Raw genomic sequence first — 576,716 nt, forward strand, 5'->3', positions numbered from 1 at the left:
AGGGAAAGTTTTGGCTACAACAAAGACAGTGCCATGGAATATCTTGGAATTATAGAATTGCTCTGTATTCTGATTGTGGTGGTGATTAGACAAATGTATATATATGCTAATGTCCCTGGAACCATACACCAATAAAGTAAATTGTGTGGTATGCACATAAGAATCCATAATAATCATAAAGTTCATGATAAACTAGGAATAAAAAAATTTAATTTGATAAAGAAAACCAAAAAGTTGAATATCATATTCAATAGACAATTCATAAAAACATCCCCTGCTAATGAGACAAGAGTGTCTAGTAGTATTACTTCTGTAAAGCATTATACTAAAGGTCCTCATCAGTATAAAAATTGGAAATAAATAAAACTTTTATTATTGCCAGTGACATGATTTTGTACATAGAAAATCTAGTAACTACTGAATAACTATTACCTCTCATATATGAATATAATTTAATTCTTCTATATGTTTAATAAAAAGTAAGAGAGAGAGACAGAGAGAGAACAGAAGTGGTGGAGGGACGGAGAGAAAATTAATTAGTAATTTGTAGGGAGATCTAAAATATGTTGAAATATAGTATTATCTAGTAATGAGATTTTAATCTTGAGATAATGAAATGAATCATTATCCAGGATAAAGCATGAAGGAAGGTAGAAGAAATCGAAATTTTCTCATTGAGGGAAAATGCAATAAATGAAGGTTTGTATTTTTGTTCATAATATTCATAGTTTACTTCTAAATCTATTTCATTAAAGCTAAAGCCTATGTTAAATGCACAGAGATTTGAATGAACTACAGAAAAAAAGTCATTTATAAAAGTCACTGAAATAAATGGAATTCCAAGTGCCAGATCTAAGAGCAAAGCCATCACTCTTTTTTTTTTTTTTTTTTATATTTGTTGCACATGTACACATATGGAACAAAGTTATCACTGTTTTTTTTTTTTTTTTGAGACGGAGTCTTGCTCTGTTGCCCAGGCTGGAGTGCAGTGGCGCGATCTCAGCTCACTGCAAGCTCCGCCTCCCGGGTTCATGCCATTCTCCTGCCTCAGCCTCCCAAGTAGCTAGGACTACAGGCGCCCCCCACCATGCCCGGCTAATTTTTTGTATTTTTAGTAGAGACGGGGTTTCACCGTGTTAGCCAGGATGGTCTAGATCTCCTGACCTCGTGATCTGCCCGCATCGGCCTTCCAAAGTGCTGGGATTACGGGCGTGAACCACCGCACCAGGCTAAAGCTATCACTCTTAGAGTACACAACTGAAAAGTTATTCAAGGCAGCGACTGATTTATAAAAAGCATCCTCTCTAAAACTCAAAGCGTAGAAGAGAAAAAGTTAGAAATAAGAGAAAAAAACTTTAAGGTAAATAAATTTGTATAAGTATGTTTAACTGCAATTATTGACAGAGCTTAGGAGAATGTATTAATATAATTTTTAAGTTCTGTAAATCTAGCTCTATGCTTTATCTTTTTTTTTCATTAAAATCACAACACAATGAAATATGATGTGTTAAGAGGGAATATCAGCTTTCTCCTGGTTTTCTTATTGAAAGTCTGCCTTTCGGTCAACAATTTTTTTGATATTTAATATATGCCTGGCAACATTTAATAACAGTCCTTATACAGATAAATACATGAAAATATACAAGCAAATGCTTTTTAGCAATAAAATGCTACCCAAATATAAATATATAAATATAAGACTGGGCACGGTGGTTCACGCCTGTAATCTCAGCACTTTGGGAGGCCGAGGTGGGCAGATCACTTGAAGTCAGGAGTTCGAGGCCAGCCTGGCCAACATGGTGAAACACCATCTTTACTAAAAAAATTGGCTGGGCATGGTGGCAGGTGCCTGTAGTCCCAGCTACTTGGGAGGCTGAGGCAGGAGAATTGCTTGACCTGGGAGGCAGAGGTTGCAGTGAGCCAAAATTGCGCCATTGCACTCCAGCCTCAGTGACAGAGCGAGACTCAGACTCAAAAAAAAATTATATATATATATATATATATATATGCACACACACATATATATATGATAAAATACATGGAAATTCATAACAATAATTACAAAGTAAAATATTTGAATTTATATTTGAACTAATTTCCTCCTTTCATAAATCAAAGGCTTGAGCTCTTAAGAGCAGTCCTATAACACAGAGGTAGACAAACTATGGCCCATGAACTAAATCTGGCCCTCTGCCTATTTTACAGTCCATAGTCAAGACTGGTTTTAATGTTTTTAAATGGTCAGGGCAAAAATCAAAAGATATTGCATGATATATGAAAAGTATATGATATTCAAAATCCAGTGCCCATAAATAATGTTGTATCAGAGCACAACCATGCTCATTTGTTTATGTATTGTCTGTGGCTTCTTTCATGCTAAACTGTAGCGTTGAGTGTTTGAGACAGAGACTATACGGAATGCAATAACCAAAATATTTACTATCTGACCCTTTACAGAAAAAGTTTTCTGACCTGTGTTTTAGCACATAGTGCACTGAAAGAAGATAGCATTGCCATCTAGGCATATTGTTGAAAGAGACTGATGGAGGCAGCTGAAGGATTCTAGTATTTTCTACTGTCCTATTACATATTTCTGCTCTTGTTATTTTTGTTGTTTGCTTGTTTGTTTGTTTGAGATGGAGTCTCGCTCTGTCGCCCTGGCTGGAGTGCAGTGGCATCATCTCGGCTCATTGCAAGCTCCGCCTCCCAGGTTCAAGCGATTCTCCTGCCTCAGCCTCCCGAGTAGCTATTACAGGCAAGGGCCACTACGCCTGGCTAATTTTTGTATTTTTAGTAGAGACGGGGTTTCATCATAATAAGTGTGGAATAAGCCTATCTTGAGGCTTTTCCTAGTGGCCTTACACACGATCTCCTCTTTAGAGAATCTGGTAGTATCATACAGATTAACTCTCTTATTGAATGAATGCATCTGTGATTAATGCACATTTTGCTTACTGAATGGGATTCTCATGGCTCAAATGATTTTTTGCAAGCTTATTTCATGCATGTACTAACTGGAAATTTTAAATCATGGATAGTTTGCATCTATACTCCATTTTATTAATTTAGTGAAAATATATATTTTTTGTCTTCCCTGTAGGCTTTCTTTAGGGATCCATGCTTCCCCTATTCCATGCAGAAGATAACGATTAAGTTAGGCCATTTGGAGTCAGGGAACTGTCTGTCGTCAGGTGGAATTTTTCTTTTTTAAATCTGTTTAGGATCTTGACTTCTGAGCACGATATAAGGTTCTCCGTGTACCAGTATTCCCCAACTATGTGTTAAGCTGCGTTCAATAAGAGAGAATGAGCTCCACACTCAGAAATGCTGGAAGTCAGAAAATAAAGAGTGAGAGATCTAAGAGCGTATTTTTTGTTGTTTTTTTTTAAACCGCTGGTACAAGAAGTGCAGGAAACAAGCAAATCTCTGGATAGCTTAGTCATGTGAGTCCAGTTAATTGGCTGTCTTCTTTCCTTAGGATAATCTAGTTGCAATTCGTGATTTAATTCTTGTAAACAATGTATCCCTGCTGAAAGAGTCACATTCTAGATTTGTATTTACTTTTTCAGGATTTTCTCCTTTTATGATTTAATGAATATGAAAAAAAATTATGCTCTTTATTTTTAAACAGAAAGAGCTCCTCCTATCAGTTTGTCAAAACTGTTTCTTGAGACACAACGTTCTGTTTTAATAATATAGTTCATGTAAAGGCTTTCCTTTGTTTTTTATCCTCATTCATGATATAGTAAAATATATATCTGATCCAGTTTCTAAATTTTAAAATAATGTTGTTATGAGCCTTTAATCAAAAAATCGGTATGAAAACTTTTAGAAAGTTAGAACAATTCATCAGACTGCTTTAGCATTTTCATTGGTTTATTAAAGTGACAATTCTTTTGTCTCTAATTTTTTATTATATTTATATCTATGGTACGTTATTTCCTAATTTTAAAGTGTGTTTTGAGACTTTTTTTCATTTACTGGTAACTAGAAAAATGTAACACACAAAGGGCATCACAATATCATGCTGTTGGCCCCCTGATTTCCTGTCTTCCATGACTACTGATGGAAATTTCCTTGGGTTTAAGTAGGCAGCTGAAAGTAAAAGCAGAGATAGGTTATTGGTAAATCAAATAAAAAAATGTTGAAGACCTTGGAAAAAAAATTTGAAGCTAATATGATAGTGTGGTATGTCCTTTTTCAATGATGCTTCACTTATCAGGATAGTTTATGAAAACTCATGCTTCTCATAGAAAACATTATAACAAAGCTTGAATTTGTCACTTCTTCAGAATACTAATAATATTTATTTCACTGGCTCTAGTTTTCAAAAAAAAGAGTAACATGTTGTGAATGATTAATACACCTCAATTTTACTTTATATACTTAGGAATTTATCTTCTCAGAAAATATATAAATATATTAAGAGCTTATTTTCTGTATATGTAGAAATTATCATAAAATACAATATTATTTCTTATAGTTTTAATCTTCAGAAATGTTTAACCATATACAATATGGAATAAAAGTAAAATAATTTTAGTATATGAAACATTTTAGTGGCAGATTTCCAGAAAATTATGCATCTAATTTCCAAATCACTTCTCAGATCTGCTAGAATTTGAAACACAGAACAGAGTAATTTATTTGGAAAGTTAATTTAACCAATATGAACACATACACACACACACACATACACACACACACTCATACCCACCCATACCCACCTGTGCTCACTCAAGTCTGCTCTTGAGAGAAAATCGAAAGAGTAAGAAAAAAGTACCAGTTATAGATGCTGAAAAAAATCATTTTTTTTTGTATTATTGCATAGTCCAGGCTATTTATGAGTAAATAAATATCAAAAAATTTCTTTCTATTCATAAAGTTAGGAAAACCAGTTTTTTTATTGTTAGTTAAAATATGGCAATCTCATTTAATAACCTATATATTGCATTGACAGGGAAAAACAAGCATAAAACAAAAAGGCATATAGCAAGACACAAATAGAATTTTTAAAATAGCATGTGTAAGCATTTATATAAGAGAAAGAAGCAGAAAAATGAGGAGTAGCAAGAAATAAAACACACTTTTTTTTTCTGGTGGTACAATATATGACAGAAAGTTAAGATGGAATTCTTTTTTTCTTTTATTTTCTTTTTTTTTGTCTCAGTTTTGGCAAAAAAAAAAAAAAAAAAAAAATTAAAATATTGTAAAGTACCCTCAGATTCTAAACCGAAGAGGTGACCCAACTATGAGAAGCATATTATGACCATGAAATAGGTTCTGCTATCTTTGGTTTGCATGAAAATCGAAGATTGAAACGTTCTGTTAGGAGAGATAATTTCAGAATTCTGGCTTTGATCTTCGTTTTGGGAATGGAGAAGGGTGTTTCTCCCTTTTCGTAAAGCAAATAGAGAAGCTTTATGATAACCATTTAACAGGCTTTTGTGTGTTCCCTGAAGTTCAAGAGACACTGGAATACTAGTTGATTCTGGCCAGGAGAACTCTTAATATGGCAATGGAATGTAAACCGGCAGCACAAGGATGGTGTGTTTCTATGTCCTATATATTAGGTATGTTTCTTATGGACCAAATTGAGAATTGGGCAATCTATCTAGGGTTATCCTAAAAAAGATCTCACCTTAAAAAATGCCTAGAGGCTTAAAAGAGGGGCAGATTTATTGAAGCTTGAGGGCTGAGAAGATAGCAGAAACTGTCCCCCACAAGGAACTTGTTTGTAGCAAGGAAACTATGATTGGATCAGAAATTAGAGAGCAAGGGCCGGGCGCGGTGGCTCACGCTTGTAATCCCAGCACTTTGGGTGACCACGGTGAAACCCCGTCTCTACTAAAACTACAAAAAATTAGCCGGGCGTGGTGGCGGGCGCCTGTAGTCCCAGCTACTCGGAGAGGCTGAGACGGGAGAATGGCGTGAACCCGGGAGGCGGAGCTTGCAGTGAGCCGAGACTGCGCCACTGCACTCCAGCCTGGGCGACAGAGCGAGACTCCGTCTCAAAAAAAAAAAAAAAAAGAAATTAGAGAGCAAGACCCATCAATTGCACAATTACCATGAGAAGGTACTGTTGCTGGATTCAGAAGGATGAGAGAGACCTTGGGTTGAAACAGGGGAATCTTTATTGAGTGCACTCAAGCCCAGCTGACTTATGTTCAAAAGACTGGGCCCAGAACAAAGACAGTACTTGACTTTTATACACAATTCACAAAAGGGGGTGGGCTAAAAGCAGGGATACAGAAGCAAGACAAAGACAGGATTGCACAGGACCACTGCCAAGCAACCCAGATGTCCATTATCTAGGTTTGCCTGGACACGAGCTTATCCCATAACCTTCACTATGGTGCCTAGGCAGCTGTAGTTCAGGCCTACTCAGGTGTCTCATGACCTTTATTGTACTTCTTAGATAAAACAATACTTGAAGTCACTAGTTACAGAGAACAGGAATCTATAAACTCATTTCATAAAACAAAGAAAAATTTGTTTTTCTTCTCTCTATGTTGAGGGAGTGCTGGGAGAGTCTCCAGAGCACGTTAGATAATATTATCAAGGCTTTTTCTGGGTCTGGGCTGTGCATATTGCTGCCTCTGGGACAAGTCAGCCTAATTCAGGAACACTTATTTCTTTCTTTTTAATTTTATTTTTCTTTAATTTCCCGCCTCAGTACCAACACCAAAAGACATGTCTTCAGTCATATGAGAACCATTCAGCACTTTATTATTCCACAATCTCTTATCCCCCCTCCTCCAACCCTGATGAGCCAAAAAATAGCAGATGCAGAATTAGGTAGAAAGAGAAGGAAAGAAAGAAGAAGTAGCCGGCCCCTCTGCAGGCTTTATGACATGAGGTAAGATGGAGTTGGAATTGGGTAGAAATGTTAACTTGAATTTTAAAACGAAGCTTTAACAGCAAACAAAAAAGGTTTATTTAATTACTGGAAAGAGATTCTACTTGTGATTGACATGTCCTGGGAACAAAACTTTATTCAATTCCCCACCCCCACACGCCTCTCAAAAATTTAGAGCATTGTTTTAAAAATGTGGAGAAATAAAACTGTGTGTGCTGACCCTCAATTAAGTCTCACTTGTTCAATATGGTTAAAATGTAATGCCTAGGGTGTCACATGACAAATAAATGAGACCCTAGATACCATTTGAGAATGAAATTGAACGAATGTAGGGGGACAATTAGAAGAGTAATAAGTACAGGCCAGGTGCAGTGGCTCATGCCTGTAATCCCAACACTTTGTGAGGCCGAGGTGGGCAGATTGCTTGAGTCTAGGAGTTAGAGATCAGCTTGGGCAACATGGCAAAACCATGTCTCTACAAAAAATAAAAAGAAAGAAAAAAAATTGGACGGGCGTAGTGGCAGGTGCCGGTGGTCCTAGCTGCTTGGGAGGTTGAGGTGGGTGGATTGCGGGAGCCTGGAAGTCGAGGCTGCAGTTAGCTGTGACTGTGCCCCTGCACTCCAGCCTAGGTCACAGAGCGAGACCCTTTGTGAATAAAACAAACAAACAAAAAAGAAAACCAACAACAATAAGAGTAATCTATACATATTGACAATGCATTACACTAATTCCAAAATTTTGAATAAGAATTGTTTTCTTTTTCTGTTTTTTTTTTTTTTTTTTGGAGTCTCTGGGCACTGTTGCCCAGGCTGGAGTGCAGTGGTGCGATGTTGGGATGTTGGCTGGCTGCAACCTCCACCTCCCGGGTTCACGTGATTCTTCTGCCTCAGCCTCCCGAGTAGCTGGGATCACAGGCGCACACCACCATGCCGGCTAAGTTTTTGTATTTTTAGTAGAGACAGGGTTTCACTATGTTGGCCAGACTGGTCTTGAACTCCTGATCTCATGATCCGCCTGCCTCAGCCTCCGAAAGTGCTGAGATTATAGGCATGAGCCACCACACCAAGACAGGATAGTTTTCAATGTGATTTCAAGCTTTATCTCCCTTTTGACAAAAAGGAAGCCAAAAATTGTATTACATTACATGCTTGCCTACTGTATTCACTATTTAGCTACTAATTTCCAGTAATGTCTCTGCTCTCAGAGATGTGCCGAACTCACTTTTTCTCTCTCTCCCCCTCTGCCTCTCTCTTAAGCATTCGTATGCCTTATAATACCCCCCCACACACACACACACATATTTTGTTCTTATTCATTCTCTAACTCTCTATTTCTCCTTCTTATGGCTTCTGATTAGGCTTCCTCATATTATTTTATAAATGTGTTTATTGGTTGGTTTTCCCTTTTCTCTGTTTGCATGTGCTTAGTAATCTAGTAATCTCTTCCTTTGACTCCATATAAAAAGGACTTCTATGCTGCTGGGAAAAATAAATGAGTAAATAATATGCAAATATATAAATAAACCAACTACTTAATCTTTCTGATTACTCAATGATAAGTAATCACTTCTGGAGATGAAATCCAGCATATTTGAAACAGAGATAATTACTACTGCTAAATTAAAAGATGTGAGAGGCTTCCTCAATCTTACTTGTTTATCATAAGATGTTTATTGATCATCTCCTCCATGCCAGATGCTACACTAGGCATAGAGGCATCATGCATGATGAATTAAATGAACAAAGACCTACATCAATGGTGCTATAGGAGCAAAGGGAGACCCAAATAACTTCAATACAATTAAACACACACACACACACACACACATATATGTATATATATGTATGTATATATATCTACAGGTACAGAGTGTACAGCTGGGATAGAAGATATAAAGAAAACATAGTGCTAAAAGGTCAAAGTATAGGGTACTCAGATGGGAAGCTCAGAGAGTCCTTTCTGAGACTTCAAGTTGGAACTTCAAGGATATGTAGAAATTGGCCAGGTGAAAAGAACCAGGAGCATCCCATGTGAATTTATTGTCTCGGTGAAAGCACTTAGGGAAAAGAAACCAAGAGCTTTAGAGAAGTTATAAGGAAATTATGAATGGAGCAGTGCACAAAGGGCAGAAGTAAGTGACATAAGATGACAAGAAGGAAACAGGTAAGAAAGGTTTAAGTTATTAAGGATTTTGTAGGTCAAGATAAAGATTCTGAAATGTATGCTAAGTGTAGTAGGTGAAAACCATTGAAGGGTTTTAAACTGATGAGTGAAATGATCAATTAATGTTATATTTACTGATTTTACCTCAATAATATATCTCAAAATGATTCTATGTTCACCATTCTAGTGATCACCATGTGTAGAGTTCTAACAAATCCACTAATTCAGGTCGTTATCACTTTTCACTGGAATTGTTACACATGACTTCTAAAACATATACCAAATTAAATTCTTGTTGAAATACAACTTTAATCATCTCTCCCTCCTATTCAGTGGCTTCCAATTAACTAAAATATATGTTACCCTATTTCTTAGCTTGACTTTCAAAGCTGTCTATTGCTGGTTTTCTTTCTTGTTTTACATTCCAACTTATGTAGTAATCATCTTGAACATCTTGTAATTTTCTACACGTTATTGACTTGCAGCTAACCTTCCTATCTTTTTGTTCAAGCTGTTTCTTTTGCCTTTACTTCATTCTTCTCTATACGTTCATTTTTCTCTCCAAAGGAATATATAGCTCCATTTACAGCAAAAATAGATGAACCTGGGGGATATTATGTTGTGTGAAATAAGCCAGTCACAGAAAGACAAGTACTGTATGATTTCTTTTAGATACTTAAAATAGTCTAACTCAGAAGCAGACAATAGAGTCAGTTGCCAGGGGAAGGGTGGAAGAAGACATGAAGAGTTGTGCGATGTATAGAAAGTTTCAGTTATGCAAGATAAATAATTTCTGGAGATCTGCTGTTCAACATGGCATCTATAAGTTAATAATACTGTATAGTGCACTGAAAAATTTAAAAGTGTAGCTCTCATGTTGTGCTTTTACAGCAACAACAAACAAAAGCAAAAAACAAATAAGCCCAAGCAAATGTTTGGAAATGATAGATATATTTATTACCTTGATTGTAGTGATGATTTCACCAGTGCAAGCACATGTCCAAACTCATCAAATTGTATACACTAAATATGTGCCGATTTTTGAGTATCAGTCACACCTTGATAAAGCTGTTTTTTAAAAAATATAATGCCAAGGCCCGCTTTGCCACGAACCTTCTTTGAGCAACTTAGTAAAATGCCAACTCTATTTTTCTTTCTTTTAATGTGAAATGCACATAGTTTTTTAAATAAAATGAATATGACAAGTTTTGTGGTAGTGAAGCATGGCTTTGCACCTAGGTGAATAGTGTGCAATGTAGTGTTATAATTTGATAACTCCTATAGTAGAAATATACTCCATCAATGTGTGAGCTCAAAGAGGAATCACTAAATACTTCCTAGAGGGTTCAGTAATTACTTTAGAAAGAAGATGTGCTTATTAGGCCTTTCAACAGACATTAGAGTATTTACATCAAATGGGGCCAAAGTCAATCCAGAGAGAAGGAATGTCTGTTTCTGTCTTACCACTTCTCCTAGAGTATATATACTCAGACATTGGGAGCTGGGTCTACATCATTTTTCAGTAGCCTGCAGTCTCCTACCTTACACATAGAAAACAATAATCTCTTTCTGGTCTAACATCTTCTATTATAGACTTGGAAGCCTGGAAAGCTCATGAAGTCTTTCTTGTTACACCCTGTAATATATTCCTAGGCAATTGTTACCCTTGTTCAAACCCAAGCTCATCACTGTCTTCAAACAAACTTGACCGTACTTCTTCTTAGAATAGAGAAGTTATTGGGGAAAACAATCTCCCCTCTTGATATTATCTTCCTTGAGTAGGCCCATCCATTATCATAGTAGTCTTAGCCCTTCTCTGTCACTTCCTCACTCGTGAATAGGAGGAGTAACTTTATTGACTATGAATTTAGGATAAGAAGCCTGGCAAGAATGGTTGTGCTCTTTCAATTCTTCTTTTACTTGGGAGCTTAGCTACTGCAGAAATCGTTCCTTTTTCTCTGTTCTTAACATCATTCGTGTTTAAGGGAAGACCTGAGATGTTCCCACAGAAGCCATAGAAGGCTATCTGTGAGAAGGTAAGAAAGTCTGTCTAGTTCAGGAATTCTGTATTAGGAAAACTATTCCTTCCTTCCTCACTTCCTCACTGCCTTCATTGTTTCCTCTTTAATTTCTCTGTCTTTTTTTAACTGACATAAGCAATAGTCTCCACAAGGAAAAAAAAAAGTTTTTGTTTTGTTTATTTGATGTATCCCTCAACCCTCACTAATATCCACAGTGGTTGTTTTTATTGGAATGGCTAATCATTCCTTGCATGCCAAATTTTAGTCAGATAATGTCCCTAACCCCAGCAGTAGCTGAAAGATTTCCAGCCTTTTCCCCGATGGCATGCTGTTGTTATTCCAGATTGCCTACTGCTAATCTATTATAGATCATGATAATAGTGATATTCAGTAAATATTTAAGTAAATGTCTTCTGACTGCTAGTCTATAGTTATGACACAATATTATAAAATCAACATTTTTATAGCTATTTTCTTATTATGTGTGTAAAATAAGGATTCCAGGAAACGGTTTCTTTGGCAATTCTGCTCCATTCATTTTATTACTATGTTTACAATGAATTAATTTCTGTTAACACCTCACTAAATGCAACTTAATGATTGATGATGTCTCTAAATTTCATTTAATGAAGAGTAAAAATATATACATAATTTAATGTTATTACAATACCTATGTTTTCCTATAAAATGCAATAAAATGGTATATTCTACAAATTTTGAATTGAGCTTTCCTTATAATCTATGATTTTGATTTTATTTTTGTTGTTTTTGAAGTACAGGAGTAATGAAATGACTTACATCTAACACTTCAACATGAGTCTTTCTCATTCTTCAATACACAATTAGAAAGGGAAATTCCAGTTACCATTAGAAAGAAGAAACAGCAAAACAATTAATATTAAATTATTCTAAAATGTTCACACAGTGGCATCAACATTAAATAGACTATCTCTAATTCAGACCAAAAACTAGTGTGAGGGTTTTTCATGTTTCTGAAGTAAGGCATCTAAGAAAAATATGTTCCTTTTTATTCTTTCATTAGTTGAGATTAATATTTACATTCATTAAGTGTGTGTGTTAAAAGCAAATTATACAATGTTATTGCAACTTGCATTTGAGACAGAAATTCTAAAACTATACCCTGGTATCTTTACCAAAATCAGTTCTACATAAGCCTATTGATAGAATAAAATATTATATTGGCCCTTAAAAATCACATATTTCCATTTGCTTGTTTTCTTAAATAATAAAAACAGCTACAAATTCTTGATAGAGACTAAAAACTCTTGCCTAAAAAATTCTTCTAAAATGAATTTCAGGAGAAATTTTAGTTTACAAAATTTTTGACCATAGAATTTCAAATGGTAAAACAAAATAAAAATATTCTTATTAGAGAAAAAGGAATGTAGAAAAATAATTTTTCTTTTTATTTATGAATCTAAATTAAAATTATACCCCCTTCCAACTTACTGAATGGACCCATCTCTCAGCCTAGGAGATTCTTAAGAAACCTGAAAAATTAATTCAGGCCACGATGAGACAGGTGGTGTTGAACATGCCTCATATCCTTTCTCTTTTGGAGTTTCAACAAAACTGAATGATATTAACATTAAAAGAGAGATCCTAAGACTGACAGAAGAGATTTGTTGTATTAATAAGATGCCAAGTCCAACCCGACTCTTGATGGATAACAGGCCCTAAAGGAAATCAAAGTATTTTGCAACAAAATGTATTTCACTGACATATTTTGAAATGGCCCTGCAATGCCATCTTTTGTGGGGAAATTTTATACTCTGTAGAGAATCCCCTTCCCTTTCCAGGTCTTTTCCTGATCCAGAAAAGATTTCAATAAGAGTCTGACATCTTCTAAGGTCAGATAAGAGACATTCACCTTCTATTCTATCTGAAGCCTGCTACCTGGAGGCTTCATCCACATGATAAGAACCTTGGCTTCCACAACTCTTCCAGTCTTACCTTAACTCAAGCTGACTTCAACTCTTCAGACAGAGCTTAGCTCCTTCAATAAATTGCCAGTCAGAAACCTGAATCCATCTATGACCTGGAAGCCACCGCTTCAAGATGTTGCACCTTTCTGGGCCAAATGAATATATGCTTTACATGTATTATGTTTTGCCTGTAATTTCTGTCTCCCTAAAATGTATAAAATCAAACTGTATCCCAGCCATCTTGGGTACATGTTCTTAGAACCTCCTGAGGCTGTATCATCTTGGGCACATGTTCTCAGGACCTCCCGAGGCTGTGTCACAGGCCATGGTCCTTAACCTTGGCAAAATAAACCTCTAACTTGGTAGAGACCTGTCTCAGATATTTGTTGGTTTACTACTGAAATATTATACATTCTGATATTTAAAATCTGGATTAGTGACATCTTTATTTTTGAAACATAAGGAAGAATAAATAAGTAAATAATTCAATTTGATTCAGGTAATTGAGCACCATATGTACTTCTTTTCTCTTGATTAGAATGTCATCGGGCTCAATTTCAATCACTCATACAATTTGAGACAGGATTGGCAGTGAAGAAAACACTGAAGAGAGTAACATATGCTCCATCTATATAATGACAGACCCAGCTAAGCCATTAAATGGAGGCAAATTTTGGGTTTCAACAAATTTAAGCTCCTTCGCACTTCATCCAGATATAGAACTAGGAAAAAAAAAAGAAAATTCCAATTAGTCACAGTCCTTTCAAATTATACTTATTTTCTCTATAACTTTGGCAAGTTTTATAAATTCATATCATGGAAAGTTTAATTAGCATTTTTATATTAGTTTTTAAAACAGTGAACAATATTTCTTTTCTAAAATGCAAGTCCCTTTTGGAAGTTAGTTGTATTATTTTTATATAATTCATTGTCTTCAGACAATACATTGTATTTTGACTTACTTATTTCCACTATTTTGGAATCTACTTATAGCTTTTCAGAAACATATCCAGAAGAAGGCACACAACACAGTCATTCCCATTTGCCAAAACACATACTTAATTTTATATGAAAAATCATTGAAAATACTGTATTTTAGACTTAATAAACATGTCTTACTAATAAATTAAGATATATTATGTCTATGACACTTTTTAGGCAAGGTGTGACACCTTGACATAGAAAGAAATTGGATTAGACACTTAGAAATTTGCTTTACAAATCTACCTAGCCAAAAATCAAGGCATTACTATACCCTTGAAAAAGTAAAATGTATCACAGATCTAAATGTAAGGTGGAAAACTATTAAAGTCCTGGAATAAAACATAGGAGAGGGTCATTTAGATGATTTAAGTTTGGTGATGTCTTTTTAGCAATACCAAAGGTACAATCCATGAAATAATAAATTGATAAGATGAATTTCATTATAATTAAAAATTTCTGCTATGAGAATGACATTGCCAAGAGAATAAAAAGACAAGGCACAGACTGGTAGAAAACATCTGGGAAACATATATTAAAGGACTGTTATCTAAAAATATAAAAAGAACTCTTAAAACTCAACAAAAAGAAGTATTCCATTTGCATACATACTGAAAACATTGATTTAATTCAGCTGAATATTATATATTAGACTCTATGCCAGGTTATTGGGTATAAAAATGAATAGACACTTTGCAACTTCAATTCAGAAAATAAAAATAAGAAAAATAATTACTCAACGAGGTTACTAGGACAAAAAACAGGTGATATATGTAAAATTAGAGAAGTTCAAAAAAATAGTAATGACAATTACAGCCACATTACAGGTCACGCAAAGAGGGAGAATTCCAGGTAACCTATGAGATGGGAAGTATTTATGTGAAATGTAAACAGATGGAGAAAATTGTACTTAATAAGAGACAGTGCGTATGTGATAAGCCATTTTAATAATGGGATGAAGAATGTGAAAGCCATACAGACAAATATTTCTGGGCAATAAGAAAAATAAAAATATTAAAATTTAATATTTACCAAGATTTTGTGTCAGACACTGGATTATATGCTTCACCACAGTAGTCCCAATTTATTTTCTCAAAACCATTCTGTGACAATTTTATTTTCTGATAAAAACCAATAAAGGTATAGAATCAAATGATCTAATCTTTTAATTTAAATACCACTTTGGCTATACATAAAAACAAAAATTTGTAAATAAGACTTTATTTTAATCTCAATATATCATTAAATCATTTTAAAATATAGCTATGAATTTCCATGTCAACACACTTTGTGAAAAATAACTAATTTCCATACTCCCAAACTTAAATGGAAGTCTTCCAATATAAAAACTTATTTCTAGAGAGATCAAGCACTTAAACACGATTTCTGCTACAAAAGTCTTCATAAAGTTCCAGTAGTATATGTATTATTTAGATTTGCTGCAATACAGTAAAAAACATTTATGTCCAGCAAATATAAAACAGAGGTGAGGTACCCACCGCTCAACCTAAGTTCTCTCTAATTAAGCACAGGTACACACATATAGGTACACACATAGGTACACTAAGATAATATAATTAGCCTCACTTATGTACGAACTTATTTTGAATTTGCAGAAAGTATATATCATAGTAAGGAAAAAAACCTTAATTTTCATTTGACATGAGCACGGAACACCAGCAGAGGTAGAGAAATCAGTTTATAATAACGAACTAATTTAAATAAACTCAGTACCTTTTTTTTTAGATTTATTACTGATACTTCAAATTTGAAAGAAGACTCTCATCATCACCAATAGGTAAATTCCTCTGGGTGATACCTCAGGACAACAAGCATTTCAGAGGAAAGGAAAAGGAGAGGGAAAGTCATTTGAGGAAATTTAGATTAAATCCAAGAACATGAAAAAGAAGGATGTAAATAGAAAAATAGAATCGAATATTTCAAATGCAAACTTGTTTTAATTATTTTATCAGCAAGTTGGTAAACTATTTAGAAGGAGATTAAATGTAGTAACATGAACATTCCGTATTTGTAAATGTCGTGTGCATTTCCTTTTTTTTTTTTTTAGACGGAGTTTCACTGTTGTTGCTGGAGTGCAATGGCGCGATCTCGGCTGACAGCAACCTCTGCCTCCCGGGTTCAAGGGATTCTCCTGCCTCAGCCTCCTGAGTAGCTGGGATTACAGGCGTGTGCCACCACACCAGACTAATTTTGTATTTTTAGTAGAGAGGAGGTTTCTCCGTGTTGGTCAGGCTGGTCTCAAAATCCCGACCTCAGGTGATCCTCCCGCCTCGGGCTCCCAAAGTGCTGGGATTACCGGCATGAGCCCTGCGGCCAGCCCCATTTATGAATTTACATTGTAGTCTAGTATCTATTCATATTGGTTGCCTTTATAAGTATTATTCTCCGAAAAAAAAATCAAAAGAATGTAAAGGACTTTTCTCCTAAGATCTATGCTATCTAGTTAGTCAAGAACACTGTCTAATGGTGATCACAACAAGTAATTACTATTTCCATGGTGCAGTTATGAAACCATAGACATACAAAGAAAGTTTGAGGGCACACCTTGCAGGCTAACACACATAAAGTAATACAAACATCATACTACACAATTGCTAAAACATAACTCTAATGAGGACTTAAAGAAAATCTGTATCCTTCCTGAGGGAAAGGTTTTGAATCAACTGTATTCAGCATTATAAAAAGAGGTGACACTCTCTACCCCTTTAAAGGTAAATTAATAACAATTTTAAATGCACATGAAATGTTAAGAACCTTGGAAGAAAAGCTTTAGCCTAAAGCCCAGTGGACTCATAACCCCAAGTTATAAATAAATTTTATCACAAAGTTTTATTCAGATTTGTCTTTCACAGACATACTAGAAACACACAAATGCCCATATTCTGTGCATGTTAAAATATATTCAGAGCACGGTGGCTCATGCCTGTAATCCCAGCACATTGGGAGGCCGAGGCAGGTGGATCACCTGAGGTCAGGAGTTTGAGACCAGCCTGGTCAACATGGAGAAACCCTGTCTCTTGTAAAAATACAAAAATCGGCCAGGTGTAGTGGTGTGTGCCTGTCCTCCCAGCTACTCGGGGGTCTGAGGCAGGAGAATCGCCTGAACCCGGGAGGTGGAGGTTGCAGTGAGCCGAGACCCCGCCATTGTGTTCCAGCCTGGGGAACAAGAGCAAAAAGCTCTGTTTCAACAACAACAACGAAAACTGTATGTATATGTGTGTGTGTGTGTGTGTGTGTGTGTGTGTATTGAGAGGACTCAACCCTGCTATTGGTTTTATCGTACTGACCTTCTGAAACATTCTATTTTTAATATAGTATAAGTAATATTTAATAACCAGTATTCCTTATAAATAGAATACTGTTTTCGCCATTTTGATGAATGAATAAAAATGTTATAATCAGTTTCCTGGTTTTTTTTTGGAGTTTGAGTGGCGCAAAAAAATAACAAAACAACACTTTAAAGTTAAGAGAGTGAAATGGTTATATATATATATATATATATATACATACACACACATATGTATATATACACACATATTTGTATATATAAATTTCTTACAGATTGGTTAAGGCATTGTAAGTTTTCTTTTCCCCAGGGAATACTATATCCTCTTTGTATTCTGCAAATAATAAGTTCCATACACATAAAATAATGATGTTCCAAAAATATTTTTGAAAGATTAAAATATTTTGCAGTTATAAATACTTTCATTATGCCAAATGTCCACTCAAACAAAAAATATATGGGAAGAATCTGTAGGGGGTGCCACATGCAGTTGGGCAAGTTGAACACTGTGCAATATGTAAGGAGGTGTTATTCAAACTATAGACACTATAGATTTAATATGTATTACAACATACTTCGAGGAGATAGCAGTAAAATACATTGATGAAGAAAGGGGTATTTTTTATGATAGTCTTAATAGATAAGAGCAAAGAAACTTGAGTAAGGATCAACTTTTTCCCATTCACATAAAATTACCGTAAGAACTAGGGAAGCCTTGAGGATGTACAGCAAGAAAATATAGTGCCTGAGAAGGCTTATCAAGGCTTCGAACTCATCACTAAATATAAAAACTAAATATAATATTTTATTGCTCAGACTACAAGTAAATGGCTCCACTATTGTAGGAATGAGAGTCATTTTATCCACTGTAATCACTAATCCCAACACAAACAGGAGTGGACCTCTACAACTATGTCCATAGTAGATAGCCTTGTCTCTACTGACCATAGCTTATTTGATCTCAAGTGGAAACCTGGCCCACAAAGACCAGTTCATAGAATAAGCGGGAACACTCAGTGTCTTTTTTTTTTTCTTTCAAATAATTTGAATTTGAGATTACTAAAACAGGGTTAGGTGGCATTAAATCGGGAAAATGATATAAAACCATATTTCACCACATGCATAGAAAAACAAAGTTCATCGCAAAAGAGATAAATAAAGTGCCTAAAGAGGAATACACATTCAGAGGATTCCTGAGTTATACATAATTGGGTGAAGACATTCTATGAGTGTTATCATAGCTATGAACCATTGAATTACTTTTATTTATGACTTTAACATTTCTTCTCAGATTTTTTTTTTTGTGTGTGTGTTATGGTAAGCAAATTCTAGGGGAAGTGAAATTAGTAAATCTACACATTGTTTGAAACACATACCCTAAATTTTGGCATTATTAGTTACAATAACTCAGTGCATATACAGAATGAAAGTATTTAAGATAGGGATAGGCTCACCTAGTGAAGAAGTAGAGTGGACATTGTTATTACAAGAATAAAAATAAATTCTTCAAATTTATTGAATACTTATTCCAGTAACTTTTTAAGATGGTCAGAAAATACAAAAAAAAACTTATTGTTGCCAGAGGAACATTTTGGTCACATTTTATTATAATTTCCACATGGAAATAATAAATTCAAAGCACTTAGCATAGTTTGACTCAGTATGTACTTGTAATACACTAATTCCATCAGTTTCTACCACTGCTCCCACTTTTAGTGCAGAGTAATAATTAGTCTCTTTTCCTTGATTCAATCAGAGAATTTTTTTATGAAGAGTTGTAGCCCTAATTACTAGCTACTAAATTTAAAAGTTAGAGTGTGTTATTTTTTATTTTTTGGTATATGGGGAGAACTATATGGGTTTAGGTTCCAGCAGATTATAATATGTCTACATTAAAAGTTCATAAACCTTGAAAATATCCAAAACTTTCAAAAATTGTGATTAAAAAATAGAGCTGGGAATTCATTCCTTGCTTACTCTAGTAAAGAACAGTTGTATAGAAATGTCAGTGAAGCAAGAAGGTACTTTTATAAAGGAAAATAAAGCATTCATCCACTTAAATAATTTATGTTATGCACCTTCTACTGGGAGCAAAATGACTAATATACATTGAATACTGTTTCCTACACTCAAACTCTGTGAGAAATTCCGCTAAGTATATTGGTTGCTAGTTTTCTTTGATAAATATTGTGTTTGAGAAAGGCTTGTGAGGATTGAGAATGCACAAGAGAGAGCAACTAATTCAATATCAGATAATTTTTGGAAGGATGTATTGAAAAATCAATTCTTTATTCATAAATTCTTAAGAGATAAGCAGTATGAGGAAGTGTGGAAAAATAATATATAATAATTATAACATCAAATAGTAAAATAAGATAATATATTTTTAAAAAATGCAGCAGCAGTAGTAGTAGTAGTAAAGCCAGGTTTTCCAACATGAAGGACCCAGGGTCTAGCCAAGGAATTGGGAATAGGGCTGCAGCCAACAGAGTTAATCTCTCCATGGAAGCTGGGAGTCAGAAAAGGCGATCTGAATGCTAGGACAAATGAGGAAATAGTAGAGAATATAAGACACAGACTATAGAATGTCTCAGAAGTAAAAAGTAGAGTGACAGGGTCAAGATGGTTAGTCTGGAGCCAAGAACTAGGAAAAAACTAAAGGTATTATTTACCAAAATATGATAGGTACTTCTCATACTTCAATAAATGATTTAAGATAAATGTGTAGACATTTAAGAAGTACTATATATGCAACTCATAGTGCATATTTTAAAATGTAAAATCACCAGTGACTTCATAAATATTACCAATGAGAAAAACAGTAAGGCTGGTAGGGTGGCAGATCTTATAAATTATAGGCATGCATTCCCATAAGTCTCTCATTGAACCAACCACTATAACTACTTGGTATAAATTCTTTAAATTATTAATGAGAATTATCATGTACTGGACTTCATTATAAATTTTTACATTATTTTAAATTAAAGGTTAAAATGTTACCTCTACTAATAATTGTTTAGTGTATGAAATTTGTATAAATATAGAAAGTATAGATTGGTATTTAGTTATGTTCCCTTCCTCTCTCCTCTTTAATTTTGGAATGCATACTATATTAGTGATTAATTTTTTTAATAGCTAAATATTGAAATAATGAATATTATTGGTGACTGTGAACAAAACTGCCAAATATTTGTGTCTGTTGAGTTTATTGATGAATCTATAGCACCTAGAACTGAGACACTCAATAAATATTTTCTGAATGAATAACTATAATTAGATAGGTTTATAAAACCCAGATCAAAAAACAATGACAATAGAACCTATTTTTTGCGTTTTAAAATTTTCAGCTTTAAATGAAATAAAATAACACAAATTTGATAAAAAATTAACATTTAAAATTTAGATTTTAGCAGCTTGGTAATGAAAGTTAACTTATTATTTTTTTAAATTTAAATCTGGTCTCATCTTCAGGATCAGAGCTATCCAGCCTGAAAAATCTCTTGAAGGTACAACAAGTAACTGAATTAAATTTAATGTATTGTTAAAGCCAAGTCTAAAATTGCAATAGTCCTGATAAACAAGATGTAGCACAACAGGGGGAAACATTGCAAGTGATATGGTCTGGCTCAGTGTCGGCACCCAAATCTCATGTTGAATTGTAAGCACCAGTGTTGGAGGAGGGATTTGTTGGAAAGTGATTGGATCACGGGGGCAGATTTCCCCCATGTTGTTCTTGTGATAGTAAGTTCTCTCAAGGTCTGGTTGTTTAAAAGTGTGTAGCACTTCCCCCTTTGTTCTCGCTCTCCCCTGCTCCACCATGATAAAATGTGCTTTCTTCTCCTTCACTTTCTGCCATAATTGTAAGTTTCCTGAGGCTTACCAGCCATGCTTCCTGTACAGACAGACCATAGAACTGTGAGTCAATTAAACCTCTTTTCTTCGTAAATTATCCAGTCTCAGGTTGTTCTTTATAGCCATGTAAGAATTGACTAATACAGTAAGTATTAAGTAGTTATTTTATAACATTTAATTGCAAATATCACAGCAATTATCACAGTTGAGATAATTCTCAGGGCCCTTATTAAACCTGCTTTAAAATGATCTGGACCCAGAAAAACAGTATCGTTGCTGAAGTGCAGTATAGTTCTTCATTTTGGAATTAGAGATGCATTTAGAAATGTAAATTATCTATAATAATTCAAATCAAAATAGTTTACTACAAACAAAATCTGGTCATGTCAGTTCACCTAAACTTATCCATTTTGTCAGATGAAAGATAAATAACGAAGTCCATTTAGCTCTGCCAAACTAGAAGGACCCATATGAATGGAGAATATCTTTTAAAATATATCAGTGCTTTCATAGCAAATATCAGCATGGCATAGAAATAACATTGAGATAAGCTGAACCAATAAGAGGTGTTTCACATAGATAAACTGCTGCTCTTGCTACAAAATCTAGCCATGAATATGACACTTTGACCCTGGAGATACAGAAGTGTTAAGATAACTACTTAAAGCTGCTGAACGTCTTAATTGCATTAAGGAGTGATTCCACTGAATTTTAAAATTGTTTGATAAGATTTTTAAAGAAATAAACCAGTGACTATTAATGATTATTGTTTTATACTGAAGTTTATAGGCTATTATGTAAGAAAAGTTCTGGATATTCTAAATTTCAAAGAACAAGTCTTTCTTGACGAAATTGTTGATCTTCAAGGAACTTTGAATGATTGGCAATGGAATTGCAGATCTCTCTCATGTGTTAAGTCTTTCTTGACAGTGATCGCATCTCAGAAGGGACCCTCCTTCTGGCCAGTATCGCAACTAAACACTGGAATCTTGTCTGTGATGTGGAACACCCTTCTATTAAACTGAACAAAATCCAGTAAAATAGTCTTGTGTTCTGAAGTTTTAAGTAGTTCTGTTCATTTCCCTATGAAACATATGTTTTATACTGTTGTAAGTTGAAATAATTTTACTTCATTACTTTTAACATAATAATTTGTTTAAGTATATATTAAAACCTATTAACTGGAACTAAGTTTGGCTGAAAGTAAAAGAAGCACTCAAAAGGACTGTGTCTTGAGAAAAGCAAAACTTTCTCTCTCTCTCATATATGAGTCTAGAAGTGGGAGGTCTAAGTCTGTAAGGGAATTCTCCTGCTGGTGGTCTTGATGATTTCCTGAATATGAGGAGATTTTAAAATTGTAAGAACCGGAATGACTGTAAGATTTAGCTTGGGCAAATGAGTGGCATGAGTGCCATTAAGTGAATACTATTAAATGAAATAATTATACTTAATATTATACAAATTTTATTATAAATATTAATATAAAAGGCAAAAAAGTAGGATACAATTTGGATATGATGTGGTGAAGTTGTAGATGTATAGAATTTTAAAATGTGTATTTGGATCTTGGAAGACTGTTCTCGTATTATTAAATTAAAAAGGAGACCTCAGTTAATGTCTGAGGCTATCTCTGTACTTTGAGTTGCTATATAATGAACTGTAACCTAAATTACTACATAAACCAAAATCTAACTTAGGAGAATATTATTTCATAACAAATAGCCAGGTTTCTACCAATTATATACAACTGAGCTTCAGCCAATCACAGGCAAACAACTGATCAGACTTGCCCCCGCAAAACAAATGCCTGTTTGCACCATCAAATAAGGCAGACACCTACCTGTAGCCAGTCAGAGGATTTTCTAATTTGCTTCTATGTTTGGCCTCTAAAAACCCACTGCTCACACTGCTCAGCAGAACTCTCTGCATCTGTTCTGTTTTAGAGTGCGGCCTAATTTATCAATTGTTCTTGCTCAGATAAATATCATTAATTGAATTCATGTAAAAGTTTTCTTATAACGAACTGAAATGCCATATTTGAAAATCATCCATTTACCACTGGTAGTTTTGTTTTGTTTTTTAGATAATTGATTCAATTTAATGTCTTGTACTATATATCTGGGTAATCAATATAAATTCATGATCAAAAAATAAGTGACAGAAGAATCTTAATAGTGGTACACCCATGAGTGTCACCAACATAATTCTGCCTTGGATTTCCTATCATGAAATTTGCACATAGTAGTGCAGATAAAAAAATGCTGTTATTAAGGGAAAGGGATGTAAGAAAAAAATGTTCAATATCGACCCACATAAATTATAGATGTTGTCAGAACTTCCCAGTAGGAAGCAGAAGCATGAGTCCATACTCAAGGAAGAAGGTGATATTAGAAATAGAAATCTGGACATTATCACAATTAAGATGGCCAAGTATACCATAGGAATAGACAGTTTATCAAAAAAGGGAGTGTAGAGTGAGAAGATAAAATTAAAGAGAGAGAGAGAGAGCCATCAAGTAAAAGACATAATAATTAATGAGAACAGTAACCATGTGGTCAATGAAATAGGATAAGGAGTTTGGTGTCATGGAAACTGAATTAGTAGCTTATAAAAGAAGTGGATAAATAGTATTGACAAACATGAACTAAAGATCTGACGTGTCACATAGGGGCCCAAAAAAGGACGGGCAAGTTCTTCCCTTAGGGACCTTGTGACTGCAGTAAAGTAATGACTTATAATGGGTTTCTGGAATACTCAAAATAATAATAAAGAAAAAGTCAGGCAAAGAAAAGTAAATTGAGGAAAAGTGGATCGGGTAGACTTGCAGCCTCTGCTCAGAACCGAAGTTTATGATTGTTGGGATAGGTAGTCTCGTCCTTGCAGTCTTTGATTTCTGCTCAGCCACATAAGAATAGGAATGGGCCCTGGGCCTGAAACACTTCCACCCCAAGGGAACAAGAGTCAACACAGCCTGTGCTGGGCTTATCACCTCGTGTGGGGATATCTTTTCCCGTTTCAGACTCAAGGTGTGCTCCTCCTTTATCCAGGCCAAGCATGTGTGTCAATGGCCCTCAGGTATACCCTCAGATTTTGGTACTTCAGACTCCATAGGGGACAGATTGTGGTCCTTCTATTCTGGTACATGTAAGCCAGTTGCCCTGTGTTGCTTTCCAAGAGCAGCCACTAGCCATGGTGGACTGAGGCATGCCACTGGAGCTAATCTAGCTCTGCCTCTTCTCTGTGCAGGAAACACATTGTTGCATCCAGTGCTTGCCTCTATCATGTTTTCCTTGGCAATTGCCATAGGAAGTTGCACTGAGTAGACATATTTAGATTTATCTTCCCATTGGCTGGCTTTGGGATGAGCTTTGCTATCCTCCATGTAGTTGGAGTCCTTCCCTGGCATGGTAACCAGTGCATGGAGTTCTACTCAACAAGTATCCTTTCTATGAAGGCAAGCTGCTGGCCACCACGAGACATGCGACCAATTCTGTACCTGCCTGTGCAGCATTTAGGGCTGTGAAGATTATGTTTCCTATAATGCAGAGGCAACAATGTTCCATTTTTTGATGAGCTTGCTATCACCACTAAACACAAATGAAAATATAAAATGCTTCACTCAGTTTTCTGTGCATGGGAGAGAGATTGCAATTGCTCTTCTCTGGATCTTTATTCTTTGAACCCTAAGTATGTCTTCTATGTTTTGTAACTTACACTTAGTTTGACAATATGGATGGCCTACAGGTACCTGTTATTTACCTGTTGGTCCATTTAAATATGTAAGCTCTTGTTAGTAAGTGATATCCTCAAATGACAAAAATCCTGTTATTTAGCTGATTCTTTATCCTTTTCATTATCGGACAAAAAATTAAAAAATAAAAATAAAACACAACAACCTGATATTTTTCTAGAAATACTGAGAATGGCAAAGGAATTTACTGGGACAATGAATAAAATGTGATTCCAGCTTGTTTAATTTCTTGAAGGATATGACTGACTTTCTATATTGTTCTCGCCTTAGAGGACTGCCATAACACAGTACCAGAAAGTGGGTGGCTTAAAACAACATAGCTCTATTGTCTCATAGTTGTAATTGTGGCGGCTACAAGTCCAGAATGAATATGTGAGCAGGACCATATATTTTCTAATCCTCTAGGGGAGCACCTCCCTGACTCTTCCAATGGCTGGGAGCCCCAAGCATTCCTTGGCTATAGCAGCACAACTCCAGTCTCTGCCTTTCTATGTCTGTATTTTTTCAAGCCTTTTTTCTGTGTTTCTGTTTTCTCATCTTATAAGAATAGCAGTCATATGGAATTGGAACCTACCACAAATTATTAGGACCTCATCTTAACTAATTATATCTGCAAAGACCTAATTTCCAAATATTGTTACATTCACAGGTACATGGCATTAGGAATTAAACGTATCTTTGTGGGGAAACACAACCATTAGAAACTTTTCGTTACTAAAATCCAATACTTAAATATTACAGTACATATTCCTTTATGCTATTTTTTTTCACTGTTTCACTGTTTAAGTGGCATAGTCATAGCTCACTGCAGCTTTGAACTCCTAGGTTCAAGCAATCTTCCTACCTCAGCTTCCCAAGTAGCTAGGACTACAGGCGCACACCATCACATCTGGGTATTTTTAAAATTTTATTATTTTTACTTTTTGTAGACACAGGGTCTCACTATGTTACCAAGGCTGCTCTCGAAATCCTGGCTTCAGGCAATCCTTCTGCCTCAGCCCCACAAAGTTCTAGGATTATAGGCGTGAGCCTCCATGCCCAGCCACCTTCATCCTATTTCTGATACACCCATAAACTGCCTCTCCTAGCTCTATTGAAGGCACAACTAGATGATTGATTACTGATCAATGCAATGATAGTTAAAGGGTTGAATATTAGTCCCAACTCTGGCTGTAGAGATTTTAGAGGCTACAGCTTGAAATAGTGGCTTCCATGACAATGCAATCCACTTAGGTGACAGAGCCACATTTAGGAAAGAGCTTCCAGACACCTCTGCATTGGACTTTGCACATGCAAAAAAAAAAAATAGACTTTAGTTGTTAAGCTAATAAGACAGCCTACCTTGACTAATATGCACATTTATATGAAGAGGTTGCACTGTCAAATGTTCATTATTGAATTATTTAACATGTTATCTAAAATGAAGGCCAATAAATGTGTAGAATTCTCTCAGTCACACAAGTTAGGGTTCATGTCATATTCATAGAGCTTATCTCTCAATATGTAGTCTGTCTCAATGAGCAATATGCATATATTTTTAATTTTCAATTTTTATTTTAGATTCGGGGGTACATGTGCAAGTTTGTTACCTGGGTATATTATGTATGATAAGGTTTAGGATAAGAATGATCCTGTAACCCAGGAGGTGAGCATAGTACCCAAGAGTTAGTTTTTCAACCCTTTTAATCCATCCCTTCCCCATCTAGTAGTCTCCAGTGTCTATTGTTGCCATCTTTATTTCTATGAGAAATGTTTAGCTCTCACTTATAAGCAGTATTTGGTTTCCTGTTCCTGCATTATTTCACTTAGGATAATGGCCTCCAGCTGCATCTATGTTGCTGCAAAAAAAAAAAAAAATCATAATTTTGTTTTTTTTATGGCTGTGTAGTATTCCATGGTGTATATATACATTTTCTTTATTTAGTCCCCCATTGAAGGACACTTAGGTTGATTCCATGTCTTTGCTATTGTGAATAGTCCAGTGAGCAATATATTTTCAAAGAGTAAAATAAACTTGTGATAAGTAAATACATCCCTAAGTATTTTCAATGCATTATAAAAGTGAACTAATAATTTTAACATGAATGCTATTTAAATATCTGGAAAGTAAAAGTTTTACCAGATTTTTCTTCTGGCAACGATCAATTGTGATTCTCCTTGTTATCTATTTGGAACACATATAGGTATGTGCTATGCAAACATGTTTAGACTAGTGTATCTGTATTCACATCTTTATTCATTTATACATTCACACAATGGCTTAACAGATACTTTGGCATCTATTTTGTTTAATACTTTGTTAGGAGTTAGGTATCGCATAGTGAAATAAATAGGCAGACTCAGCTTGCATTGAGTTTACAGAACATGGCAGAGAGAGGAAATTAAATAAAAACTAGGATGCAGTTGTACACACTTACAGAAGTGTTATGAAGGAAATACAGAGAGAGGTATGAAAGTATACAGCAAGGGAAAATTATCTAGTCTGGGTTGGCCAAAGAATGTCTCCATGAGAAAAGGATATCTGAGCTGAGCTCTAAACACTGAGCAGAATTAGCTGAACCGAGGGAAGTGGTAAAAAGTATTTAGTGTGGAGGAAAGAAGCAGTCCAAAGGCATTGGGGGGAAAGTAATATTTAATTACAGGAATATAGAGAGCATGTAAAAAATATGTAAAATGAGACTGGAGAAAAGGTAAGGGACAGAAGTGACTGGAAGCTACTGGCCGTGTTAGAGACCTGTTCTGTATACTGAGACAGATACGTGTCACGGTCATATCTGCAATTTAAAAATAAATTTCTGCTTACAGATTGGAGAGGAAAAAACTGATTTATGGACAAATTTAGGGGACATCTGTAGTATTTTAGGTAAGAGATGTTCATAGCATAGACTAGGAGTGTTGGAAATGAAGAGAAGTAAATTAATTGTACAAATATTTAGGATGTGTACATGTATACATTGTGACAGATATACTTCTTACTCTCTATATTGACTTTCCTTAGGACACCATTCCTGCTTATGGTATGTCTGTGCCCTTGGATATTCTTACACATGTATTGGGAAGAGCAGGGAAGAATGTGGATAAGAGATAAGACAAAATTGATCAAAGAATAATCACCTATTGAGAATTTCACTTCCTAACTCTCTTTAAGATATTCAGTCAATTCAGTGTTCTTACTCCCAATAAGCGCAATTTCCCTTCTATTAAAATACATTATCTTCCTTTATTTTTTCCATAGTTAACATGAGAGGTTTATCTATACTATCTCTGGTTTGGGACGGACCCTCTTGTATGATTTGCTCCCTTCTCTATACCTTCAACAAGTTGTTCTTCATTCTGCCTGGTCACTGGGGTCCCAGTTCTGCAGGTACTCCAAGGTGAAGTCTGTTTTATTATTAGAAACACAGAACACTTGTTGTAAACAGTCTTGGATATGCCAAATATATTTAAATGTTTTTCTTCCTTCTCTCTCTGAAGTTTGAATCTGAAATGGAAAGCAGCATGCTTACTTGTGCATTCCTAGACATTTTTGTTGCTCCGCATTACTTACCCATCTCTCCCACAACTCACACCCACCATTGGTATCTCAAAAGTTGTTTCTTTTTGTTTTAAAATACTTCCCCTACATCACATTATGCATATCTGTATCATGCATTCTTTCTGCAATAGGCTTATCACAATAAAGTTTATATTTTAGTCTCTCCAAATGTATTTTATATTCCTCAAGCCTTCTTAGTATGTTAATATGAACTTTTGTTATTAGTAAGCCTTTGCTCATTTCTACAAAACCTGAATTTTAAGATAAACATTTTTCCATATATACAAATTAATCCTTAATTTTAAAGTCATGGTTGAGTAAAGACCTATTTGTTTTTAACTGCATTTGACCTACACAGGATTTAATGATTCAAAGCTGGAAAAGGTAGGAGAAATTAAATTTACATGTAATAAAAAAAGAAATGTGTTTAGTATATCGCAACATGTGTGGTGTAATTATGTCTTTCCTCTTACTAAGTATGTCGTTTTCTTTCTTCAAGAGGTGGCATCTGGATACTTAGTAAAGCTTAGCTATCAAGTAGATTGGAGAGATAGTCCATGGTCCATGCACTTATTTGCTATCTTGTTGAAAAGTTCACTTTCAATATCTTCTTGATTACTAGGCTGGAACTGACTAACATGTAGTTGATCCACTGTATTTTTTTTAATATCAAGGAGGCACTAATGGCACACACCTGGCCATTATCGCCAGTACAACTTTTTGATGTTTTTACCATATTCCCCGCTTGACTCTGAGCCATTCTGTTTTCAACACTTCAACTTACTATACATACATCCTTCTAGGATTTTTGTCATTGATGGGTTGGTTGCCATAGCTATTGCAATTAAAGCAGAGAGAGAGTTCAGGTTAAAACATAAGGAGACACTTAGAATAATATTTTGCTAGTCTGTACAGATGGTTGAAGTAATTCTACTTATAAGAACATTTCTAAATGAACTTTAAACATCAAACACCTTTAGCACATATTAACATATAAAAATACATATAATTATAGGTTCAGGTAAAGGACTTTTTAAAAATTAGGTATAGTTAACTAAATATATTGCATTCTATGACCTTGTATTAAACACAAGATAGGAGGGACTCATCTTGAGTATATCTGCATAGAGGAAGTAGTATTAGAAAGAAAGCCTGAGTGTATCCAAGGACCAAGAAAGAAATACCAGCAAGCTTCTTCGATTAGTGAAAACATAACACACACAGACACACACACACACACACAGAGAGAAAAATACAAGCACTAATATTATTTTCAATCTGACAGTTCATAATCCAAGTGTGATTTTATTTAAGAAATCTGTTAACATACCAATCCTTCAAATAAACTATTATGTTGAAAAACACAATAACATATACCGATATTATTGTTGTATATAATTTATCTGTTCTTCTAAACATAATGAACTAAACAGCTCTAAGAATTGATTTTTGTGGGCCCGGCATGGTGGCTCACGCCTGTAATCCCAGCACTTTGGGAGGCCGAGGCAGGTGGATCGTCTGAGGTCAGGAGTTTGTGACTAGCCTGACCAACATGGTGAAACCCTGTCTCTACTAAATACAAAAAATTAGTCGGGCATGGTGGTTCATGCCTGTAATCCCAGCTACTTGGGGGGCTGAGGTAGGAGAATCGCTTGAACCTGGGAGGTGGAGGTTGCAGTGAGCCGGGATTGCGCCACTGCACTCCAGCCTGGGCAACAAGAGCAAAAGCAAAACTCCATCTCAAAATACAAACAAAAAAAAAGGTGGGATTTTTTGTTGTTGTTGTTAGCCAAATCTAGCATTTTAGAGCCATATTTCATACACATAAGATACCTTAAAGAAATATACGAACATTGAGGGCTTCAGGACACTGGGGGGAAGAATCTCAATATTTTAGTATATAAAAATAATAAACACAAGAGTAAATTTTGCATTATAGGAAACAGTATACCAGTTGGTAACACTAGTTATACTGCATATGTGTTAGCATTTTTAAACGTGGATTTATATCTGAATCAATAATTCTGAGCCTTTGAAATGCACTACTGAGATTGTAATTTTTTTTTTATTTTTAAGCTCAAGTAAATAGAAGCTCATCTTCATGCTACCTCTAAAGTAAGGTGTTTCTACTCTTCAAGACCATCTGCCCTCCCCTTCTTAGTACAACTACGGGTTCAGCCTTTTGATTCCTTCAACAGAGTTAAGTGAAGAAAGAAAATGAATTACATTGTAAAAGACAGCTATGGGGCACTAATGTTCAGAAAAAACAGTGGGTATGAACATCATGTAGATATCCAGCTGTTAAAAAGAATCTTGGTAAAGTGGACCCCAGCTGTGTTATTCCAGATGCCCATTTTCACTTAACGACCATTAGACAGGCAGTAAAGCCATTAGTGGATATCTGTAGTGTGAGAAACAACTGTCAGGTAAATCAAGTTTTAAATGCCTAAGCTTGTAAGGTGAAATAAACAAAAGTATGACAAAAGGTTATTTTTCAATTAATGTAAACCTTCTATAAACTGTTTTTCATACCTGTCCCTAGTAAAATTCATATGTAATTATATGAATTATACGTAATTTAATAAAATAGTAAAATATATAACAACATTGTTCATTATATAACAACAAAAAATGAAAGTACCTCAAAGCAGGAAGGAGTGTTAGTGAAAACTAGCTCACTCATTTATCACACATTCTCTTAAATCATGAATTCTATCTACGATTAAGTAAGCAGGTGAATAAATTGTCATCTGTTTAGCCTCTGCTTGAATAAGTTAGCCTCTGCTTGGATAATTCTGAAAACTGAAACGACCTGCTTAATTTTTATTAGACAGTATTGCTTTTTAATAACTTATGATTAATGATTCGATGTCTGTACTCTCTAACTACCCCCACAAAATTTTCACTATACTCTATGAGGCAAAGAAAAACAAATGTTTGTTTTCATATGTCAGGCCTCCAGACATTTGGTGAAAGTATGTGTTGTAGGCAGGTAGCGTCACGGCTTTTTTCTTCAATCTGGTTTCTAATGTCAATATTCTCAATGCCTTTGAAATTTTATTTTTATGAAATACATGATTATAAAAATCATGGTCATATATCTTAACATTTACATATATACCTCTCTATGTTAGTTTATTTTTAGAACACTAAGTTAATTTATTTCAATTAATTATGTGCATAATTCTTAATATTCTTTCAATGATATCTAATAATTAAAACTAGAATAAAGGATAACAACATTTTATTATGCTTAGAAATCTTCATATTAAAAGTTTAGTTTTAACCTCATTATTAAAGAACAGCTAGCAATACTCTCACTAAAATCACAAAGTTAATAGGATCTAGATCTCCTACCTTGAGCAATTTACATCTCATTAGGTCATAGCTATTTTAAGGATTGATGCATATCCAAATAATAGAAAGAATTAAGTGACATAAAAATGAGATAAATTATTGAGCTATTATACAATTTGAATTTATTTACAGTTTTTGATTTTAAACTTTCTGTCTCTCTCTGTCTCTCTGAGTGACACAGAAATAGAGACATAGAGAAAGAGAGAGAGATAGAGTGACAGAGTTTAAGATTCATAATCCAAAACTGTATGTAAATCCAAAACATATTATAGTTTATATATGTATTTATAGATAGATATATAGTGTATATATTGATAGATAGGTACATATAGATATACAGAGTTACAGATAACAGAGTTATCTATAGAAAACTCTATAAATGTGTAAACTCTATTGATATATAGATATAGATATACAGATATAAAGTTATCTTTATTTGTAGATATAGATCTAGATATCTATAGAAATCTGTAGACCTAGATATCCATTTATATCTATTTATAGATATCTATTTATAGATGTGTAAACTGTATATATCTAAACTGTAATGTATCTATCTACCTAGATATAGCTATCTGCCTATAGATATATCTATCTACCTGTCCATGTAAGATTTCATATATATATATAATAGATATGTCTAGATAGATAGAAATAGTTTACATCGATTTATTTATGTATATAATATATATACAGATAGGTATAGAGAGATACATGGTTTACTCATATGTCTATATCTATTCATCTATCTATATGGAGAAAGAGAGAGCACAACTTAGCCTAATTTATGGTTAGAAATAAATAGGCCATGTATCGAACCTATCAGTCAGATTAAGCACCTTACCCACCTCATATCCTACCATGAATTCCTTGGTATTAGAGGAAATGTATGTATTTAGCTTTTATTGTACCATGAGAAAGTGAGGGAACATTAGCTGTCCATATATCTATTTATGAAACTTGTATCTTTGTATTTATATATACATATCTATTACTTTGCTTGCAGTGTATCACAAACAGGAAATAAACTTTTGGAAATATTGAAAAGGTAGAAAGATGACGAGCTTACAATGGCCAGAGAAAGTCAGATGTTAACACTTGTACAAATATATAATTGCGGAAATGGGGACACTCCTAAGCATGCTACAAGCACAGATTTTAAAGGTAAAATAAAACCAGGGAGGTCCTTCTTGTAATAGTCAGGATGGCAATTGCGAGCGTGCATTAGTAGCACCAGTTGATTTGGCCCCTTCTCTTTTTCATTAAACCACTTGTCTTTAGCTAAAGTAAACAGGCATATTTGTACCCCTGTCCCTCTGCCCTCCCTTCCCAACCCCTGGTGGTGGGGTTTGGGAGTAAGAGAAGCAGAACAGGTATTCTAGGTTATACATAAAGTCTAGGAGGAATGTGGAGACCTGACATTCAGAAGCCAGCATAGACCAGCTGACTGTGCATCAGTGAAACATCCCTGGCATCAATATCTGCAACTGACTGATAGAGATGCAAGCAGAAATTCTCATAGCAAAGACGAGCAGGCAACCAAACATCATCAAACATTTCAGAAAACTCAACACTGCTTAAAAGAAAACAAAAGCTCACCCAAGGAAAAACAAGTATTCCAGTTCATGTGTAAAATAGTGGTTTTAGGAATTTAAAATATGGGCATCAAAAAAAAATCAATATGGTAGAGATCCTATTTGAGTGTCAATTCAAACAAACAAACAAACCTGGAGAAATATCAGTTAGATAGGGAAATTTGAGTACCCAGTGAATACTTGATGATGTTGTGAAATCATTGTAATTTTTGTCTGATTATGGTGTGGCATTTACCTGGTAAGGAAAAGATCTCCTATTCTTTGGATGCACATTAATACGTTTGTATCTAAAATGACGTAAATTCTGGGATTTTCTTCAAAATATATCGACAAGTAGTTGAGTGATGTGGATAGAAGTAGAAATTTAAGAAGATTGTCCATAAAAAGAAAATAAAGTTTGGATGAAGGGTACCTAAGACTTAATAATACCATTGTCTGTATTTTGCATATAGTTTATATTGAGAAATAGCAGAGGATACAAAGGTAATGAGTTACAGAAAAGATTTTAAAAAATTAGGGTGACAGGTATACCCTAAAAATTCAGTGGTGAATGAAACCTCCATAATTTACAACTTAGTGTAATTGATATTCGAAGAGGAGGGAGTAAAATATATGCGGTTTTTACAAAGAGCTGAAACCAGAAACAACCACTAAGAACTTCAGCACAGCCCATTGATTTAAATTAGAATGAATGCAAGCCAAAAAAAAAAAAAAAAAAAACCCTCAAATTACACACATTGTAGAATAACATTAAATGAAAGAGAATAAAGAAGAAATTAAAAATCCTTTAAAGGTAATTAAATAGAAGATTGGCTATGTAAGCAAGTATATATATCTGTATTTTAAAGCCAGACTATTAGTGTACAAAGGAGATGACGATATATCTTTAGTAATTAGTGGTTGAAAAAAATACTGAATTGATTGGCGAGGCTTGGGGAAAACCAGATTTAAGGGGAAAAAAATAAAACAATAACAACAACCAAACAATAACAACAACCAAACAAACAAAAAAACAAGGGGACTGAGTGCTACTGAGATTTTCTATCACTAGAGTTCACAGTTAACTGAGTCATTCATTTAATTACTTTCCCTCCCTTTTATTGTTTTTCTAAGGTACCAAACACATGGCTAAAGTCCTTTCAGTTGCTTCCCTCGTGCCTGTTGGTAACTGCTAAACTCTTGTCCACTCTCCTACCTATTTATTCAGGCTTTTTCTTGATTGTCATATTATCAGAGAGGCTTTGTCTAACCGTACTATCTAATGTAACTGTTGCAGCTCCACTCAGCATTCTCTATTTATTTGGTTGCTTCATTTTTTTACACGCAACCTTGTGACATTATTTACTTACATATTTGCCTGTGTATCTTTTCCCACAAGGATGTAAGTGCCATAAAGCATCTAGAATAGGTTTCACAAAAGTGTGAAGCAGGTGACATTATTAATTATTTAATGTTTTGAGAAGGAAAGAGCTGAGACCGCCCATCAATGTTTGCTTGGGAAATGATGGTTACTTGCTAATACACAAAGGCAAAAAATAATACAGGATTGTATGTTCTTTATACTTTCTTTAAATGCTAAGGAAATAATATAAAGAAAAATGGCCTGTGAAATTTAATAACAAATGCTTTTCACTAGATCTAATGTTGTGTCTCTAAATCTATTATGTACAAACTAAACTAACAAAATAAATTCAATCCTGTTTGTATTTCATCAAGGAAAATCTTATTTTCAAAAAGCCTACATCTTAAATTTAATGTACTCTGAAATGACATTTTAGCAATTGAACTGTAAATTACAAATAACACCAATGTTATATATTCTTTATATATTCTGATCTTAAATAAATACAATAATTCAAAAAGTGACATCCTTGGTGACAACCTCAGGCACTGAGTTAAATATTTATTATGAGAATTTTCTTTGTACAAACAACTCCTTTCTTCCTAGACTTCTCTTTTTGATATGTATTTTTCATTACTTAATGGTGAATTGTTATTGGCTTAACATAATATATTTGGAATTTTTTTTCTCTTACCCAGATAGTTCTCATTTGCTTCCTGTGGACAGAATATAGAATCTTACCTATCAGTGGTATCTTCAGATCTTTTCTAAGTTTAGCAGAGTAACAGTGGTACAAGCCTTCACCATCTGTCCACTGCCTTCACAAGGTGACCTTTACACCTAGGCTATGTAGTAGGAACATATGTCAGTTTACACTAAAAATAGGTAATATCTTCAATAGCAAATACAACTTTGAACATTCTTCACATTCACTCTCAATATTCACTCTAGTGACTAGAGATGATGACCAAAGATTTTGACAACATAAATCTTGCTGTACTTTACTATTAGTTAATCAATGTAATAATCTAAAATTGCCATTAAAGAGTTTATTGTTAAGATGCACAATTATTCCTTGACATCAACTTCAATTAGTTACAACTTATGGGCATCAGTGAATTATTTCAAGATTTAAGCTGCAGTAATATTTTCTATCTATAGTATCTGGCAAAATGTAAGAGTTTTGCAATTTACTTATTACATAATAATGTATTTATCATGGAGAATTTCGATTTAGAGACAGGATATAGGAAGACCTAGATTAATATTTGCTGAGTAACTTCTATATGTTGAACCTTATGATAAAATATCTATTTATTTTTCTGGAAAAGCTTGTGAAGTATTATAACTTCAGTTTTACAAATTAGAAAACAAAGTCTCTAAGAGAATTTGGAATTATTTCAAGTTTACACAAATTAGTAAGTTCTGGAGCTGGAATTAAAATCCAGGTCTGGTTGCTTTCAGAGTAAGATCTATCTGTATCATTTTCAGATTTTGGTAGATTTTTGTAATATTCCTCTCATTAACCAAGACCAAATGCCTATCTTTGTATCTCTCCGTTTGCGTCATTTCCTTGAACTCTTCCTTATTTCAATTTCTTATCTTTGGACTTCGTTGAATTCTATTATGTTTTACATAAACTGTTTTGAAAGAATCCTCAAATATACCTACCACGGTTTTATAAAAATGTATAAATATTTATGTTTCTTTTATAAACATTAGAAGAAATGTCATTTTGACTCATGGAGAGTTTCAGTTTATTTATTTCTCAGCCGTACACATTTGTTTTATGAATCTTTTCTTCTCTGAGATAATTTTGACGTAGATCTCTAAGAAAGACAGGAGATAATAAATGGCATTACATGTTTTATTCAGTCAATTTTCAAGGATTTATAAGTATTTACAATCGTATTTTATTTAGAGCTGTATAACTCTCAAGTTAAATCGCAGGGCAAAATGGACTACTAATGCTTTAGTGTTAGAAAACTTTGCATTTAGGAAGTTTAAATTGTAAGTTAAAGATACAATACTAGATGAACAAAAAACAATAAAATTGAGTTAATCTTCAGAAGAATTGAGACTAGACTGGTGGTAGAGTAAAATTTTTGAGTTTTCCCAGGCACAATTTCTGGGACACATGTCAGTTGCACTCCTACATTGGCAATATAGGTTTAAAATCCATTGTTCTTTCTTGGGATAAAGCATTGTGGATTATGAACATCTTTCCTCAGTTTGTGCAAGAAGGGATTTGTGTGGTATGGTACTTTCAGGACATCTAGAACATAATTCTAAAAATGCAAGACGCAAATAAAAAATGTGCACAGGTTTTATAATTTTTACATCTTTAGATTAATAATCTAAAAATATTAATAACTGCCACTCTTGTCTTTCAAATTTACTTCATCCCACAAAATCCTTTCAATTCATTCATTCTACCAATCTCTTTCCTGACCAGATTAATTGCACATATCATTCCTCCTCCTTCTTGCTTTTCCCATGGTGTACTGCTTCTCATCTCCAAGATCTTACCTTTACTCTCACTTCTAAAGATTGCTATTTTCCTTTTAAAAGTCATCACAGTTTATAACACAAGATAATATATGTTAAAGTACTTGAGAATATACAATTTCTTGTGCTGTAAATTATATATATTTATGAAATATCAATTTTAGTTCTACATTTCCTAAAATAAGAGAGCTCATCTGTATGAATGAAAGCATTAATACCCTCCAGCTTCTTATTTCTGAACCTTGTTACTGAATGATTCTTGGCTACATTATTGAGTCTTTGGGTGGAGAAAAAAAAATATTTCCAGGTGATTCATTTCTTTCTTTTGACTCTTACTTTCTTTAATCCAATACAGGTCACCTTTCTTAAAATCTTAAATTATACACCCTTTCCCTCCTTAAAACACTTCACTCAATTTCTATTGGAGATAGAATTAAAATCAAACTCTATGCTATGAAATAAAACTCTCTAACACTATCTCTTCCCTTTTCTCCCACACTATCATGAGCAGTGATCTTTATGTTCCTTTGATATCCCATCCTCTTTGCTACCCGAGTGGCTTTCAGTAGTCATTCCCTGTTGTGAGGTTGCCTGCTCTTATGTTGATCATTTCCTTGTATTTTTCAGATTCCATTTATTTATTCTCTTTGTCTTTTCTGTCTCTTATTCTATTATTTATCTTTTCTCTCCTTTAGATCAGTTCTAACCTCAAGTTCACAAGGATGGCTTCTCTTTTTTTTTATTATTATACTTTAAGTTTTAGGGTACATGTGCACAATGTGCAGGTTAGATACATATGTATCCATGTGCCATGTGCTGCACCCATTAACTCATCATTTACATTAGGTGTATCTCCTAATGCTATCCCTCCCCCCTCCCCCGACCCCACAACAGTCCCCGGAGTGTGATGTTCCCCTTCCTGTGTCCGTGTGTTCTCATTGTTCAATTCCTACCTATGAGTGAGAACATGCGGTGTTTGGTTTTTTGTCCTTGTGATTGTTTGCTGAGAATGATGGTTTCCAGCTTCATCCATGTCCCTACAAAGGACATGAACTCATCATTTTTTATGGCTGCATAATATTCCATGGTGTGATGGTGCAGATTTTATTTAAAGCAGGGAACTGTCAGTGCATTGTCATTTTCCACCTCGCCAAATGGTTACTTACCAAAACATTGAGCTATTTTTTATTGTTTAGTTGTTTATGGTTTTTCTCACTAAAGAAAATGCAAGCTCTGTGTAGATAGTGGAAGCTTGCTTTATAGTGCATGGTTATATGCCTAAAGCAAGTGTTCAGTAAATACTTGTTCCATGACTGAATAGACTCCAACAATTTAATGACGAATATTTAATGGCCTCCTCCTAACAGTCTAAATCATTATTAAAAATTTAACTCTGTCTATATTGGATGGTCTTGTTCTAACCAAATGTTAGTTAAATCACTAACTTAATTAAAGGCCATCAGATTTCTCCTTACTGATTAATTCTCTATTTTTTGTATAGTAATTCTCCTGAATCTTTGACATCATTGAAACCATTGCTCAACTATATCTTAACATACTTAAAATTCCTTTTTTGTTTTCTTTTGGGATATCCTATTGAAAAGGGCTATATGAAAGGTAATGTGGGTCACTGACACCTTAAAACTCCCATAACCTCCATGGTAATGATAAAATAACAAGAAAAAATTGCAAATCTGTGGAGTTCAATGTCTGCTATAAGTTGATTCCACTTAAATTATTTACCTTTTTAATGCCTATCAATTCTTACTTGTCACATGAGTTGAACTACTGTCTGTCAAAAATAAGTAAATGTAAACTGCAGGTTAAATATACATATTCCAAGACGCTTGGGGCCATAAATGTTTTCAGATTTTGGATTTTTTTATTGTGAAATATTTGCATATGTATCATGAAATATCTTGTGGATGGAACCCAAGTTTCAACATGAAATTCATTAATGTTTCATAATCACTGACTTTATACACATAGTCTGAAGATAATTTTACATAATATTCAAGTTTTTTTGAGCATGAAAAAAAGGTTTGACTGAGTTTTGACTTCTGCCTGTCACATGAAGTCAGGTGCTAAATGTTTCACTTATGTCATCAGGTCATCACTCAAAAAGTTCCAGATGTTAGAGCTGTTTGGGTTTGGAATTTTCATATTACAGATGTTCAACCTGTATTTTTTTTTCACTTTAAAGTTACTGATTTTTATTATTCACTGTAATTTGAATCCCTTCAAACTCCATGTGCATGTATACACACACGATATCATTTGAATAGAGAACAATCAGTTCACACTGTTATAACAGCTTTACTCTAAAGATTTATTAGCGATCACAACCCAGAGCAGAGGAAAATGGGGATCAGAACTGGGTCAGAAAGACAATCTTATAAGAGAAAGTAAGCAACTTTAAGAGTTATTGTGTTGCATATGAAAATTAAAATTTTGTAACTATAGCCTGTAAAATTCTCTCTTGTTAAAAAAATGGACTCCTGTAGCGCTGACTGTGTGATTGCTAGAGAACTGTGTGATTGCTAACTAGGCCTCTCTGACCTCGTTTTTGTAAGTTTGAGAGACAAGCATGAGAAATACTTGTCAAAAACTGGTGCATAAGCTGTATGTACATTACAAGAGTAAGGGTTTAAAACATCTTTTTGTGGGGTTAGTTAGACTTTAAAATCCTTCTTTTGTGTGTGTGTGTCTTCTGCCAAGATATGTCCCTGTACACTTGACTGCACAGTGCTGAGCACGCAGCTGATTCTCAATACTGACTGATGGATTTATTGAAATATTCAGTGGTTTCAATTAGCTTTGCATGGCTTGACATATTTTTGAGTGCCAGAAATCTATAGTCTGGGTTTGCAATGCTTGTATAAAAGTATATATCTGAGCCAAGATTGTGCCACTGCACTCCAGCCTGGGCAACAAGAGGTAAACTCTGTCTTAAAAAAAAAAAAAAAAAAAAAAAAAGTATATATCTGTAAGAGTATATCAGAAATAATAAATGAATCTTCTGGTAAGCTTGTTCTGTTAAATATAAGTGTCAATTTTAGTTTCCACAGGCAGGAATCTACAAAATCAGAGGAAATTTTAAGTCTATTTTATAATACAAATTATTCTAGCATTCTATGATAGTCATAAAAATAACATAAGTACAGAAAAGTTAGCTTACTGATAGCCTGTTTCTTTGAAATAAAGTAATTTTAAAAAAAATTTCCAGTCTCTCTCTCTCTCTCTCTGTCTATATATATAAATGAAATATATATATGGCATTCTTACTCAAAACCAGAAATATGACAAGCATTTCATTTGAATAAACTTTTTTTCTACAAAAAAACCCACAGCGATGGCTTTATAATGCATTATATCTGGTAGATAATATCCATAAATTCCATATACCCAGTTCAATAAATATTAATGGTCAGGTTTCATAACTGGCAAAATAACCTCTAGTTTTCCTAGTAAAATTTATTGTTTCACTCACACTGTCAGAGATTTACTTAGTGAAATGTCATTTCCGTTAAGTTCCTTACAGTCTATTGCCAAGATTTTTTTTGTAATCTAAATTACTTATTCATTAACTTCTCATTATTCTCCCAACTCACAAGAGAGGATAAAATTAAGTGATTTGTCAACTGAAGCAAATATTTTATTACATTTCTCCTACTTGAAATGATTTTAGAATATCCCTAATATGCAGACATCTATGAATTCTGACTATTCCTAGAATAAAATTATGTAAAAGATTGATTTTCAATTTTTGTCATTGACTTACAAAACTACCAGCTCACCAAAAAATCAATGTTGTGATTAATCAGTGATTCTATGTTGTGAATACTCAAGTGAATAGTAATCTGGATATTTTACAAAATGCCTTTGAAAGTTGCAAAGCCAACTAAGTATTGAAAGCTTTATTTTTAAACTTTTTTTTGCAATAATATAAAGGTCATTTAAATATACAAATATTTTCAAAGTAAACATCAATATCTACCTTTACTTAGGCACCAACAATGAGCTACTTGTTTAACAGGTTTTATTTTATTTGACCTACACATTAACTTCCATTTTTCAGATAAGAAAGCTGAGACTCAAAGAAATCAAGTGCTTTGCCCAAGGTTATACAAATTGTAAGCAGCAGAGAAGGGTGTGGGTCATGATTTGATTTCAAAGCCTGTGACGTTCCATTCTACAATGTTGCTTTCCAGTCAGTAGGCAACTAGGAGGAATAATGCACGTACTGTTTTTCAAATGTTATAATTTAAATGCTTTATGCAAATATATTTATAGGATGCACTGCTCAGGCTGTGACTTCTTGCACTGCCCATAGCATTTTTGTCAATCCTTGAAGAGTGAGGAAGAGCTTTGATTATCCCTCTAGCTAAATTTGAGATGCACCAGGAAAAAAGCATAGTTCTTTTCATTTTTATAATTGTATATATTTAAAGTATATAACATGATGTTTTGATATAGGTATATATAGTTAACTGATTACCACAGTTAAGCAAATCAACATATTCATCACCTAACATGCTTACTTTTGTGTGTGCATATGTGTATGTGTGTGAGAGAGAAGGAGAGAGACAGGGAGAGATGAGAGCATCCAAATCTGCTGTCTTAGCAACTTTCTAGTGTAATAGAACATTGTTAACTATAGTCCTTATGCTGCAAATTAGGTATAAAACATATTCATATTGCATAAGTACAAGTTTATACCCTCTTTTGTAAATCAGGGTAAAATATAAATTACTTTATCTTGTAGGAATATATAGCCCAGGAAGACCTGAGCATGCTTTAGGTTTATGTGAGCATCCTGCATCAGTGAAGAACAGAAAAAAATAGAGAAATTAGTTATTTTAGGGGAGTGAAAGATAGACAAGACTATCTATAACATAGCTTCCCATCTAAAAATGAGAAGAAAAAGACCACGAACTCTAAGGAAAATCGGTTCCCTATGAATGCTAGACCTTGCCACAATGTCTGGTCCGCATTTACATCATCTCTTAGATTCTTTATTCTATAGTCTGTCCATTGTTTTTCTTTTCTCTACCTTGCTTTCTTCTGTTTATTCCCATCACATCTGCCAGAGTGATCTTATAAAATGGAAGTCAGATGCTATCACTCCAGTGCTCCAAATCCTCCAATGGCTTTCCATCTCATTCAGAATAAAAACTAGTATCTGTGCACTGGCTTAAAAGATCCTGTAGGTGATCTGGTATCTTGTCTGCTGCCTCCTTGAACTCCAGTAGAGCTCCTTTCCTTTCTGCTCACTCGCTTCTAGTACTTATTACCCCTTAAATACACCAAACTTTTTCATGGCCCCAGGCCCTTGCTTTTCTATTCCCTCTGCTATGGCACTGTCGCTCATACACGAACAGTCCGTGCTTTCACTTATTGTTGGACACAGGAGAAATACCACCTTATCAGCGGAGCTTAAGCACGTAGATTACTTGAAGCTCAGCCCCCCTTTCCTTCAAAACTCCCTGTATTTCTTCCATGGTTTATTTCTCTCCATGGATGATGTCTCCATTATCTGATACACTTATTTATTTGTTGAATACTAGTTTCTGTCTCTCACCTCAAGAATGTAAGGTCCTTGAGGACACAGATTTTGGTCTACCTTTTTTTTTTTTTTTTAACTGATACACCCCCATCACCTTGAACATGGCTTGGCACAGAGTAAGTGCTCAATAAAAACTATGTTTGAATAAATGAAAGGATGATAATGCAGAGATTGAATTCTTAATGTAACTAAAGCTTATGGATTTAAATGTGAAGATTTAAATCTTTCTTGATTTAAAAATACAATTTTAAGAATTACAATAAAGCACTTCCTAACTTGCACATTGCATTTCCTGTTTGATAAAATGAATATACATAATATATGCTGAATTTTTCCTGAGTATTTTATAGTACTTTAGAAATACAAATGAGAGCACCAAAATATTTGGAAACCACTATTTTTATAATTCTATTTGTTTTCATACTAAATAATTGTAGAGCCACAGTTTCACAATACTTTTAAAAAAGTATTATATGTTTCCTGACCTCTCCTCCACTATAAAGTATTATTACTCTTATCCCATTTCTTATTATGATAAACTCAAAACCATCCATTATTTACTGGTGTTTCATGCCATGATAGACAGTTAGACACTGTGAATTCAAAATTAAATAAGACATGTTCTTTGCCCTGCAGAACCATCCTAGTCTAGTAAGACCATCTTCATTTTCCAAAATTTGTTGCCCCCACAAAAAAACCATTATTTTTGTTTCTATAGAGATATAGCCACCCATGTACCTACACAAATACACAAACATACATATAGACTTGAAAACAATACACACTGCTATGGTCTGAACGCTTCACATTCTTCTGTTGGAAACTTAATCCCTAATGCCACAGTGTTGGGAAGTGAGCCTTTTGGGAGGTGTTTCTGTCATGAGAACTCCCTCGTTGTGAATGGATTAATGACATTATAAAATGGACTTATAGGAGTAGGTTCTGTCTCTTCTGCTCTTCTGCTATGTGGAGACACAGCCTTTGTTCTCTCTCCTGCCCTTCTGCCTTCTACTTTGCGTGTTCAGAGCAAGAAAATTCTCTTTAGACCAAACTCTAGTGCATTGGTCTTGAAATTCCCAGCCTCCAGAACTGTGAGAGAATAAATTTATGTTCTTTATAAATTACCCAGTATGTAGTGTTCTGTTATAGCAGCACAAAAGGGACTAACACACCCATACATGCACACACACACACGTTAGAAAGAGAGCTCAATTTTGAGAATACCAGGAGTCTCTCTTCTGTTCAAGCAGAGCTCACACAGCTCATGAAATGATATCAAGAATCCCTGCCTTTAATGAGTTTGTCAATTTTTTTAGTTCTCATACGTTAATTTTAAAATAGGAGAAAAAGTACGGCTTGTGGAGGAGTGTCTAAAACAATGAATAGAAGAAAATATTAGTGGCCAGTTGATTCTACTTCTTTTCATATTAAGCCTGTTTTATAATGCCTACCTAAATAAGATTTTTATCAAGATAGAATGAAATCATTGTCTGGCACTTAGTAGGATGTCATAATAGTTCCTTTCTTAGTTTCTTGAGTCATTATCCAGCTAAAAAGAAAATAATAATATGATGTATAAAATGTTTCATACATAACTGTTGAAGAAAATACTCTATATTTAATCTGGGAATCTATCTAGTGTGAAGAAATTTAAAGAATGTAACATAATCTGAAAACTCATCATTCCTTTTGCCGCTATTATTTTACTTGTAATTTTGTCCTAGACATCACATGAAATCTTAAGGCTACAATTTCAATAATTATATGTAGTGCTTTAATTTACAGATTTATCTGTTTTAATATTTTTTAGACTTTAGTATATTATTGTGTGAAGTCCATGTCATATTTCCTTTGAGCAATAAAGAATGAGAATTTACATGTGCCATGATGGCCAGTGACTAGAGTTGTACAGAAAGGGAGAGGTCACCACATTTGCAGGAGACAGTCTTCAAGGCAAAGGGTCATCTTGTTAGCTTCCCATGGGGCTGACAAGTAATATTCTTTTGGACTGTTGAGCCAAAAGCATCCTGACTGGGTGTAAAACTCAGGAAAATATATTAAGTGTCAAGTTGTGATTTTCAAGTTAGATTTTGGAAGCCAATTTACTTCTAGTAATAGTGTTTCAAAGTAATTTGATTTCTTAGAAAAATCTTCCCAATACTCTGATTATATAATTTATTTGAAATAAAAATCACAGTACTATTTCTAAAACAGATTAACTGAAAAATGTTTTTTTGGGGTATTATAACTTCACATATTACTTACACATAAACTTGTGGAAAAAAGAGCATTTGAAAACTATTTGTAACTTATGTTATATCCATAATTAGAATTATGTTAAGACAAACTAGATCTTAGCTTTTAAAGCCATGCATTTTTGTCCTAGATTTTTAAAAGATCTGGTAATAATGCAGGTGAATGAAAATATAAAGTTTTGGCAAACACGTCTCAAGATGAAAAGAGAAATGTAGTAACCTGATTTGAGAAAATATTTTAAAGTCTCCAAAAGCCCATGTCTCAAAAGAGACAACAGAAAATAAAATATCCACAAAGTTATGCTATTTTATCTATATTTATATGAATATCTTACACTCCTATAACTTCCAAATCTGTACTTTATAAACTATAATCTTACTATTTTATTTTGATCATACTGATTAAAGTTTCAGGGGACTCACCTTACCACATGGTGATACAGGCAAATTTCAGTGCAATATGCAAAATAATGAAATTACTTTTTTAATACTAGGGAAATCTTAACCCTTTGTAAATAAGTATTAAGCAGTTTTCTTTTTTAAAGACTCTAGTGTTATACAAAATAGGATATCATGCCACCAAAAGTGTTTTACTCATTAGAAAATATTCTTGAAATATAATTACATATTAAATGTATATATATATTATATTTATCTATATCTATATGTCTATATTTATATATTTGTTTTCAATCTATAAATATTTTTCAATATTCAATCTATAAATACTCTTTTATGAAAATAAAACAGATAGAAAGTGTTTTAAAAGTCACTTCATAGGCCAGGCGCTGTGGCTCATGCCTGTAATCCCAGCACTTTGGGAGGCCGAGATGTGAGGATCACAGTGTTAGGAGTTTAAGACCAACCTGGCCAATATGGTGAAACCCCGTTTCTACTAAAAATATGAAAATTAGCTGGGTGTGGTGGTGGTGCCTGTAGTCCCAGCTACTTGGAAGGCTGAGGCAGGAGAATCGCTTGAATCCAGGAGGTGAAGTTTGCAGTGAGCAGGAATCGCACCACTGCACTCCAGCCTGTGCGACAGAGTGAGACTCCATCTCATATATATATCATATCATAAGTCCCTCAGCAGTGTGATTAACCAGACAGGACCTGGCACAAAAGTGAAAATAATGAATGTTCATAAACCACTGTCAATATTCTGCACAGAATTTTGGGAAATAAAAAGGCACACAAATAAAACCTCGCTCATCATTAATAGAAATTCATCATTTTAATGCCATTTTGAATTCACATACTAATGAAATTAACTCAGCAATTTATATAAGAATTCCTCAACTATACAAATGTATTGCCAGATCTAAATCAAAAGGTCAAATAAACCAAGGAGGTTGAGTGGATTAGAATGGCCCCTGGGGATTAATGAATATGTACAAATGTTTATTAAGCAGTCACTTAATTGCCACTTAAGTAAACTATAACTATACTGTAATGAAGATTAATAGACCCTGAATGGTTATGTGTATTTGTTTTAAAAGGTAGGAACCCTTGATTATGTATGGGATAACTTAACATTAGTGCTATACGGTATTATGTTTCAATCATTTTTGGGAAAAAAGTCACTGCAAAACAATTTTTATTTGAAGTATACATCAAGAGTTCTATATAATTATTTTAAATGGTATTCTCTAATTTTAAATAATATTTTATATTAATGTATGATATGGTTTGGCTCTGTGTCCCCACCCAAATCTCATGTCGAATTGTAATCCCCGTGCTAGAGTAGGATCCTAGTGTGAGGTGATTGAATCATGAAGGTGGACGTCCATCTTTCTGTTCTCATGATAGAATTCTCATGAGATCTGGTTGAAAGTGTGTGGCACCTTTACATTAGTTCTCTCTTCTTCCTGCTCCAGCCATGTAGGACGTGCCTGCTTCCCCTTTGCCTTCTGCCATGATTATAAGTTTCCTCAGGCCTCCCCAGAAGCAGAAGGCTGTACACTCTGCAGAACTGTGAGCTGATTAAACTTATTTTCCTTATAAATTACCCAGTCTCAGGAATGTCTTTATAGCAGTGCAAAAATGGACTAATAAAATGTATATAAATACATCTTGTTAAAATTAATCAAAGACAAAATCACAGGAGCCATTATAAGGCATGAACTTTCAAATTGGACCATAATTAGCCATTCAAATGTTTTTGTTGAGTTTTATCATGTAGAAGCAAATTTCTAGACATTGTAGAAGGCCTGCCAAAAAGATACAAAAAATCACTTTCCTAGAAAAGTATACATTTAATTGTGTTTGTTTATAAAATAGTCACTAAAAGTGAGAAGCTTTCAGTCTAGAAAATTCTTGAATTCTGCTGTGGTATGAATTTTTGTCTCCTCCAAAATTCATGTTGAAAATTCATCTCTGTTATGGAATACTGAGAGAGGGTCATTTAGGAGGTGATTGGGTCTTGAGGGCAGAACCTCATGAATTAGTGGATTAACGGGTTATCATGGAAGTGGGATTAGTGGCTTTATAAGAAAAGGAAGAGGGACCTGAGATAGCATGCTTAACCCCATTGCCATATGATGCCTGTGTAGATCCAGGACACTGCAGAGAGTCCCCACTAGGAAGAAGACCTTCACCATATGCAGCCCCTAGAGCTTAGACTTCTCAGCCTCCATAACTATAATAAATAAATTCCTTTTCTTTATAAGTTACCCACCTTCAGGTATTCTATTACAAGTAACAGATAATGGACTAAAACAGATCCAAAGCCAATTTTGCTTATTGTTTAAATATTTGAGTTGTAGAAACTTTCAGTGTGATATATTTTATGCCCATGCTTGACTTAATAATTATGCGAAGAGTTTTGTATTTGTGTATTACAGTAAATACTTGAGCATTCTGCAGATTTTCCGTATCCTGATTAAGCTTTTTGCTTACACTGTTTCAGGAAACTATGGCAACCATATGGACATTCATTTGAAAGACTCTGATTGATTCAACTGACAGTTCAATTTAATTCAATAGTGTTAGAATAATTAAATAGTTTCTGTCTTTAAAACAAAGTGTGTTTGTTGGGATTGTTAAAAGTGGTCTTTATTATGTCAATGTCTTCTTGCCTATAAGCTTGGTTATCTTAAATCTTAATTTAATTGACTCGTAAATCAATTATTAATTATGGCTGGTTAAACAATCCTCTTTTGTGAGTTTTTCCAGCAAGTTGCATCGGACCAATTCCTTCATATTTGTTACTAGTTTGCATTGGACCTAAGTGATCAATCAAAGTTTTTTTATTTTTAAATAATAAACAAATTAATTAGTGCAGTATTTTACAAAGTATATTTTTCAAGGATTTTATCTAATATGCCAAGTTAAGCCATAATATCCAACCAAATTATTTTCCTTCCTCCTTTCCTCTCTCTGTCTTTCCCTCTCTTGCAATCTCTCCCTCTTTTTTTTTTTTTTTGCCTTCTCTTCTCATCCTTCTCACTTTCCTCTCTTTCTTCCATTTTTTTCTTATTTTAATTTCTCCTTCCTTTTCTACAATACTGTAGTATGGTAACAATCAAGTGAAAATAATATAATCATCTTTGTCAATCACTTCAGTTTAACATAACTTCATGCATAGTTTAATTCTTAAATTCGAAATATTTTCATTTGATAATTAAGTTGAATTTTATTTAAATACATTCCCAAGAAGAGTGATTTTTTCAAATTTATATATTGTATTCAGATTGACAAATATAGAAAGGTACTTATATTTCCGTAATAGGCTCTGGCGGTGCTTTAACCATACTAAATATTACTATAAGACTAATAAATAGGTATTATTCATCATCTGCTAAATGTGACAATATTTTTAATTCATGTTCCTTTATACCACAAATTAATGTTACATCTCCTTTGGGTCATATAAAATATTGTCCTTTAAACATCTAACTTTTAACTGTGGAATATTCTTATTAGTATTGCAGAGAAAAAGGAACTGCAAAATTAAATTTTACAATAACAAATAGATTTTATATTACAGTTTTTGAACAGTGATTGAAAAATATAGATACAGAGACTTGCCTTATGTTATTTTATATTATTTTAAATAAATCAAATGAGATAATCTATGAAGCACTAATTTCTATATAAATTAATTACATGCACTTCAACTTTCAACATTACTTCTGATGGAAATTTCCCTCTGTACTGTTTGTGATGTGTAATTCCATAAACTATTTTCTTCCCTAAGGGAAATACTTACTTGATTTCATTGTTGGATAAAAATGATCTGTCACCATTGTTGGCTTTAAAAAAGTGTTTTTTGCTTAATAAACAAAAAACAAACAAAAATCACTGAATACTGAGAGAAAAATCAAGGCACAAGGGATTGCAGTCCAGCTGTTGTGGCATAAATCAATATTTTGAAAGCACTATAGTGATTTTTATTCCCCTAAAAATAGGTCTTTTGTGTACTTAATTTCTTATTTTATTAAAGCGTCCAACTTTGCCTAAGGACTCCAAATTTAGCTTTGGTTTCTGGTTATGTTTACAGCTCAACCTTGGGGGTAACTGAGACTAGTCTAACTGCACTTCAGTGGTTGATTCCTATGCTCTGTTGGGGGCTACTGAAACTGTGAATTTCATGAATGGACAACAACCATATTCCTGGCTGAGTTAGGGAACACATTGCATCTCTGGTCCCTTTGCCTTCAACAAAGACTACCGGGTTCTATTTTAATGGTTCATTAAAGGAAAGGTTAAAACATTCCAAGTAGTCATGTACTGAAAGTGATCGCAATCCTCACCATTCTAAATATAGATATAAGGGAAAAACACGTCTTTTCCAAACATCTATTTGCAAAATAGTAAGTAGCCTTCGGCTATTGTCATTTATTGCCTAAACTCTTCCATGCATAGTATACAATGATTTATGTACTAGAAGGTTATGCCTTGCAATTCTCTTTTATCATTTTATTCCATTCTTGATTTACATTGATAACAGCTTTTATTCCGAGGCTACACACCAAATGCACTGATTTCGCAAAACCCGTCCCCCGTGTTCAGATGCCCATCTTCAAATTTCTACCGTACGCCTCTGGCCCCAGGAGTGAAGCAGTGCCTGGGTGCCTTAATAGCAGAATCACAATGTAAGTGTCAGGATGGTGGCATCGTCACACTTTGACGCCAGCATCTGTTTCTTCTGTATCTTACTACAGAGAGACTAAGGCTAAAGGTTAAAAGATTCGGTTTATTAAATAATCAAGCCATTAACCTGCAACCTGCAAACTGATGGCAGCCTATCAAGTTTACACTGCCATGATTCATGTGTGGTGTTTACTGATGCAAAAGCATAATGCCTGTTTTCTTTCCTTGTATTGCTACACAGTAATGTAGTGAGGAAGGAGGATGAAAAAAGGTGACGAGACTCACGCAAGGGGACAATAAGAGCAGCAGTCTCACTTGCATAAAGAAGATAGAAGCCTTCCCTCCCTCCCTCCATCTCTCTGTATAGGCCCCAGTGCACATCTGCGTCACTTACGGGGGAGGAGGAGGCGCTGAGGCAGAGAGAAAATTGTACTGTGAGGACCTTGACAGCTTCACAGGCGGGCTTTTTCTTTTGCCTCCCTATATGCGCTAGAATATCTATTTTTCTCTTTTACAAACTGACTATATAAAACCACCTCTTCTGGCATTGCAGAAAGCAATTGACTTTCTCAGAGCCACCCGGCAGGCTATCAGGGCATCCTCGAAAAGGCCAGGGACAGGGGAGCAGGTGCACCAAGAGATCTGGCGAGGGGTACGCTTCCTCGGGACTTGGGGCTCTTTCTCTCTGCGCTTTCCAGACACTGAACTCTGAGCTGCAAGGACAAGAACGCCACCACCTTCCCTACTAAGGCTCTGCCACAAGCGCATCCCAGTGAGGTGTATCCAGCTGCAGCCGCCTCCGGAGCTTCGGAGCGCTCAGACCTCCCTCCCTCGCGCATCTCCAGCCTAAGGGTCGTCCCACCTCGCCATAACCACGGGGCTCTCGCGAGGGCATCGAGGATTCTCAGCTTTTGGAGTCCCAGTCCTGCCTCTGCTCCTGCCTGGTGGTGTCCCCACGCGCAGGTCCTGCGGACCCTACCGTGGCTGAAACGCGCGGCTTTGCCGTCTGCGCTCCAGCCTTCGCCTGGCAAGGCGCGCAGCCCGCCTCGCGTCTTCTGGCTCTAGGGGTGCAGAGGGCGCATCCCACCTCTTCCTCCGCCCCTGGGCCCCGCTGTCCTCCCCTACCTGCTGACCAGCCTACTCCTGCGTGAGCTGCCAGCCTTTTGCCTTCTGCGCTTAAAGCATGTCAGGCTCTGGGCGAAAAGACTTCGATGTGAAGCACATTCTGCGACTCCGCTGGAAACTCTTCAGCCACCCGTCCCCGTCCACTGGCGGCCCGGCGGGGGGAGGCTGCCTGCAACAGGACGGCAGTGGCAGCTTTGAGCACTGGGGACCCAGCCAGAGCCGCCTGCTCAAAAGCCAAGAGAGAAGCAGTGTGAGCACTTTCTGGAAGAAGCCTTCCTCCTCTTCCTCTTCGTCGTCCTCCCCGTCCTCTTCCTCCTCTTCCTTCAATCCGCTGAATGGCACCCTGCTTCCAGTTGCCACGAGGCTGCAGCAAGGGGCTCCTGGGCAGGGCACCCAGCAGCCAGCCAGGACTCTCTTCTACGTGGAGTCCCTAGAGGAGGAGGTGGTGCCAGGCATGGACTTTCCTGGACCACACGAAAAAGGGCTGGTTCTGCAAGAGCTCAAAGTGGAGCCAGACAACTCCAGCCAGGCAACAGGTGAAGGATGTGGACACAGGTACAGTAAGTCCCCATGGGGCTTCCAAGCATCTCTCAATTTCCACACATTTCACCGCGTGTGCTCATGTGGCTACTAAGTCTAAAATGTTTCGGGTTGAAAATGTGGGTTAAAAGATGCCACCCTGGTTTTGATTACTCAAGTTCTAATTTTGTTACAAGTTTGCTCATTATTTTCTATTGGTTCAGACACATCACTTTTCTTTTTGGAAGTTTTCGAAGTTGTAGCCACCAATTGAACTTACATGCATTTTTGTAAGTCTTCAAGTGGAGTGGTTCTCATATTCCTGAGATTATGGTGTTCTTCTGTCATCTACCGTCATTAAATTATATCAGTTGTTCCATTATCCGAAGGTGAAATTTTGCTTTACACATCATCAGAATGCATCTCATATATTGGCCTAGTAACTGACTTAGCATATTATCTAAGGTCCCTGTGGTTTGAATCTATTCCAGGAGTAATGAGGTGGACAAAATGAGGCCACTGGACAGCAACATTATTTTACCTCTCTTTTTGCTCCTGAAATGCCGTTGTCTTATTCTCTGTCCCAACTTCTCTTCTGGTCCTTTTACTTTGTGTTCACTCTTGCCTTGTTCAGAGTAAGTCTGTGAATTAAACTGTCGTGGAGTCCCGTTGCATTTGGCTGTTGTGATTTGTTGGCTCAGTATTGAAATTTTGTCTCCTTGGTAAGCAGCTCAGTATTTATTTCTAGTTTATTTCTAATATTATGCTTCTTTGTGTAGAGTTCTGCTACTTTGAAGACTTACAGAAAATCCTTCACAGACATAAAACTCCCGAGTCTTACATTTTAAGAGAATTGACTCATTACTATTCTAAACCACACGATTACTGGTTTTGGAATATAGTCAGGATATGAAATGATTTGCATTTAGATTCATGTGATATCAGAATACATTATTAAAGAAGAACTACAGGAGAAATATAGGAAAATGATAATGAATATATTAAGAAATTTTAAGTACTACACAGTAACAAATTAGTAACAGAAGCATCTTTTTTAATCTTTTGGTTGATTGAATCAGTTTCTTATAAACTTGATTAAGTACCAAAAAGAATAGATACAATTATATATGTATAACCTATATGTGTATATATATATGTGTATGTATATATATGTGCTCCCTAATTATGCTGACATATGTGGTTATAGATTTAAAAATATCCTTAAAATTTTTCAATTATATGCATTATATGTATTTTAATTTTAATTTTCAGAGATTGAACATATTCTAATGTTATATTAAGACATGTACTATAATGTAAGATAATTTTAATGAGGGAGAAGTATAATCTGGAATTATCAATTGTGTCAATGGTTTTTCCCTATATAGAAGACCTAAATATAAGTTTATCTATTATTTCATTAAGTGAAATATTTTATAAAAAAGAATTATAACATTAGGTACTATGAATACTATGAAGTTATTAAATGTTATTAAAAGTTATTTAATATGCTAGTTACCTATAATTTTATAATTTAAAAAATCAAATGTACTGAAATTTTTATACCCTTTTGTTGAGTAAATATAAACACATTTTGGGAGGAATTATCCAGAAACATTAAGCAATTCACCTTATATATTTAAAAGGAAACTAGGTTAAGTATTTATCAATTACTATTTTGTTAAAACTGATAGTTTTGAGACTCTAACAGTTCAGGAAGAAATTTAAACATTATGTGTGTTTGTCAATTTTTAATTTATTTGAATAAGCTTCTAGAAATATTAATGTTTCATATTTTCTTAAAGTTTACTTTAGGACAAATACATTTTAAAATAAACAAGGCATATTCAGCATTAGTAGTTTATAAAGACTTTCACGTAATTTGGAGTTTTGAAAACATTAATGGAGTAGTGACTTAAGAAATTATAATAAATTAAAACTAATAAGAGAACAAACAGCTTGGCTAGGAAAAAAACACCAGACTTAACAAGTTTCTTCTGAAAATAGTTTATTACTTTTATTCACAAAGAGTTGTGAGTGATAAGAATTCCTAAATTAACCCATCTACCAACCAAAATCATCTTTATTGTTGGAATCATCTTATGAGATTAGGCATGTGTAAACTATTGAAAATCAGGTCCAATTTTATTTTTAGTCTAGTTTCTTACTAGACAAATCAGTTAGCACTGTATGTATTTGATGGACTTATATGTTCTTAAACTTTCACAGAGAATTGGTTCTGTGCTCATGATTGATTGAAAACCACACTAGTAAAACTAGCAATTAATCATTATCAGTATATAATATTGTAATATGCAGTAAAAGTAGGAGTCACTGCCTAGAAGAGACAGCATTTCCAAAGTAAAATTCTGAATGGAAATTTTATTATGCTTTAGAAATGTATGCAAAATGATGGGTAATGTGGGTTTAATTTTTTTCTGTGACAGCACATCCAGAAAAGCTACACAGTGTTTATGATGATCAGTGACTACATAAACTATATGAACACTGTATGACAATTTTTATCACTTAGGTAATTATTATATCACCAAACAATGATGTCATATTTAATAATGAGCATTGTGTTTTATAAATTCTGACTTTTCTGCTAAATTAATCCTTGCATATAAAACATGAGTTGGCCCTTTCTCTGACATTATCTTTATTCATTTTATTTATCTTCTCTTTTTTCATTTAGTTTTATACTAGTTAGAACATTGCTTTAGACAAGTATGACTAGCTCAGTTGAGTAAACTGGTTAGAACAGCAGATGGAGGACATTTGGGGAAAGTTGCTCACAATCTCAGAATTCTGGAAAGGTCAAATTATCACAGATTTGAAACATAAAGGTAGTGGGAAATATTGTGGTAAACCAATTTAGGGCCAAAACCCAACCTTTTTCTTATCTTACTAAATTAAATGCTCACTACCTGCATCCCACCCTAAATAAATCTCAGTGCTCTACTACCTTGACCACATAAACAATACTTTTTCTATAATAGTTCACTGGCATATTAATCATTAGTTTCTCTACTTCCCTGTCTAAATATACATTAGAAAGTATATGATTTCCTGGATATTCAGATAAGCATATATTTTTGTTGTGGATATTTCTGCCCAAGATTCCATATGTAGTAAACTAAAACACCAAAGAGCAATATTTATATTCTTGCATTTTATAGTGATGTGAGTGGGAGAAGACATGTCATGTTTTAACTGCTTGCTTTTTTAGATTCTGAATTCTTACAGAGTGCAGTCATTTTATCCAGTGGTTTTAGCTACCATCCATAAACTGTCTTTTCAGATTTGCATCTCTAAATCTAGCCCAGCCACCTCTCTTCTTGACCTCTTTGATAGATGTCATAGAGTCCATTCAAATATAACATGTACAAAATTGAGCTTATAATTCTTATTCTGTCTTGCTCAATTTCCTTCTACTGTATTTCAGAGAATAGCTTTCTGTGAATTAGTTTGTGCAAGCCAGAATTCCAGGGTCACATTGGTCAATATCTTCTTTCCCCTCAATTTCACTATTCTTTCAAGAATTGCTGCTTTGCTTAGAAAATCTTTCCTATACATGTCCCACATCTCTTCACAGCCAGTCTGCACCTAGTCTAAGCTACGATCTTCTTTCAACTCCAGATTTGCAACTTCCATCTCTTATCACCTCCCCTCATTATCTTTGCCTCCTCAAGTCCATTCTCTACACTGAAGTCAATAAAAATTAAGAATGGTAAACTATTTTTTCCACATCCCTCACTCCATCATTCTCCTTTTTCCCCACCAAAGGACTTTCAACACTCGCTGATCACAGTTTATGCTATGGACGCCAACTGATTACAATCTATACCATGGATTACCTGGTTCTGAATGATCTGTCCTTTGCTATGTAGGCCATTCACTTACCAACCTTCCCCTTACCCTCCGTTTTCCAGACTTAATATCCTTCCCTATAATTTTTCACTGCCTCCGGAACTCACAAAGTTGTTTTCCTTCTTTGCATAGAGACTATCCTTTCCTTAACTGCTCCCTTCCTGAGTTCATCCCTATTCATCACAGAGATGTCATGCAGAAACGTGCTGTACCTTTCCCAGGAAAGGAATTTTTGATCACCCAAACAAATTCATATCCTGTGTTTTGTCTTCTTGGAGTAACTGTTCTCTACTTTTTAAAAAATTTCTTATTGAAGCTTGTAACCATATATTAATATCTGTGTTGATTTTGTTTGTCTGTAAGTGAATTTCCGAGTGGAGAGGAGTATGTCTGTTTTACTCATCATTCTACCCCTATCATGGAGCAGGTAGTTAATAAATACTGTCAAATGAATAAATATTTGATATAATCATATTGAGTGGCATTGGTTAAGAACTTGCTTTTTGCCAGTTAGCATGTTGAATATTTATATGTGTAAGTTAAAATTCATAACATCTTATAATCCTGCTACATTTATGTATGCCTCTGGTATAATGATTACATAGATAAGGAGACTGAAATATAAAGAGGGTAATTAATTTTCCTAGAATCACAGACTTGATAGTAACAAGGCTGGACTTTAACCCTTTCTATCTGACTCCAGATACTATATTGGCCATTTTGCCCAATCTTATTTCTCTATGCTTAGACAAACAAACAGAACAAAAGAAAAGAGGCAGCATCTGAGGTTATGGAGAAATAATTTTCTTTTTCCCTTGGTGGAGATTGTGTTTGAATGTTTAAATAGACTTCTTAAATTGACAGTGATGGAAAAATTCTAGGTGAGTCTTACTCAAAGATGACTTCTTAGCCCAAGTTGGAAAACACTTTATTATTTTCTAAATTCTAGTTCATTCAGTGTATTTTATTTTATAATTAATAAACAATATGCAAATATAACCTAGAAATGGAAAGAAATAATTATTTTGGAGACCAAATTAGGGCTTTAGGATAGAAAATCTGCTTATGAATGTTGGAACTATTGATAAAGTATTGTCACTGAAAGAGAGCACACACCATTAAAAATCTCATGGAGGTTAGTGGGACATGTACCTGGCACTTGTTTAAAATAATAATCATCTCTGCTTCAGTCAAGGGGATAACCAACTTTGAAAATGATAAAGGACTACTTTCTCAGGAACGTGGTTCTCAGACTATACTTTTATGAAACTAACGTGAAATAATATTCATCTTATTTACCACCCCAAATTTTAGAGAAAAAATAATATAATGGAACAAACTTACTCAATTTTACTTTTTTTTTTTTTGCTAATTTATCCTAGGTTTCTGTGTTACATAGTTTACTATTATTTAAACCAAAACTAGCAAAAATAATACTTTATTTGGGGAAAGCTTACTTTATCTATGTTAGGATGAATTTATAAATGTTACATGGTGTTCTACCCAGGAGCTCACAATATCTAGGCACCCTACTCTCTGAGCAAGTGTGCTTTAGAGAAACTAAAACGATCGTAAAAAATAGGGCTGTTGGCCAGGCATGGTGGCTCACGCCTGTAATCCCAGCACTTTGGGAGGCTGAGGTGGGTGGATCGCCTGAGATCAGGAGTTTGAGACCAGCCTGGCCAACATGGTGAAACCCCATCTCTACTAAAAATACAAAAATTAGCCAAGCATGGTGGCAAGTGCCTGTAATCCCAGCTCCTTGGGAGGCTGAGGCAGGATAATTGCTTGAACCCTGGAGGCAGATGTTACAGTAAGCCGAGATCGCACCACTGCACTCCAGCTTGGGGGACAAGAGCGAGACTTCGTGTTAAAAAAAAAAAAATATATATATATATGGCTATTGAATTGGATTTGCAGGTACCCAAAACTCCAGAACTACCTGTGAGAAAGGTAGTATAAACTATAGTTTATACTACAATGTACTTATATATAAGTACAAGATGCAATAGGAATTTTTAAATTACAACAATGAAACATGCGAGTTGAAGGACAATATTGTATTTTTCTTCTATAAATTTTTAATGAATATTTTGTAAACTGTATGATTAGCCTTTCTATGGTACTATTTCAAATTGTTTAGAAAAATAAAGCCTACTTATATAATCGAAATTGGTATCTGGCTAACATAGAAAATAATATTAATCAGATATTTGTGTTTGTTGGTTTCTTTTTACAAGTCTCCAAAGATAATTTATGTATCCTCAGGTATTATGCTTCTCATGTCTACATGTTAAGTCAAATTTTGGTTATTTTTGACCAAGAACACTTATAGAATATACAGAAAACTGTTATCTGTAGCATATGTTGGAATTGAATCAAGTTTCTGAGCATAAAAACGGGCAGCATTTTAATCAGAGTCTCAATGTCATGACCAATACATCACATTATTGATTTTATTGTACCATCTAAAATAACTTTAGGTATGTTTGTGGTAGTTGTAAAAAACAAATGGTCTGAAATTTTCATATTGATTTAGGTCAGATAAGGATTAGTTTACTTTTCTTCATTTAAGATAGTTATTTAAAACTTTAAAGAAAAGATCTGATGAAGATACAGATAATCTGAGCAAAATTAAAGATGGTTTTGAAGATCTTGAAATGCAAATATAGGCAAAAATCCTGTTGTACTAAAAAGGCTTGATGCCTGTAATTCCAGCACTTTGGGAGGCCAAGGTTGGTGGATTGCGAGGTCAAGAGTTCAAGAGCAGCTTGGCCAACTTAGTGAAACCCCGTCTCTACTAAAAATACAAAACTTTTTATTTGAATACAAATTGATCATCTCTGTAAAAATGAAGAAATAAAACTTTGCAGATACAATTGTCTATAAAAAATTGATGAAATCGACAAAGAAATCTAGCAAGTTTAGCAAAGTGGCAGGATACAGAATAAACACACAAAATTCAATTGGATTTCTATATATTAACAATGAATAATTGGAAATTGAATTGTAAAGATGATACATTTTATATTATGAAATAATAAAAATGAGAAAAGATGTGAAAGACTCATACACTGAAAAACCATGCTGAGAAGAAAGAGCCACATAATGAAGAAATATGAATATGTAATAGTCATAGATCAGAAGACTCACTACTAATGTGGTTAATTCTTCTCCAGTTGATCTATAAAATGAACATATCACTGAAGAAAACCTTTGCATGCTTTTTTGTTACAAATTGATGAGTTTATTCTAAAAATTTATATAAAAATTCAAAGGAACTAGAATAAACAAAATAATTTTTTGAAAAATTAAAAAATTTGGGAACTAACATTCCTGATTTCCAGACTTGTTATGAAGCTACACTAATCAAGATAGTGTTGTATAAGTGTCAGAATACATAAATAGATTAAGAATGAATAAATGTGTTAATAGTCATATAATGAAATACTATTCTGCCATATAAAAAATTTAACAACTTTTTAATTAAACTTTAGTTTAATGAAAGCTGTTTATTAGTTTAATGTTTAAACTAATGTTTAATCTCAGTTTAATTAACAACTTTCATTAAACTAAGATTAAATGAAAAAATGTTATTATGAGACAAAAATCTTACTGTATGGTGTATTTATTTTTAATGTTTATTATAAATCACATAAACTTATCTATTGTATTTATTATCCTTACTTTGCATAAAAATGTAAATCTCACTTGCCTTGAATCATATGTTGGGGCCAAATACTTCTTGAGTTTGTTATATGGCCCAAGGAGTTATCCATTACACTTACTTTACAGAATTTGATGCTGAAATAATGTACATTGAGTCTTGTTGCCTTCTTCCTGATAGGAGATGAGAAAGAGGGAAGTCAAAATAGTTTTCTAGAAAGCATCTCTGCACAGAAGGCTTCACTGTGTAACCATATGAAACTTTTTTATTTTATCTTCATTGCCAATATTAGATGAACAATGGGAAGTATGAATACTGCTCATAGGCTTTACATTAATGGGGCAGAATTTTACAATGTAAATTCTGTGACGGAGGGAAGAAAATGAGTGAATTTTTACTTATATAGAATGTCTTGAATAATAGGGTTCACTGTATAGTGCAATTTACAAAAATTTGTATTATATGATTAAATTGTAGTAAAACTTAAAAAACTTCTCGTATGTGTTTATATTAGAGAGAATAGTGTAAGTAAAATTCCATATTTTTAATATTTATTACAGGAAAATTATAAGACTGTTTTCTGCGATCTTGACATGTTACACTGAACTTTATTGCTATTATTTTTTGAGTAAGAAGCTAAAAGTTACAAAAAAAAGTAAATTTATTAAATATTGACTAAGTATAAAGCATGTAATGCATCTCAAAATTAGATATACCATCTATAGGTGCTCTAAAAAAATGGAAAATTTGCCATCTAGTGGTTGTTTATTCACATTGAAGCTACATGGTGCCTTGAAAAAAAATGTAAGAAGAGATGATCAGCAATTAAAACTATAATATAATATAGCAGGTATATAGGAACATTAAGATATCCTATGATAGTAACAAATGCTCTGTGAAATCCTTTAATTCCATTTCTTATATCCAATTTTCACTACCCTAAACATGAAACAACTCCACTTCTTGATGACAATTTAAAAGGGCATCTCTGGAAGCTACTTTATTTAATTGAATATACTTTATTAATAATTACTAAATGTCCTGCTATTTCATGGAACTTTTGAAACTTATACTTTAAATAAGTCTTTAATCCTCAACTTTTCAAATATTATCAATATTTACTTACTTTTTTAAATTGAAAGATAATTAAGAATGTCTCATAAATTGTAGTAAATTTCAATGACTTACTATCATGCATTAGTATAATGTATAAGTACAGATTTAAAATGGTACTACCTGTGTTTCAAATAAATTTTTGCTGTTTTCAAAAGAGTATACATGCAAATTACACAGGCAACATTTATGAAATCTAGATAATTAGCAAAAATAAGAGCAAAAATAGATGTGACACTCTTATAGCTTTTCTAAATTACTCTAAGTTTATGTCTGCATGAAGAACATGAGGTCACCAAGTTGGCCTTACTTACCTCACCTGAATATTTATTGAGATAATCATAGAAGAGTATCGGAAAACACTTTGAGAGTTTAAAACATCATACCATAACAGTTGAGCTAACAATGTCATAGTATGATCTATAATACCAGAGTTAATGAAACTAGATAGAAAATGCTTGCAGCATGTGACAAGTCTCCATTAGACAGAGCTTTATCTAGGCTCTAATATTTTCAAGTTTAATTAGCTAGAAAATAGTTACATACAGCATCATTATTCTGACATGTAACCTTGCAACTAATATTATTTAATAATCTGACGATATTTTTCACAATGATACCTAGCCTATTAAAATTGAAGAAAAAAAACAGAAAGGAAATCAAACACTAAGCCCTCTTTAAACTAATTCTCTGAATGTTTTTTTGAATTTTTAAGTACAATTTTTGAAGAACAATATCAGGGGAACTCTTCAGAGTTTTTACATCACCAACATGTTTGAAAGGCTAATTCCATCTTGAGACCACCTTGCCTTGTATTTTGCAATTGTGGTAGTAAAATACATATAGACTGTGAGACTTAAAAAGAAAAGCTTATTTCTGAACAGAATTAAAACAGAAAATTTATATCTGCCTATACTCTGAATAAAACTCAAGAAAGTATAGATTCTACATAAACAGGTCCAAGATTACATTGCAGGCTGAGATGAAAAAGGGTGCTGGATGAGACACAACTAGACTATTCTTATTTAGCTAATTGTTGCTTAAATAATTCAAATTAAGTTTTACCTTCATTCAGATTAGGTGATGTTAGACAGCTGGTTCTTTTCTTTACTGTTTATTACAGAAGAGATTCTAAACTGAAAATCTGCTAAATACATATTTCTCCTACCTTGCACATGAAGACAAATTATACTGCGCAAAGAAAAGAAGTTTTCCTCTGCTTTGAGGATTTGTTTTTGTTGTTTCAATTTTATTTATTTTAAAATCCATTCTTGATATAGCAAATGCCTTATAGGACTCACATTTGTAAGATTTTTCTTGTTAAGTACAAACTCTTGCCAACTCTCAAAATGGAATGGTTGCAAAATGTCATGTTAAGATTTTTACTAAAGATAGTGGGGGAAAGTTCTCAAAGTCCCATAATGTATGCTAATTACCCCAGAACTGAGCCATGATATTGGATGTGCCTTTAAAGTTCCAACTCACTGAAGTATTTTTCCTCCAATAACCTCCTTTACATTGGATCATGGATTCATTTTACACAGCATTTGGAGCAGAATCTAATCTAGCTTCACATCACCTTGGAGTCAGCTATGAGCTGTGGAATCTAGATTATACTCTTGATGTTCTTTCTAGGAGCCTTCTGTTGGTGATTTCTTCCTTTTTTCTTGCTACTATCTTTTGCTGAGAAGATTCCCTCTATGCTTTCCCTGCAATAGGAGGTAGCCAGCTATGTTGTGATTTCTCTCCTTTAAGACTATCTGGAAACAATCACAAAATAGTGTCATATTTTTAAGGGATATTACTTCTGGCAGCAAAAAGAAAAAAGAGAAAATGACATGATATTTTTGAAAAGTCAAAAATTGCTAAGATTTCTTTTTTTTTTTTTTTTATTATTTACTTTAGGTTTTAGGGTACATGTGCACAATGTGCAGGTTTGTTACATATGTATCCATGTGCCATGTTGATTTCCTGCACCCATTAACTCGTCATTTAGCATTAGGTATATCTCCTAATGCTGTCCCTCCCCTCTCCCCCCACCCCACAACAGTCCCCGGAATGTGATGTTCCCCTTCCTGTGTCCATGAGTTCTCATTGTTCAATTCCCACCTATGAGTGAGAACATGCAGTGTTTGGTTTTTTGTCCTTGCGATAGTTTACTGAGAATGATGTTTTCCAGTTTCATCCATGTCCCTACAAAGGACACAAACTCATCATTTTTTATGGCCGCATAGTATTCCATGGTGTATATGTGCCACATTTTCTTAATCCAGTCTATCGTTGTTGGACATTTGGGTTGGTTCCAACTCTTTGCTATTGTGAATAGTGCCGCAATAAACATACGTGTGCATGTGTCTTTATAGCAGCATGATTTATAGACCTTTGGGTATATACCCAGTAATGGGATGGCTGGGTCAAATGGTATTTCTAGTTCTAGATCTCTGAGGAATCACCACACTGACTTCCACAATGGTTGAACTAGTTTACAGTCCCACCAACAGTGTAAAAGTGTTCCTATTTCTCCACATCCTCTCCAGCACCTGTTGTTTCCTGCTTTTTTAATGATGGCCATTCTAACTGGTGTGAGATGGTATCTCACTGTGGTTTTGATTTGCATTTCTCTGATGGCCAGTGATGATGAGCATTTCTTCATGTGTTTTTTGGCTGCATAAATGTCTTCTTTTGAGAAGTGTCTGTTCATGTCCTTTGCCCACTTTTTGATGGGGTTGTTTGTTTTTTTCTTGTAAATTTGTTTGAGTTCATTGTAGATTCTGGATATTAGCCCTTTGTCAGATGAGTAGGTTGCAAAAATTTTCTCCCATTTTGTAGGTTGCCTGTTCACTCTGATGGTAGTTTCTTTTGCTGTGCAGAAGCTGTTTAGTTTAATTAGATCCCATTTGTCAATTTTGGCTTTTGTTGCCATTGCTTTTGGTGTTTTAGACATGAAGTCCTTGCCCACGCCTATGGCCTGAATGGTATTGCCTAGGTTTTCTTGTAGGATTTTAATGGTTTTAGGTCTAACATTTAAGTCTTTAATCCATCTTGAATTAATTTTTGTATAAGGTGTAAGGAAGGGATCCAGTTTCAGCTTTCTACATATGGCTAGCCAGTTTTCCCAGCACCATTTATTAAACAGGGAATCCTTTCCCCATTTCTTGTTTTTGTCAGGTTTGTCAAAGATCAGATAGTTGTAGATATGCAGCATCATTTCTGAGGGCTCTGTTCTGTTCCATTGATCTATATCTCTGTTGTGGTACCAGTACCATGCTGTTTTGGTTACTGTAGCCTTGTAGTATAGTTTGAAGTCAGGTAGCGTGATGCCTCCAGCTTTGTTCTTTTGGCTTAGGATTGACTTGGCGATGCGGGCTCTTTTTTGCTTCCATATGAACTTTAAAGTAGTTTTTTCCAATTCTGTGAAGAAAGTCATTGGTAGCTTGATGGGGATGGCATTGAATCTATAAATTACTTTGGGCAATATGGCCATTTTCATGATATTGATTCTTCCAACCCATGAGCATGGAATGTTCTTCCATTTGTTTGTATCCTCTTTTATTTCATTGAGCAGTGGTTTGTAGTTCTCCTTGAAGAGGTCCTTCACGTCCCTTGTAAGTTGGATTCCTAGGTATTTTATTCTCTTTGAAGCAATTGTGAATGGGAGTTCACTCATGATTTGGCTCTCTGTTTGTCTGTGATTCGTGTACAAGAATGCTTGTGATTTTTGTACATTGATTTTGTATCCTGAGACTTTGCTGAAGTTGCTAATCAGCTTAAGGAGATTTTGGGCTGAGACAATGGGATTTTCTAGATATGCAATCATGTCATCTGCAAACAGGGACAGTTTGACTTCCTCTTTTCCTAATTGAATACCCTTTATTTCCTTCTCCTGCCTGATTGCTCTGGCCAGAACTTCCAGCACTATGTTGAATAGGAGAGGTGAGAGAGGGCATCCCTGTCTTGTGCCAGTTTTCAGAGGGAATGCTTCCAGTTTTTGCCCATTCAGTATGATATTGGCTGTGGGTTTGTCGTATATAGCTCTTATTATTTTGAGATACGTCCCATCAATACCTAATTTATTGATAATTTTTTGCATGAAGGGTTGTTGAATTTTGTCAAAGGCCTTTTCTGCATCTATTGAGATAATCATGTGGTTTTTGTCTTTGGTTCTGTTTATATGCTGGATTACATTTATTGATTTGCATATGTTGAACCAGCCTTGCATCCCAGGGATGAAGCCCACTTGATCATGGTGTATAAGATTTCTTAAAAAAAAAAAAAAAAAAAAAAAAAAACAGCTAACTTTAAAAAATATTCCTGACAAGCTCAAAGAACTCGATAGGAAAAAATAAAAGACAAGTAAAACAAACTTCTGTCAGAAGTAATATTAATAATCAAATTAGTCTAACTTAAAATGGGCAAAGTTATCAACAGACATTTTCAAAAGAAGACATACAAATGGCCAAAAGGTATATGTAAAAATGCTCACCATCATTAATCATCAGAGAAATATAAATCAAAGCTATAATGAGATATAATCTCACCCCAGTTAAAGTGACATTTATTAAAGAGACAGGAAATAGAGGATGCTGGCGAGGATGCAGAGAAAGGGGAGCCCTCATACGCTGTTTGTGGGAATGTAAATTAGTACAACCACTTTGAAGAACAGCATGGAGGTTCCTCAGAAAACTAAAAATAGAACTACCGTATAATCCCCCAATCCCTCTACTGGGTATATATCCAAAAGGAAGGAAAGCAGTTTATTGAAGAAACATCTGCTGTCCTGTGTTTATTGCAGCACAATTAACAATAGCTAAAATATGGAATCAACCTAAGTGTTGATCACTGGACAAATGGATAAAAAATGTGGTACATATATGCAATAAAGCATTATTTGGTTATAAAAACGAATGCAATCATGTTAATTGCAACAACATGGGTGGAACTGGATGGCCTTATGTTAAGTGAAATAAGCCAGACACAGAAAGACAAATATTGTTTGTTCTCACTCATATCTGGGAACTAAAAAAAAATTGAACTCATGGAGATAGAGTGTATAATGATGGTTACCAACATCTGGAAAGAGTATTAGAGAGAATGGTGGGTTGGGTGGAGGGAGAAGGGACAGTTATTCGATACAAAAATACAGTTAGATAGAAGGAATAAGATGTTGTGTTAAATAGCCCAATCGGATGACTATAGTTAACAATAACTTATTGTTCATCTCAAAATAACTAAAAGAGTGGAATTGGAATGTTTCTAACACAAATAAATGATAAATGCTTAACGTAATGAATATCTCAATTACCCTGATTTGATCATTACATATTATATATATGATTGTATTAAAGTATCATATGTACCTCATAAATATGTACAACTGTCATGTATCCATAACAATTTGAAATAAAAACTTAAATGTTCTTGCCAGAACTGACTTCATGGGCAAGCAATTGGCCCAGTCTCACTGCCAGGGACATACATGAATCCCACAGTTGGTTTAATTCTCTAGTGTGTCATTTTTGAAACTCTTAATGACATTAAATAAGATTCCATGTAATTTTATTTTCCAATAGGTTCCATAATTATGTAGTCAATTCCTGATAGTCCTAAGAATCTAAATAGAACAAAAATTTCTCTTTCTTGCATGTCATTACATTTTCTCTTGAAAACTCTGCCAATCACTGTGAAACATTTTATTCTGGAAGTGGTGCAAAAGCCTCTTTTATAGAGGGTCTCAAAATCCCATGACTTTCCCAAATTTCACTTAGATCTATAACTGATACCATTGATTATGCTGGGTAGATCAATGACTGAAGCAATACCCAGTATTTGGAGCAGAAATTGTTCTTTCAATCACTCTTCAGACTGTATAAATCAATTCTATGTTGGAGGAGCTACAACAGTAGCTGTAAAAAGAGAGATACCCAGGCTCAGACATGAGGAAGAAACTACTTTTTGGTAGCAATGGGGACTGGGTATAGCAGATAGCCACTGGTATTTATTCTACTGGCTAGTTTCTCACTTCTCTTGTCATTAATTTCCTTCACTAGCTTAGGTTTTAGGCAAGTTGAAAGACAGGGATGATTCTTAGCCTATCTGGAGAGGATGAGAGGAAACACAGGTAGGTAGAAAAAAGGCTGATAGTGATGGAACTGCAATGGAGTGGCAGTGGAAGATGTGATGGGTATCAATAGAATGTCTTAGGATCACTTGGCCAGCTAAGGAAGCCACATTGAAATTGCCACAAAAGCATTGAATTTCTGTAATCTTCTCCTGAGTAAATCAAAGCACATCCAAAGTAAAATGGCTCCTCTTGCTTTAGTTGGAGATATGCAATGTGGTGGTTTACAGATTAATTCTGTGCTCTTCTAAGTATAATCTACCCAAAAGCTTACCAACTTGAAAGAATAGGAATTTTTTATTTCGGTCTACATGAGACTACATAATTTTACGAGACACACTTTTTGCTTTTTCCCAAGCAGCATTCCTTTTCAAAATTCAATCCAGTCATCAATGATTGAGCCAATATATTCTTATATATATATATATATAAAGATGATTGCATTGTATTTGTTTTATGTGAATTTTATTTTTTAATTTTAATTTTTATACTGTTTCTGAGAGATGGGGTCTCACTCTGTCATGCAGACTGGAGTGCAGTGGTGTGATCCTAGCTCACTGCAGCCTCAAACTCCTGAGCTCAAGTTACCCTCCCACCTCAGCCGAGTAGCTGCAACTACAGGTGCATGCTGCCACATCTGGCTTACATAAATTTTAGATGTTGCTAGATGCTTTAAGACTAACTCTTCACCTCTGATAAGAGGGTACTTTTCACATAATATCTTGTTTGAAGAATCTAACTTTCTTGTGTTAAAAAGAACTACTGGTAAGTTAAAGCAATCTTAGTTTTCATGATTGGTTAAATTAAACATAGCCCTTTACTATATACTACTTTTAGCAAATATATAATTTCATAATCAAATATATATTATCCTAAAATGATATCATCAAGAAATTCTTACTTGATTAATTATTCAAACATGTTAATTAACTTTATATGCATATGATCTTGATAAAGTGTATAATAAGACAGTTCACAGTAAAACTCCAGTTCTAATTGCCAAATGGATTTAAAACTAAGGTTCATACTCCATTTCTCAATCTCCTGGAGATGAGCTATCCATCTGTGGCACAGGTCTTTACATATGATGTACTTGGTTCAAAATACCATGAGAGAACCAAGTCGTAAAATACTTTGTCAAAACAAATGTCAAGTACAAACAAATTTAGAGAAAAAAATAATTTGCCAAATTAAGTAATATCCCCCCATATACACAATTTATGTGTCAAAATATTTCTATAAATATATTTTTCTTATGATTAGGAAGATATTTCAAGACATCAAGAGAAAGATAATGGAAAAATAGAATATGATATTTTTTCATTCTCTAAAGTGCTTAGGAATTACATAGATTTTGTTACTACTATTTTATTGCTATTAAAAATGTATTACTCTTTTATTACTATTTTGTTACTACTATTTCCTTTCTCTATCTCTAACTAAGAGTCTTTGGTTACCTAAAAGTACTTCAGAGATGGCCCATCTGGTTTGGTCTTTGAAGGTATGTATCAGAGGAGGTACGAAATCTTGCAGATGGGCATCCTGGAGAAAAAGTCCACTCCACTGTGATGATGGGTTCTTGATTCTCCTATTCCCCTCACTTCATCTTGCCTTTATTGCCTTCCCCTTTTCTCTCTTCCCTTGTCCTCCAATCATATTTTCACCTCTTCTAAGGTATTCAATTCTAGACAATCACATAATTATGTAATAGAGCATCATATAGCTTATTTTCATGTTATAAGGTTAAATAATTATAAATGCTGAAATAAAAGTGGAAGTCATTAATGCTATTCAATATCTTTAAAAATAAAATCATAATTTATTATTTAAAATTATATTTTATTTAAAATTTATACATTTTGGATATCAAGTTTCATCAATATTATTCTACATTAAAAATTATGCTGTGATGATGCAATTATTTCATGGCTGCACTGTTCAATACTGTAGATTCTAGCTGTGAGTGATAATCAAGCACTTAAAGAGTGGCTACTCCTCTGAGGAACTAAATTTTAAAATTTGTTTAATTTTAAGTATTCTCAATATAAATGAAAACAACCACATGTAGACAGTTACAACCATGTTTCACAATCACACTCCTATACTGTAAAACATGAGCAATTTCTCTATGTTTTTAGTATAACATCATGATCAAATTAAGAAAGCAATAACTTAGCTCATAAAACTAATTACAGGTATGATTATAAAGTTTTATATGTATATATAATCCATTGAATGCTTTACATTGTACAAATCATTATTTAATATCAAGTGCTATTTTTCATTAATTAAACTGTATCTGATAATATAAAAGCTGTGTGTATAAGCAAAAATATTACTTTTGTTATGAAATATATGCTTTTAACTTTATTGCTATACCTAAGCAAAGATGACAGAGTTTAATATATTATTTTAAAGAGAGAGTAAGGTTTTGGGAATGCATAGAGCAGTGAATCAAACATTGTAAATGGAGTAAGCAACATGAACAAAGTCATATACGTAGAATTCAGAGTAGAAGAGATGAGTGATAGCTGACAATAAAAATAGTAGATTTGGGTGGTATAATAGTTTAGAAAGTTGTGTTCATTTTTTATTGCTACATACCCAGTTACTATAAAATTTGTGGCTTAAATCAACAAACACATTATTTCTGTTTCCATGAGCAAGGAGTTGTGTCCTCTGCTCAATCGCATAGGCTGAAATCAAGGTGCCAGCTGGTTTATTTCTCACCTGGTGGAAACCACTTCTAGTCTCACTCAGATTATTGACAAAATTCGTTTCCTTGGTGGCTGTATGACTGAAGGTCTGGCTTCTTATTGGCTGTCACCTGGAAGCTGGATTTAGAGGCACCAGAAATATATAGGTAGGTGTTCCCCACCACACCCTGCTGCCAGGGCAGAAGATAAGAGGATTCTTCTCTAGAGGAAGTGAACAGTTGCAAAAAATTGATCTACACATCCATGTGAAAAATTTCAGAATGAAAGTCTATGAAAACTGAAGAGTTTTAATTTTATGAAAGTTAGCTCTAAGATAGTTTAGAGGGCACCTACAGAGCTTACTTGTAGAAGTAGAATGTAGAATTAAACTCAGCCATTATTTCAAAACCAGCGGTCTCCTGGAACTGGTGGTCCAAAAGACAAAATAAATAAAAATGAAAAAGGTTCTAACATGTAAAACTGATGTACTCCTGCAGCAGATTGATGAATTAGGATTTGAAGGAAAGGTAGAAGAAGAAATTAGTTGGACTGTTGAGAGAGTGAATTTTAGATCCACAAACTTCACAATTGAAAATTTTGCTGCCCAAGAGAAACAAATGAAAATTTGTGATATGGATGGACTCCTTTAGAGAGTAGGAGATGGCCAGTCCCAGGTAGATGACTATTTGCTGAGAGAACAACACATGAGTTATGGAGAATTAAAGCTACTGGTGAAGAAACAAAAGTTAAGAAAAACAACCGAAAAGGCTGATCATAAGAAGAATTGTAAAAAGAAGGAACAAGGTGAAAGAGAAAAAAGTTGGAGAAAGGGAAGAAATGAAAAGAAAGGGTTCAAGATAGAGAAAGAAGACAGTGACAAAGACATTGACAAAGTAGGTACACAATCCGAACTTGTGAATGAAGATGAACCAGCTCCCAAGACCCCAACACATCACAAGATAGAGAAAAAAAGCTGAAGCAGAAGTAGAGACGAATAAAGGAGAAGGATGATAGAAAACAGAGTACTCCTATTCAGGATCAAAGAAGATAAAAAAGCTGAGGTTGAAAGTCATAAGCGCAGGAATAAAACTTGGATCAGAGAATAAGATAGAAAATCCAAGTAAAAATAAAAGGTGATCTGATGACAGAAAGAGAAAGGAAGGAGTAGTGTGAAGTTCAGCAGTCAAGGAAAGGACTGTGATTACACATAACACCAAAGTTCATGATATTATATTTCATAGATGTGTTTTTCCATCATATTGATTATTTTTAATTTCTATAGCTATGGTTTACTAAATGTAATCGAAGGTTGTCACAAGCTGCAGTCGAAAGTTGTACTTCTACCTTAACCTTGATATTCCATTTATTCAACATGGATGTTTCCCAGTAATCTGCTTGGTTTGCTTAAGTTGTAGTTATGTGATTACTGTATAATACTATCCATGGTGCAGGACTGACTTAGGAGGAAATAGAAAGTTTTACATCTTCTTTCTGTGCCTTGCACAAAGACCTTTCTGACTTCTGCTCCCTATATCATCGTGAGAAAAGGATTATAGCCAGCTTTAAATTGTGTGCCTCACATCTGTCAAAGAAAGCAAGAGAAAGAGAGCAGAGGATAATGACCTGTCAATCAATAATACTCTTAACTTCTCTGTTTGTTTTTTTCAATAAACCTTGAATATTATATTTTTCTGAGTTAGCTTTAAGAGAGGCTTATAGATTTGGACATCTACACCTTTGAACTTTTGTAGAGTGTCTTTTTCCCCAAATCTTGTTACTCATTATTAAAAAGCCCTCAAACTCAGTACTTCTATGAAGCCTGTTCTCACTTCAGTAATTTTACTCTTTTGAGCCTCAGAAACACTCACTAGGCAGATCACTAGTTTGGCATTTGTCACATTCTGCTTTTATAATTAGTTACTGTTTGATATGTCTTCTGTATTTAGTTACATTGCCATTTCCTGTGGGTCAGGAGTTTCACTGAGAAACTCCAACATATAAATAGATTTAGTTCACAAATGCATTCAGTAAGTTCTTATTTAGAAATCACAATTCATTTCCCATATAAAAACAAATACAGTTAGGATTCGATGACGATTAATTCTATTAGCAATACTACTGATTAAATGGGCTTTTCAGAGGGGATTAAGCCAGTAAAAATATGAACGGGGTTTATGGGTCGGGCATACCAACATATCATAACTAGCATTGGTTACTTCAATGTAATACATTACATTTTCAACATGGAGGCATTAGCAATTTCTCTCTCACCATTCCACCAACCCTCGAGTACTGTCTTGGCTATAAGTAGGAAGTAGAAATATGACTTGTTTCACACTTCTTTTCTACAGTTTGCTTCCATAACTTAAAAATGGAGGCAAGTACATGGTCTCTTGTGAAATATACCTAATATTGTTTTTAAAGCCAAAAATATATGTTTTAGAAAACCATGAGTTAAATCTGCAGGAACTAGATTTATGTTAACACTTCAGCACAACGTATAAATTGATAGAATTATACACTTAAATATCCATCTATAAAATTTATATATACATAATATATAATTGTGTAAGGAATAAAATAGATATTAAAGATGTACCTTAGTGTTGTATCACGCAAGCTATTTTAACAATCTGGAGGTGTGTATTTTGTGTCATTGCCAATAAGATTAAAATTAAATTGGATATGTTGGCCAAGAAATTAGCCAACATGCTTTGAATATTATATTCCTGCTATTAACATTCTCTAAAATAGGCTTTCTATTTTTAATATGCTACCTGTTCTGAGGATCTTCTAGTGACACATTAAAAATAATAACAAAAGGCAAAACAACAACAACAAAAACAAAACAACTGACGGCAACAACAGCGAAACTAATGTTGCCCAAGTGTTGTAAAGAAGCATCTGGCATTAGTCAGCATGAGAAGATGAGAATAGATAAGATGTGGAGAAGCAATGGTAGCTGTAAAGTTCAGGAAAACTGGGAAGTAATAGCAACAGATTCCACCCCCCACCCATTCTTACATCCATTAACAATATGGATCGTGGCCTCCCACGCAAGTGTCTCTAGGCTAGCATGCCATAGTTAGTCACTGGCTAGTAAACTGACATGATTACTGCCCTGCTGGGTTTTCTGATTTTCTAGAAGGTACTGATGAGAAACAATAAAATAAATACATGATTTCAAATAGAAGAGCCAAACTACGTATGTAAATAGATTTATGAGCCAAGGTTGTTTTCCCAAATAAAAAATACATAAATAGCCCCGATGAGTTTTTTTTTTTCTTTTTCTGATGAGTTTTAAGGGAAAAATGTTCTTTTTCATATGTACATGAATATAAAAGTATAAATGAGAAAAATGTCTAATATGTTTAAAACTTTAATATTATAGTTAAATGCAAAAGCTCATTTCAAATTGTTTTTTACTTTATTTTATTTGTTTGTTTATGAGACAGAGTCTTGCTCTGTTACCCCAGGCTAGAGTGCAGTGGCGTGCTTGTAGCTGACTATAACGTCCAACTCCTGGGCTCAAGTGATCCTCTTGCCTCAGCATCCTAAATAGCTGGAGATGTAGGCATACACCAAAATGCCCAGCTAGTTTCAAAAGTTTTTTTTTTATATACAATTGAGGTCTTGTTGCATTGTGCAGGTTGGTCTTGAACTCCTGACCTCAAGCGACCCTCCATCCTCTGTCTCCCCAAGTGTTGAAATTACAGGTGTGAGCCACCACACCTGGCCTTTCTTTTTTATATTTGTATGTATTTTGGATAAAATGAATTATCATCCATTATCAAAGGTCTCCTATGAGGAAGGTATCATTATCATCATCACCACTTTACACATCTGTTGATTGAGACTCATGGAGGTAAAGTAACTTCTCCAGGCTACATTTACAGAGCATCTATTTTTTGTTTTTGTTGTTGTTGTTTTATAATACAATTTTCTATTTATCAATCTTACTTCCATAAAGCTGGAAAAAAATCAGCAGAACTGAAAGTTTGTAGCACTCATTATTTACTTAGAAGTGTTTGAGCTTCTTTTAAAAAATTTTGTTTTATTTTAAATTCTAGGACATGTGGTTTATTACATAGATAAACATGTGCTATGGTGATTTGCTGCACCTATCAACCCATCACCTAGATATGAAGCCCCCACATGCATTAGCTATTTATCGTGATGCTCTCCCTTCCCTATGCCCCCAATCCCAACAGGCCCCAGTGTGTGTTGTTCCCCTCTCTCTGTCCAAAGAGCATCTATTTGTAATCCTACTTCCAGAAGGTGGAGGTTCAGAGACAGATAACAGCTATCTTGATTCTTCTTTTGTCCTGTAGTTCCCACATCTTCTCACTAAGAAGTTCAGGGAAGGAGCATCTATTTTATTACTCCATCAGAAGGCCTTGTTTCCAAAAGCTCTGGTTGTTTTTCTCCATCATTTTAAATCCCAGTGGCCCCAGCTCAAAGGATATCTCAAAAGAAACAGTGGACTTTGTGTTTGCTGGGCCAAGACAAAGCACTGGGTTTGGTCATTGGATTTGCAATGTTCTTATCACAACTAAGTTTCTATTTTTTTTTTAAGTCCCTTTAAAAATCTTTTCATCTGTGCAGTGTCTTCAGGGAAAGTTGAAGAATCTCCGTATGAAACTCCCGTTCATCCTTCGGGCATTGTTCGTATTATAGTTGTAACATGTGACTATGCCATTTTTACTACTCTTGGTTAACTGTTACGTTCTCTACATGCCTCAGCCTGCCCCAGTGATTATGTATTTTTACCCATTATGTGGTCTGGATGCGGCTGTTTGGACAGTGAATTTGTTATTTTACCCTCAAATTTACTATATTTTTTCATTTCCAATTTTAATATAAATAGTCTAAACATTCACACAGTTGACAAAACTAGAAACCTAGGCATCATCCTGAAACCTGACTTTTCCTATTCCACTAAGAGCTGGTCAGTTACCAGTTGTTTCTTTCACTTATAGTAGTCTCTGTATGTTGTTCCTTCCTCGGTGACAATACTTCAGTGCAAGACACTCTCACTGGACTATACGCAAACACTGGTCATTTTCTCTGGTTCTAGTCTTGCCACATATCGGTCCGTGATTCACACAAATCGTGATTATCTTTCCAGACTCAAAATCAATCACGCCATTCCCCCTCCCTGACCCATATTGCCATACCAAACTATTTTTGGGCCCCACTCTCATCTCTTGCTCTTCCTGTAGCTGTATCCTATTCGACACCTGTTGACACTGGTGTTAAAGGGATTCAGGAAAGATGAAGTCAAAATGATATTTATTTCAGCAAAATTTAAGAAAGATATCAAGGTATATTAGCATACTACTCATCACGCTGTAGTTTGCCTACTGCAGGCACTACGTATAGGAGGTAAGATTTGAAAAAAAAAAAAAAGGTTGAAAAAGACAATCATGAGCTGTGATTAATATCTAGAAAACAAAATGAATAGGTATTGTTTTCCTTTTCTTTTTTCTTTTTTTTTTTTTTTTGAGACAGAGCTTCCCTCTGTCACCCAGGCTAGAGTGCAATGGCAGGATCTTGGTTCAATACAACCTCCGTCTCCCAGGCTAAAGAGATTCTCCTGCCTCAGCCTTCCAAGTAGCTGGGATTATAGGTACCCGCCACCACCAGGCTAATTTTTGTATTTCTGATAGAGATGGAGTTTCGCCACGTTGGGCAGGCCAGTCTCGAACTCTTGAGTTCAGATGATCCAAGCACCTAGGCCTCCCAAAGTGCTGGGATTACAGGCATAAGCCTCCACGCCCGGCCAGGTCTACTTTTTTTTTTTTTTTTTTTTTGGAAACTTTTTCTTTAATCCTTCATTCTGGGGCTGAGATAAGAACTTCAGAACATCTCTCTCACAACATAATTTTAACCTACTCTTTTTCCTGGCTCCCTGACAGGCCATGTTGTTCTTTCTACTCTCTACCTCTTTTCTCAACAGAGACTTCTGCCTCTCAGTATGTGGAGACTCCACTGTAGGTACATTTCCATTAGATAAGATGGGAATAGTAATATGGCATCCTACCTGTACTTACCTGTATTCCTATTGGTAGAAATAATTGTGTAAGTTATATAATTTAAAACATACGTAACGAGAAGTAAAGCAAATTTACTTAGCAATATAAAATGTCTGTCACCATATACATGGATAGACAGACTCACATAATGCTCTCCATTCAGTGTTTTTTGTTTGTTTGTTTTATTTGTTTGTTTGTTTTTGAGACAGAGTCTTGCTCTGTTGCCGTGCCGGAGTGCACTGGTGTGATCTCGGCTCACTGCAACCTCCACCTCCCGGGTTCAAGCGATTCTCTTGCCTCAGCCTCCTGAGTAGCTGAGATTACAGGTGCCTTCCACCACACTCGGCTAATTTTTGTATTTTTAATAGAGACAGGGTTTCACCTATTTGGCCAGGCTGATCTGGAACTCCTGACCTCAGGTGATCTGCCAGCCTTGGCCTCCCAAAGTGCTGAGATTACAAGCATGAGCCACTGCGCCCAGCCCATTCAGTGTTTGTAAAATATTGATTAATAATTTCACAGTGTCTAAATATTGAAAAAAGCAATGTAAATATAAAAGAATTAAACGTTTAAAATAAGCCCTGTCTTATTCTGTGGCAATCTTTGTTCATCTTTCTTTGACTTACATGTTTCTTTTTCAAGGTAGATTAAATCTCAAAAGTATGCTTAAGTTCTGCTCTGTTAAAGACCATCTGGAAGTTTCATACAGTACATCGGCTCTTGTAATGAAACATCTTTTTAAAATGCAATAAAAATTATGTTCAACTGCTATCACTTCAAGGTCTATAAACTAATTGTATAATAACTCTTTTCCTCACTTCCTGTTCTCTATCTCTCTTTTTTTGTTTAGCTTTTCTGTCTGTATTGCTGTCTTTCTTTTTCAAGAGATATGCATACATTCCCATATTCATACATACATGCACATACATATATCCATACACACTCAGATACTTGTCTTTATACACCATATTTATGGTCACATATGGATATATGATTTTAGCATCTTCATTTACCATATTCATATCATCAGTGGATGGTATGATTTTGATTTCCACAAACTCAATTCATTCATTAATTGAACTCTCCTACATTTTATTTCCAAAAAGTACCTGAAGAATTTGCTTCAAAATTCTGCGTGTTTTAGGTCTTGTTTTCTTTTAAGAATATTATATTCATTATAAGAAAACAGAATCTGTGAACAAAAATATTTTTAGTATTCTTTAGAATTTTAATTATGGTTTGAAGTGGCTGTAGAAAATAAGAAATAGACGGCTGGGTGTGGTGGCTCACGCCTGTAATTCCAGCACTTTGGGAGGCCGAGGCAGGTGGATCACGAGGTCAGGATATCGAGACCATCCTGGCTAACACGGTGAAACCCCGTCTCTACTAAAAATTCAAAAAAAAAAAAAAAATAGCCTGGCGTGGTGGCAGGTGCCTGTAGTCCCAGCTACTCGGGAGGCTGAGGTAGGAGAATGGCATGAACCCGGAAGGCAGAGCTTGCAGTGAGCAGAGATCACGCCACTGCACTCCAGCCTGGGGACGGAGTGAGACTCTGTCTCAAAAAAAAAAAAAAAAAAAAGAAAAGAAGAAATAAACTAGAAAATATCACCTGGAATGTCAATAATAAAGCAGAAATGTATTTCATGCTTTCAGTTTTACTTTGTGCTTGGAGATATAAGTACTCAACTCGAAAAGAATCAGATTAAGAGGGAAAGGTTTAATGATCTGTTCATGTACATCCCCTATGCTGGGTATAGTTATAAAGTACTTAGTATATACTAGGCACAGTTCTAAAATTGTTGATACATTTTTCCTTAAATTCTCAACAGATTAATTTACTGTATGTGTACGTGTGTGTATAATTTAAAGTACCTTCTTCGTGATTGGAAATGCATAATCACGAAGTGCCATACAATGTTGCACTAGACTTTAAATTTGTGCATTAAAATCTACTTTAATATTAACTGTAGTTTTTGCTTTTATTAACTACTTTTCATAAAGCACATGTTGTTATCTACTTCCTCTATCATTTTTGTGTTTTGAGTGACTGTCTTCTAGAGCGTATATAAAAGGGTTTTTAAAATTTTATTATTATTTTGTGGTGGGTAGTCAAGCCACACTTCCTGTATTTTATTTTATTATGTTTGATTAATATTATATTAATTGAAAAATCAAAATTGTATACATGTATGGGGTATAATGTGATGTTTAAATATATGTACACAATGTAGAATAAAATGATTTCTTTTTAATTCAGACTTACAAATTTTGTAAGTGCAGTAGTTAGTGCAATAAACATATTTATTGTAAATATTAATTTATCTGTATATAATTACATCATCTTTTAAAAACAATTGTCAAATTTTCTATGCTTAATTTAGGCAATTATTTTCTTTGATTAAAGTTTTTACTTTTTTCTCATATAATTTAGACAGCATATACCCTATTTACGATCTTTTGTAGTTATCTTCACAATACTAAGATTTGCACAAAGTCTAAAATTAATAAGTACATCACTAGTCTAAAATTAATAAGTATCTCATTCTCCTTCAGAAATAAACAAAGCCAGGTGCATTGAGCCATGCTTGCAGTCCTGGCTACTTAGCTAAGGTGGGAGGATTGCTTGAGACCAGGAGTTAGTTCAGCTTGGGCAACATAGCAAGACTCTGTCTCTAAAAAAGAAAGAAAGAAAGAAAGAAGAACATGCATTTGACTTTGGTGGCCTTTCCCATCTTACATGATATTACTGTTGATTATTTTACTCCTACATCATTATTATGCCTTCCAAATTAGTAATGATGACAATTTGTAATTTTGATGAATATTTATTGAGATTCGTTTCTGTGCTTAGCAGTTTAAATGCTCACTATTACTTCCTTCATGTAAGAACTCTAGGATTTTTTTTTTTTTTTACTTCTTATGTTCACCTTTGAGAAGTTCCTTTAGTGAGGAGTCTATTGTTATAGACCAAATTCATTTTTTATTTTTCTTAACACTGTTTAATATCTTTTGTATTTTAAAATAGTTTTTCAACCCTGGGCCCCTCCTTCCCTCCCCGTTAGTTTCTAGTGTCTATTGTTCTCACATTTATGTCCGCAGGTGCTCCATGTTTAGCTCCCACTTATAAGTAAGAACATACAGTATTTGGTTTTCTGTTTCTATGCTAATTTGCTTAGATTATTGGCTCCTGCTGCACCCATGCTGTGGCAAAGAACGTGATTCCACTCTTATTTTGTTATAGCTGCATAGTGTTCCATGGAGTATATGTACCACATTTTCTTTATTCAATCCACTGTTGATGGGCATGGGTACCTGGGTTGATTCTGTGTCTTTGGTACCCCAAACTTCAGCATCACATAATATAGCCAGGTAACAAACCTGCACATGTACCTGTATTTAAATAAAAATTGAAATTATTGGCCGGGCGCGGTGGCTCACGCTTGTAATCCCAGCACTTTGGGAGGCCGAGGCGGGCAGATCACGAGGTCAGGAGATCGAGACCACGGTGAAACCCCGTCTCTACTAAAAAATACAAAAAATTAGCCAGGCGTGGTGGCGGGCGCCTGTAGTCCCAGCTACTCAGAGAGGCTGAGGCAGGAGAATGGCGTGAACCCGGGAGGGGGAGCTTGCAGTGAGCCGAGACTGCGCCACTGCACTCCAGCCTGGGCGACAGAGCGAGACTCTGTCTTAAAAAAAAAAAAAAAATTGAAATTATTTTTAAAAAATAGTTTAACTGGCTATAAAATGTTCATGGGGAATTGTTTTTCTCTCAGTAAGTTGTATGCATTTTTCTACTGTTTTTGGCTTCACCTGAAATATGAAAATTATGAAAAAAATTTGGAATGTGTCTTAGTTCTACATCCCCCTTTGGAAAAGCCTAATTTTGATCCCTTTCCCCAGCCTGGACCTTAAATCCCACGTCTATATCCACCTAGAGCAACCACCTACTATGGTTCCTTTGTCTGTGTGTGTGTGTGTGTGTGTGTGTGTGTGTGTGTCAGGGCCAAGGAGGAAGCGCTCCTGGTTAAACTCTAGAGTGACTATATTATTCCATTCTTGCACTGCTATAAAGAAATACTTGAAATTGGGTAATTTATAAAGAAAAGATGTTTAATTGGCTCAAATTTCTGCAGGGTGTACAGGAGGCATGGTGAGGGAAGTCTCAGGAAACTTACAATTATGGAGGAAGGCAAAGGGGAAGCCGGCACATCCTCCATGGCTGGAGCAGGAGGAAGACAGAGCAAAGGGGGAAGTGCTACAAATTTTAAACAACCTGACCTCCTGAGAACTCAGTCAGTATCACAAAATCAGCAAGCAAGAAGTGCATCCCCATGATCCAATCACCTCCCACCAGCCTCCTCCTCCCACATTGGGGATTACAATTCGACATGAGATTTAGTGAAGACATAAATCCAAACAATATCAGTGACCAACTCTATTAGTTTTCCATTCCTGCATGACAAATTACCACAAACCCATAAGTTCAAAACAACACACATTTTTAAATCAAACAATTCTATTGATTGGAAGTCTAAGTGTAGCTTACCTAGGTCTTCTGCTTCAAAGTTTCACTAGGCCACGATCCAGGTATTTGTTGGACACTGCCATTCTGTAAGAAGCTTGACAATGGAAATTCCTGTTTAAACTCTATTGATCATTGAAAGAATTTATCTTAATAGAGAGAGTGTCTCTCTCCATTTGTAGCTTAGAAGAAATGAGCTGCCAATTTTTAAGAAGAACAATGGAGAGATCTCCATGGCATGGATCTGTTGATGACCTCCAGGAATCGAGAGCAGCCTCTGGCTGACAACCAACAGGAAAATGAGGACCTGAGTCCTGCATTAGCAAGGAAATGAATTTTGTGATGCACTGGAATAAGTTACCAAGTATATTCTCCAATTGAGCCTATAGATGAAAAAGCAGCGGACACAAAATCTTGATTGCAGCCATGTAATTCCCTAATTAGAGGACTCACAGCTGAGACATGCCCAGACTTCTGACTTAAAAAAACCGAGATATAATAAATATGTGTATGGTTTTAAGTTGTTAAATTTGTAGTAATGCACTATACAACAGTAGAAAGTTAATAAGCTAGAGGTACCAGTTACCTAGAGCTGAAGCAGTTCCCAAGACATGGGGCTTTCAGTTTTAACATTTGGGCAGTCTTGAACAAACTGGGACAAATTGGTCATCTTAAAATCCTCCTACTTCCTTGTTAAATCAAATGTGTGTTTTAAAGGACATGGCATAATGTTTCCCCAAAATTTCTAAGGATTTTACGCAAAGACTTATTTTTATGATATGCACTTTGCAATGTTTTTTGGGAAGAGAAGTCCCTGAATCGAGCTGGATTTAAAGGAATATAAGCTGCTATATTCCAAAGGATAATATGACCAGAAAATCATCTTTTAAAATGGTAGAAGAGCCAGGCGTGGTGGCTCACGTCCCAGCACTTTGGGAGGCTGAGGCAGGAGGATTGCTTGAGGTCAGGAGGTTCAGATGAACAGCCTGATCAATGTGGCAACACCCTGTCTCTACTAAAAATGTCAAAAATTAGCCAGGTGTGATGGTGCACATGTGTAGTCCCAGCTACTCGGGAGGCTGAGGAAGGAGAATTGCATGAACCCGGGAGGTGGAGGTTGCAGTGAGCCAAGATCGCGACACTGCACTCCAGCCTGGCGACAGAACAAGGCTCCCTCTCAAAAATAATAAAATGATAAAATAAATAGAGTAAAATGATAGAACAAGAAACAACTCAATCTAACATGATTGTAACTGGCCAATATATTATTTTGTCAGCATATTTATAAAATTAATATGAACCTTGTGAAAACAGAACATCCAGCAAAGAGGAAATGTAGCCTCTAGATTTATCTGGTAGATACAGAAAGATGACTTGTTTAAAAAAATGACTTAATTTTAAAGACCGTTCCTCTAATTATCCTACATTTTTCTGCATTTATGATTTCATTTTCGGAGGTATAAACGATCCTGTGGTCACTTAACGGCTGCACTCTCTGAGCCCTTTCCAAGTGTTGACAGGTGTCTTTAAAAAGAGCCAAGCCATGTTGGCATGCTCCTCAAATTCGTTCCCTGGTCCAATCAGATAGCACTCAGACTAGCAGACACACACAAAGACAGACTGAGATTCATGCCAACACGTATCCTTTCAGACTCTGCCAGATTCTTACACTAGGCTGCATGTTGTCTAATGAACAGTATGCTGTATGGCTTGAAGTAACTGCTACAAGAAAACACATTTTGGTACCTATCCACAAATCCCTTCTTTTACCTACTGAGCCAGAGATTGAATCAAGAACTATGGGATTCGCCATCACGTCCTGGTGTGAACCTGCACTGGTGATCAGCAAGAAACCATTCTAAAAAATGATTCATTTCTAAAAACTCTTCACTTCTAAAGAGTGAAATAAGTTAAAATAATCATACAAGGTGTGGATTGAGAGCTCAGTATGCTGAGTTCAAATCCAAGCTCTAACACCTAGAGATATATATCCATGAACATATTAATTAACATCACTAATGCTTTGTTTCCTCATTCATGAAAGAGAAGGAATAATATTACCTAGTTCACTGGGTTGTTTTAAAGACTGAATGAATTAATACGCTTAAAGCACTGATAAGAGCATCCAGAATATTATAATCATTATAATAATCATGATTATTGCTATTCCTTCATTGAAAATGTTGAAAACACAGATATATAAGTGGTCTCAAAAACATTAGTCTGTTCTTGTAAACTGATGAAACTAAAAGAAAAGACATTACCGCTATTTATTTTTAGATGGGATATTATCAAGATAAGTAATTTTTGAGAAATGATAAAATGGAAAATGAAATAGGCATCATGAATAGATTTAGTGAGCTGTATATCTTGGTATTTAAGTAGGTACTTACCATAGCATACATGCCATGGGTTACAAACTTCAGCATACAGGAGAATTACCTGGGGAACTTTGAACTATAACAATTGGTAAATGCCATGCTGGGAGATTTTGATTCAGTGAATCTGGGTTGAGTTTCAGGAATAGGGATTATTAAGAAGCTTCTTAGGTGAGTCTCAGGGTCAACCAGGTATAACTACCATGGATCTGGAAAAAAAAAATTACTGAAGATATTGAACCTACCTTGGTCCGGGTCTACATGCCAGGAAGCCTTAGATAGCCTGTATTAACTGCAGTTAAGTATGATTTGGTTGATGATTGTCTAGTTTGCATTTCTGTCAAATACTCTGAAGCACTCCATGTTTAATTACTTGCTTGAATGTCTTAAAACAATTCCATTCCTCTGTTAGCAATAAAACTGCCCAGCTAATCAAATGGAAGAGCTGAGTTTGATGCTAATGAGAAAACCAGTGTGCAAGCCTTGAGATAGATCATTTTAGAGGACTGGTTGTTTAAGTGGGTTCATTTCAACATACTCACTTTTCATGCTTTTGTTAAATATTTAATGAATTATATTAAGTCACTTTGTATACTTATGTATTTGTTTTCATTTTGGTGAAATAATTCCAGTTGAAATATAGTTATAATTTTTAAAAACCACATTTGTGCCACTGGACTAAAGAGTGTGATGGTATTGAAATAACTGTGAAGCTGGCAGTGGCTGCAAAGATCAGCTGGACCTACATTCTCCTTTTATAGATTTGAAGGCAAAGAGACTAAGACTTTCAAGTGTTAATTGACCTTTACAAGATCTCAGATCTTATTAGTGGCTTTTCAAATTCTAGAAAACTGTTTGACTGCCAAGCCAATACCCTTCACTAAGCTCTGTGGCCTTCAAATAACTCCAAGTTCATATTTTTTTGTTGAGTGTTTCATTAATATTTAAAGAGAAAATTTGGAAGTTATACAAATGAAGGTTTTCTATGGTTAAATTTCTCATTAAAAAACTAATGGGGTATTTAAATAAGTCTTTGAACATCATTAATTTTGTAATTCAAAATACCTTATTTTTGTGGATGAGAATTCTATTTAATATGACCTTTTTAATATAAACATATGAAATTGAATCTACTTTTCTGACTGCGAATGTTGTAATAAGAAGGTGGTTGGTTGGTACTTAAGGGGTCTAAGAATCTCTATTATACTTTTTTTTTTTTGTTTGCCCGAATTGAGTTAATTCCCTTCATTAGAGCATGCTAGACAGACATGAGGAGCTAAGCTTTGTCAGCTCTGTAAATCCTTCCTTTCTCAGCTAAGGTCAGGTAAAACTAATGCAGAAAAAATAAAAAAGAAAAAGAAAAAAGACCATTTAGAAAGGCACCTGTAGAGAACAGGTTAATAGAATATTTTCCAATACAGGATTTTTAAAAGAATGATAAATATGGACCGAATTTTACTTGACCTTTTATTTAATAAGAAGAAAGACTTTCAAAAGAACACAAAACCTAACAAGGTAAATATCACAGAAAGGGCACAGAACATATCCAGAGGTTTTGCATGACTTCGATTTTATTGGATATTATTTTTCTTAACTTTTTGTGTATATAATATGTTTCTAAAATGTTCAGCTTATTATCAATTTTGAAATTAATACATTTTTAAAAGAAGTTAGATTTTTACAGAAAATTTAAGAAGAAACTACAGAGGGTTCCCATATACTCCTTCCCATTATCCTCCAGTTTCCCCTATTACACATCATTTTGATATGGTACACTTATTACAATTGATGAAACCATATTGATACATTGTTATTATCCAAAATCTATGGGTTTGCACTTTGAGAAATATGGTTTTATGTATTTTGACAAATGCATAATTTCATGTATCTATTATTTTAGTATTGTACATAATAATTTCACTGCCCCCAAATCCTGTGCCCCACATATTCATTATTCCCACCATACTCTTCAACAACTAATTTTTTTGAATCTCTGTAGTTTTGCCTTTTCCAGAATGGCTTATAGCGATAGTCATAGAATATGTAGCCTTTGTGAACCAACTTATTTCATTTAGCAGTATACATTTAAGTTTCCTTCATGCATTTTTGAGACGTAAGAGCTCATATCTTTTTATTGTTGAATTATAGTTTTTGTATGGGTGTACCACTGCTTTTGTACCCATTTCACCTTTGAAGAACATCTTGACTGCTTCTAGTTTTAAGAAATTATGAATAAACCTGTGCAAAAATGTGCATGAATCCATGTTTTCAACTCGTTTGAGTAAATATCTAAAAGCTCAATTGCAGTTTCATTTGGTACAATTACGTCAAGCTTTTTAAGGAGCTTCCAAACATTCTTCCAAGGTGGCTTTACCATTTTGCGTTTCCACCAACGATGAATGACAGTTCCAGTTTCTCCACACCATTACCAGAATTTGGTTTTCTAAGTATTTAGCATCTTGGCAATTCTAATAAATATATAGTGGTATATCATTGTAGTATTAATTTACAGTTCCCTAATAACATAATATTGAATCTATTTTCCTATCTGTATACCCTACTTGCCGAAGTGTTGGGTTCAAATCTTTTGTTAACTTTTTAACTGAGTTGTTTCTTTTTCTCATTGTTGTGTTTTGGAGTTCTTTGTGTATTTTAGATACAGTTCATTTATCAGATATATATTTTATAAAAATTTTCTCCTGATCTGTGGCTTTACATTCTGTTGATTCTTTTACAGAGAGAAAGTTTTAATTTTAATTAAGTCCAACTTACAAAATTTTTGTTTTGTTTTGTTTTGTTTTCTTTCATGGATTGGGCTTTTGGTGTTGTGTCTAAAAACTCATTGTCACATTGTCAAACCCGAGGTCATGTAGATTTTCTCCTGTATTATTTGCTAGTGTTTTATAATTTTTCATTGTACATATCTGTCTATGCCCCTTTTGTGAAAACTGTAAAGTCAGTGTCTTGATTTTTTTTTCTGCATATGGCAATCCAGTTGATCCAAAACCATTAAAAAAAAAAAAAAAAAAAAAAAGATTATCCTTTCCTCACTGGCATGCCATTGTGGCATTGTGAAAGATCGGTTGACTATGTTTGTGTGGGTCTGTTTCTGATTATTTCTTTCCATTGATCCATATGTTTGTTATTTCACCAGTACTACACTCTCTTGATTACAACAGATTTTAGCAAGTCTGGAAGTTGGGTAGTGTCAATCCTCCGACTTTACTTTTTTGTTAACCATTGCATTGAATCTTCTGTGTATTTTGCAGTTCCATATAAACTTTAGAATAAATTTGTCAATTTCCACAAAACAATATGCTTGATTTATGATCAGCATCTCATTTAATTTACAGATCAAGTTTGGGAGAACTCGCATCTTAACATTATTTGAGCCTTCCATATATGAATATAGAATATCTCTCTTTATTAAGAGCTTTGACATTTGTCCTCAGTTTTGTAGCTTTTCTCATATAGATCTTGTATGTAATTTTTTAGATTTTGACCTAAATATTTCATTTTGTGTTAATGAAAATTACATTGTGTTGTGTTTCAAATTTATAATTACAGTTGTTCACTGCTGGTGTACAGGAAAGCAATTGACTTTCATTAGTCAAAATCATATCCTGCTATATATATATATATATACATATATATGTGTGTGTGTGTGTGTATATATATGTATATACACACCTATGTGTGTGTAATTCAGGTTTAATTTTCATATATACACATGTATATATATACACACACACATAGGTATATATATAAAAGTCCTATATATATATAAGTCCTATATATATGTATATATACACACACACATAGGTGTATATATATGTACACAATATACAAGTACACAATAATTATATATATATTAATTGTTACTTGCTCCAGTTGTTTTGGAGAGAATAACTTTTAACAAAAAGGTTTTTTTAATAAAATTTTGTGGGAATTTTCTATACAGAAAATTATGTTATCTGCGAGCAAAGATAGATTTATTGCTCCCTTTTCAATTTTTATAGCTTTTATTTTTTTATTTTATTTTTTTCCAGACAAATTTTTAATTTATTCTGAGAGCAGTTCTAAGAAATTACCTTTGCTCTTGTGCAGTTCTACCCCTTGCCTTCCCCTTTACTTGTCTCATCCAGCTTCCAAAGAGAACCGTTTAAAAAATACATTCTCAGTAAACAATCGCAAGGACAAAAAACCAAACACCGCATGTTCTCACTCATAGGTGGGAATTGAACAATGAGAACTCATGGACACAGGAAGGGGAACATCACGCTCCGGGGACTGTTGTGGGGTGGGGGGAGGGGGGAGGGACAGCATTAGGAGATACACCTAATGCTAAATGACGAATTAATGGGTGCAGGAAATCAACATGGCACATGGATACATATGTAACAAACCTGCACATTGTGCACATGTACCCTAAAACCCTAAAGTATAATAAAAAAAAATAAATAAATAAATAAAGTATGCCTCCCAAATCCATACATCTCTTCCCTATGAAGACAGTATTTAAGTCTCAATCACCTAGCGCCTCTTCAAGTCTCATAATTTGTGTATGGCCCCCATGTACATAAACATGTTAACATAAATTTTGTATGTCTTTTCTTTCTATTAATCTGACTTTTGTCAGTTCATTTTCAGTGAATTTTTGGCAGGTAGAGGGTAAGCTTTCCCCTGGCCCCTCCATTATTATAAATGATATTTTAAATTTTCATTTTCTAAATATTTGTAGCTGGAGCATATATTGATTTTTTACTAAAATTACTTTTTATAGGAATTTGTCTACAGAGTTAAAAATTTTTTATCTACACAATCATGCTGTGAATACCGATAAATTTGTTTATTTTTTGAGTTCTTACGTTTTTTTATTTTAATTTATTGCTTTATTGTACTGGCTATGATCAACAGCACAATTTTTTTTTTTTTACTTGCTTGCTTGGGTTAAAGTTTCACTGAATATGGCTTGTTGAAAATGCTCTCCAAACAAAAGTTGGGTGGTCGAATAATTTTGGAAAATGTTGCCTACTACATTAGAATATTAAAGGCTCTGAGAAATTCTGTGTCAAGGAAACATGTTTATCATTGTTTAACCCCACATTTCTTAAACTTATTTGATGAAGGATCTCTTTTTTGCATCTAATACCTGTGTCCCCTTTGGAATGCCCTCTTGGAATCTCTTAGGTGGACTATAATCAATCAGCAGTGGGATATGAGTGAGATGAGGTAGATGTGGGGGGTGGGGAGTACCACTTTTAAGTTATCTAAGACGAGATGGTAAATATACTTAGGCATCCTAACTAACCATACCTGTCATAACTGAAAAGCGCAAATGACATCACCTTAGATCCAAGATTATAGAGGGACCAGACAGACAACAGAAAGGAGTGGTAACTGTAGTGATGCTGAGAGATGGTAGTACTTCTACATGAAACAGTCCTGCTCAGTCTCAGCTCATGTGGCTATGGAGATATAATGGGCCCACTATGGCCAAATCTCCTAATTCTTCAAGTCATGCTGAATATCAAAATTTTTATGGGCCAGGTGCGGAGGTTCAAGGTGCCGGGCAAGGTGGCTCACACCTGTAATCCCAGCACTTTGGGAGGCCAAGGCGGGCAGATCACCTGAGGTCAGGAGTTTGAGAACAAGCCTGACCAACATGGAGAAACCCCATCTCTAGTAAAAATACAAAAATTAGCCGGGTATCATGTCTCATGCCTGTAATCCCAGTTACTCTGGAGGCTGAGGCAGGAGAATCGCTTGAACCCAGGAGGCGGAGGCTGCGGTGAGCTGAGATCACACCACTGCCCTCCAGCCTGGGCAACAAGAGTGAGACTCCATCTCAAAAAAAAAAGAAAAAAATTATGTTTGCTCTCCTGCATTTCAATTTTTATTTTTCTTTTTATTTATTTTGAGACAAGGTCTTACCCTCTCACCCAGGCTAAAGTGCAGTGGCACGATCATGGCTCACTGCAGCCTCTAGCTCCCGGGCCCAAGCAATCCTCCTACCTCAACATCCCAAGCAGCTAAGAACACAGGTGCACACCACCACACCCAGCTTTTTAAAAGAATTTTTTTGTAGAGACAAGGTCTCACTGTGATGGCCTGGGCTATCTCCTACATTTTTTTAAAATTATACTTTAGGTTTTAGGGTACATGTGCACAATATGCAGGCTTGTTACATATGTATACATCTGCCATGTTGGTGTGCTGCACCCAGTAACTCGTCATTTACATTAGGTATATCTCCTAATGCTATACCTCCCTCCTCCCCCCACCCCACAACAGGCCCCAGTGTGTGATGTTCCCCTTCCTGTGTCCAAGTGTTCTCATTGTTCAATTCCCACCTATGAGTGAGAACATGTGGTGTTTGGTTTTTTGTCCTTGAGATAGTTTGCTGAGAATGATGGTTTCCAGTTTCATCCATGTCCCTACAAAGGACATGAACTCATCCTTTTTTTATGGCCGCATAGTATTCCATGGTGTATATGTGCCACATTTTCTTAATCCAGTCTATCATTGATGGACATTTGGGTTGGTTCCAAGTCTGCTATTGTGAATAGTGCCGCAATAAACATACGTGTGCATGTGTCTTTATAGCATCATGATTTATAATCCTTTGGGTATATACCCAGTAATGGGATGGCTGGGTCAAATGGTATTTCTAGTTCTAGATCCCTGAGGAATCGCCACACTGTCTGCCACAATGGTTGAACTAGTTTTTTTCTTCTCTTATTTCATTAGCTAGAACTTCTGGTTTGATGTTGCATAGGAATGGTGAGAGGGGAAATCCTTGATTTGTCTCTTAGGGAGAAAGCATCTAGTTTCTCACCCTTAATCCATTAGTATGATCCTAGGTGTAATTTTTTTTAAATAAATGTTCTTTACCAAGTTGAAAAAGTTTCCATTAATGCTTAGTACTAGCTGAGCGCTTTTATCATAAATAGATGACAGATTTTGTCACATGCTTTTCTGCATCTATTGATATAATCACACAATTTTTTTTCTTCAGTTTGTTGATGTGATTGATGTATTCCACAAATTGTTTTCTGAATGAGGAAGCATCTTTGCATGCCTGGGATAGGTTCTACCTGGCCATAGGTGTATAATTATTGTTATACATTTTTCTATTTGATTTGCTCATATTTCATTGAGGATTTCACACATATCTACAAGAGAGATATTGATCTGTGGTTTTCTTTTTCGTAACATCATTGTCTGGTTTTGGTTTTACTGGCATACTGACCTCTTGACTTCACAGAATGATTAGAAAATATTTCTTCAATTTTCAAAAATGAATTGTAGAAAAATGGCATCATTTCTACCTTAAATGTTTAGTTGAATTCACCAGTAAAAACATCTGGGCATTCTATACCTTCCATTGTGGAATGTTAATAGTTTTTTATTCAATTTATTTAAAAACTACACAGATTATTTATTTTTCCTTGGGTGAGTTTTGGTCAATTGTGTCCTTCAAGAAAATGGTCCATTTTATCTAAGTTACCAAATTTGTGGGCAGAGTTGTGCATAATATTTCTTAGCTATACAGTTAATGTCTGTGGGATCAATAGTGATGGCCCCTCTTTTATTTCTGATATTAGTAATTTGTACCTTCTCTGTTTCATCTTGGTTAGTCTGAGTAGGACTTTATAAATCTTCAAACAACTAGCTCTTGGTTTCCTTGATCTTCCCTGTTTTTGTTTTCCTGGTTTCAATTAAATTGATTTCTGTTGTGAATTTTATTATTCATTTTCTTCTGTTTACTTCAGGCTTAATTTTCTCTTCTGTTTCCAGTTTTGGGGGGGCTGAAGAACAGATTATTAATTTTAGGTCTTTATAGACATACTTCCAATTTTGCCGTATGTACTGCATTCCATGCTTTGAACATATATTGATTAGTTGAATTTTTATTTTCATTTAGCCCAAAATATTTTTAGGTTTACCTTAAAATTTCTTATTGATCTATATGTTAGTTACGAGTCTCCAATAACTCCAAATATTTGGAGATTTTCCAGCTATCCTTTTTTATTGATTTTTATTTTAATTACATTGTTGTCTGAGAGCATACTTTTCATGATGTCTGATTTTTTTCTTTTTTTGATTTGTTAAGGTCAGTTTTATGGCCTGCAATGTGATGTGTCTTGGTGAGTGTTTCATGTGAGCTTGAGAAGATCGCATATTCTGCTGTTCTACAAATGTCAGTTAGATGCTGTTATTTAGTTCAACCACTATTTTACATATTTTCTGCCTGCTGTATCTGTCCATTACAGAGGTGTGTTGAAGTCTGTAACATAGGGGGTTTATCTATTTTTCCTTGGAGTTCTGTCAGTTTTTGCCTCACATATTTGACACTGCTGTTAGGTACATATATATAAAGGACTGTTGTGTCTTCTTAGAAATTTCACCCATTTATCATGTAATGCTGCTCTTTATATCTTCTAATTTTTAAGTCTGTTTAGTGTGAAAGTAATATAGCTACTCCAGCCTGGTATATCTCTCCCCATTGCTTACTTCTAATCTCTATGTGTCATTTTACTTAAAATGGATTTATTTTATTTATTAATTTTTTCAAGTCTCAGAGTCTCTGCCTTTTAATTGCTGGATTTAGAATATTCATATTTAAAATGATTATTAATAATTTAATTTCTACCTACCATGTTTGTAACTGTATTCTATATATTTCCCGTATTACTTTTTTGTCTTCCAATTTTTTGTGCCTTCCCTTTATTTTGATATTTTTATATAATTCAATTTTCTCCTCTATTAGTCTATGAATTATAGTTCTTTAAAAAAAAATGGTTGCCCTAGGTTTTGCAATTTACGTTTATAAGTAATTCAAGTCTCCATTGCAGTAACACTCTACTGCTTCACAGGTAGTAGAAGTACCTTCTCATGTCCTTTCTCCCGTTACTTATAACATCACTATCAGTTAGTTAGCGTATCCATGAGCTAGAACCAACAAATACAGTGTTGCTGTTATTAATAGTTTTTATTTAACTTTTATTTCTTCTCCCACATTCTTCCTTTCTTTATGTAGGCCTGAATTTATGATCTATATTATTTTTCTTTATTCTGAATAACTTCTTTCACATTCTTATGAGGTAGACCTACTAGCAACAAATTCTTTCTATTTTTGTTTGTCTGAGAATTTCTTTATTTTTCCTTAATGTTTGAAGGATAATTTCTCTAGGCACGGAATTCTACATTGGTGGGTTTTTCTTTCTGTCTTTTAACGTTTTGAATATTTTACTCTACTCTCTTTTTGCCTGCATGGTTTCTGAGTGAAGGTTCAATGTAATTCTTATCTTTGTTCTTCTATAGATACATGCTTCCCCCTTCTTCCTGGCTCCTTCCAATATGTCCTCTTTCTCTTTGATTTTCTGAAGTTTTATTATGAATGATATGCCTAGGTGAAGAATCTTGGATATTTATCCTATTTGCTTTTCTCTTATATGCCTGGATCTGTGGTTTGGTGTCTGCCATTAACTTTAGAAAATTTGCAATAATTATTACTACAATTATTTCTTCTGTTTCTTTCTTTCTTTTTTTTTTTTTTTTTTTTTTTGAGATGAAGTCTCGCTCTGTCACTCAGGCTGGACTCGGCTCACTGCAACCTCTGCCTCCTGGGTTCACACCATTCTCATGCCTCAGCCTCTCAAGTACCTGGGACTATAGGCACCCGCCACCACACCCAGCTAATTTTTTGTATTTTTAGTAGAGACGGGGTTTCACTGTGTTAGCCAGGATGGTGTTGATCTACTGACCTCGTGATCTACCCACCTCGGCCTCCCGAAGTACTGGCATTACAGGCATGAGCCACCGTGCCCGGCCTCTTCTGTTTCTTTCTCTCATTTTTCTCCTTGTTTTTCCATTATACATATGCCACATCTTTTATAATTGTCCCACAGCTTTGGATTTTATATTTTTTTAAATCTTTTCATTTTAGTATGGAAGATTATATCGACATATCTTCAGGCTTGCTGATTATTTCCTTGGTTTTGTTCAGTCTTCCAATGAGCCTATTAAAGGAATTCTTCATTTCTTTTACAGAGTTTTTCATTTCTAGCATTTCTTTCATTCTTTCTTAGAGTTCCCTTCACTGTGCTCGTATTATCCATGTGCTCTTGCATGTTGTCTGGTATTACCATTTAATCCTTTTAAATTCTTGTTCTTATAATTCTGAATTCTCTGCCATATCTGAGTCTGGTTATGATGCTTACTTTGTCCCTTTGTGGTTTTGGTTGTTTGTTTTTGCCTGTTTAGCATGCCTTGTAATTTTTTGTTAAAAGCCATACATGATTTATCAGTTAAAAGAAACTGAAGCTTTATGTTTCTCTTGATAGGAGTTGATATGTGTTTACTATTTGCGGTAGTTATGGTTTCACAGGCTAAGACTCCTTCTGGTGCCCCTGTTTTTGTCTGACCTATTATCTTTGGATGTTTCTAGAACTTACTTAAATAGTGTCAAAGGCTTTCAGTGTTTGTTAGCTGTAATCTCCTTTTCATTATACAGGACCACTATTGATGTGATGGTAGCGTATGGGGCTTGTGGGAGCTTTCTAGAGCCTTATGACTAGGTCTCAGTCTTTTAGTGAGCCAGAGCTGAATATTTTTCACTTCCTTCAGGTCAGTTAGATTTTGATAAAATCTCAATAGGTTAGTTCTGGCAAAATAGTTTAATAGTTTGCCTTGAGGTCAGGCCTTGTTAAGGAGAACAGAGTGCTCCTAAGGTATTTTGATATAGTTGCTTTTTTTCTTCTTTCTCTGCCGGAAGCAAGAAGGCTTTTTCCTCAGATCTTCACAGTAAGAACCTTGTAGGGCTCCTGGAGGTAAAACGCAGGAAAGTGTGCCTCCTCCCACCCGACAAGACTGAGCCCCTAAGACATTTTTCACCATAAGCTAAGTTCTTAAATTTTAAACTGCATGTTTGTTATTTTTATGTGGAGGAAAAACTGATAGCATTAGCAAACAAGATAATCTATTAAATTATTTACATTAATTTATTACTAAACTAACATATCAGAATTAACATAAAGCCACAAGCAATTTAGATTTTTAGGGATAAACAGAAACAGCTCTATTTCTACTCACAAAATAGGCACATTTTTACACACTGTAGCATGTGCATACCCACTGCATAAAATTACTGGAAATATAATATTGGAAGTTCATTGTAGCTGAGGTAACATTTGTGAAACTTAACTTTGGGTCTGAAACTCAAATATGTGCCACTGTATAAGAAATAAGTAATTTAATGTATCCAATAAATTGTATACAGGTCCTAATAAAAGCATAATGTATTAATCAGTGTCACTGTAAATATAATTTTAAAATAATTTTAAAAATCCTTTTTTTTTTTTTTCTGAGACAGAGTCTCGCACTGTCGCCCAGGCTGGAGTGCAGAGGCACGTTGTTGGCTCACAGCAAGCTCCGCCTCCCCGGTTCACGCCATTCTCCTGCCTCAGCCTCCCTAGTAGCTGGGACTACAGGCGCCCACCACCACGCTTGGCTAATTTTTTGTATTTTTAGTAGAGACAGGGTTTCACCATGTTAGCCAGGATGGTCTCGATCTCCTGACCTCGTGATGCGCCCGCCTCGGCCTCCCAAAGTGCTGGGATTACAGGTGTGAGCAACTACGTCCAGCCTTTTTTTTTTTTTTTTTTTTTTTCACTTATACTAAAATGTTAGTGAACAGCATGTGGTTTACCATGATCAAATAAACATTTGAAAAGCAACAGTGTATACTATAGACTTGCCAATATTTCTGGAATTTTCCTTCTTACTAGACTTTGTGAGGTGATAATTGTAGCTTCCCAGTTCTTCAATACATCCTTCTATGTTTGGGTAAAATTTTGCTCCACTGGTTGTCATATTATTGGATCAATGGTTATGATGGCATAATGGTTACGGTGGAGGAAACAGGAAAAGATGGCGGCTCTCACTGGTCTCGTTGCCAGTTCTGGATTCCAGCAGCTCTTAGAAAGTCTCATTGATTGTTTATTTCAGATTCTTTCAAAGAGATATGGACTTCAAAGCCACATCAAGAAGCTTTTTGTTGTTGTTGTTGTTGTAGAAATATGTCATCTGAGCCCCTGTACTAAGACCACCTGCCCTTTTATCCTTCCTGGCCAAAGGAATTCCACTTGAGTGATCTGCCTTATTTAAACCACAGCCTGTGCATGAGATCATCTGCATGTCATGCTTACCCTTCATTCTCCACCAGCTTTCCCCATACAAGGTCCAAGTCCCTAGGTAACCCTTAGTGGCTGTGTGACATTTGACAATTCTTTCCCCTTCACATATCATTAATATTCTACATAAAACATAGATATCAATATAAAATAAAAATAGTAAAAAATAGTTCCTACCTCACAGGGTGTTGTGGAAATTAAATGAATTAATGCTATTAGTTCAATGTATTACATACAATAAACAATGAGTAGAGGGCACTTTTACATGTTACCTTTTTCTTTCCAAAGTATAATTTTTAAATGCTGGAACATGTTTTCTCAGTTTTTATTAGTGTGTTTTAGGTTGACACTGAATACTTGTTCAGTAACTGTTTGGATGATTATGTAATAATATGGAAACTAGATTCACAAGATCATGTGAATCTTGTGGAAACTAGAGTACAGGACTTGGTTCTTTAATGTTATTTCCCAAGAGCCTAGTGAGTGCCTAGAGCTTACAAAGTGCTTGATAAATTTTATTTTATACTTAAAACACTAAAGACTATGCTCCTGGAATCTTAAAAAAAACACAACTCTATGAATAAGCGAATATGTCTAGATAGGCAAATAGATTATTATTTTAGAGCTGTTATATAAAATGACTATTTTTCATTCTGTTATGATAAAATTTGGCCACTTTCATCAGAAGTAAAACATGGATGGATTGTGGTTACAAATAAAAATCTAAGAGCTTAGCATAGGCCATGACGTGCTAGGCAAATTACCCATTATAATTCCAGATTTGACATTGACAAGGACTCTTGGCAGCAGGGTTGGTAAGGCCAGTTTCTAATGATAAGAAGAATCAAGCAAGAGAAAATTCTCCCAGCATTATCAGTCTCTGGAATAAATGTTTCTCACTACCGAGGAAGGGTTATGTATCCATGGCCAAAATGGAGGTAGTAAACAGAGTTTCTGATTCCCAAAGCAGTGTTTAATGTAGCACTTAAGAGAAATTCTGCTCGTTTTTCTGATGTCATAAATCATTGACCTGTATATAAATCACCCATCAAAATTTTTATTCTGTCTCTATTTTTATTCTATTTGCACTCTACATGTCGTACTTAAGTTCTTATCTCTAGGTTTCACACAGCTCTCAGCATATAGTAGGTGTTCAATAAAGGCTTGTTAAACTTGATTCATACTGATTTCTAAAAAAGTAAATCTCTCATTGCTAGATGATTTAGATAGACTAAGTTAGTAATTTTACCCTTGCTTAATATGCTTCTAAAACACACTTCAATTTTCTACCACCTCCTGAGAACTCGAAGCATGAGTGTAAATTCACAGTGCAGACAGTAAAAAGCACAGCTGGTAAACCACAGGGCAAATTTGCAAACCCTTGTGTTGCTTGATTTAGTTCAGTTAATTACTGTTTATTTTGAATAATTATGCTATAGTCTGTAGTTTAAAAAACATTTTTGTCTGAGCAAATTGATAGAAATATTTATCAATGTCTTTAGTTAATGCCTTAATTTCCCCCAGATAGTCACTGTAGAATGCAAAATTTAGCTCACTAGTCTACATAATAGGACTTGATAGATGCTTAGCCTTGTCTTTTAAATAGTTTTTGCTTTATCTTGATTTTGATGAAGCAATGAATATTAGTGGTAAACTTGGGAATTCTGACTACCATCTGCTTATCCACCTGCTAAGCCTTTACATAAACTGATGTTCAGGTGTCATTGAACAAAGGCACTGTTTTTGGCATTAAAGTAAAACTGTAAATGTTCTGGTTTGGACAGATTTACATTACTCTTCTTTACAGTTTGTTGTCTCCAAGCACATATACTAAAAGAATAAAATCCAAAGGGAAATGTTTTGTTCCCTAAAATTTTCTGCTGTCCTTAAAAATTTGTTTTAAATGGTAATTGCTGCTGCAAGATGTCTTTTCCAGTGTTAATAAAAGATGAAGTTACATGAAAGAATGGCTGTTTTTTTGTCACTGATTGTAGTAAGAATAGGTAAACACCTCATCATTCAGCCTTCCACTGTTAATCAAATGCTTTCCATATCTCCCCACCCTATTGTGCTTTCCCTAATATGTCTCAAGGTGTAGGAGAATTGGCTAGCATGCCATGATCTAGGGTGATTTGACTAAGAATCTAGAGTTGGCTATGATGCCATTGTCATCTCCTATAGGCAAGTGCTTGACCCTCAGTCACCCAGGGATATGAAATCCTGCAGAAAAAGTATGGTCAATTTTTAGTAATTTACATAATATTTAATTTGGCCTTTGGTAATGTATGTAGCATAGTTAAAATATTTTTTTCTACAGTCACAAAAGAATCACTGAAGGAAGAACTGTGGTTAGGCCAATATTCAAGTATCACTGTTCCTGGGGGCTCTGGTCTTGAAATAAACAGGGTTAGAATATCAAGTCTGGATGATAAGATTATGACCTATCTACTTGCCAAAATCACCCTCTCTATCTTTTTAAACCCTGAATTATTCTTATAAATGCACTCTTCATTACTATAATTAAATAATAATCTGAAGGAGGGTTGACTGCAAAGGGGTTCAAGGAAACTTTCATAGATGATAGAAATAAAATGTAAGATGGGGTGGTAGTTTCATACGTGTACACATTAGTCAAAATTTATCAAACTGTAGACTTAGTGCCCAGGCAACTGTGCCAAGGAAACATTTTCTAGTATTCAGTTTCTCTCACCCTGCTTTAGTCTTTAGTCGTGGATGGCCAGCCAAATCTGTGGCACGTTAGCATTAGCAGGTGGCTAAGTTAATTATTTATTGTATTTCTGTATTTTTTTCAGAATATATGTATTGTACCAGATACTGTGTTAGGCACTACAAGTACAATGGTATGCAATAGTCACTTACCCTGTGAAGTTTATAGTTAAGTGAATATTAATAAAAAAATGGAAAATATGAAACATTACAACCATGACAATGAGGTTTATCACAATAGGTGAGTGAGCTAACGTGAAGCAGCAGCTTTTGAATGACAAGTTATAACAACTCTGTAAATGTTAACATAAAACACACTACAGATTTGTATTTATTTAATATTCACTTCTCAAAAGGTCATTTCACCTCATCCCCAACTTACTATATTTATGGTGAGGTAAGTACACAATATCTTTATTGATTTCCCTGTTCACACTTACATTTGTGAAATTTAACCCATTTTTAAAAATTTGTATGTTTTGGCTGAAATTATATTTCTAAAAGACATTGCAATCCCCAAGGGCAAATGGTGTCTTACTAATCTTTTATCCAAGAAATATAGCAAGGTTTTTTTTGTTTTTGTTGTTCTAACTGGCCAAAATAAATACTTGTTGCTTTGTTCATTCTGTTTCCATGCTGGTTAATTCGTCCTCATAGATAATTATTGATTTGTTCAGCCTGTCTCTGTGTCCATTAATCTGTCCTCTAACTAAAGCTTGATAATCAATTCTGATGATAAGTATTTTCTATAACCTATGCTTCAGTGGGTGTTTTTCTGATGAAAACAACATTGTATAATTTTGATGTTTTGGTTAATTTTGAATTAGCCCTGCAGAGTTTAAAAATGTCTTAAACCCTAGGGAGAAAAAGCATTCAGTCATATAAACACACCTATAAATATAATGTAAGGAAAAACTTGATATTTGCCAAATTATTTTCCAAAGCAGCATGGTTCAAATACAGATAAGCAGTTAGAGTCCATTGTGCAGTAGCTTGTAAACAATGTATTATCACCAGTGAAGTACTAAACATTTTAAAATGCATTTTTTAAAAAAATATTATAATAAGTTCAATATTATCCTGATACTTTTCCTTCTTTCTTGGATTTCCTTGGAGTTAAAAGGTGAGATTACCACATTGTAAAATCAGAAATTTTGCAATCATATTTTACTTATATTGAAGTTTCTGATATCGTATAATACTAAATGAGTGGAAGTTGAAAATTATCATCATGTTTATTAGGTTATAATTTTAAATAACAAAATAACATGGCATATTAGAGTATGAGTGAAATTAATAATGTAAACACTATTATACACTATATACTATATACTAGTGATCAAGTCAGAAGCTATGTGATGGTGCCAATGAAGTTTTAGTAAATGTTAAAATCTGTAAAAGCTGTAATTGCAGTTTTTATAAAGAACATAAAATTTATACTTCATGAATATAAAAATTATGCACTTGTTATTCATGCAGTCTGTGGAGTGGCTCCCTGAAATAAAACCACTCTTAGAAAAAAAGACAGTTTTGGAATATGGAAAACACTTGTATCTCTTAAGGGCCTTATGCATGTCACCTAGCATCATCTATTTAGAGAAGTAATCAGAGCTGGATCTGGATACTTAGAGTTTTAGGTAAAAGGTTTGGAACCACTGTCGAATTAAAGCTGGGTTCTGTTCAGGGGAATCTGAATTGCAATTATGAAAAGTCAGAATCTGTGGCCAAATTTAACAGCCCTAAGTATTTCATAGAGGCAACTATGATGTGAATGGGAAAGGTTAAATGAAAAAGGAACTTTAGATGAGAAAATACAATTTTTAATTAAGGTAAACAAAAAATCGAGGGAAATTTCACATAACTTTGAACATGAAAAAAATTAACTGAAAAGGCAAATACATTTAATTTTTCACTTTTTTCTAACAAATGTTAACTATGTTCATATAACTAAAATATAATTTTGTTAAACAAACATGAATTGGAATGAAATTATTGAAACTGATAAAAATAGTATGCTTGTCCACAGAGGAAAGTTTAATACGTTAAGAAGCAAGAATGATAACTAAGCAGATAAAAGTCTGATTATATAGGCATGGACAGGTACGATATTTACTCATCAATTTATTAATTTATACACAACTTACTGAGTATCCACTTTTTATTGTGCACTAATATTTTTATTATACTTTAAGCTCTGGGGTACATGTGCAGAATGTGCAGGTTTGTTACATAGGTATACATGTTACTGTGCATGAATTATATGTGAACATTTGAAGTTTTATTTAAATAGAATGGCAGAAAATAAGTTGTGTACCTTGTGTTGAGAAGTTTTATCTGCATTTCTAGCTCAAATACTTATGCACCATAAATAATTTACTTAATAGGTTGCATGCAATTCAAATATACTTAAAGAATCATCATTTCACTTTTACATCTAAATTATCCAATAGTTTAGATGTAAATACAGATACTGGTAAATACAGGTAAATAAATCTCAAATATAAATTGTTCATATTTATCTCAAAATTTCTCATGAGCTCAAGATAGGGAATTCTATATGAATTTTCTGCTGCCATTCAAATTTGTTATGTTTCAAAAAACACAAGTGTGCTTCCGATTGTATTGCAGTAGCTGGAATCAGATACCTAGCGGATGGGAAAGGTAACAGAGACAGGAAGATGGGGAGAGCCTGGTTAAAGAATACAAAATTACAACTAGACAAGAGGAATGAATTCTGGTGTTCTTCAGCACTGCAGGGTGAATATGGCTAACTTTACTTTATCGTACATTTTCAAAAGCCTAGAAGAGAAGATCTTGAATGTTCATAACACAAAGAAGTGAAAAATGTTTGAGTTGATATACATGCTGATTACCCTGATTTGATCATTACATGTTGTATACATGTATCAAAACATCACTCTCTAGCCGATAAATATGTACAATGATTATGTGTCAGCTAAATATAAAAGGTAAAAAAGGTAAGCCAAAAATAAATAAACACACAAAAAAGGAGAAACCATGATAGCAAGGAATTTGAAAATGCAAGAACCTGGAGTGGAGAGAAGGGAATTGAGATAAGCCTTCATATTTGCTGCTAATTTTTACTCTCAAGTCCTTTGCCAATTCACAGGGCGGGGAATGGACTCTAAGGAAAAAGCTACAAATTGGATTGTGGCAGCCTCACTGTGAAGAGAAAATCTGACTTAAGGCTACTAACTCAGGCAAGACTTGAGGATCCAAGTCCTTGGATAAAGGGAAATAAAGAGGGTGAGCCTAATATGCTGCCCACACTTACTAACTTAAGGGAATTGCTGATTAATATACTGTATATGTATTGGAAGTGACTCCAATAAAGCAGTAAAAATCCACTTAAACCTAAAATAAAAGAAAATTTTAGAAACCTCATGTTACTAGTCAGAAAAAAAAAATGGAATTCAGGACTGCCAAAGAGAAGGGAGTAAGGACAAAACCCAAGGCTTTTAATTGTGACTCCTGTGTAGCTACATTCTAAGACAAATTCCAGTAGACTAAATGATAATCAATCTAACAAAAGATGTGCAAGAATTCTACACTGTAAACTGTGATGATTACTAACAGAAAATTTGACTAAAACATTAAGTGAGTAGAGAATATACCACAGAGGTGGGGATGGAGATAACCATCCTCACTTCTCCCTCCCCCAATGACCCTTCCCAGCCTGTGGTACCCTCATTCTATTCTCTATCTCCCTGAGATCAATTGTTTTAATTTTAGCTCCCACAAATGAGTGAGAACATCTGAACTTAGTCTTTGTGTGCCTGGCGTATTTCTGTTAACATAGTGTCCCTCAGTTCCATCCATGTTGTAACAAATGACAGGATCTTGTTCTTTTTTTATAGCTGAAGAGTACTCTATTGTTTATATATACCACATTTTTTTTCTTTTGAGATGAAGTTTCACTCTTGTTGCCCAGGTTGGAGTGCAGTGGTGCCATCTCGGCTCACTACAACCTCTGCCTCCCAGGTTCAAGCAATTCTCTCGCCTCAGCCTCCCAAGTAGCTGGGATTACAGGCGCGTACCACCATGCCCAGCTAATTTTTTGTATCTGTAGTCAAGACGGGTTTCAGCATGTTGGCCAGGCTGGTCTCGAACTCCTAACCTCAAGTGATCCACCCGCCTCAGCCTCCCAAAGTGCTTGGATTACAGGCATGAGCCATACACCTGGCCTATATATACCACATTTTTTTTTTTTTTTTTGTCTATTTGTCTGTTAACAAATAGGTTTTGCTTCCAAATTTTGGCTATTGTAAATAGTGCAGCAATAAACATGGGAGGGCAGATGTGTCTTTAAAATATTGATTTTCTTCCTTTTTGGTACATATCTGGCAGTGGGATTGCTAGATCATATTCTAGTTCTACTTTTAGGTTTTTGCAGAACCTGCATACTGTTCTCCATAGTGATTGTACTAATTTACATTCCCACAACAGTGTACACTGGTTCCTCTTTCTACACATTCTCACCAGCATTTGTTATTGCCTGTATTTTGGATAAAAGCCATTTTAACTGGGGAGAGATGATGTCTCATTATTTCTCTTATGATCAATGATGTTAAGCACCTTTTCATACACCTGTTTCTATTTGTATATTTTCTTCTGTAAAATGTCTATTCAGATTTTTTGCCCATATTTGATCAGATTATTGGATTTTTCCTATTGAGTTTTCTGAGTTCCTTATGTATTCTCCGTCTTGTTAATCCTTTATCTGATGGAGAGTGATATGGTTTGGATTTGTGTCCCTGCCCAAATCTCATGCCGAATTATAATTCCCAGTAATGGAGGAGGTGCCTAGTGGGATGTGATTGGCTTATAGGGGTGGATTTCTCCCTTGCTGTTCTCATGATAGTGAGTGGGTTCTCATGAGATCTAGTTGTTGCAAAGTGTGTAGCACCTCCTGCTGCTCTCTCTTCCTCCTTTTAAGTCTCGTCCTCCATGTAAGACTTGCCTACTTCCTCTTTGCCTTCTGCCATGATTTTAAGTTTCCTGAGGCCTCCTCAGCCGTGCTTCCTGTACAGCCTGTGGAACTGTGAGTCAATTAAACTTCTATTCTTTACAGGTTACTCAGTCTCAGGTAGTTATTTATAGCAATGAGAGAATGGACTAATATGGATAATTTGCAAATATTTTCTCCCATTCTGTGGGTTGTCTCTTAATTTTGTAGATTGTTTCCTTTGCTGTGCAAAAACATTTTAACTCAATATGATCCCCTTTCTCCATTTTTGCTTTGATTTCCTGTGCTTATGAGGTATTACTCATGAAATATTTGCCCAGCCAGGCGCGGTGGCTCACGCTCATAATCTCAGCAGTTTGGGAGGCCAAGGCAGGTGGATCACTTGAGGTCAGGAGTTTGAGACCAGCCTGGCCAACGTGATCAAAACCCATCTCTACTAAAAATTTGAAAAAACCAAAAACAATTAGCTGGGCATAGTGATGCGTGCCTGTAATCCTAGATACTTGGGAGTCTGAGCCAGGACAATCGTTTGAACCCAGTAGGCAGAGGTTGCAGTAAGCCAAGGTTGTGCCACTGTACTCCAGCCTGGCTGACAGAGTGAGATTCCATCTCAGGAAAAAAAAAAAAAAAGAGAGAGAGAAATATTTGTCCATTCCAATGTCCTGGAGATTTCCCCCAATGTTTTCTTGTAGTAGTTTCATGGTTTGAGGTTTTAGTATTTAATCCATTTTTATTTTATTTTAATATATGGTGAGAGATAGGAGTCGAGCTTTATTATTCTGCACATGAATATCCAGTTTTCCCATCACCATTTATTGAAGAGACTGGCTTCTCCCCATTGTATATTATTGGCACCTTTGATAAAAATGAGTTCACTGTAGACATATGGATTTGTTTCTGGGTTCTCTATTCTGTCCCATTGGTCTATGTGTCTGTTTTTATGATAGTACTATATTGTTTTGGTTACTATAGCTCTGTAGTATAATTTGAAATCAGGTAATGTGATTCCTCCAGTTTTGTTCTTTTTGCTTAGGATGACTTTAGCTATTCTGGCTATTTTATGGTTCCATAAAAATTTTAGGATTATTTTTTCTGTTTCTGTGAATATCATTAGTATTTTATAGGAATCATGTTGAATCTAAAGATTGCTTGTGTAGTACATTTTAAAAATATTAATTCTTCTAATCCATGGACATGCAATATTTTTCCATATCGGAGGTCCTCAATTTCTTTAATCAATAGTCTAGTCTATACTTTATAGAGATCTTCCATTTCTTTGGTTAAGTTTATTCATAAGTATTTTATTTGTGGCTACTATATGTGGGATTACTATTTTTATTTCTTTTTCAGACTGTTCACTCTTGGCATACATGAATGCTAATGATTTTTGTATGCTGATTTTGTATCCTATAACTTTACTGAATTTATCAATTATAATAGCTTTTTTTTGGTGGAGGCTTTAGGTTTTTACAAGTATAAAATCATATTATCTGCAAACAAAGATAATTTGACTTCTTCCTTTCTAATTTGCATATTCTTTATTGTCTGATTGCTCTAGAGAGCACTTCTAATACCATGTTGAATAACAGTGGTGAAAGTTGGTGTTGTTGTCTTGTTCCAGATCTTAGAGGAAAGACTTTCAGCTCTTCTGCATTCAGTATGATACTAGCTGTGGGACTGTCATATATGGCTCTGTGTTGAGGCATATTCCTTCTATAATCTGATTTTTAAGTGTTTTTTTTTTCATGAAGGGATGTGAATTTTATCAAATGCATTGTCAGCATCAATTGAAATTATGATACGGTTTTTGTCCTTTATTCTGTGTATATAATTGATTCGTACATGTTGGGATAAATATTACTTGATCATAGTGAATGATCATTTTAATGTGTTGTCACAGTTGGTTTGCTCATAATTTATTGAGGATTTTGCATCAATATTCATCAGAGATATTGGCCTTTTCTTTGTTTTTCTTTTCTTTTTTTTCTTCTTCTTATTTTTTTTTTTTTGATGTGTCTTTGCGTATGGTATCAGGGCATACTGGCCTCATAGAATGAGTCTGGAAGTATTCCCTCCTTATAGTTTTTGGAATTATTTGAGTAGAATTAATATTAACTATTTAAAGGTTTTGTAGAAATCAGCAGTGAAGCTATAAGGTTCTAAGCTTTTATTTGCTGGGAAACATTTTATTACAGCCCCAATCTCATTACTTGTTAATGGTCTGTTGAGGTTTTGGATTCCTTCATGGTTCAATCTTGGTAAGTTGTATGGGTCTAGAAATTTATTCATTACTTCTATGTTTTCAAAGTTATTGGCATATAGTTTCTCTCAGCAGTCTCTAATGATCTTTTGCTTTCTGCAGTATCAGTTGTAATGTTTTCTTTTTTATCTCTAATTTTATTTATTTGAGTCTTACATGGCTAAAGGTTTGTTGATTTAGTTTGTCTTTTCACACAATGAACTTTTCAATTTTTTGATATTTTTGTTACAATTTCATTTATTTCTGTGCTGATATTATTTATTTTCCTCTACTAATTTTGGGTTTGGTTTGCTCCTCATTTTCTAGTTCTTTAAAATGAACTGATAAGTTGTTCAGTTTTTTTCCTTTTAAATGCAGTTGTTTATTAAAATAAAATTTCCTCTTAGGACTGGCTTTGTTATATTTCATAGTTTTATTGTATGTTGTGTTTCCATTTTCATTTGTTTCATGAAATTTAAAAAATTTCTCTCTTAATTTCCTCATTAACCCATTGGTCACTCAGGAGCATATTGTTTAATTTCCATGTGTTTGTAGTTTCCAAAGTACCTCTTGTTACTTATTTCTTATTTTATTCTGTTGAGATCAGAGAAGATACTTGATAAAGTTTCAATTTTTAAATGTTTTAAGACTTGTTTTGTGGCCCATCATATGGTCTATCTTTGATAATGATTCATGTGCAGAGGAAAAGTGTGTATTCTGCAGACATTGAATGAAATACATTAGTTTCATTTGGTCTGTAATGCAGATTAAGTTTGATGTTTCTTTGTTGATTTTCTTTCTGGATGGTCTTTCCAATGCTGAAAGTGAAATGTTGAAGTCACCAGCTATTATTATTTTGGGGTCTGTCTCTTTCTTTAGCTCTAATATTTGTTTATTTATCTGGGTGTCCCAGTATTCAGTGCATATATATTTACAATTGTTATCTCCTCTTCCTGAATTGAACCCTTCATCATTTATAGTGAACTTCTTTGTCTCCTTGTATCACTTTTGTCTTATATTTTACTTGACACAAGTATATCTACTCCTGGTCCTTTTTTGGTTTCCATTTCCATGGGATATCTTTTTTCCATTGCTTTATTTTCAGTCTGCATGTGTCTTTATAGGTGAAGTGTATTTATTGTAGGCAGCAGATGGTTGGTTCTAGTTTTGTATGTTTGTTTGTCTGTTTTTTATCCATTTAGCCACAGCATGTCTTTTGATTAGAGTTCAGTCCATTTATATTTAATGTTATTATTGATAAGTAAGGACTTATTAGTGCTAGTTTGTTTTGTTATTGGTTTTCTGTTTGTTTTATGGTCTTTTTTCCCCCTTTCTTTCTGTCTTCCTTTTTCTGAAAGTGATTTTTATCTGGTAGTATGATTTAATTTATTGCTTTTTATTTTTTTGTGCACATGTGGCAAGTTATTTTTTATTTGAGGTTACAATGTGACTTGCAAACAAAATCTTATACTCCATTTTAAACTGATGACAACTCTCATTGTGAAAACAAACCAATTAACAAAGAGAAAACTGTTAAAAGCTCTACACTTTCACTACATACTCGCCACTTTTTAAATTTTGTTGTTTCCATTTATATCTTATTATTCCACCTATGTCTTAAAAAGTTGTTGTAGTCATTATTTTATAGGTTTGTCTTTTACTCTTCCTACCCAAGATACTACTAGTTAACACAATGCAATCTTAGTGTTACAATATTTTGTATTTGTCTATGTATTTACTGTTACTATTGACTTTTGTATCTTCTGAGGATTTCTTATTGCTTGTTAACATCCTCTTTTTCAAATTGAAGAACCCCTTTTAGCATTTCTTGTAGGACAGGTCTTGTGTTGAAATCCCTCAGCTTTTATTTGTCTGGAAAAGTCCTTATTTTTTCTTAATGTTTGAAGGAAATTATATACTTTTTTAGGATAAAATATTTTTTCCTTCAGCACATCAAATATGTGTCATTTGACATATTGGGCTCTTCTCGACTGTGAGGTTCTCACTGATAAGTCAGCTGCCGGATGTATTGCAGCTCCTTTTTATTTTTAAGTTTATTTTAAAATTTCTTTCCTTTTGCTGATTTTATGACCCTCTCTTTATCCTTGACCTTTGGGAGTGTGGTTAATAAATGTCTTGAGATAATTTCTTTGGGTTAAGTCTGTTTGATGTCCTATAACTTTCTTGTTGTTTAATACTGGTATCTTTCTCGAGGTTTGGAAAGATTTCTGTTATTACCTCTTTGAATAAACTTTTTAACCCCAATTTATGTCTCTATCTCCTCCCTAAGGCCAATAACTTAGATTTGCCCTTTTGAGGTTGTTTTCTAGTTCTTTCACATATGTTTCCTTTTTTCATTTTTTTTTCTTTTGTCTCCTCTGACTGTGTATATTCAAATAACTTGTCTCCAAGCTCACTAATTCTCTCTTATGCTTGATCAATTTTACTGTTAAGAGACTCTGATGCATTCTTCAGTTTTTCATTCGAATTTTTCAGCTCCAGAATTTGTTTGATTTTTTTTTAATATTGCAGTCACTTTTTAAATTTATCTGAGAGGATTGTGAATTCCTTCTCTGGGTTATCTTGAATTTTGTTTGGCTTTATCAAAATAGCTATTTTAAACTCTCTATCTGAAAAGTTACATATTTATGTCACTTGGGGTTGGTCACTAGTACTTGTGAACCCAAACACACAAAAAAGAATGTTCATGACAATATTATTTGTAATAACTTAAACTGGAAACAAATATCCATAAACAATAGAATGGATAAAATCAATGTTACATATATATCCATTGGGCTACCATAATGCAATAAAAACTTAACCACTGCTACATGCAGAGGATGAATCTCACAGACATAACAAATCTCTAGAAACATAATAGTGTATACTGGACACTTGTATCACATTAAAGTCCAAAACAGAGATGGGTTTATTTAATCTGTAAAAATTCAATTTGTATTATTCAAAGTTTACCAAGGTAGATATTTCTTATAATTTTTCCTACATAAAATTTAGATAATAATACCTATTTTATTACTGTCTCTTAGCGTTATCACTAAATGAAAATGAGACAATCTATGTGACTAGCACAGTGTGTAATGTGTAGTAAATGTCAAGGAAGTTTCTTCCCTGGCTTTTTCTTGATTTATAAATGTAACTGAGCAAAGTGACAGAGGAGCTAATGCCATTAAAAGAATGTTTTTAATACTCACATTTCTCCCAGAAATGAAAGGAACAAAATGCCATCAAAGGCCACACAAAACCTGTCACATTCAGGATCAGGAAGCAGACAGAAGAACTGGGACTTTATGCCTTTTTGACTATGGTAGCAGCAAGAAAGTAGGTAGACGCATTCCCTATTGGACAGTAAGAAGAAGTAGGCAGGTTGGGGTTGGTACTTGGGGAAATTGTAATATAGTATGACTTTCTTGTGCCCGCCAAAACTAGCTTGGAAGGAAAGCATAAACAAGTGTAGGCAATTAGTCTGGTCATTTTATTCAGCAATTTTATGTAGAGGTTTACAACAATAGAAATCAAGTAGCCAATACACAGTCTAAAAACATATTTGGTACAAAACCTTGGAAGATAATTTATTGAGTCTCCTTCTTTTACCCTCATACTAAATTCATGATTAATTCCTTTTATCACAGAAATGTCTTACCACTGTTATTTTTTTAATTCTTCTTTGATCAATTGTTATAAATAGACTTCCATAAGAATATTATAATTAATTTCCTTATTTCTCGGTCTTTAACAAACTCTTTTTCTGCTAAAATATTTTATTGACAAGAAGTCTCTTGAGTTGTTTCTAAATCACATGTATTATTTTCACTTCCTCACAGAGCTGTCCGTCTCTCACGTTGCCTATATTCCTAAGAGTAAATTCCTTAATGCCACATATTATGCTCTCTAGATCTGGCCCCAACTTATCTTTCACATCTTATATTACTCATCTGCCATTTAAGACTCCCTCACATCTAAGTGTTATATTTCCTGGAAAAGTCTTGCTGTTAAAGAATTCATTCTATATGTTCTATTCATAAAATCTACTATATTTTGTGTTTTCTTGACCCTATATCTTATTTTTTGAAATTCTGTATGTTTTTTTTAAGACTACACTTAAATTTCACCATTTACACATTGCTTTTTCATTTTTCCTTCAATCTTTCAGTCTATTTCTCTGCATACAAAAAATTTTTGTCTGGTAGATTTATTGCAGCAATTACTTTCTGCCTTGTTTGGATGTCTGGCAATTGTGTACTTATCTGTTTTTTCCCACTCAAGAATTTTTCCGTGAGTCCATATCATGGAAATTGTGAATATCACAATAGATTTATCATAGATATAAATGTAAAGAATAAAATAATAAATTATTTAGAAGATAATATTCAAAATGTCTAATTTATCTTCTTGTATTCTCGGTATTCGAGAACAGTCCTTTGCACTTGTTGGTGTGTTTCCTACCCCTAATTATGTTGAAATTAACTTAAGGCCTATGTATGTGCATGTGAGAGAGAGAGAAGGAGAGCCTGTTTTAGAGGGAACAAAAAAAATCTGAGTTCGATTTGTTCTCTCTTTTAAGGGGAAGTAAAAAGATTATTTTTAAAAATTTATTTTAATAGTTTATCAATAAATATGGGCACATAAAATTAGCTATTCAAAATATACTTAAAATTAACTAATATTAAAATATGGCATTTTATTAAAATCAAATTTTAAGTAATGTCTTCAAAATTAAGAAGGCCTCATTTTGATAGTGATTTCTAAATTTGGAAGATAAAATATATAAGGGATTTTTTTATTTTCTTGTAGTTTAGCTATTATCAAAATAGATTTCTCTTTCTTTGGTATATACTTGCTCCAAACACTTGTCACAAATACTGGAGAAATGATAGAAATAACTTGAATATTTTTTTTCTTTCTCATCAGTTTACATAGGGCCAAAGTAATTGTTTTATCTTGATGTTTCATAGTTAGTAGGATGATTTGTTCCTTAAAAGAGTAATAAATATACTACACTGACAGGAGACCTAACTCATATTACCATTGTGGCTTCATTAATTTTGAATTCCGGTTCTGATTAACAGTTTCTGTGCATCAGAATTTGTGCTGCTTACCAGGAGTTTGGATTCTGATCGGAACAGGATTGAACTTCAATGGCCTATTGCACAGCTAAGAAAGTAAAGATCTAAGATAAATATTAGGAAATCTAGGTTTCTGAAATACTAAAATATTTCTCGTATTTAAGAATAAGAAATACTTTATGAAAGGTATCTTAATAGAGTTTGACAAATGAAAAAAAAAGCTTTCTATAAAACCAAAGATAGGAAAAAAATCTTTACTTTCAATTCTGTTTAGCATTGTTTTCTTGTAGTCCACAACAAATGTAGATATCAAGTATTTCCTTAGCAGTCTACCATCAGTCTCTGAAAAGTTAGCAGAACAAATTGGTAAACAATCCATAATGTCAGTAAGAACCCATAGCGTAATAAATCACAGTTTGGAATGACCCACAATATAATTGAGTCATCCACACATCTAGTCTTAGTAATTTTCCTGCAGCTGCTTTATCATGTGCCCCATAAACTTACATTTGAACATTTCAATTCATGTGTAACTCACTACTTCCTTTAGACAATATCAGTGTTGGACATCTCTTCCGTCTATTGAATTAAATTTGATTTATAGATGGTCTGGATAAAGTGCTTGTTTTTTAATAGGAAATATCCATGCACTTCTTTATGGTGAATATCAATTATGTGCTGCATTGTTTTTTCCAAAGTAAACATTAATGTATATGAACACTATGCAGCAAGAACTCTGGAATAACACTGAGATTTTCTCTCATTGCAAGTAAAACCTGAGAAGCTGAAGGCAATTATCAATAATAGATGTAACCATCTGCCATTCATTTTCATGTGCAAAGTATACACAGAAAAAGAATTGTGATCAAATGGTCATCCTGTGAGGTTTTGTTACTGGAAACACATGATATTACTAATTATTATTAAATAAAATTTCATAAAATCTCAACATTATACAATATTAAGAAAAATTTACAAGTCCTCAAAATTTTATGTGAAAACATTTCTTAATGAATATTTTGTAGAGTAATCTAACTTTGCACCCCACACATCTATTTTTGTAGAAATCTGTGATTTAGACATTTCCAATATCTTTCCCAGGGACACATTTTGTATTCCAACCAAACCTGGCATTAAAGCCCAAATGACCTCCTTCTAGTCAGTAATGCTAATTTCTTTTTGAAATTCTAAGTATGAAGTTAGAGAAAGAGGTACTTATCTGCTCCAATTAGCTATGACAAATATGAGATTCAATTTAATTTCCTAGGGATCATAATTATCACCACAAAATTAGTTAATGCATATAAAAAAACTTACAAAATGGTGAAGTGTCACTCAAGTGTTAACAATTATATGACATAATATCGCAAAATTGCTCTCATAAAAACATGTTATATTTTTGTTATGATAGGTTACAATTACCAGGTTAACACTTAGATTTTGATCATGATTTAAAATATTTTTTGAATGCAGAAGCAGAAGTTTGCATCATCATAATTAAACTCAGATATAAAAAAAGTAATCAAAATCTGTGTAGAAAATGGCCAGATTAATATTTATTTTATCTGATTTTTAGAATGAATACAAATTATGACACATAAAAGGGAAATCAGTCATCCACTCTTGTCCTGAGGGGAATTTCTGAAGTGTAATGTATTTCAGTTCTCATATTCTTTATGAAGAAATGAGTAAGGGTTTTTTAAAAAGGAAAACCTCAGTTCACTTTTTTTTAACTGAACATATCAGAAATTCAAACTTAATTTTAATACTTTATAATCTTAAACCTTATAAAACTTTAACTTTCTAGATAAATGTTTAATACAAAGGTAGAAGCTGCTTCTGAAGAAAAATTTTATGGGTAGATTTCTTAAGAAGGAAGAAGGCATCAGAAATACATAAATATTTTATGTAACACAAGCCAGTTTTGATCAAAAGGTTTCCTTTTGATGACGTATAGAGCATCAAAAATAATGTTAAACTCTGAGTGGATTCAATTACTAATATGAATATTATAAAATTAGAGGCTGTTTTTTACAGTGTCATCTGCTCAATTTAAATAATCAATGAAAGGTAGCAATATTTTTACAGTAGAAAAGTTAAGGCAGTAAATTGATTCTTTTAATTCTGTATTTTACATTATTAATTTTTTGTTCTTTCTATATAAATTATCTATTAGTCTAATTCATTTTTCGTTTTTTTTCTCCTAGTTTAATATTTTGCGGTTTTAGATGTATCTGGGAATAATTTAGATTGCTGTCAATATTAATTTTCTGCCGGAAGAGTAAAAGTAAATGTTTTGTTTTGTTTTGTTTTGTTTTGTTTTGTGGTAAGCCAAAACAAGTTTGAAAAATACTAAGTTTGAATCTCTAACATGATGTTCTTGAAATATCACATTGTTTATCTTGGCCTCATTTTCCTCATATTAAAAAATAGCCACCAAAATGCCCTTTCTTTTTACTTCTAAGTTTATTATGGAGTTAAAATAGGATAATGTACTGCATATTAAAATGCATCATAAATTATAAAATCTGTGTAAATAAACTATTATAAGTTTATAGGACATAGCCTATATTAGTATGTAATAAATTATAAATGCTTGTTTATGGTGATAATAATTATACCCTTCAACAGATGATAGGAGCACAAGTGAAATAGCTGCAGTCCATTTGTGGGCTGATTTAGAAGCATGCTGATGTTTTTTCTTTGTAATTCAGATCGAGGTCAGGTAGTACATGCGAGAAGAACTCTGAAATCTCATAAAGTGTTACTTAAGTATTTTTAAATGTGGGTAGTAAAATTTTAAAAGGACAAATGTAGTTTGATCAGGAACTAATTAATTATTTTTTCTTCAACTTCAAGCAACAATAAATAAAAGAATTAGGTTTGGTTTACGTAAAGGAATTGTTTTTTTTTTTTCACTTAGCTCTATGATATTTACTCATCTAAACTTTCTTGGCCTCAATTTTTCATATCTATCAAATGAGTTTTAATAGTCTCTTCCAGGAAAAAAAGTTATAGGAAAAATAAAATTAATAGTTAAAAAAGTATTTTCTAAACTATAAATTGCTATTTAAATATTTATTATTAGTACTAAAGATATTGCATTCAATGAAACATGGCTAAGCTATCACAAATGAATTTCTGTTCAGGAGAAAGTATACTTGTAGCAATGATGTAGACTAAGCAAAACAAAAGTAGATAAAATGATTTTTCGAGCCTAACATTATACCTGGCTTCATTTTGCCTACTTTCTGCCCCTTTCAAAGTATTGTTTATAGCAGGGGTCCCCAACCCCCGGCCCACAGACCAGTACTGGTCCATGGTCTGTTAGGAGCCAGGCCACATAACAAGAGGTGAGTAGTGGGCTAGTAAGTAAAGCTTCATCTGTATTTACAACCGCTCTCCATCACTGGCATCACTGCCTGAGCTCTTCCTCCTGTCAGATCAGAGGCTGCATTAGATTCTCATAGAAGGGGGAACCCTACTGTGAACTGCGCATGTGAGGGATCTTGCATGCGCCTTATGAGAAATCAATGCCTGATGAAACCGCCCCCCTCCTCTACCCTAGCCTGCCATCTGTGGAAAAATTGCCTTCCACGAAACTGGTCCCTGTTGTCAAAAAGGTTGGAGACTGCTGGTCTACAGGTTTCAAAATCTTTCTAAGTGGCTGCCTTGCCAGACAGGTTGATGTTGTATCTACCTATAGATATTGAATGATGTCCTTGCTTACCAAAGAATATGAACCAAACCAATCTGTTCTCATCATTCAAATGTAGTTAAAGATAAGTGTAGAGACCATCACAAAATTTAATATGGATCCTAAATTGTGTTCTGAATTACACAGAATTTAGGTAGTTGTATATTCTAAGCAGCATCAACATTTTTGACAGATGGAGACTCACACAGCACGATGTTCAGGATTTTCAAAGTTCTCATTTCTTGTCAGGAGTATCAGACTTTTTGAAAATCTGGGGAAAGCATATTTGAAATAAGTTGCTAAAAATGTGACTTGTGCAATAATATCATTTTTTTAAGAGTTTCCTTGAGACAGCATGTCAAATTTTGGAGTGACCTATACTAGTGATTCAGAGCTAAAGTCCCACCACCTTACGCACAGAAAAAGTAATGAAAACATATCTTAGGCTTTGAGAAAATATCTCATCCATGACTTATTTAAATAGTTCTGTCTTGTTCTAAGGGACTCAGGCTCAGAGATACTAGATGTCATATCCAAGATTTTAAAACTGAGCACCTAAAAGCACCAAAACTGCACTTCCCGCTTTCTATGTGGTGTTTCTTCATGCTACCTTTCAACACTGACATGCTTCCGCTTAAAAGTTTAGAAGCAGGTAGGGAACAAGAAATAGGATATAATTGCAGACATGCAAGGAAGGAGGAAAGTTACATTTCGAAATTAAGAATGTAATTGTGTTTTTTTTTAAAAAAATTCAATTTGTGTATTTAGCTGTGAGTTTAAAGCACCATGTTCAGAAATTTTACTAAACTGAAATCACTAAAATGTGACAATGAAAATACTGGCTTAGAAAGGTTAGAAGAATTTATCTTTTCAATGAAATCAGAGTTTTATTCTCAAGGAATGGGTTGTCTACATTATTATTGAGAAACAGTGAGTGGGGTAAGTAATGTGTCTCTAAAGAACATGGCCACTGAAGTTTTCTACTATATGGGACAAACTTTCCACCCATACAGTTATATATTTATATTTATACATACACACACACACACACACGAACAGATTTCCATTTTGCACTAATTCAGAAGTAATAGGATATCTGTGAACAAACATTCATTTCTCTACTGGAATATAGTCTCCGTTTTTGTTTTTGTCTTTGGTTTTTTTTTTTTTTTTTTTTCAGTTAACCAAAACCTTGTGATTTTTTTTTTTAATCAAGCTGGTCAAACCAAGTTTTGTAAGTTTTCTTATGTTTCATATCTACAATACTGTGTTTTTATGAAAAGATTCAATGTAGGCACACATTTTAGACCCTAAGCCTATTCCTGTATTCTGCAGTGGTCAGTCCACAATAATGCTATTGTGTTCACATTAGATTGGTTTGTTTGCAAGGTTTGGTTGGTTTGGTTGTATTATCTCAATACAATGATAAGCATTGTATTGAGCACACTATTCAACACTTCTAGTACAAGATAAGTATTTGCAGAATAAGTTTATTAAAAGCAGTCCATGTAACCTATGTTTGTTACTGTGAAAGGAGGATCAAATACCAATGATCTCAAGCAAAATGATTTCCTTAATGCTTTGGAGAGAGGAAGAGGGTCCTGATTGCAGCTTCGGTACTTGGTGGGGTAAGGTATAAACACATGAGCTAGAGGCCGGGTGTAAGGGCCTTTAATTCCAGCACTTTGGAAGGCCGAGGCAGGCGGATCACTTGAGGCCAGGAGTTTGAGACCAGCCTGGCCAACATGGTGAAACACCGTCTCTATTAAAAAAAAAAAAAAAAAAAAAAAAAAAAGTTAGCCAGGTATGGTGGTGCACTCCTGTAATCCCAGCTACTAGGGAAGCTGAAGCACGGGAATCGCTTGAGCCTGGGAGGCGCAGGTTGCAATGAGCAGAGATTGTGCCATTGCACTCCAGCCTGGGCAACAGAGCGAGATTCTGTCTCAAAAACAAAACAAAATGAAACAAAACAAACAAAAACAATAGACCATGAAGTGAGATGAATACGGGTCCAAGTCTAGAATCTGTCACTCTGCACCTGTGGGATTTTAGCCTTTGATTGATCTTCTGAGTGACATGTTCTTCACTTGTAAAATTGGAGGAATTATCCTTACCTTCCAGAGGATGTATGAGGATTAAAAGCAGCAATTCATGCCATCCCAAAGTCTGCCACTGCAGTCCTCCTGACTATATTTCCCATCTTCCTCTTTATGACATTTTTTTTTCTCACACTTATGCCCCAGTGACAAACACAAGAAATGTTGCTGGTCCTTTTCCTGTATTTTCACTGGTTGTATCCTCTGCCTACAATGGTCTATTCCACTGGCTTCTTGGCCAACTTAAAATTTTCCATAGCCAATTTGACCTGGTACTCAAAGGAGATTCAACATGATGTCGACTTTGCATTTTAGAGAAAGAGAGCAGATAAATAAATTACAAAAAACAACTTAACTAGAATATAGTTGTGTAATGAAATCAGTTGAAAACTTGATTACAAAGGAAACCTTTACCAGGATGAGGCAATTTTCAGGCGTAGAGTTTAAATGTGATTAAAAGCTTTGACAAAACAGATAGAGGAAGGTGCTCTGTTAATGTGGGAACTATGCAGATACTCTTAATCTTATGAAAGAGTGGAGGTGGGGCAGCATCCCTATACTTCAAAGAATTAATGTGAAACATTTGCTTTTATTAAGTAAAGAGACAAATGTTACAGGAATATCCTTTAGTTACTTAGGAAAAAAAAATTTCTTTAAAACTCCATATGTGTTTATAAGAATAAATCCAGCAAGCTTTCAGATACTTGTACATATACTACTACCAGTCATCTTTAGAAGTCCAAAGAGGATTCCTTGTGTGTGTGTGTGTGTGTGTGTGTGTGTGTGTGTGTTGTGTGTTTTTAAAATAAATAATACCAAATTATAATATGTATTTATTAGTTCTTTTCCCCACTTTTTTGTTTCATAGAATGACACACTCATCTATGTGGCTTCTACTTCTAGCACTCTTTCTGACAGATGGTATTTTTTCCATAAATGTGGAATAAAAGAATAGTGGTTTGTTTTTAGGACAAACTAAAAAAAATACCTGTAGAATCTGTTTGCTAAATGATGAGTGTGCTTGCAATTGAGAAATTGTACAACAAAAAGTAAAGACTTAAAAATCAAGATAAAAGCAAAAAAGGGTGTATTTGTGATTAATGTATTGGATTAATCATAGATTGTTTTGTTGCTGATTATAATATGTTTGACTTAAGGATTTTAGAAAGTAATCTATTTTTTTCTTAGAAAAACCATATAACTTTTCAGGTGATGGATGTATAAGTCAAGGTGACATTCCTTGAGTTGTGTCTTGACTTTGGGGTAACAGTTCAAATAGCAATTAGTACTATGTGTATATAAAGATCTTCAAAATGACTTCCTATATGAATATTATACATAGCACCCATGCAAGTTAGGTGTTGCTACTTCCTTTTCATGACAAGATAACTTGGTCATAGAAGGTTAAATGACTTTCCCAGGGTTATTCTGTGAGCCATAAGCAATGCTGGAAATAGAGCCCAGGAGTCCAGTTCAGTTCTATAACTCCTGGTGTGCTGACCATTGAAAAACTGACAGATCAGCTGTATTGTCTGGAGTGCCAAGGATGCAGGAACATTTCTTTTTTTTTTTTTTTTTTGAGTCGGAGTCTCGCTCTGTCGCCCAGGCTGGAGTGCAGTGGCGCAATCTCGGCTCACTGCAAGCTCCGCCTCTCCGGTTCACGCCATTCTCCTGCCTCAGCCTCTCTGAGTAGCTGGGACTACAGGCGCCTGCCACCACGCCCGGCTAATTTTTTGTATTTTTTAGTAGAGACGGGGTTTCACCGTGGTCTCGATCTCCTGACCTCGTGATCCGGAACATTTCTTCTTAATAATAGAGGTAAATTGTCTAGTCTTACTTTAATCCTAAAATATAATTACAAATTAAAGTACTAAATGAGAATTTGTAGTAAGTCAAAATAATACCAACAATTTCATTTAAATTAATGTATGGAAATGGATACAGTTTTTCTAATCCAAAGGTCATTTATTTATACATTGGAGAATGTGGATGCTCTTCATCAAAATAATATATCTCACACCAAGGCATGTATCTTGGTATAGGGTATTTTAAAAGAAAATTTCCACAAACTGATAGGAAAAAAAAACATTAAAATGTTATGTGTATTTTTTCATGTAAACTTGTTTAATTTAAATAATTAAATACAAATATTTATTGAGTGAATACTATTCTGTTGTTCCTATTACAAAATATACAACATATGGTGATAAGAAATGGCTAAATAGTACTATTCTAGACAGACTGGCTGATTAGAAACCTATCTGTGAGATTTCATTTGAGCAGAGATACAAATTCAAGAAGGGGATATGCAATGTCAATTACTGAGAAAGTAATAGAGAGTGAAGAGCAAGTGAAGCGCATGTACATGGGAGCAAATGTAGAGTTCTAAAAATACAAACAGACTCCAAAAGGCCAGTATGAACTGGGCTGTGAGAAGTAGCAAGAGAAGAGATAAGAAAAGAAGGAAGCTAGGTAACATAGGGCTCTATGGATCATAATAACAAATTATGATGTTATTCTGAGTACCATGGGAAACAATTGAAAAGTGTTGAAAATAGGATGATGGGAATTTACTTTTTACAGGATTTCTACTGCTATGGAACAAAAATTTTGTGAGCATGAGTAAGAATTGCAGTGAAGACACCAGTAGGGAACAATTGCAGAAGTGCAATTGAGAGATGATGAGCCAGAGTAGAAGTGGTGGAGTTGCTGACAATGGTCAGATTCTTGAAGTACAGTCATGTGCTGTTTAACAACGGGCATAGATTCTGAGAAATGCGTCTTTGGGCAATGTTGCCCTTGTGCAACATCAGAGAGTATAATTATATAAATTGAGATGGTACAGCCTCCTACACACTTAGGCTACATGGTATAGTCTATTGCTTCTAGGCCACAAACCTGTATAGCTAGTTACTTTACAGAATATTGTAGGCAATTGTAACACAATGTTATTTGTGTATCTAAACATAGAAATGGTACAGTAAAAATGATATAAAAGATAAAAAATGGTACACCTGTATAGAGCACTTACCATGAATGGAGCTTCCACAACTGAAAGTTGCTCTGGATGAGTCAATGAGTAAGTGGTCAGTGAATATGAGGGCCAAGAACATTACTGTACACTACCATGGACTATATTAATGCTGTATATTTTGGCTACACTAAATTTATTTTTTTTCTTTCTTCAATAATAAATTGATCTTAACTTTCTGTAACTTTCTTAACTTATAACCTTTTAACTATTTTAACATTTTGACTCCTTAGTAATAACACTGAGCTTAAAATACACATTGTTCAGCTGTACAAAAGTATATTTTTTCTTATGTAACTTTTTTCATTTTTATTTTTATTTTTTTACTATTTAAACTTGTTTGTTAAAATATAAGACACATGGCTGGGTGCAGTGGCTCATGCCTGTAATCCCAGCATTTTGGGAAGCCAAGCAGGTGGATCACAAGTGGTCAGGAGTTCGAGATCAGCCTGGCTAACATGGTGAAACCCGGTCTCCACTAAATATACAAAATTAGCTGGGCATGGTGGCTCACGCCTATAATCCCAGCTACTCAGTAAGCTGAGACAGGAGAACTACTTGAATCTGGGAGGCAGAGATTGCAGTGAGCTGGGATTATGCCACTGCACTCTAGCCTGGGCGACAGAATGAGACTCAGTCTCATATATATACACAAGGGCAAGATCATCAATATCACTGTCTTCCACCTCCATATCTCCATATCTTGTCCCACTGCAGAGTCTTCAGCGGCAATGACAAGCTTGGAGCTGTCATCTCCTAGGATAGCAATGCCTTCTTCTGGAATACCTCCTAAAGGACGTGCCTGAGGCTGTTTTACAGTTAACTTATTTTTAAATAAACATAGGAGTACATGCTCAAAGAATAATAAAAATTATAATATTGTAAATACATCAAATAGTGACATAGTCATTGATTATAATTATCAAGTATTATGTACTGTACATAATTGTATGAATTGTATTTTTCATAGAGCTGGCGGTGCAGTATGTTTGTTTATACCAGCATCACCAAAAACATGTAGGTAATATATTGTGCAATTACTTTTGGGTGGCTTCAATGTCACCAGGTGATAGCAGTTTTTCAGCTCCATTATTATCTTATGAGCTCACCACGTATGTGTGGTACATTGTTGACTAAAAATGTGATATGACTGTGTTTTCAAAACGTAGCCAGACTTCTAAGAATATACACATACTCCTACCTATTATTAAAGTTAATTATTACTAAAGCCCCAGTTAAAAATACACACCCACCCACACACGTGCACACACACACACACACAGACATACAGATATGTAAAGAAATGAAGGCAGATTGGTTAGGGTATTTAGGAAGGCAGATTGCGATTCCAGGTTGAGAGTCCCAAGCAATGACACAGTGGTACTTTCTCTTGGTTTCATTTTTTTCCTTATATATCCCAAACTACATTATGGAGAAGTCACTAACATAGAAATGCCAACAAGAATGGGGAAAAAAAAAAGCCCTAGGATAAGCCTGCTTTTTCTGGACCAAGACTAGAAATGAGAAAGTCTAACAAGACAGAAAACTTTTAGATGATAAGCAATCTACTTTAAACACAACAGAAAACAAACAAATAAACAAACAACAAAAAACCTGCAGCCCACTCTTATTTCCCCTCCTGCCAGCAAATGGAGCTGAGACGTCTATCCAACAGTGGTGTTGTCAGAGAAGGCCAAGTAGCAAGTCTGGTATTCTATCCCAGTGTGGCAATAACAAGGTCCCTGGCCAAGCCCTCCCACTCCCCATCAATCAGTGGAGATCATGTGGGGAGCCTGGATTTCTAGGCCCACCAAGGAGTGACAAGGCATGTCTACCCCACTCCACTAGGGTGGTGTCAGAGCGGCACTAGTGGAAAGTCAGGATTTTCACCACCATTCGGTGTGATAAGGCCACTCCTCCACTGTGTCAGTGGATGCCAGATGGGAGGCAGTTATACCTTCCCCTTCCCCTTCCAGGCACAGTAGTATAGACCTAGTAGAAACAAAAATAGAGAGCCTGAACTCCCACTTTGGCCCTACCCAGCAGTAACAAAGAGTCTCTTTCCTTCCTATTCCTTATCTTGTCCTTGGAGGCTGACTGGAGAATTGGGAAAAGCCCAATCTGGAAATAAAAAGTTGGTGCCACCTTCACCCAAAGAGCAATGTCTTGTGTTAAAGCACAGATTTAAATTAAATCCATACTACTGTAATAGAAAATTTATAACACCTGGGTTGCAATTGACAGTCACTCATTATACTGATAATCAGGAAGACCTCCAACTGAATGAAGAAAAATAGTCATCGTAGACCAGCTCTGAGGTGACGCAGGTGTTAGAGTTATCTTAAATTTTAAAACAGTTATTATAAAAATATTCCAAGGAGCATGATAAACATGCCTACTACAAACAAAAAAATTTAAAAAAGAGCAAAGGTATAGAAGAGAGAATGAAGAACCAAAGAGAAATTATACAATATACAATTAAAAATATAATATCTAAAGTAAAACTCAATTGATTAACAAAGTGGAGATGTCAAATGAAGAAATTCTGAACATGAAAATAAGTCAGTATAAGTCACCCAATCTGTAAAACAGAGAGAAAATAGACTGGAAAACAAAACTGAACATGGCCTCAGGGACATGTAGGATACACTGATATATCAAATATTTGTGCCTTTGGGGTTCCATAAATTGGTGAAAATGGGGGTAAGACTTTAAAAGTTTTCCAACAAATAATGACTGAAAATTCCCCCAAATTTGGCAAACAAAACAAAGGTCACAATACCAAAATTATACCCACAAATTCAAGGTGAGTGAATCTAAAAATAACCCCCCAAAATCCAAATTATGGCACATTATAATGAAACTTAACGAATACTAAAGACAAACAGAAAATTTGTGAAAGCAACCAGAGAGGAACAAAGTATTAGCTATAGGGGAAAAACAATTCGGATGATCGTTATTTCCCATCAGAAATCATGGAAGTCAGAAGGAAGCAGCACAATAGTTTTCAAGAAAGAATTGTGATTCCAGAATTCTATATGGAGTAAGAATAATTTTTTAAAATATTGGATTCACAGGTACATGTGCAGATTTATTACATGTGTATACTGCATGATGCTGAGGTTTGGGCTTCTAATGATCCTGACACCCAAGTAGTCAACATAATGCCCGATAGGTAGTTTTCAACCCTTGCCCCACTCCCTCTCTTCTTTCTCCCTTTTGGCATCCCCAGTGTTTGTTATTCTCATCTAAAAGGAGAAATCTTAAAATATTAGGAAGAAAGACAACAGAGAAAGTAAAATTATCAGTAAGTAAAAACATTCCATTGACCCTTGAGTTTCCTTAAATATGTTTGATGGTTAAGCTAAAAATTATAACTTCATCTAGTGTGGTTACCAATGCATGTAGATAAATGAAGAGGGGTAAAGAGACATAAGGGAGGTATGATTTTGACATTTCATTACAACTGGTGAAATGTTAACATAAGGAGACTTTAAGTTTTGTTATATAATGAAACAGAGCAAACACTAAAAGAGAGTTACAGAAAGATTTACATTGGAAAACCCTGAAGATAAATCCAAATATAATTTTTTTTAAAGTTCAAATAATCCAAGCAGTTTGGGAGGCCCAGCCACACAGATCACTTGAGGTCAGAATTTCTAGATCAGCCTGGCCAATATGGTGAAAACCCATCTGTACTAAAAATTTTAAAAATTAGCTAGGCATGATGGTGCCTACCTATGGTTCCAGCTACTCAGGAGGCTGAGGCTTGAGAATCTCTTGAGTCCAGGCGGCAGAGGTTGCAGTGAGCAGAGATGGCACCACTAGTCTCTAGCCTGGGTGACAAAGCAAGACTCTGTCTCAAAAAAAAAAAAAAAAAAAAAGGTTCAAGGAATCCAAAGGCAGGCAGTATTAACAAAACAGAGAAATAAAAATCAGAGGAAAAAAAACTAAATAAAATGGCAATTAAAATCTTTTGCCTTTTGAAAAAGATCGTTAAAAAGATGAGCAATAACAAGTTAATTTTGGAGAAAATCTTTGCCAATCATATATTGGCCAAAAAATTATTTATACCACATTAATGAAAGGACACTGAAAACTCAATCATAAACAAAAAGTCAAAATAGAAAATGATCAAAGAGACCAGGTCTGGTGACTCATTCCTGTAATCCCAGCACTTTGAGAGGCCATGACAGGAGGATTGCTTAAGGCCAGGGGTTTGAGATCAGTCTGGGCAACATAGTGTAACCCTGTCTCTACAAAAACAAACAAACAAACAAAAAATCAGCTGGGCATGCTGGTGTGCACCTGTAGTCCCAGATGCTTGGGGAGCTGAGGTGGGAGGATCTCTTCAGCCTAGGAATTCAAGTTTACAGTGAGCTATTATTGCTCCACTGCAACTGCACTCCAGCTTGGGCAATAGAGTAACACCCTGTTCATTACAAAAAAAAAAAAAAAATTATGCAAAGGATATGGAATAAGAGTTAACACAGTTAACATGAAAAGATATAAAAATGGCCAAAAATTACATGAAAAGATGTTCCACAATAGTAGTAATCAGAGAAATAGAAATTCAGACCATAATTGGATATGAAGATATGTGTATTAGAACAACCAAATTTGGGGCCGGGCGCGGTGGCTCACGCCTGTAATCCCAGCGCTATGGGAGGCCGAGGTGTGTGGATCACCTGAAGTCAGGAGTTTGAGACAAGCCTGGCCAACATGGTGAAACCCCGTCTCTGCTAAAAATACTAAAATTAGCCGGGCATGGTGGTGGGCACCTGTAATCCCAGCTAATTGGGAGGCTGAGGCGGGAGAATCACTTGTACCCAGGAGGCAGAGGTTGCAGTGAGCTGAGATCGCATCACTGCACACTCCAGCCTGCGTGACAAGAGTGAAACTCCATCTCAAAAAACAAAAAAGCAAAAAAAAAAACCAAAAAACAATTTTAAATAATGACAATACCAAATGCTGGCAAGGATGTGAAAAAAAACAAATCTCTTTTACATTGTTTTTGGACATGTAAAATAGCACAACCACTCTGGAAAATAATTTGGCAGTTTCTTTAAAAATTAGTAAATATACACTTAGCATATGACCCAGCAATTGCCCTCTGGGACATTTATCAGTGAAAACTGAATACTCACATCTGCATAAAAACCTGTGCACCATTGTTCATAACAGCATTATTTGTAATAGGCGAAACATGGAAGAGTCCAGATACCCTTCAACAGGTATTAAAAAGCCGTAGTACATTCATACCACAGAATACTGCTCAGCAGTAAAAAGGAATAAACTATTGACAGATGCAACAGCTTGGATGGATCTGAAGGGCATAATGCTGAGTGAAAACAATAAAATCTCAAAGGTCACTTTACTGTATGATTAAATTTATGCATAGCATTCTCAAAATTACTTAAACGTGAAGATGGAAAACAAGTTAGTGTTGGTCAAAGGTGAGAGATTACAGGGAGGTAGTGCTGCAGGGAAAAGGTAAGTGTAATTACAAAGCAGTAGAAAACGAGAGCTTTGTTAGTGGAATGAAAGTACAGAAAATAATGTACTCACAGATGACAGTCATTGGAATTATCATACCAAATATATAAAATGTATATAAAAAAGTCTAAAGTGGTAAAAGGGAATTATACATATAATGAAGAAATATGAGTCTGTCAAAAAATACTACACATATTGGCAAAAAAAAACCCCTCAACATGTAACTTTAAGAAGTGAAGAAAATAATTGAAGTTAGAAAGCCCAACTAATGTGTGTATTTTAGGACTGATGAAAAAACTTATGAACTGGAAATAGTTATGAATCTATTTCCTGGAACACAACAGAAGAATGAAGAAGATATTTAAAACAAACTAAAGTTAAGCAACTGAGAATGGAGGGTTAATTTCTAACATATTTAATTGAATTACAAGAAAAAAAAAAGGAAACTAAAGAAGAGACAAAAAGATACCAAGGTAAAAGTTATTTAGAAATAAAGATATACATTCTTATATTTTAGATAACAAATTACAAATAAAATAAGTGAGAAGAAAGTCGTATTGAAATAAAGCCGGGTATATAACAGAATATCAAAGAGAGAAAGAAGACCCTGATTCAACCAAATGTTCAGGCCAGAATTGCAACACTGATGTCGAGTTCTCAACTGCAACAGCAAAAGCCAAGAGATACTGAAATTATATATTCGACGTGCTTATAGCATGAAAACTAAAAACCTAGCAGCCTCTCCAGTGTCATTACATTTCAAAAAGATAATAAATAAAGCCATTTTCAGGTAAAAGCTGAGGGACTTTACCACAAACTGTCACCACCAAAACTTTATCAAGAATGCATGAAGGAACATATTCCTAAAAAGAAGTCCTGTGATGAAAAATGTATTTGTGAGCAAAAAATATGAAAAATATCTTACTAAGTAAAATTGGCATTACGACAATCAACAGTGATTAATATGTAGTGAAAATACCCTAAGGTTATACTCAAATTGTAAACCAGACTAGAATATAAACCAGGAGAGAGTGACAAGAATGAGACAATTCTAAGGTTCTTCTCTGGTTTGGGAAATGGATTATTATCTTGATTAACTTTATAATTTCTTAACATAATTACAAATGTTAATTTTGGGGTAACACTAAAGAACAGGAATTGAATGCTTAGCTTTAAAAACTGAGACAGAAAAAAAAGGACTATGGCATTAAAATCAAACCCAAAGTGGGCTAGAAAGAAAAGCATAAAAGGAAACAAGAAAAGTGGGATGAATAAAAGTTTCAAAGTCTAATGAGAGAAATGAACACAAATTTAAACAAGGAAACTTACATAAGAGAATATCCAACATCATTGAAAATGAACAATATACTGCTACACATAACATCAACATCCATTAAACTCAAAAAAAAAATCACATTGAGTAAAAAAGTAAGTTGAAGGTAAATACGTATTATATGATACTGTTTGTGTGACATTTCATATATACACCCATACACACATGCATATGTGTACTAAAACTACAAAGGAAAGCATTGATTGATTGCAAAACTAATTGTTACAAAACTTATCAGGATAGTTATATTTGGGACAAAACAGGGATTTAGTTGGAATAAACTACAAAAGATAATTTAAAAGTTCTGAAATATACTGATTTTCTTCATATATGAACATGAATTTCTTATATTTACATGTACATTATATGTCCTCTTTTGCATATATGTTGTGTTTGTTTATAATAAAACTTACAGGGGGAGGGAATAATAAATAATAAAAATAAAACTAGTAACCCTAGCAGCAATATTTCTAAAAGTCTCTATATCTACCTAGATACCACTGGTGTGTGTCATTACTGCCAGTCAATTCAGTGTGTCATTTATTCTCAAGTAAAATGAAAGTATAAAAACAAAATGAATGGTCACTATAACTACTTCAGAAGTATGATTATTATTTCCTCAAATGTAAGATTCTGTGTAATCACTGAAATTATTCAGTGTGTTGCTATTCATCATTGAAGCATTTATAAAGTAAACATTTAAATAATAATGTACTACATAATTGCTAAAGCAATGATATTGTAAAATTAAATCCTTCACCAATTGTGTTTTCTGACACTTTTTTTTATTTCTACATCTACAGATGAGAATTATTGTTAATTAAAATATTAGACATATCCATTTTGTTAGCATTATTCCTGGTTTAATTTTGTATCAGGCTTGATAGAGGCCTCATACTCTCATTTGATTCTCTCAAAATGAAAAGTTAACATAAAAGCTTTTGTCCTTCCCTCAGTAAACTCAGGCACATGTGCTCCTGCTGCTAGATTACCAAAACTACGTCAGTCTCTTTTCCCTAATTTTCTAAAACTTTCATCTGTTTTTGAGGGAAATGGTTGTTTTATCCACGTCTTTCCAAACTTTCATAAAAAGATCCATTGGTAAACAAAGTACTCTTTTAAAAAAATTATTTACTTTGTTTCACTGTCAAATACTAGATCTTATTCATGTTTTTTTCTAATTATTTTTTGTACCCATTAACCATCCCCACTTCCCTCCCAATCCCTCACTACCCTTCCCAGGCTCTGGAAACCATCGTTCTACTCTCTATCGTCATGTTTTCAATTATTTTTATTTTTAGTTCCCACAAACGATTGAGAACATATGAAGTTTGTTTTTCTGTGCCTGTCTTATTTCACTCAATATCATGATCTCCAGTTCCATCTATGTTGTTGTAAATGACAAGATCTCATTTTTTATGGCTGAATAGTACTCCACTGTGTATATGTACTGCAATTCGTCTGTTGATAGACACTTAGATTGCTTCCAAATTTTGGCTCTTGTGAATAGTGCTGCAATAAACATGGGATAAACAAAGTACTCTTAACTCAAAAGTTACCAGTAATGATCCTCCTTCAAGGGTTATTAATATAGTAACATATTTAATAATGTTATTTTATTTAGTTACGGTGCCAAGAAGTGTGCTTAATTATTCTATAAGTACCACAAATATTAATACTTGTAACTACACAAAACACTTTATTTAAATTGTACAATGGATTTTGTGAAGGACACATCTCTTCATTTTAATTCCATGACCCTATTGTAATATTTATTTTCAAATACACATAAAAACATTAGAGATGTATTTAACTGTTGACTAACCTGATAATCTGATTCAATTTCAATAAGTCAATTAAGATGTAAAATATATCAATCTCATTCTAAACCTTACATAGCTGTTTAAGAAATCTAGATATATGTATGTCTGGAGAAAAGAATGATGGTGTATAATTTCCTAAATGATTGCAACTTTTCCTCTTCCTCAAAATACACATGCACCTCTTAGCCTCTACACAAACACGTAGATACACTGCATATTATATTCTTCTGATAAAAAAGATTTCAGAATTATATTTTTCTGTGTTTTGTTTCTGACAAGAGAACTTTTTTCTCAGTCCTGCTTCTGATCTGATACAGCCAGTGATGCATATAAATGCAGTTGCCATGACAACTGTTCCACAAACTTAAGGCAAACCCATATGGGCACTAACTGCTGAGTCCCATTGGTCAATGAATAGCAACATGCTCAGCAGACAGATGGAGATCCCAGGTTCATATCCTTCATTTTTTTCTCACTCCTCTGACCTAAAGAATATAGTTTGGAATAGAGAAGAGAATTGCTGTGTTTTTATTTTTCAAATCGCATTCAATAGTAGAGTACTTTCTACACTCAAAATTCGTCAGTTGTGTGAATAATTTTGTTGTAAAGCATTTGGGGAAAGTTCAATGAGATAGCAATAATTGATTTAGAATAAATGTAGATTAATAGACAACAGTAAAATTTCGAGTTATTAATGAATTCATGGTATGTAAGTTCCGGAAAGTTTTTGAAAACTTGGCTGCATTCCAGTGGTGCACTTGAGGTGATTCTTAGAACTTAAACTACTAAAGCAGTGTTATTTTTTGACTCTATTTAGGGAAGTGCTGTGATTCCCAGGAATGTCATGGGATGTTTCTGGTAGAGAATGTGCCTGATGATTTTATATTTAGTCCGTATTAGGGCTTAAGGATTGGATTTTCATCAATCAATAATTTATTAGAGGCCAGGTGCGGTGGCTCACGCCTGTAATCCCAGAACTTTGGGAGGTGGGGGCAGGCAGATCACCTGAGGTCAGGAGTTCGAGACCAGCCTGGCCAACATGGTGAAACCCGTTTCTACTACAAATAAAAAAATCAGCCGGCTGTGGTGGTGCGTGCCTGTAATCCCAGCTGCTCCAGTGGCTGAGGCATGAGAACAGCTTGAACTCGGGAGGTGGAGGCTGCAGTGAGTCAAGATGGTGCCACTGCATGCCAGCCTGAACAACAGAGCAAGACTCTGTCTCAAAAAAAAAAAAAAAAAATGCTGGTTGCGGTGACTCACACCTGTAATCCCAGCACTTTGGGAGGCCGAGGCAGGTGGATCACAAGGTCAGGAGACCGAGACCATCCTGGCTAACACAGTGAAACCCCGTCTCTACTAAAAATACAAAAAAAAAAAAAAAAAAGCCGGGTGTGGTGGTGGGCGCCTGTAGTCCCAGCTACTAGGGAGGCTGAGGCAGGAGAATGGCATGAACCCGGGAGGCGGAGCTTGCAGTGAGCCAAGATCGCGCCACTGCACTCCGGCCTGGGCGACAGTGAGACTGCGTCTCAAACAAATCCAAAACAAAACAAAAAATTATTAGAAGCCTAACAGCAGTCCCTACTACTAGGCTTAGTAATTACAAATGGGACTTTTCCCTCATTACTTACTTAGGTAAAGCAGATAATACCTTTTCTTTCAACATAGGTCAATAAAATGAAAGTATTCAAGGTTTACCAAAATTGGAAATAAACCATTCAGAAGAAGCTTTTGTTTCAGGGAGAAAAAGATAATTAAGATGTAGTGAAGTGCACATTTAAATAAATATCAGCTTGAAAAATTGTATTTACAGACTCAGATTAGTAAATGCTAATAGTCAAAAAGCAATCCCATTGAATTCAAAATATCTATGATCAAAAACTAAGAGCTGCAATTGACTTTTAAGTAAATTGAAAAGTAATAATGATATTTAATGACCGTAAAAAAATGGCAAAACTGCAATTACGTTTGCACCAACCAAATAGTTACCTTAAAAAGATCTAAAATTTCAACTATGACATTTGAAAGGTGATTTATTTTGCTCATGATTTTGCGTGGAATTCAAATCAACATAGATAAATAACTTTTGCACGCATATATTTGATGTGTTTCTAAATGCATAAAATAATACTTAGGGATTATTTCAAAATTATTTTAATTTTCTGAAGAATTTTTCAAAACTATACATTTAAAAATAAAGAACATTTAATCATTTAATGGTTGTGGAGGTATAGGATTCATGTTTAACTAATGTCCTAAGTAAGAATAAGATACTAAAATTTTACAGGGAACGTTTATATAGCTTGTTTGACAGAGAAACATACAGACATTGTATGGTATTATACTGGTTTCTTTTTTTATGCTGTTGGAATCCACTACACTCATTTCTTCAGTTTGCTCTGTCATTGTATTTTCTGTCAAGTTTTATCCTGAAATAAGATCTAATAGAATATTGTCAAAATCTAAGGGTTGATATTTAAGCACATTGGCTTCAGATTTTCTCTTTTTTATACTGAAGGAAGAACACTCTCTCCTATCCAAGCTTTTGGACTTTGGGGATTTTGTGTTTCACACATTGTCACAACAATTGCTAGTCTCTCCCATCAAGTCTTTTTATGTCCGTGCTCCACTTCACCACGCCATAGTCATAGCATCTATTAAGTGTGCTAGATTCTATCCTTAGCCCTAAACAGATGATATCTTTTTAAATGTTTACAATAAACCTTTAAGATATCCGTAAGTATCCATAATTTACAGACTGGTCACTGAAGTGCACAAAGGTAAAATTATTGACTTGCCCATGCCTTTTAACACCTAAGTGATATAATTAGGATTCACCCCCAGGGCTTTCTCATCCTAAATATCATCTTCTTTCTTCTCTACACATCTTTCTCTCCCTGGAAACTCTAGGTACTTTGACTCATAATAGTTCACTTGCTCTTTTCCCTGCTATTGTCAGGTTTACATTTTGTTAACCCATTCTAGATGGAGTCAGAACAATCATATTATTAATTTGTTTTATATTTTGCATTTCTTTGCTTAATAACTTTCCTGCAGTTAGCATACTATCACTCTAGAACAACTGGAGGAAATACAGCTTCCAATCAAATAGCCTTTGTGCCTGTTTCTCTGTCAAAAAGCAATAGTTAGGCTTATTGCCACTGAGAGTAGCTTACCCCCATCCTGCTCAGGATCCTGTTACCTCAACACAGATTTATAAATAGCATGAGGAACCATAACCTGTCTTTGGCTGGTATTTGGGAACCATAATTTTAGACCCCACTTTGTCTTTAACAATATTTTAGACAATGCCTAAGAGAAGAAAAAATATTTTTCTCTAGGCCATTTTACTTCATAGTATGAGTTAACATTTAATGCAGATTTTGAGTAACTGTTAACCTCTGCATCTCAGTTACTTTTATAAACATTATTTTTTTTTCTCATCCAGAGACTTAGGGACCTCTTGAAGTAGTTCTGCTGCAGGTTGAGGGTTAGGATCAGGTCATCCCCATGTATCTTCAGATTCTGTGTTACAAGCTGAAAGAACACCTCCAATGTGAGATGTGATGTTTGCAAGGTGGTGTGTATAGGTGCTTTGGAGAGCTGAATGATCCCTGCAATGCTTCTTAAAGCTTCTGCATAGAATTGCAACACTCCCATTTCTGCCTTCATTCTATTGGCCAATGCAATTTATTGGATAAAGCTAACATCTGGACTTTTTTTGGTTGGTGGGCTATTAATTATTACCTCAATTTCAGAGCCTGTTATTGGTCTATTCAAGGATTCAATTTCTTCCTGGTTTAGTCTTGGGAGGGTATATGTGTCCAGGAATTTATCCATTTCTGCTAGATTTTCTAGTTTATTTGCATAGAGGTGTTTATAGTATTCTCTGATGGCAGTTTGTATTTCTGTGGGATCCGTGGTGATATCCCCTTTATCATTTTTTTTTGTGTCTATTTGATTCTTCTCTCTTTTCTTCTTTATTAGTCTTGCTAGCAGTCTATTAATTTTGTTGAACTTTTCAAAAAACCAGCTCCTGGATTCATTGATTTTTTGAAGGGTTTTTTATACCTCTGTCTCCTTCAGTTCTGCTCTGATCTTAGTTCTTTCTTGCCTTCTGCTAGCTTTTGAATGTGTTTGCTCTTGCTTCTCTAGTTCTTTTAATTGTGATGTTAGGGTGTCAATTTTAGATCTTTCCCGCTTTCTCTTGTGGGCATTTAGTGCTATAAATTTCCCTCTACACGCTGCTTTAAATGTGTCCCAGAGATTCTGGTATGTTGTGTCTTTGTTCTCGTTGGTTTCAAAGAACATCTTTATTTCTGCCTTCATTTCGTTATGTACCCAGTAGTCATTCAGGAGCAGGTTGTTTAGTTTCCATGTAGTTGAGTGGTTTTGAGTGAGTTTCTTAATCCTAAGTTCTAGTTTGATTGCACTGTGGTCTGAGAGACAGTTTGTTATAATTTCTGTTTTTTTTTACATTTGCTGAGGAGAGCTTTACTTCCAACTATGTGGTCAATTTTGGAATAAGTATGATGTGGTGCTGAGAAGAATGTGTATCCTGTTGACTTGGGGTGGAGAATTCTGTAGATGTCTATTAGGTCCCCTTGGTGCAGAGCTGAGTTCAATTCCTGGATATCCTTGTTAACTTTCTGTCTCATGGACCTGTCTAATGTTGACAGTGGGGTGTTAAAGTCTCCCATTATTATTGTGTGGGAGTCTAAGTCTCATTGTAGGTCTCTAAGGACTTGCTTTATGAATCTGGGTGCTCCTGTACTGGGTGCATATATATTTAGGATGGTTAGCTCTTCTTGTTGAATTGATCCCTTTACCATTATGTAATGGCCTTCTTTGTCTCTTTTGATCTTTGCTGGTTTAAAGTCTGTTTTATCAGTGACTAGGATTGCAACCCCTGCCTGTTTTTGTTTTCCATTTGCTTGATAGATCTTCCTCCATCCCTTTATTTTGAGCCTGTGTGTGTCTCTGCACGTGAGATGGGTCTCCTGAATAGAGCACACTGATGGGTCTTGATTCTTTATCCAATTTGCCAGTCTGTGTCTTTTAATTGGAGCATTTAGCCCATTTACATTTAAGGTTAATATTGTTATGTGTGAATATGATCCTGTCATTATGATGTTAGCTGGTTATTTTGCTCATTAGTTGATGCCATTTCTTCGTAGCATCGATGGTCTTTACAATTTGGCATGTTTTTGCAGTGACTGGTACCAGTTGTTCCTTTCCACGTTTAGTGCTTCCTTCAGGAGCTCTTTTAGGGCAGGCCTGGTGGTGACAAAATCTCTCAGCATTTGCTTGTCTGTAAGGATTTTATTTCTCCTTCACTTATGAAGCTTAGTTTGGCTGGATATGAAATTCTGGGTTGAAAATTCTTTTCTTTAAGAATGTTGAATATTGGCCCCCACTCTCTTCTGGCTGAAGCTGACATCTGAAATTTCAAATATCAGGCTTCACCTTCATCAGGTTGGAGTGTAAAGTGGACAGTCAACGTTTGCGTAGCAATACTATATTCTACCATGACCAGCCTTTTCAATGCCATAGAAAGTCACTGTTCAGATTTCTTTCTTCTGCCTATATATTCAGCCATTCCCAGTGAAAACACCCTAAAATTGTTATCCAAACCTATCACAGGCCGCAAGTTCAGGATCTCATAATAGTCTCCACTTCATTCCGGATGTGCGTTATTGGTCCCCCAACCACAAACACACATTCACACACTCAACATAGAATGGTGACAAAAAGTGAAAATAATTGCAATAAACAGTCATTATATAGCAGTTACTGATCATAACAATCCTTGCTTTTGTTCTAATAATGCAAATGGTCCCTAATCAGGAATAGTGATTTTTTTTTTTTTTAACAAGTTCTCACTCTGCCATCCAAGCTAGAGTGCAGTGCAGTGGTGCAATCACAGCTCACTGCAGCCCCTACTTCCCAGGTTCACGCGATCCTCCCACCTCAATCTTGCAGGTAGTTGAGCCTACAGGTATGTGCCACCAAGCTTGGCTAATTTTTGTCTTTTCTGTAGAGATGAGGTTTCGCCACATTGCGCAGGTTGATCTTAATCTCCTGGGCTCAAGCAATTCACCTGCTTCGGCCTCTCAAAGTGCTGGTATTACAGGCATAAACTACCATGCCCAGCCTGTGAATATTCCTTGATTACACCCACTAATGCTCCCTGAAAAGTTGTTTCCCCATTAATATCTCTTGATTTCTCTGAGACAACATTGCATTTCCATTATCCTCGTTGGCCACCTTGAATGATAGAATTGGGAAATATTCATTCCTTATGACCAGGCAGAATTCCTAGACTGCTTTTTGCCTGAAAAATGTGTCACATTTTGAATTGCCATGGGTCTCTTTTAATCCAGGCTACCGCTATAAAAACACAAAACAACAACATGAGATTTTTAAAAATTCAATCCGAACAGTTCAATGTGCTCATAATCCCACCAACAATTAATTTCAAAACATACCTCTCTCTCTATATATATACTGAATTATAAGTGCTTTCATATTTTTGGTTTTCCATGGGCCACAAAGTAATCTCCCTTTATTGAGTGATTTTGTCCAATAAAAGTATTCGCTGGGGCCATATTAATCAAATTATAATTCTTAACAAAGTTATTACATCTCAAAGCGTATCTGAATTTTTATCCTTTACTTGTAGAGAAGGGCAATGGTTTTATTTCTTATTTCTCCAAATCCAGGACTTTCTGGATTATTTCCTACCCCTTTCACTTCTTCAAAGAGCAATTTATTTTTCTGACCTTACCTACACCTTGCACTACCTTATGCAATGGAGTTAATAAAACACAACTACTTCAAGTGACTTTCTTTTAGGAATTTCTTCAACCATGGGTATGAATTCATTAAATATGTTTGGCCTCTCAACTTTTCTCAGACAATAGGTTTACCAAATCCTTTGCCGCTGTGTAACATGGCCACAATAACTCCAGCCTCTTAAAAATTCACTGTGCATGGAGTGGCTCCAGAACCAATTCTAAATATTTCAGGTTGTCTATAGTCAGCTTGTTCAGTGATAAAGCTACTTAATAAATCCCCAAATCTCAGAGGCTTAAGACAATAAACATTTGTTTCTCACTCACAGGATGCAAGCTGCATAAAGAGGTTATGCTCCAAGCTGACAAGCAACGTCTTTGTTCAGTTCATAGAAAAAAAACTTATATTTTGCACTTCAAAAATGCCCTGTTAGGTGACATTAAAGGACATTTGAGAGGGTAGTAATTGTCATGGTAGAAAAGCAATATCACCTTTTGTTATAGTTTTCTCCCCCTTTGCTGTATGAAATGCAATCACATCACACTACTATATAGAAGTTATATTTGTATTCATATCTTGCCTTGGTTTTGTGACTGCATAGTTCTATCTGGAAGAAAGGTAGGCTGTGTTGGGACTCATGGATGAAGGGAAAAAAACAACATTCACTTTTAACTGGTTCTAAAGGGATTTACGCTCCTATGGTTCTCTTTAGTGATATATTTTACTGGCACCAAAGTGGTCACTGTATCTCCATGGCTTCTTACTTTGTCTATCTTTTTCCAGATCAGTGCTCAGAAATATAATGTTTGTAAAGGAGAATTCATTCTGTTTATCTACTTTTAAAATGTTATACTTTTAAAAACAGCCAAAAATACGATAATATTTTATTTTAATATTTAAAAAAATCCTAAATCATTCTGTTCTCATTCTGCATTTAGTATTTCATATTTGTTTTTGTATTTGAGAATGTATCTTTACTAAACTCTAAACTCAGAATTTGTTGAGTCACATTGTGATGCACCTGAAGCTCACAATTCAGGGCATAAAGTCAATAACTATTTTTATTTAGAACACTTTTAAGCATAAAATTGAAGGAGCATACACATTTTATAACATTGATAAATCATAGAAAAATAGTCCAACTGCATAGTTTTCTAACAACTTTTAGTCCTCTATTTGTCTTTTTTTAATGTGTACTTTGCTTTCCCTTTTCACTAGATTTTATCCTTTAACATATGGTTCAGATTTTGCCTCTTCATCATTTGCATTGTCTGTCTCTCTCTTTCCCCCTCTGTTACCTGCACACACACACACACACACACACACACAGTTCTTAAATTGACAGCAACTCTTTCTCAATCACCTTTGAATTTCTAGCCATTGCAAAATTCTGGGCCTTTATTAGTAGCCTTATAAATATATGTCGTCTTACTTTTACTCATGAGGGAACAGACCCAAATGGGTTAAGTAATGTATTCAATAGCAGAGTAAACTAGTGACAGCTTTAGGATAAGAATCCAAATACATTACGCTCAATCCAGTGTTGTTTCTTATGTAATACATAAATAAATGTAACGTATAAATACAAATTAGAACCTTGTAAAATCACACTGTATTTCTGAGCTCTTAAAACTGAATTGCTAAAAATTGTGTTATCTTTCCTAAGTTAACTATATGTAGTACTATTTTTAGAGTTGAACTAATAATGTCTAAAAACAATGGGTATAGTAGTAGTAATTTTATATCATCCAGGGCCTTTTTAAAAAAAATTCAGTTATAAATACACCTTTTATAACATGATGAAGCAATAGTGATTTGTGATGGTTTTAAATTTCTGTGTGGAGCTCTCTTTGGTGCTATCAAATGTCCATTTACCTAGATTATTTATTTATTGCTGATCTTGTTATGGTTAGACAAAGAAGCTCTTTTAACACACACAAAAATGGAGCAGCCAGAAGGATATCCTCTTTGCCTTTAACTTCAGGATGTCCCTGCCGTGAGCAGGGCATATTAGATTACCTCAAATGGAAGGTCAATGTGAGGAGACAAGGCTTTTGCTGCCTTTCCTGAACCTTCAAAATGTTTCACCTGAGTCAATGCTTTGGGGATTGGTGCTTTATTAGCTCTAGCGCTTCCACTGAGAATGTTTTGTCTCTGTTATTTTAACAGCTGAGCAGTCAATGGTAGGCATAAAGATGATCAGAGGTGGTTTACATACGTAGGGCAATTTATTCACTCAAAATTGCTTTTAAAATTGAACAAGTATAAAAATATGTATGCCTGTACATATTTTTAAAACATGTATATTTTAATACATGTATATCATATGTATATTATATATAATATATATATAGTAAAAATAGTTTGTGAAAGCCACATATTTACAAATTGTGAATATCTTCTGAATTCAAATAGCATCTCCTAGTTTACTTTTTCTTAGCTTATACATATATAGGAGTTTAATACAAATACTTTGGGGGAAACAACTTTCTCAAAAAACATAATCAATTACCCTAGAGCCTACAAGTTAGATATTTCATGCATGTTCTTGTCTAGATGTTCTGTACACTAGGAAAAGTGCATAAAAAACAAAACAAGACTAACTCCCATTACATGACAAATGCCAGAATTTTTTAAGATAAATAAGTAAAATATCAGAGAATCTATACTGATGCATAAAATAATTCCACCTCAAAGTCAACTAAATGAGATCACCACTGAGAATTGCAGTCTATGTTTTGGTTAAGTAGACACCTTGATCCTCTTCAGCACATTATACTCGTAGATTATATTTAAAACATACATTGAAAGCATTTATTTACCACTGTACACAATTCTGGACCAAATTTAGGAAAATTAGTCCAAACACCTTAACTATAATTTAAATGAGTGGTAGCTTCAAAAAGTGGAGATAATGGAGGGTTTGGAATCCTCTGACCTGGTTATATTTTTGTAAGATCACATAAAATTCATGCGAATGTAAACCTAAACTTACGCATTAGAAATATAGTATCTCCTTCATGAGACTGTTGTGAGGCTGATAAAAAATATCTAAAGTGTCTGGCACATATTAGGAGCTTATAAAGGGTTAGCTATTATTATTCCTGGGATTGTCCTTCAGACAAGAATTTTTCACACTGGTATCTGCATATCCTTAGAGGCACAGGAAGACTCTTCTGGTGCTAAAAATGTTGTACTGTCTTTAAGGGAATCAAATTGTAGCTCCTCAACTTTCTTGAGTACCCCTTCCTAAATTTGATCTGTATAACAATGCATTTGTGCTGTGTGAGTTCTCCTCTTCAACTTCCATTCATAATTGTTGCCTCCTAAATTGAAAGAGAAAGAAAGAAATAAAGAGAGAGAGAACCAGAGCAAGAGAGAGAGAGAGAGAGAGAGCGAAATCTTTTCTCCTCACCCCTAACCAGAATCTTGCAATGGGGCATTGGGGGAATAACCTCCTGAATACTAACTAAAAAGACAATTCTAGAAAAAACTTATGCTGAGGAGAAACTTCTAGAGAGCAAAGCAAAGCAGAGCAAGGGGGACTTCTGTAAGAAAAAAATAACAACGGCACTCGGTTTTATCCTGGTGAAAAACACTCATGGCAAGTCCCCTGATTTTTTTCCTCAATCTCTCTCTCTTTCCCCTTTCTCACTCTCTATCTTTCTATCTAGGTCTTACAATTCAGAAGTGTTATGGTCATCATGAAAATATAAACTACTAGATTTCTTTGAATTAAGAAATTGTCAAAACTTTAAAAATTAAAGTTCAATTTAATTTAGCTGAGTCATTTGCTAATTCAGTTAAGTGAGAAATATTTTCCATATACTAAATAAGCTATTTTGTTTGGTTCAAGGTTTTGAGAAAATGTATTTAAAACATACCAACAATCGTCTATGCCATACCATCCTGAACGCGCCCGATCTCCTCTGATCTCGTAAAACATGTCAACAATCTTTAAAACACCCTAACACATTTTTTTGCAGCTAATTAAACTCATGATAAACATTTTTGACAGACATCAAGAGAAAATGCTTGAGGAGGCTAATTACTGAGGAAAAACTATATACGTTTCTAATGGAGTCATATGGTAATCACCCCTTTAGTAAGTTATTAAACTTACTATAACTAAGAGGGGACAACCTGACATGTTATGACACTTGTTTGAGGCAAGTTATCCACAGAGTTGCCAAAAATGTTAAGTTTTTAAATCTGGATAGCCATTTACTGGCAATATAAAGGATACACAAACAAGCTAGAAAGCTAGAAAACAACCATGAGAAAGCAGTCAAACAAAGCCATATTGTGAGATTTTCTAAAAAGCACTGTCATGATTGATTCAACAAAGTTAACCAGGGACAAAACAAGAAAGGAAAGTTTGAAGGATGTAAATGAGGCTTCAGGCTTTTAAAGGAGTCCAAACAGATACAACAAAAAATCGACACTTTGTGAACTTGCTGGTTCCTAGATTTAAAAATAACAACATCATAAAATATTTTGTGGCAGTTAGAAAAATGTGTGTATGAACTTAAATGATGTTATGGAATTATTATTAATTTTATTGGTGGTGAAAATAGTATTGATAATACATTACAGAATGTCTTTGTTCTTAAGGAACTTATACTATATTTTTAGGTGAAATGTTATGATGGTGTCAACACACTACCAAGTGTTTCAGAAAATAACAAATATTTGAGTAGGGAAGAGGACACTCAGGTACACACACGTAGAGAGAGGTATAGAGCAATAAAACGTGACAAAAATTTGATAATGAATATAGTGATCGGTATATGAGGATAGTATTTTTATAACTTTTTGATAGATTTGCTAGAGCTGATATGTTTGAATATTTTCTAAATGAAAACCTGGGTATAATCTTATCTGTAACTACTCAGAAAAGCATAAAGAAAGGTATATTGATTTTCCGGCACTCTAGGTACAGTGAATAAAGGTCTGTGTGACTGAAAAACATGGAAGAACATTCTTTAACCAGAGGAACTCTTTAAGAGGATATGAATGTGTTATCCATGTGGAAGACATGATCCAAACTTCAACATAAATAACTCATGATATAGTTCTGGGCTTTGCAATGTATAGTTTTACTCAGTGTAAATTTTATCTTTCTTGGAAACTCTTAATACAGTTAAAGTTTGCCAGATTGCTTGCCTTATAAACTATGCATCAAAGAAAGCATGAGATTAAGGCATAAAAAAAGGCTTAGGCTTCAACTTATGCTTGGAGAATAACTTGACATATTTCCTTTTCAGATGGAAGCATATAAAATAGCTAGCTCTATGTTTTGCTAAATTCATCCAACCTCACCGTGTAGCCCACTGATTTGCATACATAAGAAATCAAGGATATTTGTTTGCATTGTGTAGTTGGATTATACCTATAAAATCATGTAAATAGTAATTTAAAAACAAATCTAAAAATAATTCATCATTTTATCATTCTTTATATTTTTCATAATATTCCTGTTTGAACACCATATTGTATTAAGTATATATAATTTTTTTCATTTCTTACATAATATTTAGAGTACAATGAAGACCATGCCGCAGAACATTTTGATGTGTTTTGTATATAACATTTTTTCTCACTCCATCCCCCAAAATGGTGAGTATCATTAGTCACAGTTGTGACAAAAAGAAAACATATAGGAACTAGGTCAATGGAATAGAATAGAGATCTTACAACCAAACACACACACACACACACACACACACACACACACGTAATCAACTTACCTTTGAAAACAGAGCAAAGAGGGAAAAAGTGTTTTCAACAAACAATGCTAGAACAAGTGGATAGCCACATCTAAAGAAAATAATATAAACAAACCTTATACCCTCCCCCAAAATTGATACATAATGAATCACAGGTCTAGTTGTAAAAGGCAAAACTTGAAATCTCCTAGAAGAAAAAAGGAGAAAATCGAAGTGACTTTGGGTTTGGCAATGTCTGTATCTATAACACCAAAGGAATGATCCCTGAAAAAATTGATAAACGAGACTTCATTAAAATAAAGTTTCTGCTCTGCAACAGAGAAGGGAATGAAAAGACAAGCCACAGACTGGGATAAACTACTTGCCAAAGACATATTCCATAAAGGACAGATTTTATTCTCTTTTTTTTTTTTATTATACTTTAGGTTTTAGGGTACATATGCACAATGTGCAGGTTTGTTACATATGTATCCATGTGCCACCTTGATTTCCTGCACCCATTAACTCGTCATTTAGCATTAGGTATATCTCCTAATGCTGTCCCTCCCCCCTCCCCCAACCCCACAACAGTCCCCGGAGTGTGATGTTCCCCTTCCTGTGTCCATGAGTTCTCATTGTTCAATTCCCACCTATGAGGACAGTTTTTAAAATATACAAAGAACCCTTAAAGCTCAACAATATAAAACAAAACAAAATAAAAACCGATTTCTTAAAAATGGGCCAAAGACCTTAAAAAATGCCTCACCAAAAAAGATATGCAGATGAAAACCAACCAAATGAAAAGGGGCTTCACTTGATGTGAAGCGTCTTTGGGGCTTCACTTGGGGCACCTATTAGGATGCCCCAAATCTAGAACTCTAATGCTGGCAAGGATGTGGAAGAAGAAGAATTCTCATTCATTGCTGATGGGAATACAAAATAGCACAGTTACTTTGGGAGACAGTTTGGCAGATGCTTACAAAACTAGATATACACTTACCATGAGATTCAGCAATCATGCTTTCTGGTATTTACTCAAAGGAGCTGAAAATTTATGACTACACAAAAACCAGCAGAGGTATGTTTATAGCAGCTTTATTAATAGTTACCAAAACCTGGAAGCTCTGAAAATGCCCTTCAGTAGGTGAATGGATTAATAAACATTGGTATATCCAGCCAATAGGATAGTATTCAGTGTTATAAAGAAGTGGCCTATCAAGCCATGAAAAGCCATGCAAGACACTTTAATGCAAATTACTGAGTGGAAAAGGTCAATCTGAAAATCATACATACAACCATATGACATTCTGGAAAAGGCAAAACTATGGAAACACTAAAAAGTTTCAGAAGATGGGGGAGGCAGGATTGAATAGGAGGAGGGCAGAAGATTTTTAGGGCAGTGGAACTACTCTGTATAATATCATAATGGTGGATACATGTCATTATACATCTGTTCAGACCCACAGAATGGACAACACTGAGAGTGAGTCCAAATGTTAACTATGGACTTCAGGTAATAATAAGGTATCAACATAGTTTCACCAATTACAGTGAATGTATCACTCTGGTGGGGTATGTTGATAATAGGGAAGGCTATACATACACAGAAGCAGGGGATATGTGGAAAAACTCTACACCTTCTACTCAGCTTTGTATTGCATGCAGTGCTCTAAAAATAAAGTATGTATATATAAAGTAAAAAATAGAAAATACATACAAAAATGAATATATGTGTGTATATGTATGCATATATATATATATATATATATATATATCTCACAATATGAAGACAAAATGTTTTAGCCAATATTCTACTGATATACCAGTATTGTCACTTCAGTATATGTAAAAAGGAAATTTCACTTAATGCATTCAGCTGACTTGTGATGACTGCCTTTAGGTACCTGAGTTATCTGTGCCCTGGGAATCATAGATAAAAGGTACAGCTTCTGCTCTCCAGGTAGTCTCATGATACAGAGGAAGACAGCCCAGTTGGCCAATGATAAGAGCACAGCTAAGTACGCTGGTAGATCTATATCTATGATGTAGCATGCTGAGGAAAATGCTTAACTCTTAACATGAAGGCAGAGAAAAGGGGACGACAAGAGACTTTTTAATGAAGTGTGATTCTGTGAGGCATGAAGAAATAATGTAAAATACATGAAGTGGCAGAAGAAGAGCAAAATATACATACATGTTTCTGTATAAGAATTAGCTATATATGGCTGGGCGTGGTGGCTCATGCTTGTAATCCCAGCACTTTGGGAGGCCGAGGCGGGTGGATCACGAGGTCAGGAGATCGAGACCATGGTGAAACCCCGTCTCTACTAAAAATACAAAAAAAATTAGCCGGGCGTGGTGGCGCCTGTAGTCCCAGCTACTCGGAGAGGCTGAGGCAGGAGAATGGTGTGAACCTGGGAGGCGGAGCTTGCAGTGAGCCGAGATTGCGCCACTGCACTCCAGCCTGGGAGACAGAGCGAGATTCCGCCTCAAAAAAAAAAAAAAAAGAATTAGCTATATATATATATAGGTAATTCTTTGAGCATGGTTCACTCTGCTAGTGAACCATTCTGGAAAATATTATGCCATATTTGCATATTGATGACACTGTAAGTGTTTCCAACCTCAGTTTATGTATTGGTGCTGTTAGAATATAACTTTGGTTTTCCTTAAACAGATCTTTTTGTCCATTTATCCTAGTCCATTTTGTGCTGCTATAACAGAAAACCTGAAACTGAGTAATTTATAAAGAACAGAAATTTATTTCTCACATTTATGAAGGCTGTGAAGTCCATGATCAAGGCGATGGCATATGGCATTAGGTGAGGGCCTTTTTGCTGCTTCTTCGTGTGACGGAAGGCAGAAGGGCAAAAAGGAACAAATTCTGTTTTCAAAAGGCAGAATAGCAGAAGAGAGTGAATTCACTCCCGAAATTCCTTTTTATGAAAGGATTAATTATTCATAAGGATGGAGCCTTCATGACCTAAACACCTCCCAAAAGCCATATACACATCTTAACACTGTTGCATTTGAGATAAAGTTCCCAACACATTAATTTTGGGAAATATTCAGAACATAACACCATTTAAATCATTAAAGATTTTTAATATTCAAGAGACAGTATAAGATATGGATAAAGGCATGAAGTCAAATTCACACCACTATCATTTATAAACTGTGTAACTTTGGGCAAATTATTTACCTCTCTTTTGCTCAATTTCATCATTTGTAAAATAGAGGTAGTAATAGCAACTACTTAAAATAATCGTCAAGATTAAAGTGATAATATATGCAAAGAATTTAGCATATCATCTGGCATGGAGTATGTAATAAGTGCTAAATGGTACTATTGTTCTTTGACCAAAGCCTCTGCCCTCCCACTAGCCCCTCACTATCAGCAGATAATAGTACCTGCCTCTTCACTGAGATAAGTGAAGCTAGCTGGTGAAAAAGTACTCAACTTCCTCTTACTTCCTTGCTGAGTGGACCTTCATTAACTCCTTATAGCTTACTCAGTTCTGTGATTCTTCTTCCTCCCGCATTCAGTATCTTTTTCTTCCTATTAGTCCATCTCCCCAGCCTCACCCGAGTTTTCCTTTAGACTTTTCAACATATTATGTTTCCGCTTGTTCTCTTCTTTCAACTTGCAAACACTTCTGCTGCCTCATAACACAGAGACAAATAACCTTTCCTGAATTAGAAGCTTCTCTCTGCCTAGCCCTCAAGGCAATTTATGGTTTAAGAGCCTTGAAAGAATGATCTACACTCAAGTATCATCATTTCTTGGACTCTGACGTCAAGTCAGGATATTCTGTTGAAATAATTGACATTAAATGATCAACGACATAAAAAATACAGTGAGTATTTAATTTGAAATATTACATGGACTTACTATAGCACTTGATTAGCAGATATCTCCAGTGTTTTTGAAATGATCTCATTAAGTTGCCTCAGTGACATTAATCTCTTCTGTTTCCTCCTGTCCTTTTGGCTTCAATAACGTTTCATTTCCTATATGTTTACCTATACTTTACATTTCCTATATTTGTCTCACTTGAGAAGTAACTTTGTTCTAACCATTGATTCAACTTCTAACTGTATACTATTGAGCCCCAATTATCTACTTTAAGGAAAAATCTAGACCTCTCTGTAAATCTTTAAACCCTTTAGTTGCTTGCCTTTTGGAAACATCTCTTTGGATTATTCACATGTGCCTTTAACTCCACATTTTAACAACTGCACTAAGTGTATTTTTCCAATCTGTTTCTTTGAGCTTTGCTTTCAGTCTCACTAAACAGCACAGTCATCCAACAAGTCACCTAGGCCCTAAACTTCAAAATCACTAGAAACATGTCTGTCTGCATCAGTCTCTAAATCAGGTACTAATCTTCATAGATTTCAGCTGTCCATCTGTTTAGATGCGGTCCTTATTACTTTTGGTGTGTACTGTTAGAGCAGCTACTGAATTAACTCTAAGGGCAAGGGTGGTATGGAGAGTCAGAGACCAGACACAACCCCACTATTTGAGTTCAAGTCTCAGCTTTGCCACTTTATACTTTTATGACATTGGACAATTTATTTTATCTTCCATTTATCAACTTCCTAATTTATAAAATTAGGATAGTAATAAAATCAATATTATAGGGTACTTGTGAGTAACGATTGTATTAACATATGCAAAATCATGCTGGGCATGTGGTAAATGCTATATTAGGATTAGTTGTTATTTAGCTTCCCTTAAGTTATTCACTCATAGATTTCAATATCTTGTTCTTTCTATCTAACAGCATTTTCATAGATTTAAAGATAAACTTTCCACATTTTTTTCTTTTTTTTTTGCGCTAGTTCTATTTAATCTTAGAGAAGAAAATTAACAGAATTCAATTAAACCATTATTAAGAACTTTAAATGGAGATTAGCGCTTATTTTCACATTTCTTTAACCTTTAAAATTACACTCTTATTTAAATACAAAGTTAACAGTATTGGATAAGACTTGTTTGATGGTGCCCTCACCCTTAAAGTTTTGGAATTATCTCTTGCCCTATCCAGCAAGAACTCCAAGGTTTAGCCACAATATTTCACTTAAGCTCTACATAATTTTTTTGTGTTTTTGTTCTATTTTTATTTATATAGCTTGACTTCTGCTTTCTTTGCTTTTTAACATTAGGATTTTGTGGTGGTGATAGTAGTGAGCTTATGCACATTTGTATGTGTATGCACCTTCTGCCCAAGTATTGCTCATACCCGCTGGGCTCATTCTGCCCACCCTGCCTTGCAGGCTGCACTCAGCTCTTGCTTCCAGCACAGATCCCACACCTGCCAAGGGCAATCCAGGTGCGGAGCAGTGACGGGTGTGTGGATGAGTGAGTGTTGGGTCCGGCCACTGATCACAGCCAGGCACACTAGCTGCTGCAGCAGAGTGGGCAGCTCCAGGTGCCAGCACAGGTGTTGACTCTTTTTGAGGTTGCAGCTGGACCAGATGTATTGTATGCAGCTTCTGATGTGGGCAATTGTGTCTGGATGAGGAGAATGCAGTGGCTTCCAGAAGTTGGGAGACACCATGAACCATAGAGCCCCAAAGAGGGTGTCACAGCCCTGGCTCAGGGAGCCCCTATATTTGGGCTTCCCAAAGGGCCACAGCTCTTCTCTCCTCATCACTGGCAACATGGCAAGTAGGAGGTGTGTTTCAGATCTGTTTGTGTAACAGTTCTTTCAGTATTGCCATTTGGCAGGTCCTGAGTTCTTGTCCTATGTCCAGGAGGAATGAGGAATGCAGAAAACCGGAGGGTGAGCAAGGCGGAGAAGAGCTTCACCGAGCGGCAGAACAGTTCTCAGGAGAACCAAAATGGGCAGCTCTTTTCTGCAGGCAGGTTGTCCCTATGAGTGTTCAGCTATTAGTGGAGAGTAGACCCACAGTGGGTAGCTTCTTTCCACAGGCAGGTGGCCCCCAGGTCTGTGTGAGTCCAGCAGAGTCTGGGGTTTTTATGGGCTCAGAAAGGAGGAAGTACATGCTGATTTGTCCATGGGTGGCCATGGGTGGGCCTAGAAAAAGCACCATAAGTTCTCACTTCAGGCCCCAGACTCTACCCAGAACTAAAAACCTGGCCCCCTGGCTTGAAGGTGAGGCTTCACCTGGGACCCGCCCCTTTCTGTCCAGGAGCCTGTCTGCCTCCTGCTTCCATCAATAGGTCATCCATGGTGCCCAAGCTGTTTGTACTGAGGGGCACCTGCAGGCCTGTGCTGAGCCACTCTCAGCCTCGCTTCGATGCTCATCGGTGCCCAAAATTCAGAGGGGGCTGCCCCAAGCACAGGCACACCTGGTGGGGTTGTGACAGCACCCAGGCTTAGCCACAACTTTGCTCCAAAATCATAGTTGGCACCAGGAGCAGGGAGAGGCCAGGGAGCTAGAGCAGGCACTTACGAGCCTACGGGGACAGGGGGTCTTCCTGGGCCTCCAAGAGTGCATGGATTCCCTCGTCCTGGTCCAGAGTCTGGGCTGGGCTGCTGCAGATGTGCCTGGGAGTGTGGGATTCCCACCCTTTTAACTCAGTAGGGGGCAGGGCTCCTGCTTGTTCCTGGCCCAGGCCAGCTCTGGAGCACACAGCCCTCACTGCAGCTGGTGTGTGTCAGTGGCTGCTGCAAACATCAGTTAGGTTAAATTGGAGAACTATTGGCGATTTTGCTGGGCCTAAGCATATAACACTTTTTGAGGACAAGATTGATTAGTACTGGCCTATGTTTTTGAGGGTGTTCTTTCTCATATAGAGATGAATGCTTTATTTACAAATGTGTTTGAGTTCTGAAATTGATATTTTCATTAAAATGTGCTATAAAACCTTTAATCTTTTTATACATTATTTTTCTTGATGTCTAAATAAAATAATTTAAAACTTAAGGGTCTACGCCATAGAAATGTAGTCAAAGTGAAATGATGCAATGCACACAAGAAAATATTCTTGAAGGAATAAAAATATATTCAGTTATGTTATGGTAATATTATATTTCAACCCTGTCATATGTATACAGTTTGTACACCTATGCCTTGACATATAATGGGATTATGTCCAGTAAACCCATCATAAATTTGAAATATCGTCAGTTGAAAATTCATTTAATACATCTAACCTATCAAACCTCACAGCTTAGGCTAGCCTACCTTAAAGGTGCTCAGAACAATTACATCACCCTACAGCCGGGCAAAATCATCCAGCGTAAAGCCTATTTTATAATGAAGTGTTCAACATCTCATGTAATTTATTGAATACTATACTAAAAATGAAAAACAGAAGAGTCATATGTATATTCAAAGTATGGGTTATGCTAAATATGCATTGCTTTTGCACTGTCAAAAAATTGAAAAATTTTAACTCAAACCATCTTAAGTCATGGGCCATTTTTATGTGCATGCACAGTTACGTGCTGCATAACAATGTTTTGGTCAATGACAGACCTCATAGGTGATGGTGGTCACATAAGGCTATAATACATATGTTTACTATTTTTATGTTTAGATATACAAATACTTACCTTTATGTTAAAATTGCCCACAGTATTCAGTATAGTAACATACTGTACAGGTTTTTACCCTAGGAGCAGTAGGTTATATCATATGTCTAGGTGTGCAGTAGGCTATACACAATAGGTTTGCATAAGTCCACTCTATGATGTTCACACGTGGATGAAATTGCCTAAAAACATATTTCTTTGAACATATCCCCACCATTAAGTGGCACATGACAATATGTGTATATGTGTGTGTTTGTACATAATCTACTTTCAGTTCAATATGAATTCTGATCATGTTTGTAAATCACTTTTCATTAGTGTAAATCACTTTAACTTCCTACATTTTAAATAATTTTTGCATGTTTGCTTAATGTTGTGTTTTGCTTAATTTTTAATAAACCATATGTTATGTATTATAATATATGTGTTATTTTAAAATTGTTTAACATAGTGTGCAACAGCAATACATACTTCTAGATACCTACTCCAATTAAAGAGGAAAAGTGAGCTAACCTATGGTTTTCTAGCATGTTTTTCCCACAAAAGCAAGCATCTGTTTATCTGTTTAAGTCTACTATATTTCATCCCTAGAAGCTCACTCAAAATTTATAAGCCACTAACATTATCTCATCATTCATATACTACATCATTATAAGTGCTATACTTTAAGTACATTGATATTACCTAAAGATCCTACAGCAATTGGAATAACATTTTGAATCTTGGAGATTTTCATTATACATGCATGGATGATAATATGAAAAGTATGAAAAACACACAGACTTTATTTTGCACTTTCTTATCATTTTCAGTAGCTTCAATTTGACAGACTCAGTGATGATTTTCTTAACTGTCATTTCTATATTCTTTCCCCTCTACTTTTTATCATCTGATAAATGCTATGGAAATACTTATTATGGACTGCACCAAAAGTATTCTGACATTCTTTAAACAAACAACAGTGAATTGTATAGCCACATAAATGTATTGATTTTTGACAAAGTTGTACATTCATTTTAGCTTCAGTGTTTACTCTCCTTTTTCCCTGCAGAGATCATTATTCGCTTTTCTTACTGTGGAATGCTTCTTTCCTATTATTTAAACAGAAAATTAATATAAGCACTAGAAATAACAAATTCATTTCAGCTCATTTTTCTTGTCTTAGTTCTTCAGGAATAAAAGTCAATTCTTTTTCTCATTCAATGTGTTACTCCACATAAGTACCTGAGAAGCATAGATTTTATTATTTTTATTGTATATTAATACTTCTTGTTAGTATTCTATTTTGTGGAGTTTATGCCCTTAGAAACCACATAAAATTGAATATATTTTCTCTGTCCTCAAATTTGTTTTCCAGCAACGCTTTTATTAGCCACCAAGTAAATGCAACCTGTTCTACAGAGAATTGTTTGTATATTTTTGCAGTTGTAAACATTAAGGTATAATAAAATAATCAGAAATCACTGCTTTGGGTCTATAACAAGTAGTGAGAAAGTGCTTTATAAAATTTGATTTTACTACATGTAAAAGCTCATAGTTTGTGGGCATGGAATTTGTTTTTTAATATAGCTCAAACTGTATCAGAGGCATCTTGAGATAACAAGCTTGTACTCTACTAGAGCTAAAATAATGCATCCTAGAAATTTGTTTTTGAACAGCTCTCAAATATTTTATAGTATTTAAAATGCAAATATGACACTGAATTTTTATTAAGCAATTCTAAGGAAACATGATTCATTTTGTCCACCAACTCAGAAGAAAAATCAAGTATTAAAAATCAAGAAACAGTTGCAGTCTATTAAAATACAAAGAACAATGCTTTAACTTCATGAGGTATTTTCTACCCTGATGCAATTAAGCTAGAAATAACCTACGGTTACACTGTCACCTTGCCCTTTCTCCAAGTTAGCAACAAGGAAAGAAACCTGTGGTGAGAGATGGAAGCTTTGGGTATTGTCTGAGCTAGTTTAAAAGAGATACGGAAAAACTCTGCAGTCAATTAGAGTAGCCATGTAATATATCATTACCACTGGTATTTGCTGACGGGTGCTCTCCATTCCCTTTGTTTTCTCTTTCTTGTTGGAAGGATTTTTGAAAGTATTTTTTGAATGTATAGAATTGCTTTCAGTGTTGTACTTTGAAGTGTCCTTTACTTTTGTGATTCTTTGCTTGTTTATATTTCTTCTTTATAGTGTGAGTTTCTATTCATTTCCTTCTAAATTAATAGAGTGCCAGAATTTGATGTACTTGGCCATCATTCCCTGATATTTTTAAATGTTTTGTTTCAGTATCTAGAATTCTTCATGGAAGATAAACTATTGTGTAAATACAAGAACTTATGTGAAAATACTACTTGAATTGAAAAATTGAAAGACAAGTGATAAACAGGTTTAGGTTCAAAATATTAAAAGTATATTAGAGAGTTTGATATTTATTTATTTATTATTATATTATTATTATTATTTGATACAGAATCTTGCTCTGTCACCCAGGCTGGAGTGCAGTGGCGAGATCTTGGCTCACTGCAAGCTCCACTTCCCAGGATCACGCCATTCTCCTGCCTCAGCCTCCCAGGACTACAGGCGCCCACCACCATGCCTGGCTAATTTTTCTGTGTTTTTAGTAGAGACGGGGTTTCACTGTGTTAGCCAGGATTGTCTCGATCTCCTGACCTCATAATCCGCCTGCCTCGGCCTCCCAAAGTGCTGAGACTACAGGCATGAGCCACCGTGCCTAGCCTTAGAGTTTGATTTTTAAAGCTCTATGAGTTTCTAGTATAATCTAGTCACAAGTTTAATAATAGGTACTACCATTCAAATAGTGTCTTCAAGTCCCCCTCTCCCCCTTCAAAGACTGCCAAACAAGCCCCCTTAAATGGCGTTCCTGGAGTTCATGGGAAGGAGAAGGTTCCTCAGACAAAAGCTACCTTGGGAACAAATAAGTTAAATTTGTGTCAATAAAATTAAGTAAAAATCTATGAATATGTCAACAAAATTGAAAGTGGAAAATACAGGTAAATAGAATTTCAAGTTTCCAGCCTGCACGGTAGACATTAGAGGGTGAAAATAGTAAAGGGAATATGAACTTGAAACAATAAAAATAAAAATAAAAACTGAAAGAAAGGAAGACAGAGAGCAAACTTTTGTTTTCAGAAAGTTGAAGAATGCTGTGAGACAATTTAATAATAAGAGACCCGATATGATTTGGCTGTGTCCCCACCCAAATCTCATCTTTAATTTCCACATGTTGTGAGAGGGACTCGATGGGAGATAATGGAATCATGGGGGTGGGTCTTTCTCATGCTGTTCTCATGATAGTGAATAGGTCTCATGAGATCTGATGGTTTTATAAGGAGGAGTTCCCCTGCACGAGCTCTCTCTCTTTGCCTGCTGCCATCCATGTAAGACATGACTGGCTCCTCCTTGCCTTCCACCATGATTGTGAAGCCTCCCCAGCCACGTGGAACTCTAAGTCCATTAAATATCTTTCTTTGGTAAATTGCTCAGTCTCAGGTATATCTTTATCAATGGCATGAAAATGGACTAATATGGAACCCCCAAATTTAACTCAAAATTGCCTGAATAGAGTAACAGATATTTTGAAGAGGAAAAGCTGATTTCTAAGCCTGACTTTTCTAAGAACTCTATTTTCCTAACCAGAAATATTGTAGCAACATCACCTACCTGGTCTTTTCTTTCAAATAGGTGTCTGCATCTGTAAAACTAATTTCAGTACAGTGACTTTCAGAGCAATACTATCAAGATAGGGATAACTATCTCTTGAAACAAATAGCCAAGGTTGATGGCTGATAGAGAAAATCAAACTTCTAATTTCCATTTATTCTTTCTTCTTTGCCAAAAGAAATGCCCTTCAAAATGGAAGAGCATAAAATTTATTATCTACGGCAAACAAAATGTCAATAAGGAAGAAAAGGGCATAAATAACTACTCAAAATGAGTTACTATCTGGTCCGGGCATATTGTATTAAAATACTAAGCTTTCTATATTAATCATATTTTATTTTGTATAATTTATAATGTCTGTGTTGACAGGTTTCATGGTCATGCTTCTTTCCTTGAATTAATGGATACTTCCAAAGCATTTAATGCAGTTTATCTCTTCACATTTTCTTTACTTGGCATTTGAGACAACAATATCTCTTGGTTTCCCTCATTTCTCACTGGCAAAGTCTTCTTAGCTTCATTTGCCAAATTTTCTCTGGACTTTGTTCTTGGACATTTTAGTTTTGGTACTGGTAGTCATTGGGTGATCTGACCCAATGACAATTAAAACTGATAGCTTAAATACTGTCAATAACAATTATGAAACTTGAATTTATTACTCAACATCTTAACTTGCCCCAGAACTCAAGAATGTTTATCCAATAGCCTAACTGACATCTCCATTTGGGTGTCTACTGATACTGAGCTCTTTATTTTATTATTATTATTTTTTATTTTTTATTTTTTTTTGAGACGGAGTCTCACTCTGTCGCCCAGGCTGGAGTGCAGTGGCGCAATCTCTGCTCACTGCAAGCTCCGCCTCCCAGGTTCACATCATTCTCCTGCCTCAGCCTCTCCGAGTAGCTGGGACTACAGGCGCCCGCCACCACGCCCGGCTAATTTTTTTTGTATTTTTAGTAGAGACGGGGTTTCACCGTGGTCTCGATCTCCTGACCTCAGGTGATCCAACCACGTTGGCCTCCCAAGTGCTGGGATTACAAGCGTGAGCCACCGCACCCAGCCTATTATTATTTTTTGAGATGGACTTTTGCTTTTGTTGCCCAGGCTGGAGTGCAATGGTGCAATCTTGTCTCACTGCAACCTCTGCCTCCTGGGTTCCAGCAATTCTCCTGCCTCAGCCTCCCTAGTAGCTGGGATTACAAGCAACCACCACCACGCCCAGCTAATTTTTTATATTTTTAGTAGAGATGGGGTTTCACCATATTGGCCAGGCTGGTCTCGAAATCCTGACCTCAGGTGATCCAACCACGTTGGCCTCCCAAGTGCTGGGATTACAGGCGTGAGCCACCACACCCAGCCTGAACTCTTGTTTATATATCTACTTCTCCTATTTTTTCTCCATCTCTTTGTATCATATTTACTATGTACCCCCACGTGGCTGGGGAGGCCTCACAAGATTTACAAGTTGCTAAATTCAAAAACCTTTGAGTAATTTTGAGTTTGTCTTTTCCTCTCTTTCAGTCATATTCCATATTTAGAACAACCATACTCTCTCAGCAGTACCTTTGGAAAATGCCCCAAAGCAAACTTTTTTTTAAATCCTTTTCTTTCTCTGATTTCAAATCACCATCATTACTTACAGTGGTCTTTTACAACAGGCTTCTGATTGATCTTCTTCATTCCACCTTTGTCTAAGTAATCTATTCTATACACAACACTAGTGATACTTCTAAAGCAATCTATTAATAGCTTTCCATCTTACATGGAATAAAATCTCAAATTCTTACATAGGCCTTAAAGACATTACAGAAAAAAGTTTCCTGCTGTTTTCTTGACTTTGTCTTCTATTGCACTCTCTTTTGTTCTTCCACTCTAGCTACACTTGCTTCCTTGTTTTGAAACTACCAAGAATTCTCATGCCTTGCTTTTTTTTTTCTCCTTCTTGTAATGCACTATCCATAGATATACATATTTCCTCCTTACTCCTTTCCTTTGGTTACTCTTAAAATGTGACTTTATTATACAATGGTATCTTCTCTCTTTTATCCAGATTTTGTTCTATTGATTAGCATTATTCACAACTTGGATTTTTTTTTCTGACTTTTTTTTTGAACCCAAAAATATGTTACTTGGGAATAGGAATTTGTCTTTTGTTTATTACTATGGATCTGAATTGGCAATAAATCTAGACACATAGTAGCATTTAGCATGTATTTGATAAATAAGTGGATTAATGAATAGCAATGAAATATACATATTAGTTCCACATTACAGATGAAAAAATTGAAGCTCAGATGGAGACAGGTTGTCTTGACCACATTTATATATCCTTTAAGTAACACAGCCAATATTTCAACGTTCATACTTCTTTTCCAACTCTCGCTACCCAATAACAAAGAAGCCTATAGTCGCATTGCTGGAAGGTGGTAGAATATAAGTCCTTATTTTAGTGTTCAAGGTCCATCTCCTGAGTTTCTGCCATAAAACCCACTTTTTAAAGTCATAGGGAAATAAATTGGGTTGCCCACATATTTTGTACAGCTTGTAAGCCTTTAAACATGCTCTTCTTGTTGAGAAACCTATGTCTTCCCTGCCCTTTACCTATGCGACACCTAGTGTTTTCTTAAAACACAGTTCATGAATACTCTTCTCCAAGAAGCTTTAAATGACATCCACTGCCCTCATGCCCAGAGTCTGAATTGAGTTAAATTTAACCCCTATGATTTCATTGCACTGTGTAGTCTTCATTCAAAGCACTATGACACTGTTGTCCTTGGTTTCTCTATCTTCCCATAAGACTTAGTAATAGAAGGAGTTGTGACTTATGTAAATTTTTTATTTTCACTACCTAATAATTCACATGCTTATGGTCTAAATACATAAGGTTTTTCAAAATCCCCCAATTATTCTAAATGTTTAAAAAGTAGTGAATGTTATAATCTCATCTTTACTTTTATTGAAGCATCATATAAGCACGAACATTAATGACAAATTTAATGACAAATATAAAATCCAGAAGGAAAGAGAAGTGCATTGTATTGTGACAAGAATTATAATAATATTGATCCATTTTTGAGATTGCTTTCTGTTACAAGTGTACAACTTTCTAAATCAATGAAAATTAATTAATTTGATCACATCAAAATGGCAGATTCATACTGGTGAATAATTAAATCGCTGTCTTTGTTTTGGCATATATATTCAGTGTAATTCAAATAATTAATAGAGTTTTGTCTTCAAGTCACTACAAAAATATAAATGATCAATTATTTTCAGCATTTGAGTGAGAGAAAAGAGGAAAACGATGTGAGGAGAATAATCGTGAATTGTAAATGAAAATCACACTATTGTGGATGGGAAAACTATAGGAAATATGGGAGAGATACTAAGATAAATGACCAATATTACTGTCCTGATAGCTTTTGAATGTATATATCAAATGGTTAAAAACATGCATATTTGGGTGCATAGCCAATGATGCACGCGTGTACCACATATGGGGGCGCATACTACCAGGCATAGTAAATAGATACATATACACTTTATGTTCATAGAATGACAAAAACTTATATGACTTGAAAAGATATGGCCCAAGGCATGCATGAAATTAAGCTATGAGGCAAAAGTGCATGTTCTCAATCAATGAAACAACTTGAACTTTTTCATAAGTAGTATTCTCTATGGATCAGAGAAGAATAACAATAATTAGTTTTAATGTACATATTCCAAAAGAAACCTATAAATACAATTATGACAACCTGATTTTCCTTACAAGAAAATTAAAATACAAATAAACTATCTCATAGGTCCTGTAGAAAATAATACTCTAAAAGATTTAGAAATCGAAAAATTTACAGCTAGAAATCTTGTAAAAAGTGTATACCATGATACTCCAGAAAACCGAATAGTAAGAGCCAATCATCAAAATAGATCAATATCTATTCATGCCATACTACATTAATTTTCAATATAAAATTATAAACTTTATAATCTTATAAGACAGCTAATGTGGCATTTTTGGGGCTGCTTTTGATCAACACCAGATTAGTTATCTATAAATTATCTATAGGACTCAGGCAGTGCAAAAAATATGTCTTAGCCTGTAAAATTACTCTCACTGAGAAAATACTCCTTGAGAGAAACATGTGGGTACAGAGACCTCTGTGTTTGTATTTGTTTTCTTGTTCTGTGTTTTAGTGAATAATTATAGTTTATGAATTTTTTTAATTTAATTTGTAAAGTAATACAGTACTAGGAAAGTTGAAATTATTTTCTATATAATGGTTCACCAACAAAGCTTAAATAGATACCTTACAGGTAAAGACAGATCCTATTTCCCATGACTATTTTTAGCATTTCCCTTTATATTATTTAAAAGTATATCTAACTCTTCAAGTCTCAGTATTATCTGTTCCAGGCTATACTGCTTTTACCTAGATATTTATCCTATGTATGCCAGGAACTCAAGGTTTGAATTTCACTTTAATAAGTTTACTTGTGGGTTTTTATTTTTTTTTTGAGATGAAATATTGCTTAGTTTCCCAGGATGGAGTGCAGTGGCACACAATAATATGTATCAATATATACCTACATAGATGTATATGTATTTGTGTGTATGAGCAATTGCTGGGAAATTGTATTTTGAGCAGAATAAAATTACTGGAAGAAACTTATAAAATGTCCAACTTCTAGAATTTTGTTGTGAGTCTTGAAAGTAAATATTTTTCAAATAAAAATACACGTTTGATTTATTGCAATATGACACATTCCAAATAAACTTTTTCCATTTCTGATTTGTGTTATCACAGTTTGTTGATAGGTTCTCATATTGTTTTCAGATTAATTTTCCAACAGCATTTCCCTTGAAACCTATGAAAGATGACAACACAGGCCGGGCACGGTGGCTCACGCTTGTAATCCCAGCACTTTGGGAGGCCGGGGCGGGCGGATCATGAGGTCAGGAGATCGAGACCACGGTGAAACCCCGTCTCTACTAAAAAAAAAAAAAAAAAAATACAAAAAATTAGCCGGGCGTGGTGGCGGGCGCCTGTAGTCCCAGCTACTCAGAAAGGCTGAAGCAGGAGAATGACGTGAACCCGGGAGGCGCAGCTTGCAGTGAGCCGAGATTGCGCCACTGCACTCCAGCCTGGGCGACAGAGCGAGACTCCATCTCAAAAAAAAAAAAAAAAAAAAAAATGACAAAACAGTGGATTCATAATTTCAATCCAGTTGTTTTCTCTGAACACCAACAATAGCATCATAGCTCTTATGGCTATCATCAATAATGTTATCAACTTTTTTAACTATAATCAAATATAATACTAATGTATTTTGATATAAAAACAAAATGAAAAATAATTTGTACATATGCAAGAGTAACTTAAAAACATCGTATGATTATAGTTTTCTAATTAAGAAAACATACATTCTTTGAAATTAATTTTTACTTAGAGTTCTAGATTTTGAGCCTGAAAGCTATTATTCTTCTAGCACACCTTTCAAGGAAGTAATTTAACATTATTAATTAATTTTGTTAAGATTTTTTTATTTTTCTTCAAATAATAGGAAATGAGGTGATGAAAGTTATTGTGTGATGCTATGAGCTTCTTATTAATAAACTATGTTAAAATTGGTAACAGTACAAACATCAGCATCTGAGTACAAATGTGAACTATTTTATTATGTTTCAGAGAATATCATTTAAACATTATATGATATAATTACAGGTCTTTCATGACAAACAGGTGCATTTCAGATTAAATAAATTGAACAGATTAAATGTAAACATATTTAAACATATTTACCCTTTTATGTAGCACTTTTTATTTTTCTACTTCTGTACAATACACCAATTCTTCATCTGTGAAGTCAGAATCTTCTAAAACACAAATGATACATTGGCTTAATTTAGACACATGTATTTTGAGTTTACACAAAGCAATAAAATAGTTTAATTATTAAATTGTTATAGTTTATTACTCTTCATCAACCTACATATTAATGTAAATTAAGAAATATATAAAATCTAAGACATGTGATATAGACTATTATACATTTTTAAATGTTAAATTATTTAACTTTTTTTCTAATTGTATTTTGCATATGAGCTTGCCTGTTTCTTTTTGTTTCCCGCCAAATCATCTGCCACAGATTCTAAGATCCTTCTGTAGGATCAATAGAACACTGTACAGTTTCCTTCTAGTTTTATCAGTAGAAATCTTTAATCGGTATCTGACAGTAGAATACTCAAGGTATTTATCGATGATATAGAAAAAGTGACTTTAAGCTTATTCAGATGTATGAATTAGATAAGTTTACACGCATTGAAACATGTGGCATAATTATCACATTATATATATCATATATATCTACTTATGATAATTTTTCTTAATATTGTTCCTTTTTATTATTATTTGTAGTTCTATCATAGTTTTCTAAAATCACATACAAAACAGAATGGAAATATCTATTTTGCCATTCTTATGTAGCTCACTCCCACTGTGATCAATTTAAAACTGACAGACATAAATGTCTTCTTTTGAAAAGTGTATGTTCATGGCTTTTGCCCCCTTTTTAATGGGGTTGTTTGTTTTTCTCTTGTAAATTTGCTTAAGTTCCTTGTAGATTCCAGATATTAAACCTTTGTCAGATGTATAGATTGCAAAATTTTTCTCCCACTCTGTAGGTCGTCTGTTCACTCTGATGATAGTTTTTTATACGGCTGACAAACATATGAAAAGAGCTCAGCATCACTGATCATTAGAGAAGGGCAAATCAAAACTACAATGAGATACCATCTCATGACAGTCAGGATGGCAATTATTAAAAAGTCAAGAAACAACAGATGCTGGTGAGATTGTGGAGAAATAAGAACACTTACACTGTTGATGGGAACATAAATTAGTTCAACCATTGTGGAAGTCATTGTGTCAATTACTCAAAAATTTAGAAGCGGAAATACCATTTGACCCAGCTATCCCATTACTGGGTATATACCAAAGGAATATAAATAATTGTACTATAAAAATTCATGCATGTGTACTCATTGCAACACTATTTGCAATAGCGAAGACATGGAATCAACCCAAATGTCCATCAATGATAGACTGGATAAAGAAAATGTGGCACATATACACCATATGCATGGAATACTATGCAGCCATAAAAAAGAATGAGATCATGTCCTTTGCAGGGACATGGATGGAGCTGGGAGCCATTATCTTCAGCAAACTAACACAGGAACATAAAGCCAAACATCAGATGTTTTTACTTATAATTGCTAGCTGAACAATGAGAACATGTGGACACAGAGAGGGGAACAACACACACTGGGGCCTGTTGAGGGCAGGGTGCAGGGAGGCAGAGAGCATCAGGAAAAATAGCTAATGCATACTTGGATTAATACTTAGGTGATGGGTTGATAGGTTCAGTAAGCTACCACAGCATACATTTACCTATGTAACAAACCTGTACATCTTGCACATGTACCTTGGAACTTAAAAAAAAAAAACAATAAAACTGACAGACATTTTCTCTTTTCTAAATTGACAGGAAAAATTACCAATGGCAAAATGTACTTTTGAAATTCATCTTGAGAACAGTCACTCAGTGCTGTGACATAATATTTTTTTCTATCAAATGGCAAATGTTCATTAATGTAAAAAAATTTTAAAACTTGAGATATAAAACAAGTAAGTAAAATAAAATATGTGTCATTCATGCCAATATATTGAGAATACAATGTAGAACCATTAAAATGGAATAACAAGATGTGATTGCAAAAATTGTAAAATCCAAGACTCAAAATTTGGTACAAAATATATCAAAAGCAAGAACACAATTTTATACTCTATTTTCTCCTCATGTGTTATACCTATGGCTTATGGGCTAGATGAGCTGCAGTGTAGCAAAAAGTGTAACAGATCAAGGATTCAGATTCTACTCACTGTCACTGAATTCAGAGATATTTAGCGTAATTTTAAAATGAAGTTTGAGGAGCATTAAATCTTTGAATGGCTCCAGTTCACCCACAGGATAACTATGGAAGCAAGAGAGACTTCATGATTCTGCTTATTTTGCAGAACTTATCACTTCCTACACTGTTTTCCATGTCAAATTAATTGCAGGTCCTTCCTCAAAAGTTTATTGTATTAATGTTTCTCTGTCCCTGCTTACGGGCATTCCCCGACCTGAAATATCCCATTGTACTGTCCCTTCTATCACACATAGTTGCACATCTTTTTGAGCCTTAATTCAAGGCTCATCATTTTTTTGAAGATTATCCTGAATCCCCAGGGCATAGGGAACTCTCCTTTGGCGTTTCCACTAGGCTACATACATATAGGCATGTATTACGAAACTCTAGTTATCGTATTTACAGATTTAAAGAGCATATGGGTTTCCAAATGTGTATTTATCTTACTTAATTCTGGTATAAATTATGTTACATCAAACCTGTCTTCCAAATTTCACGTTATTAAGGGAAGTATTATTCTATTTATCTGAATTTTAATAGAATAAATGGAATAATAATATCTAGTGGCAGATTAGTTGTATAGATACTTTGACATTGCTCAGTTAGAAATAGATTTGAAATTAGAAAATGTCCATATTTATCTCTTTTTTGTTGTTGTTGTTTGAGACAGGGTCTCCCTCTCTTGCCCAGGCTGGAGTGCAGGGGCACAATCTCGGCTCACTCTAACCTCCGCCTCTCCGATTCAAGAGATTCTCCCGCCTCAGCTTCCTGAGTAGCTGGGATTACAGGTGCGCACCACCACACCTGGCTAATTTTTGTATTTTATGTAGAGATGGGGTTTCACTATATTGGCCAGGCTGGTCTGGAACTCCCAACTGCAAGTGATCTGCCTGCCTCGGCCTCCCAAAGTGCTGGGGTTACAGGCGTGAGCCACCACACCTATTTATTTTTACTTTTATACAGGACTTCAATATAAAAAATTCATTGGAGACCAATATGTCCTGATGATTCACAAAACAAAGTGATGGGAGCCATTTAAAATGTTATTACACGTAGAAGTAATTGATTTCATTTGATTTAACATTTAAACTTGAGAATTATGACTGCATAAATAAATTATTATTTGTTAAGGTAAAAATTGTATTTAAAGTATAATAAAAATGAACATCTTAAAGATGATTATACATAATGCTTAAAGGAATACATAAGCTTATTAAATAACTGAAAATGAAATTTAGTATAGCCATAAAATTAAAGCTGCTGTAGGAATAACTGCGAAAGTAATTTTCTATCATGTACTTCCAATTAATCTTTACCCATGAAAAGAAATTTCCACTTTGGTCCTCATAATTTTTTTCAAATAAGATAAGTGCACAGAAAATATTGTAGAAAGGTTAACCCCATATTAACAGACCCAGTGAATTCTTTATATACATTAAAAATAATTGTTTATGAGTAGTACTCAGAGAAAATATCTTATCATGGAATAAAAAAGTAGTTGGGAAATATTCTGAGGGCCAAGATGAAAGACAATCTCATTTTTTCCAAGACAAATACATTTAGTCATTGAGGGAATATTTTTTAGCAAAATAATTGATGCTAAAATTGTGACATTCATTTTCTCAAATTTTTCCTATGGCCCCCTTCTCCCTTTATTTTATTCCTTAGCCCACGTTTCCCCAAAATACAACACACATTTTTTTATTACTTTAGTGCCTGTTTGCCTTCATTGAACTATAAGCTCTGTAAATGTATGTTCTGCAGTAACTGTAAGACATTTTAATATAATTTCACTGAATAGTAATTGAATGGACTAATTTGTGATTCATAGAAAGGATAAGATGTTTTGTGTTGAGTGAATAAAGCATAACTTCATCTGGAATAATATTAATGTCACACTGTTTTGGCTTAAACGGGGGTGATGAGACATGGAACACATTGGTTGGTCTTGATATACTTGTTATTTAGTCTAGCTACCTGAAAAATGTAAGTACTTTACAAAAGTTTGTCTAATTAACCAAACATGAAGAATGTCATATGTTGGCTTTGGAATTAATCAGGGAACTCTAATCCTGACCACATTCGTAAGATTCAAGGAACTTTCTTAATGCATATAATGGTCCCTTATCTCTTAACCCTTTAACATTTGTAACTCTTTTCTGGAGACAGTGGCTTTCGATTAATCTCTATATTTTCATTTGTATCTTCAAGTAGATACTCTCTCAGTCCCATAGCTCACCCTAGACAAGCCCTCATTGCCTGCTATTGGGGAAAATGATTATTTTCTTTCCCACATCTATTATTTTCCTGAGCACTGATCTAAATATGCACATATGATCTTGAAAAGAGATTAAATTAATTCTTTTCAAGGTCTGTAGTAGTGAAACTAAGCCATACATGTTGGGTGAGTAGGTTTGATAATCCTATGATCATTAGTCTTTTTTCTTAAACCTACAACTTTATAAGAGTACGGATCTCACTGACAACATCTCAGGTTGTCAATCCATGGAAGTTCAATGGGCTGAAAAACAGTGCCCAAGGTAAGTGCTGTCTCCTTTCTTCCTTCTCTCCCTTTTTCTCACAACCACTTCTCAAGGACTTTCTGTCCTTTTAAGAACTTCATTTTTCCTGAAGTCCCTCTCTTGTTTTCCTTGGCCCATTAAACTTCATTCACAAAACTTCCTTCGCAATTTAGCAAGCTCAAGTCTCTTGATGTATCTCATCAGTATTGACACCCTTATTTTCAGTTATGAGCCAAATATATTCTCTCTCCCCTTTCTACTGTTTTGGGGAAGAAAAGAAAGGGATATTTGTTTCTTCCACTAAAGTACTAAGGGAGAAATAATATATTTTGGGGGGTTTTAAGTTTGTTATTATTGTTTTTTGTTTGTTTGTCTTCATCGGTTCCTAACATTATTTATCTCACATAATCAACAGGAGGAAAAAGCTACCTGTATTCTAAAGTGGATGATTACCTTGTTTTCTGTGCTACCTTCAGATTCAAATCCGTATCTTTCCCATTGACTTTAACCAGTATATATATATATATATATATGATTTTTAATGGGAAAATTAAAACTTGTTAATGTTTAAAAAGAAGAGTAAAGAGCCTAGAAAAACAGCCCTGGTTAGATATTGGTGAATGGAGTTCAAAGAGCTAAAAGAATAGCATTTCTTGAGGGAATTAAAAAGGTGTGATGTAATAAAGATTTTTGAAAAGTGAGACACATTTTCAAAAAACTAAAGACTTTCTAAAGGGGATTTACTTAAAGGATGAATTGTGAAGTTGCATCATTTAAATAATAATAATAATCCAAGACAACTTGTTGATTAACTAGAACTCCAGCTATTCAAAAGTCTTTACGATCTTCCCTATTTTTAAAAATAATATTTAGTTTTATTAAACAAATTTTTGAATGAAGAGCTGTGAAGCTTCTATATCTTCCTAAAATGGTTTTTATACTAGAGTGTTTTGTTTGGGCTACTCAGAAAGTGCTAACAGGCATATAAATAGAATAGCTCCTTTTTCACCCATCAATGACATAAAATATTGTTCTATCCTTAAATGCTAAATAATGATGAAGAGATCCGCCTACAGATAACAGTTAAGCTAAAGGAATAATAAAGCTTATAGTCTTGCCACACTTTCCCTTTCCCCAGTCAGAGGAGAGAAATAAATACTCTGTATATATGAAAATGGTCACTGTATATGTGTATAGGAAAATGATCAGGTACCTACCTGGGCTTGTGAAAATAAACACAGTTGCAAACCAAAATTAAAACTAATTCATCAAGGAGGAATAAGAAGAAATTTTACAGTGAATAAACCTGAAAAATACGACCTCAGCCCGGCAATCCGGGTTGATGTCAACAGTAATCTAATGCTGTCAGCATGTACCTTTGCCACGTGACTTTGCCTTTGGGATCTTTCTCCCTAAAACTGGTAATAACCCCAACATGTCCATGAGAGAAACATTCAACCAATTTCCGGTAAGGGGCATCTTATAAAATACCTGATGAACAAAAACCCCCTAACAATGAAAGCCCCAGGACAAATGGCTTCACTGGTGGAGTCTACCAAACTTTTAACAAATAACTAATACAAATCCCTCTCAAACTCTTTGAAAAAAAAAAAAAAAACTTGAGGGGGGAATACTTTCAAATGTATTGTGTAAAGCAAAACCTAAAGCCAAAGCCAGGCAAAGACAATACAAGAAAGAAAAATTACAGACCAATATCCCCAAATAAAGATACAAAAATCCTCAACTAATTACTAGCAAACCAAATTCAATAACAGAATAAAAGGTTCATTCACCTTGATCAAGCGGGGTTTATCCCAGGAATAGAATAATTGTTCAATGATACACCACATTAATAGAATGAATGACAAAATTCATATGATCACCTGAACTGACACAGTAAAAGCATTTCAAAAAAAAAATCAACCCAACAAATGAGGCATAGGAAGGATATATCTCAAGATAATTAAGACTGTATGCCACAAGTCCACAGCTAACATCAAACTAAACAGTGACAAACAAAGCTTTTCCTCTTAAATAAGGAGTAAGATGAGGCTGCCACTCCAAGTTCTTCTATTCAACATAGGATTGAAAATCCTAGCCAGAACAATATTCAACATAGGACTGAAAAACCTAGCCAGAAAAATTAGGCAAAAATAAAAAATAGAAAGAAAGGAGATGAAGAAAAGGAGAAGGAGAAGGAGGGAGGGACAGGGGGACAGAGAGGGGAGGAAGAAGAAGGAGAAGGAGGAAGAGGAGGAAGAGGAGGAGGAGGAGGAGAAGGAGGAGGAAAGAAAAAGGAGGAGGAGGAGGAGGAAAGGAAAAGAGGAGGAGGGACTCCAAATTGGAAAGGTGAAGTAAAATTGTCTATGTTTGAAAATGACATGATCTCATACTTAGAAAGCCCTAAAGACTCCACCAAACAAACTCTTAAAACTAATAAACAAATTCAGTAAAGATACATGATAAAAATTAACATACAAAAATCAGTTATATTTTTATAAACTAATAAAGAACTATCCAAAAAGAAATCCAGAAAACAATCCCATTTATAATATCATCGAAAGGAATAACACACTTAAAAATACACTTAGGAATTGTTAAAAAAATACAATTAAGAATTGTAAAAATTTTTTACAATAAAAACTACAAAACATTAATGAGAAAATTAAGACACAAATAAATGGAAAGATATCTTTATCCCGTTTTCACGAATTAGAAGAATTAATATTGTTAAAATGTCTGTGCTACTAAAAACAATCCATAGATTCAATGGTATACTCAACAAAATCCCAATGGCATTTTTTTACATACATAGGAAAAGGAATTCTAAATAAATATGGAAACACAAAATACCCCAAATAGAAAAAGCAATCTTGAGGAAAAAGAAACACAACTGGGGAGATCACACTATCTGACTTCAAAATACACTACAAAGCTATAGTATTCAAAAAAGCATGGTACTGGCAAAAAAACAATAAATATCCTAGAAATAATTCCATGCATTTATAGTTAACTTGTCTTTGACAAGGGTACCAAGAATACACAATGGAGAAAAGGTAGTATCTGCAACAAATGTTTGAAAAACTCGATATTCACATGCAAAAGAATGAAGCTAAACCTTTGTCTTTGTGTACCACTAAACACAAAAATCATCTCAAAAATGATTAGACTTAAATATAAAACCTGAATCTGCAGGTTTTATAAGAAAACATACAGGAAAATCTTATTGACATTGATCTTTGTAATGATATAATGAATAAGACCCCACAACAACAAGCAACAAAATAAAAAAACAAACCAATGAAATTATGTAAAACTAAAAATCTTCTGTAGAGCAAAGAAAACAATCAACAGAGGAAATAGATAAACTACAGATTGCAAGAGGATGTCCGTAAACCATTATCTAAGAAGGGGTATCATCCAAAATAAATATGAAACTTTTACATTTAAATAGCAAAGAATCAATGAATAACCTGATTACAAATGGGCAATGGATTTGAATTGCTTTTTCTCCAAATAAGACATATAAATGCCCAACAGATATACAGAATGGTGCCCAACATCACTAATCATGAAGGAAATGCAAATCAAAACCACAATGAAATATTACTTCCACTTGTTAGTAATACTATTATGAAATGAAAAGATAAGTGCTGGTGACAATGTGGAGAAATAGAAACACTTGTACACTCTTGGTGGGAATGTAATATGGTTGATGTACTATGGAAAATACTAAGAATGTTTTACAAAAAGTTAAAAATAAAAATACCATGTAATTCAGCATTCCCACTTCTGGGTATATCTAAAAGAACTGAAGCCACGATCTTAAAAGGGCATATGCATTCCTATGTTTCTTACAGCATTATTCACAAGAGCCAAGCTATGAGATAAACCCAAATGTCCATCTATAGGCAAATAGATAAGGAAAATATTGTATATGCATACAACAGAATATTATTCAGCCTTAAAAATAAAGATGGAAATTCTTGTCATTTGCAACAATATAGATGAAACTGCAGGACATTATTCTAAGTGAAATAAGCAAGACAAAGAGGGACAAATACTACATAAAGTCATTTATATGATGAATCTAAAATAGTCAAACTTATAATAGCAAAGAATGAAATGGTGGTTGCCAGTGGCTGAGGGAAAGAAGAAAAATGGAGTATCGTTGCTAAATAGAAGTAAAGTTTTAGGTATGCAAGATGAAAATGTTCTGGAGATCTGCAGTACAACATAGTCCTATAATTAATACAATAATGAGAACTTCAAAATTTGCTAAAGAGAGTAGATCTCATGACAAGAGTTCTTACAACAATGATTTTTCTTATTTTTACTAATATATGGCAATACTTTATTGATTTAATGGGAACAGCTTGAGATACAAATAAAACAATGTCTTTGTTCTTGTTTTGATAATTTTCTCTGCTATACTTGGGCATTTATTTCATTTAAAATGTAAGATATTTTAAAGTGAAATAAGCAATACATTTGATTCTGATTACTAAAACATGCAGTGTTTATTTGTACATGTGATTAATACTAGATATATTAACATATCTAAAATAAGGATGTCTAATCTTTTGGCTACCCTGGGCCACATTGGAAGAAGAATAATTGTGTTGAGCCCCTCATACAATACACAAACACTAATTATAGTTGATGAGCTAAAAAAAATTGCAAAAATAATCTCATCATGTTTTAAGAAAGTTTGCGTGAATTTGTGTTGGGCCACGTTCTAAGCTATCTTGGGCTGCATGTGGCTTGCAGGCTGCAGATTGGACAAGCTTGATAGAAAATGAATTGTTTTCCTAGACTATTTTGCACAGCAGGGATATATTAATCTTAATCAATTTAATTTGGTAAGATAAATATTTGCATTTTTTTACTATTGCTCATGGAAGTTTTTCTTAAAATTTAGTCTTCTGAATTTACTAATTTATTTTACTTATTTATTTTAGATATAAATGTTTATTTTCTCTGGTAACCACATAATTTAAATTGAGATATTTATAATGAGTTTATATGTATATGCTTGTTTTATAGGTAATCTTTACTATTTTAGTTTTGTGTGGGGTGTTGTCATTTTGCAATACAAAAACCTGTATTCTAAAATCATAAAATCCTAAAAAACTAGGATTTATTTTATAATTATGACATTGCATTAACTGGTTTTACTGTCTTAATTAAAATTACTTATAATATTTGTAGATAGGTAATAGATATAAACATAAATATACAGTTTTCTATAAAATATTAAAATGTATTAACAATTATAAATATAATTTTCAAAGTAATAATTCAAATTTCATGGTTTTCAGCTAGTAGTATCTTAATTAGTACAGCAACTTTGTTTTATTTAACCCCAGAGTGACATTCAATTTTATATAATAAAGTTATTTGGGTGTAATAAAAATGTAAAAACATTTTAACAAAAGTAATTTTAATGCAGAAATGGTTTACCTTTAAGAATTATCAGACAACTTTAAAATATGTCATGTAACGTCTTTGTACATATTTAAATGTGATGCAGGAATATACTGATAATATTACCTTTATTAATTGCATTAAATAATCAACAAAGGATATAATACAAAAAAGAAAACATGGACTAGTTAAGGGACATGGCAGGATAAGACTAGTAATTGTGGTATCTTCCAATTAGATTGCAATTGCCGTAGGATCAAGGTATAACCTTCTAAGACAGTTTCCATGATCAAAGAAAGGGACATGACATGGCTAAAAGCAACATAATCTTGGATGCTTAGCATTTCATGGGTTACCAACTAGATTATTAGTGAAATGTTTTTATGTTCCTCTTTCTTGTTGTCATGTGTCATGGGGGTCTTTATTTATTTGAGGTTCTACTTTTTTCTCAATTTCTAATGTAACACAGTAGTTTTCATCTTCCCCATCCTCAACTTTAGCTCTATTTCCAACCTTTCAGGACTGACCTTCCATTTATATTCACCAGTCATTAGATAATAAATTTCTGTTTAGAGTATCAGTTAAAAACTTCTTATACATACCACCTATCGGCCATTAGTTGGCCTTAAAGGTAGCCCTCAGATAAAATTATACCCAGTATGAATAAACTAGTAACCATGTCTAAGAGGTATTGTGTATGATTTAACAACTGAAGATGAGTTCATACAAATATATATTGACCTTCAGATTTCGTAGATTTTTATCCTGCTTATATCTCTTCTTGTCCCTTCTCTTAACAGTGTCCATATATTAAATCTGATGTGATTCAGGTTTTCATCATCTCTTCCTTTGTTTACTACAATAGTCTCGTATTATATCACCCTGTCTACAATCCCTTCTACTTATATTCCTTACTCTTAATTAACTAATTCATTTACTTTTTAATAGTTAAATGCTTAAAACAGCTCTTTTCCATGTGTTATGTAGTATAAAATTTCATGAAATATTAATAGGGGTTATCCTTTGTGCCACCCTCTTCCCTGGACAATAAACAAATATAATAAAAATTAAATATTGTTTCAATAATAAATGCATTTGGGAGAATGAAGCTAAACACAATTACACTCATTTTATTTCTTTTATATCCTTTGTTGTTTTCAAGCATAACAAGAATCTCTAAAGGGAGGCAGTGAATATGGCATTTTGCATGTGGATTCTCTCTCTCTGGTTTGATCTCATGATACAAATATTCCATGATGCACACCTCATTTGATTCACCTTAAAATATCAATTGAATGTATTTAACATGTCATTGAAAATATTTTTCTGCTCTAAACTCCACACATCTCTATAGGAATCAGGCATCTGATTGCTTCTTCTTATGTGAAAAAAGTATCCACTTTTCTCTGATTCTTTTATATTTTCCCTTGAAGTTTAATTAATTCCCTTATTCATCAAAGTTTTCATCATGTTTCAAGGAAAAGCTTGAATATGATTTGATTATCAATCTTTAAAATATTTGCAATATTATGGAGAAAAGATTTATTTGTAGTTTCTATGCTCATAATTGTTATTTCAGTTTGAACATATTTTCACATTTGTTTTCCTTTTTACTCTTTTGAATTGAACAAAAATATATTTTGTTCACTTTTCTATTAGTCTTTTAATTGTTACCTTTTTAAAGTGCTTTGTAAAATCTAGGTATTATTTCTTTGCATATCTACAAGCTCAATATATTCTCCAAGTATGTAGATAGTATCTAAATGTGTGTATCTTATTTTCCCTAAAAAACTAATGAAAATTCTTATGTTGTTATTTTTCCTTTTGGACATCTGGAATTTGTAACTTGCTTAAGAATGTATTTCAACCAGGTCATGTAAAAGTATGCCCATTCTCCCACTGATTTTTCTTCTACTTGTTAATAGTTTTGTTTTTTATGTTTAGCACGTTCCATATTTGAAGTTTATGACATCAATTAGTGACTCAAGTTATTTTAACTGTAAAGCAAGTCATGTTAACATCACTTCTTGAACAACCTATGCTTTTGTCATTGACATGATGTGCCTAATTGAGGTTTATGTTGTATATATCCTGATTGGGTTCACTGAGATTTTTGGATGTGTAGATTAAAGTATAAATTAAATTTTGGAACTTTTATTATTATTGTTTATTTGAATATTTTCTGTGTCCCTTTCCCTCTCATCTTGCCTCCTGGGACTACAATGACAAAACTGTAGATCACTTGATATTTTCCAATATGCTTTTGAGGCTCCATTCATTTTTAAAATTTTTTTCTCCCTTTCTATTTTTTCCTGGCCCTTACTTCTGCCAACTCCAACCAATCCAATCGATTTTATTTTCCTAGTCTATTCATACATTAAGATTCTAATTATCTCTAAATTATTGAACACATTAATAATTCTTCAAAGACCTTGTCTGCTGTTCAAACATGCGGGCTATTTTGGAATCTTTTTCTATACTTAAAAATATTGTCATATTTTCTTCTTCTTTGCATGTATGGTAAATTTAACTGCATTGTAAACATTGATTTTATGTGTTAAGGAGTACAGATGGAGTAATCCATAAGGAGTATGTTGATATCTTATAAAGAGTGCTGAATTTTGTTCTATCAAGCAGAATAGAACATTTTACTAATAGCCTGCTTTAATGTCATTGAAGATTGATTATAGGCTCTCTTAAGGTGGATGTAGATTAGCTCTTACTTTATTTTCTAGTTCTTCTAAGATATGGTCTTTCTAGTCTCAGTAGAATGCCAGCTCTTAAAAGGTTTTCCAGTCCTTTGTTGCTAACTTTAGCTGTAAATTAGATGTTAAGCCTTAATTAAATATAATACTTTCTCTAGTTTCTGATAGACAATGTTAGCCAGGTAAATTTAATGAGCACTACATTTTTATCAAATAATTTTTGATTTCATGGTCTACTGACATAGTTTTATTATATGGATATTAGAATACACTAATGTGATCTATTTAAGATAGATAGGAAGATAGTAGAAAAATGATAGCTAGGTAGACAGATAGAGAGATAGAGGACAGATAGATATCCCAATGTTTAAATGTTCTTGCAAACCTGAAATAAATCATACTTGGAATAATGTATTCTTTTTAAGTACAAGTTGTATAATCCATTTTATATGTGCGATTTAGCTTATACTTTACTTCTCTCATTTTGTCTTTTGTTGTTGAAATTGAATTATACTAGGTTCATAATGAGGGGAAATACTTCCATTTTTTTCTTTAATGAGGATAATTCATATAACATATGACCTCTATGGTTTTTAAATGTTTGCAGAATTCATAAGTCAAATAATTTTGAATTGTTATTTTTTATAAGGTAAATATTTGACTACATTTTTTTTTTTTTTTTTGAGACGGAGTCTTGCTCTGTCGCCCAGGCTGGAGTGCAGTGGCGCGATTTCAGCTCACTGCAAGCTCCGCCTCCCGGGTTCATGCCATTCTCCTGCCTCAGCCTCTCCGAGTAGCTGGGAGTACAGGCGGCCGCCACCACGCCTGGCTAATTTTTTGTATTTTTTGTAGAGACGGAGTTTCACCGTGGTCTCTATCTCCTGACCTCGTGATCCCCCCGCCTCGGCCTCCCAAAGTGCTGGGATTACAAGCGTGAGCCGCCGCACCCGGCTACATTTTTATTTTTAATTATTCTTAGCTTATTTCTATTTCCTGAATATTTCCTGTTTCATGTTTTCTTAGAAAATTTGCCATTTCAGCAAACATTGAAATTTATCTGATTCCCATAACAATAATATCTCTAAAATAAATTACTAAACAACAAATAATTAAATACTACTTATAATTATTTACACAACAAATCATTAAATACATATACCATTTCTTTACTTTTTGTCTCTAATATCTGCTATTTCTATCTTATCTATATTTTCTAAATTTTATGTGCCAATTACTTTCTTGTCATCATTGATCTTATTAATATTCTGGCATTTATTTTTTCGGTTTTTTTTTGTTTCTGTAAGTCATATTTTATCTTTGCTATTTTTTTTCTATTTTATTTGATCTTATTATCTTCATTCTTTTTATTTGATTTTGGAACTTAAAATTTGTTAATATTTACTTTTCTTTTTTTAAATATATATAAGTCTGCACACTTTATTTAATGTAACATTTTGGCTGTATTTTACGGTCCCTTTAAATGTAATGCTGTTATTTGTAAATTTTGTTGTCATCTGTGACTTCTAGGTTCAGTAATTATTTAAATTATATTTTTAGAACTTCTTATTAGACAAATATGTTAGCTATATATTCTTAATTTCCAGTGATTTTGCACTGTGGTCAGAGAATGCATTTCATGTCACTTGTTTGTTATGTAATGTAAGGTAGTTCGTATTAATATTCCAAATATGTGTGAAAAGATCAATCAAACTTTGATATGCAATAGTTCTCTATATATTTAGTAAATCAGGCTTACTAACGGTATTATATAACTAATGTATATACGCTTTTTTCTTGTTTTATTAGTTTTGGGAAGAAACTTTGTGGATTTTTCATAATTTTTTATAGTTCTAGCAATTTGGAGGTTATGAATTTAAAAACATTTTAGCTACTTTCATTTTCACAATTTCTTCCTGACAGACTGTTTGATAAATTTGAGCTATTCTTTTTTGTCTTTATTAATGGTTCTTACCATAAGTTCTTTGTGTCTAATATTAGTGGTTCCATCATCTCTTTCTTTTGTTACAATTTGCCTCATGAATGTTTTCCCCTTTTTGTAATTTCATCTCTTGGTGGAAGACAAGTGGAACCAGCCTGTCACATGGCAACAGAGGAAATAGGAGACAGAGAAAGAGGTGCCAAGCTCTTTTAAACAATCAGATCTCATGGGAACTAACAGACCCAGAATTCACACATTATTGTAAGGATGGCAGCAAGCCATTCATGAGGAATGTGTCCCCATGACCCAAATACCTCTCACCAACCCCAACACCAACATAGGGGATCAGAGTTTAATATGAGATTTGGAGGTAACAAACATCCCGACTATATTAGTATCCATAAAAGGAAAGTGAAAGAAGGTAAATTTCATGTCTGTTCAGCGACCTGGGTTAATAATCCTAACCTTTTTAGACAATCATCCATTCCGTATACATCTTGCCCTCTGATGATACCGTATTTTGTCAGAGATACTTATCTGCTAGGGTGAGCCAAATCTTTGTTTCTGAAAGTTCTACCACAGTTCCACACTGATCTTCATTACTCGATATAGGATTGCTAGGTGCCATCCCAGTCAGTCTCCCGGTTTCCAGACAGAACCTTCTTTAGCTACATCTTACAAACAACCTGATTTTTCCTTAGTTATTGGGTTTATTTTTTGTTTGTTTGTTTTGTTTACAGTTCTATTTTTTTATTTAAGGTAAAATTTTCAAACAAGGAAACAAATTTAAAGTTTACTATTTAATGAACTTTGGCATATGTATATGCCTGTGTAAGCCAAGCCACCAGCAAGAAATATAACATTCCGTGGCCAGGCGCGGTGGCTCAAGCCTGTAATCCCAGCACTTTGGGAGCCGAGGCGGACGGATCACGAGGTCAGGAGATCGAGACCATCCTGGCTAACACAGTGAAACCCCGTCTCTTCTAAAAATACAAAAAAATTAGCCGGGCTTGTTGGCGGGCACCTGTAGTCCCAGCTACTCGGGAGGCTGAGGCAGGAGAATGGCGTGAACCCGGGAGGCGGAGCTTGCAGTGAGCCGAGATCACGCCACGGCACTCCAGCCTGGGGGACAGAGCAAGACTCCGTCTCAAAAAAAAAAAAAAAAAAAAAGAAATATAACATTCCTACCACCCCCTCATGCCCTTTCCCAATCTTTACTTCTTTTTTTTTTTAATTTTATTATTATACTTTAGGTTTTTAGGGTACATGTGCGCAATGTGCAGGTTTGTTACATATGTATCCATGTGCCATGTTTGTTTGCTGCACCCATTAACTGGTCATTTAGCATTAGGTATATCTCCTAATGCTGTCCCTCCCCCCTCCCCCCACCCCACAACAGTCCCCGCAGTGTGATGTTCCCCTTCCTGTGTCCATGAGTTCTCATTGTTCAATTCCCACCTTTGAGTGAGAACATGCGGTGTTTGGTTTTTTGTCCTTGCGATAGTTTACTGAGAATGATGATTTCCAGTTTCATCCATGTCCCTACAAAGGACATGAACTCATCATTTTTTATGGCTGCATAGTATTCCATGGTGTATATGTGCCACATTTTCCTAATCCAGTCTATCGTTGTTGGACATTTGGGTTGGTTCCAAGACTTTGCTATTGTGAATAGTGCCGCAATAAACATACGTGTGCATGTGTCTTTATAACAGCATGATTTATAATCCTTTGGGTATATACCCAGTAATGGGATGGCTGGGTCAAATGGTATTTCTAGTTCTAGATCCCTGAGGAATCACCACACTGACTTCCACAATGGATGAACTAGTTTACAGTCCCACCAACAGTGTAAAAGTGTTCCTATTTCTCCACATCCTCTCCAGCACCTGTTGTTTCCTGACTTTTTAATGATGGCCATTCTAACTGGTGTGAGATGGTATCTCACTGTGGTTTTGATTTGCATTTCTCTGATGGCCAGTGATGATGAGCATTTTTGCATGTGTTTTTTGGCTGCATAAATGTCTTCTTTTGAGAAATGTCTGTTCATGTCCTTCGCCCACTCTTTGATCGGGTTGTTTGTTTTTTTCTTGTAAGTTTGAGTTCATTGTAGATTCTAGATATTAGCCCTTTGTCAGATGAGTAGATTGCAAAAATTTTCTCCCATTCTGTAGGTTGCCTGTTCACTCTGATGGTAGTTTCTTTTGCTGTGCAGGAAGTTTCTTTAGTTTAATTAGATCCCATTTGTCAATTTTGGCTTTTGTTGTTGGGTTTAATCATCCCAATCTCTTACTTACCTATTGATTCAGTGGCTTGGGGAGCCCAAAATGCAGAAGGGAAAGTTTATACTTGAAATTAGGTCTGTCAAAGCTTTCAAGCTCAAAGTTTTTATAATTTTAAGCAAAAATTTTATGTATTATCGTAATAATGAGAGGGAATGCTGATGCCAGGCCCATGCATAAAGTAGATCTATGATTCTACCTTTCAACAAGTCATTGGGATCTTCTCATGAAGACATAGACTTAGGTGACCACTGATGATCTTTGCCTTCTGGTAATCATGCTCTCATCTAAGCCCTCTGCTTAAGTATGGGCAGGACCTGAGACATGATTCTAACCCATATAACATGATAAAGATGTTACAGTGACAATCCTGTGATTATGTTACATTATATAATACATGTACATAATACATATACATATGCTACATAATACATATGTTACATTACATAATACATGTACATAATGCATCCTGTTATTAGACTCACTCACTCTAGAGATCCTCTGTGCTTACTTGATGGAGAAAACAGCCATGTTCAGGAAGCCTATATGGAAAAGTAGTGTCAATGACCTCTAGGACCTCTAGAAGTGTAGGTGAGAGTGTCATCCAAGACCTGAAGACGCCATGTGGGAAGCCAAAGCATCCTCCAGATGAAAGCCACTAAGAAGCCAGAGTCCTCAGCTCTAGAGACACAAAAAAATGACTTTTCCAACAAAATGGGTGAGCTTGGGTGCATATTCTTTTGCAGTTGAGCCTTCAGACTAGAATGTAGTCTGGCCAACAACCTTACTGCAGCCTTCTGAGACTATGATTGGACAACCCAAGCCATTAGATAACTGATTTCTGAACTACTGACCTACAGAAATTAGTTGTTTAAAGTCAATAAGTCTATAGTCATCCATTACTATTAATAGCAAACTAATTAAGGTCCTAGTTATTGACTGAGGTAGAAGTGATGAAACAGGAGAAATAAGTACCAAGGGGATTGAGTTACATTTCGATGTGATTTACTTCTAGACCTGTTCACTCTTTCTCAGATATACAATTTGTATGTAATGATGGAATGCAGATGTACATATTCTATTTTAATATTTTGTGAGCCATAGTCAGTTAATGGGGTCACGGTTGATTCCTAGTCCCCATTCTCTCTTAGGAGATCACTCTCAAACAATGTTTATTGGAAGGAAAAGTATAATTATGCTCCCATGGAGCACAATTGTACTTTAACTTCCAATAAACACAATGACTTTCTGGGCTCTAATTCTCCAACTGGGCTAGCCGGAGAATCAATAGATCATTTCTTTCAGTCATTCATATTTCTACTACTATTTGATCTTCTGCCCCCTAATGCCAAAGTTGCAGAACACTGTGTCCAAAACCTCAGACCTAAAGCAGAGGCTTCTCTTGCTTTGGACCTGAGGCCAAATTGGTAGACCAGTGAGCTTATTGGTAAATTGGTGGGTGGAAAACACTTACATTTGACATGCAATGTCTTCAGTAAAAGGACCGATCAAAACTTGTGCCTTTTTCTTAGTGTAAAATTGTGCAATCACCATAGAAAACAGTATTGCAGTTCTTTACAACATTAAAGTAGAACTATCATGTAATTCAGTGATCCCACTTCTGTGTATATATCCAAAAGAATTGAAATCAGGATCTTGAAGAGAGATATGCACTCCTATGTTTATTGCACTATTATTTTCAGCAGTCAAGATATGGAAACAACCTAAATGTCTATTGAGAGAATAATAAATAAAGAATATGTGATATATATATAAAAAAGAATATGTGAGATATTTAATATACATTATATATTATATTATACATTTATATATTTATATTGATATAAAATAAACATGTTTTTATAATACATAATATGCTTATGTAATATAAATATATTTATATTATATATTATATATAAATAATATATATTATATATTATATATAAATAATATATAAAACATATTATTTTTATATAATACATATTTTATTATATATATTATATATGCTATATATAATATATACTATATATGCTATATATAATATATACTATATATGCTATATATAATATATACTATATATGCTATATATAATATATACTATATATAATATAAATAATATATTTATATTATAAATTATATATAATAATAAATAATATATATAATATATAATATTATTTAGTCAGCTAAGAAAAGGAAATCCTGGCATATACAACAACATAGATGAACCTGGAAGACATTATGTTAAGTGAAATAAGCCAATCACAGATGGAGAAGTACTACATAATTTTACTTATAAGTGGGGTTTAAAGCAGTAAAACTCATAGAAACAGAGAATAAAGTGGTGGTTTCCAGTGGCTAGAAGGGAGAGAAAATGGGGAATAGCTGTTTAATGGACATAAGTATTTAGTTATGCAAGATTAACATGTTCTAGACATCTGCTGTGCAATGTCGTGCCTATAGTTACCAAATACTGCATTGTACTTTCAAAAATTTGATGAAAGACATATTTCATCTTGAATATTCTTACCAAAATATTAACTAATTAAAAAAGAAAAAATAAAATTTGAATAAAATAACAATTAATTTTCTTATTTATTCATTTATTTTTGAGACAGAATCTCACTCTGTAGCCCAGGCTGGAGTGCAGTGGTGTGATATTGGCTCACTGCAACCTCTGCCTACCAGTTTCAAGTGATTCTCATGCCTCAGTCTCCAGAGTAGCTGGGACTACAGACATGTGCCACCACATCCAGCTAATTTTTGTACTTTTAGTAGAGACGGGGTTTCACCACGTTGACCAGGTTGGTCTCGAACTCCTGACCTCAGGCGATCCACCTACCTTTGCCTTCTAAAGTGCTGGGATTACAGGCATGAGTCACTGTGCCAGCCAAAATAGAAAGTTTTGATGATTTTCATAAAGGCAATTTCTTAACACAGTCAAACTTGTATACTTATTTTAACCAATGTCATAGGCCACTTAAAGTTTGTAAGATTTATCTCCTACCCTCTGACAATGAAGACATCTAGCATATTTGCTGTTTTTTGCCCTCTACATTTAATAATCACAGTATCACATATGGAAAAATGTGTTGGTATATGCATTATCAAAGTAATTAAAGTTCTTCCTAAGTATATAGAAAAGGAGACTTGTGATTCTTCTGTAGCAAAACACTGAAATATGGGAAGTTGACAGCTTCATACTAAGTTTCATGGGATATATGTATTTTCTGATGTAAAAATATCACATTTGGAGTATCAGCTTCAATTATCTTCATGGCCTGATTTTATTAGTGGTAATCTAGTTATTGTCTGAAATCCATCTGGCATTTTTATCTTCCAAATAAATTAATTTGTAATATAATTGAATCTCTACTCTTTAATATTTCAAGGTTTTTTAATTTTAATTTTTACTTTTATTTTTTTAAATGGAGTCTCGCTCTGTCACCATGCTGAAGTGCTGTGGCGCAATCTTGGCTCGCTGCAACCTCTGACTACCTGGTTCAAGTGATTCTCCTGCCTCAGCCTCCTGAGTAGCTGGGGTTATAGGGAAGTACTACCACGCACAGCTAATTTTTGTATTTTTAGTGGAGACGGGGTTTTACCACGTTGGCCAGGATGGTCTCAATCTCCTGACCTCGTGATCTGCCCGCACCAACCTCCCAAAGTGCTGGGATTACAGGTGTGAGCTACCACGTCTGGCCTATTTCATGTTTTGAATGTGATGCTGATATCTGAAAATTCCTTATGAATGCAGTATAGCTTTTTGTGTAGCACTGTTAGGTGCCTGGTGATAGTTCAGTTGACACATTTCTTTCTTAATACACCTGACTTTGTGTGGGTCAAGACCTCAATATGAGAATTGTGACAGTTTCTGTTATATCTTTTCCAACTATGCATTCTGAGACTGAGGAAATAACTAGGTTTAGCCTATCCATCTAGTGGAACACACCAGGGTATGGATGTGAGCAAATAAACAATTTATTACCTGGCTTTCAAAGGTTTAGTCTCTGCTGGTGGATATTGTGGCATTTTAGGATTGTGAGGTACTTACTTTAATTCAGGGATCACATTTACTCCTGGAATGTTTTTGGTATTTTTCATTTTCCAATATCTAATGCTTGTGAAAAGTATGGATAAATATTTCCATTATAGATTTGCAGCAATTTTACAGCATTCTTTCTTGAAGAATCCAGCCTTATAATCAGTGAAGCTTCTGAATTTCTGAACTAATTTAAATAAAATAACTTGGAGAGAGAGCATGATAATACATGATGACTCAATGCAGATTTCTACACAAAAGATCTATACATTTTCTAATTAAATAGACCAAGTAATAACTCAGTGGACTGTTCAGCTGTTTCATACATGATACCTTCATACATTCATACCTCATGATCAATTTTTTTACCTCCAGAGTTGTATATACACATGTAATTCAACACTCTACCCTTAGAATCATAACAGGGACCACCAAACTTTTTTTGGGTAAAATACCAGATAGTAAATAATAGTGTAGGCCTTGGGAGTGTGGGGTATATGGTCTCTGTCATAATTACTTGACTTTGTTGTTGTGGAAAGAAACCAAAAATAAATAATGCATAATCAAACGAATGCGGCTATATTACAATAAAACTTTCTTTATCCTTAAAAGGTGACCGGCTTAACTGGGCTACTGGCAGGGATCTGTAGTGACACTAGTGTCCACACTGTCTTTGGTACAATGTTGATATACATACCAAAGATCTCAATTCAGTAGTGTCATCAGAGTCTATAGTTTGCTTAGCAGAGAGCTTTAAAATTTCGCTATAGGTTTTCTTGTCAGTGAATGTCTTAAAATGTCATAATAGTTTGGCCTTGTTAGACTCACCGCATAATTGCCATATATATATGAGTATTTTTAAAAAGATTTTTCCTCTACAGTATTCCTGGGAAATATTAGCATTACAGATTCTAGAACTCCTATTAATAGAGGCTTACATTAACCCCTAAAAGATTTAGATCCACTCCTCTGGATTCTTGGTAAGTAGAACCATACCAATTCATTTCACGCAATTCAACCTTAATCTGATACCCTTTGAATCTTTTCCTATAGGTACTCTCAATGTACTTTTCCATATACATTAGTAAAATACTGTAATTTATTTGATATGTGATATGTCTTGTAAGTGCAGAACTTGTGATTTTCCCTTTGGGCATAAATAGAAGGAGTAAGCCTGGAAATAATAAAGCATAGGAGGACAGGTCCTAAGGAAAAATAGGCATCATATTGCAAAGTATGTGCTCCTGGTAAAATCCTGCTGAGGGTTTTGAGGAGATTTGCTTCAAGAGTAAGCAGGTTTCCTCACTGGAGGAGGTGATGCTTCTGCAATCAAAGAAGGCTTAAGGAAAGAGTTCAAGTTTCTTGGCTTTGTTCATGCCTTCTAATTGTCTCCAAGTCTCAGAGTTCCACTCCTACCCAACTAGGCCTCATTAATAGCATAATTTTATGATCTTGTGTAGTAAACAGGCATTATGTTGTATATCACAATTATATTTGGGGCCTGATTCTTCCACATGCTTGTCCTGATGCTACTAGAGATAAAAGATATTTTAGGTCATAAAAGCTTCCCAGTTCTTTGTCTGTGCCTTGAGTTTGGAGTCATAGGCCCTAAGCTTATCATTAGTCCTTTGTACATTCTTGAGCCCAACCTACACTCTTCATAACTTCCATTGTTGCTAAAGCATTTTTTTAACATCTAGTTAATGACCCAAATCTTTCTCTTTTATCAGCTCTATATTCCATGTCTCTACTCTGGATATTTTGAATAAATGTGATCTCTATATTTCTCAAACATGTTAGGCTTTCAAATTCCCATTCTGATGCAAGTATCTTGGGGTCATCCCTAGTACTAAACACTCAATTCAGAAAATGTATTTACATTGATAAAATTCATCATGGTTGTTTCCAATGAACATAATTAATGAAGAAATTATTTACTTAGGTATTGCAGTATTTGGGGAACAAATTAAATAATAAGGCATCCAGATGAGAAAAGTAGAGTCCATTACTACCTCTAGGCCTGAAGGGAGAAGGGGAAGAAATAATATGCCTGGAATTCACAGTCAGCATGGCAACATGGAGTGACTGTGTTGGATGGACTAGCTCTTGGAGGAATAGATGAAGGGAAAGTTTCATATGATTAAGGGAATGGGAAAAATAATACACCGACTTCTTTTTCATTCTTCGTTGTTCAGAAGTGTGTTTAGAGTTCCGAGCTAAAGAATCCAGGAGTGATCAGCCTGGAGATTGGTTCCTTATCTATGAGGAACCCCATCCAATCCCATGGAATGCAGGCTGTGCAGGCGATGAAGGCCTTTCATTTGGAGTTAAATGAAGATTGCCAGGTGGAGGTTATTAGGTGAAGATTGCTAAGTGAAAATACTATATAAATTGCATGCTGTTTACAAGCGTGGTGGTTCTGCTACATATCTCCCTGCCACTGGACCATCCTTGTTTATAAGTTCCCCTTGATAAAACCTATATCTCATTCATTGGTTCTTGGTCTCTTCTTCAGCCTCCAGAACGCAGTGTTATTCCTATTGAAGTCAATAGGGATCCAACTTGACATTCATTCAATATAAGATTGAAAAAGTATATATGTATATATAAGCAAATAAATAGTGGTAGTTGACACTAAAAGTGATTAGGCCTGCTCATGGCAGTTTAATTTTTATCTGGGATGATTTACTAATCAATATGATTTTAAAATTTCAGCTAAGTTACTGACACTCTAAGAAAGGTATGTGGCTTTTTTTTTCCCTCTGCAGCATATTTCTATAGAAAGAGTAAAAAAAGTAAAACATATTATCTCATATTGACTATATGCCTTTCTTCACTAATTTATTTAAGTAATTCATTTTGTATCTTATTTTGTGAGTTGTCTTGCAATGACATATTGGATCAAAGGAAGAGCTTTAGTATAAGAATGAGGGAGTCTAAATGCAGTTCTCGGTTCAGGCTTTCACTAATAATGTTTCTTTAGCTGGTTTCTTTACCTTTTAGAATAATGAAGTAAAATAAGGAAAGATAAAGGATCAATCTGTATCCAGAAATATTGACTTGAATTCCAAACTAGTTATTTTCTAATTTTATGGTCTCATGAATCTTTTGGCCTTCTGGGTTTCGGTCTCCTCATCTATAAAGTAGATTGTAGTAACATCAACCATCCACTTATACTCTAAGTCTAGCTAAGGCACATATTTCTCCACACAGCCTTCTTTCTAGTTACACAATCTGTATAGAAATTCAGGTAGTTCAGCTTCCTTTCTTAATTCAGAGCCCAAATTATATTATGTCAGCACTTATCAGTTAGTTCTTTTGGTCATTATTAGTATTCTCCAAACAACTAGTTGCCCTGAGTTGTTCAAAAGAGATTGTAATATGTTTATCTTTACGTCTTTCAGTCCTAGAATATCAGCCCTGAGAGTAGGCACTCAATACATTTGTGGTAAATTAAACTGAATGGATTATTAGAAAAAAAAATGACACAAATATTTCAATTATAAAATAATATAAGTTTAAAATAATTTAGTAAAATGAAGTGTTTCAGTAGATTTCAATGTTTCTGGCCAGGAGATATACTAATATTCTGTGTCAGTGATTCTCAAACTTGAGCATCCAACAGAACCTCCTAGAGGGCTTGATTCATTAGGTCTGAGGTGATGCCTAGTACTTTGCATTCCTAGCAAGTTCACAGGTGTTGTTGATGTTCAAGGACAACACTTCAAGAACTATAGCTTTAATATTAACAAAATGGAAAGTACATTTTGTGCAGAAGTGGGTAAAATAATTTAAAACAATTCATATATAAAATGCCCTTATGCTTTATAATAATGAATACTCCTGTCATGTTTATCTCTGGCTCTCACTTGAGTGGCTTCATAGAATGAGTTGAGGAGGAGTCTCTCCGCCTCAATTTTTTGGAATAGCATCAGTAGGAATGCTCCTTTTTGCACATCTGGTAGAATTTGGCTGTGAATCCATCTGGTCCCAGGCTTTTTTTTTTTTTGGTTGGTAGGCTATTTATTACTGATTCCATTTCAGAGCTTATTATTGGTCTGTTCAGGGATTCAATCAATGTATATGTCCAGGAATTTAACCATTTTTTCTACCTTTTCTAGTTTGTGTGCATAGAGATGTTCACAGTAGTCTCTAATGGTTATTTGTATTTCTTGGGGTCAGTGATAATGCCGCTTGTGTCATTTTTTATTGTGTTTATTTGGATCTTCTCTCTTTTTCTGCTTTATTAGTCTAGCTAGCAGTCTATCTTGTTTGTTGTTGTTGTTGTTGTTGTCATTGTTGTTGTTTTCAACGAACCAAATCCTAGATCTGTTCTTTTGTATGCTTTTTTGGTGTGTCTCTATATTCTTCAGTTCAGCTCTGATTTGGGTTGTTTCTTGTCTTCTGCTAGCCATTGGGTTGGTTTGCTCTTGTTTTTCTAGTTCTCCTAGTTGTGATGTTAGGTTGTTAATTTGAGACCTTTCTAACTTTTATATAGGTGTTTAGTGCTATAAAGTTTCCTTTTAACAATGCCTTAGCTGTGTCCCAGAGATTCTAGTATGTTGTATCTTTGTTCTCATTACTTTCAAATAACTTATTCATTTCTGCTTTAATTTCCTAATTTACTCAATAATCTTTCAGATGCATGTTGTTTAATACCCATGTAATGGTATGGTTTTGAGCAATTTTCTTGACCTTCATTTCTATTTTGATGCCCTGTGGTCCAAGAGTGTGGTTGGTATGATTTCAGTTTTTTTGAGTTTGTTAAGGGTTGTTTTATGTCCAATTGCATGGTTGACTTTAGAGCATGTACCATGTGGCAACAAAAAGGATATATTCTGTCATCTTTGAGTGGAGAGTTCTGGAGATGTTTATTAGGTCCATTTGGTCAAGTGTTGAGTTCAGGTCCTGAATCTCTTTGTTCACTTTCTGCCTCAGTGATCTGTCTAATACTGTCAGTGGGGTGTTGAAGTCTCCCATCATTACTATGTGTGAAACTAAGACTCTAACAACTTGTTTTATGAATCAGTGCACCTGTGTTGGGTGCATATAGAATTAAGATAGTTAGGTCTTCTTGTTCAACTGAACTCTTTACCATTATGTAATGCCCTTCTTTGCCTTGTTTGATCTTTGTTGGTTTAAAGTCTTTTGTGTTTGAAATTAGGATTACAACTGCTTTTTTCTGTTTTCCATTTTCTTGGTAGATTTTTCTTCATCTCTTTATTTTGAGACTATGCATGTCATTGCAGATGAGATGGGTCTCTTCAAGACAGCATACCCTTGGCTCTTGCTTTTATATCCAGCTTGCCACTCTTTGCCTTTTAATTGGAACATTTATCCCATTTACATTCAAGGGTAGTATTGATATGTGTGGATTTTATCCAGGCATTGTGTTGTTAGTTGGTTATTATGCAGACTTGCCTGTGTAGTTGCTTTATAAGGTCACTGTCTGTGTACTTAAGTGTGTTTCATAGTGGCTGGTAATGGTCTTTCCATATTTAGTGCTGCTTTCAGGAGCTCTTGTAAGGCAGTTCTGTTGATAACAAATTCCCTCAGCATTTGCTTGTCTATAAAGGATCTTGTTTATCCTTTGCTTATGAAGCTTAGTTTGGCCAGATATGAAATTATTGGTTGGAATTTATCTTCTTTAAGAATATTGAATATAGACCTCAAATCTCCTCTGGCTTGTAGGGTTTCTGCTGATTGAGCAGTCAGTCAAGAGACAGAAATAAAAGGCATCCAAATAGGAAAAGAGGAAATCAAACTATCCCTGTTTGCAAGTTACATGATTCTGTATCTAGAAAACCCCATAGTCTCTGCCTCAAAGTTCTTTGAGCTGATAAGCAACTTCAGCAAAGCTTCAGAATACAAAATCAATACACAAAAATCAGTAGCATTCCTATACACTAACAGCACCCATGCCAACAGTCAAATCAGAAAGGCAATCTCATTCACAGTTGCCAAAAAAGAATAAAATACTTAGAAATACAGCTAACCAGGGTAGTGAAAGATCTCTACAATGAGAATTACAAAACACTCCTCAAAGAAATCATAAATTGCATAAGCAAATGGAAGAATATTTCATATCCTTGGATAGGAAGAATCAATATTATTAAAAAGGCCATACTGCCCAAAGCAATTTATAGATTCGATGCTATTCCCATCAAACTACCAATGATATTCTTCACAGAACTAAAAAAACTAATTCTCAAATTCATATGGAACCAAGGAGCCTGAATACCCAAAACTATTCTAAGCAAAAAGAACAAAGCTAGAGGAATCACACTGCCTGACTTCAAACCGTACTACAATGCTACAGTAAGCAAAACAACATGATACTAGTACAAAAAGAGACACATAGACCAATGGAACAGAATAGGGCCATAAAATAAAGCCACATACCTACAACCGTGATTTTTGACAAAGGTGACAAAAACAAGCAAAGGGGAAAGGATTCCCTATTCAATAAATGGTGCTGGAATAACTAGATACCTACATGCAGAAAACGGACACTGGACCCCTTCCTTACACTGGATACAAAAATCATTTCAAGATGGACTATAGACCTAAATGTAAAGCATAAAACTATAAAAATCCTGGAAGATAACCTAGAAAATACTATTCTGGACATAGAAACTCTCAAAGATTTCATCATTAAAATGCTAAAAGCAAATTCAACAAAAGCAAAAATTGACAAATGAGATCTAATTAAACAGCCTCTGCACAACAAAAGAAACTATCAACAGAACAAACAGACAACCTACAGAATTTGACAAAATATTTGCAAATTATACATCTGACAAAAGGGCAAAAGCTCTAATATCCACAATCTGTAAGGAACATAAACACACACACACAAATCAAACAACACCATTAAAAAGTAGACATTGAAGACACTTTTCAAAGGAAGACATACTTGCAGCCAATACACTTATGAAAAAAATATTCAGTATCACTAATCATTAGAGAAATACTAATCAAAATCACAATGAGATATTATCTCACACCAGTCAGAATGGCTATTATTAAAAAGTCAAAAAATAACACACGCTAGCAAGGTTGCAGAGGAAAGGGAATGCTTATACTCTACTGGTGGGGAGTGTAAATTACTTCATCTGTTGCGGAAGACAGTGTGACTCCTCAAAGAACTAAAAACTGAACTAACATTCAACCCAGCAATTCCACTACTGAGTATATACCCAAAGGAATATGAATTATTCTACCATAAAGACACATGCATGCATATGTTTATTGCAGCACTATTCACAATAGCAAAGACATGGAATCGACCTAAATGCCTAACAACCATAGGCTGGATAAAGACAATGTGGTACACATACACCATTGAATACTATGCAACCATAAAAAAGAATGAGGTCATGTTCTTGCAGGAACATGGATGGAACTGTAGGCCATTACTCTTAGCAAACTAACACAGGAAGAGAAAACCAAACACCACCACACACTCTCACTTATTAAGTAGGAGCTAAGTAATGCGAACACATGGACAGAAACAGAACAACAGACACTGGGGCCAACTTGAGGGTGTAGGGTGGGAGGAAGGGGAGGTTCCCCCCAAAAAATAGCTATTTAGTATTATGCTTGTACCTGGGTGAGAAAATAATCTGTACACAAAACCGTTGAGTCACGAGTTCGCCTCTATAACAAACCTGAACATGTACCACTGAACCTAAAAAGATAAATTTAAAAAAAGAAAATTGAAATAAAACAGTCTTTGCACTTGTTTGTAAGTAGCAGTTTATTCTACATTTAATGTATCTTTTCATAGTAATTGTTATTTTAGTTCCATTATTCTGAAACTTTTGTACTAAGGATACCTATATATGTATAACTATCTATATGTATACTATGCATATTATTAGAGATATTTATATGTTTCTATTTTTATCTGTATATTTTACCCTGAGTCATTCATATAAATTTCAAAGAGAGTCAAAACAAATCTTTAGTGTAAGAAATCACGACAGTTGTTATCATTAGGTAAAACAATGGAAAAGAGTTCTTTAGTAGTCCTTCTTTCCTTCCTTCCAACCTTCCTTACTTCCACTGTCCCTCCTTCCCTCATTCCCTTTACTCCACCCTCCCTTCCTTTTCACTTCCTTTTTTCTTTCCTTTGACCTAGATTAAAGTTATTTAAATGTTTTTATTTTGTGATACTTCACCAGGAAGGCAGAAAAAAAGCTGATTTTTATTGAATAGCTGAAAATATAAATAAAGGACATTAAGTTCATTTGTAATTTTCAGTATCCATTTTGAGGTTCAACTGAGTTTCTCTCTCCAAAGCAATTGCTACAAGAAAATAGTTTTCTTTTATTATTGTATTAGAGAACGTATGAAGCAATGCTCATAGCTCAAAGAGTTTCTGCTTTAAAAAGAAAGGAACTACCTTTTCACTCTATTCTGGTTTATTTGAAAAACAGAAATAATACCATGGGTTTAATTAGTATTTTTAGTATAGTCAGAGATACATTGCAAATGGCGAACTTGAATAGAGCAAATATGTTTCATTTCTGGCAAACATTAAGATATTTTAAAGGAAATGGTATTTTAGATGATATATAAGAAATATTTTATGATAATTTCAAATAGTTTGGTGTACAGCTATATATGTATAAACATATATTTTTATCTTGTTATTCATGATCAAAAAATGTACAGTTAATTTATCATAAAATATTATTTACTGTTGGATACCTAATACAAAGACTTCTTGCCTATTATGAAAAGATCACTATTATAATAATCATTAAGTTGGAATCTCATCAATTTTGAATATTAATGTTTACAAATAATAAGTGTGTCAGAAGTTTAGGTTATCAAACACATCAAGTATCTTGACATCATTTCAATTTCTTTTCCTTTGATTTCCTGTCCCCTCAACACTAAGTCATCTCTAAGAGTATAGAATTATGTAAGCAAAACTTTGCTAGGAAAAATCTTTTTCTGAATATACATATTTGGATAACATTCAAAATTTCTTACCAAACATCAGCGTATCTTATTTTCATAATAGAACTTTTTTTGGCAACACTCCATAAGAATAAAACAAGTAGCAGAATATAATTCGCATAGTTTTCTAAATTTATAGTAATTATATGTTGAAATAAAAATGGTTTAATATCAACTATAGAGTTAGATTCACTTGATGTTTGAAGTTTTTGTTTTTAATTGATACATAATAATTGTACATATTTCTGGAGTATGGTGTGATATTTCCATATATGTATACAACATGCAATAATAAAATAAGGACAATTAACATATCCATCCATATCCTTCAAACACTTGTCATTTCTTTGTGATGAGAACGTTCAAAACCCTCTCTTCTTGCTATTTTGAAATATGCAATAAATTACTATTAACTATAGTCAACATACTGTGCAACAGAACAACAGAACTTATTCCTCCTGCCTTTAACTTTGAATCAATTGATCAATCTCTTCCCATTCTTCTCTCCCCACAGTCTCCTCAGCCTCTGGTAACCACTATTCTCCTCTTTACCTACATGACACCAACTTCTTTAGATTCTACACATGAGTGAGAACATAGTAATACTAGTCCTTCAGTACTTGGTTTATTTTACTTAAAGTAATATCCTGGAGGATATGAATCGTATTCCACACAATGGAATACTATTCATCAATAAAAAACAATGAAATTCTGTCATTTGCAACATGAATGATCCTGGAGGATATTACTTTAAATAATATATATATACATTTACATATATATATAGAACTTACATATATATACTTATATATATACACACACAGTGGAATACTATGTGTATATATATATATATACACACATGATATATATAAAATATATATGAAATGTATATTATATATTTTATATATAATATTTATATATTTATATATATTTATATATTTAATATATATTTATATATTATATATTTATATATATTTTTATATCATATGTAATATATTATATAATATATATTTTATGTAATATATAATATATATTATATAATATATAATATATATTATATATTTCATATACATTATATATTATATATATATTTTATATATATATATATATATATATATATGGATCACCTTTTAGTTTATCCATTCAGCCTTTGATGAACACTTAGGCTGATTAGCAATTTTATCTATTGTTAATAGTGCTGTAATAAAATGGGGTTGCAAATATATTTTCAACATATTCATCTCATTTCCTTTGGGCATATACCCTGTAGTGGAATTGCTGGATCATATGGTAGTCTGTTTTTTCTTAAGAGTCTCCATACTGGTCTATAATGGCTGTACTAATTTACATTCCCACCAACATAAGAGTTTCCCTTTCTCTATATTCTCACCAGTATTTGTTATATATATTTTTTCTTTTTGATAACAACCATTCTAACAGTTATAAGGTGATATTTTATTGTGATTTTGATTTGCATTTATCTGATGATTAATGAAGTTGAGCATTTTTCCTTTTTCTTCATATATCTTTTGGCCATTTGTATGTCTTCCATTGAGAAATGTCTATTAAGTTCTTTTGCCTATTTTAAACTCAGATTGGTTTTTCCTTTGTTTTCTACTATTGACTTGTTTGAGTTTCTTATATATTCTGAATGTTATCTCCTTGTCAGATGCATAGTTTGCAAATCTTTTCGCCCACACAGTAAGCTGTCTCTTCACTTTTTGATCTTTTTTTTGCACAGAGATTTTGTTTTTGTTGTTTGCTTCTTTGTTTGTTTTGAGACAGAGTCTCTCTCTGTCACCCAGTCTGGAGTGCAGTGGTGCAATCTCGGCTCACTGCAAACTCTGCCTCCCAGGTTCAAGTGATTCTCCCTGCCTCAACCTCCTGAGTAGCTGGTATTACAGGCACCCACCACCACGCCTGGCTAATTTTTGTATTTTTTTAGTAGAGACCAGGTTTTGCCATGTTGGCCAGGCTGGTCTTGAATTCCTGACCTCATGTGATCCACCCACCTTGGCCTCCCGAAGTGCTGGGATTACAGGTGTGAGCCACCATGCCCAGCCTGCACAGAAGTTTTTAGGTTGATATAAACCTGAAGTGGCATTGTCTGGGGTAATACTCGAGGTCCCTTGCCTCATGCCAAGGAAATCAAGGACATAGACACATGTGGAGTGAAGTTAAGAGTGGAGGTTTAATAGGCAAAAGAAAGAGAAAAGATAATAACTCTCTCTCCTGAAGACAGAGGAGTGCCCAAGTGGGTCTTCCAGTCCCGTGGTGAAATGCATGGGTTTTATAGACTAGCTAGAGGAGGCGGTATCTGATTTACATAGGGCCCAAAGATTGGTTGGACCAGGTGTGACATTTACCTAGCTCAAAGAAGCTGGCTGCCCCACCCTAATTTTTATTATGCAAATAGGTTTTCTATCTGGCAGGCATCATGTTGTCTGCTCCTTACTGTACACGTGGTTGGCAATGAAAATGGAAGATGGAGCTGCCATGTTGAACATGCCTGGCCTCTAGGTAGTCTTTTCCTATTGTCACTGTTGCCAACATTCACCTGTGCAAGATTCCAGTTTGCTTATTTATGTCTGCAGCTCGATTTTACAGGCTGCTTTTTTTTTCAGAAAAATGATTTGGGGGCTGCTTTTTATTAAAAGAGAAACCTTACCAAGGACATCCTTACCCTCACTATCTGCCTAAATAATTTCTTTTTAACTCCTATACCATTCCCACTTGTCTATTTTTACATATGTTTCCTGTGCTTTTTGAGATCTCGTCCAAGAATGTCCTTGCCCAGAATGTGACGAGCCATTTTCCCTATGTTTACCTCTAGTAATTTTATACTTTTAGGTCTTACATGTAAGACTTTAATCTATTTTTAGTTGATTTTAAGTAGTGAGAGATAGGGATGTTGTTTCACTCTTCTGCATGTGAATATCCAGTTTTCCAAGCATCATTTATTGTGGGATCTTTGTGCTCTTGTCAAAAATCAGTTAGCCGTAAATGCATAGATTTGTTTATTGGTTCTCTAGTCTGTTCCATTGGTCTATGTATCTATTTTTATGCCTGTACCATGCTGTTTTGGTTAATATTACTTTGTAGTATAGCTCTTTTTATTTATTTATTTTTGAAATAGGGGCTTGCTCTGTCACCAGGGCTAGAGTGCAGTGATGTGAGTACAGGTCATTGCTGACTCTTAACTCCTGGGCTCAAGGGACCCTCCTGCCGTAGCCTCCCGACTAGCTAGGATTCGAGGAGTTTACCATCACACACAGTTTTGTTTTGTTTTTTTCTCTTCTTCTTCTTCTTCCTTTTTTTTTGAAGATGGGGTCTCACATTATTGCCAGGCTGGTCTCAAACTCCTGGCTTCAAGAAATCTTCCTGATTTGACCTCCCAAAGTGCTAGGACTATAGATGGGAACCACCACACCGAACACAGTATATTTTCAAGTCATGTAGTGTAATGCCTCCAGCTAGTTTATTTTTTTACTTAAAATGGCTTTGGATATTTGGGATCTTTTCCATATAAATTTCATACAAATTTCAAGATTGCTTTTACCATTTATTTGAAAACTGTCATTAGTATTTTGATAGTGATTTTATTGAATCTGCAGATCACTGTAGGTGGTATGAGCATTTTAAAAAATTATTATTCCAACCAATGAACATAGGATAACTTTTCATTTATTAATATCCTCTTCAATTGCTTTCATCAGTATTTTGTGGTTTTCATTGTAGAAATCTTGCACCCTCTGTACTATCTTTATATTTAGGGTCTTTAAAATAGATATTATAAATGGGATAGCTTTATTGATTTCTTTTTCAGATAGTTTGCTGTTGAGATAGAAGAATACTACTGATTTTTACTTTTGATTTTATATCTTGAAACATTACTGTATTTATTATTTTTAACAGATTTTAGGTGGACTCTTTAAGGTTTTCTACATACAAAAATCACAACATCTGCAAACAGGGACAATTTAATTTTTCCCTTTTCTGTTTGAATATCCTTTCTTCTCTTGCCTACATGCTCTGGCTAGGATTTCCAGTATGAAAACTTTTATTTAATCTTGCTGAATTGACCCGTTTATCATCATATAATGACCATCTTTGTATTTTCTTCCTTTTTGTCTTAAAATCTATTTTATCTGATATAACTATTATAGTTGGTAGTGTTCTTTTCTGGTTTCTAGTTGCATAAGTGTATCCATTCAGCTAATCCATGTCTTTTAATTGAATAATTTAATTTATTTTCATTAAAGGTAATTATTGACAGAGAATTTACTACTGCCATTTTGCTTATTGTTTTCTGGTTGTTTGGTAGATTCTTTCTTACTTTCATTCTCTCTTTCAGTCTTCCTTTGAGGTTAAGTTATTTTTCTTTAGTAACATGTTTTGATTTCCTGTTTTTATTTTATTTATTATGATGATGATGACGATTTTTTGGAGACGGAGTCTTGCTCTGTCGCCCAGGCTGGAGTGGAGTTGTGCAATCTTGGCTCACTGCACCCTCCACCTTTCGGGTTCAAGCAATTCTTCTGTCTCAGTCTCCCAGTTAGCTGGGACTACAGACGCACACCACCACACCTAGCTAATTTTTTAGTATTTTTAGCAGAGACAGGGTTTCACCGTGTTGCCCAGGCTGGTCTCGAACTCCTGAGCTCAGGTAATCCACCTCGGCCTCCCAAAGTGCTAGGATTACAGGCGTGAGCCATTTTTTATTTTTAATGTATCTATAATAGGTTTTTGCTTTTTAGTTACCGTAAGGGTTACAAAATACACCTTATATTAACAAGTTATTTTAAACTGATAACAGCTTAACTTTCATTGCAAAGTAAAGAAACAAGCAAAAACATGGTACACTTTATTCTCTCCCAACCTTTAAAACTTTTTATGTCACTATTCACAAATTTATATTGTCTATTTCTGAAAAAAAGGTTATTATTTTAATAGTATCCTCTTTTAATCTTTTTATTTTAAAGATATATGTGGTTTATCTATCATAATTACAGTTTCAGAATCATAGTCACATCTGCATTCTTTTTGTTTGAAGAACTCTTGTTAGCATTTTTTTAGATTTTTTTTATTTTGGGCACTTTTTGAACTTTGAATTTTTTTGTAAAAATGACTTTATGTTGTTTAATATAATGTGTGCCTGATATAAAATATGTGAGCATTTTTTAAAAGGTAGAAAATAGCAAATGTTCAATTTCCCACTACTCAAAAATATTTTTTAAAAATTAAAATACATATATCTCTAATGCAAATATAATCTAAAGACATATACATTGCCTGAAATACACACTAAATTTTCTGGGCTCAAACAAATAGTTAAATTTTTTCCCTTAAATTAAGTCATCTTTTACTACATTCAGGTCTTTGTCTAAGAACTACATATGTAAGAGTGATTTCTTTATCTGATACTACGAAATGTTCTTTAAAATATTTTTCTCAAAACAAAAGCTAACCCTTATCATTTAGAAAAAAAGTGCTTTCAAGTTTATTTTGCCATTTTCATTACTCTCTTAGTGACTCACATTAAGAAAAAAAATTGAATCTGGTCATCCAGAAATTCTTGTTTGCAATTAATATATCTTAGTTATTTAAATGATTTTAAATGTATTTTATTTACTATATTTAGTGTAATCTTTAGTATTGTCATAATGTACACAATTGTACTGCCAGAGAAATACAAGAAAGTATGTATTCTGGTTACAGCAGTTCTTTTATGTTTTGTTTGTTTGTTTCTCATGAGCTCTGGAAACTATTTGATATTCAAAAATTACAATTTATGCCACAAACATTTACTAAACCTGTGTGCCAGGCATTCTGTTAGGTTTTGGGATATAAATTCTATTGCTTGTTTATTTAGTGGTAGCTATTCTAAGCAACACATTTGTGTGGTCTATGGAAACTAAAACCAAAAGTAAACAAAAACACATAACAAACTAAAATTAGTATCTGACCAAACCATCTTGTCATAGAATATATTTATGCATTTATTCGACAAATAGTTGTTGAACTCCTAAAATGTTTGACATGGCAGAAATGTATTTAAAACATATTTACTATATGTTAGGGTAAGCCCACCCCACAAGCAGTAAGGATTGAGATACGGCTTTTCCCGCACCACCACACAATATACTCATGTAACAAATGCACATATATCCCCTGAATCTATTTTTTAAAGTAAAATAAAAAACAATTCACTGAAAAAAAAAATAAGGCTTTCTGAAGGTAGTGATATTTAAACTGAATTCTGAAGGAGTAGTTAGCTATGGGAATGTCAGTGTGTTGTGCAGTTTCCAGGCACAGAAAAAATATGTGTGCGGAATGCTATAGAAGAAAGTGGTGTGACATATTGCAGAAACTGGAATTATTTAGTGTAGCTGAAATTAGAGCTTGGTTTGAAGGATCATACAAATTGTAGAAAGCATCAGGTCATACAGGAACTTATAATGTGTGATATGGATTTGCAACCAAGAAGCCATTGAAGATTGAGGAACTGGTTGGCAATGGGAAGAAATAAAAACAGCTTTAGATTTGCACTCAGTAGGTAGGTCATAAAGTAAAAAACACATGAGTAATTATTTGTTTTACATTTTTTTCTTATTAGTTAACAATCTATTCTTACAGAAGTAAATATTTCCTTGAGGAAGTAACTAAGTTATTTCTGTGTGATTCCAATGTTGTTTAACAAAGAAATAGGGAAACAGGTTTTACCTCAGAATCATTTGGTACAGAGAGAGTAAAGAATATTGAGTCCTGAACTGTTTAGCACAAGAATAGTAAAGTATGCTGGTCAGTTTTCAGCAGTCAATGATAGGAAGCTAAATGCTAAAGATAGCCACAAGAAAGACACTAATGTCCTTGTCAAGAGTAGTTCCGTTTGATGGGTAGTTATGGAAGTCAAATTGCAATAGATTAAGGAGTATTTGGAGGGTCAGGAACTGAAGTTAAGACGTGAAGACAATTCTTTCAAGACATATGGGTATGAAAGGAAATAGAATAGCACAGCTATGGTTTGAGGAGTTCAAGAGATCAAAACAATTTTATTCATTTTATTTTTATATATGTTAGGTTGAAGAAGACTTAAACATGTCTTTAAATTTGATAAAAACTCATATTGTACTTTTAAAATTGCATTTCTTGTAACTTCAAGCTTTGTATTCTTGGGCCAAAATAAAGACAAATGTTAGAGTTTCAGATCATTGTATAATGGACTCTTCAATTGGAAAGAGACTGTAAAGTTTTTTCAACTGATGTACAAAATTGGACAAAACAATGAAGTAGTCCAATGCCTGGTGTTTATTTAATACCTGTAGAAAACATGATAAATAATGTAAATTTACTAAAATGTTAAAGTCTCCTGTTTAAATTAGTAGGTTGGATATGTGATGGGAAGAAGGTTAAATAATAAATATTATCTTAAAAATTATAAGTGTTCTGATGTGAAAATCCATTTTAAAATTCTATATTAAGTATAAAGTTGAGGAGAAAGAATCCTACTAAAGTCTTAGATCATGAAATGATATATAAGGAAATGTGTGAGAGAAAATCAAGTGAAACAAACATAACCATTTATCTGAAAGATTAATGACCTTGAAGAGAAGTAATATGTTCTCAGATACAATATGAAGAGATTAAATGCATAAGAACTTTTAGGAAAAAATCTAGGAGAGAACTGGAACTTATTTTTTTTTTTTGAGCCTCTTATCTAACTTTCTGTTTTTTTAATCCCATTCTTTCAAATTGCTTTCGAATTTGAAAAAAAGTCCAAGTCTATATTGTATTTGAGATTGATTATTTTAACTAGATTAGATAAAAGAAGGTACTATCTTGACAGTAGTTAACTTTTTGATTTTGAATAACTCTTTTCAAATACTATGTCCCCCTCACTCCCAAACCAGGGTCTCACCAAGCTCTATTTCTTTCTATTCTACTTATCTCACTCTTTTCTTTAATAATACACCCACCACAACTTGGACAACAACTAAAGACGAAGTAAATTAAATAATCATCATAATAACTTTTCCTAGATTATGAAATCTTTACAGGTATAAAAATTTCTGCCCAGGCTGGGCACAGTGGCTCACGCCTGTAATCCCAGCACTTTGGGAGGCCAAGGCGGGCAGATCACCTGAGGTCGGGAGTTCGAGACCAGCCTGACAAACATGGTGAAACCCCGTCTCCACTAAAAATACAAAAATGAGCCGGGAATGGTGGTGCACGCCTGTAAACCCAGCTACTCAAGAGGCTGAGGCAGGAGAATCACTTGAATCCAGGAGACGGAGGTTGCAGTGAGCCAAGATCGTGCCACTGCATCCCAGCCTGGGTGACAGAGTGAGACTGTCTCAAAAAAAAAAAAAAAAGTTTCTGACCAGAATATTTCATTTAACCTGTGGTTAATTAATATAAGAACGTATGTAGAGCTTTTATCCCAAACCCTATTTAAATTAATCTGCAGCCATTCTTTAGAGGTGTTTCTCATATCTTGAATTTTAAACCCTAATCATGCAGTCTGAGTACCCGACCAGAAGCATCAGGGTTTCCTTTTGGAACAGTTTTGGTCTATTTGGCAGGCTACAAATCCTGACTTAATTATCCTTTGTACCTGAGAGTCAATAATATGTTCATTCTAAATCTTAAAATGCACCCTGCAATGCATATTGTGACTTTTCTATTCAATGTGTTAACATGTGGAAGAATTCTGCTGTTCTTGCTATATGTGCTTGAGCCTGAATTCTTAAAATATATGCTGAGAAGTGGCCATATTCTGGAGTTGTAATTTGCAAACTTGTGAAGGGCAAATATATGGTACAGCAATATTTGTATTAATTTCAAATATTTAAAGGAGAACTTGAAAAGTCTGATGAAAATAACATATTGTATAGATAAATATTGCAGATAACAGAGAACACACGTAATAACAGTGGATATAGAATTTTGTAAGCTTCTCTGTCAATTTTTTCAGATTTTCTATGTGCACAAACACATCTTCTGGAAATAATATCAATTACATATTTTCTTATTCAAAAATAATGTTTTTTTGTTGTTTATATTTTACTGGTAAGGCTCTCCAATTTTTTTATTTTGCATAACTGTGGTTCTGCATCTCAAGAGGAAGAGGTTCAATAAAACATAATGTTTTCCGAATCAGTGTATTAGGTGTTTCTATATGATTAAAATGTGTTTAAGTCCAATTTCACTGGAATCTCTTTCCTGAAGTATCTAACAAATTTTTGAAAATTCTTGGCTGTTATTTCCTCAGATGGCTTTTGTCCCATCATCTCTCCCCTCTACTTTTAAGATTACAAAATATAGTAATTACATGCATATAATAATTTTACCGTTTTTTGTTTTCTATACTTTTATCTCAGTAACTTAGTTTGAGTAATTACAGGAATATAATTTTACCATTTTTTGTTTTCTGTATTTCTATCTCAGTAACTTTGAGTATTTTCTATTAATTTATTTTTCATAACATCATTTGTTTGCCTTTTATCGACTAGTTAATTTTGCACATCAAAATCTTAAATTATTGTATTGCCTTATTTGTTTCCATTTGATTTTTATATGACTTGAAATTATCCAGCTTATTATCTATATTAAAAGATTAATGAAAGTTATTTTTATGTCTATTACATAATAATTGTGATCCATATATTTGAACATATCTGTAGCACCTGGGAGACTGTTTCTGTTGTCTGTTTTTCTCACTGTGTCCAGTTTCTGTACAGACCTACTATTCTTTTCCTTTAATGTCAGGCATTGTATATAAGAAATCACAGAGTCCATATAAGAATGTCTTTTTCTAAATGTAAACTATATTGTTTGCTGGTACTTCAATTAAAAGGTCAGCTTAATGAAATCAGAGATTTTCACTGATACAACTCTAGGTTTCAGTCTTTGTGTTATCCTCAGAAGATCTGCTTAGCTGCCATATTATGTTGAGTTCCTTGGACTCTCACTCTATTACTCATTAGTAATAAACAAACTAATACATTTTAATACTTTTAGTTTATTTTGGTTAGTACAACTAAATATTGTCTTTAAGCAAAATGTATGTGCTGTTGGAATCATTACCAGTAAAAATTGTGGGGCTATTATAATAATTTGAGAGGGAAAGAATACGCAGTGAATAATTTTGAGATAACTCTAATTTATCTGTATTTCAGGATCTTGGCTTTCTAAGTCCTGATTGCCTCATTAGAGCCTATTGAATGCAAATAATTATTTTGATATTGTATGTAACTTTTTTCTGGTTTTCTTGGAGAGGGATTTAGTCAGCTGCAAATTACTACTTAGCAATTGGAACCAGAATTCTCCATGTTACTTTCTAAGATGTTTATCATGAAGTAAGCAATTTTAGTATTAATTTTATGAATCTAATTAATATTTAATTTTAGGTTATTTAAGGAATTGTCATCAGAACACTTGATTGGGTCTGCTGGGCTTTATCATGTGTCTATCATGTAACTTGAATATTAAGAGTCTTCTCTATGATGGAGTATGGCATTTATTAAAGTTATTTTTTTGAAACAGTCTATATTATTAATACGTGAAGTAACAAAACAAGTATCATGGACTTTGCAAAATCATAAAGTTTATTAAAATATCTATTAATGATTAAAGTTATTATAAGTACTGAGTTAATACATTCTATTTTTTTGTTTGATAGTGGGGTACAGAACATGAAACTCAATAATTTACTTACAAATTTAATTGTCAATATTACTTGAAAACCAGGTTTCATATTTTTTCATAATAAAAATCACCTATTTCTGCAAAGCAACATTTACTATGACATCTCAAGAATTCTATTTAGAATAGTATAATTAAGCTATCTTCCTCAATATCAAAGGAATGAAATTAACATTTCATTGCTAATTAATTTTAGAATAGGCATGTAAATAATTTACTATTTCTGTGATATTTCAGGTTTACTAACTTAATGTCCTAATCAATACAGACAACATATTTTTAAACCTTTTTTAAACAAGAAAAAAGAACTTTTCCATTTATTTATTATTCCCTAGAGCAAATCACTTAACCCACAATAGATTATTTGACCTTTATTTATTGAACTTGTATTAAAATATAAAAATAAACACAGATGTATTAGTTTTCTTAAGAAAATGATAAAAACCTGTATGTTATTCTAGATAATTGGCTCTTTATAAATCCCTTTATTATTATTTTTTTGTGTGTGTGCGTGGTTTATAGGCTGTCATCAACCGGCCATTCGATGACACCTCAAAGTGATTTGGACTCCAGTAGCTCTGAAGAATTCTATCAAGCTGTTCATCATGCTGAGCAAACCTTCAGAAAGATGGAAAGTTATTTGAAGCAGCAGCAACTTTGTGATGTTATCCTGATTGTTGGGAACCGAAAGATACCTGCACATAGGTACGGTAGTCTGCCTCTACTGGAAACATGCATTCACATGTTTAAAAGTGACAGACTGGCATGCAGATTACAGAATATTATATGATTACAGAAATAAGGATTCACATTTTTTTTTTTTTTTTTTTTTTTTGAGACGGAGTCTTGCGCTGTCGCCCAGGCTGGAGTGCAGTGGCACCATGTCGGCTCACTGCAAGCTCCGCCTCCCGGGTTCACGCCATTCTCCTGCCTCAGCTTCCCAAGTAGCTGGGACTACACCTGCCCGCCACCACGCCCGGCTAATATTTGTATTTTCAGTAGAGACGGGGTTTCACGTGTTAACCAGGATGGTCTCGATCTCCTGACCTCATGAAGGGATTCACATTTTTAAGAGATTTTGTTGTTGTTGTTTGTTTTGTTTATACTTGATTTTTCTTGTTTTTCTTTTGTGGAAAAGTTGAAATGCTATTTTAGGTAATAATTTTTTGAAAAACAAAACAGTTATAAGGTGTTCAAAAATAGAACCCCATGTAACTAGGGTTGATAACTATGGAGGAAAAATTCCATCGTCTAGGACTGTGGGATTCACAATCATACTAATTTTAGGCACACTAATTTGGGAATTATGCCTAAAATCTGAAATGAAATATGCTATTCCATCAGAAACTAAAGAAAGGTTATCTTGGATATATATTTATATCAACTAATAAATTAAAGTATTTCATATTGACATTTTATTTTATATTTATTTAAAATTAAATTGTGTCATACTGATATTATTTTTAAAGACATATGCATTTGAAAGCTAATAGTTTTATGCATTAAAATGATTCCAGAAAAACATGGCTGTATTTCTACCATGATAGAAATATTACAATATGGATGTTGAATTTAAGTCAGTGTCTTGGAATACATGGGGAAGGACATTTGACACTGAATAACTACTGTAGGTGATTTAGAGTTCAATCTGTCAGCTAACTATTGAAAGCATTTTCATATTATTGATTTTATTTTTTCAAATATAACTACGAAATTGAGTTACCATTTGCAAGACAATTCACAAATAGTCATTATTATTGAGAGAATTATTCAATGTAATAATATGTGTGGCAAAACCACAAATTATCCTGAGCTAGCATCTAAATAGCAACTGGTTAATAATTCAATTATATTCTTCAGAGTAAGACTATTCTTGAGAGTGTAATTAAATTTACTTCATTTAACTTATAAATTAAATAATATTGTATGTATATTTTAAGAAGACAGGAGGTGTCAATCAACTCAAAAATATATCAACACATCAAATGCTCATTAAGTTTTTAAAAAGAGGGGTGTTTCTTATAATTTCTACAATCTTGTATTCTTTTATTCATCTTAATTCAACATTTTCTTTTTCATTTGAAACATTTTTTACCAATCTGTTGAGCAATTATCCTATATTCATAATATTCTACATTGTTTTCTTTATTACTTTTTATATACATTAGTTATTTTCTAAATTATTTAGTTATGCAAATTGTTTACAATATTCCTATTGGATGAGAAATCAAAATTCTTCTTGGTTTACATTATTGTAAAATATCTGAGCAATGTATTACTTTTATATGTATTATTCTGAACATATATTTAATATATTTATAATATATTAAATTAAATACATTATTATCAATCATTGATGTGTTTCTTAAGTAGGATACAAAAAATTAGTTTTTAAAAATCATTATGGCTAACTCAATTCAAATAAAATTTTATATTTTCTTTGCACTGTTAAGTGATAAACTTAGGTATATTACTATTTTAAAGAGTTTATGTGAGCAAACAGCAACTCATGATCAGGTAGCACGAGACCACAAGCTGTTCAGAGCCCCACCTAAAGAAGACCAGGGGAAAGTTTTCATAAGACGCTTGTGGAAACAAGACAAAGAAAATATTTGGTTGGTTAAAGCGGTGCAAGAGCCTAGTTAGAGGTTGGTTGGTGGTTTCTGATTGGCTAAATTACTCTGAGTTGGTTTTTGCTTGGCTTATGTAGAAAATAAAAACCTGGAGCTGTCTCAGCCTAATGACCTCCCAATTAATTTTTTAATACTATAGTTTAAAACTTTAGTACTAATTATTTTATAGGTGATGTACATCTTAGGACTCTAAGCTAAACAAATATTAATAAATATAAATAAATATTGTGTGACACTTGAAAAGAACAAGCATTGTTGTGAATCATTGCAGGTATTTGATACTACTTTACTGATACTTTTGCATGATGAAACAGTTGTAATTAACGCAAAACTAGCTCTTGACTTAAAATGAATAATCATTAGTAAAAAACTAATACATTTTAATACTTTTAGTATATTTTAGTTAGTACAACTAAATACTGTCTTTAAGCAAAATGTATGTGGTGTTGTAATCATTACCACTAAAACTTGTGGGGCTATTATAATAATTTCGAATAATATAGGAAATAAATAATTTTTATGAAGATTTATAGCTCTTTCAGTAAAAGCATTGCTAGCTAATGTTATTAGCACTTGTTCAGTATTCATTCATAATTATATATGTTTATATTCATTATATCATCATTCCAAACTGTCAAATAAATTTTGTTTTTAGTTAACATATTACCCTCATTGAAGGACTTTACATAAAATCATTTGCTTATGTGCTGGTTATATTGTGTATGTTTTTAACTTGATACTGGTCACAACTATCAATCGTTTTATGAAAGGCCATGTTTATGTAGATAGTTTTGTTTACTGTTAGGCATATTTTTAAGTAGGTAAGGTCTGAAAGTCTAATAAGATTTCAGATGACACATTAATATATTTTTGCATGAAAAATAATCAAAATTCTGAATTCATTTGTGCTTTAGGCCTTGAAGGAAATCCTAAGATGAATATAACTTTCTCACAAATAGCCCAAGACAATTGATCAGCAATGAGTAAACCAGAATATTTGAACGTAAATTCTTGAATTTCAAACATGAAAAATTTTTTATAGGTAGGCTACCTTTAATCTGAGGTTCAGATGAGGAAAATTAGGTTGACACATCAATATTAAAAACTGGATATTTGAATTTTCAATGGTAAGAAAATTAGGAGGTGTTCACGGCCTTGTCTGATATAATGTACAGATATGAAATGAAATATGATTGAGCTTGTGAAAGTTTTCTTCCCCCTTAGCCATTATTAAGAGTAAGAGCATTTTGCAGACATAAATGGGGAAATCTTATGTGATTAACATACTTAGTCTTGAGTTGGAAATAATGTTATTTATCATTTTATGTTCATCGAAACAGTGTTGAAGGATATACGCCAAAAACTTAACAAATCTTATTCCTGTGAGTTAGGGCTCATAAGGAGGAAAGAAGAGGTGGCTAACTTTTTTCTGAAATGTATAAACTGATGTATTATTTAAATTTTTACAGCAAGCATGCAATATGTTCATGATCAAATGAAAACTTAAATGAAAAATAAAATGATGATATTTGATAGAAAAGTATCCTATTCTACAGACTAAAACACTTGGCATTTAAAAATGTGTTATATTCTGTTTTCACTGTTTGTACATATTTGACAATAAATTTAGTTATTTCAAGAAAGTATTTATTATTTTAATGTTCTTTATAGTGCACTAGTATGTAGGCAGTTGAGGCTAAAGTGACAATTGAAATGATGCATTTAGTAGCACTTAAACCACATTAAATACATTAAAAAGAAATTACTTACATAAACAACATATATTAATACCCAGGAGTAGGCAAATAGTATTGCTTCTCTGTGTTGATGGAAAATTTATTTACATAGATTATCTTTAATAGAAGAGGAATAATATTTCTTTCATTTTACTAAATCATTCATCCACCTAAATCTTCACTCGGTTTGATAGTTTAAAATAGCTCTGTAGCAACTTCAGAAAAAAATAATTAGTAAAGCTGAAAAACTTTTGTTTTCTTAATCACTTGGATATCATTTTAATGTTTTGCTTATGTCTATAGTAGATTGTCAGCAGTCCATGAAGCATCTTTCTTTGCACTAATTGAAACAAACAATTATCAAAAATACTCTAGCATTGGCCTATGCCCTGTTGGTGAAGCATAATGATTATAAAACAAAATGTTTTTCCTTGTGGAGTTTTCAATATACTTGAGGAGTTAAAGATAAACCATAAGATAATTAAGGAAATTATTATAGTTGCAAATAACTTCAAGGTAGAATATATGGTTCTAATTCCAATTTCAAGACATAGTCAGATAAGGAAATGAGTAGCATATGATAGAGTATTATGAAAGTTTTTCAGAGAAATTGAGTGTGAGGTAAGCCTAGTGGAAAAGACATGGCATACTATTTTAAGTAGAGATAATACTATGGAAAAAATAGAGAACTAAAGAATTTCTGTTTGCAAAAATTACAAGGATAATGAGTTGGTGAAAATAGAGTTTATATTGGAAATAACTGGGAAATTAAACCATAAAAATAGGACACAGATGATTATGATAGACCTTAGGAGCCAGTAGATAAGTTTTTTACTTGAAAGAGTATGCTTAAGTAGAAGATAATGTAGGTTCTTGAGGAGAGGAATAACATAACTGAGTCGATGATGATGATGATGGTTAACACTCACTGCATTGATTATGTTCCAGGCCTTGTTTAAAGTGGTTTGCATTTACAAATCATTTTGTCTTTAAGAAGCAGAAAATTCTTAATTTCTCACTTTTCTCTATAATATAGAAAACGGAGGCATGGAAAAAATTTAAAATTTACCCAAGTTATTCACTCAATAATTGGTGACATTAGAACTCAAACCCAGACAATCTGGGTACTGAAATAATGACTTTAACAACCACAATAGACTGACTATCATAATTTAGAAAGGTAGTTTTGAAATATGGTATGGTTTTAGAAAATGTATAAAAGACAGGCAGAGCAGAAACTAATGATCTGAGAAGCTGTTTCGGTTAATCCAGGCATGAAATGAAGACTATATGAACATAAAGGATGAACTGAGCAGTATTTTGAAGGATGGTGTCATAAGCCAGATTCCCTCATATTAGAGCCTGAGCCTGGAATTCAGGTGTTCATGATGGATTTAAAGGCTGGCCTCAGAAGAACCAGAAGCAGGATAGAGCAGAGGAAGGAACAAATCAAGGATGAAGACTTGCTTCATCTTTATCTCTCCGGAAGCTCTGCATATGACTTCCTGCAGAATGAGTCACACCCCGAAGCAAGGATTTATCCTGATTCTTAGTCAGTGCTTTAAGATCCATCCACAGATTGAGAGTCAGGAGAGGTGGTGGCAGTTGAAGGATACAGTGTGAGAAGCAGGAACACATAGACTTCCAGGGAATAAGGAGCTCCTATTAGGCCAAGTCCAGTTCTTGAAAAAAGGAGCATCTTGGTGCTGTTAGGTACTAACATCACTGCCCCTGGGACATGGGCAGGCCTCATAAAGAGGGCAAGAACACATTCAAAGAGAAAGATGGATTTTACATCATATTTGATATAGGAAACAATGTAGAAAGAAACATAGTGATACTTTCACAATTTTGACTCTGGAAGTTCATGAATTCAACTCTGGAAGTGTACCAATTAGAAACAAAGAAGTACAAATGAAAGAAAATATCAGTGGGAAAGCTTTGAGTTTAATTTAGTTATAATGAAATGCTCCTGGGATATGTGATGAGCAGTTCTACAGGCATTTGAGACACAGGGTTATGTTTAAAACCACTGTAAAAATAATAATTAAGGCAGTGCTCAAGAATGATTCTGAAACAGTGAGCATCAAGGCAAAATGTAGAAGCCTGAACAAAACTTATGACAGTGAGAGGGTTAAAGAGTAGACCCAGGAAGATAAGTCAATGAATCACAGGTAAGCTGGGATAAGAAGTCTGCATGGCTTTTGCTAAAAAATAGATTTAAAAAAGGAATGGGAGGTTAACAATATCAAACACCATAATAAATTGATGTGGAAGTTACAAAATTTAATAGATCTGAAGGAAATAAATTTGTAGTGACCTCAATAAGAGATTTTCGAGTGTGGTTGCAGGCATATACTTCTTTATGCATGTTTTATTCCTGCTTCTCTAGCATTAATAGAACTAAATATGTACATATAAAAATATTAATTTCTGTTATGCATTAAATTCCTCTTCTAAAATTTAATCCATATCTTATGTCACCAAATCTAAATGCAGTATAAACTTTTCTGCAGTTTTTTTTTTACTGAGTTAGCAGTATTTAGTATGTTATAGTTGATAGAGAAGATATTATGTAATTATTTAAAATTGAATAATATAGGTTATACAATATTTTTCTCTATGGAGATGTAGCCTCGCTGCAACTATATACGTTTTATGTATAAGATTAAGCTGGTTGACTTTCTGTTGATATATTTTTTTATGCATAGGAAATGTATTTATCCTCTAGTTTATTATAGTTTGTATCATACAATGTTTTAATTAATGCTTTTGATAAAACTGACCATCTGACACTATCTAATTGGTGTGTAATAAGTATTTGAAGATATCTGTGTCTTAATCATTTTGTCAAATTCTGAGATTATAAAGAGTTGACATTTTAGTTACTAACTGCCCAAAACAAATGCATAGGGAAGTGAGAACTTTAAATATATCTAACATGTTACCATCCTCAGCATTAATATTAATAAAATATTTAAAACCATGAATCTTATAAGGCATTTCTTAAATGCATGAATTACATAGTTAAGTCATGTTTTCCAGTTAAAATAACGTATTTTGTGTTCAAGTTAAATTATACCATGCCCTTCCACGTATCTTATATATAAGATAAAATATATAGCAGATAAAACTTCAAAATAAATAAATGAAAAAATATCTCCTGAAAAGTTTCAGGAAATAATTTCCTGTATTGATCTCACTTCCTTTCTTTTCTCTTATAGTGTTCTTAGGAAAAACATGCATTCAAATTTTACTGTTGTTTTGCTTATAGATGTAAGCATCACTATAATTCTTTTGACATCTCCCCAATTGTTTTGAGTACTTCTTTACTCTCAGCAACAAAAGGTATTCCAGGCTGATTTTATGCTTACCCTGCTCCATTCTGTAGTCTGTCGTTTTTCTAAGGAGTCATTGACAGACATACACACATACATACATATGCACAAACACAAATAAGAATTCGTATATTTTATGTTTAAAACAAATAATTTATATTAATACCTTCCATTTCAATCCATAATACCTTCAATTTCATAGGTTTGTTTTTTTTATTATTATTATACTTTAAGTTTTAGGGTACATGTGCACAATGTGCAGGTTTGTTACATATGTATCCATGTGCCATGTTGGTGTGCTGCACCCATTAACTCATCATTTAGCATTAGGTATATCTCCTAATGCTGTCCCTCCTCCCTCCCCCCTCCCCCCACCCCACAACAGTCCCCGGAGTGTGATGTTCCCCTTCCTGTGTCCATGTGTTCTCATTGTTCAATTCCCACCTATGAGTGAGAACATGCGGTGTTTGGTTTTTTGTCCTTGCGATAGTTTACTGAGAATGATGTTTTCCAATTTAATCCATGTCCCTACAAAGGACATGAACTCATCATTTTTTATGGCTGCATAGTATTCCATGGTGTATATGTGCCACATTTTCTTAATCCAGTCTATCGTTGTTGGACATTTGGGTTGGTTCCAAGTCTTTGCTATTGTGAATAGTGCTGCAATAAACATATGTGTGCCTGTGTCTTTATAGCAGCATGATTTCTAGTCCTTTGGGTATATACCCAGTAATGGGATGGCTGGGTCAAATGGTATTTCTAGTTCTAGATCCCTGAGGAATTGCCACACTGACTTCCACAATGGTTGAACTAGTTTACAGTCCCACCAACAGTGTAAAAGTGTTCCTATTTCTCCACATCCTCTCCAGCACCTGTTGTTTCCTGACTTTTTAATGATGGCCATTCTAACTGGTGTGAGATGGTATCTCATTGTGGTTTTGATTTGCATTTCTCTGATGGCCAGTGATGATGAGCATTTCTTCATGTGTTTTTTGGCCGCATAAATGTCTTCTTTTGAGAAGTGTCTGTTCATGTCCTTCACCCACTTTTTGATGGGGTTGTTTGTTTTTTTCTTGTAAATTTGTTTGAGTTCATTATAGATTCTGGATATTAGCCCTTTATCAGATGAGTAGGTTGCAAAAATTTTCTCCCATTCTGTAGGTTGCCTGTTCACTCTGATGGTAGTTTCTTTTGCTGTGCAGAAGCTCTTTAGTTTAATTGGATCCCATTTGTCAATTTTGGCTTTTGTTGCCATTGCTTTTGGTGTTTTAGACATGAAGTCCTTGCCCATGCCTATGTCCTGAATGGTATTGTCTAGGTTTTCTTCTAGGGTTTTTATGGTTTTAGGTCTAACATGTAAGTCTTTAATCCATCTTGAATTAATTTTTGTATAAGGTGTAAGGAAGGGATCCAGTTTCAGCTTTCTATATATAGCTAGCCAGTTTTCCCAGCACCATTTATTAAATAGGGAATCCTTCTCCCATTGCTTGTTTTTGTCAGGTTTGTCAAAGATCAGATAGTTGTAGATATGTGGCAGGTTTGATTTTTTTTAAGTCTTCTCCCTTTCCGTACGGGCACACCTTGAAGATAATGCAGATTGGATTCTAGACTACCATAAGTGAATATCGCAATTAAGCAAGTCATCAAAATATATATTATATATAGTGTGCATATATATATATATTTATTTGTTTATAAATATATGTTTGTTTCTTAGCAAATATATCAGTTCTATTTACATGATACCATAGGTCTAATAAGTGTGTAATAGCATTACATCATCATGTATGTATGTGTATATACAGTTATTTAAAAAATGCTTTATTGCTAATAACTACTAACAGTCATCTGAGCCTTCTGGGAGTGTTAATCTTTTTGCTAGTGATGGGTCTTAACTCTCTGTTGATGGCTTCTGATTGATCAGGGTAGTGGTTGCAGAAGCTTGGGGTATATGTGGCAATTTTTAAAATAGGATGATAATAAGATATGCTGCAACAATTGATTCTCCTTTCACAACCATATATATATATATATATATATAAAGCATATATATATATATATATAGCATGGGATGCTGTTTGATAGCATTCTACCCATGGTATAACTTCTTTCAAAATTGGAATCAATTTTCTCTTCAACCCTACTGCTGCTCTGTCAATTAAGTTTGTGTAATATTCTTTTTTCTTTTCTTTTCTTTTCTTTTTTTAATTCAGCGTCTTGCTCTGTGGCCCCAGGCTGGGACACAGTGGTGCGATCTTGGCTCACTGCAATCTCCACTTCTCGGGTTCAAGCAATTCTCATGCCTCAGCCACCTGAGTAGCTGGGATTACAAGCACACACCACCACGCCCATCTAATTTTTGTATTTTTAGTAGAGACAGGGTTTTGCCATCTTAGCCAGGCTGGTCTTGAACTCCTGGCCTCAAGTGATCCACCAGCCACCTACCAAAAAGTTTAGATTACAGGCTTAAGCCACAATGCCCTGCCAGTTTATATAATATTCTAAATCCTTTCTTGTCATTTCAATGATCTTCACGGAATTTTCACCAGGAGTAGATACCATCTCAAGAATCACTTTCTTTGCTCATCCATTAGAAGCAATTCTTTATCCGTTCAAATTTGATCATGACATTGCAGTGATTCAGTTACATCTTCAGACTCTACTTCTAATTCTAGTTCTTTGGTTAGAGATTACTTCTTTTTTTTTTTTTTTTTTTTTTTGAGACGGAGTCTTGCTCTGTCACCCAGGCTGGAGTGCAGTGGCGTGATCTCGGCTCACTGCAAGCTCCGCCTCCCGGTTTCACGCCTTTCTCCTGCCTCAGCCTCTCCTAGTAGCTCGGAGTACAGGTGCCCGCCACCGCTCCCGGCTAATTTTTTGTATTTTTAATAGAGACGGGGTTTCACCGTGGTCTCGATCTCCTGACCTCATGATCCGCCCGCCTCGGCCTCCCAAAGTGCTGGGATTACAAGCGTGAGCCACTGCACCCGGCCTTAGATGTTACTTCTAGTAAGGTTACTTCCTCCACTGATGTCTTAAACCCTTCAAAGTCATATATGAGGGTTGGAATCTTCTCTTTTTCCAAACTAGTTGATATTTTTACTTCCTCCCATGACTTATGAATGTACTTAATGGTATGTAGGAGAGTAAAATTTTCCAGAAAGTTTTAAATTGATGCCTCAAAGGAATCACTATTTACAGCATCTAGAGACTTATTTTTCAAAGAACTAAAATTAAAACTACCATTCAGTCCAGCAATCCAGCTACTGAGTGTCTATCCAAAGGAAACAAAATCAATATATCAAAAAACCTGTGCTTGTATATTTATTGCACCACTATTCGCAATATCAAATATATGGAATCAACCTAATTGTTCATCAATTGATGAGTGGATAAATAAAATATGATATAGATATACATGGAATACTATTCAGCCATAAAAAAAATGAAATCATGTCATTCATGGTCACATGGATGGACTTAGAGGTCATTTTCTTAAGTGAAACAAGCCAGGCACAGAAAGACAAATGTCATATATCTTCACTCATAAGTAGTTGCTAAAAACTGTGATTACATGGACATAGAGAGTTGAATAATAGATAATGGAGATCCAGAAGAGTGAGGAGGTGGGAAGGAGAAGGAAGGTGAAAAAATGATGAATGGGTACAATGTACATTATTTAGAGGATGGATACCCTAAAAACCCTGTCTTGACCATTACACAGTCTATACATGTAACAAATTGCACATGTATGCAAAAATCTGTACAAATAAAAAGAAAAAAAGAAATGAAATACACTTTTTTAAAATAATATGACTTGAAAGTCAAAATTATTTCTTAATGAACTGTACAATGGATGTGTTAGCAGGCCTAAAGACATTAATCTCCTTGTACATCTCTATCAAAGCTCTTGTGCAAGAGGAACATTGTCAATGAGCAGTAAGTCTCAACTATGGGCTTAAAATAGTAAGCCATTCTGCAAACGATGTGCTGTCATCTAGGCTTTATTGTTCCATTTCTAAAGCACTGGCTGAGTACACTTAGTGTAATTCTTAAGAGACCTAGGATTTTCAGAATGGTAATGAGAATTGGCTTCAGTTTAAACTCACTAGTGCATTAGTCCCTAAAAAGAGAGTTAGCCTGTCCTGTGACCGGGCGAGGTGGCTCACGCCTGTAATCCCAGCACTTTGGGAGGCCGAGGCGGGTGGATCATGAGGTCAAGAGATCAAGACCACCCTGGTCAACATGGTGAAACCCTGTCTCTACTAAATATGCAAAAAATTAGCCGGGCCTGGTGGCAGTTGCCTGTAGTCCCAGCTACTTGGGAGGCTGAGGCAGGAGAATGGCATGAGCCCAGGAGGCGGAGCTTGCAGTGAGCCGAGATTGCACCACTGCACTCCAGCCTGGGTGACAGAGTGAGACTCCGTCTCAAAAAAAAAAAAAAAAAAAAAAAGAGAGAGCCTGCCCTTTGACGGTTAGAAGCCAGCCATTGACTTCTATCTAACTATGAAATCCTAGATGAGATCTTCTTTATATATATGGTCAACATTGAAAATTTACTGTTTAGTATAGCCACTTTCATCAATGATCATAGAAGCTGCAGCTTCTATTAGGTTGGGACAAAATTAATTGCTATTTTTGACATTAAAAGTAATGGCAAAAACCATAATAACTTTTGCACGAACCCAGTTGCTGCTTCACTTTGCACTTTTATGTTATGGAGAAGACTTCTTTCCTTAAACTTCGTAAGCTAACTTCTGCCAACTTTGTACTTTTCTTCTGCAGTTTCCTCACCTCTCTCAGCCTTCATGAAATTGAAGAGAGTTAGGGCCTTGCTCTGGATTAGGCTTTGGCTCAAGGAAATGTGGTGGCAGGTTTCATCTTCTGCCCAGACCACTCACTTTCTCCATTTCAGAAATAAGTCTGTTGTGCTTTCTTATTATTTGCGTGTTCACTAGAGTAGCACTTTTAATTTACTTCAAGAATTTTTCCTTTGCATTCACAGCTTGACTAAGTGTTTGGCAAAAGAGGCCCAGCTTTTGTTCTCATTCCACTTTCTACATGTCTCCCTCACTAAACTTAATCATTTCTAGCTTTTAATTTAAAGTGAGAGACATGCAACACTTCCATTCATTTGGACACTTAGAAGGCATTGCAGGGTTATTAGTAGGCCTAGTTTTAATATTGTGTCTCAGGGAATAGGGAGACCCATGGAGAAGGGGGGAAATGAGGGGGCGGCCAGTTAGTGAAGCAGTCAGAATAATACTTACTGAGTTTATTGTCTGATATGGGTATAGTTTATGACACCCACCCCCAAACAAGAACAATCGTAACATCAAAGATCACTGTTCATAAATTACTGTAACAGACGTAATAACAATAAAATATTTGAAATATTGCCAGAATTACCAAAATGTGACGAAGATACATGAAGTGAGCATATGCTGTTGGAAAAATGGTGCTGATGGAATTGCTAGATAATGAGTTGCTATAAGCCTTCAATTATTTTAAAAAAACTACAGTATCTGCAAAGCACAGTAAAGTGAAATGCAATAAAATAAGGCATGCTTGTATTTGTAATTCCATTTTCCATGAGATAAACCAAATAATTATGTTTTATTTTTAAAGCCATCAAAAAGCTGTGAATATGCCAATAACAACCAAACCAAAACAAAACAGAGAACAAATAACAACGCCTAAGAACTAAAGGCCAGCTCCCTTCTTAGCCTCTAGATTTTGTTGGAGAAGTATAATATCTGTTATGCAATCAAATTTTACTGTAGATGGAAAATGCAGGAGAATGTTTTGTTTGATGGTTCAAACAAAAATCAGTCAATGGAAATTGACCAAGAGATGATCCAGTTGTTTAAAGTATTAGAAAAGGGAAAAAAGTAACTATCATAAATAATTCAAAATATTTATAGAAGATAGGTAACAATGAATAAAGCAATCGGGAATATAAAGACATTCGAGAAAATTCAAGTGATTAGAAATTACCTAAGGTAAAGCAGAGAGTAAAACAAAAATTGAGTGTAAAATGAATTAAGATTGAACAGTCTCTGTAGCATTCTCAGTTGTTGAACCATATATGCAATTTGAGTCCTAGAATGTATCAGAGTTAATTTGGTGAAAATATGAGTAATTATTTGCAGATAATTTTCAGAATTTGATTTAAAAAGATCCATCCACTGCTCCAGGAAGCTCAGAAAAACATATGCTGAGTAAATATTAAGTCCCACTTATAGCTAAATAACTAAAACCCTAAGATCAAGAGAAAAAAGTTAAAAATAAAGGACATATTACATCAGAAAAACAGCTGTAAGAATGAAAGCTAGTTTTCTATAACAAACAAGGTGGTCTGGGTGCAGTGTCTCATGCCCATAACCCCAATACTTTGGTAGGCTGAGGCAGAAGGATTACTCAAGGCCAGGAGCTCCAGACCAGCCTGGGCAACATAGCAAGATGCTGTCTACAAAAAATTCAAAAACTAGCTAGGCATGGTAGCACATACTTGTGGTCCTAGCTGCTTGAGAGGTGGAGGCAGAAGAATTGTTTGGGCCCAGAAGTTTGAGGTGCCAGTGAGCTAAGATCATGCCATTGGACTCCAGCCTGGGTGACAAAGCAAGAGCCTATTTTTAAAACAAACAAACAAACAAACTGCCAAACAAAAAAAAATTCCAACAGTGGTGCCTAATTGATAATGAAATTCTATATTTCAAGTTCAAAAAAAAATCACCCTAGAATTGTATATCATGTGTAAATAACTTTTAAAAGATACTAGACATGCAACTAAATAAGTCTTCAGATAAATGAAAGCTGTATTTTTTTTATTTTTTGCCATCAGACTTACAGTACAAGAAATAACTAAAGATATTTCTTCCAATATTGATACCAGATTAAAGCCAACTTCAAAAATGAATGGAGAGCATCAAATATGGTGAAAAAGGCAGTAAATTTAAATACATTTTATGTTCTTCTTTTAGATTTTTGACTGAGCAGAAGGGGTGTTTTATGTTGCAAATTTCTTACGATATCCATGAAGGTAGAGTGTTATTGGTTAATATGATCTCTAGACAAATTTAGCAAATATCCGTGCAGGGGCCAAATCTGCTGTGCAGCTTGTTTTTGTGTAGACCATAAGCTAAAATTCATTTTAGAATTTTCAATTGATTGAGCTTGTTTTCAAGGAGAATATGCAACAAAGACTATGTGTAGAATTTTCAACATGTAAAATATTTACTATTTGGTTCTTTATGGAAAACAAAATTCTGGTTGCTGCCATAGAGCAACCACTTTAAACACACATATGTGTGCATACACACATGTGAAAAACATGTAGTCAACATAATGACATGAAATAATTACTGTACAAAGATTAATCCAAAGAACAAATAGAATAAATTAAAAACAAATATAAATTGGTACAATTAAACCCAAATGTAATTTTGTGAAAAACATAAATTAGACATTTTAGAACCCATGCTGGGTGAGGTGGCTTGTGCATGTTGTCCCAGCTACACAGGAGGCTGAGGCAAGCAGATCACTTTGAGCCCTGGGGTTCAAGGCTGCAATGAGCTATGATCATGCCACTGCGCAATATCCTAGACAACAGAATGTGATACTGTCTCTAAAAAAAATGTTGAAATTATAAACAAATAAATAAATGTTAGGCTCTAAGTAAAGTGAAAAAAACTTTGGAAAATTTAAGATGCAAAACTGAATATATGAAGAAATAAAGAACTTGAATAACCCTTGTGACTTAGTAAATAATGGAAATGATATTAGGAAAGTCTTCTTCAAAATAGCCGAATGTAAATGGTTTTTCACATAATTTCTGAAAGATCTTAAAGAAAAAAGTAATTGCTTTATTCTAAAAGTTGTTACACAAAATGAAAGAGTTGTAGCTCCCAGCTCATATTATGAGGCTACTATAGCCTTGATTAAAAATCAGATCAGGAAAATACAAGAAAATAAAATAAGAGATTTATTTATCCCATAATTATACTTGAAAATATCATAATTTTTTTCATTCTAAAATATCATTAACAACATTATAAATTTTAATACACAAATATTATAAAAATTGTTTGCAAAATTAGAAATTAAAGAGGTTTATCTGACTTAGTAAAGCTTATATTCCAAGTATATTCAGCAGGCATCATACTGAAGAGAGAAACTTTAGATGCATTCCTCTTAACACAGAAAAAAAACACAAAATGCCTCTGTGACAGAGGAACTGTTTAACACAGCTGTAAGGAAAGAGAAAGAAGAGGAGTCATACAGAATGAACAGGAATAAATCAAAAGAATATAACTTGCAGAAGATGTAGTCATCTACCTAAATGTAAAAAGAAATAGCACAATCAAAAGAACTAGCAAACATAATTCACCAGATGTACCAGATAAAGGATGAATCTATGAATTTCTCAATTAATAAATTCTAACAGAAAAACCAACAAAAATAGAATAAAAAGTAGATAGTATACACAAAGCCAACAAAATTGTAACAATATAAGAATCAACTAAGAATCTATATAACAATTTTCAGGAAAACTTTAAAATTGAAAAGGAAACAAAGTATCCTGAATATAGGGATAGATATTTTATACTTTTAGATGGAATGAATTTATATGAAAATTATGTCAAATCTCCCCAAATAGAATAGAAAATTAATGCATTTTTAAATCAAAATGCTTTAGGAATTATTTTTAAAACTTAAAAAGTTACTTAAGACTTGAAAGCCTAAAACTCTACTTATGAAAGAATAAAATGTTGCTAATAGTTAAATTTAAAATATTAAAGAAAGGGATTTGCCTTTTCGGTTATAAAGACATATTTATAATTTAAAAATACTATTTTATTGGCACAAGAACAGGCAAATAAACAAAACATAATAGAAATCTCACCAACAGATCAATATATGTTATGCGTTCAAATTCACGATAGTTCAATGGGGAAAGTTAGCATGGTGAAAAGTGGGTCATTACATAAAGAAGACTATAATGTATTATTTAAGAGGCCTGAAGCCCTAAATGTGAAAGACAAAATATTGTTGAAGTGATAGAAGAAAATGTATGAGAATGCTCTATTATGAAAAGTTAGGGGATTTTTTGAATCAGTTTTGTAAAGTACAACTCATGAGGCAATAAATAAAATGCATTAATTGATTGATCAATAGATTGATTTTGTGCTCTGCGTTGCATTCTGGTTGACACAGTGATTTTCTCCCTTACATTCAAGACCTAAATTAGAACCTGTGACTCTTTCAGGCTTGTTCTGAGTTCAGTCTCCGACTATTTTGCGGCCATGTTTACAAGTGATGTTTGTGAAGCCAAGCAAGAGGAGATCAAAATGGAAGGCATAGACCCCAATGCTCTCTGGGACCTTGTCCAATTTGCATATACAGGTATGGCAAAATAATTATAACGTCATACTGATGTCTTAAAAATTTTAGCTCATTTCCTTGAAGTACAAGATTTAAAGCTTTTTTTAAAAAAATTTCTGTATTTTTTCAGTTGAAAACTATTTAGTAGATCAAAAATCAGACTTTTTATTGTCACTGAAATTACAAATGTATATATGTATACATATACATTTCGTTCTTCCACAAATGATTTAAACTGGCTTACATAAATAAGTAAATAAGTAGAACCTGGGAGAGAAACAGGGTGGATACAAATTATTGAATAATAATTTGTTTATGTCCATGTTTGCTTAGGAAAGAAAAGAGATTCTAATTGTTTTTTCTTTTGGAAATGATGGGTTCAAATAAGTTTTTTCCCTGGAATGTGTTACTTTAATGTAAAAATTTTCACAGAATCTTTAATGTGGACTTGACAAATCATTTGAAATGGACAATAAAAATACTTAGAGTTGTGCAAATGACATTTTTGAAGTTTTTTTTTGATCTACTATGTTGACATTTTCTATTAATCTTTTTATCGTGTTATTAGTGCATTCAAATAATTTTGCCATTGTAGCAAACATTTGTTGACTGTTACTCAATATACAAGTATTAATTGTATATGTAGAGAATAAACTAATAAATCTGTGTATTGCCCTCATGAAGCTCACAGACCAAATGAACAGAAGATGTAGATGAGGACATAAATGTGATATAATGCCAAATGTTAAGAGAGTTAGAAGGCATAAAACACACAGAGCATTATCAGGGTTTACACTTTTTAATAATTATTTACATTTAGCAAGAAGAGGAGGACATAAAATCTTGTGAAAGAAACCAAGGCAGACAGTATATATCGATGGTTTGTTTTGCGTATTATTTCTTATAAATGGAATGTGGTTCATTTTACCTAAATTCTTAATACTGGTGTGAGATGAAGAAAGGCAGGTTCTGGCCTAGTTATCAAAGCAGCAGGAATGTAGTTTAAGGAGTTTTATTTTTACAGCATTTCTGCTAATACAAAAACAAGAGGTGACATTGTGAAGATCAGCCACTGGAGTCCAAACACCTGGAAACTAGAAGGACTCTGTCCTCTTTTAGGATTTCACTTGTATTGGAGAAGGATTTGCTAACACTAAGATAACACTCAGTAAAAAAACCTTCCTGAAAAAAAAAAAAAAGTACACATGCTCTGGCTGCTTAATCTCAAAGCAGGAATGTGAAGAAAACACTTACACATTTTTTGGTCTTAATAGTTTTAGAGTAATATCTTGATAAAGAGAAAATCTTACTAGGCAAAATTAAACAGGTAAAGAAGACTTTATTTAAGGATATTGCATTAGGAGAGAGACCCAAACTCAGTCTGAAGTTTACTGAAACGAAGGAAGGGAGGATTTTTAAGTGCCAAGGTCAGAGGGAGAGCACAGGCCCATCTGTGTTTGTTAATTGGTTTTACTAAAGAAAAAGTAAACTTTCTCATCTTTGCGAGAGGATAGTTTTACAACTTGAAGCAATTTGTTCACCCAAGTTAGACTTCTACTCTCCTCCAGAAACTGGGGCATAGGAGAGGTATTTCCCTTGATGTTTATATTTCAAAGATACAATGTTCAGGCCTTTGGGGAAAAAAAAAGTTACTGGTTTATAAAACTAGCAAACTAGCAAGAGTTTTTTTAAAAAGACTTAACATCTCAAAGGATTAGAGAAAAAATTACAATTCCATGTTTTCTTTTAAATGAGTAGTCTGAAAAAAGAGCGGTCAGCATAGAGTCAGGAAGAATTCTGTCCAAAGTTTAGTGAAACTGAGGCAAATATTAAGACCATATGGGTCAATTTCAATTTGCATACAACCTGAAACAGTCATATGGAGAATATTGACCTCTGAGCCAAGAGGTAGCCAGCATAATTACATTATTGTTTCCTGGAAAGGGAAGAATCATGAAGCTAACATTTTAGGAATCCTTCCAGCAACTAAAAGACATAGATATAACAACCTAACACTTCCAGGCTCCATGGTCTGGCAGTCTTGCATTTCCTGTGTGCAAAACTAGGTCAAAAGACACTCAGCATCCTGCTGTACAAAGTTGGAAGGTGTTTCAAAGCTCCCTGCTGAATATAATGACCCAGATTTGGCTCTGCTTGTAGAGGGCGGACAAAATATAAAAATGCCTCTCAGCTGCCACTGCCACTTTGGCCTGTGCTCCAATACCTTAAATTTTTAGCTGTGAGTTTACAGAAATGTGTTAGATGAGGAAAATATTTATCAGGTATTATTGGAAAAATTGCAGGCATGACATAAGGCAAGTATCTTGCTTTTTGTCATATACAGTGTAACGAATTATAACAATAGAAAAGAACAAGTGATCAGTTGTACAGAAAGGGAAGCATAGGAGGTAAAACTGCACTATCTACCTAACTCGCCAGCTAACTGATATCTAAGACTTTTCTTTAAAGAAAGCTACAAATAAATATATTCCAGAAAACAGAAAAAAAAATGAATGAGTTGGAATAGATGTAAAAGTCCAGCCATTTGAGAATATGTATTTTTTTAATATTAAGGTTTGAGAGGGTTTGGTGAAACCAAGGAGGATCAACTATGCCAATGACTGATAGTTAATTATTAGCTGTAGAAGCAATGTGTTTCATAGAGATAGGTCAGAGTGCTTTTAAATGATTTAAACATATAACATTTTATGAACTCTGAAAAATATGTAAGATTTGAAGGAACCAGATGTAGGTAATTTATCTTATTAACTTAGAAATTAAGGGCAAAGTACATGGATAAAGCAGGCTTAGAATGAATGTTTGAGATAAGCTTCAATGATTGTAGTTTATAATCTTTGATTGAAAAAATAACTTTTATAGAATTTTATATAGTAAAAAGTTGTACATATTAAGATATGGGAAACACTCTCCCTATTTAACTCATCCAACATTTGTTACCTGCAGTAAAAAATTAGATGAGAAGCAATGAGATCAAGTTTTTCAGAGAAATTCAGTAAGAACTAAAGCAAACATGTAGACTCTTATTATTATTATTATTATTTGGTAACTGGTAAGAATGGCCTTGGTATCACTGAGAGACAGCAATGATGATAACAGTTCAAAAGAAGTTTCTTAAAAGAAAAAAATATACTCATGAAAAGGTTAATACTTAGCAATATGTACAATAGAGTAAAAACCCAGTAAGGTCTTTGTGTAAAAAGAATTTTAAAAAAAATAATAATTCTTGGAACTATTTAGGATAATGATGAGGTTGTGAAAAAATGATGACTACTTTTAAGGTATGAAGTTAGTTTCTTTACTTAAAATAAAAGACAACATAAGGTCAGTTTTTCCCACATTTTAACAGCACAGAAATGGAAAGAAAATTTACACTGGTGTTAGAGAAATAATTATAACTTAATATGAAGTTCATGTCATTTTTCTAAATTCTTAATTAGCAGTATAAGCAATTTCATTTTTTTTTTTCTTTTAAGACTTTCAGTTGGGTTTTCTTCACCGTTTTCTACTGGAAAATCTGCTTGTGATCTTAGCCATTTGTAAAGAGCAAAGGCCCATTTTAGCAACAGTGTGTGTTATAAAGTGCTGTTTTATAATTGGTATCTTAAATTGTAAATAAAATACTTAGTTGGAATTCAGATTGTATATCAGTACTTATAAAATTGTACATCAGTTTTTCAAAACCAAATCATAATTCTGCTAACAATATTTGAGCACTTAAGGCATGAAGAGGGTCACAGTGTGTATTAGAAAAAGACACAATGTAAACTATATATATCAATGCTCCTTAGCTTACAATGGATTTATCTGGATGTGCTATCCTCTTTGTAAATCAAGGAATATAGTGAATGCGTATCACTTTCATGCCATCATAATGAACAAAAATTGAAAGTCAAATCCTGATAAGTCAGGAACCATCTGTATAAAAAACTGATAGAATACAGCTTAAAATGTCATAAACTTTTAAACAAATTTGGCAACGCACAGGATTATATGGAGCAGGACATAATGCAAAAGCTCTTTACTTTTGTTTTTAAAAGTAGTAAAATCTATGTATCACTATCCACTTGTTGGCATTCTCAGTTTAGATGTGTCAAATTGACTTAAAAACAGCTTTATGAGCATTTTCCTGTGCCTAATGCAGCTCCTGTTCTGTAGTTCCGTTTTTCTATTAGGTTGAATAGAAATGAAAACTGAGATATTATCATTTAATCTTCAATAAGCCTTTGATTTGGCAGGGTGAAGTTAATGTTATTCAGGAGTTATTGTATGAGTCATCCTCAGAAGCATGTGGTCAGAGATGAAAAGATAATTAGGCCATACAATATCTTATCACTGTATGTTCAAATCACCTAGAGAAGTAGCAATGTCTAGAACTTCAGATATTCCATTCTGAACATTATACATTTTACAGACGAACATTTTTCTATGCTAAGCATGTACAAAGCAGAAACACCAAAATATTTTTTGAAAATTACATACTTCATATTTCAAATAAGCATTTGTAAAATCTTCTTGAGATAGATCACAAATGTGTTGGTCTGTTTTAAATTAATATGAGGACACAGATATATATTCAAAGCCTCTAAATTTCTTAATGCTGCCCAATCAATGAGGTAAAAGTAACCTTGAAATGATCAATAGTAAGTTGTTGACTCTGTTACTGGATTAGGAACATCAGAACTTAAATTGGCTGGTATTATCTCTACCAGATTTGTGTACTTTGATAGGGTATCAGTTATGATAGGAGTTCCTTGAAGTGACTCATAGCTGTCTTGCTCTCAAAATAGTTTGAGTAGCTTAAACTGACTATCATATTGCTATATAGTGGTTCAGTGCAGGTTTGGTTCATAGTTTCTCCCCATCTAATGCTAGTTCCGTTTAGGTGGCAATGGTGCCTCACAATTTAAGCGTATTAATGCCTAATGGTCTTTGTCCTGTGAATGCATGTAGCAACTCTCAAGTTTTACTATATATATATATATGTCTACTATGTACTATGCCTTATGATGGGGTCTGAAAAACAATATGCTGAATTATACATGTTCCTTACCTTTAAGGGCCTTCAAATTTAGCACTAAATACAACTTTTTGTTATCTTATTTTGGTTTAAACATTTTTTGTTTTATATATATATATGTATATATATATATATACATATATATATCTCAAATACATATATATAAATATATATATCTCCTAGTATTTTCTCATGTAAGAATGGAGCAAAACAATTTTTGATAACAGTAAATATTGATTTTGAATCCACTTGCACACACATTAGGATTTCAATCGTAGCCAAAAATGGATGCTCACATTTTGAAAGGAAAAGAAAAACTATAGTATATTTGGAAAGGATGCACTGAGGTTCACTATATTTTAAAGCTGCTCTTAGACTGATAGAAATTTCCTCCTAGTTTATCTCTTACACAGTCTCTACTATCCTGACATACTTGAAAATCTACTGTGTTCATTGATGTATAAGAAAATAGAGTTCTAACAAATATGGGAGGTAGAATTGCAGAGTTACTAACAAAGTGTCAGGTCCTGTAGAGAACTGAAAAGGACAAGGTTTAAATAAATGAAGCTGTCCATCTAGTAGTGATATTAAGAAGAGGGTTAGGAAATTAAACTGCCAAATGGCAGACCTTTAATCATATTGAAGTGTTAACTTCCTTGTAAAAAAATGTTGTGTGCCACTGAAGTTAAAGTCTTTGTACATGCTAAGAAATGTTAAGATAGCTTCTGCTTACTGCCAAACATTTGAATGAAATAAATATACATACATAGGGGCTGAGATGTTTAATGTCCTGCTTTAATATTAAAAAGTGTAGATCAGCCTGGACTTCACCATTTAAACTCCCTTCGGAATTTTTATTGTAATTAAAAGTAAATTATTGTTTCATTTTTATTACTGGTTTAATTCAAGTGGCATGAATAATGCAAGCACATTAGTACATTATTAGTTTTAAACTTAAGGCTTTTACTAGATGGAAAATTCTATTCTCGATTTAAGAAACTGAGCCTTCAAAGACTGGTTTTATGTATTATTATTGCCCATTATTTAAAAGTGTTGATTTAAGCAATTTTCAGAGGATATTTAAACAACCTGTATATTCAGTTAACAAAATAAAAGTAATAAAAATAAAATCAATAATATAATTTTATATCACCATCAAATCCTTACCATTCCGTCATTTTAGCAAGAAACCTTGTTTCATTTGTGCATATATATGTTTAAAATGTGTGTGTGTCTGTGTGTGTGTGTGTGTGTAAAACATTTAGTACTATCGTATGAAACTAATTTGGGAAAAAGTATTGTTCCAAAATAGACAATAAAAACGATTTCAATTTTGTGACTGTTATGCAGCTCTTTGTTGTTGTTATTGAGCAGTGTTTTGGCTTTGTGCCATGGGGCTTAATAGAGAGACTGCAAAAGAAAGAGCTAGATGACTTTTAATATTTAGGAGTAAGGGTTATGTATCTACCACAGTGTAAGTTACAGTCATTTTCTGGGTTTTGAAGTAAGAAAAATCTCTTGGGTCCCATAATCAACTTTACTGCCTTAAACAATCTGTTTGGATTTTATTTTATTGTTGCTCTCAGTCTTATAATTGTTTTCGTTTTCCTTTACTTTGTGAGAAGCTAAGAATTTAATTATGGAATTGAATTCAATCACCATTTTTCCAAGTGTTCCGGGTGCCTGCTATGTATTTTCCTACTTTAATCATAAGGTTCACTATATTTTCTTAGGATTTTTCCACCTGTACTTTCAAAATACTTATACACTTTATTCCTTTGTATTTGTAATTGTAGTGTGTAGAACTTAACACTAGATATCCAGGACTTATTTTGGCCTTCACTTGAATTGATATGCAACTACCACTCAGTGTAATGTGGGCAGCCCAGTGTTCATTCTGATCCTTGGACATTTATTCTAATTGGCATGCACCTATTTCTTGCTTCTCATTAAGTACTTGAAATATCTCTTGGGCTTCTCCATTTTACAGTTATGGATCTTGGTCAAATTACTTAACTTTATGAAGTCTTAAGATTCCTTAAATGTAAAAAGGGAAAATAATAGTCTTTAAGTGAGAGGGTTATTTTAAGGAGCAAACTTATAAAATTAAGCTAGTTTAGCATAAAGTTTAGCATGCAGCAAACACTCAATTATGATGATTATTCATAATGTGTGATTTTATAAGTTTTTTCAAATCTTTTTCACAATCCTTCATAAGAATAAAAATAACCTCTGAGAACTGGGAGAGGATATTCACTTTGCTTATCAATCATTTATTAATTTTGAGTCCAATTTATTATATGTTTCAGCATTATAATATGTTTTTTAATTCAGATGTATGATTTGGTATACATGTATAATGGTGCATTTTTTAAACAACTAACTTATAATTTTGCTACCTTGTGTATTTAAGATGGATTTTTATTGTGTATTCTATTCATGATTTTATCATGTTTTATCTTAATTAGTCCTTACAGCAACATTCTGAGAAAGGTAGGTAGTCAATATCATATTGCCAGATACAGAAATGGCATCTTAGCTTACATGTCAACAAAATTATTATAAGATGTAAAATCATGGCCTAATTTTTCCATGGACATTTTGACATCTTTTCTACTAGATCTAGAGTTATTCAACATTCTGTCTGCTTAATATGAGAGGCAGCGCTGCTCATAATTACTTATGTCATTGTCACATTGAGTGAAAAGCATGACCTTCCATTGACCTAGTAACAACTGACATCATATATTTTTTTCTTACAATTAATATTGTTGTATATCAAATCATGAGTAGCCTGAGGAAGTTATATAGATGATACCCAAATGGAGAATTGTGATTGATGCTTCTTAGCACTATTTAAAATGTCATCCTCAGACTTGCACATTCATAATTTCATAATTTTAAGTCTAATTTTATTTTATTATATTAATCTGAAGAATCATAAAAATATTACAACATTCAATTATTAGCATTTTCAAGATCTTTCGATGCAAATCTTAGCTATGCCTCACAATATTAAACTTTATCTTACAATCAACTAAACTGAATCAACTAAAGCACCAATTTCCTAAATGTTTTTAAATAATACCTATCTTTGAAAACATTATTTTACTTCAGTTTTGACTACTTGTTTATATCTTCCATTTAAAATTTGGTAGAGCTGATACGATTTGCTGATAGTACGGGGGAAAACAAGCAAATAAAAACAAGCAAAATAACCCTGTCATTGCATCCTTCTTAAGACTTCTGTAAATTACCACTTAGCCATTTTTAATGAAGAGTCCACTTTCCCATTATGCTTGGGAAAGGACACTTATAATGGGAACACGAAGCACTTTAATTTTAAACACTTTGTCTCCCTCAGTTGAAGGATGCTAAGTGCAATCCAACCAGGAAAACACATTTTAGCTGGAAGTGAACTGCATGCTGAAGTTGTTCTGAAGGAATACCTTGATCACTGATTCCTTTGGACTGTGAACTTGAGTTTTCATCTCTGCATATTATAGCTATTATTTCACTCCTGTCACAATACTCAACCAGAGAAAATGTCCTAGCCAAATGGCACTTACATGAGTCTGATGAATCTGTCCCACCCCATATTTTCTTCTCTAAAGAAATGTTTAGGTGTGGTGAGAGGAGAGGATAATGCAGGATAAAAGTCAATAAAGAAATTCTAAAGACTGGTAATGGGATTCAGTCTTACAAGAAAAAAATGTAAAAACTATTTTGCATTTGTCTAAAATATAAGTTTATTCCCGATAGATCCATGCCTGAAAAATGTAAATACTACTTGGAAATATATGCCATTGATTATTCTCGTGTGTTTTCCTGGGTTATGCACTCTGCTTTCTGATTAATGAGCATTTTTGATTAACTGACAAATTTGACTAATTCAAAAATGATGTAATAGGACATTTTTGAATCATTTTTACAAATTACTATTTTATTTGCCAAATTCAGTTAAACAAAACATATTTAGAACCTTGTAACCAAACCCCCTTGCTTACATTTATTTAACTTAAGTTTTCCACATCTTAAGATGGCTTCAAAGTGCACTATCCAACAGGGGAAATAACAGTCACATAACCTATGGCATAACTCAATGTGCTTGGACAGTGTTTTCAGAAAGAATTTCATACTTATCAGAAATTCTGTATCCGTATGCTCCCTCGGCAGCACTCTGTAACTATTGCACTTACAGTTCACTGGGGCTAAGAAATATTGATTTTAAATATGGATTGTGAGATGTGAAGATTTCAAAAAAGGCATGAATGTTTTTGCAGTCAGAAAATAAAAGTGGTGGTCTTTAAAAATGACCCATAATGGTAGCAGCAAGGTAAGGAGGTAACATATGAAGCGTATTTTGGAAACCAAGATAGAGCCTCATAAAAAATTACCTGTTAAACAAAAATACAAAATCTCTGTCAACACAGAACCTCAAGAATAAAGAGGAAGTGGGTATGGTGGCCTCACAGAGGGTAGGATGGTAGAACTCCCAATCTGGGCAGAATGTGAGATAAACTATTAAAACTGCCAACTTTTTTCTTTCTACATCAAATCCACCAGAGTTACTGAATAAAATATTTAAGCATCTCAAGATGGAAGAGCTCTGCAGATAACTTCAATATAACCTGGTTCTACAGAAACATGTTCCTACTAACTTGTTAAAATCTGGCCAGCAGAAGTTGCCTTCTTTTATACTTACCCCTTTCTATCTCCCTTCTAGTTTCCTGATGATGTAGAATATAGAGGAAGAAAAAAAAAATTAAGCCACTTACATAAGCCACCAAGTTATGGCTTTTATCTTAGTTTTATTTCTAAATATCCATGGTGTATAAGATTTTATAAGTCAAATAAAAAATACTTGGAAAGGCATTCAAATTCAAATCAAAACAACTATAGTATAATTTTCACAATAAGTAAATGTCTTAAAACTCTGTTTGTATTCGTAGAAATGACATACCAATTAGTTTTTCTTCTCAGTCACCAAGACAAAGGGGTAAGCATAATCAGTTATATTATAAACTAAAGGCAAACATTTTCCTCACCATAAACATGGGTGTTGTTGTATTAAAATCTGAGACAAATATTTCATTTGAGTATTCAAAATATTTTAAATATACATATAACACTGTATGAGCTACTTTAGACATCTTCAGTATTTAGCCAAAAGTGGATGTAACAACGAATTATAGAACTGTTGCTTCTGTGGGCTGATTCAAGTTCAAATTATTTTGTCCAGGAGCACAAGTCTGTAATACTTTCATGCATTAAGCAACAGAACATTTAAATCTGATTAAAACTCAACTGGGTTCAAGGTACAATTAATTTAAAGGAAATTGAATTATCTCTGCCGAATTCAAGAGTATATGTTCTACATAAAGGTATCCTAAATTAAAATAATGACCAAAAGAGCATATCTGTGATGAGTCTGGTGCTTAGATAGACAAATTATGTTACTAAAGTAAAGATTTAAATAACTTCTATTACCATGAGTTAATCATTTTTTTTTCCACTGTTCTTACAATCAAAATTTCCTCGAGTGTTGCATGACATGCTATTTTAGGTTAAACTCCATGGAAATTAGTGACAGTAGAAAAAATCTATGGAGTTGATTAGGGACAGAGTCATAAACTATAATAAATTTGAAGATAAGACATGCACTCTATTGTTAAAGTTGAGGGAGCTTAACACCTGTGCATCGATGTGAGTCAAGGGAATATTGCTTTTACTCTGAAAACAATACCTTGTTCTCTTCAAATGATGGATATGTAATTAGAGTAGCTTTAAAGCAATTTAAGTAAATTTGAGCTACTGGCATGTTTAATTCTTACCTATCATGCAGTGGACTTTTATAGGAATAAGGTGGACAGAGAGAAATAGAACGAATAATGGCTTGTATTGTCACAGCTACTTTTGAACTGCTCTTTGCATAGCTTTTTCTGACTTTTCTAAGAGTTTCTCTTGAACTCTGAGATGTAATTAGTACTCAAAAAACATAACCATGTCTTTCTTGTGGCTGGAAGGCATGTATGACATGGTTTACGGATTAATTAGCTCTAGGATTATAGAATTTCATGGGTAGAACTTGTATTCTGTTTTCTAAAATCAGTTTGCTGTAATTTTTAGAAGACAACTAGGATTTTCTCTCTGACAAGAGAGAGAGGAGGCCAGAGTGCCAATAAAGTGGTACAAAATGGCAATAAGGAATAATTTTGACAGCAAAATTCTAAATTGCAGTAAAATTTAAATTTCATTGTTAACTGTTAAAAATATGTGTAAATTGCCTAAACTAAAATCCCTTTAACTCTCCTTCCTTTGTTGAAACATTTATTCAAAAAAATCTTGTGAAATGACTGATATAAATAATTGAATACACCAATAAATGATGGAGAATAGACAAATTTCCCACGTAGAAGAATTCAAAAGTATTTATGCCAGCTATTCCACCATCATGGAGATAGAGTACAACTCCCCCCTCCGTAAGTGTAGGCTGTGCATAGGGACTTTCTTCCAGAGAGTACAGTATGTAAAGGTACTAAAGAATAACATTACAGTGGAGAAACCTGACATACACTACCTCTGCAAGTGATGAAGATGACTATCGCCAGTGATAAGTCATGTTGATAATGTTTCTTAAATAGCATGTGATGAGACAGAAACTTTATTCATAACCCTAGTCTAATAATAATCAGCAAAATATCAATTGAACATTTTATGAAATATTAAATTAGTACTCCTCAAAACTGTCAGTCATTAAAAAAAGGAAAGTCCGAAAACTTCCACAGCCAAGAGTTGCCTAAAGAGATAGAATGAGTAAATGAGATGTACTATTCTGAATGGGATCCTGGAACAGTAAAAGGACATTAGGTAAGAAAAGAAAAGAAATCTAAGGGATGTGAAGGAAGTACACATTTTAGTTAATAATAATGTAACAATATTCATTAATATAACACATATATCATACAAATGTAAGATTTAATAATGGGGGAAACAGTTATATGTTATATGGAAAATCGCTGTACTAGCTTTGCAATTTTCTGTAAATCTAGAAGTATTTTCATATAAAACTATATTTTTAAAATACCTATGAGTTACTAAAAATGTCAGTTTTGAGATTTGAATTTCTAGAGTGACATTGATACTGTTTCTTCTTCAGTTTAACAGAATGATGACAGATAAAATTTAATTTACTTTGTGAATTTTATAGGCAGTTTTTGCACTTTTCTGGTAGAATGCACATTTCTAAAACAATACCTTTGGAAATATACATTTTCAATATAACAGATTTTGTAGATGAAATATGGATACTCTGTGCATTTGTTAATAGGGGACGATGTGTCTAATAAGAAATAGAACCACATTGATACATATTCTTCTATAAACTTCACTTTTTCCTTTCCATTCTATTTTACATATTTTATGTCAATGCAGTATAAATTCAAGTATCTTATAGAAAAACAGAGTTTAAGTCTACTCATACATATTTGGAAGATTTAGTGGCCTTAGCATTTACTTAAGATGTAATTGTAGATAAATGTAGCACACCTTATGGGAATTCTATTTAAAAAGTATTCCCCATTTAGTCCCCCAGTTGAATCAGAGAGTGACTCCAATTTTATAAGCAGTTTATAGGATCAAAACCAATTATTTGTATTTCACCCCTTTGATGATGATTGAGTTAGGCATGATTATGTGACACAATTTTTGCCAAGGCAGCATGGAGAAAAATTTCTGGGGATTCTTTGGTAAAAGTTTCTTCACTGATGTAAGAGACAGATACATAAAGAAATAGTTCCTCTTCTGCTACGTGCTTTCCTGTCTGAATCTGAAATCTGAAACTATGGCAACTATGAGAGAAATTGAGGAAGTCATTTGAGGAGATGCCTGTTTCCTGATGATGTGTTGACCCTCTCAATTAATTAACTCTGGAGACCAAGTTCCTCTGGACTTGCTAATAGAGATTATAAACATTTCATTTTTATTTGAAAACAATCTCTAAAAGTTGGCTTTTATTAGAAACAACGACTTCTTACATATATCAAGTTTAATATGGCTATCATGTATTTTTAAGCCAGTTTTCTATGGCATCTAACTAAAAACATGTAGGTTTTCCCTTTTAGTAAGCTTATTTGAGAACAGTTATGCCTTGAAATCAACTGTGAATGAAAATGTAGAATTACTTTTCTTTCCATTAGCAGTTTTCATGCTTTTTTAAAAGTTAACTTCTAAGTCAAGTACTTGGCTACTTTTTGCCTTTTTACATCTAGGTCTGGCCGAGCAATGGCTAGGTTATAGATATAAAGAAATATAGCATGCATGAGGTAGCTTAATTTGTGTGCACTGAAGCTTGACACTGGCTAATATTCCATTTGTGCCTTCTGACTTTAACAAATAGATTCTTTCATTGGATATAGTCCAAGTTTTAGAAAATAAAATATTAAAACTCTTTGAAAAAAACAATGGTTATAATACTTAACCTCTAAAGCTAACAATAAATAAAAATATTATTCTACATATATCTTGTGAAAATTCTTTTTTTTTCTTTTTTGGGGAAATAATTGAGAGATGCTGTGAAAAAAATCTGTCTGAATTATTATGAAGTGTATTATTATCAGGGGTTTGAATTTAGACTGAGTAAATATGTTTCAAGAAAATGTCTTAAAAACCCTGTAAGTTATTACATTGACATACTGCCTCTGAATCTTTTTTCAAGTGTTTGTCTGGGAAGGTAAAAATACACATGCATATAAAGAAGTATAGTAATATACTTTTCCAATATAAATGGTCAATTATACACCATTTGCCTGAACACCCAAGCCAAACTATGTGGAATCCTCTGAGATTTTATTCCTCACTGTCCATATCCAATATTCACTTTATCACTCAGAGTCCCAGAAGAAAACAAATGAAACACTGAAAGAGCTTAAAGGAAGAGAGTATAATAGAGATATCAACAGGGTTCAGAATGGTCACAAGGGGTGATGGAAACACACAAGAATTAGCCACAGTGACAGAGTAGGAAGATCTTCACACACACACAGACACAAACACACAATTTTGTATGGCAGGCTCAAGTTTTTAAGATTATATTAAGAATATGTTTTTCATATGATATGTTGGTGCAAAAGTAATTGCAATTTTCCCGTCGAAAGTAATGACAAAACCCACAATTACTTTTGTACCAACCTAATAATAGCATATGTGACTTGTCATGACTATAATCACGTTTTATATATTGCAAACATTCAGAAGAATTATTGGCCAGGGATGGTAGCTCATGCCTGTAAATTACAACAACTTGAGAGGCCAGAGCAAGAGCATGGCTTGAGGCCAGGAGTTCTACACTAGCCTGGGCCACATAGCAACACCTAATTGCTACAAAAATAAAAATAAATAGCCGAACCTAGTGGTGCATGCCTGTAATCTCACCTACTTGGGAGGCTGAGGCAAGAGGATAACTTGAGCCCAGGAGTTCAAGGATGCAGTGAGCTAGGATCATGCCACTGCCCTTCAGCCCGGATGACAGAATAAGAACTTGTCTCAAAAAGAAAAAACAGAACAAAGAAGAAAAAAAATCACACAATCCTCAATGTAAATTATAATATTGTATATTTGTTTGATTTTTCTTTGCATTTAAGCACTCAGAAAATGTTTCTATCTACTTGTCAACTCAAATCATTTATTAAACATATTTTGAAAATACAGTTGAGTATTCTTTTTTAAAGCTTTATTGATGAATAATCGAGATATAATAAACTGCACATATACGAAGTGTACAATTTGATCAGTTTGGCATATGTATATACTCACCACAAAGTAATGAATATATCTATAATCGTCAAATGTTTTCTCATGTCCTTTTGCAATCTATCTTGTCATCGTTCCTTATCCCCACCTAGTACATAAGCATCAGTGATCTGACTCCTTACATACCAGGATTTTTGGGATTTTCAAGCATTTTGAAGTTAATCATAGAGTTTGTGTTTATTTTCTGTCTGGTTTCTTTCACTCAGCCTAATTATTTTGCACTCAACATAAGTAACCATGATATTTCATAATCAATAATTATTTTTATTATTATGAAGTATTCCATTGAATAAGCATACTCTAATTTTGTTTATCCAATTACCTGTCAAGTAACATTTTAGTTATTTCCAGTTCTTGGCCATTGCAAAATAAATTTTCTGCAAACGTTCATGTACAGACTTTGTATCAGCATATTCTTCCTTTACTCTTGAGCAAACATCTGGAAGCAGAATGGCTGAGTCATAGGAGAGATAAAACTGCAAAACTGTTTTCTAAAGTAGTTGTACCATTTCACATTTCCACAAGTAGTTCTAATAGAGGTGTTGTGGCATGTCATTGTGTTTGTAATGGGCATTTTCTGAAGCACTAATAATATTGAGCATTTTTTGTTCATGTATTCTCTTTTGTGGGATGTCTGTATAAATCATTTGCCCAGTTTTTTAAAAATTTAGTTTGAAAATTCTTTATATATTCTGTATATGATATTTTATCAGATATGATTTACAAACTTTTTTCCTGGTTTATGGTTCATCTTTTTATTCCTTTTATAATATTTCTTACAGTGGCTTTTTTTTTCTTTCTTTCTTTTAACTAGAGGCAGGGTCTCATTCTGTCACTCAGGCTGGAGTGCAGTGGCATGATCTTAGCTCAGTCTTGCAGGGAATTATATGAAGTCTAGTTTCTCAATTTGTTCTTCGAGAAATTATGTTTTTGATATTTTATCAAATTTTAATTAACAAAGTTTGCTTATAGAAGTTTTATAGCTGCCGGGCGCAGTGGCTCACTCATGTAATCCCAGCACTTTGGGAGGACGAGACAGGTGGTTCATGAGGTCAGGAGTTTGAGACCAGCCTGGCCAACATGGTGAAACCCCCATCTGTTCTAAACATACAAAAAATTAGCTGGGCGTGGTGGCGGGTGCCTGTAATCTCAGCTACCTGGGAGGCTGAGGCAGGAGAATCACTTGAACCCAGGAGGTGGAGGTTGCAGTGATCGGAGATGGCGCCACTGCACTCCAGCCTGGGTGACAGAGTGAGACTCCATCTCAAAAAAAAAAAAAAAAGTTTTATAGTTTAACATTGAATTTAGATTTGTGATCCATTTTGAGTAAATTTTGTATATCATTTGGGGTATGCATCAAATACAAGTTTTTGTACACATATCTGACTCATTCAAAGACAATCTTTTCTCAAATGACTTACTTTTGTGCCTTTGCATAAACTTTGTAATCAGTCTTAAAATCAGGTAGTGCTCTTATTCTCACTTTGTTATTTTTCAAGATTGTTTGGATTATTGTAGGTCCGTTGTATTTCCATATGAATTTTATAATCAGTTTTGCAATTTTCACAGAAAGTCTACTGGGATTCTAAATGTCATTGTAGTACATCTATAGATTAATTTGGTGTGAAATGAAAGCAATATTGATCTTTGAGCTTCTGAGCACAGCATATCTCTATGTTCCCCTACCATCTCAGGACTTCTGATTAGAATGCTATGTTGAGTGATCCCCAATACTAACGCCTCATTCGATGATGAACTGCGATACTTCACAAGACTCAGCATGTAGTTTTACAAATGGCTATGAATTGTTATGGCAAAATAATACATAACACAATCAGAAAAGGTAAACTACCCATGGGGTGAAGCCCAAATGAAACCAGGTACAGATTTCCAAGGGTTCCCTTCCAGTGAAGTCTCACTGAACATACTTAATTTTACTTTCCTTGAGTTGTGACAAAGTGTGTGAAATGTTAACCAAGGAAGCTCACTAGAGATTCAGTGCCTGGAGTTTTATTAGGTTTCGATCGCGTAGGCCTCTATCTAACACAGACCAAAATTTCAGACTCCTAGAAGGGAGTCCTCATATACCATATTGTTTGTACAGTTTAGGCACAGTGAGTCAATTTTATCAGTTAATGATGAGAATCCTCTTGAAATCTAAGTTCTCAGATACCAGCTGGAACAAACCTTGAAAGCAGGCCTTTCAGAGGATGGTAGTAGTTCAGGTCTGCTGTGCTTATTCTTTTCTGCATACATTATATTGAGAGAAATAGTTAATTAGATTACAGGATGTCACCCTCCCAATATTCTAAAATCACAGTAAAATGAAGTCAATAGAAACCATGCCATCAGCATGTAGGTTTTCCATCTGATTTTCTCTCAAGATCTATGCTAAGAAGCATGCAACTGTCTTCTTGACAACTTAACTGAACAATTTAGGTAAAATTCCTCTGAAGTTTTAAGTCAAAACAATATGTTGAAGATATATATGAATAAAAAAGTATCATAATCAGTTTAAAATTAATAACAGATTTTAATGTGTTCGTATTATTTTCTCTATTTTAACTTTATTTTTATAACAGCAGGTATACATTTCAAAAAGAAACAAAAATTGATATACAAATATAGGTTTCTGTAACCTATAGAATACTTATTTCTCATGCTTGCTATGGTATTTCACAAACCTTAAAATATATATCAATAGTACTGATGTAATCAGTCTTAAATTCATTCAAATCCATATTTTAATATATAATAAACATATTTTCATATTACTCTAATCACTGTATTTTCCAACCTGTTTTCTGCAGTGTATCTGCTCTTCTTTTTCTTTCATCAACTCACTTTTATGCTTGGAGGCATGCTTTAGATTTCTTTACTGTCTTGCTTTCAGTGAAAGTCATAAATAAAATAAAATAATCTTTTTAATCTATTAACCATGTTGTCATATTTGAAAGCAAAGGTATCTATCATCCAACAAATTCTTCTTTAATTATAAAAAAATTAAATGAAGAAATCTGTCAGATACTGCCTAAAACATTGTATGACACTTAAAGCCACCAAAAATGGGACACACTGACATCATGAGCCTTTTGATCATGATGGAGCACAAGATCACCTATATGGTGTCCTTGCAAAAAAAAATCACCATAATCTAATAAAGGGGAAATAATATAAGTCCAAAAGGAAGAATTCTGCAAAACAACTAGTATGGATTCTTCACCAACATAAATTTATAGATGAAAAATGGCAGGAGAACAGTTCTAGATAAAAGGAATCTAAAGGAACACCACAAGTAAATGTAACATATAATCCTTGATGAGATCTTGAATTTAAAAATCAAAGAAAGCTACACAGCAAACTATTTGAACATTTGGGAAAGTGTATGTCGTAGCAAATATATCAATTTCATGTATGATAATTATATTGCCACTCCATTGGAGAATACCTTTGTTCTTAGATGATACATGCTGAAGCATTTAGGGGTGACATGTGATGGCTGAAAGTAGCTCTCAAGTAATTTTGCAGCTACAACATAAATACACACATACACATACATACAGCAAAATGCTAACACTAGGTGAAGCCAGATGAAGGGTATATGGGTAGGTTTTGCAAATTATTATAGCTTTAAAAAATTTCAGAAACCAAAATTTGATATGAAAAAATAGTTATTATGTATAAAGGACTTTCTCAATAAATATTCTGTCCAAAAGTTTTGAAAGTAGATAACTTTTTTTATTATGTCATAAAACCATGATGAAAAGGAGAAATCTAAGAAAAAATGGTAGTAACACCACAAAGTTAAAAAATATACACAAACTGGCAATAATATACTTTTAAATTTCAATTAAAGAACAGCATAATTAGAGTTAGATAAAATTACATTTTTCCTAAAGTCTTATATTCAAATTTCAAATTTAGTGAAACCTGCCTTCCAAGTTCACAAATAAACTAAGATGTTCCTTATTTGTAGGCACTAAAGGCTGCCATTGATTATTAAAAGCTGCAATGTATGCTTTACTCAGGCAAAAAATATGTATATAAATGAAAATATAAATGAAACAATTCAAACTTTAGTCAAATTTAGAAGATTCAGAAAAATGAATAAAATAGGGTATTATTTTCTCAGGTTTAAAATCCTTAAGATTTTCCTTTTAGAATAGTTTCAGTAAGATGGGCACCAACTCTTCTTTGAATGTCTGACAGAATTGAGCTTTGACTCCCTCTGGTCCTGGAATTTTGGAGGAGTTTTTTTAATTACTCTTTCAATCTAGGTAGTTGATACTGATCTGTTCAGAGTTTTTATTTCTTTCTGATTTAATCTAGGATGATTATATATTTCCAGGGATTTATTCATCTCTAGATTTTCTAGCTTTTGCACATAAGGTGTTCATAGCAGCCTTGAATGATTCTTTGTGTTTTTGTAGTATCAGTTGTAATGTCTCCTATTTCATTTCTAATTGAGTTTATTTGAATCTTCTCTCTACTTTTCTTGGTTAATCTCACTAATGATCTAACAATTTTGTTTATCTTTTCAAAGAACCAGCTTATTGGTTCATTTATCTTTTGGATTGCTTTCGTTTATTTGTTTTAATTTCATTTAGTTCTGCTCTGATCTTTGTTATTTATTTTCTTCTGCTGGGTTTCGGATTGGTTTGTTCTTGTTTCTCTAGTTCCTTGAGGTGTGACCCTAGATTCTCTATTTGTGCTCTTTCAGACTTTTTGATATAGGCATTTATTGCTATGAACTTTCCTCTTAGCATCACTTTTGCTGTATACCACACGTTTTGATAAGTTGTGTCACTAGTATCATTCAGATCAAAGAATGTTTTAATTTCCACCTTGATTTCATTGTTGACCCTAAGATCATTCAAGAACAGAGTATTAATTTCCATGCATTTGTATAGTTTTGAGGTTTCCTTTTGGAATTAATTTTGAGTTTTATTCCACTGTGGTCTGAGAGGATACTTGGTACAATTTTGATTTTCTTAAATTGATTGAGACTTCTTCCTGGTCTATCTCGGAGAATGTTCCCTGTGTTGATGAAAAGAACATATATTCTGCAGTTTAGGGGCAGAATGGTCTGTAAATATTTGTTAAATCCATTTGTTTTAGGGTATAGTTTAGGTTCGCTGTTTCTTTGTTGACTTTCTGTCAACAAAGACCAATTATTCTTAGGTTTAGCCATTTAACATAAGTCCAAGTTTCTTGGAGGCTTTGTTCATTTTTTAAAATTTTTTTTTGCTTTGGCTTCATCTGATTGGGTTAGTTTGGAACTCAGAGCATAAATATATATTTTGGGCTAATTATTATTAAAATGAAATTAAAGACAGAGTAAGATTTGAAGAAATTAATAATCAAGACAAAATGCAAATATTATTAAAATCTCAATCTTTGTGTCAAAATTATACAATTTTAAACATGAGTACAGTGGGTTAAGTACAATACTACCAACCTGCAACACATGCATTTATAAATGTATATACATTTGTTAAATATCCACAAATAGATATTTTATATTCATATAAAAATATATACCTTGTCAGATACTTAGAGAATCTCTGCTCTCCTAATTTTGTAGGCATATATTCTGAACCTTATTTTTCTATTTTCATTATTTCACAATCAAAGGAAGAACTATCCTTTCTGCTGATGTGTATACAGATATGTTGATTGAAACTGCATTTGTATCTACTGAGTGATTTTGAATATTAAATGAAATACGAAATGCAAAATTCTTAGAACAATTGGTGACCTTTACGGAGTTGTATTTGTCTTGATTATCAATCTCAGTTTAGATCTGTTCTAGCAGATTGGCCTAATGTTTTGAGTAATATTATGATACATATTATTTCATGTTTTTAAAAGAGTTTCATAATTATCTTTGCTTATGTTTAGGCTGCTTGGAATTAAAAGAGGACACCATTGAGAACCTTCTTGCTGCAGCGTGCCTTCTTCAGCTTCCACAGGTGGTGGAAGTGTGCTGCCACTTCCTCATGAAGCTTTTGCATCCATCTAACTGTTTAGGAATTCGAGCCTTCGCAGATGCTCAAGGATGCATTGAATTAATGAAGGTGGCCCACAGCTACACAATGGTAAGGAAACAGTGTTTTAATAATGGAGACACACTCTGTGTTGTCAGAGGTAAAAATAATTACTGTCATGGTGTTAGCAAGCTTTTAAGTTTAAAATGAGTTTTCTATGCTTGGCACATTTTTTTGTTATGAACTATAGTGTACCATAATGTATTTTCTAATTTTAAAAAACACATTATATACTGGATTTATTGTTCTTTTGTGGATTTATTTTTTTATCTCATTTTACATTTACTGGTTTATTATAAAAGATATTGCAAAGGATACAGATGAAGAGATGTGTAGGGCGAGGTATGAGGAGAGGGGTGCATAGGTTCCAGGCCCTCCCTGGGCACGCCACCCTCCAGGAACCTCCACGTGTTGCATTCAGGAAGCTTCTTTATGGCTTTATGCACGCTTAACAGGCAATACAGATATACATATTGATAGATATTAATAAAGTTATTTAAACTGATTTTCAAAATTGCCCCAGGCATATCTACCTTTGTACATTCACTTCCATAGCTGCCCTTTCATACATTTTTCTGCATTTTTTAAACCTCTCCATCACAGCATATTATATTTGGTGTGGCTATGCCAGTATGAGTTTATGGAAAAAATTGAAGCCTATTTTATATTTTTCCCTTTTATTCCCTGTATGTGTGTGTGTGTGTGTGTGTGTATATATATATGGGTATATATATATATGTGTGTGTGTATATTTAGCAGCTTTGTAGAGAATCTAAAAGCCATTTCAATTGTACAGTTTAAATTTGTGTACTTTATAGCATGGGATTTTAAAAATATTAATTCCATTCTAGGATAGAATAAACAGTTACAAGTCTCATACCCATCATATTACCTATCCTAGAAATAATCATTCTAAAAGCACTTAATAGAGTGAGTGCCTGGCATAGAGGCCCTATATCAATGCTACCCATTTTTACTGTGATATTATTATTCATACTATTAATGTCTTCATTGTTATTATTGAAACAACTAATAAAGTCTTATGGAAATTTTTCTCTCCTACTCAAAGAAAGAATTAAAATGAGATAAATATCGTTAAGCTTTATGGTTGCTATTTATTTCAAATTGAACACTTTTTCTAATTGCTACTGAGTCAACCACTTAAAAGTATTCCGATTGCCATTTTGAAACAGAGTTTCAAAATTATTTTCTTTTTCCTTTTTAATCCTATAAGCAGATTACTAAATTAAATGAAAATATAGAAACAAAGGGAAGAAGATACACGATTTGTAATTCTATTGTCAAATCCTTCTTTAGAAATTTTCCATGACATACACGATGCTACCTTTGAAATTATATGAACCATAGCAAATCAAAGTAAACAAATAATTCATCAACCAAAATATCAAAGTCCAACTGCCACCATTTAATTAGGCACATTTCATTACCTTTAGGAGCTCCTGGCTTAACTAAGCCAAAGAACAATATGCCTCCATATCCAGAGGGATAATGGTCCCTTCTGGTCTAGTTGCAAATTATTAATTTAATAATGAAAATATTTTCCTTGCAGCTGCTTGGACTGTTCTGCAATTTATCACACAATAGTAACAAATTTTTTTCTTCAGAGACTTTAAAAGGTATGCTTCATAGGAAAGTATATTTAAAACAGAAATACAGGAGATTTCTAAGGTACTCAACATTCTAAATGACTCTATATTAATTTATTTCTTAGACTGTGATATATAATATCTGCTGAAATTTAAATGATTTCGAATTATTTTGAAAATGTGACACTCTGGTATTCTGTAGATGTTTATGGTAACTATTTTAGAGAAAAATTACTTACCAGTTGTCTTCCCACGTCTATATTGTCCCTTCAGTTCCAGCAGTTTAAAATGAGTGTTTTGCATCTGATAATGTGATTTCTCATCACATATTTGCCTCTGATCCTTGTCCAATCAGGCATATGTTCTCATCTAATCTACCCAATCTGTGCTTTGAAAGCAAACATATTGTGGTTTTTTTTCCCTCCTTAACTGCTTTAACAGCAAATCATTCCATTTTTTCTACTACATGTGGGATAGAATTAACTTCTCTCTTGACTGTAATTATTTGTCTGATTGCTTAATACATAAGTAACACTTTCAAAAATTTTAAATTTCTTGCCCAAACTCTTTAGATGTAAACTTGATCTTCAAAGACCAAAGGTCTGGTCTACCCAGACCTTAATTTGCTACCTATATTTCTCTTCTTTATTATTTGTCATCTTTCCTTTGGAAATTTCACTTACGTATTTGGCTTCAGCTACTGAATTTGTGCAAATAATTCCAAAATCTTTTGGGAAGGTGACTCAGCTTGGCAATGAATCATGCAAAATACTGGAGAATTTTGATTGCAAGCTCAATATCAGGTAGAAGTGTAAAATTAATTCTGAAACATTAATGTAAACTGTGTCTGCATGAATATAGAGACAGCACCAAAATAGCAGCACTGAAGGAAATAGTCTCACTGTACTCTCTTAGATTACATTATGAAATCTGTGCTTAATTCTGGATATAACATTTTAAAAGCAATAGAGAGTGGCAAACGGAGACAGATTAGAGTCACAAGAATAGTAAATTTTATGTGATTATGTAATATGAAGAAAAGTTGAAAAAATGGCTGCCTATGCCAGAATAAAATTAAGGCATGACAATAGCTGTCATATATTTGATAGAAAGGACTTGTGTTTAAAGCAGTGGTCTTTAAGTGTTCCTCATTATGTTTTTAAATTTATTTTACTAATGCAATTCTCTGTTCAAATTAAATATTATATCAAAGTATAGTTTTAGAATTGATCTGCTTTGGGTAAAGATGGACAGAAAGTCCAGAGTCGACTTCCATCTCCCGATCTTTCCTTCCCTACTGAGTTGTCAATTCCCACTGGCCATCATTGCTACTTCCCTCCAGAGTCAGCTCTGCCTTTTGGAGGACACACTTGGAACATTTTTATCCAGTAATCCTTTCTCTAGATGGTTCTTGGTTAGATTTTGCCAATAAGAGGCATTCATGTAAGATATGAAAGCTGGAAGAGAAGCAGCAGCCATTATTCTCCACAGGCAGTTGCAGGAAGATATGTAGGTAAATGGAAAAGTAAAATAACTTACAAGCGAGTGATCAAAGCTATTTACCCCACTGTTGTTGGCTGACACCATTGTTGGGAGGCCTCTGGAGGTCCTTGAGGAATGCAGTGTCTTTGCAGAGTGCTTTTGAGAAAATTCATGTTGAAATGAAGTTTGAAATCTTTAGTAGAAACTTCCCTGACCTTCATAGTTTTTTCAATGGCTATTTAAACCTTCAATTCTCTATTCATATCTTTTAAACTTAGAACACTCAGTGTTTTATTTTCTTAATTCAAAAAAAATTCAAAACATGCTTCAACATAGCATCAGAGCATGTTCAATCTTTTTTTTTTTTTTTTGGACGGAGTCTCACTCTGTCTGTCTCCTAGGCTGGAGTGCAGTGGCATAATCTCTGCTCACTGCAACCTCTGCCTCCCAGGTTCAGGTAATTCTCCTGACCCAGCCTCCCAAGTAACTGGGACTACAGGCACCTGCCACCACACCTGGCTAATTTTTGTATTTTTAGTAGAGACGGGGTTTCACCTTGCTGGTCAGACTGATCTCAAACTCCTGACCTTAGGTGATCCACCTGCCTTGGCTTCCCAAAGGAAGGAAGCTGGGATTACAGGCATGAGCCATCACACCGGGCCTCCATATTCTGATATACCTAGTCCTCCACACCTAGCTTCTAAGCTGCTACCCAGGCATTTTTCCTCAATGTTAGATGCAATTGCTCTCATTCCTGCTAAGTATGTGTTGTATGGTTCCTTCACTCTTACTTAACTCAGATATTTCTCTTGTTGGAATCCATTATCAAATTTTGAATCATCTCTCCCTGTTTCTAGTTCAAGTTCTTTCATGCCCAAGAAATATCTTTAAACTTTTCATGGCATTACCTTTCACAATTGAAATCTTAGTATTCCTTTCTTTAGGATTGTGTGATATCATAAACTTTCTTATACAATTAATTATTTTTATTTCATTGTGACCAGTCTTTACAAATATATTGCAGATTTCTTTATGACAAGAGAAGAAGCATTCTCCATTGAATTTTTTTGTTCCATCAAAGTGTCTAGTATCTTGTAATACATTCTTCAATTCCCTGTTTCCCTTGGGTACTTTTGTAGAACTTTCTTTAATTTATTCATTCAACAAGACTATAAGTGTGTGCCTTTGGCATTTTTTAAATCACATTTTCTGCTATTATTTTCCCTGTTCATACAGTTCTAGCCACACTGACCTTCTTACTGTTTTTTGACAACTCTAAGCATAACTTCATTGTGGAGTTTTGTGCTTGTTCTTTCTTCCCTCTGAAGGAAATACTCTTCTGCCAAATATTTATATCTGTTTCTTCTCTACCTCATTCAGATCTTTGTCAAATGTTACTTCCATAGAGACCTATTCTCTGAAAACTCCTTATGATGTGCCAGTACCTTCAAAGCTCTCTATTCCCTTACACTCCTTTTTATTTTTTAGAGTCCTTATTTAGTTCCTGGCTTTATAATATATATTTGTTTTTGTTATTGTTGTTTTTGTTGTCTATCTGCTCGATTAATATAGTAGCTTCTTGATAACATAAAAAAACTTTTGTAACATAAGTGCCTAGATAAATCTCTGTATATACTATTAATTACTGAATGAATAAACGAAGGTATAGTGAATATTGACTGCTATGTACCAAGTTCACTGGGTGGTACCAGTAGGTGGCACAGGGAATGCAATGGTGAACAAAATAGAAATGATATTGCCCTTAGGGTCAAGGTTAATATATTGAATGAAAACAAATTATCGTTATAAAGTATAACTATTTATGCCTATATATGTGTATGTGTATACTTTATAAGACTTTATAATGTTAATGATACTTTATAATGATAATGTGTATATATATACACATACACACACTCACACGGTAAATTTTACAAAGAAAAATTATAAGATGCAATGGTAACCCTCCCATAAACCAGAAAAAGACTCTTTAAATAAATGATGTTTATATGAATTGTAAAAAATGAGGGAGAATTAGTCAGGTGTAGATTTGGTTAAAGAATGTTCATAACAGAAGAAAATGGATGTGCCAATGATCTGAGGTGGGAAGGCAATTGTTCTGCCTAATGAAATTCAAGGTAGATGGGATGGTGGAGAGGGACAAGAAGAGAGGTAGTTTATGAGGCTGAAGATTTAGGCAGAACCAATTGTGCAGGGGTATGGAGACTTTGTAAAAATCGGGGATTTATCTGGAATATAATAATATGCCACTGAACATTTTGAACAAGTAAGGACAAAGGTTTAATTTTAAGATGAGTTATCAGACTGACATAAAAGGAAGGCAAGAAGAGAAACCAAGAATAGAGATTAGTATACCCTAGAGGTGTATACACTCACGCACATAATTTGTTTATAATGATAAATTATCATTATAAACGACAATTATATATGCCTATATAGGTATGTGTGTATACGTGTGTGTATACATATAGGTAAATTTTACAAAGAAAAATTATATGATGTAATATAAGATGTGATATATACTCACATCCACATATTAGGAGAGTGAAAAAGAAAAAAGAGAGTGAAGTAACGCTACCTTCTGCCATTGTGTTTGGCACACAAGCAGCAACTTTACTGATGGCGAGTCTTACCACCAATGTGCTGGTGATGGCACACGTAAAGTTTAAAATATTGTCCTATTGCCACTCTAATTCTAGGTGTTAAAAATATTTGTTAAATTTACTCCTTTCAAAATCTCTGCAAGGCAAGTGTCATATCCATTTTAAAAACAATAAAACTGTGATTCAGGGTTGTTAAATAATTTACTCAGGATCAATAGATAGACATGCTAGAATGGGATAATAAACCCAGTACTATCTCGCTACAGATTTCATGCCCTATTCAATATGCTAATGAATATACCATGATTACATATTGCCCATAATATTATGTCGGGTTGCTGATACCCAGACACAAAATATGAATTACTTCAGACAAATGGATATTATGAACCTGAAAGAGAAATAAGACCAAAGAACTTTGTGATTTTTTTTCTCAAGTATTTTTTTTTTCCCTTTTTCTGTTTTCTGTCCGGTGCTGCCAGTATGAACATTTCATTTAGTTTTGGGTTGGAGGCAGAGGCAGTGGCACTAGGACTAATTAGAGGCTACCTTGTTCATAAGTAGCTTTGAAGGGTGGAAGACTCATACCTGCAGCATAAAGCCTTCCAGAGTCAGTGTAAGAGTAGCTGCCCTTTCAGAATCTGGTAGTACTAAAAACGTGCTATACATCCTTCACTTGTCCTTCAGAGCCACTGGAAAAAATACCTGATAGAACGAACCATATCAATATGGTTTGTGATCATGGTTTTAAAATACCTGACATGTTTCATGGTTTCTAGCTAGCTACATGCTTTCAATCTTAACCAATAACCCTGCTAATAAACCATAAATTACAGTTTGCCTTAGAAGAATATTTGGAGTATAACTTTAAATATTCTTGTTTTATAAGTCATAAAAATAAAGTTTACTTCACTTACATTTTTCTCAAGACTATTATATGATACATTAGTACTAAATGATTTTTAATGTTTTCTTTTTTTATTTTATTTATCATTTTGTGTTACTCCCTTTCAGTGTCTCACATGCCTACATGGTCTTAGTAACAAGTTACATACAATTGACGAATTGAAAGTTATCAAAATTTGACTTTCAGCATGTCTTTGTAAATACATACAAAATGAAAAGGTCAGCGTGAGTATAATGAGCGTTTAAGGGACAATGACTAGTGATGTTTAATGTTCAAAAGGACTAAGTAAAAGTGTGGCAGTCTGGGTACAAAGGAAATTTCTCTTCTTCCTCTGTTTTTGTTTTTGTATTTCTTAACATTCTTTGTCCCTGAATTAGATGGATAACTCTTTTTTTATGGTTATCAAAATCAAATTAATTAATACATCAATCTCTACCCATTATGTACATTAGATCCCTAGAAGTTGTTCACTATTCTTTACAGGCAGTGTGTACTTGTGTTACAAATTGGAGTCATTGGTAAAATTATTGTCCTTATTTGCATATTTTTATTTTATTTTATTTGTTCTACTGAGCTTCGATTTCTAAAACGTTAAGATATAGCACATAGCTATATAAAACTGCAACACACACACACACAAGCACAATCTATTAAAAATATCTTAGGTACAGTAGGTTAAATTTTTTAAGAGCTGTCATAGGTCTCAAGCTGATGTTGGGACAACAATTTAACTAACAAAGTTTCAAGAAGGAACACTAACATTTAAAAATATCCCATAAACACACATTTAACCTTATAAGTAGTGGCTAAATATTTAATGATTTCAATCATTTGAGATGTAGTATTCCCTTCTGGATAAGAAATATTCTTCCAATATTAGAGTGATTCTAAAAGGACTTCTTATGATATGTCAGAAGGAAGAAATGTCAGGGTCCTCCAGGGTCCTTTCAACTTAACAAACACAGTCTTCCACAAATAAAATCAATAATTTGCTTTTTTTAATGAGAAAAAAATCTGTTTTTATACATACAAAGTCTCCCTTTATTGTAATAATTTGCCTATCATGGACTAATGTTGTAAAATATTTATATTTTCTGATCAGGTAAAAATCAGTTATGCATAGAGCTAGACTATATAAGACAATACACAGCTGTCCAGTTCACAGCCGTATTCTTAATGCTTAGTATAGCACCTGTCTCATTTTAGGCACATAATAATGAATCTGAAAGAAGGAATAGATGAATAAGTACTTTCACATGTTAATAATTTGAAACATACAATTAGATATCATAATCTTAAATAAAATATGAGCATTAGTAATTTGCAGTAAAATATTTTCTCTGCATCCTGCAATAATTTAAAATTTTTATTTTGTGCCTAATTTTATTCTTGCACCTCCTCATTAGAAAATTTAATAAGAAATAAATGCATAACAAGATGCATCTGTGATGATTAAAATTCATTAACTTTTTTTTATTTCAAAACTTTTTAACAGGTAACATAATTTCCCATCTAATTTGTGTTCCTGTTTTTAAGTTAAAATAAGTGTCAGTGGATCTATTTTCTACTCAATGTCTGTGTTCAATATTTTTGTTTATTTCAAATAAATTGTATCCTTAGTTAACTTTTCATTTCGTTTCATTGAAATAGTATCACCATACTATTGAACAAATATAAAACCTAGTGAACCAACAAAGAGGTCACATACTAAAGGAAGAAATAATACTAAGCCAAATGTGTTTTCTTTTCCTATGATTGAAGATTATATAAAATAATACATCATAATAGAAAATTGCTGGATAATAGTAAGTAGAAGAGGACAAAACTTTAAAGAATGGGATTCAAAGCCAGACTAATATACTTTAGGTTGGGGGCTTATTTCCAATAAGCAGTCATGTTTTATGCAAGACAAAGTTAATTTGGGTAATGTAATGATAGGGAAACTTTAGCTCAACTAAAATTGTGCAATTTACAATGAGCAAAATGGGTGATTTCTTTTTTTTTTATTTTTTTATTTTATTATTATACTTTAGGTTTTAGGGTACATGTGCACAATGTGCAGGTTTGTTACATATGTATCCATGTGCCATGTTGGTTTGCTGCACCCATTAACTCGTCATTTAGCATTAGGTGTATCTCCTAATGCTGTCCCTCCCCCCTCCCCCCACCCCACAACAGTCCCCAGAGTGTGATGTTCCCCTTCCTGTGTCGTCCATGAGTTCTCATTGTTCAGTTCCCACCTATGAGTGAGAACATGTGGTGTTTGGTTTTTTGTCCTTGCGATAGTTTACTGAGAATGATGATTTCCAGTTTCATCCATGTCCCTACAAAGGACATGAACTCATCATTTTTTATGGCTGCATAGTATTCCATGGTGTTTATGTGCCACATTTTCTTAATCCAGTCTAGCGTTGTTGGACATTTGGGTTGCTTCCAAGTCTTTGCTATTGTGAATAGTGCTACAATAAACATACATGTGCATGTGCCTTTATAGCAGCATGATTTATAGTCCGTTGGGTATATACCCAGTAATGGGATGGCTGGTTCAAATGGTATTTCTAGTTCTAGATCCCTGAGGAATCGCCACACTGACTTCCACAATGGTTGAACTAGTTTACAGTCCCACCAACAGTGTCAAAGTGTTCCTATTTCTCCACATCCTCTCCAGCACCTGTTGTTTCCTGACTTTTTAATGATGGCCATTCTAACTGGTGTGAGATGGTATCTCATTATGGTTTTGATTTCCATTTCTCTGATGGCCAGTGATGATGAACATTTTTTCATGTGTTTTTTGGCTGCATAAACGTCTTCTTTTGAGAAGTGTCTGTTCATGTCCTTCACCCACGTTTTGATGGGATTGTTTGTTTTTTTCTTGTAAATTTGTTGGAGTTCATTGTAGATTCTGGATATTAGCCCTTTATCAGATGAGTAGGTTGCAAAAATTTTCTCCCATTTTGTAGGTTGCCTGTTCACTCTGATGGTAGTTTCTTTTGCTGTGCAGAAGCTCTTTAGTTTAATTAGATCCCATTTGTCAATTTTGGCTTTTGTTGCCATTGCTTTTGGTGTTTTAGACATGAAGTCCTTGCCCACGCCTATGTCCTGAATGGTATTGCCTAGGTTTTCTTCTAGGGTTTTTATGGTTTTAGGTCTAACATGTAAGTCTTTAATCCATCTTGAATTAATTTTTGTGTAAGGTGTAAGGAAGGGATCCAGTTTCAGCTTTCTACATATGGCTAGCCAGTTTTCCCAGCACCATTTATTAAATAGGGAATCCTTTCCCCATTGCTTGTTTTTGTCAGGTTTGTCAAAGATCAGATAGTTGTAGATATGCGGCATTATTTCTGAGGGCTCTGTTCTGTTCCATTGATCTATGTCTCTGTTGTGGTACCAGTACCATGCTGTTTTGGTTACTGTAGCCTTGTAGTATAGTTTGAAGTCAGGTAGCGTGATGCCTCCAGCTTTGTTCTTTTGGCTTAGGATTGACTTGGCGATGTGGGCTCTTTTTTGGTTCCATATGAACTTTAAAGTAGTTTTTTCCAGTTTTGTGAAGAAAGTCATTGGTAGCTTGATGGGGATGGCATTGAATCTATAGATTACCTTGGTGATTTCTTAAAGACAATGAAGAGCAAACACTTTTCAGCAAAATGAACTATTTCACCAATAGTAAATCTTAGTAGATTTATTTAACACTGAATAAATATTCAGGCCAGATATTATATTATAGTAACCATTTTTTAAGACAATTTTCCCATTAATTGAATCTAAAATTAAAATTACATGAAGAGGTTGCCAAATATATATACAGAGATGGAAATTAGTTTCTCTGCAGTTATATTTGAAAAAAGAGTAAGTGAATTATCATTTTATAAAGTAGTGTTTCTAATTTGATGTCTGATATATGGATAAGAATAAATGATACTAACTAATTAAGGTGGTAATAGTACACACCATGAAATGTAGAAGGTACTTGTACAAGTAAATATTATATATTGCAGTTGAACTAGAAGAAAATTGATGAAGTTAAAATTCGGGCTTTCCGTATGTAGTCACTGATTAACTCATATATGCATAAATTTACATACATAAATAGACACCCGTATCAGAAGAAAATTGATGAAGTTAAAATTCGGGCTTTTTATATGTAGTCACTGATTAACTCATATATGCATAAATTTACATACATAAATAGACACCTGAATATATTAATCAGAAAAAGGCTGTAGTTTTAAGGAGTGAATTCTATGATAGCCTTAGTTTGAATTGTTTTAAAAATTCACACTTTCCACAGATCATATATTTTACACTTGTGTGATCATTATCCTACTTTCACATTTTATGCTTTTATAAATTTGACACAGAACTAGAAAAGTGTAAATAAAATATAAACAATAATGGCATATTGCCTTTTTTAGTTAAGTTTGCTTTGTTGTATGTGCAGGAAAATATCATTTGAGGATGCATTTATATGGTTTTGTACTCTTTGGAAGGAGAGTCACCAGTTGTATTTTCTTAATTTTTCAGAAAGACTATGAGAGAGTATGTCATAAAATATTGAAAACTTGAAAATCTCAACTATTCCCAAGTACTCTGAAGCTTGGTTTTTAAGTGACCGATGATGTGGTGTGCATTTGAAAAGCTTTTGATACTTTGTAATGTTTTAGTTGTCAATAGACTGAAACATCACTTTGTGCAGAATCCTATTTTACTAGAACATTTAGAATAAAAAATAGTTTGATGAACTCACTTGAAATCCATCATAGTAAATGGATACTCTTTCTTTTTCTTTCACATTTTTTACATCATAAAATTATCTGAGGATTATTATCCTATTTTATCTCATGAAGGCAGAAATATGAGTGATTTATTTCATACAAAACTTGCTAATAAACATAAGTTAAACAACAAAATCTATAAATTTCTCAAAGTGTATCTTTGGAAACCTAGGCAAAAGAGATGTGTAAGTGATGCTACTATTTCCAACCTATAATAAATAATTTTTCTGATACTTTAACAGCTGAAAACTTTACCAACTTCGCCAATCAGCTTGAGTGAGCAGGATAACACCAGCCAACCATCAATTCTTTGTCAGTAGTAGACTTCAATATCAAAAAAATTATTAAAATATATTTATTTTATTGATCGAAGAACAAAACCATGAAGTATATATGGTAATCAAGAGTTGCCATTATTTTATTTAGAAAGGGCCATGTAATGTATTATCAGAATTTGATTTTGAAAAGTCCATAATCCCGTGCAAATAGTTTTGTTGCCATTGCTGTTTTAACCCAAAAATATGACTAATAATGAAATTATTTCACAACTAGCATAATATATTCTTAGTATTATTGATCTAGAATTTAATTAATAAAATATTAGAATGTATGTCGTTCATTGAAGTTCAATTTTAAAACAATATATGAGATGATAGAGCACCACCAAAATTAAAGGAAAAACACGTTCAAAATCTTGGCATAAATAATCCAAGTAATTCCAACTAGGTACACATAGACTAAACTAGATAACTTATCAAGTCCTTCTTTAAACCATAGGCCAAAAGCCTAGGCTACCCCTTTTTATTTGTTTATTAATTTTACCCTGAATATGTTTTTACTCTTCTGTTTTAATGTAGGCCAACAGTCTTATTTTTACCTCCATTATTTAAATTTTTTTATTATCTTCCCAATTACTGAAGGCATTTGAGATTTCAATACCTACTTTGAATATAAAATGAGATAAAACACAGAATAATTTCAATTCTTGAAAACTAGAAGGCTTGACTTCTTAACAATGTTTAATACAACTGGGTGTCTTTGAGTAGCTCACTTGACATGTTTATCATTAACTGTGAAGCAATGAAGTTTGTTTAAGATCGCCAAAATGGTCCTTTGTGGTTCTTTGCAGCCTTATGATTCTCCAAATAACTTGTTAAATCTTAAATTTTATAAAATGCAAATGCATGTCTGGATAATGTTGATAAGTGCCATATTGTCATTAAGTAATAAAACTGTTTTGTCCCCACAAACAGAACATTATTTGAGCATAAGAGGTGATCAATAATTGGTGAATAATGAATAAATATTTTTCTACTTTCAAATTTCTATCTTTTATAATACATCGTGGAGATATGACTTATATAGCATACAATTCACCAATTAAAATTGTACAATTTAATGCCTTTTAGTATTTTCAGAGTTGTGCAACTGTCACCATCACTTGTAGAACATTTCAATCACCTCGCCAAGATACCTCTACCTATTCCCTCTCCATTTACTTCCTTAGGCAAGTAATAATCTACTTTCATCTATATAGATATTCAATTTATGGACATTTAATAAAAGTGGAATCATACAATATGTGGTTTTTTGAGATTTGATTTATTTCCCTTAGCATAATATACTCAAGACTCACTTATGTTTTACCATGTATCAATAATTTATTTATTTGTATTGTGAAATATTATTGCATTGTATAGATATGCCTCGTTTTATTTATCCATTCATCAGTTGATGGACATTTGAGTTGTTTACACTTTGGGCCCCTTATGAATAATGCTGCTGTAACTTTAATAGGTTTGTAGCCCAGTGCCTATGGCAAATTAATATGCTGAGATAGCTGGTTGCAGCAGACAAAGGTTTATTCATACGGCTGACATACGAGAAAATATGAGGAACCCTCAAATCTGTCTCCCTGAAAAGTTAGGGACTAGGATGTTTAAGTTTTTGAATGGGCTAAAGTGTGGAGATTATCAGTTGGTGGGAAAGTGCAAGGTGAAGTTATGGGACAAGGAGATGAAGAAATTATTCTGTAGCTGATGATTTTCCTCTATGAGAGTCTTCAAACAGGTTGGCATCAGCTTTTCCACTGGAATTCAGGATCTGAAAAACATCTTAAGCAATTCTTAAACAAAAGCCTAATGATTCTAATGTCTGAAATTCTATCTGTGGGAACAATGGGGGTGCCAATTGTTAGTATGTAGTGCTATGTGACTTTCTATGAAACCACAAGGACGTGGCCCAAACTGTAGCCTAATTAATGCTTAATTATATTTCTGTCCAGCGTTCTTGTTAATCCTGTGAGGATAGCTTGACCGCTATGGACATTCATATACAAGTTACTGTGTGAACATAATATTTTCATTTGGGGGTGTATGGGCCTGGGAGTGATATGGTTATACAGTAACTCCATGTTTAACATTCTGAGGGACTACTAGACTGTTTTCCAACCTAGCTGTACCTTCCATAATCCATTCAACAGTATATGAAGAACCATATACTTGTCAATAATTTGTGTTGTTTTTTATTGATTATAGCCATCCTAGTATGTGTAAAATAGTATTTCCTGGTTTTTGTTTGTGATTTTCCTATGCCTAATGAAACTGAGCAATTTTTTGTGAATTTATTTAACATTTGTGTATCGTCTTTGGAGAAATGTCACTTAGAACTTTTGACCATTTTTAATTGAGTTTTGAAAAATTACTTAGTTGTAAAAGTTATTTAAATATTCTAGATATAAATCTCGTGTGAACTATAAGATTTGCAAACCTTTTCTTAGATTTTACAGGTCGCTTCTCACTTTCCTGATGATAAAATGTTTTCTCAATGAGGACAAAGTTTTAAATTTCAATGTTGTCAGATTTATCCATTTTTCTTTTATTGCTTGTGCTTTTGGTGTTGCAGTTAAGGAACCTTTAACCAATCCAAGGTCACAAAGATTCCCACATATGTTGTCTTTTGTGACTTTGGCTCTTCTATTTAGCTCTTTGATTCATTTTGAGTTAATTTTTATATGGTGTGAAGTAAAGGTGTAATTTTATTATTTTGCATGTGTGTATCATGTGTACACATGTATACATTTTGCATGTGTAACAGCACATGTTGAAAATAACATTTTTCTCCATGGAATTTTCACCAAGATCAATTGACTATAAATATGAGATTTTATTTCTGGACTCAATTCTTTTTCATTGATTAATATGCGTGTCTTTATGCCAGTATCACACTTTCTTGATTTACTGTAAATCAAATTGGTGAAAATTTTGAAATTGGGAAGTGTGAATTCTCTGCTTTTTTTTTTTTTTTTTTTTGAGACAGAGTCTCGCTCTGTCGCCCAGACTGGAGTGCAGTGGCGCGATCTCGGTTCACTGCAAGCTCCGCCTCCCGGGTTCACGCCATTCTCCTGCCTCAGCCTCCCGAGTAGCTGGGACTACAGGCGCCCGCCACCACGCCCGGCTAATTTTGTGTATTTTTAGTAGAGACGGGATTGCCAGGATGGTCTCCATCTCCTGGCCTCGTGATCTACCTGCCTCAGCCTCCCAAAGTGCTGGGATTACAGGCGTGAGCCACCACGCCTGGCCTGAATTCTTGGCATTCTTATTCCAATATTTTGACTATTTTTGGTTCCCTATATTTTCATATGAAATTGGTATTATCTTGCCAATTTCTGCAAATAGCCAGCTGGGATTTTGATAGGCATTACATTTAGTCTACAGATAATTTGGAGGGTATTACTATCTTAAAAATGTTAGGTTTACTGATCTATGGACATGAGATATTTTATGAGGAAATCGAGGTTCTTATTTTATAGATACTCAGGTTCTTTGTTGGTATACTGATATAATTATTTTATTCTAACTTGAACTATTAGCATACTTGCAATTAGCCTTCCCATAATGTTTATTTTTTTAAAAGTCATGGCATTTAATATATGCTTTTTAAATAACTTGAGCTATATAATAATCCTTGAATTTCCCATCAGTTGCACTTCTGACTGGTTAGGTGTGGGCAATATGCCACCCTTTGACTCTGCAGATCAATCCACATCACAGAAAACACATGTTACAGGATGTTTGAGAGCATCTCCCCTAAATCAAACCAAACAGCTGAGATGATTAAAGTTACTTTAACAATAAAATACTAGAAATGTTTATTTGGATAATATTTACAACTTACAGAATATTGTTCAACGTTAAAAGAGAATGAACTTGCTATATAGACTGACTTGGAAGGAGGTCCAACATTAATTAGTGAATGCATATGTATTGTATTTGATTATTGTTGATATGCTGCTATATGACGTGAAAATGTAGCTGGTGAACTTATTAACAACTAGGTATACATTTTCAAGAAGTTAAAACATGACTCTATTGCAAAGTAAAAACCATAAATCACACAGTATACAAGCAAATAATTTATCTCATATTTATCTCATGAATGAGAGTAACAACATGATGGTAATATAAGTTTAAGGAGACTGAAGTCACTACAAAAAATAATGTTGAAATAAACTTGCAAAGACAAAACCAGTTAATGTCATATAAGGCAATAAAACTTTAAATATTAGAGTTTATTTTTTTCAGAGGGCAAAAATCATTTACAACTATCAGTCTTCTGCAAATTAATATATAATTTCAGATAGATATGGTGAATCATACAAAGTCATATTCTTCTAGTAAATTAAATAATCCTTCAGCAGTAAGTGTCAATGTTCACATGTGATATTAGTGATACCGTCATACATGTGTCTTATTTATAAGTGCTGCATAATATTTCTTAACAATACAAAGAGGAGCAAGAAAAAGCAAAGAATTACAATTTCTTCATGATTGTACTAAAATATTAATAATTATAGTAATGGATTATTATATGCCAGACTATGTTCTAAGTGTTTTACATATATTAACTGTTTTCATCCTAATAGTGCTGTAAGTAGCATCTTTACAGCTAAAATTTTGAAGCACAGACAAGGTCATTAGCTCACCGAACTGTGCTCAATGAGTGTTGGAGCTAGAATTCAAATTATGAAAACTAGACAAAAAATCTGAAGTTTTAACCATAATACTATTACGGGATACTTGGGATGTTGCTTCACCAGCTGGAAACCTCTGTGTCTGGTGGTGCCTTTGCCTGAGTTTTGATTGAACCTGCTGGGCCCACTCAGCCTGGTAGGCTGCCCCCAGCTTGCACTACCAGCCTGAATCCCATGCCTGCCAAGGGAGAGCAGAGTGGCAAGGAGTGTGTGAGTGAGGTAGCATGGGATCTGGCCACTGTGCACAGCCAGACATGCTGACTGCAGCAGGGTGGGCAGCTCTAGTTGCTGGCGCAGGTGCCAGCTCCCTGCAAGGCTGTGGCTGGACCAGGCATCCCACAAACAGCTTCCACAGCTGGCACTGGGGAACATGGTGGTATCTGGAAGCTAGGAGATGCCAGGAATCACAGAGCCCCAAAGACGGTGTCACAGCCCTGGCTCAGGGAGCTCTTATGTCTGGGCTCCCTAAAGGGCCACTGCTCTTCTCTCCTTCTTGTTGTGTACAACGTGATGAGCAAGGGGCGTGTTTCAGCTCTCTTTGTGTTACAGCTTTCAGCCCCACCATTTGGTAGGTCCTGAGTTCTTGTCCCGTGCCCAGGAAGAAGGAGGTATGTGGATCAGTGGAGGGTCAGCAAGACAAACAGGAGCTTTATTAAGTGATAGAACAGCTCAGAAGAGACTTGCAGTGGGTAGCTCCACTCTGCAGCTAGGGTGTCCCAATGAGTATTCAGCTCTCAGAAGAGGTGAGACCCTGGAGTGAGTAGCTCCTTTCTGCAGCTGGTCATCCAAATGACTCTTGAGTGTGGCTGAGTCTGGGGGTTTTTATGGGCTTCAGAGGGGAAGAAGTGAATGCCGATTGCTTCATGGGCAGCCATGGGCAGGCCTGGAAAAAGCACAGTAAGTTTCCATTCTGTTCCATCAGCACAGCCCTCAGGCTTCAGTGCATCCCCAGCTTGAAGGTGGGATTTCACCAGGGACCTACCCCTTTTCACACAAAAGCCTGTCTGCCTTCTGCTGTCATCCATGGTGCCCAGGCTGTTTGTGCTGAGGAGCACCTGCAAGCCAGCACCAAGCTCCCCCTCCCTTGGCCTCCCTCCCATGCTTATCGGTGCCCAAGGTCTGGAGGGGGTCGAGGCAGCAGGGAGTTGGCATGTCAGCACTGCTGCAGGCATGCGCACACCTGGCTGAATTGCAACAGCCCTCGGGCTTAGCGTCAACTTTGTTCCGAGATCAGAGTAGGTGCCGGGAGTAGGAAGAGGCCAGGCAGCAGGAGCAGGTACTTGCAAGCCTGTGGTGACAGGGTGGGGCTTCCCAGGCCCCCAAGAGTGCAGAGATGCCTGGGCCCACAGCTGCAGCTTGGGCAGCTGCAGCTGCGCCTGGGAAGTGCAAACTCCTGCCCTGCCAACTCAGAAGGCAGCAGGGCTTCTGCCTGTTCCAGGCTTCTGCCAGCTCCATGGCAAATGTAGCCCTGGCTGCACCTCCTCCACTGCAGCTGGCATCATCACAGCAGCTGCTCTAGATGGGCTGCCATATTCATCAGTACTGTATTGTCTCTCACTAACTCTCCTCCTTATATTGTAATTTTTCCTCAACTATTTTATTCTTATAAATGTGTCTTCCTTCCCAGAAGCACCTACTAAAATCACCTCAAAGATAACATAGTAGTAATAATAATCATTTTTATTCAAGATGACACTTTAAAAATAATATGTATAAATAAAAGCATCTTAAGAATGTAATTTTTTGATTGATCTATAATAGACACTCTTTAGTATTGTGTGCTTTCCCTGCAATTGCAAGAAGACAAGAACCTTAGCACCTGCCCTCCAAACCAGATTACCACCTCTAAGCTACTCCAACGGAGACATACTTGAATCCCCCTTGCAGCATAGAGTCACCCTCTACCAAGCTACAAAATTATTTCTGGCAAAGTGGGCCAGTGACTCCACGGTTTAAATATTTAATTTTGTTTTTCTGTTCCAATTTTCATCAGTATTTAACGTTAATGAACTATGTCTATTTGAGGGTTCCTCTGACCTTGAATTTGGGGACAGTCTTTACTACTATTTTTTCTGTTTTACCATTTGATGAACCTGACTCCTTCCCATTCTATCTGGAGTTCACCTTTCCTCATTCTGGGGAGGGTAAGGAGAATGGAACAACAGAGAGGGTTGCATTTGCTTCCATCTTCTGTCTCCTCCCACCTAATTCTTTAAATAATTCATTATGTAATATTGAAATTCATTTGCAATGCTTTCAAATATTTCATCTTTATGTATTATTTATTCACTTTTGAATATTTTATATAATATTTGAAATTGAGAGTATATATTAATGTGATAAGGAATAAAACTCTAGTAACTTTCTATGAAAGTACTACCCAACTTAAGTAATAGGGAGTTCTACCTCTGCATGCCTTGAAATCCTCTCTGCTTCTCTTTCAATGGTGAAACTCTCCTTTGAGAATAGTGAGAGTTTTGTGTTTTCTGGAAATTTGTTCTTTGTAATATATTTACCAAATATATCTGTATCCCTATAAATACATTTTTAAATTTTGCTTGTTATTGAGCTACACAGGAGCTCAATTAAATCATACGTTTTCCAATGAAAATGAAATAACATTTTATTATTTACTTTTCTTAAATTAGGAGATTATTTTCCTTAAATCCAAATCTAATTAAATCTATTTCCAACTTAACATCTTAAGCAGTTCCTATCAAACATAATAAGTATAAGCTATTAGCAAACAGTCTTTTTATAAACTGGCACCCCCTTTTCCAGTTATGTGATCACATTTCCCTGTAGTACCTGCTATTTTACTACACCAGATATTCACTGTTCTCCACCATTTCATACTTCACCACTTTGTGTCCTTACATGTTATTCTCTCTTCTACCAAATATGCCTTATCTTTTCCTCCTCTGTACCCTTGAAATTTTAATTTTCAACTCTGAAATATAACTTCCTAGACCAGTGTGATGGTTCACACATGTAATCCGAGCACATTGGCAGGCCAAGGCAGGAAAATCCCTTGAGACCAGGAGTTAGAGACCAGCCTGGGTAACAAGGTGAGATCTTCTTTATATTAAAAAAAAAAGGAAGGCAAATAAATTTTAAAACTTAGCCAGGCACTGTCGTGTGCACATTTAGTCCCAGCTACTCAGGATTCTGAGGCAAGAGAATGACTTGAGCCCAGTAGTTCAAGGCTATAGTGAGGTATGATTGCACCACTGTACTCCAGCCTGGGTGACAGTGAGACCATATCTCTTTAAAAATAAAAAAAAAAAATCAATCATTCAACAAAAATCTATAACTCCCTAAGTACTCCATTATCCCTTAGCCTCCCAGAAAGTTTATTATTACTATGCTTTTGTATAACCTTGTTCTTCTATCTATGCGGAACTGACTACATCTTTTGTATATTATTTATTCCGAATTTTCATTAGACACCAATTTTTTAAAAGCTAGAGGCTATTGATCCGCCTCAACTAAAATTTGAAAAGCTATTGTTTTGACTGAATGAACAAATGAATGATTATTGGAGTGAGGACATGTAAAAGGGAAACGGAGGAATAAACTTCCCCACAATATATAGAATAGGTGGAAACAGGAAGAGGGTTAGGATTTGAAGGTTTGTCTTCACAATGCATTGGTATGGCCACGTTTTATTAAATAGGGAGGACACAGTTGTAAAGAAAGATTGATTGCATGGATCTGAAGCACTATAAATCACTTCAGAAATAATTATAAGTCTGGATTAATTAGACTAGGCAACTCTCCTTCCATATATGACAACATTTATGTAGCAAATGCTCATTCGAAACACCTGAACCACTGCTGTGCGAGACTGAGATCAGCTGGATAGAATCCTATTATGGCACTCACAATGGAGGACAGGGATTATGTCTGCATTAATAGATTTTCTACGAGAGACATTCATTATAAATGATGTTGCAGACAATAGGAGTGACTTGACCTGCTGTGTAACCTTATCTTATCAGATTCCAGTAAGATGTTTATAATGTTTCTTTGTGCCAAATAGGTTTTTAGTTTATTCTAAAGAAAATGCTATTGTAATTACAACACTGTTTAACTCTCTACTGGACAAATTTTATTCTGGAAAAAATAGTCGTCCCTTGTTATTTGGTCATTAATAACATTTACATTTTAATATACAGATGCTTTTCATTTTATCTGCCAAGTTGGTGCTAAAACAGCATGAGTTGGTTGTTATGCAAAAATAGACCTTATAGATACGTTAAAACAGGATAGAAGTTAGCGTTTATGACTGCTTATGTATTTTTTATTTAATATCCCTGTTTATTTCATGTGCAGTCTTTATGAGTGCATACAGAGGAGAATTAATGTTTAGAGGTGTTTTTTGTCTGAGATAATATGTAAACACATATTTTTGCTGACCTTTTCTTATTTTTCTTAAGAGCAATTGTGAATGGAAAACCTCTTTGAACAAGAACGTTTTTCACTGATTTTTAGTTTTTTGTTCTGTGGCATTTTAAGTGTGAAAAGGTATGTCTGCATAAAGATTTCAAGGCTGCCATAAATTTATATAAAGTCCAACACTTTCTAAGGACATGTGAAAACAAACATAAATATCAAAAAAGCCCATTTATACATTGTTATATTGCTCCTCAATATAGTTTTCTTAATTAATTCAATCCAAGGATATATTTTACATTATTTTTGTCCCCTTTTCTGATACGTGTTAAGTAACTTTGCCAAATTCTTCATGGTCGCATTTAATTTCAGAATATCATTTTATTACACCATTTTTTGGGTACTGACTAAATATTTCTTAAAATAGCACTGTGAACCACAAATGGATTAGTTCTTCAGATCTTTTAACATTCATTTTCTTCCCGACTTTTCTTTTAAAATGATGCTATAAGATTATAGTAATCATATGCTGTTTTCCAAAATTTGGAAACTGACAATCTCACATATATTTTAGTGAATTGGCATTCTGGGAAAGGTGGTAAGCTGTTTCCAGAACTCTTTAAAAAAAAAAAAACTCAAATGAATAGAAAGAACCAAGAGCAAAGCAAATGTTATCTATATTTGAGTCAGAGAATTATAAAAATACAATATTGTAAATTGTTTTCCAAAGAAAAAACAGCTGCCTAATCTAATAAAGTTAGGCCAAATGAAAAAGACAAGTAATAATTTTACATATATGTTCTTTAATTTACATCATGATACAAGCAAGCAGGTGAGTTATGTGAAGAAGTGGCTTCTAATGTGGAGACATGAAAAGACACAGCTGGGCCATAAGATAAATGAGTATATTCCATTTATTCTCCATCAGCCTAATTAGAATAATGGAATAGTCAGAACTGAAATAAATATATGTGACCTTTCTTATTTTTATTTTTTACTTTTTGCCAGAAATTATAACCTAAACCTAAATACGAGACAGGGCCAAGTATAGAACAGAAAGCCAAATATCTGAGCAGCTTGTTTTGGTAGGTGGGATCTGAGGATTGCTTCAGGCTGTTGTGGCTTGCTTGTCCACTTACGGGGCAAGGTTGAAATCTCAGAACCCTATCCTTAACTTCCTATTAGACCTCTGGACAAGGCTGGCCGTGCTAGTTGCATCAGGGACTCCATTTGCTTGGAGAGAAAATTGGTGTCATTAATGTACCCAAAGTACATTTTTCTACCACCTGTTTCATTAATCTTTTCCACTCAACCATTTCTGAGCTGAACAAAAAGAAACATACATCAGCAATATCTAAGCATCCAGTTTAAATTCTGTGGATAGAATTCAAATCATGTCAGCTAAAAAAAAGGATCCAGTAAAGAAAAATTTATGTCTGTCCTAATACATATCAGTCCCAGATACAAATCTCTATATTCAAAATAATGATAATGACAATAAAAGTAAGCCTTAATAACAAGCACAGATTTCTATAAATAAATGGAGGAAACGAATATTGCATGGGAAACACAGACGCTTCGAAAGAACATTCTTCTCAGTATAGAAGAGAGAATACCATTTCGATGTTTCTTTTAATTAAGTAGAGTATTAAAGAGCAGAATAGCCAACTCTCAGATTGTTGCTGCTCCTCAGGCAAAATGCCAAATGAGACCATTATGATGTTAGACAAGGTAGACCACTTCTTCAAAGTTCATCTTTCAGATACGTACAACCAGGACACAAAATCACTTTCTAAAATTTCACAGGGATACAAAATATTGGTCAGAATTATGAGGAGTTTGATATGTTTAATCACAGGTTGTGTAAGGACAAAAGTCTAGAAAATTGGGAGGTGATGAAGAGTAAAGAAGCTCTAGTTGAGAATTACACAACCTGTGTTTTATAAAAATGATGGAGAGGAGAATGTAATTAATTGTCTAGAGAAAGGACACACTAAAAACTGGAATAATTGTTGTAGGCCATTGTGGTAATCTCACAAAATGGCTTTTAGGAAGAACAAGGATTTGAAAAATTTTACAGGAGTGAAAAGCAACAGTTGAAAATTGGAAACTAAGTTCAACCTGACCTTTTATTACATTGTCTTGTTAAGGAAGACTGTAATTATATTTGGTTTGTTGTTTGATGAAACATGTCCAGTTATTGAAAACATCTGCAGTTAGCTGCCATTAACTAAGTGTGTAAGATATCCCATTAGGAAGTGCTGGCAAGGGAGGTAAAGAAAAAAAAAAAAGCATTTACTTTGTTTATTTTATATGTGCAAAATTCAATTTCATTGCAATAGATGATGTCCAGGTAAAAAATAAACAATGCATATAAAAGTTTATGCTATATTAAATGAAATATGAGTACTATTTTGGGAGAAAATATGTAGTATTTAATAAAAAAATCACTCTTTGTAATGTTTTACAAATCATTTTTAAAGATAAATCGACTAATTAAAATATGGCAATACATAAAAACTAAAGAAGCTATAATTCTAAAATTTAATTATATTTTAAAATAAATAAAATTTACAAAACTATTAAAGCTTAATTATTTTAGCAGTACTTCATATGAACAAAATTTATTTCAGATAAACAATCATGAAACCACAAAGAAATTCTGCTTTTGTCCTATTAGGTTATCAAAAATAAATAAATAAATATAAGGCAAAGTGAAATACCACATTTATTATTGAGAATGTAAATTCTGCAAGTCATTTGGCCTTTTTGATCAAAATATCAAGTGTGGGGTGCCTTACAACATATCAATATCAATTTTAGGAATCAGTGCTGTGGAGTACATGTATGAATACAGATATGTAGACAATAAAGTACCTTTCAACAATTTTAGTATAGTGAATAATTGAAAAGACAAAGCTATCAGCAAGCTTCGCACGTGAATGAAAATACAGTGTTTTACGGTTATCACCATGAATTTAATTGACAATTTACTGACTTCAAAAGATATGTGGAATGTTACGTGATACCAAAATTCAAAAAACAAACCAAAAAAACTTTGCAAAGACCTATATATGGAAGAATGCATTTAATTATTATCAAAGTGGTTTATGTTTGTTTATAAAAGTCTGTGTACATCTGCATGTGTGTATATGCTTATGTGTTTGTGTGTGAGTTGTAATTTTTGAGAACTTCCTTGTTTGCTGGCACAGCAAAATACTATGGAATTTCCTTGCCACAAAAACGAAATCAACCATTCTTCCAAGGGTTTCTTGTTCCTGTTACTGAGTAAATAGTATTTAGAAGCCAAGATCTGATTACTTAATGTGCTCATTTGGACGGGGGTGTTCTTAATTCTAGGCCACTTTTATAGGCAGTTTAAAAAGCAGACATTTACAATCATTATGAATGTAATATGGAATTTCTTTTGTACATTTTCAAAAATTCTCTCCTATCACTTCATATATAATTTTGTGAATTGGTTGATTTTAATTTCAGTTTTTAGGAATCCCTTTTGGTTTTAAGCATTTCATTTTATTTACTTAAAATGTAAATATTTATATTATTTAATTGTGAAAATGGCATAGAAGAATATTCAGATAACTCTACTTCTCATAAAAATCTTTGACTTGCTGCAGCTTACTCTTTTTATTACTTTAGTTTTTCTTCAAGCTCTCCCCACAAATCTGTGTGTATATGCATACATATATATTTATACATAAAATACACTTACACGTACACATGTGCAAACAATACACATATACTTGCATACACACATATATGTATACATCCATGTTTCTATTTCATATTTTTTCTTATATTTTACTCAAAACTAGCCTACACACGCTTCTGCACGTTGTTCTTTTTGCTTGCACTATATTGTGTATATGGCTTCTAAAAAAATACCAATATTCTGATAAGATTCTTTGTTTTTTAATATTCTGTTATCAATATAGAAATTTACCAATTATATTTATATATGTTTCACATCATTCTGTCGTAAGTATATCCATTTACTATGTGTTTTTTTCACTTTTTAAATTATTTTTATTATACTTTAAGTTTTAGGTACATGTGCACAACGTGCAGGTTTGTTACATATGTGTACATGTGCCATGTTTGTGTGCTGCACCCATTAACTCGTCATTTAACATTACGTATATCTCCTAATGCTATCCCTCCCCCCTCTCCCCACAACAGGCCCCAGTATGTGATGTTCCCCTTCCTCTGTACATGTGTTCTCATTGTTCAATTCCCACCTATGAGTGAGAACATGCAGTGTTTGGTTTTTTGTCCTTGTGATAGTTTGCTGAGAATGATGGTTTCCAGCATCATCCATGTCCCTACAAAGGACGTGAACTCATCATTTTTTGTGGCTGCATAGTATTCCATGGTGTATATGTGCCACATTTTCTTGATCCAGTCTATCATTGTTGGACATTTGGGTTGGTTCCAAGTCTTTGCTATTGTGAATAGTGCTGCAGTAAACATATGTGTGCATGTGTCTTTATAGCAGCATGATTTGTAATCCTTTGGGTATATACCCAGTAATGGGATGGCTAGGTCAAATGGTATTTCTAGTTCTAGATCCCTGAGGAATCACCACACTGACTTCCACAATGGTTGAACTAGTTTACAGTCCCACCAACAGTGTCAAAGTGTTCCTATTTCTCCACATCCTCTCCAGCACCTGTTGTTTCCTGACTTTTTAATGATTGCCATTCTAACTGGTGTGAGATGGTATCTCATTGTGGTTGTGATTTGCATTTCTCTGATGGCCAGTGATGATGAGCATTTTTTCATGTGTCTTTTGGCTGCATAAATGTCTTCTTTTGAGAAGTGTCTGTTCATATCCTTCACCCACTTTTTGATGGGGTTGTTTGTTTTTCTCTTGTAAATTTGTTGGAGTTCATTGTAGATTCTGGATATTAGCCCTTTGTCAGATGAGTAGATTGCAAAAATTTTCTCCCATTCTGTAGGTTGCCTGTTCACTCTGATGGTAGTTTCTTTTGCTGTGCAGAAGCTCTTTAGTTTAATTAGATCCCATTTGTCAATTTTGGCTTTTGTTGCCATTGCTTTTGGTGTTTTAGACATGAAGTCCTTGCCCATGCCTATGTCCTGAATGGTATTGCCTAGGTTTTTTTCTAGGGGTTTTATGGTTTCAGGTCTGACATTTAAGTCTTTAATCCATCTTGAATTAATTTTTGTATAAGGTGTAAGGAAGGGATCCAGTTTCAGCTTTCTACATATGGCTAGTCAGTTTTCCCAGCACCATTTATTAAATAGGGAATCCTTTCCCCATTGCTTGTTTTTGTCAGGTTTGTCAAAGATCGGATAGTTGTAGATATGCAGCATTATTTCTGAGGGGTCTGTTCTGTTCCATTGGTCTATATCTCTGTTTTGTTACCAGTACCATGCTGTTTTGGTTACTGTATCCTTGTAGTACAGTTTGAAGTCAGGTAGTGTGATGCCTCCAGCTTTGTTCTTTTGGCTTAGGATTGACTTGGCGATGCGGGCTCTTTTTTGGTTCCATATGAACTTTAAAGTAGTTTTTTCCAGTTCTGTGAAGAAAGTCATTGGTAGCTTGATGGGGATGGCATTGAATCTATAAATTATGTTGGGCAGTATGGCCATTTTCACGATATTGATTCTTCCTACCCATGAGCATGGGATGTTCTTCCATTTGTTTGTATGCTCTTTTATTTCATTGAGCAGTGTTATACCATTTTTGCATTCCAATCAGCAGTACCATGAGTGCCTGCTTCTTGAGAGATTTTGAAAAATGTTTGGATTGATGACATTCTGAGGTCCAAAAAGTGATATGTTAGTGTTGTTTACATGTGTATTTCTCTTGTATTAATGAGGCTTTATCTTAAGGTTAGTACCATTTACACCTAATTTTAATGTAGAAAATTTGTTTACATCTTTTATCTATTTTGCTGCCAGCTTGATAGATTTTAGATTAAGAATTCCTATCCTAAATGACCCATGCTTACCTAAATTCTAGGAAAGGATTGTAGATTGTTTTCATGTATACATATATATATATTGTTTATATATGACAATTCTGAATGAGTTACAGTGCTGTACAGTAAACAAAACAATAAGCTAAAGCACATGAATACAGTGCAGATTGGCTGAATTGATTCTGTTTGATAACTACAGATATCATGTTTCATTATCTGGCAAAATAACATTTTTAGTGCTTAGCTATAATTAATAAATAATGATCACCTGGCTTTTAAATGCTGCAGATTCTGCTGTCAAGTTATTTTCTCTAAGCTTGTTGTATTTTGTTGCCTTAGCAGAAAATCCCCTGGATTATTCCTTGTGTATCAATAGAAAGCCACTGAGGAAACAGAAAATGAAAACAGTTTTTGTGTGTCTATTCCATGGAGACAAATGGATCCATGGAAACCACTAAACATATGATAATAATAATGATTATTAAGTTATATAACATAATTTAGAAATTTTATTGTTGAATAAAACTCCAGTAGAAATGTATAATGTGAAGATGTGTGCTCTGTGTCTCAGTCAAGTTTCTCTAGGGGGACAGAACTAATAGGATAGATTAAAGTATATATAAAGGGGAGTTTATTAAGCAGTGTTCACTCTCAGGATCACAAGGTGAGGTCCCACAATAGGCGGTCTGCAAGCTGAGGAGCAGAGAGCCAGTCCGAGTCCCAAAGCTGAAGAAGTTGGAGTCCCATGTTTGAGGGCAGGAAGCATCCAGCACTGGGGAAAGAATGTAGACCAGAAGACTAAACTAGTCTAGTCTTTCCGTGTTCTTCTGCCTGCTTTATATTCTAGCTGCACTGGCAGCTGATTAAATTGTGCCCACCCAGATTGAGGATGGATCTGCCTTTCCCAGTCCACTGACTCAAATGTTAATCTCCTTTAGCAACACCCTCACAGGCACACCCATGAAAAATACTTTGCATCCTTCAATCTAATCAAGCTGACAGTATTAACCATTACACCCTGGAATAAGTGAATTTATATGTGTAGCCACTTGCACGTTGATTTACACCTAAAAAGAATAGTGTAAATAGAAACTACAATATTGTAGTTTTGTAATTCAATTTCATTGAACAAGTAATCCACTCCCTCCTAGTGTTACATGGGTTGTCTGTTAAAGTTTTGCACATGTAAACTTTTGCACCTTTTCCCTGGGAATCACATTTTCCAAAATATATGAAAAGTAATCATTTCTAGTACAAAATGGTACATAGCTCTGTTTACATCATTGAAACAACAAAACTGAAGGAAGCAGCAGGTTCAGGCAGCATCTTTCAATTGTCTCCCCATCGCGTGCACCGCCAGACCCAGAGGTCCCTAAGTGCCTGCTTATGAGGATGAAACCCTGCCCCGTGCCCCTCCCCTGCTGAGCAAGGAGAAGTGGCTATGGTAGTGCAGGCACTAGTGGACCTGGGAGATGCTGGCAAGCTTGGAAGGTGGTCTCCAAGGGGCTTTGGATGTAGCTCCCTGCCTCCTGGGAAGCCAAACTTGGGCTTGCTGGAGAAGTGCTGTGGCTTCCTTGCCCTAAGCCCTGGTGGGTAAAGTGACTTGGAGTCCAGTTTGAAGGGGGAGCATAGGGGGAGTGAGTTGACCACATGAAAAACAGAAAGGTCTTAATCTGCACGAGACCTCTGATAAGGTATGAGCACTGTGAGGGAGGGGGCACAGCTGGGTGTGGAAGCACCTGGGACTCCAGTTTGTGGAGTGCATTATCCCATGAGGGACTAGATGGTGATGTCAGGAGCCTTGCTTGTTGATGACAAAAATATCATTTGAGGTCAAAAGGAGACCCCACAGTGGGAGCACATGTTGCTCACAATGCTGCCCACAACCAGCACCTAACCTTGTCTGCCCAAGGAGAGGGCTGCTGTCCTGGGGTGACCACTGAAGGGAGATCACAGACAGCAAGCAGGTAGTCTCCCAGCAGGACCCAAGCAGCATGGGGCCTCTTCAGGAACAGCTAAGGGACTGTGGCAGTGGATTATAGCTGAAAAAAAAAAGGCCAGACGACAGAAAATCCCAGCAGAGTTGAGATAAGGGGCAGAGTCTGGCGGTGACTTGGCCTAATGGAGCCGGGAAACACTACAACAGCTGTGTTCTTACAAACTCAGCCACCTGCTACCTCCCAATATAGTTGCACCTGGAGATGACTGGCATGGAAATACTGTGGGGAAATCAGTCAGGAATCTTTTAATAAAATAATATTAAAAAAGAAACTGAAAAAGTAGAATTCAGTGCTGCATGCCTTACTCATAGAAAAGTTGTGAAGGAGTTCATGAATAACTTTAAAGTTAGTGAGAAATAGCAAAACAGCATCTCAAAAAAACAGTGGCATGAGCTATTAGCAAAATTCCTGTACCAAAAGTAGCAGGTCATTCCTTTAAAACAGGCAAAAACCCAACTAAAATTTGTTTCACTTAACTGAAAAGGGAAAGGGTGAGTTTAGCTTTAGGTATGGCCTAATGTTTTATTCTGTTAGAGATTAAGTTATCTCTCTCATACTTGCATTCTGTTGAGTTAACTCCAACCCCAAATTCAGCATGGCTCATGTTATCATTACATCAGTTTCCTGGAAAAGCAAACCTACCTCCACAATAGTCCCCTGGTATTCATAAAACTATACTGATTGGTCCACATTGGCCTTATTTAGGACACATTCATTCCTGAACCTACCACTGTGGCCAGACATATAAAATAGACTGGGTTTAGTCTACATCATGCACTCTTCTTCTGGAGCCAGAGGTAATGTCAGTTCTCTTAGAAGAAGCATGTTGCCTTAGAATAGAATGGATATGGTTCTCCTGAACTAAAAATTAATTTCCTTGTTTTTTAAAAAATTAAGCCAACTCTATAATTTCAACTTTCTTCCTACAAAATGGCATTTAAGTTTCATTTCACTGAAACTGATGTAAAAATGCAGTTGACACTATATGTACGCACTCTAGATATTTATTTTTGTAATTAAATAAGGCAATGTGCAGAGTGTGGATTAGATTTTGGCACCTATGTGATATTCATATGATAGAGAAGTATCTTTAGCTTATCACAAATATGTCTTGCTGAAAAAGAACCATTATTCATTTGTTTAATAGTCTTGACTAGTATAATAGATGGGAAAAAGTGTTATCAGATGGATTATTACTTATGAAATCCATTCATATGTATGCAGGAAAATCTGTCACACAGATCAAGAGTGGTTAATTCTCAATGTCAAACCCATACTATTTTATTTGCACAGAATGGTTGATTTCTGATGCTTCTTTTGTAAAATGATTGCTTCCTGATACATTGTTGAAAGAAGTTATGAAAATTATGATTGAATAATGGCTATTGAGTTTGTCATTGCAAGGAGTAGTGCAAAGACAGAAAGCCATCACATACAATACAGTTTTTTCTGATACTACCAGTAATGAGTGTTACTCTTTTATTCTGAGATTATTGATCAGAAGTCCGTTATATCAGAAGAGAGACCTGTACTCGGTTTGTTAGTAGAAGTGGACTACATTATGACAGTGGATTTCAAGCAGAGCTTGGATGAAACAGGAAGAAACTATCAACTTTTTCTGCTCTATTGACATGGCAAAGAGAAGCTTTGAGTAAAGACCACAGCTAAGGAGAGAAGACCCCATATTATATATACGGATGATCACCAGTTTTAAGGCTTTCTTCCCTCATTGTTTTGAGGTTCCATTTCCAAAGAGCAATTTCACATCTTTATCTTAACAAGTTGAGACTCTTCATTCTAATTATTTCCTAAAATTAGTTGGGGAAGTTCAACCAAATAGAACAGAGATCTGGTTTACACTTCCGCTTATACTTCAGATTGCCCCAATTTAGGGACCACTCTTCCTGTTATTTAAATTAGTTGTTTTACATACTGTGGGCAGTAATTAGGAATGAAGATTGGTTGTTGTCTAGCCTAATCTATCTTGAAGGAATGTCACAAGTAAACTTGGGAGATTTTGTAGAATTGACCAAGAAAGAGATTACAATAGAAAAAAACTGGGTTTCAAATCAATGAAATATAATATATTTCATTTAGTGGCTCAACTATATGCTTTATACCATAAACCATGTATTTCCACAGTTGATGTGGTAATACGCAACATAAATGAGTCCTTAGTGCACCGAAGATTCAGGACTAGGAAATGGTAGAACTGAATTTCTTAGCATTGTTTGAGTTACTATTAGTGCTTTGGGCTTTTTTTTTTTCTTTTTTCTTGATGATATTCCTATACCTAGCTGCAGCCAAGTAGATTTGAGCCTACTCATGTAAGTACTGAATACTTGTAAAGAGAATCCATTAACATAACCCCTAATAGCTTGCTTAAATTCAGCTACTCAGCAATATATTTCGTATCTGGAAGAATGTAAAGTAACCAGTTCAGAGCCAGAGGGTCAAAATTTTTGATACCAGAATTCCAAAAATATCACTCTTTGATTTAAAAAAAGTGAGTTTGATGCTTTTTCAACAATTGATTTTCTCCCAACATTCAGAAATTATTGTTTAACTAGACATACTAAAAATAATATTCAAATAGTACAATTTAAAAGAAAAATGTATTAGGAATCCATTCATTGTTATCTGTTATAAAAATTGTGAATAATCTTGGAATGGAAAATGAAAAAATGAGAATTAAAGAGAAAGAGGGAGACAGAAGAAAGAGAGAGACAGAGAGAAAGACAGACTGATTACTAACAATTCTAGGGAATGCTAGCCGTTATCTAGTGCACCTTCTGGGTTGTCTGATTCTATACTGATCTTTGAACTATTTTACTCTCAAAGTAATTGCATTGCTGATAGTACTGCAGATTTTTCTTGCCTATAGAGGTGTAAATAAATGTTGTACAATGGAAGTAAAGTTTCCTTCAGAAGTCACTTTTTCACATGCTAACAAATTCATTGCTTATTTCCTGATTGCTTATATATGTGTCCTCTGGCTTCTCCTTTGAACTAATTTTAACACCTTATCAGTTCCCTTCTTAATTAGTTAAATTAACCATTTTACTTATGTCTATTTTATATTGGTATGAGAGTCATGATTTCATCTTTTTAATGAAATTGGATTTTATCATGTCTATCCAGTGAAAATATTTGGTTTTCCAGTATTTGAGTGTTTTATATGAATTTTGTGTCTGATAAACCATTTATAATGGTCCTTAATAAGAAATTTTCCCATAATTTCTCAGTCTATGTTTGATAGGAAATCTAGAACATTATCTGACCTTGTCTGCTTTGTTTAATATTTATCTCCACAGCCATCCAATACCTGAAACATAGTAGGTGGTTTCTTAATAAATAATTTTGATGGCCGTGCTATGAATACACAAACAATTGAAAACCCTTGTTGCCTTTCCTAATGACATGTAAGGTAAACTCTGAGTTACTAATACATCAAACAGTCAAAAGTAAGACAAGAAATGACTAGTATGATTGACATGGGCCTTAACCTAGAAGCAAACCATTCTACATAGAGTGGTGTCTATATTTGTAATGACTTCAACAACATAACTCTTTTGACTGATATAAATTAATTATTTAATACATTTTAAATATTATATTTCATTTTTATCTAAATGATGTCATGGATCGTTGAATGTATTTTTAACTTAGTATAAAATTATTTGTGGTGCACTGACCATTTACCAAGTGGTGTGCAAACATAAGGAATTTGTGAAGCAGTCTACTAAATTTTGGAGGCAGGGAAGTCCAGTAAATATACTTTAAGAACTAGCCATACGTGCTTCATTTTATAGATGATGATAACAAAGTGGAATGTGACAATTATCTTTTCTACTGAAAAACGTTTCAGACAGTGAGATTTGCCAAACCTTTTAGAAACAACAAAGGGAAGGATCTTGACGCTGTAAGAGGAACTTAAGGAAGACTCCACAGATGACTGAATGCCTGACGGAGGCCTGGGGAAAAACAAAACGAAACAAAACCAAACAAGCAAAAACAGTAAAAAATTTCTGACATATTAGTGATAGTTTTGGGGTATAATAAATTGCTTTTACTAGATTTTCTATTTATCTTTAATACATTCAGAGTATACAATTTTGTGTATTATCTTCATATAGCTGTATCTTAAATTATAGGGTCTTTTCTAAAAATTATTTTTAAGACCCCAAAACTCATGCATGGAATGAATAGGAGAATTTTATTGCTCTAAATTATTACTATGTAATAAATTATTGAAAAAGTATTTGGAAGGTAATGAGAAAATATCTGGACTTTTGATTTTTTAAAAATAATTATCCCCAAAAGAAAAACAATAAAAATCTGAATGTTTTGCTTTGGATTGCTCAATAATGATTTAATTTAGATTTAATGGGCTTTCTTTTCTTTATTTCAAACATTTGCAGTTTTAGCCTCTTTTGTGATTAAAAAAATCCTTTGGAATAGTATAATGTAAAATATTTTACACTTGGGTTATTTCTTCAGTCTAGAAACATTATTTATATGGATGTAGATCCATTTGGCATAAATCCTCTCTGCATCTATAAGTGTGCTTATTCTGCGCAAGCTTTGCCATAAAGTAGAGGCAGTTAAGATTTCCTCTGGCCTAAAATATGACAAGTAAGCATCTAACTTACAAATATATTCCACTTTCTCTCTCTCTCTTTCTGTCTTGAACATCCACTGATTTGTTCTCCTTTTCACATAGAATTCTATTATATAATAGGATATATATATATTTATTTTACATAAATACTATATACATATATACTAAATATATGAGGTAAATAATTAGAAGTTGTTTTAATTTAGATGAAGCCATATTTAGGAACTAAATTTGCCTTTAATTATATAAGTAATATTAAATTAGTCATATTTATTATACCTAGTAAATTAGTATTATAGAATATTTAATATATATATGGAAAATAATGTAGCCTAAGAAAGGAAAAATACTCTTTTAACATTGTAAAATGTTGAACCATATACTATAATAAACTCTACATTACTAGATGAAGTCCAAGGAAATATTAATAAAAAAAGGAATTTATTATTCTGCTCAGCCTTTATTTATCAAAGGAAACAAAAATAACATAAACCAGTGTTCCCTGTGACTTTGGAAATTGATGTCTACATAAGCTGTGGAAATTCATAGGCATTATTTTTGATCAATAATTGTACAAGCTATAGCATTTGAAAAATATGCAATAATTCATAAATGAAATATATCATATATTTCCTTTGTCTATAAATGAATCTTTTATATTTTAGTGAAAGTGTTTTTTACGTCTTCTCTTCAAATTTTTTGCATACTAGATTTAGGCAGTAAATAAACTATATAATTGTTATCCTGGGTTTATAGAATTTACTATTTAAATGTTAATTCGAGGTATAGAAAGAATAACTATTTCAGGAACTTTTTTTGTCAAATCTTCTCTCACACCGTTTCTTCATTGTATTCAAACATAAATTACTCTAGTAGGTGAAACTTACACTTTAATCTGCATCTTCCCATCTTCTTGGCCCTTTGAAATTATTTCTGTTTTTCCTTGGCTACTCTCTCTCTGTCCCTCTCACTCACCCATTCCACACCAACCCCCATGATTCTGGCGTCTCTTCTCTTCTCTTACAAATCTATACTCTGCTGGTATACCCATAGCCCACGGCTTCAACAGTTATTTACAAACTACACCACAAGCTACAATCTCAGGCCTGAGTTCCAGAGCTCATTCCTCAATCTCAATCTCTGTATATGACAACTACTGATATTTAGTATATTCTAATTAAAGTAATTATCTTGTCCAACACATTCATCCCACCTCCTGAAATTTCCTATATTGGCTTCACTATCTACATGGTAACTTATGCTAATAAATTGGTGACTGCTATAGATTCTCCCTTTTCTTCACTCCCACCATCCAGGTAACTTCCATATGTGAAAAATCTTATTTTGAAATGTCTTTAAAATGTCCTCTAATCTATGTTGCTCCATTTTAACATATCCCGCATCTTGCTAATAGAGTCTTCTTTTTATATAAACTTAATCATTGTCCTATTTAAAAACCTGAGAATTCTGTGAATTGGTTTCCCATTCTCTGTGATGTCAAGATCCAGTGCCTTACAAGTCCACCAAAACCTTCTTTTACAGTGCTCTATTATGTTAAGTCAGCATGTTTCTAGTTATCCCCTTTTTCTATCCTCTCCAATTTTTCCCACCGAACAGAGTTTGTATTACCCATATTGCAGTTAACTTTCTTGCTACCTTGTCTATCTCTACCCATGACTTTCAATATCTAGCCAAGTATTTATATAAGTAAAACAGCTATTCATAATCTAAATTTACATATAAACACAAACGTTATTAACAATTGTTAATATATAAGTAACATATAAATTCTTACAATTTTTAAGAATTTCTCAAAGCACACAACTATCACGTAAATAGAGGAAAGATTCTACTTCAGAATATTACAATAGACATTTGCCATTTTGGACACATTTGCAGTGTCAATGTCAGTGTTGCTTGTGGTATTTGAGTTGTCAATCTAACATTCCTACTTTTTCTTTTACACCCATGGTTCATCTATAAATGGTGATATATTTATTTAATACACCTAAAGGTCAAATCGTTTTTATAAATTAACTTTGTGTTTTAGAGCTTTGCTCACAAACATAAGCCACCAATGGACCTATGTTACCAACCTACCAACTGCTTCTCTGTTTTTAAATGAGGTAGGGATTAAGGAAAAACTTTGTTAAGAAATAAGTGACACAGATTGCAAAAGTATTTTATACTTCTAAGATTTAAAGGAAAGTTTGAAAATCATACACAATATTATTAATGTGAAAATAAGTATTTTAATCAGAAAAGTGAAAACTCATTTTCTTTGCAGAATAGCATAGATGATTTCAAAATATGGTAATTTAGTAATATTCCTAGAAACTGAGAAAGCTTGCTAATGTAACCTAAAATTCAAACTATATTTTTTCAATTCCAGTGAGAGTTATACTGTCTTCAGTAGATTTGATAAGATGGAGCAAGATGTCAAAAGTATGCGTAATAAATTCAGTCAAATGAATTTTTATTATAAGTGAAGAAAGGATCATGTAGAAAAGTCAGAATATAAATTTTTGTGTCTTTTGTTAGCATGCTATTCTAGGCCTGAAAGAATGAAGCTTTAAATAAACCATATTTAAAAGAAATTGTTATTCAAGATAAAATGAGAATAATAAAAATGTAATCCTAAGATTGTATTTTCTCTCATAATTAATAAGTATTCCATAAAATTTAGAAAATTCAAAACAAACAAGCAGAATTAAAGAAAACAATATAACAACATTAAAGGATAACAATTTTAATATTAACTTATATGTTCTCGCTCTGTTTTCCTGGTTTGCAAATATAGCTGATACCTTAATCAGGTAGGTCTTGAAGGGTGCAGAAAAAAAAAATAAAAACACAGAGATTCTACTTGTAACTGTCCCTGTGAACCTATGCCTTTCCTTGACCACTGAATAAAATCGAAGACCAAAGACAAAGACCATTATTTTTCTAACGAGTTTTAGGTAATAAAAATTCCCCCAGGAAACCTGAGTCACAGAAATAGCTTCACTTCTGTAATTAAAATGTCCAGTCTTATCCAATATTTATTAGGTGAATCCTTTGGAACTCCAGTAATTGCTTAATAAGTGAATAGTTCTCATGGGGTATTGAGAAGGAAAGAAAATGTATAGTGTATTTACCTACTAAAAACTCCCAATGTGAAGCCACTTAGCTAATCAACATTCTTTACAGTTACTTTATTTCCTTGAGAGATTTTGAAACACTGGGTTAATTTGGGGGCACCAGTTGATTAGCATGGTCATCATGTTAAATGATCTCCTGGGTTGCTGTGATAATTTACAAAGAATCTCTCATGTGTACATTTTCAAAACTTTGACTTATTTCATCCAGAGCTCTATTCCAAACCATTTATCAGTGATTATTTTAGACAAGGAGAGTGTGTCATGTGATCCTGAGCATAAACTTTTGTAGATTCCCTGAATTTTAATATGCCCACTTAGAAAAGCTATTCAAAGTAGGAAACCTTATTGTACCTCACTGTCCTCATCTTAAAAAGGAAATAATGATATTATTGTTCACTGAATTATTAGAATTAAATAATATATTAATAGCTTAAAAACTTAAAGCATGAAATCACAAGTTTATTATTGTTGCAACCGTATCAAATCTTTTGCAGTTGGCAGGAATTCAAGGCTTTCTCAATAGGCTAGATCAATTGAATTTGGTCTTACTTTTTAATATCCAGAATTTAATATCCATTTCTATCATGGAGTTGATTATCAATAATTTATTTAATTCATGAAAAGGGGCAATTGTCATATTATTTTTCAATATTAGTAATGATAAGGGATATGAAACTAATGCCAGCATTTGGTCAATTTAGACTATAAACAGAAGAAAGAACACCCCAAGTTCAGTGCATGGTGCTCTTATCGACATACAATTTTAAAAAATTAGTTCAAAATTAAAGACATGATTTTAACTTTATAAAATTCAAACAGCACTTCTATATTATCAGCATTGTTACTACATATAAGCAAGGGGTCTTCACACCACATTTTAAAAACCAACATGTAGATTGCATCACTTTCTGTTGGACTAGGCAAAACCATTGCTTGAAGATTTATGACAAACATAATCTATCCTAACTTTGGAATTGAACCAACCCAGATAATCACTTCTATGTTCTCTATGTGGTTTGGAGGTAGGAAGCAAATTGAATTTACAGAAAACAGAAAGGTTGTAAGAAAAGCAGTTTTCAATGCTCTCTTAATTTTCTCTTTCAGGGTAGCCATGATATAGTTAGTTTTGCAGTTTTTCCATTCTCTAGTTATTTTATTAAGACATTATTATTGTAGAAAATGCAGTTATGGAAGTCAACAGAGATAACAGATTAACTACAAATCGTTGGTAATGAAGATTCCAAGACAATTAAAGGACTCATATTATGAGCAGTGATTTAAAAACTCAGTATAGTTCAGCAGCATTTTATTTAAGTCATAGTGAAAGACAACATAATGATTAAGCGTAAATTCTGGAGCCAGACTGTCTGGCTTTGAAGTCCTCCTCATTCATACACTGTGTAAAGTTGGATTATTTACTTAAATTGCGTTTGAGTTTTCACAAGTGGCAATCACGAATGGCCACATAGATTTTGACTTTTAAGAGCAATTGTGAGAATAGCATGTATAAAAAATGTGTTACTTATTATTGTGTAAAGTTGTATCTTTATATAGTACCAGGGCTAATGGGAATAAGATGCATAAAGAATAATTTCAATTTAGTGTAAAGACTGTATTACTAGTCAACTTCAGCTCTTTCAGTTGGTAGAAAGTTTGCTTTGCCAGGAGAAAAGAGAACATTGGAGATTTATAAGGATATTGAAGAGGGATTTGCACAATAGAATCTCGCTGAAATACATATACTTTTTTATATTCATATTCTATTATTCTCAAGGTGAGAATCTTTATAATGATAACCTCAGCTGTACCTAATAATACCCTGGTTGACACTCATAAAATTTAAACAAGGTAATATTGTCAGGAATTCTACTTTCATATTTCTTGACTTCAGCAAAGTTTAAACTTCTAACCTTAATGCATTTTTTTACTATTAAATGATAAATATTAAATTATTTTCATGAATCTTCTTTAAGATCATTTTAGTGTTCAAATTAAAAAATGAAAATCTCTCTGGTCTGTATATTAATATAATAATATATAGGTTAAATTTATTTTACTGATCATTTCAAGTGTGTCTCTTTAAATACATAGGGCATATAGTAAATATTTCTTCAATGAACATAAAAAAATATATATATCAAGAATGTGAGGGCCGGGCACGGTGGTGGCTCACGCCTGTAATCCCAGGTCTTTGGGAGGCTGAGGTGAGTGGATCACGAGGTCAAGAGATCAAGACCATCCTGGCCAACATGGTGAAACCCCGTCTCTACTAAAAATACAAAAATTAGCTGGGCGTGGTGGCACGTGCCTGTAATCCCAGCTACTCGGGAGGCTGAGGCAGGAGACTTGCTTGAACTCGGGAGGCAGAGGCTGCAGTGAGCCGAGATTGCACTACTGCAGTCCAGCCTGGCGACAGAGCAAGACTCCATCTCAAAAAAAAAAAAAAAAAGACGGTGAACAAGGGTTTTCTGCAAAGGAATCTGCAAAAAAGATACGTTATTCCAGTGAGCAGTTTGCAAATGAGACACAGCCCCTCTGGTATAAAAGGAAAGTGCTTTCTGGAGAATGAAGAAAGGGTTTGGGTTTTATAGCAAAAGTTCTCACTCAGATTTCAATCAGGCTTGTTTATGCAATTAAGTAATTCAAACTTGCTAAGTGCTGACTGGCCACCACAGCTGAGTTCTGATTGGCTGGGGCAGATGCGCTCTGGTGGGTTGGTTCAAATGAGCTGGAATTTGTTGGTTTCCAAGCCTCAAACCTGAAATCTCTGTGAGATATTTCTCTCATAAGGCAAGTGGGGGTATGGTGGGTTCTGGCTGCAGTTTATCTTGGCACCAGCAACAGGAACTGGTTTGGCTTGACTATAGAGAAGTCCCGTAATACTTTTACCACATCTTTCTGAGAACTTAGAGTACATGACCAATCCCTCACCGAGCCGTGGCTGCTTGCTTCTGCTTCAGCTCACGTCAGTTAGCCACAAGGGAGTCCATTGAGGATCCATCTATTTGAATAGATCCTCCATAATAGATCCTTTAATAAGACTTGTTGCTTTTAAATGATAAAGCACACTATTTTGGAAATATTTAACAAGAAATCATACATACTTTTTCATTATATAAATAGTGGAAAAGCTATGGTATTGAATTCTCTCTTTCAGTACTGTAGTTCTCCAAAATTATTTTAATTCTTCACTATTTACCCTTTAAAATGTTACAATAAGATTGTAAACACATCACTTGACTGAAAATACTCTTCAAGTATACCAGGATAAATCTATGTCCTTTATCTCAGTTCTCATTGTCCATGAGCTTTCTATATTTTGTTAATTAACCTCTCCTTAAAATGTTCCTGTCATTGCCTTCTCTATCTCATGAGAATCTCCTTTTCTTCCTGTTCTGGGACCAGCCCATGTTGGACAAACATGAAAGAAATTTCAAACTTCATCAATTAAAAAGTCTCCAGATCATATCTGTTCAATACTTACCTTTCATGAACTTACATTTCTGGCTTCCTGTTAAATATTTCCAATATATTGTGCCTTATCATTTCAAAAGTGACAAGTCTTATAAAAAAACTCATTGTGGGCTGGGCACAGTGGCTCACGCCTGTAATCCTAGCACTCTGGGAGGCTGAGGCAGGCAGATCACCTGAGGTTGGGGGTTCAAGACCAGGCTGACCAAGATGGAGAAACCCTGTCTCTACTAAAAATACAAAAAAATTAGCCAGGCAAGGTGGTACATGCTTGTAACGTCAGCTGCTCGGAAGGCTGAGGCAGGAGAATCGCTTGAACCTGTGAGGCAGAGATTGCGTTGAACCGAGATGGTGCCATTGCAATCCAGCCTGGGCAACAAGAGCGAGACTCCGTCTCAAAATAAGAAAAAAAAAAAAAGAAAGAACATGAAAAACTCATTGTGCTCCACAATATGTTAACTATCTCCTGAACTTTTCCATTACTGCAACAGATATCATCAATTTATTTTGCAACCACATTGCAAATTTGTTTCAAAATTTAGGTCAGCATTCAAAAACTTGATCATTATTTACTCTTTAAAATGTTACAATAAGATTGTAAACACATCACTTGACTGAAAGTACCCTTGTCCCTAAACCCATTCTGCTGTATTTTTTGTTCTCTTTTGCCAAAAATATGTCATCTGTCTATCCCTGACCAGAGTCATCATTGTCACCCAAGCATATCATAGACACTTCTTTCAAATTGTCTGCAACTCTTCCTTCATTGTTACATTTAATTTATCCCTCAACTCATTCTTGGAAATTAATTTGCCTACTCTAGTCCTTAGTACTATCCCAACAAACAAAGTTAAGTGTAAAGGTGACTTAGGTTAAAGTGCCTGCACGGTAAAATAAATATTAGTTACATTTATATTCTTGATAATGGTAGGAAATTTTCTTGTGATATGGGTTCTTTTTCATTTTTTTTCTGTTTTCACAATTAAGAATTGAAATATGTTTACCAAAATAATATAAATTAACCAAATAAGCCTTTGCATTTAACCAATGCTCTGTAAATGTTGTTTCCATTCTATTCTATCTATTTGCATGTACAGTGTCTTACAAATGTAAATATGACATGAGTTTCTTGTTTTTGTTTGTGGTAATAATTAGATAAATAATTGATTCTTTCACAAAAGGGAAGATGTGTGTTTTCCCTAGAACAGAACCAAAGACAAAGCTAACGGACCAAGGTTTTTTTGGGATATGCAGTCTCAGGACTACAAATTTGAGGCAGAAGAGGAAAGGAGGACAGGAAGTAGGGAAACCAAATGCAAGGTGATGTATCTCTCAGCTGTTCACAAATTAACAGGAAAATGGAACTGGTAGTTTAATAAAGACAGATGTCTTCTAAACAGGCCATGTGGAACTACTGTGATGTAGAGTTGTCAATCAATGGGATAAAAGGAAAGGAATTATCTGCCAAATAATCTTGTCTTCTTTTTCTCAAAGATCAAAGTGTTTCCCTCTGTCCATGATGCCTGTCTCTTCCAAATTATGTTAACCAACTCTGTTTGGCTGGTTTATATTCTGGATCCTAGTTTAGTAAAACTCTTACTGTGTCTACCAGCAAAAGTGCCCTTTCCACTAAAACCCGGCATCTCTTCCTCAACAAATCCTAAAGGTGTGGGTAAACAAAGCACATATTCATAAGTGGATTACTGGGAACAATGGTGAAAAAGGCTAATCCTAAATTCACATTTTGTTTCCCTTACCCGTAAATTCTAATAACTGGGGATACGTAACCAAATGTCAGCTGTTGGTTCAATTCATATGCTGTATCTTGGAGAACCATGCTGCAGCATGCATTGAGCTATATTCAAAGCTGGTGTTTAACGTGAAGTTTCATGAGGTATATGGTGAGACCAATGAATATTATGTTCATGAGCCCATTGTTGTACTGTATTTGTCATAAAATAGGTTCATTTTTCCAAGGAATATTTTTGAGTATATGATACCAATGAATCAGAAATTTTACAGGCAATTCAGTGTTACTGAAGGGCATAGAGGCAAACCCATATCCAGAGTATTTATCTATTCCAGAAAATATAAATGTCTGCCCCGCTCCAAGGTTGAAGGAGACCTATGTAGTTTACTTCCAACAGCTGGCTTATCTCTCCTAAAGAAGCGTGCCATATTAAGAATTAACAATGTTATAGTAAGTTCAGCCTTTGTGAGGGAAAGCTCATATTTTTAAGTCCATTCATAACTTCCATTTTGCTGTCATGGTCCTCTGCTTGTGGGCCTATTGTAGCAACTTTGAAATGGCTAAAGAGTGAAAATAGCTGTAGTTCATAGTACAAATTATTCTGTCTGCCAGATTGTGGAAAGCCTCCTCTCTCTAATGGATGCTGTCTGCTAAGCACTCAAGAAAGATTCTTTGTGATCACTCCAGTATTGTCATTTGGTTATCCCGACCTCCTTCCCACTGATCTTTCTCTATTGTTCCTTTCCGGCGTCTCAACAGCTAGCAAAGCTATTTGCCAGTGCCTAGAAAGCCGTGTATATTCCTAACTAAGGCCGTCTCACTTTTTCTTCAGAGTAGGCATCCAAGTGTGCTGTTCACAGCTTTGCCTACAAGATGGATTTCCTTGTATAACTGTTATGACTAGCATCAATATATTGTGCTAATGCGCTTCTCACCTAGGACTGAATTCTCTCCTTTTTCACAAATTTGTTGTAAGGGGCCCTACTTAAGACCATAAGATTGAGGTGAAGAATAGGCATGTGCTTCTTATCCAGAGGATGACCTTGCCACACCATTTTAGATGAGTGAACCAGGATTTTATCAATGAGAGTAGCTTGTTTCTTTTCCCAACATTCTTACCCCCATGTAGACTTCCAAAACTAACTGATTTGCACATCATATTGTGCAAACTTCAGGGAAGCTTGCAAAACCACCTGGATTTGCTTGCCCTCGCCCTGTTAGAAATGGATAGTCTGAAGAGCCATGCAACAAATCGAGTTGGATCACATTCCTAGGTGCTTTCAAAATTCGAAGATTTCCAATAAATTTTGTGCCTCATTTTTTTCTGGTTGAACATTGCTCTTTACCTAGAGGATGTCTACTGCTATGCTCCAGACTAGATAATCAGTGAAAAGTATACAGATGCAGAAGATCCTTGAAAATCATAAAATTCATCTCTCAACTTTTGGCATACATGTGTATAACTAGGTTACGTAGAATAATTGCTAGCTTCTACTGAGTGAATCCAATTACCATGGTGACATTATCAATAGAGGGGATGCCTGTGATGTTTTGTAGAATGTCAGGCCAATCAAGATTTTGTAGACTGTATTATGTAAAAGAACAACAGCTCTTAGAAAGTGAAAGAGCTCTGTGAAAGTCTACTGCCATCTTTGTATATTAAAACAACCTGCTTTTGTGCTTCCCTGATAATTTTATGATAATGAACATTGAGAAGAAAGCATTTGTCCAATCAACAGTCTTATACCAAAGTCCTGGGCAACTATGAGGCTCTTCTCATTCCTGGGATTATCACCTGAGGGTTGCTCCATGCCTGAGGGGATATATTCTTCCTCCTTACAATCTTCCTGAGTTTGGCTTGTGTTTCTTTCTTCTGGCTAACTCTAGACACCCTTTGTAGAGGAATCACAAAAAAAAAAAATGTGTAATTTTTATTGCATTTGTGATGTCAATTGCAGCTGACCAGATTCCTTTAGCTTGAGTAATAATCCTTATGACAGACATGTCAGATGTCTCTGGCACCAAAGACTGAATACAGCATTGGACCACTTATAATCAATGGTGAGTCTCCAGGCCTTGTGCACAAGCCACATGTGGCATTGAATCCTTGTGCACAAGCCACATGTGGCATTGAGTAGAAAAAATTATCTCAAGGATAGTTTTTTTTTTTAATTCATCAGACCACTAATATTGTTTTAGAGAGGCAATGGCACTAGGCATTATTAGTTGGATAGGTTCGCAGTTTTCCACATGCCCCACTAAGATATCCCTAATGTCAGCAAGTCCTTTTGGGGTTTAGGGGTAAAGATGAGCAGAAGTATATATCAACAATGCGTATATACTAATAACATATTCAATAGTGGGGCCATAACATTGAAGTTTATAGAGGTTCAAAAGAACTCACTCATATCTGGGCCTGACAAGGGTCTCATTGGTGCTGACCTCAGATCCAAAAGCAAAGAGTATTATTTGTTTCCCTGCATCCTAGTGCCAAGTGTTCCAAGTGCCATTGTCACCTGTGCACCACCTAGCCAAAAGGTCCAAGAAGTACACTTCTTTCCACCTCTCCGTTAGACTCTGATCTTGGCATAAGACCTCTGATCTCCTCTGGGGTGCACAGGAACTCAGGCAAACTCCTTGTCTTGGTTTTAAAACCCAGTCCTGAGGTCCATGTAAAAGTTTGCAGGGCTCTACAATTCATCCTTAGGCTTACTGGGAGGGCAGGAAGGAGTAGCATTTGTGTCAGTAATAGAGGCTATCCCGGAGCAGGCCCTAGGGGGCCATCTAGGCAGGAATTATTTGGTGGAGAGCACATTAATCTCCTTGGAGATCTCATTATTAACCACACTCTGAGATCTCTTGGGGAAGACCCTTGCCTAGGCTGATCAGGAGAGGGCACCCAATGACCACTTTTATGCTGCACTTTCTACTGGTCAATCTTTGCTGATTTGACCATGACTACTTTTTCCATGGTGAGGAATTTGTCAGTTAAAACTTGGGTTATGTTGAAGTTCTATTGACCTGAGTTCCTGAGGTTTAACTGGACTCAGTAACCACAGGGAATGGTACAGATAAACCAGTAAATCTAAATCCGTTTAATGATCTCATCATCTGCTATTCTCATACTTTCTTTGTGGACCCAAAGGACAACAAGGTGGCTTGCAGGGCTTTTATATCCACTACGAGACATGTTATTCAGTGGCAGCAGTGGACTTACCATGGGTGGCTCAAACCTGTTGGGACTCAAATAGTCATTAGCTGAGGACGGTGAGGGTATCAGGTGTTCATGTCCTCTGACAGCCTGCCTTTCACCTCCTCCTTAGGCAGTCAACGCACTCTGGAGGAAAGGGGCATTTAGTGACACACCTAGCAAGGAACCAATGTCCCTCGCTAGGTTTAATATTTGGCATGTCCAAAAATTTTAAGACATATTGCCAGGGAACCATGAATAATAGCCAGGTAACTGCTTCCACAGCTTTTTTAGAGCCTTTTTTGTCAGATTTCTAATTTGACTCAGAGATCAAGTTTGGCCAGGGAGTCAGGGCCACTTACTAAAGAGCAAGGTTCCCCTGAAAATAAAAAGTTTTCTGTAAATAATGTTTCTTAAATAATGTCTTCTTGTTTGATTTTTAAATAAATTATCAGGTATCCTTTCTAGGGGTTCAGTTGACTAGATAATACCACTAATATTATCAATACTATTCTATTGCTCAGATGACAAAGTTTGTCTTCTCCATATCTTCAATTTATAAAAAGCCTTACAAAATGTTTAAATAGGCCGGGCGCAGTGGCTCACACCTGTAATCCCAGCACATTGGGAGGCTGAGGGCGGATCAGGAGGTCAGGAGTAGAGACCAGCCTGGCCAATGTGGTGAAACCCCGTTTCTATTAAAAAATACAAAAATTAGCCAGGTGTGGTGGTGTGTGCCTGTAGTCCCAGCTACTCAGGAGGCTGAGGCAGGAGAATCGCTTGAACTCAGGAAGCAGAGGTTGCAGTGAGCCAAGATTGCACGAGTGCACTCCAGCCTGGGCAACAGAGTGAGACTCTGTCTCAAAAAATAAAGTATTTTAATACTTTGAGGGTAAAGCCATCCCTTTTTCATCTTTGTATTTATGTTCTGTAGTAGAGTACTTAGCATATATGATACATTTGTATTGAATGACTAAAACATTTTATTGAGTGACTGAGGGTCATCCATCAGCTTCATGAACTATTTTTTTAATAACAAGCATGAAAAATTGATAAATTTGAAAAGCAGGCACATTGTGGTATGAAAAATTCTAGATTCCCCCATCTGTCAAGGTGTCCTGATTATTTAAATACTTATCTAGCTATTACTGTGTAGGTACTTTGCAGATGAAATTAGAATGACTAATTAACCAAAGTTAAGATAGAGTGAATATCCAGGATTAGTCAAGTGTAATGGCACGAGTCTCCAAAAGCAGAAGAGGAAGCCAGAAGTGCCAGTCAGAGATATGGGAGAATAAGAAAGGAGAGAAGAGGCTGAAGGGGCTGCAAGAGAGATTCCAAGCATGAGAAGGATTCAACCTGCCATTGCTGTGTGTAAAGATGGAGGAAGTGGGGCAAACCAATGTGAGAAGTGTCTAAAAGTTAAGTGACCTCCAGCCAACAGCAGCAAGAAACAGGGGACCTCAGTACTATAATCACATAGAAGCAAATTCTACCAACAATGTGAATGAGCTTGAAAACAGATTTTTTCTGGCTGGGCACGGTGGCTCATGCCTGTAATCCCAGCACTTTGGGAGGCAGAGGTGGGTGGATCATCTGAGGTCACAAGTTCAAGAGCAGCCTGATTAACCTGGCAAAACCCTGTCTCTACTAAAAAATACAATAATTAGCCAGGCATGGTGGAGCACACATGTAGTCTCAGCTACTATGGAGGCTGAGTCAGGAGAATCACTTGAACCTGGGAGATGGTAGCAGCAGTGAGCCGAGACCACACCACTGCAAACTTCAACTTGGGTGACAGAGCAAGACCTTGAAAAAAAAAAAAAAGGAAGAAAAAAGAAAGAAACAGATTATTCCCAAATATTCCAAAAATTAAGGAACCTTGCTAGCATCTTGATTTTCACTCGGTGAAACCTGAAGCAGAAAACTACCTGAGCTACACTCTGCCTGCACTTCTGACCTTCAGAACTGCAGTTTAATCAATAGGTATTTTTTAAAGCCACACAATTTATGGTGATTTGTTACAGCACCAATAGGAAACTAATATACAAATCAACCCATTTATATTACAAAATCAGAAAAATACCAAAGTTATTTAATGGCTCTGTTAAATGTGCCAATGGGATGGGCTTCTGTGAGAGATGCACCGTGACAGTGGCAGGTTGAGTGGCCAAGGCAAGATGAGTCAAAGTCAGAGTGGTGGTCATGATACTGGAGGAGGCAAGAATCCTAACACAGACAAGAAAAGAAGTGTGAACCTCTTGTACCAACTAGACTGGGGAAAAATAAGAAAACAAAGGGACCAGGTGCTGCCAGCAAACTGCAACTGGTAACACCTCACATTCAGTGCCTGTTAAAATTATTGAAGTTAGAATTAAAGACTACCTTCTCATGGAGGAAGAATTCATTAGATATAAGGAACAAATGAAACCATTAGAAGAAAAGCAAGAAGAAGGCAAGATCAGAAGTGGGTGATCTGAGGGAGACTCTGACATCAGTAGGAATCTTGGAAGAGATCATTGATGACAATCATACCACCATGTCTACATTTGTGAGCTCAGAACACTAAATCAGCATTCTGTCATTTGTAGACAAGGATCTGCTGGAACCAAGCTGCTTGGTTCTGCTAACCCGCAAGGTGCATGTCATGATAGAGGTGCTAGTTACTGTGAAGAAGGTGGAAAAGGTCCCCAAGGAGACCTATGCCAATTTGGAGGATTGGCCAATCAAATCTCGGAAATTAAGGAATTTGTGGAGCTTCCTCTCACACATCCTGAATGTTACGAAAATGTGAACATCAAGTCCCCTGAAGAGATCATTCTCTATGGTCCACCTGACACAGCTAAAACCTTGTTGACCAAATTAGTTGCCAACCAAACCTTAGCCACTTTGTGGAGATTGATTGGCTTTGAACTTTTTTAGAAGTACTGAGGTGATGGGCCCAATTTCATATGGGAATTGTTTCAAGTTGCTGAAAACATGCACCTTCCATTGTGTTTATAGATGAAATTGATGCCATTAGGACAAAAAGATATGACTCAAATTTTGGTGGTGAGAGATAAATTCAGCCAATAATGTTGGAACTGTTGAACCAGTTGAATGGATTTGGTTCAAGGGGAGATATAAAAGTTATTGTGGCCACAAGCCAAATAGAAACTTTGGAGCTAGCACTTATTAGACCAGATCGTATTGACTACAAATGTGATTTCCCCCTACCTGATCAAAAAACTAAGAAGCACATCTTTCAGATTTGCACAGGCAGGATTACACTGGCCAATGATATAATCCTGGACAACTCCATCATGGCTAAAGATGACCTCTCTTGTGCAGACCTCAAGGCAATGTGAATAGAAGTTGGTCTGGTGGCCATAAAAGAACATAGAATAAAAGTAACACGATGACTTCAAAAAATTCTAAATACATGTTCTTTATGAAAAACAGGAAGGCATCCCTTAGGGTCTCTATCTCATATACCACAGTTGCCATCAGGAAAATGGTTGCCCGTAGAAATCCATTTTCCAGTTGATTTTTATTAGCAAACATCCTATGTGTCTTTTGGAGCATAATGTGTAAGATGGCCATTGGGCAGCCTTTGTCTGTTGGTCACTATGCTCCAACACTGTGTTTCCCAAAGAAGGGTGCTCTTTCATGCACACCAAATACCTATAAATACATAAGTAAATAATTGTACATTTATAATGCTTGAAGAAATAATAAATAGCCATTTCCAGAATTGAAACCGTCCAGGATGAAAATGTGAGGTATGAACTTCAGTCCTTGTTTATTTTTCCTGCATCTTAGTTACAAAATATATTAATGCTCCATGCATTTATGTTTTGTAGCAACTTTCATATTTAGTGCATCATACATAACAATATATGTTGTAATGTAGCTAGTGGTTCTTTTGTTTGCTGAGAGATACATTAAAGGCAGGTACTAAATTATTATTTGACAAACTCTCGAAAAATATTTCTTATAAATTTATGTAGCTACCAAGAGGATTATCACACTTTATTCCAATTTTTTTATAAAGTAGAGTATATTCTTTCACTAGTTTCCATTTTAGGGTTTTGTTGGTGTTAATTTTTATAGTTTGCTTTTCATTTCCTCCTGAATTTCTTCGACAGTTATTATAATTATTTTTACTGTTAAGAAAAGCTTCAAAAATAGATTAATATAAGAATATACAGTGTTGTGATTTTTTAATGTTTGTTGTAAGCAACTAGTAAATTATTCAGCCCAGAAGGGAAATAATCTAAATCCTTTTATTAAGCAATAAATGAATGCAAAATCATAATTAAAATTTTACATGCTTCTGTGGAGACCATTTAGACCTTAAATTGCAAAATTGTAATGTATTCCTCATTGAATAATGCTAATGCTGTCTTTTACTACAAAATAGTCAATGTGGTTATGTAAGTAACTTCTGTACTGACTTCTTTCTTTCTACACATACTTTTTATCCCAACTGTCTAGCTATTTCTGATTGTGCATATAACAGGCTTTCCTGAAGTATCATTTATGCTTATAAGCATAAGGACAAAAGACTAAATAAATCTTAGGTTGACAATAAAATTCTTTAGTTCCTGGAAAGTTTTTTTTTTTTATTTTCTGAGAAGATAAGGTATAAACTTTTTTCAATTTTCTGTAAGTACAGAATGAGCACCACCTGACACAATATACATACTTTCTTACAGATCAAAGTAGATTCTTCCAGCCACTTTTCTGAAAGATGTCCTAGAGCAGGAAAAGCAGAGATGCTATCTTGCATTACAAGTTTCTTTTTCTAGTAAGGTTGTAGAGGAGCATTGTTTTTATTCTTTCATCAAGCACTGGAAATCATTTCAGAAAAATTATATGATCAGGTGCCACGGACAGTTTACTGCAATGAAAAGAAACAGACCTCAATACATAGGTATGTTATTGTCTCATGATTTAATTTTCAATAATACTATTTTCTTCTAAGCTGTCAAAAACATATGGCTTTTATAAAGATTATACAGAGATTTATCTTTTCTCCTAAACTTTCTAGCTCCCGCCATTCTCAATGACTTTGCTAGACACCCAAAGAATATTGGCAAATGCTGATGTTTGGTAATTTATCAAGGAGGCAGAAGAGATAGGTTTAGACTCTACCAGGAAGTTAATGTACCTAATATTACTAGTTATAAAAATAAATACTACTACTCTAATAATTTACACATGCATATTTAAACTTTGCAAAATAATTAACGTATTTGAGAAGTTTATTAGTTTTGTTAAATCAAAAAATTAGAAGTAGTGTTGTTTAGCTGACTGGAGTATTTTTTTTAAATAAAATTTATAAATTATTCCTATAGACTCCTTTCTCCTACATTAGTAGACAATAGGTATCACATATTAAACTTTTGACCAATATATATCCAGTATGAGAAGCAGACCAAATGATTACAAGAGTTAAAGAATCTTCCCAAAATAATTGCAAATGTTTTGCATAACATTCCAAAGTTTAAATATTATTTTTTAAATATCAATTGATATTCAAAACAAACCAGAAAAAATGTTTATTAACTCGATGTGGTTATAAAATCTATATTCAAGATGAGGAGATGATGTCTTAGAATTATTAAATGCATTTCCCTGGGAAATCATAACTAGAAAGGATCAGAATTGGAATATCATTCCTTTTTTATGAAAAAGTCAATGCTGTTTCCACTATAATTTCTAACTCCTCTTATCTATTCAACAGCATTTTGTCTGTGACCACTTCCAGTCAAAGAATCATGTATTTAAGGGACTTAAAATAATAAAATTTTATTTTCTCCTGTGTGATAATCTTGAAAGATGGTCACCAGAAATTATTTCTGATACTACAAACAGTTTTGAGATAATTACAAAATGCTTCTTTTTAAAAAATTAATACTCTCATATTTTATAAAAATATAATTACTATGAATTAGGGAGCGACCACTTAGTGGGTGCTATAGAATTAGTAAAGAAAACTGGCAGCCATTCACTTCAGTCCAGCAGAGTTGTATCTAGGTAATTTTGCTCTAGGTAAGGGAAACTCGGCAGAGAGTTTATGTGTATAATAACAAAACATGTATGGTATTTAGTAACTTTTCTGCGTACTGCCATTATTAAGGAAGAAACTAACATATAATTTGACTACTTAAAGAAATCATATTCTATGTTTATTTTCTAAGAGCTGATAACAAAATATAGAGAAAACAGGAAAATGCTGTTAAACCTGTACATATTAACAGCTCTTTGAATACTTTTCTTCATTGTATAATTTGAATAATATTAATTAAACAAGTATATGTTTGTATATATAAGATTAAAATGTATGCAAAGAAGCAATATAGAGTCAAAAAATCTGCTGATTGTTGTTTTATTTATCATTTCTAAAGCAATGAGAAAAATGCAGGTATATTCAGAGACATATATAGTTTCAACTAAAACTATACCTTTAGTTCTAGCATCCTTTCCTGGTTTTGAAAATTAGGACCTTTTATATAGATTAAAGAATGGTAGTTCTTTAGCCTTTACAAGGAGATATATATATATATGGAAGAAAAAATATTAATCTACAAGGATTTACAAAGGTGACAAACAGAATAGTAATTGATTTGCCCTTAGATGAAAGAAAATTACAAGAAGGCAGATGTTACTTCAAAAATAGGACAGTTTTCTAATAGAGCTATTCAGCAGTGATAGGGGCTTCCTCACTGGGTCGTGGGTTTCCCATCACTGAAAATAATTACTGGGTAATCAGTGCACAGTAAAAGTGCATAGAATGTAAATTAAATTAAGTGATTTCAAAGAATGTTTCCAATTTAACAATATGTTAGATAGCAGTAATTCCTATTTGATATTCTGTCTAGATAATGAGAATTGGACCAGATGACACCAATATTTTCTTAGTGCTTTCTGAATCCATGACCTACTACAAACAATTTTTTTGGAAATTGTTATTGCAGAAAGGACAAAAATGTAGTCTGGTCTCTTTTGTTTCACTTCCATTGTCACCCTCTTCAAACCACTAAATTTTTCTTCTTATTATAAAATGAATAATACTATAGTGTCCCCCTCACTAGAAAGTAAAATTCTTAAGGCCAGAGCCTTTCTTTTTTTTAATTTATATATTCCCAGTATTAAGCATATACTAGGCATAGAGAAAGAATCCGGTAAAACATTATTGCTTAAATGACTGAATAATCAGAAATATAGAGAAAATAAAGTGATGTTAATGTAGCCTCTAGAGCTAGCAAGAGAAGGCTGAAGTGAAGGGTAGGATCAGATGCAGAATAGTAATGACTAACACTTATGTGTTCCTTTCTATGAGACAGGCACTCCTCTAAGGATAGTAAATTTAATTTAGTCTTCATACCTAATTCTGATAAGAATTCATTATCATGGATGCTATTTTCATCCTCATGTACATACAAGAAACCCAACTCCTTAATGTTCCACAGCTAGTAAGTAGCAGAGTTGACACTAAATCCTGTCCAACTCTCCAAATTAAATCAGCCATAATCACCATGCCATGTCGTGCGACCCAGAAATATCAAGGGTCATGAATAAAATCCAGGTGAGCACCTTAAGAGTAAGGGTGCATATATGTTACATAGGTCAAAGTAACACATTAAGCTCAAAATAGATGGGTGAGGGGAACCAGAAAAAAATTAAATAATAGATAGGCCACATAGTATAATGGAAAGTGTCATAGGCTTAAGGTCAAAAAGCTGAGTTTCTAATCCCAGCCTTGTCTTGACCATGAGTATGACTATATGTGAGCTCCTCTTAGTTTCAGCATTCTCCCCAGTAAAACAACAAGTTGTGACCATCTCATAAAGAGTTTCCGTTCCCTTTGAAATTCTAAGGTAGTGTTCAACAGTTCCGTCAGCAACTTTGACACAGGGATTAAAAATTCAGGCAAGGCAAATAATCAAAGCCCAGTAAAATTCGTTTTAAGCCTTGAAAAAATTAGAATCTTGACAGCAGTATGTCAGTGCAGCAACATTAAGGTAATTATTACTAAAAACTCATGATACTTGAAGGGAGATGCCTTTCTCAACTCTGCATTTTTAGAAAGTTTAAATTCTAAAAAGCAATAGAAAATTATATAGAGAGATATATATGACCTATGCAACATATATGCAGCCTTACTCTTAAGGCGCTCACCTGGATTTTACTTACAACTCTTGATATTTGCTATCCTCCATAAGGGACATGGGAAAACTAGTATTTCTTAAGGGAATTACTCTATAAAAGAAATAACTTAGAAATTCTTATTTTAAAGATTGGAAATAGTTGTGATGCTTTCTTAAGTTTATTTGAGATTTTTAAAGTAAGTTTTTTAAAATTATACTTTTTATAGATCTCTCCAATGATGTGTATTAGTTTCCTAGATCTGCTGTACAAAGTTCCACAAAATGGGTGGCTTAAAAGACATTACATTTACTTTTTCGCAGTTCTAATGACTGGAAATTCAAAGTCATATTGTCCACAGGGTCATGTTTTTTCCTAAAGTGTCTGGGGAAGAATCCTTTCTTGCTTCTTCCAGCTTCTGTTACTGACAATCCTTGTTATTCCTCGGTTTGTGGTAGCATAACTACACATAATCTCTGCCTCCGTCTCAGATAGCCTTCTTCCCTTTGTGTCTCTCATTTCTTCACACTGAGTTCTACTCACTGTGTATCTGTGGATCTCAAAATTTCTCTTAGAAAGACCACAGTCATTAGATTATGGTCCACCCCAATCCAGTATGACATTTTCTTAACTTAATCAACTATATCTGCAATGACCCTATTTCCACCTAAGGTCATGTTCTTAGGTTAATATTAAATATAACCTTTGGAAGGGATGCTGCTATGATTTGTGTCCCCCCTAAATTCCATATGTTAAAACCTAATCCCCATTGTGGTTATATTAAAAGCTGGAAGACATTGTGAGGTATTTGGGTCATAAGGGCTCTGCCTTGATAAATGGGGTTAGTGCCTTTGTAAGAGGCCCGAAGCTTCTTTGCTCCTTCAGCCATATGAGAATACAGCAAGAAGATGCCATCTGTAAGGAAGGAGCCCTCGCCAGACAGCAAATCTGCTGGTGCCTTGATCTTGAACTTTCCAGTCTCCAGAACTGTGAGCAATAATTTTCTGTAGTTTATAAATTATCCAGTCTAAGATGGTTTTTATAGAAGCTCAGAAAATAAGTAAGACAGAAATCGATACCGAGGGGTAGGGAGTTATTATAACAAATCCCTACAAATGTGGAAGAGGCTTTGGAACTACATAATGAATAATGGCTGGAGGAGTTTTGAAATGCATACTAGAATAAGCTGATACTGCCTTGAACAAACTGTAAAGGGCAATTTAGGTGAGACCTCAGAAGAGAACAGTAGAGAAAGTCTCAGATTATCTAAGTCATTGTGATCAGAATGTTGCTAGAACTATGACAGTAAAGGCCATCCTGATGAGGTCACAGATTGAAATGAGGAATAGGTTTTTGGTAATTGAAGGAAAAGTGACCCTTGTTATAAAGTGGCAAGGAACTTAGCTGAATTGTGTTTGCATCCCAGCATTTTGTGGAAAGAAGAACTTGTGAGTGTCAAAACACTTGGCAGAATAAATCTCTAAGCCAAGTATCGAACGAGCCGCGTTGCTTCCATCAACTGCTTATAGTAAATTTCAAGAAAATGGAAATGATTCACAGACAGAATTTAAAGTCAAAAGGGAAGCAGATCTTAAAGATTTAGAAAATTACCAGCCTGGCCCTGTTGTAAAAAATGAAAAAGCTGCTCGATAGAGAACACCAAAGCTGTGGTCAAGGTTTACCTGTACCCTCTGGGGAAACAGCCACTGTGGCCTACATTGTACCTTTATATCCAAAGAAATAGAAGACTGAAAATTTCATTTCAATCTAGTACATAACATAACAGGAAAAACATTGCCTCAGAAGTCAAAAGATGAATTTTTCTATCTCAATCCTTAAAATAGTAGAACCATGCACATATCATGAAACTCTCAAAACTTTGCTTGCAAAGGATGCTTAAAGAATTAGAAATTTTAAAATCTTAGACCCAAAACATTAGACCCAAAGATTATATTTTTCATACTTACCTAATCAACCTCAACCAGAGGATGTAGCCAAATTCCAGGATCCCCATTCGTTTTTTTTTTCAGGTACTTGGCATTATGAGCCTCCTAAGAACTCATCTTTCTAACCAATAACTGTTTAGATGGATAATTAAATAAATTCTATATCCTCTGGTGCACTGAAATCTAGCCAGAGATTATGTAGTGGTCTGACAAAGGATTTATTTTCCTACCATAATGCTTAGAACCGTGACTAGGAGTTTACTGTAATTGACTAATGGTCACAGAGTATAAGATAGTAAGACATAAGTCTTAACTCAGTAGAATTCCATGAGAGAGAGATTTCTTGAGTTAACCATATAGTACACAAAATGTGTTGGTTTGATATTAGCTGCTCATGAAGTAAACAAAATTAAAGTTATTTAAACAATAATAAAATATGTTGCTATAGTTTAATATCCATATTTTAAACTTAATAACAAAACGATGATAGTTGAAGGGATTTACTTATATTGTTTGATACAATATTACCATTAGTTTTCAGCAATTTTCATATAAAAAGTTGTATTTCTAATAAAGTTTCAAAAGAATTATATTTATATTATTAGCAATAATTAATGGGGGAAGACCATAATTTAATTAATACACAGAAGAAATGAATATTAGAAAATATGTTCATATTAAGTCCAGGAAATAATTAAACAAACAACAAAAAAAACTGGTACAAAACTTCTGTCTATTCAGGATAAAACAAAACTACATTTTTTTAGCTAGAAAAATTATTTGAAAATATTATGAAGTAGCCATAGTAGATAATAGTTTAGTCTTTATTTTTGTAACTATCCTGTCTTATGAAATGGCAACTTACATTTGTTGCCAAAATCTTTCTTTATAATAAGCATTTTTAAGCCATATGTAGAAAATGTGTGTATGTATGTATGTGTGTTCATATGAGATGCAATATAGTCAAATGATAATATCATACATATAAGACCATCAAAGTTTTAGACTATCTCTATTCCGTTATTATCTCACCTAAACTACCCTTTCAATGTTATTTCCCACAAGTTTTCTGTGCTTGTTGTCAATCAAATTGACAACTATGGCATCACATACTATACTCCCTGCTATTATGTCTTTATATGGTTTTCACTGGCCAGAATACCATATGTCTCCATTTCCCATTTTCTGGTTTAAACTCCTTTCTAATATTCTAGGTCCACTTGAAAAGCTGGATTCTACAGAGTTGACTGCTATCATTTTCCAGATACTGCACTTTTTCTAGGTGTCTCCACATGGCAAGCTGTTTTATTCAAATCCATTTTGTCCTCACGATGATTATCAGGTCCATATATCAGGGTTTCAATAAACCTATGCTGAATGGATGATTGAATAAACCTAAGAAAGAGACTGTACAAAAGGCAAACAGGCCTCTTGTTATATGATCTTCATAGACAAAAAGGAGTTTGCTAACATATGAGAGCAATGTTAGAAACTCAATGTGAATCGATATTTCCTCTTTTAACAATAGCACATAATGATGTTAAAACAATTAATTTCCAGAACCTACTTTGTAGGTACCATAAACAGGTAGGTATCATTAAAATGAGCCTTGATGAAAAAAGAAAACACCAAGGAGAACTTGAGAAATTCAATGAAATGTAAAGGAAAAAAAAAATAACACCTACATAATAATATGTACATAAGTGTGAAAGATCTGATACCTGCTCCTAAGGTCCGATTTCCTTATAGCAGTTTGTACAAACACTGCTGCTGGTTACCAAAAGATTTAGTGTAACTTATACAAATACAAAATTATTGAAATAGTCTTTAAGTTAGATGCAGAAATAAAAAGAAAAGAACAAATGCTGTAGTGGTATTAAATGAAACTATTATCAGAGCTGTCTGAAAAAGAAATCAAACTATAAAAGTCTATAGCCTTCCTACCAGATAGATTTCAATTTGACTCTAAGTTTTCTGGAGGCCAAATAAAAAGAGAAATCTGATCAATTTCATAATTTACAACATCCGTGATAAAAGCAAACCAATTTACTCAGGAGAAGTGCAATTATTCTTGCCACTAAAACCTGAAAGAAACTTCTCCCAAGGGTCATCATAAAGAGGACACTATAAAATATAATGAAATATGCCTTGAACAGTATGTTTATGATAGACACCACTAGGAGTTTCATAAAGCTGTTTTTTATGATATCCCTCACTGTATTCTGATGGCCTAGCTATAGAGTTCTGTGTGTGGTTTAATGGAGGCATAGATTTTTTAGTAACTGGAAAAACAGATGGACAGATCTTTCAAAGATTCCTCAGAACATCTTTAGCTTAACGTAGTTTTTTTTGAAAAATCTGATGGCAAAACATCTCAGAACACTTAATTTGTTAATTACCTGAATAGTTATTGGGCATCTGTAATTTACATAGTGCCCAAAGGAAACACAAGGAACAAAACAATTTCCAGGAACCAAAATAACTACTTTCAGTTATTCTGGGAAGTCAATTAGTATAAATAAAGGCACTATTTACAAATTGTATTATTATTATACAATTAATGTAAATGTATGACAGATGCCCTGAAAGAAAGTAAGTTAGTGCCCTTTTGTGAAAGCTGAAGTTACTTCAGCTCCAAGGATATACTGTAACATAGGCCAGGTTTCTCCTCAAAAAATAAATTTGAAACTGCTCTAACGTACAGATTAATGGTCACTTGCTGAATCCTCTACTCTGTTTAGCATAGTCACAATGCCTTCTTTGGAAGAGTCTTAGTGTCACTCTACTGCAGTTTTTATACTAAAATATGTGTCCTGTGGATATTGCTACCACCACTGTGGCTTTAAAACTAGAACCTGAGAAGCCTTTGCTTTATCTTGGAGCTGTCCCAGGAGACATGGGGAGAGGTGGAGCAGAGAAGGCCAAACACTGGAATCTCTGTCTTCTCTAAACAGGTATCGTCCACAGAAGCCTTTTTGCTTAAAATGTAAGAAAGTTTTTGACAAGTCGTTTTTAAAATATGTTGTTAAAACACTGGACTATCCTGTGTCGTTTCTACAATTTTATTTTTCTCTACAGAGATTATCAATTCATGTATTCAGCAAATATGTACTGCTCCTCTGCTGTTTTCCAGGCTGCGTGCCAGGATCTAGATATACAAGGTTACATAAATCAGGGTCTTACAGCTTAAAATTTGCGAAAAATTTCTAAGTTTACCAAAGATTAGGCTGCAGTGTGGTATCTGCTGTGGCAGGGGTCCACCCACTACACACTGCAAGGGGATAGTGAAGGCGTGGCCAGGTCAAATGAGACTCAATAGAAACTTGAGGAGCCATATATAATAGGTAGCTCTTGAACTGAATCTTGAAATGTGACAGAAATTTAGAAAAGCAAGGTTGATAAAAATCATTTTAAGCAATGGAGTAAATAAGGGAGGACGTGTCAAACAAGATGGCAAGTTGAAAAACAAAGAGAACCAGAAAAGGTCAGATTATGAACACCAGCTTGCTTCAACAAGATATTTGAGCCAAAAGATAAGGAGAAATAATAAAACAAAACAAAAACTTCAGAATAAAACCATGAGCACATTTATGTTTTGGAAATATTATTCTGGCATCATGATAGAGGATGAAACTGAGAAACTAAGAATAGAGTTAGGCAGTGTAATTAGGAGGTTATGGGAGCAATCAGGAAGAAAATAAATGGGAATAAGAAAATAAATGGGAATTAAGCCAAAGAAATTGTCATGAGAGGAGGGAGGGATAAGAGATAATAGCAGGGTGGAACTTGCTGGATTTTGTGACCTCAGTGGCCTATCTTTCTCTTTTGAATAAACAATGGTGCATCTTACAGTGCTACTTTTATCTGTGCAATTTTAGTGCCATTTTCTGATTCTCATATATATGTCTACATATGTAGTCAAGCTTTTAAAAATGTGAAATGTTATTTTTTCCTATTCACCAAATCTTATATAGCAGTACACTTGAAACTTGAACATTTGATCACTTAGTACATTCTGCCTGCATAACAAAGCTCAGCATTATAATCCTCCACTTATTACAAGATCTGTGCTGTCTGGGATACATTTACACTTCAATTACGATTACAATGCTTTCATCTTAACAGCTTCCAGTTTCTGAAGGATTGAGTCTCAAGGATTATGTTATAATGAGAACAAAGGATATTGACTACTTTTCTTATTTCTTTCTGAAATGCTTTACTAGCTAAATAAAAGTGAAACAGAATTTATGCCAAGATATTTTCTCCCTGCAGGAAAACATAATGGAAGTTATCAGAAATCAAGAGTTTTTACTCCTTCCAGCTGAGGAGCTCCATAAACTACTGGCCAGTGATGATGTCAATGTTCCTGATGAAGAAACCATCTTCCATGCATTGATGATGTGGGTCAAGTATGACATGCAGAGTAGATGCAATGACCTGAGCATGCTTCTTGCCTTTATAAGATTGCCACTGCTTCCACCACAGGTAATGATGTGTGATGCTGTTTAAATAGATTCAACGTACTGAAAAACCCTATATTAAAAGTAAACATCAAAACGCATTTTTAATTATGTATTCACATTTTTAAATGCTTTTATCAAATACTATTTTTAAGTTAAATTTGATGGTGGAAAATGATGTGTGATGATGGATCGTGGATCTAAATCCTATCTCTGCCGCTTATTGACTTATGGCCACTGGTATGATTATGATAATATCACTTAATTTCTTGGATATTCAATCTCTTTATCTATAAAATGTGATCATACTGCCATACAGAAGTTTTGCGAAGATCAATTAGATAATATATGTAAATGCCTAATCATAACACAGTGTCTCCTATCAATTATTTGACATACGATGCAATAATGTGATCATCCATTGATGTAAATGCGTATTTTGTGTGATTTTCAAAGCTTCAGTGCATGGTATTTCAACCTCTGCAGAGGAATAAAACATACCCGAATAGTAGAGAGTTTTGATTTAACAGTAGTTAGCAATTAGAATTATGGAATATGTAATAATTGGAGCTAAGAAGCCTCTAGACACCAAGTGAGCCAACTTAACTTTATTGATGAGTTAAGTAGGGTACAGAAAAATTAATAAGAACATGAAGTTCACTCAACTTAGAGGAAGAGTGGCTAGTTCTCTCTGATTCTGAGTCTTGTATCTTTAAACTAATTTTGCTACAAAATTCTCTATGTACAGCATTGTTAATTCAGGGTTTCTGGCTGGTAAAGTTATCCAAAAATAAGCTTGAAGGTGACTCTAACTTCTAAGTTGATAGGTAAACTTGTTTGTATATATAATTTGTGTGAGGGAAATGGGAGGCTTATCTCATTCATCAGATTCCTCATTTGAATCCAAATCACAATCAACATTTTTACTAATCCATATGTTACTAAAAATATAAAACAGAGAATTAGGACATTTAGTGAAAGAACAGTAGGCAGTATGAAGTGTTAACAGTAAGTGTAGAAGTGGGATTTATGGTCATATATTAAGAATGGAAAGTTAGAAACACATTACCATAATTGAAAAAAAGAGAAGCTTTATAAATAAGTGATAATTATATATCCTTTGGCTGCTGAGATTAGTACAGGAGAAAAAACAGGAAAATAATTTATGGAACTCAAATTATGTCAGCATATCATAACAACAGGCTCTTACAGAGAAGTGGAAACATGCATTTACGTACCTAGACAAAGAAATTTTGCTGCTAAGTACTGAATTTTTGCAAATCTCCCAGCTTGGATTCTAATGCCAGGTAGTATCTATTAGAGTCTGGGAGGGTAATCTTTTGGGGAAGAAATAGCCAATGATCGCTATTAGCCAGAAAGCCAATGATAGTTATCAATTAATGACAGATGCTGTGACAGTGGGTACCTTTGACCCTGGCATAGTCATTCCTCTCTACCCATTTCTACTGTTGGTTGAAATGTGGGAAGTTTGGAATTATATTGTGCACAAAATCAGAAATAGTAGGACACATATTAGAGTAGGTCAAGAATGTGACCAGATGCCTCTTCTCAGGATATGTCATTCTTTTCTGCCCTCGGTTCCAACTCTTCTGTCATCAGATATAGGGAGATGCTGCCACCTGTGCATGTCGTTAAATGGTTACATCAGATCAGAGATGTCCTGTTGGCTTGTTTGTTCCTAAGGCTATACATTATACGTGGAATTTTATTTCTTATTGGTTCAGCTGCTTTATCTTGCTTAGTGAAGTAATATTTGTTAAAATTAAGATATAAAATATTATTTTGATGTCACTATTAACAAACAGTGGGCGACAGACATAAATGTAGCATATGTCTATTCTCCATTCCTCGTCTTTCAAACTGGAGCTATCACACATTATAACTTTATATGTACTTTCACAACAGATGTGCAGGAGGAATGAATGAAAATATTTTCTGTTTATAAAATGTCTTCATATAAAAGAAGGGCTATCACTTCCATAACTAATGTTAATGAATTGTGTGTCATTATAAGCATATTACATATATTTCTAATATTAAAAAACAGATGCAAAGTAAAGATTATTAATTCTATTACGCAGAGGAATATTACTCTCAAAGAGGTTAAGTGATTTTCGAAGTTCACAGAGCTAGTGGAAAATCAGGTTTTCTTGCAAACATAGGTTAGCCAGATATGAACATACACAGAGATATTTCTACAATAATGAGTGCCATTTCCCTGTTTGCTCTCTAACCTGGAAGATCATAAAAATATCCTGAATTAATCAATTTGGAAGCTTCTTTTAAAGACACTGAGGATGGAAGAACAGCAGTATGATAGGAACTTAAAGGCATTTATTTATTTATTTAGCTACCAAACGATTTTATCTCATTTAATTTCTACAAAATCCCCATCTAGTTGATACTGTTATTCCCATTTGACAAATGAGTACTTTGAGAATCAGCGTGATTACCATCTTCTTTAGTTTTAAAGATCAGATTTTACTCCAACTGGATCTGGCAGAAATGTGGATCTTCTTTCACTAATGGGAAAAGAGTACAATTTTTTATTTAGGGTTGGTTTCATATTTGCCTCAATGTCCAACCAGAGTGAAAAACAAAAGTTTAATTGAATAAAGGATTTTACAGACTTGCAAATGGACTTTCAAAGCTGCTAAACACCTTTGGGTCCTTATGAAAAGCTATTAAAATGGTCAGGAAACGTTTTTTGCTGATCTTGGATTCATTAACATAAGGTTTGTCCATGCTTTTTTTCAAATGATTAATATATAGGTCGCTTATAACCTTTAAGTGATTTGTGTGCATATGTTGTGAGTATTTACACATGCACATGAGACGTTTCTGTGTGTTGCTACCAAGAGAAGATAGAATATGTGGAATGTCAAACACAATATGTTAGATGAATGAGAGAAAAATAGGAAAAAAATAGGAAAGAGTTGTAGTGGTAGGGGAAGTTATTCTGAGAATATGTCACAGCAATATTATAGCATAAATGAGAGTGGAAATATTAAAAGTACCATGAATCAAAGTATTATATACTACTGAAGTAATCACATAATTTCTTTTATATATATATATATATATATATATATATATTATACTTTAAGTTCTAGGGTACATGTGCACAACGTGCAGGTTTGTTACATATATGCACATGTGCCATGTTGGTGTGCTGCACCCGTCAACTCGTATCTCCTACAAGTTGATGGGTGCAGCATACCAACATGGCACATGTATACATATGTATACATTAGGAGATATACGTTATATATCTCCTAATGCTATCCCTCCATCATCCCCCAACCCCACAACAGGCCCTGGTGTGTTCCCCTTCCTGTGTCCAAGTGTTCTCATTGTTCAATTCCCACCTATGAGTGAGAAGATGTGTTTGGTTTTTTGTCCTTGCGATAGTTTGCTGAGGATGGTTTCCAGCTTCATCCATGTCCCTACAAAGGACGTGAACTCATCACTTTTTATGGCTGCATAGTATTCCATGGTGTATATGTGCCATATTTTCTTAATCCAGTCTATCATTGTTGGACATTTGGGTTGGTTCCGAGTCTTCGCTATTGTGACTAGTGCCGCAATAAACATATGTGTGCATGTGTCTTTATAGCAACTTGATTTATATTCCTTTGGGTATTCAATCTTTCTCCCTCTCTCTCTCTCTCTCTCTCTCTCTCTCTCTATATATATATATATATATATATATATATATATACACACATACTGATTATACACATACTGATATAAACAAATACTGATTGCGGGTGAGGCAGAGCTCATCAATGATAAGCCAAAAGTAAAATTAGAAGAGAGGGTTTATTGGAAGATAATGTTTTGATTGCTCTTTTTAAATTGTCATGTATTATTATATATAGAATTTAGGACCAGCAAATCTATATTTAAAAGTACATATTATTTTCTCAAAATACTTAAAATACTTTATAATATAAGAAAACTATGTGATAGACTCTGTTAAGGACACCTTTAATTGTTTGCTTTCATTTCCACCTGAATTTTAATAAAATAATGCTTCTGAGGCTATCCACTCCTATTGTAAAGTTTTCCCAAAATTCAAAACCTAGCAATTCTACAGTTTATCTCTTGCTGTTCTTTTGTCACTTGAAGTAGCCTAGAGTTAATATTGTCCAATATTTAGACAGATTAAACACAAATTAAATATATGTGTAATGATTAAACATGTGATAATTTAGGTCAGAAAATGTTTCCCTCAGAAAATAATGACACATTTTTCTGCTAAAACTATAAATTACAAAAACAACAACAAAACGTGGTGTTTTGAATTACAAAGCCCTCTTATTATCTCTAAATTTGTGTCTGAAATGTGGTCAGCGAATTGCCCTAGATAAGCATTTCCCAGTGCTTTGTCCCTGGGCAAATATTATTTGAAGGTATTCGTTACAAAGGCATTTCGTGTCAAAACAATAGTTTATAAACCCATAAACCCATTACACCACATCCTCATTTTGAAATTTTACAGTGAAGATTGTCTCCATAACATCTCTCAAGTATTTTAATTAAAACTGAACTTAACTCTAACTCGCGGAATCCCTTGCTTTTCTGGAAAACATTTATTCCAAGTAAAATCTATTGAAGACCAATGCAAAGGATGATCCACAGAAACACTAGGGAATCACTGTCCTAGATGATTTTTATTTTAACTTTGGGATTCTTAATGGTAAAGTTTAATAAGTAATGGGTTTTCATTTAGAGTAAATGATCCTAAATTGATGGTGTTTTAGTTTTTTTCTATTAAAATTAGCTTTCTTTAATTTATATGAGCTTGTCTGTCATAAAATTGACTTTGCTGAGCTGGAAAACCAGATATTCAGTGAATTCAATAAGCCGACCTGAAAAGACCTGGAAATAGAGTCATAAATAATAATGAATGTGTTATTCTCGATTCACTCAGCTGTGAGGGTTTTCCAAACCATTAAACAACTTCTCAATTTGCCACAGTTCAGCGTAAGTGCTGTACTCTTTTCAAAAGAAGGCTAAGAATAAGAGATGGCAAATATGAGGTAAGAATTTAGGGAGTGATTAATATTTAATCACAATAAAACCTGAAATCTTGTTCCAATTAGTTACTTATACTATTCATCTATTATAAAAATAAAAGATGGGATTTTTATCCTAATCATTAGATTTTACCTCATGGTAATATACATTCATGCTAATGTTCGTTACTCTCAGAATATGTTAAAATACATATGAAATTGGGCAGATAAATAAATTACGCCAGAAATATAAAGATCTATTTAAATAGTAAATGCCCATTTCGTCTGACTGATCAATTTCTTAGGAGAGTGGAATGATATTTTGTCCTTATTCCATGTCCAGTAACAATGCCTAGAAATGTATTTTCTTTTTAATAAAGGTTTTCTCAACAGCTATTGTTTTCTTACTCCCTGTGTCACCAAGAAATTTTAAAAATGTGCACCTTTAAAATGTTTTAAATCTCCACTTTCTGTGTACGATATTATTGCCTTTAGATTAGGCCTTATCATTTTTATGCAACGGACTCCATGTAAATTGCCAAACTCCTGTGACATTTTTTCCCACCTGTATTCATTCTTCACGATGCCTTCCCTCTTGAGTAAATTTTTTAAAAACACAAATTAAATCCTAATGTTCAGTGACTTTGAAATGCACACATCATTTACATGTAGATAACATACCATATCCTTAGAATCATATATGTTATTCTTAGTTACAAACTTTTTTTTAAATTTTTTTTTAATTATACTTTAGGTTTTAGGGTACATGTACACAATGTGCAGGTTTGTTACATATGTATCCATGTGCCATGTTGATTTCCTGCACCCATTAACTCGTCATTTAGCATATAACCTTTTTAAATGTAGTTATTAAACTACTTGTAGAAAGCAACATAGCCTTTTGAAAATTCTGGTTTAGCACATGACAAGTCTTCCTACATCTAATTCCATACTCTGGCCCTCATACTCAGACATGCATACACTTAATTAACACCTGGTTTACCATTAAAAGCTCAACTCAGGGCCGAGTGCAGTGGCTCAGCCCTGCAATCTCTGCACTTCGAAAGGCTGAGACAAGAGGACTGCTTGAGGCCAGGAGTTTGAGATCAGCCTGAGCAATGTAGCAAGTACCCGTCTCTACAAAAATATTAAACAATATACATGTGTGTGGTGGTGCATGCCTGTGGCCCCAGCTACTCAGGAGGCTGAGACAGGAGGATTGCCTGAGGCCAGGAATTCAAGGTTACAGTCATCTGTGATCACACCACTGCACTCCAGCCTGGACAGCAGAGCAAGGTCCTTTATCTGAAAACAAAACGAAACAAAACAAAAACTCAAGATTCACTTTCCTAAGAAAGACTTCCTTATCTACTACTGGTGCTCTTCCTCAGGGTTCTTACAGCATTCTGTTTTAACACCCTTTCTAGAATTGATAATATTTCATTTAGATCATTTAGAGGTATGTGTCTTTTTGCCCTAATATGTTGTAAGTTCCTTAAGATTTTCATCTCCAATATTTGGCATACATTGGGCACTTAATAACTGGCTGCATCTTGTAATGTAAAGGGTTTTTGAAAACAGTTGCTTATTAATGTATAGTTAAATTTTAAACAGATGACTTTGAACTTTATTAGTAGTCTTTACCTTGTGAGTATGGAATTTTTTTTGAACCAGTAACTGTATTTGAAAAATTGAATTTGATTTTTTATATAGTGCTATATAAAGTATTGAAAAAACAGGGAACATGAAACACAACTTAATTCACAGCAATACATGCTGAAAGTTATTACAATTTGGCTTTTAAAATTTCATCATTTTGGCATATTTAAGTTTCAGAGTTTTGATTTTTCTTTTGTGTGTATATTTATATGTATATATAGTATACATTCATGTACATATATATATATCAATGTGATACATTTATGCATATATGTTTACCTATGAAGATAACATACCTATTTAATGATTTTTCTTATAATATTTTAATTTAATGTATTTTTTCAGATGAGTGCTTTAATAGCACAGACTATTATTCTTCATAGAAGAATAGAAGTGAAGTCATTTTACTCTTTTTTATGACCATGCCAGATTTTACCCGGTAAACAAGGTCATCCTACTTCTTGCTTTTATAAAAGTCCCCAGAGTAAGAGATAGATGCTGTAAAAAATGATATTCTTTCAGAAAATGAATTTTTTTTTTCAGAATAACATTGACTGGATGACACTTGAGTGTTTCATGACTCTATTCTTTGAGACAAATCTAAGTATAAATTATTGTATTTATTACAGTTTTCATATGTAATTTGAGCTTTTCAACATATTATTAATAACTAACAACTAATTGTTTATCATATACAATACATAAAACAATTTCAAGGCAAGGTTCGTAGCTCAAAAAAAGAGAATATCAGCCTAAATAAATTATTAAAATATTAGTGAGAAAGAATTATTACTGACAGTTAAGTTGAAATGAATGCAAGATGTTGGAATACAGGTGTCCAGAGAGGAACCGTATGGAAAGACATTTTCTGTTGCAAGAACAACTGAATCTGTTTTTTGCATCATCCAATAGACACTGAACATGAATATTTGTACTGAGAAAGTGACAACGGAAACAAAGAAATACAGATGAATTCATTCATTCAGTGCTTCCACAGTATTAAGACTATTCTTAAGAATCATGGAAAGCAAAAAAAAAAAATCATAAATTCAAATATAAAAGAAGTTTTGCAAGCTGAAGTCCAGGTTTTACCAATCATGAAAAATGCAAAATTTTTTATTTCTTATGTTTTTTTTTCATATAGACTCTATTCAGAATTCATTCAACACCAAATTCTCCTAGGAGAAAAAAAATGAGAAGCAAATGACATATGTTTTCAGACCTTAATATTTTACTGGTGCCTAGTCTTCTTCTAGGATCCTCTTTTGTTTTAATTCTCTGTACTTGACATACTTTGTATTTATAGTTTTCTATTCTATTTGCTTCCTAGACCAAGACTTGGGTTTAGAACATTTCCTAGTATTTTAGTTTCTCTAGTTAAAATGTAACTACTAAATATCTTATCATTTCAGTATCTCTGAGTACTGATTAGAATATATGAGAAAAAACAAAAATAAAAGTGAATAATTACAACATATACAAAATGCCAACACAACTACATAAGACTAAGTACTGACAATTACCATGAACGTTATAGAAGGTCTTTAAGATATTTCACTAGAGTGGAGTAAAAACATTTTAGTAATTACATTGCAAAGCTGGAGAATAATCTTCAAAGATAGCTAACAATACACATAGAGTAAAAGATGAATTTTAACATAAAAACATACTTTTTGCTTAGATTGTTGTAAATCAAGTGTATTAGTGTGCTTCGGCTTACATAAAATCTTATAGACTGGGTGGCTTAAACATCAGAAATGTATTTTGTCCCAGTTCTGAAAGCTTAAATCCAAGATCAAGGTGCCTGCAAATTTAGTTGCTGGTGAGGGCTTTCTTCCTGGCTTGCAGACAGCTTCCTTCTCACTGTGTCCTCACATGGCCTTTCCTCTGAAGAAACAGAGAGAGATCTCTCTCTTCCTCTTCCTATAGAAACATCAGTCTTAATGCATTAGGGCCTGACCCATATTGGCTCATTTAGTATTAATTGTCTCCTTAAAGGCCCTTTCTCTAAAATACTCACCTTGAGGTTAACGCTTCAACATATAAATTTTGAGGGGATGCAATTCAGTACATAACAACAGGTATAAAACTTTCACTTTCTATTAAGATTATATTTGGCTTATACTTACTTTAGTGAGTTGTGATGGTCCAATGGTAATAAAGAACATTTAATGACAACAAACCAAAATTTAAGACATGCTTTTGAAAGTATTTCTCACATACCTTAAGTGTAAGAATTAAAGTATATGTTTTACCATTTCACATTGCCCTGTGCCTTTGGTAAAATGGAACCTCAGAATCCTAAGTTCAAGATTTTATTCTTGGATCTGCCTTTTTTCTAATATTTGCTTGTCTGTCTCTCTCTCTCTCTGTCTCTCTCTCTTCCTTCTCCTGTGTGTGTGTATGTGTGTGTAAAAACAATATAATTACATACATTTATTATGAATGAGGACTGTATTCCCTCTATCCACCTCAATATTTTTCTTCTAATTACAATTTATATGTAATTTGCTTCTCTAACAAAGTTTGTTCAAAATCTTTATTATGTTATCATGTGATACTCATGTTTTAAAAGATTAGAGTCCCTTATTCTAATTCAAATATTTTGTACTTTGTAAAACTAAACAACAATAATATTCATTGCTAATCAACTTCAAGTATTTGCTTTTATTTTATTTTATTTTATTTTTGAGATAGAGTTTCGCTCTTGTTGCCCAGGCTGGAGTGCAATGGTGCGATTTTGGCTCACCACAACCTCCGCCTCCCAGGTTCAGGCAATTCTCCTGCCTCAGACTCCTAAGTAGCTGGGATTACAGGCATTCGCAACCATGCCTGGCTAATTTTGTACTTTTTTTTTTTTTAGTAGAGGCGGGGTTTCTCCATGTTGGTCAGGCTGATCTCGAACTCCTGACCTCAGGTAATCCACCGTCCTTGGCCTCCCAAAGTGCTGGGATTACAGGTGTGAGCCACTGCACCAGGCCTTGCTTTTATTTTTCTTGTCTTTGAGGACAGGATAAGAGATTAGGTGGACCAAATATGAAATCATAAACTTGTTGGTAAAACATTGCATATATATGTGTGTGTGTATATATACATATGCATATATATGCGTAAAACGTTGGATATATATGTAGAAGGAAGTCACTGATGTTATTTTAAAAGCTGATAAACATCAATATGAAATCAAAAGCTGATAAACATCAATATGAAATCATGAACTTGTTTGTAAAACATTGCATATAGATGTGTGGTAGGAAATCACTGATGCTATTTTAAAAACTGATAAAAATATTGAGGTAATTTGAAATACTAGCAAAATGTTCATAGACAGATAAAGTATCTATAAAAATTTAGAAGCAAAAGCCACGAAAAGGTGGAGAATTTAAAGAGGAAAGGGTTAAGGAAAGAAAATAAACAGACTTTTTCAGCAGATAATCTGGATACTAGAGGCTTAAAAGCAATTTGCTGTATTATTGGTTCATGAAGTAATTTCACTTAACAGTTGACAGGGCAGACTAAAAATATCAGAAAGTATCACATAAAATAATATTTACCAGTTAGCGTTACTTTGGCCATTTCTAAAACAATTCAGAGATGCTATTAAAAACATATTTTATTTTACTGATGATTAGAGTCTCACTGTTGTCTGTGTATTGTGATCATAACTCACCATATGGACAATATCATACAGGAGGTATAATCAATTGATTATTTTTATAAACACCCTTATGAATATTTTACATGGAAAGTTAGCTTATACTTAGCCAAATTTCCTTCATATGTTTTTATTAGTAAGAATTCTATTAGTAAGTTTCCTTTAAATATGTAATTCTAAAGATATCTAATTATAATTAGGAATTAATAAGAGTTCAATAAATCTGATAAAATAAAAACACATTTTTTATTATCTATTGTTCATCTTAATAGAATTTGTAAACCTTGAACAGTATTTTTAAACAATGATACATGATTTAAACATGTACAAAATATTTGTAAATATTTGATCTCATTTTAATATAATGTTTTGAGGAATAAAATAAAATTATATTATACATAAAGGAATTAAAACTAATGAAACTGAATAACTTGTTGATGTTTATTAAGCTTAAAAGGATTATAGTCACACTCATATTTAAGACTTTGGATTTATGAATCTATAAACATTCCCTTCAACGTATTCATTTTTAAATACATGCTAAAATTTTATACTATATTATTCATAGATCATGCAGACAAATTTGTTCATTTTTTTAAAGAGGCAACTATCTTACTATGCCACTAACATTCTCTTTTTTTCTGAGAATCTTACCATTAGAAATTGAGTCAGTTACACATGCTTAATACAAGAATACTTGTCATGCTCATCATACATGTTGGTTTTCTACTTGTTTGTCCTGAAAATGCTTTTGTGAACATTTAGATTTTTCATATATTGTGTATAGAAAGTATATATTCTACCACTCTGTATCTTTAATTGTACCTAGTGTAGTACTGAAGATTAATAGACACTTAACATATATTTTGTATAATATTTGTGGCTGCTATTAGTGGATAAGCCTTTCATTAAGTCAAAATTTATATCACACATATAAACATACTAAATAGCTTCAAACTAATGATGAGATTGTTTCTAATCCCTAACAATTGAGTGAATCTGTAATGGGTGAATAAGTCAGGGATGGTACCATACTAAATAGTTGTTGTTTAGGCCTTCAGATGATAGATGGAGCTTTTCTGTTGTAATTTCTTCTATTATTCCTGAGGTGAGTCCTTGCTTCTGTATGCTTACAATGTGACAATGATCAGTTAGATTAAACCTACCTGAAGTTGACACTAGATTTGCCTATGCACAACACGTTCTACTGACATATTAATGTTTTATTGGTCATGTTTACTAATTTATGTTTTTCTTCTCCTTGGTTAAATTTAGCTAAGAAAATTCTGATTGTTGTAAATCTAACTGGTTTCTGTTTGTACCGTTTCTAAACATTTCTGAGGGCACTAAAGTGTCAATAATTTTTAGATAGATTTACTGAGCATATCCCTTTTATACAATAATTCATTCACATTGCAACCTGATATAACAATTCATTCACAGGGATATTGAGGACTCAGAGAACTCGAACTATGGAGAAAATGCGGGAACATTTTTAGCATATCCTGGAGGGAAGGACCAGAGCTGTCACAGCATCTGCCCTACTGGAGCTTGTAACCCATAAAAAGACACCACTACAGCCACATATTGCAGGGACTAGAGAAAAAAAAATATTCTTCCCTCTCCTCTCACCCCCTGACCTTCTGCTTATAATTCCCATTAGCTAGACCCAGCCAAAAGCAAATCAGCGAGGAAGTCAAGTGACGCAGTTCCAGAAAGTTTAGTCTCCAAAGGCACTGAACAGGAAACGAAAGAATAGTGCAAAATGGATGAGGAGGAAGAAATGAAATATAAGCAACCCTAAAAAGAAGGATGGGAGCAGATACACCAGTCAAAAGGTATTACAATTATTGAGGCGGTGGTGATCTTAGTTTGTTCTACAGTTACAGTCTAAATATATTCTGGATATATTTTGAAGGTAAAATTGTAAGTTTCATACAGTGCTTTGATGTGTTGAATGAAAAGGAAAAGAGTAAGAGGGACTTTAGTGTTATGTAATTTAATGTATGAGATGGAAGTTTGGATGGACACATATATGAACAGGTGAATCAAGATAGATATAGACAGAGAAAGAACAAGAGAAATGTTTTAAGAATAGAATATCTTATTTTGAATACGTATTATTACTTGGTATTCTAGTTGATTTCCTTCTTTCATTCCTCTGGACTTATTCTTTCTTTCTGAAATAGCCTTACTCTTTTCCATGCTTGGCAAAACTGTACTTATCATTATTGCTTAAGTTTATTTAAGACCTCCTGCTGAAAGTGTTTATCACATAACACCTATCTTCAGTACACTGAATATCTTCATCATAGTCATCTCCACTAATAGAAAAATTTTCATTATTTTCTTATAGCTACATATCTTTTTTTAGTGAATTATGATAGTTCAGAAAAAAATTGTATCTGTGTTTATGTTTTTAAGACTATGCCTCTAAAATAATGGGCAGGAAATGATAAATGTTCATTTCAACAACTAATTAAATACACTCTTCTAGATTTTAGAATTAATCACTTTAACTAATATTTTTACAAGGAGAAAAGTAATTTAATTTTTATAATGAATGTCATCTTGTTTTGAAGCTTGCATTTGTACTAATGGCAGAACGATTTATACATAATATTTAGAAGAATTAGAAACAACTCCATGTGGTTAACAGTTATGTCTTTCATTAAACTGGAAGCTCAAAGTCCTTATTAGGGCTATCTCTCCTCTCTCAAGGAGTCTCACCCAACCCCCAGTCTTTCTCCTCCCTAAGAGGGTGTCTGTTGAAGGAAAAGGCTTGTATGTCTTAACAGTAGTGGATGGAGATGTTTCTCTTCCACGTACTATTCTCTGGGTCCTGGACGACACGGCTGAAATTCCTCTGGCTGTCCTCTGTGGTAGCTGCTGGTGCCCATTGATGTCTAAATCAAACTTGTCAGAACTGACCTTAGGGCGTGGCTTCTGTCCTTATTTACATCTGCTTCTGCTGATGTATCTAACAACTGGTGCAGTCAGTTGAAAACCAGTTATTGTTCAAATTCAGAATACATAGCATGTTTCCTTTATTTTCCTTGTAATTCATTAGAAGCATTGTATAAAATATATACCTGTGGCACTAGGAATCACCCAGTTGAGTATATTTTTCATGCTGAAATGAATTTCATTTTATATATATATATATTTTTATATTATACTTTAAGTTCCAGGGTACATGTGCAAAATACAGTTCATTCTAATGTTGTTTCCTAGCCAACCATATCAATAAGTCTTTTCCAAATATTAAAATTATATTAACTATTTTTCTACTGCATAGTTAGTTAAATGATTTACCTTAAATTTAACCCTGAAATACTTCAGAGAACAAGCATTCAACTTATGATATATCTTTTATAGAAAATACTGTGCTAAGTGCCCAATATTCCTTTCTGACTGAGCATATACAAATGAATAGGAAAATTAAATCAAGTATAGGGATACATTCTAGGGAAATACATATTCTTGTGAGTATTTTATCAATAATGTGTTTTAAATGTATTAATTATTCATCATCACACATTAATGTGAACTTTGTGGCAGGCCTTTTGCTAGTCATGGAGCATATAATAATAAGTAATACGTCCACTAGGGGGAGACAGAGACAGAAATAAATATGTGCAACTACATGTTGAAGGTAAATTTGAGGCAAGTAGGAAGATAATAGGAAGCACAAAAGGAGGAGTAGTCAATATGCCCTGGCATCAGAGAAGACTTCATAAAGGAGGTGACATATGTTGTTTCTCGGAAGAGAAGTAAACGTTTGTCAGGGACTCAGGAAGGAGGGATTTTAAGTAAAGGGAACAAATTCAGTGCAGCATAAAATACACGTCATAGTCAAATTATTACAAGGTGTTTGGCAAATCTACAGCATAGAAGTCATGCAAGCACAATGAAAGAATACATTACAAGAATTAGGAGACAGAAAACGGAGAGTTTTATATGGTGTTCTATCAGGTTCGGAATTTACTATTGTTCATTGGAGGAGCCATTAAAGGTACTATTATTCAGGGAAACAGCATGATTGTGTGAGGAAGGTTGGAACAGTAGACAAGTTAGGTCATTATATCAAATGCTAAGAGAAGTGACTGGCCTTAGACAGCAGCCATGATCTTGGGGAGGAAAAAGGATTACTATGAAATTGTAAGGAATAAAATGGGCCAAATTTTATCTTGAAATGAAAGTAGCAAATTCGATAAAGACAAGAAATATAACTTGATGCCTACTAGCATTTTCCTGGAATTAATTAATTATCCTTGTAGTTTAATTTACTGATTAAGGACAAAAAATACAGAACTTTAGGGAAATATGCACTAAGTATTTATTATATAAGATTATACTATAGTGTAATAACAAAGTAAGGTGATTGCAGAGAAAAGTTTTTAACAGACAGATGAGCAAAATATTTGGAATGTCTGGAATTCAGAACATACTGTTATCCACTCATGTGAGAAGGGCTGAGACCTAGGGCAGTGTTGAGAATTGTAAGGATTTGCGATTTTACCCTGCTTGCAAGCTAACAATCAACCTGCCAGGGTTTAATGGATGCTGGCAGAAAATAGAAGACTCCTGGATCAGAGCAAAAGACTGTGTTATTCATGGCAATAGTAGTAGCAAGAAAATCAGCATTTTCCTCAGTTCCACAAATGCCAATTACCACGACAATTACCATGTCGTGACATGAAGAGGACCAAGTGACACCTGTATGTGTAACAGGATGCATTACAAAAAAGGAAACTTGAGCTTAAATAACCTGAATATTTTGGAATGGGCAGTGAGTATACCTGCCCTTTGAAATGAAGGAAGTTTTTTTAAATTTATTTTTCAACTGAACAATAAACAAAGCTGCCCTTTGCTTCAGAAGAAGATACTATCTCTAGCTTCCAAAGTTGCATAGTATTCAAACATTCCTGAAAAGATAGTCCAGAAGAAATGCAGTGAATGCCTCTGCTCACAAACTGGGCAGAGACATGACAGGCCCATGAAGAACTCTCTGCCAACAGAAAGTAATAGCAATAATTATATATATAACGTATATAAAACTTATATGTTATATATATGAAACATATATATTATAAAACATATAATATATACAATACACATATATATTATATAACATATATAATACATTATATATATATAATATTATATATATATATATATATATATATTATTAGTCCGTTTTCACACTGCTATAAAGAACTGCCCAAGACTGGGTAATTTATAAATGAAAGAGGTTTAATTGACTCACAGTTCAGCATGGCTGGGGAGGCCTCAGGAAACTTACAATCATGGCAGAAGGTGAAGGGGAAGCAGGGACCTTCTTTACAAGGCGGCAGGAAGGAAAATTGCTGAGTGAAGCGGAGAGAGCCCTATAAAATCATCAGATCTCGTGAGAACTCACTATCATGAGCAGAAAAACCACCCCCATGATTCCATTTTTTCCACCTGGTCTCTTTCCTCTCCCTTGATATGTGGAAATTATGGGGATTAGAATTCAAGATGAGATTTTTGGTGGGGACACAACCAAACCATATCATATCATATCTCTAGCTCTGTCTCTATCTCTACCTGTATCTCTATCTCTGTCTATCTCCATCTCTATCTATCTATAGATCAATCTATCTATCTCTCTAAAATTAGTACTAGTGATAAAATACTTAGTCTAGCAGCTATTCTGGCATCACTCTCTGACACAAAGTCTCTCTACACTCTAACTAGTAGACAGTCTGTTTTATGGTTCTTGACTAGTACCTAGTTCCGCTGATGAACAATTCCTCAGTTCTCAATATAGATTTCAACTTTAGCATATTATTTTCTAACTCTCTCTAGTATAATTATAAATGCTTTCATATATATGATAGAGTATTACATATATGTAATTCCTATATGTAATACATACATTCCTATACATATATTTATTAATACAAATAAGTGTTTTCATTAAATATTCATAGCCAACAATTTTTTTCTTGTAAAAATATATTTCCAATATTTCCAGTTGGTGCCATTTCAAAAACAGTTACTTGAGAGATGAAAAACTGGGTGTTACAATTAAGAATTTTCCTGGAATTCTCATTCTACCTCTGGCAGTTATGGCCTTCACATATAACAGTGTTTTGTGGTAAAAATGGATCACTAATGTATTCAAATGACTGTTTAAGAACCAATTATAATTTTGTGTTCTAGAAACTGGAGGAAAATTGTTAGTAACAGAAACTCATAAATGCAAATGGCATTAATTAATAAGCAGCATTTATAATTTCAGAGAAACTGATAATATTATGCATAGGAATAATATTATATAAACTTCTATTTATCTAATTACTGTAGTTTGCCAAGAAAATCATAAATCTCCTTAAGTCCTTAGCCTTTCTTATGTGCCTGTGCTGTGGTTTGGATATTTGGTCTCTCCAAACTTCATGGTAACCAATGTGGGATGTGTTTGGGTCATGATAGAGGATCCCTCATGAGTAGCATGGTGCTCTCCTTGTGGTAGTAAGTTAGTTTTCACTCTATGCTTTCCTGGGAGAGCTGGATGTTAAAAACAGCCTGGCACCTCCACGCTCTCTCTCTTTCTTCATTTCTTGCTGTGTGATCTCCGCACACACTGGCCCGCCTTCATCTTCCTCAATGAGTAGAAACAGCCTGAAGTCCTCAACATAAGCAGATGTTGGTGCCATGCTTCTTGTACAGCCTGCAGAACTATGAGCCAAATAAACCTCTTTTCTTTGTAATTACCCAGTCTCAGGTATTCAATTCTAGCAACACAATGGACTAAGACCGCCTGATAAATTAATAGTGTTACAAGTTAGAAGTCAAAGACTTTATGGATTACAAAATCAAAATCATTTCCAAAGTTAAATTTTGCCTCTAGGATCAGGATGGATTATCTTTTGCTGAGATGGGAAGTAATTTCCCTTTATTTAATTTGGAATAGGTTTTATAAATCTATGAGAAGACAGCACTGAAGGGAAAGGGAAAGGGGGGTTAGTAATATTGGTTGAGTAATTATTATTAAGCCTTACGCTAAGCAAAGTCTCCATATTCTATTTACTCTCACATACTTTGAAGAAGATGTAATGTCTTCATTTTACAAATGAAATATGGATGCAAAAATGAAACAAAACAAAAACAACATACCTTATCCAGTTATATCTAGGAAAAACAAGGTGGGGCTCTTCTAGAGTTACATTGTATCTGGCATGGTAAGAATACAGCAAGTTCTCATGATAAGAAACTTACTATATTACCACATTCACTGGTGAATACCACTTTAAACACTTATCTTCCAGTATGTATCTACACATTAAATTGATGAAAATAGCTGCTTGCAATGACTTTCTACTGATATGCAAGTCCAGGAGGGCCATGTGTAAAGAACAGAAGTGTAAGTAGTTGTATTACTTCATTCTCATGCTGCTATAAAGACATACCCAAGACTGAGTAATTTATAAAGGAAAGAGGCTTAGTCGACTCACAGTTCAGCATGGCTGGGGAGGCCTCTGGAAACTTACAATCATGGTAGAAGGAGAAGCAACAACATCTTTCTTCATATGGTGGCAGGAAGGAGAAGTGCCAAGCAAAAGGGGAAAAAACCCCTTATAAAACCATCTTATCTCTTGAAAACTCACTCACTATCAGGAAAACAGCATGAGGGTGAACACCCCCATTATTTAATTACTTCCCACTGGGTCCCTCCCATGACATGTGGGGATTAGGGCAACTACAATTCAAGATGAAATTTGGGTAGCGACACAGTCAAACCATATCAGTAGTTTAACAATTCTTCTTTTGAAAAAGTCAACCAACTGAAAACTAGGTTGTCAGATGAAGATATAGCATGAATTTTCTCAGCACAGCCTAATATACTGTGGCTTAACTGTAAGTACTAGAAAATAATAACCATCTGCTCAATTATATTATAAATTACTTTAAGTTAGGAACCAATAAATTATCTTTGCACACTCCAAAGTGTCTGGCATAAGGTTTGACACATTCTAAATTCTATTAATGCCTTTGGTATCAAGATTAATAAATATATTTTCATTTATTCCTGAAGTTTTTTCTCAGTAAAGATGTTTGAACAACTCATTTCATACCTAAACTTTAGAAACTCTACAAAGTGTATGCCCAGTGGAATTTTCTTTACTTGGGAGAATTATTTTAATCCCTTATTGACTTGCATGATGCATCTACCTTGATGTTTTCACAGGAACTTATTTCACTGAGGATGATCAAAAGAGGTATGTTGAGCTTTGATCAGAGTAAATCTGAAGAAAGCTGGAAATCTGCAAATATAAAGTGATTAAAATTTTTTCTCCATCTTCTCTTAGTGAAATGAGGAAGCAAAATGCTGACTGATACCTTATAATTAGTGTGAGTCAAATTAAAAGGTTTTAGTTAAAGATAATTGAAATAGGGCTAAAACAAAACCAAAGTTTAACACTAGGTCCACATCATTATTGAAATCAGAAAATTCATTTTTCCAATTAATCAACTGAATGTTGTCTCTTCAATTGCTGTCCTGAAGATTTGTGTCAAGGTATTTCTGGGACCATCCTACCATCCGAGTTAACATTTCTGAAATAAAATGTGGGAGAAGTAAGGGAAGAATTCTCAACATTTCTTACAGTTCCAGATGCTTTTTACAGACGTGAGGCCATTACCTATTCTGGATGGAGTGTGAAGGAGTCTTGCAGATTTATCCCTCTCAAGGAAGCTATGCTTAAGGATGACCATTAAATTAGTACATTTTTCTCGTTAGCTAGTCAGTCTAAGGCTGTGCGTGCTTACCCTTATCTCTTAATTCACAGCAATTTCTTATAAGAAAAACTAAAATAGATGCAGGATAATATGCATAGATGCATGTTACAATAATTTTTCTATTTTACAAACATTTTACTCATAACAAGATGGCTTGAGTCCAGGTTATGATTTAAGACTCCATTTAGCTAATACAGTTCATCAATTTCAAGTCATAATTTCAAGTATTGAAATGCAGTTATTTCTACAAACTATTAATTAGTAAAACTATCTGACTACTAGTAGGTAAATGTTTTTAAGATTTTTTTGCTTAATGATAGTGATCATCTTAGTCTTCATGAGTTGCAGATAGATGAGTTCTGCAAGAAAGGCTGACCCAGGAACTTAGTGTAAATGATAACTTGGGAGCTTGTGTGGGACAGGAAAGGTCTATAATAGAGAATAGGGACATAGGAGCATGCTAGACATATTTAGAAAGAGAGAGGAGTCCAGAAAAGGAAGGAGCAAGGGAAATACCAATATCTATTAATATTTTTATTCTAAGATTAATTGTATTGATGCATCAAAAATATGTATCAAATGCTATGTTAATAGCTCAGTACATATTTAACATGTTGAAAGTTATTACTTCATGCAACTCTAAAGTCAAAAATGTCTCCAATTAATCCGGTGCTACAGATCAAGTAAGTGTTTCTTTCAAAAGACTCATACTGTCCTCAAAAAGCATGAATGTACAACTTACATTCTTTTGATTTTGAGTCTGCATCAGGCTCCTCAGTGAGTTTGCAAAGATGGCCTACAAATTCCTATAGTCTGTGTTGCCCGGTCAGAAATAATTTGGTAAAAGAACTAAAGGAAGAGTAGTAGTTTCTCATGATAAATCTGCACATGTTTGAATACATCCTTTTCTAATTATCTTCTTGCAAAATGTGATTATAAGTAACAGAATTTTATAAAAATATACTCTTTCAATTTCAAGCATTAAATTTAAGTAAACACAGTTAGTACTTAAAAAAGGGACAGCTACCTATAAAAGCATAAAAAATAAAAAGTAGTATATATGTATGTTTTTCAGTTGTTGACTAAGTATGAACAATACAGTAATAAATTGTGAATTGAAGAAATTACAGAACATGTAGAAGATAAGGCCTAGTCCTGTGGAGATTTGTTTATAGATAAAATAAAGATAACCTTCAAACGCTATTTAGAAACACAGGGTAAAACTAGGAGTCAGACAGATAGTTCAAAAGAAGAAAAAAGCCACATTAAAGACAAAGTGCGAAAATTGTTATTGTGAAGGATAGTGCATAGAACAGCCTTGACAATGTAGAAGGTTGATCTGGAGGCACAGTGACAAATGTGCCTAAACAAGGTGCTTTAAGTTACATTAGGAAATACTTTCAGTTGTAGCACATGGAATTAAAACAAGACAGCAGGACAGTGAATGATCAATGTGTATGTTTTAGGATGCTGTGGGAGTAGTTTGAATTCTGTATATGATATCTAGTATCAAAGATAAGAATTTAAATGATTGATCTTTCTCAAAAATTTGGAAAAGTGTTAATGAGAATTTCAACTAGGGAAGTGGCTTTTGGAATGGAAAGCAAGTAGTGAAATGGAAGGGTCATAGACAGTTTCATAGTAATCAACAGTATTTGGGAGTAGTGAAATGGAAGGGTCATAGACAATATTACAGTAATCAACAGTATTTGGTGACTGTTTGGATGTGAGGTTGACCAAAGAGATAAAGAACTTTGCAAAGTGGAATTATCAATGAGCCAGTGATCTCAGGAAGGAAAACAAATTTTGGAAATATGTATTCATATATCATATTCTCAAAAGAAGTTTGAAGTAGCTTAAATAGTTGAAGCTTAAAAATGAAGTGCAGGTAATTAAGTACTCTAAATCATCAATAAAAATAGAAGACAAAGTCAATTACAGGAAGAAGAAGAGTAATAGGAAAAATAAGTTCAGATTTAAATATATGAGTTTGAATTGTTAGTGGAATATTCAGGTCAATGTTTCCTAGTTAAGGGTCAAATCATCTTACAGTGATATCCATGAGCCCAAATTATTTCTGTAACGGATTTTTGCTATTGAATGTGACTGAAAATAAACATGCTATCAACTGGGTCTGGAATAAATCATTTAGTAATACAGATATTTGGTTGGTTGTTTAGCAAAGAGTTTTCTAATAGACATAAATATAATTATTATTAACTTATGCATTGAATTTGAGATGTGATATTGAACATATTTCTGCTTACGTATTATATATTTTCAAACTTTGGTAATGAATAAATTATTTAAAATAAATTAATAGATTCATGAACGATAGTAAATGATCAATCACTTAAATAGTTCTTGAGCAAATTATGGGGCCTATAGCTCTCTTAGTGGTACCAACAATAAATAGCATATTTTTTTCTGATTTTCTGCAAGATTATAATTTAGCATATTTTGAAGCCTTTAAGTGACTACATATATGGTAACTGTTCAAAATCTGATATGACTGATAAAACTAAATGTTGACCGTAACCTGAGTGATGAATTAAATCCTCATGAAAGTAATAGGACCTTAAACTAGACTCTGAAGATTCGGGTCATATTTTAATAGAAGCCCTGGAGGAAAAAGGCATTAAGGACAGTAAGATAGAGAGAGAAAGAGAGCATGAGTGTGCTTGGCTTAAGAATATAGCATGATCTATTCCAATGAGAAGAAAGAGATCAGAAGAGCTAACATATAAAATGTAGAATAATGTGCTTCAGCGTATTGGGGAAAGTGACTATAGATTAAAAAGAGTTATATTATAGAATTTTTGGCATACTCATCTAAATTTGTTGAATAATGTCTTACAAACAATAACAAACTAATGTATACTCCTAAATATAACCTAAACATGAAAGAATTAAGATGTTTTAGGGGAACAGAGAGAAGGTTGGATTTGAGTAAAATAGATTAGTGATGAGTGAAAATGATGTTATTCGAGAACTATTATAGCACCTTGGACAAAATAAGCACTGACTAAATATTTGATGAATGAATGAAGGAAGGAATGAAGGAAGGAAAAGCCCTGAGCCCAAATCGGATGCAATTAAATTGTTAAGGATGAAGGTGATGTTCATACAGGGCGGAAGGTTAACTTATTTTACTTTTAGAAATTCTGAGCTTTCAAAATATGGAACAGTAAACCCATGTTAAATAAATAAAAGTTAATCAAAAATTATAGCATCACAAAACCCATTTTACTTGTTGCTAATAAGAACTTTCATTTGGGTTAATTTTGTGAGCTCTACTTATTTTGATTATGTCATTATTCTTCTGTACTTATACTGTCAGCTTACCAATTATTATTCATGTTAAGGCAATCAACTATTTCTGTATTCAGAATAAAATTAATGAAGCTGCTACTTATTTCATATGCATTTTTTTCTTGTTTCCTCAAATGCTTGAGGAGGAATCATTCAGATGTATCTGATGTAAGTTTTAGCATGTCATTAATTTGTGTTTTCATTTTGAAATGACAGCCATGGAAGATGATTTTGAATGCTCTGTTGTATCTACTTTTCTTTCATTTTTAAATATAAATAATATTCTCAAATAATTTGGCCAGAATAGTAGTTATGTCAGTAGGATGGATTGGGAAATACTACAGTCTCTTAAAATTTCAAGATTCAATTCTTTGCCAAAGTTATTTTTAACTGAAGCCAAAAGGGACTTTAAATGTAAGAGGAGGAACTGTCTACTCCTGGGTGGTATACTCTTTCAGGCTGCAGGCTGATACTTACAATGGTAGAGTAAGTCCCACTTGTGGAAACTAAGGCTGTTGGCAATCACATCTACTCAAATAGTAACTAATGAAGTGCTACGAGCTTTGGTGAACAAACTATCTCATAATGCCAAGTTTTCAGCATAATTGTCCATTTTTCTCTCTGTATGTCTTTGAACATAAAGTCTGAAAGGTGGGGAAGGGTCAAACAAAGCTCTCTAGGTATGAGACACTTTCTGTTTTCGCTTGTACAGTTCGACAGTCCTAGCCATGGCTCACTATTTATTGTGTTCCTGTAAAGTTCTGTGATGACTGAACTCTTTCCTTTCACCAGCACCTTAAATAGGCTCAGGGTTCATTTAGCACTGAGTATGATCATTGTTTCCCTGTGGAATGTCTTAGACTTCTTCAAAGCAAATACCTAAAATTATTTTCTTTGTATTAGATATATTTATAAGACATTGAAATAAAAATCATTTTTCTGCAGCTTATGAGATAATATTTTATTATTCATGGCTTTCATTTTGTCAGGCACAAAACTTGAAAGGCAAGATATGAAACTGTCATTTATTCTCTAAGGACTGTCACTTCTAATAGGAATCAATTTTGTTTTATAGATTCAAATTCTATGAGTTTATTTTTTAGCACAAGATCCAGTAGGAAAACAAAATTTTGAGATATTATGAAATAAGATGAAGTACATGAAATTTTGTCACTTTATCATGAATGTGAGAATGTTTTCATAACTATGATAGCCCAAGGATATAGTTTTAGGAGAGTTAGTACTTTTTCTTTAGTCTATAATATGTTTAAACTTATTTTTCTTTAAGTATTTATTCAATATTGCCTTCTATTTTGCAGCAGACTCTATGACTAGATGAAAGGTATAGATGTGATTGCTATGCTTGGTACAGCTCCTATTTTCTTGCCTTTGAATTATGTGGTTTTTTTTTTAATGCAGTATTACTCTTACTTAAGGAATAGCTTATGATGTAGGTCTTTTCCTATTTCCAGACACAAACTGTATAGTAGGGTGTTGCTATAATTTATATTTCTTAAATGATATTTTAGAAGGTTGTCTGTAATGCAAGTTTTTATAATGTAAATGTTTTTTGACTTTTACTATAAAATTAGAGTGTGTGTCATTTATGTAATAAAAGTAGGTCATCCAGCAAGAATAAATTCATGTATCTTGTTTTGTTTACTTATGATAGTATTGTAAAAGTTATTTACAATGTCAAGCAGCATCTATGCATGCAATATAGTGCAGAGAATCATGACAAGGATTCCAGACAAGAGGGTATTTTTCTTGACACATTAGATAATTTTTACAGAAAGATGACAGTTTTTTTAAAAAGACACGAAAATTGATTCTATTTTTTTGTTTGAGAGATTGCAAAAACACTGCAAAATCTAGATATTTGAATGATGCATCCTATTTTTATGAAGCAATACCTTCAGAAGATTATTTGAAATACATTTAGCATCATAATTTATGTATTATTACAAACATTTCAAATAAAATCATATAATACTCTTGGAAAGCTGCAATTTGAAGAGTGTGCACACAGGATTAAAACACTCAACAGTGCTTTGATGTGGCTAAACATATGACTATTTTGATCATGTGGTTCAATGTATGAAACCATCAACAAGTAAATTATGGTGTATTATAGTAACAAATTTAATGGTTATTTACAATGAATAATATTTAAACAAATGTATTTATTCATATATATATATATTTTTTCCTAACCAAAATGAACTTGTTAATAAAGCCAATAGAACTTTAGAAGAGTATGTGAAAGAAAATAATGTTTTCAAACAGGTAACTGAAGGGAAAATATTTATTCTAATTAAAAGTGCATGACATTTCTGGCAGCTGGAATGTTCTAACAAATGTATTGTCAAAAGCTCTAGCTATAAATGGCTAAATTATTCTGATTTTTCATATTGGTAAATTCTGAAAAGTGAGATTATCCTATACGATTCCTGGTCATGTTTGATCCTAAAGCTACTGGCTTGCCATATAGCACATCAGTTATTATTTAATCACAAAGAAAACTGACAAGGTTATAAGGAGATAGGGCATATCTGCAAAGTGACCACCTAGCTGACAGAGTTATTAACGGAAGAACACATTGCCTGTAGAAAAGTCTTATGCTCTGTACCTTTTATCCTAAAATTTGTATATGCATAAACCAGAACACTGGAAATGTTTAATTCATTTGGATAGCATAGAACAGGATTTTAAAAACTTGTTATTTAGTTTGTTCTCTTATATGATAGAAGTATATTATTATCTCCAGGTTACCTAATTAGGTTATAAAGCAACTTATTAATGTTTTTCTTTCTCTTGCAAAGAGATATTGTCCTGTATGTATTATAGTAAAGTATTATGTTATAGTTTACTACATTTAACGAGGCAAACCTCAAATATTGACTTTTTAAGATCTATTTTTCTTTCAAAATTCTACATCTCTGAGCCCACAGGATCTTGAAGCAGTAATATTAGAAATGAGAATTTAAAACAGAAATAGAGTATTCCATTGTAACTCCGCTTAATTATGTCTTACCTTGATACTCCACATGATTTCAAGATATTTTGTTCATTACCTTCATAGAAATATTCATGTTAGTATTAAATTTTATCATCATTTTCCAAAGAACAAGTGCTAGTATAAGTTATAGAAAGACAGTATCTCATTTTTTCTGTGTTTATAAAATGTACTTGAAATTTTGCAAGGTATATAGAAACAATATACATGAAATAAAATAATAGATACTTGCAATTTCAACTACATAATATGGTTTCATATTTAAGTTGAAATTGCTCACAGAGTAAACAATACCAAAAACTAGCTAACTTTTATTTCTGCTAAATTTTTTGTATAATATAAATAGTTGAAACATATTTTTGTAACACTAAAAGGTACAGCAGAATGACAAAGTGGGTAAGTTTTCATTCTGTTTGATTTTCTTCTCTGAGAAGTACGTTCATTGAATTTGCAATTTATTTGTAACTATTATTGGTGAAATGTGTTCAGTATTGAATTCCTATAAGACAACAAAATATGTTTTGTAATAAGCAAGGAGACTTTATTACACCTATTCCACTATGAAAGAATACTGCCTATACAAAGCCTTGGTGTATCCTCTATAAGTCACAAGAAGATATTTATGATTCCAGTGCTTGGCCTGGGTTATTTTAAAGCAGTCTTTGCACTGTGGTAAAATGGTGGGGCTTATGTACAGTTTATATCATAATAGCTTAGGATTAGTGTGCACAGCAAGGTTAGGCTCTTGAAGCAAGTGTTGAAGGTCAAGTTCTAGTCTTGCTAGCTATTTTTGTGGGTTCACAGATGTCTCATCCTGTGGGAGCAAATATTTCCTGGATCAAATACTTAATTTTTTTTTAGTTTTCACCATAAATTGACATAGGAACAAAGAAGCATGTCCTGTACCAGTTCCAAGATGTGTGCTAAGAAAACAGAAATTTCTTTTGTACGTATGAAGTGAAGGGATTTATATTTCTGGTTCTTATATACTGCGATGTTTGTTGTCTTAAAAAATAAATAAAAAACCCAGAAGAAAAACCTTATTGCTTGAATCAAATTACTCAGAAAATGAACATTTTATAACAAACTGGCAATAGGAAGCTGGGTAGTACTCATAATAAAATTATGATCAAATTGCACCTAGTAGGATCTGTTATGGGCTGATACTTCTGTCCTACCCAAACTCACATGTGGTTGTCCTAACCCCCCCAGTAATGCTATTAGGAGGTAGGGCCTTTAAAGGTAATTAGGTTTAGATGAAGTCATTAGTGTTGTCAGAGATGAAATGCAAACACAGGCTATGGTGTTTATAAGCAAGAAACTGTTACAAGTAATAATTTAAAAATATACAACAATAGGTTACAGTGGTTATAGTTTGTCAAAATGAGTAGGAGTAGGCCAAAGTTACATTTTACACAATATTTTATTCATGAAAAGGAAAATAGTATTTGAATACAGAATACCTTGGTCATTTTATTAAATACAAGACACATTTTAATTTAATTTTATTTTATTCTTATTTATTTTTATTTGCCATGTCATATATTGAAACAAATAATTCATAATATATTTTTACGTGTATATCTATGGACATTGAACATTGTATTATTTTTTAATTTATTACTTTAAAATATTATAAACCTAGGCACATAGAGTTGATCTTTCAATACTTTATTTTTATAGAATTTATTTTTTCTTTTATAATTATCCATTATTTACAAAATTTGATATAATCCTTATATGTCTTTGCATGTATTTGTAACGTTTTCTTAGAAATTGAAGTTATTCACAAATTATCATTAATTAATCAATAACATTAGTCTATTGCCTTAAAGTTGTCCGAGTAAATGTAAATGACGAGTTAATGGGTGCAGCGCACTGACATGGCCCATGTGTACGTATGCAACAAACCCGCACGTTGTGCACATGTACCCTGGAACTTAAAGTATATATAAAAAAAGTATAAGCTAACACAGTAAGCCTTTTTTGATTTGTAGCTGTACAAGAATTCACAAGATTAAACCTCAGTAGAAGATACCACTTATTGAAATTTCATTTAATCAATCTTGTACTGTGGCCATCCTAAATCATTTTTAAAATTACTTATAACTTACTGTACCACTAACATATAATTTTTAAGTGTAAAATATGAGAAATTAAACCCAAGTCCTATTTATGTAAAAATACTATGCTAAAATTATTTTTACATGGTACTAAAGTCAAGAAGGCCTACGGTTACTTGTAAGCTAAAATTAATCCACCCTAATTAGTTAAAAGAGTCATCAAAATACTAGGGATAGCATATAAACTCGTTTTAATATAAATTATTCTCTGCATTCATATGCCAAAATTTAAAGATATTTGAATCTATGTCATGAATCTACTTTTCTAAAACCTAAGCTGTTTCCAAACTCTTGGATTCACTTTTTTATTCTGTTATAATTTTGCAAAAAGAAACGTGAAAAAGGAGTACCTTTCTAATTTTTTTCTATTTTTTTGTTTTTTGCTTATTTGTACAAATTTATGAAGTACATGAGAAATTTTGTTACATGCATATAGTGTGTTGTGATCAAGGCAGGGTATTTGGAGTGTCTGTCACCCAAGAACAATACATTTTTGTTAGGTATAGTCACTCTACTCTGCTATCATACATTGAATTTAATCCTTCTTACTGAGTTTTACCCTTTAACTCAGTTTGCTTCCTTGTCCTCCGTGTCTCCCACTCACCCTTTACAGTCTCTGTTATCTGTCTTTCAACTCTCTACCTCCATATAATGAATTTTCTTAGCTCCCACGTAAAAGTGAGAACATGTGATATTTGTCTTTTAGTGCCTGGCTTATTTCACTTAAGATAATGACCTCCAGTTCCATACATGTTGCTATAAACGGCATGATTTTATTCTTTCTTATGGCGAAGTAGCATTCTATTGTGTATATATACCACATTTTCTTTATTCATTAACCCATTGATGGACACGTAGGTTGATTCCATATCTTTGCTATTATAAATAGTGCTGCAATAAACATGTGAATGCAAGTATCCTTTGATATACTGATTTCTTTTCCTTTGGGTAGATATCTAGTAGTAGAATTGCTGGATCAAATGGTAATTCTACTTTTAGTTTTTTGAGAAATCTCCACATTGTTTTCCATAGTGGCTTTACTAGTTTACCTTCCAACAAACACTATGTAAGTTCCGTTTTCTCCTCATTCACACCATCATGTTATTTTTTGTCTTTTTAAATAGTCATTCTGACTGGGATAAGATAGTATTTCATTATGGTTTTGATTTATATTTCTCTGATGATTAATGATGTTGAGCATTTTAGCACATACCTGTTGGGCCATTTGTATGTTTTCTTTTGAGAAATACCTAGTCATGTCCTTCACCCACTTTTTAATGGGATTAGTTTTTTCTTGTTGAGTTGTTTTTTTGTTTCCTGTACATTCTGCGTATTTATCCTCTGTTGGATAAATAATCTGCTAATATTTCCCCCATTAAGCAGATTGTCTTTTCACTGTGTTGATTTTTTTCCTTTGTTGTGCAGAAGCTTTTTAATTTTATATAGTCCCATTTGTCTTTTTATTGTTGTTGCCTGTGCTTTTGATGTCTTAGTCATAAATCCTTTGCTTAGACCACTATTTATGAAAACTTTCCGTAGGTTTTCTTCTAGTGTTTTTATATTAATAGTTTTGCAACTTACATTTGTGCATTTAATTCATTTTGAGTTTATTTTTGTATATGGTGACAGATAGGAGTCTAGTTTCATTCTTCTGCATGTGGCTATCCAATTTTCTCAGCACCATTTATTGAAGACGGTGTCCTTTCCCAAGTGTAAGTTCTTGTTGACTTTCTCAAAGATCAGTTAGCAGTAAATATGTGGCTTTATTTCTGGCCTCTCTATTCTGTTCCATTGGCCTATATATCTATCTTTAGAGAAATACCGCGCTGCTTGGGTTAAGTCGGGTAATGTGATACCTCCAGTTTTGTTCTTTTTGATCAGGATTGCTTTGACATTTGGGCTCTTTTTTGGTTTGATATTTTATATATATTTTAGAATTGTTTTATCCAATTCTGTGAAAAAATGAATTTGGTAATTTGAAAGTGGTTGTGTTGAGCCTATAGAATGATTTGAGCAATGCGGTCATTTTAATGATATTAATTCTTCTGATCTGTGAGCATGGGATTTTTTTTATTTGTTTGTGTTATCTTCAATTTCTTTCGTTAGTGTTTTGTAATTTTCCCTGTAGAGATCTTTCACTTCCTTAGTTACATTTATTCCTAGTTTTATTTTTAGTCATTGTAAATAAAATGGACTACTTGATTCTTTTTCTCAACTAGATTGTTATTGGCATATAGAAACAAGAAACACTACTGACTTTCGTATATTGATTTCATGTCCTGCAACTTTATTTATCAAACCTACCAGTTTTTTGTTGAGTCTTTTGGTTTTTCTAGATATAAAACTATATAATCAGTAAAGAGGAGAAACTTGACTGGATGGATGCCTTGATTGGATGCCTTTTATTTCTTTCACTTGCCTGATTGTTCTGACTAAGACTTCCAATACTATGTTGAATATGAGAGGTGATATTTAAGGGGAAAAGTTTAAAGATTTTTATTTTTTATTTGTAATGTTTTAACTATTTATCTAGTTAAGCTATTTCTAATGTGTGTTCCAAATGAAAGAATAGTATCTTTATGATCAACTAATCCCAAATGTTCCCAAAAGAGATGAAAAGGAGAGAAGAAAAATGAGAATTCATGAGAGCCAGCTTTACATATACATAAATTTAGTACTGTAGAGGTTAATTAGTTTTCTTCTGTGGCAATGAAAAGAGTCAGATACAAGAAACTATATATTTGACACACGGATGATCAAGAGTCATTGTAGATAGAAACATAAAGTTTATGAACATCGCTGGGCCCTTGTTAGAAATAGTCCCTTTGGTGAATAAAAACAAAAAATTTTACTAAAAATAGTAGTCCTTTCAAAACTTTCCGTTGGAGATCTTCTATACATATATATATATATATATATATATATATGTATATACATATATATATACATATATATATATATATATGTATATACATATATATATACATATATATATGTATATACATATATATATATATGTATATATGTTAATGTTCAAAATAAAAGTGGGTAGAAAGGCAGCTAAGGTGTTAGTATACAACAAAAGGAAACTGAGCTAATTCAGATTAAAACTGTTCTGGGCCAGGCACAGTGGCTCACACCTGTAATCCCAGCAATCTGGGAGACAGAGACGGGTGGATCACCTGAGGTCAGGAGTTCGAGACTAGCCTGGCCGACATGGTGAAACTCTGTCTCTACTAAAAATACAAAAATAAGCTGGCCATGGTGGTGCATACCTGTAATCTCAACTACTCAGAAGACTGAGGCAGGAGAATTGCTTGAACCCAGGAGGCAGAGGTTGCAGTGAGCCGAGATCACACCACTGCACTCCAGCCTGGGTGACGGAGTGAGACTGTCTGGAAAAAAAATTATACTGTGTATCTTATGTGTTTCTATACTCTTTATGGCACCTCTAATAGTTTTATATATTAGGTAGGCTTAAACATTTTAATTAAAGTCATAATTATAGTGTTTAATTAGTCACATGCTACCATTTTTATTCATTCAGTGAACATTTGTGTACAGATGTGGTACAATATTTTTATCAATGTACAAGAAAAGATCAGTGAGTAAATGCCAAATTTTCTACTTATTTATTTTCTAAATCTATGGGACACGTTTTATTGTCACTCAAAGTTAAACAGGATCCATTAAAAAAGAAAAGGAGAGACTGAAAGAATCAAGGAGAAAAATAATCTAAAGAGCGAGAGAGAAAGAGGAAAATAAAAGATACTTTGGATGTGTGCAAATGTACACAAAATAATTTGCAGAGACGATAACCTATTATAGCAAAAAAAATAGACACAATATACTTTAAAACTACTAGTCTCACTCTATTGGTCTCTTGGGTGCTGAATTTTGGTATAAAATTTTCACTATCAGAAACTATCACTTTGCCTGATACACAACTTTTAAATCCCTTATATAATTAAGGAGATGTTATGAGGAAATGTTTTTCATCTTTATTGAGTTATTTTGAATTTAAAAGAGATTTAAACTATATTTGAAACATTTTAAATTAAATATATGAACACTTATGATAAGCTTGTAATGGCTTAATTTGTTGAAGTCTATTTTCAACAAATTAAATGTCTTTCACCTGACATGTTTATGGCCAACACAAGTAACTATACTTGATTTTCAGACAGCTTTCATAAAAAGAAAATGAATGGAAAAGCTGATCACTATAAGTGTTTTTTTTTTACTCTGTGTGGTAAAATGATAAATAATATTGAATCAAAAATAATATCCATTCTGTCTCTGTTGAAAGCCATTCATTTTACACATTTTTATTTGTTACTGTAATGAATTCTTACTACACCTTGCATCCTGCTCAATATAAGGATAATATCACAGACATTCAACTTCTAATTTTAAGGAATGACATAATGTTCATCTCTTTGAAAACATTATTAACAGCTATTGTGTATTATTCACAGATATTGGCTGACCTAGAAAATCATGCATTATTTAAGAATGATCTGGAATGTCAAAAGCTGATTCTAGAAGCAATGAAATACCATCTATTGCCAGAAAGAAGAACTTTAATGCAAAGTCCGAGAACTAAACCCAGAAAATCTACAGTTGGAACTTTGTATGCTGTAGGAGGAATGGATAACAACAAAGGTATATAATTTTGGATTTATATGACTATACATCCTGTGTTATACCGTGATGCAGCTTTAATATTGTAATGGTTATACCACAAAAAATTACATAAACTCAGCTTTAATTATTGTAATTTAAGATTAAGGGAGAAATTAAATATCTCTTTAATTGTAGTTGCTTTCTGCTTCTTATTCATCTTTAAGTTCCTTATTCATTTCTTGTGCATTATGTACAAGAGTTCATATAAAATAAAAAAGAGATTTGAATCACTTAACACAAGCCAAACAATTTGTTGGATATACTGAGAATGCTATTTCAATGCTAAGAAATGTGAAATGCAAGGCAAATTCTTGCTGGGATCTCAATTATGAAAAGAATCTCTGTCTTTGAGAAGTTGAGAATCTCATGTAGAAGCCAGATAAATAAATAGACAATTATAAAGAAGTATAAGAATGGTGAAAGTTATAATTTATAAGTTTAATTGTGTTTACTAATTTAGTCCTTCAAAAGAAAATGAATCATTTGTTTAAAAACTAAACATACGCATTTGAAGATTTTATTCCTACTTTTTTAGAGTTATTGGAAAAATCTCCAAAAATTTGTCCTCTTCATATTTTCTTATGTCTGTCTTAATTTTCATGAATAAGTACACAAGAAAAATAATACGCAAAAAGTGTAATTTTCATATGTTTGTCTCTAATAAATGATATAATTAACCATAAGTTATTTCAAGTATTTATTTAAAAAGCTGGAATTGGCAATAATAGAATATGACCAAATATCCAACATCTTTTTTAAAATTGTTATTAAGATAAATCAGAACAAAAAAAAAACTTATTTCAATCACTGTGAACTGAGCTTTCAAAATTGTAGCTGAAGGGAAAAAACTTATGTAATCAATAGAGAATGACACATTCTCATTTGTTATCTGTCAAAAAGATATCCTATGGCTGTTAGATGGTTTTCATAGTTTATTTTTAGAAAAGAGCAACTCCTGTAAATATGAAAATGCAGAAGCCTAAAGAAATGAGATTTATTTTACAAGTACAGAGCAAATCAAGAGAATAAAAGGGCAAAATGTTTGTCATCACATGGATGAATATAGGCGCTCATAAAAGAGAATATTGGTCCTGGGAGAAGGTACTAAAGCTTCGAATACACTATTATTGAAGTAGGAAAGCCTTAGAAACTTCCTTAAAACACAATATAATACCTTCCATCTGGGATAGTCTCTTTCCCAAAAGACAGAATCCAGATAGTGATTTTGATATTTACTTCAAAAAATATGATATATATATATACACACATATAAGTATATATATACATATATATATAGAGAGAAAGAGATGTATGTCTATATATATATAGTATAACTATATATCTATACATATTATTTATATAGAAATATACATATTTATTATTGTATTCAATTTCCTCTCTCAGACATTACATAGCTAGGTACCTAAGTATAGGTATATTTAGATTTACTAACATTCTTGAAGTTGTTACTTTTGTTGCTTGTAGTCATTACTTACATTGTATGTGTGAAATTATGTTATTAAATTTTTGAAAGACATTTCAGCCGGGCGCGGTGGCTCACGCTTGTAATCCCAGCACTTTGGGAGGCCGAGGCGGGCAGATCACGAGGTCAGGAGATCGAGACCACGGTGAAACCCCGTCTCTACTAAAAATACAAAAAATTAGCCGGGCGTGGTGGCGGGCGCCTGTAGTCCCAGCTACTCGGAGAGGCTGAGGCAGGAGAATGGCGTGAACCCGGGAGGCGGAGCTTGCAGTGAGCCGAGATTGCGCCACTGCACTCCAGCCTGGGTGACAGAGCGAGACTCCGTCTCAAGGAAAAAAAAATAGACATTTCAAATTGCTTTCTAATTATTATTCACATGGAAATGTCACAGTTTACTTGAGCTTAACCCTATTATTGAACACTTTGCTGGGATTCAATTATTTTTTATATAAATAATACCACCATTAGCACCCACATTCATAAAAGTTTATCCTAATCTCTGAGTATTTCCTTAAATATACACCTAGATGAAAAATTAGTGGGTGGGAAAGAAAAGCCGTTGTGATATATAAGCTTATTTATTTTTCGAAAATATATAAGAATTTATAATATTACCAAGTTATACAGAGTGCCAGTTTTACTGTCTCGTCAAAAAAATTTTGTCTTAAAAAACCTTTTTATATGAGTAAGTTTTAACATAACAAAATATAAAGAATCGTATAATCAATCCCCAAGTGTTCGTCATTACATTTATATTTCCTTTCTTAGTAGTGAAATTGAAATTTTTGTATTTTAATTTTTATGCATTTAATCACATATATAATAATGAATACTGATATATTAATACCTCTTTTCTAATTCTTGCATTTTTTTTGCAGTTTCTTGAGCATAGTTTGGTCAGTAGTAACAGCCTATGGTACAATCCTGTCATTTTCTTTATTTTAAAGGAAATAATGTTAATACTTCAGAAGTCTGCTGTAAATATCTAGTAGGTAGCATAACACACCTGGCAATGTTTGAAAGAATGATGGATATTGTATAAGAAAATATATAGATGCTTTGAATAACATTAAGTTTTCTAAGACATAATTTACTTTATTTTACGCAGACACTTAGAGTAAGAGAAAATAGCCTTCTTCCAAACAAGAATTGGATGATTTGAGACTAAGAGTTAGCATTTGTGAGGACTGCCTTACTCTTGTTTGGCTTTCAATAGCTTTGCCTAGTTCTGAGATAAATCTATGCCTTACAACTATTTATAAGCTAAGTTTAGCATCTTAGCTTCCATTTTCTGCCTGGATTTCTGCCTCTTGCTGTGTACATCTTCGAAATCAGCAAATGCCCAGAGAAGACAAGCGTGTTGCCCTGCCATTCTCTTTTCTGAGGGACAGGAGTCTCAGGTCTTGACTGCCTTGATTGCCCTGAGCTGCAATTTGTGTCTTTTCGGCCCCATCAGACTGCCCAGAGGCCTCAGCCCACATGTATTGCAAGGTCTATAAGCCTAGAGCTGCTTATGAATCAATCATTTCTAAAGGCAAAAATGGCAAAGAATGTCAGGCTCATTTCCATTCACATCCCCTCTTTCTGGGACTTCAGGCTTTTAAGTGTCAGCTCTATTTTTTAGTCTCTAATGTCTTAAAACAGCTAAATTTTGTACTATGAACTAAAGCTTTATAGTTACTCATGTGGGAACAGTTTGTCTGACACAAACTACTCCATCATGTTTAAAAGAAGCCCCTGTGTATTTGTAATTTTGAGGTTGTCTATTTCTGAAACTTCTTGAATTTTTTCAGATTTATGTATTTATGAATTTTAATGTTCCTACTTCACTTTTTTTTCATTCTGTCCATTATTTCTTAACAATTACACATTTTATTTTATATCCTGTGGCTAATAATTTCAACATCTGAAAGATTGGGGTCTAAATCTGTTGTTTGTTGTTTCTGACAACTCTCACTCATGTTAGTTTGATTCCTTCTGTGTTAGGTAATATTATTTTAAAGTCATGATTAATTTTCTGTACTCTCTGGGACTTCTTAGGGGCCTAAATTTTGCAGATGCCTTCCTCTAATGAGCCTGAATCTGCTTCAACCCAGAACCAAAGGCACCACTACCTTAGAGCCATGCCAGCCCCCTTTAACCATCCAGGCTTAATGCAGCATCTCTGGTTCCTTGTTCTCCCACCTTGTGTTTGGCCCAAGGCAGATGCTCCAGATCTTATTGTTGGAAACCTCTGTCCACAAGAGATGCTGGCTTTTGTATTCCTTTAGCTCTCTCCCTCGTTTCACCTCACTGTTCCTTCAGCCATTTGACTATGCCCTTGAAAATTTCTCTTATTTTCATGTAAGACGAGAAATGCAAATAATTTTTTTTGTGATTTGCCCAGGTGGGGTGGTATTAGAATTAGAGGGCATTTCAGCCTGAGTCTTCTATTCTCCAACAGCCAGAAGCATCCTATTTCTCTTTTATTCTAAAGTTTCCTCCATAGATTATTTCACTTGATTTATGTCCTATAATTTTTGAAATATAGGTATTTTGTCTATTACTAAACCATTAACACTCTGAAGTTTTTCAAACATTTTGGATATTTGTAAGGTAGACTCATTGACATTGTCATAGTCAATTAATTTTGCAGTATTCACAAATTTAATAGTACTATTTTCAGTTATAACTTCTACATCTCTAAAATGCAAATAGTAATCCCACCTCAAATTTTAAATTATATCATGTATTAAATTAGAACATCTCTAATTACAATGTAAATGACTATTCGTTAACAATTTGATCAAATCCCACACTTCTAATAGTGAGTGTAATTCAAAATCTGGAACCTAAACAGGAATTGATACATGCCTTAGAACTGAGGGATTATTAGCAAATATTCAAAACTACAAGTACAAATTACTGAATACTCATTTGTTCTCCTGTTATACATTCTCTTTTTCAAATGATAGACAACTTGGCAACAGAAACTTTCTAATTTTAGAAACACTATTAATTGTGATAACATTTGTTATCAATTGTAGACTTTCAGTAAACATCTACTAAATTTAAATTGCAACTAATTTAACTGATCTAAATGCATATCCAAAATGGACAAGTCTCACATGTATTTATGAATTATAAATTCACTTTGAAGTATAATATACTATTTATCAATATAAACTTTGTGTTAATATGAAATTCACCTTTGTAATATTTTGAAGATGTGAAAAGCAAAATGTAATTAGAAGATTGTTGTTACCTACACAACTCTTCCCATAGGACCCTTCAAGCAGAAAACAATTTTATGGATCTAGGATACTTTTCCTCATTAACTGATTATTTTTAAGTAATAGATATTACATCAATGACATAAATACATACATATATATATTTAACTAATTGTAATTTCATTTTTTCTCCCCCCCAATTTATGTACTTATTTATTTATTTTTATTTCAGTAGGTTTGTGGGAAACAGGTGTGTTTGGTTTACATAGATAAGTTCTTTAGTGATGATTTCTGAGATTTTGGTGCACCCATCACCTGAGCAGTGTACACTGTACCCAATGTGTAGTCTTTTGTCCCTCAACCCCCACCCTTTCATCCCTCCCAAGTCCCCAAAGTCCATTGTATTTTTCTTATGACTTTGTGTCCTCATAGCTTAGCTCCCACTTATAAATGAGAACATATGATGTTAGGTTTTCCATTGCTGGGTTACTTCACTGGGAGTAATGGTCTTTAACTCCATCCAGGTTGCTGCAAATGCCATTATTTAGTTGCTTTTTGTTGCTGAGTAGTATTCCATGACATGTATGTGTGTGTGTAGCTAGCTATCTATATATATATAGATATAGATATATATGTGTGTGTGTTTGTGTGTGTATATATATACGTGTATATATATGTGTGTGTGTATATATATGTGTATATATGTGTGTGTGTGTGTGTGTGTGTGTGTGTGTGTATATATATATATATATATTCAGAACTACAAGTGTATATATATACCATTATTTCTTTATCCACTCATTGATTGATGGGCGTTTGGGCCGGTTCCATATTTTTGCAATTGCAAATTGTATTGCTATAAACACACATATGTGCAAATATCTTTTTCATATAATGACTTCTTTCCATCTAGGTAGATATCCAGTATTGGGATTGCTGGATACAATGGTGGATCTAGTTTTATTTTTTAAAGAATCTCCATACTGTTTTTCATATAGCGGTCATACTAGTTTACATTCCCACCAGCAGTGTAAAAGTGTTCCCTTTTTCACCACATCCTTGTCAACATCTATTTGTTTTATTTTTTGATAATGGCCATTCTTGGAGGAGTAAACTGGTATCGCATTGTGGTTTTGATTTGCATTTCCCTGATCATTAGTGATGTTGAGCATTTTTTCATATGTTTGTTGGCTATTTATGTTCTTTTGAGAATTGTCTGTTCATGTCCTTATCCCACTTTTTGATGGGATTATTTATTTTTTCTGGCTAATATGTTTGAGTTCTTTGTAGATTCTGGACATTTGTCCTTTATCAGATGCATAGTTTGTGAAGATTTTCTCCCACTCTGTGGGTTGTCTGTTTACTCTGCTGATTATTTCCTTTGGTGTGCAGAAACTTATTGAGTTTAATTAAGTCCTATCTATTTATCTTTTTTGTTGTTGTTGCATTTGCTTTGGAGCTCTTGGTCATAAAGTCTTTGCCTAAGACAATGTTTAGAATAATTTTTCTGAAGCTATCTTCTACATTTTTAGTGACTAGGTCTTAGATTTAAGTCTTTGATTCATATTGAGTTGATTTTTGTATAAAGTGAGAGATGAGGATCCAGTTTTTTGCCATGTGGCTTGCCAATTATCCCAACGAAATTTGTTGAATAGGGTGTCCTTTCCCCACTCTATGTTTTGGTTTCCTTTGTCAAAGGTCAGTTGGCTTTCTTTCTGGGTTTGGCTTTCTTTCTGGGTTTTCTATTCTGTTCTATTTGTCTGTGTGCCTATTTTTATACCAGTACCATGCTGTTTTGGTGGCTATAGTCTTATCATATAGTTTGAAGTTGGATGATGTGATGCCTCTAGATTTGTCGTTGTTTAGTCTCACTTTGGCTAGGCAGGCTCTTTTTTGATTCCATGTGAGGTTTAGAATTTTTTTTTAAGTTCTATGAAGAATGACAATATTTTGATGGGAATTGCATTGAATTTTTAGATTGCTTTTGGCAGTATGATTATTTTCCCAATGATTCTACCCATCCATGAACATGGGATGTGTTTCCATTTGTTTCTGTCATCAATGATTTTTTTCAGCAGTGTTTTGTAGTTTTCCATGCAGAGTCTTTCGCCTCCTTTCTTAGGTATATTCCTAAATATATTATACTATTTTTTGGCAGCTATTTTAAAAAGAGTTGATTTCTTGATTTAATTCTCAGCTTGGTCGCTGTTAGTGTATAATGGTGCTACTGATTTGTGCACATTGATTTTGTATCCTGAAACTTTACTGAATTCTTTTATCAGATCTAGGAGCTTTTTGCATGAGTTTATAGAGTATTCTAGGTATACAATCATGTCATCAGTGAAGAGCGACAGTTTGACTTCCTTTTTACCAATTTTGATGCCCTTTATTTCTTTCTTTTGTCCGATTGTTCTGGCTAGGATGTCCAGCATCATGTTGAATAGAAGTGGTAAAAGTGGGCATCCTTGCCTTGTTCCACTTCTCAGGGGGAATCCTTTCAACTTTTCCTCATCCAGTATAATGTTGACTGTGGGTTTGTCATAGATGGCTTTTATGTCCCCTCTATGCCAGTTTTGCTGAGGGTTTTAATCATAAAGGGATGTTGGATTTTGTTAAATGCTTTTTCTGCATCTCTTGGGATGATGATGTGATTTTTGTTTTTAATTCTGTTTATGTTGTGTAGCACATCTATTGACTTATATATCTGAAACCATCCATGCATCCCTGGTGGATTATCTTTTCGATATACTGTTGGATTCAGTTAGCTAGTATTTTGCTGAGGATTTTTGCATATATGTGTATTAGGGATATTTGTCTGTAGTTTTCTTTTTTGTTATGTCCTTTCCTGGTTTTGGTATTAGGGTGATAGCAGTTTCATAGAATGATTTACAGATGATTCTCTCCTTCTCTATCTTTTGGAATAGTTTCAATAGAATTGGTACCAATTCTTCTTTGAATATATGATATAATTCAGCTGTGAATCCACTGGGTCCTGGAATTCTGTTTTCTTGACACTTTTTTTATTACCATTTCAATCTTGCTCCTTGTTATTGGTCTATTCAGAGTTTCTATTTCTTCCTGGTTTAATATAGGACAGTGGTATATTTCCAGGAATTTATCCAAATCTGCTAGCTTTTCTAGCTTGTGCATGTAAAGGTGATCATAGTAGTCCTGTCTGACCTTTTCTATTTTTGTGTTATCAGTTGTAATATCTCCTGTTTCATTTCTAATTGAGCCTATTTGGATCTTATCTCTTCTTTTCTTGGTTAATCTCACTAATGGTTTATGAGTTATGTTTATCTTTCCAAAGAACCAGCTTTTTGTTTTACTTATCTATTGTATTTTCTTTTTCAATTTTATTTAGTTTTTCTCTGATCTTTGTCATTTTTTTTCCTTCTGCTGGGGTTTGTGTTTGGTTTGTTCTTGTTTCTTTAGCTCCTTGAAGTGTGACCTTTGATGGTCTGTTTGTGCTCTTTAGACTTTTTGATATAGACATTTAATGCTATGAACTTTCATTTTTCATTGATTTTGCTGTATCCCAAAAGTTTTAATAAGTTGTGTCACTATTATCATTCAGTTTATATAATTTTTAAAATTTCTACCTTAACTTCACTGTTGAACAAACAATCATTCAGGATCAGATTACTTAATTTCCGTGTATGTGCATGATTTTGAGGGTTTCTTTTGGAGTAGATTTCCAATTTTATTCCACTGTGGTCTGAGAGAGTACTTGATATAATTTCAATTGTCTTAAATTTGATAAGACTTGTTTTGCGGGTTACCATACAGTCTATCTTGGAGAATGTTCCATGTGCTGATGAATAGAATGTATATTCTGCAGCTGTTGGGTAGAATGTTCTCTAAATATCTGTTAAGTCCATTTGTTCCAGGGTATAGTTTAAGTTCATTGTTTCTTTGTTGACTTTCTGTCTTGATGACTGTCTAGTGCTGTCAGTGGAGTATGAAAGTTCCCCACAATTATTGTGTTGCCATCTATATCATTTCTTAGGTCTAGTAGTAATTGTTTTATAAATTTGTGAGCTCCAGTGTTAGGTGCATATATATTTAAGATTGTGATATTTTCCTGGTGCACAAGTCCTTTTATCATTATTTAATGTCCCTCTTTACCTTTTTAAACTGTCATTGCTTTAGTCTGTTTGTCTGATATAAGAATAGCTACTCCTGTTCTCTTTTGGTGTCCATTTGCGTGGAATATCTCTTTCCACCCATTTACCTTAAGTTTATGTGAGTCTTTATGTGTTAAGTGAGTCTCTTGAAGATAGCAGATACTTGGTTGGTGAATTATTATCCATTCTGTATTTTTTATGTGGGGCATTTAGGCCATTTACATTCAATGTTAATATTGAGATGTGAGGTACTATTCTTTTCATCATGCTAGTTTTTGCCTGAATACCTTCTTTTTTTTTTTTTCCACTGTATTATTGTTTTATAAGCCTGGTGAAATTTATGCTTTAAGGAGGTTCTGTTTTGGTGTATTTTGAGGTTTTGTTTCAAGATTTAGAACTCCTTTTAGCAGTTCTTGTAGTGCTGGCTTGACAGTGCCAAATTCTCTCAGCATTTCTTTGTCTAAATATTATTATATCTTTTCTTCATTTAGGAAGCTTAGTTTCACTGGTTACAAAATTCTTGGCCGATAATTGTTTTGTTTAAGGAGGCTAAAGATAAGACCCCAATAGTTTCTAGCTTGTAGGGTTTCTGTTGAGACATCTGATGTTAATTTGATGGGTTTTTCTTCATAGGTTATCTGATGCTTTGCCTCACAGCTCTTTAATTGTTTTACCTTGTTTTTCACCTTTCTCTGGTGCCTTCTTGAGTAGCTTAATAACCAACCTTCTGAATTCTTTTTCTGGAAATTCAGAGATTTATTCTTGGTTTGGATCCATTGTTGGTGAGCTAGTGTGATCTTCTGATGGTGTTATAGCTCCTTGCTTTGTCATATTACTAGAATTGTTTTTCTGCTTCCTTCTTATTTGGATAGACTATGTCAGAGGAAAGATCTGGGGCTCGAGGGCTGTGTTCAGATTATTTTGTCCTGCACAATGATTCCTTGATATGGTGCTCTCCTCCTTCCCCTTGGGATGGAGCTTCCTGAGAGCTGGACTGCAGTGATTGTTTTTGCTCTTCTGAGTCTAGCCACCCAGCAGAGCTACTGTACTCTGGGGTGGTACTGGGGAGTGTCTGTGGAGTCCTGTAATGTGATCTGTCTTCAGGTCTCTCAGACATACACACCAGCACCTGCTCCAGCTGAGGTAGTAGGGGAGTGAAGTGAATTGTGTGAGGGTCCTTGGTTGTAGTTGTGTTTAGTGTGCTGGTTTCCTCAAATGCTGGTTGTGCTAGCAGTTTCTTGGCCTCCAGCCAGGAGGTGGCACTTTCAAGAGAGCATCAGCTGATACAAGCTTGCCCTAAGATTTCTTGGATAAGTGTACTTTGGGTTTCTCAGGCAATGGGCGAGGCCTTAGAGCTCCTAAGAGATTATATCTTTCATTTCGACTACCAAAGCAGGTAGAGAAAGGCTTGGTGGGTGCAGGGTTAGGCATATCTGAGCTCAGACTCTCCTTGGGCAGGGCTTGCTGTGGCCACTGTGGGGGATGGAGGTGTGGTTCTCTGGCCAATGGAGTTACTTTCCCAGGGGGATTATGGCTGCTTCTGCTGCGTCATACAGGTTGCCAGGGAAGTGGTGGAAAGCTGGCAATGACGGGCCTCACCCAGGTCCTACACAGCCAGCAAGGCCAGCCTTATTCCCATCTTGCCCCACCATCAGCATGGAGTTTATATCCAGGCAGCTGATAAGCAGGGCTGAGATCTTGCCCCAGGCTACAAACCTCCCTGCTGAGAAAGCCAGCAAGGTTTTTAGGCCTCATCCCTCCCCACTTGCTTTAGCCTCTGTGTTCCTATGGCCTGTACTTCCCATTTGCACTCCAACCCTGGATTGTACCCAGGAATATTGGTGTTCAGTCAAAATTATTAGAAAGTTCAGCTGGAGGTTTCCTTCTCCCTGTGGTCCTTTCCCAATTCCACTGGCTGCTTTCCCCAAGAACCCCTGTGAGATGAAGTTAGAAATGGTTTCTCTGGGTACCGAGAGTGCCTACAGGGCTCATCCTACTTCTTCTTCTATTTTTATATTTCACTTGGCTCTCTACATTTGTTTCAGCTCTAGATAAGGTTAAATACTTCCTTTGTGATCTGGATTTTCAGGTTCCCTCAGTCAGGTGAGCATATGTGCTTGGAGGCGGACTTTCCCCTGTCACATTTTGGGCACTCACAGTTTTCTAGCTGTTCATGGAGTGTGCTGTGGCAAGCCACTTCTTTCAAATGGTCTGTGAATTCCTTTGGTTTTCCTGCTATGTTCCTGCATTAGTTCTTCGAGCAAAAATTCATTATGTTTTTTCTGCTGTTCTGTCCATCCAAGTGGGAGCTGCAAGTTAGTCCTGTATCCTATCTGCCATTTTCACATCAATGACATATATTATAAATACTTCCTTCCAAACACCACGATATACAAAATTTTATTTACTTCCAACAACAAACTTATCTTGCGAGTGTTTTCCAAGCCCATTTTGAATTTGAAGAGATTAAGAAACTTTCTTAGTTTCTACCATTTAGTAAGTAGAGTTTTAATCTAAGATTTTGTGTAATTCCAAAATTTGTATTATTTCTTCTTCTCTTTTGCTCACATTTAACCTGTTAATGATGAGATGTGCTAAGAATAACTTTTTTTTTTTTTTTTTTTTTTGAGACTGGGTCTCACTCTGTCACCAGGCTGGAGTGCAGTGGCACGATCTTGGCTCACTGCAACCTCCGACTCCTGGGGTTCAAGAGATTCCCCTGCCTCAGCCTCCCAAGTAGCTGGGATTACAGCCACACACCACCACACCCAGCTAATTTTTGTATTTTTAGTAGAGACGGGGTTTCACCATGTTGGCAAGGATGGTCTCTATCTCCTGACCTTGTGATCCGCCCGCCTTGGCTTCCCAAAGGGCTGGGCTTACAGGCGTGAGCCACCATGCCCTGACACTAAGAATGACTTTTTTAAAAGGCCCGCTAAATACTTGACATACATTAATTCTTATTATATTATTTTTATTTAAAATTTTACTGAAGATGAGAATCAGTTCTCAAGTGCAGTGTGTGAAGGAAAAAATCTCAGGCCAGCTAAATAAACCTTATCTTATGATTTTAGAAAACATATTTGAAATATAAGAAATTATATAATTGAAAAAATTAAATATGCTCTATTGTATTTATTTCCATTTCATGTTTTATAAATTAATTTTATATACCAAAATTATAAATATATTATAATTTTACCTTATTTTCAAATTCTGTTTTATTAATTTCCATTGAGATTTACCTTTTAATAACATGCTTTCAAACTCTAATGTAACAGATATTACATTAAAATTCAGCCCACATTTTAAAATTTTATTCTAATTATAAGCACGAAGAACGATGAAATTAGTATCTTTAAATGTCCAAAAATGTACATATGAATGTCCAGAAAATTTTTCTAGACAAAATTCATTTGTCTAGAAATTGAATGTCCAGAAAAATGAATACAAGTTTATAAAGGTCTCAATTAATACATTCTTATTAAAATAAAAATCTTACTATAAGTATCCTAAACACTCTTTTTTTAAAATTGAAATTTCATGGCCATATATTCTCTTAAAAGAACACATTATTTATGTGAACAAAAAACTTTTACTTATTTTTCAATTTAAAAATAAGGGTTTTATATATTTAAGGTTTAAAACATGATACTTTGAATATGTGTATATTGTGGAATGGCTCAATCAAGGTAACTAAGTTGATTAAGTTATCTTGATTGAGATCAACTAAGTTGATCTTGAGGTAACTAAGATAACTAAGTTGATTAAGTCATCTTGATTGAGATCGACTAAGTTATCAATCAAGATAACTAACATATAAATTGCCTCAAATATTTTTCCCTGCTGAGAACAGCTAGGGGTTTTTTTGAGACAGAGTTTTGCTCTTGTTGCCTAGGCTGGAGTGCAATGGCACAATCTTGGCTAACTGCAACCTCTGCCTCCCAGGTTCAAGCGATTCTCCTGCCTCAGACTCCTGAGTAGCTGGGATTACAGGTACCCACGACCATGGCCAGCTGATTTTTGTGTTTTTAGTAGACACAAAATTTTACCCTGTTGGACAGGCTGGTCTTCAACTCCTGAGGTCATGCGATCTGCCTGCCTTGGCCTGCCAAAGTGCTGGGATTACAGGCGTGATCTCACCAACTTTCAAATAGACAATACATTGTAACTAACTACAGTCATGTCGTAGAGAACTATTATATAATAGATCTCTAACTTATTCCTTTTTCCAAACTAAAATGTTGTGTTCCTTGACCAACATTTCTCCAGTCTTCACCACTAGATTCTCAGCTCCTAGTAACCACCATTCTACTCTCTGCTTCTATGAGTTTGGCTTTTTTAGCTCCTATGCAAAAGTGAGATCATTCTGTATTTGCCTTTCTGTGCCTAGTTTAGTTCACTTAACATAATGTTCACTTAACAAAAGCAACTTTAAGACACAAAATAAATAAATCTTATTTTTCTGTAAGTATTTCTAGGCCATATTGTATAAATGTCAAATAAAACTTCTATAATTCAATACAAGGTCATTATATTTCCTACTGTCAGAGAACTATTAATATACTATCTGGGATATACCCTATCAGCAATATTTCCATCTAACTTGGCTTCAGACTTCAGTTACCAGATTTGCTCTGCCCTCTGTAGCTAATCAGTTATCAAGGGCTGTCTGATTTACATCCACATTTCTACTACCTTAGTTGAAACTTTATCACCTCAGCCCTGTAGTCCTGGTATAAAACATGCGCTTCTTAAATGGATTTATTTGTTCTTACAACACAGAAATACGTTAGATAGTGATCTCCCTATCTCCAGTCTCTCTCTCCAGTCGCATCCACCCAGCTCTCTATTATCAAATTAATTTATCATGACTTTTAGCATGATCATTAAAATACAAAATATAAATATAAATAAAATACAATAAAAACCTTCATTAGATCCCCATTCCCCAGGTAAGGACTAATATTCTTTGCCCATGACAAAACTATTCTTCATCACGTAATTTAACTGGCAGGTTTTTCCTATTTTCTTTCCATCAAAAATTTCTTGCCAGTATACTTCTAAACTTTATCATATTTTACCACTCACCACCCCAGATCTGAAGCTCCCTTCCGCTCCCAGTACTACTCATACGCATACATTGCTTTATGCTTGATGTCTTTCTTCTTTTATCCCCTTTGTCTTTGCTTATCTCACCCTGCTTTAAAATCCTCCCATCCCTGGCTTCTCAGTAGCCTGACCAATTCAATGATGTAGAAAAAAGCTGTTTTTAATCATGTTTATTTTATCAACATATTATAGAATTTCTGAACATAAAAAAGTGAGAAACAATCATATAGTTAACATCCATATTCTCCTCTAAATTATATTGTTACTAGTATGCAACATGGCTTTATCACATACGTATCCATCTATCATTTTTCTATCACTCATCAATTTTTCAATGCATTTCAAAATTGAAAACATGAATGAACCTGATCCTAAACACATCTGGATACATATTATCATTAGATTTCAATTTTTTTAAAGATATTTTTGGCAAAATTTACATTCATTGAGATGTGCAAATCTTAAGTGGTCCTTTAAGTGAGTTTTCACAATGCATACAGGTATGTAAACCAAACACCAAACATGATAGGGCATTACCACTACCCCAGAAAGCACACTCATATTCCTTCCCCGTCAATTTCACCTTCCACATCTCCAAAGACAACTACTCCTTTGAATATTTTTTCAACCTACGTTAGTTTTGCCTATTTGTAGACTTCAGATAAATGGAAATCACACATTTTGTATTCTTTTATCTAACATTTTTTCAATTAGCGTATTATTTTTGGAATTCATTTATGTTGTGCATATCCCTATCTTCTTTTTAATTAATTAATAGTAATCTGTTTATCCATTCTCCTGTTGATGAAAACCTGAAATATTTTCACTTTTAGCTATTATAAATAAAGCTTATGTAAACAGTCATGTACAAGTATTTTTGTGGTCACTGCACATATATGCTGATTATAAGTCATTCACCTTGTAAAAAACGTATTCACGAAAAACATCAGAGAAAATATTGTCTTACTTTTTGGGAACTGTGTCAATATGTCACTGAGTGAATTACAACATAGTGTTATTTTCCTTATGGCTATTTATTAATAAATCTATTTGCTTTTTTGTGGTCTTTTCTACTAATAACATTTCATATATTGTGTAACAACCTGGACTTTTGGGAAATTTTATACATAGAAACATTCTTTGCTATACCAGAATTATAGGATGTATTTTTATTTAATGTCAAAGCTTTTGAAAAATTTTATGTTAGCACTGTTTCACACTCAAGTAGTCTTGATGTCTGACTTTTAAAGGATGCTTCTATGAGCATGCAGTACTTAATGTGGTTCAGAAATACAAACATACACTTGTAGACTTATATACATACATATATATGCACATATATATATATACACACATAATGATATACACACCAAAAGGTGACTTAATACCGAGAGCAAAATTTATTAATAAATACCCAAATGGATAAGAACATTTAATTTACTCTATTACACTGGAGTCATATCAACTATACAGATTACTCAAGGAATCCAACCATACGAGAGAGAGAGAGAGACAATTTCAATGATTAGAGAGATGCCAAGCTCAGTTTCTCTGGAGTAAGCAAGCAAGAGGTAAGAGAAGTGAAAATGCTAATGCTTCAGAAAGTCCCAGTATCCATGTAGTGTGGGGAATAGAGTAATACAGTTAATTACTTATTTTGTATTTTGTATAAAAGTGAATTATACAAAAGAAAACAAAGTATTTTATTTTGTATCGTAAACACAACACTGAGCTAAAACTAGATTTCCACACTAGATTTAATATTTTAATAGATGGTGCTATATATGCATGTATATATATCTAGTCCAGTTTCTAATATGAATTTATTAGAAATGTAATATCAATATCAATTTAATCTTTATCAGGTAATTATATTAAACCAGTTATTCTATATTATAAGGTTAATATAATTGAGTATATTTTATAGCAATTATACACATCATTATTTTCACAAATATTATACTATTCTTAATAGATACTTGGCCTATTGTTATAAGGTTGTAATCTGAGGTATTTTTGTTGCATATAACTTGTAATATTTTTGTAACTGGCTCTATTGGAGCTATTCCTTTTAAGTGACTCAAGAATCTCTACTGGTGACCATTGCAATGCCCACCTCTGAAGCGTGGGTAGAAATAAGTAATGACTTCATATATTTGAAAGTCTGACTAATTAGAATCGTATCATACAATTATTTGTTTAGGTGCTCATGTGTTGAATAGACAATGTCACTTTCTGATAATGCTGCTGGTATTTTCTCCCAAATCAAAAACATGACCTTTTAAAAATGTTTGTTTCAATAATTAGAAATTATTAATTTTGAAATATAATTAAAATGGTATCCTTTCTGTCTGCTCCTTATATGTTTCTTGGGTTTCCAGATTATAAACTCATTCCTTTGGGATTATCTAAATCTGCTACAAATATTCATTGAGTGCCTACTAATTTCTAGTCACTGTTCTTTTTTTTTTTTTCTTTTTGAGACAGAGTCTCCCTCTGTCGCCCAGGCTGGAGTGCAGTGGCGTGATCTCGGCTCACTGCAACCTCCGCCTCCAGGGTTCAAGCGATTCTCCTGTCTCACCCTCCCAAGTAGCTGGGATTACAAGTGCCCACCACTACACCCAGCTAATTTTTTTAATTTTTGGTAGAGGTGGGGTTTCACCATGTTGGCCAGGCTGGTCTCGAACTCCTGACCTTGTGATTTGCCTGCTTTGGCCTCTCAAAGTGCTGGGATTACAGGCATGAGCCACTGGGCCCGGCCTAGTCACTGTTTTTAGTGCTAGTGAACAAAACTATAAAAATCTCTGCCATGTGTTAGCCTAAGTTCTATTAATAGGGCCATAAGCAAAAAAGTTAGTAAAAAAATAGTTTATGTGATGTTTATTTGTGCAGAAGTATAAAGTAAAAATGGGGGAATGGAGAGTACAAAATGAGGGGACAGTGCTCATATTTTATGTAGAAGGGAAGGCCACTTTGGTAAGTTAAATCAGATATACAAGTTGCTATCTGAAAATTTAATTAATTTCTTTCTAAAAATGAAGAGCTCTTTAAAGTATTATGACCAAGGCCAGGTGTGGTGGCACGCCCCTGTAATCCCAGCACTTTTGGAGGCCAAGGAGGGTGGATCAGCTGAGGTCAGGAGTTCGAGACCAGCCTGGACAACATGATGAAACCACATTTCTACTAAAAATGCAAAAATCAGCCAGGCATGGTGGCACACACCTGTAATCCCAGCTACTTGGGAGGCTGAGGCATGAGAATTGCTTGAACCTGGGAGGCGTAGGTTGTAGTCAGCCAAGATCATGCCACTGCACTCTGGCCTGGGCGACAGAGTGAGACTCTATCTCAAAAAAAGAAAAAAAAAAGAAGACATAAATAAGTAAATTATTATGACGAGGGAACATTTGTTAAGCTTTTTAATTTTTATTTTCTCCTAATAATTTATGATTTATGGATATTTTAAAAGCAGGGTTTGTCAAACTATGACCATATCTAGCCTACCATTTGTTTTGTATGGTTTATGTACTAAGAATAGTTTGTACATTACAATGATTGCAAAAAAAATTCATAATGAAATTTTTATTTTTTAAAATTCAAATTTTATTGTTCATAAACTTTCATTGGGTTTCACCTATTCGTTTACCTGTTGTCTAAGGCTGTGTTCACTCTATAGTGGTCATGTGGTCGCAAGAAAGAAACACACAAGGTGATCCACAGAGCTTATGACTTTTACTATTGCCCTTTCCAAAAAAAAAAAAAAAGAGTTTTAGGACTGTTATTATAGAAGAAAATAAACCTCTACTGTATTTTTCTTGAAAATTTCTTGTGCCAAACGTCACATTTGTTTGACCCAAATCTAATTTATCAGCAGCTGGAGTGGGCAGTTTCTGTGCAAGTTTGCAATGTCACAGCACGGGCAACCTCCTGTGCTACCTGCTTTTCTACCTAAGAGCATTCTTTGATGTATTCAGAGCAAATTCGGCCTGCATGTCCCTTGAACAGGCATCCCTGTAGTGGCAGTAAAGGATGAGGTTGAATCTCCAGAGGCCATTCTCAACTAACTTGGTATGAAAGTCTGTTATGCTATTCAAATTTCACTTCTAGTATTATCACTTTCCCTTTTTATACTACGCTTACGTCTCTGTTGGCCGATTCCCTTTTTCAATTATCCTTTTTATTTTTTGTAAAATGATACCAAGCTTATCACTAGGAGACAGAGAGTAAACACAAAAGCCTGTGCATGAACTTGATAATGATCACCTCCAGACTTTGACAGAATTGACATGATGAGTTACTGATGGTGATGTGCATCTGTTAAGTAATGACTTGTGGACTGAAGAGTTAGTAGTAAAATTTGTGCTTAATGTAATTACTCACAGTGAATACATTATGATAACCGATATGTGAACCCTGTTATTGGCAGACTGGTGTTACTTAACTAAACCATAAGTAACTGAAATTCATATATATCAGAACAAAGTGAGGACTATCTGTGTTTGAGGAGACAATATAAAATTACACAGTTTAATATAGAGAAATAGAACTAGAATGACAGGGTGTGGGGCTGATGGGCCCTGCAAGATCCTAGTTAATAGATACAAGCCCATGAAGGAGCCGCCCTCTTTTGATTTGGCTAAAGGAGAATCAAGATTCTTAGAGGGACTGCTCTCTTCTTGACACAGGAAAACAATGCCAAGTGAACTTTCCTACATACTGAATGACAGCTGGCAAGCAGAGAGCCCTCTGGCGTTGACAAACGCATTTATAACAGATTATTTCATTCTAAACCAAGAGTAAGCCAAGTAAAAAGCTGACGCTCTCAATCTGATCTTTGGAGCCAAAGCAGAGAAAATAATAATAAAATTTTATTATCACATTGTTCTGTTTATCACCTTATACATGATAGCTGTGAACAAAAAGCACAGCCTAGGTAAAGAAATTCTAAGCATGCTGATGGCATGTTAGGGCCCCAGTAGCAGTGATCGGTCCTTCAGGTACTGATTAACTGAGTGGACAAGTGAAGGAGAATTAAAAGCCTCTTTTATTTCTACATTTTTTTTTTTTGCATTACCTCCTTGTTGAATGACTACTTACAACCATAGGTCAATTACTGATTTTGATTAACAGGCAGGTGTCTGTTCAGATAGCACTAAATCTTTCATGTGAACTCAAAGCAAATGTTCTCAGTCTGCCTAACAATAAGAATGTGGTGGGAAGGTGATGAAGAAAAATATAAGCAAGTGAGAAGCTTTAATTCTTGAGTATAAAATAAAAGCTTAATTTCCCAGAGATTTTCTATTGAATCATTTTATTATGGAGAGTGTATTATAGTCTTTTAATGTTTTATGCATGCCTCGAATTTTCATATAATTTAAATTAATAAGTTATATAACTTTAAGGATTAAACATCTGATATTTGTCTCTTTGTGTTCAAAGGACTTGGCCAGATCATTTATCCTGAATTCATCTTATCACTTTGCATTATTATCTGTATTGTTGCAAGGCAAAAATGGAAAATGAGATATCTTGACCTTATTTTTACTCTCTTGGCTTGAACTGGACAAGCTACACTATCAGGAACTTTTAAAGAACAGCCTTTTATACAGCAATTCTGTAACTGGATAATTTTTGCAGCATTTAATTAATAGTAATCATCCTATGGCTTTGAGAAAGAAAATGATTCACTTAACAATTCTCTGTCAGAGAAACCTGACCATTTGCAATTAGGTTGAAGAAATAACATTAAAATACTGTATGACTTTTTCTGAAGAAAAGCAATATAATAAAAGAAGCGTTATTTTTTCATATTTGCCCTTCTGAGTATTGCCCTACTTGATGTTTGCCTCAGTGACTACATTCAGTCACTTTGGTTCCACTTCAACATTTTTTCTTTGAACTTGAAGTATATCACCGGAGATTACTTGTTCAAGGTCATCGGTTTGCACACAGCTATAGAAACAACTCAAAACTATGAATAAAATCATGTCAGCCAAAGCTCAGTTCCATTTCACACACAAACAATTTTATTCTGAAATACATAGCCACTTACTGTCTTGCTAAGGGATATTGTAGAGGAGAACCACACTTCCCCAAGCATCCCAAGGGAAGAACCAAATTAAGACAGGGTATCTGCGTTTGCATCCATCTTTAGAATTAAAAAAGATGCCTATGAGTTAAGTTAAATTCTTATTTATGTCATCCCCTGTGAGTGTTTGGACAAGGGACTTCTAGCCCCCAGAAGCCATGTTCTTAATCCAAGAATAAAATAAGGCTGTCAGATGAAAAGCGAAGTTTTCTTTTACAGTCTTATCTTCACCAGAAAGAGACAAATCTCAGTGACTAATTCAGCTGTAAATATTTCTGGGGCCTCTTCTGAGGGTGGTTCAGAGTAAAACTTAGGGGCCATATATTTCTAAATTCAGACTAATAGCTATGTTTTGCCTCTTAATAGAGGATTTGAACCTCATCATTGTATATTCTGTAGGTCTTTCTAGGAATGGAGACTGTATGAATGCAGACTGAATAAAAAATTCATGTGTTATAATAAAAGGCCTACCATAATTATAAATTCTTGAGTACTCAGTACATTCTTTTTGATCAATCTCCCTGTGAATGTACAGCAAATGATAATAAACATATCTTTCCTCCACACTAAATCTCCTTTAGTAGATCCATGGGGTAATAAGTCTGAGTGTGCTTTGCATATATTTCATGAATACCTGATCTTAATTCTCCAGTGTGTGGCTATTCTCTGGAAAAGAGAAATAGTCTCCCTAGGGCAAAATTAAATTACTTCTATGATACAGACTTGCAGAAAATAAGTAAAAGATTTAGAGATAAATAGAAGTCACCTAATGTGGCACTAATGTAATCTTGCATTTTAAAATGAGTAAATCTCAATGAATCACAGAAAGCCTTCAATTAGAGTATCTTAGTGAGGTCGGGTGCTCATTTATGAAAAAGGAAAACATGTATTTTTTACAGGCTTATAGTTTAGGTGGAGATCACTGGAACCTCATATTCTTTTACTACATGTCTGCAAAGACATTTTCTGACTTCTCTTTTTGCCATACAATCAGGAATACTAGAACCTAATTGTCATGATTGCCATCTTTTTCTTTCATTCCAGTGTCTACATTTTCAACGAAAGCTAGAAAAATTCGCATATTATATGGAAGACATTTACTGGGGCATAGGGCATTTTAATAACATAAATAACAAGGGCTTGCTTATTTTTGGCAAATGATGTTATAAAAATAAATATTTTATTTGAAAATGTCAAGTAGCATGAGTTTATGTTCAGTAAGCATTTTTAAGATGAAAACGTAAAATAGTCTCACAATAATGTTTGAGTGTTGATTTGTTGTAAAGCTTTTTTTTATTTATTTTTATTTTTATTTTTTTTTACTTTTCCGAGATGGAGTCTCGCTTTGTCACCCAGGATGGAGTGCAGTGGTGCCATCTTGGCCCACTACAACCTCCGTCTCCTAGGTTCAAGCGATTCTGCTGCCTCAGCCTCCGGAATAGCTGAGACTGCAGGCATGTGCCACCACTCTCGGCTAGCTTTTTAATTTTGTTGTAAAGTTGTTTTAAATATGAGCTCTTTGCCATAAAAAGGTAGCTAACTAATAATGATAGAAATAATAAGTTTAAGTTTTGGCTTACCTTGTTAAAAGTCTCTTTGTTGTGTCATCATTATCAGCAACAAAAGCTGCTTTTAAAAATAATGAACTACAACTTTAATTATAGCGCTCAGAAATATTTATGGTAGAACATTTAAAATAGGTAACTACATATAAAAAATTCAACTTCCAGGCCAGGCACGGTGCCTGTAATCCCAGCACTTTAGGAGGTCTAGGCGGGTGGATCATTTCAGGGCAGGAGTTCAAGACCAGCCTGGCCAACATGGTGAAACCCCATCTCTACTAAAGGAAAAAAAAAATTAGCCAGGCATGGCAGCACATGCCTATAATCCCAGCTACACAGGAGGCTGAGGCAAAAGAATCACTTGAGCCTGGGAGGCAGAGGTTGCAGTGAGCCGAGATTGTGCTACTGCACTCCAGCCTGGGTGACAGAGGGAGACTGTCCCCCCCCCAAAAAAAAAGAAAAAAAAATTATCCATTCTCTAAATTTACTATATATTTAATTGCATTCACACACAGCTGTCCTAAAATGTTGCACTGATTTAATGTCAACCAGCTGATTTAGATGTGAACATCAAAATTATATATCTTCTACTGAAAATATATAAAATTACTTAATTATTAGGAAAGCCTAAGCACATTTTCTGATACTTACCTATTGCATTCACATTAATTGCCTGCTTATGTAATTAGCATATTTTTTTATTTTGATGTTTCTATTTTTCTTCTTGATTAATGTGTTTTATATACCAACAAAATACAGCCTTTTCATATTTCTTAAAAGGTATAGTTAATTTCTTTATCTTTCAGTTTTTTGTTTTTCTATTTGTATATTTTTGATGTAGATATATTTTATATTTAGATGGTTGGTGGTTATATATCTATTAAAATGTACTTTATAACTTCTGGGTTTTGTGGCTTTCCCTCACAAATCTTTCATCTTGGGCCACCTAGAAGTAAAAGTTAATCACCTACTTTTTAATATTCTAGTTCATTTATGGCTTTTTAAAAAATTTTAGATTCCACGGATACATGTGCAGGTTTGTTACATGGGTATATTGTGTGATGCTGAGGTTTGAGCTTCTAATGATCCCATTGCCCAAAAAGTAAACACAGTACCTGATGGGTGATAGTTTTTCAACACTTTCCCACTTTCCTCCCTCCCCAGTTTTGGAATCCCCAGTGTTACTCGTTTCCATTTCTCTATCCTTTTGTACCCAGTGTTTACCTCCCACGTACGAGTGAGAACATGTGGTATTTGGTTTTCTGTTTCTGTAATAATTTGCTTAGGATAATGGCCTACAGCTGCATCAGTGTTGCTGCAAAGGACGTGATTTCATTCTTTATTATGGCTGCATAGTAGTCCATGGTGTATATGTACCACATTTTCTTTATTCAACCACTGGTCAGCACCTGGGTTGGTTCCATGTCTTTGCTATTGTGAATAGTGCTGCAGTAAACATATGAGTGCAGGTGTCGTTTTAGTAGAATGATTTCTTTTCCTTTGGGTGTATACCCAGTAATGAGATTACTTGGTTAAATACTAATTCTGTTTTTAGTTCCTTGAGAAATCTCTTAACTGCTTTCTGTAAGGACTAAAGTTATTTGTATTCCCTCCAACAGTATATAAGCATTCCCTTCTCTTCACATTCTTGTCAATATGTTATTTTTTGACTTTTTAAATTTAATTTTATTTATTTATTTTTTTAGAGACTGAGTCTCACTCTGTTGCCAGGCTAGAGTGCAGTGGTGGGATCTCGGCTCACTGCAACCTCCACCTCCTGGGTTAAAGCAATTCTCCTGCCTCAGCCTCCCGAGTAGCTGGGACTACAGGCGCACCCCACCACGCCCAGCTAATTTTTGTATTTTTAGTAGAGATGGGGTTTCACCATGTTAGCCAGGATGGTCTTGATCTCTTGACCTCGTGATCCATCTGCCTTGCCCTCCCAAATTGCTGGGATTACAGGCATGAGTCACCACACCCAGCCTTTTTTGACTTTTTAATAATAGCCATTCTGACTGGTGTGAGATGGTATCTCATTGTGATTTTGATTTGCATCTCTCTGATGGTTAGTGATGTTGAGTATTTTTTATGTTTCTTGGTCATGTGTATGTCTTCTATTGAGATGTATCTGTTCATGACCTTTGCCCACTTTTTAATTTTACTTGTTGATTTTTTTAAGTGTCTTCAAGATTCTGAATGTTAGCCTTTTGTCAGAAGCATAGTTTGCAAATATTTTCTCCATTTTGTAGGTTAGGTTATCTGTTTACTCTGTTAATAGTTTCTTTTGCTGTGCCAAAGCTCTTCAGTTTAATTACCTCCCAATTGTCCATTTCTGTTTTGGCTTCATTTGCTTTTCAGGACATAGTATTTTTTTTTATTTGCCAATATTGGCAAATGTCTAGAAAGGTGTTTTATAGGTATTGTTCTATTATTTTTATGGTTTGAGGTTTTACGTTTAAGTTTTTAGTCCATCTTGAGTTAATTTTTGTATGTGTGGAGGGGTAGGAGTGCAATTTCATTTTTCTGCATATGGTAAGCCTGTGTTCCCGAAAACATTTATTGATTAGGGTATTCTTTCCCTATTGTTTTTTTAGTTGTCATTGTCAAAGATCAGCTGGCTGTAGATGTGTGGTTTTATTTCAGGGGTCTCTATTCTTTTCCATTTGTCCGTGTGTTTATATTTTACTAGTGCCATGCTGTTTTGGTTACTGTAGCTTTATAGTATAATTTGAAGTCAAGTAATGTGATGCCTCCAACTTTATTCTTTTTGTTTAGGATTTCCTTGGATGCTAGGACTCTTTTTTGGTTCCATATGAATTTTAGAAAAGTTCTTCTAAGTCTGTGAAAAACAACATTGGAAATTTGATAGGAATAGAGTTAAATCTGTAGATTGCTTTGAGCAGTATGGACATTTTAATGATATTGGTTCTTCCAATCCATGAGCATGGAATGCTTTTCCATTTGTGTCATCTATGATTTCTTTCAGCAGTGTTTTGTAGTTCTTGTACATATCTTTCATCTCCTTTGTTAGATTTATTCCTAAGTATTTTATTTTTTCTGGATATTGTAAATGAGATTTGATTCTTGATTCTGTTCTCACCTTGAACATTATTTGTATATAGAAATGCCACTTATTCTTGTACATTGATTCTGTATGCAGAAATTTTGCCACAGTTGTTTATCAAGTCTAGGGTCTTTATATATATATATATATACACATATATGTATGTATAGATATATACACACACATGCATATATATGTATATATATACACACATACATATATATGTATATGTATACATATGTATATACATGTGTATGTATGTATACATATGTATACATATACACATATATGTATATATGTGTGTGTATATTTTTATATACATACATACACGTGTATATACATATGTATACATATACATATATATACATATATGTATATATATGTGTGTGTGTATATTTTTTTATATGTGCACAACGTGCAGGTTTGTTACATATGTATGCATGTGTCGTGTTGTTGTGCTGCACCCATTAACTCTTCATTTAGTATTAGGTATATCTCCTAATGCTATCCCTCCCCCCTTCCCCAACCCCACAACAGGCCCCAGTGTGTGATGTTCCCCTTCCTGTGTCCAAGTGTTCTCATTGTTCAATTCCCACCTATGAGTGAGAACAGGCGGTGTTTGGTTTTTTGTCCTTGCGATAGTTTGCTGAGAATGATGGTTTCCAGCTTCATCCATGTCCCTACAAAGGACATGAACTCATCATTTTTTATGGCTGCATAGTATTCCGTGGTGTATATGTGCCACATTTTCTTAATCCAGTCTATCATTGTTGGACATTTGGGTTGGTTCCAAGTCTTTGCTATTGTGAATAGTGCCGCAATACACATATGTGTGCATGTGTCTTTATAGCAGCATGATTTATATTCCTTTGGGTATATACCCAGTAATGGGATGGCTGGGTCAAATGGTATTTCTAGTTCTAGATCCCTGAGGAATCGCCACACTGACTTCCACAATGGTGGAACTAGTTTACAGTCCCATCAAAAGTGTAAAAGTGTTCCTATTTCTCCACATCCTCTCCAGCACCTGTTGTTTCCTGACTTTTTAATGATGGCCATTCTAACTGGTGTGAGATGGTATCTCACTGTGGTTTTGATTTGCATTTCTCTTATGCCAGTGATGATGAGCATTTTTTCATGTGTCTGTTGGCTGCATAAATGTCTTCTTTTGAGAAGTGTCTGTTCATATCCTTTGCCCACTTGTTGATGGGGTTGTTTGTATTTTTCTTGAAAATTTGTTGGAGTTCATTGTAGAGTCTGGATATTAGCCCTTTGTCAGATGGGTAGATTGCAAAAATTTTCTCCCATTCTGTAGGTTGCCTGTTCACTCTGATGGTAGTTTCTTTTGCTGTGCAGAAGCTCTTTAGTTTAATTAGATCCCATTTGTCAATTTTGGCTTTTGTTGCCATTGCTTTTGGTGTTTTAGACATGAAGTCCTTTCCCATGCTTATGTCCTGAATGGTATTGCCTGGGTTTTGTTCTAGGGTTTTTATGGTTTTAGGTCTAACATTTAAGTCTTTAATCCATCTTGAATTAATTTTTGCATAAGGTGTAAGGAAGTAAAAGAACAGAAATTATAACAAACTGTCTCTCAGACCACAGTGCAAGCAAACTAGAACTCAGGATTAAGAAACTCACTCAAAACCGCTCAACTACATGGAAACTGAACAACCTGCTCCTGAATGACTACTGGGTACATAATGAAATGAAGGCAGAAATAAAGATGTTCTTTGAAATCAACGAGAACAAAGACACAACATATCAGGATCTCTGGGACACATTTAAAGCAGTGTGTAGAGGGAAATTTACAGCACTAAATGCCCACAAGAGAAAGCAGGAAAGATCTAAAATTGACACCCTAACATCACAATTAAAAGAACTAGAGAAGCAAGAGCAAACACATTCAAAAGCTAGCAGAAGGCAAGAAATAACTAAGAGCAGAGCAGAACTGAAGGAGATAGAGACATAAAAAACCCTTCAAAAAATCAATGAATCCAGGAGCTGGTTTTTTGAAAAGATCAACAAAATTGATAGACCGCTAGCAAGACTAATAAAGAAGAAAAGAGAGAAGAATCAAAGAGATGCAATAAAAACTGGTAAGTCTAGGGTCTTTTGATAGAATCTTTATGGTTGTCTAAGCATAGAATCATATCATCAGTGAAGAGAGATAATGTGACTTTTTTTTCCTACTTGGATGTCTTTTATTTCTGTGACTTGAGTAACTGCTCTAGCCAGGATGTCCAGTATTGTGTTGAATAGAGGATTTATAGTGAACATCCTTGTCTTGTTCCAGGTTTTAGGAAGAATGCTTTAAGCTTTTGCATATTCAATATGGTGTTGACTGCGTTTTTGTCTTAGATGGCTCTTATTATTTTGAGAAATATTCCTTCAATGCCTAGTTTGTTTAGGATTGTTATCAGGAAGGGATGTTGGATTTTATGTAATGCTTTTTTTTTTTTATCTATTACGATGACCATATGGTTATTGGTTTTAATTCTGTTTATGTGGTGAATCACATTTATTGATAAGCATGTGTTAAATTATCCTTGTATCCCAGTAATAAAACCTCCTTAATTGTGATGAATTAACTTTTGGGTCTGGTGCTGGATTCAGATTTGCTAGTATTCTGTTGAGGATTTTTGTGTCTATGCTCATCAGGTATATTAGCCTGTAGTTTTGTTGTTGTTACTGTTGTGTCTTTACCAGATTTTGCTATCAGGATGACATGGGTTTCCTAAAATGAGTTATGGAGGAGGCCTCCCTCCTTGATTTTTTGGAATTGTTTCAGTAAGATTGGTACCAGCTCTTCTTTGTATGTCTGATAGAATTCTGCTGTGAATCCATCTGGTATAGGGCTTTTTTGTTTGATAGGTTTCTTAATACTGATTCAGTTTCATTACTTATTAGTCTGTTCTGGATTAATGTTTCTTCCTAGCTCAGTCTTGGGAGGTAGTGTTTCCACAAATTTATCTGTTTCTTACAGATTTTCTTGTTTGTGCGCATAGAGGTGTTCATAGCACTCTCTGAGGAGCCTTTGTATTCATATGGAATTGGCTGTGATGTCAACTTTGTCATTTCTGACTGTGTTTGACTGGATCTTCTCTCTTTTTTTTCTGTTAACCAACTTTTAGTTTCATTGATTCTTCGTACAGTTCAATTTCATTTAGTTGTTTTCTGATTTTAATTATTTATTTTATTCTGCTAGCTTTGTTTAGTTTGTTCTTGTTTTTTTTGTTCCTTTGGATGTTTGGTTAGGTTGCTAATTTGAGATATTTCTATCTTCTTGATGTAGATGCTGTTAACCTTGCTTTTGCCGCACCTCAGAGGTTGTGGAATGTTGTCTCTATTTTCATTTGTTTTTTAAAAAATTAATTTCCACCCTAATTTTGTTTTTTAACCAAAAGTCATTCAGGGGCAAGTTGTTTAAAATACATGTATTCGTATGGTTTGAGAACTCTCCCAGTGTTTATGTCTATTTTTATTCCACTGTGATCCAAGAAGATGCTTCATATAATTAAAATTTGTTTTTAATTTATCAATACTTGCTTTAAGCACGTGGTAAATTTTAGCATATGTTTCATATGAAGACAAGAGGAATATATATTCTGTGGCTGTTGGGTATTCTGTAAATGTCTATTAAGTCCAATTGTTCAAGTGTTGAATTTAAGTCCAGAATTTCTTCGTTAGTTTTCTGCCTCAACGATCGGTCTAATGCTGTCAGTAAGGTGTTGCAGTCTGCCACTATTATTTTGTGGCTGTCAAAGTCCTTTCTTAGGTCTAGAATTAATTGTTTTATAAATCTGGGTATTTTAATGTTGGGGGCATGTATATTTAGAATAGTTGAGTCTTCTCTTTAAATTGAACCGTTTATAATTATCTAATGCCCTTCATTTTCCTGCTTTCTGTTGTTAAACTCTATTTTATCTGATAAATGAATAGTGATTCTGCTCATTTTTGTGTTTGTTTGTTTCCATTTGCATGGTGCATCTTTCTTTATCCCTTTACTTTGAGCCTATGGGTCTCATTACACATCAGATGGGTCTCTGGAAGACAGTGGAAGGATAGGTCTTGTTTTTTTTTTTTTTAATCCAATTTACCTCTCTATGTCTTTTAAATCGAGTGTTTAGACTGTTTATGTTCAATGTTGATATTGATATCTGAGATTTTATCCCTGTCATGTTGTTTGCTAGTTGCTTTGTAGTCTCAGTTGTGTAGTTGCTTTATAGGGTCTATGGGCTGTGTGCTTTTGTGATAGCAAGTATAATTCTTTCATTTCCATGTCTAGAATTCCCTTAAGCATCTCTCATAGAGCCAATCTGGTGCTGATTAATTCTCTTATTGATTGCTTGACTGGGAAAGACTTTATCTCTCCTTTATTTATGAAGCTTTGTTTGGGAAAATATGAAATTCTTGGCCGGCATTTCTTTGCTTTAAGAATGCTAAAAATGGGCCCTCAATATCTTTTGGCTTGTAAGATTTCTGCTGAGAAGTATGTTGTTATTAGTCTGACAGGTTTCCCTTTATAGGTAATATGACCCTTTTTCTTAGTTGCCTTCAATATTTTTTTCTTTTGCATTGACCTTGCATAGTCTGATGACTATGTGCCTTGGGACTTATAGTCTTGCATAGTATCTCGCGGGAGTTCTCTGGATTTCTTTCATTTGCGTGTCTACCTCTTCAGGAAGATTGGGGAAATATTCCCGAGTTATATCCTCAAATATGTCTTCCAAGCTGCTTGCTTCCTCTTCTCTCTCAGGTATGCTAATATCGTAGATTTTGTTGTTTTACATGATCCCATATTTCTTGAAGGATTTGGTCATGTTTTGAAATTCTTTTTACTTTATTTTTGTCTGACTAGGTAGATTTAGAGGATTAGTCTTTGATCTCTGAAATTCTTTTTTCTGCTTGGTCTAGTCTGCTGTTAAGGCTTCCAATTGTATTTTGAAATTTTTGTAGTAAACTTTTTAAATGCAGAAAATCTGTTTGGTTCTTTCCAATACAACTATGTCATCTTTTAAATTTTGAATTATTTTCCAGCTTCTTTGTGTTGAATTTCAACTTTCTCTCAGATCTTATTGAGTTTTTTTGCCATCCATATTCTTAATTCTGTATCTGTCATTACAGACATTTCATTCTGGTTAGGATCCATTGCTTGGAAGCTACTGAAATCCTCTGGAGGTGACAAAACACTGGCTTTTTGTATTGCTGGAGTTTTTGTGCTGGTTGTTTCTCTTCTGAGAGCTGACACTTTGTATTTTTTTTTTTTTTTAATTTGCTGTCATTTGGATGTGACTTCTTGATTTTTTATTCTAATTTTTACCTTGGGGATATGACTGTGGCATATATGGTGTCTCATTTATTAACTTAATTTCTGGGTGCTTTCAGAGTGCCAGGCCTCTGTAGGGGTTCCTTAGTTGCAGAAAGATTTGTGTAGTGGCTTTCTAAGATGTTGTTGGTTGTAGTAATGTAATTTTGTCTGGTGATGTAATTCAGGCTGCAGTCTACTAGGTGGTCCTTAAGAGTAAGAGGCAGTAGGTAGCGGTGGGAACAGAAGCAACAGAGAAGGAAGAAAAGCACCCTCCCTCAGGATATGTTCACCTTTAGTCAGGGTAGAGCTGCTAAAGAAGCCCAAGAAACAGTCTCTTTCAACCCACACTTCCTGGGCCCAGTGGGAAGGGCCACTGCTGAGTCTGCAGCAGTACACTGAGGTGGGGTGTGGGGGGAAAGAGGTGACCCACTTTCCATATCCATTCCTGGGCTTCGGTGGTGTTCCCTTCAGCAGCTGGTGTTATACTTGCATTTTCATCAACCCATGGTGGTCTTTGAGTGGCTGCACTCTATCCTCCCTTAGGGACAAACCACACAAAGGTTTAGATCTCCAGGAGGGTAACATCTGCCTCCTTCTTATTCTTCAGAGCTAAGGAGCACTGTCCCCCAAGTGACCAAAAGAGCAGGCTGGGACACCCAGCAATGACCCACACAGACAGGTTTCAGGTTCTAAAGCTGCCCTGACTGCAGTCTTGCAGTCTGCAAGAAACCTCAGCTTCAGCAACATTCCTTGCACTCCAGTCCTGTAATGGGAGAGAGTCTAATTCCAGTGCCAACTGCTGGGGCACTCGCCACACCCACCACTCATTGCAGCTCTGGAAGTCCTTCTCCCCATTCCAGAGCAAGCTCTCCAGTCTCTTTAGTGAGAATAAAATGCCTGCCATTTCCACCAGTCACCAAACAACATCTCCAAACACTCAGAATGGTGCCAGGTGTGGGATTATAATTGGAGAGAGTGGGGGCCCTCTCAGGTGAGCTACATGGGGAGCGTGGTTTGCTCATGTTTCAGTCTAACAACAGCAGTCTAGGAGGTGGTCCTGAAGAGTAAGAGGCAGTAGGTAGCAGTGGGAGCAGAAGCAACAGAGAAGGGAGAAAAGCACTCTCCCTGCAGAGCAGTGGGTATTGTCCTAGGCATACCTAGGACGGCCTTATTTCCCTGTCCCTTCTTGGCTAGGCAGCAGCTGCTGCCATATCATCCCTAGCTCAGGCCAAGGGTGGGCTCGGTCCAGCATTAAACTCTCAAAATGGTATCTTGGGCCTGGAGAGGGTAGGGCACCATCCAACCAAGCAGTGTGAACAAGAAGCCATGGGGAGTGCAGTCCAATTACAACTGGATCTCACATCAGCCCCTTGCAGAGCAGTGAGTATTGTCCTAGATATGCATGGGATGACATGGTTTCTCTGTCAGTCCTTGGTCAGGTGACAGTTGCACTCATGTCAGCCTGAACTCAGGCCAAAGGCAAGGCTCGGCCTAGTATTAAACTCCCAAAATGACATCTTGGGCCTGGAACTAGACAGGATCAGAGCACCACCAAGGCACATAGCATGAACAAGAAGCTGTGGAGTGTATGGTCCACTTGTGTCTTAATCTGATCAGCAACTTGTAGCAGAGTGGCAAGTACCCTACCAGAGGTTGCGTGGGTGTGCTTATTCTCCCCAGTTCCTCCTTGGAGCATTGCAGCGGCTATAGTCATGTCTGTAGGTCCCCAGTATCTGCACTCTCAAAATGGCTTCCCACTGAGGTTACTCCAGGCTCAAATGCCTCTGAGTTTCTGTGTGGGTTCCCTTTCTGGAGCAACATTTCTGAGAATCTTTAGGTAGCTCCATGTATCAGACATGAGGCCCTAGTGGTTGGTCAAGGGTTTCTCCCATGGCCCAGATTGTTAAAGCTGATTTCTGAGCTCTGTGGGTTTCTATCTTACGGTTTCCCCACGTCCAGGATCTCAGTTGGTTCCCAGCTGTCAATCTGTTCCCAGCTGGGTAAGCTGCCTGGAACACTATCTTTACTTACTTCTGGCACTTCCCATCTCTTCTCTGATGAATCCAAGTGTTCTCTCCTAGATGACCTGTACAGTGTGAGTATGTACTTATTACTCTGGTTTGTCTCTGTGGAGGAGGTACATACTACTTGAGTCTAGTCAGCCATCTTGATCTGTAGTTCTCTTAAGCTTTTATTAGACTGTGACTATTATCCTGGAAGGTAACTTAAACTCTCTCTTGGTTAATACATGAAGACCCAGAGAACAGAAGCAAACATTTATCAAGTTGTGGCCATGTGAACTGTGCTTGAGTAATCAATTCATCTGAAATTCATTCTGGTATAAGGAGTAAGATTTACTTATTTTTCTCAAAAGAATAAAAAATTATCTTAGTTTTTTATATAATAAGATGTTTTCCATTGATGTGTATAACCACTTTTATTACATTAAAAATACTCATATGTATTAGGGTTATTTCTGGCTGTCTTTCGGATTCACTAATGTAGCTATTCTTCTTCATCGGTAATTTTGTTTAAAGAAAACTCTATAGTTATATACTTTTTAATGTGTGATAGGGCTTTTTCCCCTTGAGCATCCTATTAGAAATTGTCTAGCTTTAAAGAATTTACTTCCTAGTATTGTACAGTTAAGTTTCCAAAGAAATGCCAGTATAATTTTATAAATTCCTTGTACAAATATCATTATTAATATATTAAATGTTATATAATTAATTGTGAAATAAGTAATATCATTCAGAATCAGTGTAATTTTGTTTTTTTCTTTTTTTCCATTCATTCAACAAACATCTCTCAACAGAATTTTAGTGTTGTTTTGTTTTTGTTTTTGTTTTTTTCATGTAGAGCTGGCACTGACCTTGCTAATTTTATTTTTAGGTTATTTGCTCTTAATGGTGCTACCTTAAATAGGTTATTATCTTCTTTCCACTATCTAAATGGTTTTAATTTTTATTTAAATATTGTATTGACTTGTATTCTGCTTCTCTGATTTACCTACTTCCAGAAGTGTTTTCTTTTTTCTAACATTTTAAAGGTAAAAATTATTAGCTATTAAGGTGGACTATTACATGTAATACATACAATAGAAATGTGGTCTATATTCTTCATTTCCTTGGTTATGAGCCAAGAAGTAGACTTCTTTTTGTACTTCCTCATTTCAATGAGATTAGTTTAATAGCAAGCAAAATGCTGGATTTTTGAAATTTGTAGATCTACTTCAACATCTAGCATTAAGTTTAATGGTAAACTTAAATTTATATGTCTATACATAGCTATGTGTCACTCTATTAATATTTTATCAGGGATTGATATGGAATATTTTGGTTGCTTATTTGGCACATTTGGAATTATTATAATGATTTAGAAATGTTTTCAAAGCCACTCGTATAACAAATTACTTAAAAAATAAAGACTTTTATTTGTTCTGGAAAAATATTTCTCCTGCAATGATACCTTTTATATAAGTATCAAAATGTTATACTAAAGCTTTATTCTTCATAGAAATATGAATACATGAAAGTCAATGAAATGCTTATACTATAAAACATTGAAAAAATAAGTAATTCTTTATAATGATATTTTTTAAAGCTTGAAGTCTTATGTTTTATGGATCATAAAAATTTTTTTGATTTTCAATTATTCCAAAATGAGTCTATTTCCTGCTTTTTAAAAGACAATACATCAAACATAACAACTTCTTCCTAATGATTTGATGGCATCAAGGTCACCAAAGTGTTAGGCCAAGCTGTCCTTTAGGTATTATATAATATGGGTTTTATCGTTTGTTGCTGTTGTTTAATAACCATAAGTGATTGTTCTACTTAAGTCAATGCATTCTTTTTTCCTGGTTATTTTCTCTCTGCCACCCATTGCTGCTTTAAATTGTCCTAAATCATTCTACTTTATGAGTTTGTAAAATGGCTTGGAAGTCCAGTTATTAATATTGCATTAAAATTGCAGTAAAAAGTCATTGTGAGAACAGGTAAAGATCTCTCTGGTGAGCTGAATAAGAGAGCTTTATTTTCTTTTTAGGAGCTTTTTTGTGACATCCCTTTTGTCAGTTGAGAAAACTTTTTATCACTGAATTCTGTGCTGTATGCAAGATAAGCGAGGTTGCTATTTGTTTGAATTATAGATGTAGGAACAAATTCTGCTGTCTGTATTGCCAAACTAGAGTGTACAAATATTAATTACTATTTCCCCCCCCAAAAAAATTATATTTGTCTATATAAGTGAATATCTCCTGAGAGACCCAGAACTGCACTTTGGATAACATCTTGACCATTTTTTCTCAGTTTTATATTTTGAGAAAGGAGTCTACTGTTTGTTTTCTCATGAGAAAAGTAGTTTCGTATTTGTATTATATATAATATCTTCTGGTTAAATTATTGAACTTGAAAAACCAATACTTTATAAATTGTAAAAATGCACATTTGAAAGAACTATACTGTACTGCTGCCGTAACAAATTACCACAGAAAAAGTGGCTTAAAACAACTGCCATCTATTACCTCAGAGTTCTGTAGGTTCGAAGCCTGGGGTGGCATGTCTGAATTCTCTGCTCAAGGTCACAAAAGGCTGAAATCAAGGTGTTACCTAGGCTATACTCTTATCTGGAGCTTTTCCAAATTTATTTTGATTGTTAACAAAATGTATTCCTTGTGGTTGCAGAACTGAGGTACTGTTTTCTTGCTGGTTGTCAGGTCAGAATCACTCTCAGCTTCTAGAGACCACTTGCATTCCTTCTTATATGACCCATCTTCAAGCCAGGAACAGTAAGTCAAGTCCTGCTCATGCTTCAAACTCTCTGATTTTCCCTTCTGCCACTAACTGGAGAAAGCTCTCCTTCCCCTTCTACCACTAGCCTGAAAAAAATGTCTCACTTTCAGGGGATCACGTCATCAGGGCCAGCGAGATATTATTCCTATTGTAAAGTCAACAATGCTATATAGTGTAGCAGTTCATGGGCTGATATTTCAACATAGGCCCAGGTTCTGGAAAACAGGTCATGCAATCTCAGGAAGGGAAATTTTTAAAATCCTACCCACCACATATATTAATTGCAATTAACTCTTTTTACATGTGGGATGAAGTCGTAAAAAGAAGGGTTTCTCAGAGTGGGGTCTAGAGCCAGGTCAATATTGTGGGTGTACCAGGTGTTAACTGAGAGATGCTGTGCAAGTAATTAAAGTTTTCCGTAATTTGTTTTTTATTATGTAAAATTGACACAATAATAATATGTATCTCATCAGGCTTTTATAAAATGAAATGTAGTAATGTAGGTAAAGCTCTTAGAGCAAAGGAAATATTCACTAAATATTATTTATTAATATCTTATTTAAAACTCCCTACACAAAACACCTTTACTCAGTATTTAAGAATAATATTTCAATTAAAATATCCCTAAAGTGTCAAGTAGCTCTTAATAATATATGTATCATGAATTCTCTTGGTTATATGAATACTTCTGTTTAAGGCTAGTCGAGTGAAGCAGTGGGAATGGAGAATGAACAAAGAAATCTGTAATTGGTTATGATCGATTAGTTGTAAACACAATTGCACTCAGACCAGCCTTATAAATACTTTTTATAGAAAATAATCAATGGACATTGTAGGAAACAAGAAATGTAGCAGGACAAGCCACAGACAAAACCCCTCAGACACTGAATTAAAGAAGGAAGCAGTTTATTCAGCTGGGAGCATCGGCAAGACTCCTGTCTCAAGAGCTGAGCTCCCTGAGTGAGCAATTCCTGTCCTTTTTATGGGCTCACAACTCTAAGGGGGTGCACGTGAGAGGGTCGTGATCGATTGAGCAAGCAGGGGGTAAGTGACTGGGGGCTGCATGCACTGGTAATTAGATCGGAACAAAACAGGACAGGGATTTTCACAGTGCTTTTCTATACAATGTCTGTAATCTATAGATAACATAACCGATTAGGTCAGGGGTCGATCTTTAACTACCAGGCCCAGGGTGTGACGCCAGGCTGTCTGCTTGTGGATTTCATTTCTGCCTTTTAGTTTTTACTTCTTTTTCCTATGGAGGCAGAAATTGGGCATAAGACAATATAAGGGATGGTTTCCTCCCTTATCCCCCTCACTTTGAGAATCTCACTCAATAGTGGGAGTTCTGGGGTATATACCCAAAGGATTATAAATCATTTCACTATAAAGACACATGGATACGTATGTTTTTTGCAGTGCTATTTACAATAGCAAAGATTTGGAACCAACCCAAATACTTACCAATGATAGACTGGATAATGAAAATGGGGCACATATACACCATGGAATACTATGCAGCCATAAAAAGGAATGAGTTCATGTCCTTTGCAGAGACATGGATGAAGCTGGAAACCATCATTCTCAGCAAACTAACACAGGAACAGAAAATCAAACACTGCGTGTTCTCACTCATAAGTGGGAGTTGAACAATGAGAACACATGGACACAGGGAGGGGAACATCACACAGCCAGGGCTTGTCGGGGAGTAGGGGGGCAAGGGGACAAATACTTAATGCATGTGGGGCTTAAAACCTAGATGACAGGTTGATGGGTGCAGCAAACCACCAAGGCACATGTACACTTATGTAATAAACCTGCACGTTCTTTCATGTATCCCAGAACCTAAAGTAAAATAAAAAAATAATAAAAATAAAAAAAGAAAATAATCAATGGGCATTGTAAGAATTATTTCTAGTAACTCAGTATCAAAATTTGTTATTACTACAAATGCTACACACCTATCTCTTAACTAACATATAGTCTATAATAAATTATCAAGTTTATAAAATTGCACATAAATATATCATGTTTAGAAGACATACAGTATTATAAACAAAACAACAGAACTCACAAACTGATAAATTAATAATAATTATAGAATTAGGTGGCTTAGATAGACAGCTAATAAAGTACATTGGTGAGGAAATTCCATAAAGGATATTATTATTAATAATTTTCCTTAAAAAAGAGAAAGCATACCTTAATTTTATTATTCTTAAAAAGAAGATAAAACATTTACAATACCCGCTGACATTTGAATAAGAAAAACAATTGTATTGGCTTATATGAGTAAGCTCTACAAACATAAAATATCCTTTTTCATTTTGTATCGCTTAACTTTATATAACTAAGCAAGATTGAAGACTGGAGTATAAATAGGCCTTGGTTTCTGAGGTAAGCTGAATAATGCACCTCCCCACCACCCAGAAAAATGTCCATATCCTAAACCCTGGAACCTGTGAATATGTTATGTTACACAGAAAGAGTGGGATAAAGCTTGTGAAGGAATTAAAGTTGTTAAGCAGCTGAATTTAACATAAGCAGATTATTCTACATTATGTCTGATTAAACTGGTATGAGCCCATTGTAATCACAAGGGTCAATGTCAGAGAAATGCAATGTTGCTGACTTTGGGGATAGAAGACGGAGCAACAAGAAATGTGGTGGCCTCTAGAATAGTAGTCCCCAACCTTTTGGGCACCAGGGACTAGTTTGGTGGAAGAATATTTTTCCATGGACGGGGTCGTGGAGTGGAGGTTGGTTTCAGGGTGAAACTGTTCCACCTCAGGTCATCAGGCATTAGATTCTCATACGGTATGAGCAACCTAGATCCCTCCCATGCACAGTTCACGATAGGGTTTGCGCTCCTATAAGAATCTAATGCCGTGGCTGGTCTGACAGAAGGTGAAGCTCAGGGTGCTGCTCACCTCCTGCTGTGCGTCCTGGTTCCTAACAGACCACGGACCACTACTGGTCCACATCCTGGAAGTTGGGGACGCCTGTTCTAGAAGATAGAACAGGCAAGAGAACTGATTTTCTCCTGGAGCCTCCAGAAAGGAACGGAGCCCTGGCAGCATTTTGATTTTAGTGCAGAAAGAACCATTCCAGATTTCTGACCTCCTGAACTGTAGGATAACAAATCTGTGTTATCTGTCACTAAATTGGAAATATTTTTAACAGTAGCCGTAGTAAGTTAATATAAACTCTAATTTGAATAATGAAGATGGAAATGAGCTCCTATTTCTGCTGTAGCTACTAGGATAGGTGAGTAGGTCACTTTTGAAGACTGAAGTTACAGGAAAAACTGTGACGGTTAAAAATCCTGTCACGTATTGAGATTTAAGACTTATCTAGCTCATTTGAATGAGGCTTTGAAATCCAAATCAATTCCTGACTTTTCTTTTTTGAATTGCAACCCCTTTGCTTGCTCAGAAGTCTTAATTTCACTCATTCCTAACTATTTCCTCTGAGGAGGGTAACTGGACCTCAAATTCCCTGCAAAGGTTTTGAGCAAGGCTTTGGAGTTTATGGGAAGTACAGTTGTTCAAATACTTTCTTCCTTGTCCACTCATACCAGAAAATATGAGCCTAATGAAATTGTGTTAATTAGGATTAGATTACTTTCTTCTGCCATTGTCGGTCAAATAGTCACAAGAGACAGATACCTGTGTAAACCATTTTTTTTTTTCCTTTATGCAACTGAGTCTTACTCTGTTGCCCAGGCTGGACTCACTGCAACCTCTGCCTCCCAGGTTCAACAGATTCTGTTGCCTTAGCCTCCTGAGTAGCTGAGACTACAGGCATGAGCCACCATGCCCGGCTATTTTTTTTTTTTAATTTTTTGTATTTTTAGTAGAGATGGGGTTTCAACAGAGTTTGAGGCCAGGCTGGTCTCAATCTCCTGAGCTCAGATGATTCACCTTCCTAGGCCTCCCAAAGTGCTGGGATTACAGGCGTGAGCCACGCACCAGGCCACCTGTGTATAACTCTTAATTTTTAGTTATGCATTCATATAATATAAAAGTTATCAAACTTTCAGAATCCAGATGACTTTGAAGTTATTCAACTATGTAGTTTGCTTTAGAATTTTGATTTGAAGACAAATGAATAAAACATTCAATATCCAATATAATAAATATATTAAAATATAAAATACATTTGTTTAAAATATTATACATGTTAATAAACAGTATTGAATAACTTTTGTGAACATTGCAATTTATTTTTATCCTAACAATAACAATAATTTCCTAATACTTAAAAATTAGTTATATATTGGAATGAACCTATATTTTTAGCAATATCAGAAAGCAGATTTAACATATCTAATTATTGCTATTACCTTTAAGTAAAAATTGAGCATAAATTGTATCATTTTTACTTTAATTAGCAAAACTTCTGTTATGAAAGTGTTTATGTTCATTTAGTTCATTACTAGTTAGGTTCTAAAGAGTAAATGAGTCCCCAGAGGAATATATTCCCTAGATCTGCAAACTTTTATTACAAGTGAAATAGATCATCAGTGCTTAAGTGAAAGTACACAAGAATGTTAATTTGCTTTGTAGAAATAAATGTTTCATGATTGAAGGTGTAACATTGGTGAAGGTGAGTCTGAACATTAAGTCAAACGCTACATCAAGATCAGTGTCTGTTAGCTTATATCAGATAAACATTTGGGAGCTTGTTCTACACAGGCATTTTTAATGAGAATTGGGTAATTAAACCCATTAAAACAAATCTCACCAGCAATTTAGCTTCTTCTTTCAATTTCTATTTTATTAGAGTTATTGCATTTCTCAAACTTATGTAAAAAGCTCTTAAGAAATACAAGCTACATTATTTAGAGATTCTAACAGGATTGTTCAGGATAGAGGATCATTTTATAAAATTCTATTAAGCTATTACCCAGAATTTTTTGTTTGTTTGTTTGTTTGAGATGGAGTCTCACTCTGTCGCCCAGGCTGGAGTGCAGTGGCACGATCTCGGCTCACTGCAAGCTTCGCCTCCCGGGTTCACGCCATTCTCCTGCCTCAGCCTCCTGAGTAGCTGGGACTACAGGCGCCTGCCACCATGCCCGGCTAATTTTTTTTTTTTTTTTGTATTTTTAGTAGAGACGGGGTTTCACTGTTAATTAGCCAGGATGGTCTCGATCTCTTGACCTTGTGATCCGCCCGTCTTGGCCTCCCAAAGTGCTGGGATTACAGGCGTGAGCCATTGCGCCCGGCCTAAGCTATTCCCCAGATTATTTTTTTTAAAGCCGGTTTAAAAAGCTTAGCAAATATTTGCTTATATGTCTTACAATTGACTTTTAAAACCTTCAGTTATTTAAGGTGTGTGACAAATTTAAAGAAAAATATGGTAATAGTTTATTGAACTAACTTTCAGAAATTATCCAAATAACATGCATAGCTTAATTATTTAAAAGGGCTTTCATAAATATTTTTCAAGCTGGTATTTTGCTACGTTTTTAAATGACAAAGGTGATAGAGGGAAGTTGTAAAATCCACTGAAAGAACTGGGTCATGCTCACCAATGTTTCTATAGACTCAATAGTTTAGCATGAGACCATTATGTAACTCAAACAAGATGAACATTTGTGTCTATTTTGATCATTCATGTCTGCCAAGAAGAGAAAATAAAGTAGTTGAATTACTACTCCTTTTGTTTTTCTGCCACTTTTTCTTTAAAAAAAAAAAAATGAATATAACAAGAGTGTTTTCACATCCTCATTTGTACCCTGCTTTGGCAGGCTGTTTGTTGGATTTATAGCAATTGGTGACTTTTTGATTTTATGTTTTATCAGGAGCTACAACTATAGAGAAGTATGATCTGAGAACAAATCTGTGGATCCAGGCAGGGATGATGAACGGCAGAAGGTTGCAGTTTGGTGTGGCTGTTATTGATGACAAACTCTTCGTAATTGGAGGTCGAGATGGCTTAAAGACATTGAACACGGTTGAATGTTACAATCCCAAAACCAAGACATGGACTGTCTTACCACCAATGTCAACACATAGACATGGTCTAGGTAAGATCTCTTACTTTATTGATATTACTTTTAGAAACATGTTACTGATAATGTAACTATATGGTAAAATATATTATAGATGCCTGTCTTAGTAAATTTGTGTTGCGATAAAGGAATACCTGAACCTGGGTAATTAACATAGAAAAGTTTCTTGGCTCACCGTTCTTCCAGCTGGAATATTGGGCCTTTAGTGAAAGTTTCAAAGTTTCCACTCATGACAGAAGGCAAAGGGAGGCCATGCATTCAGAGATCACATGGTTACACAGGAAGCAAGAGAGACGGGAGCAGGTGTCAGGCTCTTTTTAACAACCAGCTCTTGAGGGAACTAATAGAACCAGACCTCATTACCATGAGGACAGTACCAAGCCATTCATGAGCAATCTGCTCCCATGGTCCAAACATCTCCCAGGAGACCCCCACCTCCGACACTGGAGATCCAATTTCAACATGAGTTTTGGGGGGACAAACATCCAAACTATGACAATGTCGTCAATTATCATTATCTTTAAGTAAATTATGGGCTTATTTGAAGCATATTTTTTATTTAAATTTCTTGACATCTTCCTGTGTTTACTAATCTTAATTTAAACTGTTGAGATACATATTAAAGTTCTCTAAAAGAGTAGACTCCAAGCCATCTTCAAAGTAGACCTCAAGCTGTCCTCAAAGATCATACGATATGTACAGTTGAGTATGGAAAAATGAAGTACCATGGAAAGGCTGAAGTAGTGCAACCCAGAGGGAAAAATAGTTAATGTGGGTTGAGTGAAACTTAAGGTAGCTTTCTCTCACATTATTGAATAAGCACATCTATGTCTTTGCACCTAATTGATTCCACCTTGAAAAATCTGGACAATAAAGGTTTAGAGAAAGAGCAACACATTCGCTGGCACCATAAGTCATTGTGATAGGATTTATCTGTTCCCTGCTATGGGGTAACCAGGAACTAGAGAGAACTATACCTGGATTCAGATCTCGATGTGCATCTTGAATTTATCACTTTCTATTTGCATGATTTGGGGCCAGCATTTAAACTCAGCCTTGGTTTCGTGATTTGCCACCAATTCAAGGTTATTAAGTAGACAAAAATATAATAATTAAAATCACTATGAAATCATTTTGTAAATTGTAAAGTCCTATATACATATTATAAAGAGCAATTGAATAAAGACTAACAGTTCTTGAATTTACACTTTGTCTTATGAGGATTGTAAGGAGAAGTACAAATTACCTTTTTTTGAAGATCTAAAATATGCCAGCAAATTGACTAAGTGCTTCATTTCCTATATTTAGAATATACATATTAGACAGATAACAGAGTTTAATTGCAAATCCACAGATTTAGACATTCACAGGTAAGCAAAATTAATACTTGTTCAATGTTCATGTTCCCAGCACTGTATTTTGCATTCATGTCTACTCCACCATTAATCCAAAGTAAAATTTACAGAAATTAAATATACACAGATTGATGGGGGAAGAGGGAGAAAAGGAAAGAAAGAGAGAAGGAAAGATGGCTGACAATGCCCTTGTAGAAGACTGCCTTTGATTTACATGCCAATATAAAAGGTTCAGTCAGTTGAAGCCAGATTGATGGGGGCACAAGATATCTGTGTTCCTCTGATGAGGCAGAGTGCTTCCTTTATAATCAGTCATATTCCTTTATGGTCAGTTGAATCATAGGAAGTTCGGTTTTATGTATCATACTCAAATACAATAAACATCCTTGGCCTAAGATTGCTGATCTTCTAATGTAAAGTTTCAGCCTTTGATTTAAACTTCTTTCGTCTTCCAGGGATTTTCATTGCATAGATGTTGATATTCCTTAATCTATCATATTATTAAGTTTTATTTTATATTTTTGTCTTTATCCTTTCCTGATAGATAACTTTAATATTCAGCCTTCTGTATTGTTCTTAATCTGTGTGCATCATGGTATATATTTCACGTATTGATATCTTAATGTCAATTAAATTTTTTACATTCTTGCTATCCCTAATTGGTAATTCATTATAATTGCTTTCTTCTTCTTAGTGGTTTTCATATTCCCCCTTATCTCTGTTAGGCTACGTACTGTTCCTATTTCAAATTCCTATCTGCTTCTTTAACTCTTCTTTACTGTAGATTCATCTTCCTTCTCTCTCCTTCTCTTAGCTCTTTTTTTTTTTTTATCTCTCTCTCCTCTTTCTCTGTTGTTCATCCTTTTTCTCTTTTTTTTCCTACTGTTTCTTTCCTGCTCTTCTTTCTATTCCTCTCTCCCACCATTTCTTGACCCTCTGTTTCTTTCTCTTTCTCTTCTAATGCTGGTTAATGGTAGTTGCGGCCTCTGAAATACACAATTCTTTTATCTAAGTACTCATGTGGCCAGTATCAGATACTTTGGGTAATTGTATGAAGGGCTAAGGCATATGACATGTTTTTGTATCTTACTAACACAATCAGGAGTAGCTGGGGGAATTACAGCTGGGCATGAAGCCCTAACCCTGTAAGCTGACTTTGCTCAACCTATTTGCTGTTATCCCTGGTATGTAGGCCTCAGGCGTTGCATCTGTTTACTTCCATTTGCACATAAATCTTAAGATGTTCTTTCTTATCTGTGGATGCCTTAACCTTAGAGCTCGTAGCTTAAATGAGAAGGTAATATTCATGACCAGCAAGTCTGTTTGCCTCTGCTATTCAAAATTCCTCATTCAAGCTGGGCTCTGATGGCACTGTGATGTTAACAATCCAATTCTGGCAAGTTCTGCACCGACATTGATGTATCATCACTTTAGCGATATGAAACATGCAGTAACTCTTCCTAAGGGAACAATATGGGGTAGTAAAAAAAGAACATATCAAGTTTTCCTCCCAGATATTCTCTCAAGGCAGTGCTCTAAATTTTTGTCTCACTCAGAATGTCACAAATGATGTCAGGCTCTCAAATATATACGATTACTCTCTCTTCAGTATAATCGGCAGGATTGGGTTTGAGTGTGAAACCAACAGTTTGTGCTAGTTTTCTACTTGTTCAGAAACTAAAACGTATCATTTTATTTGCCACACCATGAATTTGTATCTATGTGTAGTATGCAGAGGTTTTACAAAATTGAATATATAATAACATATTATACATTCAAGTGAAAAGAAGCTAGAGTCTAAAGTAAAATTTTAAAAATTGAGAAAAGTGAAACCTCAAAATGTATTTTGACTTATCCAGCTTTTTTCCCTTTGATTTACGTGAAAAAAAAAAATCTTACATGATTTTATGAGAAAGTCACCAGAGTTCTGTAGTTGCTAAAACTACGTGGTTTAAAATGTTTCACAGCTATCGATAAATGATCATTCTGCTGGATAAAGTAACATATAAAAATTATATTCATTTAAATTCTGTGACATCAAGGGAGCAAAGATCTGCCCAGGGAATTAAACAAATTAAGACCACACTTTTCTCAGTATGCTATGAATTTTTATTTTATCACTTACGTCTTTAAGCATATAATTCTATATATTATCTTTTTTCATGATATTTTATATCGTATAAAATTGAATAAGACATTACTGCAATGCACTATTTCAGTTAAGTGTTTTGAGGAGAAATTGGTAAAGCAAAACTGATTGTTTATTATGGATTTTTTATATGCTATCCAATATCTTATATGTTAAATATATGGTAGGGGTTGTTTCTGCTTTTAGTTTGGTTCACATATCATAAAGTTAATTAAATTTTAAAGTACAGAAATCAGTGTGTTTGAATATATTGAGATGAGCAGACATCACCACTAGCAAATTCCAAAACATTTTTGTCACCCTGAAAAGAAATCCTATACCCAACACATTGTCAGTCTTAATAACCCAGTCTTTCCTTAGCAGCAATTAATCTGCTTTTTATCTCTGTAGATTTGCTCATTCTGAATATTTCATGTAAAAATAATTATATGATTTCTGGCCTTTTGTGTATGGCTTCTTTCATGTAGCACAATGTTTTAAAGTCAATTCCAGGTAGTGTATATCAATATTTCATTCCTTTTATGGATGAACAATATTCTATTATTAAGCTTTACCACATTTGTTAATACATCATCAATAGAAGGACATTTGGGTTGTTTCTATAGTTTGGCTGTTATGACTTCTACTATCTATGCCTTTTTGTTTGAACATATGTTTTCAATTGTTTTTGGTATATATCTAGGTGTGGGATTATGGAGTCCTGTGGTTAATTCTTGGTTTCACTTTTGGAGAAACTGCAAAACTGTTTTCCAAAGTGGCTGCACCATTTTCTATTCACACCAGCAATGTATAAGGGTATCAGTTTCTTCACATTTTTGCCTAAAATTGTGATTTTATTTAAATAATCCCAGTATATTTGAAGTAGTATCTCATTGTGGGTTTATAAGCATTTCTCTAGTTTCTCATTTCTAATTATTTTTGAGAATCTTTTTTGTATACCTTCTTTGGAGAAAGCTCTATTGAAATATTTTCCCATTCTTGTCTTGGGTTATTTTTCTTTTTATTGTTGAGTTATAAGTGTTCCTTTTACATTTTGATACTCTGGTTAGAAGGCCTCTATCAGACTAAGAATTTTAAATATTTTCTCCCATTCTATGAATTTTATTTTTTTTTTTTAGTTTTAAGTTCTGGAGTACATGTGTAGGATGTGGTTTGTTACATAGGTAAACACGTGCCGTGGCGATTTGCTGTGCCTATCAACCCATCGCCTAGGTATTAAGCCCAGCATGCATTCGCTATTTTTCCTGACACTCTGCAATTTTCTTAATAGTGCCTTTTGAAGCACAGAAGTTATTAACTTCATGAAATACTATTTATTTATTTATTTTGCTTGTGGTTTTATTGATATATCTAAGAAATTATTTTCTAATCTATGTTCATGAAGATTTATGCCTATGTTGTCTTTTTAAAGTTTTAGATTTCAAACATTTAAGATATTAAATTAAGAAATATGATCTGCACTTTGAGTTAATTTTGTATTTGTCATGATATAGCAGTTCTACTTCATTCTTTTGCACGTTGTCCTAGCTTTTGTTGAAAGGACCTTTCTTTCCCATTGAATTCTTGGCACCCTTGTCAAAAATCAATTGGCCATAACTGTGAGGGTTTATTTTTGTATTTTTCAATTCTATTACATTAGTCTATGTGTATATCTTTATGCCATTCCCACATTTTCTTGTTTACTGAAGCTTTGTAGTAGTTTTTAAAATCATGTAGTGTGATCACACTGTCTTTGGTTTTTATTTTAAGAATTTTTGGATATTCTGGATCCCTTGTATTTCCATATTTTTTTTAAAAAGATCAGCTTGTCAATTTCTACAAAAAGGTACCTGGGATTTAAATGTTGACTGCATTGAATCTCCAGATCAATTTGTGAGTATTGCCACGTAAAAAAAAAATAATAAATCTTCCAATCCTGTATATGAGGTGTCATTCTGTTGAGTTAGGTCCCTAGTCTTGTACCTATTTTGCTAAATTTATTCCTAAATTTATTTTGATATTATTATCAATGTGATTGTTTTCTTCATCTCATTTTCAGATTTTTTATTGCTAGTGGATAGAAATACAGTTTGTATTTGTATATTTAACTTGTATCCTGAAATCTGGCTGAACATATTTAATAGATTAATATATTTCTTTGTATTTATTATTATTTTTTCTTATGTGTGTGTGTGTCTGTGTGTGTATGCTTCCCCCATGGCACTGGCTTGACCCTCCAGCACTCACTATACAAGTGACTTTCACTATTAAATATGTTTCTCCTTTTTTTAAAATAAAGAGATGTTTTTATCAGGCTAAGAAAGGTCCCTTATATTCCTAGTTCAATGAATGTTTTATTTGTTCTTGCTGTTGTTTTTGCATTTAGAAATGGGATTTCCCCATGTTGACCAGGCTGGTCTTGAACTCCTGACCTCAGGGGATCCACCTGCCTTGGCCTCCCAAAATGCTGGGATTACAGGCGTGAGCCACCTTGCCCGGCCCCTAGTTCAATGAATGTTTTTATCATGAAAAAGGTATTGGATTTTCCTGTATCTATTGAAATATGCATGTGATTTTTTTGTCTTTTTTCAATTAGTAGAGTATATTAAATTAATAATTTTCAGGTGTTAATACACATTGTCTTTTTCAAATACATTACACTTAGTCACAGTGTAGAACCCTTTTTATATTTTGCTGTATTTGTTAGTATTTTGTGGAAGATTTCATATCTATATTCACAAGAGATACTGGTCTAGAGTTATCACGTCTCTGTCTGGTTTAGGTATCAAGGTAATATTGGCATCATGGATGAACTGGGAAATGTTTTCTCATATTAAGTAAGTTTTGTGAAATATTTTGTAGAGGATTGGTGGCAACCACAACATTACAGAGAAGGAGATAAAAATAAGCATATTTAAACCTCACTGTTCTCTAGATTTCATTGTTTTTCTTGAATACATGCTTCCTATATTGTTCCCAGCCTTATTTTTAGTTTCCAGAGTTTGATTTTAATATTTTTGCCAGTGTTCTTATTATTAGTAGATATTTGAAGGTTGTTATTCATGCAATTCCTGACAATGTCACTATAAGAGGTTGTTTTTATATGGGTACAGCAACGATAAACTAAGTGATGCATAAATAACAGGAATCTTTTGAAAACATAATGGTTAGCTTAGAAAATTGACCAAATGTGTCAGAACTGGCTAAAACCAAAAGAAGCTTGATAGTTAAATAGAGACCACAATTACATCTCGGTGAATGCCTGGTGAGGACAAAGACGTTTCTATGGAAAGATGCTGGATGCTTCAGCTGGCGTCTCTGCCTCTACCTACTCTAGATGTATTAGGTAGCTCTAAGTTACATTCTCTTCCAAACTTAATGTTGCTTCAACCATTGACAACGCAAAACAAATACAAAACAAAATCTTTCTTTCCTTCTTTGCTTTGGTCATTCCAGATTTAAAGTCTCTTGTTGGAAGCACACTATTGGCCTTACGTTTTCAAGGTGAGGAAACAGAAGTAGCTCAACTTATTGTCATCAGTAGAGAAATAACAAGCCTTGCTTTCCAAGAACACTGATGTGTATATATCTTTCCAAAGTAAGAATGATCAGATATTAGGACAGTAGAGGGAAAAAATGGTCATTTGTTCATTCTACTATTTATTTGTTAACTGATTAAATTCTCACAACTACCCTATAATACAAATACTGTTTATGTCATTTTAATTGTACAAAAAGTGATGAAAGAAGTAGTCAACTAACTTTCCCTATTTCACATCACTTTACAAGGAAAACTTTGGGTTTAATCTCAGATTCCTTGACTCAATAGTCATATTTTTTCTAACATGCTACTGCGAAAAAAATAAGTAAGTAATAATAATAATGTAATATTTTGATTTTTTATATTTTTAATTTATTAAATAAGACTTATTCTGTCAACTTACCCATACAAAATAAAAGACAGACATGTAAAACAATTTAAAAAATTAATTTAAAAAAATTCTGAAATTCAACGTCTGAGTGAAATTGATAGCATAGAAGATCAATCCTAAAGATTCCTGTGGAATAAATTCATGGAATGATTTAATCAAAGTATTTTAAATTTAGAGGATAGATACAGATTTTAATATAGGCATAGATATAGACAGATGGATATGTAAGTAAATAAGTAGACGATAGATGATAGATAGATAGATAGATAGATAGAGTACTGTGGAGTCAAGTGTTTATCTTTTTCTTCTGAATTCTCCTGAGGCAAAAAGAGGAAAACAGTGCTAGAACTATGATTGTCATTTTTCTAATAGCCATTGTAATATCATTAGAATAATAGAGTTTATAACTAATAAATCAGAAAAAGGTCCCCTGTATTCTGCAATTTAAAGATTACCTGTCTTATAGGCTGAACTCTGATCAAGTCTTTCTAAAATCTTCATTTTATTCATCACTTCTATGTACTTGGAGCTCCAAGTATTTATTGCTTAATATTTATTATTTATATACCATCTATCAAGATTCCTAGGCTATGAGTTAAGATATACATAAATACTATATTTTCTTTTTTTATTATTATCATACTTTAAGTTTTAGGGTACATGTGCCCAATGTGCGGGTTTGTTACATATGTATCCATGTGCCATGTTGGTATGCTACACCCAATAACTCATCATTTAGCATTAGGTATATGTCCTAATGCTGTCCCTCCCCCCTCCCCCCACCCCAAAAACAGTCGCCGAAGTGTGATGTTCCCCTTCCTGTGTCTATGTGTTCTCATTGTTCAGTTCCCACCTATGAGTGAGAACATGCAGTGTTTGGTTTTTTGTCCTTGCAATAGTTTGCTGAGAATGATGGTTTCCAGTTTCATTCATGACCATACAAATGACATGAACTCTTCATTTTTTATGGCTGCATAGTATTCCATGGTGTATCTGTGCCACATTTTCTTAATCCAGTCGTCTATCGTTGTTGGACATTTTGGATGGTTCCAGGTCTTTGCTATTGTGAATAGTGCCGCTGTAAACATATGTGTGCATGTGTCTTTACAGCAGCATGATTTATAATCCTTTGGGTATATACCCAGTAATGGGATGGCTGGGTCAAATGGTATTTCTAGTTCTAGATCCCTGAGGAATCGCCACACTGACTTCCACAATGGTTGAACTAGTTTACAGTCCCACCAACAGTGTAAAACTGTTCCTATTTCTCCACATCCTCTCCAGCACCTGTTGTTTCCTGACTTTTTAATGATGGCCATTCTAACTGGTGTGAGATGGTATCTCATTGTGGTTTTGATTTGCATTTCTCTGATGGCCAGTGATAATGAGCATTTTTTCATGTGTTTTTTGGCTGTATAAATGTCTTCTTTTGAGAAGTGTCTGTTCATATCGTTTGCCCACTTTTTGATGGGGTTGTTTGTTTTTTTCTTGTAAATTTGTTTGAGTTCATTGTAGATTCTGGATATTAGCCCTTTGTCAGATGAGTAGGTTGCAAAAATTTTCTCCCATTGTGTAGGTTGCCTGTTCACTCTGATGGTAGTTTCTTTTGCTGTGCAGAAGCTCTTTAGTTTAATTAGATCCTATTTGTAAATTTTGGCTTTTGTTGCCATTGCTTTTGGTGTTTTAGACATGAAGTCCTTGCCCATGCCTACGTCCTGAATGGTATTGCCTAGGTTTTCTTCTAGGGTTTTTATGGTTTTAGGTCTAATGTGTAAGTCTTTAATCCATCTTGAATTAATTTTTGTATAAGGTGTAAGGAAGGGATCCAGTTTCAGCTTTGTACACATGGCTAGCCAGTTTTCCCAGCACCATTTATTAAATAGGGAATCCTTTCCCCATTTCTTGTTTTTGCCATGTTTGTCAAAGATCACATGGTTGTAGATATGTGGGATTATTTCTGAGGACTCTGTTGTGTTCCATTGATCTATATCTCTGTTTTGGTACCAGTACCATGCTGTTTTGGTTACTGTAGCCTTGTAGTATAGTTTGAAGTCAGTCAGGTAGCGTGATGCCTCCAACTTTGTTCTTTTGGCTTAGGATTGACTTGGCAATGCGGGCTCTTTTTTGGTTCCATATGAACTTTAAATTAGTTTTTTCCAATTCTGTGAAGAAAGGCATTGGTAGCTTGGTGGGGATGGCATTGAATCTATAAATTACCTTGGGCAGTATGGCCATTTTCACAATATTGATTCTTCCTACCCATGAGCACGGAATGTTCTTCCATTTGTTTGTATCCTCTTTTATTTCATTGAGCAGTGGTTTGTAGTTCTCCTTGAAGAGGTCCTTCACATCCCTTGTAAGTTGGATTCCTAGGTATTTTATTCTCTTTGAAGCAATTGTGAATGGGAGTTCACTCATGATTTGGCTGTTTGTCTGTTATTGTGAATACTTGTAAGAATACTTGTGATTTTTCTACATTGATTTTGTATCCTGAGACTTTGCTGAAGTTGCTTATCAGCTTAAGGAGATTTTGGGCTGAGATGATGGGGTTTTCTAGATATACAATCATGTCATCTGCAAACAGGGACAATTTGACTTCCTCTTTTCTTAATTAATTGAACACCCTTTATTTCCTTCTCCTGCCTGATTGCCCTGGCCAGAACTTCCAACACTATGTTGAATAGGAGTGGTGAGAGAGGGCATCCCTGTCTTGTGCCAGTTTTCAAAGGGAATGCTTCCAGTTTTTGCCCATTCAGTATGATATTGGCTGTAGGTCTGTCATAGATAGCTCTTATTATTTTGAGATATGTCCCATCAGTACCTAATTTATTGAGAGTTTTTACCATGAAGTGTTGTTGAATTTTGTCAAAGCCCTTTTCTGCATCTATTGACATGTGGTTTTTGTCTTTGGTTCTGTTTATATGCTGGATTACATTTATTGATTTGCATATGTTGGACCAGCCTTGCATCCCAGGGATGAAGCCCACTTGATCATGGTGGATAAGCTTTTTGATGTGCTGCTGGATTTGGTTTGCCAGTATTTTACTGAGGATTTTTGCATAAATGTTCATCAAGGATATTGGTCTAAAATTCTCTTTTTTGGTTGTGTCTCTGCCAGGCTTTGGTATCAGGATGATGCTGGCCTCATAAAATGTGTTAGGGAGGATTCCTTCTTTTTCTATTGATTGGAATAGTTTCAGAAGGAATGGTACCAGCTCCTCCTTGTACTCTGTGAATTCATCTGGTCCTGGACTTTTTTTGGTTGGTAAGCTATTGATTATTGCCACAATTTCAGAGCCTGTTATTGGTCTATTCAGAGATTCAACTTCTTCCTGGTTCAGTCTTGGAAGGGTGTATGTGTCGAATTTATCCATTTCTTCTAGATTTTCTAGTTTATTTGCACAGAGGTGTTTGTACTATTCTCTGATGATAGTTTGTATTTCTGTGGGATCGTTGGTGATATCCCCTTTATCACTTTTTATTGTGTCTATTTAATTCTTCTCTTTCTTCTTTATTAGTCTTGCTAGCGGTCTATCAATTTTGTTGATCTTTTCAAAAAACCAGCTCCTGGTTCATTAATTTTTTGAAGGGTTTCTTTGTGTCTCTATTTCCTTCAGTTCTGCTCCAATTTTAGTTATTTCTTGCCTTCTGCTAGCTTTTGAATGTGTTTGCTCTTGATTTTCTAGTTCTTTTAATTGTGATGTTAGGGTGTCAATTTTAGATCTTTCCTGCTTTCTCTTGTGGGCATTTAGTGCTATAAATTTCCCTCTACACCCTGCTTTGAATGTGCCCCAGAGATTCTGGTATGTTGTGTCTTTGTTCTCATTGGTTTCAAAGAACATCTTTATTTCTGCCTTCATTTCATTATGTACCCAATAGTCATTCAGGAGCAGGTTGTTCAGTTTCCATGTAGTTGAGCGGTTTTGAGTGAGTTTCTTAATCCTGAGTTCTAGTTTGATTACACTGTGGTCTGAGAGACAGTTTGTTATAATTTCTGTTCTTTTACATTTGCTGAGGAGTGCTTTACTTCCAACTATGTGGTCAATTTTGGAATAGGTGTGGTGTGGTGCTGAAAAAAATGTATATTCTGTTGATTTGGGGTGGAGAGTTCTGTAGATGTCTATTAGGTCTGCTTGGTGCAGAGCTGAGTTCAATTCCTGGGTATCCTTGTTAACTTTCTGTCTCGATCTGTCTGTCTAATATTGACAGTGGGGTGTTAAAGTCTCCCATTATTATTATGTGGGAGTCTAAGTCTCTTTGTAGATCACTAAGGACTTGCTTTATGAATCTGGGTGCTCCTGTATTGGGTGCATATATATTTAAGATAGTTAGCTCTTCTTGTTGAATTGATCCCTTTACCATTATGTAATGGCTTTCTTTGTCTCTTTTGATCTTTGTTGGTATAAAGTCTGTTTTATCAGAGACTAGGATTGCAACCCCTGCCTTTTTTTGTTTTCCATTTGCTTGGTAGATCTTCCTCCTTCCCTTTATTTTGAGCCTATGTGTGTCTCTGCATGTGAGATGGGTTTCCTGAATACAGCACACTGATGGGTCTTGACTCTTTATCCAATTTGCCAGTCTGTGTCTTTTAATTGGACCATTTAGCCCATTTACATTTAAAGTTAATATTGTTGTGTGTGAATTTGGTCCTGTCATTATGATGTTAGCTGGTTATTTTGCTCATAAGTAAGTTGATGCAGTTTCTTCCTAGCCTCGATGGTCTTTACATTTTGGCATGTTTTTGCAGTGGCTGGTACTGGTTGTTCCTTTCCATGTTTAGCGCTTCCTTCAGGAGCTCTTTTAGGGCAGGCCTGGTGGTGACAAAATCTCTCAGCATTTGCTTGTCTGTAAGGTATTTTATTTCTCCTTCACTTATGAGGCTTAGTTTGGCTGGATATGAAATTTGGGTTGAAAATTCTTTTCTTTAAGAATGTTGAATATTGGCCCCCACTCTCTTCTGGCTTGTAGAGTTTCTGCTGAGAGATCAGCTGTTAGTCTGATGGGCTTCCCTTTGTGGGTAACCCGACCTTTCTCTCTGGCTGCCCTTAACATTTTTTCCTTCATTTCAACTTTGGTGAATCTGACAATTATGTGTCTTGGGGTTGCTGTTCTCGAGGAGTATCTTTGTGGCATTCTCTGTATTTCCTGAATCTGAATGTTGGCCTGCCTTGCTAGATTGGGGAAGTTCTCCTGGATAATATCTAGCAGAGTGTTTTCCAACTTGGTTCCATTCTCCCCATCACTTTCAGGTACATCAATCAGACATAGCTTTGGTCTTTTCACATAGTCCCATATTTCTTGGAGGCTTTGTTCATTTCTTTTTATTCTTTTTTCTCTAAACTTCCCTTCTCACTTCATTTCATTCATTTCATCTTCCATCACTGATACCCTTTCTTCCAGTTGATCGCATCGGCTCCTGAGGCTTCTGCATTCTTCACGTAGTTCTCAAGCCTTGGCTTTCAGCTCCATCAGCTCCTTTAAGGACTTCTCTGTGTTGGTTATTCTAGTTATCCATTCGTCTAATTTTTTTTTCACAGTTTTTAACTCCTTTGCCATTGGGTTGAATTTCCTCCTGTAGCTCGGAGTAGTTTGATCATCTGGAGCCTTCTTCTCTCAACTCGTCAAAGTCATTCTCCATCCAGCTTTGTTCCATTGCTGGTGAGGAGCTGTGTTCCTTTGGAAGAGGAGAGGCACTCCTCTGCTTTTTAGAGTTTCTGCTGTTTTTTCTCCATCTTTGTGGTTTTATCTACTTTTGGTCTTTGATGATGGTGCCGTATAGAAGGGTTTTTGGTGTGGATGGCCTGTTTGTTAGTTTTCCTTCTAACAGACAGGACCCTCAGCTGCAGGTCTGTTGGAGTTTGCTAGAGGTCCACTCCAGACCCTGTTTACCTGGGTATCTACAGCGGTGGCTGGAGAACAGCAGATCTTGGTGAACCGCAAAAGCTGCTGCCTGATTGTTCCTCTGGAAGTTTTGTCTCAGAGGAGTACCCGGCCATGTGAGGTGTCAGTCTGCCCCTACTTGGGGGTGCCTCCCAGTTAGGCTGCTCGGGGGTCAGGGACCCACTTGAGGAGGCAGTCTGCCCATTCTCAGATCTCCAGCTGCGTGCTGGGAGAACCACTACTCTCTTCAAAGCTGTCAGACAGGGACATTTAAGTCTGCAGAGGTTACTGCTGTCTTTTCATTTGTCTGTGCCCTGCCCCCAGAGGTGGAGCCTACAGAGGCAGGCAGGCCTCCTTGAGCTGTGGTGGGCTCCACCAAGTTCGAGCTTCCCAGCTGCTTTGTTTACCTAAGCAAGCCTGGGCAATGGCAGGTGCCCCTCCCACAGCCTCGCTGCCGCCTTGCAGTTTGATCTCAGACTGCTGTGCTAGCAATCAGCAAGTCTCTGTGGGCGTAGGACCCTCCGAGCCAGGTGCAGGATATAATCTCCTGGTGTGCCATTTTTTAAGCCTGTTGGAAAAGCGCAGTATTAGGGTGGGAGTGACCTGATTTTCCAGGTGCCATCTGTCACCCTTTTCTTTGACTAGGAAAGGGAACTCCCTGACCCCTTGCGCTTCCCGAGTGAGGCAGTGCCTCACCCTGCTTTGGCTCATGCACGGTGCGCTGCACCCACTGTCCTGCACCCACTGTCTGGCACTCCCTAGTGAGATGAACCCGGTACCTCAGATGGAAGTGCAGAAATCACCCGTCTTCTGCGTCGCTCATTCTGGGAGCTGTAGACTGGAGGTGTTCCTATTCGGCCATCTTAGCTCCCCAGCCAATACTATATTTTCTTAAAAACCAGACATAATTCATCTTCCGAGAGAGCTTAAAACAGAAAAAGAACACAAATTTATTTGGCATCTCCAAGTAGATGCCATAAGATATTCACCCTTGAAAACAAGAAGTTATCAAAAGAGAGAAAAGTGTAAGAAATTTCTCTTCAAATTTAAAATGTTTGCTGCAATTGAGTATCGAATAAAAGTTTTAGAAAAATATAAAATTGATGTCATCTCTTTAAAATCAATAAAATGACTAAATATTAAAATTATGGGAAAATAGATGAGATAAAAAGCAATAATTAGAAAGTTAATATCCTGTTTATAGCCATTATAGTAGAGAAGTAAAGTGAAAGTCAGAAAGAAAAATAAAAAATAATTTGAGAAAATTAATCTAAAGTACAACACAGAACTTCTAAAATGATTCTCCTAGAAAGCAATCAGAAACACAATGAGTGACAAAGAAAAAGGATTTTATGTGTTTCAAATTTTGTATCCTATTTCAGAATATCATGGGTAAAAAGATGATTACAATATCTCCCATAGTGAGGGAAAAGAAAACAAAACCTAAGGTAATGAGAACAACAAGCATGAATGAACAGCAATGAAATTCCTGTCAGCTAAAAGGAATGAGAATCAGACTGGTATCAGGCTTTTGAGTATCAACCCTAGATGCTAGAAAATAATGAAAGCATACTTCAGACTTCTGACAGGTAAAGGTTTTCAACTTACTTCCTAGTCAAGCTATTTCTCAAGTATGAAGAAACAAAAAGACATTTTCATGCGTTGTGGGTTCTGCCAATCTTAGCAAGAATATGAACCTCAAAATTCCTTCTCATAAACTTGATATTTGACAAAAACAAAGAAAAAAAGGAGTATCTCAAAAACAAAGAAAAAAAGGAGTATCTCAAAAAGCATATTCTAGTGTTAGGATTCAAAGACCTCCTTTCCCTTTCAGGAAAGGTAGAAGATAAACTGTTGTACATTCACAGAGTTCTTGACCTTATGGGAGACATAGTCAGTATATGGTCTCTGCCAAAAAGCAAACACGGACTGTCTCCCCCTGCAAAGAAAGATTTGGGCAGTCCTAACGTATCACAAAATTGCCCTCATCCTCATTGCTTAAAAGAAGTCTGATTCCACTTCTGGTCCATTATATTACGCTGGAAGAAACTTACTAAAACAATCTGGGGATGCTCCAGTTAGATCAGGAGGTGCGACAAAGGTGGAGTGGAGAAATCTACCGCTTTGTATCCAGAAATGCTTATGTGGCAGTGAAACAGAATCAATGAGGTTTCATAAACCACATGGGGAAAATGTGATGTTAAAATATGAAATAGTATTTTCAAGACAATATGAAGTACTTGAAATAATATTTCTTAAATATATATGTAATATATATAAATGTGTGTGCATATATGTGTGTGTATATATATATATATATATGAAGAAAAGAAAGAGAATTCAGAGTGAAATTTATCATCAGTCTTTTCCTTGGCTTCTAGAAACCATATATATAACAACGAGTAGTGAATGGACTGAAAAAAAACAGCATAATACAATCCTTGTATATATTTGTAATATAACTCATTAGACTAGAAAATCAAATTTTAGGCTGTCAGCTTTCATTGTCTTGAGCACTTGTCTTAGTGCAGACACTATTTCTCTAAATATATCATATGTGTGTGCCCTCTTCATGTCTCTTTTACTTAAGAAATCACGTTTCTTACTCAACCAAGACAATATGTTTCTTTAAAAGGATTCTCTCTTCAAAGTTTTGTAAGTTTTCACAAGGAAACAAAATTTAAATATATCCACTCAATACAAGGTATCAAACATTTAAAAAATAATGACACAGTGAAAACAACAAAAAGGAGGTAAGTTAGAGATGCAAATAAAAAGTTAAGTCTCTCAATAATGCATGCTTGTATCCACATACTCAAATCACATACACAAATATACACACTGACACACAGTTTTCTATACTTACGGATATCTGATTGATAAAATAGAAAAAATGGCCAGGCATAGTGGCTCATGCCTGTCATCCTAGCACTTTGGAAGGCCGAGGCGGGTAGATCATCTGAGATCAGGAGATAGATAGAGACAAGCCTGGCCAACATGGTGAAACCCTGTCTCTACTAAAAATACGAAAATTAGCTGGGTGTGGTGGTGGGCGCCAGTAATACTCAGGAGGCTGTGGCCGGAGAATCGCTTGAACCTGGGAGGTGGAGGTTGCAGTGAGCCAAGATTGCACCATTGCACTCCAGCCTGGGGCGACAGCAAGACTCCGTCTCAAAAAATAGAATAAATACGATGGGATAGGATGGGAGGGGAGGGGATGGGATGGGATGGAATGGAGATTTTGCATAGGAAATAAAACAAGTTTTTAGAGCAGATAGCTTTACCATCTTTACTTCCAGCATAAATATCGACTGCACAGAAAATCATAATAATGTTACATTTCTTACTACTAATGCAGATTTGATAAAGATATAGACATATGTGTTTACAATATCTAATATTTTGGAATTATTATTCATTTTCTCTCATTTTATCAGTTTCTGTTAGAAATATTATAGACACCATTAGTAATCCCAGAAAAAGAGAAATAAAAAAAAAAGGGGGGGAAAGAAAAGGAAAAAGGACAGGAAAGAAGGTAAAAGGAAAGGAAAGAAGGAAAAAGGGAAGGAAAGGAGGGAAGAGGGGAGGACAGGAGGAGAGGGGAGGGGAGGAGAAAGGAGGGGAGGAAGGGAAGGAAAAAAGGAAGGAAGGAAGGAAGACCTTTTTTAACAGAATGCAATCTTATATACTCTGATTTATAAATTGTAAAACTTAGGAAAACCCTCATTATATACTTGGTCTTCTGTGGCCTTTTGAATTCGTAAGTTAGGTATTCCCTGGTGTATTTTCAATGCATTATGTACTGTTCAAATAAACATTTATTGAAGATTTTTTAATGCTAGGAATCCCATCATCAGGTGTTGCAGAAAAGAAGAATAAGAAAGAATAACTGGCCGGGTGTGGTGGCTTAGACCTGTAATCCCAGCACTTTGGAAGGCCGAGGTGGGCTGATCATGAGGTCAGGAGATTGAGACCATCCTGACTAACACGGTGAAACCCTGTCTCTACTAAAAATACAAAAAAAATCTGGGTATGGTGGCATGCGCCTGTAGTCCCAACTACTCGGGAGGCTGAGGCAGGAGAATTGCTTGAATTCGGGAGGCAGAGGTTGTGATAAGCCAAGATTGCACCACTGTACTCCAGCCTCAGTGACAGAGCGAGACTCCATCTCAGAAAAAAAAAAAAAAAAAAAGAGAAGGAATACCTGCCTTCAATATTGTATACAGTAGATACAAATACTAGTTTTATACACTTGTTGCAAACATTCTCTTACACATAAAATTATTCAGTTATAGAGATTTTGTGCCTTGTTTCTTATTCACTAATCAAGCTTTTTCATAACCTGTTACTCATTTCCAGAGGCAAAATTTTATACCACAAAATCTTCAACACAATTTCTCTGAAATCCATAGATATCTCTTGTAGAATCAAGAACTATGTCTTATCCATCTTGATAATTTTCTATTAAGGAATATAAGATACTATATTTGGCAATGATGTTAAGAATTTGTGGACTGAATAGAAATGATGTCTTTTTCTATATTGTGCTTTCATACGATGCTGAAGGCCTATAGCATACCTTTTAGAAAACTGGCCCTTTAAACTAGAAACTGGTTTTGAATACTGACGGTTTTCTTTTTATAAGAAACCTTGAGACATGTATCAGTTTGATCTGAGTCACAGTATTAATTTTATCTTCCTGAGTAATTGGTCAGTTTTTAGCCCAAGGACATCATAGATTATATAACTAACCTAGGTTTTCCTCTGTGGTTTAAAAGTCTAGAATTAAATTTTCAGTCTGATAATAACAAATATCTGCAAATTTTATAGCAACCTCATCCTTGGCTGCATTTTAAATCTCTTTAATTGTTTTACTATCTTCTTTAGTGTCTATTTTTAATCAGATATATCCATCTCTATTTTATACATTTTTATAATTATCTTAATTTTTAATAATAATATGAATTATAAATATTACACTGAAGAAATTTAGACTAGTAGAAGTAGTCAAGTTAAATATGAGGAACATTTGTCTAAGAATGTTTACTTGTTAAGTTATTCCTGCATTCAACTACCAGTAAAATGCTACTGCTGCACACTATAATACTCAGAATAAAAAGATAAGTGAGGTATTGTATTCAAGGACTTTACACATGAGTAGGAAGTCCAGATTAGTTAATGAACAATTTAAATAAAGAGTTATACTTACAATGAGTAAGGGTGCTCTGATCATATTGTTTCAAGTCAGAATAGATAATTAGGAATGATTTCCAAAAAGAAGTGATGCATAAGCTGAACTATGAAGAATAGTTAGGCAAATATAAAAGGAAAAATTACATTTCAGCCAAAAAAGTGAAATGTGTAAAAACACAAATGTGAAAGAGAGGATAGCATATTTGGGGAGCAAACCACAAATTTTATTGAAAAATAAATTAATTTAAATGATATTGGATTATCTCATGAAAATATTTTAAAATATCACAAATATCCTTTTGCAGTACAAGAGATACAAGGATAATATCTAATATGACCTCTATAATTCCATTTAAGATAATAATTCAATTAGAATTTTAAATTTAATAATCAAATATTAATTTGGGGTAATTTCTTGTCTATGTCTGGCCCTATATACTTAAAGTTAGCCCAAATTTCAAATAATAAAGGTGTATTAGTCTATTTTCATATTGCTATGAAGAAATACCTGACAGTGGGTAATTTATAAAGAAAAAGAGGTTTAATAGACTTACAGTTCCACGTAGCTGGGGAGGCTCAGAGTCATGGTGGAAGGTGAAGGAGGAGCAAAGGCACATCTTACATGATGGAAGACAAGAGAGCATGTGCAGGGAAACTGCCCTTTATAATACCGTCAGATCTCGTGTGACTTACTATCACGAGAACAGCATGGGAAATACCTACCCCATGATTCAATTATCACCCACCCTGTCCCTCCTATGACACGTGGGGATTATGGGAGCTACAATTCAAGATGAGATTTGGGTGGAGACATAGCCAAACCATATCAAAAGGTACAAACTACCTGATAACCTTTTATTATTGAATTAAAAAGCTTTAAGATTTGATTTTAGAAAACATGAGGACAATCTAGTCATTTGGGTAAATCACACAGAGCTGTTAACAGAAGAGAAAAAATATTAATTTACAGAAGTTACCACCTCGATTCCTGTTATTCCGATTTTGAATGCTAATTTATTGCTTGCTTTTGTTTTTGTAAGTTTTTCTGGGGAAATTTATCTTATTTTATATTTTTCTTTTTTTTTTTTTATAAATGCCTTTAACCTGCATAGGCATGTAAATATTTCATTTGTCTACTTAAAGTGCATGCTAAACTTAAATTTAATAGAAAATTTCTCAGCCCTAATAGTTGCCAACTCTGTGTGCATGTGGTAATGGAATGCTAAAGCAATCAAACAAAAATATAATTTAGAATAATAGATATTAAAACCTAGAGGGTACCTAAGAGAATATTTACTTCAGAATCTTAATTTTACAAATGAGAAAACTGAGAACTAGAAAGATTAGTTTGTTGAAGTTCATACAGCTCATTAGTGGCAAAGCTTATTCTAGAATTCTCTGCAGATTTGAGGTGGTTTTGCTTTGCTTCATTTTGCTTTGCTTTTTGCATTTTCTACCCCCTTTTGATTATTTGTGTATAAATATTTCTAGCAATATATCAAGTTCATTTTTCACAGTAAGCTAAATGAGCCTGGGGCAGAGCTATGTTTTGTGGAGGTTAAATATGAGATTCTCCATAAGAACAATTATTACTTTTTTACTTTTATTTTTTTTTTCTGAGACAGAGTCTCACTCTGTCGCCCAGGCTGGAGTGCAGTGGCACGATCTCAGGTCACTGCAAGCTCCGCCTCCAGGGTTCACGCCATTCTCCTGCCTCGGCCTCCCTAGTAGCTGGGAATACCAGCACCCACCACCACGCCCGGCTAATTTTTTTTTTTGTGTTTTAGTAGAGACGGGGTTTCACCATGTTAGCCAGGATATTCTTGATCTCCTGACCTTGTGATCCTCCCACCTCGGCCTCTCAAAGTGCTGGGGTTACAGGCGTGAGCCACCATGCCTGGCCTAGAATAATAATTTTTTAAAAATGCAGTTACCACCTAAAATTGGGAGAGCCCGTTTCCAGGCCCTGGAAGGAGAATTGCTTGAACCCGGGAGGCAGAGATTGTGGTGAGCTAAGATGGTGCCACTGCACTCCAGTCCTGGTAACAGAGCACGACACTGTCTCAAAAAAAAAAAAAAAAAAAAAAAAAAACCCTTAGGCATTCAGGAAAAATACAGTTCACATAATTTCTCAAAAAATAACCCTTTATGAAAGTAAAACAAAAGATAATATTTTTGAATTTTAAGTGAAATCAAATGACCCTTCTCCAAATCTTTACTCCAATAACCCTGGCTAGAATGTAAGCCCTAATAGAAAACTCTTCTTGTTTTTTGTGGTCTGATATATTAAACAATTGTCATATATAGAAAATCAAATATTTGTGAATACATTAATAATTTTTAATTAAAAGAGTATACGCTATAAATTGAAAGGTATTGACCTTGATAGTTACTAGTTATTTGTGTGAATATTATTATATTAATAGATGCTTATTTTTACAAGACATATATAATATAAATTTTTTATTCAAATATTCAGACGTTTGAGTCACTAGTACCTCTTTTTTTTTTTTATGACAATTGACCAACAGTGTAACCTTGCTGCATCTCTTTAGATGTCATTTGTGAAAGGTAGCAAACTTTCCAATGCATCATATATTTAGGCAGGAATGCATTAGCAACTCCATGTACAGGCAGTTAATCCTGCCTGTAGTAGTGTCTTATCTATTAATTTCATTAGACATGTTTTTTCATTCAGCACTCCCAGGAAACGACTTTAAAAAAAGCATTGGTATTTTTTTTCCCGTTAGCTCAGAAATACAGATTAGATTGTCAGATTTAATACAGATTAAACTTTGTTCCAAAAAGCATTTCCCCTTCCACAAGACATGAAGCCTCTGTTCAAGAAATATTAAAAATGAAAAATGGTATCCTAGCAACTTTTCATTCCATGATAGTTTCAGTTAGAACACAGTTTTCAATGTAGAAGTTCAAATAGAATTCAGTAGCAGTTTTAATGGTAAGCTGACTTGTACAATAAAAGATAACACACAGGTAGTCAGTTCAATGATTTCCTCAGAAGCAACAGATTCTGCAAAGTTAATATACAAGAAAATATTATTGCATTATTTTATTACAATTGAACAGAATACTATAGGCTATTTCTACTTGCTTGCGTGTGTGTTTTTTATTAAGTGAAGGCAAGTTTATTAGGAAAATAAAGGAATAAAAGAATGTCTACTCCTAAAGCAGAGCTGTGCTTGTGTTTTAATCATTCAGATTCACACTGCATTTTAAACTTTGGGATAAAAGGAAAGAACAATGAAAAAATTAACTCATACCATTTTTCACAACTGAGAAGAGACAGAGGATATGGCAAAAGTCATTTCCATTATTTTGCCAAATTGTACTACTTAAGATTCTGAAAGAATAGCAAAAGCATAGGAAGATTAATATTGTTATAGGTAATACACAAAAATACAATATATTAAAGTTTAACAAGTTAAAATCAATCACAACACTTTATATCCATGCATGTAGTTTTGCAACTATGTATTTGTACTTCTATGTCATAAATTTTATGAAAACCTTTTGAAACAGACATTTTATTTCATCTTGAACTCTATTTGTATCTGTGAGTTTGTAGATTGTTACAAAAAATAGTTCATTATGATCAATTTTTCTCCTTTACTGAGAAGACCTGATTATTAGGATTCTAAATATGTTTAAAAAGAGTAATGCTGCTGTGTTACTATTCTTTTGAGCACTCAACTGGATTTTTTCGTTGCTTGGTACAAACTTTTTAAGAAAGGTTAACATTATTTTTGTTATTTTTACAACAAAATTAGTTACCACAATTGTATTTGTGAAAAATAATTAGCAAATAACATTGAATTTGTTATGGTACTTACAGATAATTTAAGCTCAACTTGATATTTTATTATATTAGATTGAAATTCCCACAATAAATTTTATTCTATATATATATAGCCAAGGACTTCTCTGGGTGCCAGAGAGAAAATTGTGAACATGATAAACATGATATTGCCTTCACATTGCTTTGCATGTAATAGAGTAACAGAACACTATATATTTAGTAACTCTTGGCCTGAAATATAGGAAATTTTCAAAAATTTAATTAAATTTAATTGTAGAGTATCATTTACTAATTTAGGTTCTGTGCTCCATACTCAAAAGACCCTGACTAAATTGTAGAATCACCTAATAATGTAGGAGTTAGAGGGTACACAATGAAATTATCTCTGCAAATTTAATTATCATAAATAAAAGAAAAATTATATATTTAGATTAGCAATTCTACATGTTCTCTTATTACCATTTATTACTGAGTGCTCACTATTTGATAGACATCCTTAAGAAACATACTCTAACAATAATACTAAATATGCAATCATATCTCATAGAGGAAAAATATAGGAAGTTCTATTCTCTTCTAACTGGGACATAGAGGAGAGAGCAAAGTGAATTCACAGAGTACTGATGCTTGATCAGACTTTCTGACTATTCATCAATTTTCATGTGCAAATAAGAGCCAATAGTAAATGTCATTACACATGATTAACATAAAAAATTTCCAGAGGACTTTACATTATTACAAAACTTTACCTACATTATATTCCCTTAAAGTGTATAGCAGATATTACCTTTTTAGTTTAAGAAAAATAAATAATTTAGTATATATCTATTATGCATGTACAAAAATAAAACAAATGCTTCCATCAGAGGACATTGCACACCACTTTCCAAACCTTAGGGTTTTATTGTTTTTCCTTTGCTTATTCTGTTTTCTGCCCATGTAATGGCCTACAAAACATCAAACACTTTCTCATCCAGTTCTACTTCCTGAAACTGGTGTTGCTTTTCAAGAGTCCAAGAATATTCCTCTTAATGAAACCTTTTTTGATCAACTTTGTTAAAAAATTCTCTCCATCTCTTGAATCAAACACTCTAGTGCTTTGTTTATATTTATCAAATGAAGGTTATCTCATATTGATGTTTATTAATGTTTAATTTTTTTCTGTGTTACTGGAAGCTGGTTGATGACACAGGCTCTTTTTAAGGCACTTTATTCAGAAACAACACTTTGTTTATCCAGAAACAACTAAAAACAGCTACCATTGGAACCAAATCCTATTACTTACAAGATACTTTACACATAGTAGGTATAAGAAAATATTCTAAAAGAAAAATTCTAAAAGTAATACACTTTTTAGAGCATTAGTGTTGATCAACATAATATTTGAAATATTATGGGCAAACTAGAGTAGATTTAGAAAACAGGAGCACAGTTTAATTCAATTTAGTTCATTGAGAAATAAACAGCCTTAAATTGTTTAGATTTAACGAGGTGTGATTTGAGGTGTAACTATATCACTGAGAAATAACAGAAAAATTTGTCAAATTTATGTACTTCTGTTTTTTATATAGGTAATGCTTGATTTATTTTTCCCCAACAATAATGAGAAAAAATTTGCTGTTCTATTACAAATATATTTTTATTCTAGGACAATATGCACCCACATATCTTCACTATTAGTATCTCTTGGCAATAAAGGAAAAAAAGAATATCTGTTTCTCAAGTTAGACTTTCATAACTGCTTCTTACTAGAAGCGGCTAAAGTGAATCTATGCTAACAAAGGTCAGTTGCTGCTAGAAGTGTAAGGAAAGCATGAAATGACAGACAAGAGACCTTAGTTGAAAAGTCTATAGATGGAATTTCTAACCTTGGCCCTTACATCTAGAAATTTATAGAGGTATATTAACCTTTCAGCATCCCTCTAAAAAAATTTAAAATGAGGAGATGAAGATAAGTAGCTCATTAAAAGTAAGTTGTGGTAGTTGATTCTTGTTGCTTAAGCCAACTTTAAACATAATAGATAAAAAAGTTGCCATTATTCTAAGAAACCAAAGAGGAAGAGCATGTGCTTTTTTTTTTTTTTTAAGTTGCTAAAGGCACATGGTGTTAGACAATGGATTGTAGAGAGAGAATAGGCAACACAGAACAAAAGTCTGCAAGGCATGGAAGAGGTAGTAAACTCAGATTAAGGTGAAGATAGCGGTGATTAGTTGGAGAAGTCTTGATCTGAAGACTTATCAGGCAGAGAAGAAAAGGTTGGTAAAGCCCAAAAGTATATATGGCAGCAGACCAGCATTGTCTTGACCACATATTACAGTAGTGGGATTAGCAGATCACAGCTCCCAAAGAACACTACAAAGATAATATGTTTCACATTTGCTTATGCCATTCATACTTGTGATATATAAACAAGAAATAGACTAGCATATACTAAAAATACAAAAACTTAGCTGGGCATGGTGGTGTGCACCTGTAATCCCAGCTACTTGGGAGGCGGAGGCAGAATTGTTTGAACTCAGGAGGCGGAGGTTGCGGTGAGCTGAGCTTGTGCCACTGCACTCCAGTCTGGGCAACAGAGCAAGACTCCATGTCAAAAATAATAGTAGTAAAAAATAGAATGATTAGGATCTTATTTATCATTCTATTGTAGAGCAGAGATATTTATTACTTTAGACTCTCATCTCTCTCATTCAGTTCATTTCCACAATAGAAAGATTAATGTCTTAGGACAGTGACTCACACCTGTAATGTTAGCACTTTTGGAGGCCAAGGCAGGAGGATTTCCTGAGGCCAGGAGCCCAAGACCAGCCTAGGCAACATAGTAAGACTTCATTTTTCAACAAAAAAAAATTTAAAAAAATACATAAAAACAAAGTTAATGTCTTAAAACATTGTTTACCTGTCCAGAAACTATAAACTCCTTAACAATGCATTCACAGCTTATCAATGACATAGGATACTTTTGGTGCCACTTCGCAAGCCAGAAACCTCTGTGGCCAGCAAAGCTTCTGCATGAGTTTTGTTCACACCTGCTTGGCTCACTCTGCCCACTCAGGCCAGCAGGCTGCACTTGGCTTGCTCCCTGGCCCAGATTCTGTGATCACCTTGGGATCCGGGCTTAGCCCACATCTGGACCAGGCATGCCATGACTGGCTTTCACCTTGGGTGCTGGCATCTGGCTGAGGGGAATGCAGTGGTGCCTGAAAACTCAGAGACTCCAGCAATCGTGGAGTCCCAAGGGGGTGTTATAGCTCTCTCCTGAGGAGTCCCAAGGTCTGACCCTCCAAGAAGTCCAACAATTCTATCTCATTCCCACTGTTCACAGCCCAGTGAACAAGGGCATGTCACAGCTCTGGCTCAGGGAGGCCTGGGGTCTGGGCCTCCAGAAGGGTCGCCACTGTTCACTCCCATAGTCTGGCAAACAGGAGCGTGTCACCGCCCACAGCTTGGCAAGCCAGCTAAGAATGTGTTCCACCCCTTTTCGTTCCTGCCATTCAGCAGGTTCTGGGTTCTTCTCCCATGACCAAGAAGAATGAGGGTATGTGAATACCGGAGAGTGAGCAAGGCAGGGAAGAATTTTACTGAGTGACAGAATAGCTCTCAACAACAAAAGGAGACCTGAAGTGGGCAGCCCTCTTTTTTGTGAAAGGGGGCACAAAAGAGGGTAGCTGTGTGTGTGACTGAGTCCTGGGCTTTTATATGTTTGGAATGAGGAGGCACAGGCTGCAGGTAGCCTTGGAAAAGGCAGCATTTGATGAGTTAAAAAGCATTTTTCAGAAAAATACAATCTGGAAAGAGTGGCAAACAGGAATAGACGTTCTCACTCTGGTCACAGATGCTATCTAGAACCAGCAGCCTGGTTTTCGGGCTTCTGGCTCTCATTGGCTTGAAGGTTGGGTTTCACCAGGGACCCACCCCTGTCTGCCTAGGAATTTGTCTGTCTCCTGTCACTGTCATCAGTATTTTTCCTTTGCCTTTTATGCTATCCTAAACTCTGCCACTCCCCTCTACTATTATACACAGAGATTTGGATCATGAAATATTTTACCAAGCTGGAAACACCACAAAGCAGTTTTATAACCTACTTTGTAAAAGCTGTTGCCTCTACCCAGACTCACTCTTCTTTTAGTCCCTGCCTAGAGAAAAAATCTTTTTCAAACCTTAGCAGTTGGGCCTAATGTCATTTCCTTGCTAAAGTCTTCCTGGACTTACAACCCTGTGCAATGATTGATAGTGATTCTCTCCTCTGTACCCCTGGTACATAGTGGGTATATTTTAGCACAGATCATTGTAGATAATAATTATGCAATTTTTCACACTTATCCTATTAGCTTCTAGAATGAGACTTTGTCATATTCATTTTTATTTAACTTTCCATGAGTTCCTAAACATTGCTAGCTTGTATAAAAACTGCATTATGTGAAAGTAAAATATCATTGATGGTGTAAAATCATAAATAGAAACATTAGAAAGAATGTTAGTTCCCTGTAAAGATAAGAACCACACTTGTTCAATTTCTATAAGCACCTAAATTTCAAGCATTATTTTTGCTTTTAGTGAGGAGGATCTAGAATAAACTCAAAAAATCCCAATTCAGTCAAGAAATAACTAGTAATCTATAAAAACATAAACAGTGTATTCACTAATGAAGTTATTAATGATTACTAGGTTTTTATTCATATCTGCTCAACATCAATGTATAAGAGATTTAAATATAGTCAAAAGCAAATTAAATTAAATTAAATACAATGCAGAATCAGTATAATTTTTTCATGGAGAAAATTTTCTCAATGCTTTATCTTTTAATTTTCTTTCAAACTATTGTACAACCCTTTCCACATCTTTAACATTACACGCATCATTTAAAAACAGTAAAGAGGATTAATTTGGTATTCTAGGCTTAAGTTTCCCTGATTGGTCAATTCTTTCATTCTTCCTTTATTCGTCCATGCTTTATTCACTTATACCTCCAATGGACATGCATTAATTGAATGTCCACTAGGTCCAAATCACAGATGTAGATGCTTTGTGAAATGTAATAGTTTCACATATTTCAAAAAAAATATTTCACGGATTCTGTAGTCTCTTAGAAGACACATACTCCATACTCTAAATTCTTTTAATACAATCTAGAAAAAATACAAGCTTTACAAAAAATTATCAAACCATGGTTGCATTCTTTGCAGCTTGGTAAGTTAAAGAAAGCTTGATCTATGGATATTTGGGTAGGTATTTGAATGATGGGTAATATTTAGGTATTACCATAGAAGAAGATCTTTCTCAGCACAGAGTGCAACATAAGAAATATCATGTAAAATATGATGTATGGAACATAGATGAAACATACAAACAATTGTATTTTGCTAACTTAGATATTCTGTAAATATACTACTTTACAAATTATCCTTGATCTAATTTGAAAAAAGTTTGAGGCCAGATATTGATTAAAATATTCTGTCATATTATGAGATTTTCTCTTTAATATTTCCTGGAGAGTGGAAAATCTTTGAAGTTTTTGAGTAGCAGTAGCCTATGCCTTTAGAAGACTAATCTGATAGACACATCAATAATCATTGAAGAGCATGGATATGGAGGTAGTAAGTTGAATTAGAAGGCTACTGAAGAATATGATGTCAGAATTAATTAAGACAAAATACTGAGAAAACGAAAGGAAAGAACAAGCTCTCAAAGCTATTCTTGAAATGTAATCTATTGATGTTATCATTATATGGGTGATCTACTAAAATTCTGCAAAATTAATTTTAATGTAGGGATTTAATATAGTGATTATGTTAGTATAGACTGATATTTCCTGTTTTTAAAAGTTTTATTTTTGTAGGAACACATTCTCAGTATGTTGCCCAGGCTGTTTTCAAACTCCTGGCCTCAAGCAATTCTCCCACCTCGGCCTCCCAAAGTGCTGGGATTATAGGCATGAGTTACCATGCCTGGAAAAATGATATTTCTTAAAAGAGAAGAGAGATTGCTAAAACAGAGTTTTTATTTGTAAAAGCGTAAAATTTGTAGTGTGCAAGTCCTGTATAACAAACTTACGTTTTTCCTAATGATCCTTCTGTTACTCAAAATTTGTGTACATGTTTTTAATTTTTTTGAATTTTTACATCAGTTAAAATATATTTTGCTTTAAGCAAATAATTCTAGGTTGGCCTGAAACAAAAAGTCATGGAATATATCTGTCTTTTATTTCCAACTTTTTTTAGTAATTAAGCCATTAATAAATATAGCAATAATTAAGTTAAAGTAAGATATATCCACACCTAGTACCTTTTTTGTTTCTTTTCTGAAGTAGGGAGAAAAACTCTACAAAAATACCAATTGCCCCATTGATATGGGTAATGTATACCAAAATTGTCTATGCTGTTCATTGTCAATTTATAGAAGAAAACCAAATATGTAAAAGTATATTAATTATTTTCCAGAAAATTAGTTTGTACTAACATTGCTACTATCCGTAACTGTTTTATTCCAGTCAGGCTTGTCTAGGTTTGCAATCTTTAGGCCAGACACTGCTGATTGCCAATCTACCAGCTAGTTACCTCATTTTATCTTTTCTACAATAACCCCATTTTTACCTGATGCAATATTATAACCCAAAAATGTCATTAGGAGAATCTAATCCATTTGCCAGTCAGTAGCCTAAAGACAGACTTGTGACTGAGCTTTAGGCAATGAAATATGGGAAAATCTACTGGGGATATTTTTCAGAATTTCCTCCTTGACAAGACAGAGGATATTTATACATACTGCCTTTTCTCTCCCACCTTCTTTTCCATTCATATTTCTTAAGTAACTGAAGTATCATTATTATTTTTTGCTCGTTTAGTTATAAACAGAGTCAAGCACTCTAAATATATATATATATATATATATAAAAAATTAGGTGAAATAAACTTAATATAAAGATAAAAATTGGGAGTTTAAAAATATGTGAAATGCATTTTTTACTCTATTTTCCATAGTATATGCACACACACACACACACACACACACACACACAGAGAGAGAGAGAGAGAGAGAACCTACTTTCTTTAGACAAATACAGGAACTCAACATTTGCATATTTGAAACAGCTAATGTATAGTAATGAAAAACAACTCTTGCAGTTTATGAAAAATTTATACCTTTGAGGGTTAATTCCTCCTATATTTGATTGATCTTTTCCATATGGTGTGTGTCCTCCAAGCTAAATTTGAAATCTTATTTCATGGTCAATAATATTCATATATAGGAAATGTTAAATTCATGAGGCAGTTTACTGTTTACAGATTATTTGTATCAGTTTTCAGACATGTTTGGAATATATGATTTTTTCCAAAGCAGATTAGTACATGTGATAGAGTTTGCTGAAGATTTGGGTATCATCTACAAAAGCAAAGAAGTTTAATGTTCTTCCCCAGCTGAATCTGTTAGAATCTGTTAGTCAACTAAGGCTAAGAGTAAAATCCAAAATAGCAATAACTTAAGTGAAACAAACTTTTCCCTGTGGTAAAGTCAGGAGATGAGCTTCTGTGGAACAAAACCACCATTCAGCTTAAAGCCCTTAGAGCATCAGAGGTCTTCTCGCTTGTTCCTCCTCTGTTTAGCAACACATGGGAGGGTAGCTTATTGCCTGGGTGGTTGCTTCAATTCTATCCATTGGATACCATTCCAAAGTGTACCTCTGCTCTGGTCAAATCACTCTATCTAGCTGTAAAAGACTAAAAATTCTTTTATCTTCCTATATGGCTATATAGCCAGCTAAAAATTAGTGGCTCTATTAGGATAGGACAAGGAGAGAAAGTGTGGTGGCCAATTATCAGTCTCTGTGACATGGACATTGTGACACGGACATTGTAGGAGTTAAAGATAAGAGTTTGTTCTTTTTAATATTACCTAGTATTGACTCTCATTATAAAACAATTTTAATTTTGAATCAAGCTCTCATTATCTTACCTGAAATTAGTATGTGCTTATGTGATAGCAAAGCAAAGGATGGTCCGAGACATGGTCTTTAACATTTTGTATAAGGTATCTATTAGTATACAAATCTTGAGCTTTTGCGTCAATATGTGTTTCATATTATTCACAAAGTATATTAATGTATTAATGAACTAAGATTACCATCACTATAAAACATGCAAAGATAGATAGGCTAGGTGCGGTGGCTCATGCCTGTAATCTCAGCACTTTGGGAGGCTCAGGAGGGTGGATCATCTGAGACCGAGAGTTCAAGAACATTCTGGCCAACATGGCAAAATCCCGTCTCTACTTGAAAAATAATAATTAGCCAGGCATGGTGTCACATGCCTACAATCCCAGGTACTCAGGAGTTTGAGGCAGGAGAATCACTTGAACCTGAGAGGCAGAGGCTGCAGTGAGCTGAGATCGCGCCACTGCACTCCAGCCTGGGTGACAAAGTGAGACTCGGTCTCAAAAAAAAAAAAAAAAAAAAAAAAAAAAAAAAAAAAAAAGCAAAGGTATACATGAAAGCAGGAGAAAAGGTAACTTCTAATATTTTATTTGCGTATCCCAAATGATTGCATTTTGCACCCTCTAGGTTATAGGTTTTCCTCTTTGAAGAACATAGATACTTCCTTAATGTGCATATGATTAACTTGGAATCTTCTTAAAATGCAGATTAGAATTGATTCGGTTGGATTTAGAGGTATTCTGCATTTCTAACATGTTCCCAAATGATGCTGATGTTCTTGGTGCCAGGATCACTCACTGAGCAGCAAGTGTCTAGAAGACTTTCTCCCAAAGACTTACATTGGCGTCAATCTTTTGTTTCTTGGAACTCTTACATACTTACTTATGATAGCGATGCAAAGTATTTTTTCTTTGTGCCACTTTTTAATAGAAATGGTATGAATTTAGGACTTTATTCATTTATAGATGAGATAAGGTCATATCTCTTCTACTGAGTAGAAATCAGTAAAACTTAAGACAAAAATTTTAAGAGTTTAATTGAATAAAGAATGATTTGAAAATTGGGCCTCCCTTCAAACCAGAATAGATTCAGAGCAATTCTGCCATGTGGTTGGATAATATTTATGGAAAGAAAAAGGAAAGTGATGTACAGAAAAAGGAAAGTGATGTACAGGAAACAGTGTATGGAAACAACTTGATTGGTGACAGCTGGACATTTGCTTTATTTAAACATGGTTTTAACAGTTGATCACCTGTGATTGGCTGAAATTCTGTGATTTATACAGTTTGCTATGAATAAAGAAACCTTTAGGGCAAACTTAAAATATGCACAGAAGCAGCTTCAGGCTAAATTTAATTTAACAATTTCGCCCATTTTGTCAACCTCTCAATTTTGAGGGATTGATCAAAACTTCAGGAATAGATGTCGTTCCGTTATGATAGAAAGTGGACTTATTGGGTATCAAATCCCACTAGGCAATAGAGCAGTGGGTTTTGTAAGGTGGAAACAGGAAAACAGAACAATAGAGAAAATAAAATGGTTACTTTAGTTTACTTTTTGTAAGGGTTACAACAGAGGAGACTTTCTTATGCTGGAATCTCCTATTTTCTGGAGAAAAATAAAACACTGCTCTGTTCTGTATCTTCTTCTTTAACATTTCTGTTTGATTACATAGAATTTAGCATAAGTGACTCCATTTTAATTTGATCTGTGGGGGCCTAGTGCAAGAGCTCAGTTCAGAACATTGGCTTCCCATCATTTTGTTTAACAATTCTACATTTTTGGTCAGGTTCTCACCTAGGTGAGAGTGTGACCAAAACGGGGCTTTAGTGCTACTACCAATTACTATCATTTATGGTTTCAGGTCGTAGGTTAAAGTGTCCTCATGATCACACATTTATTTGAGTTTTTGTCATCTCAGTCAAAGACAGAACATTTGATATTCTACATATGCATACATGTAAACATTAACAACTTTTGAGAGAAAACAGTGCCCCAGGGACACTACTATTGTGACCATCAGGAAGATACTATCAAGAGTTTAGAGGATGCTCCTTAGCAAAAGTCTCCATGAACCAAACCAACTAATTAAAATAGATAAAAGAATGAGCCAGATCTAGGAGCTAGTTTATTAACCTCCTGCAACTGAGTCTCTATAATACCCAAACTAGTCATCCATGTACAGCAAGAAGTGTCAGCAACTGCACAGATTGTTTTCTATTCAGCCAGTAAGTAATCTAGCTCAATTCTGTTACCTAGCACAACTCTAGTAAGAAAATTTAACGAAGTCTGTTGTGCAACCGTGGCCTTTGAGGTAGAATCTGCTATTGAGCCTTTTATGAGGGACGCATTTCTAATTCTTGCCTCATTTATTCCAAATCATGGAAAAAGAAACCTAACAAAGGATGCCCATCCAGAAGAGTAAATGTTTCCTGGCAATTTCTCTTAAACTTACCATGTAGGTTAAGAGGATGGGACAAATGTTCTGCTTCTGACTGATTATGGAACAAGAAAATTATCATTAAACTTCCTCATCCAAATTAGTCCTTCATTTCCCATCAATCAAAAGCATAATTTTGCCTATGCATAAGGTTGGACACAAAATCCTCCACAAATAAAGATATACCCCATGGGTGCACACATGACCCCTTTTCCAATTTTATTGTTCATAGAGACATAAGAAAAAATTGAGGTAAGAGTCTCATGATAGCAGAGAAGTCTTAATTTATGATCTTGGGAAAGCTGTCAATCTAGGATGCTGTCTGCTTCTGGGGAGAAACTTCCCTGATTAGCTTTACCTTAAGGTCTTCAATGGGTGCACAGTTCCAAGAGTCTGGAGCAGCCCTTCTGATCTGTGAGATTATGAGCCCAATGTTCAAAGTTCTGAAGTTTTCCTGCAGTGTGGACCTCAAGGACACTCTACCTGATGTTGTTTCCAGAAGGCATGGATTTTAGATCATGAAGAGTTTGACTGTCCTCAGTTGGTGAATCATGAAAAGCATCCTTTACGTAGTGAAAATACACTTTGGCATAATGCTTTAAAGCCTTGCAGCATTTAGTCATGTCAGAATTGAGAAGCTGATCTAATTTTAGGGAATAGGCCTTCCAATGGCTATCTCATAAAGGATCAGTTTATGTTTTCCATGGGAAGTGGATTGATTGTCATCAATCATCAATACCTTTGACCAAGAAAATTCAGTTAATTCAGTTAGCTTTGCCTAATGTCATTGTGTCTGTAATACCTTGTTTACAGATTTTGCATCTTGTCTAGTGAGATAAGTACTTCTATTGCTGAGGATTTCTTTAGAAATGCCCCATGAGGGAAATGTATTTTCTAATAACCTTTTAGCTACTGTTAGCATTGGGCCTCTTGCATGGGAAAGTTTCTAAACAACCAGAAAAGGTGCATTGAGAAATGGTAATTGAATGAAATCTGTCTAAATGATCAAATGGTAACAGAAATATACTTGAAGTTGTGATTATCTTTCAACAATTATGGGTTTTACAAACTAAAGATTGATCATAAACCATCTTAGCAATTTAGAACAATCACCCATCAACATATATTTTAATATAATTTGGATCATTTTATCTATTCCATGATGAGTCATTGAGTGCAGAACTTTTAATAATGGAAGCTTAAAGGATTCAGGAAAAACAGACAGCCATTCAGACTCCCCATGAGTCAACACTTAACATTTGACTTATATCCTTTCAAGGACAAATTTTGTTTCTCCAATTCCAGTGCATAGCACTCTTTTTTTTTTTTTTTTTTTTTTTTTTTTGAGACAGAGTCTCGCTCTGTCGCCCAGGCTGGAGTGCAGTGGCGCAATCTCGGCTCACTGCAAGCTCCGCCTCCCGGGTTCACGCCATTCTCCTGCCTCAGCCTCTCTGAGTAGCTGGGACTACAGGTGCCCGCCACCACTCCCGGCTAATTTTTTGTATTTTTAGTAGAGACGGGGTTTCACCGTGGTCTCGATCTCCTGACCTCATGATCCACCCGCCTCGGCCTCCCAAAGTGCTGGGATTACAAGCGTGAGCCACCGCGCCTGGCCAGCACTCTTTATTAAATGCGTTATCATTGGTAATTTGACTTGGACCATGGAGTTTATCCAAAGGGCATATCTTAACAATTTCAGTACTGACTGATGTAGCATGAAAATCTGGCAAAGTATTTTCCTGGTATTCAATTAATTCTTGTCCACCAACCTTATATATACTGTTAAATGAAGTTTAACCCAAATCTGCCTCCTTACATCAAGTTTAGCCTAAGTTTAACCTAAATCTGCCTCCTTATATCAAGTTTAGCCTAAGGTTCCATCATACCTAGTAAACTGTAACCTAACTGGAGGTGTAAACAGGCTGTAGCCTATTTTTGTACTAATAAATAGAGTTTCAGCCAACCACAGGCAGCCAACTGTTCAAACTGTGTTCAAATAAAGTATAAATGCTGACCTGTAACCAATCCAGCTATTTCTGCATCTCAATTTCTGTTTTCTGTATATCATTTTCCTTTCTGTCTACAAGTATTATCTGACCATGTGGCAGCCCCGGAGTCACTCTGAACCTATTCTGGTTCATTATGCTGCCAGATTCTTAAATTATTCTCTGTTCAATTAAACATTTTCAAATTTAATTTGTCTTAAGGTTTTCTTTTAACAGATGGGGCCAGAAGTGGGATTTAAAGTTAAGATTTTTCTGGCAACTCCCAGGAACATTGAGTGACCAAGTGAGGTGTCAACTGGGCCCCTTTTGTTCATTGCTCTCTGGCAACAATGGGAGATTCTGCTGTGGGTAAACTTTCTCTCTGATTCCAAAGCTCCCAGAATGAGGCCCCAGAAGCAGCAATCACAAAAATGGCAGAATCTTACTAAAGATAATTTAAAATTACAGTGGGACATTCAAAATAAACTATATTGTATTTTAAAAAGTGCATTTAAAATTGAGGACTCCCCCCTTAGGCTCATCCAGGGATGCTTATTGATGTGCAGAAACATCTAAAAATATTTCAGTATTTGTATTGCCTCTTAAAAAAAGTTTTTATAAAAAGCAGATAAACTGCTTAAGTGACTAATCGATGATAAAAATTAAATCTTGTGGCAGGGCGCAGTGGCTTACGCCTGTAATCCCAGCAGTTTGGGAGGCTGAGACAGGTGGATCACCTGAGGTCAGGAGATCGAGACCAGCCTGGGAAATATGATTAAACCCTGTCTCTACTGAAAATAAAAAATTAGCCGAGTGTGGTGGTAAATGCCTGTGATCCCAGCTACTCGGGAGGCTGAGGCAGGAGAATCGCTTGAACCTGGGAGGCCTAGGTTGCAGTGAGCCAAGATTGCACCCTTGCACTCCAGCCTGGGCAAAACGAGTGAAATTCTGTCTCAAAATAATAATAATAATGATAAAAATAATGATAATAATAATAATAAAATCTCCTAACCTTCTGATTTAGTTACTATCCTGCCCCAAAGATGAAAATAATTCTGGATAAGGTGTTTACAAAAGGTAGGTCCTCAGCTAAGGCTCTCAATGCCTGGTTTCTTTTTCAGTTATCCATACTGAGTCTAGGTAGAGAGTATGCTTTCTTTGTCTTACTCCTTAATAGGCTGAGCACTGAATGTAGTAGTTTTAGCTAAGAATCAGAAGCTAAGTTAAAAAGTCTGATTATTGAACTAAATTGGTATTCAAAATTTACCTTTTTGACATTTACCAGACTATTTAGAAACCTTCTGTAAAAGAAGAGGTTTAAAGAAAACCTCCATTCGTAAGGGTGTCTTTTTGCCTATGTACACTGGAAGAGAGGAGGGTTTGAGTCACTAGAAACTCTCACTATTGTTTTAAGTTTAATAACAATTAATGACAATTTGTTAAGTTTGCCTAACCAGTCTTCCCTTTATTTCAGGTGCTTTGCCTGGCAATCTTGTCTTAACTGGGCCTTTACCTGTGGTCTTTTTCCTTGGTTTGGGCAAATGACCATACAATATTTAGGCATGAAGTCTCAGCTCTGAGTTTTTGAGATATAAATTTTCTATCTTATTTCACCTAAAAGTCATCCTTTTAGAAATGTGAATTTAAGGTTGCCTACCTAACAATTGAGTAGAGCAATGAAGCAGGTAACTAGAAGATAGGTAGTTTTCTTTTCCACATTCGGACTATCTGTAAGCTGGCAAATAAAAAATCTTAGTGAAAGTTATAAGATCTACTTTTTCTCTGTCTATATGTCCCTATGTTATGTGTATGTAATATTTCTATGTGATCTAAGGTAATGTTTAGTAAATAAAACTAGCTGTAAAATTGGTAAAATAAAATAGAAATGTCTCCAAATTATCATTATTAAATATAATTTAGACATTTTTGTCTGTGTCTTCTGGTTAGGTTTATACAGTGTCTACTACATGTTCTTAGGCTATAAAACTACTGGTTCTGTAATATTTTTGATACCTGCTTGATTTGTTTATGTGCTAATGCGGTCAAAGATGGCTGCTGGGCACCCCCAAAGCCTTGCACACATCTTACTGTGAGCTTACGTCTTTAGTTTTGAGTCTCTAGATTCTGAAGTCTGGACAGGTGGCCATGGTGAGGTGTGGAAACATGTACTCTGCGCTTTGGTCAACAGCTACATGGCAGAGTGAATCTTAATATAGACCCATCTTCCTCGGCCCAGGTTTGCCTCCCTGCTGGGAGGTGTTCTCTTTCCTGAGTTCTACACCTGGTATGTAAATTCTGGACATAGACAAGCCCTGCCCTTAGTTTCCATCTGTGGGTACCATGTAAGTTCTTGGTACCCAGAACACCTAGGGGAAACATTAGGGAGGGTACCTGTGTCATCATTTCAAACTTATTTTCAGCAATTTAAATTATTTAAGTCATGTTATATTTAATTAATAATCATAAAATGAGTATTTTCCAGGTAAATAAAAGTACTGAAACATTAATTATTAAACATAGTTTAGGTTTATTAGATACTCAGTCATCTTATTTTTATATGGTATGGAAAAGCTAAATATAATTAGATCTGTCATTAAAAAAATTGAGGAAATAGCTTTCTAAAAATATTACGAGATGGTTCTTTTCTATAAATGATCTCATAAAACAGTTCAAAATTACTTCCTAAATTTTTCACTGGAAATTAGGATTACTAACAGTGAAAATTGTACTTAATATATGTAATTAAAACTACTAGATATGACAATTCTATATACAGACTTTATAAAAAAAATGTGATTTTAGTGAAAAAGTTTATTTTAAAAGGCATGAAGATGTGATTTTTGTGTAAGAAAAAGTCATTTTGTCTGGTTTAGAGATTATCTAAATGTTGTTTCAAAATGAAGGAAAAATGCTACAGATACAATGGATCTAAAAAGTTGAGGAAAACAGAAAAAAATTATAAGAGCTTATAAAAGGTTTATGGAAATCTTATCTTGTGTGGTCAAAAGCTGACCATGATTAAATGAATTGGTTTATAGGATTATCAAAATTAGCTTTTGTATTGATAATACACTAATATAAAAGTAAAAATTGGTTTATCTTTTGAACAAGAATTTAATGTATCATTCATAAGAGATAGTAAAAGATTTTTGTTCACCTTTTGAGTAAACTCCAAAAATTGAGAGAGAAGAGATGGATACTTTCATGCTATCTCAGATCTTTTTATAGTTTGATGGTTTGAAAATCTAAATATCTCCATCAAGAAATAAAGGTTTTTACTTTTAAAATCCTTTTATTACCACTTTAGCTAAATGAATGATCATTATTGCAATGACCTATGGTTTTTTGTTTTTTTTTTTTTTTGAGATGGAGTTTCGCTCTTGTTACTCAGGCTGCAGTGCAGTGGCATGATGTCGGCTCACTGCAACCTCCACCTCCTGAGTTCAGGCGATTCTCCTGCCTCAGCTTCCCGAATAGCTGGGATTACAGGCACCTGCCACCATGCCCAGCTAATTTTTTGCATTTTTAGTAGAGACGAGGTTTCACCAGGGGGTTTGGCCAGGCTGATCTTAACCTCCTGACCTCAGGTGATCCTCTGGCCTCAGCCTCCCAAAATGCTGGGATTACAGGCATAAGCCACTGCCAGGCTGACATGTGATCTTATTTGATTAAGTGCTTTAAACCTTTAACCTATTTGACAGCCTTCTGCAAATCAAATTTCAAATTCTAAAATTAAGTCTTCTTGATTTCAAACTAACATTATTTGGGTTGCCCCACAGGCCAGTGAAGCATCCCAAATAGAAATAATAAACACTCATATTTGACATATTAAGTTATATGGGGACTACTGTCAAATAATAAATGATGCTTAACCTTTGAGTTATATTTTTATGGATATATTATTAATATGTGTTCCAAAATTTTATAAGATTCTTAAAATTTGAATACATCTTGATATATTTTATCAGTCAAAATTTTGATTATTATGTTAAATTATTTTGGCCACAGAAATAATGAAATTGTCTTGTTAATTGCATCTTTAACAATGACCATATTTGGTCTTGTTCACATTCTTATGCATTTTCTGTAAGTTACTTACTAGTGAGTAAAATCCTAAAGTTTTGTGTCTTCAAGGAGGTTCATGGAAATGATAAAAAAGGACTCTGATAAGTATTCTTGAATGTAGGTTTCTAAAAGATCTAGGATCGTGTCACTTGGACTGGGTAAAAATCCTCAGAATTCTAATGAAGGGACTGACTGGTTTATAAACAATGCTAACCAAAGCATGACAAGAATTAATTGAATACCAAGAAAATAGTTTGCCAGATACTTTGCCTAATAACTGGAGTTTTTTTTGTTTCTGTTTAATTACAAAAAAAGTTGATGATATTTGCGTAGGATAACCTTAGTGACAATTTTGTCTTTGCTAAAGATTCCTAGCCAGTGCAGAACAAAGGGGGTTTATTAACTATTCACATGTGGATTATCTTTGAATTATTTTCATGGTTCTCTGATATTTAATACATTTAGTTAGAATTGTTTTTGTCAATAGGGATTTATCCAAACTGCTGGAGAACACCACAGTGGCCACATCATGGAATCCTCAGCTGACACTCCCGTTGAATCATCCCAGATTCTTAGTTTCTTAATTTACCATGTTAATTTAGCATGTTGAATCTTAAGTTTTCTATTTTTCTAATTTTTCCATTTTTTTCTGCTAAAATCTTTCTGAATTTAGTGATTATTACTTTGGTGTTTATATATACAGCAAGTTTTAAAAGCTCCATTTAAACAAATTAATTGTCAGAGTCTGGTTAATAACGAAAAAGTAGTTTCTGCAAATTGCTACTATTGGACGGCAAAGTTTTTTGTTGATGATGACCATAAAGAATTTAAAGAGAGAATCAATAAAATATGGATCAGAAATTCATTTTAGCCCCAAAATCTAATATAAAAATATATAGAAGTCTTCAAACTCATTCCATTTTATCCCCCAATATTTTGCACTAGTATTATCCCTTTCTGTATCAGGTATGGCTACAAAAATATCAATAAGCACCACAGAGTTATCCAACCTCAATAGATGTAGATATTATGGTCTCAGAGTAAGGGTGTGACAAAGACTATTAACAACTGCCTCATTTGGTGAAAGATGCTTCCTGGGAAGGGTGGGGGTCAACTTACTTATGTGGCTCAAGTTCCTTTTGAAGTGAAGGGATGGAAATCATCCAGATCTGAAGTAAGGGGAATACACTGAGGCAAACTAAATAAATTCCACTAACGGCCCAATGGCAAGGAAAAACAGTGAGGCCCCTGGGACAAACAAGATTCACACAGCGAGAATCAAAGAGATTAAGAAATTTTCACAAAATCCCACAGCTAATGGTGATTAGGCTGAATGCAAACAGTCAGCTTTCAAAACCTATGATTTTTCCACTACCCACATGTTTCATTTTATTTACTATAAATGCAGAGTAATTTCCTCAATTTTATCTAATTTAGCAATTATTGAAATACAATAAAAGTGTAAGCAATGGGCTGTACATATGACTGAGGCAAGATAATCTTGTTGAATGACTTTTTAACGTTAAATGCATTATGTAATTAACTTTTTCCTGCAGTGCTTTTTTTTTTAAATTACTTTGGAGATTAATTCAAATATAAAGATGTATTAGTTACATTAAAATAATATCTACTAATTCAGGTCTATCATATTTGAAATATATAACAAATATAAAGTAGAAGCTTGTAAAATGTTGCTACATAAGTAATATTTTAATACCATGTGTTTACAAATTATCCAATGTTCCTGTGTGTTATTTCACTTTGGAATTGCTATAAAGAAATACCAGAGACTGAGTAATCTATAAACAAAAGATGTTTAATTGGCTCATGGTTCTGCAGGCTGTACAGGAAGCATGATGCTGGCATCCACAAACCTTTTAGTGAAGCCTCAGGAAGCTCTTGTCACGTGATATACCAGCTTCCTCTTTTCCTTCATCCCAAAGCAGAAGCTGGTGTATCACGTGGCAAGAGTGGGATCAAGAGAGAGAAATGGGAGGTGCCACACTATTTTAAACAAACAGATCTCCTGTGAACTCAAGGAGCTAGAACTCACTCATAACCAAGAGGATGGCTCTAAGCCCTTGAGGGATCCAACCCCATGACCCAATCGCTTCCCACCAGGCCCCACCTCCAACATGAGGAATCACATTTCAACATAAGATTTGGAGGACACAAATATCCAAATCATTTCAGTCTGTAACATCTCATAATAAGGATTCAAGTAAGCAAAGTATTGCAGGGTCATAGATACAGGAAGAAGAAAATCTTACTAAAACAATATAAAACCTTACAGAAAACTGCCCATTTGAGTTAGATCTGAAAGAACAGTGGAATTTCATCAGATGAGCTGAGGTTCAGAGTGTTAAAATTCAGGGAACATTTGGGTAATAGCAAAATACACCAAATGATAAAGGATTTAGAAATGTAACAAAAATAAGACTCGAACAATGGTGTAAGGCCAGGTTAAAAAAAAAAAGCCATTATGCAACAACAGAGAGAATGTAAAACATGGGTATGAGCAGGAAGGTGCCTGATGGCATTTGTATTAGGATGATTTTTTTTTTTCTAGTGGCAATATGAAGAATGAATTGGAGTTAGGAGAGTTTATTAGGTGCTATGAGGAGTGCATAGTGTAAAACACAGTCCCTGTTCTTAAAAAGCTTACAATCCAGTTGGGAAAGTAAAATATTAAAATTTGGAAGATATATAAGGATAACGATTTTCATATGACACAAACTTTGTGCATTTATTTGCCAAAATTTATTGAGCTTCAAATGTTTGGTAGGTGTTATGGTAAGTTCGGATATTTGTATATACAAAAAGGATATGTCCTTATCCCTTATTAAATTGTAAACAAATGAGAAAAGAAGTATAGCTGCATTTCATGTATTTTGGACATTTTTAACATCCCTGAATAACATCAATATGTAATAATATATTTTTGAGAATAATTACTACAACTCTCAGAGAGTTGGTTGTCCTAAAAATTATATTGAGTCTCATTAATTTTATTAATAATCCTATCATTTCTTAAAGGGTAACTCCTACTGAAGTACATTCAGAATATTAATTTTTGGCTGGGTGCAATGACTCACACCTGTAATCCTAGCATTTTGGGAGGCTGAGGCAGGTGGATTGCTTGAGCCCAGGAGTTCGAGACCATCCTGGGTAATATAGGGACACCCCCATCTCTACTAAAAACACACAAAAAATTAGCCAGGCATGGTGGCACATGCCTCTAGTCCCAGCTGCCTGGGAGGCTGAAGTGGGAAGATCGCCTGAGCCTGGGAGGTCAAGGATGCAGTGAACTGTGATTGCACCACTGTACTCCAGCCTGGGTGGCAAAGTGAGACTCTTGTCTCAAAAATTTTTTTTCAATTATTTCTATGCCATTATGGAATGAACATGGGATGTCAAGATGCTAATATTGGTATACACAGAATCCTGTGTATGTAACGGAACCCTGCTATCATGCACTAGACAATAATCTTCAAGAAGGACAATTGCCTAGACATTAACATTACACCTACTGAATTTTTAATGTTTTTGCCAATGATGGAATAGAATAGCTTAAACTCAATTTCTGTTGTGGAAAAAAATAACACATATTCTCATTTTATCTGTCATATTGAAAAATAAAATCTAGATCTGGCCCTACTAATACTATCTTTATGATTTGTCTCCCATCTGTATTATTTTAATAGCAGTGATTCCATTTACACTTTGTCATCTTCATTCATTCATTTAAACAGAACAGTTGTTTTTGTTTGTAACAGCATCATCACTTGTCTCCTCACGTATTCCCTACAATGATCCTAAAGGCTGGAGCCAGGTTAAACGAATGAAAGTTCAGTTCTAATGATGTCATCCTCTTGTGAAAATTCCAGACTTGATTCCTCAGTCTCACATAAAATCTTTACTTCAATTGGTTATCAAAGCCTCTATATCCTAGTAGTAAACATATTTCTTTCAGCCTTTTTTACAGACTTTTTATTTTAGCAGCTATGAAGGTTTGGGTTCACTGAGCAGAAGAGTCCCTGAGATTTATTAGAGTAAACACTCCTGAAAGACAAAAAGGAAGAGAGCTGGAGAAAGTGGGGAGAAACTTTAGAACTAACTCCTATGAAGGCAAAATGGGAGGAAGGAGGATTGGGTAGGAAGAATCTCAGACTGCAACACACTTCCAAGAAAAGTTCAGCCAGGCATCCTAGAGGCAAAGTCTCCAGTTCAGGAAGACCCATGTCTTAAAAGAATGGGCCTGTATTAGTAATTCCACCATGCATAGTCACTCTCCAGGAATGGTTAGTAAGAAGTGTGGCTTTGGTGCAAAGGCAGCAGTGGATGTGGACAGGCTGTATTCAGTTATGAGTGAGCACATTTAAATGGTTGTTACAACAGCCAGTTATAAAGTACCTATTCGCTTATGGCCATATATAGCCTGAGTTTTCTCTATGTTCCACTCAAGTGATTCCTTTCACTTAAAATGGCTTGCATCTATGGTTGTCAAAATTCTACCCAACCTTTAAACCCCCAGGTCAGTGGCCTCATCTTCTGAGATATCTCCCATTGGAGCTTGTAAGCCCTACAGCACTTAACCAATGTCACCTCAACTGTGATTTTTGTTTTAAAAGAAAACAACACTTAGCTACATGGAAAGCTGACATTTAGAGCTAGAATCCCAAAGCTGCAAACCATTGTTATTTGTATTATTTTCATGTTATAACATTCCACTTTAAAACAATGTCTATGTACCACATGAAATCATCCTTGAGATTTTCATGAGACATATTAATATAATTAACAAAATATATTTTGCTAATTTACCTATTAAAATATTTTTGACAGGACAATATTTGTGGAAGATTCTGGTACAATATTTTTAATTGCTTAGATAAATCAAACATAGAGTCCTCAGAAATAGAGGCAATGGGGTGCATTAGCAATAGTTAAATCTTTAACTGATTCCTTCAATAGTCTCTTCCCATATCTCTACAGTGATACTATAGACTGCAGTCTGGTTAGAAGATGTAGGTTCTTGATACATTGCTATGATAATCTTCAACATATTGAATACTGATATAATGTTAAAGATGTGCCAAGCACTTTTCTAAGTGCTTTGTATATATCGTTTCATTAAATCCTTGTAACAACCCTATGGGTTAGATACCATAACTACTCCATTGTGCAGATAAGAAACTGAGGCACAAGAAGCTAAATAATGATTCCAAGGTCACATTGCCAGGTTGTAATTTTAAATAATAGGCTGTATTGATGGATAGATGAGGGAGGAGTGTAAGCAAAGAAATTCATAAATACATCCTCTTAATTTGCAAATATTTCCTAAGTCCTTCATTTTTCCTTAATCAACTTGCATCACATCAGGACAAGCAAGACACTACCACCTCTCACATACATTATTTGGCATGGCCACATCTATTCTCATTTTTCCACACCATAGCCAGTGTGACATTTTTTGAAAAATACAGACAGATACATCATGTCTGTTTAAAACATGTTAGTAACTTCACATTACTCTTAGGATAAAAAAAATCATATTGGCATACAAGGCCCCACAAAGGGTGTATGGTCTTTTAACCATTTAGCCTTATTGTACATCATTCTGCCTCTTCCTTGACTCTCCAGTTTTCTTGCCACATAGGCCTTCTTTCAGTTCCTCAGAAATACTCTAATTCTTCTTATCACAACACGAGTGTTTCTTCTGCCAAGAATTCCTCATCCCCACATAAATCTTAATCTTCCCCCAGATATTAGCTCAGTCATCACTTTTCACCTTGGACAAGAACCATTCCTTTTATTACATGGACAGGTATAAGGTAGCACCTATTTGTGTCCTTCAGCAAGGCCTGTCTTTCCCCTTCATATCCACCTGTACATTCTGTAAGGATATGAACTTATGGAAGGTATATCATAAGTATTGGAAATATGGATTGATGAAGAATGAATCCATGAAATGCAAGTTGCATAACGATAAAATCGAAAGTTAGCAAACTGCTAAACTTACCTGACAGCCTTGATTTCATACACCTACACATAACAAATGCCCACATGCTCCCGACACAGATACACACACACATACACACACACACACACACACACACACACACACACAACATGAATGAAAGATATTAGAGGCCTGTAGTGTAGGCACATTATTGGTTGGGGACATTCTGCAATGATACTAGTACTATCGTCATGTTTCACTGTGGCAGTTATTGTCAATTGCGAATGTACATAAAAATCATCTCAGGGAACTTTTAAACATCCCTGTGTCTGGACCTCATCCCAGTTCAATTAAATTAGAATCACCATATTCCAGATGTATTTTTCAAAGGCTCCCAGGTGATTTCAATGTGCAACCACGATGGATAATCACTATTGTCAGCCAAAGAAAGAATGAAATAAATTATATATAAATGCTATAAGTTATATTTTTTTCTATGGCTCAAGTAAAAAAGAAATCTTAATGCTACATAATTTAGAAGAATTATGTGAAAACTATCTATACAAAACACTACATTGTGTTAGGCCCATGATCAGCATTTTAAAATAGTATATGAGTCAATCTGTTAATATTTCCATAGTACTTACACAGATATAGAAATTTATATAGAGTATTTGTATATATTGTATATTATATGCTTATATATTTTGGGGGTAATTTTCATGAAAATATGCATATATATATACACATGCATATATATACACACATACATGGATATTTAATTTCTCACTGGAAAAATTTTATAGAGTAATTTATATAAAATGTGTGTAATTTTACTTATCCATTTCTTCTTTCCTTAATATGCAAGTTATTTTGTTTAATTCATTGCACAGAAAAACACTGAAGTGTTCAATTTTATGAACTATTACTTAATGATTTCTTGTTTCTGAAGTAAAACTATTTGAGAGCATTGGAATTCAGTCACCCTAATCACTGATTATGCATATTTACTGGGTGATACTTTATACATGATGAGGATTTTTACAAATAATTTTGAAAGGAAGATTTAAAATAAGTTATACCTGGAAGGTCATATATATATTATGAAGCCACTGGTGACTTAGATATATTTTGTGACTAATATGATGAATAATAATTTAGTAATTTAACACAATGATTAAATCAAAATAAATTTAAATACATTATTATTAATTTAAAATGAATATATTCTACCTAGACAAAAGGAAATACATTTTACAGGCTAATGCTTTTCAAATTAAGATACAATTAATGGCTAACAGGCAAACAGTAAGCAATACTAAAAATTAGCTTTTCATTGTTATTATTTTGCATAATTAAAACCCTTTTTTATTGAAACAGTTTAGAGCTTAGAATATATTTAGCAATATTCTGAATGGATAATATTAACAAGTGTAAAGAAAAATAATAATTTATTTTTCAGAACAAATTAATTTGGTTGCATTGATACAGAAATCAGTTTCAGAGAAATTACGGAGGCTCTACCTTTTGCTAAAATGTGACAGCATTATGGGGAATCATCTGTATAGACAAATTATCTTCCTAAATTCCTTCTCCATATTCAAAGGCCAGCATCTTCATTGGATATAGTTATGTGTTCTATAACCCATATGGGAAGTATTTGATTTTAATGTGTGCCATGTTACATGAAAATTAACGATAGTTTGTTTCTTTCAATAAACTATCTTAAAAACTTATATAGAAAAATTCTGGTAAATATTTTGCTGCAGAATTCTCAAGGGGAATATATGCAAGAAGCTACAGTCCAAAAATTATAAATAATTATATGTACTGGAAAAAGTACATTTTGGCAACATAAAACATCTAAAAGACATTTTAAAAATTATCAGAAGTCATCATGTAATTATTAAGCTTGAGTTGTATGAAAAATGACTTTAGATGTTTCTCTTCTTTCTATTAGATAATTATTTTTAGAATGCAGTTTTAATATTGATACTGAACATAACACAGAAAACTATTTTTAAACTCATAACCTTGCTGCATCTGTAAAGATATTTTAGTAACCATTAGGAAGTAGTTGAATGTATCATTTTGATTTTGAAATTATTCTATTCCAATTATTCACCCTACTTAATGAGCCCATTCTGCAAGGAAATCATTACAGATCCAAGAAATATGAGAATCACATCATAAGGCAGCTAGAGTTTGAAAATATTGTGGCAATCTACAAAAATATATTCCTTTATAATGTGGAAGCATAAAGTATGAGTATTTTCCAGGAAAACATGGATACTTTCAAAACATAGATATTTAAAATAAACAACAATCCTGGGAACATGTTACTTGCTAAACAATTTAATTTAATTATAGTTAGAGATGTTTGAGAGAGGAATTTAAGTTTTGAGAGTAATGACATATTTTATACTTGCTCTATCATTCTGCTTGCAATTCTTAATTTCTTAGATTTAGTGACCACCCCTAAGACAGACCATCCTGACTATTTGATTTATATGACAACTAAAATTTATTAAAAGTTTATCATTTGCCAAGCACTGTTATATGCATTTTCTATTTAATCTTCACACAAATGCTATGAGTTACATACTCTTTAAGGATGAGGATACTAGGACACAAAACATTTAAATATCTTTCTCTGATGTCATACTGGTGGTGATATGGTTTGGCTCTGTGTTCCCACCCAAATCTCATATTGAATTATACTCACATAATTCTCACATGTTGTGGGAGGGAGATAATTTGAATCATGGGGGCGGTTTCCCCCATGTTGTTCTCATGGTAGTGAATAAGTCTCACGAAATCTGATGGTTTTATCAGGGGTTTCCGCTTTTACATTTTCCTAATTTTCTCTTGCTGCCACCATGTAAGAAGTGCCTTTCACCTCCCGCCATGATTCTGTGGCCTCCTCAGCCATGTGCAACTGTAAGTCAAATTAAACCTCTTTTTCTTCCCCATCTCGGGTATGTCTTTATCAGCAGCATGAAAACGGACTAATACAAGTTGTAACAGTGGATTGGGATTTGGGCCCCAAAAGACTCCTAAACTAGAACTCATTTGCATTTTGCTCTGTCCCCACCTCTGATAGTCTCACTGGCAATACCTTGGTTAATCAAAGGATACTAATATATAAATCCTTCAATATTTGTATGTTTATTGTCTATATTCTTCTCTAGAATATAGGCTCTATTGTATCTCCAGTAGAGAGATGGTAAACTTTCTAGTATTTAGAGCAAAGGATAGATACCTGTGTTGAAAGATTAATGGATAATATAAATGTTCCTTGGCATATTAAATATTTGCTAGTCCTTGTATTTAATTAGTATATTTTGCTGTGTATAGTAATATATTTTTAATTATAAATATTTCATATTTCTATGAAAGCTAGATTACAATATTTTCACTAAGAATAGTTAAATTTATCTTCATAATTGTGTTCCTAAGTTTCAATTCATCAGCAATATACAAGACTTCTCAATTCCTAATGTTCTTAGCAACATTTGATATTGTCATGCTTTAAACTTTTTTGGTGGCTAAAACTTTCTCCTAAAGATGTTTTATTTTAATATCCTGGTTGTTCTACTTACTAATTCTATTGGACATTTTTATATGCTTATAGGACCTTTATATATATATATTCTCTTTCATGAATTTCTTTTTTATATTGTCCCTGAGGCTTGAGTACGAAGACAACAATATCAATTACAATGGTTTGCAAAAATTGAGTGAGTGCAATGAATCTGATTCTGTTCTAAGTGTTTTACATATTAATTCTTATCATCTTCATCATAACACCATGAGATAATTATTCTAGTTGCCCCAGTTTAAAGTAAATCAATTACAATATAGAGAGAAATAGAAACTTGCCTATATAAATGGTAGCACTGGAGGAAACTCTTACTGATGTATAAACAAAAACCAAAACATTAATGACAATCAATACAATTGATTGTATTACATTATTTAATCTTTACATTAAAAATAAAGTTAAAAGCTAACTCACAAATTTAACTTCTGGCCTTGATGGAGTATCTGCTATCTGAGTAAGCTTCCGAATATGTATAACTGTAAAAGCTAAATAAAACAGACAAATCAAATTCTTGAAGTCATCAGAGAGAAACTACGGAAGCCTGGACTTGAGAACAGGATGTGAAAGGGATGGGAAGAGTACAAAGATTAACTCAACGTTTGTTTTGACTTTCTCCATGCATTTCTGGAGAAATTATTTATTTCTTCCTTCTCCAGTCAAAAAGTCAAAGTGAAATCTGGCAGCTAGGGCTGGCTACAGTCTCTGAATGACAGAGGCAGTAATTAGAGTTTAGCCCTTTTATGGAGGCTCACACAAATGCATCAAGACCCTGGAACAAAAGGAAGGAATTCCCTAGATAGAAAAGTTCTAGACGTCTATCAGTTTTTCATATGCTTCAGAATACCTTTTTTCCTTGATATTATTAGTCAATCTTGATTATGACTGTGGTCTCTCATTTGTGTCAGCCTTATATGATAATCTTACTACCTGTTTGACAAACTCAATCATTTGTGTTCTCTCAACAATAAGGTGACACATGGGGAAAAGGAAAAAAAAATGAAATATTTTACCCATAGAACAATAACAACAACAAAAATATTGGAGAAAGAAAATGAGAAAAAGAATTGATGAAACAAGAAAATATTAAAATTATATCAAATAAAATCAGTTATTACATTGAGTATAAATAGATTAAATAACCAAAGTCAAAGATTAGCACATTGGAACTGAAAGAAACTTAGTGGAGCTGATTAATTAGATAAATTAGAGTTTGTATAATTCTTAGTGTAGCTGATTAATTAGATTAGATAAATTAGACTTTAGAGCAATAAGCATTACTGAATAAAAGGAAATATTTGACAACTTAATTCAGCAAGCAGAATTTTAAATGCCAAATATGTATCCATATAATGTCACTGAAGTAAGCCAAAATAGAGAGCTAAAATGTATAGTAATTATATTGAAAGAAATACAACTGGTTTTATTTAGGGATGACATAATTGTATACATAGAAAATACAAAAAAAGTGGATTATTATGATAACTATTTATAAATATTTCACAAGGCTACTGAATATAGTCAATACATAAGAACTATTTTCTTTTTATTTATTGATGAAACGAATAGAAAATTTAAAAATGCCAATTGCAATAACATAGGGAAATCAAATGCAAAGTGATCTTTTCAGTAACAGATATAAAAACGTTCTAATAAAACTTTCAAACAAACATTACTCAGGAAGTTAAAATCTTAATAAAATGAAGCTATATACCATGTTTGGGATTAGAAGAGACAATGTTGTAAGGATATTAATTATCTAAAAAATTTTGTGTATTCAATACCATCTCAATCAATATTTCATTAGGATATTGGGGGAAAATTTGGAAAATTGCAAAAAAAATTAAAAATTCATATGAAATAGCAAAAGGATATTAATTTTTATGTTTATAATTTTTTTTAATTTAGAACAAGTATTTTTCATGTTCTGTTCGAGAAATATTTGTCTTCCTCAATAGTCATTATTATGCTTATCTATTTTAGTTATGCTTGTCCATTGTATTCTGAAAAGTTTATTGTTTTAATTTTTATATTTAATCCTATGATCCATCTAGATTGACTTTTGTATATTGGTCATTGTCCATTTTTATATTTGTGTATATCAATTCTACCAACATTATTTCTTTAAAAAAATATTTTTTCTGCTACTGCAGTAACACCTTTTGCCTAAATCAAGTAAACTTAACTGCTTTTCATCAAAAAACAAGATTAGGAAAGTGAAAATGCAAGCCTCACAGTGGAAAAAGATCTGTAATGCAAATATTAACAAAGAATTAATAAGTATAATTTTTTAAATTAACAATTTATATCCATAATAGTTAAAATTGATTACAATAACTACTACAAATTGATAAAATGATGTAATTAATAAGAGACATCCAATTAAAAATGAAGAGGTTTTTAACAGGCTTTCACAAAAAGGGAGATTCAAATGGCCAAAAAACACAAGAACAAATGCTTAGTTTTAGCAGTCATCAACTTGGTGAAAACTAACAGAATGATGAGATGCCATTACTCACTCATCAGAATGACTAAAATTAAAATGTTTCACAGTGACAAGTTGTGCAGAGATTATCAGACAACGGGGTTCCTCTCCTTTACTGGGGGAAATAAAAATTGGTTAAAAAAAAAACCTGGAAAACTTTTTTGATGCATTTACTCAATTTCAATGTAAGTATATTCTATGACCCAGAAATTTTTCATCTGGGTAAAATGAATTCATATGTACGTCAAGAAAGTGTACATTTCAGCTTTATTTTTAAAATATTAGAACTGGAAACCATCAAATTTTCATCAACAATAGAATGGAGCTATAAAAGTGGCATAATCATACACTGTAATAATATTTGTAATTTAAAAATGTTACTATCTCACCTAATTTCTGACTAAAAATGTCACAGATAACAACTTTAAATAATTTTTTAAATTAATTTATAAGTTCAAATCAGGAAAAACTTATTATTTGAGGAATTAACTGAAAAAAATATTGTTACCTTTTGGGGGTATATTGACTGGGAAGTTGCATGAGAGGTTTTGGAGTGGAAGTGATAGTAGGTATACAGGGATATTCTTGTGATAAAATACCATCAAACTGAACACTTACATGTTTTACATTACATATACAATATAATTTAATATATATGTATATATTGTATATTAATGTAATATATTATATATATTATACTTTGAGTGAAACATTTTTATAAAGTCATGTAACCTCTCAGCAATTAAGAAAAACAAGGCACATATGGATGATGTTTACAGGATATATCACTAAGTAGTAACCAGAATGGATTAAACCATGTGCAGAACCTATTTTCAAATCCTACAGAAATATGCACTTGGTCAGAAATACGCAAGCCAATGAGTAGCCCATCCTCCTAGAAACTTTCTCCACTCTTACTTTACGAATCCTAGAAGCTTCTGAATTTCCTCTCACCTATCTGGCCATTTCTTCTCTATTTTCTTTGTTTTCATGTAACCAATACTAGAGCTACTTAAAGCTAGATTATGGTCTCTGTTACATTCTCTCTTCGTAGTATCTTCCTAACTGATTATATCTAGGACTATGACTTTAAAAGCCATATAATTGCTGATAACTCCAACATTTTTACATATACCTCTAACATTGTCTTGAACTGTAGGCATGTATATTTAACTACCTATTTATTTGCCCCACTTAAATGTGTAATAGTCCCTTTAAACATGATATATCCAAAATAGAGTTCTCAAGCTTTCCCCAAAAATAATTTTCAAACTTTTCTACCCTTAAAATTTACCCAATTATTTAACCAATTTATTTATCCCTAATTTCTTCTTTCTTCTGTTTTTTTTTTCTGTTTTTGTTTTGTTTTGTTTTTTGTTTTTTGGTTTTTTTTGAGACAAAATCTCACTCTTCTGCCCAGGCTGGAGTGTAGTGGCACAATCTTGGCTCACTGAAATCTCTGCCTCCCAGGTTCAAGTGATTCTCCTGCCTCAGCCTCCCAAGTAGCTGGGACTACAGGCGTGAGCCACCATGCCCAGCTGATTTTTGTATTTTTAGTAGAGACGAGATTTTGCCTTGTTGGCCAGGCTGGTCTCGAACTCCTGGCCTCAAGTGATTTGCCCACCTCAGCCTCTCAAAGTGTCAGGATTACTGGCGTGAGCCACCATGTCCAGCCCTGATTTGTTCTTTCTATTCATATACCCCTATACATTCTATTAGTAAATTCCAACAGCAAGACTCCCAGAATATATGCGAGTATATTTCAAATATTTTCACTTTTATCTGTTTGAACTGAAACCTGTTAATTCAAAACAACACCTTGTACTTTTTGAATTTCTAAATTTTCTTCTAATCATCTCCCTACTGCCACCTAACCTGACTCCAATCAATTTGCTACAAAACATCCAGAATAAATTTGTCATAGCTATAACATCCCTATTATGAAATATCTCAGTGATTTTCTGTTGCTCTTGTAACAAACTTCAAATTTATTGTTTATTAAATTATCCTAGTGATCTGGTCCTTTCAGATAGATATCATATTCTCCAGAAGAGCATAAATCAATCAAAATATTTTCTACCCAACCCAAGGCACACAACGTATTCTAAAGTCTACTCTGCATCTAATTGGTGCTCAGTAAAAAGTTGATTTCAGGATCTCTTTGAAAACTTCACTGATGTTTTCACTTTGATCTCCATGTAGTTAATTATTGTTGATACATGTGAATATCTACCTATACTTCTCTAAAAAGCCTATGAGATATATCATATCCTTTTGAAATAACCTCAACCTTCACATTTACTCATCCTTTCTAATCCCCATTTCCTATGTCAAGCTACCTAATGAAAGAACAAGATTTGAAGTTTATGCTTTTTAACTATGCCTGCACTCAAAACACGATCCCTCTATATGAATAGAGTTGTGTAAAATAACATCCCTAAGTTGAATGTGTGTTTTAGAACATTTTTAATGCTATTTGGCTACATTTATTTTTTATTAAATTATAATTGTATAATTGTGTAATATGTGTGAAGCATGCTTACTTACTGGGAACAATGCACTTATTCCATTTTAGTTGATTCATTGACAGATACAGGAGCTCACTGTGGGCAGAGACTTTGCCTAATTCATCACTGTGTCCTCGGTGCCAATAATAATTCCTGACACATAAAGGTCATTCAATGAATAATAGTTAAATGAATGAATGAATAAATGAGTTGTCATTTTATTTTCACATCAGTTTTGGGAGACAATTCTTCATGGGTCTCTCATATTTCTGCACATCTTTAAAGTCAAGTTACTGAGTGTCTTTTGTTGTGGAATATATTTAAAAGGAGGTTATTTTAACAGAAAGACTAAGAATAGAGAGATAGTTCTTGTCTCCAAAATAAAATGCAGTCATGCTTAAAAGCATAAAGATAATATCTCCTTCCCGAGCAATGGGTATGCATGTTTATTGTCCGTTATAAATTATAGTTCTTTTCTATAATACAATCTACTGCATGTACAGGTTTCAATTAACCCTTCTCAAAGCAAAAATTGTATGAGGCAGTTGTAAACAGGCAAGAAATACTTTATTGAAGGCTTGCAATAAGGAAGAGAAGATAAAACTGTGACTGAACTCAACTCTTCTAAAACAAAGGTGGTAGAGTTTTTGGGAACTAGATTGGATAGGTGGATCATAGGCAATCTGTGTTTGCTAATTGGCCTTACTCAAAAAATGGTTAACTTTCTTCTATCTTTATTTCAAAAAGCAGTTTTATAGCTGTGGCAAGGTACCAACTGAAATTAGGCTCCTATACTTTCAGGAGTCTGGGAGATAGAATACCTTAATGACTAAATTTCAAAGGAACTGCAGCTCCCAAGTCCTTGAGAAAGACAGTCCTGGGTTGTGAAACTGGCAAGAGGTTTTATCAAAGATTTACATCTCAAAGAAGCAGAGAAATAATTTACAGTTATAAGTTTTCTAAAGTAAATGCTCTAAGGAAAATGAAGTCAGACTGTAGACACAGGATGAAACTGTCTAAAGTTTGATCAAGAGAAGGGAAACATTAAGGTCACGTTGATTACCTTCTTTGGATCACCCTATGGGAATTGAGGCTTGGGGAACCAGCAACAGAAACAAAAATTGTTGATACTCTGACTATTGCTGTTGCTATGAGTAATAAACTGTATTTCTTCTTTGATCTAGGAGTCATGTCTTAATCAATATGCATAAATTTGTGGCAGTCTAATTTGTCAGCTTGGTAATAGGGTAAAAATCACAGATGCTTCAGACTTCTTTATAATCAGGCTTCAAATTGTACCCTTTTAGGAAATATTCATCAGAATTTCTCTACAGCTAAAGAGCACATCAATCAATATTTACATTATATTTAAATATTTAGCAACTGTTGAGCATTTAAGAAAATTTATTTATGAAGATGTGAGTTTACTAGAAAAGCAATGAGTACTAGTTATATATATCTTCCCATGGATGGCTCTCTATTAATTGTATTTAATTGCTTGTGTTTAGTAATTTTAGCTAATAATATGAAAGATGTCATATTTTCTTTATTTTAACCTTTTTGGGAAGCCAAAGCACAGAGAATACTATTCTGAAATTCAAATTGGTAATATTACATTACTTTAAGGTAACATTGTTGTAAGTAACAAAGTATTTTAAATAGCAGTGTAGAAATGCTCTTTAAAAGTAGAGGCCCAAGACATCTTACCTTTGATTTTTAGCATCTGTTTCTTCATATGATCATAAATATGGGAATTAGTATTATTTTATAAAGCATCTAGGTCATAATACTATTTTTGGCTCCCAATTTTGTTTTCACTTTAATGGAATGATTCAATTAATGATAGGTAGTTTCTACGAGATTGCAATAGTTTCTTAATAACTGAGGTCTATGCTGAATGAATGCATAGTTTTGTACTGTTGCTTTGATTTTTAAAATCTCACTGTGAAATAAATCTATTCCATTTTTTAAATTTTTTCATTTTATTGTGTTAGGGACACTTAACATGAGATCTACCCACTTAACAGATTTTTAAATGTACAATATGATATTAACTATAGGCACAACATTCATTTATCTAATATTTTAGGTGTAACAGTACTTGAAGGCCCTATTTATGCTGTGGGAGGCCATGATGGCTGGAGCTATCTGAATACAGTGGAAAGGTGGGATCCACAGAGTCAACAATGGACATTTGTAGCCAGTATGTCAATTGCTCGGAGCACAGTTGGTGTAGCAGCATTGAATGGCAAGTAAGTAAATTTTTTTCTCATTTTTTAATCTTGGAAAAAAAGTTATTGAGTAAATGTTATTTGAAAGATAAGTTTTAATAAGCTGGTAAAAATTGTTTTAAAACGTTTTAAGCTGTTGATATTTTTAAATTGACAAATAAAGACTGGTGCTCTCTCTATAGACAATGGAACCCAAAATTTCTTCACATTAACTGATGATTAAAGAAGTATCAAATATATTTCACAGGAATATTTATATCATTTTTGAATAAATAGTTGAGTAGCCTTCAAAAAACTACTAAAAGTTTGGTGTTCAATATATCTTTCTGTACATAATTACACTAGTTTACTTTCCAAGCATCTTCATTCCTATCCCTCTAAATCAAGAATTCTCAACCTCAGCACTATTGCTATTTGAGGCTAGATGAGTCTTTGTTGAAAGAAGTCTTCTGTCCTATGCATTTCAGAGTGTTTAGAAGTGTCCTGGGTTTCCACCCATTAGCTGCCCCTCACCCATCACCTCATTGTGACACGAAAAAATATCTCCAGACATTGGCTACTATCCCCTGGGAAGTGGCAAAATACAGGCCCTGTCTTCCCCATGAGAACCACAGATCTCAACAAAGCTAGTATCACCTCTTGCCTAGAAAACTGTAACAGCTTCTAGTCTGATCTTTTTAATTATTTTCTCTTCAGTCTTATTTATGAAGGCTTCCAGAGAAATCCTTTTACAAATGCAAACAATATGTCAATCCTCTTCAAGGACTTGTCTTTTATGATCTCTGTTGATTTAAAGTCTATTTTGTCAGAAACTAGGATTGCAACCCCTGCTTTTTTCTGTTTTCCATTTGCTCAATAAATTTTACTCCCTCCTTTTATTTTGTGTCTGTGTATGTCTTTACACGTGAGATAGGTCTGTTTAATACAGCATACCAATGAATCTTGACTCTTTATCCAGCTTTCCATTCTGTGTCTTTTAATTGGGGCATTTAGCCCATTTACATTCAAGGTTAATATTGTTATGTGTGAATTTGATCCTGACATCATAACGCTATCTGGTTATTTTACAGACTTGTCTATGTAGTAGCTTCATAGTGTCACTGGTCTGTATAGTTAAGTGTGTTTTCGTAGTGGCTGGTAACAGTTTGTCCTTTTCATATTTAGTGCTTCCTTCAGGAGCTCTTGCAAAGCAGGCTTGATGGTGACAAATTCCCTCAGCATTTGCTTGTCTGAAAAATATTTTATTTCTCCTTCACTTATGAAGCTTAGTTAGGCCAGCTATGAAATTCTAGGTTGGAAATTATTGTCTTTAAGACTGTTGAATACTGGCCCCCAATCTCTTCTGGTTTATAGGGTTTCTGCTGAGAGGTCTGCTATTAGTCTGATGGGCTTCCCTTTATAGGTGACCTGGCCTTTCTCTCTGGCTGCCCTTTGAATTGTTTTCTTCAATTCGACCTTGGTGAATCTGACGATTATGTGTATAGGGGTTGGTCTTCTTGTGGAATATCTTACTGGGGTTCTCTGGATTTCCTGAATTTGGATTTTGGCCTGTCTTGGTAAGTTGGAAAAGTTCTCCTGGATGATATTCCGAAGCGTGTTTTCCAACTTGGTTCTGTTCTCCCCATCTGTTTCAGGTACCCCTATCAGATGTAGGTTTGGTCTTTAAACACAGTCTCATAGTTCTCAGAGGTTTTGTTGATTCCTTTTTATTATTTTTTCTCTAATCTTATCTGCCTGCCTTATTTCAACAAGATAGTCTTCAAGTTACGATATTCTTTCTTCTGCTTGGCTTATCCAACTACTGATACTTGTGTTTGCATTGTAAAGTTCTGTTGTGACTTTCAGCTCTATCAGGTAATTTATGTTCCTCTCTAAATTGGTTATTCTGGTTAACAGCTCCTGTAGTGTTTTATCATGGTTCTTAGTTTCTTTACAATGAGTTAGGACATAATCCTTTAGCTCAGTGAAGTTTGTTGTTACCCATCTTCTGAAGCCTGCTTCTGGCAATTCGTCCATTTCAGCCTCAGCCCAGTTCTGTGCACTTGCTGGAGACATGTTGCTATCATTTGGAGAAGAAGCAGCACTCTGGCTTTTTGAGTTTTCAGCATTTTTGTGTGTAGATTCTTTCTCATCTTCATGGGTTTATCTACCTTTGATTTTTGAAGCTGCTGACTGTTGGATGGGGTTTTTATGGGGTCTTTTTCATTGATGTCGTCGTTGTTGCTTTCTGTTTGTTTTTCTTTTAGCAGTCGGGCCCCTTTTCCATAGGAATGCTACAGTTTGGTGGGAGTCCACTCCAGACGCTCTTTGCCTGGGTCCCTCCTGCCCCTGGAGATACCATCAGTGGAGGCGGCAGACCAGCAAAGATGGCAGCTTGCTCCTTCTTCATGGAGCTGTCCCAGAGGGGCGCCAACCTGATGCCAGCCTGAATACTCCTGTATGAAGTGTCTGGAGACTTCTGTTTGGAGGTCTTACCCAGTCAGGAGGAGCAGGATCAAGGACCCACTTAAATAAGCAGTCTGACTGCAGCTTGGTGGGGCAGGTGTGCTGTGCTGGGGAACATACCCCTCGTCTGGGCTGCCCTTACTCTCCAGAGCCAGCAGCCAGAAAAGACTAAGACCACTGATGCATGATACTGCAGCTGCCCCTCCTCCTACGGGCTCCTCTCAGGGATATCAGAGTTCTCTTCATAAATCCCTGGCTGGGGATGCTGAAATTCCCATGGGGAGGCCCCCTCTAGTGAGCAGGAGTGGATCAGGGTTCTGCTTAAAGAAGCAGTCTGGCCACGAACTGACCCAGTCACTGTGTTCCCCTGTGAGAAATTGCTCCCAGTCCAGACCGCCCAGCCTTGCTGTCACCAGCAGCAGAGGGAAATAGCTGAGTGGAGCCGCAGTGATGGCAGCAGCCCTTCCCTCTCTGGGAACCCATCTTCTTAGGCAGTCTCTAGCCTGCTGTGCTGGCTGCCAGAGATTCCAAGCCAGTATGTTTTAGCTTGTGGGGTTCCGTGGGAGCGAGGCCACTTGGCTCCCTGGCATCAGCCTCCTTCCCACGGGAGTGGACAGATCTCCTGCCTCATTTGCTTTTGGAGTTTCCAAAAGCAAAAGTATGCAAATACTCCTGTGTCCAGTGCCTGCTCCAGCAGCTGCCCACCCGAGCAGCCACCATGAGTCTGCATAGCTTTGTGCTTGTGACTGAAGGCCCTGGTGGTGTGGGCTCACAAGGGCACCTCCTGATCTGTGGATTGCAAGGATCCATGGGAAAAGCATGGTTTTCAAAGAGGGCTAGCACAATCCCTCACTGCCTTCTTTGGCTAGCAGAGGAAGCTCCCAGTGCCCTGTACATCTCCCAGTGGACCTTCGCTCCACCCTGCTTTTCCTCACTCTCCGTGGGTTGAGCCAACCACCTAGTCAGTCCTAATAAGAGAAAATTGGTACCTCAATTGAAGATACAGAATTCACTTGCCATTTTTCTTCTCACTGGGAGCTGATTGCAGAGCTGTTTCTATTTGGCCATTTTGGCTACTCCCTCTTATTGTATCATTCTTATGCCTTTGCATCCTCACAGTTCAGCTCCCACTTATGAGTGAGAATACACTATGTTTGGTTTTCCATTCCTGAATTAATTCTCTTAGAATAATGATCGCCAGTTCCAACCAGGTTGCTGCAAATCCCATTATTTCATTTCTTTTTATGGCTGCGTAATATTCCATGGTATGTGTGTGTGTGTGTGTGTGTGTGTAGATATATATATATATATATATATATCTCACAATCTCTTTATCCAATCACTAATTGATAGGAATTTGGGCTGGTTCCATATTTCTGCAATTGCAAATTGTGCTGCTATAAACATGCATGTGCAAGTATCTTTTTCGTATAATGACTTCTTTCCTCTGGGTAGAGGCCCAGCAGTGGGATTGCTGGATCAAATGGTAATCCTACTGTTAGTTCTTTAAGGAATCTCCACACTGTTTTCCATAGAAGTTGTACTAGTTTACATTCCCACCAGCAGTGTAAAGGTGTTTCCTTTTCACCACATCCATGCCAAAATCTATTTTTTTTTATTTTTGGATTATGACCATTCTTGCAAGAGAAAGGTGGTTAAATCCATTGTGGTTTTGATTTACATTTCCCTGATCAGTAGTGCTTTTGAGAATTTTTTCATATGTTTGTTGCTCATTTGTATACATTCTTTTGAGAATTGTCTATTCATGTCCTTAGCCCACTTTTTAATGGGATTGTTTGTTTTTTTCTTGTTAATTTGTTTGAGTTCCTTGTAGATTCTGGATATTAGTCGTTTGTTGGAGGTATAGATTGGGAATATTTCCTTCTGCTCTGCGGGTTGTCTGTTTATTCTGCTGATTGTATCTTTTGCTGTGCAGAACTTTTTTAGTTTAATTAAGTCCCATTTGTTTATCTTTGTTTTTGTTGAATTTGCTCATAAAAAGTGACTTAACACTGTATATGTGCATACACACAGATACACATATACAATGAATACATATTCACATTATATATTTTGTTTAATGCAAAGGTAAGGCATATTCCTTATAATAATTTTCAAAATTTCTTTTGGTTCATTATCCTCTCAATTATTTTATTTAAACTTTGGTATACATTTCTCAGATTTTAAAAAGTCACTCTTAAACATCCCTTTAGAATTTTCCCTGTAAATAAACATTTACAGATTAATTTGAGAAAGATGTGGGATCTCTAAATTTGAAATATTAATATTTTCTTTTGAGAAGATAGTTGTACTTTTATCTTTTAAAATTACTCTCCTTGTATTTTAATGCTGTTTAAATTTGGCATGGTTATTCTTTCTGAGGTTATTCATGTTTATATTTTTTAATATTTTACATATTATGTGTTTATATCTATTTATACATTATTACATAATTAAATTATAAAAGATAATTTATATATAACCATTTAACAAATGCATATGTTTGTTATATTTACTATTCAATTTATAATAATAAGTTTCCTAGAAAGATAAACATTTAATAAACTAGTAAGGAAACTTTTTCTCTGTTTTCTTAGTATATATTTATTTCCTTATTGTATTGTTTATATTTTTAGAATGATTACCTAAATAGTAGTGATATCAGGCATCCTTATCTATTTTAATTGGAAAACCTTTATAGTGCTTTATAGTCTCTGATATCAGTTGTTATTTGAGATACATATATTGATTAAGGTTAAAGGCAGTATTTTATTGTCTGTAGTTTCCATAGTGGAAATTTTATTTTCTAAAATTAACATACATTTTATGAATTTGTCAAGATGATGATTGTTTTCTTATTTGATTTGTTTATGTGGTAATTTGCATAAATACTCTAACTATAAATCATATTACACATCTAAGTAATTCCTACTTGCTCATATTGCATTAATTCTTTAATTTTTGAATTCCATATTCTAGCTGTGATTTTGCATCAAAGTTGCTTATAAATGATTTCACATTTTTGTGATATAAATCTTATTTTAGCATAACATTATGGCATGAAGAAGCTTTCTACAGTTTATCTGCTATAATTGACTTTAATCATGAGAAGTGTATTTTCTTGAGCATGAGAAAGAAATGACAGTAGAAGTTTTATGTACACTATTATATATGGTACCTTTAATATTCTATTTTACTGATAATCTAAAATTTAACAGATGGCAGTCACATATCACTTCTAATTTCATCACTGCCACAAATCATTTATTTAGTATTGCTATATCTTCATTCTATATTGTGATTGTCCTAATTTGTTATTTTTCTCTGTTAGTATTATCACTAATTTCATCTTGTCATAGCATTTGCCAGTGTCATTATATGGTTTTGTTTTTTAGTCAAACAAGCATACACAGAGGCTATGTTTATTTTCTTTCTTATTTTCTTAATAATTTTCATTTGACTTAGTTCTGCTTACTCTTGTCTTTAAATTCAGAATTTAACAAATTATAGTATTAATAGTTGTTCTTGGAGGTTATTTTTCTTTATTACTGTGCTAGCCCATTCTCACATTGCTATAAAGAAATACCTGAGACTGGGAAATTTATAAAGAAAAAGCTTTACTTGGCTCTCACTTCTTCAGGCTATGTAGGAAGCATGATGCTGTCATCTGCTCGGCTTCTGGGGAGGCCTCAGGAAACTTACAATCGTGGCAAAAGGCCAAGGGGGAGCAGGCACATCATGTGGTGAAAGGAGGAACAAAAGATACAGGTGGGAGGTGCTACACACTTTTAAACAACCAGATCTCATAAGCACTCACTGATTATTGTAAGGACAGTACCAAGAGGGATGGTGCTAAACCATTCATGAGAAATCTGCCCCCATGACCCAATTACCCCCACCAGGCCCCACCTCCAGCACTGGGCTGTACATTCCAATATGAGCTTTGGGTGGAGACACATATCCAAACTATATCAATTATTATACTACAGTTTAATTTATTCATTCTCCTACACTCAACTACTGAGTGTAGTTGGATATTTCAGTTATTTCCTCTTCTTGACTATTAAGAATAATGCAGTTATGAATATTCTTATGTATATCTTTTGGTGAATGTACATACACATTTTAGCTGGCTGTAGACCTAGAACTTAAATTACTAGGCTTTACTTATTCTTGTGCTCAGCTTTAGTAGATACTGCTCAAACGTGTTTATGAGTGGTTTTCCTAATTTGTCCACACACTAACAGATTTTTAAATTCTGAGTGCTCCATATGCCCTACTGACTTGGTAACATCCGACTCGTCTTTTATTTATCTTTATCCATTCTGATGACTAGTGCTATCACATTCTCTACTTTGATCTACAAATGACTAATACATATATTAAAGATCTCTGATGTGATCAAACATCTTTAATATATGTATTAGTCATTTGTATATCTTCTGTTGAAGTTTATTTTCAAAATTTTCTCTGTTTCTGTTTCTGTGTGTTCTCTCTTTCATTTTGAATGAAATGTATAGTCAATTTAAAAGGGGCAGTAGAAGAAAGATGTTGATTTCCTGCACCCATTAACTCGTCATTTAGCACATGGATACATATGTAACTTCATTTTACTTATATTCTATTTTTTTGGGGGAGTGGGGGAGATATGTAAGTTCAGTGATTTTTTTTTTATCTTTCATATGTGTTTTTATAACCCAAACTTTTATTCTTATAGATGTTTTTACTATGTTTATATTAGTTAACATTCAGTCAAGAGCCAGAAATCAGAACAGTCATTTATCAGTCATTCTAAATAAAGGTATTTTAATATTAAATATAAAGTTTTGTTGAGTAAGTAAAAAAAACTTACTAGTTAACCAAAAATCAACAAAATAATACTATATTGTAATTTAATTAACTCACAATAATAGCTACCTCTCCTGGGGGTGGAGAACTAAAAGACATGGTTAAAATGATTAAGATTTAGAAGCTTGGGGAAGGGCCCTATGAACGGAAATTCAGTCAACTGCTATTTGGGCCACTGCTTAGCTGGAGCTAGTCTCAGCAGGAAAGACCGGGGACCCAGAGCTCTGAGAAGAGGATGCCAATCTGCTGGTGTCAATGGCTTAGAGTAGTCTCAATGAAGCCGATGGCGTGTCTTAGAAAAACTGCAAACTAAGTGTGTCTGGTGCTACAGAACAACTCTTGCTACAGTGCTGCTACAGTGAGAAAAGGATGGGGTGACACTCACACGAAAAAAAAAAAAGCAAACAAACAAAAAACCAAGACCCTTTACTTTCCTCTAGTCTTTCAGTCTCTGCCACCCACTGATGTCAGATCCTAACAGGGAACCAGGTTTTCAGAAAAGCGGTTTTCAGAGATTTAGCCCTTATTTCAAAAGCAGAAAATACAGGAGAGGATGCAGACCTGAGAGACAACAGCTTAAAAAGTTTGTACTTCCTCCTCAAAATTCAAAATGTTTTTGGGGGTACAATCTGAAGCCATTGTTATGACTAAATTGTCTATCCAGTTTGTTTGTTTGTTTTTTGTTGTGTTGTTTTGTTTTGTTTTTTTATTTTTTTTATTTTATTATTATACTTTAGGTTTTAGGGTACATGTGCACAATGTGCAGGTTTGTTACATATGTATCCATGTGCTAAATGACGAGTTAATGGGTGCAGGAAATCAACATCTTTCTTCTACTGCCCCTTTTAAATTGACTATACATAGAAATCACTATTCAGATTACTTTTCCTGTCCTTGTATTTTTTGGTCAGCTAGCATACATCATATATTAAGAAATCCTGTTTTGCTCTAGTATCATTCTTCATAAAAAATATCAGAGTGTGATATCAATACTTTTTGAAGTTTTTAATTCTTACATTGCCAAAATTGCTTACATTTTAATTAAATATGAATTTTAATTCTATTCTGTGAAAATGTTTTGAATGGTTCCATTTTTTACTTGAATTTTTTTTCCTTTAAATTGAATTAGTAGAGCTTTTACTTGGCATCTTTTTCTTCCCCCTGGGTGTGATTTAATGGTTTTAAAATTCTGTGGTTTGATGACTGGCTGTTAATGTCTGGGTACTTTTCCTGTGTTACTCAGACAGAAACATAATCATTAGAAAATGACCTTTTACTTCAGACCCATAGCAGAAAATTGTTTTAACACCACCCTCTTACATTTTTTTTTTGTTTTTTCCCTCACCTCTGCTGACGTGATTTTTTTCCCCTTGTTTCGCTATCACATAACACTAATGTGTCATTCTAACCTGGCTGTTGTTTCCCTAAATATTATTTTCAACACTTTTTCCAATTAAGAGTAATAAAAAACAATGAACACTTATCTTAAGTTTAGGTTATTTATGATATTATTTGTTGTGGAAAAAAAAACAAGAAATTGGCTTATGGCTTAAAATTAATGAGTGTGTTCTGACGGATTCAAGACCAAAATTGCATTAATTTCATATAACAAATTTAGTGAGTCCTCTAGTAAGACAGATTAAGCTAAGGGGTACATATGCCAGCACAGCCAGACTTACTTGGTGAATAAAGAAAATACAAAAAAAAGTGAATAAACGTGGATGTGTGGTGCTTGGCCAAATATAACCTCAGATTCCCCAAACAATATATACATTAGTGGTTCTTTTTGTTTCTTCTTTGGTAGCTGTCTTGGCTTGATTCTTTTACACTTTACATTCTAGCTAAGATGTCTTTTTGTGATTTTTAAAAAATTTTCTTAGCTCACAAACAGATACTGATTCTGCCTGAACACATCTTATAAGTAGGCTTGAATTTTAATAAATATGTAGTACCACCCCCTTAAGAATCTGCAAAACATATAAAAACAGAGTTTCTTTCATGATTTACTATGGCAAAATGGATTCATTCATTCATTCATTTATTCATTCAAATCTTCATGTTATTTTTTTTTTTTTTGAGATGGAGTCTCGCTCTGTCACCCAAGCTGGAGTGCAGTGGCGCAATCTCAGCTCACTACAACCTCTGCCTCCCGGGTTCAAGCAATTATTCTGCCTCAGCCTCCCAAGTAGCTGGGATTACAGGCATGCATCACCATGCTTTGCTTTTTTTTTTTTTTTTGGCATTTTTAGTAGAGACGGGGTTTCACCATGTTGGCCAGGTTGGTCTCCAACTCCTGACCTCAGGTGATCTGCCCACCTTGGCTTCCCAAAATGCTAGAATTACAGGCATGCAAAGCTTCATGTTAATAATTCTGGAACCCAGGAGGCGGAGGCTGCAGTGAGCTGAGATCGCGCCACTGCACACTCCAGCCTGGGCGACAGAGACTCTGTATCAAACAAACAAAAACATAATTTTTACAAGGCAGTTGTAATTTCTGTTCAGTCTGAAGCACAGATGGCTTAAAGCATCATGAAAGCAGGATTCATTGTCTGTTGTTTTTCTATTATGTCCTAATACCTAGCACAGTGCCTTAAGCCTCAAGGTCCATCACTTGAATAGTGCCTTCCAATATTCTGTTTCTATTTTTTATTCAAATTTTGGTATTCTTCTTCTCAAAGGTGGCACCCAAAATTGTATATGTTTTAATTAATCTTAGACTCATACATTAAAAAAGAAAGAAAGACAAAAGAAATTGCTGTTTACTGAATCTCAGTTGGGGCTACTAATAAGCTCAGGAGAATTTTAATTCACATACTGAAAGAGATGATTTTTAAGGGACCTGATTGATTTATCAGATATCCAGAATGGATATGTAATGGGGGGAATCATTCTAATAAGAAAGAAAAATTTGTATCAAGTCCTTGAATATAAAATGCAAAATTTAAGTTTGGCAGGAACATAATGAAAGGGAGTGGCCCCAGAGAGATCATATAGTAACTTGGCTGAGGTAAAAATATTGCAAATATTTTTTAAAAAAAGGGCAGTGATGTGTTTTCATTTCAATTTTATAAATATTCACTCTGGTTGAAGAGTTGTTTCTAATTGCTCAAGGAAACTGTACAATTAGTAGAATTTCATCACAATAGTTGACTGGCTAAGATATATGCCAGTTGTTGAAATGTATTATTTAATAAATTATGCCTCAGAATTAAAATGTATTTCAACAATTCATTTTGGTGCCGTATTTGAGCATGGTCACTTCCAGGTTCTTCATTCTGGAATATAGTGGCTTTAATGGCTTAGACTTCACTTTCTTTCTCCATTCTCTTTTCTTGACACCTGCCTTACAACCACCTGATGTCTCAGCCACACCAAATCATTCCAGTTCCCTGAACCTACCTAGATTGTCCCCACCCCTTTGCCTTTTCACTTACTCATGTTTCTATCTAGATTCCCCTTTCATTGCTTTTTCTTATTAACTTGTGACTGTCCACTATTCACTGTCCACTTAGTTTCCTGGTCAATATTCACTTGGTCTTTGAATACATTTGAAAACTCTCTAGATTGATAAACAAACCCAAGTCTAGCTCTCTATGTGCAAGATTTGTGTGGCAAGATCAGTATTAACAGGACTGAGTTTATTGTACTTGAAAACAATAGTGTCAAGAAATGTTAAAATATATTAAGATCTGCTTTTGCTTAAAACCAAAATAAGATTATTTATATTTTCTACCATCCAAAGCATAGTTTAATCTGTACCTTTCCTGTGAACCCTTTTTGAATCCACTCAGTTAAAATTAATCTTTCTTTCTTCCCTACTTTTGTGTTCCTGAGACACATAATTAATAATTTTCCCTGCCATTTGTCAAAGTCTTGCTTCAGTGGAACTTAAACAGGTGCTTTTTCATTGATAAGTTTCCACAGATAAATCACTATTTTTTCTAGAATTAAAAACAAGTGCTTCATTCATTTTTTTAAAAATTTCACAAACATGTACTGGTCATGATGATGTATCAAAGAAGACAGATAAATTCTGCCCTCAGAGAGCTTACATTATACTAAAAGGAACTAGAAAACAATAACAAATAAGTTGCAGCATTATAAAACACGTAGAGTGGGAGCAGAGGAAATACGGAGGGATTAAGGTTGAACTGACAGTTTTGGGTTGGTGAACTCCGCCAAGTTTGGATATGTGATGAATTGATCTAAATTAATTCGCATATTTACAATTGTCAGATTCTTTTCATAAATTTGGGTATGTTTTAATAAATAGAGGTAGGTAGACCCTATCAGGCTTCACAACCTCATTTACCAGCTGTGTGTTGTAATAGTAGCAAGTGTCAAGAGGAGTTTGCAATAGACACCATCATTTCTTAGCAAGTAGAAAGAAAAGCAGTCACCAATGTATTGCTGTAGCTTAGTGAAATCCCACTCACTGTCCTGTAAAGCACTTTAAAAAGTACCATATCCAGAATCTACAATGGACTCAAACAAATTTACAAGAAAAAAACAAACAACCCCATCAAAAAGTGGGCAAAGGACATGAACAGACACTTCTCAAAAGAAGACATTTATGCAGCCAAAAAACACATGCAAAAATGCTCATCATCACTGGCCATCAGAGAAATGCAAATCACAACCACAATGAGATACCATCTCACACAAGTTAGAATGGCAATCATTAAAAAGTCAGGAAACAACAGGTGCTGGAGAGGATGGGGAGAAATAGGAACACTTTTACACTGTTGGTGGGACTGTAAACTAGTTCAACCATTGTGGAAGTCAGTGTGGCGATTCCTCAGGGACCTAGAACTAAAAATACCATTTGACCCAGCCATCCCATTACTGGGTATATACCCAAAGGACTAGAAATCATGCTGCTATAAAGACACATGCACACGTATGTTTATTGCGGCACTATTCACAATAGCAAAGACTTGGAACCAACCCAAATGTCCAACAATGATAGACTGGATTAAGAAAATATGGCACATATACACCATGGAATACTATGCAGCCATAAAAAATGATGAGTTCATGTCCTTTGTAGGGACATGGATGAAACTGGAAACCATCATTCTCAGTAAACTATCACAAGGACAAAAAACCAAACACCACATGTTCTCACTCATAGGTGGGAAGTGAACAATGAGAACTCATGGACACAGGAAGGGGAACATCACACTCTGGGGACTGTTGTGGGGTAGGGGGAGGGGGGAGAGACAGCATTAGGAGATATACCTAATGCTAAATGACGAGTTAATGGGTGCAGCAAACCAACATGGCACATGGATACATATGTAACGAACCTGCACATTGTACACATGTACCCTAAAACCTAAAGTATAATAAAAAATAATAATAAAAATAAAAATAAAAGTAAAAATAAAAGAATTTCTGATTCTTCACAGTTCTTGACAATGCTCATACTCTAGCAATGCAGCCTGGGTCTCATCACTTGTAAAACTATGTTTACACACATTCAAACACATATCCTAATCAGTACAGGATTTGTTTTGTTGAGCTGCTGTATTGTATGTAATAGAATATAAAATGTATGGCACTAACTTAGACGAGCACCTGCTAACTAGGCCTCAAGACATTGAAACCTGGTGGCTGAATGTTAGGTGAAACTTATCTGTATGCTGGTAAACACATAAATAGGCAAAATAGCAGGGAAGACTCAGATTCTTGCAATTCTCAGCAAGGTCCTAGAAAAGTGCACTTAGTCAACAATATTTCTGGATCTCCTATCAATTCCTGGCATGCAAGGATATACTGGTCAACATTTATAGTAAATGGAACTATGAAGCTGATGGTTTTGAAGAATGTTATTTTTCTGTCCTTAACTCGCTGCCTTGTAATGAAACCTTAACTCCATAACATGGCATGCAACTCCCTTCATTTTAAGTCTAACTTTCTTATCCTACAAGCTGCATCTCTTTCATCCCCTCCTTTACTACCACCCCTTCCATCAATATGACATACCTGTCACTCTTCATTCATCAACTGCTATGACCTTTCATGCCCCTGGTCCTTACATATAATGCTTTCCTTGCATGTAAAGCTTCCCCCGTTTTTTTTATCTTACAAATTTTTACTCATCTTTCAACTCAAAGTGGAAATGTCACATTGCCTTTCTTGCTGTGAAACTGTCAGCTGTCACTTCCTATGCTGCCAGTGCATTGACTTCCATCATCAGATTATTCTATGCTCTTCAAATTCCCAACATCTAATTTGTCATTTCAGTGAAAGAAGCAGGGAATCAGTTTAAACTATGAGTAAATAGCTGGTGAGGGGGAGATCTAAGAAGATTACCTTTGATGATTGTTTCTGTTTTTGTGTTTTGAGACAGAGTCTGGCTCGGTCGCCCAGGCTGGAGTGCAGTGACATGATTCCAGCCCACTGTAGCCTTGACCTCCTGGGTTCAAGTGTTCCTCCTGCCTCAGCCTCTGAGTAGCTGGGACTACAGGCATGTGCTAACATACCCAGCTAATTTTTGTAATTTTTGTAGAGATGGGGTTTCGCCATGTTGCCCAGGCTGGTCTTGAACTCCTGGGTTAAAGTCATCCTTCCACTTTGGCCTCCCAAAGTGCTGGGATTATAAGCGTGAGCCACTGTGTTTGACCTGATAATTATTCCTGAAAACTTGTGTGTATATTGTAGCATAGATTTGAACTGCTCAGAGTTCATTATTTAAATGCCTTGGTTATTTTTATGCTTTTAAGAATAATTATAGTAATAGGTATTGTTACTTATTTTTACATTCTCGTTCTTGGCCTAATTCACACTTAATTTATATTCACAAATAAATGGATTGCAGACAATGCTGGTTGGTAGCATATATTCAAAAGTACATATTTTAATTTTTTTGAAAGTATTGAAATCTATTGGTTTTAATAATGGATCCATGAAGTAGTCCAAAATAACAATATTATTTCTTTTACACAAATTCCTATTTTCTCATGTCTTTTTCGAAGGTCTTTCTTGCGAAAAAATTCAGTGTATTTTCAAGTAATTTTGCCTTGATAGTATTAACTGTCTTAGTATTGTTATTTTTTATGTTATTAAAATTATAATTACACTTTTAATCTGAGGACATATCAATTTATGAATGACATGAAAAGAACACACCATAGGACACACCATATACTAAATGAAAGACACCACTGACAATGGAGCTTTAGTTAGTAATTTATAAAATAGCAGCAGATATAAAGCATTTATTTTACAAAAAGAACTGCCAAATATTATTTCATATTTACCAAGGCATTACATAAACTTCTTGTGTGTTAAAATCCCTATGTTACTGGATTTTTATTGGGGGAGGATTCATAAAATGTGTACTTACATCAAAGAAATAAGTTATATTATAACCTGTGAACTTTGCTATTTGCAAATAAAATATATGTTTATATATGCTATTAGTGAAAAAATATGCTGATAGGCTAAGTGTTTAACTTCTTTAATGTAACCAGTAAATAATCAAAATGTAGAAAAAAAATCGGTTCTTATCACACAGCCAGGAAAGTTAGGCACGTAGACACCTTGAAGGATGAAAGGCAATGGAATTTATTGGGTGAAAAGGAAAAAAACTCAGCAAAGCAAGGGTGGTTTCTGTTAACAGGTCCCCATCTCACAGATTGAATCCCAAGTCCCCACCCAGGAACAGGAGAGTCCAGGCTCTTCCCCCCTGCAAATGTAAGAGCTTCCCAAGCCTCCACCCCATCCACACAGTGAACAGGCTGGAGATTCTCAAGGGACCTTCCCCCTTTCTCCCTCCTGCATGTATCAATAACATGTTTTTATATTCTGGAGTTCAAAAAAAAATATGTGGAATATTTATTAATTCACTTATTCCTCCTGCATAATAGATTTTTTACTGGGCAAATTTGGTTTAATATATAGCATCTTAATTTTCTTATTGAGGCCATTTCTTCCTATCCGAATTTGTTGAGTTTTTATCATGAAAGTGTGCTGAATTTTGTGAAATGCGTTTTCTGCATCTGTTGAGATGATCATGTGATTTTTATCCTTTATTCTATTCATGTGGTGTATGTATGGCTTTATTTTTTTTTTTTTTTTTTTTTTTTGAGACGGAGTCTTGCTCTGTTGCCCAGGCTGGAGTGCAGTGGCTCAATCTCGGCTCACTGCAAGCTCCGCCTCCCGGGTTCACGCCATTCTCCTGCCTCAGCCTCTCCGAGTAGCTGGGACTACAGGCGCCCGCCACCACGCCCGGCTAATTTTTTGTATTTTTAGTAGAGACGGGGTTTCACCGTGGTCTCGATCTCCTGACCTCGTGATCCGCCTGCCTCAGCCTCCCAAAGTGCTGGGATTACAAGCGTGAGCCACCGCGCCCGGCCCAATGTATGGCTTTAATCAAGATTTTTCTGTTGAACTATCCTTGCATCCTAGGTATAAATTCTATTTGGTCATGGTTTATGTACTGTTGGATTCCGTTTGCAGGTATTATGATGATAATTTTTGTATGTATATTCATAGGGATGTTACCCTCTAGTTTTTTTTGTTTGTTTTTGGTAGTGTCTTTGTCTGGCTTTTGTATTAGGGCAATGCTAACCTCACAGAATGTGTTCAGAAGTGTTCTGTCTTCAGTATATGAAAGAACTTGAGAAGAATTAGCATTAATTCTTCTTTAAGTGTTTGTGATGTGAACCCAAAATTTCTCAGACAGGTGTCAGTCAATTTAGAAAGTTTACATTGCCAAGTTTAAGGACACACTCATAACATACCCTCAGGAGGTCCTGATGACATGTGCCCAAGGTGATCAGGGCTACAGCTTGCTTTATGTATTTTATGGAGACATAATACATCAACCATTACATGCAAGATTTACATTGGTTCAATCTGGAAGGGTGGGCTACTCCAAGGCAGGGTTGGGGACTTCCAAGTCATATGCAGGCTTTCCATTTTTCTGACAGGCAGCCAGGCACGGTATCTCATGCCTGTAATCCCAGCACTTTGGGAGGCTAAGGCAGATGGATCACAAGGTCAGGAGTTTGAGACCAGCCTGGTCAATATGGTGAAACCCTGTCTTTACTAGAAATACAAAAATTATCCAGGCATGGTCATGGGCACCTGTAGTCCCAGCTACTTGGGAGGCTGAGGCAGGAGAATCGCTTGAACCCAGGAGGCAGAGGTTGCAGTGAGCCAAGATCATGCTGCTGCATTCCAGCCTGGGCAAAAAGTAAGACTCCGTCTCGAAAAAAAAAAAAAAATTCTGACTGGCAACTGGCTGAAAGAGTTATTATCAGCAGTAAGGAATGTCTGGGTTATGATAAGGGGTTGTGAAGACCTAGGTTTTATCATGTAGATGAAATCTCCAAGTAGCAGCATTCAGAGAGAATAGATTGTAAATGTTTCATATCAGACTTAAGGTATGTTGATGTTAATGCTGGAGGGGTTTAATGAGGCATGTCCAACCTCCTCTTCCATCATGGCCTGAATGAGATTTTCAGGTTAACTTGGGAGTGCCCTTGGCCAAGAGGAAGGGTCTGTTCATATCATTGGGAGCCTTAGAATTTTATTTTTGATTTACAGTGAGAATGTACCAGTAAAGTCATCTGGTCCTGGGCTTGCTTTATTTTTTGTTATTGACACCTAATAATTATACATATTCATGGGTTATAATGCTATGTTTTGATACTTGTATATATTGTCTAATGAACAAATTAGGTAATTAGTATATTAATCACCTTAAACATATATCATTACTTTGTTGTGAGAACATTCAAATCCTCTCTTCTAGCTATTCAAACTATGCAATGCATTATTGTTAGTTGTAGTCACTCTAATGTGCAATAGAGTACCAAAAGTTATTTCTCCTAACTGCAAAATTGTACCCATTGACCAACCTCTCTCCATCTACCCCCACCACTAGTTCTCTCCAGTCTCCGATAACCACCATTTTACTCTCAAATTCTATGAGACATTCTTTTTAGAATATACATGTGAGTGAGATAATGTGGTATTTGTCTTTCTGTGCCTGGCTTATTTTGCTTAACGTAATGTCCCTTCAGGCTCATCCATGTTATGGAAAATATTAGGATTTTATTATTTTTATGGCTGAATAGTATTCCATTGTGTTCCAACAAATGGAGCACATTTCCATTATCTATTTATCCATTGTTGAGCATTTAGTTGATTCCGTATTTTGGTTATTGTGAATAGTGCTGCAATAAACATGGAAGTGCAGCTGTCTCTTTTATATACTGGTTTCATTTCCTTTGAATATATACCAAGTAGTGAGATTGCTGGATCATATGGTGAATCTACTTGTAATTTTTTGAGGGACTATCATACTGTTTTTAGTAATGGTTTTACTAATTTACATTGCCATAAACAATGTATAAAAGTTTCTCCTTTTTCACATCCTCATCAGCATTTTTTTTTTTTTTTTTGGTAATAGCTTTTCCAACTGGAGTGAGGTGATATCTCATTGTGGTTATGATTTGCATTTCTCTGATGGTTGGTGCTGTTGAGAATTTATTCATATATCTGTTTGCTCTTGGACTTTTCTTTGTTGGGAAGTTTGATTACCGATTCAATATCCAAAATCTGAACAGACCTATGTGTAGTTTGATACTAGATTAGATAGATATCGGTCTGTTCATATTTCATATTTCTTCATGATTTAGTCTTGGTAGGTTGTATGTCATCACTACTTTTTAATGAAAATTTAGGTATATATTTACATATAATTTTTGAAATAATTTCAGAAACAGAAAATGTGTGATCTATTATTGCCTAGAACTATTTTATTATTAATTATCAACAATATTTGGTTCAAATAACTCAATAGTATAATTTATCAGAGTAATGTTTATGAATAAAGCAGCTTGAAGTAAACATTTCCTTTAAAACAATAGAGAATAAGAAGTTCATATCATGTTTATTTATAAACTATGTACGAGGGCTGTGCTAGGTGTCTCACAGAAAGATTCCCATAAGTAAAGTCCCTGCAAAATACATTTAGTTACATTTTAATATCTTAGAGTTATTCCATACTTCTTTTGAGTTAAATCATCAATTTAAATGAAACAGAAATAAGTGAGGTTCAGATTTCATAAGGTGTTTAGAATGATTAAAAACTTGTAAGTGAATAATTATTTCACTTCTGGGTGCTTTTGCAAGCTAAATTGTTCAATACTTGTTTTTTAAAATGTTCCTATTGGTTAATTTTAGCATACCACAAGATTGAGAGCAGACTACTTGCAAGTAATCAAGCAAAGAGGTATTACACACATAAAGGGAACACTTGGGCAATCAGATATATTTCACTATGGCAGCTATTATGAGAAACATAAACAGCTTTAGAAAAACATTCCCAGGACTTAAAATAATTTTACGTACCACATTTTAGAGTTATTATATATTAGAGCATGAATTTGTAAATCTACATCCTGATTGATTTATAAGCTAAGTAATACTATCTTCCTATGCATGTATTTAGAAATTGAATATTATAGATTTGTCTACTTATAAATATATTATATTGGATATATTGTCCATAGTAGAAAAAATAGTAGAAAAATTTTTTTTTTTTTTTTTGAGACAGAGTCTCACTGTCTTCCAGGCTGGAATGCGGTGGCGCGATCTCTGCTCATTGCAAGCTCCACCTCCCGGGTTCACGCCATTCTCCTGCCTCAGCCTCCCGAGTAGCTGGGACTACAGGCGCCCGCCAACACGCCCGGCTAATTTTTTTTTTTTTTGTATTTTTAGTAGAGACGGGGTTTCACCGTGTTAGCCAGGATGGTCTCGATTTCCTGACCTCATGATCCACCCGCCTCGGCCTCCCAAAGTGCTGGGATTACAGGCGTGAGCCACTGCGCCCGGCCGTAAAGAAAAAATTTCATCTGCGAACCCAAAATATCTGAGACAGGTCTCAGTCAATTTAAGAAGTTTTTTTTGCCAAAGTTAAGGGCTCATGACCGTTACACAGCCTCGGGAGACCTGACAATGTGTGCCAAAGGTGGTTGGGGCACAGCTTGATTTTATACATTTTAGGGAGATACGAGACATCAATCAATATGTGTAAGATATACATTGGTTCCTTCCGGAAAGGTGGAACAAATTGAAATGGGGAGGAGGCTTCCAGGTCATAGGTAGGTAAGAGACAAGTGGTTCCATTCTTTTGAGTTTCTGACTAGCCTTTCCAAAGGAGGCACTCAGATATTCACTTATCTCTGTGAGCAGAGGGATGACCTTGAGTTCTGTCTGCTGTCCTTTGTCCACAAGGAAATTCCTTGTGAGGGAGGCACATAGCTTTTTTTTTTTTTTTTTTTTTTTTTTTTACTTTTATCTTAGTAGCTATCTTTTTTTTTTTTTTTTTGAGACGGAGTCTCACTCTGTCGCCCAGGCTGGAGTGCAGTGGCGCAGTCTCGGCTCACTGCAAGCTCCGCCTCCCGGGTTCACGCCATTCTCCCGTCTCAGCCTCTCCGAGTAGCTGGGACTACAGGCGCCCGCCACCACGCCCGGCTAATTTTTTGTAGTTTTAGTAGAGACGGGGTTTCACCGTGGTCTCGATCTCCTGACCTCGTGATCCGCCCGCCTCGGCCTCCCAAAGTGCTGGGATTACAAGCGTGAGCCACCGCGCCCAGCCTTTAGTAGCTATCTTTTCTAGGAATAGAATGGGAGGCAGGTTTGCCCTAAGGAGTTCCCAGCTTGACTTCCCTTTGGCTTTAGTGATTTGGGAGTCCCAGGATTTATTTTCCTTTCACACATCTAATCTTATTAAAACACAAACAAATCATATTCTCCCTCTATTCAAAAACCACTATGGCTTCCTGTTGTACTCAGGAGAAAAGTCTACATGCCCTTTGTAAGCTGCCATTCACCTTCAACCACCACTCTCACCTCAGTCTCTGCCCCAGCCACCCTGGCTTCCTTCCTGCTTCTGAAACTTTTCACTCACTATTTAGTCATCCTCAAATCTTCCTTCCCCGGATATTCCTGAACTCACCTCCAACCACTACCACTCTCTTCCAAGTTTTTTTTTGCAAAAGGTTTCAGTGAGACCTTTTCTGGTTACTTATTTAAATTGTATCCACAATCTCTACCCTCACCAGTTGCATTACTGATCCTGCTTCTGGATTCTATGTCCCTTGCACTTTGAACCTTCCCCAGCAGTAAATGATATTTATGTTTACTTTGTATATTATGTCTGTCCCTGCTTCAGTAGAATTGAACGCATGGATTTTTTTTTCCTGATTTGTTCATGGACATATCAATAAAAGTTTTAACAATGTGTGGCACACACTGAACATTCAAAAATATGTAGTGAGCAAATGGATATGTAAATAAATGCAACGCTGTGCCTTGCTGTGATGAAATCATGACTATGATTAAATGGGGAAGGACTATTTTATTAGGATTAGACAATGTATTCAAATCATGTTAGTATCATTTATGATGCATAACTTATTTTCGGGGGTTCTATCACACTTCTCATTAATAAAATTATAGCAAGATGAGTGTATCAAGTAAACTTCAGCAATTTTCAATCATACTAACATTGTTGCATTCTTTTTTCCTGTAAAGTCTTGTCTTTAGCTATAGTATAGGCACTAAGAAAGTTGTTGTTAAGATAATACTTTTAGTTTATTACATTTATTTATTGTTCTAAACTGTGAGGATGGAACACAAGGTACAGGCATGTGTTACATACTGCCAAATCACTTGCTTATCAACAAGCAGGATAATGCCTTTCTCCTGTTTATGTTCATTGTCTTATATTTTATTCTGTATTTTAATAGCCATTTCTTAATATTTATTAAACTAATATGCTAATACTTATTTTTGCAGTATGCAATTTAAATCTATCCAAGTTTTTAGAAATAGAGGCTAAAATTATAGTTGTCTTAATTTCATCTAGTATACTGCAATTTCTATAGAAAAATAGAAATTTCTAGTATATGTGATCATTTATTATCTTTAACAAAATCTCCCTGCAAAGTAATATATTTCCAACACATTTGAGCCTCATACTGTGAAAATTTATTTTAAAGGACCTTTTCTTTTCTATATTTTGTCATCCAGACTATAATATTAAATCACATCTTTCCAATTGTGTTTTTAGGTTGTATTCAGTTGGAGGTCGTGATGGAAGTTCCTGTTTGAGTTCAATGGAATATTATGATCCTCATACAAATAAGTGGAACATGTGTGCTCCCATGTGTAAGAGGAGAGGGGGTGTCGGAGTGGCCACATGTGATGGTTTTCTTTATGCAGTAGGAGGTCATGATGCTCCTGCTTCAAATCACTGTTCCCGGCTACTGGATTATGTAGAAAGGTAAGACCCCAAGGACACTGTTATAGCAAAAGAGACAGTGCAAATCACATTGATGCCTGATTCAAGTGATTGGAAAAACTGCATTATTTAGGAAGGGTAAATTCAATACCTAGAGATACATTTTTAACTCCTTTCTCTCTCTCCCTCTCTCTGTCCCTCTCTCTCTCTCTGTCTCTCTCTCTCACACACACACACACACACGTACTTTCTTTTATTTTCTTATTCTTTTATTCCTTGCTTCCTCCCTTCAACTAATATTTATTTCAATTCCTACAATGATTTTTCACAAGTCCTTAAATAATCTTTAAATTTCTTCTTGATATACTTTTAAAACACACATTAAAACGAAGTTTTGAGTGATTTATGAAACGTGAATATTTGTTAACGCTTTTAAAAATATTGGATATTTTGCTTCTGTGTTCTATTCTTCTGTTCTTGTTTTACTACCCTTTCAAACTCTCAAAGGTGAATTATTAAGTTCTTATTTTATGACTACCATTTTTAACATAAGACAGACTGATTGGAGCTATATTTTTAATAATCCTGGTGTATGAAGGAAACACAGGTTCTCTTATAACTCTTTCTAAAATTGACCAGGTGCATAGAAGCTAGAGTAGGATGACACCTTGGCTTCAGGCCTAGGAATGCAATGCAGAGACTTCTGGCACAGCTATCGCTGAGTTCTCTTTGGGCTGTTCGTTACTTAGAACTATTATTTGGTGTGCAGTAAGGACTGGAGTCCTTAGTAAGATGCATGGTAATATTTCCTATTACATAGGATACATAATGATCCATGGGGAAATGAGGATAGGGAATATTTAGGTCAATTGGTTTATCAATTGGTATAAGATAAGTAACTCTACTGTAACAAATAACTTTAAAACCCTCAGTGGTTTAATACCATGATGCTTTTTTTCCTCATTCATGCTACATATCCGTGATATTACCACTCTGGTACTCAAAATGAAAAATAACCTAGAATATTGATCATTGCTGGTCTCTATGTCAAAAGGAAAAAGCCAGAGAGTAGTAAATTTTTCACTGGTCCTTAAAGCTTTCAACTGCAAGTAATAGAATTCTCTTTTGTTTGTACTACAATGACAAACCAGTAACATGGCCACAGAAAGCTTTATGGGAGTGGGAGAGCAGTATCCCAACTTGTATCTGGGAGAAAAGCGAGATGTCTGGCTGATAGCACTGACAGCAGAAAAATTTTCCTTTTTATGTTAGGAAAACACAGTCTGTATCCTGATTGAGGCCTGTAAGTGCTATAGATGGTAGAAAAAGGATATTCTTTCCCATATATGAAATTTTTTCTAAGGATGTGTAATTATTTTTACTGAGGATAAGTCCATTGGCAAGAGATGGTTTTTGGTAAGCAGGCTGTGTTCAAATTGAATAAAATACAGAAACAATATTTACCAATATTGCTACTCTGTAAAATGGACTGTAGCTTTATGGCTGTATACACATTGAGAAAGGCATTAAGTTCATTGCATTTTCACTTTAATATTTTCCAGTCCACAGAAATCAGGAACTACACGTGTCACAATGAAGACAGTGGCCAGAGTCCTAATAGGTTTATACTTTTATACTCACAAATGTACAATCATTTATTTTTAAAATGCTGCTAATAGACTGACAACTGACTCATTTACATTTTCTCTGCTAAATTCTTGAGTAAATGAAGAGATGAATATGATGAGCCTCCTACTTTTACCTTGAATATCTCATATAAATGCTGCTAATGAAATGATATTTCATCCAAATATTCTCATCCAACTCGACTTTATAATGTATTGAAATGTTGTTTGTGAACAGAGGCATAAATAATTCAGTCTAGGAATACATTTATGTTGGAAAATTACATTTAAATAAGCATGGCTATTTTGAGTTATAGGAGTGCAGTGGATATGAGCAGCTTAAGTAATGCAGAAGCACACAGCATTATCACGATTCTTATCCTAGCTCATACTACCCGTCAGATTAGTAGCACTTTTGCACTTTTTATAACATATTGTCTATATTGATTTCACATGTAACTCCTCAATAAATCAAGATATGCAACTGTGCCTCTGTGGAACCATTTTGCACATAGAATGTAAAAATGTTTTGTAGTATATAATCATAGGCAAACATCATTAGAAATAGCAAGAATTTGTAGAGAGATGGATAGATCACATTTTATTATATCACAATGATTTCCTATAGGAATGTAAACTATTATATAATGGTGGTGCTAAGTACAGTTATATAATGTTTATCAAAAATTGTTTGCACTCAGGATGTCTTAAGCACAAATAATACTGGCACCTCAAATCAGAGAAGGTAGAAGGCAGGGACTGAATGAGAATGAGGACTTTAGAATAGTTTATGGAACAGATGAAAACTAATTTTGTGACTGAGCCTCGCCCTAGTAAGAGCATCTTGGTGGACAAAATCAGTGTCCAAAATGTGCATTGAGTTTCAGGAGAAGTTAGGTCCAGAAGATGTGATCTATTAGGCAAAGAACATTCATTCATTTACCTATTTAGTCAGCAACTATTGTTTTTCATGTATTTGGCACTATGCTGTACAGAGCTTACAGTGTTAGAAGAAAGAGACAAATAAATAAGTAAACCTTTAAGATACCAAACAAAATTGGAATCTAGGCAACAGATCAGAAAATATGCTCAAAGGCATCAGTCCCACTGCTGAGTAATAATAGATCAGAACCACCTTTGCCCTCACATCTGCATCCTGGTAATGAGGGCTGGTGAAAGAAGGGTGTCAAGATAATAGGAACCTTCTATACCAGACTTTGTAATACCCACTTCTGCATCTTCTAATTCATTCTTCTTATAGTTGCCAGAGGGATCATTTCATATTGCAAATTTGACCAGAAAGAAAAACTGAGTTTTATTTCTTTGTACCAATTATTAACATTATAATTAAAATTCTTTTTACATCATTTTTTTTTAACTAAACTGGGTGCCATGTGCTGATACTGCCCAAGATAGCTTTCCACCCACCTCTATATTCTTGTGCTTGGTACAATTTCTGGCACAGAATAGGCACATAACGAGAATGTATTGAATCAATCAGACACTAAGAAAAATGAACCTCAGTATTTCCACAAAGAAAACTTTCTTGAGATAAACTGTAAATAGGTTGTTATACAGACAAATGAATTGATAGAGAAATTATAGAAGATAAATGGATAGATAGACTGATAGAGCAGAAGGATGATCATTTGAGGTTTACTTTATGACCCAGAATATCATAAAGTTTGGTAGAAATTTGTTTGGTATTGCAAATCCAGATGTGCATTTGCCTCAACTTGGCAGAGTATTATTTCCATATACTTTAAGCAGAAAATTTTTGAGATAGAGAGGGCCTCAAGAGGTAAGCAATTGTTCAAATACTAATTGAAAAGTATATCCTTATATCTTATCTAAACACTATTAACAAATGAGTATCAAAACAATTTTGATGTATTATTGTGATGTGCTGCTTCTCCCTTTCCCCCTTCCCCTTCCTCCCGCAAACCCTTTCTCATTCAATATATTATTGCTGGAGTCAGCTGCATGAGTGCAGCGTGAAAGAACTAGCTAGTCTGTTGTTGTCATTGTTTTTCTGTTACTGTGCATTCATAATGTTTGCTAATGGCTAGCAAATTATGCTCAAATTTTGGATAGACTATGTTAATATGAGGATTATATTAGTCCATTTTCATATTGCTATAAAGAACTGCCTTAGAGTGCGCCGAGATCATGCCACTGCACTCCAGCCTGGGCAACAGAGCAAGATTCCGTCTCAAAAAAATAAAATAAAATAAAACTGCCTTAGACTGGGTAATTTATAAAGAAAAGAGGTATAATTGACTCATAGCTCCACATGGCTGATGAGGCCTCAGGAAACTTACAGTCATGGGAGAAGGGGAAGCGGGCAAGTCTTATATGGCAGCAGGCAAGAGAGAGAGTGCACGAAGGAGGAATTTGCCAAACAGTTATAAAACCACCAGATCTCATGGAAACTCACTCACTGTCACAAGAATAGCGTGGGGGAAACCACCCCCATTATCCAATCACCTCCTGCCAAGTTTCTCCCTCAGCACCTGGGGATTACAATTCAAAATGAAATTTGGGCGGGGACACAAAGCCTAACCATATCAAGGATTCTATGCTAACCTAAGTATTTAGGAGCCCTGCTTTATAAGTAGATACAGCAATTGTTAGTTGATACAATAGCTATACCAATAGCAAATAGTGATTTGCTATTTCCCTCAATGGCTTAGGAGGAGCGACAGAGAAAGGAGGTGACAGAATAACCTGCTGTCCTTAGATATGCTGCCCAGAATTCTTCTGGCATCATGATAATTTATCTGCATGTTTTGAGGAAGAAGGATTCTGTGGAAATACAAATATGCACGAATAAATGAAACATGCATTATTCTATATAGATAGAAGGATACCGGCCAGGTGCAGTGGCTCGCACCTGTAATACTGGCACGTTTGGAGGCCGAGAACGGTGGATTGCTTGAGCTCAGGGATTTGAGACCAGCCTGGACAACATAGCAAAATCCCATCTGTACTAGAAATAACAAAAATTAGTGAGGTGTGGTGGCACATGCCTGGAGCCCCAGCTACTTGGGAGGCTGAGGTGGGAGGATCACTTGAGCCCGGGGAGGTTGAGGCTAAGGTGAGCCATCATTTGCCACTGCACTCCAGCCTGGGCAACAGAGTGAGACTCTGTCTCAAAAAATACATAAATAAATAAATAAAATAAAAATAATTTGGATTTATATTGCTAATTATGGTTTTCTGTCATATTAGTAGAGGAAGTGATTATATAAATAATCTATTGTTCTTTAGTTTTGAACTGTTAAGTGTATCAAATTTTTAAAATTTGTTTAAACTGGCATTCAGATTTCCTGGGTATAATCCATGTTCTGCTGACTGATAATAGTTAAAATAATTTTTAACTATTTATTTTGTGTTTATTGTGACAACTGCATCTGAAAGGAGTCAAAGAGCTGTTTAGCTTTTTCTTGTTTTCTTTTTGTTCTGTCAACAACTCATTTCTCCTTTCCTCAACCTTGAAAAATTGATGTAATAAAATATGACGTTAAGTCAAAATAGAACTTTTCATTCATCATTATACAGAAGTTGAAATCAAATTAACTTTAAAATTTATTTGCATTGAAAATGAACAACAGATATTAAGAAGGGAAGCAGAAATTTTTTTTTTCCATCTTTCTTTCTGGATCATTCTATGCCCATTATATTTTTAAGAAGGGGATTTAAAAAGTTGGGAGAATATCAACAAGTACATCAGAAAAGACTACACATTTAAAATAGACATTAAGCACATCATCAGCATAAGAGCCTGAAACACCCTGAATATATTGAGGAGATTTTTTTCTAACATTGTGCTGACTGCTTTCTCCTCTGTCTTGGGGTTAAAATTAACAGTGAACTCAAAACCATTTCAAGGTTTTGTAATCATTTGAGGTTTACTCTATGACCCAGAATATCGTAAAATTTGGTAGAAATACCATGTATACCAACAAATATTGTCTATAAGGGTAACCATTATACCACTACCATTATTTATATGTTTTTTAGAAAGTTATATGTTATAAACTAAAATGTGAAAAAAAAATATTTTCATTTCAAATATATTAGGATCTACCCTAAAACTTTAATTCTTAGAGTTCTCTTAGGACAGAATCGGTTTGATAAAGCATGCATATAAATCCAATGTGAGTTTATCACGTAAAGGCACATTTGGATTACTATTGAAAAGAGTAATAAATGTAACTTAATACATTGACAATTAAATGAATATCTGAATAAGTGAAAAAATGATAAAAGTCAATATCTAATCATTATAGAAAATGCTCACCAAACTTGAAAAATAAACTAATGTTGTTAATTTGATCATGAGAATCTACAAAATATTCATAGTCAAATATTGAAATGTTTTGTGATTTTCATTAGAATGAGAAGCAAAAAATGACTGCTAATACCATTTTTATTAGACATGTTAACAGAACAACTAGCCAGTGTTAGGCAATAAAAAGAAAGCAAATTGCCAACAATTGGAAAGGAATAAATAAAAATGCCAGTATTCAAGATTATGTGATAAACATTGAATAATTTCATATGAATCAAACTAGAAACTATTAGATTGAATTAATAAGATTGCTATATACTCAGTCAATGTAAGAAATTAACTGGGCTGGGCATGATGGGTTATGCCTTTAATTCCAGCTCTTTGGGAAGCCAAGTCAGGTGGATCACTTGAGCCCAGGAGTTTGTGACCAGACTGGGTGACATAGTGAGATCTCATCTCACTAAAATTTAAAAACAGTAATAAGAAAAATAAAAAGTTAGCCAGGCATGGTGGCACGTGCCTGTAGTCCCAGCTACTCTGGAGGTTAAGGTGGAAGGTTTGCTTGAGCACCAGAGGTAGAGGTTGTGGTGAGCCGAGATTGCACCACTGTCTGGGTGACAGACTGAGGCCTTGTCTCAAAAACAAACAAGCAAACAAAACCCCCCCCCAAAAAAAAACAAAAAACAAACAAAAAAATTTATAAATTTAATGCAGTCTTTTTTAAATTAAAATTTTTTCGTATAGTTTGATTGTGGTTGTGTGTATATTGGAAATATGATCCTAAAATTTAAATAAAAGTGAAAAGGGTCCTAAGTTCCAAGACAACCTTGAAAAACTACATATAAAGGCTTATTATTAAATTATTTTAACTAGACATTATAGTAACAATACACTATAAATAAGCAGACAAATGGAATAGATTTGTGCTCAGAAACAAAATCACACATACGAAGAATCTTGATTATGGCAAAGGAGAAACCAAAGAGGAGTGAGGAAAGGCCGCCAGTATGACAAATGTGGCTGGGTGATTTGGATATCTCATGTGGAAAATTGTAGTCTTACCCTCTATTGCATAGCACATTAAACAGCAACTCATGCTAGATTTTAGATTTAAATATGACCCATAAAGCAATAAAGCTGTTAGAATACAACACAGGAGATCACCTTCAAAAAAAATGAGGTGTGAAAGACCTCTTAACCTGGACCTACATAGGATCATCTATAAAGACAATATTATGGTAAAACGTCTTCAGAAGATACCATTTAGAGGGTAAAGAGTTGTTGGAGAGTGCTGGGAGTGCATTTAGAGGGTAAAGAGTGTTGGAGAGAAACTATTTGCAATACATATACCAACAAAAGCATTGTTTCCAATATATAGGTAAATTCTAGATATCATTTTTAAAAGAACAGAACAACTAGGCAGAAGATTTGAACAAGAACTCTTCAAGAGGTGATATCCAGGTAGGCAATGACTACTGGGAAAAAAAAATGATTGGATGCATTAGTCATCAGGGAAATGCAAATTAAAATTACAATATTATACCATCACCTACCCACCAGAAAGTCTAAAATGAAAAAGCACATAACACACATAATACTGCATGTTGGAGAGAAAACAGAACAACTGACACGCTCATTACACTGATGGTAGGAGTGGAGTGTAAATTAACACAGCCTCTTTGTAATACCAATTGTCAACATTTACCACATTTCAAAGTATACACTCTCTTCGACCCAGAAATCCCATTGCTAATATCCATTAGAAATGCATACATACAAAAACATCTGAATGAAAATGTTCATTAGGAACATTATTACCATTATGCAGTTCTAAACAAATAATTTGTATTGAAATTAATTGTTTCATATTTTCAGAATATAATTAGTTTTTAAAGTCTAGAAACATTTCTTTTGATAATGTCATGAAACCTGGTAAATGTTGGTTTTCTTTAGAGGAAAAAATAAAAATATTTATTTTTAGCCAACACTATTGTCACTCTCTATTGCTCAAGTCACATCTAATTTCTTAAAATTAATTAATATATAGATTTTGTGATTAATATACTTGAAATCTATGTGCCACTCTCTTGAAGCAGGCTATCCATTCTCACAGCATGGACCTTCATTTATTTCTTTTTTTGTTTCTTTGGTTTTTAATTTGATTTCGTTTGTTTGTTTTACAGGCAAACCTACTGGACTATAAATCACTTCTTTATTGTTTAATTTTCTCTCTATCTATCTATCTCCTGTACAAACTTGGGAAAAGAAGCATTCTCAATTCTATTTGTTAACAAAATAATGCTTTTATATTTAAAACAATTTTCCTCAAAAATGTTAAGGCCAATTATTATCCTTAAAGTATGAACATGACACTTATGCTTGAAAAATTAATGGTTTCTTAAAAAATTCAATTTGGTTTTACAAAGAGAAATTAACTTTTCTTCTGTGACTATCATATGCCTTTAACAAGTTTTCATTTTGTAGCTAATTTCAACCACTGTATACTGGCACTTCTTTTGCCTGAGGGCTATAAACTTTAATAGAGTCTCTGATACGGCGCTCACACTCTGACCAGGAAGGCCAAGGTAAGATGCAGGAAAGGCAGACAGCCTAAATACAGTAAGACCCCACACCCACCACCTTATTTAAAAAACAAACAAAAAAACAAAAAAACTGGCAACTAGAGGCAAAAAATGGCTGCTTAGAATTCAAGATTTTCAGAAACATAACCTGAAAATGACAGAGTTCACTATTAGTAAATGTTTGGACAATGCTTATACATCTGTAGATTGCTTATTTCATTTTGGGGATAATAACTTTGTATGTCCCAGGCTGAGAGGTAAATCTCTAAGTTCCTGAATATAGAAAAATCAATTTAAAGTCATCATTTTGAGAACAAGAACAATGGCTACTGGGAGATTTTAAATTTGTATGATCTCTTCCTAAATATCTGAGAGAGTGTGTCTATGTCAGGTGACTCAGATTTTTAGTTTGGTTTTACTGGTAAAATACAGTGTGTCTATGTCAGGTGACTCAGATTTTTAGTTTGGTTTTACTGGTAAAATATAAACTTAAATATTATTACCATTACCAGGTATTAATTAAAAGATAGTCATTACACATTTCAGATATGTTACCTACTACTGAAAACAGGCACATCTAATTCAAAGATTTGTATTTTCCAACAAATGCATTAAAATTGTAGAATTACTTTTTAGAAAATTTAAAATATATGTGTATATATTTCTGATTGCAGGTTAGTATTTTTTAAATATGTATCAAAATGTAGGACAAATGAATATTTTTAAAATTTCCCCTGCAACATTTGAGTTTTACTTGAAGAACTAAACCTCTGGAAATTAGTTTATTATTGCTTAGCACATTAACATTTGCTATTTTCTCAGTTCCCATGACCTATTAAGTGTATATATATATATATATTTGCAACATGATAAAGTCTGCTTTGCAGACAATATTTAACATAATTCTATAGAGTTGAATAATAATTAAATGAGGATAATACGAATTCAGAAAAACTGCTTGTGTGACAGGATGGTGACAAAATCCAGACTGTATTCTATATAAATTATTCACTTTAAAGTTATTTGTACTAGAAAAATTTTCTGACAAACAAAAAGCAACTGATACAATTAACTCCCCTATAATCATTACCCTGCTTCAACAACTATCACAAATTTGTTCTTATTGTTTCATCCATTTTTCTGCCCTCTGTCCTTCCCTTTTTCCCTAAAGTTTTGTAGAGAAATTTCCAAACATGTTTTCAACCCAAAACATTATTGAATTATTCCAGAAACAAACAAAAATAACAAGGACTTTATTTTTTAATGTAACTCCAATGTTATTATTCTGCTAATAAAAACTTCAATAATTGCTTATTAAAAGGTAATGCTTGGGTTCTCACTGATATTCCAAAAAGTCTCAAACATTTTTTAACAGTTGGTCTGTTTGAATTATGATCTCAGTAAGGGCTACTCACTATATTTTGTTATATTTCTAACTCGTATTTAACTTAGAACAGTTACTTCTTCCTAATTATTTACTGTTTATCTTTTGCTATTGGTTATTAAATATTCAGTCAGTTACTTTATAAAATATTCCACATTCTGGATTGAACTATTTTCTCCCTTGTGGTACCTTTTATTTTCTCATGTTTAAAAATCTTTGCATATTTCAAAATGTTTGTGGAAAAGGTTTAGATATTTTTAAAGGAGATTTCGATGGCATAGATTGTGTACTTGTGTTGGTGTGTGTGTCTATGTATGTCTGCGTCTATCTGCGATGTTTTGTGTTTATTAAATACAGAACTAAAAATTAAATTTTTATGTGCTGGGCAGCCTATGTTTCAAGGTGATCCTGGTTTTCTAGCATTCGACCAACACCTCGTTTTACACATCATCTTGGCAATGCACAAACCCCCCAACCACAGTGTGCAAAATCACATAACATTGTGGGTAATATGAATATTCTCTGTGAAATATAAATTCCAGATCTTCTGTAGCAACCTTGTTTATTTTCAGTAAAGTATAGGTATTTTTGTTTCTTCATTTGTTTTAGGAGTCTACGAGTTAAAAATTGAATGGGTGAAAAAAATTGGAGCAGGAAAACAAACTAAGAATTTATTTGCTGTGTTTGTCAGAAAATCCTTTCTCACAGTTTTATTTTATATTCATTCTTCTGGGTTCTTACCACCCTTTTTGTTTTTGTATCAGAACCTGCAATTGTGGGCCAAAGGCAAAGGTACGATTTCTTCATTCATTCAGAGTATTCATTAAAGGAGTCTTCAGGGTTTTGCTACTCAAAATATAAAATATCTGTATGTAGTATATGGTTATCAAATTTTCTTGAAAATAAATTTTTTGTTTAAATTTAAAAACAATAACTTCAGTCTTCTGACTTTGATCTCTTGAATTTCTGGTCTCTCCCTCACTGTGAATCCTGAGCAATGTCACTAAACCCAGCTGTGTTCATGTTATAATTATTTCCCCAAGTTTCAAAGGCTATTTTTCAATTGAGTAAACTGAAAGTACCTTCTTAGGCAGGGAATCAAACATCCCATAAGCTAATCAAAACTTACATCTTGAGGCACACCATTTCCTCAGTCTTTCTTGAACTTAGTCACACTACTTATCTGTGTCCTCAAAGCTGAACATACATTAAAACAAAAAACAAAACAAAACAACAACACTACAGTTATTTTTGCACAAATTTTTCCTTTTTTTTTCTAGCAAATTTACACTAGACTTTCAGAACTGGTTTAAAGGAAACTTCATCTATCGAGTATTCCACAATTCTCCCAGATTTTTAATGATTTCTTCTGCTTCATTACCATAGGAGTCTGCATACATCTGTTTTAAATACCCTAATTCTACTGTGGATAATAGTTATTTATATATCCAACACTTTTTTGTAGAAAGACATGACATTTATTTTTGTTCAATGAATCTACATTCATCTGAGTCTGGATGCCTTTTTAAAATACCTTAAAGTTTAGAAAGCTAGACATAATGGATGTTCGTTCTAGAATACCTGCTCAAATATTTGAGCTTTAGAGAAAAAAAAAAGTTTCCTTTTTCACGACAGGCTTTGTAAAAAGTAAAACTTTTATAGTAAAAGTTGAATGTGATTAGAATATGTTATGTACTATTGTCATTGGATTTTAGATATGATCCCAAAACAGACACTTGGACCATGGTGGCTCCTTTGAGTATGCCCAGAGATGCTGTTGGGGTCTGTCTCCTTGGTGACAGATTATATGCTGTTGGTGGCTATGATGGACAGACATACCTCAACACTATGGAATCCTATGACCCACAAACTAATGAGTGGACACAGGTAAGATTGTCATCAGCATAATTCACCTCAAGGATAAGAATGTATTTCATTTACTTTCTGTGGAGGGGTATACAAACAGTAATCTAGTCTAATTACCCTAAACCAAAAATGATTGTTTTTATCCAATATTGGGTTGATTTTGTAAAAAGTTAATTAAATTATACATTCTTGTGTACTTTTATTACTACAATACCAATAAAATGTATATTAAAAAGTGACATACATACTTAATAAGATTTCCATTTTCCACAACAAGAAACGGAATCTGAATTTAAGTTACCTGAAATAAAAGTGTAATATATTGGTTCACAAAACCCTAACTTATAATGTTTGGCTTTAGAAACAATATAAAGGCTGCAGAAATCAACCTTCCTGGCATTCATTTTTGTTACTGCTTATTAGGTCCATTTTTATCTGTTGCAGAGAGAATTTTTCACCTGGTGGTGCTGCTGGAAAGTCCAAGTAGTAATCCCCACAGCCTTAAAACAGAAAAATAACGTTTTAAAAATCCCAGTTCAATTAAAAGAATAAACAGGAAAGGGCTTTGCATAGCCTGTCATGTAGTGAGTGCCCACTCCTTGTCAATCATTTTGTCCAGGAAGTTGGAGTAAAATGACTGGTTTATCTTAGGTGAGGCATTATGCCTTACATACACACTGTAGTTAGAGACTCAGGATCATGCTAGAATGAAGCAGCTCCAATTGTAATCACATAACTAGAGGATGCGTGTTGGTGTGTGTGAGTGTGATGGGAAGATGAGGCCAGGGCAAACGAATTATAGTGAAAAACATCTTAGCTGCATAGCTACTGTGGCCTTGCTTATGATGGAGGGAATCGATACATTCTGACTTGTGTCCTTACATATTTGATTTCTCTTTACTTTCATTCTTCTCCAAATCTCTCAATATTTCTATTATTTCTCACTTTTACCAGAAATCTAAAAGTAAGATACTGTTCAAATAAATAGTTTCCATCTAGGAGTGCAGTGCAGCTCTAAAGCTTTATTTAATTGAAGCAGAATAATAACCACATCTCCTCATATTGCCTTAGTGGGTGGAAGGATCTGATTTTGGTCAAAGAAATTGACTACAATTTATCTAAAGAACTTGAAAACCTGATTAAAGTACATTTGTTTTAAAGATATTTTCTTTTAACGAAACATGATTTCCGTGATTTTGCCAGTTTTGATGGTATGCGTTCAGCAACAATATTTAGTCAGACTAACTTCAGAGTACAAAACCAAATTCCTAATGGCTAGACTAAGGTACCTACATTATGAATTTCTTCTCCTCTAAAGGAAAACTCTTGACTTCAACAAAAATACGTACATTTAGCCAAGTAAGTAAAAAGAAGGAGGAGTAGAGAAAAGAAGGGGAAATATCAAGAGATCTAAGTCTTGTTATTTTCTACATTTTACTTTAATTGCTAGAGAAGAAGCATTTCTTATTCAGAGAGCACTGTATGTAAAAAAAAAAAAAAAGCAAGTAATGATTGCTTTTCACATTATTGCACTAAAATTTTGAAGGATATATTTTGACTCTGTACCTTTCTGAGTCCCTAGTGTTTCCAAAGCAAACCCTGCATGCATTAATTGACTGCTCATTTGCTAAGGAAATGTACTAGTTAAATGATGTGTATTTTAAATGTTCCACTTAAAAGAACATTAAATAAAGGAAGTTTATGTTTATATAAATGATGTAATATAATATCTGAATACCTATTTATAATACAGAGACATTATGCTTATCATTCCTCTAAAATTGAAATCAAAACAATATATGTAGTAATAATAGGTAAATATATGTAGCAATAATAGGTAAATATATGTAGTAATAATAGGTAAAAGACTTCTAAAGATCATTGTCCTTCATCTATATTTTATTATATTTTTTTGGATCATACAGTATTTTACAAACAGCAAAGTGGCATTTAAAATATTTTATAACAACTTTATTTTAATACAATAAACATTAAATTTAAAACTATTAAGTTACTTTAAGATTTTGCTTCCATATCTTCTCATTATTTATATTTTTAAGACTCTCAAGGGGATGAGCAGCAGACCCACACAAAATCCCTTTAAAAATTTTCAGGGCCGGGCGCGGTGGCTCACGCTTGTAATCCCAGCACTTTGGGAGGCCGAGGCGGGCGGATCACGAGGTCAGGAGATCGAGACCACGATGAAACCCCGTCTCTACTAAAAATACAAAAAAAAAAAATTAGCCGGGCGTGGTGGCGGGCTCCTGTAGTCCCAGCTACTCGGAGAGGCTGAGGCAGGAGAATGGCGTGAACCCGGGAGGCGGAGCTTGCAGTGAGCCGAGATTGCGCCACTGCACTCCAGCCTGGGCGACAGAGCAAGACTCTGTCTCAAAAAAAAAAAAAAAAAAAAAAATTTTTCAGGATTCTAGCCTACTTGAAAAGTTTCCCATATTTGCTAAATACCTGTCACTTTCACTCCATATGTCCTATAAGTGGACTAAATTGGTTATTCCATATAATATTAGCAGCCGCAAATGGCTGATTATTAAATAAGCAAAGTATATTAAAATATCCAAATATGTGAATATTTGGAAAAATACTCAGGTTAGCTTGAGTTGGAAATAGATTAGGAATCGATTAACAGTTTTGTGCCTTTGTTTTACAGAGATTGCATGCACACACCATATGTATAGATACACGTGTGTATCTATTTATGTTTTAAATAAATTTGACTTTTGTCATTTAACACCCGGCTTATTTTTTGTGTTTGATTTGAGAAAATAATGCACGTGCTTCAAGACATAAAGAGAACTTTATCCCATTTCTCTTAGCCTAAGTAAAATTGCCCTTTAATAATGTATTATCTTGGTATACTGTCATAGTACTATCATGCTGCATTCATCTACAGGTTGTAAGGAATCAAAGACAATGTGTCATTTATTATCCTGTCTCTACAGACTAGCATAGTTGCTGGCTGGGAGTATGAGGTAATATGAATGTTTCTCAAATAAATTGAGAACTATTGTTGCAACTAAATATAATTTTTGTGTATGCATTTCATTTATTTGTAGACAATAGATATATAAGATATATTGAGAATGATATATTGAGAATTCTGTTACAGAGAAGCCTGGTGAAATATCTACATTCAGCGTTACTTTTTATTTCATTGTTTCTGTGGCCAACCTTTTCAGGTTATCATATTACTCATGCTGAAAGGTACAACCCCTGGAGGGAGAGCAAAGGCAGATTTTTAAAAATATATATTAAATAAATCTGGACCAAGAGAAAGGAAAGAAAACTTTTCTTAAATATTTAAAATGTACTTATGTAGAAAAATACCAAATGTTTAAAATAGCATGATTAATTATTTGGTAAGAGAATAGCACTATGATAGAACTCAAGTGCACTGGGCAGAGAAACCTTCTTTCAGAAAATATGTGGAATGAGGCCTGACAAATGGGTAATAGCTAACCAGATGAAAATATGGGGAGTGCTTTGGCTTAAGGAACATTATTGGTAAGAGCCAGAGGAAGAACACGTGGTGTGTCTCACTGAGCAAGAAACAGAATTGTTAAGTTTTGAGAGATAGACGTGGTTTACATTATGTAACCTGAGCTATGTGGAAGACTGAATAAATGGATAGAATTAAACTTGTTGGAGATATATTTAGAGGGCTTGATGATTCAGATTTAGAGTTGAGTGAGGTAAAAAGAAGGGTCAAGGATTCTGTCTTGAACAACTGGGTGGAGAGGGATGTCATTCACTGACATAAGAAACACAAGGGAAATATCACATTTTGTTTTTTGTAAACAAAAAGGATTCATTTTCACATGCACACATAGACACATGCATATATATAGAGGTATAGATGTAGATGAAGATATAAAGTTAAGCTACTCACTCTATATGTAGTCTAGTACACAGTACTGAGTATTGAATGGACATCAGGGAGCCTTTGGGAAAGTTTCCAAAAATACAATTACCCAATATTAATCCCATTTCCATTTAGTGATAGGGCTTGTGATCATATACAGTCATGCATACTTAAAAATGAAATACAATCTGAGAAATTCATCCTTAGGCAATTTCATCATTGTGCACATATTACAGAGCATACTTAGACCAACCCAGATGGTATGGTCTGCTACACACTGAGGCTGTATGATATAGCCTATTGCTCCTAGGCTACAAAGCTATATAGTATGTTACCATAATGAGTATTCTAGGTTATTGTAACAGAATGGTGTTTGTGTATCTAAACATATCTAAACATAGTAAAGGTATTGTAGAAATACGGTATAAAAGATAAAAAGTGGTACACACCTGTATAAGGCATTTAACCTGAATAGAGCTTGCAGGACTAGAAATTGCGCTGGGTGAGTCAGTGATGGGGTGATGAGTGAATGTGAGGGCCTTGGACGTTACTATACGCTACTATAGACTTGAAAAACACTCTACACTTAGGCTACACTAAACTTATTTTAAAATATTTTTCTTTCTTTAATAATAACCTTAGCTTACTGTAATTTTTTTTACTTTTTAAACTCTTAAATTTTTAAAAACTTTTTGACTCTTTTATAGTAATAATTACATTAAAGCACAAACACATTGTCCAGCTGTATAATTTTTTTTCTTTATATCCTTATTCTATGAGCTTTTTTCTATTTTCAAAAAAGTGGTACAACAAGATTTGTTTACACCAGTTTCAATACAAACATTTGAGCAATGCGTTGTGCTTTGATGTTAAGAGGGCTATGACATTACCAGACGATGCAATTTTTCAGCTCCATTATAATCTTACGGGACCACCATTGTATATGTAGTTCATCCATGACCAGAACCTCAAGGATGAAAATACAGCTCTGCAGTGCATGACTGTATTTTGTAAATGCTTCTTAAATGACTCTGATGTGAAACAATCCATGAAAATCATTAGATAATAAAAGAAAGACCAGGGAAAGTACATGCATTTTGGAGTCGGGTAAACTTAGGTTTGCATACAGTGATGCTGTGGGATTAACATATTGTCTCCTGATACTGTATTCACTCATCTCTCTCATGGAGATAACAGTACAAGATGTGATTATGAAGATAAGAGCGGTGACCTATAAAAATTATTCTTCACACAACTATGTCACGAATATATTCACATGCTCCTTCCCTACTCTCATTTTATGCAATAATTCTATGAGGAAGACAAATGATGTTACATTAAATTAGCTTTTACAAATAACCCATTAAAAGAATAAAAAATAAATATGTGGATTTTTTTAACCTACAGTGGGATGATGGGTAACAATAAATACATTCAAAATAACTGGTAGAAAATGGAGGTAATTTTCATATTTAGAGTGTAAGAATATGTCATTTTCAATCAATAAGATAATGTATGTGATTTGAGGCTTGTCTGCAGCTATTTTATTTCTTACATTTTATACACTCTTTCCACTCTGAAATAATATCATGTAATTTCTAGTCTACCCTGATATTCTTAGAAAACTGTAATAAAAATTATTGATATCAAAAAGCTCAAATTATCAAAATGTTGGCTTGTCTCCAAAGAACAAATTTTCATTACAAACTCTGTAAAAATTATTGTTTTTAATATATTTCTAACCATTTTCATATTCAGCATTATTAAAAAAATAGTTCTCATTTCAGTGATTGTCATAAGATGGAAAATTTTTAATAAGCATATAGCAATTATAATTATGGCCTATTTATGACAAAATATTGAATTTATTTCATTGTATGTCTCTGTCTAGAATGAATGAATAACACATTTAATTCAATACAATATCTGGGGAAATAACTTCAAAATCATTGCAGTAAGTGTAATAGCTATTTCATCTAAAATATACTCCAAGCTATCACTATGAAATATTATCACAAATGTGTCCATGCAAACTCCAGAATAGAGCTTTGATGGAAACTTTTCTATAGCAGGTTACTTTCAATAAAAATCATTAAATGTTCTATTACTGTTTTTAAAAACTCCATAAAAATTGTAGGCTTAAAAATTTTCAATATACAAATCATTGCTTTTTTAAAATGCCATTTTCAGTGTTTTCATTTTTATTGTACTACTTCTGGCTAAAATGGGAAAACAAGCACATTTATTTATTATTTTCATGTAGATAATCTTTTAAAATATATTGTAAGTTTTATATTTTTCTATGAAAATTCTCTTAAGTTGTGTTTCATCTTTTTTAACAGATGGCTTCCTTGAATATTGGGAGAGCAGGTGCCTGTGTGGTAGTCATCAAGCAACCTTGACTTATTGATACTTTACTTGGAAAGATTTTACTTGCTGGAGTGGTTATTTTTATATTGAATGGCAAGAATGAGAACTTCCAGAGATGAAAACTCTTCAAGAACAAGGATCTCTGTAGCGTTACCTACTGATGTTGAAAGAGTTAGTAGATCAAACAGAATAGTAGGAAACAAGAAAACATTAAACTTATACAGGAACAATGTCTGGCCATATGTTAGTTGTTCGGGAATGGTTATTGGTAATTTGTTTTGTATTATAGCATACAATAACTAGAGTTACCAAAGGCTTGTTTTTTCTTGAGCAGTTGAAAGGAGAGACCAATATTTGTGACATGGATAATTTCATGACCACAACTCATTCAATCATTTTATAGTCTATGGCAATATCCAAGAGATTGCCAAGAGTAGAAGACAGAATATTTCATCTAACAGAATCTGATTGGTTTACTGTTCTTCTAATCATATGTGGTCATACCAGGAAGCAGAATTATGCTTTATTAAAACAAACCTGCTTCTGCCTCGTTTTCCTAAGCTATGAGAACAATTAGAGAAACAGATTCATGCTTGTAGCTTGCATTCAGAAAACAAACTGTCCTACTAATCAAAGCTGCATATCTCATCAGAGATAATGGTTGAATTTTGTTGCAACCATATTGGCAATCTGAAACTGGCAAACACAAAGGATTGTTTTCATTAGGCTTACCATGTTGCTTTGCTTTTTTAACACACTGAGCCAAAGATTCAGTATAATTATTGGGCTTTTGCCTTATGTTGAGTTCAGTGTAAGCATGGAAGCTAGTGATTCTGAATGATATATATATCCATTGCATGTTGAACTCCTTTAGAATTTTGTTCTTAAACAAACTTAGAATTTCAAAAGAAAAATACATGATCCATTAAGTTGGAGTGTTTATGATTATTGCTAGAAAGAAGGCAGACTTCATATTATCATCACCCATTTTTCAAACTTGTTACATTGATCTGTACATTATTTTAAGCCACATGTTTGTAATTGTTTAAAATATAAAGTGGAAACATTACACAATGTCCTTAATAAATAGGTCCATGTAAATTTTAATTACAATTAATAAATGATCAAAAAATTTGCATTTATCAGTGTATTTTTAATAAATTTTAAATCAAATGTAAGGATAAAGTCAACAAGGTATATACTTGCAGAGACAGGCAATTATATTGTCTGATTTTCAAATTTAAAGAAGTATTTATCTCCATAAAAACATAATACTATCCTGATACCAAATGTAATTTTAATTATTGTTTCTTCTGTATTCACCCACTTGAGACAGTTATCACTGGTGCCCTGAAAACACACATTGCTTAATAAGAGTGCTGAGACTAGTGTAGGAGCTAGAAGAGGCAAGACAACCCTCTTTTATAAAAAAATCAATGAAAACTATGGAATTGACTTTTATTGTTAGGTGGCCAAAAATATTTGAAACCTAACAACCAAGGAAAATATTAAGAAACAGTTTGTCTTAAGGAAACATTAGGAAATTTGAATTTTCTCAAAATGAACACATGGTCAAATGTATTAGACACAGTTTATTTCAGAAAAATGATGCCATTATAGCTAAAAAATAATAGGGTAATATCAATGATTATTTTTACATTCTGGTGAAAAATGTGTAACATCAAATTTACAATCTTCAGTATTTCCAAGTGTACATTCAGTAGTGTTAAGCACATTCACACTGTTGTGCAGCCAACTGATTTGCAAAACTGAACCTCTATACTCATTAAACAACTCCCTTTCTTCCTCTCCCTCCAGCCCCTGGCAACGACATTCTACTTTTTGTTTCTATGAGTTTGATTACTGTAGAGGCTACATGTAACTGGAATTATACAGTAATTTTTGTAACTACTATATTTTACTTCACATAATGCCCCCAAGTTAATCTATGTTGTAGTATATGACAGAATGTCCTGTTTTAAGGCTGAGCAAAATTGTATTGGATGTGTGTGCAATATTTTTTAATCCATTCATCTATGCATGGACACTGGTTGTTTTCACTTCTTTTGTGAATAATGCTGCTACAAATATTGATGTGCAAATATCTCTTCAAGATCCTGCTTTTAATCCTTTTAAATATATATAACAAAAGTGGAATTGCTGGGTCATGTGGTAATTGAAATTGTTTTTGGTTTTTTTCTTAGGAAGCACCATGCTGTTTTCCATAATGGCCACACCATTTAGCATGCCCACCAACTGTGTGCAGAATATCCTTGTCAACGACTTTTTTTCTTTTCTGAAAGTAGTCTTCATAATGGGCATAAGATGATAGCTATTGCTTTGTGATTTTAATTTGCATTTCCCCAATCATTGCTTGCTGGCTATTTTTATATAATCTTTGGAGAAATGTCTATTCAAGTCCTTTGCCCATTTTTTATTTTTTTATTTTTATTCTTCTATTTTATTTTCCTAGGCTTTAGGGGAACAGGTGGTGTTTGGTTAATGAGTAAGCTCTTTAGTGGTGATTTGTTAGATTTTGGTGCACCCGTCACCGGAGTGGTATACACTGTACCCAGTTTGTAGTCTTTTATCCCTCACCCACCTCCGATCCTTTCTCCCAAGTCCCCAGAGTCCATTGTATTTTTCTTATGCCTTTGTATCCTCATAGCTTAACTCCCACTTATGAGTGAGAACATACAATATTTGGTTTCCCATTAACGAATTACTTCACTTAGAATAATGGTCTCCAATTCCATCCAGATTGCTGCAAATGATGTTATTTCATTCCTTCTTATGGCTGAATAGTATTCCATTGTGTGTGTGTGTGTGTCTGTGTGTATATATAGTATATATATATACTATATATATATATACTATATATAGTATATATATATAGTATATATATATACTATATATGCACACATACACAATGGAATACTATATATATATATCATATATATAAATCAAATTTATATATATCAAATATCATATATATATCAAAAAAAGTCGTTGACAAGGATATTCTGCACACAGTTGGTGGGCATGCTAAATGGTGTGGCCATTATGGAAAACAGCATGGTGCTTCCCAAGAAAAAAACCAAAAACAATTTCAATTACCACATGACCCAGCAATTCCACTTTTGTTATATATCGTTAAAAGGATTAAAAGCAGGATCTTGAAGAGATATTTGCACATCAATATTTGTAGCAGCATTATTCACAAAAGAAGTGAAAACAACCAGTGTCCATGCATAGATGAATGGATTAAAAAATATTGCACACACATCCAATACAATTTTGCTCAGCCTTAAAACAGGACATTCTGTCATATACTACAACATAGATTAACTTGGAGGCATTATGTGAAGTAAAATATAGTAGTTACAAAAATTACTGTATAATTCCAGTTACATGTAGCCTCTCTATATATATATCATATATAGTATTCCATTGTGTATGTGTGCATATATACATACATTCCATTATATATACACACACACACCCACAAATGGAATACTATATATGAGATATATATATATATATATATATATATATATATATCACAATTTTTTATCCACTAATTGATCAATGAGCATTTGGCCTGGTTTCATATATTTGCAATTGCTAATTGTACTGCTATAAACATGTGTGCAAGTATCTTTTTTGTATAATGACTTCTTTTCCTGAGTAAATACCCAGTACTGAGATTGCTCGATCAAATAGTAGTTCTACTTTTAGTTCTTTAAGAAATATCCACACTGTTCTCCATAGTAGTTGTACTAGTTAAAATTCCCACCAGCAGTGTAAAAGTGTTCCCTTTTCACAGTATCCCTGCCACATCTCTTATTTTTTAATTTTTTTAGTATGGCCATTCTTGCAGGAGTAAGGTGGTATCACAATGTAGTTTTGATTTGCATTTTCCTGATCATTAGTGATGTTGAGCATTTTTTCATATGGTTGTTGGCCATTTGTATATGTCCTTTTGAGACTGTCTATTTATGTCCTTCATCCATTTTTTGATGGGATCATTCATTTTTTTCTTGCTAATTTGTTTGAGTTCTTTGTAGATTCTGGATATTAGTCCATTGTCAGATGTATAGATTGTGAAGATTTTCTCCCCCTCTGTGAGTTGTCTGTTTAGTCTGCTCCTTGTTTCTTTAGCTGTGCAGAAACTTTTTAGTTTAAGTCCCACCTATTTATCATTGTTTTTGTTGCATTTGCAAGTCAACAAATATGATACACCACATAAACAGAATTAAAAACAAAAATCACATAATCATCTCAATAGATGCAGAAAAACCTTTTGAAACAATTCAGCATCCCTTTATGATTAAAACCCTCAGCAAAATCAGCATAAAAGGGACATACATTCTCATGTGTTAATATTACTTGGTGCATCCTAAATGAAGATTGTACTCATGTGTTCTTAAATATAGTATATGATTTGTGTATTTTAAGACCTATATTTATGACAGAATATTTTTCCTAAGCTCAATGTAATTGTGAAAAACTAATTTTAACTTATTTATTTCCCATCTTTATTTTGTAAATTTTTCTCCCTATACTCAGATATAATTTTAGAGATGGCTAATATGATATGATTTAATGAATAGTGTAAACTATTAACTATTATCCATCAAAAACAAACAAAAAACTAAACTATCAAAAACCTTTCAAAATGAAATTAAAACATTTCTTTTAATTTAAAATTTAGATAAAAGGTGATAACTTAGTTTTCGCCTGAAAATATGGAAACATTATAAATGAAATAAAAATTATAACATTTTATAAGATGAACGAAGCAACTGAATAAATTTATTCATTCCATTGATACTCTACAATTACATGTGTTCAAAATAGTACTGATACCATTTAACTATTACAGGCATTAAAAATCATCATTTAAAAACTTAAAATATTTTTTAACGAAAGAAATTTAAAAGATAACATTTTATAGAATAAACAATCAACTAAGTAATTTATGTCATTATATTCTACAAACTGTCATGTGATCAAAAGAGTACTGATAACATTTTACTATTGTATACATTTAAAAAATTTGAATCTTAAAATTCCTATTTATATTAAAGAGTCTACTTTTCTCATCTATTCAATTTGTAATTAAAACATCTAGTTAACCGCGATAAAAAATAGTAAATTTATGTCAGGTAAAATATGTTGCATTATTTTCAGGATTATAGGTATGCAGTACACCGAGTAGTATCACGTAGCCATAACTAAGTGCACCTTTGTTTTAGTACATTATATTTTGTAGGATCTTGGCCTCTTCCGGTTGGTTCTGATAGCATCGGCTTGCATCCCTTTGCACTGTCCTCCCAGTGTACACCATTTATTCTACTCACATATTTTCTCCAACAGACAGAGCATATAGATAATATTAGCACTCTGAAATGGATAAATTAATTTTCAAATTTTAAAGAATAGAGGAAAAGATAAGTTGATCTCTTTCTTTTTAAAAAAAAAACAGTAAAATTTTGTAGTGGTCATATTCAAAAAGTTAACATTAACATTTTTATAAATGGTTTTATTTTCCTGAGAATTTCTCCAAACTAATTTGCTGCATTCAATCATTTTTTGTATACAGATTGTTAACCAAATTCTGCTTATATTGCATGCAGTAATTGTGTATATAAAATTTATCATATGGAGACCACAAGGAGTAGTTTGAATAATGAATTCAGAGCCATTGTGAAGTGTTTTTCTAGGACAAAATAAACTAAACTAAAATTTAACTAACAACATTTTCAATACATTAATTGTAAATTTTTTAAATGTGATGTATTAGGGTGGAATTCACTATTTTACTTTCTGATAAATTTAAAGGAATTTCATCAAAATTGACATAATATAATTAATAATGACATTTATCATATTCCTTTCTCTGTCTCTCATGTATTATTTAACTTATATTGTTAGTGAAAAATGTGAATTATATGTAATCAAATACTTTAGTTAACTAAGAGTTACTGGATGTGCCAATACTGAAATTTCAGTACCACAAAATGTTAATTTAATTAATGTGCCAGTAATTAAATTAACATTTTATAAAGAACTATAGATGTAGAATGTGAAAGCTATTGTCTTTTAATACCTTATATAAAGTAAAAGTTATATGTGTGAACATGATTTCCCACCTTAGTAAATCTCTAATCCTGGTGTGTGTGCCTGTGTTTTTCATGAATACATGTAAAAAAAAAAATCTAGTTTTAACTATTCTGATAGTATTCTAAATAAAAAGATATTTACAAATACATTAAAGATGGTTTCAAAAGAAAACTATATATGTAAATAATTATAAATCACACTTCTTCCTCTCTTCATTTACCCAGAGTTCAAAAATTAAGAATTATGTTTGATATTAAAAAATACAGTTTTATTTTGAACTGCTTATTAATAGATAATAAGTCCTATCATCTACAAAATCAATTGACAATTTTTTAAAGGCAATCCATGGTAGACTTTCTCTATTATACTTTGAACACAAACATTTAATTCATTCAGGCACTATGCATATACTTTTAATGAGATTACTCTGGAGACCAAATTGAGAATTTGAAATGGGTATTCTAAAAGCATTCCTAGCTAATTCTGATTTCAGCATTACTTCATTGTATCAAATGCTGTGGTCTTAAATGACAGTTCAATGGCTATAGTATATGGAATAGTTTTAATTTGACTAAGTCCCTGTTATATTTTTAGGATTATTGTGAATTATGTAAATAATCATATTTTATTTTTGCCTTAATCATTAGAAAAGTTCTCCCCAAATTTAGGTCCTATACCACTGTTATGAATTGAATGTTCATGTCTTTCCAAATTCATATGTTGAAGCCTTAAATGTCACTGTGGCTGCATTTGGAGCTGGGCACTATAAGGACATAATTTTTATTAAAAGAGAATCATAACTAAAGGCCCTAACCTAATGGAATTAGAGTCATTTTTAGAAGAGACACCAGAGGGCTTGTTTCCTTTCTCTCTGCTGGCATGCACTATAAGAAAGGCCATGTGAAGACAAAGTGGATATCGATAAGGCAGGAAGAGAACCCTCACCAGAAATTCAACCCTGCAGTCCCTTGATCTTGGATATCCAGCCTCCAGAACTGTGGGAAATAAATTTCTGTTGTTTAAGCCACCCAGCCTGTGATATTTTGTTGCAGCAGACCCAGCAGACTGATACATCCACAAAATGTTTAGAACCCTCATAATACTTTTCGAAGATGCTAATGAAAATTTCATTGTTTCATTCTCACTACCCTGGTTTTTCTCCTGCACTTATTCTCTGAAGTCTAAAGAGAATAATGCATAATTAGTATTTAAACTCAATTGAATACATTACTAATGAAAACAATTCTTAAATTGTATCAGAAAGCCATAGAGAAATATACATATAGTTTCCAAGAACAACCCCAGAAGTAAAACAAACCAATAAAAAAAATCTGGGCTATCAAGTCAAATTATCTCATAAACAAATGTAATTATAATATTAATATCAGAACATTTAAACATTACAAAACAGAAAAAAACAACTCAACTACCTTGTAATGATTATTACAAGTCTTTTGTTTGTTTACAGGTTTGTCTTCTTATTGTGCCCAGGAGAATATAAAACTTTTGACAGGCAACCTATCTGCCTTCCTAGTAGTTGCATTTCCATTGCACAAAATAGCATTCTGAGAAAGCTGTGCAGACTAAATGGCTGAGTGAATATGTCTTTGACAAATTAACTAGATTTAAAAATACATATGAGATTTCAAACGACAAATAAATAGCTTCAGTTTTAAGAGTACACCATCCTTGTAGCTTAAAAAAACATTTCTTTTTATCCTGAGCTTTTATGGCACATTTAAGTAATAAAGTAAAAAACAAAATTTTAATAAAGGATACAAAAAAGTGTAAGTGGCCTATGCAAATTCATGAGCAATTACTGTGTAAAAATTACATTCAAAAGATCAATGAAAACAGGATGCATATATTTAGTACACTGTCAATGTGATATCACAAATATGGAGAGAAAAGTAAGTTTTGTTGGAATAAACTCTTAAATCTTCCAAAGGAATTAAAATGTGAATCTAAGAACATAACTTGTACTAATAAGAAAAGTATACTTTAGAAATCACAAAGGAAAACTCAACAAACTGTACTGTGCAAAAATATAAATTTCCAAAAATAGGCAACTAAGAAACTGAAAAAAAGATGTTTATTAAAAAAGAGTTGTGATTCTTTATATATGAGGCTAAATGACAATAGAACATATTACTTGGGTTTGAATTTATTATCATATTAATCTCATTATTCAGACTTAGTTTAATTACAAGCTTAGTGCCTAATTGTAAAATTTATAAGAACCTACAAGCCTTGATTTCCTTCTGTTAAATTTAGGAGTTTTTAATTTAAGAAAGGCGATGCCCCCTTAAAATTTAACTCAGTAATAGATAACATTTGCCCTGAAATTTGAAAAGGAAACAAAACTAAAATCTATTTATAAGTAGGCAAATTATGTAAACAGACTTTTTAAAATAATAGTGTCCAAAATATAAAACATTTAATCTCACTAACTGTAAAAATATAAAGTTTACTAACAAAAATAATAAAAAGATAAAGCTTTACTCAATTACAAGACAGGCAACCTGTGATGGCAATTGTACATTGAGAAAGTTACACTTATTGTTTATTAATTGTGACATAAGTTATAAAACTTTCCCAGTAAGAAATTAATCCCTAAGTGTTAAATACCTTTAAAAAGACCATTCCATCTTTATTAACAAATTAATTTCATATTCCTATGTTTTATCTCAGGAGACTGCTTTGGATTTTGTCCTATAGATAATGAGAGCAACATTTCTTAGATCTCTTAAACTTCCTTAATCCCTTTTCTCAGCCTTAGTTTCTGCGACCTTACCTCTACTGCATTATAGGTCGATTCTGTCACTGCCATTTCAGTGGAGACTCCCTGCATCATTGTCTCTTTGATGCTATTTACTCACTCCCTCTTTAATATGTGCCAACATGTGGCCTCTTTAATATATGCTAAGTTTCTACTTGACCTCAAAGTTCTATCAATTTATATGGGATAAGCTGAGTTTATCTGTCTACCTACCTATCATCTATCTATTGAAAAATATTGTTTTGCAAGACCCAGATCACACCAGCCCAGCCCAAGCTAGATGTTACCATATCTTCCTTGAAATTTTTGTGAATTTTCAGAGGGTTTATGCCTTTAAGGACATTTTGGATTTAAGTTTCTCCTTCCATTGAATTAGTCCTAAGGGTGCAGAAGTCAATAAGCCAAAGAAGTCTCTGACAACAACTTTTTGATTTTACTATCATTTAGAGGGATAATAAATGAATTTCAGAAGAGTATCTTCCCAGACCAGGAGTGTCTAGGGAAAAATCTCTCTTCACATTACTAGGAACATACAAAAGATGTATTCTATTAACATCATTTTTAAGGATTCAGACATAACATCCACAAAATTAAGCCAGATGCCCCTGACATGTGTTTCCATAGTAACCTGGAAATGATTTTTCCAACATTATTGATGCGTGATGTAATCACACATGTATTAGCTTGTCTTCTCTTACATCTGTGAGCCTCTTGGGTATAGGCAATGTGTGCTGTGCGCAGTGCCTGGTATGTATAGGACTCAATATCTGTTCTGAATAAATAAAATAAATGGTTACATTTTCACTATTTATGTTTATATATTCTGAATATATAGATATTTTATATTTTTCCAAGTATGATAATATGGAATTGTCAATAATTTTTTCAATTACCAAAAGCCATAAGTTAATATAAAATGATAAATTTAAAATGCTCCAACTATATTCATGTACATGATCTGTGAATGTAGTTTGAATTAATATCTGTGTATATGCGAAGTATCTAATTATCATGCCTATCAAATTCTAGAAACATACAGCAAAATATATATACAAAGTTTGGCTAATCTCAAGATATTAGTTTTACAAATGAGGCAGCTGTACTTCCTAAGATGGCACAATTTTAGGCCTTTTGAAATTATCTCATAGCCTTTTGAAATTATCTCATAGCCTTTTGAAATTATCTCAAAGAGTAATAGTGGAATATTTATAAGGGAAAGTTACATCTTTGTAGGAGACAAATTAATAAAGTTGCATAGACTATTATTTTAATTCTCAAAATCACCTCCGAACCAAGAAATTCTCTCTACAAAGTTAGTTGATAAATCTATTTTATTATTGAATGAGACTTAACTAGAATGGGATGCACATCATAGGCAATCACTAAGACACTACAAAAACCAGAAAGAAATCTAGCCACTGTATCTAGTTAAGTAAGAGGACTTGACAACACCATTTGTAACACATAATTCATTCTAGCTTTATCTGGTAGTTGGAGTGACCATCTGTGTTAGCCAATTAGCTTTACCCACAAGAAAAGCAAATTTTTCAAAACTTTATGACAGCCAGTAATTTGGCAATTTGAAACAATGTGCTAAGGGAAGTTAGTCTCCTAACCTCCCACAGAAACTGGGAACTAGGGATGCTCTCTTCCTTATGTCTTACATTTCAAAGGAACGGCTCACAGGCCTTTGAGAGAGACATTCTTAGATTATAAAACTCACCAAAGGCCTATTTAGATTTTGAAAGGATTTTTATATATTTCAATGAGAGTAAAATTACTTCGAATTTGACATTTTTTAAAAGTAAAAACTCTGAGAAAACGGAGGGGACAGAACATTTTGTCTCTTATTCTTAACAGGGAGAATTAAGCCTCTGATTTTTAATTTGTATTTCTTCTTACAATCGACATTACTCTATTTTTCCAGTTGTTTCTCTATGAAGCTTTGGGACATTTGCTCTTTTTCTCTATCCGGCTCTACTAAGGCCACCTTAAGACAAAAATCTAGGTTGCGGGTTTGCAATATAGGGGCACAGGTAAAATCCTAGTGCATGTTATCTTATCTATGAGCTAAGAACGGGTATTCACCTCTTTAATAGTCGACAAAAATATCAAAAGAAAGATATTTTATGACACATGAAAATTGTTTGAAACTCAAATATCTATGCCTGCAAAGTATTATTTAAGCACAGTCATTCCAACTCCTTTACATTGCATTGGCTGTGGTTACTTCTGAGCTACACTAGCAGAATTGAAGAATTGCAGAAGAGACCACCATGGCCCACAAAGTCTAAAATATTTACTGTCTGGCCCTTTACAGAGAAAGTTTCCTAAAATTCAGACTAGGTCCTTACTAACCAAAGTCCTAGGATCTTATTAGAAAGGCTATATCTGAGGGCCCAATCAGAGCTACTAAATGAGATCTTGTTTTTTAACAGATACCCTAGTGTAGCTTATTAAACTTTGTGAAACACCAATTTCAGTAATTATTTCTCTGCAAACTCTAGTTTCTGGTTTTCTCAATGAAAGCATCAAATGAAGAGTTGGCAACCTTGCTTAGCTTTCTCATGTAATTTATGCACCTCAGTGTCAGCTCTATCAGGAATAAGATTAATGTTTTAGTTCTCAACTGCTTTTTCCTTTTTTATTTTTTAATTGGTTCTGAAAATAGATGGGGAAGAAGAGGACTGCTTGGATTTCTCCCAAGCCTCAGCAGAGAAATAGTAATTAGCTAGATAAAATGGGATATATGATAAGCAAAAAGTTACAGCTACAAAAAGCTACAATTTTTAAAAAGGAAGATGCAAGAAAAAGTAGATTTTATATTCTTCCTACACCCATTGTTTTACTGTCTCTTTTAGCCCACTGAGACTGGAGACAACACAAGTAGGCTTGGTCTCACAGTCAAATCTCTTAACTTTTATCAATCAGCGCCTCTCACCAACTTCAGTTATTGAGATAGTAAGTTCAGTTTATGTGAGAATTAAAACCCAGCTTGCTTAGAGGGGCAAACCTATTTTACTGCCTAGTGAAGAACTTGTGTTTTCGAAATCTGAAAGGTTTAGGTTGATATATAGATGATGAAGTAGATCAAACTCATAGAGACCACAATTTGGTACTAAACTGAGGGATTATATTTAAAATGGTGTATCATCAGATTGTGATGTTAGAAGTTCAGTCAAAATTGACCTGATATTCTAATTCAGAAAGTAATTTTAAATTTAAAATTTTATGCAGAAAAGTTAAAAATGGCAACATTTATAAATAATTTTGAATATTACAAACTGACCATTTAATATATAACTTTAATATGTTGTAGTTTTAAGAGTTGACTAATGTTTTGAAGTTTCTGTCTTAGGATAAGTAGTTCAAAAGCTTAAAATAAAAGTAGGTTGTATTTATGAATGTAGATTAAAAGGTTTCAAGGAGTTAAAATAAGCTGTAAATGAGACTTTTTAAGGAATTTTAATGTACTTAAATTTACATAAGCACATATTAATCAAGGTTTCCCTAAAACAGATTATCTATATTTCCTAGATTTATAACTAAAGCACTAAGACTTTGAAAGTTATATTTGCAAACTTAGGAAAAATATTATTTTTTGATATAAGTACTTTAAAAGTTGATTTTTATTCTATGAAAAAAAAACACTAATACTCTTTTTTCTCAAGCACATAACACACCTACTCAAAAATATAAAAATATATTTGATATTTGTAAGTTTTCTTATATGTATTATTAATTATTATCTGTCTATTAAAAATACTGTTTTTTTTTTTTCAGAGATACACTCTACCCTTTGTAGAACTAAAAACAGAATTTTATGGTATATATCTGTCAATCTATTTTTCTAACATAATTGTGAGAAAAATGCTTCATATTAGCTTAAACTATTATGCTTATTTTTGGATACCAGATTACTTACAGTAAAATATATAATGTATTTAACTGTATATAAAATTGCTACATTAATTATAACTTGATATTTTTGCAAAAACTAGTACATTTCTACTCTATCACATTATTCCCCAATTTAGGACAGATAATCTTTGCTAGTTAAGATAGCTAAACATAATTTTGAATGTCAATTTCTGCTTAGTTGTAATTTAGAAGTTGAGCTTAGACTGCTTACAATTTTTACAAGTCATATCCCATACTTTCCATGCACACAGATACAAATGATGTTCTTTTAAAAATAATATGTTTGAATACCTATATTTTTTCAAATGTTCGAAAACCTTTTCCTTTTCCTCACTTCTAATACCAGATATAAGTGATATGCAATAATTAGATTATATTAATGACATACTTAGCCAATGCATGTAAAAGATCCTTATCAGGAATTCACTTTTAATTTAAATATTTGAAGAAGGAAATTACATGAAAGCTAATTTGATGTCAGTTTAAAAAAATGAGTTCCTAAAGGACTCTAGAAAACAGTCCATGAAGTGTAATATTCAGGAGAATAGTTAAATTGCCTGTCCAAGTACTGCTTTGATTGATTTTTGCTCTGATCTTCTCACCAAATTACATTTGCAAAAGTAACCATGGAGACGAAAACCTTGACTGTTGAATTGACCTAACAAAACAATGCCAAATAATGTAGTAAAAGAAAAGCTAAGGTGATTTCAGGGTCAAAGAGGTGTCATCTTTTAACATCTAAATATGTGATACGATGTTAATTTTTCTAAAACCTAAGAAGTTAACAGCCCCTAAGTATTATGAGGAAGCATAGAAACAGATGAGTAGATTTAGAGGTCAACAAAATGTTTCTGTTTAGGTGGTTAGTCTTTAATTTCCTATGTGTTTCCTGTTCAGTAGTTTAGCTTATATAACTACATTTCTTTAATAAACGCTTCACATTCTTAGATGTACATTTACAGTCTGAATTAATTGTATCTCTGGCTGTAAAAGACATTAGTAATAGAAAAACTTCATTAGTCTAATGCTACTATTCATATATTATGCTATTAATTTAAACAGAATATCTATCATAACAATTCAGAAATTTTCAGGAAAAAATTGGCTTTGAAATTATATAAGCATGTACAAATTACAGAGCCATATTAAAATGAATAATTCTGTATTATTTACAGAATAAAGATAAATGTAATATATGCATAATGCAATATATTCATCTGGCAAATAGTTATTGATTCCTTCTATAATGCCAGGAATCCAAATCAGTGTTGAAGGCATCATCTTAAATGCATCATTCTTTACATCGAGGGTAACAGTGAGAAAGAAAACATATGTAGATAATAATTTTTGTAGCTTGTGTAAGTTCTATGATGGATTTAAGTGCCAGATATAAAAGAGGTTGATGAGGGAACATCAAATTACTTTGGGAGATAAAGATAAATTTACTAAGGAAAGTCTCATTTATAAGAATAGAAAGGCTTGGAGGAGACATCTGAGGTAGGTTGGAGAAAGAAATAAAAAGCAATTATATATATTTTTCTCTAAGCAACTTCCCCCTCTCCTCTGCAAGCCTACCACCACTAACTCTTGGTAAGAGGAAGATATTTCTGCTAGTTCCTTTCTTCAGAAGCTCAGAAATAAATCCCAAATTGTTTTCTAATGAAGCGCTCTGTGAGATTTAATTTTATGTGTCAACAAGAACGAATCAAAGGATGCCCAGATAGCTAGTAAAACATTATTTCCGGGTGTGTTTGTGGCAGTGTTTCTGAAAGAGATTAGCATTTGAGTCTGTAGGCTGAGTAAAGAGTAAAGGAGATTGCCCTCACCAACATAGGTGGCCATCATCAAATCCACTGAGGTCCTGAATAGAACAAAAAGGCAGAGAAAGAACAAATTTGCTTTCTCTGCTTAAGCTGAGACATCCATTATCTCTTGACCTCAAACATTGGCTTTCTTGGTTCTCGCGCCTTCAGGATTTGATTGGGACTTATACCACAGATTCCTCTGGCTCTCCAGATTGAAGATGGCTGATCAAGGGATTTTAGGCCTCCATAATCAAGTGAGCTAATTCATAAAACAAAGCTCCCATATATATGATACATATGAATCAATGAAATATATATATTTATCTCTCTATATATAATATAGAGAGATTATATTAAAGAGATTATATATAAAATGCCAGTGAAGAAATTCCCAGAATTTCTTCTGGGAATATATATGTGCGTGTATATATATATATATGTGTGTGTGTGTATATATATATATGTGTGTGTATATATATGTGTGTGTATATATATACACACACATATATACATACACATACACACACACACACACACACACACACGTGCTGTTTAGAAAACTGGATATATCTAGAAGCAGAACCTGGTTCTGTTTCTCTGGAGAACTCTGATTAATATAGCCTAGGAAATGCAAACCATTTAATGTCATTGAATTTTTATGTTAACAGTATTAAGTAGTTTATATTTGGAAAAATTTAGGGTGCCTTTTTACTGTAAGTCTTTCAGAAAAAGAAACTATATGCATCAATTAACCTACTTTTATTTTCTTTGGAACTATAAATTGTAGATCAAAATTCAAATAGTAGTAATTACTGGATGAACTACCAGTCAGTTTATATTTTTCTTTCATTTGTAGCAAGTTCAATAATATATGTTTCAATAAAAACATTTTCTTATATATTCAGAAATTTTTCTTGGTAGCTAAAAAATTATAATTTGAATTCAGATCACACAAAGAATATACGAAAAGAAAAGCTAAGGTGATTCCAGAGTAAAAGAGGTATCATGTTTTAACATATAAGTATGTAATGTGATGCTAATTTTCCCAAAACCTAAGACATCAACATCCCCTAACTATTATGTGGACCTTGTGTCTAGGTTCTGCCTTTTTCCAGACATAGAACTTTAGAAACCTTATTTCTTTGTTTCTGAGTTTCCTAATCTATAATTATATTGAGAGGTTTAATTGTCAAAATCATCTGTGAATACATTGATAGGGTTAATTGTAAAAAATATTTAAACGGCTTAGCCCTTCAGTGTTTCAGGAAACAACACCCCCAAATAAAGGCCTTAGAAGCAGCTCTCTCTGACCTTCACCTGCTCTCCGGTCTGGCCTCTCATTCTCCCGCTGGGCTCACCAAGGTAACTAGAATCCCTCTCGTCCAAGACAGATCGTAGAAATCAGAACCCCTTTCCTCTAAAGCCAGTCATTAAATATGATCTTTACTTTCCCCCACCTTTCTATGTAAAAATTGGCCGTAAATAAATTATCTCATCAGGTGTGGTGGCTCAGGTCTGTAATCCCAGTATTTTGGGAGGCAGAGACAGGAATATTGCTTGAGCTCAGAAGTTGAAGACCAGCCTGGGCAATATAATGAGACCTTATCTCAAAAAAAAAAAAAAAAATTAAAAAATTAGCCAGGTATGGTGGTGCATGCCTGTTGTCTCAGATAGTTGGCAGGCTGAGGTAGGAGGATCCCTTAAGCCCACTGAGCTCCAGCCTGGTTGACAGAGTGAAACTTCATCTCTAAAAACAAGAAAATTTGAAAGTAAAAGAAAAAAAAGAAGAGAAATAGTCTGGCCTAACTTATTTGATTGTAGGTCATAAAAACCCCATTCCAGAGAGGGCCTTGCCCCATATCCAGAAGGAAAGAATGTGGCACGCAGAGGCCAAGAAAAATCTAAACAAACAGACCTTGTTGTGTTTCACTACCCAGTCCTTTAGCATTAGATTATACCCTTGTCCTCCAATAATATTTCTCCATGGCTTTTCATAATATGTTTAACCTAAGCATAAAAACAGTTTCCCCAGTATCTTTGAGTCTTCATTCTGAAAGCTTCCGTGTCATGTGAAATTATGATCAAATAAATGCATATGCCATTTCTCCTATTAATCTGACCTTTGTCAGATGATGTTCAGCAAACCGTCAGAGAGTGAAGGGAAAGTTTGCCCTTGGCCCCTACAGTTCAGTGACTAGCCCTTAGCAAACACTTGAAAAGTATTTAAAATCGAAACAAAACAAAAATCAGATACAAAAGGCCCTTAGAAATGTAACAATAACTATTTATGGCAAGTTATTAAATTGATAGGGAAACTCAAAGTGAGGAAAAAGAAAAGGAAAATTCAATTAGGTAAACAGTTAAGGCTGGGAGAAGTAGCCTGCCTGAAAAATCACAGCTACAGGCAAAAATAGAGCAGCCTGGGGAAAACTCAAGCTGCACCTGCACAGATAAGCAGGCAGAGTCCAGCACAGGAGCCTTTTGCTCTTTGTGTGATCAGTGAGCTCCCAGGAAAAAGCTTCCTCCCCTTTTCAGCCATATACACAGTGGGCTCCTTGGGAACTTACACAGGGAGGAGGGGAGCTTACCAAAGCAAACCCACAGTTATACAAACAAGAGAAGCTGTGCGTTGTGCCTACCTAGAGACAAACCCACAACTACATACATAAAGGGGAATCATACAGACAGCTTTCCAGGTAAGGGAAGTTATTCAAACAGCCACAGAGATGAGAAGAGTTTTTTATAAAAGCTTTTGAATTCAACTGTAAAAACAGCAACCCACTCGGGCTACCCTCTCCGTTGCAGAGAGCTTTTATCTTTCGTTTATTAAACTTCCATTCCAACCTTGGGCTGTGGTCACTAGTGTTGGCTCAAATATACCTCTTTAAATATTTGGCAGACTTTGGTTGGTTTTTCCACTGTCATCTGGTTGGCACTGAGATGGAAGCAGGAAAATAAAAAATAGGATAAATATAGTAAGGCCAGTTATCTCATACATTTAAATATTCTGTATAACTCAGCAAAACTATCTTACTGTTTTCTAGTTAAAACCCTGAATCAAAAATACAAGCAAAAGTTATAAATTGGATTCTTGAGAACTACTCTGTTAATCTGATGAGGTACAATGCTTGGGTTTTTTGTTTGTTTTGTAAATAATGGTAGCAAAATAGAAATTTGAGTTAGGTGAATGTTAACTAACCTGCCATAATGTTGCTATGATATTATAAAAGAAGCAAGTCTTAAAAGTGAATGCTGCCACATGTTGAGAATTTCTTAAGCAAAAGGTTACATCCATGCAGGTATGAAACAATTCATCTATTTTTTGTAGGCTCAATGAAGTCTAGCTATTTGTCTTTTTATACTACCTCTTTGAATGAAAGGTTAACTAGAGTAGATAATACGTATTTCCAAGGACAAGAATTAACTCTGACATTTATAGCCAGTTTCAGAAAACCAAACTATTCCTGTTCCAATATATGAATACAGGATAATTTGAGGCTCAAAACTCAGATACTATCTTTAAGATGTAGGTTACAGACCTTGGTAGATTCTTTACTCTTTTTGAAAGAGTGGACATTGTCTCTAAAATATTTTAGCTAATCCAAAAATTTCAGTTTGGTTTTTCCACAAAATGTAAACAAATTTAATTTTCCCAGTGAAAAGTGATTTCTAACATTCATTTGTTAATTACTGAATACTAACATACAAATTAAATGTATTTCTTTACAGACTTTATTTTTCTATCCAAATCACTTTTTTATTGCAATGCAGATCAAAGGAGAAAAAAGTCAAGATGATTGTTTTCAATTATTAAGGCATTAAGCAAGATCTTATGCTTTAAACTCTAAAAATAGTCTATATGAAAGCAACCATAATATTTACAGATTCGATACAGTGGGGTTTTCCAAATTTTTCATTTCTGAATAGTATAGATCTTCTAAATTCATGTTTTTATTTCTAATTTTTTCATCCTGATGTTTTTTAAGGGTACTCTTTAAAGGGGATAACGAGTTTGAAATTTCTGTTACACATTGTGCTGTTTTGTATTTAAGAAGGTGAGTTAACATTTTCATTTTGTTACAATACAATTTAGTGGCATAATGTTTCTTATTAGCAAACTCTGATTATTCTTTCAGAACTTTAAATTTTTAAAAAAATTCATAGTTGCCTGAGAGGTTTATTGAAGTTAATGACTGCCAACAGTATAGCTGTATTTCAATTAGAAAAAAATAAATCCAATAATACCCTTCCCAGTGCTGAACATCTATCTAAAACTAGGAAGAATACAATCTTCATTTTTAGTTTTTTAAAATACTTTTTGTTATTGTTGCATTTCTTTGCTGTAATTGTCATTATTTTTTATTTAGTTCTGTTTTTCTTCTTTTGTTTTTATTCTAATATAAAATTGTTTATTCTTGAAAGCCATACTAAATAGGTGCCAGTTCCTATCTGTGAAATGGGGTTGTTACTCTTTAATATGATTTTATATAGTACCTGGGATGAAGTAAATACATAAAAAAGATTAGTCATTTCTCTATAAGACACATCCAATAATTATAGTGTTAGCTACTTTTTAATGAAATGGAATTTAATTGTACTTGTGAAAATATCTTGGCTATACATCACTGCTGTTTCAAGATGTTTTTATCTTGTTCATAGTAAAGGCATTAGTGTTTTGTTTTGAGAATTGTAATTTAATTATATCTACACTTCTCTCTTAGTTAAATGCTGTTTACCCTCAAGATTTATATTCTCTTCATATCTGATTGGAAAAGACATCCAATTCCCCCTAATAACAAAGCCATGCTTTATCTTTGAGTGGCAGTAGGTAATAATAAAGCTGTTTATTTTTTTTTCCTGCATTGTTCATGGTCAGCAGTAAAAAGGGAAGCCAAAGTACTCATTAAGTTGTATATTTGATAGACTTTATAAAGTAATCTTCAATAGCAAATAAAGAAACAAAATTGAGCAATAAATAAAGGTACAAACTGAAATGAATTGCACATTGCCTGGAAAATCATAAAGACACAAAATAAGACAATTCTGTTTGTGAAGCACGCATTGCTTGCTTTTCTTTTTTGTTTCACAGAAGCCACTTGGGAGGGAAATATTTATATTTCTACATATACATATTTTTATAGAAGAGTAGTAATTATTGTCTTCAAGTTTCATTTTACTTTTTTCTAAAGTATGATGTAATTATTTAGTAGCTTGACTGTTGGGCCATAAACCGATTCCACTATAAAATCCCACTACTACCACACATGTACAGGAGCTGTAGGAAGCATAACAACTTTCAGTCCTTCTTCTTTCTCTCTCTCCCTTTTACCCTTTCCTCCTCGCCCTCCCTCCCTCCAGGTTATTCAAGAACTGCAATGAATATTGACTTGTTTTCTTGGCCAAAGTTAACCTGTTCGGTGGTAGATACTTTTCCATAGTTGGACCTATCACTATACACTCATGTCATTAACTTGGAGAAATCCCAGGACGAATATTTCAGCAAAGAACCTGTCATCATCTCTATTAGAGTCTCTAGAATATCATATTAGAGTTTCATATTAGGTTTTTAGAACATATTAGGTTTAATGCAAGAAATATAATTTTAAAAATAGCTGAAGTGAGTTCCATGATTGTTTTTCAGGATCAATCTAAACAGAGCAGACAAAGAATGACTTTCCATATCTGTTTAGCCATTTTAGTTTTTCTAGATAAAGCCCACAATTCATCCATGCAACCTTTATTTATGAATGGAAATAATAACAGATAAACAATACATATCACCTAAGCAGTCTCAAATTATCTGTGATAAACATACCTTAAAAATCCAAGCGATTACAGATTACTACTTTAAAAAAACAATAAAAATATGTCATTGTCAAGTCCTCAAAAAGTTTCTAAATGTTTATTGCCTATTTCTGTACTTAGCCTATCAAAGACCTATAACAAATAATTCATAGCAGACCACACTTTGAGTAGCACTGCCCTGAATATCTTTATTCCCACAGAAATGTCACAGTATCTAGTGGGACTAGATTTTACTGGGAGGACCAAATTAAGAGTGTCATAAATGAGAGATGATAAGAGTATATTTCTATTTCACATAAAGTCTGAAGGTATGCATACCAGGGCTGGTATGGCAACTCTTCCTCATGAAGACCCCAAGACCCTTTCACTCCATCACTGATATACCTGAACTCCATCAGTTTTCTCTATGGGGTACATTAGGACTCTAGCACTTGTCATCACATCTGTATAAAGGCAGCAGGAGTGAGGAAAGAACAAATTCAACCAGGAAAACCCCCATATCAGCTGTCTTTTGAAGAAATTTGAAGCTGACACATGGCACTCCTCTTTTCATCCTATTAGCCAAAAATTAACCACGTGGCCACACCTAACAATAAGAGAGTTTGTGAAATGTGGTCTTTTGTAGCCATTGCTTTTGGGGTTTTAGCCATGAAGTCCTTGCCCATGCCTATGTCCTAAATGGTATTGCCTAGGTTTTCTTCTAGGGTTTTTATCCTTTTAGGTCTAGCATTTAAGTCTTTAATCCATCTTGAATTAATTTTTGTGTAAGGTGTAAGGAAGGGATCCAGCTTCAGCTTTCTATATATGGCTAGCCAGTTTTCCCAGCACCATTTGTTAAATAGGGAATCCTTTCCCCATTTCTGTTTTTGTCAGATTTGTCAAAGATCAGACCGTTGTAGATGTGTGGTATTATTTCTGAAGGCTCTGTTCTGTTCCATTGGTCTATATCTCTGTTTTGGTACCAGTACCATGCTGTTTTGGTTACTGTAGCCTCGTAGTATAGTTTGAAGTCAGGTAATGTGATGCCTCCAGCTTTGTTCTTTTGGCTTAGGATTGACCTGGCAATGTGGGCTCTTTTTTGGTTCCATATGAACTTTAAAGTAGTTTTTTCCAATTCTGTGGAGAAAGTCATTGGTAGCTTGATGCGGATGGCATTGAATCTATAAATTACCTTGGGCAGTATGGCCATTTTCAAAAGCCAAAAGTAACAAATGGGATCTAATTAAACTAAAGAGCTTCTGCACAGCAAAAGAAACTACCATCAGAGTGAACAGGCAACCTACAGAATGGGAGAAAATTTTTGCAATGTACTCATCTTACAAAGGGCTAATATCCAGAATCTACAAGGAACTCAAACAAATTTACAAGAAAAAAACAACCCCATGAAAAAGTGGGTGAAGGATATGAACAGACACTTCTCAAAAGAAGACATTTATGCAGCCAACAGACACATGAAAAAATGCTCATCATCACTGGCCATCAGAGAAATGCAAATCAAAACCACAATGAGTTACCATCTCACACCAGTTAGAATGGCGATCATTAAAAAGTCAGGAAACAACAGGTGCTGGAGAGAATGTGGAGAAATAAGAACACTTTTACACTGTTGGTGGGACTGTAAACTAGTTCAACCATTGTGGAAGACAGTGTGATGATTCCTCAGGGATCTAGAACTAGAAATACCATTTGACCCAGCCATCCCATTACTGGGTATATACCCAAAGCATTATAAATCATGCTGCTATAAAGACACATGCACATGTATGTTTATTGTAGCACTATTCACAATAGCAAAGACCTGGAACCAACCCAAATGTCCAACAATGATAGACTGGATTAAGAAAATGTGGCACATATACACCATGGAATACTATGCAGCCATAAAAAATGATGAGTTCATGTCCTTTGCAGGGACATGGATGAAGTTGGAAACCATCATTCTCAGCAAACTATTGCAAGGACAAAAAACCAAACACGTCATGTTCTCACTCATAGGTGGGAAATGAACAATGAGAACCCTTGGACACAGGAAGGGGGACATCACACACTGGGGCCTGTTGTGGGGTGAGAGGAGGGGGGAGGGATAGTGTTAGGAGATATACCTAATGTAAATGACGAGTTAATGGGTGCAGCACACCAACATGGCACATGTATACATATGTAACAAATCTGCACGTTGTGCACATGTACCCTAGAACTTAAAGTATATATATATATATATATAAAAGAAGAACTGTGGTCTTTATCCTGGGGAGTTTGATTACTTCCAAAGTAGGGAAGAAAAAACTGCAAACCATAATGTTAAATCACTAAATAGACAAAATTTTATGTTTGTAAGAATTTTCAGCAATTATGCATTTGATTCATTATTTCAGAAATTTCTATCTAAAGTTTATTTGGCCTTCAAAACTTCTGAAATAGTAGAGAAGTAACCTTCTGTTCCAAAATTGGAATTACTGGAGCTCAGTTTCTGTTCATATTCTGTCCATTCCAAAAAATAAAATGTGGATTTAATTTTAGTACAGTTCAGTGACTCTCATTATTAGATGTGAATGATAAAGTTCATTTTATTGCCTCAGTGACTTTGACATAACTGGACAATCATTTCCCTAACAGTGTCATTTACTGAAGAGACAAAAGGAAGATACAATGTTATCATTTTAGCTTTCACAAGAGCATATCACTTCTGGGATGGATTAAGTTCTGCCATGGAAAATTTCATGGTCACTTTAGATATTTCAGGTAGAACTTTTATAACATATGCCCTTTAAGGAACTAATACAAAAGTATAGTGCTTAAACACACCTAGAGTGCTTTTTTCCTAATAAAGTTTATTCAGTCACATTGCCTAAAGTCACTGTCAATGGAATTTACTACTCCAAATGGTACACCATAAAGAACAGAATACTCATATTTGTTTTGAAGCATGTGAAGATGAAACTTATTGATAAAAGAGATATTTGACTCTTTTGGACTTTGTTAAGTAGCTTGCCCAGTAATTTCTGCTTTGCTCTAAACATTTTCTTCTTCAGTGCCCACACCAAGGACAAAAAAAGGAATAAAAGAAAGATGGTTTGGCTTAGAATATACTTGAGGGCACTATTGAAATTACATTTATTAGGACTGGACACTTGATTATATAAATATTTATGTACTAGAATAAATGAGTCTCTATAACACTTTTGTTTTTCTGAGATTGGCAGTTTCGTGTTAATTATTCATTTTCTCACTTTGTGGCCTTAATATTTGAGTCACATTTGGAGCTCAGAATGAGGTAGTTTAGCAGTCTATCTCAGAGATTATTAGATCTTGGATGAAGTCAGTGATCGTAACACTGAACAAATGTGAAAAATTTGAAGTTATTTTTTGGAGTGTACCTCAAAGCGCTTGATGATGGATTGCAGTTGGGAGAGAGTCTTGGGTGATTCCTAGGTTTCTAGGTTCGTGAAACTAATCAGATACTGGTATCATTCATTGAAATATTGGAAGTAAAAAGGAGTATGTTTTGAAATCAGTGATGCAAACAGTTTCAGAATGGGTGTAACACACAGAACAATATACCACACAAATTCAAAATAACATTCTTGGAATATAGAAAAATAACTTAGAAGTCATCTAATCTGCCATCTCAGATAGTGACAGTTATACTGTTTCTGCTTGGATACTTCAAATGATAATATTCTCTTAGCTTTACAAATAGAGGAGTATACTTTTTAAAACATACATCAGTTTTTGATATTCTGCTTATGATAGGGCCACATCTGCCTCTTTGTATAATATATTGATGTAAAAAGTAGAGTTCTATAGAACTTTACCTGTTCAAGATGATATTAACATTTCTTAATAAAACATTTATTAAACATATACTATAAAACATTTTTCTGTATATTTCTTATTAAAATGTAAAATATCTTATATTTTATAAAATGTAAAATACACTCTGTAAACAAAAATAATTGGATGATCTTTTTTCCTAGTTCCTAGAAGCTAGCCTCTAAATCCATGGGATTGCCTAACGATATTTGTTGTTTATGCTGGGCCCCTCAAACTATTTTGCTGATGAGCTGAGTCATGGTGGGCCTCTACAAAGTTTATGCTAACAAAATGAGTCAGAATGAGGGCAGACCACCAGAAGGACCAACTATGTAATTAGAGGGTCAGCCTAATCTCAGGAAAAGAAAAGGCTAGTGATTAACTTTAATCTCCCAGTCAATGATTCAATCATTCCTACATAATGAAACCCCAAGAGAAGCCCTGGACATTGAGGCTTATAGGCAGTTCCCTAGTTGGCTATACTCTGCATACTGTCATGTACTGATGTGCCAAGTCATTAATGATCCTAGTGATGATGGAAGCTTTGCAGGTGGCACCCTCCCAGACCTCTCCCTCTGAGTCTCTCCCTTTGACTGGTTGTGATTTTTGCTACAATAAAATCAGAATAATAAGTACAGCACTTTTCTGAATCCTGTGAGTTATTCTAACAAAGTATTGAATTTGAAATTGTTGCAGCTACCTACAGATTTGTAGCCAATGGTTAAAACTGAATGTAGCCTGAAAACTCTTACATTTGTGACTATTGTCTTAAGTGAGGTCAGTCTTGTGAAAGATTGTGTTTTTAATCATAAAGCTTGGCCTGCTTCTGAATAGTCAGTAGTAGAAGTCATTGCATATTTGCATCATTATCATCCTAGGTTATGACTTTTTAATTTCATTACAGCTTATTGATTTTTTACACCAGAATAGATGCTTGTCTTTTGGATATTATCATAAACTATACCCATGCACACCTGGATATTTTTAAAGATTTGAAAAACTCTATCTAAATATTAACTATAAACTGGGTGCAGTGGTGCATTCCTATAGTCTCAGCTACTTGGAAGGCTAAGGCAGGAGGATCACTTGAACCTAGGAGTTCAAATTTAGCCTGGGCAAAAATAGCAAAACCTTGTCTCGAAAAATAAATTAATTACTTAATTATATTATTTAGAGTGATGTGTGATGTTAAGTAATACTGTTTTGAGAACAGATTCTTCCATTTTTTCTGAGGGGTAGAATATCGTAGGTATTATTTGTGAAATAATAAAGTATTAAGGGCTTGAGGTCTTTTTCTAGTTGCAAGCTAATAAATTAGTCTGCCATAGCTTTATATATATTGAGAGATATTTCAGACTGCCGGATCAGAGAAACATACCATGTATTATTTTACACACCAAAAACACCAAGCCAGAGTAGCATCTTAGTACACATTTATTGAATCCCAGTCTTCAAACAGTGAGAACCAGATATCTGGGCATGCAGTGGGTTTGCATCACAGGAGAGGAACTCCAAAGTTATGCCACTCAGTGCTTATACAGGGACAGCCAGTATATCTGCCTGTTTTTCCTTCTGGAGAAAAAGACTTTATCTTTAACCTTGAATATCAACAGATCCTCTCTGCTTATGAGGAGGTGAAGCTTTCTGGGTTTATTACTTTGACAAGCTACTATTCCTTGTATAACAGAATTCCTATCTTTGTTGTTAAATCTGGATAAATGTGTGTGTATACCTTTATAGACACAATTGCATATATATTTTACTAAGAATTTCTTTACATATGAATAGGATCATATATATGTATAGTTGGAACTGTATCTGTGTGTGGTTGTATATATCTTTTAAATCTCCACTATCCAAGAAAACCACCATCTATGAACGAGGACGTGGGCCCCCATCAGACACCAAATCTCCTGACACCTTGACCTTGGACTTCTCAGCCTTCAGAACTGTGAGAAATAGTGTTTGTTGTTTAATCCATAAAGTCTATGCTATTTTTGTTATGGTAGCTAAAATGGACTAAGATTACAGCCTGCATAATTGATGCACTTAAACTTTTGACATATGAATAAAATAATTGATAAATTATTGAGAAATATTTTGTATTTAAGAAATAATTTGACTGACTTTAAAATCTTTATATGAACTGTTGAACTAAAACAATAGACTCCAGATGTGCTTATTATTTTATTACAATATATAATAAAGAAATCAAGTGAAAGGAAAGCCAAGAAATAAAGCAGGAAAGGAAGAATAACTTAATTTGTCAATGTACAAATCATTTCATTAAGGTGCTTGCAAAGGAGTTGTAAAATATTGTCTTATTTCAGAATATAATGAAGATTTACTGAAAAATAATGCAGCCTTAATTTTTTAAGTGAATTGGGTTTTTCTGAGTGCTTGGTGTTTTGTCTCTGCAGAATCAATGAATCTCCTTTGTTATTAAGTGGTAACAGTTGAATTAGAGATTATACCTCTCTTTTGAAGTCCATTATAAAGCCTAATAGAGTAACCAGTCAATGTCAATTTGTGTGTGCCATTTTCAGTTAGGTTCCTCCAAATCAGAAAAAAGAATAGCATGGGAGAAAAGAAGAAGAATGGCAAGATGACTAGAAGCCAAGAACTAGACTTAAAATGCAGTTTCAGAAGAAGAGTTGTAGGCCTGTAACTAGCTGTTCTAAGAATAGTAAGAAGAGGAGGAGACTTTAGCAAACTCAATGTTGAACAAATATTAATAGATCTCTTTGTAGAAACAGAAATGACAATTCTTGAAAAGGAAACAATCAGAAAAGATAAATGAGTTGGGATCATAAAAGAGAAATTCAGACAACCTTGTCAATATAAAATGACAGGAAAGTAGCCGGTGAGATGTAGTTCATTTCATTGATCTATAATAGTGCATTTTTAGGGTGAGAAGATGGTGCTATTGAATGTATATATATTAAGATTAAAATTTGGCATTCTAAACAACATAAAACAAAAACACTTGTATTTAAAAGTCATTCTTGGGCAATTGGATCACTTTATGTAAGTTGAATTTTGCAATTTTTTTTTTTTTTTTTGAGACGGAGTTTTGCTCTTTTTGCCCAGGCTGGAGTGCAATGGTGCAATCTTGGCTCACTGCAACATCTGCCTCCCAGGTTCAAGCAATTCTCCTGCCTCAGCCTCCCAAGTAGCTGGGATTACAGGTGCCTGCCACCACACCTGGTTAATTTTTTGTATTTTTAGTAGAGACGGGGTTTCACCATGTTGGCCAGGATGGTCTCAATCTCATGACCTCATGATCCTCTTGCCTTGGCCTCCCAAAGTGCTGGGATTACAGGTGTGAGCCACCACACCCAGCCATAAATTGAATTTTGTAAACAATGTGGTTTTCAAAAATATATCCATTGGAAAATATATTCCAACTGAATTTTCTGGGTATTGAAAGTTTCTGTAAGAAATTAGGTATAAAACATTAGATAAAAAGTTTTATTTGTCAGTTAATAGAGTTGTTAAAATGTAATCAAAAGAATTTTTATTTGACATAGGAATCTTCAAAGACTTTAATATACTAATATGTACTATAAGTAATTTGGTTAATATGTAGTTTTCAGTATTTCCTCAATAATTTCCCCCTTTTTCTCATTCACGTATTCACTCCTCCTTCACTCAGAAAAACACTTTTTTACGTGTCTTCCAAATACCAGGCACTGTTCTAGGCAGTGGGAATACAGCAATGAATAAAAAAGACAAAAAATTCTGCCTTCATATATTTTGCTTTCAAATTGAGCATCTTCTGGGTCTAAGAGTATATGTGACAGTTTTTGAAAATATATAAACATATTGTCTCAGAATTTAAACAGGGTTATAGGTAACACTTCTATAAGTAAAATAACATCGTGGCTTTGGATATTTTGTGAACAGAGATCTTGACTCTATTTTGATACTGCTTTGCAAATACAAATACATCTATTTTTATGTAGTTGAGATTATTATTATTATTTTTCTAATTAGTTTGCCCTTTATTAAGATGTTAAGATCAAAGCTAATTTCTTAATCTTAGTGAATTGTTGTTTTCTGGGAAACTAAAGGATTATATGCTTAAACGTTTTTTATTATTATTATATTTTAAGTTCTAGGGTACATGTGCAAACGCACAGGCTTGATACATAGGTATACATGTGCTATGTTGGTTTGCTGCACCCATCAACCCATCATTTACATTAGGTATTTCTCCTAATGCTATCCCTCCCCCCTCCCCCCACCCCCTGACAGGCCCTGGTGTGTCATGTTCCCTGCTCTGTGTCCAAGTTATCTCACTGTTCAATTCCCACCTATGAGTGACAACATGCGGTGTTTGGTTTTCTGTCCTTGTGATAGTTTGCTGAAAATGATGGTTTCCACCTTCATCGATGTCCCTGCAAAGGACATGAACTCATCGTTTTTAATGGCTGCATAGTATTCCATGGTGTATATGTGCCACATGTTCTTCATCCAATCTATCATTGATGGATATTTGGGTTGGTTCCAAGTCTTTGCTATTGTGAATAGTGCCTCAGTAAACATACGTGTGCATGTGTCCTTATAGTAGCATGATTTATAATCCTTTGGGTACATATCCAGTAATGGGATTGCTGGGTCAAATGGTATTTCTAGTTCTAGATCCCTGAGGAATTGCCACACTGTCTTCCACAATGATTAATTTACACTCCCACCAACAGTGTAAAAGCGTTCCTATTTCTCCACATCCTCTCCAGCATCTGTTGTTTCCTGACTTTTTAATGATTGCCATTCTAACTGGTGTGAGATGGTATCTCATTGTGGTTTTGATTTGCATTTCTCTGATGGCCAGTGATGATTAGCATCTGTTGGCTGCATAGATGTCTTCTTTTGAGAAGTGTCTGTTCATATCCTTTGCCCACTTTTTGATAGGGTTGTTTTTTTCTTGTGAATTTGTTTGAGTTCTTTGTAGATTCTGGATATTAGCCCTTTGTCAGATGGGTAGATTGCAAAAATTTTCTCCCATTCTGTAGGTTGCCTGTTCACTCTGATGGTAGTTTCCTTAGCCGTGCAGAAGCTCTTTAGTTTAATTTGGTCCCATTTGTCTATTTTGGCTTTTCTTTTTGCCAAAAAAGCATTGCTTTTTTTGTTTTTTTGCCAAAAGAGCATTGCTTTTTTGTTGCCATTGCTTTTGGTGTTTTAGCCATGAAGTCCTTGCCCATGCCTATGTCTGAATGGTACTGCCTAGGTTTTCTTCTAGGGATTTTATGGTTTCAGGTCTAACATTTAAGTCTCTAATCCATCTTGAATTAATTTGTGTATAATGTGTAAGAAAGGAATCCAGTTTCAGCTTTCTACATATGGCTAGCCAGTTTTCCCAGCACCTTTTATTAAATAGGGAATCCCTTCTCCATTTCTTGTTTTTGTCAGGTTTGTCAAAGATCAGACGGTTGTAGATGTGTGGTGTTATTTCTGAGGCCTCTGTTCTGTTCCATTGGTCTATATGTCTGTTTCAGTACCAGTACCGTGCTGTTTTGGTTACTGTAGCCTTGTAGTATAGTTTGAAGTCAGGTAGTGTGATGCCTCCAGCTTTGTTCTTTTGGCTTAGGATTGTCTTGGCAATGCAGGCTCTTTTTTGGTTCCATATGAACTTTAGTTTTTTCCAATTCTGTGAAGATAGTCATTGGTACCTTGATGGGGATGGCATTGAATCTATAAATTACCTTGGGCAGTATGGCCATTTTCACGATATTGATTCTTCCTATCCATGAGCATGGACTATTCTTCCATTTGTTTGTGTCCTCTTTCATTTCATTGAGCAGTGATTTGTAGTTCTCCTTGAAGAATTCCTTCACATCCCTTGTAAGTTGGATTCCTAGGTATTTTATTCTCTTTTTAGCAATTGTGAATGGGAATTCACTCATGATTTGGCTCTGTCTGTTATTGGTGTATGGGAATGCTTGTGATTGTTGCATGTTGATTTTGTATCCTGAGAATTTGCTGAAGTTGCTTATCAGCTTAAGGGGATTTTGGGCTGAGATGATGGGGTTTTCTAAATATAAAATCATGTAATCTGCTAACAGGGACAATTTGACTTTCTCTTTTCCTAATTGAATACCCTTTATTTCTTTCTCTTGCCTGATTGCCTTGGCCAAAACTTCCAACACTACGTTGAAAAGGAGACGTGAGAGAGGGCATCCTTGTCTTGTGCCGGTGTTCAAAGGGAATGCTTCCAGTTTTTGCCCATTCAGTATGATATTGGCTGTAGGTTTGTCATAAATAGCTATTATTTTGAGATAAGTTCCATCAATACCTAGTTTATTAAGAGCTTTTAGCATGAAAGGCTGTAATTTTTGTCAAAAGCCTTTTCTGCATCTATCGAGATAATCATGTGGTTTTTGTCATTGGTTCTGTTTATGTGATGGATTACTTTTATTAATTTGTGTATTTTGAACCAGCCTCGCATCCCAGGGATGAAGCCAACTTGATCGTGGTGGATAAGCTTTTTGATATGCTGCTGGATTCAGTTTGCCAGTATTTTACTGAAGATTTTTGCATCGATGTTTATCAGGGATATTGGTCTAAAATTTTTTTGTGTGTGTCTCTGCCAGGCTTTGGTATCAGGACGATTTCGCCTCATAAAATGAGTTAGGGAGGAATCCCTCTTTTTCTATTAATTGGAATAGTTTCAGAAGGAATGGTACCAGCTCCTCTTTGTACCTCTGGTAGAATTTGGCTGGGAATCTATCTGGTCCTGGACTTTTTTGGGTTGGCAGGCTATTAACTATTATCTCAATTTCAGAGCCTGTTATTGGTCTATTCAGAGATTCAACTTCTTCTTGGCTTAGTCTTCGGAGGGTATATGTGTCCAGGAATTTATCCATTTCTTCTAGATTTTTCTAGTTTATTTGCATAGAGGTGTTTATAGTATTCTCTGATGGTAGTTTGTATTTCTGTGGGATCAGTGGTGGTATCCCTCTTATCATTTTTTATTGCATCTATTTGATTCTTCTCTCTTTTCTTAATTAGTTCTATCAATTTTGTTGATCTTTTCAAAAAAACATCTCCTAGATTCATTGATTTTTGAAGGTTTTGTGTCTCTATCTCTTTCAGTTCTGCTCTGATCTTAGTTATTTTTTGCCTTCTGCTAGCTTTTGAATTTGTTTGCTCTTGCTTCTCTAGTTCTTTTAATTGTGATGTTAGGGTGTCAATTTTAGATCTTTCCTTCTTTCTCTTGTGGGCATTTAGTGCTATAAATTTCCCTCTACACACTGCTTTAAATGTGTCCCAGAGATTCTGGTACATTGTGTCTTTGTTCTCGTTGGTTTCAAAGAACAACTTTATTTCTGCCTTCATTTCGTTATTCACCCAGTAGTCATTCAGTGGCAAGTTGTTCAGCTTCCATGCAGTTGTGCGGTTTTGAGTGAGTTTCTTAATCCTGAGTTCTAATTTGATTGCATATGGTCTGCAAGACAGTTTGTTGTGATTTTTGTTCTTTTACATTTGCTGAGGGGTGATTTACTTCCAATTATGTGGTCAATTTTAGAATGAGTGCTATTTGGTGTTGAGAAGAATGTATATTCTTTTGATTTGGGGTGGAGAGTTCTGTGAATGTCTATTAGGTCTGCTTGTTGCAGAGCTGAGTTCAGGTCCTGGATATCCTTGTTAACCTTCTGTCTTGTTGATCTAATTTTGACAGTGGGGTGTTAAAGTCTACCATTATTATTGTGTGGGAGTCTTAGTCTCTTTGTAGCTCTCTAAAGACTTGTTTTATGAATCTGGATGGTACTATATTTGGTGCATATATATTTAGGATAGTTAGCTCTTCTTGTTGAATTGATCCCTTTACCATTATGTAATGGCCTTGTCTCTTTTGATCTTTGTTGGTTTAAAGTCTGTTTTATCAGAGACTAGGATTGCAACCCCTGCTTTTTTTTTTTTTTTTCTTTCCATTTGCTGGGTATATCTCCCTCCATCCCTTTATTTTGAGCCTATGTGCGTCTTTGCACTTGAGATGGCTCTCCTGAATACAGCACACTGATGGGTCTTGACTCTATCTAATTTGCCAGTCTGTGTCTTTTAACTGGATCATCTAGCCCATTTACATTTAAGGTTAATATTGTTGTGTGTGAATTTGATCCTGTCATTATGATATTTGCTGGTTATTTTGCCCGCTAATTGATTCAGTTTCTTCATAGCCTCAATGGTCTTTACAATTTGGCCTGTTTTTGCAGTGGATGGTACCAGTTGTTTCTTTCCATGTTTAGTCCTTCCTTCAGGAGCTCTTGTAAGACAGGCCTGGTGGTGACAAAATCTCTCCGAATTTGCTTGTCTGTAAAGGATTTTATTTCTCCTTCACTTATGAAGCTTAATTTGGCTGGATATGAAATTCTGGGTTGAAAATTATTTTCTTTAAGAATGTTGAATATTGGCCCCCACTCTCTTCTGGCTTGCAGGGTTTCTGCTGAGAGATCTGCTGTTAGTCTGATGGGCTTCCCTTTGTGGGTAACCCAACCTTTCTCTCTGGCTGCCCTTAACATTTTTTCCCTCATTTCAGCCTTGGTGAATCCAAAAATTATGTGTCTTGGGGTTGTTCTTCTCGAGGAATATCTTTGTGGTATTCTTTGTATTTCCTGAATTTGAATGTTGGCCACCTTGCTATGTTGGCAAAGTTCTCCTGGATAATATCCTGCAGAGTGTTTTCCAGGTTGGTTCCATTCTCCCCATCACTTTCAGGTACACCAATCAAATGTAGATTTGGTCTTTTCACATAGTCCCATATTTCTTGGAGGCTTTGTTTGTTTCTTTTTACTCTTTCTTCTCTAACCTTGTTTTCTTGCTTTATTTCATTAATTTGATCTTCAATCACTGATACTCTTTCTTCCACTTGATCGAATTGGCTATTGAAGCTTGTACATGCATCATGGAGTTCTTGTGCCATGGTTTTCAGCTCCATCAGGTCATTTAAGGTCTTCTCTACACTGTTTATTCTAGTTAGCCATTTGTCTAATTTTTTTTCAAGGTTTTTAGCTTCCTTGCAATGGGTTCGAACATCCTCCTTTAGCTCAGAGAATTTCATTATCACTGACCTTCTGAAGCCTACTTCTGTCAACTCATCAAAGTCATTCTCCATCCAGCTTTGTTCCATTGCTGGTGAGGAGTTGTGATCCTTTGGAGGAGAAAAGGCACTCTAATTTTTAGAATTTTTAGCTTTTCTGCTCTGGTTTCGCCCCATCTTTGTGGTTTTATCTACCTTTGGTCTTTGATGTTGGTGACCTAAAGATGGGGTTTTAGTGTAGATTACTTTTTTGTTGATGTCGATGCTATTCCTTTCTGTTTGTTAGTTTTCCTTCTAACAGTCAGGTCCCTCAGCTGCAGGTCTGTTGGAGTTTGCTGGAGTTCCACTCCACACCCTGTTTGCCTGGGTATAACCAGCGGAGGCTGCAGAACAGCAAATATTGCTGCCTGATCCTTCCTCTGGAAGCTTCATCCCAGAGGGGCAGTCTATATGAGGTGTCTGTCGGCCTCTACTGGGAGGTGTCTCCCAATTAGGCTACACAGGGGTCAGGGACCCACTTGAGGAGGCAGTCTGTCCATTCTCAGCACTCAAATGCCATGCTGGGAGAACCACTGCTCCCTTCAGAGCTGTCAGACAGGGACGTTTAAGTCTGCAGAAGTTGTCTGCTACCTTTCTTTCAGCTATGCCCTGCCCACAGAGATGGAGTCTAGAGGCAGTAGGCCTTGTTGAGCTGTGATGGGCTCTACCCATGAGCTTCCTGGATGCTTTGTTTACCTACTCAAGCCTCAGCAGTGGTGGATGCCCATCCACCAGGCAGGCTGCCTTCTTGCAGATCAATCTCAGAATGCTGTGCTAGCAGTGAGCAAGGCTTCGTGGGTGTAGGAGCCGCCAAGCCAGGCACGGGTGAGAAGCACCTTGTCTGCTGGTTGCTAAGACCTTGGGAACAGCACAATATTTGGGTGGCAGTGTCTCATTTTTCCAGGTAATCTGTCACAGTTTCCCTTGGCTGGGCTGCACCCACTGTTCAACCAGTCCTAGTGAGATGAACCAGGTACCTCAGTTGGAAATGCAGAAATCACTTATCTTCTGCATCAATCATGATGGGAGCTGCAGACCGGAGCTGTTCCTATTTGGCCATCTTGGAATGCCCTCTGTTTAAACATTTAGGCCCTTGTTTCAGTCAGCATTCTCCAGAGATACAAAACATATTACAGAATGTATGTGTGTGTGTGTGTGTCTTCTGAAAGAGAGACAGAAAAAGGAAAAAGAGATTTTAAGGAATTGACTCAGACAATTGTGTTGGCTGGCAAGTTTGAAATCTATAGGAGATCAGGCTGAAAATTTATGTAAGAGTTGATATTGCAGTCTTGTATCTGAAATTCACAGGGCAGGACAGTAGGCTGGACACTTACCTGGGCTTTCTATGTTATAGCCATAAGGCAGAATCCCTTATTTCCAAACGGAATTCAGTTTTTGCTCTTAAGGCCTTCAACTGACTGGATGAGGACTGCTCACAATATGAAGAGTAATTGGCTTTACTTAAAGTCTACTGGTTTTAAATGTTAATTACCTCTTGAAAATGTCTTCACAGCAATGTCTAGCCTGGTTTTTGTCCACACAACTAGGTTCTGTAGAATAGACAAGTTAACACATAAAACTATCACAGCCCTCAAAAATAAAATATATCTAACAAATATAGTTCCAAAATATATTAAAGATCTATATGCTCTTTTTATAATGTAAAATGTATTTAATAATATGCAAATATTGTTTAAAAACTCAAGTATTTCTAAAACAATTCTCACCAAAGCCATCTCTTCTTGACACCTAGTTCCACAATCTAGAAGGATGCATACTACATAAGCTGTTTCTTCTGGTGGTTATCTCCATAACAATTACAATATCTCATGCTACTCTTTCTTGTTTCACCCACTTTTAACATTGTCTGTGACTTGCTCTAATGATAAATTGGTCAGATTCCTAAGAAGCCTTGTAGACTTGTGCCATTCAAAGCCTCCCAACCGTGATCCTTCTTTCTCAGGCATCCAACACCCACAAAGCAACCAGTCTGCCTCCCCTCCCTCTCAGCACCCCATTTCCTTAGGCATTGGGAATGCCAGCTAAGATGTCTGCTCAGTGCCCTGATTCCTTAGAGGCTAATATTTGTGTGTTAAAAGGGGACATGGAAGAAGGGGAATTTAAAAAGGAAGGTGGGGAGAAAAATTGAAGAAGACAGAAAATGGTAAAGGTCATAATTTTTTCTTGCAAAGTAACATGTTCAAGAGACATCTCTTATTATTAATCTATCTCTAAATCCTAACTAATAAATATTTCCACCTTTTTAAGAATTTTTAAAAATTATTTGAACACTTTATAAATTTCATTTTCTTAAAATATATATATTCATATATACAGACACACCCACATATATATACAGATATATTCAAAGATACACTTCCTTGCCTCTTTCCTTCTTTCCTTTTTTCCTCCCTCCCTTCCTCCCCCTTTCATTTTCTTCCTTTCTTTGTCTTCTCCCTTTTTATGTCAATCTACCTATCTACCTGCCCATCATCTATCATCTATCTACATATATACAAACATACATTTGTATATATTTTAAAAGACTGGAAACTATTGAACAAATGTTTGGTGTTTGATTTGGCAGCACAAATACAAATATAATTTACATACCTCTGACTCAATAATTTCTATTAAAATATAGTCTTTGGAAATGCATACAACTATATTAACGCAGCATCACTATTAATATTGAAACTTGTAAGTAATCCATTAATAGAGGAATAAAGAAATTAATATACTGCATTGTGGGATATTATATAGTCACTAAAAATAATAGAGTACTACTTCTTTCATGCAAAAGAATGTCTATAATATTATGTTGAGTACAAACAGCAAGTTGTAGCATAGGATATAAAATATTTTGTAAAAAAGCAAGCATTGTAGGTATGTGTATATACATCGTACATATAATATAGTCATATATCACATAGTACTTTATAATATTCTTATATAAATATGTTCAGATGATTTCAAATATGTAATAGACATTCATTGATTTTTTTATTTTATTTACTCATTTACTATTAAACACAAATTGAATGCTTGCCTAGCAAAGCACAATGCTAAGCTCTGGAGCTACAAAGAAAAATAAAACAAAGTTTTATCCTCAAAGAGCTTAATAGTGAGAAGAGCTAGGCTAGAATAAAACTGAAATATACTTAAATGTTATTTGTCCCAAGATGGAAGTTTGTATGTTATGCAAATACTGTGCAAGGGGCAAAGTAGACATTTACTCACTGATAAAGGCTAAAGAAAAACAGGTTCAGAGACAAGGTGGGAAATAAGGGCAGGTTCTAGAATGTATGAAGTTACTTCACAGTGGTTAAAATGGTTTAAAAGGCTTTGAAATTGTAGGATAATCTATTAAGTAGAGAATATAATGTGCTATTTACTCCATGATCTTCAATTTAATTCTAATATTATGTTTGCCTTATTAACTATTTATAATTAGTATTTTAGAAAGAAATGTTCAGAATGTTTTTTTAAAATTCCATAAAAATGGTTCTAGGTTTAGAAAACTAATGCAATGTGATTTTGAAATTTTCTGATTAAACAAAATGTAGATGTAAAGAATTATTAATATAGAGTACTAATCATGGCCATCTTGAAAGGAAAGCTACTCATAATTCCAATATTGCATTTTAAATAATGCTAGTTACCTTATATTGCATAACACTCATAGCCTCAAGAAACAATTCCATTCAAAATATACAAATGATAAAATTAGAGAATAAAATAAAAATAATAAAAAATATTGCATGAGAAGCCAGGTAAGTTGTTTATAACAGAGGTTTAGAAAATCATATGTGAATTTCACCTGAGGACTGTAATTGTGAATAGAAAGAACTTATTCCCTTAAAGCTAAAATTTTGAGGTACAAGATGTTGATTTTTCTCTCATAGAAGACAGCCTAAATGCAAAGTGTCATTCTCTTCAATTTAATCACACACCACCACAGAACTTTTGACATCCTAAGGATTCCAACAGTAGGCACTAGTAGCTGGAAAAAAAAATCAGCCATCAAAAGTAAAAAAGAAGTGCATTGGTATTATTTGGAGTAGTTTTAAAGCCTAGGTAATGCAGTGATACTCACTGGAAGCAAAAATAGTTTCCCAAAAATCAGATGGATTTCTGGGGATTAGGCTGCATACAGTTGTTTACAAAGTGGCCATGTCCAGAAGCTACCATAAAGAATCTTATTAGGAAATGCTGGTGAACACATCACATATGAGATATAATATATGAGAATTTTATGAATGTTGGATGTGGCTCAAGTTTTGTATCAAAATGAAACAAGAACCCTAAAGATGGATCTTCACATATTTTGATCACTTGAAATCTCAACCACCAATAATGTATTTGTGAATGCTTATAACTGTTTACAATTATTACTTATTATTTAATTATGGTAAGCAACCATCCATTGAAGTCTGTAATATACCAGTACTTTTCATATTGTCATCTAATTTATACCCTACAAAAACCCAACAAATTTGTTATTATTGTTTTAAACTTGCATAAGAAGAAACAGAAAAACCAAAGTTAAATAACAGATGAACTGTTTACAGCAGTCCTGATATTTAAAACCTGGTTTATTAGAGGTCAAAACTATATTCTCCACTTTCTACTTAGCCCTGAGTTATTCTTAAGATAGTAATACACATAAGGCCCCCAACACATAGAACAATGCCCAGCACATAAGAAGCACTCAATAAATATTTTTGGATAAAATTAGCAATATGAATATAATTTGAACAGTCTTTACTCTCACAGGTAAATACATAAATCCTGAACTAAGATTGAACACAAAGGTGATTGTCTCAACTCTGATGATACCTTGCAAAAGGAAATGGCTGATTTTTCTTTTCATTATCCAATAAGAGCATGTTTAAAATGTGCTTTTGGCTGGGCGCGGTGGCTCCTGCCTGTAATCCCAGCACTTTGGGAGGCCGAGGCAGATCACAAGGTCAGGAGATCGAGACTATCCTGGCTAACACACGGTGAAACCCTGTGTCTACTAAAAATACAAAAAAATTAGCCGGGTGCAGTGGCAGGTGCCTGTAGTCCCAGCTACTCAGGAGGCTGAGGCAGGAGAATGGCATGAACCTGGGAGGCAGAGCTTGCAGTGAGCCGAGATCGTGCCACCGCTCTCCAGCCTGGGCAAAAGAGCAAGACTCCGTCTCAAAAAAAAAAGTGCTTTCTCTTTTGAGATATCTCTCTTCAAGCACAGGTTCCCCACTTTTCTAAACCTATTCAAATATGTAAACTGACTTTGGAATAAGCAAATGTATTCAAAGATTTAAGTAATTTAACCCTTTAGGGGAAAAAGTAATTTTTTTAATTGTATGTTATTTCATTTTTGTTAACACAACGAATTACTTAAAGAAAGACAATTTTGGTGTTTACAAATGTGTCCTGGCTTGCATGCTTGGAATATACTGCAGCCAACTCAGTTCTACTAGTCAATACTTATTGATCACAATCAGAGTTATTTATTCAGCTATAGTGGTCATAAACTACAGCAATAAAATTTATTTTATGCTAATAAATTACAACTTTAATTAGAAGCTCTTTCAGGTGATTATTTTCATTTGTGAGGATAACTTTATTGTTATTTAGAGCCCTTATGTACAATCAATACTCTATTAAGCCCCAAAGCTAATAGTTTGAATCAAAAATTCAAAAGCTGTCTTCAATGAAAAAAATCATTATCATTATTATCTTGTTGTTTAATATTTATTGTGGACCACATTTCTTCACTAAGCTTTTACATTATTTATCTATCTTGGTTATAAAGGTCTCAATAAAATATCCACAACAAAAATGAGAAAATTTCCTGTTTGCTCAAGCTTGAAAGGTCATTACTTTTTACCTTGAGTTTCTCTATATGCTGAAGTAGCTAAAATTTTATTTGAACATAGAAGCTCAAAAAAGTTAAGATTGATATCTTCAGAGGTTTCTAAAGGATGAAAAAAGTTCCCCTGTATGCTTTTTGCCTTTTACTTCAGTATTATTCCAAATCAATTAGTAATCAAGCCACTTAGCAAGAGATATTGCACCTCACTCTTCCATGCTAGCTGCTATCTTTTGGTTTTACTGTTTAACATAATATGTAGAAAACAATCAATTATTCACAAACTCCTATGTTTTCTGATGCAATCCAACACACACAAAATATTATATTAGAAATTCTGCACAATTCTGATAAATGTTACTAAAATAGAGATAATTATTCAAACAAATATCACTAATAGGTAGTTACCATGTAATTCCCTAAGGGGCATACAAAATCCAAGATCCAGCTTTGAATTAAGCTGGAAAAGGATTTACACACAAATACATATGTGTGTGTATATATAACAAAATATATAGAAGACATAATAAATGTGAATACAGAATTAACAAATATAGAGAGATTTCAAAAGGCAATTCATGTGTTTGTTGCCAATGAAAAGAGACAAACTCTATAAAACGTTTGAAGAGATTTATTCTGAGCCAAATACGAGTGACCATGGCCAGTGACACATCCCTCAGGAGGTCCTGAGAACCTTGTGTCCAAGGTGGTCAGGGTACAGCTTAGTTTTATATATTTTAGGGGGGCACGAGACATCAATCAAATACATTTAATAAGTACATTCGTTTGGTTCAGAAAGGTGGGACAACTCAAAACAGGGGCTTCCAGGCTATAGATAAATTTAAACATTTTCTGATTTAGTTTATCTGAAGACCTGGGATTAATGGAAAAGAATGTTCAGGTTAAGATAAAGGATTGTGGGGACCAAGTTTTATTGTGCAAAGTAATCTCTCAGCAGACTGAGAGAGAGCAGGTTGTAAAATGTTTCTTATGGGTCCTAAAAGGGTGCCTGGCTCTTAGTTAATTGTCTCCTGGATCTGGAAATAAAGGAAGGAAAACACAGGGGAAAGGAGATTCTCTATAGAATGTGGATTTTTCCCACAAGAGACTTTGCAGTGTATCAGGGGAACCTGCCACCAATATTTCAATGTAGGTTCTTTCTATTTTCCCTAAGTGTCGGCTGGTCTGAGAAATAAAGAGTACAAAGAGAGGAATTTTACAGCTGGGCTGCCAGGGGTGACATCACATATTGGTAGGTCCGTGATGCCCACCTGAGCTACAAAACCAGCAGGTTTTTATTAAGGACTTCAAAAGGGGAGGGGGTGTACGAACCAGGGAGTAGGTCACAAAGATCGCATGCTTCAAAGGGCAAAAAGGAGAACAAAGATCACATGCTTCTGAGGCCAATAAAGATCACAAGGTGAAGGGCAAAGCAAAGATCACAAGGCAAAGGGCAAAATCAGAAACTCCTGATAAGGGTCTGTTCAGCTGTGCACATATTGTCTTGATAATCATCTTAAACAACAGAAAACAGGGTTCAAGAGCAGAGAATTGGTCTGACCTCAAATTTACCAGGGAGTGTTTTTTTTGTTCCCCACTCTAATAAGCCTGAGGGTACTGCAGGAGACCAGGGTGTATTTCAGTCCCTATCTCAACCACATAAGACAGACACTCCCAGAGCGGCCGTTTATAGACCTCCCCCCAGGAATGCAATTCTTTTCCTAGGGTCTTAATATTTGTTGCTAGGAAAAGAATTTGGCGATATCTCTCCTACTTATAGGCTCTCTGCAAGAAGAAAAATATGGCTCTTTTTGCCCAACCCCGCAGGCAGTCAGACCTTATGGTTATCTTCCCTTGTTCCCTAAAATCGTTGTTATTCTGTTCATTTTCAAGGTGCACTGATTTCATATTATTCAAACACATGTTTCACCGTCAATTTGTACAGTTAATGCAATCATCACAGGGTCCTGAGATGACGTACATCCTCAGCTTACAAAGATAAGAGGATTAAGAAATTAAAGTAAGACAGGTGTAAGAAATTATAAGAGTATTATTAGGGAGGTGATAAATGTCCATGAAATCTTCACAATTTATTTTTCCTCTGCCACAGCTCCAGCCAGTCCCTCTGTTCGGGGTCCCTGACTTTCCACAACAGCAGGGCAATTTCAAGGCTTGGCGAGGAATATATTTTGAAGTTAAATATTTTTTTTCTTATCTTGCTATGCCAGAGTCAGATTGAAAGGCAAATCACAATATACAGGGTCAAATAAAACCCATCTGATAAGAACCCATGGTTTGTAGGGCACGATTCCCCAGACCCCTTAGGTAGGAATTTGGGCAAGATAAAAAATCAGAGCTTAGTCCTCATGCTGAAGGTGAGAGATATTATTTTGGAATCTATTTGGATTCATTTTTATTTAACAAGTAAGCGCTACCAGTTAGGATTATATTCAGCTGCCAGTAAGAGATATTAAATTCCCCTAATAGTTTAAACACTCAGAATATCTGGGGGTATGCATTTCAGGACAAATATGGCATACTTTTCTCTAAAAAAGCCCTCACAGACCTAGAATCTCTTGTAAACCCAAAATATAGCCCATATTCTTATAGTCCAAAGAGTATTCCACATTCCAGTTATTAAGAATAAGGAAAAGAATAAAGGCCAAAAGTCACATGTATTCATGTACCTTTTTTATTAATTTGTTAAATGCCATCAAGACTACTTTCACAATTTGCTCAACTTGACTAAAATTTAGACAAGTTTCTTTCTGACCATAGTCCCTGAATATGGTTTGGTTGTGTCCCCACCCAAAATCTCATCTTACATTGTAATCTCCATGTGTCAAGGATGCCATCAGGTGGAGGTAATTACATCATGGGGTGATTTCCCCCATTCTGTTCTCATGATAGTGAGTGAGTCTCAAGAGATTTGACGTTTTTATAAGCATCTGGCATTTCCCCTGCTTGCCTTCACCCTGTCCTGCCATCCTGTGAAGTAGGTGCCCGCTTCTCCTTTGCCTTCTGCCATGTTTATAAGTTTCCTGATGCTTCCCCAGCAATGAGGAATTGTAAGTCAATTAAAACTCTTTCCTTTATAAATTACCCAATCTCAGATTCTTCTTCATAGCAGTGTGACAATGAACTAATATAGGCCTCTAGCCTCCCTTTTATTAGAGTATTTACTTTAGAAAACTTGTAATTGCAAATATTTCCCTTGCCCCTTTAAAATGTATATAAACCTTCACTCAGCCTATTGCCCAGTTTTATAACCCAATAATGTCTTTCTCAAGGCCTAGGAGCTATCCTTTTGGAGTGAAATTATCAAGAAAAATAGAGTCACTATCAGTTTCCATGAAAGGATAAGAACCTAACTTTAATGGGCACCAACTATGAAACACAGGTGGTCTAATAACAGAGGATAACATTAGTAAACTCTGGAATAACTCAACGTGCTCAATGCACCCCACCGATGAGCCTACCCTACCTAATGTCCTCTCCTCCATTACTGGGATGAATAGTACTTTTCCACTATCCATCCCAGTGCTTAACACTCTTCACCCACCATTTGGATTAACCAGAGTTGAGTTCAACTTCTCTCCCCTATTGAAACTGTTCTGAATAAGGTATTTAGCCTGTTTAACTTTGCCCATTAGGATTTACCATTGACAAGGAGCTTACCAGAAGCTGCAATGTGATATTTCCACCTCAGAAGATTGACCAGACTTTGTTGCTAGGCCAAGCGGAAATGTAGTCTTTCTTCTGAGCAGAAAAAAGGTCTCAAGTTTATTACTCAGAAAAAAAAAAAAGATACGCACCATTTTGAGGCAACTAACAATATTTCCATGTAACCATTTTCTTAATTGCTTTCTATGTGCCCAAAATAATAAGCTTTAAATTTTGCCACACTTTTCTCAGGCCTTTCAACGTATCATACTATTGTCAAATTTCCTTTCATTTCATGTCTTCCTTCTTTTCTTTTCCACTTATTCATCCTTCAATATGTCGCTACATTCATTAAAAGAAAGCAAAATAGAAAAATCTGGGTTTCCACTATCTGTTAGGGACCTTTTTTATCCAAGTAAAATTCCTTGCAAGAATGACTCAAGAGGCCGGGTGCTGTGGCTCATGCCTGTAATCCCAGCACTTTTGCAGGCAAAGCAGGCAGATTGCCTAAGGTCAGGAATTTGAGACCAGTTTGGCCAGCATGGTGAAACTCTGTCTCTACTAAAAATACAAAAAAAATTAGCCACTCATGGTGGTGTGTGCCTATAATCCCAGCTACTGGGGAGGCTAAGGCAGAGGAAATGCTTGAACCAGGGAGGTGGAGGTTGCAGTGAGCTGAGATCCCACTACTGCGCTCCAGCCTTAGATTCTGTCAAAAAAACAAAAAAATGACTCCAGAAAATGTGCCTGCTAAGAAATTGCAATTTTTTTCTGTTGAGAAGATTAGTTTAGGAAGTCAAAGAATAAATATGCTAAAGCCCTATGCTAATGATTTTCCCCATTCAGTTAGAATTTTATCATAGTTATTATTTGGTTATTTGTTAACACATCTGTATTAAGCACAGTGCTGTTAGTTGAGAGTTATGAATAAGTTTAAATAGAACCTCAAAACATTCAAAAATATAGGTTTGCAAATAAATATAATAAACAACTTTAAATGGTATAAACAAATTACATATGATTCCTATAGTTCAAAGTACAAAGTATACATTCAATATTGTTAAACACATAATTAATGATAAAGATGGGCAAACAAGAGAATTTGAAGAGTATTAATAAGAGCTGTGGATATAAAACTTGAAACGAGACCAGGCATGGTGGCTCATGCCTGTAATCTCAGCACTTTGGGAGGCTGAGGTGGGTGGATCACGAGGTCAGTAGATTGAGACCAGCCTGGCTAACATGGTGAAACCCAGTCTCCACTAAAAATACAAAAAATTAGCGGGGCATGGTGGCATGCGTCTGTAGTCCCAGCTACTCAGGAGGCTGAGGCAGGAGAATGGTGTGAACCCAGGAGGCAGAGCTTGCAGTGAACTGAGATCGCGCCACTGCACTCCAGCCTGGGTGACAGAGCGAGATGCTTGTGCAAAAATCACAAACATTCTTATACACCAATAACAAACAAACAGAGAGACAAATCATGAGTTAACTCCCATTCACAATTGCTAAAAAGAGAATAAAATATCTAGAAATCCAACTTACAAGGGATGTGAAGGACCTCTTCAAGGAGAACTACAAACCACTGCTCAATGAAATAAAAGAGGACACAAACAAAAGGAAGAACATTCCATGCTCATGGATAGGAAGAATCAATATCGTGAAAATGGCCATACTGCCCAAGGTAATTTATAGATTCAATGCCATCCCCATCAAGCTACCAATGACTTTCTTCACAGAACTGGAAAAAACTACTTTAAAGTTCATATGGAACCAAAAAAGAGCCCACATTGCCAAGACAATCCTAAGCCAAAAGAACAAAGCTGGAGGCATCACACTACCTGATTTCAAACTATACTACAAGGCTACAGTAACCAAAACAGCATGGTACTGGCACCAAAATAGAGACATAGACCAATGGAACAGAACAGAGGCCTCAGAAATAATACAAAACACCTACAACCATCTGATCTTTGACAAACCTGACAAAAACAAGAAATGGGGATAGGATTCCCTATTTAATAAAAGGTGCTGGGAAAACTGGCTAGCCATATGTAGAAAGCTGAAACTGGATCCCTTCCTTACACCTTATACAAAAATTAATTCAAGATGGATTAAAGACTTAAATGTTAGCCATAAAAACCATAAAAATCCTAGAAGAAAACCTAGGCAATACCATTCAGGACATAGGCATGGGCAAGGACTTCATGTCTAAAACACTAAAAGCAAGGGCAACAAAAGCCAAAATTGACAAATGGGATCTAATTAAACTAAAGAGCTTCTGCATGGCAAAAGAAACTACCGTCAGAGTGAACAGGCAACCTACAGAATGGGAGAAAATTTTTGCAATCTACCCATCTGACAAAGGGCTAATATCCAGAATCTACAAAAAACTCAAACAAATTTACAAGAAAAAAAAACAAACGACCCCATCAAAAAGTGGGCAAAGGATATGAACAGACACTTCTCAAAAGAAGACATTTATGCAGCCAAAAAACACATGAAAAAATGCTCATCATCACTGGCCATCAGAGAAATGCAAATCAAAACCACAATGAGATACCATCTCACACCAGTTAGAATGGCCATCATTAAAATGTCAGGAAACAACAGGTGCTGGAGAAGATGTGGAGAAATAGGAGCACTTTTACACTGTTGGTGGGACTGTAAACTAGTTCAACCATTGTGGAAGACAGTGTGGTGATTCCTCAGGGATCTAGAACTAGAAATACCATTTGACCCAGCCATCTCATTACTGGGTATATACTGAAAGCATTATAAATCATGCTGCTATAAAGACACATGCACACATATGTTTACTGTGGCACTATTCACAATAGCAAAGACTTGGAACCAAGCCAAATGTCCATCAATGATAGACTGGATTAAGAAAATGTGGCATATATACACCATAGAATACTATGCAGCCATAAAAAAGGATGAGTTCATGTCCTTTGTAGGGACATGGATGAAACTGGAAACCACCATTCTCAGCAAACTATCGCAAGGACAAAAAACCAAACACCACATGTTCTCACTCATAGGTGGTAAGTGAACAATGAGAACACTTGGACACAGGAAGGGGGACATCACACACTGGGGCCTGTCATGGGGTTCGGGGAGTGGTGAGGAGATATACTTAATGTAAATGACAAGTTAATGGGTGCAGCACACCAACATGGCACGTGTATACATATATAACAAACCTGCACGTTGTGAACATGTACCCTAGAACTTAAAGTAAAATAAAAAAACCTTGAAATGGTGACCCATATAAAACAGAGAAAGAAAAGAAAACATGGAAGAACAGACACACTTGAAGCAAAACTATAGTCATCCCTTATGGTTTAGCATGGCTAAAGCATAGCAGAGCCCTAGGGTTGGTATACCGTTATAGCAGAGATCAGCATATGAGAAACATTTACTTTACTGTTGTTCTGATGTGCTGGATGGAAGGACCCCTTAGGTTGATAGAAACAGAATTACTTCTGTGGCTGTACATCCTAATGCCTTCTGCAATCTATCACTTAAAGTTAGGTATGTGAAAGGAAAGACACCTTCACCTATTTGGCCTTTAAATATATGTATATGTGTGTGTATATATATATATATATATATATATATATAAATACATATATAGACAGACATATATATTTATATATAAACATATATATATAGAGATATATATATTTATATATAAACATATATATAGAGATATATATTTATATATAAACATATATAGATATATATTTATATATAAATATATAGATATATAGAGAGATATATATAAATATAGAGAGATATATATATAGAGAGATACATATATAAATATATATAGAGATATATATAGATATATATATATTTATATATAAATATATATATAAATATAGAGATATATATATTTATATATAATATATAGAGATATATATTATATATAAATAGAGATACATATATTTATATATAAATATATAGATATATATATAAATATAGAGAGATATATATATTTATATATAAATATAGATATATATATTTATATATAAATATAGAGATATATATATTTATATATAAATAGAGATATATATATTTATATATAAATATAGAGATATATATTTATATATAAATATAGAGATAAATATATAGATATCTATAAATATAGAGATATATATTTATATAGAGATATATTTATATATATAAATATATATATATATGTTTACTGAGATCAGACATATCTGTGTTTTGTCGAGTCATTTGTATTGCTTCCTTTTAAAATTATTTCTCTTTCCCTGTTGCAAGAACAAAAGCCTGTCGTTATCTAGACACGTATGTCCAAATTACATCATACATTCACCCCTCATGGGATAAACACTGTGAGGTCAAGAAACAAAATGTGATGATTTTTTAACGTTCAGGTTGTACATTCAATTCCTCTGAATCTAGGGATGGATTTTTTCACCCAATTTATTCAAGTTTCTTTGAATTTACTCAAAGAAAGTCAGGAAACCCTTACCAAAACAAAATGAAATGGACTGCCAGAGACAAGTTTTCTTTTGCAACCAAATTTTAATTTTTTTGTTATTTAACATTCATTGTAAGTAATTATGCTGAAATAGATTTTTACCAGAGATTTATCTTTAAAGTGTTAACTAATTGCTTAATTACTATTATTACTTATTCAATTTGAAATTTATTTTTAATGTGAACGTCTGTTTTAGTAATCTTTCTTCTTCTTCTTTGAGATCATTGTCTCTCTCTATCTCTGTTTGACACTAAAATATTGTCCCAGATCGTTAAAGTTTTAATAAAGTGCTTTAATGCACTTTAAGGAAAACATCTCTATAATACCTCTCAATTTCAATACAGAAATACAAACAAATCTTTTAAAAAACTACTTTCAGTGGTATCCAAACATATACAACTAAATTGTGGTTTTTTGAGAGACAAAACAATGTCTACTTTGTTTACTTACGTTTGCCTAATCCTGAAGATGAATGGTAATTTGGCTTGGGAAAACAAATGCAAACACAATTTTGGCAGTGATTACCTACGCATGGTGAGATTTTGAATCATAATTATTTAGGGAGTGGTAAGATAATTATGTTCTTTATTAAACACATATTAATGTCCTATTTTTATTGGTGAAAAATTACACTATGATTGATTAGCAGTGACTCTGGATCAGAATAAACTCCACTAGATATTACAGTGCTCGATGAATATAGACTTATGAAAATGATCAAGAATGCCCTTTATACAGTCACAAACAGTTATAGTGAAAAATCTGAGAGAATTGATCAGGGCCTAAAAGAATTTAATTACAAAATTAGAATATTCAGTCATGTAACTCCCATGTGGAAAATCGTATACCTAACACATCTGTAGAGCTTTGCAATTTATTATTTTACTCTGTCATTTATATCATGTCCTACAATATTGACTTACATGTTATTGTTCTAAAACAGATCTTAATCTTGGTGTTACATTTTTTGGTAGCCTTATCACCTTTTCATTTCTCAGCCTACACCCTTCTTCTTGTCAGATATATTTCACCCAACTAACTTTTAAATATCCTTTTGTTATTTCTTTATTAAAATTTCATTTCAGCTTCTATTTTACATTGATAATGCAGTTACAGTTCAAAGAATATCATTAAATTACTTATGTGGATTTTTTTCTTTAAAATAATACACTATAAGCCAAATTGGGAACAAAACAATGTCATGTTAGACATAACAGAGAAGGAATTGGTAGATGTGAAACAGAACACCGTAATGTCAAAAAGCCAGGTAGTTTACGTTAAGACGATGAGGGAGATAAGTATTGAAAAACTACAGGCACAACTCAGCATTTGAAACATAATATTTCAGAGGTATATTTCTGGGAAATATCAAGGTCTTAGGTGTTCTTACAATGTGTGATTTTCTAAATAGATATAAAGAAAAAGATTGTGGTTGTTATAGACATCAAATTCTCAGTGCCTGGTTATAATATGATCACCTATGTGGATACTGAAGTCACTAATGTATAATAATAAAGTTCATTGTTAATCAGGTTGAAATATTGCTTGTGAGAAGAGAGAGGGCACTTTTTTTTCTTTCTTTTTTTTTTTTTTTTTTTTGCTTAACTAAAATTATTTTAGATGAGAAACAAGGTGGCATTAGCTGGCAATAAGATCAACTTGCCATCTCCTCCCAGTCAGCAGTCTACAATTTTTATTGACATTCTAAAGAAAATGTTCATGATCCCAAAATGTGGACCATAAGACTATTCCCGCCATCAGAACCCCCCAAAAACCACCATTACAGCCCAGACTTTACCAGAAAGGATTCTCTGATTCTATGTCTTCTGATAGAAAACAAAAAGTGGACTGCTTCATTTGGAAGCCTTATTATTAATAGGCTGAATTAGAGTCTTTCTAAGCAGGCAAAGATATTCAGTGCCTACTCACAATAATTCATTTCAATAGAGAGCTAATAGAGAACAAGTTTTTATTTATGTTTACTTATTTTGATGAGTGAGTGAGAATAAAAATCATCAATGTACTCCCTTAATAGGCTGAAAACCACAAAACATATTATATATTTCTGAGGGAAGAAAGACACTAACATTTTTCAATCCACAATATTCTTGCAGTGCAAGAAGTGTTTACATATGTCATCCTAATTAATTATATGATAAATTGTTAGTGCCATAAACGTGTCAGGTATTCATTTTAATAACATATGAATGATATTCAAAATACTGCTATGTTGGATGAAAAATACAATCATCATAGAATAAAATTTAGCATTAGATTTGTAATGTATCCCTGTAAGATTTCTGCTTAAAAAACTTTCTCAAGAATTAAGCTGACAGATAAACATAATCAAAAATACTTTGATCAGTAATTAATTCAGAAGAGGTTTATTTAAACCAGCAAATTCTGTTTCCTTCTATTTACTTGTTTTCTAGTAGAACTTTATTTTAATCTTTCATTTTCATCTAATAAATTTCTTACTTAAGGTTAAATGATATTATCTTACTTTTCACTGTTGGTCTCACTCAGTTATTTGGCTTCTCTAGTTTTGCTTATTTATTTGTTTCCCTAGTCTATATTAAAACTTATTTTAATGTACTACAAGATATGTATAAAACAGCTGAAAGAACAGAAATAAGCAAGAATTAAAATAATTGAGACTTTAGCAAGAGTATTGAAAATTGCTTAATATTAAGAATGGAAAAGACACTGGAGGAGAAGAGAATGTATAAAAACCAAAGATGTAAATAAGCTATTATTTAGCAAAAATAATCAAATGGCAACCTAAGGAATATAAAGGAATGAAAGCACTTAATGAGACCCAAATGCTGATTAGAAGTTCTGAGATTTGGTTCAGATATTTATAAAATATCCTTTTAAATTCCCAAGCAACAATGCACTGAATGTTTTTATTCAATCAACAAATACATGTATTTATTGATTGAAAAAATGCATATGAGTGTCCAATGAGTGCATAATTTTGTAGTTGCCTTTTTTCTCTGCCCTATGTATTTTCTTTAATTTTTTAGGGAGAGATCAATACAAGAGCAGCATAAGCTATAATATTGCCTAGTATTTAAAAACTTGGTAACACGTGACAGTCAGTTATTCAATGTGTATCCTTGGACACATTTTTAAGATTTGAAATGAAAATAATGACACAACTCATTAGTAGGGTTGTTGAGAACCAAATAAAATAGTGTATATTATGGTTTAACATTACTTTTCCTATTTGACTGTTATTTACTTCTGAGAGCCTCTCTTCAACATATAAATGAGCACTACCTCACGTGCAACCAAAGTAAGCAGTATCTTTTGATGAATTCTTTACTTTTTCTTGCAATACCCAAGATATCTTTTATGTCTATACCCATTCTCTAGGTAATCACACCCAGTCTTATGTCTTTAAATACTATCTATATGTTTAAAATCTTCTACATTGATAGCTCCAGCTCATATTTTTTTCTTCAGTCCTCTACATCCACATTTTCAACTTTCCCTACAATGCCTCTGATGACAAACGTCTTAAATATGACAGAGGCACAACTGAACTCTCGAACGTCTCCAGATCCAGTCTCAGTCTGTCATACATCAGTTGATGGTATCTCATCACTCTAGTTGCTCAGGCCAAAAATAAAAATAAAACATTAGCACTATCCTTGAATTCCCCTTTTTTGCCTGTGCTCTCATTCAGTTCGTGTGGAAATCTTGTTGGAGCTTCTTTCAAAACTTATCCACATTTCGCCTTTCCTATGCACTTTGGTCAAAGCCATCATTTCTCTTGTGGACAATAGTAATAGCTTTTAAATGGAAATAGACTTCCATGTTTGTCTGCCTGAAAGCAGATTTTATAAAAAGTTACAGAAATAAATCTCTCAAAATACAACTCATATCATGTCACCAATCTGTTCAAACTCTGAGTGAAAGCCAATTATCATTATCTCTCTGATCTCATCCCTTGCTACACTCAGCTAGGTTGCTGCACTGTCAAATTTCTTACCTGCTCTACATTATTTTTCATAGCATTTATCACCTTCCAAAATACTTGGTGATTTATTTCACTAACATTTTTATTATTTATCATTTTGTCTCCAATTTGAGGAACAGAAGGAAACTTCCACAAGGGAGTGAGATTTTATTTCTTCTCTGGTACATTCTAGGTGCTTAGAATTATAGCTGGTACATAGTAGGAGGGCAGTAGATATTTGTCAAATGACCGATTTCTACTCAGTATTTCAGCTACCCGTGACAGGGTAGACTACTCCCTTCTTTTAAAAGTCTCTCCTTTCTGGCTCTGGTATACAGAACATCTGTGCTTTATATCATGATTCTGGTCACTTCTCTAGTTCTACTTCCTATCCCTATCTTGACATTCATTCCTAACCTCTCTTCCTTTTTACCTCTCTCCATGTAATACCAAAAATTACATGGTTTGAATGCCAAACATATGTCAACAACATAAATTTACATAGGTCTCTCCATCAAAAACCTTAATGTTTCACTTCACACATGTATCCAACTTTCTACATAACATATTGATTTGGTTAACTCACCGTCATTTCCAACTTAACAGAATGTCCCAATCACCTTATTTCTCCTAAAGACCTATATTCATGCTGGCCTCAATAAACAGGATTATTAGCCAGGCATGGTGGCTCATGCCTATAATACCAGCACTTTGGGTGGTTGAGGCAGGTGGATCACTTGAGGTAAACAGTTTGAGACCAGCGTGGCCAACATAGTGAAACCTGGTCTCTACTAAAAATACAAAAATTACCAGGTGTGGTGGCACATGTCTATAGCCCCAGCTACTTGGGGGGCTGAAGAGGAAGGATTACTTGAACCTGGGAGGTGGAGGTCGTAGTGAGCTGAGATTTCACCACCGCACTCCAGCCTGGGCGACAGAGCAAGGCTCTGCCTCAAAAAAAAAAAAAAAAAAAAAAAAAATTGCTGATTGCTCTAGGGAGTTAGCTACACAATTGAACAAAAATCATTATATAACAATAATAATTTTTAGAATGTCATAATATTTTGGTGGCTGAAAAAAACTCTGGGGAAATTAAATCAGCCTTCTCATTTCATAGCTAATTTATAGCTCTCAGAAGTTAGAAAAATTAGCAATGGTTACACATAAGCAATGACAGAGACAGAATGTCACCTAGAGCCCAAGTATTCTTGCTAGTTTTTCTTTATCACTTTACATTGTGCTCATTGATTCAGTCACATTGTTTTTTAAGAGTGTATTTCTTCACTTTCTAGTAGTAATCTTTTATTTGTCCAATTAGCCTTCTATTATACCATATGAAATGCAAAGGTAAGAGACAGATCTACTTTATATGTGTTCTGATGCAATCTAGTACAGCAGCAAGCTCATAATGACATATTGAATGACTATGAAAATGTCAATTCCTGCAGGATAGTTCTCTGAGTGGCAGTGGACTGACCTAATTTTTCTCTCCCTCTTACTACTTGGTCTCAAAAATAACTATAGAATGTACTGGGAATGCAACATCTTGAGACTATGGGGAACTGGCCAGAGCAGTCCGGCCTCTGTTTGTCTTACCTAGAAACAGAATATTTTTCATTTACTAAGTGTGGCATGTCATGTGACCCCGAGGGCATAAAACCAAAGGTGGGCTGCATTTTGGGGTCCTCCCATTGTGGTGCAAGTGGGGACACATGCAGACTGGTTCCATCTGTGCTGGGAAGCTTTTCTGAGCCTTGAGAAACTGGCTCAAAATGAAACCTAGGCTTCTGTTTCCCCTTGCTGCCCATCTTTAAGCAATAAATCTGCTTCTTGTAATTTGTGTGAGTTTTCTGTCTCACAGGACCTGTGCAAGTGATAAAAATTGGCATGGTAACCAGTGCACAGTGAACCTGCTTTCATTCCTTGAAATAATACTATATCTTCATGAACAGAACATGTCAATTACAATTTTCAGGGTTCTGAGAAGAATGTGATGCATAGTAACAGTTTATATGTATATTTTATAGTTTTCTTTAAAACTCTGGGTGCCCTGGATTATTTGAAAATAAAATAATGTTGATTCTTATAGTTTTAACTTTAATTTCAAATACCCAATAATCTTCTTATACATTGAATGTATGTGTGAATAATGGTCTTCATTCTGTTATCTATGATAGCAGTTTCTGTGAACCAATGGAAAACCTCTAAAATGGGATTTTGTGTTTTCTAAAGATGATTTTTGCAACATAATATTTTAAGCAATGTAATATAGTATTATTACAGTCAATAAAGCTTTATCATTACCTAAAATACTATAGTATTTCAAACATAAAGTGTATCTAACGTTTAATTTTACTTTAATAATTCTGTAATTTCCACCTTTGTGTCATCTTTTTTTTCCACTCTTTTTGTACAAAAGAAAGTCTCATTTTTAAAGTGATTTGATTGAAAATTAGAATTATTTGTAGTATATTTACCATATTACGTTTACATTTAGCAGAGCTATTATATCTTTTCTACCACATTCAGATAAGTGCTATGTAATCTTGATCAATTGTGAAAGACAGCAAATTGTCTCCCCTCCTTCTTCCCAGACATCAAATAACATGATGAACATTCTCAAAGAAATGGAGATACGGGGTGGTGTGCTAGTAGTTCAGGGGGTAACAAGAAGGAAAAATACATTATATTATTTATAAAATTATATCAAGTCATTGAAATATTTTGATATTCAATTCCTTATAGCTTAAAATATGGTTAATAATTACTTCAGAAATCAAATATAAATTTTAAGACATAATTGGTGGAAAATGTTCAATAGCAGATAGCATTACTGATCATGTCTTTAAACTAGTTATATATTATTTACATGTTTTCCTGTCAGGCTTTCAGTACTTTAATAAACATCAAATTTCTCATACATATAAAACATATGTATATAAAAATGCTATATATACGTACATATATAGTGATTTAACAGTTGAATATCTTATTCTATATGCACACACATACAGATGCATGTGTATAGATACAAAGATAGCCCATTAAATTACAAAAGAGAGAGAATGATAGAGATATTTTATGTGGATCTCTTACTAAATTGCTGAAAACATGAAAGAGAAGCTTGCAAAACGTCATATATTTATTTTCACCTTTTATAAAGATACATGTCTGTTAAAGTCCAGCTGATGTGAATTTACCAAAAAAAGAACAGCTATGTGTATTTCTGTTTTCCTGTGACCAAAAACCATGAAGTACTATGGGTTTTCTCACTTTACTTTGCTTATTTGGCATACGTGAGTTTAGATTAGACATTGTGTATTATTCTAATATATTGTTTCAATAGATCATTTATAAATTTCATTTAGACAACCAGCTAGAAAAATCTAGGGAACTATGGAAGGAAATGCCATATTTGTGTTTCATTTTCATTCTGTTTTTACCAAAATCTCATAAATGCTTAAATTTAATACATAGACATACTAGTCCATTCTCACATAGTTATAAAGAAATACCCGAGACTGGATAATTTATAAGAAAAGAGATTGAATGTGCTCACGGTTTCAAAGGCTGTCCAGGAAGCATGGCAGCATCTGCTTCTGGGGAGGCCTCAGGGAGCTTTTACTCATATCAAAGCTGGAGCAGGCATCTTCACATGGCAGGAGGAAGAGGAAGAGTTAGGGGGGAGCTGCCACACACTTTTATCCCTTTTTCCATTTGCTCTGAGAATACCTGCCAGTGGCACTTGCAGCTGCAGCATTTACCCTGAGATAAGTTTGCCACAAAATATCTCACTTTTATTATTATTTTCACATTGCTGTAGTATATCAATTTTGGAAACAAAAGACATTATTCTGTTTATAGCATTCTGTTCTTAGTAGTAGTATTTTTGTTTACAAAATATAGTAATTCTCAATCACTGAAAATGTCAAATCCTAGAAAACATAGCATTCTTATGTGTTATGTTAACATTGTTCTCGAACAATTGTTCAAAAGATTCATTTGATGATTCTAATTTTTTCAAAATAGATGATTCTGATAATTCAGATGATTTTGACATTAGTTCTCCTTAAAAATAACTCCAAGAACAGTTTTTATATTTTATTTTCACACTGAAATCAGTCATATTTTCTTCAGCCTAAAAGAGCATGCCTATGTAAAATTAATTTAAAATTTATGTAAAATTAAATAAATTTAAAATTTATGTAAAATTAAATTTAAAATTTATGTAAAATTAAATTTAAAATTTATGTAAAATTAAATTTAAAATTTATGTAAAATTAAATAAATTTAAAATTTATGTAAAATTAAATTTAAAATTTATGTAAAATTAAATGAGCACTGGCAGTGAGCTGCACTTACTGTTTTTATTTATTTATTTATTTATTTTCTAAATGGGAAAAGGGTTATACAGTCAGATATTGTGATAACTCTATCAAGAAAACAGCACAAGGGAGGTAGTGCTAAACCATTCAGAAGGAACTGGCCCTATGATCCAATCACCTACCATCAGTCCCCAACTCCAACATGGGAGATTACAATTTGAAATGAGATTTGGGCAGGGACACAGATCTGAACCGTATCATTTCACCTCTGGCCCTGCCAAATATCATGTCTATCTCACAAATCAAAATATCATTATGCCTGCGGGAGCAGTGGCTCACAGTTATAATCCCAGCACTTTGGGGGGCCAAGGTGGGTGGATCACCTGAGGTCAGGAGTTTGAAACCAGCCCCTTCAACATGGTGAAACCCCATCTATACTAGAAATACAAAAATTAGCTGGGCATGGTGGCACACGCCTGTAATCCCAGCTACTTGGGAGGTGAGGCAGGAGAATCACTTGAACCGGGAGGCACAGGTTGCAGTGAGCCGAGATCCCACCACTGCACTCTAGCCTGGGCTGCAGAGTGAGACTCTGTCAAAAAAAATAATAATAAAATAAATAAATAAATCATTATATCTTCCCAATAGTCTACCAAATTCTTACCTTATTTTAGCATTAACTCAAAAGTCCAAAGTCCAAAATATCTGAGACAAGGCAAGTCCTTTCCATCAATGAGCCTGTTTAAAAAAAAAAAAAATTTACTTCCAAGATACAATGGGAATATAGGCATATAGGCATTGGTTAAATACTCCTATTCTAAAAAGGAGAAAATGGCCAAAAACAAAGGGGCTACAGGCCCCATGCAGGTCCAAAACCCAGCAGGGGAATCATTACATCTTAAAGCTCCTAAATAACCTCCTTTGACTCCGTGTTCCCTATCCAGAGCACGCTGGTGCAAGCAGTAGGCTCCCAAGGCCTTAGACATCTCTTCCTCTGTGGCTTTTCAGGGTGCAGCCCCTGCAGCTCCTGTCATGGGCTGGCATTGAGTGCCTTTGGCTTTTCCAGGCACACAGTGGAAGCTGCCAGTGGATCTACCAGTGTCTGGAGGACAGTGGTCCTCTTTTCAAAGCTCCGTTAGGGGGCATCCTAGTGAGAACTCTGTAATTGGGGATCCAAATCCCAGATCTCCTCTTTGTACTACCCTAATAGAGGTTATCCTTGAGGGCTTTGCGCCTACAGAAGGGTTCTGCATGGGCATACAAGCTTTTCCATACATCCTCTGAAATGTAGGTGGAGGCTCCCAGGCCTCAGCTCTTACACTCTGCACACCTGCAGGCTTAACATCATATGCAAGTTACCAATGCTTATGCCTTGCACCCTCTGGAACAGTAGTCTGAGCTATACCTGAGCCCCTTGGAGCCACAGCTGGAGCTGGAGCTGGAGTGGCTAGGATTCAGAGAACAGTGTTCTGAGGCTGCACAGGGCATCAGGGGCCTGGCCCTGGCACACAAAACCATTTTTTCCTCCAAGGCCTCCAGGCCTATGATGGGAGGGGCTGCCAAGAAGGTCTCTGAAATACCTTCAACACCTTTCCCTCATTGTCTTGAATATTAGCACTTGGCTTCTCTCCACTTATGCAAATTTCTGCAGCCTGCTTGAATTCCTCCCTAGCAAATGGGTTTTGCTTTTCTACTGCATGGCCAGGTTGCAAAGTTTCTAACCACTTATGCTCTGCTTCCTATTTATGTATTTGTGTATTTATTTATTTACTTTTGAGATGGAGTCTCACTCTTTCACACAGGCTGGAGTGCAGTGGTGGAATCTTGGCTCACTGCAACTTCCATCTCCCAGGTTCAAGCGATTCTCCAGCCTGAGCCTCCTGAGTAGCTGGGATTACAGGCATGTGCCACCACTCCCAGCTAGTTTTTTTTTTTGTTTTGTTTGTATTTTTGGTAAAGACAGGGTTTCACCCTGATGGCCAGGCTGATTTTGAACTCCTGACTGCAAGTGATCCACCTGCCTCAGCCTCCCAAAGTGCTGGGATTACAGGCATGAGCCACTGCATCTGGCCTTACTTCCCTTTTAAATATATGTTCCAGTTTCAGGTCAATTCTTTCTTCATGCAAAGGAGCACAGGCTTTTAGAAGCAGCCAGGCCACTTCTGGAACACTTTGCTGCTTAGACGTTTCTTCTGCCACATACTCTTAATCATCTCTCTCAGTTTCAAAGTTCCAAGATTGCTAGAGCAGGAACACAATGCAGCCAGGCTCTTTGCTAAAGCATAACAAATATGACCTTTACTCCAGTGCCCACTAAGTTTCTCATTTACATCTGAGACCTCCTCAGCCTGGACTTCATTGTCCAAATCACTGCCAGCCTTTTGGTCACAATGATTTCACAAGTTTCTAGAAAGTTTCAAATTTTTCTTCATCTTCTCTTCCTTTTCTGAGCCCTTCATGCTCTTCCAACCTCTGCCCATTACCCAGTTCCAAAGCTGCTTCTACATTTTCAGGTATCTTTATAGCAATGCCCCATTTCTTGGTACCAGTTTTCTATATTAGTCCACCACTTTTGCATTCCTAATAAGAAATAATTGAGACTGATTAAATTATTTTTAAAAAGTGGTTTAATTGGCTCATGGTTCTGCAGGCTGTGCAGGAAGCATGGCAGCATCTGCTTCTAGGGAGGCCTCAGGGGGCTTTTACTCATGGTGTAAGGCAAAGCTGGAGCAGGCATCTTGGCATGGCAGGAGCAGGAAGAGGAGAGAGATAGGTGAGGTGCTGCACACGTTTAAACAAGATCTCCTAAGAACCCTATCACAAAAACAGCACTAAGAGAATGGTGCTAAATCCTTCATGAAAAATTGCCCCCTTTATCTAATCAACTACCACCAGGTTCCACCTCCAACACTGGGGATTACAATTCAACATGAGATTTAGGCAGGGACACAGATACAAACTATATTAATAGAAAATTAAATATGTCAAGATAAAGGTATTGTAATATGCAATGGGTTGTAAAATGGTTGTACTGACCATCAAAAACTCCTTCCTTTGTTGACTATGATTGCGTAAAGCACAGATTCAGGAAATTTTTACTGATCATAACAAATTCACTAGAATTTGGTAAAAGGAAGACTTTAAGAAGCTACCTCCGGGAGAGAACACAAACAATGTGGCCAAAAGAAGGAATCCTTTCTTCTCTCCTTCTCATTATGGTTCTTTTATTCATTGCAAACCAACATCTGAATCTAACCAAATCTCTGAGTTCAAGCAAGTTCATTTGAAGATGTCTTTGCTGTCTGCATTGTTATGAATTAATAAATTGGAGAGAAGAAACCCTTTAAATTATGAAACGTTTTCTGATTTTTTTTTTTTTTTTTTTTTTTAAGACGGAGTCTTGCTCTTTCTCCCAGGCCAGAGTGCAGTGGCGCCATCTCGGCTCACTGCAAGCTCCACCTCCTGGGTTCACGCCATTCTCCTGCCTCAGCCTCCCGAGTAGCTGGGACTACAGGTGCCCGCCACCACACCCGGCTAATTTTTTTTTTTTTTTTTGTATTTTTAGTAGAGACAGGGTTTCACCGTGTTAGCCAGGATGGTCTCGATCTCCTGACCTCATGATCCGCCTGCCTCAGCCTCCCAAAGTGCTGGGATTACAGCCGTGAGCCACTGCACCTGGCCACTTTTCTGATTTTTTGAGATATAATCACTGGTAAATATAAGAAGTATAGAAATCTGAGCTGGTTGTATAGATATATGACTAAAAATAGTTACCATTCAACAATGTTTAAATGTAGTATAGTTTGTTTTAATAGTATGGGAAAATATTTTGTCATAAGATATGTGTATCAATATATAAGACTACTATCCAATTACTGAATGAAACAGTAATTAATTTGAGCAGTTCCTCATAAATTTCTGAGCTATATGCATAAAACTTGGCAGGTGTTAGACAACACGGTAAGCTCTGAAATTCTGCCAGACGTCAATGATAATAACTACTTGACAGTGATAAGCACAAAGTATTAGCAAAGAGAATCACTTCAAGGAGATTATTCCTGTCAAGCCTCAGCTGGCTGTAACTAGGAATGAATAGAACATTTGCTTTGATGTCCCCTAGGGCTTGCTCTCAGAGGAAAAGTGTGTAGATAGAGAAAAAAGTTTCTTCTAATTTCTAGAAAATCTTTCTTCTGTGCTAAAGAAAAGAAAACTTAGGACAACATAATATATTATTAATATCACATTTTATTATCTTAGAATAATAAAGGACTGGACTGATATCCTTGACTGTAAGAACCACTACAACATAAGTTCTTCTCTTCTTCTTTTAATGTGAAAGTTCACTTTAATTTAAAATGTTTACTATTTTCACCTTTGGGCTTCAGGAAAACTCTAAGGGTTGAACTAATAACAATGCTCCTCAGCCTGTATACTGAAAAATATAATCAAATATTTGAAAAGAATCGTCTAGTACATTAAACAAATACATGTATTTTTATGATATAGCTGTTTTCCACCCTCCTTTCCTGTCCAACAATATGTATATATCCCACGTTACATACTAGCTATTTTAAACTGTGTTTTATATTAATGTCTGAGTTAGGTTATTATGAGTTAGAATAAGATTTGTACCCAAAACATTAACAAAAGAGACAAAGTTGAATTCTAAATAAATAGAATAATTCTTTAATTTCAACTTACACTAAAATTGCATGAAAAGAATAAAGTGAAACTTTTTACACACAGTTATTTTTTGGTTCAAAATATAAGAAACAAAAAGATCAAATAATATATTTTTTCAATAATTCTAATGTCTTTAAGCATTTGAATTTTTCTTATGCGACGTGATAGATCTCTTAATATAGTATTCATTTAAAACTGAACTATTTGCTCCCCACCAATACATAGAATCCAGGCTTCATTTTTTCTTACTTTTAGATTCATGTGGATAGATTTTACAAATCCAATAGTGCTAAAACAACAGGTAACAAAGTGAGGACCATAAAAACTCCGTGAGTTTCCCTCTTTGGCAGTAATTTTCACTTTTTCCATCAGAGTAGAGCAATAAAAATGCTGAGAGAAAAATCTTAATAGGATATATGGCAATTTCCAGCCCTGAAGGCTGAGTTTTAATCTTTTCTATAAGCTGAACCTGCCACTACTTTGCTCTTTTGAGTAGTAGATCTACTGTGTGTATGTGTGTGTGTGTGTGTGTGTGTGTGTGTGTGTGTGTGTGTGTGTGTGTATGAGAGAGACAGAGATAGAGAGAGAGAGAGAATGTTTCACAGAACTCCAAGACTTTCAGTGAAGTAGTGGCTCTCTTTCTTAAATTTTTATAATATAAAGGAACTACAAAAGAATCACTTGAAGGCAATTAATATTGAAAATTTTGTGTATTAAAATAAAAAATAGAAGCATTGGAATCAAAATTAATATGTTGTTAATTATTTCATTAATAGCACAATAGTTAAAGGAACTCTACCCTCAAATATTTATTTAGTATATATAGCAACAAAAATTTATTTGGGCCATAGTGCTTCAGTTTTACAAAGTGAAATCTGAATTTGATAAAAAATGTTCAAGTGTTATATCACATGAAACTTGCATTATCTAGAAATTACTACTGCAAAAAGAAAATATTCTGGGATAGGGAATTATCTCAAAAGAAGGGTACTTAACAATTTGCTTTGAGGTAGTGTAAGATGGCCAAATAACAAACCTCCACTGATTGTTCTCCCCACAGGAACACTAAATTTAACAACAATCCATGCCAAAAAAAAAGTACCTTAATAAGAACCAAAATTCAGGTGATTACAGTACATGGCTTTGAATTTGTATCATGGAAAGAGGCACTGAAAAGGGTAGGAAAGTCAGTCTCAATTACTGATGCCACTCTTCCCCCATCCCCAAGGAGCAGCCATGTTGCATAGAGAGAATCTGTGCATCTGCGGGAGGGAGAGCACAATGATTGTGGGACTTTGCATTGGAATTCAGTACTGCCCTGTCACAGTGCAAAGCAACACTGGGAAGAACTCAGCCAGTGCCAATGGAGGGAGCTTTTAGATCAGCTCTAGCTAGAGGAGAATCCACTCTAGCTAATTCCAATGGTCAGAATCTGAGTTCTTGCAAACCTTGGTACCACAGGCTAAAGGGCTCTGGGGTTATAAATAAACTCAAAAGGCAGTCTGAACCATAAGGACTGCAATTCCTGGGCAAGTCTCAATGCTGTGCTGAGCTTCAAACCAGTAGACTTGAGGGGCACACAACCTAGTGAGACACTAGCCGAGGTGGCCAAGGGAGTGCTTGTGTCATTCTTTCTTCAACCCCAGGCAATGCAGCTTGCAGCTTTGGGAGATAACTTCTTCCTTCTTCTTGAAGAGAGGAGAGGGAGTGTAAAGAGGACTTTGTCCTACAACTTGGATACCAGCTCAGCCGTAGTAGAGTAGGGTATTGGGCAGAGTCATGAGGTCCCCATTCCAGACCCTACCATGTGAATGTCATTTCTAGACACACCCTGGGCCAGAAAAGAACCTGCTACCTTGAAGGAAAGGATCAATTCCTGGCAGGATTCATCATCTGCTGACCAAAGACCCCTTGGGCCCTGCATAATCAGAAGTGGTAGCCAGGTAGTACTCACCATGGACTTTGGGTGAGACTCAGATGTGCTGGCTTCAGGTGTGACCCAGCACATTCCCAGCTGTGGTGGCTCAAGGGAGAGACACCTTCTGCTTGAGAAAATAAGAGGAAATAATAAAGGAGACTTTCTCTTGCAGCTTAGGTAGCTGCTCAGCCACAGTGGGGTAGAGCACCAAGTCTGCTCTTGGAGTTACCAATTCAAGGCCTTGGCTCTTGGACAGAATTTCTGGATCTATACTAGAACAGAGGGGAGCCTATTCTCCTGAGGGGAGTGTCTCAGGCCTGGCAGACTTCACCACAACTTGACTGAAGGGCCCTTGGGCCTTGAGGGAATATTGGTAATAGCCAGGAGGTTCTTGCTATGGGCCCAGAGTGATAGTGGCCATTGGGTGAAACTCCTTTGCTTATGGAAAGGAAAGAGAAGAATGGAAAGGACTTTGTATTGTGTCTTGGGTGCCAGCCCAGCTGCAGTACAGTAGAGCATCAGGTGGATTCCCAGGGTTTCCAACTCCAGGCCCTGGATCTCGGATGGCATCTGTGGACCTGGGGCCAGGGGATCTCACCACACTCAAGGGAAAGGTGCAAGACTGTCTGGGTTTGCCACTGGCAGATTGTAGAGCACTAGGGCCTTGCGTGAACACAAGTGGTAGCCAGGTAGTGGTTACAGCAATCCTTGGATGAGACTCAGTGCTGTGCTGATTTCAGGTCTTACTAAGCACAGTACCAGTGGTGCTGACCACAGGAGTACTTGTGTCGACCCTCCCCAAACTCCAGGCAGCTTAGCACAGAGAGAGAGAGAGAGACTCCATTTGTTTGGAAGAAAGTAAGGGAAGAGAAAAAAGAGTAATTCAGAGAATTCTTCAGATAGCATCCAAGACCTCAAAAGCAGTACCTCTATGAGTCTGCAAGAGCCACAGTGATACTAGGCTTGGGGTGCCCCCTAATGCAAATACGGCTGAAGTGACCAAAAATGTAGATCACAACACCCAAGGTTCTTAGAATACCTGAAAAGCCTTTGCAAGAAGGAGGGGAACAAACAAGTCCAGACTGCAAAGACTACAATAAATACCCAACTCTTCAATGCCCAGGCACAGACAAACATCCACAAGTATCAACACCATCCAGTAAACACATGACCTCACCAAACAAGCAAAATAAACACCATGAATGAATTCCAGAGAGACAGAGATATATGACCTTTCAGACACTGAATTCGAAATAGCTGTTTTGAGGAAACTCAGAAAAATTCAAGATAACACAGAGAAGGGATTCAGAATCCTTTCATATACATTTAATGAAGAAATTGAAATAATTAAAAAGAATCAAGCAGAAATTCTGGATTTGAAAATGCAATTGACATGATGAAGAATACATTGGAGTCTCTTTTTCTTTTTTTTTCTTTTTTTTTGAGATGCATTCTCACTCTGTTGCCCAGGCTGGACTGAAGTGGCGTGATCTTGGCTCACTGCAACCTCCGCCTCCTGGGTTCAAGCAATTCTCCTGCCTCAGCCTCCCGAGTAGCTGGGGTTACAGGCGCCTGCCACCACGCCCAGCTAATTTTTTGTATTTTTAGTAGAGATGGGATTTCACCATGTTGACCAAGCTGTCCGTCCACTTCGGCCTCCCAAAATACTGGGATTACAGGTGTGAACCACTGCACCCGGCCGCATCGGAGTTTCTTAACAACAGAATTGATCAAGCAGAGGAAAGAATTAGTGAGTTTGATGGCAGGCTGTTTGACAACACATAGAGGAATAAAAAATAAAAGAATAAAAAAGGATGAAGCACACCTACGAGATTAAGGAAATAACCTCAAAAGGGTAAATCTAAGAGTAATTGGCCTTAAAGAGGAGAGAGAGGGAGAAATGGAGTAGAAAGGATAATGAAACAGAGAACTTTTCAAACCTGTAGAAAAATATCAGTATTCAGTTACAAAAGGTTTTAGAACATCAAGCACATTTCACCCAAATGCCACTACCTCAAGACATTTAATAATGAAACTCTCAAAGGTCAAGGATAAAGAAAGGATCCTAAAAGCAGTAAGATAAAATAAATAAGTGACATACAATGTGTCTTCAATACATCTGGAAGCAGACTTTTCAGTGGAAACCTTACAGGCCAGGAGAGAGTAGCATGACATATTTAAAGTGCTGAAAAAAAAAAAAAAAAAAAAAAAAAAAAAAAAAAAAGGAGCTCAAACCCTAGAATAGTATCATAAGTGAAAATATTCTTCAAATATGAAGGAGAAATGGAGACTTTGCAAGACAAACAGCAACTGAAGGATACTATCAACATCAGACCTGTCTTATAAGAAATGATAGGCTGGGTGCGATGGCTCATGCCTGTAATCCCAGCACTATGGGAGGTTGAGGAGGGCGGATCACGAGGTCAGGTGATTGAGACCATCCTGGCTAACAGGGTGAAACTCCGTCTCTACTAAAAATACAAAAAAAAAAAAAAAAAAAAAAAAAACCTGGGTGTGGTGGTGGGTGCCTGTAGTCCCAGTTGCTCAGGAGGCTGAGGCAGGAGAATGGCATGAATCCAGGAGGCGGAGCTTGCAATGAGCCAAGATCATGCCACTGCATTCCAGCCTGGATGACTGAGCGAGACTCCATCTCAAAAAAAGTAATAATAATAATAATAATAATAAAATAAAATAAATAAAAATAAAAGAAATGATAAAGGGAGTTCTTCAATCCCAAAGAAAAGGACCTTAATGAACAATAAGAGTCTGGGTGTGGTGGCTCATGTCTGTAATCCCAGCACTTTGACAAGGAGTTCATTTGAGCCCAGGAGTTTGAGACCAGCCTAGCCAACAGGGTGAGATCCTCTCTCTATAAAAAATTAAAACAATTAGTTCTAGCTACTTGGGAGGAGGTAGGAGGATCTCTTTAGCCCAAGAAATTGAGGCTGTAGTGGGCCAAGATCATGTTTTTGCACTCCAATCTGGGCAACAGAGAAAGACCCTGTCTTAAAAAAAAAAAAAAAAAGCAATTTGAATGTTCAAAACTCACTGGTAATAAGTACACAGAATATCATAACACTGTATTTATGGTGATTAAACAACAAAATGTTAAAAAGTGGTGAGACAGAATTAATGTGTATAGTTTTTATTAGTGCTTGATTGTTAGTTTATAAAATCTGTGTTAAGTCATAAGTTTAAAATAATGGCTTATAAGATATTATTTGCAAGCCCCATGGTAATCCCAAATCAAAAAACATGCAACAGATACCCAAAAAATCAAAAGCAAAAAATTAAATCATACCACCAGAGAAAATTACCCTCACTAAAAGGAAGAGAGCAAGGAAAAAATGAAGGAAGAGAAAAACCACAAAACAACCAGAAAACAAACCACAACATGGCAGGAATAGGTCCTTACTTATTAATAATAGCATTGGATTTAAATGGACTAAACTCTCCAGTCAAAAGATATAGTGGCTGAACTGATCCTTTAAAAAAGACTCAATGAACTGTTGCCTACAAAAAAAAAAAAAAACAAAAAAAAAACTTCACCTATAATGACACAGACTAAAGGGATAGAAAGAGATATTTCATGCAAATGGAAACCAATAAAAAGCAGGAATAGCTATACTTATATCAGACAAAATAGATTTCAAGACAAAAACTATAAAAGGAACAAAGAAAATCATTATATAATGAGTACGGGGTAAAATCAGCAATAAAATATAACTATCTTAAATATATATGCACACAACACTAGAGCAACCAGATATACAAAATAATAAAGCAAATAATATTAGCGCTATAGAGATAGACCTCAATACAATAATAGCTGAAAACTTCAATACCCTACTTTCAGCATGAGACAGATCTTCTAGACAGAAAATCATAAAAGAAACATCAGACTTAATCTTCACTTTAGACCGAATAGACATTTATAGAACATTTCATCCAATGGCTGCAGGATATACATTCTTTTTCTCGGATCTCCAGGATAGATTATATGTTAGACCACAAAACAAGTCTTAAAAAATTAAAAAGTATGAAATAATATCAAGTATCTTCTCTGACCATAATGGAACAAAACTAGAAATCGATAACAAGAGGAATATTGTAAACTATACAAACACATGGAAATTAAAGAATATGCTCTTGAATAACCAAGGGGTCAATGAAGAAATTAAGAAAGAAATTGAAAAATTTCTTGAAACAAACGACAATGGAAATGCAACATATCAAAACCTATGGAATATAGGTAAAGCAGTAGTAAGAGGGAATTTGATAGCTATAAATGCCTACATCACAAAAGCAAAAAAAAAAAAAAAAATCTTCAAATAAACAACCTAATTGTGCATCTTAACGAACTAGTAATGCAAGAGCAAACTAAACTCAAAATTATTAGAATCAAATAAATGATAAAGATCAGAGCAGAAATAAATTTACAAAAGATGAATAAAATAAAAAATTGTTCTTTTAAATGATAAAGTTGGCAAAGTATTAGCCATACTAAGAAGAAAAGAGAGAAGGCCCAAATAAAATCAAAGATGAAAAATGATATATTACAAATGATACCACATAAATTCAAAGAATCATTAGGGAGTATTATGAGCAACTACATACCAATAAATTAGAAAACCTGCAAGAAATGTATGCATTCCTAGACATATACAACTTACTAAGATTGAATCATAAAGAAATCCAAAACCTGAACAGATCAATAACAAATAAAGAAATCAAAGTCATAACGAAAAGTCTCCCACAAAGAAAAGTCCACGTTCCGTTCCAATGGTTTCACTGTCGAATTTTACTAAACATTTAAAAAGAACTAATACCAGTCTTACTCAAACTATTCCAAAAAATTGGGAAGAGGGAATACTTTCAAACACATTGTACAAGGCCAGTATTACCCTAATACCAAAACCAGACAAAGACACATCAAAAAAAACTACAGACCCATATCCCTAATGAATTTTAAATCCAAAATTCCTCAACAAAATACTAGCCAACCAAAATCAACAACATATTAAAAACACCATTCATCATGACTAAATGGGATTTATTCCATTTATCCCACACTCCCATGTTTATTTCAGTAATATTCACAAGAGCAAAAATCTGAAAACAACTTAAGAGTCTATCAACAGATTAATGGATTAAAAAATGTACATAGAAACAATGGAGTACTATTTGGCCATAGAAAAGAATGAGATCCTATCATTTCCAAAAACATGGATGTAACTGGGGGTCATGATGCCAAAGTGAAATAACCAGGCACAGAAAGACAAACTTCACATGTTCTCACTTATTTCTGGGAGCTAAAAATTAAAGCAATTGAATTTAGGGAGGCAGAGAGTTGAATGATGGTTACCAGAGTCTTGCACAGGTAATGGGGAAAGAGAAGGAAGTGGGGATGATTAATGAATACAAACATATAGTTAGATATAATGTATAAGATCTAGTATTTGATAGTACAACAGAGTGAATACAGTCAACAATAATTTATTTATTGTACATTTTAAAATAACTAAAGAATATAATTGGATTATTTATAACACAAAGAAAGGATAAATGCTCAAGGTGATGGATACTCTATTTACCCTGAAGTGATTATTATGCGCTGTATATCTGTATCAACATATCTCATATACCTTATGAATATATAAACCTACTATGTATCCTCAAAAATAAGAAGCAGACAATTTTACATAAAAAAACAAGAACAATTTGTTTTGATGTTATGCAAGATATTACATGTATGCTACATATAGAAACTATTATGGCAAGAATATAAGAAATAACTTGAACAAAAAGAAAGAAAAACTAGTCATATAACTTATAATACATCTGATGTTGGCCATATAATTCAGTACTCACTACAATATCATATATATGTGCTTGTATGTTATAGAACTAGAATTATTTCCATTTATTTAAGATTCAACATTGGGTTCAACTTTTATATACATAGCAAGGGGCAAGTGAATAATCAGAGAACCTGCTGAGCCAAAATCTTCCTTTTATAAATCAAAAAATTAAATAACTATGTTTTTATATTATATTCATCTTTTAGAACAGTTCTCTATGTTATTATTTTCTATCTTAACGTTGTTCAATAACAGAAAAGCAAAGTCAGCATTCCTATCAAAATGGTTATTTTTTTTAACAATTTGACACACTTTAGGTAGGCATCATACATTATTTTAAACATTGTATATTGTAATAATAAACATAAAACTCATATTGTTTCAACACATATTGTAGTGTTTCATCCAACATTGTTTTAGATACAGTATTTGGAATAATTTTCAATTCTATATTATACAAAATATTAAAATTGATTAAATGTGTCTTAAAAATAAGAATTATAAAAATAAATATTCTGGTTAAACTTAGCAAAATTTTATACATAAAGATATTAAATAGCTATGTATTTAGCCTATTTCTCATATTCCTATTTCACTTATATGTTGTTTGCTAACCAGTTCAACAGCTTATCCTATCCATGCTCTATTCATACTTTTTCTGAAACCATGAGGTTTTTATATAAAAGTAGGGCTCATAATGATCAGTTCTTATTAGTTCACTTATTCATTTAATTATTCACATTTTAATCTAGAATTCAAGGCAGAAATTCAGCTAGCAAATTTTTATAAAAACACCTAATATGTGCCAAATAATGTGCTAGAGCTTGGATTAGAATGAAGAAAATGCAGAGATCCCTACATCCACAAAATTGTCTTTGTTGTGAAGGAGAAAGCAAATAAGAAAATAATAAATTAACATGATTATGTTTCATTGTTATTGTTAATAGTGTAGGCTTATCCCAAAATGTTTAAAAATGACAACTATAAACACTAGGACTGGTGTGTGCTTATGAGTGTATGAGTAGAGGTGTAGCGGTAAGGAATATACCTGCAGATTTCTCTCTTTATTTTTACCATTTTTATTCTGTAATGTTAAGATTCAGGCAGTCAGCAAACCTCAGGCAGTCAGCACGTGTATTTGTACCCCAAAATCACCACAAGGGTCTGACAACTTTATTTCAAGTGCTCCTTATGTCTCCCGGTCTATCTGAATCTGATACTGTTTCCAGCTTTTGGTCCTATCTCTTGATTACAATCTAATTTCTGCTGCTTAGAATACTCCCTTAAATCTACCTCTTCTTAAATTGGATAATCCCTCAAAGATTTTGTTTGAACTCCATTTCCAGCATTTCTACTCTTTGACCACCTCATCTTGTAAGCTGTTCTCTAGTTGGATGTTTATATTTATCCTCTGGTATTCTTGGTGGCTCTGTGTTTGGAGCGATTGATTCTTCAGGGAAGAAATTTATAAAGCCTTCCTTTTTGAGCCCTGTCTTTTACTTCCTGTGGCTCCAAAGAAAAACAATTTTGACTGGCTTTATGCTTTGTCCTTACCATGCTCAAATGGATCCCCCATTGTTAAAAAATTGTGGACAATATTCTATGTATTATTATCAAATATTCCTCTGGTTTTTTTTACAGCTCTTCAAGTTTTGTTAATTTGCAATTTCATATGTGTTTCTATTATTAATACAACTTATCCATATAATTTACCTGATTCACCATTTAAGGGTATCCTCAATTTACCAATAGTGAAAGAAAATTATTTGTATGGTATTTCAGAAAATCGTTATCACAACACTTTAATTTTTAAAACAATGTATTTGCAATTGTCTGTGTAATGTGCTTTCTATAAAACAATAAAATGAATACCCTAATCCAACCACTTAATTTAAGAAGTAGAACCTTATCCATACCTTTATCATGTAATCTTCTCTTTTTATTCTGTCTTTTCCCAGAGATCGCTGCTAGTGAATTCCATTTTTATAACTCCCAAACATTTTAATATAATTTAACTTCATGTATGTATTTATAAATAATGTACATTGTTTCGCCTGTTGTAAAGTGCTATATTAAGAGTATTTGTTAATATTATGCAATTTTTTATATACAATGCTATAAATCATCCTTCTACATAATTGAAAATATATGGATTTGAGTAAGTAACCTGTTTTATACTCACTATAATATATTATGCAATAGTAACTTATTTTTTAAATGTAGGAAAAATTTTGTTGAGAAAAATTATTTAAGCTGGAGTAATTTTCTATATAATACAGAGCTATATCTAGGGAATTCTAATGGCATCATTTAGAAATTCACCATATCCAGCTAGAGCTACTATATGTTGTTACATCCTCTTAGCTAAAATCAGTCTTCCTCTAGTCTCTTTTTTGTTAATTCTGTTAGAGATCTGAATGAGGCTACTTTGATCCAGAGCTTCTTTTCCCCAGGTGCTTCCATCTACAGACAAAAATGTTTCACAGTGTACATACAGCACTATCAATTATTGATATAATATGGATCCTACAGCTGTTCTACTTTTACAAGTGCTCTAAACCTACAATGAAAATGACATAAATAAACAGATAGGTACCAGAAATGTTGCTGTTTAAAGAATAATATTCTGGGAAAAGGAACTTTTCTTTGGCAGTTTAATTATTTCAGCTTGAGTCAGATATTGCTTCCTATGAAGTTTTTGGATGAATTTTGGAATGGTCAGGGTTTTAAAGAAATGTTGTCTGTGGTAGACTAAAAACGTCCCTACAGAGTATGTAAGATTTCCACAATAAGAGCGATATGCACTAGCAGTAGGATAGATAAGGTTTTTCAGAAGAACATCTTAAAATCAAGAGGGAGAATAATTGTTATAGGCAGTGATTTCTTTCTACTAAAATAATTTAAAACTGTTGAACAAAATACTTATAATGTAGCACTCCTACTGCAATATTCTAAAGTTGGTGACAAACCAACTATGAGAGTAAGAGAATGGGAAGTAAGGAATACAAGAACATAGAAATATGAAAAGCCTTGGAGAACTAGGCATTCTTTCTATTTTATCTTTTTCTTGATGCTAAATTTCTCATTAAAACTCGTCACTTCATGAAACAATCATTCATTTTGTTTATTGAGAAAATACTGTGTTTGGCCTTCAATAGGCACTAAAAATAAAAAATAGACAAAGTACCATCTCTCATAATGTATATGTGCTACTACTTTCTATGTGCTTCCCATTCCTTGAATTACTGAAAACAAGTACCAGTAGATATACGGTCAAAGATATTGGTCTTAGATTACTAAGTTAAAATCAAATATTATTTTGATTTGACTATTTTGATTATATGTATTATAAAAATGTAGCAAGAAACTTGGTCAAAGAGTCAAAACATAAATCAGGAGATTGGGTGGAGTTGCAAATAGTAAATTTCAGTAAAAATCTACTTAGCTATCAATTTATATAAAGAATCCTATACACATAGACCTCCATATATATCTGCTGTATTACTGGAAGCATCAGCCTGGCTCCTCAATCTTTTTCAAGGCATGTAAGTAATTCTTTCTGCTTAAATTAACTTGTTCTGGGGATTCAAGTATGAGAATGGATAACAGACAAATAATAGAAGGGAATGAGAGTGTACTTTCTAATACTTAAATTTAGATTCATTGAATAGCCCTTTCTAGAGTGGAATTTGACTTGGAAAGGCAAGAAAATCACAGCAAAAAAGAAAAAGAGAAAAGACACATTTATTTGTGTTAAAAAGAAGACAACTAGTAATATCAATAAAATGTGATTATTTTGGTTGGATTTTTGGGTATACCTATGTAATATATGAGAAAATATGTGGAGTAATAGCAGTTGTGATTAGGCTTTATTGAATGTTCCACCTCAAAGTAGAGAAAAACACAAATAATATTGATAAAAATAACTCATTATAAAAATATCAAAATTAATGGGACATAATATCTATTGTAAGTTATTTAGGTTCAGTATAGAATGGTGAAATCACTGGTGGTACATAGAAACACAGAATCAATGGCTCAATATATTCAGAAAACATGAGTTACCTATCTAATTAGCTAAAAGGAAAATAAAAAGATAGAAATCAATGCTTGTAATGGTCCTGTACCTTAAGAGAAAGTGGAGATATAAGCTGGTAAAATAGTTCTGGAAAGCTTTTGACAATTTATATCACCAGTCTTACATTTGTTCATACCTTTAGAATGTGGCATTTTATTTATTCAAATACATTATAAGAGATAACTTGAAATGCAGATACATTGTTTTTTAAAAATATTTATCACTTAACAAAATTGAAAAAAATTTCAATATTTCAAAAATTATGTGCAACACATTACCACACAGAACAGTCATTTTTAGTTCAGTCAACATTTATTGTATCCTCCCTTTGTTCCATGTACTATGTTGCAAAGATGAACAAACACAGCACTTATCTTCAAGGAACTTAAAGGTGCATCTGTATCTTCTCAATCTATTCCTATTCTCTGATTATGACATATTTTTCTCTTTTACTGGATTTTTTTCTGTCTGTAGTTTAAATTTAGTGTTGTGTAATGCTCAGTGGCTGTTCTATCCCTGTATAGCCTTTCTGACATGCATCACTGAATTTCTGCTGATATGATAACAAGCTCAAAATTATGATTTTATATCAGACCTCTGAGTTCTTAAACTGTATTTCAGTCGATAAACCAGGCATCTCCCCAAATGTCTTACAGGAACCACAAGGTTAATATCACAAAACTGAAAGTTATTATTTGTCTGAAAGCTTTTCCACCATTGATATCTTCTTGGTGAATAGCTCCACATTTTCACACTGGCAGAAAGTGGACCCTCATCCTTCTCTTCCACTCATGTTCAATCATATTAAGTCCCTGTAAAATATGACTCTTTAGTAGTTCCTTCATCCAACTCTTTGTCCAAAAGGACTCATTTTTTTTCAAAATTGGTATGATTAGACAAGTGCCCAGTGTGGTATTCTACTAGCTCAATAAATGTTTGCAGAAAATTTGTTTGATGAGTGAATGAAATATTTTGGATATATTTTTAGAGATATTTTCATGTAGGTGAGAGGAACTAATGCTTTGGGTGATTTAAGTTCTACCAGTAGAATGCTATGATTAAAAAGTGGGATACAGAGTGAAATGGACATAGCTGTTGATGAAAATGAACTTTGATGAAAATTGATTTTGAACTGATTTGAGGTTTTATCCCTTGATTATAGATTTTTTCAGAAGAATATAAATTTGGGAGTTGACACAGAATCATAGTAGAAAATCATAATTATCTAATACCTCTTCTATTGTTGCAATAAAATTTTGGCTTAGCATAAAGCAATTCAACTAGATAGGTCTGTAGTTCCTCATTACTGGTGACTTAAGTTCTGAACAGTAGACTCTGAGCAGAAGTAACATTGCCAATTCCAGATCTAGGACTCATGACATAAACATACTTCCTCTAAGTATTCTTTCTTCTCCTGGATTATTAGAACCATGTGTGGGCTTGAACCATAAAAACAATAGGCGCGGTGGCTCACGCTTGTAATCCCAGCACTTTGGGAGGCTGAGGCGGGCGGATCACAAGGTCAGGAGATCGAGACCACGGTGAAACCTCGTCTCTACTAAAAATACAAAAAATTAGCCGGGCGTGGTGGCGGGCGCCTGTAGTCCCAGCTACTCGGAGAGGCTGAGGCAGAACAGCGTGAACCCGGGAGGCGGAGCTTGCAGTGAGCCAAGATCACGCCACTGCACTCCAGCCTGGGTGACAGAGCGAGACTCCGTCTCAAAAAACAAAACAAAACAGAACAAAAAAACAAAACAAAATAACACTAGCACCAAATGGGACTGTGAAGTGATTGCTTGAATGAAATTTGGGTCTGTACGGAGCAAAAATGGACCACTGATTTAAAACTGTAATGAGAGAGACATTAAATTTTATGTTGTCTATTCTATTTTATTCAGAATCTCTTTGATATACCAGCTTTATTTGACCCTAAAATCTAAAGACAGTAGAGCCCCTCATATGTAGTAAGATAGTTATTTTAAATTATTACTTATTTTTCAGTTCAGGATAAATTATATTGCAAAAAGTGGTAAAAATATATAGATGTGAATTCAGGGAAACTATCAATTATGTTAAGCAGCTATGACAGATAACTCATCAGAGTCTCAGAGATAAACAATTATTATCTTTTCTTTTATAAACTTGTCCTTTAATTATTTTGGCCAAACTCTTTCCAGAGTTTTCCTCTTCTAAAATCTGCTAACATTGGAACTCCATCCACCCTTGCCTTTTGCAATCTAAACTAAATTTAATAAGCATATACTTTTCAGTGATCATGATCTCAGGACATTGATAAAATATAAATCGTGTTTGCTTATTTTGACTTTTATTCTCTCCTTTTCTTTCTAGTTTTTTTGTTACAATTACTCATTATCTACCAATGCTATATAAGCATCTAAGTCCATAAACACTTTCTCAAGTACATTTACTTCCTCCATTCTTATTCTTTATAAAGTCTGTTATTATAATAGTATTGGTAGAAATTTATCATATAGGTTTATCTGCAGGTTAAACTATCCACTTCTACAACCATATTCAATTAAACAAAAAATAATTCTTAAAAATTTTAAGGAATCTTATTGATATATTTACCACATTTATCCATATCTATATTTAGTACATTAAAATTATGGTCTTCTTAATAATGACCTGAACTCTCTAGTCTCTGGAAGCACAATAAGAATCTGTGTGTTGATGCCAGTTATCCTATATAAATCAGAAGAAATGGACAGTAGACACTGAATTGTAATTCTGGTCAGGTTCCCTATTTCCAAAACATGTTTTAGAAAAAAATACTTTCACTAACCCATGGATTTTCAATTGTATCAAGAAGGTAATAAGTTTATATTTTGTCTAACTATGAAAACAATGTATGCTACCTTCTGCTTTCAGCCATGAAGGGGCAATAGAGGATGATTTTACCCTCCTGACCTAGGCAAGCAAAGAACTAGACAAAGTACATAAAGCAGTTTTCAGAAATGAGACAAAAGGCAACAGAGGGCTATGATATCTGAAGGAAGAGAAACAAATGGAGATTCTAGTCTGCAGTACGAGTAGAAATATAAACAAACCTGGTAGCCACTTGAGTTGAAGGGACAGCGATAGAACTTGGGGAAAACACGGCAGCTAGAATTCATAGGGCAAAACTCCAGAGAGGAAAGACACACACACACACACACATGCACAGAGAGAGAGAGAGAGAGAGAGAAGAATCTAGAGATTTGCAGGGAGATCCCGTTGAGTCTTACATTGACCAAAATCAGAGAAAATGCATAGCAAAATGTCGGGAGCTTTGGTGAAGATCTCTAGAAAAAGCAAGTGGAAAAATTCCTGACATTCACACATGGCTAGGAAGTGTTTGTGTTCTCACCAGCCAGAATAAAAACATCAATAAAACAGGAAATATTGGGTAGAATATTCAGAAGGATGTTGTTTCCATGGTGAGTCAAATTTTATTCTAACGTAATAGCTACTCTGTGCCTGCCTAACTAAACTTAAAACCAAGCCTTTAAAGGATAAAACTGTTTCCAATAACTTAAGTGTGTCACAGAACAAAGGGCAAAGGTGTATAGAGATACAAAAGCATTTAACACATAAAAAAGTAAAATTTATACTTTCTGAAAACCAGTTAATATTTATCAGACATGTAAAAGATGGGAAAAGACAAACTATGGTAAGGAAAAAGTAATCAATAAAAATAGATAAAAAAATAACACAGATGATAGAATAGTTATTTAATCAGTTACAATTAGTATTCATATGTTCGAAAAGGAGGAAAGCATAAGAATATTTATTTTCAGGGCCGGGTGCGGTGGCTCACACCTGTAATCCCAGTACTTTGGGAGGCCGAGGTGGGCGGATCGAAGGGTCAGGAGATCGAGACCATCCTGGCTAACACAGTGAAACCCCATCTCTACTAAAAAATACAAAAAATTAGCCAGGCGTGGTGGCGGGCGCCTGTAGTCCCAGCTACGCAGGAGGCTGAGGCAGGAGAATGGCGGGAACCCGGGAGGCGGAGCTTGCAGTGAGCCGAGATCGCACCACTGCACTCCAGCCTGGGCGACAGAGCGAGACTCCGTCTCAAAGAAAAAAAAAAAAGAATATTTATTTTCTTTTTTTATTTATAGTTTCAGGGGGTAAATGTGCAGGTTTGTTACATGGATATATTATGTAATGGTGACGTTTGGGATTCTCGTGTATCCACTAACCATATAGTGAACATTGTACCCAAAAGGTAATTTTTAACCCTCACTTCTGTCTTATCAGCTCTTTTAGAGTCCCTCATAGCTATAATTCCCATGTATACCCATTGTTTAGCTCCCACTTATAAGTGAATACATGCAATATTTGATTTTTTGTTTCTGAGTTATTTCACTTAGGACAATGCTCTCCAGCTTTACCCATGTTGTTGCAAAAGACATGATTTCACTCTTTTTTATGGTTGCATAGTATTCCATTGTATCTATATACCACATTCTTTATCCAGTCATCTATTAATGAACACTTAGGTTGATTCCATGACTGTACTATCATGAATAGTTCTGTGATAAGCATATGAGTGCAGTTGCCTTTTTAATATAATGATTTCTTTTCCTTTGGGTAGATACCCAGTAGTGGAATTGCTAAGCCAAAAGGTAGTTCTATTTTGTATTCAACAAGAATATTTAAGTGACATGGGAGACATGAAAAAGACACAAATCAAATGGTAAAAAGCATAATAGCGTCTGAGATGAAAAAACCCATTGGATAGAATTGAGCATATGAGACACTATAGAAGGAATTCTTGGTAACCTGAAACAGCATTAGTGATGGTGACAGTGGCCCATCTGGAGCAGCTGCTGCAAGAATGCCAGCTGCAGTGGGGGAGGTGGAACCAGCAGGAGCCAGGAACAGGTGACCTGAGTAGGAGTTTTGTGCCCTAACAAGTTGGCCGGGTGGGAGCCCATGCTCCCAGGCACAACTTCAGCCTTCTGGCCATGGCTCCAGGTGCAGACATCCCTGTGCTCTCAGGGGCCTGGGAAGCCACCTGCCCCTACAGGCTCAGAAGTGCCTGTTCCCGCACCCTGGCCTCTCCTCACTCCTGGTGCCCTCTGTGGTGTGGAGCACAGTTGTGGCCAAGCCCGTGCACTGCCAGGACCCAGCTGGGTGTGCACACATTTGGGCTATGGTGCTGACATGCTAGCCCCCTGCCTCCTCGCACCCCCCTCCAGACTTTGGGCAATGACAAGCATGGGAGGGAGGCTGGGCGGCTGAAGGGAGCTCAGTACAGGCCTGCAAGAACCCTTCAGTGTGGACAGCCTCAGTGCCAAAGATTGCATGTTGATGGCAGTGGGACACAGTCAGGTTCCTAGGTGGAAAGAGGCAGGTCCCCAGTGAAGCTTCACCTTCAAGTCAGAGATGTCCTGAAGCCTGAGAGCTGGGCTGCCAGTCCCAGGTGAAGTCTGACCCAGAGTGATAACCTCCTTGATGCCTTTCAGCCAACTGGCACTTTTTCCAGTAACACCCATGACTGCCCATAGACCAATCAGCACTCACTTTCTCCATTCTGAGCACATAAACACCCCTTACTCAACCAGACTCAGACACTCATAGGGACTACCTGCCTGCAGATAGGAACTACTCATTTTGGGTAGCTCCACACTCATCAGGATGTCCTGCCTGCAGAAAGGAGCTACCCACTTCAGGTCTCTTGAGAGATGTTCTGTTGCTCAAAAAAAAGCTCCTTTCTGCCTTGCTCAACCTCCAGTTGTCTATATAACCTAATTCTTCCTGAATGCAGGGCAAGAACTTGGGACCTGCCAAACAGTGGGAGTAAAAGGAGCTGTAACACATTTCTGGCTGGCTTGCTGATTTGTGGGTGGTGACGTGCTCTGGGTCTGTGGGAATGAAGAGTGATGACCCTTCTGGGAGCACCGACCTCAGGATTCCCTGAGCCTGAACTGCTGTAACACTATAGCCCTCCCACCATCTGCCAGCACTGGGTGGCCACCCCATGCAATGGGAAGCAGCGGTAGGGCCAGGCCAGCCCAGGAGCTGCAGGATAGAGTGGGACAGCAGGACTGAAAGAGCAGTAACACAAATGGGCTGAAACATGCCCCCCTGAAATATGCTCCTCCACTTCCTGCACTGCAGGAGACAAGAAGGAGAAAAGAGCAGTGACCCTTCTGGGATCCCAGACCTCAGGGCTCTCCAAAACAGGGCTATGACACACAGTAACACCTCTCTCTTTGGGGCTCTGTGGTTCCTGGTGTCTTCGTTTTGGGTGCCACAGTGTTCCCCTTGTCCAAAGACTGGTGCCCATAGTGGAAGCTGCTTGTGGTACGTCTGGTCCAGCTACAGCCTCACAGGGGGCCAGCACCTGTACCAGCATCTGGAGCTGCCCACCTGCCACAGCAGCTGATGTGCCTCACTGTGTGCAGTGGCTGGACCCCACGCTTGCTTGCTCACATACCCCTCGCTGCTTCATACCTGGCTTGCCCTTGGTTGGCAGGAGATCCAGGCCGGTAGCACGAGCCAAGTGCATCCTGGCCGAGTGGGTGGAATGAGCCTAGAGCATGCAAGTGAAACTCAAGCAGAGGCACCACTAACCACAGAGATTTTCAGCTGGTGAAAAGACACCCTGAAGATTTTGTGACATTTCAAATTATCTAATGTGAAGCACACAGAGAAAAAAAAAAAAAAAAAAAAAAGACTGAAAACATATTCTGACCATAAGCAAGGTGTAAAATAACTTCATTCAGCCAAATAGACATGCGATTTTAGTTCCTGAAACCAAGGATGACACAAAAAAGGTTTGAAGAAATAATGGTTGAATATTCTCCCAATTTGATATAAAGTATAAACTCCAGGTCTAGGATGCACCAAAAAATTGAGAAAACCTATACCAAGATACATTCTAATCAAATTTCTTACAACTAGTGGCAATTATATTTTAAGGAAGCCAGAGGAATAAAAAAACTTTATGGAAAAACAAAGATAAAAATGACCACAGGTTTCTCATCAGAAACTGCAATGCCAGCCAGAAGACAGCAGAACAACATTAAAGCCCTAAAGAATAATACAGTTGCCTAGAAATCAATATGCACAAAAAATATCCCTGGAAAACAAAAATAGAATATAGACTGACTTAGGTATGCAAAAGTTAAGCTTTCATCACCAGCAGATCTTTACTATAAGAAATGTGAAAGTCCTTCAAGCGGAAAGAATAATAAATGAAAATCTGTATCTACACAGAACAATAAAGAACACTAGAAAAGGTAAATGGAGGGAAACACATAATTTTTCTTAGTTATGTAAAACAAGTCTGGAAAAGACCAAAAGGAGAACAAAGAGCAGGTGAAACAAGTAGCAGAAAACAGCAAAATGATATATTTAAACCAACCATATCCACAACTATATGAAACTGAGGCTTAAATATTTTAATTAAGAGACAGAGATTGTCAGAATAAAAGTTTTTAAGAAAGCAAAACCTAAATACTAGCAACAATTAACTTTAAATATAAAAAACAAATATGTTAAAAGTAAAATTATAGAAAAAACTATCATGGTAATGCTAATCAACAGGATGCTGAATAGGCATATTGATATCAGACAGGGAATATTTCGGAGAAAATAATATTACCAGAAGAAAATAAGTCATTTTATAATGATAAAGGGTTAATTCACCAAGAGAACACAATTAATCTATGACAGAAAACACATTAATGTTTGCAGGTAGATGGGTTGGGAGACAGAAAAGGATAACAAAGAGATAAAAGGAAACTTTTGTGGGTGATGGATCTGTTCATTTTTTTTTATTGGGATGATAATTTCAAGATACAAGTGTAAAAATATAAAATTGCACACTTTAAGTATTAATGATTTATTGTGCTTTAATTATAATAAAGTTGTACAAGAATAATGCATGCTATCTAATAAAATTCAGACAATGAAACAGTAAAACTAGGCATTCTCACATTGTTTACAATCTTAGGAGAAATTTACTCAGCCTTTCACCATGAAGTCTAATTTTAGCTACATGTTTGTTCTGAATGCCCATTATCAGGTTGCGTATATTTATTTTTATTCCTATTCTGCTGAGACTTTTGTCATGAATAAATGGGTTTTGTAAAAAATTTTTTTGCATATATTAAGATGATCAAATCATTTTTCATTTTTAGTCTTTTAATATGGTGATTTTCATTGTTTATCTTTTTAAAAATTTTAAACCATGTTTGGATTTCTGAGATAAACCCCACTAAATCATGATTAAATGTTGAAATTGTTTTGCTAAAATTATGTTGAGAATTCTTGAATCAACGGTCATATTTTCTTGTGTTATATTGTGTCTAATTTTATCCTATGATATTGATAGCCTTATAGGAGTAAGTTAAAGAGTGTTCATTCATCTTCAATTATCTGGAAGCATTTACATAAATTGGTATTATTTCTTCCTAATGCTGGGGAAGCTCACCATTGAAGCCATCTAGGCCTCAAGTATTTTATTAGAAAATATTTAACTATAAATTCAATTTATTTGATAAATATAGGGCTATTTATACAATATATTAAATATTTCTTTTTGAGTGAGATTTAGTAGTTTGTTTTTCAAAGAAATTGTCCATTTCATGGATGATGTCAAATGTATTTGCAGTAATTTGTCCACAGCTGTTCACAGCATTCTTTTATTATTCTTTTACTGTGTGTAGGATTTTTAGAGATCCCCCCTTTCTTATTTCCTATATTGCAGAATATACTCTCCACTGCCTCCTCTAGATCATTTCAGACAGAACATAGCTTCAGACCAACAAAAGAAGAACATGGTAAGTAAAGCTTCTTCATTCCTTATTATCCACATGGATTATGTAAGTTCATTCAAGTTCTATAGCACAGGGATGCAAGTGTGCTGATGTGACAACAAAGTAGAAATAACAAGGAAGAATCCATTATTCAGGTTCACAAGAGATACTACCCTTTCCTCTTGACATATATATAGGTTCTGCTCCAGTGATATGTACAAGAATATGTCTTAGATGCTGTCCAAAATGGATAGTTGCCCTCATTTGAGCTTTCTGTCTTTCAACCTGGAACACAGTGTTTTTTAACATACCTTAATAATTTTAGATTAAAAAAATCACCATTTTATATCATGCTATCTAACAATCTAAGCCCATAAACAGGGAAGGGGCCTTGAGCATTTGGAATACACGACTTTAGATCTAGGTACTTGTCGTGGAGACTGTGTCCACAGCCAAATCTCATCTTGAATTGTAGCTCCCATAATCCCCATGTGTCATGGGAGGGACCCAGTGGGAGGTAATTGAATCATGGGCATGGGTTTTTCTCATGCTGTTCTCATGATAGTGAATAAGTCTCACAAGATCAGATGGTTTTAGAAAGGGCAGTTCCCCTGAACACCCTCCGTTTGCCTGCCACCATGTAAGATGTGACTTTGCTCCTCCTTCACCTTCTGCCATGTTTGTGAGGCCTCCCCAGCCATGTGGAACTGTGAGTCCATTAAACCTATTTTTCTTTATAAATTACCCAGTCTCTGGTATTTCTTCATAGAAGTATGGAAATAGCCATAGCTGACTACTAAGGTCAGCTTCAGTGATTGTTTTGCTAAGAGAGAAGACCCACTCCAAACAGAGGGCTTAAGAAAATGTCATCTGCTTTTAAGCAGGGTCTACTTGAAGGAATTTAAGGATCTATAATATTCACCAGCCTGTCCATGAAAGAAAGACTCATGGAGCATTTGGTGTTTTCAAAAATAGTTTTAGAATTTAAAACTGCCAGACTGATTTATTTGTAACACCATATATATCATTTTGTTACCATGTTATTGGCTAGGGCTTTCCCAGTAATTCAATCTTTTTTCTTTCTTTCAATTTGACAAACAGCTAAAACTATTGTACCATTGTGAAAAAGTAAGGTCAGTTGTTGCTAAAGAGTTTTGTTAAATGATTATGTGATTCATTAAGCAAAAATTTCATACTCTTATATTAATTTTCCTTAGAATGAATATATCCAGTGGTATAATTTGCACATCAATAGCTAAGGAATTCATTGTAAATTGAACTGTTTACTATAGAATTAAAATAAAGTAACAATAGAGAAATTCACCAAGTGAATTTTTAATTTTAACAATAAAAATGAGAAGATACTATTGAAAATATAAAATTACTGTGAGTCATGGTAAAACAAGGAAACAAAAAATACAAGCCAAGAAATTTAGGTACAATCTTCATTTATGTATTTGTTTTAATAAAATTTTTAATAAAATTTTATTTTATTAAAATAAAAGGTCCTAACAGGACCATTTTAATAAAATAAAAATTATTTAGTTTTATTTTAAAATTTTGTTTCAATAAAAATTTTTCTTTTAATGACAACTTTTAACATTTAATTTATATTTATTTATATCCATCTGAGCCTACTGAATATATTTGACTAAATACATTGTCATGTATTGAATAAACTTCCTATATCTTGTAAGTGGTTATTTGTGCCAATTTTTTAGATGAAGATTAAAGTACATATCCATTTAGCTCCGATTCACTAGTTCTAAATGCAGTTTTAAAATCTTTACACCAGATTACCTACGATGTTGGTGTAACTTCTGGTATGGAATTAAAAATCGGAGAAGCTCACTCATCCCTTTTAATCAATGTGAACGTGTAGTTCAACGTCACTGCGATGTCCTTGCACAGCCATAATGCATCAAGCTGTATCTAATTAATCAAAAATCAGATTGAACTTAGAAGAAAAGCAGTCATAAACCCTAACATCTTTTGTAAACCAAAAGTTATCTGAGACAGGTCTCAATCAATTTAGAAAGTTTAGTTTGCCTAGGTTAAGGACATGCCCCTGATATAGCCTCAGGAGGTCCTGGTAACATGTACCCAAGGTGGTCAGGGGTATAGTTTGCTTTTATATTTTTTAGGGAGACATGAGATATCAATCATTATGTGTAAGATGTAAATTGGTCTGATCTGGTAAGGTGGGACAACTTAAGTCAGGGGCTTCCAGGTCATAGGTAGGTAAGAGACAAAAGGTTGCATTCTTTTGAGTCCTTGATCAGCCTTTCACTGAATACACAATTTAGTGTGGCTCAGGGAGTTTACATTTTACATAAACCATAGGGCAGAGGAAGCAATCAGCTATGCATTTGTCTCAGGTGAGCCTCAATGGGATGACTTTGAGTTCTGTCTGTCCTTTGTCCACAAGGAATTTCCTTGTGGGCAAATTGTGGGGAAGGTATGTAGCTTTTTATCTTGGTAGCTATCTAGTTTAGGAATAAAATGGGAGGCTGGTTTGCCTGACATAGTTGCCAGCTTGACTTTTCCCTTGACTTAGTGATTTTCCGGTCCTGAGATTTATTTTTCTTTAACACTGTCAGTTAAAAATGATTGGCTCTCACTTGGGCAACTGCCATAGGATTCTAGTTCTGCCCTCTACTTTCTCCTATCCTTCTTCAACACATTATGGAAAAAGCAGATGGATCTTTCTAAAACATAAATTGTATCATGTTATTCACTTGCTTAATACTTACTGTACTTGGAAAAGAACTGACATTTTTTTACTATTGTCAGAAGTGTTCAAACCAGAGCAACTCCATCTTGAATAGAGGCTGGGTAAAATAAGGCTGAGGTCCACTGAGGTGCATTCTCAGGAAATTAGGCATTCTTAGTCACATGATGAGATAGGAGGTTGGCACAAGATACAGGTCACAAAGACCTTGCTGATAAAATATCATGCAGTAAAGAAAACGACCAAATCCCACTAAACCCAAGATGGCCATGAAAGTGACCTCTAGTCATCCTCACTGCTAATTATATACTAGTTATAATGATTGTCATGCTAAAAGACACTCCCACCAGGGCCATGACAGTTTACAATTCCTATAGCAATGTCAGGAAGTTACCCTATGTGGTCTAAAAAGAGGAGAAACCCTCAGTTCTGGGAATTGCCCACCCCGTTCCTGGAAAACTCATAAATAATCAACCCATTGTTTAGCATACAATCAGGAAATATCCATAAAAATAGCCAATAAGCAGCCTTTGAGGGTGCTCTACCTATGGAATAGCCAGTCTTGTACTTTCTTAGTAAACCTGCATTCATTTTACTCTATGGACTAGCACCAAATTCTTTCTTGTGTGAAGTCCAAGAACCCTCTCCTGGGGTCAGGTCTGGATCACGACCCCTTTGCAGTAACACTATCACCTATAAAGCCCTCTATCTTCTGGACACTGGAGAGCACTCCAACATCATCTCTAAGCACAATGCTTCAGACACACTGGCTGCTTTCAGATTCAATACTATTCCAAGTTTCCTGCAATATAAGAGTCTTTGCACAGCATTTACCTTCACATTAGAACTCTTTTCCTACTGCTTTCATCTTTCTATTCCCTCAGGTTTCAAAATAAATACAAGTTCTGAGAGGTCTTCCTTGAACACATTATCCAGAGTTAGTTGGCTTCAGTCACTCTCTAATCTGAATCACTGTAATTTCTTCCTTTCCTAATGGCACTTGTCATATATTTTTGGTTTTTGGCAGACTAATTGTATTTCTTTCATCCCTTTCATACTGTGAACTCCATAAGGATAGGGATTGTTTCTTAGTCTTTATCCATCCACCACCCAAAACGATGTTGGCACAAAGTAGGTCAACAGTAAACATTTTTAATAAATAAATCATTTAAATCTAATATCTGGATAGTTAATTTTCCCACATCTTCCACCTAATGGAAGACTTACATTTTATTAATGGAAAAGACACCTTATTTTTCTAATAGCTTTCATGAATATGAAAACAATCTACTTATATCCTTATATTCTTTTCCTCTTGTGACTAACAGCATTCATTAACAAGTTGGTTTTTAACAATCGTTAGTGTGTTTGAAGTTTATATAAAAACCAAATTTACGTCATTAATATAATTCCTCCTAATAGTCCCTTGGTAAGAAACTCGAAGGTCACTGTGGAGGGCTAGACAAATTTGTGCAAAGCCAAAGGATCCCCTGACAGTAACGGAATACGTATCCTTTCCCTTTAAGTTTGAATGTTATTAGAACATCTGTGATGAACAAAGTTTATCCCAATTGAGAGACATTGAGTCTGCATAATGGAAAAGACAATGAGAGAACAGAGAGTCTGGGAAGGTAATCCAGGCTCAGCACCAGGACCAAAGGGAAATTAGAGAGGGCTGGCTCTGGCATGACATGTGGCTAATCTGGAAGACTCTGGCAAGACAAACACCCTGGCATTGGGGAATATTTTGGCAATATGGTTATTCACAAAAGTGTGAACTAAGCCACCATCTGCTTAGAGGAGACTGTCTGAAAATAAGCCAGGCAGCATGCTATTGTTTTCTATTGAAAGACTACTGAGGCTTACTTTGAGAAAACCCGAATATCAAAGTCACCAACACAGCAGTGAGCAACTTTCTGTTGAATTGTGGAGGGCTACTTTTCTAGAGTAATCATAACTAAAGCAACTGCAACCAAAATCTAGCCTGGCAAATGATTACCCTGTGAAGACCAACTAAGCCCAAGAGTTCCAGCAAGTTAGGTGGGAGAAGATCTGTATGTGGATGGTCCTTGTAATCTGAGTGTTAATAAACAACATGAATTTATTTGAATATCTCCAGCAGACACTGTCAGTGCCCCATCTACATTTCACTGGCTCTTACCATTTCCATGATCATAAGCTCTAGTTCCAACTCCCAGACTTTCTGTTCTCTGGACTGAGAAAGCTCTCTCTGAAAATCAGAGTATGCTGTGCTCAAGTGCATACCAAGTCAGAAGGGCTGGGGAATAAAATAACCTCCTGGAAACAGTGTTCAGCCAATGCGGATTGGTAGATAACGAACCCAACTTCTACACCTGGCAAAAAGAATAACTAGGGACTACATACTCTGCAGGTACACAGAATTCCCAGATGGAATTAAATACCAGTGATCCTGAGGATCACAGCTTGAAAACACACCACATTTGTTGGCTTCCTTTCCCTACCTGTATTACTTTCCTAAAGCTGCTAAACAAAAGTGACCTCTGGATGACCAGAGGGAGGAAGCCAATGAAAACTTTGTACATCACAGATGTTCAAATAACATTAAAACTGGAGGACTTAACAAAAATGTATTAATATATTCTCTCATGGTTTTGGAGGTCAGAAGTTTAAAATCAAGGTGTCAGCAGGGCCATACTCCCTATAGAGGCTCTAGGAAAAAATCCTTCTGTGCTTCTTCCTTGATTATAATGGTTGTCAACAATTCTTGACCTTCCTTGCCTTATAATGGCATCACTTGAATCTCTGCTTCTGTCGTGTGATGGCCTTCTCCCCTGTGTCCCTCTCTGTGTCTCTGTATCTAAATATCCCTTTCCTTTCTTTTATAAAAACACAAGTTATTGGATTTAGAACCCACCCTAACTCTGTATGACCTTATCTTGTTTATATCTACAAAGTCCCTATTTGCAAAGGTCATATTCCAAGTGGACATGAACTCTGGGGAAATATTGTTCAATCCAGTACAAATTCTCAATTGTTTTCCTCATATCCAGTGTTTCTAAAGATCACTTCACAAAGAAACAACTTGCACAGACATTCTTGTTTTAGGCTCCACTTATGGGGAGACTACTTGCCTAACAACTATGCAAGGTCTTATAGGAGATAGATGCCTGTCGAGATGAAACCTCCCACTTTCCCTCATTGTTTCTAGACTAATATATAGGCTCAAGCCTCATTATGGCTTAATGAGGAAAGCCCTGTCTGTTTCACGAGGAAAATAATTATTCACCAAAAGAACAGAGAATCCAGCTATTAGAAACAAACCAGAACCAACAGATCATAATTGGAAAGAATTGTGATGGTTCTGGGTCAAAGTGGGCTGAATATAAGGCTGAATAAAGTAGAGTTGATTAGCAATTGGGTTTTTATCTTTTTATTTCATAATTAATATCTTGTCAGAACACCTGGAGCTAGCCTTAATATGCTGGTGGGATGAATTCTCCAAGCATAAAAAATTAAAACAAAACAAAAAGACACAAACGAGGTAATAAGTAGAAATGAAATGGAAATGCCAGAATTGCTTTGAGACCAAAAGGCTGAGAGGGCAGCAAGCTAGACTAGATTTATTAAATAAGATTAAAGAAACTAGCAGCTGACTCTGATCTCCAGGAGGCCTCTAAGGACAATCACTTCCCTAAAGCAATAAGGAATGTACTATTGAGGAGCTCTCAGCTTTATTGAGAAGCCAGTGGTGGCTATCCCCAGCAGGCTGGGATTGATGATAGAAAGGCTTTTATGTAACTGGATTGTGTAATGTCCTTGAGGAAGAGAGGATTCCAAAATAATGGAGGTTATGTTTCAGCACTTAACTACCAGAGACAAGGTGGGCATAATTATGATAATAGACGCAAGGGTGAAATGACACTCCTGGACCTCCAGGGATCTGTGGTTGGCTAATTGACTATGGTGTTCTTAAAGAAAAGATAAATAGACAGCTATTGAGTGCATTTCTGGAATCCTATAATGAAGAAAGGTAAAGATTGGAGGAGCAAAAAATTAATGTCAACTGCCACAGTGGAAAAATCACAATCCTTGGCTTAATTTCCAGGACAGAGCTATCCTTCAAACTCAAGGTCCTTTGATTAAAGGAATGCCAGTGGTTTTAGTGCAACTACAACATATATAAATAGCAGTAATTATTTCAGTCTATCTCCAGGAGACCAATGACCATTCACCAGAGTAATTGTATTTGGAGAAAGAGGAATACCCAAATCTTTTTAGGATTGTTGAAAAGAGTTTGAGCTGTTATTAATACTATAGGTCATTAGTTAGAATGGAGGCTTTAGATTTCTGGTGGTAACTGAGGTACTACTCCAAATTCATCTTATAATGTGTTTGCTTAATAGGTCTTAGTACCATATAATACATCACCAGGAAAACTGCTAGCCTGATGAAGCGCTGGGATGAACTCTTAAAGGCATAGCTAGTGACCTGGTTATGACATTTTTGTAATTGGGGCAATCTTCTTCAAGATGAAAAATATACTAGGGCCCAACAGCCAGTATATGATAATTTATTGCATTGTGTGGAATATTTGCGTCCGGGATCCAAAAGTTGGAAGGAGAAGAACCCTTTTTTACATATCTCAGTGAACCACAAGTGGAAACTCTTCATCTTCTCCCTGTAAATGTAAGCACTACTTGATTAAAGGCCCTGGTCCCTGAAAGGTAATTTTCCCAGGGCCACAATAAGCTAAAGCTGTGGTGGCTCCCCAGTCACTTTGAACTCCTTGCCCGAGGAAACCAGACAGCAAGAAAGTCACTAGACTGGCAGGGGGAATTGACCATGTACTACATAAACAGCAGAGAAAAACAGTGTCTGGAACTTATGAAATTGATGTTTCTGTGACTAGTGGCAACTGTGAATGGGCAATTGCATCAGCCATAGCCTGACATAAAAAGGGTCACCAGGGGCTCAAATTTCTTCAGGTGAGTAATCTAGACCAGCAAAACTTCAGGTTGTGGATGAGTGGATGAGGTGAATCTATTAAGGGCATGATGGATATTGCTTCTTTGGGACCACTATTCCATATCCCATGGAAACATTGAGTGTTGTGGACATCCCAGTAAAGCTCCTAAGATTAACTTTTTGGAGGATTTTTTTTTTTGAGAAAGTTGTCCAGCAACAATCTTGAAGAAGTGTGAGATGACAGTGTAAAATTAACTTGGTAGATGTGAGTAGTACAAGTTGTCTACTGTGGTAGATGTTGGTCCCCCATCCAGATTACCTCAGTTACTACTTTAAAGCAAGGTGCCTTAAGTTTTCTGTCCTGTGTCCCTCTGCCTGAGAATTTATCTAGCTGCCAAAATCTATTGAAACTAGAAATTCTGGGGAATCAGCACCACTTTCTCCCCAGGGCCTTTCAACCAATTACTGATAAAACATAGTGGAATAATACTCCAGGTCCTGGCTCCTCAGATTTTTTTAGTTGAATGAAGTTCTAGTTGTCTACAATGGTTTCTTATTTGCTTCCTACTTGTTTCTGTTTCACTTCCCAATTTGTATACAGGTATTTACTGATATTGACTACTAAATAAATTACCTGCATTTGAATTATTGTCTTGAGCAAACCCTAACAAAGACAACCTTTAACTAGTAATGCAAGTCATACTGATTTCATAGATATGTCTTGTTTTTTGTGGGGAAAAGAAAGATCAGATTGTTACTGTGTCTGTGTAGAAAGAAGTAGACATAAGAGACTCCATTTTGTCCTGTACTAAGAAAAATTCTTCTGCCTTGAGATGCTGTTAATCTGTAACCTTACCCCCAACCCTGTACTCCCTGAAACATGTGCTGTGTCAACTCAGGGTTAAATGCATTAAGGGCTGTGCAAGATGTGCTTTGTTAAACAAATGTTTGAAGGCAGCATGCTCCTTAAGAGTCATCACCACTCCCTAATCTCAAGTACCCAGGGACACAAAACACTGAGGAAGGCCTCAGGGACCTCTGCCTTGGAAAGCCAGGTATTGTCCAAGGTTTCTCCCCATGTGATAGTCTGAAATATGGCCTCGTGGGAAGGGAAAGACCTGACCGTCCCCCAGCCCGACACCCGTAAAGGGTCTGTGCTGAGGAGGATTAGTAAAAGAGGAAGGAATGCCTCTTTGCAGTTGAGACAAGAGGAAGGCATCTGTCTCCTGCCCGTCCCTGGGCAATGGAATGTCTCCCTGTAAAGCCCAATTGTATATTCCATCTACTGAGATAGGGGAAAACCGCCTTAGGGCTGGAGGCGGGACATGCTGGCAGCAATACTGCTCTTTAAGGCACTGAGATGTTTATGTGTATACTATCTAAAGCACAGCACTTAATTCTTTACCTTGTTTATGATGCAGAGACCTTTGTTCAGGTGTTTACCTGCTGACCTTCTCTCCACTATTATCCTATGACCCTGCCACATTCACCTCTCCGAGAAACACCCAAGAATGATCAATAAATACTAAGGGAACTCAGAGGCCGGCGGGATCCTCCGTATGTTGAACGCCGGTCCCCTGGGCTCCCTTTTTCCTTTCTCTATACTTTGTCTGTGTCTCTTTCTTTTCCAAGTCTCTCATTCCACCTAATGAGAAACACCCACAGGTGTGGAGGCGCAACCTGCCCCTTCAGTTTTTTACTACATTTACTTGAAAAATAATGCCTATAGTGCCTTATGTTATCTCTTGTATCATACATTAATATTTAAATATGCAACTGGTTTATTAAACATAACAGTGAGCATAAATTTTGAAAGTGTAAATAGGTAATATGAGCATAAATTTTGTAAGTGTAAATATGTCATGGTCATAAATTTTGTAGGTGTAAATATCTAATGAGTGTAAATTTTAAGTGTAAATATGTAATGAATGTAAATTTTGTGTTAATTTTGTAAGTGTAAATATTTTGCTCATGTTTATGTTTTGTGTCCTTTAAAATTTATCCTCAGTTCGAGAATATCAGATCTGACTTCTGTAACAAATACTAAATACCTTAATGATAAGATTATGTGATATTCTAGACATCTTAGATAAATTTCTCTTATTTCAATGTAACCTTGTGTTTATTAGTCCATTTTCATGCTGCTGATAAAGACAGATTCGAGACTGGGAAGAAAAAAAGACTTAATTGGACTTACAGTTCCACATGGCTGGGAGGCCTCAGAATCACGGTGGGAGGCAAAGGCACTTCTTGCATGGTGGCGGCAAGAGAAAAATGAGGAATACGCAAAAGCGGAAACCCCTGATAAGACCATCAGATCTCGTGAGACTTACTCACTACCATGAGAACGGTATGGGGGAAACTGCCCCTCTGATTCAAATTATCTCCCACTGGGTCCTTCCCACAACGTGGAAATTATGGGAGTACAATTCAAGATGAGATTCAGGTGGGGACACAAAGTCAAACCATATCACCTTCATCAGGTTTAAACACCTGATGTTTAAACCTTCAATTAAACTGCAAGAAAAAGAGACATAGAAACCCCCTCTTTTTATGGAAGGAATGATAGAAAATCTTGATATTACCACAAGCCTCAAGGGAAAGGCCAAGTTATTTGTACTATCTTTAAAATGAAGGGTGCACCTGTAACCCCCTTAGTCCTCAGTAGTGGAACATATCAGAAGGCCTAATCAACACTTTTTTTTTTTTTTAACAAAGATTTACATTTATTTGCCCTCATTTACTGGTGACAGAGCCATTTTATTAGTTGTGTTGAGAACACATGAATTTCATTTGTATGCTTTCACTTGCATGCTATCCTTTTTTGCCTACATTTAGAGTCATTGCTTTGTAAAGTGAATCACCTTTTATAATATCTACAGGAAAAAAAAAGTAGAAAAGTAAATATATTTAAGCTAAGTCCTTGATACACTTATTTAACAAATCAAAGCAGTGCTTCACGAAGCAGCTGCCAGCTCAAATAGGCCCATCAGTTTGGGCTTCTCCATGACATACTCTTTATCTCTGCTTCCTCTTACTGTTTTTTGTTACAGGTAGTTAGACAGGCATGAGTGGGGCAGGAGAAGGCTCTCCCACCCACCAGGGATGTCAGGTGATGGTTCAGCTGTTATCACATTGCCTTTCTAAAAGTGATAAATTGGCAGTCAGATCCAGGTAGAGGCCATTTCCTGATGGTCCACACCTGTTGCACTAAAGTGTTAATTGAATGTAGATGCCAGGGAGAAGCAACTTCCTGGGCATGTGCATTAAGAGACAAAATGGCAGAGTATAACTTTCTGGGGGCACTCCACTGAAAAAGGGAAGAAAGCCACAGATGGGCACAACTTCTTAAACACACTGCATATGCTCACTTTCCGAGGGTAATGGGGGCACTGTGCATGCCAGCAGCCCACCCTCAGGGAAGAATTATGGTAAAGAGGCCAACCTATAAAGTCCTAGGATCAAGCTTAAACACTGCCCTTGACCTTCAGGTGACCACTTGGGTCTTTTCCAAGGGAATTTTCCTTTCCTCTTCTAAAGCCTTTGCTTTTCTGTTTTGTTTCGTTTTGTGTGTGCGGTTTTTGTTGTTGTTGTTTGAAATGGAGGCTTGCTCTCTCACCCAGGCTGGAGTGCAATGGTGTAATCTTGCCTCACTGCAACCTTCGCCTCCCAGGTTCAAGCAATTCTCCTGCCTCAGCCTGCCGAGTAGCTGGGATTACAGCTGTGTGCGGCTAATTTTGGTTTTTTTTTTTTTTTTTTTTTTTTTTTTTTTTTTTTTTTTTTTTTTTGTATTTTTAGTAGAGACAGGAGTTTCACCATGTTGGTCAGGCTGCTCTGGAATTCCTGACCTCAGGTGATCTGCCTGCCTTGGCCTCCCAAAGTGCTGGGATTACAAGCGTGAGCCACTGTGCTTGGCCTCTAAACCCTTTTAAAATGAACTTCCACTCCTGCTCTGAAAGTTGCCCGAGTCTCTTCTGCATTATGCTCCTCACTAGATTTCTTTCTTCTGAGGAGGCAAGAATTGAAGTTGCTACAAACCCATATGGACTTGCTGCCAATGACTCAGATACCTTCCACCAGCAAGTTTTAAACCACTGCTGATCTGTTCCATCTTCTTAATATTTTCTTTGGTCACTATTAAAGTTTGAATGTGGCATTGAACAGAGGAATGACATGGGGACTCTCAGATTTTATTGGCAAGAAAATCATCTAGAGTAAGAGGGTTTGGGGTTGGTTTTGTTTTATTGTTGTTGTTGTTTTTCTTCTTGCCTTGCCAGTATGCTTAATTATCTGTTCAGTCAGATAGTTTTCGTGCAACAAACTTGTCTTCTCCCTTGAGAGAACAATAGCCTTGCAGAGGCAAGTCTCTATGTCTGAATAAAAACAGAATTAGCTATAGGGGAAATTATCTGCTTGCTGCAATGAATTCTTCTCTATGGTTTCTTTTGAACTAGATTACCAATATTCTTCACGAATACAAAACTGGGCAGCTGAACTTCATATCATTTTGATGAAATGAATAAATTCAGTGGGGACTACCACTGGTTCTGAGAGTCTCTAAGAGAGAAGAATTTGTGCTTCTTTTGAAGACTCTACAGATAAGAACAAAAGATAATATAAGCTCCAAACAGGCAAGCCGATTTCATGTTTGCCTCGGGCAAACCAAATGTTCACTGTTGATTTACTGTTGAATTGTGAGAGCAAAGGGTTATAAAAGCAAAAACAATCTTTGTTCTTCTTTTTTTCCCCATTGTGACTCCTTGATACCCTAAAGTAATATGATTTGCTACGGATGATGTGAAGAAAAGTTGGTTAGACGTATGGTTCTGGAAACTTTCAACTGTTTTAACATTGTGGACATGAAGCGTTGAAAATCAAACCATTTCTGTAAGAAGGTTAATAATATTTTTACAAATAAAGATGGAGAATTGAGTTTCAGTGATCGATTTCTACCTAGCATTATTGTGAAAACTGTGAAGTTGAGGTTAAAACAACACCACCACAAAATATTCTTCCTGATGTCCTGGTATTCCTTTAGAAGTGGCACAGGTTTATAAAACATTAGTTATAAAGACCAGAAAAGTCAAAATATTCAAATGCTGTCATATGAGAAAGAAAACCATTATTGTTTGAAAATATCTTGCCAAGAATGATGCATCATTTCTCACCTGAGTGAGACATACCAATGAGTTAACATAAATTGGGATAAATCACAGTTTTCAAGGGCCACTTTGTCCCTGCACATTAAGAATAAAAGATTTTACTTTCCTAAATTTTTTTTTTTTTTTTTTTGAGACAAAGTCTGGCTCTATCACCCAGGCTGGAGGGCAGTGGTGCGATCTTGGTTCACTGCAACCTCCTCCTCCCGGGTTCATGCCATTCTCCTGCCTCAGCCTCCCACGTAGCTGGGACTACAGGCGCCTGCCACCACACCCGGCTAATTTTTGTATTTTTAGTAGAGACAGGGTTTCAAGATGTTAGCCAGGATGGTCTCGATCTCCTGACCTCATGAGCTGCCCGCCTTGGCCTCCCAAAGTGCTGGGATTACAGGCGTGAGCCACCGCGCCCAGCCTTCTAACTTCTTTTACTTTAAAAACAGTGAAGAAAAAATCATAATATTTCTATATTTCTACAGAAATCTTAGTAACCTGATATAATTTATCCTGCCAACAATACCATGAATCAGATAAGAAATGAAACTCAGAAAAGACCTACCTAAATTAGCAGAGCCTGAGAAAAGGCTAAATATGGATTCAGATTCATAGTTTATTGACCGCAAAATCTGATCCATCCTTTTCATATTATAGCTCCTATGGGTTCTAAAATGTGTCCCAGGATTATAAAATTTTCTATAAATAAGGCAAAAAATAAGAAAACACTTTAGAATTTATTTCTCCCATTAGACAAGAAGTAGAAATCATTAATAAATTTGGACATCATGGTAATAATTTCACACCTGAAATTTGAATTAAGTAGTCAAATAGGCCTTATCCTCTAAATTGCATTGTAATTACCATCAGGAGCCATGCAGTTCTCTAGAATTTTCACGTTTTCAGCTTCACACAGTGCATTACTTTCCAAGGACTGCTGTAATAAGTACTACAAAATGGTGACTTAACAGAAATTTATTGACTCAGTTATGGAGGTTAAAAACTCTAAAATGAAGAGGTCAGCGGGGTTGCTTCCTTCTCAGGGCTCTAAAGAAGAGCCTGTTTAGTGCCTCTCTTCTAGCTTCTGGTGACAGCAGTAATCCTTGGCATTTCCTGGCTTGTACATACATCCCTCCAGTTTCTGCCTCAGTCTTCATATGCTGTTCTCCCTCTGTGTCTCTGGTCTCTTCTATTCTCATAAAGACAGCAGTTATATTGGATAAAGAGTCCACTTTAGTTGATACGTCCTCATCGTAATTTGCATCATAATTTTATCTACAAAGACCTGATTTCCTAATATGATCACAGGTATCATATTAGGAACTTCAACATACCATTTGGGAAGGTATCAGGACTTCAACATACCTATTTGGGAAGCACAGTTCTGTCATAACAAATAGAAATGATACAGCAGAGATCAGTTAAAAAATGACCAAGCAGAAAACTATCAAGCCTGAAGAAACTGAGTAGATGCAGGAATATTGATAACTGTGTGTGTATGTGCATGTGTGTGCTTGTATGTGTGTTATTGTATTCAAATTAATGCATTGATTTTAGACTTGTTTCTTTTTTTTAAAGAGATGTGAAACTGGAAAGAATTTGAACAGACTATTTCAATGATCTGGGATGCATTTCTTTTCTGTCTAAAAATAACTTACCGATTTTAAGGTTTCTTAGATGGAGGTTTATCTACAAGGAGTCTTTTTGAATCCAGTCTATAGGGCTTGTAAATTTTTTTCCCCAAAAAGTTTCTCGAATACTCCAATATTTTTATATTAAAAAATCTGTTTCAGGACTTATCAATTTATTATCTTGTTTCACAGAAGAATTGATCCTAGTTTCTTGAGGAATATTTTATACTTTAAAATCATGTCAACTTTCTAGTATTTAAACCAGTGTTTAGATCTTTTCTTGTTTCTCTCAAAAAGCTAAAATTATACTTTAGTAATTATGAGTATTCAATTAATGTGTGGAATAGAATATACAATATGAATCTGAAAAGAGAGGAGTCATATTAATAGAATATCCAGGGTCTTATTTTATAGTTATCACACAGAGAGTTAATTCCCTAAAGTTAAGAAGCTAACATCTGGAAAGCTAGAATAAAAATCTTTAGGTCAACACTAGTTTAATTTATTTTATAAAGTGAAATATTTCTCTACTTACTCAAAAAGATCTTTTGCCTACTGTGCACAAGACATCAGTCCTTTTTGAGTAAAATATATTAAACTTAGAAATCAAGTCTTCCTGTTTGTGCATGCAGTTTTATATATGCATTGCTTATTTACTTCTTATAGGTCTGATCTATTTTTCCTATAGAGTTTTAAAAAGCTATTTTGAAATCTGATATTAAGTTATTTTATTTTCCTTATACTGTTTTGGTTTTTTCAATAATTATACTTTCATAGTACTGTAATATTTGAATGTTCTAATATCAGGTTATTTTCTTTTTGTTTAGAAACTAAATTAAAGTAGTATAAAAGGGCCGGGTACAGTGGCTTACGCCTGTAATCCCAGGACTTTGGGAGGCCAAGGTGGGTGGATCACGAGGTCTGAGATTGAGACCATCCTGGCCAACACGGTGAAACCCCGTCTCTACTAAAAATACAAAAATTAGCCAGGCATGGTGGCACGTGCCTGTAATCCCAGCTACTCAGGAGACTGAGGCAGGAGAATCGCTTGAACCCGGGAGTCGGAGGTTGCACAAGATCGCCACTGCACTCCAGCTTGGCTACAGAACAAGACTCCGTCTCAAAAAATAATAATAATAAAATAAATAAATAAATAAAGTAGTGTAAAACTATCTTTGGTTCCTGTCTCTCTTATTTGGTGTTGGCTCTGGCTTTTATGTGACACAGATTTCAGAGCAAACATAGTGGTAGAGAATCGTTATTAATCTCTATTCTCCCCCTTTTAGATCAGAGGGTAGTTTCCTAGATGCGATATCATATTAGAAGTAAAGAATATTAATGCTGTGACCTAAATTCTTTCTTTAATCTCCTGAACTAGTCTTCTTGGCTGATGAACTAGTGAACAGGAAAGCAGTCATTGTGGGCACTTGGTGAACATGAAGTGAAGGGTGGAGACTGGGCTCATCAGCTCCTCCAAACCCAGATTCTGGCTATCAAAGTCATGCATTTGGGAGATATAACTCATTTTTGGGGGGACATGCCATTTATGAAGAATGCCATATGGAGGGAGGGCTACTACCAAATTCTAAAGTAGCTCATGACAGAGTTCTGTGATATGTCATTGGATGTTAGGACCTGACAAAATCTATGACGGGGCAAGTCATTTCTGGAAATTGTGAGTTAAGCACTGTTAACCAGGTTTATTTAATTCAGAATTTCTTAGATATCTGAATATTATCATGATTGTGAATCACTAAAAGTAGAGATATACTTTGTAGTATTTTCAAACTTCACAGAAGTCTACCTTATCTGAATATATTATGGGACTTTATTTCAAAATATTTCCCTTAAGGGAAAATAATGACCTGTAGAATTACTTCTAATCCTTGGTACCCTTTACAAGAAAACTTTTAAAATGTATGGCTCAAAGTAATGACAGATCAGAAGGGTATCTCCTTATCATGAGCACCTTAGGGGCCAGCAAAGTCTTTTGACAAGGCTAACTGCTCTCCTGCTGCCTTTATCTACAGTGCACAAGTCAAACTTACTTGGGGACTTGACATTCAGGAATCAGTTCTTACTGAGGACAGCTGACATTTCAGTTGTGCTCATGAGCTGAACTTTGGTAAACTTGAGACATAATATTTATTCTGTGGGAAAGACATATATATATATATATATATATATATATACATACATACACATATATATAAACTTTCAAAGCAGCAATAATTTCTTATATATGTAGTAATTTTATAAATAAGCAAACACATCTTTTTCAGCTTTCTAAAACATCTTTAAAAATGACTTAAGATAATGGTAATTTAACTTGAATAGCTTTTGAATGCAATATGAAGTCATCCTTTCCTTATGATTGCTTGATTCTGAGTTTCAAATGTGTCTTTATATATAATTGTGAACTCAAATTTCTTTCACAAATGAAATACGAAGTAAATTACGTGAAGCCTGTATAAAGCATAATTAAACAATTTATACTATCAAGAATATTCTTTCAGTTAATCAAGATTTTAAGCAATGCACAGAATGGTACTTCAACAGCAAAACATAATCCTGTTTTGTGTTTAGAAGAATGGAAGCTATGCAATAATATAAAGGTTAGCATGTGAGGTTTCGGTGCTAGAGTTTCTGGGTTGAAATGCTAGCTCCACCATTTACTATATGTGGGGCATTGGGAAAGCACTTCACTTAATTTTTGCCTCTGTTTCTTCATCTATGAAAATGTACTTTTTTCTTAGCATTGTTGTAGATATAAATATTTTAAAGAGACACTGCATTCAAAGTGTTTAGCATACTGCTTGGCATATAGTTAGCATTCAGTAAACATTACTATATATCCAGTCCATTCCCACAGAGAGATTTGAGGGGAGTTAGGGCCAATGATGCAGTGAGTTGTACAGCTTTATTTTCTCCCTGCCAAAAATAAGATGGATACTGAAACTGGCTTTTCCTGGAAGACCCACTGTGACATTTTCAGGAATTTTCAGAGTTGGTTGACATTATGCTGGTAGCTTGAAATCAGCCATGTAGGGAGCATTTTTATTTTACCAATCAGCGCTGCAAGGCAATTGGTAAATATTTACGGATGACACTGGAGTTAGCTTTATTACGCAAGTCAGCAGTTTTCTTCTGCTGTGACCTACTGGAGAAATGTAAAGGATCCTTAGAGAGATTATAGAAATTGTGTAAAGATTATGCAGAATTTAATTCATCAAAAAAAAAAAGAAGAAAAAGAAAATTGCAAATTTGACAGTTTCCGATACTGTTAAATGTTTACCTACAACATGACCCAGAACTTCTATGGTTAGCCATCATCACCCAAAAGATGAACACATATGTCCACAAAAGGAATTGCATAAGAATTCTCCAACAACATTATTCATCATACCTGCAAACAGAGAACTCTCACCAGAAAGCATGTAAATAAATTGTGTTATAAATGAAAACTACAGAGTAGTAAAAAGAAGTAAACCATTGATAGAACAAAATGCAAGAATTTCTCAAACATAGAGCTGATTGAAAAAGCCAGACCCTTCACCCACCCCCAAAACAGGAGTGTGTAGCATATGGCTTTATTTACATGAAGTTTGAGAGCAGACAAAATTAACCTATGGTGACAGAAATCAGAACAGTGGTGGCCTTTGGTGGTGGGGTGATTGACTGGAAAGGCACATGACAGGACTCTCTAGGGAGAAATGGGCATTGGCTACATGGGTATAAATATTTATCAAAACTTATCAAACTGTACCTGAAGATCCATCCATTTTACTATACGTTAGTTATGTCTCAAGAAATACATTTCAAAGGAAATGCTGATTAACAATGGATACAGATAAAGAACAAATTTGATGCATAGATAGATTAAATGAAGTCAACATATATGTATAATCTCCATTTCACCTGTTTTCCTAAACTAAACATGTTGTATCCTAATTTATATATTGTGCCTCAAGGAACATGAGACATGGTTAATGCTGCTGCAATATTTCTCATGCATATCTTAATAAAGGTAAAATTAGCACATTAATAAAATGCACTGGTCTTAGGTGATGTAAAGAAATAAGCCTCTTTTTACATTTGCTCTATTTAATTTTATGTCTAAAAAGAATAGCTTCTTACATTTTTTTCTGCAGTTGTAAGAGGCACACTAGTACATAGCTAAATCACTACCATACCACTTATATTTGTGCATTTAGCTCATGCTATAATCTGATTTAACTATTTTTGGGCCAACTCTTCATTAGTTATGTATTAAGATCTGTGCAATTTCTAATGAAATACACAAAAAGCCTGTTATAGATCTCATATTAAGATTCTAGAATTTTTGTTAATTTCTAAATCTTAATAAGGAGAAAAATACATATTAAATTCTTGTTTTAATGTATATTAAATATAATCTTTCCATAAGATGTAGGTGAATCAACTTCAGCAAATCACATTCACAGATAAAGTAAATGAGATAAAGATAAAGTAAAATGAGATTTACAAAATGAAATAGGACTATTAAATTGCAGCTCATTTACATATGGTATATTTCATGTGCTTTTTTGTAAGCAGGTTTAACCACAGATTATATAGTATTATGTCTAACTGACAAAAAAAAATCTACAATTTAAGGTAGACTAAATAATTTTTGCTTAAAGGATTTGTGATTACAATTGTTTTTTCTAAGGAAGGAATTATCCTTAATCATTTGATTTATATGCCAATTTTGCAGACAAGACGTGTTTTTATGCTTTTGCGAATTGTCTGTGGAAGAAAAACTAAACTAAATATTTTATTCATTTTAATTTTATGATAAATATTTAGCAATTACTTTTGCATTGATCATGTGGAATGCAGTTTACCTTCTGAAATAAATGACTTGGTTTAGCCACCCAATGACTAGGGGCTTAGTTAAGGGTACACATTAACTTATTTTTTGTGTGCTTTTATTCTTATTGGCTTTTCTCCAACAGTGTTGAACTTTAACTGAGTCATGATTTCCTGAAAAATGAAACAGTTAAGGAACACTCCACCTCACTCCCTCCTCACCCTGCTCTGCCTCCTGCCTTTTGTGTTCTAGGAAACAGCCTACTGCAAAAATCAGCCATCCCTTGTGACTTAGATTAATGGATGACCCCCTTGTCTATGAATCACAATGTTAGCCACAGACTCTAAAAATTCCATTTCTTTATCTCATAAATGATTAGCTGAACTATTTGTGCTATTGACCAATATGGAAAAATGCTGGGTAACCTAACTTGACCAAAATTTAGACAGTTTTTTCCAGATTCCTAAACTTTGGTCTCTCTTTTACAAGTCCCTCCTGAGAATCAGCTAACCTTAGGGAGAAAACATTTTTTAATCAACTGATTACACCACTCTCATCTCATTCCTCCATATCCAGTTCTTTCTAGCCTTGTTTACTCTTCCCTATAAATAAAATTTAATTCTGTTTATCCTTTCAAAGCTTTGCAGATCTTATGTTCAGAGCGTTTTTTTCTGTTGTAATAGTTCTCCTACCTCTATTGCAGTAGTATTTTTGTTTCTGTACCTATGCCTGGATTTATTTTTAAATCGATCACTGCTTTTTAAATTATGGTCAGTTCTGACTTATGAAAAATTGTTACAGACAATAATCATGAAAACCCACCTGCCCAAATCATAAATAGATTTAGGATCACTCCCAAATGTTGATGGTTGTGTATGTATTTTATCAGAATAATCATTCGGTCTTCATTTTAATGCTGGCCTAGATCTCAAAGCACTCAATTTTATCCAATTTACTATTATAACTATATGGAAAAGCTAATTAAGTATCAAAAAATTGGAGTAGAGAAAGAAGCAAGCTCATTTCATTTTGCACTCTAGTGCAGTATTCTGGTTTAAATATGTACCTCGGTAAAGCTAATTTGCTTTACTTGTAGAGAGGAAAATTTTAGCTATAGTCGGAGGCCAATCTGTGGAGATAAAGTGTAGCAACTTAGGGAGGAAGACAGCGAGACTTCACGTACACCTGGGCAATCTATTCATTATTATATCCTGAGTGTCTAGACCAGGGCATAACACATAGTGAATGCTAACTCAATATTTATAGAATAAATGTGTTATACCTTTGACACAAGCACACTTCATTTTTTATTTTTCTTTATTCAAAAGCTATGGTGTCAGTTCCTGGTCTAAGAATGACAAAAGAGAGAATATACGTATTTATTTATTGAAGAGAGACAAGAGATATGAAAATGGGAAGTGATAGGTACATGCCTTTATATCAACTCGCTTTGAAGTCTGTCTACATTTTATGCTTAGTCATAATGAGATGAAGCTTTGAATGACATTATTTTCTGGTCATTTATAGATTTATTTTGAATTTATAGACTGATATTGTCATTTAATTTAATAAATGTATAAACTGATGATATGCTAGTGATTTGTGAGTTAGTAAACATAAGTTCCAAAAGTTCTATCCAATGTGAATAAAATTTTTTTAAATTAGAGTCAAATTCAAAAAGTTGAGAACCATAATCTTGACTTTGAAAAAGTTCTCAAACAATATGGAAAAGTCATTGTCAGATGTAATACTGGCCATTCTTGGTTTCCTTCCCATTTCAGCGTGCATTCTTTATTTACATTTATATTTGTATATTACAGAACATAGAAAAGTTTTATAATATTATTTGTATGGAAATGTTTTCTGAATGTTAGATTTTAAATTTTAATTTAACTTCATTGACATAGTCTTCAATGACATCTACTCGACCTACAAAGACTTCTTTATGTAATCCTCTTTTTTTCTATCTTCTCCCACATTGTACTGAATCAGACAGTGTTCCCTCAAAATTCATGCTACTTGGAACCTCAGAATGTGACCATCTTTGCTGTCTTTGGAAATAGAGTGTGCCGAAGTAGTCATGTTAAGATGAGGTCATCCTGTATTAGGATGAGTCCTAAATCTGATATGACTGGTGTTCTTATAAGAACAGGGAAATTTGGATATTGAAATGCATGCACACAGGGTGGGAAGCCATGTGGACAGAGATGGAGCAGAGATTAAAGTGATGCATCATCTAGACGCCAGAGAACACCAAGGATCGCCATTAACCACAAAAAGCCAGAGGGGGCAAGGAAGGATTCTTTCCTTGAGTCTTAAGAGAAAGTATGGCTCTGCTGAAACTTTGATTCTGGACTTCTAGTCTCTAAACCTGTGTGAGAATAAATCTCTGCTGTTTTTAGCCACCCACTTGTGGTACTTACAGCAGTCACAAGAAGTGATTACATACCCCATACTCAAAAGAACTCTCATGTAGGGGCAGGTGTTTAGAAAAGCAATTTTGTCAAGATGAACAAAATGAGAGAACTCCAGGAATTCTCAGACTACCGTATACATCTAAGAGCCGACAGTGAGGAAGTTTCATCTCTGAATGATGACATTATAAATTTCTTCTAGTAAAGAGGAGCAGTTTTAATAGCGTCTGTATTAAATAAAGTAATAATACTTCCTGAAACATATCCAAAATATGTGATGACTTAAAATGATTAAAACAAATTTCTCACTCATGTAACTGTTCGAAAGCAAGGGTTCCTGATTAGAAGCCCAGGCCCTCCCAGTGGAGATTCAGGGACCCAGGGTCCATCCGTTGTTTAACTCCAATATCTTCAATACGTGGCTTCAAATTTACCATGGAAGGGTAAATACAAAGGAATGGGAAGTTTTTAATGGGTTAAATTTGAAAGGGAATACATTGTCTCTACCCACATTTCATGGCCAGAACCCATGTTGCATTGGCACAGAGAGAACTGTAGTCCATAAACACATACCCTGGAGGTAGAGAAAGTGCATTTGGTGAAGAGTTAGCCAGTCTCTGACACAGGGATACAATTCATTTTAATACACAGTTACTGAGTAATTATGGTGGGCAAGATATTAGGACACTGCTTATAATTTAACATTCAAAATAATTTAAGCAAAGTTTGAAGGACTCATTTTATAAAATATTAAACATAAGATTGCTATTGCATGTTCTATTTTCTGTAAGTATTTAGATTTTACATTTTAATTTAACTTCATGGACATATTCTTGATATTTAAAGTTATACCACTTGTATTCAGTATACTTTTCAATTATCTTCATAAAAATTTTCTGAAAATTAAAAAATAAATATCACCTTAATACAGATAAAAGAGAGACTAAGCAATATGTAAATGTGTACTCAATTCCAACCCATAACCACACCAGTCATATTAAACTTTTACAAAAATCAGAAAAGCAAGGATAAAGAGAATGGGGGGGTTGTAGTCTTCTGAGAGAACTATTTGAAAGAACTTCAGAGTAAACTGCAAATTTGAAAGAACTGTTTACAATAGCTGCTGTAGATGCCATTACAAAAAAAGTATTTTTCTGTAGTATGTGGTAATATTAGCATAGGATTAAATAGTCTTGAACTTCAAAAGCACCCTTTTTATTAATACCTTTATTTCAATCATGGGCATAGTATTTGTAAAATAAATTATCTTTTGGTTTATGAAAGTAAAAACTGTTGACAACATTCTCAGTAATTTACACTCTTCAGATAAGGTGTGGAGGATTTCAGAGAGGTGACTTTAAACATTAGCTAATCTGGAACCAAGATATACTGAGAAGTCAGCCCCTGCACCATTTGGACATAAAATCTGGATACAGAACTGAACTTAGCAGGGTGTTAATACAGTGTGACACTATTATTGTTTCGATCTCTGGCTCTAAAATGGAGAGTTTACATTTGGAATGTTTATTTTCACAGCGTTTTGATCAATGAACTTATATTTGGCTGTCCTGGAACAAAGTGCCTTGAACAATTTCTCTCTCTCTCTGTAAATTGCTTTTCAGCCCCTTTAGTCTAGAAAAAGTTATATTTTGTATGGAAGTGAAAAGCTGAAGAATTCATGGATACATGTTAGTATCATATCTATAATAGAAAATAAAACATATTTTACTAAAACTAAATGAAGGCTGGGTTAAATTTGTTATTGAAGGGACAACCTTGAAATAAATGATAATTAAGCACGAACTTTTCCAAAAATCCAGTGTGCCTAACAAATACACAGTATGGTGGGTGCTATGGTCTGAGCATTTGTGTGTCCCCAGAATTCCTATCACTCTACCCCCCAAGGTGAAGTATTAAGAGGTAGGGTCTTTGGGGAAGTGGTTATGCTATGAGAGTGGAGCCTCATGAACAGGATTAGTGCCCTTAGAAGAGACTCCCGCACCCCCAGCCTAGGCTGGGCACTATGGCTCATGCCTGTAATCCCAGCAATTTGGGAGGCCGAGGTGGTTGGACCACCTGAGGTCAGGAGTTCAAGACCAGCCTGGCTAACATGGTAAAACCCTGCCCCTACTAAAAATACAGCAATTAGTCGGGCATGGTGGCATACAGGCACATCTGTATTCCTAGCTACTTGGGAGTCTGAGGCAGGAAATCCCTTGAATCCATGTGGTGGAGGTTGCAGTGAACAGTGATTGTACCACTACATTCAAGCCTGGGAGACAAAGCGGGATTCTGCCCACCGCCTCCCACCATCCCCCTCAAAAAAACCAGGCCTCAGAAGAGGCTTGCCCCTTCCACCACCACATGAAGACGCAGCAAGAAGGTGCCACCTGTGAGAAGAAACTGGCCTCATCAGACACCAGATCTGCTGGTCTCTTATTATGGGACTTTCCAGCCTCCAGAACTGTGAGAAATACGTTTTTGTTATTTATAATCTACCCAGTTTATGGCACTTTGTTACAGCAGCCCTAAGGCACTAAGGCAATGGGTGGAAAGTGTTATGATTATCCCATTTCAGGCTAATGATAACTGTAAGTACCTATCCTAATGCATGCTGAAATTTGGTATGAAGTGTCAGATTCTAAAGCCGGAATTCTTAGTAAAAGTAGTTTGAGACAACGGGAACCATAATGATCCAAAATAGGAATGTTGTAATTCTTGTTATCTTTTGACAAACAAATGCACAAAATGTTATCTGTTGTACCTTGCAATATAAACCATGTATCTAACATAATTGTGCATTATGGGATTTGGTATGGAAAATTCAGGATGTTAGAATGGGTTGTTAACTTTTTCTCTTCTAATAGAATCAGTAATATCCTATAATAAAGATAGACTTGGGTTGAAATTGGCTCATCTGAAAGAAAAGTCACATTTTTGCCCCTGGTCAGTCTTTCAGGATGGCTGCGATTCCAATAACCTGGAGCCTTGTAAGGATGAAAAAGCTAAATTATTTAACACAAAGCTTATTAGTGTAAGCAGAGTTGAGGAAGCCAGAACTAAAATTGGCAATAAGATTGAGATTTGAGAGAAGCGTGATTCCCACAGGCCCTTCCTATGAATCTCCTATTATGTGCTGCCAGACAGATACAGGAGACAATTATTTTTATTGTGTAAGTGCAGATAGCAGGGACAAGAACAGATTAACTATGCCTCACCATCCAGACCGTTGTCTAAAATTGTTGAAGGCAGATGCCTCAGTGGACATCATTAAATTGAGGTCTAGGGAACTGAGCATATAACAGAACTGTTACTAGGAAACAGATTCTCCTAATTTCATCCCTAGAATCAGGAACCATGACCCAAAACAATATCTGGCTTTATTTATCAGTGTCTGCAGTTAAGAGACTGTGATTAACAATACAACACCCCTTCACACCTGCTGTCTTCACACTCAAGTGAAGACACATCCACACAAATCAGCAGGAAGTGAGATGATAAAGAGCTTTAGAAACCCAAATATGCTTTATTTCAAATTCCCTTTTCAGATGCGCTAGTGGATAACATATAATAGGGCATTCCTCTTAGAGGCCACAACCAAAAGCCATGGGAAGCAGGGTCGGAGTAACGGACAAAAATGATCTTTTCAGAAAAATATCTAGGACTCGTTCTACTTTTAGGGCAAAATTTTCACACTGTTCTTTTGAGTAAGATATGAACTATGAAACAATGACCACTTTGCTTTGTTTCTAATTATTTCCTTTATCCAATGCGTTTAGTACTGTTTTACTGTTTTTATTCTTCATTCATTCTCCAAACAACATGGAGACCCATCCTATGAGTACTTGAAAAGACCACATTTTATCAGAAGATGTATCCAGTGACAAGATGAAACTTCGAGGAAGGGATGAGTGGTATGTACATTGTCAGGGACACTTTTGGAAATGTATGTATGGGAAGGAGACTATATGTGGATGTCAATTTTAAACCTAATTTTCAAAAATGCAAAATTGTAGCTCTCCTTCAAATATTAAAAATTGTATTTTCAATAAGTTATTCAACATATCAATAAATAAGGGTAATAGTAAGATATTTAAGATAGGTCCAAAGTGCATTTTGTGTTTTTATAAGCAATTGCTGAGTTTGCTGAGTTTGACATAAAACTGTCAGTGACCTTAAGTTCACAAACCATAACCTTTGTTTTTGTTACCAGGCAGAAGTTATTTACATCTCTATCGGACAAAAATCCACAACTTGACATAACAGTTGATTAAATCTGTAACCTTTGAGCAATAGTAAATGATGAATTGAACAAAGTCCACTTCCTTAAATTTTAGGAGGGTTGGAGTCTCTATAGGATGATGAAGAAACACATTACTTTTTGGGGAGCATGATTTCAAGGTTTTCCTTTTTTAAAAATACCTGTGTCTCGATCATGGGCATAGTATGTGTAGACTGAATTATCTGTTAGTTTATGAAAGTTAAAGCTGCTACAGTGTTCTCAGTAATGTACACACTCTCCACATGTGGCACAGTAATATTCTCTGAGGAAAATAAAGTTGTCATTAAATTTTAAAGACATTTGCACTTGGTCTGGCAATCCAGAGGTATATCTGATCCTAACTTAATTGTTTTCCTGGTGTGGATGATCTGTTTTTCAAACTGAAATCCTTTCAGAACTATTATTTTCCTCCTTAAAGTTCTGAAATAAAATTCTCAGTAATATATTGTTTACACTCATCCTGTTGACCCTTCTGTATATTATTTGAAATTAAAGACCTCTGTGTCCATCCAGGGAAATTCTGGGTTATAAAAAATTTATTTCTTCTTTTTTTGTGTGTTTGTTTTTTTTTGGTCTCACTTTCTGAGTCACATAGTACAATTTCTGGTTTGATTTTTCTCTGCCTAGTTTATGTGGTTATTTTATCATTATTCTTCAACAAATTTCACACTCCAGGAGAAAAATTACATGTCTGATTGTAGGCCACTGTAATTCCAGCGTGAAATATTATGAGTATGTTGAATGAATTAATTAATATATTACACAAGGGGGAAAAAGTGATTTTCTTTCTTCATCCTCTTGTCCAGCATTTGTTCTCTTCCTCTTAAAATAAATGCACCCTTATGGTTAGTGATTATTTTCTTAAGCCTTGCAGTCCTTTTTAATATACTGCTTGTATTTTTATTTGTTAATATGGAAATATTTGTTCAGTAGCTCTCACATGAGTTCTCTGAATATTCTTTGTATTCCAAACTCTGATCACAGTGTTACCTTGTTGTTCTTTTAAATTCCTCTCATTTTTTTCCTCTAAACAGGGTATGATTGACCCCATCTTTCCACAACTTCTGCAAAGAATTCTTCATTGGCCTGTCCTAAACTGGCTTTATCATCATATAGTCTAATTTCAATCCAAAAACATCCTCTTTGATCATCTGTTATGACACATAACAATGTTTATCATCACATAGTGAAATTTCAATCCAAGAACATCCTCTTTGATCATCTGACACAACAATGTGCAGCTGCCATTTGCACTTTTCTGAATGCTGATTATATTGTGCAATTATCACATGCATGTGCTGATTCTACATGTCCTTCGACCAAGAAGTGCTGCTGCGGTATAAATCTAAAACTCGATGGGAACTTATAATTAATGAATTGTTGCTTTAATTGAGAAAATTAAACTCTATTGAAATTTTATATCTCATTTAAGCCTCTTAACAATGAGGAATCTGAAATTCAGGGAATTTAAGATTCTCAATATCACTATATTGAGAAGTGATAAACTTCTCGATATCACTCAGTAAATAAGTGACTGAACCAGCTTATTCATCCAAGTATTTTTGGCATGGATACCTATTTTAGACTCCAAATTTGACTGTGCCACTCACTTCCCTACCTAAATTTTTCAGTTGCTCTCTATCACATAAAAGAGTAAACCAAAATTCATAAGCATGGTGCATAAGCCCTTCCATGAATTTTCCCCTTTTTGTGGATACTGCTTCATTTCTGGCTATTTTATACCACAAACTTCTTAAAAATGCCTCATGCAATATATCATTTCACAGTTCTATTCTTTTATTCATAGAGTTTCCTTTGGCAGAAATGCCAGCTCCACATTTTTCTTTAACCTTTATAGTTCTCTTTCTTCAAGTCTCTGCTCATGGCTGTTCTTGGTGCTTTCTAAGAATATCTGGGTGATCTAAATGTTCCTCTTCTGTGCTCTACAGCACGCTGAAGAGCTGCCATGTTATGTGTACTCTCTTACACAGGAATCAATGATATTTTATCCTGGCTCTCCCACTGGCAATGTAAAGTATTTGAGGGGAGAACTTTTATTTTCATTATTTCAGTGTTATTATTTCACCATGTCTGCCATGTAACTGGTGTAAAGTAAATATCATATTGAACTGATTTTTAAAGTAAAACTTATGACAAGAAAAGGAGGACTGGATTTTTGCAAGGAAAAAGCACACTGAATCATATGTGAGTATAGTTAATTTACATAGTAATGAGATGTGGAGGGGTCCTGCTGTGGGAGGGAGGAACTCTGTTTTCAACATTTTAGAGAATACCAACAATTGTAAAGTGACATAATATTGTTAATAATAATAATGACATTCTCTAAACATTCTGTCTGTTCTAGGTTAAGATTAGGAAAATATATAAAATAATATATTTCTTACAATAGCTATATAACAGAGGCACAATGAAGATGCCAATTTTTAAGTGAGAAAATATTAAGAAAATTGACTAATGAACATGATGGCTCACACTTGTAATCCTAACACTTTGGGAGGCTGAGGTGGGAGGATTGCTTAAGGCCGGGAATTCAAAACCAGCGTTGAACACATAGGGAGACCTGTCTCTACAAAAAATAATTTAAAAAATGAGTCTGTTGTGGTGGGGAGTGGCTGCAGCTTCAGCTACGACAGGGGCTGAGGTGGGAGGATCCGCTGAGCCTAGGAGTTTGAGTTTGCAATGAGCAGTGATCACGCCAATGCACTCCAGCCTGGGTGACAGAGTTAAGACTCTGTCTTTAAAAAAAGGAAAACAAAAGAGAAAATTGGCAAATTATGAACATTTAGTAAATTAATTATGAAAATGGAAATCAAAGTACTGCAGTGTGCCCCCAGATTCCCTGAATATAACCACAACATTACAACTTTAAGTGTCTCAGTTTCTGTAAACTTTAAAGAGATTCACAGGATTAACTTTAAAGAGACTCACAGCATCATGAAAATAACCTGAACAAGTCAGGTAAGAAGAGTATTCCCAGAGATCAAAACAAAACTAACAGGAACATTTCCAGAAGTTCTACATTTCATGTTCCAAAACTATTACAACTGAGGACTTCATGTTTTCTTAGAAAATTGAGGGAATTGTTATAACAAGTATTACCACAAGAGGGCATTTTAATAGTTCAATGGAGTTCTGGGAGAAGGAACTTCACTTTGGAAGTCAGTGGGAGTAAATCCACTGAAGGTGAGTGTGAGTCTTCATTATTCGGTTGCTTAACAGCTTAACCTTCTTATTGGAACTGGTAAATCTGCATATTTTAAATTTTGGCAGGTGACTAAACCTCCTACTGTTAAGCCTGAAAATACCTGCTCCTCTGCAAACTAAGGCATGGGCTGATGGCATTCCCTTGAGCAATCTGATACAGGCAGCTAAACTTTTAAATTTGGTGATGGTGACATAAGGAATCAGGAAGAATGTTTTCTAGTAGTAAACCTGCATTCAAGGGAAGTAATAGAAATGATACCAGCCACGGAATCATTGCTGGAATACTGGCCCTGTGGCCTGCAGCCTCCAGCTATCAGTAGCCACAACTCACTGGTTTGTTTCTGTTGCGTGATTGAAATTTTGATTCAGCCTCTTGATCTCATTTTTCATTCCCGTATTTTGAATATATTTGTGCACTATACCTGGATGTTGTGTGCAGTAATGTTATTTTAATTAATTTCCTTTAAAAAAATCAGTCTGAACTTATTATCACTGCTAAGAGTAAGAACCTTAACCAACATAGTTGCTGAAATGAACAGATCATCTAGAAAATTGGGGAATCAGGAATTGATCTTCTAGTTTGCATAAGATTAAAGGAAGAAAAGAAAAAACTCTAGCCAATATTACAAGCTGGGACTATGGTAGCCCATTGTGTGCACTGACAAATATGAAATTAAAATTTAACTGCGACTAGTCATGAAGTAAAGATTTTGGAGAATCAAGTTGTTACTGGCATAAAAAAGTATGAAAGGCACCCGGAAAGGTAATTGCTTCTAATGGAACCAGTTAACTTATGAAAGGAGATAAACTCCAATTCCTAGCTATACAACTCAAGGCATGGGCTGAATTTCAGGATTTTATGTGTGTACTTAAATAATTCTGAGCTTCTTGTAGTTATTTGGCAGAGATAACTGGTCAAAAACTAAAACCAATCTAAACTAAAAAACCCTCAAAATGTGATTAAGGTTGCTGTATCCCTGGGTCCAGTCAGAGAAAAGCAAATTAGGACAAAACACTTCAGCTATTTTATTAGCAAACACTTATTATAAGGAATACATAAAAAGGTGTTGGAAATTCTGTGGTCTTGGAAGGCTGAGGAGATCCTGATTTGACAAAGAACCAAGTGCAGGAAGGAACCACCACCACTAGGTCTGAAAGAACAGAAGGAAGATGTGATTCCTAAAACCTGGAAGCTTGCAAGAGGAGCCCCTGCAAAAGATCCACTCTAACTTCTGAGGAAGAGCTGGTGCCTTATTAGTGCTGGTATCTCAGAAGGTCAGAGGACAACTCCCTTGAAGCTAAGACTCAGATATGTATAAGGTTAAGCTGGGTCTATTATCTTTGAGGGGGGACAATGAGGTTGATTTGGGGAGGGTTAAAAAACAGCTAGAAATTTGAAGAAAATGCAGTTGCTTGGTGAAAAATCATCAAGATGATTCACAGCAGAGAGGAAGGACAAGTTGCTTCAATTACCACTTTTTCTTTCATAGCCTCTCACTCACATTCCCTACGGATGAAAAATACTATTGTGGAAACAGTTGGAACAAGAATGCAGTTTGAGCTTCTAGTATTATAAAACAGACTATAAAAAGGTGGGAAAGAAAGAAAAAAATGAGTCAATAAGTATATCAAAAATGCTTCCATCACTATCAAAGAATTACAAATCAAAACAAGCAAACAGCAACCTGCTATTCACAAATTGAGCTATGATTCAAACAATGATAAAATGCACTGTTGACAGTGTTTGTATAGCGTTTAATGTAGGAAATTACTATTTTACTCCAAGCTTTTTGTTTAGCTGTTATCAGAATGGAATGACAAACAGTTGGGAGTGTAATAGTGATTCTGCATATTAATCACCTACATATACACATTCAGTGAATAATAGGCAGTTTTTGTAATTTTTTTCTAATTCTATGTTACTTCTAAATTATGTTTATTGAAAAGTAATTTTATGTCTGTAAAATTTTAGAAAATCGGACTTGTAAAAATATTCAGCATAGACAAGAACAAAATAAAATACTTTCAAAAAAAATGAAGTGAATGTGGAACTGTGAGACAATAGTTCAATATCCAGCATATATGATGATTTACAGTAGTTGTTGAATTTGCCAGCTCTTGAATATGAAAATTAACTGATCAGTAAAGAATTGGGAACTAAGAACTAGAATGTAGAAAATTTGTGGAGCTAGGGAATACCTTTCACTGACAACCCCCCCTTGCTCTTGGCCTTTTTGGATTTGAAGGTGGGATAATATTCATTTAAGTTTTCTTATCCTATTCACTCACCAAATGATCCAAAAGTCTACTATCCTTGCTAGTGAGTAGGAACCTTAACCGACATAGATGCTGAAATGAACAGACCATCTAGAAAATTGGGGAATTAGGAACTGATCTTCTAGTTCTCATTAGATTTAAAGAAGTGAAAAAATAAATCTAGCCAATATTATAGGCTGAGACTATTGCTAACATCAAATAAGCTCCAGCCGATTCAACACATGAAGCAAACAACTCTTAAAAGGTGTTGGGAATATCTGTGGCAGAATGGGTTGTTTTATGGAAGACATAGCAAGCCTCATTCTTAGCATCATGTCTTTTAAAATAAATTCTTGTTACTGAGATCAAAAAGAAAATTTAAACATTGTAAATGGACAATAATCGATTAGGCAAAACTTTATTAAGATTATCAGATCATTAGAACAGTTATTATTGTACATCCAAAGCAATACATCACAGATGGGAAGTGGGAATTTGGAAGCAAGGATAGAGCAGCTGCTGAAGGAAAAAGTCAGTTGTGTGAGCAGTTGGGTCACATTATAGAATGCCAAAATCTGTTTATTCCTGCCCTTCTCTCAACTCACACCTATCAGATAAGAAGATCACTGTGGCCAGGCGCGGTGGCTCGCGCCTGTAATCCCAGCACTTTGAGAGGCCGAGGCAGGCGGATCACGAGGTCAGGAGATCAAGACCATCCTGGCTAATATGATGAAACCCCATCTCTACTAAAAATACACAAAATTAGCCGGGTGTGGTGGCGGGTGCCTGTAGTCCCAGCTACTCGGAGGCTGAGGCAGGAGAATGTTGTGAACCCGGGAGACGGAGCTTGCAGTGAGCCGAGATGATCATGCCACTGCACTCCAGCCTGGGCAGCAGAGCGAGACTCCGTCTCAAAAAAAAAAAAAAAAAACAAAGAAGATCACTATGGCTAAAAGAGAGTTAACACCAACCAAAATGAATGGGAAGGCTTTTTAGATTAATTTACTATATCCTGTATTTGCTCTAGCCAAGAGTCATTATGCAATAATTTATCTGGATTCAGTTTGTTTATAAAAATAAATCCAATGTAGATTTGTTTTTAGAAAAATCTCAAAACAAATAACCAAACAAAGAGCTGTAATGTCAACTCCTGAGTCAATCCCTCGGCTCTCAAACCGGTATAGAAAAAAAAAAAGTTGCTAAATTAGTACAGCCCTCAAAATGAGACATTATGTCCAATTCTTCTCTCCATTTCCTTGAAGAACCATGGACCAGGGAGTTCCTATTGAGAGCAGAGCTGGGACAGGACGACTGGCAAATTAAATAAATTATTCCACTACCAAGTAAGGAAGATACAATTTTTTAATCCTTGTTTGTAGGGAATACTCTACCACTAGTATAATATAATCATGCCCCATTCCTTTTTTCTTTTTTTCCAAAATGCACTCATTGTATTATAATTGTTTTAATGGCAGTGTAACATTTACCCATAAAATGTATGTCGTAGTAGAATTTTTTTGTTTTTGTTTTTAATTTAGAGACAGAGTCTT

The 576,716-nt window shown here is 34.5% G+C and overlaps 1 protein-coding gene and 1 pseudogene across 2 annotated transcripts; both read left to right on the forward strand.

Moving 5' to 3' along the window:
• Positions 1 to 50,558: 50,558 nt before the first annotated feature.
• KLHL1 (kelch like family member 1) lies at positions 50,559 to 463,870 on the forward strand. 2 transcript variants are annotated; one of them, XM_055244557.2, is made up of 11 exons: positions 50,559 to 51,809; positions 197,665 to 197,847; positions 214,118 to 214,254; positions 234,983 to 235,179; positions 294,437 to 294,649; positions 326,694 to 326,880; positions 367,454 to 367,678; positions 423,034 to 423,196; positions 444,564 to 444,776; positions 456,335 to 456,506; positions 462,705 to 463,870. In XM_055244557.2, exons 1-11 carry the CDS (start codon positions 51,313 to 51,315, stop codon positions 462,762 to 462,764), a joined length of 2,247 nt encoding a protein of 748 aa, XP_055100532.1. In that variant the 5' UTR covers positions 50,559 to 51,312; the 3' UTR covers positions 462,765 to 463,870. The 2 variants fall into 2 exon arrangements, with proteins under 2 accessions (XP_055100532.1, XP_055100534.1); XM_055244559.2 differs by lacking the exon at positions 197,665 to 197,847.
• On the forward strand, positions 282,266 to 283,592 carry LOC129464199 (26S proteasome regulatory subunit 4-like; annotated as a pseudogene).
• Positions 463,871 to 576,716: the final 112,846 nt, after the last annotated feature.

The sequence above is a fragment of the Symphalangus syndactylus genome, chromosome 15 (genome assembly GCF_028878055.3).
Source record: "Symphalangus syndactylus isolate Jambi chromosome 15, NHGRI_mSymSyn1-v2.1_pri, whole genome shotgun sequence".
In the NCBI taxonomy this organism is placed as follows: domain Eukaryota; kingdom Metazoa; phylum Chordata; class Mammalia; order Primates; family Hylobatidae; genus Symphalangus; species Symphalangus syndactylus.

Coding starts and splice junctions, on each gene's coding strand:
- KLHL1 (XM_055244557.2), top strand. CDS start 51,313: ATGTCAGGCTCTGGGCGAAAAGACTTCGATGTGAAGCACATTCTGCGA. Junction 197,848..214,117: donor CGAAAGATACCTGCACATAG/GTACGGTAGTCT, acceptor TGACTCTTTCAG/GCTTGTTCTGAGTTCAGTCT. Junction 456,507..462,704: donor AAACTAATGAGTGGACACAG/GTAAGATTGTCA, acceptor CTTTTTTAACAG/ATGGCTTCCTTGAATATTGG.